This window comes from Bos indicus x Bos taurus, chromosome 14 (assembly GCF_003369695.1).
Source record: "Bos indicus x Bos taurus breed Angus x Brahman F1 hybrid chromosome 14, Bos_hybrid_MaternalHap_v2.0, whole genome shotgun sequence".
Classification (NCBI taxonomy): domain Eukaryota; kingdom Metazoa; phylum Chordata; class Mammalia; order Artiodactyla; family Bovidae; genus Bos; species Bos indicus x Bos taurus.
Window position 1 is genome coordinate 25,181,386 of NC_040089.1, and position 576,716 is coordinate 25,758,101.

The 576,716-nt window shown below is 39.3% G+C and overlaps 1 protein-coding gene, 1 long non-coding RNA gene and 1 other non-coding gene across 6 annotated transcripts; 1 reads left to right on the forward strand and 2 right to left on the reverse strand.

The window, feature by feature from the left end:
• The first annotated feature begins 27,288 nt into the window (after positions 1–27,288).
• On the forward strand, positions 27,289–56,159 carry LOC113903947. Its single transcript, XR_003514356.1, has 2 exons — positions 27,289–27,553; positions 55,905–56,159. It is a non-coding gene; the product is annotated as an uncharacterized LOC113903947 (long non-coding RNA).
• An 11,827-nt stretch (positions 56,160–67,986) lies between these two features.
• TOX (thymocyte selection associated high mobility group box) lies at positions 67,987–380,117 on the reverse strand. 4 transcript variants are annotated; one of them, XM_027561032.1, is made up of 10 exons: positions 379,716–379,991; positions 234,887–234,952; positions 215,536–215,778; positions 126,670–126,951; positions 111,525–111,755; positions 99,727–99,807; positions 77,213–77,602; positions 76,101–76,142; positions 70,673–70,824; positions 67,987–70,372 (listed from the first exon to the last, which is right to left on the reverse strand). In XM_027561032.1, the coding sequence occupies exons 1-10, from the start codon at positions 379,815–379,817 to the stop codon at positions 70,336–70,338; spliced, it is 1,626 nt and encodes a 541-aa protein (XP_027416833.1). In that variant the 5' UTR covers positions 379,818–379,991; the 3' UTR covers positions 67,987–70,335. The 4 variants fall into 4 exon arrangements, with proteins under 4 accessions (XP_027416833.1, XP_027416836.1, XP_027416834.1 ...); XM_027561035.1 differs by lacking the exon at positions 379,716–379,991 and adding an exon at positions 378,504–378,569; XM_027561033.1 differs by lacking the exon at positions 76,101–76,142 and having other exon boundaries at positions 379,716–380,117.
• TRNAC-GCA lies at positions 337,892–337,963 on the reverse strand. Its single transcript has one exon. It is a non-coding gene; the product is annotated as a tRNA-Cys (tRNA).
• Positions 380,118–576,716: the final 196,599 nt, after the last annotated feature.

Sequence of the window (576,716 nt, forward strand, 5' to 3'; positions counted from 1 at the left end):
GTCTCCCCAGCCTTCAGCCTCATCTCAAATCTAGCAAGTCCTCTGGGTTCCAACCAGACCCCCATCCTGCACCAGTGCCTGGAAAGTCTCTCAGGGCAGTAAGCTGGGACAACTGTAGGGCTCACCTCACTTGTCTGTTTCTGAGAGAACCACTGTTCTTTGTCGCCTTCCTTGTGTGTTATGAGCCAATACTTCATATGTATTTGTTTATTGGCTGTTTCAGGTGGAGGATAAGTCCCATTTCTGCTTCTTCATTGTGGCAGTGTGAGACCAGAATGTGATGGATAAATGATCATAAAATGTTTGTTCTTCCTTCCTGTGGCTCCACATATTAGCACACAAATTTAGTGGCTGTTGACATGTTTTTGAACTTAATTCAAAATTGTTTTCATTTAGTCAGGTTACCAAACTTTTGTTTATATAGACATGATATAAATGAAAGGGCTGAACGTGAAATGATTAACTACAAAGATTAGCTACTCTACAGGATAAGCAAGATAAAGAACAAGATAAGCAAGACAGCTCTTGGTTTACTTATTAATGTCCATCTTACTAGTTGCTTTACTGGCATTTTGAAATAACTACTTTTAATTGTGCAAGAATACTTGAGGTGATCTGTCTAAATGTGATCTAGCTGGGTAATAAAGTAATTATTTTGAGTGGCTAATATCCATTTACATGGACGGAATTATGATCTATGTAATCTAACTTGAGTTCATCCAGTGTTTACTGTATACATTCTATGTGCTAGGCACTGAGCTAAGTCTAGAGACAGAAATGAATAATAAATAGCTTCTGCCCCGAGGAGCTCAGAGGGAGGCAGAACTGATAAGCAAGTTGACAATGTGGTAAGTACTGCAATTATACTAATTACCGGTTGCTATGAGAGCACAGAGGTGGGGCACCTCACACAGCCCAGGCGAGTGTGATGTTTGCGGGTGGGAAGGTGTAGCTGATGCTGTGGTTGACCTTCTCCCTCCTCCTTCCTTCTTGGAAGAGCCCTGGTTTGATGATTCCCTCTCCTCCTCCCTGGTGGGGCCAGGAAGTGAATGCTCACAAGTCTAACTCAGTCACCGTCAATCACTGTACTCCTATGCTCATCTTCAATGATTATTTTAGATGAGGGTATGTGACACCCCCAGAAAGAAAATGCAGAAGTAATTCTACAGATGGGCCTCAGGACAGGTTTTTCTCCTGACAGAAGGAACCATTGCGAGGAGAAACCTCTCTTCTGGCTTTGCTCACAGTTGTGTGACAACTTGGGCCTTCCCAGGTGGTGCTAGTGGTAAAGAACCTGCCTGACAATGCAGATGCTGATTCGATCTCTGGGTCGGGAAGGTCCCCTGGAGGAGGGCATGGCCACCCACTCCAGTATTCTTGCCTGGAGAATCCCATGGACAGAGGAGCCTGGTGGGCTACAGTCCATAGGGTCGCAATGTGTCAGACATGACTGAAGTGACTTAGCACACACGCACATGTGACCTCATGATATTTGAGTTGTGTCATTCATGTTCTCATCATGAAAGGACAGCCTTGCTGTTCTTCAGAGGACTGAAGAACAGAAATAAGGGAAGCTGTTGGGTCCTTGTTGACATCATCATGTTGCTAAATTACAAAGTTGGAATCTTCCGTCTCTATCTTTTCTTGTTATTTTTTTCCCCTGATGTGGACCATTTTTAAAGTCTTTATTGGTTTTTTTTTTTTTTTTGGTTGCGAGGCATGTAGGGTCTTAGCTCCTCAACCAGGGAAGGAACCCACATCCCCTGCATTAGAAGAGAAAGTTTTGAACACCCGACCGCTGGGGAATTCCCTCTTGTTGTTGTTATAATGAGATAATAAATCCTTATTATTTAAGCCACTTTCAGTTATTCCATTATATGAAGTCAAAAGTACACTAACAGATATGGAAGGTTACCCAAAGAAGTGATGCTTGAGTAATGCCGTAAGGGACCAAAGATATTCAATCCTGGAGGATGAAGGAGAGGGAGAGGTCACCCCAGGCAGAGGAAAGAGCTTGCTCAAAAGCTTAGAAACACAAAGCAATATGGAGTGCTTGAGAAAGTACAGGCAGTTCTGTACCGGACTCCTGTTCTGGTAATTCAGATTTTCTCACTTGGGTAGAATGTCTTTTGCACATAGTAGAAATCCAATTACTATTTGTTGCCTGATTGCTTTTATAATGTTTTCTTTAATTATATTGAATTCAGTCCAAGAATGTCTGTTGATGTGCCAGGAATTTTACAGGCACATATGGTAGAATCTGACTCTTGTCTGTGGCAATATTCATCCCAACTTCCTTTTAAAATGCTAAAAACTAAAAACTACACTTCCCAGACTTTGCTGAGAGGGTTATGATCTATTTCCCATCAGTTAGATACAATCACTAGGACTCTGACTTTAAAAAGCATCCTAGTGAGGAGAGAAGAATGCAAGGCATCGTGTTGTGGGTGTGGAAGTGGCAGAGACGCTGTGTACATAGGTGTGCTCCAGGCTCCCCAGGTTTGTAGAAGAGACAGCAGTCACCTTCGTGGCCCACGTGGGCTATGTTCTATTGGTGGTTGTTCCCACAACCTCAGGGACAAGTGGCGCTGACCAGAGTCACCTTGCTCTGGGATTACAGGATTACAGTCTGTATAGCAACGACTACTTTCCACAGCACTTTAAAAGCACCTCTCTTGTGTGAAGTTAATAGGGCTTCTGTGACACTCATAGGGCTTTAATATACGTTCTTTTGACAGAAATAGAGGCCCCTAGCGTTCTTTTGACAGAAATAGAGGCCCCTAGGAAGTTAAGTGAGCTAGAAACTATAAAATAGTGATGGTTGAGACTAGAATTCAGGTTTTATGACTCCTAATCTAGTGCTCTTTCCTCTCAGTGTCATTTGAAGAATGGGCTGTTCTACAGGGACCCCTACTGGAATTATATCTATGCATCACTGAAAACTTGTCATATGGTCAGACCTTTCTAACAGAGATGCTGGACCCACTGACGTGTAGGTGAAAAGCTTTGTGGCCTATTACTGATCATCTGAACCGTCCCTTCTCACTTGAATAGCACGTTTAATGGAAACCCGTCCCCTAAACGAGAAGTACGTCATGTTCCTATTCACCTCCTCCACTACCTTCTTAGAGACCATTATGTGGCTCCATCATATAATGGAAACACTTATATTGACAAGGAAAAATGAAAATCTGCTCTAAAAGTTCAAATTCTTAATGTGTGTTTGATGAGAAGATACTAAAGCAGTGGTGATAAAGTTTCTAATTGCACACTAATGCAAATTTTCAAGAAAAAAGTGGCTTAATTTTTTCATATTGTGCTTTGTTTCCTCAATAAAGAGATATTAAATGTTTCTCTTTCAATTTCTAGAGGTGCTAAAGATAGCTATAATAAATGTTGACAATGGGAAAAAGATGTGAGCAAAATAAAAAGAGAACATGTAGGCTTATGCAATCTGAATTCCATGGACCAATCCAGGGCTCTGCCAGCTCCCCACATCTACCTATTCTTGCAATGGGAATTGCAGAGAGAGACCTTTTAGCTGGAAGATAAACACAGTATTTATTTGACCGAACCTTTTCTAGGAAAAGCAGACTAAGAAGATGCAAGTGACTTTCTCCTTCCCTGCTATGCTATTTATTGGCTTCTCCACCTTCTTCCATTTCCTACCACTCCTCTTTTTCTTCTTCCTTCTCTTTATGTATGAGATTCATGCACAATGAATGAAATAAGACTCTTGCTCAGGGCAGGTTAGGAAATCTGCTGACACTCTAATAGTCACATATGTATGAAAATATGAGAAGTCATGGCAATTTCATTATGGATGCATAAATTAACTACTTGTCTGTGTCTTCTGGCCTCTGCTACAAGGAACATTTTCAGTGGTGGTGGGGTTGTGAAGGAAAGGGTAGAAGTAGTGAACATATACTGAAATTCACCATAGTTCAGTTGCTGTGCTAAGTATATATTTTCTCATTAAAATATCACATTAGCTTCTGAGACAGTTACTATTATTATCACTATTATTTGACATATGATCTACATATGATTCGAGTTACAAAATCTTGACTGAGATCAAGATTAGACAGGGGGTTTCAGACTTGTGAAGTCTCCACATCTGTGCTCTTTATCACAAAACTAAATTTATCAAAATGAGGCTGCCTAACAAATTGGTTCCAAATAACTTCAGCAAAGTTTCAGGATACAAAATCAATACACAAAACCCAGCTGCACTTCTATACACTAATAAGAAACTATCTGAAAGAGAGAAACAGAAAAAGCAATCCCATTTATAACAGCATCAAAGGGAATTAAAATATCTAGAAAAAACCTTAACCAATGAGGTGAAAGACCTGTACACTGAGAACTGTAATACACTGATGAAAGAAACTGAAGAAGACATAAATAAATGGAAAGATATCCCATTTTCTCAGATAGGAAGAATACTGTGAAAATGTTCATACTACCCAAAGTAATATTATTAATACAAGTTCAATGTAATTCCTAACAAAATCCCAAAGCCATTTTTTTTACAGAAGTAGAAAAAAATTCAAAACCTTAAATAATTAAAGAAATCCTAAGAAAGAACAAAGCAAGTGGCTTTGTTTCTGATTTCAAGTTACCCTATACAGCTATAGTAATCAAAACAGCATGGCAGTGGCATAAAAACTGACAGATAGATCAATGGAACAAAATATAGAGCCCAGAAATAAATCCACATGTATGTGGTCAACTAATTTTTGACCAAAATCACACAATAGGGAAAGCACAGCCTCTTCAATAAATGGTGCTGGGAAAACTGAACAGCCACATGAAAAAGAGTAACTGGACCATCTTACACCCTCGACAAAAATGAACTTGAAATGGATCAAAGACTTAAATATAAGACCTGAAACCACAAAAATCCTAGAAGAAAACACACAGAAAAGCCCTTTGACATTGGTCTTGGCAATTATTTATTGAGTAAGACACAAAAACACAGGCAACAAGAGCTAGAGTAAGTGGGACTATATCAAACCAAAGAGCCTGTGCACAGCAAAGGGGAAAATATCTATGAATTGAAAGGGCAACCTACCAAATAGGAAAGACCATAAATAATAGGATTACTATCCTAAATATAAAAAGAACTCAAGTACTCAATAGAAAAAAGTACTGCCAGCACTGGGACACCAGACAGGAAGTAGAGAAATATCTGGACCTCTTATTTCTCCTGCTAATGCCTCCTACTGGCAGATCCACTGGCAGGCAAGGAGCTTCAGTCGTATAGTCCATAGGGGTCACATTCTCCATGAAACGTGCAGCAGAATAAGAAGTCTGCAATAGGAGAGGCTACCTGTCCATGCTGAGACCTTTCCTCAGGCCCCAAAGAAGATACAGTCAGTTTAGTTTATGAACACTTACTTAGGATAATTAGCCTTGGGTCTCCATAACCAGACAGCTTCTGCAAATACACTTCCGTTCTGGAACTGTCTCTGTATGATCACAAAAAATACTCCTTCCTGGGCACAGGTGTAGACTTGCCTCTTTCACATACTCGTATCTCTGACCATACCAGATATGAGCCAAGACAAGGATATCTCCTTAGATGTCTGACGACCTGGGAGCTAAGTACCACATTCCTCCTTCCAGATGAATTCCTTTTTTAGAACCAATTCTCCTCCCAAGAGGTAAATTCTGATTCAAACACTCTTCTCTATGTGCTAGACACACCTTGGGTCAAACAGCCAGGACTCACCTAACACAGGACAAGGCACAGAGTCAGACCCAGGTCTGTTCTGTAAATCTATCCACTCATGAATGTGTGAAAACCCCTTTCTAGCACTTTTTCTGTCCCCTCATCTATTCCAATCCTTTCCCCATACACTTGATAAATAAGGAAAATTGGAAACCAGGACATCAGAGCGTGTTCAATTTTTGACAGATTATTGAGTTGTTCTCAGTACCAGATTGGCTTTCCATATCTCAGGGATAATAAATGTTAGTCACCATCCCCCTCTTACACAGCAGGTGAACAATTTCAGGAGAAAGGCTTCCCTCACACTGTGCTCCTTCTTCCAGTAAGCGTTCACTGTTTCAGACATTTCCCTGAGAACCACAGCAGAGCCTCTCTGTAAGAAGGCAGTTCTCAGGGGGTTATTTTATCAGACTAGACAGCCACCATTCACTCTGTTTAACTGTGTAGTTATTCAACACTGAAATTTCCCTATCCTTTTTCATGTTGATTGAGCATAGCATAATTAAGGGAGAATAAAAGATACCTGACTTATCCAATTTATATGTCTACTTTATCTAAACTACACAGTCACAATCGTAAGAAAAAACAGAAGATGAAAGATATGTATGTGTATACAGATATACATAAAGTGGGGGGGAAAGAACCAATAATTTGGAGCACCAAGTTTAAAGCTTAACTCATTGTTTCCTTAAAAACCTATCTAACAAAACAGGATAAGCCACAGGAGTGGCTTTAGAGTGAGTTTAGAGTGTGTCTCTGTACTCCACTCCACGCTGGGCTTTGATACGGTTTGATTGACTGCCTGTCCTGTGGAGGAAAGATGCTATTAGATTTCATTCCTCTAAAGATATGCTCCTTCTTTATCACAAATTCCAAGGTTGACTTTTACCATGACTTCTGGAGCAATGGTAGAATGTCTCTTAACTCTGACGGTTTCTCTGTGTGAGTGTAATGTAACAAAGAGGATAAACCAGATCTCACCCTATGTCTGCAGTTGGCTTAGTTTGTCATGGACAAGAATGAGAGAAGAATTCATTGAGTCATTGCCTAAAAATTCCTTCTGGGCCAAGGAAAGGAGAGTTCCTGGCATGTTACTTTTTATTTGGGCTTCCCTGGTGGCTCAGAGAATAAAGAATCTACTTACAATGCAGGAGGACCTCTACTTACAATGCAGGAGGACCTGGGTTCAATCCTGGGTCCAGAAGATCCCCTGGAGAAGAGAATGGCAACCCACTCCAGTATTCTTGCCTGGGAAATCCCATGGACAGAGGAGCCTGGCAGGCCACAGTCCATAGGGTTGCAAAGAGTCGGACACAACTGAGTGACTAATACTTTTACTATCTTTTGCTTTTTGTTTGTACTTCAGTTCAGTTACTCAGTTGTGTCTGACTCTTTGCGACCTCATAGACTTCAGCATGCCAGACTTCCCTGTCCATCACCAGCACCCAGAGCTTGCTCAAACTCGTGTCCATCAAGTTGGTGATGCCATCCAACCATCTCATCCTTTGTCATCCCCTTCTCCTCCTGCCTTCAATCTCTCCCAGCATCAGGGTCTTTTCTGATGAGTCAGCTCTTTGCATCAGGTGGCCAACATATTGGCGCTTCAGCATCAGTCCTTCCAATGAATATTCAGGATTGATTTCCTATTTCTACGTTTTCTCCAGATGACTGCATCTCTACCCTGCTGACCAGGCTTACCATAGGGACAATGTGGGTGGCAGTAAAAATTTGTTTTGGGGTGAATTCTCACCTTCCTCTGCTACACACCCAGCTGCTGCTGCTGCTGCTAAGTCGCTTCAGTCGTGCCCAACTCTGTGCAACCCCATAGACGGCAGCCCACCAGGCTCCCCTGTCCCTGGGATTCTCTAGGCAAGAACACTGGAGTGGGTTGCCATTTCCTTCTCCAATACATGAAAGTGAAAAAATAAAGTGAAGTCGCTCAGTCGTGTCCGACTCCTAGCGACCCCATGGACCGCAGCCCACCAGGCCCCTCCGTCCATAGGATTCTCCAGGCAAGAGTACTGGGGTGGGTTGCCATTGCCTTCTCCGGCCACACACCCAGAGATGGTGGTAAATGTGTGTGGGGAATTTTAACATGACCTGAAATCAGTCCCCTGTTTCAGTACCAGAAATAATAGAAAAACGGGCAGGTTAACATTCAGCCCTACGGCATTTTTCTAAGTCAGTTCAATAAGCAAGAACTAGTTTCACTGCTTTAGTCAGAAAGTTTTCTAGGAAATATTTTTGATTGGTTTTAAAACTGTGGAAAGTTGAGAAACTAGCTTATCTCTCAGAACTCTGGAGCTGACCAGCCTCAACTCAGCCACACTCCTGATTTGTGGGATGAGAATGTCCATGTGTATAAAGCTTCTGAGATCAACCATTTTCAGGGTAATGGTAGCACAGTTGTTTATATCAACACACGACTCACCCAGTTCCAATTATCACAATAAGTGGGGCACAATATGGCTAGCCCAGATAATTTTAGCATTCCTATCAAATTAACCTTTAACGAGTAATTTGAGGATGCTGTGATTGGCCTCTGGAGAAGGCAATGGCACCCCACTCCAGTACTCTTGCCTGGAAAATCCCATGGACGGAGGAGCCTGGTGGGCTGCAGTCCATGGGGTCGCCAGGAGTCGGACACGACTGAGCGACTTCACTTTCACTTTTCACTTTCATGCATTGGAGAAGGAAATGGCAACCCACTCCAGTGTTCTTGCCTGGAGAATCCCAGGGACGGGTGGGCTGCTGTCTATGGGGTCCCACAGAGTCGGACACGACTGAAGCGACTTAGCAGTGATTGGCCTCTGTGGCAACCAAGAAAAAGACAACCAAACTGTGACTGACTCAGCTGAGCCCTGTAAGCACTGCAGTAAAGCGCTGCTTAAAATGCCCATTTGCAGAAAGGCACACATGTTGGCAGTTGGCCGTATTAGCCTCGCTCAAGTGCAGAGAATTACATAGTTTCCTTCAAAGTCATTAGGACTGCTAGCTCCTTCTTAATTAAAATAAACCCTAACTCAAGGCACATTCACTTCAGCAGTCTTTGTTTTTCAGTCAATTAAGTCAGGTTTTTAACATCTAAATTTTCCACACATACTCTCTAATGAGTTTCATTTTTATTCTGCTTTTCAAAATTCAGATAGAAAAAGCATTTGCATTGTTATTAATATGCTTTTCAAAAAAGTGCGTTTCATTTCATTTTGAATGGCCATACATTTTCCCCCAAGTTTGGGTGGAATCTTTCTGCATCTGGATTGTCACATAGACCAAATCAGTGTATGAATCTACTTCCACAGCTGTTCCAAACATTATCACCACCATCACCATCATTAAACTCCTTGCATTACACATGCGTAAATAATTTGAGTAAAGTGAACTTATTTTTAACACATAGAAGCATACTCAGAACCCAAATTTTGTATGTTACTTAAAGACCTAATGTACTATCAGAATGATTTTATATTAAAGTTCTTATATTTTGTAAGATGAGCTATAATGAATCTTACCAATGAGGCATTTGTAAGAATACAGCAATCCTTCTCGTGGATAATATTGTTTGGCTGTATTTTGATTGTGTTATTATTATTTTTTTGGAGAAAGAGGCAGAGTCAATGAAATTTATTTTCAGATTATATCATCTGCACAGGGTTTGCTGTTTCTACACTTTCCATATGAAGTATAACATTGTGAAAGCAAATCCCCTGATTCTGTCTCGGCACTGATAATATTTCACCTAAGATACAGGGAAGCTTTTTCTGTCTACTGGGGCTAATGCAGATCATGAATAATAGCCTACTTGGTGGTTCTGGAAGGCTGAGGGCTTCTTTCCAATTCTGCTGTTCAGTACAGGTTCTCCCATGTGGAGGGGTGAAGTGGGGCCAGGAATGAAAAGTCCTAAGGCAATGGCGTGGAAATTCTCAGCGTTCCCTTAGTCTCCCATTCTTAGTCTCCCATGAAACGTTCAACATTTCTCAGAAATTTAGCCTCTGTTATCATCCATTTGACAACCAAGAACACATTTGTATCCAAAACTTTGATAGTTCTGTAATCTTCTCATCAGTTCTCCACTCACCCTCTCCTCAAATCAGCAAACTACCCTCCAGCACCACACAACCCTGACACTGCTCCAAACGGAGACTGTCTTTTCTAGTACTGTAATATACAATGTCATTCCAGTAAATGTACAACCAAAAGACAAAACACTACAGACGCAGAGGGAGAACAGGCCCAATTTCTTTTCTTTTTTTCCCTCTTTTGGCCCTGTCACAGTGTGTGTGGGATCTTAGTTCTCCCAACCCACTTCAGTACTCTTGTCTGGAGAATCCCATGGACAGAGGAGCCTGGCGAGCTACAGCCATGGGGTGGCAAGAATTGGACACCGCTTAGTGACCAAATGACAATGATGACCAGGGATTGAACCCATGCCCCCTGAAGTGGAAACACTTAAGTGGAGTCTTAACCACTAGACCGCCAGGGAAGTCCCCAGGAACTACTTCTTAACGAGGTCAAATCATAGAATTTCCTGTTCATGATCAGAGACTGCCAGACTGCCATGTATCTGTGCTACCCCTTATCTGGGCCTACCCAGGTAAGATGGGCTTTAGAACTCTTGAACCTGAGTTCTCACCTGCAAAGTAGCCTGACCTTAGGGATAAGAAAAGGTCTACTAAGAGTGGGCTAGAAGCAGGACCATATATCCACTCTGGGTGGGTGCATTTTCTAATTTATAAATTGTGCTTTGATAATAATTCTGCAATTCTCAAGGCAACAAAAATAAATATGGCTTCACTGGAGCTGACTGGCCTCACTGTTCCTGAGATTCCAGTCACCTCCATGGCGAGGGATTTGAACTTGAGGAATGCCATTCCAGAGCTGGTGCTGATGGCAACCCCACCCCCAACCCCACCATGGAGCAGTGGAGGAGAGAGGCCAAAGGGCAAATGGTGAGGGGAGGGGCAATCCCATGTTTGTTTAAGTCATTGATTTTTCATATGACAAACTAGGCCAACTTAGTAAAGCTATTTGAGTATATCAGCAGTGGTTTCCAGAAAGTATTGTTACCACAGATGTTACTGCAAGATAATCAAAAGAACACATCTAATTTGGGGATGTAGAGTACTTATTTCTGTTGCTGATTCTATCATTTGAAGCTTTCAAAGCTGAAAGCTTTCATGATTAAGCACATATTATTCTCCTGGAAGATATTTCTTTTTTGGCAGATAAGATAATGGAACAGATCCACTGTTTGTCAAGAGGAGTTACTATGTCATTAAAAAGCCTTTAACACAATGTTTTTTCTCTTTTCCAGGCTGGTTGAAAAGATTTGAATGCAAAAGCACAGATATAACAATAACAGTACAAAACCTAAATTGTCCATGGAAAAGCTTAAACCAACTTAAAATTTTCCATTTGCCAAATGCTCTTCAGGCAATTTAAATGTAATTCAAAACATGCACTCAGTAGCCACAGATGTGTGTTGCCTCAAAATGTTCTTTGTCTTGGTTGCATACATCCAATTTCTTTCTAAAAATTGTCTCCATTACAGCAGGAGGAAAAAAATACCCAAATTCAATTACAAAATTGATATGATTAAAGTCTTTTTTTGTGTCTTACTCCTGGAAAAGTATTATCGCCACAAAAAATCTTTACTTATTTTGTTCTTTAGGACTTAAGAACAATGCCAGAAGGGCCTTTTGCAGTGTAACATGAGTTCATTCAGTACAAAGAGTTCTGAGTTCAAGGAAATGCTCTGAAACACCACTGCTGCTGCTGCTGCTAAGTCGCTTCAGTCGTGTCCAACTCTGTGTGACCCCACAGACGGTAGCCCACCAGGCTCCCCCCAAGTCCCTGGGGTTCTCCAGGCAAGAATACTGGAGTGGGTTGCCATTTCCTTCTCCAATGCATGAAAGTGAAAAGTCAAAGTGAAGTTGCTCAGTCGTGTCCGACTCTTCGAGACCCCATGGACTGCAGCCTACCAGGCTCCTCCGTCCATGGGATTTTCCAGACAAGAGTACTGGAGTTGGGTGCCATTGCCTTCTCCTGAAACACCACTAGCCCTGGGAATAGGGATGGAGAGGCTTCGATTTTTGCTCATGTGTACAGCCAAGGCCATCAAAACATAGTGTCTCCTTGAGCATCTTTCAGGAGATACTCTACTGCTAGGAATCACCCCCGCCTTGTCAGTTTCCTCCAACACTGAAGTCTTTGGATTAATTTACAGTTTCACTTTCACTTTTCACTTTCATGCATTGGGGAAGGAAATGGCAACCCACTCCAGTGTTCCTGCCTGGAGAATCCCAGGGATGGGGGAGCCTGGTGGGCTGCCGTCTATGGGATTGCACAGAGTCAGACATGACTGAAGCGACTTAGCAGCGACTTAGCAGCAGCAGCAGCAGCAACATAGTAACTGCAATAATAATTGACAGTTTATCATAAACTTTAGAAGATGCCTGAATAGGGAAAGTTATGAATGATTTCTGGGACCTTTCAGAGGTGAGTCAAGATTCATGATTGGTATAGACCAAGATATGCTTTTCCCATCTAGGCCCTGTGCTCTACATAACACTTTAACCAGTGTTCTCCCTAGCAAACTGGGCTGCTGGGTATGTGGGTCACCCTCCCCCCAATCCAGAGAAGGGTCTAGAAAGAGAGCTGGCTCTTTGGGGTGATTCTCTTCTACAGCTTCTGGGGCCTCAGGAGAGTGAAGGGCCCCTGAAGCGTCTGGGGCACCCCCACCTGTGTCCCCCACCCTGACTTGGAGGAGGGTGGTGACTGAAACCCTGACCTTGGCCTGGGTGGAGACTGGCAGGCTTTGGAGTGAGGGTGTAACTTCTCAGAGCCTCAGGAGCTCAGAGGTGGTGAGAGGTTAGTAGTACCAGCCCTCAGCCCTGTTAATTCCATGAGTTGCTACCTGCAAACACTCAGCCCCAGGCCTGCCCTGCAGGGACCCTCCATGCCAGGAGCTGCGGTGGAAATGGTGTCTGTTCTAAGACATGAAAGGGAATGTGGGGCATGGGTTGGGGGGCTGGGGCGGGTGGACCCTTGCTGCAAAAATGTTTAGCAAAATCCCCATGAAATGTAACAGTGGGCAGTTTCTCCCCTCTCAACTCCTGTGCAACTAACACAATGGTTCAGTTTGACTTGTCAAGGCCAATGCTGGACAAAAATCACCAACTCTTATCCCCCCTAGGTCTCTGTTGGTCTTCCATCCTCACCACAGAGCTCATTAACAATCCCCATGGGATAAAGCTAGACCCCCAGATAATAAAGTCTTACCTTGTTTTTTCCTTTGTCTTAGTTCAGCTTTATTTGCTCCTGGGATGCTGTGTGGAGGCCTTACCCCAGGCTCTTCCCTCTGGAGTTCCTGGTGCCAAAGGGAGGCTATGCCATCTCCACTCAAGATGGCGGCATTGGCATCTGTGAGCACACGGCACCTGGATCCAAGATGGCGTCAGTGAACTGAGTGGAGGGGCCTATGCCAGATGCCGTGATTTGGGGCTGTGAACAGCACAGCTCTGTCTTTCCCTGGAGAACACCACCCCTTCCCCCTCTGACCTCTAAAGCAGCCTCTCCCGCAACCTGTGTGGGAGAAAGCCTGTGCTCCAGCCAGAGAGCTCCCACCTGTTCATCCTTTAACCAAAGAATATAGCCTTCCTTTGCTTCTAAACCCAGTTTTGGTCTCCTATTGCTGCCGACAGACACGGGGCAGGAGGACCTTAATTGGGGCCAGAGTGGAAGGGGCGGGTCACACCGTCTTCCTTTTGGAGCCGGTCTCACATTGGGTAATGGGAAGTTTATAAACGAAGCAGTAGGTTTGCAATTCCTTCTCTCTCCTCCCATGGGATCTCTTCGTAAGCTTTGTGCAAACACCCTAGTGGTGTCCCTAACAAGCTCAGTGTTTTTTAGGTGGTATCGTTTGTGCAGGACTGACTGCTTGTGGGAAACAAAGCTGGGATCTGTGGGGCACGGTGTCCCCAGAATCCCGGACTTCCTCACATAAGCTGTGCGACTCCCTACCTTTGATGGAAAAACGTCCTGCCTGAGAAGGCGCTCCTCGGTGTCAGTGACGCACATCTCTTAGGGGGCTTTCTGAATTAATGTGGCCAGGGAAGGCCTGCTATGGCTGTGAAGACCCGCGAGACTGTGTGAGGGTGATGGACCTCACTCTGCTGTGCGTGTTGACTCACAGTGACCTGTATCTTTGACATTATTACTAAAGCTTGAATCCACAGCCATAATCCACAGGCATCTGCGCAGAGTCTGAGCCTGTGTGCTGTCCTGTAGCAAGGTGAGCTCTGTGGACACTTTAGCCGTTTTCTTTTTCTCAGTTGATTTCTTAGTTCATTTACACTGTTGTGTTAGTGCCAGGTGTAAGTGGTTCATATATAGAGTATCTTTCAGATTCTCTCCCATTATAGGTTATTACGACACAGCGATTCTTAAATCACTCTGGACACTACAAAGGAAGTACAGTGCTAGATATTTAAAATTTTCCCTCCTGATATTTGTTGAATAAATGGAAAATGAATGAATGAATGAAGACTTAGTCTTCCTATAGTCATAGGAAACACCTGAAGACATGAAAAGAAATGGAACACTGAAGAATGACCTTTAACAGTGGATTTGCAGGGAGAGAGGGGAGACAAGAGGGTCAGGAAGGTTCTGGAACTCTTCAGACCTAGAATCCTGTTTGTCTTGTAAGGATTTACTGGAGCAGTGTGTGTGTGTGTGTGTGGGGGGGGGGGGGGTAGGGGGTGGGGAGGGGAGTTTGTTAGCTCTTTTAAAGGATATGCCAAAATGAAATTTTCTGGATTAAAGTTAAGGAATAATTTGCATGATTATGCCTTAACCTGAGCCTGCAAAACATTTACTGATTTGCCTGAGTGCAAATGAAATGGTTGGATGGCATCACCTACTCAGTGGACACAAGTTTGAGTAAACTCCGGGAGTTGGTGATGGACAGGGAGGCCTGGCGTGCTGCAGTCCATGGGGTCACAAAAAGTCAGACACGACTGAGTGACTGAACTGAACTGAAGAGTGCAAATAACTTTTAAAAGGACATTTTGTGGAAGAAAACAACTTATTACAGTGATAGAGAGAGATCTCTTAGAAGAAATTTTAGAACTTAAAAAAGCATGAGTCAGCCAAGACCTACTGAACATATTTTGGAATTACAGATTCCTGGCAGTGCATAATAAGCCAAATCATCGTACCAAGACTCCATCTTAACTTAGAATGGATTCTCCATTCTATGCAGATCAAGATTGGCATCAATGAATGGGATATTGTCGATCTTATTGGAATAGACTCGGGGGAAAATAAAACTGTCACATCTGTTCTTTTCTAAAGCCCTGTGTACTTTCTACCTGACAGAGGAAAAATGCATGATACTTTCAAGCTTTTAGGCTGCAAGAGAGAGATCCAGCACAGACCTCACTGAGGACTGATTGAAGGTTTAAGATGTTATATTTGGACTTACAAGGAAACAAAGCTAAACTGATTCTTTGTAAATTAGACTTAAGCAAAGCAATCAAAACCCTCCCCCAAAGAAAACATCACTGTTAAGTTATGTTCACATCTGTTTTGTTCACCTTCATATTTTAGCTCTATTGTCTGGCAAAGTACTTGATATATAATTAAGACTCAATAAATATTTGTTGAATTAACATACGGAATGATCAGCCTAGTTACCTTTCCTCTATTGCCTTAAACTTAAAATATTTGTGATCATTAGAAACTTTCTGCATCCAGTCAATCTTTCTGTCCTTGGGCCCTATTATGTGAGAACGAAAATGAGAAGGCACATTTGTTTGCTGTTAGTGCTGTGTTTGTGAAAATTTCCACAGAGCACACAGGATTCTGGGCTGTGTGGTGGGAGCTACAGGCTAGCAAACTTCAGAGAAAGATATTTAAGGCAAGCAATCTTATAATTATGTTAGCAAAGATTTGTAAATAGAAAAGAGCTACAGCCTGCCAAAGTATTTTTAAGAAGAGACATATTGTCGATTTGTTCCACATTTAACAACTAATATAAACAAGAAAATTCCTGCCTTTTGTCATGAGTCAGACATTCTGTCCTCTAGAATAACAGCAACTTCTTTGGAAAACACATCTGGTTTCTGAGCCCAGCTCTGTCCATCAATAAAACAGATGGTTTTGAAAGAGAGACCAGAAGGCTGGACCATGGATTAAACTCAGGCATTTTTCCAAGTAGAATTTCCTTCTTGGTAATTGAAAGCTTGAGATCTTCCTTGAATATTGAAACTCTATTTCATGAGTTTATAATGTGGCATGGAATATTAAGACTTAGAAATAGGAGTGATGGTGAAAACACAGAATGTGTTGTCTAAATTTAAGTCCTTAAGTTCACAATTTTGGCTGCTTAAATCTTATGTAAGCAGTGTGCAAGGAAAAATGTCATAAAAATGCACAAGTCGAAAATTACATTCTGACTTCCATCTTTAGGTAAATGGCTTACCATTTCTGGTCTTAATAGCCACATCTTCAAAGTAAAAGTTAGGCAGGTGATTCCCAAGGCTCCTATTAGTCTTAGAATTCTATGACTCATACATACTCAACAGAATTCTGAAAGGTAAAATCTTTCTGAAGGACTATACATATCCAATATATCAAAAGCCCTAAAAATGATATTGATTCCATAATTCTGCCTTCATAAATACACTCTACGGAAATAAATGGACACATGTACAAATTTGTATGTAAAAGGCTATTGCAGAGTAATTTACAATAAGAATTGGGGGAAACAATAAAAATATTCATCCAGAGATAATTCATATATAAATGTATGATGGTATATGGTATAAGCTTGAAAAAATATTTTCTACATCATTCTCAGCACCATTTTCTTCTTACTAACTGGCATGACTGAAAAAACAAAAAACAAAGTACTGTGGATGGCATTTGGGAAATGACTTTCATGGTGAGCAGCCTATGAGTAAAGGTTTGGCTCTGGGCTTTTGGACGTTCTCCACACTTGGGACTTTAGCAGAGGGGCGATCGGGGTAGGACCCTGCTCTAGTTGTGACATCTTGGGATTCCATGTTGAGGCAGGAATATGGGGAAGGAGCTATGACCTCTCATGAGATTCACTTGCTGGACTGCCATTAATGCTTGGGAGCGGCCTGGGTAAAAGTAGAGGTTCAGGTCGCATGGTATCTAAAAAACTCAGCCTTCAGTCATAGTTTCTGTCAATAACCAGCACCAAAGGATCCAGGTGTGTCTTCTTAGGTGGGCAGAGCAAAGACAATGGTAGGATTCAGACAGGGGTTCAGGAAAGAGGCCTCCCCATTGGAAGCAGGGGTTGGGATGGGCGGGATTCAGGAAGAAGGAAGAAGTTGCCAGAGTGGGGAAGGAGCTCTGAGAGATGGGTCTCTGTATTATTTCCTGAGACTGGGACACATGGGAGAGAGAGGTGTGTGGACAACTGACTTCAGAAATCAAATCTGATTTGATTCAACTAATGAGGTTCAACTCAGAACCTCATTAGCTGTGTCCTCAGTCCTAGCTGACTTAATGGAGAGGGCATCTCCAGGCTGGGTCTCAATTAGAAGATGTCACAGGTAGGGAAGCCTGGTGGTGGGCGGGGTGATGAGAAGGTGTGATGCTGCGATCCTATAATGTGGTCCCTGTGATCTTTGCTGCTGCTGTCATGATGCTCCAAGCTCGCTAAGTTCATAACAGTCAGTCTATTCAGAAGCCAAACCAAGGACACTAATGGAGCCAAGCAAGACCTGGTGAGATGATGAATTTGCTGGCCCGTTTTCAAACACCACCATGTTTCTCAGTCCAATAAGGTTTCTCATTTTACAGTTGTTCTTGGACCATCATGTAGCAGCAGTGTGCCTTTGGAGGCATCTACCAAATGGGCTTCCTTTGGTAGTCTAGTGATTGCCTAATTCGACAGGCATCTATTGAATACCCTCCATGTGCCACAGACTGGACCACGAGAGAGATGAGTCTCATACAGCTCGTGAGGTGCACTCTCTACTCCGTAAATGCCTGGCTGACTCTTCTCCTCTGTGTCCCACGTGTTCTGTGCAGAACCATCTCTTCATCCCATACTTGGCCTCATCTGCAGCTTCCCACGTTCACTGATACAGAGATCCAAGAGATTTCACTATGTGGCCCAGGACAATAACAAATGCTAGCAATGACGCAGCACTTAAGACAGGCTGGGCCCTTTCCTAAGATTTCATGTTATTAAATCACAACATCCCAATGAGGCAAAGTATTCTTATTATTCCTACCATTTGCTCAAGGTCACAGTTACCAAGTGGGAAACTGGGATTTGAACCCAGACTGTCCCATTTTAGAGTACAGGCACTGAACAATTACTCCAGCTTATCAGTGGGGGTTAAAAGAAGTCTCGACCACGGAGGAATTTATAACCTGCTTGGGGATGACAAAGCTGAATTGCTGAGATCAACAGTGGTTGACAGAGCACTATGTGCTTAGACTGTAAAAGTTGTAGAAGCTGAAGAAAGTGAGTTCAGTAGCAGGGAAAGGCTTATTGGAGAGTATCTTGGAAAGCTAATAGGTTTGGGGAGATAAAATTGCAAGGTGGGGTGTTTGGTGGCATGGCAGTTAAGAGCAAGTGGGGGGCACCGCCCGGCGCCCTCTACAGGCCAGTATCTGGTACCAGGCACTGGGTCCCGGAGGAGGGTGCAGGCAAGTTAGGATGTGGTTTCTTTTTTTTTGCCCTCAAGGACAAAAATATTTCAGATGAACATCTTTTATTCATGCCGTCCTATTTCTGAAAAGCTAAAAGTAACCTAACAGGGTCTTATCAATTTTAGAGAAGAAAATCTTTCCTGCAGAATTTTCAAAAGCTGGTTGGCTTATTTAAATTTTTAAATATTTGAGTTTAAAAAATAGAATTGCTGTTATATTACGTTCAATATATATTTTTATCTGTAAGAAATTATTCCACAGTCAGGACTAAAGTAATTATTACCATTGGGGTTTCCTTATTAAAAAACATATTTGAACTTGATCTCTACTTTAAACATCAATAACAGACACTAAACAGTTGTGTTGGGAAGATAAAGTCTGTTGTGATGATACCAAAGCATCCAGTGTGATTTACTGAGGGAAAAACATACCAATGCTGGTGTTATCAAAGTCAAACAAAAGAAAAAGTAACATTTTTAAGGTGATGCTGAAGCTGAAATGCCAGTACTTTGGCCACCTGATGAGAAGAACTGACTCATTGGAAAAGACCTGATGCTGGGAAAGACCGAAGACAGGAGGAGAAGGGGACGGCAGAGGATGAGATGGTTGGATGGCATCACGGACTCAATGGACATGAGTTTGAGCAAGCTCTGGGAGTTGGTGATGGACAGGGAAGCCTGGCGTGTTGCAGTCTATGGGGTCGCAAAGAGTCGAACACGACTGAGTGACTGACCACATGCCAGGATTTCTATTAATTTTTCATGCACTGTCTGCTTTTATAGTCAGAAAACCTGAGAAGGAGACGTATCCCTATTATACAGATGAGAAAAGTGAGGTTTCAGGTTATTTTCTCCAAATCACATGTGTGGTAGTGAGAGCACAGACTCTAACCCAGCTTTCTGCCTCATGGCCCCCACACTGTTAACCACAATGGGTTGAGTCCCAGATGCAATTCGGCATGACTCTGATGACACCATGGCTGCCTCCCTGGTCAGCACCCAGCCCCAGGGTTCTCTCTTGCTGTGTAGACATGAGTGTTTCTGGGCAGTGGGTGAAGCCTGTGGTGTGTGGATGAAATAGCTGGCAGACTGGCTGTCATATTCAGAATTCTCCTTGCACTCTTTGCTGTCATCCCTGGACATTTAACAGCTTTGTCAAGGTTGCAGACAGGAAACCCAAGGCTTTCTCTTCAGCCAGAACCCTGCCTTCTCCTCTGTTGGACTTTTCCACTGGATCTAAGTGAAGCTCATTTCAAGATGTAGCCAGTAGACAAACAGGTCTATCTGGAAGGACATTGCCAATTCCTCTAACTCTTCTAGTAACAGAGACGGGGCCTGTGTGTATTGTATAAGAACTGGAAATGTGGGAAGGAGCCTGGTTGGTTCAGGGTTGTGCCTGCAGCCCTGCAAGTCTGCTCCCAGCCACAGGGCTCTGCAAATTCAGAGCTCCTGGAAATTTATTGTTTGATTTGGCCACGTGTGTTTTGATACCTCAGAAAAAAAGAGGACAGCTTGGACATGAGAAACTGGAAAGATTTATGGTAAAAGGAAAGAGTGAGTTAAGATGTTCATTAGGCTTCAAAATGAAAGGTTTACCCAGGTTAACTCAAGATGCTTTGGCAGTTCTTTTTAAAGGGAACTTCTCCTTATGACCAGACATTGCAGGGGGGAAAAGAATATACATTTAGTAAAAATATATATTTCAGGGAATTCCCTGGTGGTCTAGTGGTTAAACTCGGCACTTCTGTGGCCTAGGTTTAATCCCTGGTTGGGGAACTAAGATCCCACAAGCCGGGCAGTGGGGCCAAAAGAAAAGAATTACATATACATACATACATATATATAATATATATATATATATATATATATATTTCAGTGTACATACACTTCCATTCCTAGGGGTATTTTGAAAATTGGGGCTTTAATTGCCAGGCTGCCAGGCTTCAGACCCTGGTGACTCTTTCCTAATTACAACATACAAATTTAAATAGATGAATAATATAATAAAATTTACCTCCTAGTTACTATTTCTATGTATCAATTTCTCCATTTGTCAAATGGAAACAGTAATAGTACCTACCTCATATTTTTTAAAGAGTTAAACTGAAAAAAAAAATCCATATGTACAAGTGCTTAGCACAGTGCCTTATTGATGAGCACGTACTAAAAAAGAAAACACAAATGAAGTCATCATTAGTGATATTATATTGTGGCCATTGTGTGCTCAGTCACTCAGTCGTGTCCGACTCTTTGTGACCCATGGACTGTAGCTTGCCAGGATCCTCTTTCATGGGGATTCTCCAGGCAAGAATAATGGAGTGGGTTGCCATGCCCTCTTCCAGGGAATCTTCCCAACCCAGGGATCGAACCTAGGTCTCCCGCATTGCAGGCAGATCTTTACCAACTGAGCCACCAGGGAAGCCCATATTGTGACCATTAAAAAGTGGATATATGACATCTGGATCCCTTAGTAAATGAGATCTGACTCTAAACCCAGAGCGGCTGTACCCTCGTGTGTCCTTTATGTCCTTTAGGCTCTAGGCTTGGGCACCCTGTGGGTCTAGGCAGTGCCCACTGTGATTCTTCTGGCAGCTAACAGCCCTTAGCAGGGGCCCAGAGCACACAAGTTAGCTGAATTTTACACAACAAAGTCTAAGGCCCTCTTCTTAGTATTCATACACCAGTGCTCTCAGACTAGTTTTAAAATCTGCTTTTCTTTTTAAATAACTTTATCTACTGTTATAGAATGGATTGAAACAACCTGATCATAAAATCATCACTGCTGAACAACCTATCTTTTTAAGCATGACAGGATCACCTATGAGGAATGGAACTGACCTCAGTTTGGGGGCTTATATCTGCTTTTTCACACTGTGTCAATTTAATCATGAAGAAACCCACAAAACCTCCCTTATCTCAGGGAAGTGGCCGATGTTAATTGTAAAGGTTTATCTTCTTTTAACCGTCGTCTAGGAGAGTTGTTTTACTACCTTATCATAGCTCTATTATGACAAGAAATGGAAAATTCATGCCTGCACATATTGCTTATGAATATGTGGCAGGTCTGGATGCATCTTTTATGAAGATGGAACATTTGGCTTTGCGTTTGGTAGTGTGGAGAATAACACACCTGGGCCCGCACCCTAGGCGACGTCCAGGTTACTATTACAAGGGTTTCACTAACTCTGAGTAGTTTTCAGGCACTTAGACCCTCATAAATGGTCCAGGCCTCACTGGTAGTACTTTATTTCTATGACTTTTAGGAGTTAGAGATAATATGAGCTAGCTGAGTTTGTAAAGCATGTGGGAAATATATGGGAAATATATGCAAATACAGCCTTAGAAAAGGGCTTCCCTGGTAACTCAGTGCTAAAGAAGCTGCCTGCCAATGCAGGAGACTAGGTTTGATCCCTGGGTCTAGAAGATCCCCTGGAGAAGGAAATGGCAACTCATTCCAGTATTCTTGCCTGGGAAATCCCATGGACAGAGGAACTTGGTAGGCCACAGTCCATGGGGTCACAAAGAGTCAGAAATGACTTAGTGACTAAGCAGCAACAAGAATAAAAGCCTTAGAAAGCAGATTTGTTAGTGCTTTCTTTCACTGTTGCTACTCCTGTAAGAGCCAGATCAGATCTTGAAAGGCTGTGATGGCTGCCATCTAGTCCAAGGTCTCTCTTGGAACACATCACTGGTTCACTCTCTGTTGGTCTCAAGTCACCTTTTGCTTTCTGGTGAAATAAATGTAACTCTTCTGTAGCACTTAATGTAGTAATTGATTAACCCATATCAGTCTTTTGTATTTTTATAAGGAGCTCATGAAAGTGAAAGTTGCTCAGTTGTGCCCAACTCTTTGCAACCCAATGGATTGTAGACTGCCAGGCTCTTCTGTCTATGGGGTTCTCCAGGCAACAATACTGTAGTGGGCTGCCATTCCCTTCTACAGAGGATCTTCCCAACCCAGGGACTGAACCTGGGTCTTCTGCATTGCAGGCAGACTCCGTACCATCTGAGCCACTAGGGAAGCCCTAAGGAGCTCATAATTATATCTAACATTCATGCTCTCCAAGTATCTCTTTGAAATCTATCTGCTTTCAATCTTGCTCAGGCTTTTCTAATGTTTGAAAGGAATTGGATAGGAAAAGATGACTTGGCTTTTAGTACAAAAGCCACCAGAGAACCTTTGGAACATTCTTTTGCACACTGGTGTCTTCTGATACTCACTCAGTAGGTAAACTCATGTGGAAGAGAGCTGTGTCTAATGGGACTGTCTGATTCTATTTATTTTTTGTTATCATCTTGCAGGGCTGTTTTTGGTATGCAGTCATTTGAGTTTCCAGTCTCCAAAAAACTGGGTAATCCTGTGCAGATAATTTCAAATTTGCCTCAAACACCTAAACAATGACATTTTCTATGTGCCAACTTGGGTTTTTGCTTTTGAGAACAACTAGAAAGCTAAGGAGACATGCTTCTCTTCCAATCAGTAATTTAAATGTCTTTGAGTTTTATTTGGTTTTATTCTTTAACATTAATTTAAATGTATTTCGGTTTTATTTCGTTTTATTGCTATGCATGCAACTTTTACTACTCTGCCAAAAGTATGAATTTTGCACATTTTAATTTAGGTCTTAATGTGTATATGTGTTGTACAAGCCAAATAATAATTTTATGTGTGTTTTTGGCTGAAAACCAGGAAGCAAGCATTTGTCTCAGGAGCCTAGATTGTTTTTTGGAGCTCCAAAGAACTTCCCTTAAAACAATTGCCTAGAAGCTTTTGATCTTCTAATGTTATTGATAAGATATTTCATCACCATCCCAATATATTTTTATATACTTATCATTCAACAGGATGTGAGAGTTGGACTGTGAAGAAGGCTGAGCGCCGCAGAATTGATGCTTTTGAACTGTGGTGTTGGAGAAGACTCTTGAGAGTCCCTTGGACTGCTAGGAGATCCAACCAGTCCATTCTGAAGGAGATCAGCCCTGGGATTTCTTTGGAAGGAATGATGCTAAGGCTGAAACTCCAGTACTTTGGCCACCTCATGCGAAGAGTTGACTCACTGGAAAAGACTCTGATGCTGGGAGGGATTGGGGGCAGGAGGAGAAGGGGATGACAGAGGATGAGATGGCTGGATGGCATCACTGACTCGATGGACGTGAGTCTAGGTGAACTCCGGGAGTTGGTGATGGACAGGGAGGCCTGGCGTGCTGTGATTCATGGGGTCGCAAAGAGTCGGACACGACTGAGCGACTGATCTGATCTGATCGTTCAACAGTTTCCAGGTTGGCGTGCAGATGCTGAAACTCCCTTCCCAGGACTTGCAAGGCTGTACATTCTCTGGCCCTTACTTCTGCTCAGAACTCCTGGTTGAGTGAGTGAACTCATGCATCTGCCACTGTAGAAATAGAGCATTTGTATTACAATCTCAGACAAAAGCTAAAAAGACGAAGTAACCACAGTGAGATATCAACACATAGCCATTAGAATGGCTATTATCAAAAGAGCAGAAAATCAGAGAGTGTTGGCGAAGAGATGGAGAAGTTGGAAGCTTTGTGTCCCGCTTGTGGGAATGCACATGGTACAGCTGACATGGAAACCAGTGTGGAGGTTCCTCCAAAAATTAAAAGTAGCATTACCACATGATCCAGCATCCATTCTGGATGCATGTGCAGAAGAACAGAAAGCAGAGACTCAGACATCTGTATACCCATATTCAGAACAGCATCATTCGTACTAGGCAGGAGGTGAAAGCAACCCAAGTGTCCACCAGTGGATGAATGGATAAACAAAATGTGGTCAATCCATCCAAGGGAATATTATTCAGCCTATAAAAGGAAGGCAAATCTGCCACATGCTACTACATGGATGAACCTGGAGGACAATATGTGAAGTGAATAAGCCAGTCACAAAAAGTCAAATGCCATTATGATTCCACTTACATGAGTTGCCTAGAACATCAAGTTTATAGAAATGGGGAAAGGTTGGTTGCTAGGAGTTGGGGGGAGGGGAGAATGGTGAGTTTTAATAAAGTTTCAGTTTTCGAAGATGAAAAACTTTCTGGAGATATGTTGCACAGCAATGTAAATATCCACAGCACTACTGAACTGTACACTTAAAGATGGTTTAAATGGTTAAGTTTTATGCTATGTCCATTCTAGCATAATATTTAAATAAATAATGCATATTCACATTGAAAAAAGCCTTACAAGGTTATCTTATTTTTCCATTATGACCTAACAATTTTATGACTAATAAAGAATGGATATCATGAAGTGTGAAAGAACTTGCTGGGAAAGATCGAGAGCAGGAGGAGAAGGGGGCGACAGAGGATGAGATGGTTGAATGACATCACTGATTCAATGGACACGAGTTTGAGCAAACTCTGAGAGAAAGTGAAGGACAGGAAGCCTGGCTTGCTGCAGTCCATGGGGTCGCAAAGAATCAGACATGACTTAATGACTGAACAACAACAACAACAAATCATAATAACAGAAGATAAAGTAGAAGATACATTCAAGTTCTTAATTTTTTTTCCTGTCTCCATGGATCAGTTTTACTACCTCAGTCTGGAGGCCACCAGTTTTACAGTATGTCCGTTGGCTGACCGTGATGCACACAGAGCCACACCCCCAGCTCCCTGTAAGGAAGGGCACGTGTCACTGCGGCAGTGTGCTCACTGGACAGCCTGCTGCCAGCCACCCTGGGACCTGCCTGCTGTGAACAGCCACCTCACCGGGGTCATGGCCTTCCTTGGGTGTTGGTGACTGAGTGTGATGGGTGGGGAAAGTGTGGCCCTTTTAGCTGGCTGTGGGGCACAGGTGGTCTGCGCCCTCATTCCAGACTTTCTTGCCCTGCGGCTGAGGTTTTGTCTGGCCTGCACTGCGGTTCTGCTTCTTTCTCTGCCTGAGTCTACTTTCACTTCCTTCCTTTCATGGGTATGGATTCCTAATAAAAAAATTTACACCCAAATTCCATCTCAGCATCTGATTTCAGAGAATAGAACTTGCAACATATATCAACATACTATTAAGAATGGGGGTGGAGGAGGGATGGAGTGGGCGTTTGGGGTCAGCAGATGCAAGTTATTATGTATATTTAGGATGGATAAACAACAAGGGCCTACTGCATAGCACAGGGAATTAAATTCAATACCTGTGATAGGCCATAATGGAAAAGAATATAAAAAGAATATATATATATATAATGGAATCACTTTGCTCTATAGCAAAATTAATACTTTTTTTATTATGTTTAATACATTTGATTAACATTGTGAATCAATTATGCTAAAATTAAAAAAAATTTAAGTATAATTGATTCACAATTAAATTGATTCACAAAATTAAAAAGATACTATTAAGGTTAATGTAAACTGATTCTTTAATTTCTAAACATGAGTGAACAAGTATTTAAGTTACTTAGTGAAATGATGAAGGCCATTATATTTGAAGAATAAAACAAGTGGGAGTTCTAAACAGGAAAATTAAGGTCTTTTATGATTAAGAAACACACACATACACAACCCATACACACACAAAAGAACCAAACATTAAAAATAATATCACAAAATGAATAGGAACCTTTGCTCTATGAAAGCTGCAGTGTTTGTACTTCAGGTAAACATTTTTATACAAAGCAAGTATGATCAGACGTTAATATTTGTATGTTACTCCCACATTGTAAATGTAGACATGATCAATGGGTTTGAAAGAAGAGCTACCCATACATATCCTAAGATGATTGGAGAAGGAAATGGCAACTCTTTCCGGTATTCTTGCCTGGGAAATCCCATGGACAGAGGAGCCTGGTGGGCTACAGCCCACGGGGTCACAGAGTCATACACAACTTAGTGACTAAACAACAATCCTAAGACGATAAACAGCTTAATCCACCATCAGGCCAGTTCATAGTTACAAGGAGAGGAAGATAAAATGTGTGGGAAAGGCCAAGGTGGGAGCTACCAGGCAACTGAGTAGTTACCTTTAATATAGTTATTCCCTTTAGAGTAACTAGAGCCGTATTTCTGATTCTTCTTTGTGCCTCTATGATAGCTTGTGGAATTACAGAATTTCTCTGAGAAATCCCACACATCTGAGAAGTTTTTCCAAACATTACAGTCTCTGCAGATGTGTTTTGTGCTCAAATATAATTTAATTTCTACTTCCCTTTGACTTTATTTATGTGGATCTTATAGGACCTTCCACATGTAGAACATTCTTAAACATAAACATATATAAAACCTTCAAAATCAGAAGTCAGTGGTTTGTGATCATGGAAGGAAGAAGAGATGTAACAAATGAATTAATTTTACTTCCATTTAGCTATTGAATGAGCTAAAAACTCAGCCTTCTTCCAGGTTTTTCTAAACCGTGATAATGAGAGCTGATATTTACTCATGCAATGTGTCATATGTACTTTATTAGGATTATCTCAGTATTTCTTCAAAACAACCTGCAAAGAAGGAATTATTATAAACTCATTTTACAATAAGGAAATACACAGCTTAGAGGATTTAAACAACTTGCCTAAAGTTATAGGGGATGGAACTGAAAGAAACAGGAAGGAAACTAAGTGGCTGGCTGGAATATACATGTGAATGTAACCAGCCAGTTCATCAATTTGCTGTTTAATTTATGGTTTACATTGTATGAATTGGTATTTTAAGTAAATGTTCTGAATTGTGGAATTGTATTACTTTGGATTGATAGACTTTAGTTAAAAAAACTACAAGACACTTAAATTTTAAGTTTTTTTTTCCATTAAAAATGTTGCAGGCTTATTTAAGGAAGAAAATGCCCAAAGCAGTTACAGTGAATAAATTGTTCTTTGGATGACTCACCTAAAGGAGAGGGTGAGGCATTAAATGATCCATCTAATCATCTAATCTCATTTAACCAGGGAGATGATGGTTTTCATTTCCTGAACTTTGAAGTTTATCCAGCTCATTGCCAGAAACCTCTTTGCAGGGCTCAGAAATGGCAGATACATGCCATCTGTCCTGCCTGTCCTCCCTGCCACACCCATGGCAGACAGTACTAATAGACCACAGCACTGACGGAGCCCAGAGGTGGTCAGGAATCTGTTTCGGCTGAGTCCAGAGGAACCAAATGACTGGAAAGACTTTTGGTGAGAACAACACTGTTTTTGGTCCTCTAGCACTTTGGGGGACTGGAAAAGGGGAATTCAAGGTGCAGCTCTGGTCTATGGGGCATTTAAAATGAGTGATTTTTTTTTTTTTTTTCAAATACCTTGAACTGTCTCAGCTTCCTCTTAAATTTTCTAATCAGGGTTGTGGCATTTAAGGCAGAGAGGTTTTAGGGCAAAAGCTACTCTTTCCACTTCCTTGATTCCTTATTAGGCAACTGGACAGTTAAATAATATTAACACAATCTCACTTAGACTGATAAGAGCTTAATGTATTGATCTTCTGACTAATACATTTGCAACTTTAAAGGAATCTTTTATCTGCTATTCAGATTTCATAAACGTTTATGTTAGGTGATTTCAGAATCGCTGGCTCTTGGAAACACAATAGCAGTTTTGGTTCCTTTGTGGAACTCTGCAGCCTAACAGGGACAGTTATTTTGAAACAAACTTTTTGGCAAACCTCAGATAACAGCTTACCCGAGGTCCCTGAGCTTGTGGGTAGGCATGGGCTGTGGCTCAGGACTAAATAGAAATGAATGTTCTCTGCAGGGAGCAGTCATTACCAATTTAATGAACCAGAGTTCTGTTCATAGCTCTGTGAAGGATCATAATGTGTAAATTTAAATAAACCACCATGGCTTTGATTTTAAGTGTTAATATGTAAACTATTAGTCTCTTCCTAAGTTTGAAAGTAAAATGTACGAAATTTGAATGTGTCTATCAAGTTTACTGACAGGTGGCAATACCCAATGAGAGACACCAATAGAAATGCAAACAGGGTTCCAAACAATGACATTGCAGGCTCTGAGGTCCACGTGGGTTAGTTCTGTTCTATCTGCTATAGGGTTGAAAGAAGTGAAAGTGTTAGTTGCTCAGTCATGTCCGACTTTTTGTGACCCCATGGACTATATCTCTGTCCTTGGGATTTCCCAGGCAAGTACTGGAGGGGGTTGCCATTCCCTTTTCTGGTGATCCTCCTGACCCAGGGATTGAACCTGGTTTCCTGCATTGCCGGCAGATTCTTTACTGTCTGAGTCACATGGGGTTATAGGATTGATGGCTTTCATTAGTAAGTTACATTTAAACACACATTTATATACACGTGCATATGACACATCTTTTAAGTTGTAAACCAAAGCAATGAAAATGTCCTTTGAGATCAACTTCACGGTCTGTTCTCAGAACTCCTTCTGTAGGACTCTTCATCAATTCCCTTTATTTGCAACATTTTCTATTGACTGTAGACTTCTGCATGTGGGGATATACTGGGTCCTGTTCACTGCTGTCTTTTCAGAGCCTAGTTCTATGCCTGATCCACACCTGGTGCTCATGAAATGTTTGCTGGATAAATGAATGAGTGACTTTGAGAAGTATAACTACTGAACAAAGGATCTTGTACCAGGACTTCTTTTTCCATGCTTAATGAGTTTTTCTTGAACAGCTAATTTAATTTAATTTTTTTAGTTAGTAAATTCAATTGTCTGATCTCCAGGTGAGTTCCACTTGGGATGAACTGAGCCAACTGTCTTGAAATTGGGATCCAAGTATTTTCTGAGGATGGAAAAGATTTTCCAGGTGGTCCACAGACAAAAATCACTTTAAAGGAATCAACATGCAGATCTTTGACTTCTACATATGCTCTTTTTCTTAAAATTAGTTTTCATGAGAACACACATATAAATCACTTCCACAGTTGTGATCATGTTTCTTCCACTTTTATTGTAAAAAGGGGCATGTTTCCCACACAGTGTGAATCCTACCTGGAGTGGGAGAAGCTCAGGTGACCATAAAACCTACCATCCAAACCTCAGGGGCATTCCTGAGCAAGAAACATAGGCTCTACACATCATTAACTTGGGATAACTAACACTGACAAAGATGTTTTAAAGATAATGCTATTATAATTCCCTTCCCCCCTTCTGAGAATACTTGGCTAAAATGTGCCTCTTAGTGAAAGTGTAGCAGGTAAATTAATAATCACTTATTGTATATCAGTAAAAAAATTTAAGATATTCTTCCCAGATATTGATCAAGCAAACAAATATAATGAGCGAGTTAGTGGTTTCCAAAATCTTGTTAGAAAAAAAGGAGGATGTAGTTGGGTTGTCAGTGGATAGATCAAAAGAGATTTGCAAACACGTTTATAGCAGCATTATTCATAATAACCCAGAGTTACTAACCCAAAGCTCCACCAACAGTAGGATAAATTGTGGCAGTGGTACAGGCAAATGCTACGTAGCAGTGAAGAAAAGCAAGCTATCACTACAAAAAACACACACGCCCACTGGGCTGCAACTGCAGACTGGCAAGCTTTGTGGTTGCTCAGTTTCAAGACCGAAGAAAGAGCCTGGAGAAAACAACACAGACAGGAATGGCTTGTTGAACAGGACATCTTACCCAGATCTCCCAGTGACACCCTCCCGTTTACAGCAGGTAGCTAGCAGATTGGACGTGGAGCAGTCTTCTCTACTTGGGGAGAAGGAGGCTACCATTTACAGGCAGAACTGAGGTCAGAAAGACTCAGTTCCCAGGGACTAATTAAGCCCTATAATTAAGAGGATTTGGATAGTCATGTGGGTGAAGCTGAGACTCTAGAGAGAATGAGAGGATGGTCATCTGCAGAGGTCTGACCGCACAAGGACTTTCACAACTGCAGAGGGTACATATGAGAGGATTCCACCTTGATGAAGTTTATCAACAGATAAAACTGATTTATGGCATTAGAGACTAAAATAATGCTATCTTAAAATAGACAGCTAATGGGAAGTCTGGCCTTTTATACAGTTCATGAGGTTCTCATAGCAAGTACACTGGGGTGGTTTGCCATTCCCTCCTCCAATGGATGCAATGAACATGAACTTGTGCAAACTCTGGGAGATGGTGAGGGACAGGGAGGCCTGGCGAACTGTGGTTCATGGGGTTGCAAAGAGTTGGATACGACTGGGTGACCGAACAACAACAACAACAAATGTTGCTGTAAACACAGGGAGCTCAACCTAGTGCTCTGTGACAACCTAGAGGGGTGGAATAGGGTAGCAGGGTAGGATAGGGTAGTGGGGTAGCAGGAAAGTTCAAGAGGGAAGGGACATATTTATACTTACGGCTGATTCACGATATTGTTTGGCAGAAATCAACACAACATTGTCAAGCAATTGTCCTCAAATAAAAAAGAACAATAGAACCTTTGGGTGGAATATAGGCTAGGAGGGGACATAAGAGAGACCTCCAAACAGATGGAAATAGTCTAATCTTGATTTGGGTAGTGGTCACGTGGACCTATGTATATTTAAAATCTCCCTGAACGGTACACTTGAGATTTGTAAACTTTATTGAGGTTACATGTTAGCACGAAAGAAGAAACTGATTTATTTAGTCAATAAAGGTGTGCTTATGCACAATGCTAGGTGCAGCTGATCTAATACTGAAGTTACAGATAGGATAACCATATCCCATGTGAGCCCTTCTTTTGCCATAATTACTAACACCTACTTGCACTCCCCTATCACCAGTTAGTGATCACTATGTAACAAATCCATCCCCAAACTTAGCGGCTTAAAAAAACAATAATTTCCCACGTGGCACTGGAGGTAAAGAATCCGCCCACCAATGCAGGAGACTCAGGAGACACAGGTTCGATCCCTGAGTCAGGAAGATCCCCTGGAGGAGGAAATGGCAACCCACTCCAGTATCCTTGCCAGGAAAATCCCATGGACAGAGGAGCCTGGTGGGCTACAGTCCACGGGTTGCAAAGACTCGGACATGATTGCACGACTAAGCACACACACAGTTTTAATACACTTCCTGATACCATAGGTCAGGCACTCATGCAGGCTCAGACGGTCGATTCTTGTACATCTGTTTGTCTTGAGGGCAGCTGTTGGTGGTGTTGACTGGCAGGAGGGCTCAAGAAGACTCTCCTCCCAGACTCCAGCAGAGAGGCTGAGAGAGGAGTCAGTGGGATAACTGCCTGGTGCCCTCGTGGCCCCTCTGGAGGGTGTCTCAGGGTGGTAAGACCTCTAACGTGGTGCATGGCCAGTTGGAAGCCACGTGGGCCTTTACGACCTGGCCCTGGGAGTCACATGGTGTCTCTTTTGACTCACTCGGCTCATGTTCAAGTAGGGCAGGCATAAACCCCAGCTCCAGTAGGAGGAGTGTCACAGAATTACAGTCATTTTTTTAAAAGCACAATGCATGCTTACAGACAGGATCCAAGGACTTATCATCTCCGTTCTGAATACCTTTCTCGCATCCTTTCCTCTTCTCCATCTTCACTATGACTTCATTAGCTCAGATTCTCAGTCTCTTATCTGTACTATTGGATGATGCCCTTAGCTGGTCTCTTGTTCCTAGTTTCTCTCCCTTTCATTTGATCTTACTGGATGTTAACTGATGTGCCATCCCGTGTCTGTCAAGCTTTTGCTAAAAAAAAATATATATATTTTTTTCTTAATAAATCTGGGTTTATTTACTAACTAAAATTCAAACTCCTTTGCCTGCCAGTCAAGGCCCTTTGTCACCTAGTGCTCATCTAACTTCCAAACTTATCTTCCGCAGGCCCTTTCATGGGTTTGAACTTTCACCAGACGTCTCTTTTCCGTTTTCTCTCTCCGGGACCTGCGCTTCACAGACTGAGTATGAACTCACAGGGTTTATTTTGTGTCTTCATGGGCCTTCCCACTCCTCGGTCCCTACCCTCCCACCCAAATCTCACAGTTCTGAAAGGTCCTGATAAAAAGCTTCCTCTGGTTGGACTAAGCATGCCTGGGCTAGAATGCTTAGTCCAGCCAGTGGACGTTTACGGCAGTCTTCTTTGTCAGGCTCTGTTTTAGGTCCTGAAAACACAGGCAGATGAGGTTCCCAGCCTACGAGTTTATAAATCCTTATTTGGAAGTAATACTGTCCTTAGATGTCTCGTGAAAATTCACTTGTTCTTTCCTTGTGCTACCTTTGGTGGTGGTGTAAATGGAGTAACTAAACGGCCAGGTCCTACAACTGTATGACCTAGGGCCTCAGTTTTCTTTTCTGTAAAGTATGATAATAGTCATACCTGTCACATAGTTACCATAGTAACCATGAAGCTCACACATGTGATTAAATATAAAACACCTAGAATAGAGTTTGGCAAACAGACCTAAATTAGCTTCAGTAATTATCATCATCATTACCACCACCATCGTCCTTAGTTACACATATTTTTTCCTCTCCTCTTGCCCCATTAGATTATAAACTTATTTTTTTAGAAGTGGGAGCATATCTTATGTATTTACGGTGTCTTGAAAGAGTGAGAGCTTTTAAGTCAGGCAGAGATGTTTGAGTCCAGCTGTGCCTCTCACTAACTGTTAGACCCTGGGCAAGTTGGCATTCCATACTTTATTTTTTTCATATGTAAATTCTGACAGAGAGTTGTCACAGGGATTTAATGTGGTAACATTTGTAAATCATCTGATACTTAGGATGTGACCCCAAATGACAAAGATGGTAACAATGATAATGATGATACAATAACTGACAATTCCTCAAACCCCCTCTATTTAATACGATATATAATTTAGTATAGTCTCTATATAAGTAATCTCTTTTTATCATTCACTGTAAATAGTAAATACCTTTACATTTCAACCCATATGGTTTTGCCTTATCTTTTACAATCATTACATAGCTTTTCTTTATATGTGTGTGTGTGCGTGCATGCTAAGTCACTTTAGTTGTATCCGACTCTGTGCCACCCCATGGATTGTAGCCCGCCAGGCTCCTCCGTCCATGGGATTCTCCAGGCAAGAATACTGGAGCAGGTTGGCATGCTCTCCTCCAAGGGATCTTCCTGATCCAGGGGTCGAACCTGCATCTCATGTCTCCTGCATTGACAGGCAGGTTCTTTACCACTAGTGCCCCCGGGAAGACCTGATATATGTGCACCATAATTTAATCAGCCTCTTACAAATGTGTTTCCAGCTTTTTGCATTATATGCCACACTGTAATCAAATGAATTACATACACATGTTTCTACCCTATCTTATTATTTTTTTAAGACAAGTGATTAAAAGTAAAGCTGCTTGGATAAAGGAAATATGCTTATGGGTTTTATGCATATTGACTGGTTAAATCTACCATTATTCCCCCAGTAGGGACCATCACTGTTTCAGACATCTTTGAAACATGAGACTTTGATCAAGACTTTACACCTTCCTAAAGATTTATTTTTCATCTATCCTTTTAACCTGTCAATATATCCCAAGTAACCCATTTTTTTTTTTTAAGGTGTACCTGTTTTTATTTCCTCTGGACTCTGGACTTTTTGAGGGAAAAATCCTTTTTTCATTTTGGTTGTGTCCCCAGGTCACTGGTCCATTTCTTTGGAATCTAGAGTAAACACTTCTCTTTCCTCAGCAATTCTTTGCTGCTTTAAGGTTGATACAGGTCTTAAACAAAATCACCTACTTATTTGTTAAAGAGTGGGCGAAAAGAGAGAGAATTTCAAGTGCTCAGAAATTAAAATTTACATTTAGAATTTCCTTTCCTTTTGACTGCACCTCCCTTTCTCTCCTGTTGGTATTTCCCAAGCAGATAGATTTAGAGGAGCTGAGCGCTGCACCCACAGCTGCAGAGAAGAACAGAGAAGAGATGAGGAGGGGCAGTCTGAGGGGTTGCCGGGCAAGCACAGAGGTGACTGTCCCATCTCACCTAACCAGGCACACCTAACCTGGTGTGGTCAGTGCGCTAGAAGAGTTTGAGATCCTATTGTGTGCCAGACGTTAATACCAGACTTAAAAATGGAAAAGAGTGCCAGACACTAGGCAAAACGCTGAGACCAACCAGGGTGATTCTACAGAAAGACGGGAAGAATTGTTCCTTACAACAGAACAGAGAAACAGAACGCGAATTTTAGACAAAACAACCAAAAACACAATCCAGAGAGAGGAAGCTGCTTTAGTAAATCACTGTATCTGAAAATTTAATTCAGACATAAAAGCAAGTTTCCTCCTTTAGTCTCATAATCACATGGTTCCTCCAGGGAGATCTTAAAATTCCTATGGATGATCGTTCATAAAGAGGTCTGTGTAAGTGGTGGGGCATAAAAGCCAGGTGAAGCACTGACGAGCCAGAAAAGAGGCTGTTCTATTGATTCTCCTTCAGTTTTAGGAGGGCCTTAGATTTGTGCTTTGAGGGTATATCAGTCAGAGTCCTCCAGAGAAACCGAACCAATGGGGTGTGTTGTGTTGTGTGTGTGCGTGTATGTGTGTGTAAAGACAGACAGACAGACAGACACACATGCACAGAGAGACTGAACTTACTTGAAGGAATTGGCTCATGCAATTGTAGAGGCTGGCAAGTCCAAAATCTGCAGTGAGTCAGGAACCCTGGAGACCCAGGGAAATGCTGATGTTGCAGCTGAAGTCTGAAAGCCATCTGGGGACAGAACTCCTATTTCCAGGGGTGTGTTAGCTGCTCAGTCATGTCCGACTCTTTGTGATCCCATGGACTGTAGCTCTCCAGGCTCCTCTGTCCATGGAATTCTCTGGGCAAGAATACTGTAGTGGGTAGCCATTTCCTTCTCCAGGTCTTTCCGACCCAGGGATTGAACCTGGGTCTCCTGCATTCCAGGCAGATTCTTTACCATCTGAACCACCAGAGTACCACAGTCTTCTACTCTTAATGCCTTCAACTGATTAGACAAGGCCCACCCACTTTATGGAGAGTGATGTGCTTTATTCGGTGTCTACTGGTTTAAATGCTAATCACACCTGACCAATACCTTCACAGTACCATCCAAACTGCTGTCTGACCCGAAACTGAGTATCAGGGCCTAACCAGGCTGACACATGACATTAATCATCATCACAAGGGGTGTAATTTCTTTTCAAGCAGGACTGTCACTGAGTGAAAGGGGAGAGGGTCTGGTGCCTTTAGGCCTTTGGGGTGATGAACCTCTGTAGGAAAACAGGACCTGCCATGTGGGAGAGTCAGTGGCCTCAAGGAGGGCTTGGGCAGAGGGACACCCAGGCTGCCTCTGTCCTGAGCAGAGAGAATACAGCTGGCCAAGAAGCAGCAGGGCCTGGAAAGAGGACAGATGTCGGGGGTGAGCAGGGTGTGAGGAGGAGCACATTCCATTAGATCTTTACCTGCAGAGAAGAAAAGAACGAGATGGTCTAGGAAGTCCCTTCTCATACCCCTGAGTTTCTGAACGCCTTAGCCGGGGACCCCTTCCTGGGATGGGGGCCACCAGTCAGCACCAGCGAAGTGAAGGGTCTCTAACTGAAGGGGCTTCTGAACCAACAAGTTCAACCCTTTGTTTAAGAGAAGTGAGGTCATGGAGGGTTCACCATGGGGCTGCTTGGGGTCTCGGCCTGCTCATCACACACTGGGGCTCTTTTTTACTGTGGGTGATTTTTACCCACTTGGGGAGCTACAGAATCAGATCTGTCCTGAGGCTGGGATACTGGACCTATTCCTTCCCACACCATCAACCAGGATGTCAACGCTGGAGGATCCTTTAGTCTCCTGTGTAGGGGCTCTTTTACTTAATCTTCAGGACACAGACCCATTATTATTCTGTAAATTTAAATTTTCCAGTTAATTTTTAAACCTCATAAAGGCTAGTTTTAATCAAAGATATTAATAATGAATGTTAAATAGACATGTCTATTTCACATAAGTTCTTGTCTCTTCAAATTATCACTGCCAAAAGGTTGTAACTTTCATGTCTATTGATGTCTGTTATCTTTCTAATATATCACAAAATAAATGTCATATCACATGAGGCACCAGGAGAAAAGCAAGACATCTATGTATGTATCTTTTTATCAGTAAAGAAACCTTTCTGAAAAACCGCCACCACTGCCCCTAGCAGATTTTCTTTGACCAAGATTGTATCACACCTTTCAAACCCAGACACAAACACATAATAAAGTACTAGAACTTTTGGTAAATTGTGTTCTATCCATCAGGTGAAATAACTGAACTGTGAAATAAGTGCTATTTTTTCAGATCCTAAAATTTTCCCTGTTAAGGCCAAGACCTGGGTACCATTCCACAGCTGAATAAACTGCCATTGATGGGACTTCCTTGGTGGTGCAGGGCTTAAAAATTTGCCTTTCAAAGCAGGGGACATGGGTTCAATCCCCAGTCAGGGAACTAAGATCCCATGTGCTGCCAGGCCAACTAAGCCTGTGCACCCCAAATACTGAACCCGTGCACAACAACTAGAGAGAAGCCAATATGCCACAAAGTACAGACCCTCCATGCTACAAATAAGGCTTGATGCAGCCAAATAAATATAAAAACAATTGCCAATGATAAGGCTGTGAGTTGAGTGATGAGTGAACATGAGCCTTGCTTTCTCTAATCCCATTAAGACAAACAGAGAAGCTGGCAAAAGATCAGCTATAAAAACCTTCAACCACTGCCAGAGTGAAGTTTGCCCTTCCAAGAGCAGGATTCACACTGGCTTCTGGCTTCCCAGGACAGTCTTCTAAGGAAAGTGTTGTACAGGCTTTATCTCGACCAGAATTAAGCTGTTGCCTCAAGTGACTCTGGACTCCAATGAAAGCCCTCACACCTTATCAGTTAGGTAAGGCCAAGGCAGTAGGATTCACATTTTAGAATGGAATACCAGACCACGTGACCTGCCTCCTGAGAAATCTGTATGTGGTCAGGAAGCAACAGTTAGAACTGAAATGGAACAACTGACTGGTTCCAAATCGGGAAAGGAGTACATCAAGGCTGTAAATGGTCACCCTGCTTATTTAACTTGTACGCAGATTGCTGCTACTGCTGCTAAGTCACTTCAGTCGTGGCCGACTCTGTGCGACCCCATAGATGGCAGCCCACCAGGCTCCCCCGTCCCTGGGATTCTCCAGGCAAGAACAGTGGAGTGGGTTACCACTTCCTTCTCCAATGCATGAAAGTGAAAAGTGAAAGTGAAGTCACTCAGTCGTGTCCGACTCTTTGCGACCCCATGGACTACAGCCCACCAGGCTCCTCCATCCATGGGATTTTCCAGGCAAGAGTACTGGAGTGGGGTGCCATTGCCTTCTCCATGTATGCAGATTACATCATGAGAAATGCTGGGCTGGATGAAGCACACACTGGAACCAAGATTGCTGGGAGACATATAAATCACCTCATATATGCAGGAGACACCACTCGTGGCAGAAAATGAAGAAGAACTAAAGAGACTCTTGATGAAAGTGAAAGAGGAGAGTGAAAAAGTTGGTTTAAAACTCAACATTCAGAAAACTAAGATCATGGCATCTGGTCCCATCACTTCATGGCAAATAGATGGGGAAGCAATGGAAACAGTGGCAGACTTTATTTTGGGGGGCTCCAAAATCACTACAGATGGTGACTATAGCCATGAAATTAAAAGATGCTTGCTCCTTGGAAGAAAAGTTAGGACCAACCTAGACAGCATATTAAAAAGCAGAGACATTACTTTGCCAACAAAGGTCCATCTAGTCAAAGCTATGGTTTTTCCAGGAGTCATGTATGGTTGTGAGAGTTGGACTATAAAGAAAGCTGAGCCATGAAGAATTGATGCTTTTGAACTGTGGTTTTGGAGAAGACTCTTGAGAGTCCCTTGGACTGCAAGGAGATCCAACCAGTCCATCTTAAATGGAATCAGTCCTGAGTATTCATTGGAAGGATGATGCTGAAGCTGAAACCCCAATACTTTGGCCATCTGATGCAAAGAGCTGACTCATTAAAAAAGACCCTGATGCTGGGAAAGATTGAAGGTGGGAGGAGAAGGGGACAACAGAGGATGAGATGGTTGGATGGCCTCACCGACTCGATGGACATGAGTTTGAGTAAACTCCGGGAATTGGTGATGGACAAGAAGGCCTGGCATGCTGCAGTCCATGGGGTCACAAAGAATCGGACATGACTGAGCAACTGAACTATCATTCTAAGAGTTGAGTAATCACAACAATTTGCCATGAATGGCCTCCTAAATAGAAATAGAAAGTAGGGTGACCTGTTTGTACTTTCTGTCTGAATTCTCTTAGGTCCACCCTGATATTTTTGGCTCTGATGTACACAGGCTTTGTTTATTTCCATGGTTATTTTGGTCTTGAAATCTCTTTAGACCTTCGATTTACTGATTCCTTATAAATGACAAAAGATACTTATTTCATTCAATCTAGAATATATATAAAAATATAGATACTCATTGTGCCACAAATGACTGAAAACATACCTCACTGCTGGAGAAACACCTCTGAGAATAGACAGAAACATCAGAGAAGTAGTGCTTCAGGGCTGGTTGCTTCTGGCTGATGGTAATGCTGATTACATCTCAGACAATGTTCACAGGCCAGATGTGAAGAACTGACTCACTGGAAAAGACTTTGATGCTGGGAAAGATTGAAGGCAAGAGGAAAAGGGGACAACAGAGGATGAGATGGTTGGATGGCATCACCAACTCAACGGACATGATTTTGAGCAAGCTCCAGAAGTTGGTGGTGGACAGGGAGGCCTAGTGTGCTGTGGTCCATTGGGTCGCAAAGAGTCAGACACAACTGAGCGACTAAACTGAACTGAACTGAATGTTTATATAGGGCTTCCCAGGTAGCCATTAGTGGTAAAGAACCCAGTTGCGAATGAAGGAGAGGAAAGAGACATGGTTTCAGTCCCTGGGTTGGAAAGATCCCCTGGGATAGGAAATGGCAACCCATTCCAGTGTTCTTGCCTGGGAAATCCCATGGACAGAGGAGCCTGGAGGGCTACAGTTCATGGGGTTGCAAAGAGTTGGACACGACTGAGCGACTGAACTGAACTGATGTTCACAGGCAAAGGTCTCAATTTACCATCCAGAGGAAGGATGCAGGAGGAGAAGAACCAATGTAGAAACCACTAAAATGTCAGCTATTACAGGAATAAGAGAAAGAATAGGAATTATCAGGGGATCTGGATAAAGGATGTCCAGAGAGGTATGGGGAGATAAGAAGAAAAGTGTTTCAGAGAACACACACCTAGAACATTCTAGAAGGATCGGCAATCAGCTGTGCTAATGCTACTGCACTAGGAGGAGGATGAAGATCAGCATTCCCCTAGCCATTGCTTCATGAGAGTGGATTATTAATATACGTGGGATGTGGTGCTATAGTAGATGCTAAGAATACAGAGAAAATCCAAAAACTAACTTACCTTCACATAACTTTCAACATGGTGTGGGAGAGAGATGAAAATGGTTTAATGCACTGAAGTAAATGGCACAATAAAATTATGTGAGAGGAAGAGGGCAGGGAGAGCAGGAGTCATGATGGTTTCTTGGCAAAGGTAATTCAGCTACATTTTGATGAGGAACTTCCACGTGGAGAAGGGAGGTACAGGTGTTACCAATGAAGGATGCAAATAAAGGAGTGTGTGTTGGGGGGGGTGAGGTCGTGGTGCTTAGGGAGGGGGCAGTTAAAAGCTATATTGTATATTTCTAGTACTTAAAATCATTCCTTCCTCATAGTATGTCTCCTGTAAATTTTGAATGGAATTCAGAAAGAGGAAGGGTTAAACCCCAATTAGGAAGAGCACTCAACCCTACCAGAAATACTTGCCAAAAATTTCATGTAGTTTAAGAGTCACTCTAAGGAAATAAGATCATATAAATGGAATTTGGAGATTTAAAGTAGTGAACATATGGCCATTATTTTAGCCCAGTGTTAAAAACACACTGAATAATTTGTTGTTGTTGTTTAATAAGTGAAAAGTCGATAGATTCAATCATCCGACAGCCCATGACAGGCCACTTGCGAACAACTCTGTCTCTGAACCGATGCTCACGAGTTTTGGCCTTCATTTAATGTAGAAATGACTCAGTTCTCCAGACTCAGTTGTAATTGTTCCTGGAATAATTTCTAGGATTGAAACAAACTCTTATGTGGAGCAGATGTTCTAATGAAAGATTTTTGTATCCCTACAAAACTACCTCTCTTCTTCCGTAGCAGGGGTTATGTTTCAGGGAGAGTGTGAATGCAGAACGGTTTTGAAAATCAAGCCAAAAAACCTGGAAAGTACCCATATTGGTTGAGTTATATTTACATAATAGAAACCCCAGGCACATAAAACCTCAGCTGCTGTAGTGAAACTAACAGACTCAAAAATTTTTTTGTTTTGGGTTCTCTTGTATGTATGTATGTATGTATGTATGTATATATATATATATATATTAAAAGACGCTTACTCCTTGGAAGAAAAGTTATGACCAACCTAGACAGCACATTGAAAAGCAGAGACATTACTTTGCCAACAAAGGTCCGTCTAGTCAAGACTACGGTTTTTCCAGTGGTCATGTATGGATGTGAGAGTTGGACTGTGAAGAAGGCTGAGCGCCGAAGAATTGATGCTTTTGAACTGTGGTGTTGGAGAAGACTCTTGAGAGTCCCTTGGGCTGCTAGGAGATCCAACCAGTCCATTCTGAAGGAGATCAGCCCTGGGATATCTTTGGAAGGAATGATGCTAAAGCTGAGACTCCAGTACTTTGGCTACTTCATGCGAAGAGTTGACTCATTGGAAAAGACTCTGATGCTGGGAGGGATTGGGGGCAGGAGGAGAAGGGGAAGACAGAGGATGAGATGGCTGGATGGCATCACTGACTCGATGGACATGAGTCTGAGTGAACTCCGGGAGTTGGTGATGGACAGGGAGGCCTGGCGTGCTGCAATTCATGGAGTCGCAAAGAGTCGGACACGACTGAGAGACTGAATTCAACTGATATCTATATCTATATCTATATCTATATCTATATCTATATCTATATCTATATCTATATCTATATACTTTTTTTTGGTTTTCATTAATCTCACTGGATATTATCCTGGAAAAATATGGCTCCTTAATTTTTTTTCAGAAGAAAAAAATGAATTTAGTGAATATTTTTATGTTGGGTTAACCAGAGAGATTTGAAATATGGTATACAATCTGTTCGGAGAAGGCAATGACACCCCACTCCAGTACTCTTGCTTGGAAAACCCCATGGATGGAGGAGCCTGGCAGGCTACAGTCCATGGGGTTGCGAAGAGTCGGACACAACTGAATGACTTCACTTTCACTTTTCACTTTCATCATTGGAGAAGGAAATGGCAACCCACTCCACTGTTCTTGCCTGGAGAATCCCAGGGACTGGGGAGCCTGGTGGGCTGCCGTCTACGGGGTCGCACAGAGTCGGACACAACTGAAGCGACTTAGCAGCAGCAGCATACAATCTGTTGGTGGTGGACCAGGCATGAGAGGGCAGGACAGAGGTCATCTGGACTCAAATAGCAAAAGACAGAGTAAGAAGCAGGCGTTCCGAATTGTTCTCTCTGCTCTGTCACTAGTGAGTTGCTGTGTGTCTCTTGGGCTGATGCTGGGAAAGGTTCAGAAGGAGAAGAGGGGCAACAGAGGATGAGATGGTTAGATAACATCATTGACTCAATGGACATGAGTTTGAGCAAACTCCTTGAGAGATAGTGAAGGACAAGGAAGCCTGGTGTGCTGCAGTCCACGGGGTCGCAAAGAGTTAGACTGAACAACAACAAAAGGCTATGGATCTGGGGATGGGCTGCACCAGGCCGCCAGTGAGAGGCCTCCATGTTGCTCTTAGAGGTTAGCTTGTACCAAACTAACTAATCAAATGAAATCATCAATCACACGAAAGGTTAATAGGACAGGAGCAGACAACGTTAATTCTCAACCCATTCTTGGAGGGGAGGCACCCTGAACAGCTTGTAGGGGTCGGCGGGGAGGCCAGGGCGGTCCACCTTTGAAGCCTGTGGTTTTGCACTCGCCATTGGGTTGGAGGTACAGGCCTGTGGGTGAAAGGGAAGGGTTTACATCTGTGGCCACAAGACCCGTAGGGTTGGGGTTGGTGCTAACACTGCTTCTGTGAAGCTTTTGTTCACAGTCCTTTAGGTATTCAAACAGACCAGGATCCCACATGGCAAATCCTATGGAATAATTTCCGACCCCTGAATTTCACTCACCTAGTTTTGATTTCACTACAAATGGATGGTGGTTCATCATTTAAAAGGAAGGATTTACATGCACAGTGCAGTTTCAAAAGTGGACTCAGGAGTTGTTATTCTGTAGCATCTTCCTGCCCGTCAGCTCACAGGGCTTTGGAGAGGATGAGAAACTAGACCTTGAAGGTACTTTCTGCCTTGTGCAGAGGGCGAGCTTTCTGATCAGCTTTAGAGCATTTCTGTCATCATACTGTAAAACTTTGGGCCAACCAGAAGCCTGAGGGGAAACCCTCTGGCAAGATTCTTTATACAGATGTGTGTAGAAAGACAGAAGGTCAAATACGAGGTGCATTCTCCGCAGCAGTGCCCAGCCAAGAAAATGAGTGAGTGGGGAACTCTGGTGAAGAGAAGCGCCTGGAATTGGGTTCTGGGACCCAGGACTAGTACTCCAATATCTGTGTTCCAAAACTGCCATAGAGACACGTTTCCTCCTTAGAGTTACCTGTGGTTCGGGTGTTAGTTGCTCGGTCACGTCCAACTCTTTGTGACCCCATGAGCTGTAGCCTTCCAGGCTCCTCCATCCATGGGATTCTCTAGGCAAGAATGCTGGAGTGGGTTGCCATGCCCTCCTCCAGGAGATCTTCCCAGACCAGGGATCGAACCTGGGTCTCCCACATGGCAGGGAGATTCTTCACCATTTGAGCCACCAGGGGAGCCCAGGTAGGTTTCCCTAAAGAAGCAGGTGGCTGATAATAACTGGATAGATTTTATTTTCAGACATGATTAACGTGATGTCAGATAATTGGAGGGGTTTCCCTGGTGGCTCAGAGAGTAAAGAACGCCTGCAATGCAGGAGCCCTGGGTTAGGTGCCTGGGTTGGGAAGATCCCCTGGAGAAAGGAAAGACAAAATAGGCAATTAAAAAAATATGGCCTTATATGTTTAAGTTTTGTTTTTTTTTTTAATGACTTTATTAAAGTAACTGTCAAATGGGGACTTCCCTGGCTGTTCAGTGGTTATGACTCTGCCCTTCCACTTCAGGGGGCACGGGTCTGCTCGGGGAACTAAGATCCTGTGTGCCTCACAGAATGCTCAAAAAGAAGAAAAAAAGCGTCAAATGACTCAGTGATTGTTAGTAAGAAAAAGCCTTTCAGGTACAAGCCCTTATTCTGGGTGCGAGTGGTGCCTTGGTTTTCTTTTGAATCTAGCATGGCTGAAGGTTGGCTTATTCCTGAGAAGGCTCCATCTTTAACACAGTTTCTTTTTATTTATTAGTACATCTTTCATCCAAGAAACCAAGAAGATGAACGATGCATTGTTTTAGGTTGGGTTTCCTAGGAAACCACCCCTGGAACAGAGCCTCGTGTGCAAGAATATGGCAGGGGAGAGCTCCATGGATCCGTGCAGGATGAATGAAGGAGGACCGCAACATATCCACCAAACAGGCTGCAGCTGGTGCTGACCCTGGGGAGCTCCAGGGTGGGGACAGTCCTGAAGGGTCGTTCTAGCTTGAGGCAACCACAGGCTCCAGCCACTGGATATGCGTTGCCCCTGGGCAGGGGTCATGAACTCAGGTGAGGCAGAGCAATTCCCAGAGAGGGACTTGACTGAGAGCCCAGAAGCTAACCCTCTCCGCAGCTAGAGAGTGAGGTTGGAGTCATGCAGGGGAGGCCAGGCGGTGCATCATGGAAACCAACATTTGGCTTTCAGTTTTCTGCAAAGCCTGGTGCAGCTCTTCCCCAATGGACTCTTCATTTCCCACCAATATTTTGCTTAGTCTTTCTATGCAGTGTGTGTGTGTGTGTGTGTGTGTGTGTGTGTGTGTGACACATCCAGCTTTCATATATCCATATCTACTGCCATATCACATGATCTGTGGTTGTATCTACCCAAGTGTGCTATGCTGGGGTGCTCACATGTTGTGGGCCTTTCTGGGTGTTCAGAGGCATGCAAAGCCTCCAGCAGGGAGGTGCTTTTGAAATGAGTTTTAAAAGTGTATCTGATTTAAAGTCTTCTGCCAGGCTTGGGTGTGGCCTTAAGGACCACAGTATCCCAAGTGTTCGCAGCCACAGGACGATAAGCGAGCATTTTCACTCTAAGAGCAGTTTGTGGTGGATCTGTGGAGCCTGGACAGGGATGTGGGCTCTCAGACCAGAGAAACACATATCTTATCTCTTGGCTCTGAGGTGTCGGCTGCGAGGAGCTGGCGAGTTCTAGAGGCTGTTCTGTGGGGGACAGCACACAGCCTTGGTCTAGCCCCTGAATGACCCATTTCCAAATATTTGTCACAGACGAGGCCCTCAGATCTGCCCAGAGCTTGCTGTCAACCCCCCAGATGCCAGAATTCTTTCTGATTTACTGAGGAAGAGGATGAGGCTCTGTGAGGTTAAACCCACATGTCCAGGGTCTGCATGGCTCTCGGCCTGCCAGTCTGTTTCGTGTGGCCCCATTTGTTCTGGTGTAATTGTGAACATCATTCCTTTTCATCTACACGAATTTCTTAATTCAGATGATTGTGTGATCTGGTTCTTGAGTTGAGGCCTCTTGACACCAAATCTCACAGGCTTCCTCTAAGGCCTTGCAAATGGCCTTAGGGAGGTGGAGCTTGTCCATGGTACGTGGCCTAAACAATCTGGAATGGTACCGTCCACATGCCTAATGTCCTTGGCTCTGCCCACGTCTCCTGTCTTTCTCCGAAAGACAGACCAGGAGCAACTGGCATTGAACATATTTTCCACTAAGGTTTTTTTTTTTTCTCAAACATACAGGAGTACAAAAGTCAGAACCCAAAGACACACTGGTATAAAGCAGAGAGATGCCAGTTTTTACTAGGTTGTCATTAATCTAGTATTAATGGTCTAGTAAACCTAGTGAAGGCCCTTTTGCATTCTTTTCTAGACTAAGTTCATTTGGACCTGTGCTGATTTTTTTAAATTAATTTTTTTTATTGAAGGATAATTGCTTTACAGAATTTTGTTGTTTTTTTTGTCAAACCTCAACATGAATCAGCCATAGGTATACATATATCCCCTCCCTTTTGAACCTCCCTACCATCTCCCTCCCCATCCCATTCCTCTAGGTTGATACAGAGCCCCTGTTTTAGTTTCCTGAGCCATACACCAAATTCCCATTGGCTATCTAATTTACACATGGCAATGTAAGTTTCCATGTTACTCTTTCCATACATCTCACCCTCTTGTCCCCTCTCTCCATGTCCATAAGTCTATTCTCTATGTCTGTTTCTCCACTGCTGCGCTATAAATAAACTCTTCAGTGCCATTTTTCTAATTTCTGTATATGTGCATTAGAATTATATTTATCTTTCTCTTTCTGACTCACTTCACTCTGCATAACAGATTCTAGATTCATCCACCTCATCAGAATTGACTCAAATGCATTCCTTTTTATGGCTGAGTAATATTCCATTGTGTATATGTACCACAACTTCTTTATCCATTCATCTGTTGATGGACATCTAGGTTGCTTCCATGTTTTAGCTATTGTAAATAGTGATGCAATGAATGATGGGATACATGTGACTTTTTCAATTTTGGTTTCCTGTGGTATATGCTTAGGAGTGGGATTGCTGGGTTATATGGTAATTTAAGGAATCTGCATACCATCTTCCATAGTGGCTGTATCAATTTACATTCCCACCAACAGTGCAAGAGCATTCCCTTTTCTCCACACCCTCTCCAGCATGTATTGTTTGTAGACTTTTTGGTGATGGCCATTCTGACTGGTGTGAGGTGATATCTCATTGTGGTTTTGATTTGCATTTCTCTAATAATGAGTGATGTTGAGCATCTTTTCATGTGTTTGTTAGCTGTCTGTATGTCTTCTTTGGAGAAATGCCTGTTTAGGTCTTTTCCCCATTTTTTGATTGGGTTGTTTGCTTTTCTGGTATTGAGTTGTATGAGATGCTTGTATATTTTGGAAATTAATCCTTTGTCAATTTTTTTCATTTGCTATTATTTTCTCCCATTCTGAGGGTTTCTTTTCACTTGCTTATAGTTTCCTTTGCTGTGCAAAAGCTTTTAAGTTTAATCAGGTCCCACTTGTTTACTTTTGTTTTTATTTCCCTTACTCTAGGAGGTGGGTCATAGAGGATCTTGTTTTGATTTATGTCACTGAGTGTTCTGCCTATGTTATCCTCTAAGAGTTTTATAGTTTCTGGCCTTACGTTTAAATCTTTAATCCATTTTGAGTTTATCTCTGTGTATGGTGTTAGGAGGTGTTCTAATTTCATTCTTTTACATGTAGCTGTCAAGTTTTCCCAGCACCATTTGTTGAAGAGGCTGTCTTTGCCCCATTGTATATTCTTGCCTCCTTTGTCAAAAATAAGGTAACCAGAGGTGCAAGGGTTTATTTCTGGACTTTCTATCTTGTTCCATTGGTCTATATTTCTGTTTTTTTTTTTTTTTTTTGTGCCAATAACATACTGTCTTGATGACTGTAGCTTTGTAGCATAATCTGAAGTCAGGAAGGTTGATTTCTCCAGCTCCAGTATTCTTTCTTAAGACTGCTTTGGCTATTTGGGGCCTTTTGTGTTTCCATATGAAATGTGAAATTTTTTGTCCTAGTTATGTTAAAAATGCCATTGGTAATTTAATAGGGGTGGCACTGAATCTGTAGATGGCATTTGGTAGTATAGTCATTTTCACAATATTGATTCTTCCTACCCAGGAACATGGAATATCTCTCCATCTGTTTATGTCATCTTTGATTTCTTTCATCACTGTCTTATGATTTTCTGTGTACAGTTCTTTTGTCTCCTTCAGTTCAGTTCAGTCACTCAGTCATGTCCAACTCTTTGCAACCCCATGAATTGCAGCATGCCAGGCCTCCCTGTCCATTACCAACTCCCAGAATTCACCTAGACTTTTGTCCATCGAGTCGGTGATGCCACCCAGCCATCTCATCTTCTGCTGTCCCCTTCTCCTCCTGCCCCCAACCCCTCCCAGCATCAGAGTCTTTTCCAATGAGTCAACTCTTCGCATGAGGTGGCCAAAGTATTGGAGTTTCAGCTTTAGTGTCCGTCCTTCCAAAGAACACCCAGACTGATCTCCTTTAGAATGGATTGGTTGGATATCCTTGCAGTCCAAGGGACTCTCAAGAGTCTTCTCCAACACCACAGTTCAAAAGCATCAATTCTTCGGCGCTCAGCTTTCTTCATAGTCCAACTCTCACATCCATACATGACCACTGGAAAAACCATAACCTTGACTAGATGGACCTTTGTTGGCAAAGTAATGTCTCTGCTTTTGAATATGCTGTCTAGGTTGGTCATAACTTTCCTTCCAAGGAGTAAGCGTTTTTTAATTTCATGGCTACAGTCACCATCTGCAGTGATTTTGGAGACCCCCCAAAAAAAGGCTGACACTGTTTCCACTGTTTCCCCATCTATTTTCCATGAAGTGATGGGACCAGATGTCATGATCTTAGTTAGGTAAGTCTATTCCTAGATATTTAATTCTTTTTGTTGCAATGGTGTTTTGCGAATTAAAGATATTTAATTCTTTTTGTTCCTGGAATGTGAAGTCAAGTGGGCCTTAGGAAGCATCACTATGAACAAAGCTAGTGGAGGTGATGGAATTCCAGTTGAACTATTTCAAATTCTAAAAGATGATGCTGTGAAAGTGCTGCGCTCAATACGCCAGCAAATTTGGAAAATGCAGCAGTGGCCACAGGACTGGAAAAGATCAGTTTTCACTCCTGTCCCAAAGAAAGGGAATGCCAAAGAATGCTAAAGTGAAGAGTGAAGTCACTCAGTCGTGTCCGACTCTTAGTGATCCCATGGACTGCAGCCTACCAGGCTCCTCCGTCCATGGGATTTTCCAGGCAAGAGTACTGGAGTGGGTTGCCATTGCTTTACTGCCTCACAATTGCACTCATCTCACATGCTAGTAAAGTAATGCTCAAAATTCTTCAAGCAAGGCTTCAACAGTACATGAACCGTGAACTTCCAGATGTTCAAGCTGGCCTTAGAAAAGGCAGAGGAACCAGAGATCAAATTGCCAACATCCGCTGGATCATTGAAAGAAGCAAGAGAGTTCCAGAAAAACATCTATTCTACTTTATTGACTATGCCAAAGCCTTTGACTGTGTGGATCACAATAAACTGTGGAAAATTCTGAAAGAGATGGGAATACCAGACTACCTGACCTGCCTCTTGAGAAATGTGTATGCAGGTCAGGAAGTAATAGTTAGAACTGGACATGGAACAACAGACTGTTTCTGAATAAGAAGAGGAGTACGTCAAGGCTGAATATTGTCACCCTGCTTATTTAACTTATATGCAGAGTACATCATGAGAAACGCTGGGCTGGATGAAGCACAAGCCAGAATCAAGATTGCCGGGAGAAATATCACTAACCTCAGATATGCAGATGACACCACTCTTATGGCAGAAAGTGAAGAAGAACTAAAGAGCCTCTTGATGAAAGTGAAAGAGGAGAGTGAAAAAGTTGGCTTAAAGCTCAACATTCAGAAAACGAAGATCACGGCATCTGATCCCATCACTTCATGGCAAATAGATGGCGAAACAGTCAAACAGTGTCAGACTTTATTTTGGGGGGCTCCAAAATCACTGCAGATGGTGACTGTAGCCATGAAATTAAAAGACGCTTACTTCTTGGAAGGAAAGTTATGACCAACCTAGATAGCATAAAAAGCAGAGACATTAGTTTGCCAACAAAGGTCCATCTAGTCAAGGCTATGGTTTTTCCAGTAGTCATGTATGGATGTGAGAGTTGGACTATAAAGAAAGCTGAGCACTGAAGAACTGATGCTTTTGAACTGTGGTGTTGGAGAAGACTCTTGAGAGTCCCTTGGACTGCAAGGAGATCCAACCAGTCCATCCTAAAGGAAATCAGTCCTGAATATTCATTGGAAGGACTGATGCTGAAGCTGAAACTTCAATACTTTGGCCACCTGATAAGAAGAGCTAACTAATTGGAAAAGACCTTGATGCTGGGAAAGATTGAAGGTGGGAGGAGAAGGGGGCAACAGAGGATGAGATGGTTGGATAGTGCCACAGATTCAATGGATATGAGTTTGAGTAAACTCTGGGAGTTGGTGATGGACAGGGAAGCATGGTGTGCTGCAGTCCATGGGGTGCAAAGAGTCAGACACGACTGAGTGACTGAACTGAACTGAACTGAATCTTTACTATCATTTCTTTTTGATTTATTTCTGCTTGGATCGTTAGGATTTCTTTCCTTCTACTAATTTTGGGTTGTTTTGTGCTTCTTTTTCTAGTTGTTCTAGGTGTAGAGTTAGGTTGTCTATTCGATGTTTTTCTTGTTTCTTGAGGTAGGATTGTATTGCTGTAAACTTTGAACTGCTTTTGCTGCATTCCATAGGTTTTTAGTTGTCATTTTCATTTTAGTTGTCATTTTCATTGTCATTTTTTTCTAGAAATTTTTGGATTTCCCTTTTGATTTCTTCAGTAACCTGTTGGTTATTTAGAAATGTGTTAATTAATCTCCATTTATTTGTGTTTCTTACAGTTGTTTTTTTTGTAATTGGTATCTAGTCTCATAGTGTTGTGGTCAGAGAAGATGTTTAATACAATTTCAATTTTCTTAAGTTTACTGAGGTTTGATTTGTGACCCAAGATGTGGTCTATCTTGGAGAATATTCCATGGGCACTTGAGAAGAAGGTATATTCTTCTGCATTTGATGTGATGTCTTGAAGATATCAGTCAGATCCATCTCAGCTAATGTATCATTTAAGACTTGTGCTTCCTTATTTTGTTTTGATCATCTGTCCATTGATGTGAGTAGAGTGTTAAAGTCTCCTACTATTATTGGGTTAATGTTAATTTTTCCGTTTATGTCTGTTAGTGTTTGTCTTATGTATTGAGGTTCTCCTATATTGGGTGCATAGATATTTACAATTGTTATGTCTTCCTCTTGTATTGATCCCTTGATCATTATGTAGTGTCCTTCCTTATCCCTTGTAATCTTTATTTTAAGGCCTATTTTCTCTGATACGAGGATTGCTACTCCAGCTTTCTTTTGCTTCCCATTTGCATGGAAAACAAATATGTGGAGAGGAAAGGAAAGAAAGAAAAGAAAGAGAATAGATATGCAAAGTTAAATAGACATAGATGAAGAAGATTTATATATATTAAAGATAACTGCAAGGGAAAAAGAGCAGTAGGAAAGGCAAACAAAGGAATAAATGTAGAATAAAATATAATAGGTTTAAAAATTAAAAGTTAAAATTATACAAGAGAAAAGAAAAAAAATGAAATAAAAAAGAAAAAAAGAAAAACTCCCCAGAACTGCAAAAGTCCAACATAGATGCAGAGGTTTATAACAACAGTAAAAAATGTGGCTGAATATACACATATACATATACACCCATAAGCAAAATCAAACAGTCCAGCAAAAATAAAGTACAATAGATTGACCTGGCTAACAAAGGAAACCAAAAAGCATATCTACTGGAATAAAACTAACTAAAGCACAAACTGGAAACAAAACTAAAGCAAGGTGCCAAGTGGGGAATAAAGCAATGAAAATAAAACTAACAAATACGTGGAGAGGAAAGGAAAGAAAGAATAGATATGCAAAGTTAAATAGAGGTAGATGAAGAAGATTTATATACATTAAAGATTAACTGCAAGAGGAAAAGAGCAGTAGGAAAGGCAAACAAATGTAGAAAAAATATAATAGGTTAAAAAAAGTAAAAGTTAAAATTATAAAAAAGAGAGAGAGAAAAAAAACAAAAACAGAAGAGTAAAGAAAAAAGGAAAAAAAAAAAAAAAAAAAAAAAGGAAAACTCCCCAGAATTGCAAAAGCCCAACGTAGAGGCAGAGGTTTATAATAACTATAAAAAGTGTGACTGAGGAAAGAAACCCAAAAAACACTTAAAAGCTTAACTAGATTTCACAGTGCCAATATAATTGACAACTACAACCGGGGTGGGGGGAGGAGAAGGGGAAAAAATCCAGAAGAATCTACAGAACAAATCAAAACATAATAATGAATGTTTTTCTCGTGTCACTGCTGTCAGTGTCCTTTCCCTTGCTGGGAGTCACAGTCCTCTTCCCCTCCCTGCGATGCCCTCCAGCACTGTGCTGATCTCTGGACCTGCTGTGGGGGCAGCTCAGATTCTAATCTGGTCCTACTCCTGTGTGTTCTTGCCTCCAATGTCCACCATCAGAACTAGTGCCTTTTCTTTTGTGGGAGCTCTCAACGACCTTTTATATATTTCATAGACACAGAGTCTGCCTAGTTGATCATGTGGATTTAATCTGCAGCCTGTACAGCTGATGGGAAGGTTTTGGGTCTTCTTCCTTAGTCACACTGCCCCTGGGTTTCAACTGTAGTCTTATTTCTACCTCTGCATGTGGGTTGTCCACTGGGGTTTGCTCTTGAGGTTGCCCTGGAGGACTGGGTTTGCCCCTGTGAGGTCCAGGTGTGGAGGTGGTGCAGGTGCTTGGGTCGCAGGGGTTCTGGCAGCGCTAGGTACTCAGGGGAGTTGGTGGCTAGGGCAGCAGGAAATATAGTGCTCTAGAAGGGTAGGGCAACCAGTATTGGTCAATATGCTCCAGTATTCTTGCCTGGAGAAACCCCTTCCCTGACAGAGTAGCCTGGCAAGCCACAGTCTAAAGAGTTGCAGAGAGTCAGACACTACCGAAGTGACCCTGCATGTGTGCCTAGGCACAAGACTTTTTTTTGCCTGTGGCAGCTCTGCCCCAGTGAGAGTTGAGCGTGAAGGTGGCCCAGCTGCTTGGCTTGTGAGGACCCTGGTAGTGCCAAGTGCGCACGGACACAGACTGCCTCTTTGCAGGAGTTATGGCCCTATCAGAGTCTCTTTTGAGCCTCTTGTAGCTGCTGATCAGAAGGCCTCTTTGGCCAGTCTTTCTCTGTAGCTTCGCCCATTCAGGCACTGAGAGGGCTCCCTTGTCTGGGGTCCTTCTCTGTTGTTTGGTGCATCAGACACATAGAGGGGCCCTCCTGGCTGGGGTCCTACTCTGTAGATCCACACGTCAGGCAGTTACAGGGGCACCCTGGGTGGGGTCCTACTCTGTAGTTCAGTGCGTCAGGCATTTGATGGGCCGGGTTCTCTATTGTTCATCTGCCAAGGCTGGCCTGCGGGCGAGGGAGGCTATGGTGATGGCTCCACTCCCTTCGCGTGACTCAGCGATAGCCTTGCTTCGACTGCTGCCTGGCTTTCCTCCACAGGCATTCCCCACCACGACCTCCTCCCTCACATACCCTTGATCTGTCTCTCTGCAGTCAACAGCAGCCCTCGCCCTGGGATTGCGCCACAATCCCTAAACTCCAGCTCCCAGCCACTGCACATTCCAGGAAATCTACATCCCTGTCCGGGGTATGTATGGCTGTGGCCAGGACCGTTTGATTCTCATTCCATTTAGGCTGCCACAGATCAGCTGTTTCACTCTCAAGCCTTAAATGTTTCTCTTCTGACTCAGACAATCCCCCGATGTGGGGATGGGACCCCTGCTTCAGTTCCCCCACCCGCTGAGGGCAGGTCCAGTCCTACTAACACTCCTGTTTTTCCCCCTAGTACCTCATCCTACCAAGGTTTGCGTGGGTCTATATATTCTTTTCCGCAGTCCCTGTCCACTCTCAGCTGGTGTTCTGCATGTGCTTCTGTGTCTGAAGGTGTATTCCTGATGTATCCATGGAGAGAGATGTACTCCACATCCACTTACTCCTCCGCCATCTTGTTCTCTCTGTGCTGATTTTTATAAAGGAGCTATAATGGGCTTCCCTAGTGGCGCAGACAGTAAAGAATCTGCCTGCAGTGTCAGAGACCTGGGTTCAATCCCTGGGTTGGAAAGATCCCCCAGAGAAGGGAATGGCAACCCTCCCTTCCAGTATTCTTGCCTGGGAAATCCAATGGACAGAGAAACCTGGTGGGCTACAGTCCATGGGGTCGCAAAGAGTCAGACACGACTGAGCAACTTTCATACAGTCTGAGGAGAGGATTAGCAGTTTAGCCTTTGAAAGTCATCTTCAACCATCTGCCCAGTGAGATGCTTGGTGTTTTCCCAGGAAACAGGACTGTGAACACGGCTACCAGTGGGGAGAACCCGGCCTGCTTTGCCAGTGTGGTGTTGCTGGTGCTCTCCTGGTGGCAGCTGTGGGCATGAGGCTGGCATTTGGAGAGTATCTCAACAGTGAGAAATGCACCAGCATCAGCCTCTCCACAGCAGGAGAGAGAACAGCACTACAAGCCACAGATAAACGTCTCACGAATTCCCCTCCCTCAAAGAGTCTCGAGTCAGCCAGCCTTTTTTGATTGTAAGCCCCTTGATGGGGTATGACTTCAAAAAACTACTTTATGTTAGTTTAATAGGACATATTTCAGAGGAACTAGTTGATTGTGGCAGAAATCTATTCATTGTAGGAACTAGGACAACTTCTCTTGAAAGTCGCTCCATCATGTCTGACTCTTTGCGTCCCCACTTAGAATAAACTCTTTGCACCCTATAGACTATGCAGTCCATGGACTTCTCCAGTCCAGAATACTGGAGTGGGTACCCTTTCCCTTCTCCAGGGGATCTTCCCAACTCAGGGATCGAACCCAAGTCTCCCACATTGCAGGCGGATTCTTTACCAGCTGAGCCACAAGGGAAGCCCTAGAATACTGGAGTGCATAGCCTGTCCCTTCTCCAGTGGATCATCCTGACCCAGGAATTGAACCGGGGTCTCCTGCATTGCAGGCAGATTCTTTACCAGTTGAGCTATCAGAGAAGCCCTACAACTCCTCTGAGGTCTTGTCTAGAAGAGATGAGGCTTATCCTAGTAATGAGCATGCATGCTGTGTGCTAAGTCACTTCAGTTCTGTCCAACCCTTTGTGACCCCATGGACTGTAGTCCCCCAGGCTCCTCTGTCCATGGGATTTCCCAGGCAAGAATACTGGAGTGGGTTGCCATGCCCTGCTCCAGGGGATCTTCCTGACTCAGAGATCGCACCCATGTCTCTTAAGTCTCCTGCATTGGCAGGTGGGTTCTTTACCACTAGTGCCACCTGGGAAGCTCAGCAGAGAGCATAGATTCTGTTTTTTATTCAAAAGGGCACCCTCCCCCCTCCACCTCCCGTTAATGGAATAAACAAAGAGGCTTTCTGGTTACAATTAGTTTAAATTAACTTGAGTGGTCTTAAAGAGACAGGAATCTGGAAAAAACCTTAAGATCATGCTTTTCAATAGTTTCTCCATCACATGGTGAAGGAGAAAAGAGAGTTTTTTTTTTTTTCATAAGTGAACTTTTAACCTACTGTGGTGACGGAGCGCAAGGCGGAGGGGAAGAATAGAGAGAGGGACACTAGGCTCTTTTATGTGTGTGTGAAAAAAACCAAGTTTCTTTTGCATTTTCACTTTGTCTTAAAATACACCAGCTAACTTGCAGAATTAGAAAGCTCCCAATTTTAACTAACAAATACACCAAAAGTAAAAGCCAAAGGTTAGAAAGGCCCTCGCAAATCCAGCTAGTAACCTTCTTGTCTCAGGTGTAGAAATTAATGGAAAATGCCACTTACCCTTCAATAAAAACAATGGATTGTCATTTTGGTTTCCAAGCATTCTTTCCTATTGAGCTTCAGAAGACAGTTTTCAATTAAATAAATGACTCACTTGAAAATCAAAAGCATTGGAAAGGCCAAAAGAAAAGAACGGAGGGGTCAACTAACTGTTGCTATTCTCCTGAATTACTTTCCTGGTGGCTTCAGGAGAAGAGTGAGGTCTCAGGTTAAGCTTGCCATGGATACGGAAAACTGTCTCTGAGTGATGTCTCACCAGAATTGGTTAGACCAGTGATCACTCAGCGGTAAAGAATCTGCCTGCAATGCAGGAGCTATAGGAGACACAGGTTCTGTCCCTGGTTTGGGAAGATCCCCTGGAGCAGGGCATGGCAACGCACTCCAGTATTCTTGCCTGAAGAATCCCATGGACAGAGGAGCCTGGTGGGCTACAGTCCATGGGGTCGCAAAGATTTGGATATGACTGAAGCAACTTAGCATGCATGCATGTGATCACATAAAATAATTCAGTCGCCACCATCCCCTCCAGCTCTTAACAAATTACTAGATGATGTGTGAAACAGACATTATTACCTTATTCATGAGCTCAACCTATTCTGTGCCATCTTGTCCTCTGGTCCCAGCTGGAGCCTTTGGGAAAGAGCAAGAGGTGAGTGTATGCAGAGGGCACCTTAGTTGGGATCAAAGACTTGCCTTTACACTTTCACTCACCTGTTTTGATATGACAGCTTCAGATGATCTTTCCCCGAGTGCCTGGCTGTGGAACAAGCCATCTTAGAGAAAAAAAAAAGAATAATATGTCCAAAACTACGATGTAAAGAATTCCAAACTGGTTGTAAGCAGCTGCCCTATCTTTTGTTTTCTCTTTTAGCATCCTTCTTTTATATTATTTTGAAGATTTGCCTTGGTCCCATTCGAGATGCTGTGAAATCCAGAGCAAGGCCTGCTGGAGTCAAAACTTTTCTTGGGATAGAAAACAACAATCTGGAAAATTTCCTGTCTTTTTTTTCTTCAGCCCAATCATGATATATCAAGGGGGAAATGTAATATTGTAATGAAATAAACAGAAGGAAGAATGCAAATCTGACTATTAAAGCCATAGTTAGACTTTGCCCGAAGATTTTGAGACTCTGTCTTTATTATGTAATGTTGATGGCGCATGCACATATTGTCTAAAATTTACTTGTTCCAAAGACCTGGTCAAATCTACTCAAAGCCCGATTTCTGCATCCCATGGAAATCCAGTCTTGGGGAGAGGATGGGAGGATGGTTCTCATACCTCACCAGTGCTCCTACTGCAGGTTCCCACCTCTGCTGACTTTGGGAGGTTTTTGATGATCTTGTCACTTCATGCAAGCTGTCACTCTTTCCCATTGCACTGACCAATGTGGAACTTGGCTCCTTTCTGTGATAGCCACAAAAACTACGCATATAAATCCTTATGTGTATAGACTTAATGTTCCTGGACTTAATTATTTGCATTTAGGATTAAAACTGAGGAAATTCAACTTGTTTAATCTTCAAAATATACAGGCAGACATAGCTAATAATATGTGCTAAGTCGCTTCAGACATGTCTGACCCTTTGTGACCCTAAGGACTGTAACCCTCCAGGTTCCTCTGTCCATGGGATTCTTCAGGAAAGAATACTGGAGTGAGTTTCCATGCACTCTTTCAAGGGATCTTTCTGATCCAGGGATTGAACCCGTGTCTACCTGTGTCTCCTGAATTGCAGGCAAATTCTTTACTGCTGAGCCACTGGGAAAGCCCAGCTAGTAACATAATGAGAACCAATATACCCACACCCAAACTTACAAATCTTAACTTCCTGTCGTTCATTTTTTGGATACATCCTTTTCAAATAAATAAATCATTATAGATACAGTTAAGGTTCCAGTCCAAGTCCCTCCCGGATCTTGGTCCTTTTCTTCCTTCATTACATTGCTGCTCTCATAAACTGTTTATTATTCTCATGGCTGCTTTTATACTTTTACTCATATATGTAGCAATAATTAGCATAGATGATGGTGCTTCATGGTTTTAACTTCACATGATTGAACTGTATATAACATTCCTTAGCTTGGCTTTTTTTCCTATCCAGTGTAGATGGACACAGCTCTGGTTCATTCCTTGGTAGCCATATGGTATTCCGTTGTAACAATCCTAAGAGCCACCAATGGATGCTTCACCTCCTCCCAGAGCCTCAAGGCTCGTATTCCTTGCTGACTCTGACATTTCTTCCTTTTAATTTGTTTCTACCACTTTTTTGTATAAAATATCCTCTGTCACTTGAAATTATCTACTTTCTATTTTTGGTCAATTCAGCTCTTTATAGCCCTTGCACCTAAACTCAGCTCGTTTCATCTTTGCATGTGTAATTCTGTTATGGCATTCTGCGAGACAAAACCAACTGAATCAACCTCTCTTAATAGGACCCAGCCCCATTAGAAGGTGATTGTGATTGTGAAAGGAATCTGATTTCTCCGTGCCTTTAGAAAAACTCAGAGAACAATGATTTTATGTCTTTTGGTCTAGGGAATCATCATGTGATTGTGAGATTTTTATCTTAAAGAATAAAATACACTGTTCATTTCTTCAACAATCACATTCGTAAATGTTTACCTGGCACTGTACTCAGTGCTGGAATGGTCACAAAGATGAACAGAATCTAAGGAACAATCAATCTAGTCAGGGAAATAAACCCTTAAACAAATACAGTACTTTAAAATACTTTCCTCCAAGAATGAAACAGAGTGCTGTGGAAATATTGAGAAAAGAAGGTTAATTTTATTGAGAAAACTTCAGAGAAGAGACAGCAGCAGGAAGAATAATTGCTATAGCAGCAAGAGCCTGGGAGTCTAGTGTGGTTGGGATTGGCAAGGAATTTGGTGGCCAGATTTCAGAATCTTGGAAGGAAAAATTGAGAAGCAGTAACAAGGAAGGTAGACTGGTGCCAGGTTTTGCGTGGTTGTATGCCCCAGGCTCAGCTGTTTGAATTTTAAGCTATAATCAATGGGGACCCACAAGAATATAAAAAATGAAAGCATTATAATATTAAATCTGGGTTGTAAAAAAAAAACCAGACCAGCAGTTGCATGTACACTGGAGATCACTTGGGTCATTGTGGTGGTGCTCCAAGGCAGAATGCGGAGGGACTGAACTGAGGGAGGTGGGGAGGATAGAAGGAAAGTAATTCAGGAAATTTGAGAACACATCAGGACTCACCACTGTTAAACAGAAAGATGGTCCTATATTTGTGAGCAATGAAAGGAAGAAAAAGTTAAAAATCAAAAGAATCCTAGCTAACGAGGCCAGGTAGGTCAAGATGCTATCCTCCAAGGAAAGGACGTTGGCAAGACAGACGAGTCTTTGTTGGAAGGTCATGAATCTGGTTTAGGTAACTTTTCATGTCAAGTGCTCATAAGAAACCAGATGGAGTCATCTGTGGTCAGTGCAATTATGGCCTGGCATTTAGAGGAAGTAGGACCGAAAGGAGAGACTTGGGGGAGGGTTTCAATATTGTTCAAAGCAGCAGAGAAACCTGGGAAGATGAATTCAGAATACAAGGCACCTGCTGTCAGGGGACCCTTCAGGATATTGGTCAAAAGAAAAGTTAGTAACAAGGCAGCAGAAGAGGCTTTGGTTAAATAAGTGGAGCCTGGTGTGTTGGACACTGAACATTTCTTTGCAATTATCTGTTCTCCCAGTCTTCCTCAGCAACAAAACTTGGGTTTTATTTAGGGAGCAATGAGCATTCAGGGACAGCCATGTCTGATTTTTCTGAACAATGGGATGTATATGGAAATATACTGGGGATTTCTGGGGAAGTGTTGGTGTCCTACTAGACACTACTTCTTCTCTTTGCTCTTCCTCCTTCTTTCCTAGACTTCCTAGAACACCAAGTGAGGCCACAAGAATGGGGATGGATGCCTCCATGTTCAGGATGCTGGGGAATATGGCATCGCTGAGCAATGGACGGCTCTGGGCTCTCTGTCCAGAGAGTTCTTGCTGTGTAAGACCAACAGCATGCATTAGATAATTTAGAGATATGAGTTGGGCGTGATTTTATCACCAGCAGCTGATTCCTCGAGCTGGGATTAACCCCGGGCATTGGCAACAGAGAATCTGAGTCTTCAAAGTTGATGGCAAGATTGGCCTGCCCTTGCTTTGCATCCTTGTCCTGTGGATGCCTCCATGGAAACCTCTTGTGAAAGCTGTAAAAATGCAGACACCTGACCTGCTTCCTGAGAAATCTGTGTGCAGGCCAAGAAGCAACAGTTAGAACTGGACATGAAACAACAGACTGGTTCCAAATCAGGAAAGGAGTACGTCAAGGCTGTATATTGTCACCCTGCTTATTTAACTTATATGCAGAGTACATCATGAGAAATGCTGGGCTGGAAGAAGCATAGGCTGGAGTCAAGATTGCTGGGAGAAATATCAATAACCTCAGATATGCAGATGACACCACCCTTATGGCAGAAAGCGAAGAACTAAAAAGCCTCTTGATCAAAGTGAAAGAGGAGAGTGAAAAAGTTGGCTTAAAGCTCAACATTCAGAAAACTAAGATAAAATATTTGATTTTTTTGAACTGTGGTTGGAGTCTTTGGAGAAGACTCTTGAGAGTCCCTTGGACTGCAAGGAGATCCAACCAGTGCATCCTAAAGGAGATCAGTGCTGAATATTCATTGGAAGGACTGATGCTGAAGCTGAAACTTCAGCTGAACTGAACTGAACTGAACTGAGGGACACCACTCTAGGCTAACTACATCAGCTTATCTGGGAACAGAGCCTGCGAATCTTTTAATATACTTTGCTGTTGTTCAGTCGCTAAGTCGTGTCTGATTCTTTGTGACCCTAAGAACTGCAGCACGCCAGGCTTCCCTGTCCTTCACCATCTCCCGGAGCTTGCTCAAACTCATGTCCATTGAGTGAGTGATGCCATCCAACCATCTCATCCTCTGTCACCCCCCTTCTCCTCCTGCCTTCAGTCTTTCCCAGCATCAGGATCTTTTCCAATGAGTCAGCTCTTCTTGTCAGGTGGCCAAAGTATTGGAGCTTCAGCTTCAGCATCAGTCCTATTGAATATTCAGGATTGATTTCCTTTAGGATTGACTGGTTTGATCTTGCTGTCCAAGGGACTCTCAAGAGTCTTCTCCAGCACCACAGTTTGAAAGTATCAGTTCTTCAGTGCTCAACCTTTTTCATGGTGCAACTCTTACATCCATACATGACTATTGAAAAAGCCACAGCTTTGACTATACAGACTGTACACTAAGGTCGAGAAATACAGCTTTAATTTATGATACCTCTGTACTACTTTCAGAGTCACGCATGTAGTCATGCATGCCCACAACCATGGGCAGCCAGGGAAAGTGACTTTGTCTCTCTTATACTGGGATGAGAGTTATACCTATATTTGGATGGATTAAAAATAATTAAAGGGCCAATTAAAAGTCTACAGGTCAAGAAAGTCAGATTTGGATGCTGTCATGCTCTAACTTCATCCTATAAAGCATCAGTCCTTGGTGACTGTAGAAACTCTGAAGGAATGGGAGAATGTGAGGCTACTGAATAATCAAAGGGGACTAAGCAAAGGACTGAATCTTCGCATCTCCCTGGCCATTGAGCCTACAGGCCCCATGATACTTCTGGGAAGACAGTCAGAACTATCCCCATAGAGCAAAGGGAAATGGGGGGACAGAAGCTGGAGTTGGAAGCCAGCCAGTTGGTTAGTTACACCAGGTATGTTTTGAGAAATGAGTCAAGTCTTTACAACACTATATAGTTCTTGTTTTGAGTCACTAGAGAAGACTATTATATATTTCTACTCACCATTTTAATCCTTAAATAACAACAGATAATTTTAAAAAATTCTTCTTTTAACCCAGGAACATAAGGTAACATCTAGCAAGTAGTTTATGTTGACTCTGCACAACAAGCAAGAGTGGGTAAAGTTTTGTGGTTGTTTATTTGTAGTTTCTCTCTTTGAATATGCATTCTGAAGAAGTGTTTTTTTCAGTATGTGTGCTGTCCAAATGGAAATATTCTCCAAAGTAATAACATCAAGATAAGACCAAGATCAAGCACCAGCGTTATTATGCTTGGCAGCATCCGCAGTATTTACAGTGAAATAGAAATGATTGAACTAACCTCACAGAAAATGGCAAATGCTCAGAGGTTGTCAGCAAAGGTACGTGAGTTTAACTTGTAAAGTGATTCTAAGACCACTTTGTGAAAACATAAATTCCCTCATGGCCTTCCCAGGTGGCACTAGTGGTAAAGAATCCTCCTGGCAATGCAGGGGACATAAGGGATGCAGGTTCAGTCCCTGGGTTGGGAAGATCCCTTGAAGGAGGGCACAGCAACCCACTCCAGTTTTCTTGCCTGGAGAATCCCATGGACAGAGGATCCTGGTGGGCTACAGTCCATGGGGTTGCAAGAGTCAGACACGACTGAGCAATCGAGCACATACACACAAACACCCTCATAGAGCACTCATCAACTTCACTCTAGTGCTGAAGTCTTGTTGGGTGGCACGAATGATGATGATTAATGGCTGAAACACCAGTAAACTCCTTTACAGCTACAAAAATGGGAAAACACAATGCTTTAGGCAAAATGCTAAAAACAGACTCCTTTTGGTGAAATGAAGCTGTTTGAATAGATGAAACTAATCGTTTTTATTGAAACCATCTGCAGTGTGGAATGGGAAGTTGTACAGAAAGGTCCTGAGAGACTTCTGTTTGCTTTACTTCAGTAAGAAGAGGGGAGAGAGCACATGGAGCTTGTCTTCATCTATCTGAGACTTCACAAAATAAGGAGCAAAGTGATGGTGGAGGCCAACCTGTGCTGGCGGCTGGCGACCTGGCTCCCTGGTGGTCCATGTGAAGAGGACGAATATTCTGAAAATGCGACACCAGACACCATTCAAGAAACTGGCAGGTTAAACAGAGTAGCAGAATCTTTGCCCTGTAAGGAAAGGAAGAATAGAGAGAAGGAGAGAGAAGGAGAGACAGGGAGAGGGAGAGAGAAACCCTATCTAACACTTCTGCTGTGTTGGTCTGCTGAAACCACATCTTGAAACCAGGTGTTAAAAATGACCCAACTCGACAGCAAGAATGGCTTTGTAGATAAGTGTATTTTGTAATACTACTCGGAAACTGCAGTTTCATTTAGATAGATCATTCTTCCTTCCTTCTTGTATGAAGATCTTGCCAGGACCAGATTTAGGTTTCAGTGGGTCTACCTTGATGAGAAAACTAAACAAAACAAAATGCACAATACTCCATGGAACTGGTTACAATTTACGGAGAGATGGATTCTAAGTGGTCTCCTCAGACTTTGGAAACTGGATAACACTAGGTCAAATCCATGACTGTTGGTGCAAACAGCTTTCATAAGGTACGATGTGTATGGTTGAGCAGCACACCAATAATGCTGAGTTTCTGGAATGACCTCACCCATGGACCGAGCACCCGGGGGTGGACGGCGTTCTCTCCTGTGCCGTTCTCCTTGGTTCTTGTGCAACCACAGCAGAGTCCTTGACAAGGCACTGGGCCCTCACCTCACCATCCGCTTCATCAGTTTTAATCTTTGAGTTAGTTTATTCCTCACCTTCCATACTATTTACTCATATGATGGGAGAGAGCGAAACCTATGAAACTATGAAGAAAAGTTTGCCAAATGCTCTCCTGCAAAACATGCTTTAAGTGACCTGTTGCCCCTGCCCTCACCCTGGATTTTCTTGGATTCTACTAGAAATGATATTACTTTTTTTGAACTAAAAGGTTGATGCTGTAGTCTCTGAGCTTCATTTGATCTGCAGCAGGGTGCTTTGAGCTTCCCTGGTGGCTCAATGATAAAGAATCCACCTGCAATGTAGAAGACACAGACATGGGTTCGATTCCTGGGTCAGGAAGATGCCCTGGAGAAGGAAATGGAAACCCACTTCAGTATTCTTACCTACAGAATCCCACAGACAGAGGAGCCTGAAGGGCTAGGCTATAGGGTTGCAGAGTCGGAGATGACTGAGTGACTAACAACAAGGGGTGCCTTGACTCCAGCGATGGTGCCACCCCTTCTGGGTGAGGAACCATAGGACCAGGCAGAGTGGTTGCATTTCCACACAGGTCAGTGTGTGGCCTCATTTCTGGGCGGGCAGTCCCTACAGCAGCAGCTCTTATGCTAGAAAGTGGCAACAGAACCCATAAGTCTAGGGCTATTTTAGGACTTAGAACACTCGGTGATTATGGCCATAGATTAATTTTTAAGTGAGCTCTGCTATCAGATTTCCCTTTGACCGTTGCCTGGGCATCAGCACCCCCAGGAATGAACACTCTGAGCACTGAGCTGGCCTGGTGGGTCCCGTAGAATCATGAAACACACGGCTGCCTTCTGTTCTCAACATGAGTCCCTCCATTCCTCCACGTGAGTGCTGAGTGGGTATTATTCCACCCACCATTGGGGTGTGTGGATTAGGGGCAGGGTTCATGGATGGCCATGGAGGAATGGCACCATCTTAGAGCTGACCAGTAGGATGTGTTTGTCTATGCCTGGGAGTTTGACCAGATTTGATTGTAATTCAAATGTCAGGCATTAGACTGTATCAATAATAGAGAGTTCAAAAGAGAGTTATTTGGAGCTTAAATGTTGACAAACACCTGCTTTAAATGCCCATCCTGAAAGCTTAGCTCCTAGGCCAGCTCCTCCCTGCCCACCCCCCGACATACACACAGTTTAATGGAAAGTGCCAGCAGAGGAAGGGTTAAGAGATGACATTGTCCTCTTGCATCTGCTCTGCCTGTTGCAACTGGAAAAGGCTGAGATTAATCTTTGTAAAAGCAGTCATATTGGAAAGACGAATGTGACTCTCACCATAACACTGGGCCCTTTATAGCCTGATGTCTAACTGCATTGGAATGTTATTCTTTCCATTGCCGTTATGACTGTACTTGGATTTGAAACTACTGGGTCTTGTTCCAGTACAAATCTCAATCTGCCCTTTCTCTTATGAACTTTAAAACATCCCTGTCTGCCTTATCCTACAGGTTTCCACTGAATCCAGATGTGAGGAGCATTCTGTATTCTACTGAGTGGCTTCGTCACCTTTCAGAGTTCCAGCGGGGAGCCCCAGGCCACAGGGCACAGGTGGCTGGCCAGTGGGGAGCTTTTCCTCAGGGTCCCACTGTGGGGTCTCTCCCCAGCCTTACAGCTAATAAGGTGTATAGGCCAGTCTGAGGAGACCAACATTATTTTGGAAATCTGGCGGTGCTAAGCCTTTGATCGCTGATTTCTAACTGTCTTGAAAACCTTCAGCCTCCTAACAGTTGCACGCTGTGGTTTTGTGTCTGTGTGAGGTGACTAACAGCGCCGGCAGTCTTGTGTGGGGAACGTATTCACCCAGCACCCAAACCACCTACCGGCTTCCGGCAGCTCTTATCAGCCCAGCCATCGGCCACGAGCTGACATTTCAGTGCTCAGAAGCTCCCTACCCCCACCTTTAAAAAAAAGTGACAGGAGGAGAAAAAGGCTCATTTGGCAGTAGTTCGCTCTTGCTTTTTTGGCCTGGAGAAAGACATTGAAAGTGGTAGAAGATTGTTTAGTAACAGCTGGCGAGCACCAGGGTGTGAGGCTGATTTTCAGATATGACAGGCACTTACAGGAATGCTGCCAGATACAGCTGTTTAAAAGGCTTAATAAACAGCAAGTCAATACTAATCTTTGCCAAATTAATCTTTTCCCTGACAGCCCATCAGAGCAATTATGTCTAGGCTTATTGTAAACACACAATTGTCAAACAGGGACACTGCAGCCTTAAAATACTGTAGTTTGGTTTTTAGTCTCTGTTTGGGAGTGATTTTTTTCCTTTCTGTACATAGAATTATAAGTCATTCCATTTCATTTCCAGTTACTTTTTTTTTTTTTTTCTGGCCTCATGTCAGCGTGAATGAAATTTCACTTTCAAATGTCTTTGCTAGCAAGCTGTTAATACAATGAGCGATGATGACACTAGAGGAGGCGTGCTGGTGTGTGCAGCTAACAGGGCACAGTTCCGACCAGTGCTGACATGTAACAGGCCACTGTCCTCAGTGGTCTCTGGGTCCCAGGACAAGAATTTGTCTTCACTTCCTACCTCCTACAAGGTAATCCTGTTCTGGATACAAAGGACAAGACGTTGGCTGCATAGGAAAAGAGAAAACAGTCTCAAGTTTCTGCAGACATGTGCTGCAGAGCCTATACATCTTGGTTTAGAAGTGACACCTCCCTCCCCGCATTCCCTGCCTCCCTCCTTCAGGACTGTGAAATCGTGAGGGAAGGTGCTCCTATACTGGGACCTGGTTCTAAATAAACCTAGGGAAATCTCCTTTGAGCATCTTCAAAAAAAAAAAAAACAAAAACAAAACAACGGTTATGAGGAGGGAAAGCGGGGGTGGGGAGGTTGGATGAATTGGGAGATTGGGATTGACATATATACACACTATAAGGAAAACAGATAACTAATAAGGACCTACTGTGGAGCACAGGGACCTCTTCTCAACACTCTGTTAATGACCTCTACGGGATATATGTATAACAGTGGATATATGTATATGTATAACTAATTCACTTTGCTGTACAGCAGAAACTAACAAGGCATGGTACATCAACTATACTCCAATAATTTTTTCTTTTTTTTAAGTTAAAAAAGGACTTCTTACCTTGGTGTAATTTAAGTAGAGCCAAGGAAACGGAGTCTTTTACTGGTTTCATCAAGTCATATTTGCACTTGGTAATTAGTAAAACAACTCAGTGTCCTATTCATCAGTGTTTTAATTTAGCGTTCTATAAACTTGGCTCCTGAAATTTCTCTCCTGCTCTCAACACTCCTACTTGTCTGACACCTTTTTTTTCTCCTTGGCTTCTCATTTTCTCGATGTGACTAGAGTATATTCCATCTTGTACTTTTGTAACTAGAAACTCCTGTTTGATTATGCAGACCAAAAGACTATAGCATAACTCATTCCGAAATTCTTTCTTTTGGTAACCTTAGGTCTCTTAATGAAAAATTTCCATTCTTCTTCACCTCCCAATTCTTATCCGCAATATTTAATGCCCTCTATATTTAAAATCGTCAGGGGCACATCCTATAATGGCTGTTGAGGGCAGTTTGTGATGGACCGCTGGTGCTTCTACTTAGCATTGCATTTATTGTGCACCTACTATGAACATGTGGAGAAGGAGGTGGCAACCCGCTCCAGTATTCTTGCCTGGGGGGTCCCATGGACAGAGGAGTCTGGTGGGCCATGGAGAGTTGGACACGACTGAAGTGACTTAGCACTGCATGCAATGACATTCCAAGTTGCTTTGGAGGTCAAGAACTCACTCTGTTTTAGGAAAACAGAGGGATCTGTACTGTTGGGTGACTCACATGAATTCATCCATTAGGTGACTCAGTGTAGTAAGTGTCTGAGGGTTAAATTTATGATGTGAATTCTGTACCTTGCCTTGCCATCATTTCAATGTTCAGCCATCAGCAAAACAGGTGGATTCTCTGTTTCTGTAGTTACCTTAAAATGAGAGTTATGAATGGAATAAGAAAATGCAGATCACGTCCTCTTTCAACAAATAAACATTAAGAGAACATCTATGTGTAACAAAACTTTCATGTTCCAGCAGATAGTCTGTTTATTACCAATTTCCACTTAATTTTTTTACTATAACAAAGAAATAGGATGTTTATTGGGGTTTCCTAGAATCTGGAAATTTGAAATATTCTTTGTTTGGTCAAACATAGCTGTCTGGGACTGACTGGAAGTGGGGAACCTGGTAGACAAACAACATTACTTCTCTGGGTCTTTTCACCTCAGATCTTGTAAAGAACTTCTAAGTCCATTTGAAATTATACTGACATTGTAGCTAAAACCCCATCATCTTTAATTCCCAAACATACTGGGTGGAACCATATGAAGTTGCCATTTTTTAGGTAAAAGAGTCATATATAGTCAATTTCATATGGCTCAGTCTAACTACCTTTCAAACATATGCGGCAACTCTTTTGCAAAAGACAAGTGAGTGAGTGAGTGAGTGAGTGAAGTCGCTCGGTCGTGTCTGATTCTTTGTGACCCCGTGGACTGTAGCTCCCCAGGCTCCTCCATCCATGGGATTCTCCAGGCAAGAATACTGGAGTGGTTGCCATTGCAAAAGACAAGAGGTCCACAGGAAAGGAAAACTGTTGATGTGCTTATCTCAAATTTCAAATTCATAAATCAAAAACAATTTCTTAGTAGTGAATTGGAGTCAGGACACACGGTTCTCTGTTGTCATAGCCGTTGGTGGGTCACTGATGCTTTGATCAGAAAGGACTCCTCTTTAAGGCAACAAGGTAAAAATGATCCCAGAGACCAGCTTTAATCCTTAGCCATGTTCGCTAGTTTGACAAACTCGAAGTTGTTCTGTGACTGATTTTCCATTGTCAACTCACTCACAATGGAATGGCAATTGGGGTTTTGGATTATTTTTTCTTGTGGACATTACAGAGACAACTCAACCTTCTCCTAGGTGCTGCCAGACCTTTTTCCTCTTTTCTTTTCTAAAGAGTTATAACTGTGACTTTGGTGTGCTGGGCAAGATATTCTATGTTCAGCACTATCGCCAAGTCTCTCAGAATGCCTTTCCTGGAAGTCTGGGAATCCCATGGAGAGCTACATAACAGAGAACTCGGTGGACACCGTCACTGTTCCTTATGGTTACAAGTTGGGAGCTGCTGGGCCCAGGCTGGATTCTGGCTTCCTGAAAAGTGGAGTTTCTCAGGCAACATCTGACAGAGGGTGTTCTCAGTGTTTCAGGAAGGAACACCTGTGGCTGGGGTTCATCGCTTCTGGGCCTAATCACTTCTGCCATGGATTTTGGGATCTCTCCTCTGGCTGGGTGTGTCTTTCAGAGACTGACGGATATTCAAATAGAATACGGTCATGCATCATAAGAGTTTTTATTTATGATGTATTTTCTTTTATTTACATTTTTTCCCCACTGTTTTTGGTGTTGAGTATCAACACTCTCTCTACCCTGGTTGCACACCTGCTCTAGAAAAACTGTAAACAACATTGTACTTTTCTGTGGAACCCACCTGTCAAAGCTGGTTGTTCTCATCCCGATAATTAGTTTCTCAGTTTAGACTTGACACAAGTGAGAATGTTACTTTAGCATAATATAATAAATAAAAGACATTAGGTAATTAGTAGTGCTGGTATATTTCTAAAATACTAAACAGACAAACAATAAACTGTGAACTTAATCACATGAGTTCTTATACAGTTTCAAGACAGGAAAATTAGAGCTCTCAGCTACAGTCATTTTAATAATCACATTGGATCTGCATTATTTATTAGTTATTACATGCTCAACTGATTCAAGGGTGTACAAGGCCTAAAATCATTTCAAAGCAAGCATACCTTTTGTTTTTTGAATTCTGACTGGATTACATAATGCATATATTTGTATTTAGTTAAATTGCTAAGTTTATTTCACACACTCCATGAAAAAGACATCAGCCATTCTTTTGATTTCCAACCAGACTGGTTTTCTTGCTATAACTCTGTAAGGGCATAATTTGCTCTTTCTGATGTAAAAGCTATGCCAGCCTTCAGCCAGATTCTCAATGCTTTTGGTTCTTTAGCAAATCCCTAGTACCCTCAGAATTCTCTTGGAAGACCCAGGAGTTCTGGAAAGAGAGTAGCTTGTGGAGGCACAAATGGCAACAAGATCCTCAATTTCTATCAAATTTCAAACGGGAACGCGTCTCCTTTTTCCTGTCTGGTTACTCACCTTTCATTTTTCGATATTCTGGACAGTGTGCTTTCCCTTTCCTCCTGTCCTAGTTTAATTCCTAAATGTTTTCTGGATTTTGTGAAAAGCATGCAGGTTGAGGAATTTGACTGATTTGACTTTAATTCTTTTTTGGGAGGGGGAGAGGGAGGAAGTTTACAGAAATGACTAAAATCAGCTGAGAAGTTTAAAGAATTGACTAAAACCAGCTGAGAACCAAGAAGCCACCTTTTCCTCTCAGGTAGGGAGCTCATCTGTTCAGTCTTGGAGCCTGTGTGACTTTTAGGGCAATCTTCTGTTCTATTGTATGAAGAAAGAAATTCTTAAATATCACAGTTTTTCATTTGCGTCAACCAAAGAAATATAGAAATAGAGGCTGGTTACTTAAATTTGCTGCTAAAATGAAAAGTAGGTTTGGCTTTATTCACTGTAAAAACTAAATTATAAAGTATTCACACCAAGCGTGAATTTTTTTTTTTTTGCCAGCAAAAGTTAAAACATCAAAGAAACCTCTTTCAAATACTAACAAATTTACTTACAAACACCTATATTTATTATTTCATAAATAGGCGCAACAGTTTCCATAAAAAAGATTAAATACAGACACAGTATGAAGAAACAATAATACAGAGCCCTATGTAAAGGTTATAATTTAGCTGTTTTCAATCTCTTTCTGCATCTAATAAAATACCAGGTAAGCATTTGGCAGTTTTATACATGAAAGGGCTTAAATGACATTTACTAACCATTACACAAAAAGTGATACAAAAAAGCAATTTTTCTGTAGTACAAAATAAACGGTGTTTGCGCTTCCCCTCACACTAGTTTCTTTTTGTCTGATCAATGAGACAAAGCCAATTTGTTTTTAAATTAAAATCATTTGGGAGTACGTTTTTTCAAATATTTTGAAAATATAGAACTATTAGTTGTTTTAAAAATGAAGTAAAAATATGAATGTTTGCCAATTTAACCCCTATTGTGAAATCAATAAACTGGAATGAGCCAGTTTCAAATCACAATTTAGCTACAAAAACATTCACATTTTATACTCTAGGAGAGTGTGACATAGATGCTATTTACAAACTTGCTATGACTGCTACATCAAGCCATTTAAAAAGTCTTTAGTAGTTTCATATAAACACCCATTATGAAAACCAATGGAAAATCCAGGACTTTTATCCAAGACATCTATAGTTGCTAAGGCAGTTACTATAGCGCAGCACTTCACAGCAAAAAAACCAACATAAAATCTGAATGGTCCAAAGTTCCTTCAGGGAAGAAGAAAAACAATGTCCATAAAGGATTAAAAAAATAATAAAGGTAAAGAAGCATGACTATTTCTTCCAGAGTGGGTGACCCACAAGCTCAAATGGTCCTAAGTGCTTAGCAACTTGTATTTTTTCTAACAAAATGGAGAACTGCCTTGACTGTACAAAGCAATCCACGGTGAAAAGACTTCCCTGAATGCCTCAGTGGAAAGAAGAGGTGTCTGGAGTTTCAGGTAAGGTACAGTGCTTTGTCCCTCTGCATGCCCCTGTGTGGAGAGAAAATAGACAAGCAACCGGTGTTAACAGGACAGCCTTGCTACGGGTGACCAAGGGGGATGTCTGTCTGCTCTAGCTTGAGGGATGGGGTTGGACACGGGGAAAATGCACAGTGAAAGCCAACAGGGTTTAAAGGCATTTACTCTTGGAATGCTTAAAAATTTCTGGTTTTGCGAACATGGAACCGTTCCAGATTATCTTTTGGAAGGCTGGAAGAAATAAGGCATCTTTTCACGACATGCCTGTTATGAGAGCTGTCTGCCACCAGGTGGCGATGGCCGGCCGCTTACCCACTACTGCAGTAGTCGTTATTCCAGTCCACGGGCTGGGTGGGAGGATTTCTGCACCCGGAGCGCACATATTCCATGGCCTGGGTGACCACTTGTGCAGCTGTAGATGTAGGATTGATTATGGTCTGATAGTCGGGTTGAAGATTAAATCCCTGAAAAGCAAAGCAAGTCCACAAATGAGGATCAAAGTGCCTTGTTAAGAAGAAAAGCACCTAAATATTTAGCCACTGTTTGCAAACACTACTACCTTCCTGCTTGTGCCCCTGCAAGGGCAAGCTAATCCCAAGAACCATGAAAACTTAAAGCAAAGATGGAAAAGAAGTGCCCACACTCCATCTTTCTTACCTTTCCTTCCTTTAGCCATGTGTTACTTGACTTGTACTCTTGAGCAGATACATCGAATTGAGAAACAATGTAAAATTTAGAAAAGCCAACTCAACCAAAACAAGAGAAAAGGCCCTAAACCCCTCAGAGTTTATGTTTTCTGTCTAACCCAAGGACACATTAATAGTTAATCCCCAGAATATGCAACAGAATCTTTTCCGAAGGATTCAGGCAGCAGGTGGCTGAGTGTTTTATTAGACTACACCTATTCACATATTGTTCTCAAAACCCTTTTTCTTCATTCAGTCACAAAGGGACCATCTGCTTCTTCTTTTATTTGTACTTCTTTCTCAGCTAAAAATTTCAACCAAAGCTTTTTAACAGTTGTTGGACTAATATAGGGAAGGAGATTCAAAACAACTTGCCACTGGAAAACACAGAGGAGGAAAAGTATAAGGCAGAGAAAATATTTTAAAATTGAAAAGTCTATTAACTGGCAAATAATAATCAGACTTCAGGAAGGTTCTTTTAACACACTGGTGTGGTGAAGTGTTGACTTTTAATCCTTGCAGAGCTATTAAAAATTCAAGGACAGAATCTCTGAAGTAGATAGCTATATCTGGTAAACAAAAAGCATTATACGCTAAGAGTTATTTTTAGCTTATCTGGTGAATTCAAAAGCTGCATAAGCAAGCTTTGCTGGAAATGACCAAAAAAAGCAACTTAATTAATCTCATGGTTGTCTGTTTTTGCAGCAGATTTCATACATGGTTTTTACCCACTGAAAAACTAAGAGATTTAAAAACAAATCATTTTCTATTTACTTGCAGGGAGCTTCTTTTGAAGGAATAATATTGTTGAGATTTTATCTTTTAAAAAAATTCAGCAGAATGATCAGAGAATTGATTTTGAACTAAGGCTATTTCCTTGGACTTTTATTCATTTGCAGGTACCCTGGGTAAAGACTCAAAGACATCTATTATCAGATGTCCTCAATTCTCAATATTGGCTTTAAGGTATTAAATTATTTTCCATTCAAGGGATAAAGACTTCAAGCCAATGTCCAGGCAAACTCCCAACAAAGCTGCTCATGAAAGACAGAGCACTGAATGACTGGAAACAAATCACTGAAAAGTGGAGTATTCAGTCAGCTTGGTTATTTGACCTCACACAGCTAGAAAGAGCAGTGTTTCCTAAACTAACAACTGGTTTGTGAGACGGAAGTTTGTTTATGTAGATACCACCTGCAGCTCCAGCCGTAAACATTTTCCAAAGCAGGGGGGCGTGAGAAGTGAGAGGAATATAACTGGATGTTTGGTACTCCAACGCTTTCCAGGCTGGCGTCCACTCTTTCTCTAGACCGTCTTGTATGTCTGTCATGCATGGAGTTTCAGGATGGTCCTGTAATGTCTTAATGGGGCTTACTGTCCAGTTTTCTGGACCTCTTCCCAAGTGTCTTGTGTAATGCTAGGCAGACAAGCAGGAAAAAGTCCCCAGGGAGAGGAACCTCAGGCTGATTTTTATTTCAGCCCCTCATCAGGGCTGCCCAGTGACCAGAGAGTGTGCTGCTTATTGGATATTCTCAGGGTCAAGTCCATAGTAGTGGCTCAATAAATCATGTTTTCCAATAAATGAATTTTACCATCAACTATTTGATGCTACTCTTCGAAAGGCCTGGGGAATATAACTGTGTAAATACCAAGGCTTTCCTATCTTTTCAATGTAAAGTTCTCCACATTGGATTTTTGCACAGTCAACAAAACATAACTTAAAAGTAAATAAGTCTTAAAACTAGAGTAGTTGAAAATATCTCATGTTAGGTGAAGGTATGGAAACATATGAGAAAGCAAAAAATAAGTAAAAACAAACCAACCTGCTTCTATCCAACACCACACAATCAAAGAAGAGAAATGACCATTGCTTTTTTCTATCCAATGAACATGGCCCCTCAAAGTTGGGAAAGAGGGTTATCAGGAGAACATTAACTTTTAAGTGATCAGTTTAAGACTTAAATGGGTAACTTCAGTTTATAAAACCAAAATGATGTGTTATCTACGAAGCTCAAAGATTTAAAATTTAGCTAACTTCAATGCCTACATTTAAGATCACTAGTATTAAAACAACTGTGGACCGAGGAAAAGACAAGCAAAGCCTGAAGAACATAATTTTACTTGCTTTCAATTTAGAAAATGAAGCTTTCTTCTGACGACTGTATTAAGAGATGCTGAGGTCAAACCCAGAAATAACGGTATTTTTATTATTGTTGCAAGTATGAAACAACAATGATGATAGAAAGCTTTGAAAAAATGTTTGCTTAGTGATCTAATTAAGCAAGACTGAATATTTTGCATTTTAATGCTCAAGAGAAAAATCACCAACTGTTTTGTAGCATGCCTGGAATTTTAAATTTCATTTTCTGGTGCCAGATTGAAATAAAAATAGGAAACATGATAAAGATTAATTTGATGTCAGAAGGGACATTTGCTCTTTAATTAGATTTCTGTAGCCCTCGCAGTTTTGTTGTGCCACCATATCAAGTCCTAAAAAAGCCTGCAGCAATACCAAACCGTGATCCTCGTATCCACACTTTACTGGGAACTAATTTCATTTCCTGCCTGTCTGGAGAGGTCTTTTCAACAGGCATCAATGTTTTTGTCTTCACAACTGATTTATTCATCAATCTCAATGTGATTTTTTTTAAACCTTTAAATTACACCCAAATCCTAAAGCAGCTGTTTATTACACAAGGAAATTGAAAATCTGTCTGTGTGATATCATACAAAGATTTTTTTCTTGAGGTTATAAAGGAAGTTGACAGATATTAATGATTTTTTTCTCTTGACCTCATTCGGCAATATAGTGAACAGAAAAAAAGGAAGAAAACTGGACTAAAAAATAAACCCCAGGTCTATGGGTTTAGTGTATAAAATATTATTCTAGAAAAAAAAAACTATTACTCCTAGTGGATGATACGATCATTTTTAGGATACATTCATTTTCAAAAGGATAATAAAATAGCTAAAGTAATGCTGAAATATGAAACATTACTGTAAAAATACAGTAGCCATGAACTTTCTTGCTCTTTCTTTCTCTTTTTCTTTTTTTGGTGTTTGAAAATGGGAACACGGCCAGGAAGCAAACACCTTCTTGATAAAGATGATGAATCCAACAGGTCAAATTCCAGCCATAAGCTTTCTACAACGCACTTTGATGACATGAACATTGGCCCCACAGACCACTGTGATTGTAATAAACTGAGTGACATGGAGGCGTGATGGACACTCTGGATCTGATTTTAGGATTATCAATTCGTTGAGACTTCCAGTCTTCTTAACCTGCAGGATTCTCTCCAGGGATCTGCCCTGACTCTGACCTCACTGCCCATCACTCTCCGTTCCTGACCATGCTCCCCACTGGCCTGCTTATCACTCTCCGTTCCTGACCATGCTCCCCACTGGCCTCCTTTCCATGTCCTGGATGAGCCACGATCCTCCCAGTTGGCCCTCCAGGCCAGAGGAGTCCCTTCTCCTTGCTATGCTCGCTGCTAGTATCCACCCCACTCCCTTCCCACCCTCTGATTCCTAGAGGCTGCCTCCTCTTGAGAGATGCCTTCTTTATCCGTCCCAGCCAAAGGCCTACTATTCCTTCACACATCTTGCAGTTTGTCCCCGTTTAATTTTCCCCATGGGATCCTAATAACTTACCTGTTTATCTTACTCCCACTGCTCCCCCTCTCCATTCCACCCCCAACTCTGATGTGAGCTCCATGGGGGTAGAAGTTGCTCAATTTCAGCCAGCGTCTGGCATGTGTTAAGGGGTTCAACAAATCTTTTTTGAATAAATGAAAAATTTTAAAACTTTTAAGGATTTGAGAGTCTACAAACTAGCCTGTAATTTCTTCTAATATTTAAGCTTCTGCAACTCATTTTTTTATTCCTTCATTTGTTAACTTGTATCTTCAGTAGTTATTTTATTGACTACGTACAATGATCAAGCATCATAGTGATTTTAGTTACCATGGTCTCTGCAGCTGCACTGACTCTCCATTTTGGGTTCATGCCATTTTGTCTTCTATTATTAATGTAAGTTAAAATCAAGCCCTACCATCTCAATAAGAAAACTTTCTGAGATACACTAATAGAACTCACTTAAATATTGATGAGTAACTTGTCCAATGTAATCTGCCCTATTTTTTCCTATTAAGATTCTATATGGAAAGACACATCTCCCGAGTTTCCAAATGTGGCCTTATGTAATTCAGAAATGTTTGAAAACTCTTCAGGGTCACAGCTCATCTAAGGTACAGAGTATAAATAGACAATGACCTGTCTCTGAGTGGATAGATTAATAAAAAGTGTTCTCTCTGCACAGAGCTCTGGCCCCCAACTGGGGAGTGGACCACATACTCTGTATTTTTTCCTCTGGGAAAAAACACCTCTCACTACAGCTCTGAGAGCAAAACATGGGCCCTCAACTGGATAGTGCCCTTAGGCAGAAGTCAACCCACCCGACCGAAGGTCTCTCAGCTCTTCAAACACTATTGGTTCATTAAAATGCAAGAAACCCACGAATGTCTCTTTTATCAAGAGTAATGTCTGATGGAAAGAAGGACAACATGGCCCTATTAATGTCACTCACTCGTCACAAACCTGCCGTAGACAAGGAGGTTGGTCTTTTCCAGTGAGTTTACAGCTCGTCTGTTGAACAGGTAAGTCAGTCATCTGAGCTTTATCAATATCCTTGGCTTGGGGACCAAAGACTTCGGTAGAGAGATGAGTCCTTTGCTCTCCATGATCATTTAATCTCAGAACTAACTAGGATTTACAGAGCCTCCCAAGTCTTAGGAGAAACTATTAAGAATTGACAAGAACGATTAACAGTGAGAAGCAGCAGGCCTAGCATTTAAGAATCAAGGGAGGATATTGTATACCTATGGCTGATTCATGTTGAGGTTTGACAGAAAACAACAAAATTCTGTAAAGCAATTATCCTTCAATTAAAAAAAAAAAGAGTCCAGGATCTGACTACTGAACAGAGCTAGGTTTGAATTCTAGCTCTGACCTTGGGGCAAGTTAGTCAACTCTGCTGAGCTCTGTCTCCTCACCTGTGAGATGAAGACAAGGTCAGGACCTGCACTGTGAGTTTTCTGAAATTAAAGAGGAGGTAAGGTAATGTATTAAGGTTTGTAATTGTCACCTCTTGGAAATCCTGTCTATAATAACAATAATAAAAATGGATTTGGGACTATGTATATCTGATTCCTATTTCTGCCTCCCCTCCACCCCACTGTGGCCAATTATAGACTATATCAGAGGGCTCCTATATCACTCTTATAGGAAGACTCTGCATATTTAATTATAGACCTGGGAATAAGTCATTGGATTAGGAAAGTGATAGGTTAATTTAATATGCCTTGTAGTTTCTACCTTGACCTGTTTTTTTAAAAACACATTTTTAGGATTTTTAAATGCTTTATATTCAGTTTACTTTACATCATTTGCTCCTAATTCTCAAATTTTAAAATAACACTAAAATCCAGAAGGAAAATTATTTCAAAGACAAGTTAAGCTAAGATTGCACACAAATGGTTTCCATAATTGTGGGGTAGACATGGAGGCTTCTAAACCTCCTGTGTTTTCTAATGTAGAAGCCAGATATCCATTTTAAAATAAAACTCTGGTTAGGTTAACATTTTCATTTCTTAGGACTCTTAAGGTTGTACCAAATTTGATATTTCTGACCAGAAATAGTAGGCCTGATTTCATCTTGCAGGATTTGTTGGATTCAACAGGCATATCATCAAGAATTTCTCATTTCTGAATAATATACTGATTATATATGTATATGTGTATATATATATATGTGTGTGTGTGTGTGTGTATGTATGTACATATGGCAGACTTCTCAACCCCAAAAAGATCTTAAGCAGTAGTGGCATCTGAAAACAACAAATTTCTGCCTCCCTCAAAGGCAGAAAACAGGGAGAGTGACGAGAAAGATGGGTACTGTGGGGAAGAAGTCAGGGATTATGAAAGGCAGAAGCTGTTGTGATCCTGTGAGGCTGCCTGACTCACCCATGCAAGTTAATTTTCAGGAAGCAGAGATCTCCCATTCTCTCTCCACTTACAGAAAAGAATGGGACCCCCACCCAATCCACTGGAGGAACAGACCCCCCAGCACCTCTGGAGGGGAGCCCAGGGCCCGGCCCGCACATACCTGCTGCATGGTGGGGGAGTGTAAGGCGGGCTGGACCTGCATGGGGAGCTGGGTCCCGAGGGGCTGCTGCATGGAGAGCGGCTGGTGCTGCTGCAGGTTGAGATGCTGGTGAAGAGGGGGGCTGATCTGGAGGGGAGGAGGGGGGGACACGGCCATGTTGGCTATAGAGACAGTCACTGGCATTTGGTTGTTGGCCTTGGGTGCTATGCTCCTGGGGAGACTGGGATGCATGGCGGTTAGGTGAGGGTTCATTCCTGGTTGTTGGTGGTAGTGGGAACTTAGGTACAGAGCTGAGTGGGCCTGGCTGGGCCCGGGGAACACTGACGGCGGCTTGGCATTGATCAGCTGTGGAGGCTGAGCCGTCTTCACGTCAACAGGCTCGCTGTAGCTCTGTGGAGAAACAAACAGGAACTGAGTTAAGAGGCGGACACCCAGGCGCTGCTTTTGCTTAGCAAGATGCTCTGTGAGTTCACTTGTGAACGGTCACGTGGATCAGTACCTGTTCCTACTCTTGACTCCAAGAACTCTTCCATTGTCACTTGCCACATGACCTTATGCAAGCCTGAGCCCATTCCACCACTTTTATGAAATCTAAAACAAGGTACGTTGACATTTTTTCTTTGCTTAAATGTTAAGCTCTAATTTGGTGCCTTTTCTCATCATCCAAAGATGAGAAAATGAGGGGTGCGTGCGGCGGATGCAGTCAGTGTCCTACCAGGAACTACCCGTGTGGCTCACTTGGAAGGGAAGTCCGTGAGGGAGTTTATCTGTTGACTACATGCTTCGCTTTTATTTTTCCTTTTTATATTCTCAAAGAACCTTGACATTAGATATTGCACAAAGAAAACAATGTTGGTTAATGGAACTGGATAAGGAAGAAAGAGTTCAAAAATACCTTTCTGAAGTCATATAAAACCACATTAATGTATCTTCAAAGTAACCGTAGAACTCATCTTGATTTTTAAAGAGAGTTGGTGATGAATTGTCCTCAATAATGAACTGGATAAAAATAATCTCTCTTAGAAATTTTAGACTCCATCATAAATTAACATAATTTTCCCTGAATTTTTTTACACACCTTCAAATGGTCATTTCCTAATATCTTTTTAATTGACTTAAAAACTAGATATTTCAGTGGAAGTTGACAAGTATCAAGAGTGAACCCCAAGTTGTTTCTTCTTGGGCATGAACCTGCCTCCTACTTTTGCTGAGAGGAAGAGACTGCAAAACAAATGGTAAGTAGTGAAACCAGGTGGAGAAAGAAGATGCCCAAATTTCCTTCTGGAGAAAAAAGTCACTTGGTCAAAATAAGATCTTGAAGATGCATCTGTGCCCTTATTCAGTGCCTCTGATATCATGCTTCTTCCACCAATAAGTCAACACGAGCCTCTTGTTACCCAGCACAGCAGGGCCTTCCTGGGCTCTCCCTGCTCAGTCTCTGTGTAGCTCGGGCACTTTCAGGAGCCTGGTTCATCACACATGGCGACAGGAAACTCCATGTAGGGACTTCATTGCACAAGTCAGCCAGCAACACAACTCGTTTCCTCCCCACAGTGTAGGGGATTGAGTGATAGCCACAGGATGAGCAGTTATGTATTATGTGTGCTGACTGCAAGAGGCCAGGCTGGGGTGCTGGACTGGTGGCCTCTCATTCTCTCTCATACTCAGGTCATAGGAATGACCTGAATGACGTCTCTAAAAATACATCAACCATGGAGATGTGGGGTCCTGCGAGATCCTGATTACTCCATGCAGAGTAGAGAGTAAGGTGAGCCCTAAAGAATTCAAGCTCCTCCAAAGAACCTTCTCATTATATTTTTCTGTGTCAGTAGTGATGCAGTTTTCTGAAACAGGAGTAGACATTGACTCCCTGTCTTCTGCATTAACATGAAACAGGTCAAAAATTGTTCACGAAAATTTTCAAGGGAAGGCTTTGGATCAAAAGAGTTTTACTAAATGTAGTACCTAAAAGGAACTTTCAATTGATAAAAAAAAAAAAAAAAACTTCAGTCATTTACTTTCTTTCTTTCTTTTTCTTCCATTTAAAAACTCTTATTGCTGGTATGCAGAGCAGTGAACAATTAAAGGAAAAGGTCAAATGGGTTAACTCAGGCTGTGTAAACAGTGACTTGTTTTACATTAGAATAACACAGACTGCAGTGATATGCCTCAAAAACCATCCCATATATGCCAAGAAGACTATGTACTTGTTGTCTGTGTGTTTAAGTCACGTGGGAAAGTGTTTTCATTGTGTTGCATTCTCACTTCTTTTCCCAGTTGTGGAAGGGCTAATTTCATATTTAGTCACACACCGTGCCAACTTCATATAGGAAAGGAACAATCACACAACAACCAAGAGAGCTACAAAAATCAATACATGTTAGGGCATGTTCCTTTTTGCTTTATAGTTGCTTTAATTTTTTAAACAGAAGAAAAATCACTCACAATTCCTATACTATCAAAATTATAAAATATATGTCATTGTAAAACGTTTTCACTTTTTATTTCTAGAGCCAATAATCACATCATTATCTAGTGACATGAGGCACACAGAGCAGTAGACAGGTATCCTGAGCGTGTGTGTGCACACGTGTGTGTATGTGAAGACAAAAAGACATGTTCAGATATGTTCATACATTCATCTTAGGTATTTCAACAATATTTAAACAAGCCTAAAGGCAGTATATTGGGTTGGCTAAAAAGTCTGTCCAGGTTTTTAGGTACCATCTTATGGAAAAAAGCCAAATGAATTTTTGGCCAGGCCAGTACCTATGTTACATTTAGAAATCACTAACTGTAGTAGGTACAGACACTCAGCAAGAAGGTGTGCTGGCTTCATGGACCAGAAGTCAGTCCTGGTGAGCAGTTTTAGGGACAAAAAAAAGATTTAGGGACTTTGCCCCCGACACAGTTTCCAAACTGTATTAGAGGGGTTTGTGGAAAAATAAATGTCCTTCAAAAACAAGTTTCCATGACAAAATATGTGTGGGAAGAGCACTGGGTCAAGGGAGGTTAGGAGGGCTCCTCTCCTGCGGGACTTGTCAGAGCCTTCAGTGTGTAATGCACACTGTGAATTTCCGAGGGACTACCAGAGAAGTCTTTCCTCAGTGGGTAATTTCACTGAAATAGTCTTCAATTGGAAACTAACTCAGAAGATGAATTAATAAATTACACAAACATATCTAAAATGACAAATAGAACATACATTTCGATTTGAATAGTCATATCTCTTGCCTCAAATAAACTAATTTGTATTGCCCCCAAATATATACTTAAATTACATCCATCTAGGTGTAATATCAAAATTATCTTTTGTTTCATGTTTACCAGAATACTATCTGTATAGAGAATTTCATATTCTAGGCCAAGAACGGTGACACCATTTCCTGAAGGAATTAGCAAATTGGTAACTTCTCAACTGTAGCCTAGAATTGCTAAGGCATAGGGCTTCCCTGGTGGCGCAGACAGTAAAGAACCTGCCTGCAATCCAAGAGACCAGGTGTGATCCCTGGGTTGACAAGATTCCCTGGAGAAAGGAATGGCAACTGACTCCAGTATTCCTGCCTGGAGAATTCCATGGACAAAGGAACCTGGTAGGCTACAGTCCATGGAACTGCAAAGAGTTGGACATGACTGAGCGACTAACACTTTCACTTTTCTTCAGACACAGTAAGGCAAAATTCAAAATAAACCATGAATCAAATTCTCCTGAATTTCACTTTCTAAACTGTGTAGAGATAAAGACAGATACACAGACACAGACAGAAACCTACTTGAGATACTTCATTGCCAACTTTGAGAAGACTCTCTTTTCTCATGGTAACTAAACACAAAATCAAGACTGCCGGGAGAAATAGCAATAATCTCAGATACGCAGATGACACCACTCTTATGGCAGAAAGGAAAGAAGAACTAAAGAGCCTCTTGATGAAAGTGAAAGAGGAGAGTGAAAAAGTTGGCTTAAAGCTCAACATTCAGAAAGCTAAGATCATGGCATCCGGTCCCATCACTTTATGGGAAAGAGACCGGGAAACAGTGGAAACAGTGTTTATGTTTTTAGGTTCCAAAATCACTGCAGATGCTGCTGCAGCCATGAAATTAAAAGATGATTGCTCCTTAGAAGGAAAGTTATGACCAACCTAGACAGCATATTAAAAAGCCGAGATATCACTTTGCCAACAAAGATCTGTCTAGTCAAAGCTATGGTTTTTCCAGTAGTCATGTATGAATGTGAGAATTGGACTATAAAGAAAGCTGAGTGCCTAAGAATTGATGCTTTTGAACTGTGGTGTTGGAGAAGGCTCTTGAGAGTCCCTTGGACTTCAAGGAGATCAAACCAGGCAATCCTAAAGGAAATCAGACCTGAATATTCATTGGAAGGACTGATGCTGAGGCTGAAACTCTAATCCTTTCACCATCTGATGTGAAGAAGTGACTCATTGGAAAAGACCCTGATGCTGGGAAAGATTGAGGGCAGGAGGAGAAGGGGACGACAGAGGATGAGATGGTTGGATGGCATCACCAACTTGATGGACATGAGTTTGAGTAAGCTCTGGGAGTTGGTGATGGACAGGGAAGCCTGGTGTGCAGCAGTCCATGGGGTTGCAGAGAGTCGGACGTGACTGAGCGACTGAACTGAACTGAAACACCAAACATTTTGTCTATACAGCCATTTGTTTGTCATTTGTCTTCTCCATTCTAAAGCATGAAGAGATCAGTACTGTTAAGCTTACTTTGAAAGAGTAGTATTTTTTAATCACTACAAGGACTATAACAAGTCAAACAGATTTCCCAAACTAAGGATTTAGACACTTGAAACAATTTTTAACACACACAGAGAAAAATTTTTGGGAAGTTACATGTTTTCCCTACACTTTTGAAGTCATTGAATATAACAAGATAAATAATGAAACTAGCCATGTGCCTAAGCATGGCAGGCACTCCATTGGGGGTTCTCTTCCTGCATTCTCTCTTCACCATAATTTCCTGCACCATCAGGGAAGGATGTTTTTTGGGGGGTTGCATGGCTTGCAGGATCTTAGTTCCCCGACCAGGGACTGAAACTGGGCCCTGGCAGTGAGAGTGCTGAATCCTAAGCACTGGACCACCAGGGAATTCCCAGGAAAGGACTGTTTAAAGGTTGGGACTGGAGTCTTATGTGTCCCATGCGTCTGTTTCAGTGCCAAGTACAGAGAAAACAAACACATTTGCTGAGTGCCTGAACGACTGTCCTTGAACAATACTGGGAGCAGTCACTGTTGCCCTTGCTGAGACTCCTGACGAGACATACCATTCCTCTAGGGAGTAGGTTTTCAAATCTTTGAAAACTCACAGAATATCAGATTGTTCTTTACTGTCTGCTCTCATCGTGAACCACACCCTTTCGGAAGAAGTGGGAGATTACAAGCCTAGCTTTGCTCTTTAGTTGGATCCCGTGGGCTCTGCTCCCCACTGGGCCGGGATGGATGGCAGGAAGCAGGGAAGCTTACTGTGTTTCACCCCTATCTTGAGAATTTGTATCTTTATGTAGAGATCCACTCATTTAGGCAGGGAAAAATTTGCTTGGGCCTCACTTCTCATTAATTCTTACTCAGACTAATAAACAGACACAGAGTTGTTTCACTGTTTTGGAAGACAGGCAAAGCAAGTTCATTTTCCATAGCAAAGTGTCATGAATGCATAACCTGATTAAATGGAAATATGAAGAAATCCTAAGTTTAATACACTCGCACCATCATTTTCTTTGAATTAAACTATGAAAGCAAGGCTTGTTGTTGTTGCTTTAGTTGCTAAGTCGTGTCAGATTCTTTTGCGATCTCATTTTGCAAATAACGATACTGTATATGAAGATCATTATGCCTTCCATTCAGAAACTAGAATTACTTTCTCATTCAAACGAAATCATTTCAATTTGTTTCTAATTCCAAATGCATTAACCACTTTAACTCAGTGGTGTGTGTTTTGTGTCAGTCACCTGCCAAGTGTAATCCTATCAGTGTATACACAACTGAAAATCAGCCCTTGAATGTGGCATTTTCATGGGGGTGAGTGTGTACTTGTTACTGGTTTATGAGTAAGTTCTAGTTCCTGCTTTCTTTTGGGCCACTGATTCTAAAAGATGTTTTCTATAAGCAAAATGGTGTGTGTGTGTGTTCAGGGAGGGGGGCAGGGAGAGACATTTTGGGTCTCTCCAGTAGTCTTTCACAAAGGATACAACTCTATAAATATCAAACTACTTCATATTAATCAAGTTGTTGATTGCCCGAGATAATTTCAATCCCATTTACTTTGTATTATGAAGATAATATTGCATAGTGTATAAATGTTCCCTTTCTAGGATGATAAGTGCTATAAAAATGAAAGATTGACAAAGCAATTGTTATTTAAAATAGCAAAGCATAAACATAAGACATAAAGCTCAGTGGATGCAACAATATAGGAGTTGCTGAACCAAATCAGATTAATAGTCCATCTAATTTGATTCTTGTTTCCAGCACTGACCAATACATGATGCATTGGAAATTAAACAAAATTTATGCACTTACTCAATTGCGCATTGTTACTTTTGGAAGGAAAATTCTTCTTGGTACTTGCAGGTGATTAGCTTACACCCTGAAGCATGAGATTTTATTATCTTTAAATCACGGTCTGGGCTTACAGAGCTGCAAATTTTATGTGAACAGTCATAAATTGATCCATTCTATTTTCAAATTCAGTGTCTCAATAGCTCTCCTTGGCATGAATTCTATAAGTTACACTCATCTTGTAAAAAGAAATGATTTGTTTTGAATTTAGTCCCTTTTAATTGAACTGAAGATTGTATTTATTATTGGTCATGGCAATAGACTGAGAACTTTCTTAATTTAGTTCAGTTCAGTGGCTCAGTTGTGTCCAACTCTTTGCGACCCCATGAACCGCAGCACGCCAGGCTTCCCTGTCCATCACCAAATCCCAGAGTCCACCCAAACCCATGTCCATTGAATCGGTGATGCCATTCAACCATCTCATCCTCTGTCATCCCCTTCTCCTCCTGCCCTCAATCTTTCCCAGCATCAGGGTCTTTTCAAATAAGTCAGCTCTTTGCATCAGGTGGCCAAAGTATTAGAGTTTCAGCTTCAATATCAGTCCTTCCAATAAACACCCAGAACTGATCTCCTTTAGGACAGACTGGTTGGATCTCCTTGCAGTCCAAGGGACTCTCAAGAGTCTTCTCCAACACCACAGTTCAAAAGCATCAATTCTTCGGCGCTCAGCTTTCTTCATAGTCCAACTCTCACATCCATGCATGACCACTGGAAAAACCATAGCCTTGACTAGACGGACCTTTGTTGGCAAAGTAATGTCTCTGCTTTTGAATATGCTATCTAGGTTGGTCATAACTTTCCTTCCAAGGAGTGTCTTTTAATTTCATGGCTGCAGTCACCATCTGCAGTGATTTTGGAGCCCCCCAAAATAAAGTTTTTCACTGTTTCCACTGTTTCCCCATCTATTTCCCATAAAGTGATGAGACCAGATGCCATGATCTTCATTTTCTGAATGTTGAGCTTTAAGCCAACCTTTTTACTCTCCACTTTCACTTTCATCAAGAGGCTTTTTAGTTCCTCTTCACTTTCTGCCATAAGGGTGGTGTCATCTGCATATCTGAGGTTAGTGATATTTCTCCCGGCAATCTTGATTCCAGCTTGTGCTTCTTCCAGCCCAGCGTTTCTCATGATGTACTCTGCATATAAGTTAAATAAGCAGGGTGACAGTATACAGCCTTGACGTACTCCTTTTCCTATTTGGAACCAGTCTGTTGTTCCATGTCCAGTTCTAACTGTTGCTTCCTGACCTGCATACAGGTTTCTCAAGAGGCAAGTCAGGTGTCTGGTATTCCCATCTCTTTCAGAATTTTCCACAGAGGTAGGTCAGGTGGTCTGGTATTCCCATCTCCTTCAGAATTTTCCACAGTTTATTGTGATCCACACAGTCAAAGGCTTTGGCATAGTCAATAAAGCAGAAAGAGATGTTTTTCTGGAACTCTCTTGCTTTTTCGATGACCCAGCAGATGTTGGCAATTTGATCTTTGGTTCCTCTGCCTTTTCTAAAACCAGCCTGAACATCTGGAAGTTCATGGTTCATGTATTGCTGAAGCCTGGCTTGGAGAATTTTGAGCATTACTTTACTAGCATGTGAGATGAGTACAATTGTGCGGTAGTTTGAGCATTCTTTGGCATTGCATTTCTTTGGGATTGGAGTGAAAGCTGACCTTTTCCAGTCCTGTGGCCACTGCTGAGTTTTCCAAATTTGCTGGCATGTTGAGTGCAGCACTTTTATAGCATCATCTTTCAGGATTTGAAATAGCTCAACTGGAATTCCATCTCCTCCACTAGCTTTGTTTGTAGTGATGCTTTCTAAGGCCCACTTGACTTCACATTGCAGGATGTCTGGCTCTAGGTCAGTGATCACACCATCGTGATTATCTGGGACGTGAAGATCTTTTTTGTACAGTTTTTCTGTGTATTCTTGCCACTTCTTCTTAATATCTTCTGCTTCTGTTAGGTCCATACCATTTCTGTCCTTTATTGAGCCCACCTTTGCATGAAATGTTCCCTTGGTATCTCTAAGTTTCTTGAAGAGATCTCCAGCCTTTCCCATTCTATTGTTTTCCTCTATTTCTTTGCACTGATCACTGAAGAAGGCTTTCTTATCTCTCCTTGCTATTCTTTGGAACTCTGCATTCAAATGGATATGTCTTTCCTTTTCTCCTTTGCTTTTCGCTTCCCTTGTTTTCACAGCTATTTGTTAGGCCTCCTCAGACAACCATTTTGCTCTTTTGCATTTCTTTTTCTTGAGGATGGTCTTGATTCCTGTCTCCTGTACAATGTCACGAACCTCCATCCATAGTTCATCAGGCGCTCTATCAGATTTAGTTCAACATTGTCTTTTACCGTACATTATAAAAAGATTCCATCAACTCTGTAAGTTTTGGCTCAAATCAGAGACAAAACCTCCAACTTGATGTGTGACCTTGAAATCATGAATCTGATTACTTATACTGAACATACCAGAACATACTTGTCCAAATGTTGTCTCTTTCCAGGCTGGGGCTTCCGAGCAGCTGTATGCTTATTTCAATAATGCTGCTTTTACTTGGAATAAATATCGGGGAACTTCCCTATAGGATTCTTCCCAGCACCCATGAGACGCCACTTTACATATCCTTAGCCAGCTCTCTGTCTTTGGGTGGTGAATTTGTTTTTTGGAAACAGCTAATAGTCACTGGAAGCCAAGTCTGTGCGATGTACATGGGTGATATTTGAGAAAAAGAATGAGGTGTTAAAACAATGTTACAAGATTGATTTGCTAGTGGCTCATAATTTGCTGAGTACAGTTTTAAAAGAGAAGTTTCAAAAATCTTTTGAACTCTGGAGGCAATAATAAAATAAGTTTGTAGCCTCCCTAGGTGACACCTTTCAATGCAACATTCATTTTGGGAATATTAATTCTGGTCTATGTGGTAAAATGAAACTAGTTCCAATTGCTTTAAAGTTATACATTGTTTTTCAATCTGTTGAGACTTAGGTAGAGGAGTTTCTGAGTCTATGTAAAAACTGATTCCTTAAGCTTTATCTCTTGCCTGGAGAAGCCCAGGGACGGGGGAGCCTGGTGGGCTGCCGTCTGTGGGGTCGCACAGAGTCGGACACGACTGAAATGACTTAGCATAGCATAGCATAGCATAGCATGGCATGGCAAGCTTTACTTAGACCAACCCCAAATGACCTTAAGTGAAAGTGAAAGTGAAATCGCTCAGTCGTGTTGGACTCTTTGGGACCCCACAGACTAGCCTACCAGGCTCCTCTGTCCATAGGATTTTCCAGGCAATAGTACTGGAGTGGATTGCCATTTCCTTCTCCAGGGGATCTTCCCAACCCAGGGCTTGAACCCAGGTCTCCTGCATTGTAGACAGATGCTTTAGCATCTGAGCCACCAGGGAAGTCCTCAAATGACCTTAAATAGCATGTAAAACCACTCCAGCCCAGAAGCCATAGGCTCCACAATGGCATATATTCTTAGTCCTCAGACTCTTTGAAGGCTTCCTCGATTAAAGGGTCATAAAGACCATTTCAATTAAGGAACCCACATAGGTGATTTTTAAAAATGTTTACGTCATTTTTTATCTTTATAAAAGAATATATCTATGAAGCAAGTTTTTCTTATGTTAATGCCACTTAAAATTTTTCTTTTTATCAAAGCAGCTATGTAGACACCTAGAATATGATCCAGCTAAATCCTGAATCATACACAAAAGTTTCCTGGTTCTTTGTGCACCTATCAATAATGTTAAAAATAAACTTGATAATAAGAATAATAATTGCTGGTATTTATTAAGTACTTTCCTGTGTTCAAGATGTCAAACCATGCAGTTTATATAAGAGTTTCCTATTTTATTTTTATGGAAAGCTAATGATGTGGGTCCCATTATCTACTATTTGATACACGAGTAAACTGAGACTTTAAATAGCTGAAAAACGGGCATAAAGGCAAGCAGTTAGGAAGTGAGAAATCTGGAATCTGAACCCAGATGGAGCTGCCCTGAGTGCCTGGGGATATTTCTGCCCTCTGAGGACTCTTTCTGTGCAACACTGGTGGTGCCTCAGAGGTTCTTTAATGTTCCCCTTGGTGCCTGTGCAAGCACAGATGCTGAAGAAGCCTTCATGATCTCCTCCAAAACCTACTTATAAACCTTTGCTTCCTGCTTTTAAATTTCTCATTGGAAAGAAATTGTTTGCCTAAACAATCTAAGAGTTTGGTAATGCTCCCTGTTCAGATTAAATTCCTCTAGGGTGACATGGTATCTCCATTCTTGTTCTGGAATCACTGCCCATGCCTGACACCCATCATGGGGTGAACATGCCCATATCTTTCATGTCAAATTCACTCTTTGCGGCTACTATCTCCTGCCCTCTCTTTCAACCGCTTGGTGACTCTTTCCTCTGAAATATCTCCAACTTCTCTCTTTATAGAGAGTAAAACTGAAAAGTTAGTTCATCCAGGTCTAATCCAGCCTGTGTCTGCAGCACCCAATGATCCCTTTCCTGTGACCCTCAATACGCATGTTTTTCCACAGTAGAGTGGCCTGTCACCGAGCAGATCTAACTGCGGGAAGGTCTGTCACTGGTTCCATATGACCAGGCAAAGCATGCGAGCAGCTAAACAGCATGGCACAGAGGGGAGCTCCTCAAACATTCTGCAGGCCCCAGAGTCCTCTGAGGGTCTAGGGCCAGCCTCTGGTGGTGAGCAGCCTTCTGTCCCTCAACCCCAGCTTCATTTAACCAGAACAGCTTTACTCTTGGCTAGCTAATTTGTAAGAGTTGGCATAGAATTTTACTGAGGATAAGAGGTTGCAGGTCTAAAGATATAAAACTTGATAGTCACTCAGGGTAGAGAAAAGCCTACAAGCTTTGGAATGAGAGAGTGAGGGGTCTCAGCTCTCCCTCTGCAACCACCAGCCTCTCCTTGGTCTCTTAGACTTCAAGTCATATAGTCTGCCTAGAGACTGTGCAGAAAATGGGGCTAAATCTTACTTTGTAGGGTTATTGTGATGATGAATAGAAATATTTGTAAAATACCGAGCACAGCATGTGTCACATAGTATCTACTTGATAGCAAGGTGCCATTTGTATCTTTGTTCCTGAAGAAAATTTGGTGTCCAGCTGGCAGTGTGTCTGTATTGTCATTTTCAAGTATGAAGGTCAGAATATGCTACTACAACTGAGTTCTTTTTTTTTTTCTTGTGGGTTAACTTCAATTTTTGTCCAGGTCTGATGTCATATTAACTAGTATGCTGGGTTAGATGGTATATAATTCATTTAAGTAAAAATGTAATTGAGAGGAGAGGAACATTGTTAATCCTGTGACTCAGTCTCATGGGTGGAGCCAATGTTCACTGGCTGTTTCTATTTTTTGATTATGTTCTGTGAGAAGCAGCTAATTTTAGTGAGTATAGTTTCAAGCCTCTCAAGTATTATGGAATACTTTACTTTGATCTGTTGTGCTCATCGCTGGGCTCTCACCACCGAGCCCTGTGCCTGATGTGGGGCAGGTGTCATGCATCCCTGGCTTGTGTGCAGAGTAGGGCCTGGAGTGAGAGCACTGAGAAGTAGCTGACCTGATGCTGCTGCACATTAGCGAGGGCAAGAGCTGCTGGCCCAGGAATGCAAAGCCAAACTGGATGAAACAAATGCACTGCATAGAACATTGCTACCAAAATGTGCATGAGTAAATCAAGGAGGGGTAAATCAAATTTGAGTATTCTTTGGCATTGCCTTTCTTTGGGATTGGAATGAAAACTGACCTTTTCCAGTCCTATGGTCACTGCTGAGTTTTCCAAATTTGCTGGCATATTTACTGCAGCACTTTCACAGCATCATCTTCTAGGATTTGAAATAGCTCACCTGGAAATCCATCACCTCCACTAGCTTTGTTCATAGTGATGCTTCCTAAGGCCCACTTGACTTTGCCTTCCAGGATGTCTGGCTCTAGGTGAGTGATCACACCATTGTGATTATCTGAATTGTGAAGATCTTTTTTTGTATAGCTCTTCTGTGTATTTTTGCCACCTCTTCTTAATATCTTCTGCTTCTGTTAGGTCCATACCATTTCTGTCCTTTATTGTGCCCATCTTTGCATGAAAAGTTCCCTTGGTATCTCTAATATTTTTAAGAGATCTCTAGTCTTTCCTATTCTATTGTTTTCCTCTATTTCTTTGCACTGATCACTAAGGAAGGCTTTCTTATCTCTCCTTGCTATTCTTTGAAACTCTGCATTCAAATGGGTATATCTTTCCTTTTCTCCTTTGTCTTTTGCTTTTCTTCTTTTCACAGCTATTTGTAAGGTCTCCTCAGACAACCATTTTGCTTTTTTGCATTTCTTTTTCTTGGGGATGGTCTTCATCATTTGAAAAGACCCTGATGCTGGGAAAGATTGAAGGCAGGAGGAGAAGGGGATGACAGAGGATGAGATGGTTGCATGGCACCACCAAGTCAATGGGAGGCCTGGCATGCTGCAGTCCATCGGGTCGCAAAGAGTTGGACACGACTGAGCGACTGAACTGAACTGAAATCAAATTTGCCTCAACATTTTAGGAAAATGGACACTGAGTTTTGGCTAATACAGTATTTCACTGACAAAGGGACCATAGGAAACCACCAACAAACAAAAAGACAATCTATAGAATGGGAGGAAATATTTGCAAATGATGAAACTGAAAAGGGGTTAATGTCCAAAATAAACAAACAGCTCATACAACTCAATATCAAAAACCCAAACAATCCAATCAAAAAATGGGCAAAAATCTAAATAGATATTTCTCTAAAGAAGACATACAAAATACCGATGAAAGAAATCAAAGAGGACACAAATAGATGGAGAAATATACCATGTTCACGGATTGGAAGAATCAACATAGTGAAAATGAGTATACTATCCAAAGCAATCTATAGATTCAATGCAATCCCTATCAAGCTACCAACGGTAATTTTCACAGAACTAGAATAAATAATTTCACAATTTGTATGGAAATACAAAAAACCTCAAATAGCCAAAGCAATCTTGAGAAAGAAGAGTGGAACAGGAGGAATCAACCTGCCTGACTTCAGGCTCTACTACAAAGGTACAGTCATCAAGACAGTATGGTACTGGCACAAAGACAGAAATATAGATCACTGGAACAAAATAGAAAGCCCAGAGATAAATCCACACACCTATGGAAACCTTATCTTTGAAAAAAGGAGGCAAGAATATACAATAGAGAAAAGACAATCTCTTTAACAAGTGCTGCTGGGAAAACTGGTCAACCACTTGTAAAAGAATGAAACTAGAACACTTTTTAATGCCATACACAAAAATAAATGCAAAATGGATTACAGATCTAAACGTAAGACCAGAAACTATAAAACTCCTAGAGGAAAACATAGGCAAAACACTCTCCAACATAAACCACAGCAGGATCCTCTATGAGCCACCTCCCAGAGTAATGGAAATAAAAGCAAAAATAAACAAATGGGACCTAATTAAACTTAAAAGCCTTTGCACAATGAAGGAAACTATAAGCAAAGTGAAAAGACAGCCTTCAGAATGGGAAAAAATAATAGAAAATGAAGTAACTGACAAAGAAATAATCTCAAAAAAATACAAGCAACTCCTTTTTTTTTTTTTTTTACAAGCAACTCCTGAAGCTCAATTCCAGAAAAATAAATAACCCAATGGAAAAATGGGCCAAAGAACCAAACAGACATTTCTCCAAAGAAGATATACAGATGGCTAACAAACACATGAAAAGATGCTCAACATCAGTCATTATTGCTGCTGCTGCTGCTAAGTCACTTCAGTCGTGTCCGACTCTGTGCGACCCCATAGACGGAAGCCCACCAGGCTCCCCCGTCCCTGGCATTCTCCAGTCATTATTACAGAAATGCAAATCAAAACCACAATGAGGTACCATGTCACACCACTCAGAATGCCTGCTATCCAAAAATCTACAAACAATAAATGCTGGAGAGGGTGTGGAGAAAAAGGAACGCTCTGACACTGTTGGTGGGAATGAAAACTAGTACAGCCACTATGGAGAACAGTGTGGAGATTCCTTAAAAACTGGAAATAGAATTGCCATATGACCCAGCAATCCCACTGCTGGGCATACACACCGAGGAAACCAGAATTGAAAGAGACACGTGTACCCCAATGTTCATTGCAGCACTGTTTATAATAGCCAGGACATGGAAGCAACCTAGATGTCCATCAGCAGACAAATGGATAAGAAAGCTGTGGTACATATACACATTGGAATATTATTCAGCCATTAAAAAGAATACATTTGAATCAGTTCTAATGAAGTGGATGAAACTGGAGCCTATTATACAGAGTGAAGTAAGCCAGAAAGAAAAACACCAATACAGTATACTAACACATATATATGGAATTTAGAAAGATGGTAATGTTAACCCTGTATGCGAGATAGCAAAAGAGACACAGATGTATAGAACAGTCTTTTGGACTCTGTGGGAGAAGTCAAGGGAGGGATGATCTAAGAGAATAGTATTGAAACATGTATATTATCATATATGAAACAGATCATCTAGGTTCGATGCATGAGACAGGGTGCTCAGGGCTGGTGCACTGGGATGACCCTGAGGGATGGGATGGGGAGGGAGGTGGGAGGCGGGTTCAGGATAGGGGGAACACATGTAAACCCACGGCTGATTCATATCAATGTATGGCAAAAACTACTATAATATTGTAAAGTAATTAGCCTCCAACTAAAATAAATAAATTAAAATAAAAAACAAACAAAGAAGACATACAGATGGCCAACAGGCACATGAAAAGATGCTCAACATGGCTAATTATTATAGAGATGCAAATTAAAACCACAATGAAGTATCATCTCACATAAGTCAGAATGGCCATCATCAAAAAGTCTACAGATAATAAATTCTGGAGAGGGTGTGGAGAGAAGGGAATCCTCCTGACCTGTTGGTGGGAATGTAAATTGGTGCAGTCACTATGGGAAACAATGTGAAAGTTTCTTAAAAACTAAAAATAGAACCACCATAAGATCTAGCAATCCCACTGCTGGGCATATATTTGGAAAAGATGAAAACTCTAATAAAAAAGATACACATACCCCAGTGTTCACAGCAGCATTATTTGCAAAAGCCAAGACATGGAAACAATCCAAAAGCCCATTAACAGATGAGTGGTTTAAGAAGATTTGTATTCCATTACATATATATCACACACACACACACACACACACACACACACACATATATATAAATGGAATAGTACTCAGCTACAAAAAGAATGAAAGATTGCCATTTGCAGTAACATGGATGGACCTAGAGAGTATCATACTAAGTGAAATATGTCAGAAAAAGACAAATATTGTATGATATCACTTATAAGTGGAATCTAAAAAAAATGAAATGGTTCTATATACAAAACAAATAGACTCACAAACATAGCAAACAAACTTTGGGGAAAGGGGAAAGGGAGTGGGGGTTAAGGGTATAAATTACAAGTCTGAGAATGATAGATACAAACTACTATACATTAAATAGATAAGCAGCAGGGATTTACTATATAAAGTGGAACTATATTTAATATCTTGCAATAACCTATAATGGGTTTCCCTGGTGGCTCAGTGGTAAAGAAGCTGCCTGCCAATGCAGGAGACGTGGGTTCAATCCCTGGGTTGGGCAGATCTCCTGGAGAAGGAAATGGCAACCCACTCCAGGCTTTTTGCCTGGAGAATCACATGGACAGAGGATTCTGGTAGGCTACAGTCCATGGGGGGTCTCAGAGAGTCAGACACAATTGAGTGATTGAACAATAATAACCTATAATAGAAAATAATCTGAGAAATATACATAATTGAATCACTTTGCTATACACCTGAAGCTAACACAATATTGTACATAGACTGTGCTTTACGTGAGCTGAGAAGAGAGAATGTAGGTATTACACCTGACTTGTTGGGCAGGGCATGTTTCAGGGAAGCAGGTGAGGTGCACAGTTAGGACCTGGGAACAGAATGGCCCAGCATGAGGACTGATGGAGGCAGGTCAAGTGCTGGGCTCGGGCAATTGCTACCTATGTGATACTTTTCCTCTTTTGTGAAATGTTAATAATCAGGCCTACTTTGAGGAATAAGATATGGGAGGTGAGGGAAGTCATTCACATAAATTATCTTTTTTTTTTTTTCCTTTAACTTTTTATTTTGTATTAGGGTATATAGCTGGGTAACAATGATGTGATTGTTTCAGGTGGACAGCAAAGGGAGTCAGCCACACATATACATGTATCCACTCTCCCCCAAACTTCCCTCCCATCCAGGCTGCCACATGACATTGAGTAGAGCTCCCTGTGCCGTAGGCCCTTGCTGGCTATACATTTTAAATGTAGCATTGTATACATATTGATCCCAAACTCTCTAACTATCCCTTCCCTCTATCCTTCCCCTGGCAACTATAAATTCATTCTCTAAGTCTATGAGTCTCTTTCTGTTTTGTAAGCTCATTTCTTTTTATATTCCACATAGAAGGGATGCCACGTTATCTTTTAAAGTATAAACCCAATCAAGCCATCCCCTACTGGAACTCACTCAGTGGGGTCCCTTTGTACAGAGTATGAAAGTCAGCTCCTTTCACTGACCTGCAGGGCCTGTGTGACTTGGCCACTAACCATCTTCCCAGCCAAGCTTCATCTCACACCACCCTCCCCTGTTTACTCAGCTCCAGCCTCACCGACTTCCTTAGTCTGAGGAGGTATTTTTGACCCTCGAGCCTGCCTGTGCTGCACTGACCAGCTGTCCTGGGCCCTCTGTGTCTTGTGAGCTCCTGTCGTCCCTTGTCTCAGCTCCAGTGTCACATGTGCAGAAGGCTCAGTAGACCATTCTGGTAGATGCCTTCCTTTATTTCCCAGTAGGCTTTGATTCACAAAGATCTCGGTCATTTATGAACTTGTATTTTCACTAGTGATCTCCTTGAACAAAAGAAAGCTAAGTGCGCGGGATGCACCTGCCCATTTTCCTGTGTCCAGGTGTCGTCTAAGCCTGGCCCAATGCTTGGCACAGACTATGTGCCCAAGGAAATTTACCAAATGATCGCATGAATGAGTGAATGGGAAAGACAGAGCTTGGCTGGCACACTGTAGTTACTTGGAATTGTGACTGTTATTATCATGTAGCATTTTATGACTGCGCATGTGGATCTTAGCTCTTTCAAAATAGAGAAAAAATTTATAACTTATTAAAAAAATAGGAAAATATATATGTAAATATGAATGGCTGTTATTTTCCTTGTGATAATTTTAAATGGAAAAGCAATAGGTTTTTACATAAGCTTCTGCATGCAATCAGTGGATAGGCCGGTAAATTTTCTGTGAGTGCATGCAAGGTTATACTGCAAATAGCCCATTCATATCCAACACCAGACGGCCATTTTTCTAACCTGGAGAAGGTGTTTATAACTTTTCTTCAATTTGTATACATATTGATACAATAGATAGTTGTACATAAATAGACATTCACCAGCTCCAGCAAAATTCCTGCTGCCAAAGAGAAGAAAAACGTCAGAGTAAGCTGTAAAGAAAGTGCTTGGTTTTTTAAATGTGGAAATGGCAGTTCACAGCATTTATTCAAATTGCCACGTACTGAGGGTTGCAACTCTGAGAATGAATAGTAAGAAAAGTTGCAGCTAAGAGCAAATCTGAGAACTCTTATTTTGAAAGTAAAGGCTTAGTCAGTACTATAGCATTCTGGCAATCTGCATAATATTAACTAGAGTGTTTTGTATTGGGACCAAGACTTTATGTATTGATTTTCTTGTATGTAAAATGTCCTGACTAAAACTTCTCTTTAAAATGCTCAAGAAGAAACTTACCTTGGATGAAACAAGAAGAATTCACATGCCCCCTTATGTAAGAAAGGCAATGCCAAAGAATGCTCAAACTACTGCACAATTGCACTCATCTCACACACTAGTAAAGTAATGCTCAAAATTCTCCAAGCCAGGCTTCAGCAATACGTGAACCATGAACTTCCAGATGTTCAAGCTGGTTTTAGAAAAGGCAGAGAAACCAGAGATCAAATTGCCAACATCTGCTGGATCATCAAAAAAGCAAGAGAGTTCCAGAAAAACATCTATTTCTGCTTTATTGACTATGCCAAAGCCTTTGACTATGTAGATCTCAATAAACTGTGGAAAATTCTGAAAGAGATGGGAATACCAGACCACCTGATCTGCCTCTTGAGAAACCTGTAATGCAGGTCAGGAAGCAACAGTTAGAACTGGACATGGAACAACGGACTGGTTCCAAATAGGAAAAGGAGTATGTCAAGGCTGTATATTGTCACCCTGCTTATTTAACTTATATGCAGAGTACATCATGAGAAACGCTGGGCTGGAGGAAGCACAAGCTGGAATCAAGATTGCTGGGAGAAATATCAATAACCTCAGATATGCAGATGACACCACCCTCATGGCAGAAAGTGAAAAAGAACCAAAGAATCTCTTGATGAAAGTGAAAGAGGAGAGTGAAAAAGTTGGCTTAAAGCTCAACATTCAGAAAACTAAGATCATGGCATCCGGTCCCATCACTTCATGGGAAATAAATGGGGAAACAGTGTCAGACTTTATTTTTCTGGGCTCCAAAATCACTGCAGATGGTGATTGCTGCCATGAAATTAAAAGATGCTTGCTCCTTGGAAGGAAAGTTATGACCAACCTAGATAGCATATTCAAAAGCAGAGACATTACTTTGTCAACAAAGTTCTAGTCAAAGCTATAGTTTTTCCAGGAGTCATGTACGGATGTGAGAGCTGGACTATAAAGAAAGCTGAGCGCCGAAGAATTGATGCTTTTGAACTGTGGTGTTGGAGATGATTCCTGAGAGTCCCTTGGACAGCAGGGAGATCCAACCAGTCTATCCTAAAGGAGATCAGTCCTGGGTGTTCATTGGAAGGACTGATGTTGAAGCTGAAACTCTAATACTTTGGCCACCTAATGCGAAGAGCTGACTCATTTGAAAAGACCCTGATGCTAAGAAAGATTGAGGGTAGGAGGAGAAGGGGACGACAGAGGATGAGATGGTTGGATGGCATCACCGACTCAATGGACATGAGTTTGGGTAAACTCTGGGAGTTGGTGATGGACAGGGAGGCCTGGCCTGCTGCGGTTCATGGGGTCGCAGAGTCAGACACAACTGAGTGACTGAACTGAACTTACATCTTGTGTATATTAATCTGCATGATACCAAGTGACTATATAACCCAATTTTTGGGTGGATTTATTAGGCTGGTGCAAAAGTAACTGAGGTTTTGAAATTTGCCATTTGATATTGGAATACATTCTTAAGTAAATGTGGTTATGTTATACATTATTTTAATGCACATTTCTCACTTTATGTTTTTTTGCTAATGAGTTATTACTTTCTGTTTATTTTATATTTATTCTAGATTATAGAAATGATGTTAGACAAAAAGCAAATTTGAGTGTTTTTTTAAATTCGAGTTCAAAATGGATCGTAAAACAGTGGAGACAACTAGCAACATCAACAACGAATTTTACCCAGGAACTGCTAATGAACATACAGTGCAGTGGTGGTTCAAGAAGTTTTGCAAAGGAGGGGAGGGTCTTGAAGATGAACACCACAGTGGCCTGCCACTAGAAGTTGACAACAAGCAGTTGAGAGGATCATCGAAGCTGATCCTATTACAACTACACGAGAAGTTGCCAAAGAACTCACTGTCAACCATTGTATCGTCATTTGGCATTTGAAACAAACTGGACAGGTAAAAAAGCTCAATAAGTGGGTGCTTCATGAGCTGACCACAAGGCAAAAAAATCATTTTAAAGTGAAATCTTCTCGTATTCTATGCAAAAACAATGAACAGTTTCTCCATTGGATTGTGATGTGCAATAAAAAGTGGATTTTATATGACAGCTGGTGATGACCAACTCAGTGCTGGACAGAGAAGATGCTCCAAAGCACTTCCCAAAGTCAAACTTTCACCCAAAGAAGGTTATGGTCACTGTTTGGTGGTCTGTTGCCAGTCTCATCCACTACAACTTCCTGAATCCTGACACAGTCATTACATCTGAGAAGTATGCTCAGCAAATCAATGAGATGCACTGAAAATGGCAACATCTGCAGCAGGTTAACAGAATGGACCCAATTCTTCTCTACGACAATGCCCGACTGCACATCCCACAACCAATGCTTCAACAGTGAACGAATTGGGCTATGACGTTTTGCCTCATCCGCCTTATTCCCCTGAGTTCTCATGACTACCATTTCTTCAGGCATCTCAACAACTTTTTGTCAGGAAAACAACTTCCACAACCAGCAGGAGGCGGAAAATGCATTCCAAGAGTTTTTTGAATCCTGAAACATGCACTTTTATGCTACAGGAATAAACAAACTTATTTCTCTTTGGCAAAAATGTGTTGATGGTAATGGTTAATATTTTGATTAACACAGATGTGTTTGAGCCTAGTTATAATAATTTAAAATTCATGGTTCAAAACTGCAATTACTTTTATACCAACCTAGTAGTATTGGGCCAATCAAATCCTAAATATTCATTAGAAGGACTGATGTTGAAGCTGAAGCTCCAATACTTTGGCCACCTGATGCAAAGAGCTGACTTGCTGGAAAAGACCCTAATGATGGGGAGGACTGAGGGCAAGAGGAGAAGGGGACAATGGATGATTAGATAGCATCAGTGACTCAATGGGCATGAGTTTGAGCAAACTTTGGGAGATAATGAAGGACAGGAGGCCTGGTGTGCTACAGTTCAAGGGGGTCATAAAGAGCCAGACACAACTCAGCAACTGAACAACAACAAATAGTATTTTGCACCTTGTTTTTCTGCTATAACTTTACATACATGCTATGAATTCTTTAATTATATAGAAATTTGTAATGGTATCAGCAGAAAATACAAATAGCTTTGAAAGGATTTAGAAAAATTAGAAAGTGTAAGATCCATAGTGAGGTAATACAAATACGGTAGGAATTTTAAGGTTAAATAATAAATATTCAGTTTTCCCACAATGTCATACTTTAGAAGTGGAACAGGCTGTGTGAGACCAACGGAGATGAAATTTCTTACGCATTTGTATTTTGTGGTCCTTTTTCTTCTGCACATCATATATTCAGTATGCATATTCCCCAAGGAAAACTAACTTACATAATTACTTCAGAGTTGTTGGAAGGGGAGTGGGTATTTGTGGATAAAAGAAAGCATTTTTCGTGGGTGAATGGACTAAAGTCCAGAGCCTCACCCAATGCTGAGCCAAATACCAGCCACATCTGGACTCAGGATGACACAGTGTCCAGTCTTCACAGCCTCAGCCTCAGTAGCCTCTGAGACTACTCCTCGAGAAATCTATACAGGGAAATATAGATTTAATAACCCAATACCAAACAGAGTTAACTCCTGAGTTTTTATTACAGCAATGCCTCATATTTGAGATATTCCAAAGCATAAAATATTTTTAAGGGGTGCTTTCATTTTCAAATGAAATGATGCATCTTCCCCGCATCTGCTTGCTTATTTTGGCAGGCATACATCCTAATGATGTTGTAATGAGGCTACAATTAAAGACAGTTGCCATCTCCTCAGCAAAGACCAATGGGATGGGGTCGGGGTGCTGGGAGGGAAGACATTTAAAGAGTGGAATGTGGTGAAACGGAGTTGGCTCAGGATTAAGAACGTGCTGCAACTAACCCACAAAACAAGTAATCCACAGGCAGGCAACATTACACCAAAGGCCCAAGGGATGTTGTTCTGGTCCTCTAGGTACGAACAAATATTTCTATAACATACAGCTTTGCTTAGGATTTACTTTTTCAGCAAAGGAGATTGTGCAGAAATGCTGAAGTAATCTTTTGTGCTTTCAAATGACCATCATGGTCTGAGACGAGATGGCCATAACCCATCCCAAGACCACACGGTTGCACGTTACCTTGGACACCAGGCTGGCTCTGTATGCTGCTAGTTGCTTCAGGTACTCCTTCTTCGCAGCCTCTGTTTTCTTTTTATAGACCTGCAACAACAGATAGTCTTAAATTAGAAAGCACATCTGCTTTTGTTTCCAGAGAAGTGCAATGCAGAATGATAATTATGTGTGTACAGACATGATACAATAATACGTATCTCCCCATAGATAGTGTTTTCTTACTGAAATAAGTTTTTAAGAAGTATAGCAAGAGATTAGATAATAAAAAGATTAACAATAGTAAATTTTCCCATTTTGCATAAAGCATACGAAGAGATATATCTGGGTTAGTCTGAGAGTGGAGGCAGTTGGTTTGGAAAGATACTATGGACGGAGGTTCCCAGGGAACCACATGTGAGTAAAGAAGCCATTCATACTTATATAAGGGGCAGATAATGTTATAGTGCACTCAAATCCTGACATATATAGAACTTCCCTCGTAGCTCATCTGGTAAAGAATCTGTGAAAGATACTATGGCTGCAAGTTCTCAGGGAATCACATGTGAGTAAAGAAGCCATTCATACTTATATAAGGGGCAGATAATGCTACAGTGCACTCAAATCCTGACGTGTATCTCCTTGCTAAATACAAAAACAAGGACAGAATTCAAAGATGATCAATAAAGTTCAACATGCTAATCACAAACAGTTACGGAATTTGCAGGTTCACCACTATTTTAAAGTTTTGTGCCTTGAAGTTCTATTTTCAAAGACTCACGCCAGTCCAGGTTCGATGCACGATACTGGATGCTTGGGGCTGGTGCACTGGGATGACCCAGAGGGAGGGTATGGGGAGGGAGGAGGGAGGAGGGTTCAGGATGGGGAACACATGTGTACCTGTGGTGGATTCATTTCCATATTTGGCAAAACCAATACAATATTGTAAAGTTTAAAAATAAAATAAAATTAAAAAAAAACAAAAAAAAACAAAGACTCAGCAATCAGTGATGGCAGTTGAAGTCCCATTTGGGAGTGGGCTGGGGAGCCTGAGTGGCCGTGGACTGCACGTGTGCCGTGACGTGCAGCCTGCTCTGGTCATGCCCTTTCCAGAAAACACAAAAAAACACAGTGGATGGTATGGATGTGTGGATGCCTCAATGTGAAAAGGTAAAAGTGTTCTGAATTGAGTTTCAATTTACAGCAGCTTTCATTTTTCAGAGGAAATCATCTTGCAAATACAAGTAAAATCGTCCTAAATTGAGCAAAAGTACTGAAAAACAACTTGCTGGTAGGCTAAAGGTCACATCGCTAAGCTAACAGAAAAAAAGTTATTAGAGTCGAAAATGAAAGAGAAGCAAAGTGAACACACCTTGTCTGCTACCATTAAGGTAATTCTTTCAAGGCTTTGAGCCTGTTTTTGTCAATCTTTAGAAACCAACCCAAAAGAACAAAATATTTTCACCATTGGATGCATTTTCATCAATACGACTATTTTAAATTTCCCACATCTTGAATTTTACAGCAAGGAATGAGGCTTGGCTACTACTTTGTAATGCTGAGCTCAAAACCAGACACAGGCCAGCGTGAAAAGTGGCTTTAGAATTAGTCAAAGTATTAAATATAAATTATGTGTAAAGACCAAATATCTACCAAAGTTGGCAGCAGAAGTCAATTTATGGTTTCTGATGTGGAAGGTGGTTTGCTGAGGCCGGTCCCCGACTGTGAAATTTAAGGTGTGAGAAATATTACCTACTCATAAATATTTTAATTAAAGCAGAACATTTTACTTAAAGTAAACAAATGAGTAACCTTGTCAACAGAATTATAAAGGACCCTATGAAATGAATGTGCTCATTGTTTTCCCTTAGGGAGCGCTTCAGCCTAGTCTTTCATATTTGGCATTTTGGTATATTATAATAAAGGCAACTATAATAAGGCAATTATGAATTCACACAATAGTATCACACAATCATTGTGTCATCTTTATAATACATGGAACTAAAGAAATTTAAAAGAAATTTTTTAGTAAGAAGTCAATTAATCAATTACAGGAAAATTAATTCAATTACAGGAAAATTCTTAATTTACTGAGCTAATTTTATTGTAAGTCAAATTCAGATTCTTTTTTAGACACCCATATATGAAAACAAACACACACTAAATTCCAGCAAATGTCTTTGAACAGTATGATTCATGTATATCATATGCTTTGGTTCAGTCAGAATGAGAAACATGGAGCTCTCTTGCTTTTTGATTGATTTATTTCTTTCTTCAAAGACAGATTTCTGTTTGTAGTTCTCCCTCCAATCTCTTCCCCAAGACATACTTTTTGTTATGAATGACCTTAAACTGACAATGTTTACATTTACTTTTCATACCTTAAAACTGTTTCGAGAGGGTTTTTCTCCCACACAGACAGAAATCCTATTCAGGACTTTGAAGCAAATATTTAACAAAAATATCTTCGATGGTAGTACACTTTTGTAAACTTGAAGCATTTCTATCACGTTCTTTATTCATATGTTACTCTAGGTGACCTCCTTGGGCAGCTAACTGGGGTTCATTTAGCTTCCAAAGGCAAATATTACACATGTGGGTCCACAGCATTGCCTGAAGCCTCATTTTCTACGTAGCACAGGTAAGACGGTGTTCAGATGGCCTGACTGTAACATCTATCATCCTTCTTGCCCTTGGTTTCTATAGACAAAACAGCAGCGTTACTACAGTGGGGCTCCCAGTGGTTAACATCCCACAAGGTGTTAACTTTCCTGAAATTTGTGTATTAACAACCATGGGAGAAAGGTGGCAACTCCATGTGTTTCAGGCTGGATGTATGCCCCCTGGTTTCAGGGGAGATCGATGTCGTTATGGGATTCCTGACTAGCATTCAGAGCACCGGGTTTCCTCCAGATGGCTCCCTATCGGCTATTGATGACCGGCTATGTGGGATCATCCTACACGTGCCTAAATACCACTTTAGGAAAGAGGAAACTCATCACGTCACATTACACGGCTTGATGGGTCTGCTCTTCCCTGAATAGCTGCAGATCTTCAGAGGGAGGATTCAAAGGGTGGTGATTTCAGGAGGTATGTTTCTGTAATTGTGTCTAAAGGGGGGTGCCCTGGATCAGAATTAAAATCTGAGGTGGCTTCCCCTACAGTAATTTAGAACCTCCACCTTTGAGAACTAGCTAATGGCTCAAATATTATTCACCCTGTATGTCCTTGTGATGCTACCTTCTAAAATTGCACAAGGATGCTTTCTGAATCCTGTATTTGATGCAGATGTCTGAAGAAGGACCTCAAATATATGAGAATGATAAAAAACATGTAAGAATTCCACATACTGAAATTCTTCCTTTAGAACAGGTAATTAAAAATCATCAGTAAAAAGTTCCACAAAAACGTTTCAAAGCTCTATTTATGGATGGAGAAAAGTCTTTCACTTGCAGAAACCAAAGATGACGCTGACTGCATTTGCAATGAGCAGTCCACTGCAATGATCAAACCTTCTAACCTAGGGGATGGGTCTGATTTACATCAAAGTTAAGTTTGGGAAAGAAATGGTCTCTCTCTCTCTCTCAGGGAAAGACAAATATTTTAAAGAAATGTGATTCACACAGTAAATATTAGTACTCAGCTGAACTACAAAATGGCTTCCAAATGGTCTACAGCTGTTTGAAATAAAGTGCAAAGTTGGCCAGATGAGGATTTAAAAATCATAATACATCATTTATCATTTCCCCCAGCTCATCCAAACACTTTTGAATTCATCCTGTCCTAACTTAGTTAGTTGCTGTGGTTTGTTATTCTAAGAAAGCTACCATACCCTATCTAAGGATTGCATCTCAGTGGTTAAGTTAAAACATATATAATGGCTAAACTAAAACAGACCTCAAATGGCAGTTCTAGAGAATCCAAATTCTGTTCATGTAACCTAGTGATTCTATGAATCATTTTTTAAGTTGCACTATATTCCAGCATGTATACACATTTTTATAAGCGAATAATCTCTAATTAAAATCAGCAGTTCAGTATCAGTGACTATGGATGCACTCAGACAGAAAACATTCTAATACAACCTGTCATTTTGCTTTTTTCACTTTCTGCTCTTTCCCCAAACAATCCATCTAACTTATATAGAAAAGTAAAATCTTATAAATACCATTTAATTCCTTCTTCCTTCCTTCTTTTTGGCTCTGGTCCTTAGTTAATCTCTAGTTGTAGTTTATTTCAACTCTTTGCAGTAATAATAAGAAAAAACACAGTTCTTCTAATTCTGGATTTTATTCAAACACTACAAAACTAAAGGCACTTTTCTTTTTGGTTAACTTCAAATGCAGTTTTTCCCCAGTATAATTTCATATTTATAGAAAATGCTTAGAAACATGGTTATGTAAGAAATAATAATTTAATCTCATTTCCCTCTAATATACAGTACTTGAGAAATTAACGTTTGCAGCATCTTTGAATGCTATTATTATTTAGGACAGTTAGAGCAAGTGCATCTGTGTTTACACAGAACTTAGTCCTTAAATGCAGTTAAATTTCCATTTGTGTAACTTGCTCAGCGTTTTCTTAAGCATTCCAGAACTCAGAGAACTTTATAAAGTGGTATTCAGAGAACTGAAAACATTATACAACATGACAAAAATTTTGCTATCGATTCTTTTTGGGATCCATCAAATGCAAACACATTGTCTACACAATAATGGGGTAACCTGTTTCTGGAATAGTAGAGATCAGAAGCAAGCTCTTCATCTGAAAATACGGCTGCAAAATACATCTGTCAGTTTATTAAATGAGGATGAGAGAGTGTAATGTCGTTCAATTATATTTAACAATATAGTGAGTATCTGTTATGTGCCTGCATGGTGTGAGGAACAGAAGCTACAAAACCAAAAAAAGTACTAAAATATGCTTCTATTGTGTGCGTTTTTTGTGTCAGGCAAATATATACATATATCTAATCAAACTGGTCTGGTATCTGAGATTTATCTCTGTTTACGCAACAGCCCCTCCTGGTTGCATGCGATCTCCCTTGCATACCTCATTCAGACCCCCAGCCACAGGGCAGCCCTTTTAGCAGGGCAGTTCAGCACATAGCAGGTGCTCGGGAAATGCCTGTGATAGAGTGTATAATCCCTGGTCTCAGGTTTCTCCTCTGTGAGTCAGCATGGGTGTGGTACTCACGGCAGAACACCAAACTGCATCTTTTAAATTAGGGTGGGCATCAGTGGGGACAGAGGATTTGGTATACAAAGAGGTAACCTGCCCTCCTGAAACATGTTTACTAATAATACACAAAGCCCAATGGACTTGAGTGAGTATTATGTTCAAATTCTCTCCCTTCTGACATCATGGAACCATTCAAGTGAAATGTCTGCTCTCTGTATATCAGCATGGAGTATTTCCATGTGTGCTCTGTGTATTTATACCCAGGAAGGTGTGCCACAACCTCATTTATGTACCAATTAATTATAGGTATATATACCTGTGATTTAGAAATAAAATATGTTCACCATTGGATATAATATTTCCAACTGCTGTTTCAAGTTTTTATGAATATTAATATAAACTTGCCTCACCTTCTACAGTTTTTAAATGAACAATTGTTTTATATATCTTTTACACCTAGCATTCAAAAAATTGGAGAAAATGCATAATGTTTATAAGGAACTGGCCAAGATAAACACATGTGTGAATGCTATGGTAAAACAGGATTTTAGTTAACCTTAAGTATTGTTGACATAAAATCCAAATTTTATCATAAGATACGGGGCGGGTGTGGGGGAAGGCCCCGGCAGCACTTCTGTAGTGGGTATTTGAGCACCAATGAGGAGTAAATGATTTGATTCCGCGGGCTCAGAGGATTTGTCAGCTGCCTCGTAAGTATAATTCTGGCTCTTCATATCCCTGCTGCTTCTAATTTAGCAGGACAGGCTCATAATTGAAGCAAATTAACTATTTACACTTGCCACTTCTACCAGGGGAAGAGGACACAGCAGCAGGAAAGAATGAGCAGGAAATTACATTCTTCCCACTTGTGTCAGACCTGCCCTTATATAAACACATTAACAGTAATTTCATGAGGCGTCAAACATAGGAATAAATACTGAGGGATGAAATAATGAGGTGCTGCTATTGAGCTGAACTGCTATGGCTAATATCCTTGGATATGAATTATGCATCCTGAAAGAAGGCATATGTTACAATATTCAAACAGTTGCCCTGCAAGTGATATCTGCTCATTAGGCTCTGGATCTCAAGGTAAACCTGCTCTCTTCTCCCACGACAGGGCAGCATTTACAAAAATATGCTCTCTGGGCACCATGGGCTGTGGTTTCTCCTGAATACACCAAACCCTGAACAGGCCTTCCATTCCATTTTTAGCCTAACAGCGTGTTTATTTAGCTCTTTGGCTGAAGCTTTAAAGCCATTTAATGTAATGTAAACAAGAACATTTTGTTTGTAATTTGCTAAATGTATTACAGCCCAACTGTGTCTCCAATTAGGAACTTAAGGTTCATTTAGTAATTTACATCTGGTTCTGATTTAAGGTGACTTTCCTTTCCCACTTAGGAGCTGACTTTCCGCGGCTAAAAAGGAACCAAGAATGCTTTATAGCTCGTTGGACCGATCCCTTCTGCTTCAAAGCTGGACGGACTCTTTAATTTAGTGGGGTTTGACTTTGATGACCAGAATCACAGAATTCAGAATAATAGGGAAATATAGGAAATTCAGCTGGACCTTCATAAACAAAGATGCTGAGGGTTGCTCAAACTCCAAGGAGTCTCATATAAAGGGAATGATCTTGTTACATTATTATTTTTCTTTCTCTGTAGGTTCCAGTCAATGAAAGATAAGTAGCGAAGACCAACATCACCGTCACACTTATGTTTTATTTCCTTTTCTCTAGCTGGTGCCTTTTGGAAACGACTTACTATGTCTCTGAACCAGGTTCTCCACTGTCGTAGGATTCGTTAGCATTTAAAACCTTCTGTTGGAATCCCAAACACAATCCCGTTCCCCTTCCAGATTCAGCCCCATCTTCGAAAGTATTCAAATGGAGACGCTGATATGTCAAGTTTGTTTAGTGGCTTTGGTAGGAACAACTCATAAGGGAGGTTTTGTGTTTCTGGAGGATTTTTATCACTTCTTTTAGCTTCCTTTTGATTTCTCTTCTTTGAGAGATTCTTTACAGAAATCAAAGTACATATAGTTCCTCCCTTTCCAGGGCTTCTGAAAATAAAGACCTGCCCATCTGCAGTGGCTTCTTAGCCCCGTCTAGACTCCACAAAGAGGAAGCATGTGACACACACAGACACAGCAGCCCCATTAGTCCTGTTCCCTCTGGCTGGCAAGAAAACATTCAATTGTAATCTCACTAATAGCTGTTTTTCCTTAAATATTGTAATTTTCTGAGCCCCTAATAAGTCATCAATAATTTTGCCCATTTTCCCCAGTTTGTGTTTATATTTGGAGCTGTTCATAATTGTGGGCTATTATGACAACGGGATTTCTGAACAATGGTGGTGCATGAAATCCTAGCCTTCTCCTTGAACCAGCTGCCTACACAAAGCCAGCAGCATCACGTGGGGGCTGTTCTGCAACATGCACATTTGTCCTAAATTTTGAAGTTTAATGGTCTGCCTCTAACTGGCTCCAGTAACATTCCTTTAAAAATACATAGCAGTATGTGTGCTCTCCAATTTGAATATTAAATGAGAGTAAAATACAATTAAATTAAGTTTGAAACAGAGATATTATGTTGGCACCATGAGTCAACATAAAGGGGAAGAACAGGTGGTAAAACACCATAATAACACTTTTGGATATTTTGCTGAAATTCTCTTGATGCCCAAAACGTGCATTCTAGGTGGGCATGTGCGCTTTGCGGGCAATTCCCAGCAAACTGTAAGAGAGGGGCTGCCACGTGGCGCACGGCAGGCCCAGCTGATGCAGTATGTCCCTTCCATAAGCGAGGCATCTGCTCTCACTCACTGAACCCTCTCCCTGCTTGTCCCTGGGACGGACTTGCACCTGTATATGTCAAAAACCACCCTTTTTGACATACTCTGTGGTTTCACTATCTTTATTAAGCAAGATCATCTTTTAAGAGGAAAGGATAAACTATGCTGAACCCCTGTCAAGTCAAAGGAACGTAAGGCATGGGGACAAACTATCTCAAGTGACTCAAACTGATCCCAGTACCTTGTTTTGGTAATGGTGCTTGAGTGTTAAAATACTAACTTCTCCATAAGAGAAAAAGTTATTTCTATTAATATATCTCCCTAAGTAATCTTAGAATAATTTTCTTAAACAACTGCACTTTGATTATGGAAATTGCTTTATAATACTCAGTGAGTTAAATAGGGTCTGTGCTATGCTAAGTTGCTTCAGTTGTGTCCAACTCTTTGTGACCCCATGGACTATGGTCAGCCAGGCTCCTCTGTCCACAGGGCTCTCTAGGCAAGAATACTGAAGTGGGTTCCCATTATTTCCTCCGGGGGAGCTTCCCAACCCAGGGATCGACATCACATCTCTTAGGTCTCCTGCATTGGCAGGTGGTTTCTCTACTATTAGGGCCACCTGGGAAGCCCCCAAATAGGGTCAGCTATTATATAATCTCATTTTTTATTTATAAAACACATTCTTCAACCCCCCAACTATTTCTATTAAGAGAGAACCCAAAGACAGACTCATTACAAGTTACATATTAAATTGGAAACAAAAGAGAAAGAGGAAAGTGTTTTGTTATCACAATATACAATTAAAAAGCCTTAAGTATTATGTCATAATTGTGATCCTACTTCCATTAGAAAGGCTCAGAGCTGAGTTTGAAAGGCAGAATGGGAGAATGGGAGTCATTTCTCTTTTTAGCACGACACTGGAGAATAGTGACTCTCATATTCTTTGGGTCTGTAAAGACCTTACCTGGTCAGACCAAAAATGTGGAATATTATCTCAGTGTTCCCCTCTTGCTATAATAAAAATAAAAGACCGTATTAGAATTAGTGGGGAAATTCTGAAGCTTTATATTTGTTGCCTTGAGGAACTACCCAGTTTTCATCATAAGAACATTATTCTTTCCACTAGAAACATGGGTACAGGCACTGACCTTGAATTGATAATGTAAAGGATTTGATCGTGGGCTAGGAAAGAGCTGTGTAGACCTCCCCCATTTAAGCTCCTCTAGTAAATGTGGGAAGTAATTAGGAAAAGATATACAGGGTTAGAAAAACAGGTAAGAGGAGTCAGATCGGTGGTAGCACTGGCAACTGAAATTTCTTGACATAAAACCAAAGGAGCGCATGTGAGCCTTTGAGCAGCACCCCCAGCTCGCTGCCAGGTCACAGAAGGGATCACTAATGTCCTCTGATTACAAGTTGCCATCACAGTCACTAGGGAAGGCAATCACATTCTGGATGTCTCCTCTGGCAAATTCTATCTCACAAAGCAAGAGTTTATAGCACTGAAGCCTGGCCCCTATCCACGACTACACACAGGGGCTGTCTGAGCAGGGAGGGAGGTACGTGCTGGTGCCCAGGCCAGGGTAGAGCAGGACAGGGGTGGGCTGGGGTTCCTGGTGGAGGTGCACTCAGTTTCTCAATCCGTGAATAAGACCCGGCGTAGAATTCCACCGTGTGTCTCCAACGTCAGTGGGGAGCCACACTTTGGCTTTGGGAGTGTGAGAGCAAACTGATCCAAGTTAGGATAGAAACCGGCTCTGAAGTCTCAAAAAACTACATTAGGTTTTCAGTGGAATCACAAAATATAGTGTCAACCAATCTATTTGTGAGTTGGGTATTTTAATCTCACACACAGAGAGCATTTCCGTGCTACGGTTTCCATCCTCAGAGACGACTCTTGTAGCAGAGCTCCACACGGCAGGGCTGTGCTTTTCTGTGAAGCCCTTTGCGGGGACTGGCAATCTTGAAAAGGACATAATGTGTAGATTTCAGACTGTACAGGACAGCTTTGACTTACAGTATAGGGGGGTTGGAGAGAACTGGAGAAGTAGGTTCAGCTAATGTTTTGTTAGCAGCTGGTTTTACCATTACAGCTATAATTGTTTTTATAAATTGGTTAGAAAAGAACTGTAGGTTGAATGATAAGTTCTAGTCACGGTGTGTAGTCCTAGACAAATCAATCAACGAATGGGACTCTGTCTGTTCTCAGCTCGCCCCCACAGTGTCTAGAAAAGTGCCTGGGGCACACAGTAAACACTCAATAAATCTTTGTTGAATGGATAAGTGACTGAATTTAACTATCTGGCCCCATTTCATAACCTGTGAAATTCAGAAAACAGCATCTATGAATACTGTGCTGAACAAATGAAATAAATCATGTAAAACTGTTGTTAGAATATAAAACACAATATACATTGTAGATGCTGACAGATACTACGATATATAGGTTCTTAGAGATGTACACAGGTTTGAGATGTTCTCTTTCTTACATACTTCCCTGGACCTGAGGAGGAGAGGTAAAAGTCTCTGTTAAGAATCCAATATGAGACTAACCCATCATGAATGCAGTTCAGTATTCTGTAGTAGCTAAAGCTGCAACCACTTCATCCACATCCAGTGACTGCACTTTAATGATAATGCTTGTCTAATTTTTCCTTCATGATAATGAAATTCTAGATGGTGACAATGGCAATCTAGTCCTGGAAATCTAGAAATCTGCGATCAAATACTGTTTCTTTGTTGAAGTGGGTTCTGTCTACACATGGGTTTCCCTGGTGGCTCAGACAGCCTGAGAACTTGCCTGCAATGTAGGAGACCAGGGTTTGATCCCTGGGTTGGGAATCCTCTGGAGAAGGAAATGGCTAACCACACCAGTATTCTTGCCTGGAGAACTCCATGGACAGAAGAGCCTGGTGGGCTACCGTCCACAGAATCGCAAAGAGATGGATAAGACTCTTTTCCATGATTCCCATCCTCCTTAAGACCTTCTGGATGACTTACACTGTGGCTGAGATACAAAGTGTCTCATGCCCCTGCTCCCCACCAGTGTGGTCCTCAGTCACACCATGGCAATCCACAAGAGGAGAAAATAATCAGGTATCTGGGCCCATTTAATACAGCCTAGCAATATGGTACAAGAGGGATTGAATAACATACTCCAGCAGTCTTTAGGGAATGGCTAAGGGTAGAGATCCTTAAATTCAAGGTTCATTTAGCAAAGAGCAAAGAGAGTTTTGATGACAAAAGAGTAAATACTAAGTGCTGAAGAGAGGTGTGGACAGTTTTCAAAATGCTTTTAGTGTTTTTTTTTTTTCTGTCTTTAGGATCACATTGGCAGCGTTAAGGAATGAGGTAATTCTGGCTTGGATATGTAGAAGCCCTTCCAAAAGTAACTACACCATATAAACTTTGAAACAAAGGAACTAAGATGCTATTTATAACAGCAATAAAGGAATGTAAAACCATGTCAGAGTCCCCTGAAGTCTGGTTCTGGTGGGGCACATTCTCAGCCTTAGCTCTAGTATCCGAGGAATTCACCCAATGACCAGGCTTCCCACGTGGTGCTAGTGGTAAAGAACTTTCCTGCCAGTGCTGGAGGCATAAGAGACATAGGTTTGATCCCTGGGACGGAATGGCAACTGACTCCAGTATTCTTGTCTGGAGAATTTCATGGACAGAGGAGCCTGGCAGGCTACAGTCCGCAGGGTCATAAAGAGTAGGACATGACTGGAGCTACTACACACACACACACACACACACCAGCACACACCAAACGACCTCAGAAGCCATTTCTTTAGGATGCACACACTTTCTCAAATCGTGTTGAATCATCCATTTTGTATCTTTTCTTACCTGTTTTTGCTCTTCACCCAAACCATCCCACATGGAAGCCACAATTTTAGAAACTTCACCAAAGGTAGCATTTGGATTTTGGCCCTTGATGGCAGCCTGAGTATCACGGAAGAATAACGCATAGGCAGACACTGGCTTCTGTGGCTCATTAGGGTCCTTCTTCTTCTTCTTTTTGGGGGTTTTTGGTTTTTTCCCCATGTCAGAGGCAGGTCGTTTCTCTCCACCATTGATCTGAAATAAAACAAAATCTGAATTATAGAAGAACTAAACAAATTTAGGGGCAGATTGCTCTTCCTTGAAACTTACCCAGGTATACTCACCCATACACATCACACAAACACAGACATTTCTAAGGGCCACTTGGTTTTGTTTTTTCTGTTTTTCAAGTAAAACTTCTAATTTCATGTAATTTTCATATTCATCCTCTTCCAGCCTAATTTACATAGCTTTAACACAATCTTACTGATTCTCTTTATAATACTATTGTACTGTTAGATATTATACCTTAACTCTCTCAGCTTTGCCTTTTTCTCCTGCAGGAACTGAATGACGAGCAGCACTGTGATAGTCAGCAGGAGATTCCTCCTGTAGTAACCCCACTGTATGAACAATCCAACCTGCTTTCTTTGGGGGAGTTTATCCTTTTGTTCCTAATTATGATTTTTTTTTTTTGACTGGGCTGGGTTTTCCCACTGTGGGCTTTTCTCTAGTTGTGGTGAGTGGGGGCCACCCTCCAGTTGCGATGTGAGGGCTTATCACTGTGATGGCTTCTCTTGTTGGGAAGCAAGGGCTCTTAGGCGTGCGAGCCTCAGTGGTTGTGGCTCCCAAGCCCCAGAGCACAGGCTCAGTAGTTGTGGCCCACCGGTTCAGCTGCTCTGAAGCCCGTGGGATCCTCCTGGCCCAGGGACTGAACCTGTGTCTCTTGCATTGGCAGGCATACTCTCCATCACTGAGCCACCAAGGATGCCCCTAATTTTGATTTTTAAATGATAGTGGGCAACATATCCAATGAATAAAGTTGACTGGCTCCTGGTGTTGCACTTAGGTCTGTGGAATGCTGCTGGGAAATCCTAGTAATGCTCATGGCTTAGAATGGCATAATCCAGACCCTAGGTCAGTGCTGTCCAACAGAACTTTCTGCTAAGGGGGTAAAGTTCTAAAATCTGTGCTATTCAATATAGTTGCCACTAGCGACACATAACTAATGAGCATATGAAATGCAGCCAGCAGGAATAAGAAACAAAATTTTAAATTTTATACAATTTTAATTGCTTTAAATTTAAATAGCTAAATGTGGCTAGTGGTTACCATATTGGAGAGTGCATCTCTGGAAACTAGACTCTCAAATCTAGACATTTCTAGCACAGCTTTAACACTCAGTTTAAGGAAAGATTCCATTTCTTCCCATTGTCCTTGAGTATGAATATCTGGATAATCTAAATTGTTATTCTGATGCAAGTGGGAAAAAATACAATGTATTTTAGACATCTGCATTTGAACTTGGATACTAACTAGTTAATATGTGATGTCACTTTATCAACATCTATAGAATGAGATGTCTGGGCTACAATTTCTTTCTAGTTCTAGAATTATATGAGTCTACATGAGTACTGAGTAGTGCTGTCTCTTTCCACCTGCCTCTCCCACCAGCACAAGGGCCCCCATGCACTGTGCCCTGATGAAGTCACCATTATCAGGGAGGTTCTGCACCATCACTTCTATTGCTGTGATGGCTGTTGCTTTTCTCTTCTTGGCAAACATGCAATATGTATCTTATTCAGATAAATTGCCAGGCAAGGTAATCTGTGTTAAATAACAGCCACCATTGGATACGAAGTGTGAGCTCCTGAGAGGCTGGTGGATGTAACATCAGAAGATCCACACTCACGTCCTCTGTTTAGCTGTTTATCTGTGAAATCTTGGTAAGCTACATTATTTTTCTGGGCCTCCATTTCCTCTACTGCAAATCAGTTGCAATGCCATTGTGTGATTACTGAGATGATATATATGTAATATGGTCAAAATTTTAAAATGGTATTCAGATGTTAATTATGACACAGTAATAACTTTTTACTGAATGAATGGAAAGAAATGACCTCAACACTAATTTGTGATGCCATATGGTCATGGCTTAAAAGATATGCCCTGAGAACCAGAGACAGGAAAAACAAACAAACAAAAAAAAAACTAAGCGAATTCTTTGGCTTTGTCTTTAGTTAAAAAACTATGGAATAGATTATTGTTTCAAAACTGTCAGTTGAAGTAGATAAACAACCCTTTGGGGACAGGAGGCTCTGAACCTAGCAGACAGACTGACATAGATCAACACTAGAAAGTGACTTCCCCAGGAAGGGTTTCAGGTGATCCTGTGAGATGACTGGTCCTCAGGTTAATGAGCCAAAGGACAAGAATGCTGGGACTGGACTGAGCGGATACTGGGCAAACTGGGGTAACGGCTCTAAACTAAACACGTAGGTAAATACAACCTCGATGCTCATTCTCAATGGTTGAATGTTAGAATCACCTGGGAAACTTTTAAATAATACCCTCATGTCCAGGCTTTAGCTCTATACTGATTACATCACAGAGTCTAAGAGCAGGAGACACTGGCTTTAGTCAACCTTAACTCTACTCCTCCAACTGCCTTTTGATACTTCAGACATGCAACAAACAGACAAGCAAAGCTTCTCTTTGCCCCAAGGCTACACAGAGCCACAGCTTTTCTTCTCTTCACAGTCAGACTCCTCCAAGTGGTTATGCTGACTGCAGGCAACTCACTGTGCCTTCCCATCACTTAGGCTCTCAAAAAGGTCACCAAGGACCACAAAGATAAATCCAGGGGACTTTTCAGTCTTCCCCTGACTTGATTTCTCACTGCGAGTGTCCTGTCTCTTCCAAAGCTCATCATAGTCTTCGGATTTTATGCCTACCTTGCCTTCCTCACTGTTTCTAGAATCATTTTTAGGCCCATCCTCCTCTACCTGGCCACTAACTGGTAGTGTACCTGACTTTTTTTTTTTTTTTTTTGCTGTAGACTGTCTTCTCCTGTGAATTTTTATTTAGGGAATCTCTTAAGATGCAGGGTTTCTAGTAACAATTGTGGGTGGATGACTGTCAAGTTCATTTCCTCTGAATTTTGAATGCATAAAAACCATTGCTATTTGACATCTTTATCTTCTTTGTATGCTTTATAACTTCCAAATTTTCTAAACATAACTATTTCTATATTCAAAACAATAAAATATCAAGAAGAGAAATAAAGAGGATTTAAGAAAGACCATAATGAAGAATGCTAAAAGTGAAAGGATCATGACATTGGAGGTCATATTTCATCAAGGATTGGAATATGTAGACAATGGGGACACAGTGTATGAAAATAAATGCTTATCCACATGGAATATTTACCTGGGCTCCCTATAAATTTTAATGGAAAAAGTTTCACTTTTCAAGATTTCAGATCTGACACACTGAAATCTCCATGACTGCAGATTATATCAATCTTTGTAGAAATAATTGATTGTCAGTTACATAGAGAAATTTCCTATGACTCACTGCAAATGTTTTTATTAAAAGATTTCCCCTGAATAATTTAAATTGTTTCCATATTCCACTGTCTAAAATTGTGTTTGAACGGCTGATCTTTATGCTTCCTTACTTTTTTTTAATTTATTTTTTTATTGAAGGATGATTGCTTTACAGAATTTTGCTGTTTTTTGTCAAACCTCAACATGAGTCAGCCATAGGTATACATATATCCCCTTCCATCTCCCTCCCCGTCCCACCCCTCTAGGTTGATACAGAGCCCGTCCGAGTGTCCTGAGCCATATAAGAATTCCCATTGGCTATCTATTTTACATATGGCGATGTAAGTTTCCATGTTACTCTCTCCATACATCTCACGCTCTCCTCCCCTCTCCCCATGTCCATAAATCTATTCTCTATGTCTGTTTCTCTACTGCTGCCCTGTAAATTAATTCTTCCATACTATTTTTCTAGATTCTGCTATGTGTGTTAGAATACGATACTCATCTTTCTCTTTCTGACTCACCTCACTCTGTAAAATAGGTTCTGGGTTCATCCACCTCATCAGAACTGACTCAAATGCATTTCTTTTTATGGATGAATAATATTCTATTATGTATAGGTACTACAACTTCTTTATCCATTCATCTGTCAATGGACATCTAGGTTGCTTCTATGTTCTAGCTATTGTAAATAGTGCTGCAATGAACAATGGGATACATGTGTCTTTTTCAATTTTGGTTTCCTTGGGGTATATGCTTAGGAGTGGGATTGCTGGGTCATATGGTGATTTTATTACTAGTTTTTTAAGGAATCTGCATACGGTCTTCCATAGTGGCTGTGTCAATTTACATTCCCACCAACAGTGCAAGAGCGTTCCCTTTTCTCCAGCATTTATTGTTTGTAGACTTTTTGATGATGGCCATTCTGACCGGTGTGAGGTGATATCTCATTGTGGTTTTGATTTCATTTCTCTAATAATAAGCAATGTTGAGCATCTTTTCATGTGTTTGTTAGCCATCTGTATGTCTTATTTGGAGAAATGTCTGTTTAGGTCTTGTTCCCACTTTTTGCTTGGGTTGTTTGTTTTTCTAGCATTGAATTGTATGAGCTGCTTGTATATTTTGGAAATTAATTCTTTGTTAGTTGTTTCATTCGCTATTATTTTCTCCCATTCTGAGGGCTGTCTTTTCACCTTGCTTATAGCTTCCTTTGCTATGCAAAAGCTTTTAAGTTTAATCAGGTCCCACTTGTTTACTTTTGTTTTTATTTCCCTTACTCTAGGAGGTGGGTCATAGAGGGTCTCGCTTTGATTTATGTCATCAAGTGTTCTGCCTATGTTTTCCTCTAGGAGTTTTATAGTTTCTGGTCTTACAATTAGGTCTTTAATCCATTTTGAGTTTATCTTTGTGTATGGTGTTAGGAAATGTTCTAATTTCACTTTTACATGTAGCTGTCCAGTTTTCCCAGCACCATTTATTGAAGAGGCTGTCTTACTTTTTGAATCAGTATTTGGATGACATGGGGCACGTTTCAGATCTGCTGGATTCATGTGACACACATGGTAGCAGGTAGGACAGTTAACTTACTACTGGAAAACGTGGCCCTCCTTTCTAGGGAGTCTCTGCAGAAGCAGGAGCACCGGCTATGGCCAGTGAGATAGATGCTCTAAGTGTCAAGCATACAGAAACCACAAGCTACTGTTTTGACACAACACATATAACTGTTTTGATAGCAACCCTATAGCAATCTCTAAACAAGTCCATGCAGCCAATCAATTTGGTTGGCTTTCTGGAGGCTTCCCCTATTTTCCTGGCTTGTCTTTATTAACAGGGTTAGCCAGATGCAGTCTTCTCCTTTAGAAGAAACAAGCATTTTATGATTTCTGCCTCCCTATTTTCAAGGCTTAGCAGACATCATTTATGTACTATGGAGGGTCACCCCGAGGCTTCACCTGTGTATCTGACAGTGTACCTGAGAGGCACCAAGCTTGAAGCCGGGGTGTCATCCTCCATTATGGCCAGACCACTGGCCAATCTCATAACATTACATCAGCTTTGTCTCTGCGATTTCTGAAAGTGAGAGCGTGTTGATATACTGTCCTTTTATTTATTTATTAAAAAAATTTTTTTTGCACTCTCCTTTTAAATACTCATGGTTAATCTTAGGCTGAATTATCTGTCATGCAAGAAAACTGGCATCTGAGTGGACTAATCTACAGGGCACACATAAAATATTTATTTCTTAAGAATCACCGCCTTTTCTTCAGTAATTCAATTAGCTCACTAAAACTGTATTCTTAGATCATAATATTCTGACCACTTATAAAACTGCCCTCATAGAGCCAAACTATGGCTTAAAATAATGCCCTTTCACCAAAAGCTGGTGTAAGAGGAGAACACAAAAATAAAAATTACGTATGAAATAGTTTTAAAAAATAAAATATGCTTTGAAGGGAATCATTGTTATATTGCTCAGTGTTCCTTGCATAAAGGCTTACTGGGTATGTATAATGTCTTTGCTTTTAGAAAGCAATAAAACAGGATACAAATCCCCTGCTGTGGTTGGCTGTCTAATGCACCCACACATGTGGGCAGTGCTGTATGAAGTGAAAGGCTGTCTGCCATGTGAGCACTGGCCATTACCACCTGATATGGTGGGGGGCGGGGGGCTCTGAACACTGGGCATTACCACCTAATTGTGGAGGTCTTATTTTTCACTTTGCCTTTGACTTGTATTTGGAAAGGTACAGAAGTGAGCTGTTATTTTAGACTGTATAATGAACTGGGAATTTGTCAGGCCTACTTTCTGGCTGTAGTTTCATCACGTATTTGAAAACCACACGATCATTTCTCATATACAAAACCTCCCCAAAGAAAGATATGCTGCTATAATTTGGATCCACTTACATGCCAGGAATGGATTGCATTTTGAAGGACACCTGGCCTTTCTGACCATCAACTATTTGGAATGAACACAATGATGATAAACACGATTGTGGTGAGAAAATGAGCTAAATGGATTTGTAATATGTCCCTGGACCTTAATTTTGAGTATTGTCTGAATGGATGAAAGTTTATAATTTTATGGCCTAATTTTCCCAGAGACACTGACTACTGTAGTCTAGAGCAGTACTATCTCATGGAATTTTCTAGGAAGATGGAAATGTTCTCTGTACTGTCTGAAGGTAGGCACTAGCCACGTGTAGCTTAGTATGCTAAGCTACAGCAAGTGAGGAACTAGATTTTTAAATTTAATTTTAATTAGATTTAAATGTACACAGTCACACAGGACTTGTGGCTACTGTAAGGACTGTACAGCATCACGTACAGGACACTGTTTTAGAGTATAACATTTCTAGAGTTACTTGGGTTCTAAGACTAGAAGAGTTAAATTTAATTCCAATGTCATGATCTTGACAATACAGATGGACCATAGAATGCAAAAATATAAAGTCTCCACAATGACAAGCACATTGAGAGTAAGAACAAGGTCCTGTTAATCTTTCCAACCTCACAACATCAGTATGGAGTCTTACATGCATTGGGTCACCACATGTTTCCACCTGCATTCTACAGTGGTGGGCAAAGGCTTAGAATGACAAGGAAAAGGACATCTGAAACATATACAAAAGTTGTTTGAAAATCATAGCAACTAAGAATATGTCTGGACTGAGGCCTTACCTGTAATCCTTATTACCCATGGACTTGTTTCATGTTCTATTAAAGCTCCCAGGAAAAAATAAATACATACACAAATGCATAGACATACTACTCTCACAGTAGCTCTACAAAGATATCTGTGCTTCCTGTATTAACTTTTAGACTGATATCTATTTCCCAAATCCCTAGGGTTGTCTTTATGCTTTTGGTAATCCACCTCTGGTCATGTCTTATTGCTTAATTAAAGTGATATATTTAACTTATTTATCACAATAAAACAATAATTTTCCACTTTAAAAAAGCAATGTGTTAATGGTGTTACTTAGATAGCACTTCTTAAGAATACAGAGTAGAGTTAAGACTCAAGGAAAGAGAATCACTGATATTGAAATGTCCCTGGAGAAGTTGGAAACATCTATAAGCATATTTAAAATAAACTGCTGCGGTCCCAAAGCCTTTAATGGAGCCGGGAGAGCTGTTTAATGCACACTATCTTGCAGTAATTGCTGTAGTTTAAAATAGATTTTAATCAAGCACCATCTGCATAATAGGCTGAACAAACAACATAGAACTCCACTTATAACTCTTATCATATAAAGTAAATATTATAAAATCTTCGCCATAGAAACAGGGCATATTACAGCACTTTTTGTGATGGTACTGTAACTGAAAAATTCTGCTACTTAAATTCATTCTCTCTTTTCTTTCTAAACTATGCCATCTAAAATCCCCTTACGAGAATAAATTCAAATAAGCATGGAAAGTAAGTCATCTAGTTACTGTGAAATCAGTAAGGCTTTAATCCCTCTTTCATTTTACAATTGGGTTTATTATTATCATTAATAATAACTAATTCAATGACTCAAAACATCAGTTATAGAAAGCTATATATAAAGTGTTATACTCTTGAGATGATTCACAAGCAGAGGGCATTGTATATGTTTCATAGCTTGTAAAACAGACTCATTTTTAGGGATTTTTGATTCTGGTATTGTTTTAGGATGACTTTCGCAAAAACACTCAGTGGCCTCATATAAGGTAAGAAATTTGGGCTACTGTCTAGAAAAATCACTTTAAAGTGAAGAAAAGATTTGACTATAACTACATACATCTGTTAGTTATGTTTATTGGTTTTGTTAGATTTATTTGGTCTTTTCTAAATTTACCTTTCTAGGGTGATACATTTACTTATTATTTTAGGTTAAAAATTCCTCTTGCCTCACAGAGAATGCACAAGCTGTTGATACACAGTTCCCATGAATAAAATGCCAGGTAGGCACCTGTGTGTAGCCTCAGTTAAGTTCAGTTGCTCAGTAGTGCCTACTCTTTGCGATCCACTGGACTGCAGCACGCCAGGCTTCCCTGTCCATCACCAACTCCCGGAGCTTGCTCACTGTAGCCTCACTTGAACTTTATTCCATGACTTAATCAAGGTATGCTTAATCATCTAAGAACATTTACACCCAGGAAACACCACATTGTAGTATAATTTAGCTACTTAAATGGATTTTAGGAACTATTATTTGGAATTGAGTACTAACTGGCTGCTTGACTGAATTACACTATTTTCCCCAAAACTGCTTCGCTAATAAGCTCAATCTTAACCACTGCTGCTGCTGCTGCTGCTAAGTCGCTTCAGTCGTGTCTGACTCTATGAGACCCCATAGACGGCAGCTCACCAGGCTCCCCCGTCCCTGGGTTTCTCCAGGCAAGAAGACTGGAGTAGGTTGCCATTTCCTTCTCCAATGCGTGAAAGTGAAAATCGAAAGTGAAGTCGCTCAGTTGTGTCCAACTCTTAGCGACCCCATGGACTGCAGCCCACCAGGCTCCTCCGTCCATGGGATTTTCCAGGCAAGAGTATTGGAGGGGGGTGCCATTGCCTTTTCCGGTATTAACCACTGGGATACTTTATTTCTGATAAATGAGTACATATTAGTTGCTTGGATCTAAGAAATTCTTAAAAGTATCATACATATTACATCATGTGAAGTGTTTAATAATTGTGTGATAAATACAGTTCAACGTGGGAAATACCAGGCTTTTGAAACTCAATTTTAAATATTCTGTCCTAATGCTAGACAATGTGACTTGACATTTGGTTCCAGCACTGCTTGATTTCACTCCACTTCTGTCTGCCTACCATTTTTACTTTATTCTAGAATCTTCTAGCCTTCAGAACAGTAGTAAATAAAAAGTACTTTTCTAAGGCTTATTTAATTGTTCCTCTAGCGACACCCTATTTTCTTTGAGGAAAAAAAAAAAACCCTTCTCTTTCTGTTCAGTATGGTAATGCATACTAGATGAACTAGCAAATTAGTAAGAAACTCTTAAAAGCAAAAACAAGCAAATGCAAGAACCCGGAGAAGCAAGCAGAGTACTAAGGCCAACTTTCGTCTTGAAGACAGCTGCTGAACCTGGTGAAATTGAGTCAAAGTTACAGCAGATAGAGGACAAAGCCCATGACTGACCAAAAAAAGTGGGATGTTTAATGGGAGAGTTCCTATTAAAAGTCAGGACTGAAAAAAATTAGACTTTCTGAGCAGGGTGAAATAAAATGATTTGCCTGGCACGTTCCCTCCCAATACCTGCAAGGATGATTCTGAAGGCAAGGGGAAGAATATCTTTTGTGATAATTCACAAACAGAAGCCAGCATTTGTAAAGATATATACCCTGAACACATATGACTCTAGTGATCTGAAAAACTTTTAAGCCTGAAGTGGCTCTAGATTGTAATGGTCCAAGCCGCTTGGCAGAAGCAAACACAAACCATCTTTAGAGGAGTCCACTTTCAAACCAGGTCGAATAGAATTCTCATAAAGTTCTAAAGAATATCAGCTCTTATTCCAAAAGCAAAAAAAGCAGAATGAATCAAGGCATTAAAACCAAGGGCCAGTGGCAACAATAGACAACAGACTCAGACCCCAAAAGGCTTCACAGACTGGAATTAACAAATGCTTAAAGAACAAAAGAGATTAAATCCATGGATAGAGAGCAAGCAACTAAAAAAAAAAAGCAAACAGATTTGAGAAAGAACCAAATAAAACTAGAGATATAAAATAATTGAAATTAAACCCCCAATATATGAGCATTAATTTCAGATTTGATACAGCTGAAAGTTGAATTATGAACTGGGAAATTGATGTAAGTAAATTAATCAGAATACAATGGAGTAAGATATCTTCAAATGATAATGGAGAATCACCATCAATCTAAAATTATTTTTCCTAGTTAAAGTAGTTTTTAAGGTAATCTTGTTCCCAATAGATCATCATGAGAGAAAATTTCAAAGGCATAGGGAAAATGATGTCAGATGAAAAAAAAATTTTTACATGTGAATAAATCTAAAGAAAAAAGACTGTAAAAACAACAAAAATAGCATTTTATGAAGTTCATAAAATTACATTTAATTCAAAGATAATTTATAATTTAAATTATAATCAAGATAAACAATAGCAATAACTGCTCCAGCATAAATTGAAAGAAGGGTATTCAGAGTTAAAGTAATTTATGAAGGGTAAAGATATTGATCAATGTTAGACTTTCATGCATTTTTATGTTAATTTTAGACTTTCACACATTTTTAAGAGTAGTTACTAAATAAAGAGAAGGATTATAAAATTTAATTTCCGATTTTAAAATGGGAAATATTGAAATGAGAAAAGTAAGATCAATCTTAAGGAAGGTAAGAAAGAGAAAAAGAAACATAGACATATGTGAGACAAATAGAAAGCAACATACTTAAATGGAGAAATTAACCCAAGTATTTTAGCATTTATTCAATATGTGAATGTATGTAAATGAGGTCAGTGTCATTTTTTTTTTGACATGATACAGGCATGGTTTTATATACAGAAATAAACATAACAGCAAAATATATTAGGTAAAACATAAGAAACATAATTAAAACCAAACAATTACATCACTTTTGTCATTAAAAGTCAGTTTCACTTGAAAGTAAAAACTTGACTATATACCACTGACAAGAGACACATACAATCCTTTCAGCAGAGAAGCTGAAAGTAAAAGGATGGAAAAATATGTATTGTGATTCTTAGCCCATAATTCCCTTAAAGGGAAAACTGTGCTAAAAATACTGTTGAAATGCCAGATACTTTAAGTGTCTTAAAGTGTCTGTTGTGTTACACGTACTGGATTACAGGCTTATACCATAAGCTACCCAAGTTTATATTTTTCTGATGTTTGACTGTATGTCTAGTTTATGACTTCAGGCTGTCAACACAGCTCCATAGCAATCAGGGCCATGGGGAGTGTTTATAAGGTGATAATTTATTTTACTGATGTATTTACAATATTTCTGTCTGTCAAAACAAAGTTATTTCATTTACTTGTTCAATTAGATAAACTGGAATTAATATGCAATCGCTTAAGAGAGCACAAAGTGTTAAGAGGGAAGGTTTAAATGCTTCTTTTTCAGGTGTTAGACTAAATATTCTTTTTTAGCTCTCTTATTAGAAATTATTTAAGTGATCCTTTTGACTAAACAGTACTTCACATTTAACAGGAGCTGTTGCAGTACAACATTCCTCATAAACCCTTCTCATACATAAAGGAAAATTCCGATTTAATTGGCAGTGATGAAGAATGCTTAAACACTTTCATCGGAGGAATTTTTAAAATCATTTAATAAAAATAAGTTGAAAAATGGGCAGGGGAATTCTGAACTGGAGAGAAGGTGAAGGATAGTGTGTATAGCTGGAATGGGAAGATAGCTTTTGAGATGGAAAATGCACTTAAACTAGACATGAACTTGAGAGCATTTGTGTAGACAAAAAGTCACCTTAATGAAGGCATTCTTGAGAAATCCACATTTACATCATAGCTTATTCAAGAATATATCACTATAGAATATTCCACTACACAACATTTACATGGTCATTAGTAACGAGCTATAAATTACTCTGAGATATGGAAGTTAAATGATTGGTTAGGATACTCACTGGCAAAGTTTCACACCTGCCTGGAAACTCATAACATACAAATTCATACCTCAGCAACAGTATAGGATATGGACCTGATGTGTCAATAGAAAATGGCGAAATCTATCAGTATTAATTCTATGAACTTCTGATTTCTACTCAGTGTGCTACACATATAAATTGAAGAGTGTAGGAAATGCTTTTGTAAGTAAGAATAATCCTGCATTAAATCTACTGTCAGAAGGTGCTAATTTTGCATTAATTTCCTGAAATGTAAACAATGAATACTGATAAATATCTAATCCAGATGCACAAACTGATCCTTCCTATGAGTAGAACATGAATTTTTTCCCCTTGCAATGTAGTACATATCACCTATGTTAAGAAATTTAACTTGAATCATCATCCATGCATAATCCGACACCTAAACCACTGACCACAAAGAGATTCTTGGCGTTCACATTTAGATCCTGGTGCTCACTGGCTGGAGATACCATTAGAAGAACACACATTTTCTTAAAAATTTATTTTGCCCTTGAAGTGATCAGCCAAAGATCAGGCTTTCACTAGCCTGATACATTATTCAAGTCCTATCAGTTAGTCTCCTTCTCTTTTTCTTTCCCTCATGAGAGGATGGCTCACTGACAGGGAGAGACCATGGGAGAGAGGGGATCAGCATGGGCGCTCACATCTAGCTGGGTAGCTGCTGTAAAACGTATCAGGCATTTGTTTTCATCGGGGACGGCAGACAGCAGTCATGGAAATGAATGTCACGAAAGAAGAAGTTTATACTCACACAAACCCAGAAACAGGAGGCCCAGCATGCCATACAGGGTCAAGAGGCAGAGATGGGAGAGGGCAGGGAAAGGCCAGAGTCCTTATTGCGGTTTTTGTGGGAAGGAAGAAAGGGGCCGAGTCAGCTCAGGACCGGAAGGTCTGAACAGTTTTCCATGGGCTCTGCTCTAAAGGTGTTCCCTAGTTGTCCATAGCTGGTCCTCTGGGGAGATGTGGCAGGGGTATTGGTATGGTGTGTAACAGTTTGATGAAGGAGATGACTTGGGTGTGGCTCTGGATGTGTTGGTATGTCTATCAAAGATGTGCTCACAGGGGAGTCATTCACCATCTCTAGGAATTAGCTACCCTGGTGGTGCTTCGAGGATTAACGCCCTAAATGTTAGAGCTTCAGGAATACTGAAAATAATAAAATGTCAACATAGCAGCCTTGTCTTTTGACATCAGGCTGAATAAATCTATGTGTCACTATTTGGATTGTTAAAAGATTAGTGTAGCAGCTGCTGCGTCACTTCAGTCGTGTCCGACTCTGTGCGACCCCATAGACAGCAGCCCACCAGGCTCCCCTGTCCCTGGGATTCTCCAGGCAAGAACACTGGAGTGGGTTGCCATTTCCTTCTCTAATGCATGAAAGTGAAAAGTGAAAGTGAAGTCGTTCAGTAGTGTCTGACTTTTAGCGACACCATGGACTGCAGCCTATCAGGCTCCCCAGTCCATGGGATTTTCCAGGCAAGAGTACTGGAGTGGGGTGCCATTGCCTTCTCCAGTGTAGCTAGCAATTGTTAGGTTAACTGTATAGATCAGAATCCCATGGTATTGCCTTTTGTTTCCCCAAAACAAAATTCTCACAAAGTGAAAAGAAACAAAAGACTGACACAAGTGACAATTCATTAGTGCATTAAAAATTAGGAGGAATATGAAGTATGCATGTAGCCGCCAGTATTTTCCACAGTAACCAGGGACAAGAGTCCTCGAGGGGTCATATTTGAAAGATGCTTTAGTGACGTGGTGCTTTAGTCGATTAAGTCACGTCTGACTCTTTTGAGACCCCACGGACTGTAGCCCACCAGTCTCCTCTGTCCATGGGATTTTCCAGGCAAAGACACTGGAGTTGGTTGCCATTTCCTTTTTCAGGGGATTGTCCCCAGGGATTGAACCCTCTTCTCCTGAATTGCAGGTGGATTCTTTACTACTGTGCTACCAGGGAAGCCCGCCTGACTGATAACCAAGGCAATAAAAAGATGATTTTGATGTTCTTGACTGAGAGTATACTTGGTTATGAAACAATCATTTGACAAGGGTGCCTTGAGTACTTTAAAGAGCTAAATACTTTTGTAGTTAATTTTCCAAAAATAAGGACAACGAAGACCCATCTTTATACAGATAACTTAAGGTGATGCAGACAGACAACCATAATGGCCTGGTGTTAACAAAAGGTAAGTAAAGAAGCACCCTTCCTTTCTCTGGAAGGGCATCATCTAGTACTTCTGACCCTTCTTTTCTTCATCCTAAATATGACATGTTTGGATCAGATGATCTCAGAGATTTCTCTAACCATCACACACACAGAGACCCATCATTATAACCCTGGGATATTGCCTTTTTAAAATAAAGCAGTTAAATTGAAAGATATTTTTGAATGAGCAGTGAATTAAGCCTGACTTTGGATATTGAGTCCTAGATGTTTGTTTATTCTCCCTTACTCACTAGCAGACCCTGTACTGTGTGGGTGCAACCTACTCCTATGTTTAGTACATTTTCATTTAAAGGATTTGTTGCTGCTGCTGCTGCTAAGTGGCTTCAGTGGTGTCTGACTCTGTGCGACCCCATAGATGGCACCCCGCCAGGCTCCCCCGTCCCTGGGATTCTCCAGGCGAGAACAGTGGAGTGGGTTGCCATTTCCTTCTCCAATGCATGAAAGTGAAAAGTGAAAAGTGAAAGTGAAGTCACTCAGTCGTGTCCAACTCTTAGCGACCCCATGGACTGCAGCCTACCAGGCTCCTCCGTCCATGGGGTTTTCCAGGCAAGATTACTGGAGTGGTTGCCACTGCCTTCTCCAAAAGGATCTGTTAGGAACTTAAAAATGTAACTGGACAAGCAGGTGATTTAACTCATTCAGTCCCCCACAATGCTTCCCACTTGGATGATATTACCTCCATCCACCTGAAGTCAGGGGAAGTGCTAATGAACAGTTTTTTTTTTAGGCAGCAAGCATTTCTTATAAGTCCTACCTTAGAGGCATCATCACCCTCGTCTTCGTGCACTGAGCTGGATGGTGAAGGTGTCGCAGATTTGCTTCCAGGAGGAGATGGTGAGTTGTGGGGGACACTGCCCCCTCCCACGTTAAGTCCGAGCTGAGCGCTGAGCTGTGACTGGTTGATGGTGGTGAGCTGGCCATGCGGCATCATTCCCGGCTGCTGCCTGAGGTCTGCAGGCTGAGCCCTTGGTCTCATGGCTGCCATCTGAGGATGGGAGCTATAGTGCGTTCCTTCTGGGTTCCGTATATCTTGCATCTACAAAAAATGGATAGGAATAATTTTTCACAAAACTTGTTTCTGGAAAAAAAAATCCCTAGGCCTTAAAACTCCATTTTTTAAGTTTAAACTCCTGGTCAACTATACACATTTCCACCCTTCTCCTAGAGAAGGATAATCGTAACTGTATGTATCACCCTAAAGATACTAAAATACAGAATGTTGGAAATCCATTGACATTACATTTTATTACTCAAGACCTGGTTAATTATATTTACAGTCCTTCTTTACACTGCAGTGAAATGCAAACATATATCATTAACAGATACTGATAGTGTAAGTTTCAAAATACTGGTGTTTATTAGTGTATCAATATTATATAATTATTAGTGATTACAGCATTCACTGGTGCCTCAGAATGTAAAGAATCTGCCTGTGATGCAGGAGACACAGGTTCAATCCCTGGGTCAGGAAGATCTCCTGGAGAAGGGAATGGCTACCCACTCTAGTACTCTTGTCTGGGAAATCCCACAGACAGTGGAGCCTGGCGGGCTATAGTCAATGGGGTCTCAAAGAGTCAGAGATGACTGAGCAATTAACATTACACTACTATTACAGCATTCACAGTAATTCATGAAAATCCATTTCTTTGATTCTCATCAATTAAAAAAGGTTTTGAAAGTTAAGCATACTATGGTTCTCAGCTTAATTCTATATAGGCTAGTATTGGCCACATGATCTATGAACTTCTGACTTAGAACACTTACAGGCTGGTGTTAACCAATTGATTAATTGACTATTGAAATGATTTGACTACCTAGTCAGATTTGAAAGTAAAGCTCTAAAGTTGCAAGGTCACGATATTAATCCATTATGCTATCTGGGTCACTGCTTTTTAGCCTTAATGAGACTCACTCTTATAATTCAAGCAGTGAATTTTGTCTCTGCAAGAATTAGAATTAAAAGCATTGGAGGATGAAGCTCTTAACGCATCTAGAGGTCAAATGTGTTGTATAAGAGCAGTGTGGTGAATTTCACTTAATATTTCTGTGGCATTTTCAAACTTAAAATAATGGGAATATTTTGTGAGGCTTACAGAAGCAGCTCAGTTTTGTTCTTGCTTAAGGGTACTGGGGAGTTCATGCAGGTAGATTTATAAAGTAACAGAGAGAAAAAAGAAATGGAAAAAAGAAGGGCAGTTCTTTTTTAACATGAAGAGATATACGTTAAATTTACATTTGGGAATGGAAAAAGTAAAATAAAAGTTACCTTTCTCTATTTCATTAAGAAAAAAACCCCATACAATGTCAGAATGCCTAGTAATTACCCATCTGCAAATGTTACCATGACATGGAAATAATGAAAAGGGCAATAGGTAACTTAGTCATAGGATTTTTTTCTTTTGGTAATAAAATCATCTTCTACCAATGTTCTCTAGGCATCTTACCAACCCAGTTAGACCTGTCTGAAACAGGAGTTGTGACCGAAGAGGTGTCTGCCCCTGTTCTCTGTATTAGGTTCACTGTCTCCACCGTAAGTCATCATATTAGTCAATACTCCCCTTCTGACCTTTCCAACTCTTGCTACTGCTTCATCTTCAGACTCACTTCTAGGTATCCTAGTCTTTGGCTCTCCTAGGAGATGGGTTAGGCTGACCCTATGCTTTTATAGGCATTGCTTTCCTGGTTCAAATCAACTTTTTCCCCCATAATTTAAACCATGTCCCTCTAACCTTCCAAAAGCAGCTCACAGTTCTCCTTTCTATGAAACCCCTCATTAAGCAGTTATTACTATTCAATGATATATGTTAGCTCTGCAGAGGCCCTAGTGACATGTTCTCAGTGAAAAGAAGAGACTGAGGGGTTTTGAATATCTGTTGAATAACTATATAAATAAATGAGTAAAACCTGGAGATCTTAAAAAACGATTTACCCAAATCACAGAGTTGGAGTGAAAACCTACATCTCTCAATTCCAGTCTTTGATACTTTCTACTGTATTAAGCAGCTGATCCAATATTTTATGTATCCTAAAGGGATAGTTATAGTTAATTAAAGATAATCAAACACACCTGTCCAAACTGTCGACCCAAATCCATGGTTTTTATTGAGTCCATTCATGTTGCCTCCACTCATGTTTACTAAAATAGTGTTTGTTCCTGTGTAACTGTTCATATAACTTCTATAATCTGATCAATACTAGCATTCACGGTTATCCTGAAGTTGTGCCACTGAGTCTCTTTTCAGGCCCGTACTCTAAGGTCCTGAGGTCATAATGTGCTTTTTTTTAGACTTTTAGCATGCGGGACTGGTGTTTCATTGTGGCCACCGACTAATGGGAGCCCATAAAGGGTACTGTTCTATACATAGGGCAGCTCCCTCTCTCAACCCTACACCAAACAAAGCTGTTACATGCATATTCAAACATATCTGTTTTGTAGAGTCCTGTAAATTAAAAATGCTTACTAACAGATTCATACTTTAAATTATTTTCCCAAAAGTATGTAACTAATTGATATTCACAGAAATCCCAAGTTACAAGCTTGAACAGTGTGCAACTTATCTGGAGCTCACTTCTCACTCTTTCAGCAACATTGTGGTTTTCACATGACATGGCGGAAAGTGATCTCTAAATTACCTACACACAGAGTTTCCAGATTTATGCCTACAAATTCCACCTCATAGCACCTATCTCTTTCACTATTTTGTAATATTTTCTTAAAATTATTATTCTCCCATGCTAATTAGTGTGGTGAGTAGATCTCTGAGTACTAAAGCTGTATTTTCACCTTTGTAATTTTAGTAGAAGGAAGTGGGCATGGTGAAAGGGAGTAAGGAATCAGTTTGGGTAGGGACCATGAAGCACTCAACAGGATACCACTTTTTCAATAGACTTATCATTAGTTCAAAATATCATGTAACCAATGGTGTTAGGCCAGGCAGACAGCAGCTTTAACACTGAATCAAAGACCACTTCTCCTGTGTGGAGGGTGGCAAGCACAAATTAGAGAGCACATTCATCTCTTTAGCCCTCAGATGCACTTAGAAATAGATCTTAACACCCCTGGTGACATTTCTGAATTAGGAGGAGTTTTTTCATTCCAGCCTGCTTTCATAGGAGTCAGTTCAGTGTTCATCACTGCCTAATATATAACATGGGGCAAATTAAACTGGAGGGAGCTTGATTACTGAAAACTAAAAATAATTAGTCAGCTCATGAATGTAAGCAAATGTTTTGATTACTGGTTTCCTTCTAGAAAGATAGTGACTGACTACAGATCTTAATGGGAAATATGAAACATCAACTTGAAAAATATTATTTCCTGTTACTCTCCAGTATTTTCCACGTATTGTGAATAATTCACTTAAGTCATGCTTAGTCTCAACTGCTATTCTGACTCCTCTTGGCTCTGCCATTGACTTCTATTCTTTTTACAACTTTCCACCCCTAAAAGATTCCCTAACATTCTGAGTCACATTTCTTCCATCCAGCTAAGATGCATCACGATTTTGTTAGTGGGGAATTTCTAAATCAAAATGTATAATTCTGGCCCCAATTCTGGGTCTAACTCTGCTAGACATCACTACTTGGACATCACCCCTGCTGGAAAACTGAACAAAGTTTTCTTTTTCAAAACTATTTTGTACTCTGTGTCTAGTTTCTCTTGATGACACCTTCATCCTCTTCATCACCTCTACTCCAAATGTTCTAGTAATTTTTGGTTAATTCCTTCTCTATCAAACTCTGGTGGGTTCCACTCAGTCGGCTCCAAAATACCCCTCCCATCTGACCTTCTCTCACCCCACACCATTCACGTATTTCAGGCTTTCACTACCTCTTCACTTGCAACAGCTACTTAACGTTTAATAAAAAGAACATCTTCACATCCACCCAAAGAGTGCTGTAAAATTAATCTCCATGAGTCAGACTCAAACACTTCTCAGTGATATCTGCCTCCAAAATGGAATCCAAACTCTTTGGCATGCTATTCAAGACTCCAAATAAACTTTATTCCTTATGTGTCCATCAAACACCTAATTATTCAACTAAACCCAACTAACTGCTTTTCTTTGCCTCTCTCTCTCTCCCTTGAACATGTGCCTTGTCTATGCTGCTCTTTCAGCATTCACTTTCTGAGGAGTTGCTGTTTGAAAATTTGAAAAACAGTTAAAAAATACTTTGCTCAGTGATTTGCAGTTTGCACAGAACTTTTTCACCTGTTGGGCCTTATAATTCCCCTTTGAGGCAGAAACGTCTGTTTACACAAGTTTACTGAGGATGGTAGAGCTTAAATGGTCTCAGCTCTCTCTACCAACAAAGATTAGAGTAAAAATACGCTTATTTTACATGTTTGTGTTCTTGTCACAATTCCATGATGCCATTATCATATTCACATATCCAAACACTGAATAAATTTTAAAGTTCAAAAGTCAGCTCATCTACAAAGCTTCAAGAACCTCCTTATTCTGAACTGCTAAAGCATTCTGCTTATACTTTCTTTGTGGGCAATACTTTTAAATTTCTTAAGTGTGTATGTATTTCTACAAGGTAATCTTGATTTGTACATGACTAAAGCAGTACACTCTGTAGGAGATCAGCCCTGGGATTTCTTTGGAAGGAATGATGCTAAAGCTGAAACTCCAGTACTTTGGCTACCTCATATGAAGAGTAGACTCATTGGAAAAGACTCTGATGCTGGGAGGGATTGGGGGCAGGAGGAGAAGGGGACGACAGAGGATGAGATAGCTGGATGGCATCACTGACTTGATGGACGTGAGTCTGAGTGAATTCTGGGAGTTGGTGATGGACAGGGAGGCCTGGCATGCTGCAATTCATGGGGTTGCAAAGAGTCGGACACGACTGAGTGACTGAACTGAACTGAACTGAACTGAAAAGCATTTTTCAATCCTTCCTGAGATCTCTTTTAGTTAAATTAGGCATTTCAAGTATTCTAAAAACACTTGCCTAGTCAGTGTATAAATGAAGAAATGAACATTACAAGTACAAACTGACTTTAGCCAGTATGATGATCTTTATTTTTTTCCTGTGAACTTCATCTAGCTTTAGTCCCAAGATGAAAAGAAAATATGAATAATGTCTGTTTCCATTTGTGGCAGAAATCTCAAGCTGTACCCTCTGATCCTCATTTACTTTGGTCCAGAAGGACAAGCCTCTGGTATTTAGCTTGTCGAGCCAAAAAGCTGGCTCACAGAGGACACTGCCTCCTTTATTTGCAGCTTTATGGTCATGTGACCATGTTTTGGCTACTGAAATATAAATGAAAGTGTTGGGTGGTCCTTCCAAGAAATCTCCTTGAAGGAAGGGTTCACTTTCCTTTGTTCTTTTTCTGCTGGAAATAATGTGGGTGTGGTGATTAGAGCTCAGGAAAATGTCTTGGACCAAGAGGCAGCACCCTAATGTTTTTGGACTCACGGAAAGAAGCCTGAGTGTCTGACTATCATGAAGACACCAGACCACGGACGGTCTACCTACCATGGGAGTATGTAATGTGGAAGGGAAGTAAAGGTCAATCTTTTTCAGTCCTCTTGAATTTTCTGTTGTACATAGCAGAACTAATCTTGCCTGATACACCCTAATAGATTATAAATTCAAAAAAGCAGGGATAGAAATCTACTTCATTTACCAGCGTAGCCCTCATATCTAGCACAGACCTTGACACATAGTAGATACTCAGCACATATATCTTGAATTTCATCAAATAGATGCTCGGGTATATTTAGGACTGATGACTTGGGCTTTACACAAATAATATGAAAAATCCTTGATCTTTTGGGAACTTCATTTGCTAAATTCTTAGGACTCAAATGTCTCAAGGTGCTTTCTAACTTGTGTGTGCATTTCTCATTTTGTTTATTTCAAGCCCAGTGAACTTTGTTTTTTTCTTGACTGAAAGTCCGGCATGTCATTGGCATTTCAGTCTTGAATGGCTCTTAATAGTTATCTCCCCATTGGGGAAACCTGATCCATTGAACTTAGAGGATAGATTTCACTTTTTTGAAAACTGGAACTGTTTCCTTAAATTCCACAGGTTTTTGTTGAGGATTAATATTGTTCTTTAATTATAGAAACTAAAAAATGTCAATTAAAGTAATGGAGGAGGATTATGATGATGAAGAGATTTTCAATGAATTCCTTCAAAACCTTTTTCCAATTAATGGAAAGCAAAGGCTCAGTTAAAATCAATTAGGAAACCAAAGCAGATAACATGTGTTCTCCCCTCCTGACCTGCCTATTACATCCATGGCTTGATGCTAATATAACATTCTTTTCTCCCCTGGCCCACACCTACAGTGTAAGAGTGCCAGGCTGAGGAAGAGCTGGAGAAGGACTCTGTGGGCCCACTCTGATACAGATTTAAACACGTTTGCATGTTATTTTTCTTGGGTTCTCTTTGAAAAGGAAAAGGAAATAATACCCAGGTTGTTCAGCTCAGATTATTGTTTTAAAAAATGAGTAACATTTTGTGTATAACTAATAAAAAAAATCCTTAAAACATTAGTTGTATTAGTAACTAAAGGGTGTTAAAATTGCACACTTGAATGGCATCAGAACAAATGAAGGCCCGAGTTTCAGTATTTAAAATTGTGTGTTTCCCAATCCTTCAGAGTCTGTTTTCTTCTTTCAAATATCAGCATCCTTCAGAGTCCAACGTGCGAGCCTTGAAAGCTATCATTATCACTGCCTCCAGCAGACAATCCGTATCAAAACAGTTGTACACATAAAGCTCGAACGACGTCTTGGCTCTCTCTGCTCTGATCCAGCTGTTTGAGTGAACAGCAGTTGGTGAACAGAGCCTGGAACATGGGGAGCCCTGAGGCCTTATTTGCTAATGCGGCTCCACCAGCTGCTGCTTTCTATGGGCTTTGCAGGCGAGGCTTGGAAGTTTGCCAGTTGCAGCAGGAACAAGAGAACGTGAGGAATCTCTGAAGCCCTTCCGTTTACCCCTGTCTGTCAGCATTTGACACCCTTTGCTGTGGAGTGTTTTTCCCAGCACCATGAGGAGACCCCTCTGGCTTAGGCTGTGACAAGTGCTTACTCTCGGTCCCTTTAATACACACTATCAAACATACACCGTTCTCAGCATCCAAAGAAAAGCTTCTGAGCCTTACTCTTGGTACTCCATCCAGCCCTGCATGATTAATCAGGCCAGGAAGGCTAAGCGTTTCCATTTTTCTTAGGAATAATGCACTCTAAGAGGCTATGAGAAGAATGTAAATGTTGATATTATTTAAGTCTCCAATTTGATTACATATTTTTGCCAGGGATTCAATTAATATGTAAATGTATACACCCGAACAAATGCATGGGTAAATTTAATAATCAAATTTATTATTTTCCTAAATGCATTTCCAAGAGAGAGCTAAATTATTTGTTGTCCAAACAAATTAAATCATTTCTATGTGATCTCCTTGTGTGATCTACTTATTAGTTAAAAACATGTATTTTAAATAAGCTTTAACACTTTTGACTATTAGATTTCTGACTCTGAAGACCAATATTTAACATCAGAAGAGGGGAAATCTAGGAAATACATATGTATAGCACATGTTAAATTTTTTAAAATGAGGAAAAATGCAGTTTGAAAAAAAGATTGAGGATTTTTATGAAAATGTATTTTTATCCTCAATATTTGACCAGAATAACTTGATTTCAACTTTGATGTTCCAAAAAAACCCTGTTTTGGAGTCTACTTTTCTTCCCATAGACAATATGGATGCATAGATTCATGTTTCTTTACAATGCACTAGAATGGAACATCTGTAGTCTAGTTTGGATGGTGCATGCTAAGTCACTTAAGTCGTGTCTGACTATTTGTGACCCTATGGACTGTAGCTCGCCAGACTCCTCTCTCCTTGGGATTCTTTAGGCAAGAATACTGGAGTAGGTTTTCATGCCCTCCTCCAGGGGATATTCCCAATCCAGAGATTGAACAAGCATCTCTGTGTGTCCTTCATTGGCAAGTGGGTTCTTTATCACTAGCGCCACCTAGGGAGCCCCTCAACCTGAACTTCAGGTGGATCTCTTACCGTCTGAGCCACTAGGGGATGTTTCCATTAGTTAGGATAGTCATCAGAAAACTAATTATTACAAGAAAGCAAAAACTCTGAAGCATAATTCATTAGACATTTGCCAAAAGGATAGACATAGTACTCTCCAGGACTACAATCCTTGGGGAAGATGAGAACCACCCTGGAAACCAAGTGCTCATGTCCATAGGCGCTCCCACTGCACCAGACCATCTACTTCCTTCAGACGGGGTCTCTCTCTCATGGCAGCCTCTCCCATGAATCGGGACCCTTGTTACACAAGGGGCTTGATATGATAGAGGAAAACATCATCAAAAGTTTTTAAACATCATGGTTAAAATTTACACTGGCTAAAGAGCACTTAAATAAAAATTTTAACTTAATCTTTTGTGTGTTCTTCCAGGGATGAACCAAAGATCAAATGTCAAAGACAGAAAGCCACAGAAGGAGGTAGGACCCTCAACCTCTAAATGTCCTCAGTGTCCTTGCCAGGTACTGACCCTCCTCGACAGGACTCGACTTCTACATCCCCTAGGTGCAGAAAGAAACACCTGAGTTGCACTAGTGTATGCATCTGGATTCGTTATTATAAACTGGAAAAGCAATTCTATACCATTTTCTTTGATTTCTTTCTCTTCCTTTTCCCAGATGGGAGGGAGTGTGTTACGGTGGAAGGAACCCTGCTCATGACATCAGACTAGCTATGTTCTAATGAGTTATCCTACTTTTACTTTACTTGGCCCTCATTGTCCACCTCTGCAAAATAGGTGGATAACAATTTTTCAACAACAATTATTGATTGAGTGCTTCCTTTGTGCCAGGCACTGCTCTAGGTACCAGGTAAACAACAGTGAGAAGCACACAGAAATCCCTCCCTACAAGCTCTTACTAATGCAGGAAATGTGATAAAAAGTGTGAGGTGTAGTTTGTTCGATAGAGGTTAAGTTTTAAAGAGACCAATATGAGAGAAATGTGCTGACCTTAAATGTTTGTTTCAAAGTGCAATTTTGAGGATTAACTAAAATAAAAACCATGAAGACATTTTGCCAAATGTAAACTTATTCTGTGGTTGATGCTGCCATGCATTCCTTTTTGTGGAAGAGGCTGCTATTTATCTTTTGCTATCAACCTTGGGTTGCTTTCCCTGACTAGTTCTAGTTCATGGTGAACCACTAACATGGTTGTGACCAAGCATTCCGGCAGCCCAAAGCTGGCATCTGTAGAGACTTTCTCTGAGAAAAGCTGGGCAGCTCATGTCACACAGCACAGGGGTTTGCTGTGAGAAAGTAAATAGTCCCTGATCAGTGCTAATAGGCTAACTGGGAGATACAAAGTTCAAAAAAATTTTAATGCATAAAAATATGTTGCAGTTCATAGTGTACCATTCTTTCCCATCAACTCTGTGCATATAATCTCTCCTTTGGATCACAATGATGTCTGGGAGCTTGTGGGATAGACTGATACTTTCTAACTGCACAGTTAGAAAGATGTTTTTTTTTACTCAGATTGAGGCACTGCATTTTTTATTGTTTCATGTCAACACTCTTTGTTGCTTGCTGTTATGGTTACACCATCAACATTTCAGTATTACCAAGCTTGACACTGTGCTTCAGGGGGCCTTGAATAGGTTCCTCTACCCAGCACAAGTAAAGCAGACCCACAGATGTGCAATGGATGAGCTTGGCTCTTAGGTGAGAAGGACAGCTCTCATAATTCTAATTAAAGGCAGGACATGAAAGCTCACAGACTGAAATTTCTGCCTTATCTAAAAGGGTTTGGGGGACTCTGGTTCTCCAAACAGTTGAGTTAGCAGTTCTTACACACTTGTCCACCTCTGGTGCTAGGAGTCTGTGAGTCTGCTTAGGGTCTACCTGTGATTAGTCAGTGAAGTCCTTTATTTGTACAGATCCTGTCTTTCATATCTGTACTACAAAGTGTAGGCAGTGCTTTGTTCACAGGGCTATAATCTTATATTAACGTGTATTCAAACATGCTAATGTCTGTTCACATTTCCTCTGCTTTGATGTTCTCAGAGAAGGGACTGAATAATGTGCCTTATTTTCAGAACTCTTTCAAAGGATTTTGTGCATTGAAACAAAAAGAATGGATTGGAAGAATAGGTGATAAGAAAATTGGGAAATGTTATAAGACATGCCCTGTGGGAGTTGTGGTTTTTCTATGAGAACTTGCTCCGTGTATTTATAGCATCACAAGTCCGCTGAAATGGTTTTTTAATACTATACTCAGACCTGAAAATTTAACTGAATTTCATACTTTCCACTGGAATATTAATGGGGCACTAGTAAAAGTGGAGATGTCAAGTGGAATATTGACTTCCTAATATCAGTTCAGAAAAGTGATATTTGAGTTCATTTAGAGGCTGTTAAATCATTAAATACACATGACATTCCCTTAAAAGTACATCTCAAGAGGCAAAATTAAAACCTGTATTCTGCTTGGCCCAGATAGTTTTCCTATACAGAATATTTGTATGCTCCCAACTTATTGGGGACTTGAAAAAAGTACATTTTAAAATTAGTATGTTATTATGGAAATCTTCCAATAATCCTTTTAATAATATATTATAAAACATTAAAATAGCATGAAACCAAGATAGGAGAGGCTGGAAATCCTCTCCTATTGAGCATAATATTAATGACTTGGTAAAATTGGTCTAGGAAAATTACAATGTCTTTCAGTTCCTTAAAAGTGTCTGACTTGGTAAGTGACCTTAAGCTCCTTTAAAACAATTAAAAGATTCAAATATTTGTCCGCCAAAATTTTATAGCATGTTAGATAATGGGATGAATGTAGTTATATACAGTCTCTATATTTCTGGGTATACCTAATTTAGTTAATATTAACATTACTTGCTCATTTATGCTTTTATACACTTTGAGTCACATAAGGTCAAGGTCTCTAATCATAAAACTACTGAATGCTATTCATGCTAATATAAAAACCCTTTCTTTAAAACAACTGCCAATAAATTTCATTATAAAAAGTTATTAAAAGGGTTAAAAACCTATTTAATGTCAAAGAATTTGCATGACTCAAACTTCTAATAAAGAGAGAGAATAGGCTTTCTTTCTGAATTATTTAAATCTTTACTGACTGTGCACTGAACCATGAAATTAGAAAAGTGTTATTAGAAGTATTCTCTGGTTTTTATAAAAGTTGGAGCCCAGAATGTATCAAGCTATAGTCTTTAACTAGACTAGTTAAAGCAATAGGTTTTTAATCCCAAATACATGGCTTCTACTGATAGAAAGGTCATAATTAAAACTCTATCCTGTAGCTTGGTGATAATAAAATTATTATTACAGAGGCACACATGTTCATTTAAAATATATGAGGTACATATTCCAATTTTAATTTGGACAAATATCTTCAAGTTTTTCGATCTTTCAATGTCCGCTAACATAGACTCACTTAACCAATAATTAGGTTTTAATGGTGGCTAATTTTAAAGCACTAAAGTTAAGAATTTGAATTATCTATCATTTACAGGTTTAACATCTACCAAATATATGGTGAAATTAGACTAATTATGGTCAAAAGAGTTAAAAAACATCACAGTTCTGCATGATTATAAACCTGTTTGATGATGGCATAAAATTTTTGACATATCCATTATAAAAAATAGCAAACACACCTTTCACAGTTTAAATTTATTTCTCTGGGAAACTAACTTAGTACAACCGATTTGAACAAGAAGGCTATACCTAACAAGAGGACTTCCCAAGTGGTGTAGTAGTAAAGAATTTGCCGGCTAATGTGGGAGATATAAGAGATGTAAGAGATGCAGGTTTGATCTCTTGGTTGGGAAGATCCCCTGGAGAAGTAAAGGGCAACCCACTCCAGTATTCTTGCCTGGAAAATTCCATGGACAGAGGAAAGTGGAGGGCTACAGTCCATGGGGTCACAAAGAGTTGACACAACTGAGCTCGCACACACGCACGCATACCCAAGTGGGCAACTGTCTACCCGTCAGTCTCTCCAACTGCTCAGTGCCAGCCTTTGGTAGCTGTAGTCTTAGGTTCTCTTATTAATATCTGATACTTGTTGATCCTACCTTATATACCAAGCACAGTGCTAAGAAGCTGATAAGCACAGCTCTATTTAACCCTCACAATAACAAGGTGAGACTGTCAGACCCCTGAAGCCCCAAAGAAGGGATTCTTCAGTTATGCAGTGGGTGGATCAGCTGGAGCTGCTCTCAGGCTGCCTAATGGCAAAGATACAGGACCCTGTGTCTGATTTGATGCTTACAGGTGTCCTTGTAATATTGAAAGAGCTTACTGGGGAAGATGCAGTTAGAACCGCGAATGACTGAATTTAATGTACTGATTTCTTGGGTAGGAAATTCAGTTCAAAATATTTTCCTGTGTATTTACTCTGAGCCAAGTACTAATCAGAGACCCTCAGAGAAATAAACATAGATATACTGTCCCTGAGCTTGAAGAGCTCCCAGTGCTGGGAGATATGCTGTAACACAAGTCAGAGGGGATTAATTTCTGTAACTGAAAGCATACTACTACAAAACTGCAAGGGAAGGCGTGTGACTTCCACGCAAAGAACTAATGGCTGACAGATGGTTCTGAAAAGCGCAAATAATGCTGCAACAGGCAATCTGTCTGCATTGCACTGAGACTTCAGTGAGAAAAACTAAAAATTGAGAGTGCTTTTCAATATAAGAAGACATTTGGAAAATGGAAATGAGTAGAAATTACCCCTGGAGGCTGTATTATTGACACTAGACACACCAATTGATTGTTGGAGGGTCACTGTATCCACTGTATTTTCAGGAAAGTAATGATTTGTCTAAGATAATGTGAGATAGAACTGAACAAAAATAAAATAATTATGTGGCTTTTCCACTGAAGGATTATTTTTAAATCTTAAAAATGTAATGCACAATCAAGTCAAAATATTTTTTTAAAAATAAAGCAATCTAATAGTTTGATATCTGTTTGGGAATTAGCAATTTGATTTTCAAATGCTTTATCTTCTGAATCTTAGGATGCCAGAGACATTTTGTAGTTTCAAGGCTATAAATCAGAATATATTTTGAAGTATCAAGTTGTGCTAACCGAAAGAAGTCAATAAAACACATTAACATTTGATGTTACATAAGCTGAGAGACTGTTTTGTTGTTGTTGAGTTGGTAAGTTGTGTCTGACTCCTTGTGAGCCCATGGACTACAGCACATCAGGCTCCTCTGTCTTATTAGTTTGCTTTAACTGACCCCAAATATGGACCTAACATTGGAAAAAGAACTTGGGATTTTTCACTGGGTTCTAAAAAGTATTTATGGGCACATGAACACCAATCATTTTCATCTGGATCTTTATAACATTCACTTCATTAACTAAAAATGCTGCCACATAAATTATGCTCTCACAGAACAAGTTGATCAAAACCTTTCTTTATATTGCCCCACCTGTCAATCAGCGCCATTCATTTGTGAGTGAAGTACATTACCCAGAAGGAAGAAAGAGGCGGAACACTTTGAATGGAGATAAGTGCACAGATCTTGCTGTGGGTCTAGGCTGGGCTCATGGATAAGTGATATGAAAGCTAAAGATCTCTTAAGACAAAAATGGAAAGTACAGGAAGTATAAAACAGATTCTTTGTGGGGAAAGAGCACTGAGTGGACATCATCTGCTTAAAAAAAATAAATTTCCTTTCTCTTTAATAGCAAACGTTAGCTAAATGGATGTTTGATGGGTTTATGAGAGCTGGTATCAGGAACTCTGAACAGAAAAGAAGTGCTTTCTACACATTATATTCAATTTTTGATGAAGATAACTTTTCCACCTGATTAATCATTAAGTGGTCTCTTCCACCTGCTCTCCTGGAAAAAGTGGTGGATGGCTGGGACACTGGGGAGCTGCTGACTCTGAAGCACAGTAAAAGGGGACCCAGTGTAAAAGTGGTCTGCAAAGCGTCCATCCATAGCAGGGTGATGAGCACATGTGTTGATGACAATGATTCTGACGTGGCCCCTGCCCTGACAGGGAGGCTATTTTAGAATAAGAATTCACTTACATTAGCAGCATCTCTGCAGAGAAGGCAATGGCACCCCACTCCAGTACTCTTGCCTGGAAAATCCCATGTGCGGAGGAGCCTGGTAGGCTGCAGTCCATGGGGTCGCAAAGAGTAGGACACGACTGAGCGACTTCACTTTTACTTTCACTTTTCACTTTCATGCATTGGAGAAGGAAATGGCAACCCACTCCAGTATTCTTGCCTGGAGAATCCCAGGGACGGGGGAGCCTGGTGGGCTGCCGTCTATGGGGTCGCACAGAGTTGGACATGACTGAAGTGACTTAGCAGTAGCAGCATCTCTGAATAGTCATGTCCCTAATCTGGGTAACATAATTTTGGTAAAATGTTTAAAAATTCCCAGGAAAGGGGGTGTCCCTATGAATGTAATTTTAATTTAATTTAGTGTCTTGGTTTTTTGTTTAATTCTGGTTAAAAACTGTTCTAGCTGCCCTTGCCCACTTTTCTCCCCCAGTTTAACAACTAATTCTAAATGAAATGTAATCCACATTCTTTTTATCATGACTCTTGAAGAGTTTCAAGAGCATGGATCTTCCTCTCAATAATCACTTTGCAGTTCTGTGGCTTTGGAATATGAACTAATATTTTGCTGATTTGTGGATACACCCTTCCCAGTGAATGCTTTTCTGATCCTTAAAGTGCTATGCAACAAAAAGAAAAGTAAAATACAGTATTCGTGAGCTGAAAAGTTTGCATGAGAGGACTCACATTAATGGAAATCTGCCAGGGGAACTTTCTTTTTTAAATTAGAAGTTATATTCACTTTATTATTTTATTACTCCCACCCTCTAAATTTTAGAAATAGCATTGATGTATTTTAACACTAAAAAGAAACTACTATCACCTTAGATAAAGCCTGAAAACCCATGTTTAGGCTAAACCCATATATTAACAGAACTATTCAAACAATAGGAATCCTTATTGTAAAAGAGTTTACTTGCATCTAGTACATACTGAGACTGCTATATGAGAAGGTATATAGGTATACATGTCAGAATACTGACATTTCTTCAAGCATTGGTTCAAAAGGAAAGCCCAACAAGAACATAGCTGTGGACACCGGAAAGGATAAATTATTTTAAAATTTGCATAATTACTAAGCTGATAAACCCAAAATGTCTCAATGCCACCAGAATAAAACCAGGAGCATTCTTTGTTATGAAAATTTAATTGCAAAAAAGTAACTGATAAGGACAACTGCTGTATTAAATTTACTTTTGGAGACATAAGCAACATTTATGCTTTCTATGCTTAAGCAATGACATGGAGAATCTACATTTGAACAGTTCTCCAAAATTATAACCTGTACCCAGAATAAATGTTAACTGGCAGAATAGCCACTTAGAATAGTAGTAGAATCTTACTAATTGGTCAGTTATATATTGATACTTGCAATTCTGCTGTTCCCTTATTCCCAGATAATAAAATAATCCAAATATCAATGTCAAATCAAGTGGCTTTTAAAAGAATGTTAAATATGTGGTGCTGCTGCAAGGCAAGATAATTTTTGCAAGTTATGAAAAATGCACTTTGCTCCTGGGTAAAATGTAGTTTAATGATATGGAAATAAGCTCATGTTTCCTGTGTATTATATTTACAATTTTGTGTCTGAAACATATTTAATATCTCTAGCATAATTATATGACCACAAGATGACAATCCAATAAATGGGAAAAATCTCAACTACATTGATCAACCAAAGGGAAAGAGAAAAACTTACACCATTAAAGTTTAGAGCCTATTATAAGGGAACAAGAAAGAATATCTAGCCAGCAGTTTTTAAATTTAAAACCATCTGATCATTCCTCTGCATCTACATTCATAAAAGCTAATAGAAATTTCCAGTTGCAATTTATTTTCTGAAGAAAAAAATGCTCTTGGAAAAGACAGAAGTCAGAACTCTTTAAAAGGTACATTACATTTCATTTCCTCTTTCACAGGCCAGGGGTATTTTAGTTGAAGACTAGAAATATTTATATTTTCACGTTCTTCTTTTTTTTTTTGGCTGTGCTACACAGCATGCAGGATCTTAGCTCCCCGACCAGGTATCAGATCGGGGCCGCCCTGCGGTAGAAGCATGGAGTCTTACCTACTGGACCACCAGGGAAGGCCCTTTATGTTCTTTTTTTTAATGAAACAGGCAGATAGCTTCTGGGGGTCTTATGTTCCTTGCCTTGTTCCTCCCCAAAACGTTCACTGGATGCTCACTGTGCGTGACCCGCACTCAGGTGTGGCGTGGATTGGGTGGGGTGGGCGGAAGAAAAGGTGGCGGGCGGTCAAGATGAATAAAGCTCTACCGTACAGCCTCTCAAGGGCAGCCACCTCAGAGACTTGCCTTGACAGGCCTACCACAGTACCTCCATCCTTCCTGTCCCAGGCACCTTGTTCAGAGCATGATCATTGTCTACAGTTATCTGGGGCAGGATGCTGCAAACTGTGACATGCACATGGATCCTCTGTGGATCTTTCTGAAATATGATTCTGACCCAGGGAGTTTTAGGAGGGGCCTATGCAGAGTACATCATGAGAAATGCTGAGCTGGAAGAAGCACAAGCTGGAATCAAGATTGCCAGGAGAAATATCAATAACCTCAGATATACAGATGACACCACCCTTATGGCAGAAAGTGAAGAGGAATTAAAAAGCCTCTTGATGAGAGTGAAAGAGGAGAGTGAAAAAGTTGGCTTAAAGCTCAACATTCAGAAAACAAAGATCATGGCATCTGGTCCCATCACTTCATGGGAAATAGATGGGGAAACAATGGAAACAGTGTCAGACTTTATTTTTTGGGGCTCCAAAATCACTGCAGATGGTGAAAGCAGCCAAGAAATTAAAAGACACTTACTCTTTGGAAGAAAAGTTATGACCAACCTAGACAGCATATTGAAAAGCAGAGACATTACTTTGCCAACAAAGGTCTGTCTAGTCAAGGCTATGGTTTTTCCAGTGGTCACGTATGGATGTGAGAGTTGGACTGTGAAGAAAGCTGAGTGCTTAAGAATTGATGCTTTTGAGCTGTGGAGTTGGAGAAGACTCTTGAGAGTCCCTTGGACTGCAAGGAGATCCAACCAGTCCATTCTGAAGGAGATCAGCCCTGGGTGTTCTTTGGAAGGAATGATGCTAAAGCTGAAACTCCAGTACTTTGGCCACCTCATGCAAAGAGATGACTCATTGGAAAAGACTCTGATGCTGGGAGGGATTGGGGGCAGGAGGAGAAGGGGATGACAGAGGATGAGATGGCTGGATGGCATCACTGACTGGATGGACGTGAGTTTGAGTGAACTCTGGGAGATGGTTATGGACAGGGAGGCCTGGCGTGCTGCGATTCATGGGGTCGCAAAGAGTTGGACATGACTGAGTGACTGAACTGAACTGAACTGAAAACTCAATAGTTCTTGACAAGGTCTCAGGTGGTGCCACTGTGGCCAGTACACAAAGCCACATTTGAGTGGCAGGGCTCTAACAGGTGTGTTGGTAATGGACTTCCATGACCAGACTCTGAATTCTTTTTACTTTTTAAATTTTTTAAAAAAGTATTTATTTTTAATTGGAGAACAACTGCTTCACAATATTGTGTTGGCTTCTGCCATATATCAACATGAGTCAGTCATAGGTATATGTATGTTACCTCCTTCTTGAACCTCTCTCCCACCTCTCACCCCATCCCACCCCTCTAGGTTGTCACAGAGATCTGTGACAAAATCAGAGTCTGAATTATGAGTGCAGGGTTCTTTGCCTGCCTTGTTTATTTCCCTTTCTCAGTGCAAGACTCGGGTCCCCTGAAGAACGGGGCTCAGGGAGAATCATGCAGCAGAAAACTGAATGGGAGAACCCATTGGTAAAGCTCCCAGCTCTTCCAAGTTGTGTCTATCCTTTGTAGATCTCTTTGCTTATTTTCATGCTGGGAGTTTATGGTATAGATTGGCCAGCTGACAATGGGGCACTCTGATCTGGCTTTTCTGTGGGTGGACTGATAAGAACATTATTACTGGCAGGTCCTGGGCTATTATCAAAAGCAGTGCTTAGAGGGAAATTTATATCACTAAATGCACATATTAGAAAAGAAGAAAGATGTAAAAAAAAAGCGTAAAAAACATAAGCTTTTCTTTTAGGAAATTAGAGAAGGAAACACAAGTTAATTCTAAACCTCGTAGAAGAAAAGAAATAATAAAAATTAAAGAGAAATAAATGAAATGGACAACAGAAAAACGATAGGAAAAAAAACTAACAAAGCCAAAATCTGGTTCTTTCAGAAATCATTAAGATTTCATGCAAAGATGGGCTTAATAAAGGACAGAAATGGTAGGGACCTAACAGAAGCAGAAGATATTAAGAAGAGGTGGCAAGAATACACAGAAGAACTGTACAAAAAAGATCTTCACAACCCAGATAATCACGATGGTGTGATCACTCACCTAGAGCCAGACATCCTGGAATGCAAAGTCAAATGGGCCTTAGGAAGCATGAACAAAGCTAGTGGAGATGATGGAATTCCAGTTGAGCTATTTCAAATCCTGAAAGATGATGCTGTGAAAGTGCTGCACTCAATATGCCAGCAAATTTGGAAAACTCAGCAGTGACCACAGGATGGGAAAAGGTCAGTTTTCATTCCAATCCCAAAGAAAGGCAATGCCAAAGAATGCTCAAACTACTGCACAATTGTACTCATCTCACATGCTAGTAAAGTAATACTCAAAATTCTCCAAGCCAGGCTTCAACAATACATGAACTGTGAACTTCCAGATGTTCAAGCTGCTTTTAGAAAAGGTAGAGGAACCAGAGATCAAATTGCCAACATCTGCTGGGTCATCAAAAAAGCAAGAGAGTTCCAGAAAAACATCTATTTCTGTTTTATTGACTATGCCAAAGCCTTTGACTGTGTGGATCACAATAAACTGTGGAAAATTCTGAAAGAGATGGGAATACCAGACCACCTGACCTGCCTCTTGAGAAACCTGTATGCAGGTCAGAAAGCAACAGTTAAAACTGCACATGGAACAACAGACTGGTTCCAAATAGGAAAAGGAGTACGTCAAGGCTGTATATTGTCACCCTGCTTATTTAACTTATATGCCGAGTACATCATAAGAAACACTGGGCTGGAGGAAGCACAAGCTGGAATCAAGATTGCTGGGAGAAATATCAATAACCTCAGATAGGCAGATGACACCACCTTATGGCAGAAAATGAAGAAGAACTAAAGGGCCTCTTGATGAAAGTGAAAGAGGAGAGTGAAAAAGTTGGCTTAAAGCTCAACATTCAGAAAACTAAGATCATGGCATCCGGTCCCATCACTTCATGGCAAATAGATGGGGAAACTGTGGAAACAGTAGTTGCCCTTATTTTTCTGGGCTCCAAAATCACTGCAGATGGTGACTGCAGCCATGAAATTAAAAGACTCTTGCCCCTTGGAAGAAAAGTTATGACCAACCTAGACAGCATATTGAAAAGCAGAGACACTACTTTGTCAACAAAAGTCCATCTAGTCAAGGCTATGGTTTTTCCAGTGGTCATGTATGGATGTGAGAGTTGGACTGTGAAGAAAGCTGAGCACTGAAGAATTGATGCTTTTGAACTGTTGTGTTGGAGAAGACTCTTGAGAGTCCCTTGGACTGCAAGGAGATCCACCAGTCCATCCTAAAGGAAATCAGTCCTGAATATTCACTGGAAGAACTGATGCTGAAGCTGAAACTCCAATACTTTGGCCACCTGATGCGAAGAGCTGACTCATTGGAAAAGAACCTGATGCTGGGAAAGATTGAGGGCAGGAGGAGAAGGGGAAAACAGAGGATGAGATGGTTGGATGCCATCACCAACTCAATTGACATGGGTTTGAGTGGACTTTGGGAGTTGGTAATGGACAGGTAGGCCTAGCGTGCTGCGGTTCATGGGGTCGTAAAGAGTTGGACCACGACTGAGTGACTGATCTGAACTGAGTCAGGTTAACCAATAAAAAAGTGAGGACACAAATTATCAATATTAGAAATGAAAGAGGAGTCATCACTACTGATCTCAAGCACACTATAAGGATAATAAAAGAATAACATAAAAATTCTATGTCCACAAATTTGACACTTTTGATGAAATGGAAGAATTCCTTAAAATTAAAAAACTACAAAAACCCCTACAAAGAGAAATACATAACCCAAATAATACTGTATCTATTAAATAAATTATCCAATAATTAACAACCTTCTAAAAAGAAGTCACCAGGCCCAGATGGTTTCTACCAACTACTTAAGGAAGAAGTCATGACATTCTCCATAATATCTCCAGAAATTAGAGGCAGAGGAAACACTGCCTAAATCATGCTATGAGGCCAAAATAACTAATACCAGATAAAAATACTGCAAAGACATCACAGACTAATAACTCCCATGAACATAAATATAAATACACTATCAATAAACTATTCATAAGTTGAATCTAATAATGCATAAAAAAATCTAAAAATGCATAAACACTGCAAACAAGAAGAATTTATCCTAGGTGTATCCTAGGTGTGTATAAGGCTAGTATAAGGCTAGAAAATCTATCAGTGTAATGCAATACATCAACACACTGAAGAACAAAAATCACATGATCATATCAATAGATGCAGAAAAAGCATGTGAAAAATCTAAACCCATTCACGATAAAGCTCTTAGCAAACTAGGAACAGGAAGAAACTTCCTCAACTTCATTTAAAATATGTACAAAAATCTTACAGCTGACATCATACCTAGTAGGAAACTGGATGTTTTCCCTGAAGAACTGAAAAAAGGTAAGCAAGTCTCCTGTTACCACTCCTATTCCACACTGTACTAGGCGTCATGATTAACGCTGTAAGATAATAAGAAAAACAAAACAGCTTGGAGAGGAAGAAGTAAAGCTGTCTCAATTTGCAAGTAACATGTTGTCTATGGAGAGAGCTCTAAAGAATCAATTACAACAGCAACAAACATCTCTTGGAAATAATAAGCAAGTACAGTAAGTATGCAGGATATAATGCTTTCCTATTTACCAACAGTAAAAAATTGGAATTTGAAATTTAAAAAATGCCATTTATAATAGTATTCCAAAAATGAAATGCTTAGGCATAAATGTAACAAAACATGTACAGGCCCTATAAACAGAAAACTATGAAACACATTAAAAAAATCAAAGAAGATCTAAATAAATGGAGAGACGTTCTGTGTTCATGGATTGGAAGACTCAATGTTGTTAAAATGGTGGTTCTTTTCAACTTGATCTATAGATTCAACACAATCCCAATCAAATCTCAGACAGCTATTTCATAGTTTTCAACAAACTGGTTCTGGAGTTTATATGAAAAGGCTAAAAACCTGGAATAGCTAACATAATACTGAAGAAGAACAAAGTTGGAAAGATGTACACTGCCTGATTTCAAGACTTTCTTTAAAGCTACAGTAATAAAGACAGCATGGTATTGGAAAAAGAATAGACACAGAGATCAATGGAAAAGAATAGAGAGTTCAGAAATAGACCCACACCAATATAGTCACTGATCTTTGGTGAAAGAACTAAGGCAATTCAATGGAGAAATATAGTTTTTCAACAAATGACGCTGGAACAATTGAACATCCATATAAAAAAGAAAAAAAAGTACAAGATCCTTCATTCAACACAGATGGGAATGTAAAACGGTACAGCTACTTGGGAAGACAATTTGACAGCTTCTTACAAAACTAAACCTAGTCTTACCATACAATTTAGTGACCACATTCCTAGGTATTTACCCAACTGATGTGAAAATTTATGTCTACCTAAGAATCTGCATACTGGTGTTTGTAGCAGATTTATTCCTAATTGCCCAAAAGTCCTTCAATAGGTGAATGGAGAAATAAATTCAAGTACATCCATACAATGAAATATTATTCAGTGATAAAAAGAAATGAGCTATCAAGCCATGGAAAGACATGAATGAATCTTAGATGCATATTGCTAAGCAAAAGAAGCCAGCCAGGAAAAGCTACAAGTATGTACAAATCCAACTACCTGACATTCTGAAAAGGCACTGCTTAGAGAGATAGTAAACTCTGACTGTCAGGCATTCAGAAGGGAGAGGTGGTTAAATAAGTAAAACAAAAAATTTTTCAGAGTAGTAAAACTATTCTGTATGATACTGTAATGAATACAAGACACTAAGAATTTGTCAAAACCCACAGAACATTATTGTACAAGAAGTAAATCATGTTGCAAACTTAAAAAATATATAGGAGATTGGGGAGTCTCAAGGTGAAAGGTAGAACATGACAAAAGAATCTTAATGTATTGAAAATGTATGAAACAGTCTCATTAAAGGAGATGGGTAATAAGTTACTGACCTTTGTGACTTTGGAAATGTGTAGAGTCTACAAGGCTAAAGGTAGAGGAACTATGTATAAGCATCATATCCTGCTCCATAAAGTTGTCCCCCACAAGAATGGGGGCTAACAATTTTGATACCATGATACAGGTTTCCTGGAATAAACAATGAAGTAAATGGATGGTGGATGGTAGTAGTCAGGTTTCTCACTGCTGATGTGAGAGGCTACAGATAAACAAGGATCAAAGGTTAGGTGACAGTGGATTAGACTTGAGGACATAGTATGAATTCATGTTCAGCCTAAAATAGATACAGAAGATTACACACAGAGTCTTTACAGGTATATGTATGTACACAAGTTAGCATTCATGCATATATCCCCCTCCTCTGCCAGGTGAGAGGTCCTAGGAGCAATGAAGCCCCAGTAGCAATGGGCAAACCTGGTGCTTAGATCTTATTTCTGATAACATTCTATGAAAAAAGGAAACAGGGCTTCTTGCAAAACTAATACAATTATGTAAAGTTTAAAAATAAAATAAAATTAAAAAAAAAAAGAAGAAGACAGATAAAAAAAAAGAAAATTTACAAGAGGAGTCTGGAGTACATTGTAGTAACAGAAATTAAAGCATTCAAAATACCAGAAAAAAAAAAACAAACCCATATCCCCTTACTCTCCACACACACAACACAGAGTGATGGGTGTGTGCCAGAGATATATAAGAAGTCAACTGAAAAAGTTCCCTCATCAACAAAGCTGGAATAATTTGAGATAGACAGATAAATGAAATAATATTAGATTATAACTCAAAGATTAAAAATAAACACCCATGAGCCCATACTAAAAAAGATAACTGATTCTATGAACAGACAAGTATATAAATCAATGGGAGAGAACAAGTAAGTCTCCAATGCAGAATAATTTCAAATAATTTCTGTAGATACTCCTCACCTTCAAGGATGGGCACTATAACTCCCCACTCCTTAAATGTATTGGCTTTTCTTTGGCATGTTGAACTGCTTAATTTTTGAGACTGCAGTATACTCCCGTCTTCTCTTGTATAATTTCTGTTCCTGTCCTAGAACCACTCTTTCTCCAAGAAGCCCTGTTTCCTTTATTCCAAAGAATGTTGTCAGAATTTAAGACTGGGCAGCAGGCTTGCCCATTGCTTTCTTCCAAAGAGTATGAGATGGAAAGGGAGAACAAGAAGGAGTAATTTTACAGTGTAGAAACCTGACACACTACAAAGCAGAAACACTACTTCCGAGCAGCGACCAATCTTAACATCAACAGTGAGAAATCGTGTTAACATGGACCCTTGATATGATATGAAGAGAATGGTACCTTATGGTTTTCATCCTAAAACTACATTACTCCAATCTAATCATAGTTAAAAACATCAGACCAATCTTGATCAAGGGAAATACTAAATACCTGTCAGCACTTCTTAAAATCGCCAAGGTTATCAAAAACAAGGAAAGTCTGAAAAACTGCCACAGCCCAAGAGGAGCCTAAAGATATAGGATAGTTTGATAGTATCTTGGAACAGAAAATGGAAATTATGGAAAATGGACATTACCATTTTGGTAATGGACATTGCCCTCATTTAGATACCGAGGGTATCTAAATAAAGTATGGACTTCAGATGAGAAAAACGTATCAATATTTGTACATTAACTATGACAGTTGTCCCATACTGATGGAAGGTGTTAATAATAGAGAAATGAGGTCTGAGGTATGTAGGAACTCATGGAACTATCTCCACAATAATTTTGTAAGTCTAAATCTTTTTTCCAATAAAAACTTTATTTAAAAAAGCTGACCCAGTTTTACTCCCAGTAGTTGAGCTATAAGCTAAACAAGAATCAGGTATATTAGTTCCCAAACTCGTTTATGCCAGTTGTGTTTATTAATGCAACTGCTAACATTTATTCAAATAGCATATAAATGGATTAAATCTGCATGTGTGCAAAGAGAATTGTTTCTATATACATGAAGTTTAATGCTTCGGAAAGGCTGAATAAAGATAGTCTACTTAAAAACTTGCTGCTTAATCATGACCTAACGATGCTATAAAAGATTATGAAAAATTTTGTAAAAATCCATAAAGAACTTTCTTTTGGATTGCCTCATAAGTCTTTTTAACTTCTTACACAATTTTAAAGAGGTATAAAGAGAAAATATTCATAGACAAAGTTTTTATGGCTGTTGTTCATATTACAAAAACTGCACAGGATTGCAAGCCTGGATGCAAACACTACGGCAGTGTTGGTCTCATCCTCAATGACAGGGTATTGACAGGCTTAACTGCTTTTTTTAACCAAGTAACTACTGTGTTCTGATCTTTCTTACTACAGCCTAGAAATTTTCATTTTATGTAGAAAGTTCTCTGTATACCACAATGGCACATGCATGGATCAACGTGAGACTAAAAAATGAGCACTGGATTTCTGTCATTCTCCAAGTGCTCACTGGACTCGCATGTGATGGAACTGTTTAAAAAGAAGGCACCAAACTTGTACTGTATTGGGTATGCCAGAATGCTGGCAGAATCCCTGACTACCTTTGGTCTTTGCTCATGGAGGATACTATATTTAGCTGTCTAGCTACCAAAGGTTCCATTAATTTTGGATATTTCCCCTCTACAATCTGTTTAAGGGCAGTGACAAGATATTTCCTGAGTGACCTGTCCCTTCTGAAAAGAATACATAACCTGAACGCCAGCACTTTTTGTCATCAAGATGGATGAGGACCCATTGTTGGTCAAGTGTGACAGGAGCTGGGCCCCATCATTAATCATACCAAAGACAAACAAACTTCTAGAGCGTTCCTTTTACCTGGCTGGTGAGTCTACTATAAGGGTCTTCATCTATGCGTGCCTGGCATATACTCCCCAGATTTCTAAGTGCTGGAACTATGTGAACAAGCCCACGCATGTTTTTGTTATCCCATTCATTGGAGAAGGAAATGGCAACCCACTCCAGTGTTCTTGCCTGGAGAATCCCAGGGATGGGGGAACCTGATGGGCTGCCGTCTATGGGGTCGCACAGAGTCAGACACGACTGAAGCAACTTAGCAGCAGCAGCAGCAGCAGTGGATTTTTAGAATTTTAGTATTGAAATTTCCTTAAGGAAATTTTTTACTTTCCACAGAAATACAAGAGTGCCTTTTCAGAATGATGGAATTTTTATTTTGCTTTGGAGAAGGAAGAGTCTGAGGGCTGTTTTGAGTGTGTGCGGGTAGACAGTGGTAGGAATATATGCGTTCCCAAGAACATTTTGGCTTCCTAAGACTGAGAGCACTAAGGTAATTCTGGCTTCTGGATTTGCCTACTTGAGGCATTTCTGAGCCAAGATTAGAAAACTGGAGCCAAAGATGAGAATCATGTACCATTTATTGAGAGGAGAAAGTCTATTTGTATTAAGACTCAGTCTCCAGAAAAGGATGTCTAAAAAAGCTCAACAGATATTACAAAATGCTGAAGACAAAATTAATTTTAATCCATTTAAATTTAAAACACAGATATTGTGCCACCAAAAAAAATGTTTAGGAGGAGATAAAGGTGTTGCAAATGATGCCAAAGCAAAAACCTGTGGGGTGTCCAACACCAGAAGACTGGAATCCCTGTTATCACTGATACCCTTGTAGACTGTGTCTTTATCTCTTTCACCCTGAAGGTTCTATCCAAGCACTCAGAGGAGGATTCCTGCATTTCACTTGTCCTAGGAGTCAGTGTGCACAGAGTACAAATTATGGCTCACACTGCCTTCTGATAGTACTTTTCAGCTTTTGGGACTAAGTACAAGCTCTTTCTGGTGGTGAATTTTGTTACTGCATCCATGTCAAATGTGGGAAACCTACTAAAGAGATCTTTTTTCCCCCAGACACTTCTTTTATTTTTTGCAAAAATAGAGACAGTAGCTTCTAACATGGTGAGCAAGCATGTACTTCATAGATTCTGATGAGTCAAGAATTTGTCTTATTCAGAAACTCTTAAGTCACTTAAAAGACCTCAAGGATGAACGTAACTCTTGGATTGTCCACCAAGTGAGGAAAGCACTAGTCTAGTAACCCACTGATATTTTGCATTTGCTCTTTGTCATTATGTTTCTCAAAGACGTTCTAAACTCAATGTTTTTTGTTTTTTTTTTTTTTTGCTCAGAGCAGACTCAGAAAAGAAATTTCCTCTTAGAATAGTAAAACAATCTAAAATAGAGAATTAATATTTAAAAAGACAATGATTTACAATCTCCTGGCTGTCCATTAGAATAACTTAAAACAAAAGACTTCTGATAAAATGTGTTTCGTGTTTTTAGTGACAAGTCTTTGGCAATTGGTTTTGTATTCAATGAGAGAAAAAGGAGTGAAAGCGCCCCCAACTCACATCTGGCAAGTTCAGGAAGTATCAAAGGAAAGGACTCAACTCTAGGTTAGCCACAATTGAAAATCACAAATCGTCTCTAAGCTTCAGTTTTTGTTCTCTAAAATACAGGGGTGTGACCAGATGACTCCTTAGGTTTTCCTGTTTTGGGACTGCAGTTCAGCAAATGGATGTTGTGTGAGTTACAAAACAATAAATGAGTAGCTTTAGGTCAGAAAAATCGAACTTAAAAGTGATGCTTAAAACAGACAGACCTGGCTCTCCAGTTCTTGTAGAGTATTTTTTTCTTTGTGTACTTAACCCAAAATATTTGATAAAACTTCCAAGTATGCCTCATTTTTTGTCAGGTGATACTATTCATTCATAAACTAAGTAAAGAGATAAATATTTTTAAACATAAACATTTCCACAAAATATGTAAGTGCCTCCAAATAGGAGAAAGAGATGGTTGGATGGCATCACCAACTCAATGGATATGTGTTTGAGCAAGCTCTGGGAGATGGTGAAGGACAGGGAAGCCTGATGTGCTGCAGTCTATGGGGTCACAAAGAGTCAGATATGACTGAGCGACTGAACAACAACAACCTCAAGTGAAAATATATTTATTTAATAATATATGATAGGAACTACATACAAATATTGTTTTATCAGCCTGAATTTATGAGCCTGAATAAAGTAGTTTAATCAGGCCAGTCTTGGGTACTGGTGGGCAGCACAGAATGTGCTATGATTTGAGGAGGTCTGTATCAGCTCCCTGCACTCAAAGAACCTTGGGTAAAATGCACCCTTTCACAATCACTAGTTTGGATTAACATTTTTCACTTTTAAAACAAGGGAGAAAAGGGCAACAGTAAATATATGGAGCCAGCCATAATCATTCACATCTCTGTTTGAATTACTTTAATTTGACTGCTTTCCTTTTAGAGTTTATGATCAGTTTCACTGAGCACATTGGGGGAGGGGCAGAAGAGAGACAGATGCCCAGCTATGTGTAACTAGCGGGTAGTGTGAAAGGGTCTAGATGTTCAAGGAGCAGGAAAGAAAGACGTTTCAAAGGCTGGAATAAAAACTCCTGTTTTAGAATTTTCATTCCACATCTGTTCATGTAGTGCCCTCTACATGCCTGGTACTGTGCTGAGTGGAAGGGGATAGTTACAGTCTTGCCTAGCTCATTCTATTTTTCTCCTAGAAATGCAAATAAACATGAACAATATACTTTCAGATATTCAGAGGCTATTCTGAATTCCAAGTAGTAAAGTCTCTTTGGTATACTGTATTTTGAACTTTTAGGAAGAGACATTAATAATTTAACTTTGAAGTGAACTACAGTGAAATGATGTAGAATTAAAAGCATCACAAATGCTGCTAAAATATTTATGGAGACTCTATTTTGACTAAAGGATTTCAGCTATGGAATGACTTACGTCCTAGTTTCTGAGATCTCAGTTTACAGAAGGAGCCAAAGCTGAAACCAAATTTCACAACTGTGCTTTTCATTATGAAAAATTTTCCATGTCTTCTTTTTATGAATTATTACAATGATGTGTCTAGATGGTCTATAGCAGTATTATACATTATTTTCATATAATTCTTCCATAAACATGTGGCAGATCTTCATGGAGCCTTTGAACATTAAAAAAACATCGGTGAAATGGTGAATGCCATTTAACATAATAAATGCATTACTCAAGAAAAGAAAAGCCCTGATGTTGCTAATTATAGTCATGCTAGAAGTTCAGCATGACTTCCTCTAAACTTGATTGATTCTGCGTTGGTCTGCCCTAATCACAGTGAAGGTATTCACTGTCCCTATCTTGTGGAGGAGAGAATCGACAAGGCTTTCTAATAACCCCCCAACCTTGCCTGCTGTTTGCACACACGGTTACTGGAACCACGGTGCTGCATATAATCCAATAAGGCTCACACCAGTCAAGATCTATGTAATCAAGGATCTGAAAGAACATTCTCCGCATTAGATTCAGTCTCTTTTAACTTGTACTTCACAAAACAAACAGTCTTTTTAGGCAGAAAGAAAATGTATGTCTGTCATCCAAAGTACATATGAAGTCATGCCATGGACTGACAGCTGCAGGCCTCTCAAACACTTTTTAAATCCCGCCACAGCTCCGTTTCACTGTAGAAGTACACGAGCATTTGGGGAAAGCCAGCATTAGACAAAAGAGTGGCAGGAAAACTCTGCAGTTGATTTTGCCTGCACTAAATACCCTGTTCTGATTGCTCAGGGTAAGAGGATGACACCCGTGCTGCCTGACATTCTACTTTCTAGCAGAAAGCTGAATGAGAGGATCAAGTACAGACTCTCAAGCAAACACCAGGTGTCCAGACGTTCTCAGCAACCAGGGTGCCTACCAATCCCCTCTTAGATTCCAGAAGAATTCAAATCTGAAATGCTCCACCAGAAGGGCCATCAACTACTGGTTTAGTCCATCTTCACTAAGAGCTCTTTCTCCTTCTTTATAGGAAATAAACAATGATGCAGAGTTAGGTGTTCTTTAGAGGGAAAGAGAAAATCGAGAGTCTTCTTTGCCCTCCCCAAGTTTATCAGAAGAACTGGGAGTAGTGCCATGGCCAAAACCAAACAATATTCTGTAGAGACTATGCTTGTATAATATACTTTCTTAAAATATCCAGAGAAATCTTTCGTAAGTCAAAAAGAAATTTTAGAATTTTAGGTTTCTATCAGTTTCTCAATTATCCTTAAACTCATTGGGGTTTATTCATTTTTTTCTCTGAAATAATTAATTACTTCATTCTTGGACGAATGTTGAGATAAACCAGGTCATTTAAAAATAGAGAAATCATCAATCAAAATCTATTTCACAGCAATGACACAAGAGCAATGTGCTCTTGGCCTGTTAACACAGTTTGGTTTATCTTTGATAGTAATTCTATTTTTCTGTCCCATTTTGGGATCCTGTAACATTCCCTGTGCCTTTCTGTAGCTTCCAGGTCTCTTTCAGCTGAAAAGGAAATAAACTTTGAGAAGGCATTTGTTGAGAATATTTTATTCTTTGCCAGTACACAGAGCCTCACATAAGAATTGTGTTTGGGTAAATTAAAAAAAAGAAAGTGAATAAAATTCCATTTCCATTAAGAGCTACATTCATGTGCAAAGACCTCCAATTAGAGTTCTATAAAATCAATGATGCTTTGATATTTGGTTCAGAAATCATACAACACAACTGGCACAATAGTTAAGAATTTCTGTTTCTATGTTAATTTATTTTAGATAGTTTTGCCATCATAGCTAAAATGAAATGTCAGTTAGTGCATATAATTTAGAAATTACACTTAAGTCTTTCAGAATTTTAAGTAAAAGTCAGATGCTCTCCCCAAAGAATAAAAACTGATTTTCTCCAAATGAGCATTGCTTTATTTCAAGAAAACTTCTCTAATTCCTACTTAAAACCAAAAGGGATCACCCAATTTTGTGTATCAGGGAGTATGTGGAACAACATATTTTTGTCATAGTTATTACATCAGGCAAATATACTTTATTATAAATGAAAAAAATATGTGCCCCAGGAGTGATCAACCATGTAATCTAGCTGCCTAATAAATTCTTCGTTGTGGCTGACTAATCCTTTGGGAAATGCCACATTCATTCCTTGCAAAAATGAGGGGACTGGCTTGTACCAAACAAAGAATTTCTTAAAAGCAAAATGAAAGGAAACAAAACAAAATCTTAAGTTTGTGGTTGATCAAATTGCAAAACAAATTAGGCTCTACTGAACCAATTTTCTCTGGCAAATCTCAGAGTACGTATTTTAGTTATTTGATCTCCAAGAATTAAAAAAAAATTGTAGTGTCACCACACTTAGTATGTCATCTAGGCATACTTGATGACAGAAAGAGGGGGGATCCTTTTCTTACACTTCTCTTTTTTTACTCTCTTTGTTGTAATAAACAGTACTGAGTAAAAGGTTATTATGTTTTATTATCTTTGGTGTCTTTTAAAACTGTTCAGATCAATCTGGCAACATTCAAAAAGAATGACTGGTTCACCAGGAAGCTGATTTCTGAAGAGAACTAGAGCAGCCTACACAGCTGCTGTTCTAGAATGAGATTATTCCTGGAGGCTGGGAGGCTTGTAAAGGTAGATACAGGCAGCCCTGAAGACAGAGGGGAAGACTGAGACGTTCCAGTTGCTCCTGTCTGCTCTGGAGGCATTGCAGAGGGAAGGCAGGTTATCCAACGTTGCCGAGCTTGAGTTCCCAAAATGTAAGGTGGAGGATAGTAAGACCCACTGGCATAGAGCTGTGAGAGTAAATAATATGTGCAAAAGGTCCAGCATATATTTAGATCATAACAAAGGGTGACTACTATTATTACAGTTGGTAGCTGTGTGTTTTTACACACTTCAGAGTTTATTTATTTATTTTTTCTACCTGCAGGGAATAATGATGAGAAAAGACTAGAATGGTGATGGCTGAATATTTTCTTAGTGGATATTAGATGGGTTAACAAATGATAGGGAATGTGGGCATTCTCTTTCTTTTTAAAATAAAGACTAAAAGCTAAACATACCAAAGGAAATGAAAGGAATAGGGCTGTGAATGTCTTGGGATGCTGAAGGAGCACATAGCAAAACAATGAGCTGAAAAAGTACTTAGGTGGACCTAAGATTGTCTTTGAATCTTATTACAAATAAAATTTCTGTGCTATCCTACTAAGTTATTTATGATTTAATGTAGCATTACTTGAGAAGAAGCAACAAGATTTATTGGACATAAGGAGGGTCTTACTTTTGATCAATTCATTTGCACATACTGAAAGTATCTATGACCAGCTACCTTAAAAATGTGACTAATATACCAGCTAGCCTCTAAAGGTAACATATCACCAAATGATTTATTTGGTGATAATTTATTCAACAGATAATTACTGTGGGCTTTTTTTAACTACCCCGTAAGGCGGATAGGGAAGGCATGGTGCTCACTTTTTTCAGAAGAGGAAACCACTACTCAGAGAGGTGCAATCACTTGCCTGAGGTTGATGTACTTGAGAAACTGACTAGAGCCTCACTTCCCACTCCAGTAGCCATCTCACAATGAAAGAGCACATGCTGGCTGACTGCCGCTGCATACGTATGGTGTAAGGAGATGGTCATAACGCACAGTCCTTGTGTGAAATCTTAATTCCCTGAACTGGCTGACCCATCTTACACCTGGCTTGTATGGTCTTTATCTTTCCCTGTACATACAGCTACTGTCATACTGGACAATGGGAACGCAATTCAAAGACTGCTTGAGAATCATTCCTTGGTGGTCAACACTTCCTTAGCTGAGGCTTTTATTTCTTAGCATCTCTAGCTGTCCTAAGAGAACTTGATAAAATGAGTTCTTCTAAGGCTGGTGCTTGCTGTGCTCTGCAACCTTTTTGGTCTTTGAGGGCATCAGTGTCTATGCAGTCACACTGATTTCACTAGAAACTGACCCTAAGAATTGACTCTAAGAACACACAACCAATGACACTACAGTTTTGAAAAAATAAAAAAAAGTTGTTTCAAGTTCTTCCTTAAAAGACCTTTTGACAACAGACTGTAGATACCAGAACAGGCTGCCATGCAAGAAAGTCAGCTCCCATCATGGAGCACGTTAATGTAAAGATTGATAACAACACAAGAGGGTTGTTGTAGGGCAGGTTACTACACAGGGAGAGGGGTACCTGGGTGTGTCACTGTCAACTCCAAGATTCTTCAAAGTGTCCCATGCAAGTTTTATTTACTGTTGGATCTAGAATTCATGAGAGAAATAGCCACCCAAGTTGGAGATTCCACCTTTTAAGGTAAAGAAAAATAGTGTCTCACTTGTCAATATCCATTTATGAATAAAATTCTTATAAGGTGAACCATGAGACAAAGGTGGAAGTGTTCAAATGAGAGGTGAAGAAGAAGAAGCTCTAAGGTCACACATGGGAACCCACCTGTTCTGGGCTTTTGTCTTTCATTCAGTTTTCTCAGCAATCTGTATCCTAAGGACTCTCTCAGCAGTGACTGGGCACAGTGCTGGGCTCTGGGGTTACAACCACTGCAGAGTTCCAGGTTCCCATCTGATGTCCTATATCGTGTCAGCACAGGAACCCCTGGCTCCTGGCTCCATGTCACCAGTGGGCTCTGATCTCTGACAGGAAGACATGCCCTAAACTCTGTCAGGCCTCAGTGTTCTTACCAGTAAAACTAAGGACTTTGATTACAGGACCTGTTTGTTTCCTTTCAGATCAAATATTTAAAATAATTCTACTTTATTCCATTATACGGAATCTACTTCATTCCATATTCCTATTTGGCCATTAAAACTTTTTAAAAAATTTTACGTTAAAAATTATTTCACTATTTGGTTGAGTGTGTGGCCAATGATCAAAATGTTTAGGAAGTTTTACAATACTGAAACTTCATATTATGGCTCTTCCTAGAAGCCATTTTCTAAGTTTATAAATAATCACTCTGGTTTCAAAAATTTTTTTCCAAAGCTTTCATCCTATATGGACATTAATCATTGTGACAGCCTTACAGAATGAAAACTACCATTTTAAAGCCCAATTTTAATCATTCATGGAAAAACATCACGTTAGAAATTGTCTAAATAGAAAAAGTATGAAATGTAGCATTTCTATCTGTATTATTACTTTTTGAAAAAGGTCCACTGAGTCTGCAGAAATTGTTATAATGAGAAACAGGCCACAAATTGAAACCTCAAAGAAGACATCTGATTGACTTGAAAAATAATTGGTATCTTTCCACTTAATCTACATTAATGTAAACAATAAATCTTCTCTTAAACAAAGATTGTGTGAATCTTCATTTATCTTTTATGACAAGAGAGCAAAGGTTGTAGTTTAATGAATGGAAAGAAGCAACAAGGTCAGTTTTAAAAGCCTCACAGGTCAAATGTCTGACATCAGTGAACATTAAAAAAAAAAAAAAGAAGAAGCCCTAACATCGTAATTTCTATTTTAGTCAAACCACTAGGGTCCAGCTAAGACTTCAAGTAGCAGGAAAGAAAACACCATAATTTAGTAACATAGAGACAAGCAATTGGAATGGCAATATCCTTTTAGGATGCATTCACCAGCATTTTGATAAGGTTGAATTAGGTAGATTTTAAAATAATTTTGAAGCTTCAAGTTTTGACAGCTGACAAGACTCCCTGGCACTGATAAAGGGATTGGAAAAAGAAGAGCACATACTTTTATTTTACATATGCATTGATTTTCTCCCAAATGGAAGACCTCTGTCATCTGAAAAGGTTATTCATAGATCCAAAGAGCTGATCAGGGTCATTAATAACAATAGTAAACTGATCATCATTCCAATGGGACCTGACAAGTTTCTTTTCAAAGTGGATACTAATGTATTGATGCTTGTGAAGTTCATTACAGCAGTAATAAATCATTAGTCTCTGCAAAATGATTTATAAGATGGTTGAAATGCATTACAATAGACAGAGCTTTGCAGGCACAAGAAGGCTCTTGCTGTTTTACTGAAAGTGTGATGGCTTACAGTAATTAGACACCAGCACCAAATCTAACACTACAAAATACACTATACCTATGGTTGTTTCTTGTTCGTTTAAAACCAAGTTTTAATTCAGCACAGCCTTGAATTACTACTGTCTTACAAAAGTTTTAAAAATTATATTTTTGTTTATTCTACAAAGGTTCATTGTGACTCCTGCTAATTGAATATTTTTTTAGCTTCACCAAATAATACTTAGAGCATTTCTAGTTGCAATTATTCCCTTAAGATTATTTGCATGCATAATAACATGCAGAGTAAAGCATTCTCAACCATTTAACATTATGAACTAACACTGTAATGAAGTGATTCATAGCTGAACATGGGCTGAAATGTTTATTTCCAAACATGTGTAACAATATGTCTTTAATATACCTATAATGCTTTCAAGAGTTAGATGTGTTTGCAGGTACTATTTGTCCTGCAGAGAAAGAGGAAAATAAGCTTAAGATAAAACAGTATTAACCTTTTTCAGAAAACAGGAAGGGCTTTCTGATGGTAAGGGTAGTTTCACCATTACAACAGAGAAATGGGTTCCAGATGATGTCCATTTTTTTAGTTTGGGTGTGGACTTAACGAAAAAGTTGTTTTATCCTCTGTTGCCCCTATGTTTATTGGGAAACATGGCCAAAGGACTAATTTCATGGCTGCTCCTAGCCATTTTAAATGAATCACCTAACATAATTTTCTCCGATTATAGTAGTTCCATTAGAACCTACCTGTTGCTACTCCTGACTGGGAAATCAGAACAAGTGTGCTTACGTGCGAACAATCTCTTTTCAGAGTACTTTAAACTACGTATGAAATCCCACCTCTTGTTTTATCACCTTTCTCTAGTCGTCACTAACAAACTTGTTCTTACAAAATAAGGCTATTCAGATAAGAATAATAATTTATTTGGCATTCTGAAGAGTTTTACTATGTTAGTTAAAAAAAAAATCAAAATGTCAAATACATCCCCAAGTGATTTTCAATCTAGATTTCCTTATCACCTGTCCTTGGCTGTTTACAGGATTTTTTTGTCATTTCGTAACAAAGACTGATCAAGCCCATTTTTAAAAACAGCATCCTGCCCTGGAACATTAAAGGGTAATCTGATGCATTTGATGAGTGGATTTTCAGAAGTTCATTGTTATAAGCAAGTCACAAAGTCTATGCTTCAATGAAGCCTTAAAATATTGTGTAATATGGCTGTCATTCCATGAACGCACATATAATATTTCCTGAAACTTCAATCAAAGTGATGCCCTAGAGTAGGATATTTGCATTAACCTGTGTTTTGCTGAGGTATTGAATCATGACTTCACTGACAACATACTCTTGAGATGGAGACCTTGCATATAATTGCATGCTGAGGTTTCAACAATTTCAAATATTGGTTTGTGTGTCACAATTTATTCCTGCTGATTATCCCAAAGCGAATTCTACCAATTGATTGTTACTGCCGAGCCTAGACTAGGGACAGACCCTAAGTTGGAGGAGACAGCGAGCTTCTTATTTGTGTCTGTTTCCATCCAGCCTTTCTCAGATGGACTCAGCCTCCACTGAGCAGGATTGGGAATCCCTAGCCTGTCACCTCCCATCCTTAGCATTCTTAACATTCTCACAACAGTATCAGATACTAAGAAAGACTATAGTAGATATGAGTGCCGTTAATTTTAAAAATACAGCTAATTCTAGTTATTTTATCAAATTGTCTCCTAAGCCTATTATTTTCTGCTCTAAATGATAGTAATTGATAGTCTGAAACCACAGCTACATCACAGTATTCGATGAAAAGCCATCAGAGATGCATATGGACTGTGCATATATGTATGTGTCTGAAGCAGATTTCTTCCTAAATGAAAAACAGATACTCTTACATCCCTGAATAAATCTTCCTTGGTCAAGATGTATTCTTACTCCTGATTTCTGTTTAATATTTTAATTAGGCTTTTGCATTGATACTCATCAGTGAGAGTAGTTTTTAGTGTGATTCTCATCAAGTTTTGGTACCAAAATTGTAGTCACTTCATATCAAAAATGTTGCAATTTTCCTTTCTATGTTGATGCTTTCAAACAGTTTTTAACAGCTTTAAATATTTGTTTGAATTCCTCTACAGCCATTTAGGCATGTTGCTAATTTTATTAGGAGAGGGCAGTATTCTTATTTTCTTCTTTTATAACTTACCTATCTCTTAAATCTAACTTACTTATTTCATTTAAATACATTTTATATATTTACTGACATAAGTATTTAAGGCTAAGAATTTTCCTATTAACACAGCATTAGCCATAGCTTATAGATTCTGATATGCCATATTTCATTTTTATATTTTTAGAAAGTCTCCAACCAGATAGAAAATATAATAGAAAAAAACATCCAATTATAACAGCATCATGATATATAAGAAAAAACCTTAACACACTCCTGAAAGCCACGAAAGAAGCCTTGAAGAAATGGAAATGCTTAACATATTCTTGAAGAAAAGAACTTAGTATCATTTTTCTGTTGATTCTCTACAAGTCAGTTTAGAAATATAGTATAATACCAATTAAAAAATACTAGGAAATTTTTGTTTCATGAGGTTGGTCAAGTTATCCTAAGTTCAAATAGAAAAAATTAACAGAAATAACCTGGAAGAGCAATAAGGAAAGATTAGCAATAACAGATACCACAATGCATTAAAACACTGGAAAAAAATCACCACAGAATATTAGTACAGGAACGGAAAGATCATAGAATAGAAAATCTGGAAATAAGACTCAACTATATGCATGAATTTATTAAATAGAAAAGGCACCTCGAACCAGTGGATTACAAATGGATTTTCCATTCAATATGTGATGAGTCAACTGACAAAAATTAAATTGTATCCATACCTCCTAACTCACACCAGGAAAAGTTCTAACAGACTGTTTATGAAAAGAGGAAATATGAATGGCTCTTAATTATATGAAAAAATATACTTAGATTTTTTTCATTTGACAGACTGACCAAAATCTGACAGAATGAAGCAGACACTAACATTTAGACAATGATAAAGTAACTTGTTACAAAACCTATAAAGGGCAATTTGGCATATCTATTAAAATTACAAATGCATATGCTACATTTTTTTAAATCCAGAAATTCCACTTCACTTGCTCTCATACAAAACACTTGTACAAGACTCCCTAGTGAAACACTGTTTGCAATAGGAAAAACTAAAACTGGAACACCTTGCAACAGGAGACTGGTTAATTGAGTTACGAAGAATTTTACACAATGGAACACTATACAACCATGAGGATGAATGAAGCAGCTCTGTACTTATGTGAAAGATTTCCAAGTGAAAAAGAGGAAGGGAGTAGTATGTCGTCTTTTGTAAAAAGAAGAAATGGGGAGGGAATAAGGATCTATAAACCCTGGAAAAAGATGGAAGAAACAACGTCAGTGGTTATTTATTTTGATGATGGGGGAAATGGGAAGATAGAAGATTAAGGGAGCATCCTTCGTGTTAAATTATGTGAATTTTATTAATCATTCAAATAGCTATATTTAGAAGAAAATGTTAATAGCAATACAAAGTGACAATTAGGGACTTCCCCAGTGGTCCGGTGGTTAACACTCTGCACTTCCAATGCAGGGGGCACGAGTTTGATCCCTGGTCAGGGAATTAAAATCCCACATGCCACACAGCATGGCCAAAAAATAATAATGATTAAAAAATGACAATTATACTATAAAAAATCTATCAGTAATAGATGAATCTCCTGTAGATATTTTGGAGTAAGATTTTACATCTTAAGAGGGGGCTTATCTAGTGGAAATCATGGTTTAAGAAGTGAACTTCTGTGTCCAAAAAAAATGTCACAGCAAAGGTTTCAATCTTCAAATGCCTTACATTTACTTTAATTAATATTACTAAATGTGTATTTCAAAATCAGTTAAAGGTACATTATTAGTTTCCAAGAGTTCAAAATTCAAACTAAGACTGAAGTAATCTCTTAACAGCATTGTAAAAACAAGGATTCCAATTTTAAAAGCTTAGAGGTGCTATATGTTATGAGATATGACTCACACTTTCCCAGATGGCTATGTATTACAGGCATACCTCAATTTAATGAATTTTGCTTTATTGCATTTCACAGATAATTCATTTTTTACAAATTGAAGGTTTGTCAGATGATGATTAGCAATTTTAGAAATAAAGTACTTTTAACTTAAGGTATGTATACTGTATGTTTAGACATCATACTATTGCATACTTACTAAGTATAGTATAAACATAACTTTTATATGCATTGGGAAACCAAAAAATTCATGTGACTTGCTTTATTATGGTATTTGCTTTATTGCAATGGTCTGGAACTGAACCTATGGTGTCTCCCAAGCATGCCTGTACTCACCAAAGATGGGTGTGAAAATAGAAAAATATTTTTAAATCATTATGTTGGTAGAAAATCCGGGAAGTGAGGTATAATTGTCTTAAACATTTTATAAAACATTTTACGTCCAGAACTTTGACAATCATCTTTTGGGGGGCTCCAATTAAACATAAGATATATTTGATAATACTTCAATTCACTTGATAAATATGAGAGTTATTATGTACAAGATAAGGTTGACACTCTACACTGTGGAGAATTCAAGGAAGAGGCTAATGTAGCTCTGATGTTCAGAGAGCTTACAGTATAGAGGAGGTCCTATGGGGCTTTCCAGGTGGCTCAGTGGTAAAGAATCCACCTACCAAGCAGGAGACATGGATTAAATCCCTGAGTCAGGAAGATTCCCTGGAGAGGGAAATGGCAACCCACTCCATTATTCTTGCCTGGGAAATCCCACGGACTCAGGAGCTTGGCGGACTACAGTCCATGGGGTCACAAAGAGTTGGGCACAACTTAGTAACTAAACAACAACAAGAGGTCCTATGACTCCTTGACAGTTAGAGGTGTAATGCAGTAGACCATCTTTGGAGAGCTCCACAATGTTTTGAGGGTACAGCTGCAGGAGACAGACCACGTTCAAGGTAGGAAATAAGCTGAGGACTAAAGAGAAGTAAGGCTATGAGGCGGGGTGGGCAATAGTTCACACAAAGTCTCAGGGAAGACAGGGCCACCGTCCTGCACGATCCAGAGGATATGTGCCAAAAGTGGCGGTTCTGCCCAAGGGGTATGTATTTTTTTAATGGGCAATGAGGAATCCATCAAAGACTTCTGAGCGCTGAAATGACACAACAAACCTATGTCTTAAAAGAAGTATCCTCATGTTTTATCTCTCTCTCTCTTTTTTTTTTAACTTTTTAAGCCATGCCACGTGGCATGTGAATAAAGGAGTGGTGTAAAAGAAATAGTTTAAGACCTTAACATTACTCCAAACAAGAGATAATCTTTTACTTTCCTTTGCTTGAAATGGGTAGAAATCTCTCACATTGGATGCTGGTGCTTGGAATGCTAATGAAGAGACAGAAATAGGCTTTTGGAGGCTAGGGTGTGGAAAACGTGATACTAAGGTTTCGGGTCTTGGTAACTAGGAGAGTAGCAGTAGCTCAGGTGAAGCTACGAGGAGGAACAAAGTATAGAGAGGAAACTGTGAACTTGGGGTGTTAGCTTTTTGCCACCCGGCGGCGGGGGGCATTCACAATGCATCTGAAGTCATGGAATAGAGGCTGAAAATGAGAATAGCGTGGGAGATACCAATTGTCCATCTCCTAAATGTGGCTGTGGTGGAAACTGCAGGGCTGGCTGAGATCACAGGGATTCAGACACACGGCACTATGGTGGCGGTTGGGGTGGGGAGTGCTCACAGGATGACTGGCAGGAGAGAAGGGGCCGGCGACAACCTGGAGTCACAGACTCACGTCCAAGCAGAAAAGGATCTAAGAGCTCAAAGTATTTTTCCCTTAAACGCATTGATCTCTAAGATCTTCCCTTCCTCACATTTTCCAATTGAGCAAACTGGGGTCATGACAGGAGAAAAGCGAGACCAGCGGTTTCCATCAATTTATAGGAGGAGATATATAGACTACCTTTGAGGTCTGGGGTGAAGAAGAGAGGAGAGATGGGCAGTACATGAGTAAATAGCAACCCTTTGGAACAACTGCTCTTTTAAGCAAATAGGAGACCTATACACATTTGTTAAGTAGGAGGTCAGTCCAAAGTACGACACCCAATGAAAACTGAAAATGGTAGTCACTCAGTTGTGTCTGACTCTTTGTGACCCCATGGACTGTAGCCCGCTGGGCTCCTCTGTCCATGGAATTCTCCAGGCAACAGTACTGGAATGGTAGCCATTTCCTTCTCCAGGGGATCTTCCCAACCCAGGGATCGAACCCAGGTCTCCTGCATTGCAAGCAGATTCTTTACTGTCTGAGCCACCAGAGAAGCCCTGAGATACCCAATATTTAAAGATAAGGAGGAGTATGGGAGGACCAAGTATACATTGAGACATGTTGAGTTTTTTCCCAGCTTTCTTGAGATATATTAATAATTGATGTAAAGCTATTTAGACATGCTAATCTTAAAAAAAAAAAAAAGGAAGGAGTGGCTTCTTCCTCGGGAGCCAAAGGGAAGGACCAATCAGAGGAATAAAATGGCATGCTGTGCTTTAAATGTTCAGCCCTGTGTAGTATGTAATTTCAAGAACACGAAGGCCAAGAGCATTGTGCACGCTGACCTGCTTCTCACAACGGTGCCCAGTGAGGAGGGCTCCCCCCCAGAGTAGTCTTCCTCCCTCCCTCCTGATCATCTCACCCTGAGGCCTACAAAGGGAGACGAAACAGATACAGAGAGCACACTTAGGAAGGGAAACGCCACACGGAAAGAGTTTGTGCTAGAACTAAGATTCCTTCATGATATGAAGTTCAGCTCCCTCGTTGAACTGAAAGCTGGGAGCTTAGAGAGACGGGAGGACTTGATTCAAACACGATTTTAAACACAGGAGCAGGGCTATGTTTTGCACGCGAGACAGGCAGTGCCTCTCTCTGCTTCAGCAGACTTTGCCGTGGGAAGTGGGTGGGCTCTGTGTTGGGTAATAGTGTTCCACAGAGAGCTACGGCGGGCCATCATTTTTATTCACATATGTTGGTCCTCAAATGAAGTCACCCGGATTCTGCCACCCAGCACACTTTCTAAACCATTCGTATTCATGGCGCTCTGTAGATGGAATTAGATAGTGAGACTGCTATTGTGTGAGAAGGAAAAAAACACCATTCCTGGGTGGGAGCCATTTCTAAAGAGCTTACTCATCAAGCTTTACAGAAATTTCAACAATTTACTGTTGTTATAATTGCTTTGCTCCACTTGCTACTATGCTGAAAGGCACTATCCAGCCTAACATTTTGGTTCTCAGTGTTCTTTCATTTTACAACATTCCTAAGTGCAAAGTAAGGCACTCAGTGATGGGTCAATTCCAGGATGAACAACATTCTGAATGAGGCAGATCTGCGGTGGTGGTGGTGGTGGTGGGAGAAACAGACTGACACATAGAGGATTTATTAATAGGAGACATTTCCTTCTCCACTTACAATAAAACTGCTTTTCCTGGTGGTTGGTGGTTGCGTTTTTCTGGTGGGCATTGCAACAGTTAAACTGAACAAACATAAACTTGAACTATCCTGATATTAGATTGAAATTCATTTGGACTAGGGTTGCATGAAGGATGTTACCTATACTGTACTAAAACTGATGAAAAATGAATGGATATGGCTTTTAGGTTCCTTTTGAAGTGTCACACGGCCAAAAGAACTCTGCTTATGCAGGATTTAAAGTACTGAGTTAGAGAGAGAATGCAAAACCACACACACTGGTTATGCTTGATTCAGATGCAGCCTATGCACATCAGTTCTTGGCTAACTGTGTGGACTGTATTGCTTCCACAAGGTGGTCTCTGGAGAAATGCTATATTGGGAATCAGCTTCTCATTGTTTTTAGCCTCATTTATGCATTAATTCTGTATGACTGTGGGCAAGTCACTTAATCTCACAGCTCCCCACTTCAATTAACTATCTAGTGGAGCACCCTACTGCTCAGGAGAGTTAGAGCAATTGTGAGGACTAAATATTTAGAATAGCAAAGATGTCAGCAACAACAATATAAAATGCTATGTGGCTGCTGCTGCTGCTGCTAAGTCACTTCAGTTGTGTCCGACTCTGTGTGACCCCATAGACGGCAACCCACCAGGCTCCCCCGTCCCTGGGATTCTTTAGGCAAGAACACTGGAGTGGGTTGCCATTTGCTTCTCCAATGCATGAAAGTGAAAAGTGAAAGTGAAGTCGCTCAGTCGTGTCCGACTCCTAGCGACCCCATGGACTGCAGCCTACCAGGCTCCTCCGTCCATGGGGTTTTCCAGGCAAGAGTACTGGAGTGGGTTGCCATTGCCTTCTCTGATAAAATGCTATGGAACTACGTAATTACTGAATCTTAGAAATAACTAGAAGCAGATGAATTTGTTGGTCCAGTGCCATATGCTTCAGGTCAAATAAAAGTTTAAGTGCAAAAACATTGTCTGTATTACTCTACTAAGTTGCTTTATTTATTTTGCCCAATTGCCATTTAACCCAGAATCTAACTGCTTTGTGTCTATAGTAATTTTGTAAAGTTGTAATTTTAAATAGGAATCATGATTTACCCTTCAGATTGCCCCCAGTTACTTACACACACTCAGCACGCACTAGTATAAATACTGGGAAAAACTGAGTCCTCAACAATTTCACTCTTATCTTTAGTTTGAAGAAAATATTTATTTCCCTCAAAGACATTATCTTTATCTCTTTTGTCAGATCAATGCTCATTCCCAATTTTGCCCATTTCCAGATGACATTCACTGTTGCAGTGGTTTCTAAGTAACATGTATCGTATGTCCTAGAAACAGCATTTGCACAGTCTTTTCAATAGAGAACACATGATTTAAAAATCTTTAGTCCATAATTATTTTTAGTAGATGTTTATATAAATTTTTTAACTTGCCACACATCCAGTACAATTATTATCTTCATAAGCCTGTGTTTTACTTGCAGAAAGTAACAAAAGCTTTCAAAAACTTTCCTTCAAGAGACAACTGAACATCAGTATGTACCTTAAAACTGTTAAGGATGCAGATGTAAAATGAACGAAAAGACTTTTAAGTATAAATGCATGAAGTAGCAAATTCACAATATGCCCTGCTTCTTAATCAACAGGTAAATCTGAGAACTATCCCAGTTAAGGTGGGGAGACATTCACTATCCCTTTGCAAACTAGATGCACTGTTTTCATCTAAGGATCACTTTTTAACTGAATATAAATTGTCTTTCCTAAAGTAAAATGGGTCAGTCTTTGGCTTACTGCAAACTTGATTTGCGAGCTTGCTTCCTTTGCTAAATTGCACTCAAGTTCTTTGAAGTAATAGTATGATGATCATAACTCAAAGTTGCTTTGAAAACTGAACCCCTTGCTGTACTACAAGCCAATCGGATTTGCATTCAGTGACTCTGTTGATTGCCAACCTTGTTGCAGTTCTGCAGTGATCTGGGCAGGTACTATAGACACATGGCAACATTTAGTTCTCAAAACAGCTCAGTGAGGGAAGTTCTACTATCCTTACTTTGCAGATTAATTAATAAAGGCTCTGTGAAGTTAAGTGTCATCCAAGACATGGAAGAAGTTGAGCTGAGCGTTATTGATACTGATTTTAAAAGGTGAGAAGAAAAAACTAAATTAACATCAGCTTTGATATAACAATGTATTCTTAAAAAAACAAACAAACAAACAAACCAGATATTGCCTCATTTAGCATTCATTTGGGCTTCCCTGGTGGCTCAGATGGTAAAGAGCCTGCCTGCAATGTGGGAGACCCAGATTTGATCCCTGGGTTGGGAAGATCCCCTGGAGAAGGAAATGGAAACCCACTCCAGTATTCTTGCCTGGAGAACTCTATGGACAGAGAGGCCTGGCAGTCTATGGTTCATGGGGTGGCAAAGAGTTGGACACGACTAAGAGACTAACACATCAATCATTTATCTTTCCTAATAGGTGCATAATTAACAATTCTGAGTATGCTAGAGCTCTTATTACTTGCAATCTTATTAGATTCTAGTTGAGCAATCTTCCTCCTATTTTTAAAATATGACCGGAAAACAAAGAAAAATACTAGGAGAGTCTATCTTCATAAACAAAAAGATTGTAGTTATTATTATTACTTTAATGTAGAACTCCTGGGTACTATGGAATTAATTAACAAGTCAGAAAGACAACATCCTGTGTGGACAGCGGCTTTCGGATACATTCAGTAGAGCATAAACTATATATCATAAATGCATGTCAACCACAGGCAGATAGGAACCCACTGTACGGAAAAATTTATCACTCGAAATCAAAGTGTAACATCAACTAAAACTCAGTAATGTGTTCCCTGCTTCTTTTTGACCTTCTGTTGTTGCTTATTTGAAGATCTTGGCAACTGTCAGTGATGGAATATTCATGAGGCTATAGTCATTCCAAGACTAAAATGTTAGATTCTGCCACTTTTTCACAGATGAGGGTAGAAGTGGGATTTCATTTAAATAGGAGTCTTTTTTTTTTTTTTTCTTCTAACACATCCTACATACATGAGTCAGGAACAATTGTGGTTGAACCATGAATGTAATTTTCATGAATGATAAATCCTGTTTGCCCTCTTACCCTGGATATTTCTATACTTTTTTTTTTAATTCTACCAGTGGCTCAGCAATCCATCACAAGATTGTCCAGCTCTTGATGTCTTGTGAAGAAAATATTTCTAAACAAAATACTTTTCGTGTTAAAATAGTTATACTGGTTTCCCATAATTGTAAGATAAACTAATAAAAGGGTCTTAAAGCCTGGTGGGCTACAGTCCACGGGGTTGCAGAGTCGGACACGACTGAGTGACTAACACACTCACACACACAAACTATAGCAATATGAAAACATTTGATAATAAATCTGATACAAACATAAAAATATTTTCAGGCACCTTTCTCTATTAAAAGTCCTTTTTGCTAGGAAGCACATGGTAAATACAAACAGAATGTATCTCATAATTCTATGCAAATATTAGAGGGAATTTCAATTTGGCTGTCTCGATAACTCCATAGGATTATTACAAGTGTAATAGTTTTATGTTCAAGTGGGATTCTGCTGTATTAGATTCAATGTTAATCAAATCAGCCAAGCTCTCTCTGGAATTTCAATTTACACCTTTGCAAAATATTAGCAGTGATTAATATTTGATTTATCCATATGTTTGATTATTCAGCTACACATTAAAAAAAAAGCCTCTCACCTCTCAATGCTATATTCTTTTATGTTTAGTTATGCTAAAAACACATTTTAGTCCTAGTAGCTTATCATGAACTGTGGTATGTAACTATTAATGCATTGAAAATCAAAGCAAAATGTATTCTGTTATTACAAAACTTTTGATTTTGGAAAGCAAATCAAGTTGTTTCTAACTGCAAAGTATTTGCGATCTACTATCATAGCATCATGCCAGAAAGTCTCAGGAGATACTAGTGGGAGGCTCAAGAAAAAGGTTTCTGGTGCAGGGGATAAAGGCAGCATTTGGGCCACTCCAGTGAATAACAATCACACTGGTTTGAAACCAAGTTGTCCCTTCACTTCCCAATCCAGTTCCTTCACATGATTCCTCTGCAATGGAAAGTGCAGGGGTGGAGTCTGCTGATACACCAGGCAGGATTTAGAGGTGTTTAGCCTCACCCCAGCTTTTGGAACTGTTTGACCTTGGGAGGTCAGTCTAAGACTCAATGTTGCACAGTTGTTACTTAGATTCAGATTCTGTTTTCTCTTGAAAAGTGAAAGTGAAAGTTGCTCAGCCATGACGCACTCCTTGCGATCCCATGGACTATACATGGAATCCCATGGATTATCCCATGGAATTCTCTAGGCCAGAATACTGGAGTGGGTAGCCATTCCCTTCTCTAGGGGATCCTCCCAACTCAGGGATGGAACCCAGGTCTCCCACATTGCAGGCGGATTCTTTACCAGCTGAGCCACCAGGGAAGTCCAAGAATACTGGAGTGGGTACCCTATCCCTTCTCCAGTGGATCTTCCTGACCCAGGAACTGAGCTGTGGTATCCTGAATATTTAACTTATATGCATAGTACATCATGAGAAATGCTGGACTGGATGAAGCACAAGCTGGAATCAAGATTGCCGGGAGAAATATCAATAACCTCAGATATGCAGATGACACCACCCTTATGGAAGAAAGCAAAGAAGAACTAAAGAGCCTCTTGATGAAAGTGAAAGAGGAGAGTGAAAAAATTGTTTTAAAACTCAACATTCAGAAAACTAAGATCATGGCATCCGGTCCCATCACTTCACGGCAAATAGATGGGGAAACAGTGGAAACAGTGAGAGACTTTATTTTGGGGGGCTCCAAAATCATTACAGATGGTGGCTGCAATTTCAATGAAATTGAAAGACACTTGTTCCTTGGAAGAAAAGTTATGACCAACCTAGATAGCATCTTAAAAAGCATAGACATTACTTTGCCAACAAAGGTCCATCTAGCCAAAGCCATGGTTCTTCCAGGAGTCATGTGTGGATGTGAGAGTTGGACTATAAAGAAAGCCGAGCACTGAAGAATTGATACTTTTGAACTGTGGTGTTGAAGAAGACTCTTCAGAGTCCCTTGGACTGTAAGGAGATCCAACCAGTTCATCCTAATGGAAATCAGTTCTGAATATTCATTGGAAGGACTGATACTGAAGCTGAAACTCCAAAACTCCAATACTTTGGCCACCTGATGCGAAGAACTGACTCATTTGAAAAGACCCAGATGCTGGGAAAGATTGAAGGTGGGAGGAGAAGGGGATGACAGAGGATGAGATAGTTAGGTATCATCACCGACTCAATGGAATTGAGTTTGAGCAAGCTCCAGGAGTTGGTGACGGACAGGAAGGCCTGGTGTGCTGCAGTCCATGGGGTCGCAAAGAGGTGGACACACCTGAGCCATTGAACTGAACTGAACTCCTGCACTGCAGGCTGATTCTTTACCAGCTGAACTATCAGGGAAGCCCTGTCCTCTCTTACTGAGTATTTATTACATGATGGGTGCTTTTACACATTTAATTTTGAGACTAGCTCTCTGAGGATGGCAGTATCATCTCCTTTGAAGCAAACTGAGCTCTAAAAGGTCCAGGGACTTGGCCAAGGAGACACATGGTTAAGGGACAGCCCCGATCTGCACCCCGGTCTTGTCACTCCAAGTCTGATGTGTTTTGCCATAAACGGTGCATCTTCTAATGACAGGGCTTGTCCTATTTATATCACAGAATGGTTGTGTAAATCTAATGAGATCAGGTAAAGGAAAGTTCTTTGTAAGCTACATAGAGCTGTAAAGTACAGGCTAACAGTCATTTCTCATCTTTACTTTCCTATCTCCCACTAACTGGTTAACAATAGCATCAGCTTCTTATGGTCGACCAGGGAAGACCCAGACCTCAGAGATAGTCTCTTTAGGCAAAACACTAATAATCAATATAAACAGACTCCCTCGTTTTTCAATTTTTGGCCAGAATCTGTGCTTTAGACACCAGCTTTTTAAAAGAACATAAATTTTCTCTTTTGATCAGCACTTTGAGACTTGTGCAAGCAAAACGATGTCTGAGGCTCACACACAATTGTGATAGAGTGCTCAAATGTGAACTTCTTTACCTTGAAAATGAGAAAACTGAGTCAATTGTAGAATTTGCAGAGAGGGAAATACCACTACCCTAGTTTTAGTTAAGGGAATAACATAAGATAAGCTAAGCCCTACACTGAAGTGAAGGTCTGAGGATGTCAGTTGGAAAATTCAGGCTCCAGAGGAGTACTAGCACTGAATTTAATGTCTGAAATCACAAACTTGTTTGCCTACACAGATCTGTCTCAACAAATACATTTTCAGTGCTCTTTCAGTTGGTCTGTGAAGATTGTGCCAAGACGGTCATTTTAAGTGATGATCCTTTCGTTGCTATCAATATGAGTAATTATCTTGTATAAAATTCTTTCCATTTACAGTGATTAATAATATTTTCATTTGCCTCCCACCCCCCATGAAACTACCTTGCTCTGCCCTGGGCCAGGCTTGAACTGAATAGATACCTAAGGACTAAGAAGTACCTACTATTCACCCAGTGGAATAAACATTGGTCTAACATAGCTCTTTTTTCAACCAGAGATTATGTTATCATAAAAATGAATCACGTACTGAACAGTTAGAAGCAATACACTACACAAAATGGCAATTAAAAATGTAATGCTTGGTATTTAAGTAATATAATTTCCATACATACATGAGTAGATGAACACATATGATGCTATATTATGCTCAGTAGGATAAATATAGACTATGGAATATTCTAGATATACACATAATGATAATATAGGAACGCAGAAAATGAGTACCCAAAAGAAAAATCACACTCGATGTTTCAGCTCCCATTTTAATAGTTTCTGTTTTAAGACGTTTTTGTTTCCTCAATTTTTTTGTTGTTTACAGTTTCTATGAACCTAAGCAGAAGATCTAAATTACTTTAAATTGAAAAAATGCTCATACAATACAACAATTTCAAATATGTACTTATAGTAACTTCTGACACCACCTATTCCTGTCATACCAGTGTATTTCTTGGGGCAAGAGACCTGCAAGGCAATACTATACAGACCATAATCTAATCATTGCAAATAAGGAAAGCCCAGTAATGACAGAGAAATATATATATTTCTCCATGAGGACAGCATGGTAAGATGAAGATGTTTAAAACAATAAAGTTAAATAAATTAAATTGAAGATAATGTATAACTGGTAGAGTTTTTAGTAAATATTTAGACCTTTGTTAAAATGAATTTTACAAATAGCCATGAGTAAGATTTTGAAACTCCATTCTTCTCTTGCATTTCATTGTTAACATAATGTTTCTACAGTTCACACAACCAAAAATAAATCACTTTAACCTTATACCTTTTACAGCATCAGTAGATTTTTGAGTTATATCTAAGGCCATTCTTAATTAGCAACCAGTAATGGAATAGCTTATCCAATATTTTATTTCTTCCTTCAAAAATCCACATAGAATTGTTTGGTGACTTTGCTTTGAAGAAAGTGTCTTTTATTACTTATTTTAGTACAACACATTAAAATCAAATATCTCCTGTAGCAAAACGATTCAAGTCCCTGGAACTCAAATAATTTTCTAATAAAAAATGCATGAGACAAATAAATGCACTTTATGTTCCACAAGAAAAGGCAGTTTCAACAGGCTAATGCTCAGAGAAAATTCATTTTATCAACCAGCCATTTCATTCTTTGGTGCTGTTACAAGCTCCTTCCAGTTGCTAGGCAACCATAATTCATAGTACCTTTTAATGGATACTCTGCTACTGCTGAGAACATTAAGGTGAAGAGAATAAATGCCTTGGGTGAATCTTGAAATCTTTCATTATGCATGTCATTCTATTTCTGTAATGCTATAATGCTGAAATGTTTCTGTGGCAGGAAACTGGGTTGTAGTAATTGCATATTCCACTCATATATGTTTTGTAAGCAGAGCAGCACGTACTTGTCTAAAATGAGTTATTTCAAACATGATTGAAATTGGACTTTTCTACTTCTAAAGGTAGTAAATAAATCTAAAGAAAGAAAGAATAGGTTTAGAATAAAATGTCTTGAAATTTCCAGGAAGAATGAAGAAATCTTACAGCACAAATCAAAAGTAATCAAGCTGGTTCAAGCTTGATCAGAATGGTTTATAAATGTGTGGTACATATAAGTTGGAAGGTAAAAATAAAAGAATAGGTGAAATACACTACAAGCTTTAAAACAATCCAGGCCAACTTCGTAAATAGGTATGCACAACTAGTACCACTCATGAGTCCAAGTTTTATTGATTAAGACTGGGAATGCATGCATCATGTGTACTTTTCACATTGTTGTCAAACGGACAAGGAATTATACATATTAATATGTAGCTGTATTCATTGTATAGCATATGATTTTTGCTTTAACTCTAAACATTGTTTTAATATTTTCAACTAACATATCTATATTTTTACATTATAGATTCATTTTATTGCATTAAAAAATAAATCTAGGGTTTCCACATAGGGCAATCATCAGTAGAAGAAATGTGACCTTTTTCCTCTTTTCTCCTTAATATGGGGTACATACTTCTTCCAGTGCAAAAATAACAACATTTTTCTAATAGGTGCCACTTTTAATCTGGTCACCGTCAATTTCTGGACTGAAAGAGAACAACCATGCCACTATCTTCATGCGTTAATGAGAAATGAACAATCTGATCCAGCATCTACATGTTAATCCAAACATGTGGTTCTCTCTTAGTGGCAGCTATAGGGGGCTTCTTATAAGAGAACTGGTCGGCTCACCCAGACATACTGAATCAGTCTCTGGAAAATGGGTGTTGGTGGGGGAAGAATCTAGATTAGGGCTCAAACTCAGGCTGAGTTATCAATGTTAAGTCTGGCGGCTTCCCCAGTTGTAGAATTTGGGTACTGTTTTAGGTTTGTTTTGTATCAGTGAACTTTTATGATTATAAGGATATATCTTACATGCTGTCTGGAAAGATGAGGTAGTTGACCATGTTATTTTGTCAAAAATGGGACATAAGACCTTCTGTCTTCTGATCACTTGGATTATTTAAATTCATTTTTCTTTCAATAGCTGTATGAATTACATCTACTGCTTCACAGTAAAGTATGGCTCTTTGTTTCTTTCTCATTCCATCCTTATGCCTAAAAATAATGCTGAATAGCCTTTGTGAGGATTTGAAAAATCCAGCAATCTTTTCATGAACTCCTGTGAACTCTACTCAGTATCCCCTTGCTTAGAATAACGCCAGCTCTACTAGTTCTCTGTGTCACCCCCAATACAAAGCTTTAAAATGACTTTGTACTACCCTCTGCTCTCACTAACTGCTGGCTGGAGGCCCAGTCTGAAGCATGAAAATGAAAGTAACTGTCCTAAATTTTAAAATACTGTTTACTTTTTAAAAAATATGTCTTTGAATGAAGCTTAACCTTTTATGAAGAGCACTAACTGAGCAAATAGGATTCATATGGTCCATCCAGGCACTGATCACAGAAATTAAGAACTGCAGAATTCAGGCAGAGTGAGACCAGAAGCCCTGGAGTGAAGACAGTTTTGTAAGAACTGGTGCTGTTGAAACACAGTATTAAACAAATGCTCCAAGATGGGTGTTAAGGGAATTTACTATATTACAAATGTGTAGTGGACTCTTGTTTTAGATGGGGTGTTAAAATTGAGGGTCTTGATCATATGCTATCATTAAAGATCCCACGGTGAATGTACTTCTTGTAGAAGGAGGCGGGTTAGTCAAAAGTCTGGACAAATTCCAGCTACGTAATTACATCCTATCTCAATTCCCTGTGTAGTTTCAACTAGAGAAGGTATTTTTCAGTTCTAATCCAAAATTCAGACACAGCTTTTCTCTGCACTACTAAACAGCTGCTGCATTTTTACCCCCAATGGTATTTAGAATTGGACTCTGATGGGTTTTCCATCAATTTCAGGAATGTTCATCTCTGCTTTCCAAGTTTAATAAGGGATCTTTCTGAATGTTGGCTAATATTTACATTATTAACACTCTTACCAAATTGGGGGCACATGGTAAATATAGAATTTCTGAACAGGAAGAGACCTTGAGGTCATCGAGTCTTGCATCCTTTATTCATGGAAGAAAACTGAATTGCCAATAAATTAGCAAATATCCAGGGTATAGTATGTGGGCTTAGAAATATTTAATTAACGAATGGCCCAACATTACACAAATATATGATTTTAGATCCAGAACTCTTAACCCTGGACCTTGGCCTGATCAGCCAGGGCTCTTTTCACTGTTCTATTTTGGGTTTTCTATATATTTCTAATAAAATGGATTCTCTTATTCCTGTTTGTAGAGGTTAGATGAGCAGCAGTGTAAAAAATGAACCATACTGCATTCCGTGGTGGTCCAGTGGTTAGGACTCTGCACTTTCACTGCTCAGGGTTTGGGTTCAATCCCTGTTCAGGGAACTAAGATCCCACAAACCACACAGTGTGGCCCCCCACCCCTAAAAAAAAGTTAACTTAAAAATGAACCAAACAAGTGACACCAAAACCTTATTTTAGCAATTAGGTAAGAATGTATGTTTAGGCAACGGGTGTCAGATTCTGTTTTATCAGGAGATGTACGGTGTATTTCAATGAGAAAAATATTCAAACACACTGATTTGAATGGTTTTGCCAAGAAAGAGACAGATTCTGAGTCCACAAAATGCTACACAGTAACAACACACAAAATGCTTTTTTTGTTGTTAAATGTGTGACTTTTTGGTATGTGTATTTAATATCTATCTTTCCTATTAGATTGTAAACACCATGGTTGTAGGGATTATATATATACTATTTTATTTACTGTTTTAAAGCACAGAGCCTCGTGCCAAGTAGGGGGCACAATAAATATTTGCTGTTACATTATTTAGGGGTTTTCCAAGTTTACATTTATGATTTCACTCCACTTCATAGCCTGCTGGGCACTGGAGAACCATGTCCACCTGTGGTTGAGCTCTGGTAGTCCACATTTGCTGGCACTCTATTGAAACAAAACTACCAGTTCCATCCGGATTCCTCACAGGCTCCTAGATTACTGCTGTATTCCAACAGTCACTTCTTTTTCACTAACTTTTTTTAAGTAGTGGCAGCAGCAGCCTAACATGGTAAGGCCCTATTGTCTACTTTTTCTTTTCCCATGTTTTGCTAGCTGATGATGAATTATTCTCAAAGTTTCCATGAGCTCACCATGACTTCAACATGCCTGTCCCACAGTAGGAGCTGAATGAATATTTACTGACGAATGAATAAAAATAAAACAACCAAATGTGAATGAATGGAGAAGACAGAAGGAGGCTCAGGGACAGCCTCTGGTCCTCATGCATGGTTTTTCATGTAACCATTTAATGTCCTAGAACTGGGGCTTCCCCATCTGTAAAATGGGAGGGAAGTGACTAAGCATCAACAAGTCAGTCCACAGCTCTGAAAGCACCGACAGGCTTGACTTTCAAACCCTTCACCCTGTGACAGTGGTGCCTGGGGCTAAGCAATGAGACAGTCAAGGGACTGGAAGTCTGGCAGCGGATGAACATGTCTTTATCACACTAAAGTAGGTAACTGGCCACTGAATAATTTGAAATTATTTTCTTGCACTACCACAAGGGAACAATTATTTTTATTAGTTGAATGACCACTTTTCTAAAAAATTTTCACCTTGAAAGGTCTCACTCACATAGACAATGTTTCCCATTCAAAACTTTCCTAATCTGAAAGCTGTCCTTTGGGGGAAAAATATTTAATTACAATTTATCAGAGATGCTTTGCTTTGTTTTAAAAATGGAAAATAATAATTATGCTGCCAGAAGATGACCAAGGTCATTATCAGTAATCTTTGTTATCTTGGCTGGATAAGACGCATAGGTGGGGATTTTTCTGGGTCAACAATAAGCTGAGAAGGTCTCCTATAGCTTGTGCTGAATTTCTTCTTGTTCTATGAATCAACCCAAGTCTTCCCCATGCAAAGCATGGGGACAGGTTTTCAGTGATTACACAAAGCAAGTTCCCAACATATACCACAGCTTGCACTACTCCTTTGTACTGTCAAAAGTGTAGAGTTACAATTCGGATTTCCTCTTCCACTATGTTCTGTTATCCAACCATCCGATTTGGATCCCATAGCAATGTTTAGTCACATTTCTGAATACTCTTTACCAAGATCAGGCTATATTTTGTCACAGTCAAGTCAAAGGCTCTGAGCAAGAATAGTAAAGTATCTCATAGTTACGCCCTGCCAGAATTTTGAGGCCATTTTCCTTTTAATTACTGTCAAATTCAATTTCACACCTTTTCATTCTTTGTTTAAGGATGTACTTTTCTAGGGAATATAAAATATTAACCGATATTTACACTTTGCAAAAGCTTCCTATTAATCTTTTTCTGAAACAAATTTAACTGTGAGTTCAATATTAATTGGAAGCTGATGGGAATGACTATTATATAAACAGAGAAAATGAATTTCCTTTCAAGTAAACATGCTTTTTCAAACTTTCTGTTTGGTCCAGTACGTGTACTGTAAGGGTCATGATAACTCAAGAAGAGCATGCAAAGCTAATATCTTAGTTGTGCAACAAGCAGAAGAAAGCAGCTTCTCAATATCATTTATCAAAGTAAGAAGAAAAAATAAAAACAGAGACCCATCCAGTGGAAGGTCACAGCCAATAACATTTCTGCAAATAGAAAAAGGATTCTGGAGCATCAGATGTAAATTGCTGTTTGCTGAAGAATTTTAATGGAGTTCTACGTCACATTATAAAATGTTTAATTGTGCCCCCATTTTAATAACACCATCTGATTAAATGAAAAGACGCCTTGCTGATCGCAATTACAATCTGTCAAACTGCATATTTATTTACAGTTTGGTTTTCTAAAACCATAAGATAAAAAAAGAAAACTCTATTCAGCTTGTCAGGAAACTATAATTATTGTGTATCCTTCTGTCAGTTTCTGCATAAAACTTTTGGTCCTAAAATGGATCTAATTATATCTACATCAACATTTTTATAAACGCTACATTTTTTTCCTCCATCTCAGTGAAATCTTTGTCGTTAACTAGGAAAAACATATTCTCTCATTTTAAAAGGCATTAGCCAGGCTTGTTTGCTTTCTTTCCATCAAGATGTTATAAAATAAAACATCCTTTTCAAAATATAAAAATATTTGCTTATATCCCCCTCTCTCCTGGCATGAGATTACGAAAAAAAAAAAAAAAGAAAAAACCAACCCAACAGTTTTTGGCTGTTCTGGCAACACTCTTTGCGATTGTCTGGGATATCATGAAATTCCTTCAGTCTGCAACCATAAAAATCTCAGTCTCTCAGGGAACTCAAACTGGGGCTCTGTAACAACCTAGAGGGGTGGGATGGGGAGGGAGGTGGTAGGGAAGTTCAAGAGGGAGGGGACATATGTATACCTATGGCTGATTCATGCTGATGTTTGACAGAAAACAACAAAATTCTGTAAAGCAATTATCCTTCAATTAAAAAAATTTTAAAGTAAATAAATTTAAAAATTAAAAACAAATCTGAGTCTCTTTTTCTAATTACATTCTGACATTCAAGGCCTAGGGATCCTCTGCAGCTACAGGCAGGAACAAGCTGCTGGAAGCCACAAGGGAGGAGACTGGTCACCTGGATGGCTTTCCTCTGAGATCCTCCCAACGTCTCCTCAAGCCCTGTCTGTTTCTACTGCCCATCTCCTTCCCAGGCACTCAGTGACTTCACCTTTCCTGGGATCGGGCCCTTGTCAAACACCCCATGGAAATGTGCCTAACGCTGAATATATATCAAATCATGCATGTTTTGTTTGCCTCCTCCCCTTTAGGGTCCACTTTAGGAGAAGGGCTTCCCAGAATGGGCAGAGTATCAAGCATGATCACCCTTGAGCATCTTAGTATAAACGTACAAACCAGCAAGTCCTTCTCCTAAGATACTCAAGGATGATCATGCTTGATACTCTGCCATTCTGGGAATCATAATTATGGCTTTCAATTAACATGTAGTGAAAGAGAAGTGACTCCATTTAAAGGAGTGCCAGACGTGTTTCTCAGGCACAAAGAGAGCACTTGGGGTAGCTTAGGACAAGGGGCTGACGGTGATTTTCCTGCTGTCCGAACACTGACTCCGGCTTTGATGATATTCTCTAATAAGTTTTTGGATTATTTCAGGTTAGTAAATCACATCAATTTAGAATAAAACCAGGGCAATTCCTGGAGAGCATAAACTTGATGCTTAGGTTTTTGTTTTATATGGAAAGTTTACACAAGGCAAGTAATATGAACCCAATTCAATGGTCTCAAATATGTCATCAAAAATACAGAAAGATTCAAACTTATAAACTGGGAAGAAGAATTGTGATGTGTTCAACATGAGAAAACTACATGATGTTAAAACATCCTCATAATAGAACTCTATAGTGACCACACTAGTGGGGAATCTAGAGGTTATATTCCCCACCATTTACACATAACCCACACACGCAACCTAAGCATGGCCTTTATGATGGGGTTCCTGCCCCCGGACTGGCCTCGGGTCCCCTTTTATGTCTACCTCCAGGCTCCCAAACGTGCCACTCTGACCTCCGTGCCCCTTTCTGATAATGCTGTCCCTCGCCCCGAGAGCCTGCTCTGCTTATTCATCTGGGTTTCACTCCTCCAGCAGCTTTAAAAGACATTTGAAGGCCATTACTAAATATGGCTGGAAGATTCATAAGTAATTTCTCCTATGTTCCATATGCAATTTGTGTGTGTGTGCGTGTGGTCACTAAGTCGTGTCTGATTCTTGCGACCCCATGGACTGTAGCCCACCAGGCTCCTCTGTGCATGGGATTCCCCAGGCAAGAATACTAAAGGGGGTTGCCATTTCCTCCTCCAGGGGACCTTGCCCACCCAGGCATCAAAAACCTACATCTCCTGCATTGGCAGGTGGATTCTTTACCACTGAGCCACCTGGGAAGCCCAATTTGTTTATATCTCCTCCAAAACAATCATCATAACATGCTGTATAATTTGTATGCCTTTTATGTGATATCAGAGTCAAGGGAAATGGTATTACTGCAAGGCCTGTGCTGAGCACAGTGCATGGAACACAGAAGACACTCAGTATATACTGACTGATAATCCAACTGTCTTATTTATCCTTTCCTGAGAGACAGTCCTCTTGTCTCAAACCATCTCTTAGGGATAAAAATGACTCCAGCCTAAAGCACCCTGCTCAAGGCATAGGCAGTTCTATTTTATACAATGTTTTATTTTACAAAGTTGAAAACTGCCTGCAGCTTTCTCTCTTTTTTCATCATTTTGTCCTCCAAAGTTTCTCATTAACAGGATGACATTGTCTATACTCCCTCATTAAGAACTAGTAGGTTTACAAATTAGTGACTCTCAGGAAACCTAGAAAAGCTGTAGCTTTGTGGTTTTCAACCCTGGCTGCACATTAAAATCCCCTGACGACTTCTGAAAAAATACTACTCTTTGGATTCCATCCCAGAACAAACAGATCGAATGGCTTTGGGTGGGGCTCAGTGCCTTCTGCCTGCTGGTGAGCACTTTGGACAATAGAATTCGTGCTACTTAAATGGGGGGCCCTGGGCTAGAGGCCAGGCCTCACCTCTCAGGCCCCACCTAGACCTGCAGAACCAGATTCTACATTTTAACAGGGTCTCAATGATTCGCATATACATTAAAGTTGAAGAAACTTCAAATCTAAATCTCATTTAGATCTCAGATTCCCACACTGTCCATCAGGGAACAGATCATGTTTCTGAGTGGTGATGTGGTAGATAGAGGCAGGAGAAACTGACACCAGCCTCAGAGGCCAGGCTAGCACCAAGTTTAATCGTCCTAGCTGCCTCACACATTGTGCAATAATACCCAAATTTCACTGAGGATCTTTCAGGGTCACTGCAACGGTCCAGGAATCCACATGCAGATCATATGAATGTATGAATGTATTTAACAAAATTTTCCTGAGTTTATACAGATACTATTGAGAATCATAAAATACAAATGAACTTAGTAGCACTACTGAATCCTTGGGAACTCAACTATTTTTAACATCAACAAATCTTGAAAGTTTGACTACTGTAAGGTTGGAAGAATTTGATAAGTTTTGAAATTAAAATGTAAAAAGTTTGGAACCTACTAGAGCTAACATTTTAAAGTCTGTCAAAGAAAGGGCAGATTTTTACTGGACCCTGTATGAACAGAAATAAGTTGAGGTTTCAATGTGCACTTAACTGGCTCTTTATCAAGTAGAAGATACTTTCTTATGTTTAGTACATGGCTCACATTTTGCTGGAGGATGTTGTGACAACAAGAATTAGATTATTTGGGAATTTATTTCTTTCTTCTGGAATACAATTTTGGTATTATAAAGTAAGTTAATTGACGATCACGATTTGATTTAGCAAAATGCATTTTATAAATATCTTTTAAAGGACCTATTTCCTTAGTAGCATATGCCTGTTAAATTCTGTCCAAGGAAGGCACAAAGAACTAGAGCTTGTGGAGAGCTTATTATATTACTGTGTTTAGCTGTGTATCCTCTTCCCTGGGCCCTAGCTCTAGGCCTGGACACCCATCACTGGTGTTTATCAAGGAGGTCCAAAGAACAGCTGCAAATAAACACAATCATGGTCAAAATGTTGATTGACTACAAAGACATCTCTTTTCCTAAATGTAAATATATTTCTATTCCTAAATATATTTCTATATTCAATTGGTTGGTGAAATATTTCCCAGTCCTCAGTTTGTTCTTCAGAGAAGCATTATTCCCTATTATGTATTTTGTAGTCTTTTTCCTTTTCACTAACAAATTGCACAACCTCTTGGATGTCTCCCAAATTCCCTTGGGAGTTTATTTCATCATTTATTACAGGATGGCCCATTTTAAGCAGTTTCCTTTGAAAGTGTTGAATAGGAACTCTTTAAATGGGTCACTCTGAGTTTGGGATCAAAGGTAGTTATTTAGTTTAATATCTTGGATGTGCAGCTGAAAAGATCACTAGAAATGTCCAGACACTCCAATGGTAATATGTGAAGCAGAATGGAAATGTAAATAAAAACAGAAATATCTAGTTCTGCTCTAATTTTTATTTTAATCCTGTATTATTTCTCTCTCTTATTGTAGATATATATGTACATACAAATATATTGACAATATGTGTACTTTTTCTTGATAAATTTACTCCTAGTAATTTAAGGATTAAATTCATAAAATGCACAGCTATATAAACTATTAGACCACAGATAAGCCTAAATTGAAAGGTATGTATTATTTAGCATTGATTCAATATTGATATGGCAAAGTGAGGCTGGTTGTTTTGAACTGCAGTGGAAGAAGATCAAGTCATCTCAGAACAGAAAAAAAGAAGAATATATAATACTCAAGCTCAATTACTTTTCAATTTAACTCTCCTGTTACCACTCCAGTTAAAGTCACAAGCTTGAACTAAAATAATGGAATTTTGGTGTTCCAGAAAGTATCTTTGTAATGGACTTTGGTTGTTATGATTCCTTCTGGTTATGGAACTTTATCTTATCTGTTTGTCTCCACAGATTGTATCATAATTTTTCCTAAATTTAACAAATTCAGATTTTGAAAATCAAAGAAGTGTGATCTACTTTGTTTCTTTCATGAATTTAAATAAGATTTTCAAATAGACTGTTTTGCTCTTTCACAGGTGAAAGGAAACTGAAGACTGGGTTTAACTCATTTTACTAGCTAGGATTAGCTTATATCTTTAAAAAAAATTACTTTATTGATTCCCAATGTTGTGTTACTTTCTACTGTACAGCAAAGTGATTCAGATATATATCTAAATATTTTTAATATATACTGAATATTCACATATATATATATATATATATTTAATATAGTTCCCTGTGTTACACAGTAGAATCTTGTTTTGTACCCATTCTATATATAACAGTCTGCATCTGGATTAGTTTATATCTTAAAGATAACCAGTTTAAATTCTGCCTATGATTTTTGTATTTTTTTTAAGAGCAGGATGCTTAGACTTACTTTTGTTTCTGCTGAGAAAGAATAGTATTTCTTTGTTTTAAATTAAGTTACTCTAGAACAGTGGTTCTTAAACTTGAGTGTGCAACAGAATCACCCAGAGATCTAGTTAAAAGATAGAAATCTGGGACCAATAGCCAGAGTCTGAGAAGGTATGAGGTAGGGCCCAAGAATTTACCTTTTAAAAAGTTCCCAAGTGATACTGCTGTTGCCCTGCACCTTGAGACTGCCCACGGCTCAGGAATGAACTCACCTTTCTAGACCAGCAGGGGCACACAGCATGGGAACACAGCTTCTCTTTATCTATCACCATGATCTTATTTGTGTCAAATAAACATACCCTCTCCTTCTTCTCTGTGCGCATGATGATTATGTTAACCTTGGGCCTTCCCAGTATACTTCAGTCATGCTTTAATGTTATGCAGAACTCCATGTCTATACATGAAATCCACGGAGTGACTCAGGAAAAGAATGGCAAACTGTTCAACTCCAACCATGCCTCCTTTGATTACAAACCCTCCATCTGTTCTCACTGACTGTTATATAACAAATGAAGTTCAAATACCTCCCTTCATATTCAAGGATCTGCATGAACTGGCCCCAGCCTACTATCCATTCTTTTATCTGTACTCCTCTATTGATGTTTGATGAGATATGGTTCTTTGCCAGGAATTATCTAAGATACTCCCACTTTACATGCCATCTCTCCTGTTCATTCATTTTATGATGTAATGAAATGAAATATCTTTGTTCTTTTGCTTTCCTTCACGTATGCCTTCACTTGCATTGTTCCCAATACATTGTATTTTTGTCAGTGTGGGAAATATTCCCCATTTCAAATTACTGGACTACATGATAAACGTTTGTATAGCACCTAGCACAGTGTCTGGCATATAGCATGCTCTGGACTAGTGCTAGTTTTCTATTTTCTCTCCTCTTTTTCTTCATATTCTTTGTCTTTACCTTTAGTCTCATAGTAAAGTCATCTTGTAACTATTGCTTAGTTTGATTTATTCATGTCTTGCTTCCTTAGGAGGTATCTCACTGATTTCCACATTTTTCACAAGGGTAGCATTCTGCCTTGAAGCTAGTAGATGCATGGTCAAAACGTTGACTGTAACTATCTTTATTATCAATACCTAAAAGTATGAGAATATTTATGAAGATCTATTTGAAAGTGTGAAAAAATTTATTGTTGGACTTTAAGATGCTTGCCAAAAAAGGACAATTTGGATTTATTTAAGTTAGAATTTAAGTATCACTGAATTTTGCTCAAAGTTAGCTTTCACTTAGCCATTTTTCAAAAAAAAAATAAATCATGTCATGGTTATTGGAATGACAATGGAGAAAGAGCTGAGAGTGTGCTCAGTGGAGTGGAGAGGATTGTACGTGACAGGCAGCCCACCTGGCCTCATTCTGCAGTTGACTAAATCATGGAAACTGGTGTAAGTGCGTTTGTCAAAATGGTTACCCAAGGAAAACGGTGAAGGTTATAGTTCTAAACAGCATGCTGTCAATATCAATGGCTCCTTTATCCAGAAGCAATGAACTATGATGGGAAGAACCTAAAGACCAAGTCAGGAGAGGCTGGTCTAGTCTTGCCTCTGGTAGCTCTAAAAACTCAGGCAGTCCTGAACGGCTCTAAGGATTGACTTAATTATTGAGTTGTCAAATGAAGGATTCTGCTTAGTGATCCACATAACTTCCAGCTCAAATCTCCAATTCTGATTGTTCTTGCAAGACTAATACTACAAATAGGCAGAATCTCACTGCACTTTTTCTTGCTGTGTTCCTTTAAGAGAAGACTTGGGCAAATCTTTGATCACTACCCATTCCACATTTACAGAAATTGTCTAGCTAGAGTGTGGTTCTCATTCAGAAGCATTTTTCCCTCAGAAGACATCTTGCCATATCTGGAGATTTTTCAGGTGCAACAATGAGAAAGTTTGGGGTGCTACTGGCATCTAGTGGGTAGGGGTCAGGGTTGCTGCTAACATTCTACAATGCAAAGAACAGTATCCCCCTCCCCAACATAGAATTATTCAACCCAAAATGTCAAGGTTAAGAATTCCTGATCTAGACAGTAAGCTAGATAATAACTTCTCTGTGAGAAGTTGTTTTCTTGGCATCTATATTTCTGGGCACAGAGTAAGAGCTCAGTGTATGCTTGTTAGAACTAGAAAAAAATATTTTTAAAGTTTCTGATATTCCCAGTTCATTAATCATTCCTTTGAGTTAAGATTGTGAAGATTGCTCTAAAAATGCATCCATGACTCATGGTGAGTGACAGTGGACTGATCTGTTATCTGTCGGGCCACCTATTAAGATATAAGTCAGCTTTGTGAAGACACAAACAGTCAAGAGAGGAAACCAGAGTTGTGAAGTGCTATTCACTAGGGTTATACCACATATGACAGGAAATCTAGCCTGAGGGCTGAAGGTTTTCCACCATCTCTTCAAGATGTGCTAGCTATATTTAATTTTTGAAAAATTACATTAGTAATTGGTTATTATAATGGCTATAACTGGTTATTATAATGGCTATAATGGTTATTTATAATGGCTATTATAATTGGCTATTATAATGGCTATTTAATTACTAATCTATATTGATATTAAGGATAAAGTAAGAATGAAGTTAAGAATGACGTCTCCTAAAAGTCCATGCTGCTGCTGCTGCTAAGTCGCTTCAGTCGTGTCCGACTCTGTGCAACCCCATAGACGTCTGGCAGCCCACCAGGTTCCCCCGTCCCTGGGATTCTCCAGGCAAGAACACTGGAGTGGGTTGCCATTTCTTTCTCCAGTGCATGAAAGTGAAAATTGAAAGTGAAGTCGCTCAGTCATGTCCGACTCTCAGCGACCCCATGGACTGAAGCCTACCAGGCTCCTCCATCCATGGGATTTTCCAGGCAAGAGAACTGGAGTGGGGTGCCATTGCCTTCTGACAGCATATTAAAAAGCAGAGACATTACTTTACCAACAAAGGTCCATCTTGTCAAGACTATGGTTTTTCCAGTAGTCATGTATGGATGTGAGAGCTGGACTATAAAGAGCTAAGCACCAAAGAATTGACGCTTTTGAACTGTGGTGTTGGAGAAGACCCTTGAGAGTCCCTTTGGACTAAAGGAGATCAGTCCTGAGTGTTCATTGGAAGGACTGATGTCAAAGCTGAAACTCCAATACTTTGGCTACCTGATGCAAAGAACTGACTCATTTGAAAAGACCCTGATGCTGGGAAAGATTGAAGGCAGGAGAAGGGGATGACAGAGGATGAGACTGGTTGGATGGCATCACTGACTCAATGCAGATGAGTCTGAGTAAACTCTGGGAGTTGGTGATGGACAGGGAGGCCTGGTGTGCTGTGGTACATGGGGTCACGAAGAGTTGGACATGACTGAGCGACTGAACTGAACTGAAAAGTCCATGAACAACTTCAAAGAAGATATCCACTTAATATTTCAACCTACATAGGCATTGACAGGGTCTACAATTCATAGTTCTTTAAGACATAAATCTATATGACAGTTTTCCAAAGCCCAAATTGTTACCTATAGTTATAGAATGTCATAACCAAAATAGGTATGAGAATACATTTGGTGTGAAGGCCCAGGTAAGTTAAGAACTTGCCAGGCTTTTTCACTTATACTCCCAGTATCTCTAATTACTCCAAAATGAATTTCTCTACACAAGCATTCTCTTCCTAAGCAGAAATGGGAAAGAAAAAGAAAAAATTCCAAACTCTTTTCTGGCCTTCTCTATACATTTTGTAAATACTTCTGCAAGTTATTTGCCAATCTATCAGATCTCATCAAAACTTTTTAATGTTAAAATTTTAACTGTTTTTCAATATTATGTCACTAAAGTACTTTTTAAACACGTCTTGGCCTCGTTAAATCTCTGAAGAAGGAGTGTTTTCAGTTTTCAAAGCTACTTTTCTATATATATATTTTTTACCTTAATGCTTATACTTTGAAAGTATGTTTTAAGTCCAATCAACCACATAACTTTCATTCTTATGATGTTATATGAGCTAAACATCCCCAGATTTGATCATTTTGAGGAACTAGAATCAGACACCTTGGGATGGGGAGAATTCTGTGTCACTCTCTTGGTTCCTCATTTCCCTCTCTGCTGGACTGGAGAATTTGGCAGGCATCGCTGTCTAAGGCATCTGAGTTGGGAACAGTAACTGTTCTTAGTTTGTTTTGGTGGTTTAGTGACTTTAAGTAGTGACTTTTGCAACCCCATGTACTGTAGGCTGCCAGACTCCTCTGTCCATGGGATTTCCCAGGCAACAATACTGGAATGGATTACCATTTCCTTCTCTGAAGGATCTTCCTGAATCTGTGCCTCCTGCATTGGCAGGCGGATTCTTTACTGCTGAACCACCAGAGAAACCCTGCTCTTAGTTTAGGATCTTCCTAAATGAAGGAGTTATGTAAGTGTCCATTAACAATAGGAAAATATATATGGTTTATACATCAGTCTTCTTGGTGTCTCAGACATTTATGTGTGTTCTCTTGAAACTGTCCTGACTAGGCGCTTTACAAATTTAAGGCTCTCAGGATTGAAGTTTAGGAGGAAGAAGCCAGAAAGGAAGGCAAAAATATAAAATACATTTTAATCATTATAAATGAGCACACTTACACAGTTAGAGTGTGTATATATAATGTGTGTGTGAGGACATACATATACCAAGGTTTTGTACCTGTTGCTATGGAATCCCTGTTATATTAAAATAGGAAGTATGACCTTTCCTGCTGCTGCTGCTGCTGCTAAGTCGCTTCAGTCATGTCCAACTCTGTGCGACCCCATAGATGGAAGCCCACCAGGCTCCCCCGTCCCTGGGATTCTCCAGGCAAGAGTACTGGAGTGGGTTGCCATTTCCTTCTCCAATGCATGAAAGTGAAAAGTGAAAGGGAAGTTGCTCAGTCGTGTCTGACTCTTAGAGACCCCATGGACTGCAGCCCACTAGGCTCCTCCGTCAGTGGGGTGCCTTATGACCTTTCCTAGAGTCTTGAATTGCTTAAGAACTTATTTATTCCATCAGATATAATGCTGACTGCATAGGCATTCACTTAACAACTATCAAGTGGGTGCCTCCTATGACTGCTCTTCAAGATGTGCAGGACAGAGCAAGGATCAGACAGCCAAGATTTCCATCTCTCACAGAGAGAAAGGCAGTGGAAGGCAAATCACTAAGTAAACTAGATAACTCAGAAACAAAGACAATATTCATTCATTTTGTTTTCATGTGAGCTCTGCAGTGTTAACTCATTCCATAAAACACAGCAATGTGATGTGAGGTGAGTAGTGGTGATGGTGGCGGGGACAGTGCCACTTTAGACCAGTGTTTCCAAGAGGTAACATTTGAGCTGAGCGGTGAGTATGAAGATCTGAATCAAGAGTATTTCCAAAAGCTTGAAGGTCACTGGGTGGGAGAGAAGTGAGTGACAGAAAATCATCATGACTGCAGCTCAGTTACGGGCAGAAGAGTATGCGGCAGGGTCAGTAGCCTCAGAAAGGCCCTGAATATCATGCTAAGAAACATGGAATTTCTTTTTCTCCTTTGTCTCAGAAGCAATGAGAAGTCAGTGAAGGGTAAATGAGCTAAGAGCACACTGATGCTTGTGTGGAGAGTGATGGAGGGACAAGAGGTAGGAGAGGCCAGTGAGGATCCCAAGAGAAGATGGCACTGTGGACCACAGTGGGAGCAGTGAAGAAGCAAGCTATGTGCACAGACTGCAAGCATGAGGGAGTGAGAAGAAAAGATGAATGAAGTTTTAGGTTGAGCATCTGGGGTGGACAGTGATTCAACTCACATGATACATACTCAGTGAAACTCCCTCACTCCAAACACACTTCTCTACTTCTCCCTGTCAATAATTAGTCATTTATTGAGATCCTTTTCTAACTCCATCCCTATTAGGTAGCCTTCCTTGATTTCTCACATCATTTTAAAACTCTGTGATAGGAAATGCCATGCTTTGAAATGGTTGATGATGTTTTAAGTACAAAACTCTTTTGCCTTATTAGACACTCAAGACCAGGAGTTGTTACCAAACCTTTGGCATCACCATCAACATGCTCTGTCTTGACTGGAACTTAAATTTGTGTCCTCAGGAGAGTCCCAATTTTAGGCTAATCATCATTAGTTAGGTGCTTCACTCTCAAAACTGTGTTGGTTTGAATGATAAATTATATGGTAATCCTCCAGATGATAGATGCCCAATACTGCCTAATAATTCTTAAACTCAAGGCCTGTGTATATGAATGAGACACAAGGAGGAAAAATTGGGGTTCAATTTTAGACTTGGCTAGAGTTCACAACGGAGAAGGCAATGGCACCCCACTCCAGTACTCTTGCCTGGAAAATCCCATGGATGGAGGAGCCTGGTGGGCTGCAGTCCATGGGGTCGCTAAGACTCGAACACGACTGATGCGACTTAGCAGTAGCAGCAGCAGCAGAGTCCACAAGCAAGAATCGCTGATGAAGAATCCAACCAAAAAGCAGAGACACTTGGTACTGCAGAGATGTGAGCTCTGTCTGTCCACAAAGAGGAGACAGAAAAATGATGAACTGCAGATACGCGAGGAACTTTGTGCCTCAAACATTTTGCTATTTTAGGTAAGTGTACATTTGGTATAGTGACTCTGTGATTTTCCATTGACATATGAAATTGCAAAAGATGTAAGAATAAGGGGTTTCAAGCTTGTACAGTATGTGCTAGAGTTCTTATCACCTCTGTATTTTTAAACTAAGCAGAAATAGGAAAGGTTTGAAATGAAACTCCCTGGTAACTGTCAACAGGATTACTGTCCTAAATATTTGTTCAAATATTCTCAAAGAAAAGGACGTATAACCAGGTTTATTCCTTGTCAAAACATTTGTTTGCTCTCTCATAGACATAACCCTAATCACTTTCTCATCTCCTAAATTTCATGCCTGAGAGGTGTCTCCTTCACAACTTGGACCAAGAGTGCTCTGGGCAAGAATCTTCTTTTCCTGGGCAGAGTGCAGCCCTGTATTCATGCAGGTGCTTATCCAATAAACTGTAATAAGAAGAACTCATGATTTTATGCATCATAAAGTTGTCATCGAGGGGCCTGAGGAAACCCTTTTGTGATCCACGATTCAGAGTTACGTGCATTTGTCTCCCAGTAGATGATATTTTCTCATCAGTAATGTGTTTCTCTCAACATTTTGATAGATTGCCTGGGGAGATTTAAGTCCTAATTTCGTCTTTTCTGGCCTTTGCAGGAAGCTGTGTATCCTAGTCATTTCTTTTCTGTTTGCTTGTGCTTTTGGGAGTAATTTCACCTTCTTTTCATTTCGCATCATATGATGATTACAGAATGATGTAAGAGCCTGTGAGGACAATCAGGTTCCTCACCTTCCTTGCTGTCCAGTGCTTTACTGGCAGACACACGTGGAGGAGGGCCAGCCCCCTCCCACCACAGCCATAGCCCAGGACTCTACCCTTTCACCTGGAACACTGCAACTTTCAATGGCAGGTCAGATGAGAAGATTCAAACTCTTAAAAGTAACCATGCTTAAAAGCCTCAGAGAATTAGAATCTATTGTTTTTTCTTTCTTCTTCTTTTTTTTTTGAAGTATAATTGATGTACAATGTAAGTTATGGGTATATACAGTATAATGATTCACAATTTTAATGGTTATACTCCATTTATGGTTATAAAATACTGGCTATTAATCTACTCTATTTTTAATTTTAAAAAGCCAAATTTATAAATTAATATAAATAAGAAAGCTTTACTTTGCAAATCATATGACATATAATATCAAATTTAATTAACTTAATAAAACCTCACATGAAAATTAAGGAAATCCTCAGTGGTAAAGAATTCACCTGCCAACGCAGGAGATGTGAGTCCAATTCCTGAGTTGGGAAGATCACCTGGAGAAGGGAGTAGCAACCCACTCCAGTATTCTTGACTGGAGCACCCCACAGACAGAGGAGTCTGTTGGGGCTACAGTCCATGGGGTTGCAAAAGAGTCATCTTAGCAACTAAAGAACAACAATATTAAGGTACATTCAAAAGAAGTAGCTATTTATAATTTACTGTGTAAACCTATGGTATGGCTTTACTTGTACTATGTCATTTAATCTTCACAACAAGAGGAAACACGCTCTCTCATTACCTGCATTTCACAAATGGGGAACACGCTGAAGTCCCCTGTTACAGGTCCTGCTAGGAAGGGCCTATCTTCTCGTAATCACTGCATGAGAATGGAACTCTGAACTTCATGAGGTCATGTCTGGGATTCTCCACCCTCAGACATTCCTGATTTCAGTACTCTTTCCATTGTACCAATGAAATGTGCCAACATTCTATCTTTTAAACTACTCTATGCTCTAAGAAGTAGCTCTTTTATACCTCTATACCATGTTTAGAGGACTGTTTTCCATAGCTGACGCTCTCTCACACTGAGAAGCTAATGCTGCGTGCATGCACTCATCCAAATAGACAAGGATAGTGTGTCCCTCTCCTGTGGCTGTGGGGATGGGCTATGTGACACATAAAAGCACTCAGCCTAAATAACTATCCTGGTAGGTACATCTGAGACCAGGTCCTGCTTGGAAATCCCTCTGTAGGCAGCTGAGTGCCCAGGGAAACTTGGATTGTGAATCACTATGAAGACAGAGTTTTGCCAAGAGAACACACTGGTCGTAGCAAATACCCTCTTCCAACAACACAAGAGAAGACTCTACACATGGACATCACAAGATGGCCAAAACCAAAAATAGATTGATTATATTCTTTGCAGCCAAAGATGGAAAAGCTTTATACAATCAACAACAACAACCAAAAACCCCACAAGATCTGACTGTGGCTCAGATCATGAAGTCCTTATTGCCAAATTCAGACTTAAATTGAAGAAAGTAGGGAAAACCACTAAACCATTCAGGTATGACCCAAATCAAATCCCTTTTGGAAATGACAAATAAATTCAAGGGATTAGATCTGATAGACAGAATGCCTGAAGAACTACAGATGGAGGTTTGTGACATTGTACAGGAGGCAGGGATCAAGACCATCCCCAAGAAAAAGAAATGCAAAAAGGCAAAATGGCTGTCTGAGGAGGCCTTACAAATAGCTGAGAAAAGAAGAGAAGTGAAAGGCAAAGAAGAAAAGGAAAAATATACCCATTTGAATGCAGAGTTCCAAAGAATAACAAAGAGAGATAAGAAAGCCTTCCTCAGTGATCAATGCAAAGAAATAGAGAAAAACAATAGAATGGGAAAGACTAGAGATCTCTTCAAGAAAATTAGAGATGCCAAGGGAATATTTTATGCAAAGATGGGCACAATAAAGGACAGAAATGGTAGGGACCTAACAGAGGCAGAAGATATTAAGAAGTGGTGGCAAGAATACACAGAAGAACTGTACAAAAAAGATCTTCACAACCAAGATAATCACGGTGGTGTGATCACTCACCTAGAGCCAGACATCCTGGAATGTGAAGTCAAGTGGGCTTTAGAAAGCATCACTACCAACAAAGCTAGTGGAGGTGATAGAATTCCAGTTGAGCTATTCCAAATCCTGAAAGATGATGCTGTGAAAGTGCTGTACTCAATATGCCAGCAAATTTGGAAAACTCAGCAGTGGCCACAGGACTGGAAAAGGTCAGTTTTCATTCTAGTCCCAAAGAAAGGCAATGTCAAAGAATGTTCAAACTACTGCACAATTGCACTCGTCTCACATGCTAGCAAAGTAATCCTCAAAATTCTCCAAACCAGGCTTCAACAGTATGTGAACCGTGAGCTTCCAGACGTTCAAGCTAGTTTTAGAAAAGGCAGAGGAACCAGAGATCAAATTGCCAACATCTGCACGATCATCAAAAAAGCAAGAGAATTCCAGAAAAACATCTACTTCTGCCTTACTGACTATGCCAAAGCCTTTGACTGTGTGGACCACAACAAACTGTGGAAAATTCTGAAAGAGATAGGAATACCAGACTACCTTATGTGCCTCCTGAGAAATCTGTATTCAGGTCAAGAAGCAACAGTTAGAACTGGACATGGAACAACAAACTGGTTCCAAATTGGGAAAGGAGTACATCAAGGCTGTATATTGTCACCCTGCTTATTTAACTTATATGCAGAGTACATCATGGGAAATGCCAGGCTGGATGAAACACAAGCTGGAATCAAGATTGCCAGGAGAACTATCAATAACCTCAGATATGCAGATGAGGAAAGCGAAGAGGAACTAAAGAGCCTCTTGATGAAAGTGAAAGAGGAGAGTGAAAAAGTTGGCTTAAAACTCAACATTGAAAAAACGAAGATCATGGCATCTGGTCCCATCACTCTGTGGCAAATAGATGGGGAAACAATGGAAACAGTGAAAGACTTTATTTTGGGGGGCTCCAAAATCACTGCAGATGGTGACTGCATCCATAAAATTGAAAGATGCTTGATCCTTGGAAGAGAAGCTATTACCAACCTAGATGGCATATTAAAAAGCAGAGATGAGACTTTGCCAACAAAGGTCCGTCTAGTCAAAGCTATGGTTTTTCCAGTGGTCATGTATGGATGTGAGAGTTGGACTATAAAGAAAGCTGAGAGCCGAAGAATTGATGCTTTTAAACTGTGGTGTTGGAGAAGACTCTTGAGAATCCCTTGGACTGTAAGGAGATCCAGAGTTTGAGCAAGCTTAGGGAATTGGTGATGGACAGGGAAGCCTGGAGTGCATAGTCCATGGGGTCCCAAAGAGTTGGACACAACTGAGTGACTGAACTGAACTGATGAAGATCCCACTAAGTGCTGGTGTGTTCAAATCTTCCAGCTCCTCCTCTGCGATAACTGTGTGTGGCGTTTGTATGCAGGGTAAGTGGGCCAGTCAGTGTACGGTCCCATGCAGAGGTCTCATAGCACTGCTCTCAGGAGCTGGGGTGTCTGTAGGTTGATGAGAAGAAGGAAGCCATTGACATGGGGAGCTCTGCAATTCACTCTCGGGCCCCACCATTCTTCACAACGTGTGTCCTCGTTCACACTCTGGGCTCTTGGGTAGGGCCTTCAGTCCACGGGGGCATCTGAGCACACTGTTCCTTTGGGACTTGTCCTGTCAAGAGGCTTTGTGACCCTGGTTACATTAATTCATCATTATTGGACAGGAATGAAGAAAACCTAAAGTTTAGTCGTAATTCACTGTCCATTTCTTTGGCTTTTATCCATTCCCTGTCACACAGAACATTCAAATATTTATGAAGAGACAAATTGATACAAACGTATTAGAAAAGGTAGTAGGAATTTAATAAAGAAAAGGAAACATTTTGACCTAATTTCAGATCTGCTATCCTTGGCAAGTTGCCCAGAATTTTTACTTCTTTTATTTATAAAATAATTTAAATATCTTTTCACTTTTAAAAGTAAGTTTTGTATCCTAACGATGGAGAGGGAAGAATATCTTGAGGTTGGTTGATAACGGTGTCCTGACAAAGGGTGGACAACCCAGCTACCGGGCACAAGAACTTGTCTACTAGCGTAGCCTGCTGCCGCCTGAAGAAGTAACACTGCCTTCCTCATAGAGGAGGTAATAATTTAAATTTTTGGATTTTTGGCAAAGAGCTAACATTCATCATTAGCTGGAATGCCAATCTATTCAACATGATGACTGGAAAATGTACTTAAACTGTTAGGTACTAGAAATATTAATCTTGTGTTTCACTTAATCCCCCAAACCACACAGTGATGTAAATATTGTTGTCATACCATTTTTTTCCCTTTTACAGCAAAGGAAACTGAGAGTCAGAGAGACCTAGTGATTTGTCAAAGTCATCAGCAAGAATTCCAAGCCCACCCTTTTTTTTCACTGGATTATAAGAGCTCTCTTTTCCTCTACTCGTTCTCTGATTATATTATTTCAGCAATGTAAACATAAAGTGAGTTAATTTTGTTGAAAAAACAAGAGAACAGAATTGGGAAGGTTTCTGTCTGGCATGGGCAGCATGAATGGAATGGAACCAAGTCCATCAGAAACCTCCACGGGGAGAATGGAAGGAACAGGGGCCCCAGTAAGGCTTTCAGTGCAGTGTGATCGAGCCTCACCCCATGAGAGGCACAGCCTCTGCCTCCTCAGGAATGGCAGGGTGGCTGTTTACCACCTACTGGCTGCCAACTGTATAACCTGCCTGTGACCTCAGTGCCCTCCCACCCCACCCCCGCTCCGGGCAAGGAAAGGATCACACCACCCTCTCCTGGTGCAACTGTGGGGATTTAGGAAGAAACTGTGAAAACACTTTGCCCAGGACCTGGCAAAAGCAGATGCTCAGTAAATGTCAGCTCAATAGTTCTTAGAACGGCCCAGGTAGGGTGGACACTAATAACTGGAAGAGGAATGACAGACAGTGTGAGGAAAACCCAGACAAGCAGCTGTGGGGCTTCCAAGCAGGTAGGGAACAAATAGCTAACATGAGGCACCCCATCTGCCGGGTGCCGTTTGAGGGCTTCAGACACCTGGAGCCATTGAAGCCTCACCACCAAGGACAGCGAGGCATGTGAACTCATTGGCCCACAACCACGTGCAGGGGTCAAGTCTGGGCTGCCTCACCCCTGAACCAGCTGGTGTACCCACCACCTGCACTGCTTCTGCAGACCCCGAGGCCATGGGTTCATTTCTGCAGGTGGCCAGCACTCCCTGGATGGCTTAAGGAGGGCACCAGATCTGAGAATCTGACTTTCCACAGTCTCACATTTTCCAAGTTTCATATATGTAGCCCTCATCTTTCCCAGTGAACTGTCAGCTCCTGGATTCTAACCTTCACTGCCTGTCACACCTAGTAGATTGGAGGCACAATGAAGACCCTCCAAACATGTGAGAGTGGGGTGGAACTCGAGCTCGCAGTCTGGCTGCAGAAAAGGCTTTGTCTGTTGTCTGCTGGGAAACATGGCCTGAGCCCCGTGGGTTGCTGTAATTAGACATGGGGCTGGTTTGGGGAAAGCAAAAACAACCCCAGACACGAGAAAACAGCTGTTGCCTAAAGGTCCCAGTTTGCATCTGTCTTGTGGGGGGAATGGCCACTGGCACCATGGTACTCTGGCGATGGGAAAAGAGTTCCTAACACACAATCGAGGCCTACATGTGTAACTGCATACATTTATGTAGAGAGATGAGAGATATGTAAATACAGATGCAAACAACTTAATTTTTTTCTATGTGAATAAAGTTATGTCTCTTTGTCCTGTTAATTTTTCAAACACTGTAGATGTGTATACCACACAACAGAAAGAAAATGCATTAAAATGCAAATAGTTTTTTATCTTTTGATAGTCTTAATAACATAATGGTTTTTTAGCAATAGTCCTTATGAATTTACCATCTTAATTAAAGCAGGACTTTATTTTTCAGCCACATCATTTTCAAATTTCGTAATGCATGAAGGACTGGTCCTAGCTCGACCTGCTAAGCCATTATTTATGTCTGCTGGTTAGTAGAAAATGTGATTAACTATGCATTGCATATAAAAATATGAAAAATGTTAATAGTGCAGTATGTTTTGGGGGCTTGAATACTATTTTATTGAAGAAAATAATGATTTTGATTAAAAAACACAAAATCCCTTAAATGTTAATAGTATTTTTCAAACGTAACAAATTTTGAAGAAGTTTTTCCCCTATCCTGAATTATAAAAGGATAATTAATTACCCTTCTGTCAAATGATACATGGATTTCCCTGGGGAATTTGTATATTCTATTAAATTCAGAGAAATCTGACTATCAATTTTGTTATTATATATCTATTAAAACACTAAATATATTTATTAGGTGAAGAAGAAAAGACCTGTTCTCAGAATTATTATGGCATTTGTGATATTTTAAATGACTGAGAAAAGGAAGGTTGAATCTAGTATTTTAATTACTGTCCAGAATGGTAAAAGACTGCAGTACTCTATGCCTTTTCTCCAATGGAGTGTGTTTGCTTCTGGCAGAGAAACATATATGAATGACTAATATAAAAAGACAAACATTATGTTCCTGTAGGTATTGCTTGTCCACATAAGAGAACTCAGAACTTTCAAACTGGAAAAAAACTGAAATGGAAAAAAAAACAAAACCTGCTCTTAGAATGTTCCCATGTGCTTGAGATAAGAACAGTTAATGAATAATGAAGGAAGCGGTGTCTTGGAGTGAGACTGGTTCATTGTTCTCCTGAAAAGCATTTTAGACTAATTCTCCTATGACTCCATGACTAAATGGATTTATAATGCACCATTTTAATGTTAATAATCTACTCACCCAAATCAAGGCAACAGCAAGTCAAAGATTGAATCATTTTGTGATTATATATGTGTATATATATATATGTATATTAAAAATCAACACTGGTCATATGAGCCAATCTTTAACAAACATTAATTCTTTACATTGCCTCTTCTGCCCCTAAGATTTTGGAGGACTAGGCAGAAATATGTTCCTTTAGGTATCTTGTAATTTTGCCGACAAATTTTCTCCACAAAAATAGCTCTACTCAGAAAATAAAACTACACATCTGAAAAAGATCAACTATACACTGTAATTAATTGTCAAACATATCAATTTAATAGTGGTATGGGTTAGGAATAATTAGTAGTAAGTTGATTAAGTGTTAAAACTACAAAATAGATGTAAGGTTAGGGCTCAGATTAATTTAGCTAAATGGAAAGTATTACCGCAGTCTCGATGCATTTAGATGCCACAACACATGGTATTACATTTTTTTAAAAGTCGGAAAATTGGTATTATTTTAGAAGACTATACAACTTAGAAGTGTCAGGAAAACAACAACAACAACAACAACAACAACAAAAACAAAGCAAGAACGATCCTGTACCTGTTTGGGGAAAACTATAAGGGTTCCATCAGGGATAACTGAGTTCATTTCTTAGATCAGAGATAGTTACTGAGGTCTTACTCTGTGCAAGCACACCCTGTAACACTGTTATTAAGGATTTCCGTGTGGAAGTCTTGATAATGAAACCAAACAAGCTCTTGGGGGTCTGGGTTCTCTTTTCCGTAAAGAGCTCACTGGGCAGAGTGAGAGGCAGACTTCTCTGCATGGTGTGGTGAGAATGGGGTTATGTCCTGAGCGTTAAAGCAAAGGCCAAGGAAGGAAAGACAGAGCCAGAAGGACACGAGGGCAGTGCTCGGCTCAGAGTCTGACTGCTGTTCAGGACTTGATGGATGAAGCGCTAACAATCTTACTTAGGGTCCAGGGGTGTGGATGGACCCAAAGGTAGAGGAGACACAGACAGCATGCGTGGAGGGTGTAAGGGACAGGCAAGGGGGCCACACGCAGGAAGCATACGTCCCACGGAGCCCTCAGGTACATGATTTCTCTCCTGAACAGCTGTTTATTCTTCCTGCTCCCACCTCTTTTCATCCAGATTCTGTGCTGCTTTTCCCAAACGCCCTCTCAACACTTTAGGAAACATGTTATTAACAATTGGAGGGTGCAGCTAGAGACTGAAACTTTATTGCCAAGGCCTGGGAAGTCTTACTTATGGGCCTACTTGGCACCTGTTTGTCCAAGGACAATTAGGAGTACGTAAGAATATTTTTCTTCCCTCTCTTTGTTTGCCAAAGGCTATTTAAATCATGGATACGCAGCCAAAAAAAAAAAAAAAAAAAATGCCTAGAGGAGTAACGCCATGATGTCCTTCCCAGATGTTTGCCTTTAGGATGAGAAGTGAGTTACACAGAAACAAGATGGGGAACTGCTGCCTAGATACTAATATAGCAAGGGACACACGCCATGGGAGTGATCGATGGGTCAAAAATTAAATATGTCAGCAATCAATGATGCTATTAAAGAGCCTATCATAAAATGTCCATGTAGGGGCATAGAATTATTTGAAAACTTCAGAAATAAATCTGCAACCCCAGGCTCTGTCTGGAGCTCTGCCTTCCACGGTGGTTGGCATTCCTTAAAATCACAAATTAGAAAAGAAAAAGTTAATTTGATTTAAAAGTTGAAAAATATGACCTTTGAGGAAAGGTTAAAGGAACTGGGGTTATTTGGACCAGGTAAAACACAACTGCAGGACTGACTTAATAAATGTCAAATACTTTCAATCAATTGTTCCTCAAGCATTCAGATGTCTGAAGGAGACAAAGTAGAATGAAATTGCAGTTAAGATTTTTTAGTTTAACTTTAATAAACAACTTCCTGGAAGGAATCTAAATCTCTCAGTGCAATTTAACTTAATGTTACAAGGTTAATTAAACACAAACAGACTACCAAGGAAAGTTGTGGAATCTTGGCTCTTAGATAGAAAACCGCATATCTTAAATGGTTTAGGTTTACTTCTGTCTGGAATTAAGAGACTGGATTGAATAACTTTAAGTTTGCTTATAGTATATTATATAACTGGTCTTATAGCTTTTTAATTTCTTCCGTGCATGGGCTAGGCACTAATCCATATGAACTCTAGGGGTGAAGAAAAAGTACAGCAACCCTTATACACAAAGTGAATCCTGAGTTGTCATACTTGGCATAAGAATGGAGAGGAGTTATTTTTAAATTGGCTCCTTTACTGAACACTATTGAGGAGAGCTCTATTTTGGAGCAATATTTTATTACAGAACTAAAAGATAGTCCCAAATCATTAGCATACTGAGTTCACGGAATTTCTTAACAATACCATATTCAAAGTAGAACCTGTTTTGAGCAAAGAAAGGGCTTAAGTGGAGCTTACCAACTCACTACAAACAATGCTCATTTTTAGCCTTATTAGGAATTTGACACTAAAAAAACCCCAAACCACACACTTTTATTATTATATATGGTCAAAAATAAGAATAAAAAACCTGTCCATTTTTTCACAGTTGTTACAATGGTTTAATAATTGCTCTCATGTTCAATATTAAAAAAAGGATAATTTGTGAAAAAATGGCTGAAATTGCTAAACTTTTGATGAATTGTGGCATAATGCTAAGTAATCATTCTTTGTCTTTTTTCTTCTGTCAAAGTGGGCAAAATCATTTTTTTACTGCTTTTCTGCTCCTATTTTTTTTTTAAAGAAAGAAACAAACCAGGGTGACATCCATTCCATTTTAAACTAATGCTTCTATTATTTCATGTCTAAATGGGGCTGACATCATCAGCTCCTTCATGTCCTAAAAGATACTTACTTAGCTCCAGTCCACTATTACATACTTTATGCATTACATGAAATAAAATATCTCCTGATTTTGAAAATATTTATTTTAAAAACAGCAATCAAATTGTATGTAATCACATTTTCTGCTTGGCTTTGAAAGCTACATTATTCAATATGCCAGTGGTCCTTTCCATAATGGCAACATATTAGCAATTCATGCTGCTCTAATACAGTGGACTTCCTTGATGTACCGCACTCCCTACAGACCCAGAGGGGCACCCCTGCTTTAGCTGCATGTGTCCTGCACAGCACCTACCCAAGTGATGGTTGGCAAAACAGCTGTGCAGTGGCCTCTGAATGCAAAGTGTGCCAGACTGAAAGCTTCAAAAGACAATACATCTGAGTATATACATCACACTTGCTTTTGTTGCCCGGAAAAAATAAGGCATTTGGGAAATAAACCCCCCAATTTTATTGCCTTTTAACATCTTTTTCCATTTTAAACTCCAGAACTGGAAATTTGAAGTATTCAAAGAAACTGAAATCGCCTTTGTTGCTTTTCTCATTGTAAATTTTCTATACTATGTCATTAGGAACCATACTCTACAAAAAGCCCAGGTTCTAAATGAATCCTTTCTGTGAGGCCATTCTAAAACTTTGCACGATGTTTCTTTGTATGAAAGAGCTTCTGTTGCCTGCACAAAGAACAAGCAATCACCACATACGGGCCAGGCAGGAGCCTTGAATGACTTTATACAAGGTTGCATTTTGCCTTCCACCAGCCCATGGTGAAACCCAGCAGTGAGGGTGCCAGGATGAAGGGGAAAAGGAGAGGCTCCTGATTTCAGTTTGCAGGAATCAAGGGATTTTTCTTAGACCATGAATACTTAATATGGACATTTTCTTATTCTACCTTTCTCCCCAAACAACTTTGTAGTTTCTATATAACAACATGAAAACAACATCACTTTCTTCTTAATGGCATAATAATATTTTCCAGCTAAAAGAAACGTTCTGTCCAATAAGTTCAAGCAGCTTAATAATCGATTCGGCTTTAGGGTGAGGGTATGGGTAAAACACTGAGAAAGCCCATGCGATGGTGGGAAAAATGACTAAGTAACTAAGGTGACAAGCTGAGTGAGCTGCAACTCTGGATCACAGTTGTGTGGTCGATAGAGAATGAATCACAGGAAAATGTCAGCCCTGGAAAGGATCTCAGAACTCAACTAGTCCTGTGGTTTTCCTTCTTCTTGGGGGGTAGAATCCTAAGTTCAAGGGCATTTTTTACAAGAAATGTGAACAAGTGAGATGAATAAGAGCATCGTGGTTCTGGCTGATTCCGTTCTGGCTTCCCTTGGCTCCGCCTGATCTAGTCCGACCCCGCTGGTTACAGCCAAGGTACAGTGAATCGTCCATGGTTAACAAGCTTACCCCAGGCAGGGCCTGGCCTTCCAGACTCTCATTCCAGTGCTCTTCTAACCAGATTTCACTCCTGGAAAAGCACAGACTGTTCAATTACCCACTATCAAAATAACTCAAGGGAATTTTGAGAAAAATGGAACTCTTACACACTGGGTCATGAATGACTGTTTAACTTGGACCTTGAAAATCAGAACTAGTTGGCACTTATTTGACAGTATATACTAATAGAAATTCTACACTCTTTTATAACCTGGTCTTGGAAAATTTGGACTTTTAAGAAAATGGAATCTTTTCTTAAGTGCCAGAAATCTAACTTTTTGCCAGAGTCCAGACTGACTACTAACACATAAAATTGGCATAGGCAAGAATATACAAAACGGAAGTGGTGGGAAATTGGAGAAGGAAGGAAAAAAGTCACCCTATGTATGCTTCACCCCTGTATATGTTTATGGCAAGTTTCAGAAGGCAAGCTAGATATTCTACCCTAGTGACATTTTTATCAAAAACTAATACAATTATGTAAAGATTAAAAATAAAATAAAATTTAAAAAAAAAGAAAAAAAAATTAAAAAAGACGGATTAGTTGGGAAATTGTATCTAACAATTCCAGAAAAGAAATCTATTGTAGAATATGCAAGAACATTATGAATAAAATTTAAAAAATGAATTAGAGTAAAAAAAAAAAAAGGGATACCACTGAATATATCTAGTGCCTACTGTTTGACAGGCACTAAATTCATAGATATTAATTACTTTAATGCTCACAACATCATGAGAATAAGTGTCTTATCTCTATTTTATAGGTAAAGCAACTGAAGTACAGAAAGGTTATGCAAGTTGCTCAGTGTCACATAGCTGGTATGTTATTGTGCCAGGATTTGAACTGAGGTCAAAAGACATCTTGTGGTCAAAAGACACCAGGGTTAATCACAATGATATATAAGGACACTCAGTAGAAAGTAAAGACTTTTTGGTGATGGCAGGCTTATTGCTTTTTTTTTTGGACAGATGTGAAGAAGATTAAGGATTTAAGTATAAATAACTCATTTGAAAAATCTTCTCTCTCATGTATTTTAACTTCTCCAAAGGAGTTATACATATACATTCTTGCTTTTCATATTTTATTTAGAAAACTTACATAATAATGCTTCCTGTGTGCCAACCAATGATCTAAGCAATTCTTAAATATTCATTTCACTCCACAAGATAAGGACGATCATTATCCTTGTTTTTCACATAAGGAAGCTGGAGTATTCATTGGCTGAGCTATGGAGCAAGTCACTTAACTACTCTGAACCTCCATTTTTCATACTGTTGGGATAGTAATACTCAGATACTGACTTCTAATTATGAACTAAATTTTTTACATCTAATATATTAGACATTTGTTGGAAATGCTTAGAATCAGTAAAATTGTATCACTTACATTGCCAGTAGAGATAAAAAACGGATAGATATAAGAACATTTAAAATAAATTTCCAGAAAACATTATGTATTACATAAAACAGCAACATATATAACATAAAATAGTGCATATATGTTAAATAATATAATAACCACTAAAGTATATACAGTATCTAAAGGAGAACTAAATATTTTCACCTTTTTGATCCATTCAAATTTTAAAATTCCATCATGTGAAAATACTAACACAAAGATCTGAGCACCATATTCAGGATATATTTAAAGTACTGAAAGGGAAAAATATACAACCAAGATTACTGCACCCGGCAAAGATCTCATTCAAAACTGATGGAGAAAGAAAAAGCTTTTCAGACAAGCAAAAGTTAAGAGAATTCAGTACCACCAAACCAGCTTGACAACAAATGTTAAAGGGACTTATGTAGTCAAGAAATACAAGAGAAGGAAAAAGATCTACAAAATCAACCTCAATTAAGAAAACGGCAATAGGAACATGTATATCAATAATTACTTTAAATGTAAATGGATTAAATGTTCCAACCAAAAGACACAGACTTGCTGAATGGATACAAAAACAAGACCCTTATATATGCTATCTACAAGAAACTCACTTCAGACCTAAAGAAATATATAGACTGAAAGTGAGAGGATGGAAAAATATATTCTATGCAAATGGGAAGCAAAAGAGAGCTGAAGTAGCAGTCCTCATATCAGACAAAATAGACCTTAAAATAGAGAAGATTATAAGAGATAAAGAAGGACACTATATAATGATCAAGGGGTCAATCCAAGAAGAAGATATAACAATTGTAAATATCCATGCATCCAACATAGGAGCACCTCAATACATGACAAACACTAACAGACATAAAAGGAGAAAGTCACAGTAACACAATAATAGTAAGAGACTTTAATACCCCATTCACACCAATGGACAGATCATCAAAACAGAAAATAAATAAGAAAACACAAGTCTTAAATGAAACATTAGATGAGATGGATCTTATTGAGATCTTCAGGATAGTCCATACAAATGCAGAAGAATACACCTTCTTCTCAAGTGCCCATGGAACATTCTCCAGGCTAGACCACATCTTGGGTCACAAATAAAACCTCAGTAAATTTAAGAAAACTGAAATCAGATCAAGCATCTTCTCCGACCACAACTCTATGAGACTAGATATCAATTACAAGAAAAAACTGTAAGAAACACAAACACATGGAGATTAAACAATACATTTCTAAATAACCAACAGGTTACTGAAGAAATTAAAAGGGAAATCAATAAATTTCTAGAAACAAATGCCAATGAAAACATGACAACTCAAAACCTATGGGATGCAGCAAAAGCAGTTCTAAGCAGGAAGTTTATAACAATAGAATCCTACCTCAAGAAACAAGAAAAACATTGAATAGACAACCTTACTTGACACCTACAACAACTGGAAAAAGAAGAACAAAAACCCCCCAAAATTAGTAGAAGGAAAGAAATCATAAGGATCTGAGCAGAAATAAATGAAAATGAAAGAAACAACAGTAATGTAAACAGTGAACAAAGAGTAAAGATTATTTAGTTTTAATAAAACTAAAAGCTTGTTCTTTGAGAAGAGAAACAAAATTGACAAACCTTTTTGGCCAGACTCATGAAGAAAAAAAGAGAGAAGAATCAAATCAACAAAATTAGAAATGAAAAACCAGAGGTTATGGCAGACAGTACAGAAATACAAAGGATGATAAGAGACTATTATGAACAACGGTATGGCATGAAAATGGATAACCTGGAAGAAATGGACAGATTCCTAGAAAAGTTCAATCTTTCAAGACTGAACCAGAAATTATGAACAATCCAATTACAAGCACTGAAATTGAAGCTGTGATCAAAAATCTCCCAAAAAACAAAAGCCCAGGACCAGATGGCTTCACAAGAGAATTCTATCAAACATTTAGAGAAGAGCTAATGCCTATCCTTCTAAAATTCTTTCAAAAAATTGCAGAGGAAGGAACACTTCCAAACTCATGCTATGAGGCCATTATCACCTTGATACCAAAATCAGACAGAGACAACACAAAGAAGAGACTATAGGCCAATATCACTGATGAACACAGATGCAAAAATCTTCAACAAAATTTTAGCAAACAGAATTCAGCAACACATCAAAAAGCTCATACACCATGATCAAGTTGGGTTTATCCCAGGGATCCAAGGATTCTTCAATATATGCAAATCAATCAATGTGATACACCATATTAATAAATTGAAAGTTAAAAACCAAACGATCATCTCAATAGATGTAGGAAAAGCCTTTGACAAAATTCAGCACCCATTTATGACTAAAACTCTTCAAAAAATGGTCACAGAAGGAACATACCTCAACATAGTAAAGGCCATATATGATAAGCCTACAGCAAACATTATTCTCAATGGTGAAAAACTGAAAGCATTTCTCCTAAGATCAGGAACAAGACAAAGGTTTCCACTTTCCCCACTATTGTCCAACATAGTTCTTGAAGTCCTAGCTACAGAAATCAGAGAAGAAAAGGAAATAAAAGGAATCCAGATTGGAAAAGAAGAAGTAAAGCTCTCACTGTTTGCAGATGACATGATACTGTACATAGAAAACCCTAAAGATAGTATCAGAAAATTACTAGAGCTAATCAATGAATTTAGCAAAGTTGCAGGATGCAAAATCAATACACAGAAATCACTTGCATTTCTATATACTAACAATGAAAAATCAGAAAGAGAAATTAAGGAATCAATCCCATTCACCATTGCAACAAAAAGAATTAAATATCTAGGAATAAACTTACCTGAGGAGACAAAAGAACTGTACACAGAAAATTATAAGACAATAATGAAAGAAATCAAAGATGACATAAACAGATGGAGAGTTCCTGGGTAGGAGGAATCAATGTTATAAAAATGACTATACTACCAAACACAATCTACAGATTTAATGCGATCCCTATTAAAAGACCAACAACATTTTCCACAGAACTACAACAAAAAATGTCACAGTTCATATGGAAACACAAAAGACCCCGAATAGCCAAAGCAGTCTTAAGAAAGAAGAATGGAGTTGGAGGAATCAATCTTCTTGACTTGAGATTATACTACAAAGCTACAGTCATCAAGACAGTATGGTACTGGCACAAAAACAGAAATATAGACCAATGGAACAAGATAGAAAGCCCAGAAATAAACCCACGCACCTATGGGTACCTTATTTTTGACAGAGGAGGCAAGAATATACAATGGGGCAAAGACAGCCTCTTCTATAAATGGTGCTGGGAAACCTGGACAGCTACATGTAAAAGAATGAAATTAGAACACTTCCTAACACCATACACAAAAATAAACACAAAATGGATTAAAGACCTAAATGTAAGACCAGAAACTATAAAACTCTTAGAGGAAAACATAGGCAGAACACTCGATGACATAAATCAAAGCAAGATCCTCTATGACCCATCTCCTAGAGTAACAGAAATAAAAATAAAAGTAAACAAGTGGGACCTGATTAAACTTGAAAGCTTTTGCACAGCAATGGAAACTATAAATAAGTTGAAAAGACAACCCTCAGAATGGGAGAAAATAATAGCAAATGAAACAACTGACAAAGGATTAATTTGTAAAACATACAAGCAGCTCATACAACTCAATACCAGAAAAGCAAACAACTCAATCAAAAAGTGGTAAAAAGACCTAAACAGACATTTCTCCAAAGAAGACATACAGATGGCTAATAAACACATGAAAAGATGCTCAACATCACTCATTATTAGAAAAATGAAAATCAAAACTACAAGGAGATATCATCTCACATCAGTCAGAATGGCCATCATCAAAAAGTCTATAAGCAATAAATGTTGGAGAGGGTGTGGAGAAAAGGGAACACTCTTGCACTGTTGGTGGGAATGTAAATTGACACAGCCACTATGGAAGATGGTATGGAGATTCCTTAAAAAACTAGGAATAAAACCACCATATGACCCAGCAATCCCACTCCTAGGCATATACCCTGAGGAAACCAAAATTGAAAAAGTCACATATATCCCATTGTTCATTGCAGCGCTATTTGCAATAGCTAGAACATGGAAGCAATCCAGATGTCCATCAACAGATGAATGGATAAAGAAGTTGTATACATATACACAATGGAATATTACTCAGCCATAAAAAGGAATACCTTTGAGTCAGTTCTATTGAGGTGGATGAACCTATAACCTATTATACAGAGTGAAGTAAGTCAGAAAGAGAAAGATAAATATCATATTCTATTGCATATATAAGGAATCTAAAAGAATGGTACTGAAGAATTTACTTACAGGGCAGCAAAGGAGAAACAGACATAGAGAATAGACTAATGGACATGAGGAGAGGGGAGGGGAGGGTGAGATGGATGGAGAGAGTAACATGGAAACTTACATTGCCATGTGTAAATTAGATAGCCTATGGAAATTTGCTGTATGGCTAAGGAAATTCAAACAGGGGCTCTGTATCAGCCTAGAGGGGTGGGATGGGGAGGGACATGGGAGGGACATTCAAAAGTGTAGGGATATATGTATACCTATGTCTGATTCATGTTGCAGTTTGACAGAAAAGAACAAAATTCTGTAAAGCAATTATCCTTCAATTAAAAAAAGAAATAAATTATATTTTAAAGAAAGATCTGAGCATCGTACTAACAGCAAAAGGCTCAGCTTTAATAAAACTGGAGGGCTTTTGTAAAATTAAGTTGTAGATAGTTGATTCTACACATAAATCTACCTAGGGTGGATCATATTCATGAGATTTAAAAATTTACAGCAAGTAATTATTTAGAGTTCACAAGTGTTAGCTTTAATTAGTTGTTTCCAAACTTGAGGAGACCTTGAAAGAAGAGAAGTTATAGAAAGAGCCCTGTAATTTCTAGGTGGGATTTTTTTACATCCTGATTCTGTAGCCATTATTTCCTCATCTGTATGAGCACTGATGACCTAAATCGTACACTATTCCATTTCATACATATGTCTTACATATATGTCAACAACTGGCAAACCAATCAATCACATTATACATGAGCAAAGTTGCTAGAAAAGAGTTTTAGTCAGTTTATATAAACATGCATGAAGAGAGTATCGTATAGACCTAAAGTTACTTTCAGAGAAGATAATACTTAGTGCTTTTAAAATATAAAACATGGCAATATGAAGGGCTGTTCATCTTTAGCTCCGCCGATATGGGAATGATGTGCAAACAGCTTACGAGTTCATCTTTCTGTTCTCATCCTCAGTACCCTGTGTCTCAACACTCCTTGCCTGAGTTATAACAGGCTCCCAGACTCGACACAACTCCAGTTTCTTGCCACTGCAGTCCCTCCAGAGAGATGCCAGAAGGATATTTCTATGACACTGATTTCATAATGCTTTTGCCTTCAGTGAAAACAGCCAATGGTTTCTTAGAATCCATCATATCAAGTCCACTGTCAGAGTGGTTTTTGAAACCTTTGGTCAAATCTCCCCACTTACAGTATCCAACCTGCTTTTCAGATGCTCTCTCCTGGATGCCTTTTCTTTCCTCTCTGTTTGTCCAAATCAAAACTACCTTTCAAAACTGGACTGCCATCATACCTTTTCCACTAAGTTTATACAATACCCAAGCCAGATGACTGTAGTTCTGCTAGGTAGGATTCCTATTGGGTCCACAGTCAGTGAAACTGTTTACCCTTCTCTTGTCTTAGTTGCTTCACATTTGACTCAAATTGTTTCATACTTAGTTGTGCTTTTTCTAGAGTTACAAGCTCCTGAAGGACAGTGACTGTATCTTATCAATCATTTGAGCCCTTGCAAACATTTAGAGCAGGGAAAGCATTTAAAATGTACACACTGATGAGTGGTGTTCCAAACACATAATAGCTCAAAATAAGAACTGGAGAGGCCTCTTGTTTCTCAAAGGAATTAGCAAACTCCAATAAAGTTGATCTTTCCAACTGTATTAGATTTCTACTGCAACTCTGCAGTATATCAGACTCTGGCTGTTGGAATACAGTCAGAGATCCAAACCTTGAAACAGAATTCTAAAAACAAATTTCACCTCCAAATCTACATTCTCCAAGACCACACTTGCTTAAAAAATGAGTTTAGTATAGATTTAATGTTAAATCAACATAATTAACTGGATTTATGCTGTCTAGGACAGTAGCCACTAGGTAATGTAATTAAAATGAAATAAAATAAAAATTAGTCCTTCAGTCATGCTCACGATGTTTTAAGTGTTCAATAGCCAATGACTCTTGCTATTAGATTGCATGGATAATAAAAAAGCCATCAGCACAGAGAGTTCTACTGGACTGTGCTGAAGCCTGCCCGAAGTCTTGCCAAAATTGGATTTGTTGAAGCAGCTTTTAACTTAAAGCATAAAATTCTAGGACCAGTTCTGTGAGGAGGCAGGGCAGATGTCCACCTCAGAATACGGTTTGGAGGTACTGGGATGTCTCACCGTCCTATGAAAAACCCTGACAGACTCACGTGCCAAGAACTGGAATAGTACATCAGAGCTTCACTTGCTTAGCTTAGGCTGAACAGGATCCCTCTGCCTTGTAAAGTGTGCAAACACAATGTTAAGGGGGGAAACACCAAAGTCCAGTTTCTAAGAGGAAAGGAGCATGAAGAATTAAGATGAGAGAAGCTCATGATAAGCAAATAGGGAAGCACTGTAGAGGAATGGCCTAGATAGTGGTGCTTCATGACTGGGACCAGGGCCAGTCCTGAGCCTGTTAGCTGAGGGCAGAGTGACCAAGAACAGCAAAGCTGGGCAAACTCCAGGTCAGTGTACACTGAGGTTATACACTCATCTCTTAAAGAGTGATGGTGAATTGGGAGAGTCCTCGGAATGCTGCTGCTGCTGCTGCTAAGTCACTTCAGTCGTGTCCGACTCTGTGCGACCCCATAGATGGCAGCCCACCAGGCTCTGCCGTCCCTGGGATTCTCTAGGCAAGAACACTGGAGTGGGTTGCCATTTCCTTCTCCAGTGCATGCTTGGAATGCTAAGAAGGCAAATTATATGAAAGGAAAAGAGTTTTGAGACTAAAACTCTCTGACTGAGGATCTCACTTCCTCCTATGGCTCAACCTCATGAGCACACGAGGATGAGGTGAGGAGGACAAAGCTGGTACTTCCTGCACTGTATTCATCCTTCCTCTTCTTCTCAGTGAATAGGGGAGCCTAGAAAGCATGACCTGGATGCCTTATTGGCTCCTGAACTGGGTCTGAACCTTAGCCCCAAAGAGGAATAGGCACATGATTTTTCAAGGTCACTACTTTGAAGTAAAACATTATTCAGATTTACACAGCACATTTTCTAAAAAAAATCCATCTTCCATTTTATGAAGTCACACTAATACTCTTAGGATAAATTTATACAGTGTAATATCATCTAAAAACCAAGACAATACTGTAGAGATTTTTGCTACTGCTGGTGCCGGGAATAAGTCCTCTCCTTCAGGCCAACCAGCTAGCTGCCAGTTTTGTGGAGAATCCTACACCCTACCATGCCCTGTGGCATTAGGCTCAGGACTTCATTCCCCAAACTACAAATAGATTTCTTTCCACGGTCCATCTCCCCGCTTTATGTTCATGGTTAACAGCAAAACCTTCCAGTGAAGTCACTCAAGTTAGAGATACATCCAAATGATTTAGATAAGTGATAACATCAAACACTTTCCTATCAGAAACAACATAAGATAAACAAGTTAATCGATTTGTTCATTGGGAATATGGCAGCACTGTTCAGTGACTTATGAAAATGACAACAGAGATGGTTGGACTGTTAAGTGACTGAACAACGGAACCAAAGTAAAGACTTTAACATCCCACCTGTCATTCATTAGAAGTTTCTATTAACCTCAGAGAGTTTCATGACATGGTAGAAAGCTCTGCCCTTGGCCATATACTGATGATAATATCTTTCACTCCGTGAGATATAGACAGAGAAATTACTAAGGTTTTAAATGACGTAACAATCAGAAGGAAAGATTTTATGATGTCCGTATTCTCAAGCACAGGATGCTTGTTAAAAATACAGACTCTTGGACTTTTGGGTGGGGCTAAGAATTTAAATTTTGCTAGTTTTCTGGTGATAACATATTCTTACTAAATTTGAGAAGTGTCAAACATTAGAAGATTCAGAGTAACAACAAAGTCCAAGATACAGGAACATTTTAGTGGAGACAAATTTTGATCACCCAAATCATACCTTCAAAATAAAGATGAAAATTGTTTTCTTGCTTTCTGATTATATAAATTTGTGGGATTTGAGAGCAGAAAACAGGGGTGAAACCAACCTTCATAGCAGTTCCCAGAAGATGTGGGGGATCTTGCTTGTGGTGAGAAATCCTGCACTAGATGAGACATGGCACCTTCATGATAATTTTTATCTAAAAGCTAGTAAGACAGTTTGACCACATGACTGGACATTCAGTGTCAAACAGTATTTAGTACTTTGGGTTATAAATATAAGTGATCAAATGTGTGGTTAATTGATTTTGCCTTGACTTAAATATATGATGGAAAACTGTATTAGGATTTTACAGGACTAATGGAGAACATCTTCCATGGCTGAGAACTATTCTAGTTTCAGAAAGCCATGTTATGATGATTGAAAGCTCCTCGCATGAATTTAGGCCTTGTCAGTGTGGGGTCCCCGACTCCCCAACACAAATCAGGAAGCAGACTCTTACCACAGAAATGGAGTTGGGAAGCAGTGCTCCGTCTTGTCCCAGCATATTGGAGACGGTGATTTCAGGTAGGTCCATGTTTTGTGGATGAAACGGTAGCAGGCCATTATGGTTCATTGGGTGACACAGAGAGTGGTAACCAGGTTCGACCTCATTCAGCTGCACCAGAGAGTGATCGGGGAGGGAAGGAGGAGTGATGGGAGGAATGTTAAAGTCTTCACTTTCCAGGCTTGGGCCAGGGTAGGACTGAAAAGACAAGGTGATATTGTTGCAAATTACCATCCCCTTCTTCTCATCATGGTGAACAAGCACACAGGACCCCTTCAGATAGTATTACAAGCAGCATTAAAGATCTGGCAAAGACATTTCTAATACTCAGATTATCCCGTTGCAAGTTCTCTATTATGCATGGAAGAAAATTGCCTCAAAGGCATAACCACTTCTCGTATAAAGAGTGCTTCCATTAGGCAGTTTTATTTTTCCAAGAAGCTGAGCTCAAACAGATTTCAAAGGTCCCATTAAAATTTTCCAGAGTTTTAATCTAGCTGAATACCTTTTTCATAGGAATTGTGGGGAAGGAAAAGCAATTTATAAAATTAATATTTGATCAAACATGTTTTGTAGGGCTCCCTACTGCTCAGATCATGAGATGTCATAAAATGAATTCCAGAAGTTCTGAGGTGACTGCTTTTGTGGTTTGAAGTGCTACCAGCTCACAACTGACAAAAGACAAAAACTTAGTAAAGCTATAACTTAAATATGTTGTGTAAGTATGGTTGCAGGGAAAGTTTGACATATGAAGACTATGCCATTAAAAGCTATTTTTATCGTGAAGATTATGTCATCAAAATAAAAATTAAGATGGTTTTCTTGATTTCTGACTATTTACATTTATTTGATTTTCCTCTAGAAGATGACAAACTCAAAATCATTGAAATGCAGTTTGGCTAATTATGAAAGGCAAAATAACATGAATATCACTATAATACTAATTGAGGAATAAAAGTCAATTAGTAAAATAAGTAACAACATATGAGTGGCTTTTTCCTTTTAGAAAGTAGCTTTTAGATAAAAGAGGAAAGGAGGAAGCAAAGAGGAAAGGAAAAAGCATACCAGGACACTACTGCTTAAAAATAGAATGTGGTAAACACGGAACTGGTTAGTAAAATGCTGTTACCAATTCATATCAGAACACAGTGAGAGTCAGCAGTCTTTAGAGAGCAGGTGCCATAATGTGAAGGAAACAAAGGGGGTCCAGATAACTCTTGCAAGCCTATCTTTCAAAGTAAGCGAGTCTTCCTAGTGTCTGAGCGCGTGGGTAACAAGGGCTCGCTTGTCTGACAGAAGCACGCCTGCTGGAGTGTGCAAGATTTGAAATGAGCAGGCAGAGGGTAGGAGCCAAAGAAAGTAGTCTAAGGTATTCATGGGGTGTTCAGCCAATAAGCTGCATACTCCTGCTTCCAAGTGCCTGGGGTTATTTTTTCCAGATGGCGTCTATTTGTCTAACAGAAAGAAAATCTTCAAGTTGCACTTGCTAAATGTTGTACAAGTTTTGATATATTTGTTTAGGTTTTGTCAGAAGACATGATTAAATGAAGAGCTACTTGGAACATCTGGCATGGAGACCTGGTCACGTAGAGGCATGTGTGGGTTACAGACTGGGGTGTATGAGGGAAAGATTTGATTCATCTCTGCAGGTAACTTTTCTTAAGTATCTAAAGTTCTGCTAAAAGAAAAAATCTCCAGCTCTAAAAGTTCAATCATAAGTTTCCAAATTTTCCTGTTTGCAATATCTGTCTCCTGACTGAAAAATATATTAGTGCTTTGTGTGAAAACTGCAAGTTTCATTAAAATTCTCACTTGCCTAAAATATTTTAGACCTTGAATCTGTAGATCTAAACCCTCAGCTCCAGGTACAAGTATTCATATAAGTAAACATAAAAGATGCAAAATGGGGGAGGGGAGAGGAAGCACATTTATCAATGCTGACTTTGTGTAAAGCACTGTACTGAGTCCTTTGACTATGCTGTCTTCATTTAATCCTTACAATAATCCTTTGTGTGGCTATTCTTACCGTTTTCCTAAAGAAAAAATTGAGAGGCTAAAGTTAAATAACTTTCATTTAGCTGGCAAGCAATCAGAACATTTGAGGGATGAATGTAAGAAGAAGGAAGGTATTTTTAATTCTAATACTTGCGTAATTTTTCATTTCCATTATTTTGTTAAGTTAAATGATACAAAGTTGCTAATACTCAATTGTTTTTGATTGATAAAATTTTACAATTTAAGAGTTTATATTAGCGTCAGCCTGGTCCCAAATTCTACCCCAATGCCCATCCCATTAAAATCTAATATTTACTCTATAAGAGCACAAGTATTCATAATTTGTCTTTTTGTCAATATTTCAAAGGCTGAACTTGTTGATACATGTCTTTTAAGAAGTTATCTGATGTCTGTTTGAAACTTGCCTGAATAAGGTACAATTAATTCCAGTCATAAAGGAAAAAGATGTTTTTAACTTCATAAATGCCATTAAACAACTGAAAATACCCAGGGATATTCTACCTATGGTGTACTATAACTTACATTCTAGAATGTCTCCAGTCGTTAAATCTTAATTTGTGGTGTTTTAAAGGAATTTAATTGGTATCACTTTACATCCAGTGATAACAATTGTACTGCAATTTAACTAAACTACATGGTTTACTTTCACATAATTACACATTAAGGTTATTTAATCCATGCACTTATGTACCAAAACCACAGATCCCACAACTTAACCGGTAATGGGTAGTATGTGGATCAAGAATTTTAACAACAAAAGGTTACTTAGTAGTTTCTATTCTTTACATTAGAAGTCATGAGATGGTTATTTGCCAGGAGCCTATTACAGTGTAAATTGATGCCATATAAAAGTATCATGGTAACTGCATAAATGTCAAAATGTCACAGAACTTAGAAAAACTTCACTGCCAGACTAATTACTAATTACTTTTTAAATCTGGAAAAGAGTTAGGTAATTCTTCAACACTGACTTCCATGACACGACTTTATTTTGATTTCTTGAAATCTAGTAAGTCTGACTTAACCATAGTAAGTTATATGTTAGAGGCAATTTGCAGTTTGGGGGGTTATGTAACAATTGCTTATGACTCAGTATTTTCCCTCATTCTCCACAAAGCTGCCTGGTTACAGTCAGCATTCAATGCTTGTTGAATGAATTAACAAATGAATCACTAAACGAATGCATTCAAGAGTAAGTGAAGGAGAAGATGACTTTTTCAAAGGCATGAAGTTTATGAATATACCCATGCTATGGCATGGGCATGAATAAATACACTGTATTCCCAAGAATGCACTGGCTAGATGACCACATGGTATGGAATGCTGACTGCTCAGCATATTGGGAAGTGAAAGTACTATATCCTGTGAAAGATGTAAAGGCTTAAGCAGCCTGAGAATGCTGGGGTGGGGTGGTTTGGTGTGCCTCTTTGGCTATTTATTCATCTGTCCCTCTGAAGTGGCTTGCACTTACCACCCCATGGTAACACAGAAGTCCCAGAGGATTCCTAAGGGCGGTTTGGGGCTTCTGGCTCTCAGGAGTTGTTGGACTAACCCCAGTGCAGCTAAGGACCAGGCGGAAGCCTCAGTTCCACATCAGGATCCCAAGGGGTTGGCCATAGAGGGCATGAGAGCGTGCTCTGAGCATAGAAACGACACCAATGATGATACCAGGGGCTGAGTAGTCAGAGAAGCTTCAGTGAACGTCATTCCTTGCACTTCCTACCAATTCAGGATGCTTTTCTGACTCAGGCTTATTTTCTTCCTTCAAGTCTCAGTGAGGCCAGGTATTAAAAAACTTTCATCCTCCAATTTTCTTGACACCAAAAATCACTTGATCCTAAGACCCTGCATATCCCTATAAGACCTAGGGCTATGTATTTTTTTTTCAGCCTGAGTTAGAGGCCACCAAGGATCAATCCATGGTCTCTAAGAATCTAGAGGGCTGAGTTCCAGGGTACAGTGCTGGAGAAGAGCAGGTATGGACCCTCAATGTGGCATCATCTTCCTGATCAGCCTTGATAGTGCCGTTCACTCCTCCCTGTGTAGAGATCAGAGCCATGCAGCTGCCTCCTCCCCAAGAAATGACAGAAATCAGTGGAGACCATCTCCACAAATGAAGAGAAAGTACTGAGTTAAATAAAGGTATGAAATTCAAGCCAATATGTTTAATTTTACCTTGGATCTTCACCAAGTTAATGAATGGTGAACTGGAATCAAAGACTCATGCCAAGTGATTTGCTCTAAACCATAGCCAGTTAGCATGATCCAAATTATTTCAAATAACTCAAAATTCGATCACTGCTACTTAACCAAACTCTCCTGACCCCAGGACTTCTCACTGGTCCCAGACAAAGGGGTGATTCATTCTACTGCTGGTTCTAGGACATGGCTCTGTCCTAGAGTTGGGGTGGGGGGTGGGCTCCGTGAGTCCCCATGTATCTAGGGGGCAGAAGTCAAGGTCACGGAACGTGGGAAGAGTGGGCAGTGCTAGTACAAGACTTGACTACCACTGGAATGTACGTGAACTTCTCCAAGGCCACGAGGGAATTGCTGGGAGCATTAAAGTAGCAATTCCAAAATATTATCATCCTTGAGAGACTATTTCTATGGTCCTAAATAACAGATCCAGTATCTATTCAAGTCAATTTCTTAAAACCTTACCATTGGTATTTGCATATTTAGCTTATAAAGTGCTATATATTTCTCTGAAGAGGAGACAGATTTTGGACTAGTTGAGAGTACTTAAAATGCCTCCTCAGAGACTGATAAGAAGGCCATGTGGTATGCTGGAAAGACTGGAGCCTCTGGAGTCCAGCAGATGGTGCTGCTCCAGGCTCTCAGAAGCATTTATTAGTGTGGGTTCTGGGGCAGCTTTCTTACTGCTGGTGAGCCTCTGTTTCAAAACCTGCTTTATGGGTTCTTAGGAGCATGAAAACAGAAACATAAGATGGGTAAATGCCTAATAATATATGTCTGCCACATAGAAAGTTCTTAATAAATGGCAGCTTTGGCATAGCTATGCTTATTGTAAAATGGGTTTACGTACACCATGAATTGGGTCATATCTGAGAAAACAAACAAGTACAGATCAAACAGGAGAGGATTAGACATCATAATAAAGGAATTTCAGTATATTTATCATTGATCAGATTTTACATTGAAGCAAAGTGTTGCCCCATTTGTACGTAATGTGTTCATTTAATTGCTCCCTATAAATATATTTTGTCTTTATTTTAATAGGAATTAAACTGCAATTTTGAAATTAAAGAATAACAAGACAGTGGGAAATGGTGAATAGGTGAAGAATGCTGAAGAGCTCAGACAACAAGGACCTCAAGTACAGAGGGCCACAACTGATTCTTCAGAGAACTTTGCTGCAGGCCAGCACCCATCAGTACTGACAGCTCCAACCTACTAACCCACGGATGAATCTGTGAAGCAGAATTTCAGTATCTAAGTTTGCAGCAAAAGCTGTATTTTCTAACATACTGTCTTGTGTCCAAAGGAAGACCATATTCCCTTGGAGACTGTGGTCAAATTGCTAATCAGATGGTTTGTTTTTGAGACAAGAATCAAGAGTTTGGCTAGGAAAGTAACAGCAGAGCCTTCTCATATGTTTTGATTTGATCTTTGGGGAAACTTTCTAGCCACCTGACTAAAGCCACTGTCTTTCCCCATGTCCAACCACCCCTGGCATCTCCAATCCAGTGAAAAAAGAAGGAAAATCTCTTGCCTGATTTCTGGAAGATCTCATTCCCCTGCCTGTTAAATGACATTTCTTTTTCATCGTTTTGCTTTACATATTCCATAGCCTGGGTATCCTGTTTACATTGTTTTCTCATTCTACAATCCACACTTCCTTTCACTACAGTCTGTCCTTAATTTTTGTTCTTATTCTGAATTATTACATCTGGATAGATAAATTAAGCTGATTTTTCTTTTGACTACAGAGAATTTATATTTTTTTGTACTGTTTAGATAAGAGGGTTAATAAATGCTGACCAGGAACAAATAATGGGAAATCTCTTCTGGGCTTTGTCTTTTCTTCTAAAAACCTAGTTTCTCTACCAGAGGGCCTTGTATTTGTGGGTCTCTGTCCACACACTGTATTCATTATACAGAGTGTTCAATCTTTGGTTGACAAGTCCCATAACTCAGAAGAATTCAAAAGATATCATCTTGTACGTATCTTTAAATTATGTGATGGCTTCATGTGATCATGCACACACTAAAAATATGGCAGTAGTTAGAATACTGTAAAATATGTTTCCCATATAGATCTTTATTTGAAAGATAAATAAATAGCACTGCCATCAAATGTATATGAAATGCCTTAATTTTTAATCTATAACATAATTCCTGAAAGTTCAGGATAGAAAAATGCCTGTGTTTAAAAATGTTTCACCTTGTATTATTAAAAATTCTTGTTGCATAATTTAAATAACTGAATGAAAAGCAAAGTAAATTGAGTTCATTAGGAAATAATAAACTTCCTTTGTATGTTTTCAGAAGTTAAGATATTGCATGTAATGGTGCTTTCTCTCAAAAGAGTTTAAATAGCATCAACATTATCTCCAATTTCTTTTGAGAAGACCTTCAGAAGTAGGTATTTTTCAGATTCTTTTGTCTCTGCATGAACAAGGGTTGATAGCTTGAAACTATAATGTATTACTGTGGAAAGCCTCGGTCTGTTACATAAATCATCTGAATACTCAGCAAGAATTGTCCAACAGTGCCATTGATGTGCTCAAGCCAATGATCCTGCAAACAATTTTTTTGTCTTTCTTCACATGTTAGACAATAGCAATAAATCATCTTCATTTAAAAACACACAATGCACTAATTTTTCAAGCAACAGTTATCAAAATGCAATTCTGGGTAGAACGTACTACATTTATTTTATTTGTGCTCATTAGTTTTTGTAACCTCTTTAAATAAAAGGCAATCAGTGCTTCATCTGTCCTAGAAGCGTTTGTTGTGTACCTACTATGTGTAAGGCATTCTGCAAAGTGGGATTTGAGATACAAAGAACTGCAAGAGTTTGTTATAGAGGAAGTAAATTAGACAAAAGAGAAAAACTTTGTCTTCCAATAAAACAGCATGTCAATTGTCAAGCTAAGTGGTATCTGGGTGTAAATGAAATAAGAATTATTTGAAGCTGGGATGACGGGCGCAGGAAGGTTCTTACAAGCAAATTTACCCTGATAACAGGACCTGAAGATCAGACACTTCTGCTCAGATGCAGTAAGTGATGAAGGGAAGACCACGAAACTGACAAGCAAATCCAGGCAATGCAGCAAGAAGGTTCATCAGGGAGGTCAGGTCTTCAATCTCTAAGAAACCTTCAAGGGCAAGATTGAGCCCATTAAGCAAACAAACTTGGGGGTACTGAGCCCAGTGCGAGCCTCTACTGGGACTCATTTTTATCAGATTATTAAAAACGGGTGGGGGGCAAAGCCTGAATGAAATCAGAAAACAGGGTTAATGTGAGGCCGCCCCAGATGATTTCTGACACTGGGGCCAGGTTTGGGAGAACTCTGACCCTTGAGGTGGGGTTCACAGGCTGAAGCTTTAAGGATCTAGTGGGATCAGGACAGTGGGCTAAGCACTCTCAAAGCAGGGGTGGGAGGGGTAGGGAAACCCAACACTCCTCTGGGTGTCATGACTGCTGCTCTAGGGCCATTCTACAGGATTTCAAGAAAAGTGCAGAAAAGTCCTTAGCACTTACATACAGGTGTTTCTCTTGCCATAATTCATTAAGGATGCTGGAGTGGGAAGAGATTTATTTCCTCTCAGAATTGGGTTGGGGCCTACATGAGTCTCTGAGCTGTAGTTTTAGGGGACATTTTAAAAGCAGGTGTTGTGTGCTGTTGTCATAAGGACCTTCTCCTTGATTGAAAAATAAAGCTTCTGTGAAACAAACAATGTGCCACCCGTTCCCCTATATTCCCAACCACACAGGGGTGCTGATTAGGGAGAGCAGACTGATGTGGGAGAGCTACTTCTGAAACCCTAGTAGGGCCCCAAGGATGTTCTGCAAACAGGTCATCATTCTACATTCAGTGTTCAAAGGGTATAATTAAAACATTTAAAGTTTCATTGCTTAGTATAAATTTCATGTACAAAAACTGCCTATCCTTCTTTATAGTTTTCCAGATGTCTTCAAGTCTCACATTGAGTTCATATATTCTGAGATTCAGTTCTGCACTTTTTTTTTTTGGTTTATTTTAGAAATAATCCATGTTAAAAGAGAGAGAGAATAAAGAAAAGAAAATTTATACATGAAAAACTCACATTCTTTCAAGATTCTTTTTAGTCCACATTTGCTATTTTGTTCTGGAATTTTGTTTTATTTTTAATAACCAAAGTCAGATCATAATACTCTGATTTTGGAGCTAGAAATGCTATATCCAGTACTCATGTCCTCTCTTAGCAGATATAGGTACTTAATTCTCTAAACCTTAGTTTTCAAATCTATAAAGTAGGGATGATAATAATATTCAATTCATTCAGGGTGCCTCAGGGTTAACTGAGATAAATGAGATAATGTAAGCTTTAGTTTTTCCAGTAGTCATGCATGGATGTGAGAGTTGGACTATAAAGAAAGCTGAGTGCCAAAGAATTGATGTTTTTGAATTGTGGTGTTGGAGAAGACTCTTGAGAGTCCCTTGGACAGCAAGGAGATCCAACCAGTCCATCTTAAAGGAAATCAGTACTGAATATTCATTGGAAGGACTGATGCTGAAGCTGAAACTCCAATACTTTGATCACCTGATGAAAAGAACTGACTCATCTGAAAAGACCCTGATGCTGGGAAAGATTGAAGATGGGAGGAGAAAGGGATGACAGAAGATGAGATGGTTGGATGGCATCGCTGACTCAATGGACATGGGTTTGAGTAAACTCTGGGAGTTGGTGATGGACAGGGAGGCCTGGCATGTTGCAGTCCATGGGGTCACAAAGAGTTGGACACGACTGAGCAACTGAATTGAACTGAACTGAATGAAAAATAATCTGAGTAATATACTATCTCATAAGAGCTATCAATAAATGTCAGCTGCATTATTATACCATCATAGAATCACTTAAAATGGATTGTGAATATTTTTCATGCCTATAAATAGCATCTACATTATTGTTAACAACTGCGTATTATGTCATTGTGTTCATCTTCTGTAACTTACTCCAGTTTCCAGTAACTTATACCAAACATTTAGTGTATTAAGGGTATTTTTAGTTTTTCTCCTTTATGAATCACATTGCAGTGAATAACCTTAGGTATTTTTTTCCTTAGGATAATGTTCTAGAGTCCTATGCTTATGCTAAAATGAAATTAAAGAATGCCTGCTTGAGAGAAGACCTCAGAGACTATACCTTCACTCCGTAGATGAAAAAAATGAGGAGTAAAGAGGTTAAAATGATTTGCTTGTATTTAGAGAGCCAGTTGAGCACAGGGAAAACTCACAGCATCATTACATAGAATTTTTTTACATTCAATAATTGAATAAAATACATGGGGTTTAATATACTATTTAAAGCATGAATGGCCTCTGAGCTTTAATAAAATTTTCTTTTTTAAGAAACCTCTGCTAAACTGAATTTTGCTTATGGTCAGATTCTTCTTGCTAAAACATACACAGGCAGCCAACATGGATTTGAGCATTCAGGATTGGCCTATTTTTATATGTACATATTTTTATGTAAAATTTAAAATATAAACTACATGTGTTTATGGTCATTCTTTTCATTTTTCCTGTTGTACAGAAATCAGTAAATGTTGGCTATGTAAACTGACTGTCTTCAAAAGCCAAATTAGCAGAGGATAAATAGATGGCCTCTGCTCTTGGTTTGGGTCTTCCTTCAATTAAGCGGGACAGAAAAAGGAAAGATCATCATTCTCTGATATGCAATTTCTACTCTTTGGATCCTTCCCCAGGAAGCAGTTACAAGTGGATCCCTAGGTATCTGAGGATCATCTCACTTCCCACGGTCTTTACTTCCAAGAAAGCTTCTGCTGAAATGGAGTTGAAGATAGGGGCAAGGGGGAAAAAAGATGAACAACTGGAGATAATTTTCTGAGTTTAAAGAAGCTAGAGTTCTTCCTCCTTCAGTTACGCAGAAGCTGGATCCCTGGGAAAGCTGGAGAAGGGGGACGACATCTTTGATGGTGAGACCTTCTAGACATTGTTTACGTTTTGGTCGAGAAAAGGAAAAGCTCCAAGAAGAGTCCTCAACCCAGACAAGAAAAGCAGAAAATACACAGGAAATGAGGACAACTATGATTGCCAAGGTATGGAAAAAGAGGGGATAAAAGGAATCACTGTTTTGGATAAAAGAAGCCAGGCACTGCAAATAAACACCTCTGCATAGTTTTTAATGTGTGTTTGAACAAAATATGAAATTGCTGCTTTGGTAGGGAAAAGATGGTCAAATATCTGCAATTTCATTTGGTTCGACCTGCTATTTTTCAGAGTATCCCCACACAAGGTAACACATGTAGTTATGCAAATACTAACAAGTACTGAGATTAACACATAAACATTTTGACCTTAAAGTTCTAAAATACAGTGTGGCCTTGTGGCCCAAGGATGCAGTCTGACTTGGGCGTTAGGCCTTCCCGGGCCAGAATTGGAACTGGATCATGTACTGTCTTTTTGATGTTTGGTCACTCCCTCTACCACTTTCATCCTCCGGGGACTGTTGCAAGGATTCAATGAAATAACACATGCAAGGCCTTAGCTTATTTCCTTACAGATACAGGTAGCTGTCAACTGACAGTTATTACTGTTATGGACTGACTTCACTCGTTATCTTGGGGGTAAGGGGAATGCTAACCTAAACTTCCAGTCAAGCAGAAGTTTCCTGCTAAAACTTACCATTATCTTGTCAAGCAAGACATTTAACTGCAGTTGGAGTAAGAAGTAAACAGCTCAGTGCTCATGGTACAGGTGAGTTTGGGCTTCTCCGAAGGCAACTGCTGTCCAGGGCTGCGGGCCCTGCTCCAGCCCTGCAATCTTGTGGCCTCCCCCAGTTCCCACTCCTCCAAGGCCACTCTGGTTTGTGAGTTCAGAAAATGACTACTCACAATAGGCTTAGCTCTTCTTGAAGGTGGGCCTTCTCCTAAAATGCTAGGGGGCCCAGACACATCTAAGGAAGGCTTCTCTATTGGTCTCAAATCATGACCCTCAGAACCCATGTGAGTTTCAGACCAGGCTGTTCTAGTTGGAAAATCTGATGCCAAAACTAAGAATTTATTTGTTTGATTTTGCCTGCAGCAGGATCAATGATCATAATGTACAAAAAGGAAGGAATGTATGCAGAGCATCTTCCACAACAGCCACCAATTAATCTCAAACCATGAGGATTGTAGTTAGAAATTTTTAGGTCCAAACTGCAAAATAACATAGATCAGAATAAACACAGGAGAAAGAAAGAAAATATGAATATAAAGATTAAACTGAAACCCTCTGTGTGTTTCTGGGAAGTCCAGCCTAAGTATGATCTAAAACCAAGGAACTGAAATTGTGAAGGGAAACGACATTTTTTTAAAGGTGTTCGGGTGGCAGGTGAAGATATGAAGAGGGTGGTCTCAGAAGAGATAGGGATAGGTGGAAAGACAGCTTTTCTAAGCCTTAGTGTTCTTATACTAAAAATGGGTGATATCACTTCTACTTGACATATTGGCATAATGAAATTTTAGTGTTGTTTGGAACAATCTTTTAAGTGTCTTGGAAGTGGAGTTGGCAGAGACAGATGATATCATTCAACATACTGTTGTTCTTAACTTGAATGCCATACCTATTATTTAGACATTATTTAGTGACAGGTTTGCTTCATTGGTAGCTCAGCTGGAAAAGAATCTGCCTGCAATGCGGGAGACCTGGGTTCGATCCCTGGGTTGGGAAGATCCCTTGGGGAAGGGATAGGCTACCCACTCCAGTATTCTGGCCTGGAGAATTCCATGGACTGCATAGTCCATAGGGTTGCAAAGAGTTTATTATAAGTGATAGAAAAAAAAAATCTAACACATATATATATTCCAAAATTTAACAGGAAGGATCATTTAGTTTTTCATCACTGCTCATATGCTAAAGCAAAACATCTGCAAAAAATACCATCATGAACAAGTCAAAGGGCTGTTTTCACGATGTATCAAAATCAACTAAATTGGTCAGGCTGTGTGCTAGAGTCATGGCACCTTGGCCAGTGCCAAAATGTCTTGGTGTCACTTGACAGTTGTCCACAGAGCAAACCATCCTCCACATGGAGCTAGATGCTTTTTCAGAATCTGTTTTTGCCATACATGCTATTCCATTCATATAGTTTCATAATTTCTATCATTGAAATGCTTTTGTCTAATGCTTAAAAATATATACTATCAGATAATTATAATAAAATTCTTAAACATACTCAGCAACATTCGTTTTCTGAAATAAAAAATGAGTCTTATATTTGCAAATCCCACAGCTTGGAAATGTATATGATACACAACATTTAACCTGTCAGCAGCCTCATTAGTGTCAATGAGTAGGAACTGGCAATCAGTGGATGGTGTGCTCTACATGTGTTTGTGTTTTAAAATGTTCCCAAAATAGCTCTGTTAGAGGAGTTAATATTAAACACTTTTACTGGACAAATGAATTTCAGCTTAAACTTTATGCTCTATTTGAATTTTTTTGAGAAATTCCATTTCTCATATAACTGATCATTTATAGATTACAGAGTCAAGACCCAATTAATAATAACAAAAACAACAATAATAATAATAAAGATTGGGTGGTTAAAAAAATCATCTAAATTTCAACCCTATCAAAGTGTAAATGATAAAGAAAATATGCAGAAAAATGAATGTGTGCTTGAGTATCAGGAGCTCTAAGATATACATTAATATTTGTATGGTGCTGGTATTCAGTATCCATATAGTTATTAAGACATTTTTATAAACTGTAAGAAATATGTGAGCTATTTTAAGATATAATTCTGAAAAACAGACTTCCATGTAAGAAGCCAATTTAGGAAGAAAACAACATAAACAATAGTAACTTGTGTGCTCAAGTGAAGCATCTTTTTAATTTTGAGTAATGAAGATGTCAAGCCCAACGCTAGAGTAGTTTAACTTAATTAGGTGGCCTATTTTTCCAGGCATCCTTTCATTTCCCATTGAAAACTCAGCTTGTATGCAAGGCAACAAGAGCAATTTTGTCTGTAATGAATACCTCTGGGACTGCACAGAGTAATCATTTGAACGTTACACTGAAGACTGGTTTGAGTAACTAGTTTGGGCTTGTTAAGATGCCAGACTTTGTTGGACTAACTAGATTACTCAAAGCCTGGCAGCTTTGCTATTTTATTGGGTGAATGGTCAAAAAGTCAAGCTGACCTTACTCCTGAAATTTCTGCCAAAAGGAACCAATCTAAAAGTAATTGGCCTAATTTATAGTTCAAATTTATGTCACGATCATGGAAATTTTATGACCTAACTCAAGGGATTTTTTTTTCAAAAGTGCTCTTAAAAATATTATACTTTCCAGGCCCTGTTGTCATACCTCATTTATACTGTATCTAACCTTGAGAATTTTCTCATCTGTAACTAAAATACAGATAGAGTTATTAATAAGTTTGCAAACATTAAATATTACAATTCTGACAGTATATATAAGAGAACATTGCACAAATAAGAACTTGGGAAGTCCCATTGGTTCTGCTGCCATTGTACTGTGTATGACAAATAGCAATACGATATTACTGTAAGAATAACTGCCTGTTACTATATAGTTTATTATCACATTAATTCTTGGAGTCCTGGACTTGAAATAATTCTCTGAGGTGCTAAAAGTGTTGTGCCTTTTGTTAACATGTGAGACACTGACACCCAGGTGGAGGGGTGCTGCTCGAATGGAACGGGCAGGACCAGATTTGCTAAATGTCTGCACAGCAGGGCTGAAAACTACTGCGAGTAGAAGACTCAAAGAATTAATGTGAGTAAAACATGTACACAAAATAAAGCTGCACATTTCCAATGTGCCAAGCATTGCTGAAGCACAGGAGATCCAGAGAGAAAGAAGGGCGAGTCCCACTGCAGTCATACAATACGCCACAGCAGGGCAGGTGCGTGTCTCAATAACTCCAACCAGAGAGGCATGGACATGTGTGCATAAGGAAAAAACATGGATCATTCAGCAATAGCAAGAGGAGAGATAGATGAAAGTGAGGTAAGATGAGCTGAGTAAATGAGAACCTGTGAGGTCCAGAACTCAAGCTGTAATAATGTAGGTGGAAAAGAGGAGACAGATTCAACAGTGATGCAGAGAAGTAGAATCAGTACTATCTGGAATCAGTTCAGAGCTCAGCTTTTAAGGGAGACTCTTCAAGTTTCTGTCTTGGGTAACTGGGGAGTGGCGTTCAATCTCACGACTATAGGCAACATAGGAAAAAAAGAAGTTTGGGGTAAGGTAGTGGGCTGGAGGTGATGAATTTCGATTTGACAAATGGATATGTTGAGTCTGAGCTGCTGTTAAGGACAGGTGCCCAGGGAGGTTAGAAATCAAACCTGAAACTCACATGAGAGCTGCCCTAGATGCTTTTCAACTTTTCCATTCAAGATGGAGGGTATAAAATGTACATTAAATGCTTAGTTGTAAGATTCTAGGAAAAACATTGCTATGTTTTATCACAGTTATTTTTAATCTTGAGATCTGAGGAAACAGGTAAGAGAAATTCCAGTGGGAGAAGAAAAAGAGAAGCAGAGAGAAACCTGATTACAACCTGGAAATAATGTAACACAGGATCCTAGGTCAGGACATTTAATACTTAGGGTTTACTATAATGCTCAAATTAACAACAAAAATTATGGAAGAAAGGGGGAAGGAAGAAAAATAAGAGAGGGAGGAAAGAAATGACGGAAGCAAGTAGATTGGAGGGAAAACAAGCAGAAAGAAATGGTTTATTGGAGTCAAGGAGGAAGTGATTTATTGAAAACAAGGTTTAATCAAGTAACCAAAGATTCTCCATCACCTCTGTCAGGAAAATCTGCCAGGTAATTATTTCTTGTATATATTAAAAAAAAAAAAAAAAGACAAAAACAGTACTTCTCAATCATTTCCACACAGAGCCCAAACTGAGGGGTGAGAAGTGAAGAGTTCCTACATCCAGGGAACTGGTAAACAATCTCACCATTGTGGGTGGAAAGCATGGAATGAATAAGTAGCTGTGGAAAATGATACTCTTGAAACTTCTATAGAAGAAAAAGAAAGAGGAAAAGGAAACTAAATAAACAAACGGATAGATAAATGACCTTGGTGCTATACAAAGTTCCTATCAGGAAACCCAGACTCCTGTTTCCTTTGATGTATTTAATTCAAATGAACATTTATCTTGAGTATAATTGACTCCATATAAGGAATTACAGAAGGTACTTCAGGGAAAAAGAAGGATTTCCTGGCATGAGCATCTAAGTAGGCTTGGGTGATTCTGGGGAAGGGGCAGAGCTCAGGTGGGCAGTCCAGTCCCCTTCCACGTCTGTGCTGTGCCATTCGGCATGGTGGTCAATCAAACACGTCAGATTAAGAATGAGAAAGGAGTTCGTGATGGCCGATGGCTGCTCCTTACTTCTGGCTTCCTTTCCATTAGCTGCTCACATTTTCTCCCCTAACTATAGAGAAGGGAACCTGTAAGTTCATGAGGTATCAAGCAGCATGGGCCTCCTTAGCCAGAGTCTAGAAACCCACAAATAAGTCTTGCATTGTGTGGTTCAAATTCTATCCAGAATAAGAAAAAGTTAAATGGTGTTTGAAGTCCTGAATGGCCAGCACACTTAGGGCTATTATAGGAGAAAACAGTGAATATTTTAAGAATGAACCCAGAAGTGGAAATGTCATGGGTTTTTATTGCATATTTGTCAGGCTGGAAAATCCCATGGACGGAGGAGCCTGGTAGGCTACAGTCCATGGGGTCGCTAAGAGTCAGACACGACTGAGCAACTTCACTTTCACTTTTCACTTTCATGCATTGGAGAGGGAGGTGGCAGCCCACTCCAGTGTTCTTGCCTGGAGAATCCCCAGGACGGGGGAGCCTGGTGGGCTACCGTCTATGGGGTCACACAGAGTCGGACACGACTGAAGTAACTTAGCATAGCATAGCATAGCAGGCTTATTATAGGGTGGTGTATTCAATATAAAAGCTGCCTATCAGCACTGTTTATAATAGCCAGGACATGGAAGCAACCTAGATGCCCATCAGCAGATGAATGGATAAGAAAGCTGTGGTACATATACACAATGGAGTATTACTCAGCCATTAAAAAGAATACATTTGAATCAGTTCTAATGAGGTGGATGAAACTGGAGCCTATTATACAGAGTGAAGTAAGCCAGAAGGAAAAACACCAATACAGTATACTAATGCATATACATGGAATTTAGAAAGATGGTAACAATAACCCTGTGTACGAGACAGCAAAAGAGACAGTGTTGTATAGAACAGTCTTATGGACTCTGTGGGAGAGGGAGAGGGTGGGAAGATTTGAGAGAATGGCATTGAAACATGTAACATATCATGTATGAAACGAGATGCCAGTCCAGGTTCGATGCACGATACTGGATGCTTGGGGCTAGTGCACTGGGACGACCCAGAGAGATGGTATAGGGAGGGAGGAGGGAGGAGGGTTCAGGATGGGGAACACATGTATACCTGTGGTGGATTCATTTTGATATTTGGCAAAACTAATACAATTATGTAAAGTTTAAAAATTAAATAAAATTAAAAAAAAAGCTGCCTATCAATTACAAAAGTATATGCAAAAAATTCTAAGGGTTTGTATACACTAGACTTACGAGGTATAGAGTTCATGCAGTAGATGAGTGCCAGAGAGCCCTTTGGGACTATCTAAAAGAATATCGTTAATTTTTACAGTGCACTTCCATTTCTGGAGCCGTTCCAGCACTGGCTTTCTATAAAAATCATTTCTTTAGAATTGTGCTATTTGCTTGTAGCAACATCACAGGAGCAGTAGTATACCATATGCTGCTACTTAGCAACTTAGTCTGTAAGTCCCAAAGCATGTACTGATTTGAAAATTGAATAGGAATTACAATTGTTGAGAGATATTAAGTAAGCTTGGATTACTAAACTATGCAGATGCTTGATACTGTATATTGTGTAGGAAAAGGAACAAAACTATATATCTTTTTTCCCCTGCAGATGACTAAAGTCTTATTTATTGTTGCTGAAAGGGGTAAATTGATTAAAATTCCCTAAAAGAATACCTGGTAATGAATTCTTGAACACACCATATTACAGTAAACAAAAGGAATGTTAAGGGTAAAATTTAGTAAAGGCCATTCAACTTACATAATTTGTGAAGCTTATTCCCTGCCATGGTATGTATTATCTTACATTAGTCGAATTTTTTCAATAGCACATTTTAAAAACATTTTCATATGTGCTGCATTATTAAAAAATAGTTTGCTTCTGGCACACAAACCTGTCATATCTTTACAAAGCACATAAAGTATTTGGAGCTCCTGACTCCTCCATAAATTATCACTGGTATTTAAAACATTCTTGGTAACGGGACTGAAATATTAAGAAAAATAACATTGTTTGATTTTAGTCAGGGATTAATAGAATTCATGGTACTTGAATTTAAAAATCTGAAGAGCCAAGTTGTTACGATGTATATGCTTTGAATTTCCCATCCTTTATCCAAAAGTCTTTAAGACGGACATAATGATTCTCTGAAAGGGAGCAGCTGCTTTATAACAGCAATCATTTATTGAGTTTGTGTTCCTACTGTTTCAAACAAATTCAATTAGCCCTTACACTTCAAAACCCTAAAGGCACCAAAGAGATGATACCAGGTTGCTTTCATCTAATAGTAATACTAAACTTGTCAGTACAGTTTTGGGATTGATGGTTAGAAGAAAATTAATAGTAACATTTTTCATTTTTTAATCAAACAGTCCTATTCAGAACTACCTATGGATCTTGGCGGCTACTTAGTTGAATGAATTCAGTTTAAGTAATGATTCTAAACACGAAGCCCAACCTTCCAAAGGTATTCTGAGAGTGATTGACTCTTGAATGGAAGGAAATGTAGATTGGGTATTTGAACTCAATGATGACCTTCTCATCTGAACAATACTGTATAGTTTCCAGAATGTCTACCAGAGAAGGCAGTGATCATAATGACTTCTAAATGCAAAGTTCATGGAGAGGCAGGCCTGCCTCTGTTTTGAGTTAAGCCTGAGACATTTTGTTCTTAGAGAAATTTTAAAGCCCCGTGAAGTGCACCCCTGACATATATATTAGATTTAATTCACTGACAACCACCATGAAGAAAAATAGTTTTATTTTTGTTCTCTATTTCCCCACCCCTCTCAGTTATCAAATGTATTTGGGCGGATATGTGGGCATTGAAAACAACTGTTTTCAATGTTTGAGTTTACATTATAGTTATTGACACATGAAACTCCAGGCTACCATGGTTTTCACTCTTCCAGAAAATATATGTTCAAGTCCACAATATGCTCCTGTGAACTCTTCCTTACTCTCATTTATTCATTCATTTATTTTTACTTACAGTATTCTTACATATCATGTTATAGTGGCCCCAGAGGGCAGTTACTATTTTGCTTCAAATACCCGCTCTGGATCAAAAGGTCTGGTCTTAAGTATCTAAAAATAAATAGCCAAACATTCACTTTTATAAATGTAACCATTTACATTTTCATTGGACTTTCGTTGTCACTTCTCATGATTAAACACCTTGTCAACCATTCCCAGTGAAATGGATACAGATGTGTCCTTGAAATGTTTCCATAATACCACGGTGTTTTGGCTTGAAAGCAGCCATAGAGCACTCTCTGGCTGTGGGATTCTGGTGATCAATGTAACATTTTATTGAAATGCCCCAATAGTTGATAATTAAAGCTATCTGTGACATGTGTAGCTTATAATGATTAACTCGTCTACAGTCAGAAGCTCAAATAACCTGCACCTGTAAAGACTTTATTTCCTAAAGGTAAAACAACTGTTTAGGAAAGATCATGCTGGCAAAACAGCTGCTTGCCGTTCTGGAGAGGAAACAAGGTATTATCTTTCAACAAATGCCAACTCTGGGGTTTTATCAGCGCAATCTCATTAACTGGAAACAAGGCTTAAATGCTTTGTTTATAAATTATGATTATTCCTGATTGCGGCAGTTACTGATAGTGCTACTCATTTGCAATGCAACTCTTTGAATTTGTTTAATTACAATTTGAAACAAGGCAGAGAAGATTAATTAACCCACCTGGCTGGCTGGCACATAGTCCTGGCTCGGCTCTGTCATGCTCATATACATGTTCTCACCGTCAAACTGCGAATGAAATAATAGTAAACATTCAGCAATCTTGACTGTGTGCATGTTTGTTGTTGGTTTTTGTGTTTTGTTTTTTTTTTCACCATCAAACTGGAAAACAGTAGCCATAAAACAAAATACTGTGGTTGGAAATATGGAAAATCTGTCACAGCAAGAGAACCATGTCTATTCTTTGATGCTTCTGTTGTCATCTTTCCTGACCCTGGATGTCAGTGATTTGGAGTAATTAGTGCTCTAGTAATTACAGCAAGCAAGCAAGAAATGAATGGTTTCCTTTCATCTGCAATCTGTTTTAAAACAAAATGGCTCATTCTGCATACCACATATATACATATTGCAGTTCAGCTGTAACGAAGTATTAAATGGATGGCATGATTTCTGAAAGAAAAGAATAATGGAAAATATACTAAGGCACAGCTCAACACATTCTGAGTTTGGTTCTCAAAAATGAAAAAGTGGAGTTTTCATAATACACTAAAATTGGCTTCACCACAATAGCCTTACGATTAAAAAATTTTAACTTTATAATATTTGAGAAGAGCACGTGACACTACAAGCATGTCTAAGAATGGTAATAACAATGGATAACAATACAAATATACAGACTCAATGATCACATTTTCCTCTCGGAAGATTTTCAAAGACATAGAATTAATGTAAGTATTACAAATGCATAGAAATCCATATACAAATTCACAAGTTAGGAGCAAGATGGGAGGAGAAAATTCCTGGGGGCAGTTCGCGTACAAAACTGTAGAAGAGTTCAAGCAACAATAACAGTAACAACATCAACAACAAACTTTTCATTATTTGGGTTTTTGAAAGCAGTAATCACTCCATTCAGACTTAATCCTCAGCTTAAAAGTGCTGTCTTGAGTTACTTGATAAATGGGTAAAGCATTTCCCTTTTAGTTAAAGGAAGAATTTTCCCAAGGAAATAATCAAACGGACTAATACAGCCAGCTTCAAAGAGCTGAGTCTGAATATACTTTCACTGCCAGACTATTTCAGACATGGCAATTTGAATATCTGGAAGCTTATTTTTCAAGACAGAATAGAGTTAGTGACGGAGGTAGAAGGTGCAGTGCTGTGGACATGCTTGTACAGCATGAGAATAATTATAGACACAGCATTCCACCACCTGTGAGCTGCTAGCAACAAAATGGACACGCCTCAGTTCTGGAACTGGCTCTGAACTGTAGTCTGCAACACTGCCCTGAAGATCCACATAAACATGAGCTGTACAGAAAGACCTCCTTAAGGACACTTGAGGCACTCATTAAGTTCAAAGAACCAAAAGATTTCCTCACGCATCATCTTGAAAATATTTATATTTCATGTTATGTGAATAGACGTATCTAAACAGATCTGATATCACTCATTGAAAGATGTGGTTGTTAGGACAAATCAGAAATAGCACACCCAGAAAAGAAGATCTGGACATTTTAGTTGCTCTGTCATCTGGCTTAGGAGCCCTGAGTCCGATTGACTTACCCACAGTTGGTTTTCCATCAGTCAGGTGAATGCCTTCAACCCAAGATAGTCTAGCCTCACGAGATCCGCCTGTCACTTCTACCAGCTCAAAACCTAACAAAGAGCATCATTTAGCATTTCTCCACCCCCTCCCACTGTTGGTTTGTTTATAAATGTTTTTAATGTTAAGATGCCAAAGAATCATTTAAAATATGGACAGTTTCTCTGACTGTAGCAAACTAAACTGAACAGAAGTAGTGAAGTGAATCAAACACTCCACTGCCTATGCATATTCTATAAATGTGTTACTTTCTATTTCATCTTCTCTTACTCATTTTCTAAATCTGGTGTCATTTTCAAGCCAACTAAAGCTTTGAAGTTTTGGTTTTAGTCTATCCAAAATGTGTGCTAATTGAGTATATTCAACTTACTGCTCCTAAGAACTCTTTCCTCAAAAAAGTATCAGCACTTAAGTAATATTGAGCCAAGGCTGAAACAGCATTTTAAGTAAAAGATACTTTGCTAAAGGAAAAACTATTTTTTTCAAGTACGTCCTATGTATCTGTAACGAGTATTCTTGCCTGGAGTATCCCTATGGACAGAAGAGCTGGTGGGCCACCGTCCATAGGGTCACAAAGAATTGGACGCAATTAAAGTGACTTAGCACACACACACAACCTACCTGTATCTTTACATGCATTAACTGATATGTATTAAGTGATTTAATCTTCACAACAATGAAGAGTTAGGTATTATTATTATTACCCGTAAAGGCAAAGAGAAGTAAAGCTAGATGCTCAAAGTTACACAGCTACCAAGAGGCAGGGCTGGGATTCAAAGCCAAGAAGCCTGGTTTTACAACATATGCATGTAACTCCCAAAACAAATATAAATATATTCTGAGCCATAAATGATGAGTTAGCTATCAATTCTGAAAATAATGCCAATATATTATCAGAAAAGACTGATGACAGTATCTCAATGATGTTAAGATATCGTACAGAATTTCTATGGTGAAAGTGAAAGTTGCTCAGTCGTGTCCCACTCTTTGCAACCCCATGGACTATACAGTCCATGGAATTCTCCAGGCCAGAATACTGGAGTGGGTAGCCATTCCCTTCTCCAGGGAATCTCACCAACCCAGGGAGAGATCTTAGCACAACCCATCGAACCCACGTCATCCACATCGCAGGCAGATTCTTTAACAGCTGAGCCACCAGCTTTCAAAGAACGAGTCCCAGTGAGCTGACAATTTAGTAATCAGGCTGGGAGAATATTCCTGGATGCTTTATAAGTAAGCCTTAAAAGACAGGGAGGTGGTTTGCTGGTTAATTTTATGTGTCAATTTAGCTGGGCCATCAATGTCCAGATGTTTGGACAAATATTCTGGGTGTGTCTATGAGGGTCTTTGGACAAAATTAACATCTCAATTGGTAAAAATGAATAAAGCAGATTGCCCTCCTTACTGTGGGCGGGCCTCATCCAATCAGTTGAATGTCTGAATAGAACAAAAAAGCTGACACTCCTGAGTGTAAAAGGGAAATCTTCCTGCCTGACTGCTTGACCTGAACACCTGTCTTCCTGCCTTCAGACTCAAACTGAAACATCAGCTCTTCTGGGTCTCAAGCCTGCCAGCTTTTGGATGGGAACTATATCATTTGTTATTGTTTGAATATTTTTTAATGAAGAAAAAAACCCAAAAAAACTCTTGGTCTCCAGCTTCCCAACTACACATCTGGGGACTTCTCAGCCTCCATAATCACAACTCCTTGTAATAAATCCTCCCTTCCTTCCCCTACCACTTCTATTACTATCAAGATATTCACAACTCCTCTGAAAGCTTATCTCTGGAAGACCGGCAATGTAGAGATGCAGAAAGAGATGACCTTGATTTTTTTGCTATGAGAGTGTCTGGCCTCATCACAACCACTCCCTGTGACCCAGTATATGTCACATACATCCACACCTCTTTGTCCAGACTGTCTTCCTTCTCTTGAAATGTTTCTTAGATCCTTCAGTTCCCCTTAGTCAGGGTTGGGCTGTCTCTAGCCTCTGGGCTCCCCCAGGTAGCCCTCTGGTTCCAGGCAGGTTTTGTTATTGGGGGATTAACTCCCTAGGGCTGTGAGCTACCAGAAGACAGTACACATCTTGGTAATCTTTAGTGTCCTTATGGCTTAGGGATAGCACATAAAAAGTCCTCAGGAAATTAACCAAAATTAAACTGTATTTGCTTGATTGCATAGATCCTCTTCCTACAGAAGGCATTGACTTGAGAGGAGGGAGAATATTCAGCTTTTAGAAAATGATTTGAAGGCTTTTAAATGCGCACAATTCATAGTCTTACAGTAGATTAAAACTGGAGCAGAATTACAATAGGAGCAGAAGCTCTTACAAAGAAAAAAAAAGGTACAGAAATAGCCAAGACAGCAATACTTAAATGCTGGAACCTGTTCTTCCTCAAGATTTTTATTCAATTAAAAAACATGCAGTTTTTTTTAAGAATCAAGAGATCTCACTGTAAATTAACTTAAGGTCTCTTTCTGAAGAATTATAAGTTACCAAATAAAGATACACGTATGTCAAAACAAGCCTGGTCATTCCTCTTTGTGTTTGGACAAACTCTTGAGCTCAAGAAGAAAAATAAGCCAAGATTCCAGTGCCCCAGCTCACCGTCTCCCTGCAAGACCCCAACAGGTTAACATCATCCTTGTACTTTTTATAGCTCCACCCAACCTCACCCTGTCCAGAAGCTGGTTCCAGGGATCTCAACAGGTCTTCTGCTGATGCAACATTCTTAGAATGCATCCGTATCTTGGGTTTATATCTAGTTGCCATCTGAAGTTGAATTATAGTGGATAGAGTCCCAGAATTTCGGTCTTGGAAAGGTCCTCAAAGGTGTCATGTCTGAACCCCTGAGGTTATGACTTAAGAAACAGACTTTTTATTGGTCATGCAGTCCATCTGGGTATAGAATCAAAGTCTAGATTTCTAGTAGAAGAGTTTTTCATTATGACATGCTGCTTTATACTCCGTTGCCCATTAAAAGTGAGGGATTAGACTCTACGGCTACTGTTTTAAACTCCATCACAAATAATAGGTGGGGGACCAGATCCACAATGCTTTGTGTGTGGCTTGTTTGCATGCCCCACAGTCTAAAAGGCAAAGTATTTGCGTTATTACACTAATGACCCCAGTTCACTTCATCTGGACCACATATTAGATAAACCTTATTCATAATTGTTGCAATGATATTCTTTTATTAAAAATAACTAACTGCATCTCCTTACTCCTTGCATTTGTCACAGCTATTATTTTTAGAATTCAGCTGAATTTAGGCATTATAACTTTTCAAAATACATCTACGCATCCTAGGACTTTTAATTTCTGTGTATTCTCAATTTAAAACCTGAAGCAAAGTTTGAAGGAGTAAATAGGCTGACTTATTTAAATCTAAATGTAAATGGCATCAACTCGGGATTAGCCTTTCTGACCAAGTGCTTTAGACTCTTTTTCATGTTTTTATTTCAAAGCACCAGGGGATACAATCACATAAAAAGTCATTCATAATCTTCCACTACAGTTTTTAAAAATTGTTTTCAGAGGATATTAACCAAACCCATAATCCCAAAGAGCTTTTCAAACTAGGTAGTTATTATTTCTTCTATTTAAAACTGAAAGTAGACATCCAACACCATCTGAACAGAGTAAACGATGAGCAGAAATGAGTAATATTAGGCTCCCAAAACCACTAAACATAAGAAAAATCAAAGATAGAATATGAAGTATAAATCAATCATTGGCACTGGTAGAGGAAATGGAATCTTTTTAGGGAAACCATTAGAAGAAAACCAGAAAACTGCTGCTGGGGAAGAATGGGGGCCTCATGGGATTCATGAACAGTATTGCATTGTATCCCCTGTAAAAGTGAAAATCTTATATTTCTGGGTGTTTTCTGGAGGAATATTGGATACTTTGTTTTTTTTTTTTTTTTTAAAAGAAGCTAAAAATGGAAATGTTTATAACAGGGAGTTAATGTGACATTTCTTAGAAGACTATAAATCATTATAAGACAGGGCAATATCCTCAAAATAAAATATCCAGTTTTGTATTACTTGGCTCAATGTGAGATTAAAAGTTATCTTTTTCTTTTTTTTTTTTTTTTTTGGTAATGAAAGAAATAGTTTAAGTTTGGTCAATAAAATCAAAGACTTCTGCTCTTTCATGTAGAGCAAAGCGTTTTGAAAGCTACAGCATAATGTGAAGGGTGGGAACAGGCGCTGAGCACAGCTGTCACCACTGTTCACACGCAGAGTAACGTGTAGCCAATAAAAATAGACTGAGGTGAGCTCCAAGCTTCCTAGGCATCCTCCATTCTCCAGGAACAAGGTCAGGAGACACTGGAGAGGGAGTGTGTGTTTATTTATCTTCCAGTTCCAAGGCTGACCATGGAAATGTGAGAGGGGCTGAGGCAGTCCGCCTCCATGCCGAGCCAGACTGAATGAAACTGGCACTGTGCAAAGGGGCCTGGAAAGTGCTCACAGACCCTGAAGGGACACCTGCAGAGCACAGCCCGTCAACACCCAGAGAAAAGGAAACAACTACTGCTGGTGCTTTGAATGGATGTGCGTGACAACCTGGGAGCACACAGAGCTGAACCACGAAAGAGAGACCCCTCTTGGTTGGCTCCTGTCACTTGAACTTGAGTGGTAAACACTCTGCTGCAGATCTGAATGGCATGGAGAGGAAATATGATCTGGGCAGAGTGGAGCTTGATGACTTGGCCACTGGAGGGGGAAAGAGAGAATATCACCTCCACAAGTGCAACACTGGACCCACCACTGAGAATCTGAGCTGTGTTTAGGAACTGAATCTATACTCTCATCTTTGTCCTAGTGATACATTTATTTGGGGAAGAACTGTGTATCATGTTTCCGTTGTTAACTTTAATAACTGACATTTTCAGTAACAGTATTATGCATTTATCTTGATCCTATCCTCATAGATGCTGTCCTACCCCAAGGCCCAGTGGCATGGTAGCAACTATCTCCATCTGCTGTTAACGGTATGGTTACAATGCAATGTTTGTTTGCTTTTTTAGGCAACACACCAAATTTATTAATGCAAATGTACTCTGTATTATTTTAAGTGGCACACTTAAAGTCACACTTAATGGCTCCACACTTAAGTCATGCCATTATGATTCAAAACACTTTTAACCGCTATGGGCACTTTCCAACCACATATTAAGCCATTTAGTTTTTGGAACAGCTGTAATATGGTGACTACTGTTAATCCCATTACAGATGACAAAACTAAGACACAGAGGAGTTAAGTAACCTGTCTGTGATGGATCCAATCACATGTCCCCCAGGCCTGCACAGCCTGCCTGACCCTCAGGCCTTGGCCACTGGCTTTTAATTTCACAGTTCTCGTGGAAATAAAAGTCCCCAGCTCTCTGTACTGCCACCACAGTACAGTTAGTGGTGCCCCAAATCCACACCAACTGACATCGAGAGGCCCCGCCTCTCGATTACCAGAAGAGCTGGTAATGCACCTCAAGAGTTGGGTAGGTACTGCCCAGTGGAGAGGACTGGCCCATGGCAGGCCCTGTGGCCTCTTCAGAGAAGACCCTTTGGCCTAACAAGCAGCAGTGGTCTGCTGCACAGCTACTACGCTTGGAAGTACACACCATGTTTTGTTCTTCCCACCTCCCTGCCGTGGTCCTTCCCCCTCACTTTGGATTCCCTGGACTTGCACTCCCGGTGTTAATATGCAAGCATTCATTATGGGCTCTCCTTTCCAGGGCACCTGGACCAAGACAGTGCCAGGTGAGTCGCCCAAGGTTAGTAAGTAACAGCTCTTAACTAATGCTACATTTCATCCTGTCTTTACTGTCTTTATTATGCTTCCATTATATTATTGAGTCATTTAGTTCTATTTTAAATGTCTATGCAGTGACATAAACAAATTTATGAAATAGTAATAAACAGAAGAATCAAGATTTTTCAATATCATGAAAATACCACTCAGACGGTAAAAGCATCTGCCTACAATGACAGAGACCTGGGTTCAATCCCTGGGTTGGGAAGATCCCCTGGAGAAGGAAATGGCAACCCACTCCAGTACTCTTGCCTTGAAAATCCCATGGACGGAGGAGCCTGGCATGGGGTCACAAAGAGTCGGATAGGACTGAGTGACTTCACTTTCACTTTCATGCAAGTTTTGAGAAAATTTCATTAATCCCCAAAGAAATCCATTTTCATTATACATTATTTAAGAAAGAAAAGAATGTGTGGATAGAAGCTTAGCTATCACTCCAAATCAATCCTGGTGCACTTAGTGGAAATAACTTTTAACTAAATCATGAAAACACACTTGATCCATGACACTAGTGTCTGATATCAGAAAATCATGAGCAATGATTTCTGAGTCCATGTAGAACTCTTGTTTTTAAAATGAATTTCCAAGTAATTTCTGAATTTCTATAAAGCAAAAAGCTGTAAAACTATACCATGTCACTGAAACTCAGTGCACTTTCAAATAATTGGTTCAGAACATTCCTGTGACTTATGTTGTAGTCAAGTTTTTCTGAATCCATCGGCTAAGAGAACAACTTGAGAAGTACATTCAAACTTGCTGGCAATCCTTACCTAAGCTCACTATTTCCACATCGTATCAGCTCTCACCCTATTCACCACAGTACCTAAATCCTGCATAGACCTGGAATGAAAAGTATGAAAGTCATTTTTTGGGGGGTTGCCTCTTTTATTTCTAGTATTCCTTTTAAAGCACAGTGAACATTCTTCAGTATCTGACACATAGAGGAAAAGGTGAGACTATTTTTCACACATGTCTGGTCTGGAAGAACATGCTCTGTTCAAAACAAGAAAAATGTGAGACTTAGAAGTTCAGAACATTGAGAAGGTTCTGAGACTTGAACGACAGATGTAGAAAAAGATTAACAGAGAAGTTGTATTTAGACTGCTTAGGTGACAATTGAGTGGGATGAAAACTTTTTTAAAAAAGAGTTGAAGTCAAACAATTATTGAATAATTTTTAGATTAAAAGTGAGGGAACCAAATAAAAATACAAATAGGAAGGTACAGAATTATTAAGATGGAGATTCTCACTTCCCTATTATTATTACTCAGAAAATAACATTGAGACTAAATATAACAATGATGTTACAGGAATAGACTTCTGGTCATTAAACTCTCCTAATGGTAGGACAGGTGTTGAAATATATTTTGGTATATTCAGGGTAAACCTGACCGATTAAAAACATAAGAAGTTCAGTTTAGATATACTCCATTTTTCTTTTGAGATCATATATAATATTTTTTTTCAGGCTCCAGCCAGAGAGTTTCTATTTTCTGAATGAAAACATACTGACATTTTAAAGAACTGGATTAAATCTTTCAAGTCACTGAGTGTAAATCTGTCCATTAGGAATGGAAACAAAGCTCTGGATCTTTCACTTTAAGGAACTTAAAAAGTTACTCAATCCATTTGTTTTATCAAAAGGAGAAGAATTTCTGAATTTTCTTCGAGATTTCAAATATTATATAGGTATATTTATTTTTATATTATCTTCTTTGATATTTAACCCATGATCCCATGTAGCTCTCCCTGCTGACTTATCATATGTTATGAAGATTATGACATAATTTTCCTTGCTTTAGCTTAAGACTTCATGCATAAGATGTGCCCATCCCAAGGCATATTCATTACATGTATTTATAGAGTTTTCTTATTGTCTTCATGTTTACAGTAGTTCTAACTATCCCCCTGGGTTATATTCCCACTCCCATTTGAATTTTGTTTTTTTTTTTATGGTAGCATTCTCCCAAATAGTTCATCCTCCCTTTGGACAACATCCTTCTTATAGCATGATACAGTGCCAGAAACATGTCTAACCCGAAACAGGAAGTCTTGTTGCTGGAAATTCCAAGTCTGCTTCCACTCAAAGCCTTATTTATACTGCATGGTGAGGAGAGACTGGTTTCCCTTGTTTTACTTTCTGAATGGCACCATATGATGCTCTTTTGCTGAAAAATTGCAAGACAGTCAGCACATGGACAGTCACACAAGACAGTCAGGGGTGCACCATCTAGCATGGTCTTGCTGTTACAGTAAATGTAATGGTAATCAACACAGTCCCAGACAAAAATGTGGTACTCACTCATTCAATCATTCAACAAATGCTCCTTTTGCACCCGCTGTGTGCCAGGCCCCGTTCACAGTGACAGCAGCTAACACCTACTTTATACTCACTGTGTGCTAGGTGCACACATGCATTCACTCACTGAATCCTTCCAACAGCTCTGTGAGGCAGGGAGTATTCACGTCCTTTGACCAAAAAGGAAACTGAGCCTTAAAGAATTAGGTCACTTGGAAGGGGTAGAGCAGAGGCTCAATTCCAGGTCTGTTTGAGGACAGAAAAATACTTACTAGTACTAGTACTAGAAGAGGATCAATCAACATGAAACTTTCTGGTAACCCAATGTGAGTATAAAATTAATGAATATCAAAACCAATTCAACAACTACCAGGACAGCAGACTTCATTATTTCAATGACAATACTCACTTAATGACAATGGAATAATTTATTCCATAGTCAATTCTAATGGGATCAGAACAGTTACTAGAGGCAGAAAGTGTATTAGGAAGATTACATGCATGTTAAGTCACTTTTAAACTCCGAGAGTTGGTGATGGACAGGGAGGCCTGGCATGCTGCAGTCCATGGGGTTGCAAAGAGTAGGACATGACTGAGCGACTGAACTGAACTGAAGTCACTTCAGTCGTGTCCGAATCGTTGCAATCCTATGAATGTAGCCCACCAGGCTCCTCTGCCCACGGGATTCTCCAGGCATGAATACTGGAATGGGTTGCCATTTCCTTCTCCAGGGAATCTTCCCAACCCAGGGATCAAACCTGTGTCTCTTACAGCTCCTGCATTGGTATTGACAGGCAGGTTCTTTATGTAGGCTGCAGTTCATGGGGTCGCAAAGAGTCAGACACAGCTGAGCAACTTCACTTTCACTTTTCACTTTCATGCATTGGAGACGGAAATGACAATCCATTCCAGTGTTCTTGCCTGGAGAATCCCAGAAACAGCGGAGCCTGGTGAGCTGCCGTCTATGGGGTCGCACAGAGTCGGACACGACTGAAGCGACTTAGCAGCAGCAGCAGCAGCAGCGCCATCTGGGAAGCCCCACAGAATTGAATAATTCAGAGCAGGGTTCGAAACTCAGGTTTGCCACTCAATATCTGCGAATAGATCCAACCAGTCCATCCTAAAGGAAATCAGTCCTGGGTGTTCATTGGAAGGACTGATGTTGAAGCTGAAACTCCAATACTTTGGCCACCTCATGCAAAGAGCTGACTCATTGGAAAAGACCCTGATGATGGGAAAGACTGAGGGCAGGAGGAGAAGGGGATGGCGGAGGATGAGATGCTTGAATGGCATCACTGACTCAATGGACATGGGTTTGGGTGGACTCCAGGAGTTGGTGATGGACAGGGAGGCCTGGCGTGCTGCGATTATGGGGTCGCAAAGAGTCAGACACGACTGAGTGACTGAACTGAATTGAACTGAGCTGTAAATGTAGGAAGGCATAGCCTCTGTGAGCTTCAGTGGCCGTGTCACAGGATTGTTGTGAAGACCAGAACTGCTAGGGGAAATGCCTGGTACAACATCCATGACTAACTGATTCTCAAAGTTAGTCCCTTACCTTTCTGTTCACTGCTAGACTAAGCCAGACTGAGTATACTAAACTGGTCTTTCTTCTCCTCCACTTTCAATGCTCCCTAAGGTTTTCAAGACAAATTCCAATTACTTAGTTCAAAACACAAGGTCCTTCATGATATGAACAGTGATGTCACTTATTTATGGATGGTGCCCAACTCTAAATGGCCAGTGCCAGTGCCATGCCAGTATTAAATGTTTTTAACACCACTCCTGTCTACATCTCTTGTCACTACTGACATACGACCAGCAAACTCCCACCTCTGTTCCTCCCACTCATTCCCTCTGCCTGGAATACCTTTCCATCTCCCAGTCCATGTGAGTTCTTGTCCTATTTTCTAGTAATAAGATGGTCACTGAATTGATAGGCCAACTTGGAACACTTCTAAAAGTGAGGGACATACTAAAACTAATTATGATTGAACAGCAGGCATAAATGTGATTCTCTCAGACGAGAAGCATCTTCCCACCAGAAGGTAAGCCTTCCCTAAAGCCACTTATGATCTAGGGTCCCTTCTCTGTGCCTCAGTAAGTTCACTACAGCATCATGTGCTTACTGCAGCCTGTATCTCATTGTGTGGGCACTGTTCTATGCTACCTGGCTCCTATATCAGACTATGAACTATTAGAGGGCAGGGACATTCCTATTTACTTTTCTATCCCCAGTACTTAACTATTGTCAAGCACACAGAATTTACTAAGTTAACACTAAACAAATGATTTAAAAAAATTCAGTGCAATGTTGTGAGAAGTGAAAGCATTTTAGGTATCTCACCATTCTGCTATTCTGCAGTAATATTTATTCCATGTGCTTTCATTTCCAAATCAATTTCTATCCATGAAAATAACTGATCCTCCAGGGGCACTGGAAAAAAGCTTTTGTAAACCAGACCACATTTCAGTTTTCCATCTCTTCCTGTTTTATAGGGACCGAATTTTTTTTTCAGTCACTCTAGTTTGGTTAGCGTGAAAAGAAGTTCATTTTATGAGCACTTAGCTAACAGAGAAAACTTTCATGGTACCAAACTGCCCAGTTCCGGTAAGCAGGCTGTGCCCATGCTGTTCCAGATCAAGCTAGTTTATTTTTTCATGCTGACGTCAAGCTGCTGGTGAACATTTTGCTCTCTGCATCATCTCCAAATCTATGAAAAGATTAGTCGCTCAGTTGTGCCCCACTCTTTGTGATCCCATGAACTTCAGCCCACCAGGCTCCTCTGTCCATGGGATTTTCCAGGCAAGGATACTGGAGTGGTTTACCATTTCCTTCTCCAGGGGATTTTCCCGACCCGGGACTGAATCTGGGTCTCCTGCACTGCGGGCAGAGTCTTTATCCACTCACCTACTAGGGAAGCCCTAATCTATACCAGTGAGCTAATGAAAAGCTGACTGGACTGGCAGACAGAGTGCAGTTCATTCCTCCCTTTTACCATGTGGTTTTTGAGTAATTCGGAGTCTCTTGTTCCCTTGCAGGTACGGCAGAATAGGGGCAGAATTTAGGACAGATTCCACCATGAACTGGATTTGAAATAAGAAGAATCAGATGTAAGTCTTGGTTATGACACTTCCTAGCAGACTCTTCAGGGGAATGAGAGTAAGAATTACACTTTCTTTGTGCAATTATTTCAGATTGGGAAAGCACTTGTAAATTTAAAGCACTAAACGTACAATCCCTGTGCTACCGTCTGGAAATTACAGAACTTCCCCTCTCATGGCAAGTTCATGTGATTGCTTTCATCATTTACTGGAAAGATCAATAGGCAGAAAGAGTGCAGAATCACGATAGATATGCCCTAAATTAACTTATGAAAAGGTCTTTAATATGGAAGATGATATGCAGACATTATTTTTACCACTATATAAGGAAGGGCAGAGTCCTACCTTAAATATTAGGTAAAAGAGAAGCAAAGGAGTGTAAAACAGTAAATAATAGTGTAATTACCAAATACATGAAGACTTTGTAGAGCATCATGTGTATGTATGTGCAAGTATACATGCACACACATGTTTTTTATATAATGTACATATTTATTTATTGTATCTGCATACAGAATATTTTTCACATGAAATGTTATTTGGTTTTTATTTATTTTAGGCTACATAAGGGAGATGCTATTATGGTAAAATATATCAAAAACTGCTATACAAAACTGCAGGAGAAACTATCTGAAAATGCAAAGCATTACTGAATTGTTCTCTTAATTCATAGAGAAAGTATTACCCAGTCATAGTAAGCTATATCATATCATATTCACTAAAATTGCTTCAGGCAGATTTATTGTCATAAAATGAAAATTTCAGGCAGTTTTTTGCATAAAAATACAACATTATACTTAAATATATAATAGTATGATATAAGATGCTATAGATTTCCTATAGCATCTTATTTTCCATAGCTTATTAGCTTCATACATTTAATTATCCATAAGATAACAACTGCTTGTATTTTATGGAACTGCTGCTGCTAGAACAATTTCTGCTCTAGTCCAACAACTGCATAACCCAGTTAGATATTTAATCTGTTTCACTAATCAGTTAATGTTCTTTATAATGCTCACATCAAAGAAATTATGTAATCTCTACTACTCTGTAACCTTTAATTTCACTTTCTGTAAGAAGCATTACATTATTAATATCTTTTGCACATTTCATACTTGCTATGAAAAATTCTGGCATAATATATTTTTATAACCATTAAGTAAATTAATATTAATGCTAGATTAAGTAGTTTCAGGATTTTTTGTTTGAAATGCCTTCTTAATAGTTCTGAGCAGAATGTACATATTTTATATTAATATATATGTAATGAGTCTTGTCTCTAAGAAATCCATCAATGTTACTTGAGACATTAAACTTGAAACAAATAATTTAAACATATACTGAAATAAGACTAGGATGGAAAATAAACATTACAGCAAATCAAATTATTTAACAGATTTTAATTTTAAAGCAGAATGATGCTGCTTTTTCTTCAGAGGTAACCCAACTTTCCTCAGAAAGTTTAATTATAGTGCCTACTCCCCATTCCACATAATTTAGGCAACAAAGCTCTTTGGACACATGACAGGAAAATATCCAACATCTAATATTTAAAATCCGTATTTTACAATATCCTTATAGCATACCATTTTTGGGCAGTGAAACTGCATTTGTAATAATCCATTTATATCAGTGATTCTAAAACCTAATGGGGTTTCTCAAAAAATGTACACTCAAACCTGTATGTAAAATTTTAAACCTGTACTTTTTTTTTAAACAGGAGAAAAACAAATTTAATTACTTATGTATATATGTATAGGACCTCCACAAAGATATGAGACTCAAAGGCAGTCAATGGAGACTTACACACCACCCAGAGCTAAGAAAAGTGATATGAATCTAGGGCTTGAAAGGGGAAAAAGGCAATTCATAGGAAGAGAAGAAGGGCAAACATCTGGTCCATAAAAGTTAAACTGTACTTTTTAAAAACAGTGTATTTTCACTCTGATTCTTGAAAAGAAAAAGGCTTGTGGATGTGCATTTTTAGGAAACCCAATAAGACCCCATGCTTTTTATCCATTAGTAGTTACTGTTTTCAGTCAAATGTTCTTTAAGGTGAGAGGCTGATTTAATGAATGGTTTCCATAATGATGGGCTGGGAGGACCAACCCCACGTCCAAGGAGTGGTGGCTGCGCGGGCGCAGGAGGGCCTAGAGGAGCTATCCCACGTTGAAGGTCAGGAAGGGCGGTGGTGAGAAGATACCCATTGTCCAAGGTAAGGAGCAATGGCTGTGCTTTGCTGGAGCAGCCGTGAAGAGATACCCCACGCCCAAGGTAAGAGAAACCCAAGTAAGATGGTAGGTGTTGCAAGAGGGCATCAGAGGGCAGACACACTGAAACCCTACTCACAGGAAAATAGTCAATCTAATCACACTAGGACCACAGCCTTGTCTAACTCAATGAAATTAAGCCATGCCCGTGGGGCAACCCAAGACGGGCGGGTCATGGTGGAGAGATCTGACAGAATGTGGTCCACCGGAGAAGGGAATGGCAAACCACTTCAGTATTCTTGCCTTGAGAACCCCATGAACAGTATGAAAAGGCAAAATGATAGGATACTGAAAGAGGAACTCTCCAGGTCAGTAGGTACCCAATATGCTACTGGAGATCAGTGGAGAAATAACTCCAGAAAGAATGAAGGGATGGAGCCAAAGCAAAAAGAATACCCAGCTGTGGATGTGACTGGTGATATAAGCAAGGTCCAATGCTGTAAAGACCAATACTGCATAGGAACCTGGGATGTCAGGTCCATGAATCAAGGCAAATTGGAAGTGCTCAAACAAGAGATGGCAAGAGTGAATGTCGACTTTCTGGGAATCAGCTAACTAAAATGGACTGGAATGGGTGAATTTAACTCAGATGACCATTATATCTACTGCGGACAGGAATCCCTCAGAAGAAATGGAGTGGCCATGATGGTCAACAAGAGTCCAAAATGCAATACTTGGATGCAATCTCAAAAATGACAGAATGATCTCTGTTCGTTTCCAAGGCAAACCATTCAATATCACAGTAATCCAAGTCTATGCCCCAACCAGTAACACTGAAGAAGCTAAAGTTGAACAGTTCTATGAAGACCTACAAGACCTTTTATAACTAACACCCAAAAAAGATGTCCTTTTCATTATAGGGGACTGGACTGCAAAAGTAGGAAGTCAAGAAACACCTGGAGTAACAGGCAAATTTGGCCTTGGATACGGAATGAAGCAGGGCAAAGACTAATAGAGTTTTGCCAAGACAATGCACTGGTCATAGCAAACACCCTCTTCCAACAACACAAGAGAAGACTCTACACATGGACATCACCAGATGGTCAACACTGAAATCAGACTGATTATATTCTTTGCAGCCAAAGATGGAGAAGCTCTATACAGTCAACAAAAACGAGACCAGGAGCTGACTGTGGCTCAGATCATGAACTCCTTATTCAGACTTAAATTGAAGAAAGTAGGGAAAACCACTAGACCATTCAGGTATGACCTAAATCAAATCCCTTATGATTATACAGTGGAAGTGAGAAATAGCTTTAAGGGCCTAGATCTGATAGATAGAGTGCTTGATGAACTATGGACTGAGGTTCGTGACATTGTACAGGAGACAGGGATCAAGACCATCCCCATGGAAAAGAAATGCAAAGAAGCAAAATGGCTGTCTGGGGAGGCCTTACAAATAGCTGTGAAAAGAAGAGAAGCGAAAAGCAAAGGAGAAAAGGAAAGATATAAGCATCTGAATGCAGAGTTCCAAAGAATAGCAAGAAGAGATAAGAAAGCCTTCTTCAGCGATCAATGCAAAGAAATAGAGGAAAACAACAGAATGGGAAAGACTAGAGATCTCTTCAAGAAACTTAGAGATACCAAGGGAACATTTCATGCAAAGATGGGCTCGATAAAGGACAGAAATGGTATGGACCTAACAGAAGCAGAAAATATTAAGAAGAGGTGGCAAGAATACACAGAAGAACTGTACAAAAAAGATCTTCACATCCCAGATTATCACGATGGTGTGATCACTGACCTAGAGCCAGACATCCTGGAATGTGAAGTCAAGTGGGCCTTAGAAAACATCACTACGAACAAAGATAGTGGAGGTGATGGAATTCCAGTTGAGCTATTTCAAATCCTGGAAGATGATGCTGTCAAAGTGCTGCACTCAATATGCCAGCAAATTTGGAATACTTAGCAGTGGCCACAAGACTGGAAACGGTCAGTTTTCATTCCGATCCCAAAAAAAGGAAATGCCAAAGAATGCTCAAACTACCGCACAATTGTACTCATCTCACATGCTAGTAAAGTAATGCTCAAAATTCTCCAAGCCAGGCTTCAGCAATGCGTGAACCGTGAACTTCCAGATGTTCAAGCTGGTTTTAGAAAAGGCAGAGGAACCAGAGATCAAATTGCCAACATCCGCTGGATCATGGAAAGAGCAAGAGAGTTCCAGAAAAACATCTATTTCTGCTTTATTGACTATGCCAAAGCCTTTGACTGTGTGGATCACAATAAACTGTGGGAAATTCTGAAAGAGATGGGAATACCAGACCACTTGACCTGCCTCTTGAGAAACCTGTATGCAGGTCAAGAAGCAACAGTTAGAACTGGACATGGAACAACAGACTGGTTCCAAATAGGAAAAGGAGTATGTCAAGCCTGTATACTGTCACCCTGCTTATTTAACTTATTTGCAGAGTACATCATGAGAAATGCTGGACTGGAAGAAGCACAAGCTGGAATCAAGATTGCTGGGAGAAATATCAATAACCTCAGATGTGCAGATGACACCACCCTTATGGCAGAAAGTGAAGAGGAACTAAAAAGCCTCTTGATGAAAGTGAAAGTGGAGAGTGAAAAAGTTGGCTTAAAGCTCAACATTCAGAAAACGAAGATCCTGGCATCCGGTCCCATCACTTCATGGCAAATAGATGGGGAAACAGTGGATACAGTGTAAGACTTTATTTTGGGGGGCTCCAAAATCACTGCAGATGGTGACTGCAGCCATGAAATTAAAAGACGCTTACTCCTTGGAAGGAAAGTTATGTCCAACCTAGATAGCATATTGAAAAGCAGAGACATTACTTTGCCAACAAAGGTCCATCTAGTCAAGACTTTGGTTTTTCCTGTGGTCATATATGGATGTGAGAGTTGGACTGTGAAGAAGGCTGAGGGCTGAAGAATTGATGCTTTTGAACGGTGGTGTTGGAGAAGACTCTTGAGAGTCCCTTGGACTGCAAGGAGATCCAACCAGTCCATTCTGAAGGAGATCAGCCCTGGGTGTTCTTTGGAAGGAATGATGCTAAAGCTGAAACTCCAGTACTTCGGCCACCTCACGCGAAGAGTTGAGTCATTGGAAAAGACTCTGATGCTGGGAGGGACTGGGGGCAGGAGGAGAAGGGGACGACAGAGGATGAGATGGCTGGATGGCATCACTGATTCGATGGATGTGAGTCTGAGTGACTCCGGGAGTTGGTGATGGACAGGGAGGCCTGGTGTGCTGCGATTCATGGAGTCGCAAAGAGTCGGACACGACTGAGCGACTGAACTTTGAACTTCTCCGTAATGACAATGACATCAACCATATAGTTTGGCAATTCCATTATTTAGATGGTTATTTGACATTTCTTCGGATATTTTTGTATTCAACATTTGTTTTGATTTTGTTTTTACAATTGCTTGGTTCATTCTATTTAATAATATGATAGATACACAGTGAATAGGGGGTAGTTCCTAACTGGGGGCAATTCTGTCCCCGTTTTTTTACTGTTATGACTGAGGGTTGCTACTGGACCTAGCAGAGAGGGACCAGGGATACCTCTGAACCTCCTGCCATGCACAGGACAGCCCATGGAAGAGAACTATCCAGCCCCATTGTCAACTGTACTGCTCTCGAGAACCCTGGTTTACCCTGGTTGAGTTTGAAGCTTTGGTTGTTTTCATGGTAAACTGGACATGAGAAATAAGATTCACTACAAAATGACTCATTAAAAGTAACAAAGGTAACTCAAATCCTAAATCAATTTACAAGTCTTAAAAATAATCATTTAGATATGGCCTAAACTCCATGAATTAGTGATGGACAGGGAAGCCTGGCATGCTGTAGTCCATGGGGTCACAAAGAGTCAGACAGGACTGAGTGACTGAACTGATTGAAACAGTTTGTACGATACAATATAATTGCCCAACTCATACAGGGCTGACAGCAATATTCCAGGCACTTTGGGTATGGTGTTCAAAACAAGAGTTAAAGAGCCCTCATCATTCCATGCTTACAATTCAATTACTGCAAAATAAACATATGCCATATTACTTAAACTCTGGAGCTATAATTACTGTAAGTAACTACTGAATAACAAAAATAAATTCTTCAAACTACACATTAAAACTTCCACTTGTCATGAATCTAAAACCAAGAAAAATTACTGATTTGTTACTTAGAATTCTGTTTATCTCTTCATGCACGAAACTAATTATTTGCTTGCAAAATGTTGCATCTTCATTAAAACCATTAATATTCTGAGTAAATGGCAGTACTCGTTTTATAAATGAAAATGGAATTTCAACACTGTGTTTCATGCAGTTCTTAGGACAATGAATATTCCCACATGATGTTATCTGTCTAAAAGGGGCAGTTCTCTATACTAACCCAAAGCAGTTATATCTAATTCATAGTATTCATTATTTTTCAAGCATTCTTTCTGGATATCAAGTAGGCATATATAGTATTCTTTGAGATATATGTACATAATACGTGCATATAATATTGTTGGCAGAGTGTAGATGCAATTTGCCAAACCCTGTCTTCCCCAAATACTGTTATATTTTAAAACAATATAAAGCCACCTCTTCAATTTTTCTAAGAAAGGAGAGTCCATGACCAGGTTATCTTCTTAAAAAGAAAGAGCAAATAATCTAAAATTAGTTAATAAGTCCTTCTAACTTTGTAAGTACTCCATATATTTTAGGCAGTATGTTTACCTCCCAAACATGACTTAATTAGTTACTACAGTTATGAGTTTTGATCACTTGATGTGGTGTTAGGCATTGAGGGAGGTGTCTCAGGGATGTTCAGAGCAGTTACGGGAAGTCAGTGCGGGATTTTAGATGGCTCCAGGCAATTCCAAAGAAGATGATCAGTGGATGTGCAGTGGACAACTGGAGTCAGAAAGGACAACCCAGGGCTACTCTGGTTTGAGTGGAATCAGAAGACAGAGCAGGTCAGAATCAGAAGTGTTCAGGGAAAACATCTACATTAGGCAAAACTCTGGGAGGAGTTGGTCTGGCTCCCTCATCTTAAAATGGTAAACACTCTGCTGCTGGGGCCCATCTAGAAGACTGGTTCAGTAACTTTAATGAAGAAGGCAAGGAATATATATGCAAAGTGCTCTGATAATCTTAAGAGGAAATAAACTACCTGTATGTTTATAAATATTTATTGCTATTGCATCCCAGATAGAAAAGTATACATTAATAGTCTTGCTTTTTTAAAAACAGTATATTGTTAGCTTTTAAAATGAATAAACTTTGCTTTTTAGAGCAGTTTTAAGTTCACAGAAAAATTGAGTAGAAAGCACACGGTATTCGCCCAGAGACCGACCCCACACCTGCACAGCTTCCCCCATTTTTGATATCCCCCACCACAGTGGTACATTTGTTACAGTTGTTGAACCTACACTGACACATCATTATCCCCCAAAGTCCACAATTTACATTAGGGTTCATGCTTGGTGTTGTACATTCTATAATTTTGGACAAGTGCACAATGATATGTATCCACCACTACAGGATTACACAGAAAAAGAGCTATATTGATTCCTTTTTGTTCAGCATTTTTTGTCTGTACAATTGGAGTTAGGATTCTTTTTAGCCAGTACTGCCTCTATCTACCTCCAAAAAATACTGTTGATAAAAATAAACACCCTAGTCTAAGCTTCTACTGGTAGTCCTTAGTACACTAAGAATGAGTTGAATTTTTCTTAAATTAACGTTAAGGAGGAGTTATGGAAAATGATATGCCTATTTAATGCTCTGCTCATTTGACATAGTATCTTTCCAGAAATATCTCTAAGTAGATTCAGGATTTTTCATGGATTAAAATGTCAGTAGTTGATTTCGCAAAGAGGCAAATACCACAATTAGACTTCTACTGTCTCATATTCAAACTGAATTTCTGGGAACATTTCCAACTAGCCCCAACAGTCTTTCTAGGTTAGTGACCAGGAATGTTGCAACTGACTAAATTTATACCATTTGAGCAAAAACTTCCATTTGTGTTTCAGGCTATGTTGATACAGAAAAAGTAGAGAATTGGCAATTATCCTGTTAATTTGATGAAGGTGGACATCCATACCAGCTATTTCAAACCACCAAACAGAATTTTTTTGTCTCAATGATCTACTCTGTTAACCAGATAACTGCCAAGACTCCAACTTCATTCTGTTCTGTATAAAATTACAATTTCTTAGCATCTCTGATATCAGCTACTTAAGGGAAATGTATGGATAAATGTATTGGATGGAAACGTATGGATATTTTTGCATTGAAGCTGTATTTCTCACTTCATACTGATAAAGTAGCATGGAACACAGAAAGAACACAGACAGTTATGGCTTTTTTTAAATGCTGCATCTCAAATGCTGCTGCTGCTGCTGCTAAGTCACTTTAGTCGTGTCCGACTCTGTGTGATCCCAGAGACGGCAGCCCACCAGGCTTCCCCGTCCCTGGGATTCTCCAGGCAAGAACACTGGATAGTCAGTATTAAAAGTATATTTAAAAAGCAATATGATATCATGGCTACAATCAATGGCTTTGGAACCAGCATGCTTGAATTCACATGCTGGTTCTGCCTTTGACTATATATGTGACCAATGGCTCAGTTTTTCTATCTGTAATATGGGACATGAGAGCGCCTACCTTATGGATCACTGTGAAGATCAAATGAGTCAGTTCAAATAAAGTGCTTAAAATAGAGCTCAGATCATGGTAGGCACTGAATAAATGTAACTATTATCCTTATCGTAATCTCATCATTAAGATTGGTTAACCGATTAAGGATCTCTCAAGGATGATAAAAATGTCCTAAAACTGGACAACTTGGTAAATTTAATAAAAATCATTGAATTGTCCATTTAGCACAGGTGAATTTCATCATAAGTAAAAGGCACCTCAATAAAACTGTTAAAAAATGAGGCAAAATAAAGATTGTCCAGACTTATTAACGCAATACCATTAGGTTACTGAGCTATAAAGGCTGAGATAAAGAACTGAGAAGCATGGGGGAGAAGGAAGAGTGAAATGCGAGGGACCTAGAGCCTGCCCCCTCTCTTCTCTCCTGTTGTGTGAACTGTTTCTTACTACAGCGGTACAGCAGCTCATGGCTTGCCTGCTGTGCACTGATTCTCAGCATGACCTCCCAGAAACCACTCTCCAGCACTGAGAGGTAACTTTGAAAAGGCCTAAGAATTACTTCTCTGCTTAGAATGTGTCTTGAGTCTACTCCTAAACTTTCCATTTCCGGCAACCCTGTTCCTTAAAATCGAGAACAAATGAACTATACTAAGTCAAATATTTTCTCACTTTCATTATCTCACTGACTTATGATTTAAAAAATCTGTTCACTGATTCAGTCCTTAATTCAGTGTTTATTACTCTACTTCTTCTATGCTCTAAGCATATTCCTGGAAGGTAGAGGGAGAAAAAGACCAAGATAGTGTGGTTCCTGCCCTCAAGCATCTCATAGTTGTTAATGTGGTTTAATAAATCTGTATACGCCCCCTCTTAAATCTAAACACTGTTTCCCCAGTTAAAAAAAAATCTTGAACATTCTTTGAAGCACCTTTCATTTCCAATGCAGATAATCCTTCTCTCTCATCTCACAGGTCAAGAGGTAGAGATCAGAACTGGTTCCTTCCAGAACATCACTCCACTGCCATTTCTAACTTGTTCTCTTCTGGACTCTACATCATCTCTGATCCCGCATTTTTTGTCTTAATTGTTTTCATCTGCCATTTCCTAGGATGTTTCTACTTCCCTTCCCTTTGTTTTAATTACCTTTGCTGGCTTCAATATCTCTGTTGCTGATCTCTTCAAAGTTACCTTCATTTTTTGATTGCTGTTATTCCAGTTTTAATGAATGACTAAACCTCAGCTTCCTGTAGGCACTGGAGCAATGTGGACTTGTCATCATAATGCTCAGTATGCTCCATCAGAATGCTCTGTATGGATACTGAGTTATCAAATTCCTCGTTCTGACTAGAATTTCTTCCTCTTCTACTTCTTTCACTTTTTAAACTTCTATCTACTCTTCCAATTACCTTTAATAACTCTGCCTCCCTCTAATCTTGATTTCATTGACTCCAAGAAGACGTAGACTAGATTTCAGAGCTGGCCATTTCAATGAAGCTCTATTACTCCATTTTTTTGATGCCTTTGACTCTTTCCCCCTTTACCTGTCTTATACTTCCCCAATCCTGCAGTAATGCCACTACCTTGCTTTCCTAGTCAATTATGGAACTGAACTGATTGATTAAATTATGCAGTTGTGTTTTCCAATCTTACCTCCACGTTAATTAGCTCAGCTTTTTTCTGAGCAGAGAGAATCATATTCTAAGCTCGTGCTACAGCTGCCATGGAAAACCAATATGGCAGTTCCTCAAAAACTAGGCATAGAATTACCTATGTGTGTGTGCACTCAGTTGCTCAGTTGTGTTTGACTCTTTGAAATTCCATGGACTGGGACACACCAGGCTCCTCTGTCTGTGGAATTTTCCAGGCAAGAATATTGGAATGGGTTGCCATTTCCTTCTCCATACAATAACCATATGATCTAGCAATTCCATGTCTAGGTACATATTCAAAGAATTGAAAGCAGGAATTGGAATAGATATTTATATACCCATGTTCAAAGCAGCGTTATTCATAATGGTGAAAGCAAACGAAGTGTCACCAACAGATGAACAGGTTAACAAAATGCAGTACATACATATTATGGAATACTATCCAACAGTGGAAAGGACAGAAATTCTGACATATGCAACATGGATAAACCTTAAGGACATTAAGTGATATATGCTAATAACAGAAAAACAAACTGCATGATCCCACTTATATTTGGTATGTAAGGTAACCAAACTCACAGAAATGAAAGTAGAATCGTGTCTGCCAGGTCCTGCGGGAAGGCAGACATCCCCCACCCTTGGCACTTTACCGGGAATAGACATGACCGAAGTATGCAAGGAGACCTCCCATTTTTAAAACATCCGTTTCTTCTGTTTGTGAGGAAGTGGGAATCTGAGAGCACAAAGATCACCTAATGACTCATCAGTACTTATAAATCTTGTAAGGAACCTTGTATCCTCACAGTTGATCTATAATTTAAGCACTCTGATTACTGTTCAAATACTAATCCTTATAATAATAAACGCTTATGGTCCAGCGTCAGTGCACTTCAATAAGCTCATATTCACTACTTCTCTTAAACACAGCACTTCAGTGTCATCACTTAAGTTTACTGAAGGAGAAACACAGGACCAGAGAGGACACTTAAGGGAAGCACCAGTGGTTCTGCTAATCAGAGGACATGCTATAAAAGAGCCAGGAAATCTTCATGGTGCTCAGGGCTGGGCTCTGGTGTCTCAACCATGTATCCATGAAAACTACCATTCGATTCAGAAAGAGAAGATAGATTCCCAGTACCCAATCTCAGTTACTCGTCTGCAATTTCATTGCTTGCAACTGAAACCACAGAAAAGCAAGTGAGACTATAGTCTGGCATTTGGTTGCACAGTTCAAAATAACCTGAAGCAGTGAAGTCAGAAACTGATTTAATGAAAGTGTTTTACACTTTTCTTAAAAAAAAAAAAAGGCACAAAGAGGAATCTGAATTATGTATTCCATTTTATTTCTTACTGTTCAACACAGACACTGTCATGTGTATCTAATGCCTTTTAGGAACACAAAGTAAAAGCGATGTCACGTATTATGATCCAGCAGGTAATTCAGCGATTCAGGATTAGCCAAGAGATTTATCAAGCGGTCTCCAAGGGAAGAGAGTTCAAGTTCGGGCTCATCAATAATACATAAATAAATTGAACAATTAGGTACGAAGTGGCTATCTTGTCAGTCGACTTATTAGCCGAAAAATGATACACTCACTCGCTGCCTTGAGTACAGAAAGAGAAGACATCTTAAGACAGAAGAAGAGCTGAATAAAAAAGAGAGAAGGGCATAGTGCTACCTAACCTCCCACAGCCTTGAGGCTTCCCTCCTGTGTCACCCTGCTGTGAAGGCAGGCCTGGGTGTTACCGTGGAAAGGTGAATGAAGCACTGCTTGGGAGCTTGACTCTGAATTTCATGGCCTCTTTAAGCAGCCTAGAGCTTGATGTCAACAGGTCTGCATGTGTTTTGGAGAAACTAGACAGGCTGGACATGGAACAACAGACTGGTTCCAAATAGGAAAAGGAGTACGTCAAGCCTGTATATTGTCACCCTGCTTATTGCAGAGTACATCATGAGAAACGCTGGGCTGGAGAAAGCACAAGCTGGAATCAAGATTGCTGGGAGAAATATCAATAACCTCAGATATGCAGATTATACCACCCTTATGGCAGAAAGTGAAGAAGAACTAAAGAGCTTCTTAATGAAAGTGAAAGAGGAGAGTGAAAATGTTGGCTTAAAGCTCAACATTCAGAAAACGAAGACCATGGCATCCGGTCCCATCACTTCACTGCAAATAGATGGGGAAACAGTGGAAACAGTGAGAGACTTTATTTTGGGGGGCTCCAAAATCACTGCAGATGGTGATTGTAGCCATGAAATTAAAAGACACTTACGTCTTGGAAGGAAACTTATGACCAACCTAGATAGCATATTAAAAAACAGAGACATTACTTTGCCAACAAAGGTCAGTCTAGTCAAGGCTATGGTTTTTCCAGGAGTCATGTATGGATGTGAGAGTTGGACTATAAAGAAAGCTGAGTGCAGAAGAATTGATGCTTTTGAACTGTGGTGTTGGAGAAGGCTTGTGAGAGTTCCTTGGACTGCAAGGAGATCCAACCAGTCCATCCTAAAGGAGATCAGTCCTGAATACTCATTGGAAGGACTAATGTTGAAGCTGAAACTCCAATACTTTGGCCACCTGATGCAAAGAGCTGACTCATTTGAAAAGACCCTGATGCTGGGAAAGATTGAGGGCAGGAGGAGATGGGGACAAAAGAGGATGAGATGGCTGGATGGCATCACCGACTTGATGGACATGCTTTTGGGTAGACTCCAACAGTTGGTGATGGACAGGGACGCTTGGCGTGCTGTGGTTTGGGGTTGTAAAGAGTCAAACACGACTGAGCGACTGAACTGAACTGAACTGAGATAGGCTGGAAGTCCAGAAAAGTTTCACTTTCTGTGGGGCTTAGGTTCTCAGGTATGCCCCAAAGCAGAAATTGGGGATTGTTAAATGACTCTAGAAAAGCCCATATTCTGCCTCCTCTATATCATGGACAGCATAAGGTTCAATTTTGACACTGCATTATAAACTACTGAAATGTGAAAAAGTAAAAAACAATTAATTGATGATTAATTGATGTACTAATTCTGGAATTAAGATCCAGTTCTGAGTCAGTGCTAAGTTAAATGATAGGTACAGTCAGAATTATACTCAATGGCTAAGCCTCTATCTTGGTACCCAATGAAATAGTTGGCTTGTTTTTAGCAACTGTGGGGTCCTTTGGCAAGTATCATTAGTCAGAGAGATCTTAGTCAGCTCAGTGCCAGGCTCATATTATCAGAGGCACTGGAAGTGAGGCTGGCAGAAGTGAGGTTAGCAGAAAGGATGGCAAATCCACACCCCTCCAGACACACATACTATGGATGGTTGCCCACTCCCAAGGGCTAGTGGAGACTTCTGCTCTGTAACTGAAGCTCTCTCTATTTTAAAGATATGTGAATGAGGGCTCAGAGAAAATAAACTGGCCCAAATCACACTTGTTGAAAGTAATGCAGGAATCCCAACCCAGGTCTTCTGAACCCCCAGGGCTTAGATGGGTTTACTATGCTATGCAGTTTCATTAAAAACAGCAGGTAGATGCAAAGTTTAGATGAAGAGACACTGTCTGAAAGGCATACATTGTATGAACAGTGATCTGGAACTTAAAATGATGAATTAAAGTGTCCACTTCATCATTGCAAAACTGAAATGAGACAACTATAAAGAAATGTCGTTGTTGTTCTTTAGTTGCTAGGTCATGTCTGACTCTAGTGACTCCATGGACTGTAGCCTGCTAGGCTCTTCTGTTCACGGGATTTCCCAGGCAAACATACTGGAGTGGGTTGCCATTTCCTTCTCCAGGGGATCTTTCCAACCCAGGGGTCAAACCTGTGTCTCCTGCATTGCAAGCAGATTCTTTACCGCTGAGGACTGGGGAAGCCTATAAAGAAATTAAGACAATTATAAAAACCCAAAGAGAATGAGTCAAAAACTACCAAAGAAAAGGTTTTAGGAATAAAGGCAGATTTCAAATAATGAATTTACTCATCTCATTCAGGGGTCCATAAACTAAGGCCATGGGCCAAATCTGGCCAGCCACCTGTTTTTATAAATAAAATTTTATAGGAAAACAGCCATACTCATTTATTGACATATAGCTATGGCTGCTATTGTAATACAAAACTGTGACACAGACTGCCTTGCAAAGTCAAAAATATTTACTATCAGGTCATTTACAGAAAAAATATGCCAACCCATGAACTAAGTCATGATGAAACCAGGGCAGATTTAAAGGTGTTAGTAACTAGTCATATTTGTTAATCCACATGAGTAATTCTCAAACCATGTCTCACACATTCTTTTGTATGTTAAGAATTGTTGATATTATGTGAAAATGAGTTCAATAAACCAACAAGTTTGGGAAAGGCTGGAAAAATTATTTTTTCAGAAAGGCCATATGCACTATGAATTTCCAAGTTACTGTCATGGGTGTAATTTTATGCAGTACTCTCTCAAACTCATTTGACCAGCAGTGTACACCTAGAGCCAGTAGTCTCAGTGACCACTTGGCTGATTCTCTACTACAACTGTGAGACCTGGAAGAAGTAAAAGAGGGTACAACTGCCAAGACTGGAAGGAAGTTACTTATTTCCTTACTGGCTCACCAGGTTCTTTATATGTAAGAGAGAAATAATCAAATTGTTCTCTGAGAGTGAAGCAGAGTTCAAACCAATATTACAAAGCCTTGGAAAATACAGACTATTTTTGCTAAGCTTAGTGCATTACAGTATGAAGTGCCCTTCTCAGCATAAACTAGCATCTCCTGAGAGAGCCAATGGGTAATGAGATGCAGGATAGCCACAAGAGAAGGAAGTGTCCCTCTACATGATGACACACCCAGTATTTGTGTGTGTGTGTTTAGCAGCTTTGCATATTTTGCCTCAAGTGTTTTGTTCCCATTAACTATGAGCTAAATGTCTACTTGAGTAATTGTTTCTCCTTTGGTAACAAAAGAACATATGCTATTTCACTTGCATCTCATTAAGCCCTTCAAATATTAGAGCTGTAGGAGACTTGGTCTGTCTGCAGAAAAAAAGTAAGTGTATGCTCAGTAGCTGTATTTGATAACCTGTTACTTATTAATACAAACTATTTCCAAATGAAATGTTCTATGACCACTCTTCCTTTTGAATTCAGAAGGTGTGAACATGTTATGGTTGGAGGACTCATAACCAAAGCCCCACTCAGGACACCAACCTCTTTGACCCCAGTCCAAGGAGACAGGTTGGCCTGTAGGTGCCCTCTCCACATCTCGTGACAACCACACCAACTTGATCCAGAACTAGGGGGGAGAGGTGTCCACAAGTGCCCATGGTTCTAACCTAGTCAGCCCTCGTGCAGAGATTACTGCCCCCGCCCCGCCCTGCCCTGTCCCAAGTTCCTTTACAGACTACCTCTTTTAACTATTATTAATATGTCCATTTCTCAGATGGGAAAACTAAGGCACAGATCAGGTAAAGAACCAGACTATGACTACACAGCTAGCAAGATGTAGTGCTGGGTATGAACTAGAGAGGTTCAGGTCTAGAGTTCATGCCTTTAACTGGCCTGTAGTGGACTTGGGGTCCTGTTGTCCTTAGAGACTTGCTTTTTCAATTGCTGGATCCCATAAAATACTCCAGTCTCCTAATAAATGTTCATTTTTGCTTAAGCTAGCCAGAGTTGGCATCTGTCACTTGCAACCAGAAGAAACTTAATAGAAGAGAAAGCACTCCTCTCTTTTCTCAACAAGATTTCCTGTAGAAACCATATGTGAAGGACACTGAAGTCACCGTCAGTTTCCACCATCAAAGCCGAAACTCTTCAACACAGAAGTAACGTGAGACGGCAGGGATGGGGTGGAGGGCTGGGCCAGGGGAGCTCAGCAGAAGCAGGGTGTAGATTCGCATACACTTGCTGCCGATCATTAAAGCTATGCCTTTCACAGCTCCCTTGTCCCAGCATCTCTGTACCACTCAGTCGGTGGGCCTGTGATGGGAGCACAGTGAGGCTTGTGCCCACCTGCATGGCCTCTCAGGGTAACCTCCCATCTTTTGCTTCTTCCCACTGTGGTGTGGACCACAGTTAAGCTGAATGTGTCCCGTAACAATATCCTTTAGAATAAAAGGTACTTTTTCTCCTTAGCCCCTTGAAGACAGCTCCTTTGCCCAAAGGCTTTCGGTTTCTTTTTAATCTAGCATTTATTTGTCACTTACAAAATTGAATACTCTTCGAAGTGCTTTACCTTTATTAGTTCTTGTAAGTCCCTTGAAAATCACATGAAGTTTTACAGATGGGGAAACTGAGGTAAAAACAAAGTGTGCAGCTAGGATCAAAGCTAGGCTGTGGGTCCCAGAGCTGACAGTCACATGGGCTGTGTGAGAAGGCCCCCTACTGTCCCCACTGTGGTGGGTGATGACAACCAGGAAACGTGCTGACAAACTGTAATTCTGATAAAAATTGTTTATAACTATGCAATCCAAATTATCCTATTTAATGAAGCTGAAGAGAATTGCTCATTTAGGATGCGATTAACAAGAAAATTAAGCATTGGCTTTTGAGCTAGAAGAGAGTGATCTCCATCTTCTTCAAGCATTAGAGGAAGTTCAATTTTCCAAGGTGACAGCCCTACTTAGGAGAACCCAACAGTGAGTGCCTACACAAACCCAAAATGCATAGTCAATTAATTAAAAAAAAAACAAAAAAACTACGATAAGTTCTGGCGTGAAGGGGGTTGTTACTCAGGAAATCATCTAGATCACTTCTGTCCCTGTCACTGTTTATGGACCATAATATCTAGCTTAAAAGCGTATCTTTTCCAATAGGCTTTTATTCTCTGCACTAGTATCACAAAACATAAATGACATTGGCCACAATTTAAAAATGGTTTCAAAGAGATATGCCAGACAATACTAAGATTTGCTCTGAATTTCCTTGTTTTGTGAGAGAGTTTTATCTCCAGCAATGAATTAATCTTCAAAAAGGCCCCGTAACAGGGTGAAGGAAAGTGTATCCTGGGGCCATGAGGAGGGTTAATGCCTTTGCAGACTGTAATCAATGGCAGCAACATGATTTACAGAATTTCCTGGGCTGCCAAACGGCCCGTGTATCAGGGCACGGATTTCCGCGCTGGCGGGGCTGCTGGTTATGATGGAGACGCTGGAGTCCTCGTTACACTAGTTGTACCTGGCAGGCCGTGCAGGGTCTGTGCAGAGATAAAACAAGACGTCCTCGGGCAACCGCAGGCTACGTGTCCCTGCGGCACATGCTGCTGGCTGGGACTTTGTAGTTTATGTAAAAACAGTTGTTTTCCGAAATGGAATGAAAGCAAGGCAAAGGGTGGCAAGCAGAAACCTCAACTGAGGATGAAGGGAAAACACAGGCCCAATTCGGAGAGAATCCCAGCGAGGTAAGTTGCTCAGTGGTTGACTGACAGCGGGGAGGCAGCCGCTCAAGTTTCCTCTTTATGTCTGGGTCAAGTCTATGAACACCACCATTCACTACAGGCAGAAATAAATCAGTGTTTTCAAAAATGGAAACACCATAATATTGTATAGATTTTTCTCCTACTTACATGGCACAGAATGTCTGTCTGCTTCAGCAATGTACAAACATTCATATTTGAGTATTTCAGAATGAAGTTTAGCTTTTAAAATCACATGCAGGTTTTAGGTCCCCGACAATACTTTGCTTTGGGTAGCAAAGTCCCTGTATTCACCTATGTGGATTGATGGTTTCACTGTCATCTTCTGAACTTACTCTAAGAATCTTTTCCATAGAGAATAGTGGTCACTTCCTTTAGTGAAAAAAAATATCACATTCCAATCAATCATATTTATTGAAGTTACAAAGGCCTTTGTAAGTAAAGTCCTTTTACTTTGCTAAGTAAAAGCTGCATTTTTAGAATTAAGCATTATTCAACTTTTTGAAGCCAACTAAATAGAACAGGGCGACAGTAGATTAAGGAGAATGGGGCAGGAGAGGATGAGATGGCTGGATGGCATCACCAACTCAATGGACATGAGTTTGAATAAACTCCGGGAGTTGGCGATGGACAGGGAGGCCTGGCGTGCTGTAGTCCATACAGTCGCAAAGAGTCGGACACGACTGAGCGACTGAACTGAACTGAGATGAAGTAGAACTCTCATCTTAAGGTTTTTCACCTCAACTCTATTTACCTACAGATTAAATTTGAAGGCGGGGATGATTAAAATGTAAGGAAATTCTCTTTATCTGTGATGGTGTTTATTTGATAACTTTATTATCTCATCTGTAAGATATTTCCATTTTGTAAAACTACAACAATGGAAGTTAGGCTGAGCTCCCCCAGACGCCCAGATGAGAAAAGCAGCAGAGCATAGGCATAGGTGTTGTGGGAGAAGGGGGGCCCCTCGTCGGAAAGGCCAGCACCTGTGTGTGTAGGTGGGCGGGGGACTGGGCTGCAGACCTGACAGACTGTGGGAACTCCACTGCCTGCGGGAACCTGAACCTTCAGGGACAGTCAGCTATCTTGCTCTAGAGGCTGACAGGGCAGTGAAGGACTTCCTGGCAAGGACTGCAGAATTCCTGTGTATGAGGGGCTAGCATCATTGTCTTGAAGCTACGTTCTCATAGCTAATATATTGTTTAAACTGAGGATAGATTTCACCTGGGGGAGATGGGGGTATCTGTGACCAAGGGATATTTATGGCGCTAGCCTCTTCAAGTGGCCCCTGACTCTTTGATGACTATAAGTGAAGTGCCACCAGGAATAGTGAAATGAGGAACCTGTCACATAAGCACAGGATGTTCCCAAACCCAGCACAGGAAAGCACTGGGCCAGATGGGAAAATGTCTTTCTCATCCACAATGTGCAGGAACAGCCGAGCTTTCCATGGAAAATCAGAAAGTAGCTTCTTCTGAGAAGAAATGAAAACAGTGACGACAGCCAGGGGCCAGATCAACATGGGGTTCTGGGGCCAAAGAGATGGATGCCCTTTCAGTCATGCTATTCAGTGTTCAAGCCACGGGGTGGGTGTAGGCAGGGACCGGAAGACTGAACTGAACACATTCCTCTAAAGTGAGGATCACAGACCTTTACTGTTGACTCATCAATTTTGTCCTTTCACATAATTTGCATTCTCAATTTACTTGTAATAGACCTTCTGGGAAATTCTAGAATCTTCTATGATGACCTAAGGGGAAAAGCATCTTGCCACAGTTTGAGAATACAGAGATCAGCATTCGCCAAGTGGCAGGGTAACCAGTTGCCATGGTAGCATAACGTATGGACTTTGTGAAATATTCTACCTATGGAAAAATTTTTCAGAACTAGAGCATAATTTATTGTAACCTGAGTCCACAACATTTTCTTGTTAGTTTTCATCAGGGGGTTCTAGAGATCTGAGCCATGTCTAAAAGAGCCAGAAAACAAACGTGGATAACTAGAAATGGCCTTCCTTGTCAGTCAGTCCTTCTACGAAGACCCATGTGAACTTAATGTTTAGTCTAGAAAAGTCTGAGTTTCTACTGGAAGCTCAGTCAAATGGTTTGACATTGCCTGAGATGAACTCAGGGAAATAAGAGCTTAGTTGTAATGAGGGAAGTACAGATGAGTCCATTCAAATCTGTGTAATAAGGGAATGAATAAAAATGGACACAAACGTACATTTCCATTAAAGGAAAAAAAATCAGTAAAGTCATATATCTATATTTAGACTATAGATTTTAAAATACCAAAAGACTAAATTGCTTAGGGCTCTTGGGAACTCCAAGTCCCTGTAGTAGAAAAGTCCTATTGTCTGGAATGCTAAATTTTTTCCTAGCATGACTGCTAATTCTCTACTGCTAACCTCTAAGTACAATCAGTGGCAGAAGTTCTATGGTAGAATTATGTTACAGAGATAGGAGAATCCATGGAAAGTAAGGCCATACAATTTGAAGTAAATATTAAATCAAGCAAAAGTTCTAAAATACCTCCTAATGATTCAGAAATGACCCAAAACTCAGTTGTTTCAGAGACAGTTGTTGGTTTCTCCCCCATCTTGATGTGACTCTCACTTCACATCACTGGAGGGGCAGCCAACCTGTCCAGGGCTAGCATTGTAGCCTACTGCCCTGAAGATGCCAAGGGCTGATGGCTCTTGTTACTTTTCAGTCATTTCAGTTAAGTTTTTTTCTCGTCAGTCAACCCTCTTTCATGTTACTGTCCCTTCCATGCATCATACATCTTTTATCTTTGTGTACCTCCTGGTAAGATTCAAAAAATTATTTATACAACTATCTGTCCTACTAGACTATGAGCGTCTCTATAGTAGTGAACATGTCTTTATTTATGTATATTCAACTGAATAAACAAAGCTTATTTAAACTTTTAATCATCACTAATCATCATCATCAGTATCATTCTCCACTAACTTTATTTAAATTTCACTTGAGGAATAAATGCTATGACAATGGAGATACAGATCTAAGAGTACAGTATTTATTTAAATTCCAATTTCTCTCATCTGACTTTTTTCTACTTCAACTTTCCAAAGACAAAATGATATTTCTGAATTTCTGTTTGTGGGTCACAAATTTCTTCTGATTTTACTTTTAAGAGAGTGCACTGCAAACACTTGATGATCCTACAGTTCCCTAAAAAGAAAAATAAAGATTGCCAAAAGTAATCATCTTGTTTCATTTTAATGTTATAATGAATATTATTATTCATATAAATTGAACATAGTGTACATAATACATAGTGTACACAGGCACTATTTATCAAGATCTCACCACACCTCTGGATAACATGTATGACTGAAAAATGCATGATTTGAACAATGCTGCTAGGAATATACTCAAAAGATAACCTCCAAAATAGAAAAATAAATGTGTTCATTTTATGTTGTAAAAATATGGTGAATTGGAAGAGAGAAATTAGACCCATCTCTTCATATGCTGGTCATCTTTTCCATCATGAAAAATACACTATAGCATTTTGTACCTCAGTGACTGATGTACTTGCTTGAATGAATCCTTACCAACAGGTAAAATATCATTTCGATTACTTTGTGCCATTTCAAAACCGAGGTGACTCACTCAGTAATGAGATAGAGTAAAAAGCAGTTGTTTTTAGTGGGTTTTTCCTGGGGCAGGGAATCATTTTAATTTACTTGTCCCAGATGCCACATTTCATCTAGTTGGTATTCCCTCTGTTACTGGGCCTGCTCTCCCCTTACTCAATAAATATGGAAATCTATTCCTCGTCCAGTTTGAACACTGTAATTTTTATAGCAGTTTTACTCTTTCTGACAAGCATATTTCCACTCTCTTTTCAGTTCTGAAGAATGTGGAGCAATGCACTCTTCCCTGAAAATGCTCTGTGTTTGTTAAACATATTTTAGGGTTCAAATTTTCTACATGTATTGTTTAATTAGTCTTTACAACAAAGGCCTCAGGATCTCTCCCACACTCGGAAGTGAAGCAGGGAACAAGTGTGGAGTGACTGGGGCAGACCCAGCTGAGGTCAAGTCAACCTTCAAGTCCAATTTCAAGGGTCTTCTCTCCCATGGTCTCATTTCTGAGGAGTAGCAAGCCCCCATCTCAGAAATCTGGAGGTCCCCATCCTGCACACAGGTTAGATTCTGATCCTTTCCCTTTCTTTAACATTCCTTCTGGGAAAAGGTGGGTTATAATGGAAAAGCAAATAAGTAATTAAGTAATTTAATAATGAGGGGAAAAAAATGAGGTCAAAGCCCCTTTCCCATAACCATAACCTACTGCTCTATATCTCCAATTCTAGCCAGACTCCTTGTTGTTTAGTCGCTGAGTCATGTCCAACTCTTTTTGCAACCCCAAGGACTGTAGCCCATCAGGCTCCTCTATTCATGGGATTTCCCAGGAAAGAGTACTGGAGTGGCTGTCATTTCCTCCTCCAGGCAATCCTTCTGACCCAGGGATTAAACCCGCGTCTCCTGCTTGGCAGGTGGATTCTTTACTGCTGAGTCACTTGGGAAGCTCCTCCTTGCTGTACCTGGTAATTTTTGTGCTGAATTATATCAGTAATATAATTTGACAAAAAGACGATATGAAAAGTTTTTTTTTTTATTTATAGGCAAATTATAGCTACCTTTATCATCAGTAAAAACCTATTCTTTGTTTAATAACAACAACAACAATGAACTAGGCATGCCAATGTCTTTTGAAAAGACCACACCACCCGACTTTCAGGTGATGAGGTGTTGGGAATGCGCTGAAGGTTTACCAGCTGTGCAATGACTGTGCTGCAACCCCCACTGCACCTCTGCACTGGAGCCCTGCCCCAAGAGCTCTCTTTCAAGTTCTCACAACTGTGGTGTTGATTTCCTACCTCAGTATTTTTAGAACTGCACCACAATATGAAACACACATCTTCAGACTAGTAACCAAAATCAGGCTGACGGACCCCTCCATCAGCACACTCTCAAAGAGGCTTTAAAGAAATACAAAGGTAAGACTACCTCCAATGCAAGACAACCCTAAAGGAGCACAGTCTTTCCCCCAGACATTCTACCCCCAGCTGGTAATATGAAAGCTGCAGAAACCCATGAAAAAGGCACATATTCACAAGCAGAGAATGAGAATGGTAAAAAGTGGAGGGCTGCTTTGAAACTTACTATTAAGATGGGAAAAGTGAATAGACACAAGCAAAAGGAAAGCCAGGCTGGAAACCAGTGGATTAAGACATGAATCCACAGTTGGGTTAAATAACCTCTGAACCCAATTTAAGTGCATTTATGCTGGGGGACTAGGCCTTTGATGAGTCTTTTACTTCTGAAGACTTACTTCTAGGTAAGCCTTTATTTCTAGGCCTCAAGAAGGCCTCAGAAGACTTTACTTCTAGGCCTCAAGGCTTCAGAGTTATAGATTCCCATCCTATTCAATTGGAACAACTATGTTTATCAGCCTGCCAAGTGCTGAAGTATGCCAGGGTCAATAATTTAGTTATTCCTCTATTCTACTTAAGTATTGTGTTTACGGGATCATTATTTGACAAGATCTTATTCAGCATGTAGAATATCTTAAAGGTTGAGAGTCACAGCCAACAGATAATCAAACCAATATTTTATTAGCAACTTCTTACTTTTGAGTCAGCATAAAGTATACATCTAAAATATACATAGTATTTATAATGGTATTATAAATTTGGAAATTGCTTAGTTTCAGGTCATAAATATTATATAAATACATAGACAATAATTACCAGATATAGTATTTTGGTCATGTTAATATCAGATAAGCAATGGTGAATATTTACAAAATAATTTAATATGAGGAAGAGGATTAGTCTTGACTCAATAACAACATATGGTTAAGATTTTAAAAACATTTTAGTTATCTGGTCTCCAAATAATTAGGAACATATAATCAAAATTCACTGCATACAAAGACTCTGTTAACTACATAATAAATTCAGAAGGTTTTTCTATTTTGAAGCCCAAAGGTAGAACTTGATCTAAATTAGGTGAATTTCGATTCACCTAATTAGGTGAATTTCCTAAATCCTTCCAACAGAGTGCACTCCAAAATCATCAGTAACTAATTCATTTTATTAATTCAGTTCAATCTGTTGCTTCCTAGAGCTACCAAATGTTTTCTTTGGCATCATGTTTATAATCAAAATGTTTACTTTAAAATTAAAACATTTGTTTTGGTGACACCAGTTTCCAAGAGCAGCTGAATCTTCCCAATAACCAAATTGAAATTAAATTCAAATTGTTATAGAGAATTTTGGCAGCTCTCATTGGTAACCAGACTGCTATAAATGGAGAACAAAATGTTTTGCTTTTGAGATTAGAGACATGAACAAAAATAACTAATATAAAGACAAATGGCCAGCCCATTTAAAATGAACCTGATGAAGAAGCATGAAAATAAAGGAAAGCTAAATTCTTTGGTCTTTGGAACAGTAATACATAATTTAGGAAAAGATAATAAATTAAAGAACAATGATCAGAAAAAGAAGTTAAGTTCCCGCATGGTATAATAAGTCAAAAGAGAAAAAAAAGACACAAAAAGACACTCAAAGGTAAAGTCAACAAAGTTTCTGAATGTGAAAAAACAGGAGTTGTCAAGACTTTTGTGTAATACTGTATACTCTGAAGGAGAAAGAAAAAAGAATGTGGAGTCATGGGGTCAGTGATTGTCTAGAATCTATTTTTATATAAAATATAAAATAAACTCATGGAGGTTTGGTCACTTTTGAGACAAGAATGTTGGTACAGAGGACGTATCTGAAGGATATGGATTCACGAATCTCTATAGCGGGGCCATCCCCATCTGTGTGTGACAGGAAGAACCACCGGAGGTGGAAACACCAGACATAACAGCATGTGATACATTTTTTAGAAAGAGGTATAAGGGGAGCTACTGGGTCCAATTCACAATGTGACTGGGGATTTCTAGACAAAATCAGATTTATTAACTTTCATGAGTTTCTATCATGACATAAGTGTAAGAGACAGCCAAGCCATTTTGTGTGATCAATGCAGGAACTTACAAGGTGGACACAAGAGGGGCTGAACTTGGTTTTAAATTCAGATTTAAAACTCAAAATAATATAAAAGCATTTTTCTTCATAATTCTTCAAGCCTAGAAATCAAGATAGGAAGAGCAAAAGAAATTGAGAATCTGGATATTTAGTTAAAATACTAATATATAAATGTGTGTATGTGTGTGTGTACACACATAAATGGATACCCTTTAAAAATATGTCATGTATTTACAGGAGGAAGAATTTGATCTAAAAAAGTCTACTATATACAGGGTAAAAGAATAGGAAACTCTTTGGAGGAAATGAAAAGAATGAATGTGTATATTCTGTTCTTATAGATACTAGCTGAGGGAGTTATAAAATAAAGCTAAATCAAATTGATTGGCAGCAAGGGAGAAGTGACATTAAAGAGAAAGTGATAAGAAGGAAAAATCACGTCTATGGTGGTATACTCTAGGAATAATACAGTAATTATAGTGAAGACACTATGGGAATATCCAGCCTGTACAAAGGGAGGTGCTAGAGGCTAAATGAATATTATTTAAAGTTCATAGGAAAAAATGAGCTGGATGTTGCAAAAAATGCAATTAGATATTGCCCTATCTGCTGGATTTGTAACTGAGCCAAAGTTTTCCATTATAAGTAGTTTTTAGATCAACTGAACAATAACAATTTTCTTGCTTAGACATACTCAGTCTGGCTAAAGAATCTTTTAATTCTACTAGTAGTCTATATTAATAACTTGATTCAAATTATTTACTGTTTACTTAGGTAGGTAACTTGCTCTAGATCAGCATTTCCTTAACTAAGAGTCAGACATGACTTAGTGACTAAATAACAACAATATAGAAATTGAGAGTTAAAAATTTCTGTGTTTGACATTTGTGTAGTGATATTATTTCAGTAATCAGAAACACACACACAAAAGAGATCAAAATTCCACTACCAAGAAAATTTTCTTTTTATCACCTGTCACTATACCCATTAAAAAAAAATCAGGATACTCAGGAAAATACTGAAATAATTCAAGAAATTAAATTCAAACCAGGCAATTCAATTTTGAAATTCAAAAATGATTTCCCATCTTATTGTCGGTGTGTCTATCCTCCCACTAATTTACCTATATTCTCTAAACAAGAAAGAGAATATGGACTGGTAATAGAATTATGATAGCAAGCTTAGTACAATTGGTAATTACTGTAGTCTCTTCCACAAAGGCAATCTCTGCAACAGTCTCCAAGCAGAAGTGAGTCAACTAAAAATCTACAAGAACTAAGATATCTGCCTCAATTTATTAACCTCCCATGTAACATAAAGGAGTTTCCCAGATTCCTTGTGTTTAGACTGAGTTTTAAGGTTACATCCTTTCAGATGTAGACTATGATGCTCATATCAAAGAAACATCAAGAGCCACCTGACATCTGGGTTTTGTCTTTCCTCTTCTAATTCTATACAAATAGTTTTCTTGATTTAAGTAATCCTAAATATTCGTGGCTTCTACCTAATGTATACTTCCCATTCACACCCTAAAAAGCTGCACTCAGAAACAAGCCAACATTTAATGATGGAAAAGTGATGCTAGCAATTCACAGAAATCACACGTCAGTTTTGATGAGACTCGAATTGACAGGACCAAACACAATTGAGAAGTTGCTATTTTGTGCCTTAAGTCACTTAAGTAAGTACGTAAGATGCAAATGAGTTGCCCTTGTAAGTTTTAATGACAGACCTGAGTATGAAGTAACTCTAGAGATCCATTAGAAGAGCAAAACCAAAAAAGATTAAAAAGTACTAGTATTTTGAATAACTCTGGTTTGTGTTTTTTTGAAAGTTTTATCCTATTCAATTATAGTAAGAAATAAATTTCAGATGACAAAATGATATATGTTACACCATTAGTTCCAAACACATGCTCAAATCTAATCAAAGGAGACCAGGAGAAATAACTAATAAAATAGTCATAGTAGAATTATTACATCTTATGAATAAGTTGGCTATGACAGTTTTCTCTTTATTAATGAAAATGTCTTCATTATCAAAAACTACCTTGAAAATGGTACAATTTAAATACTGAAATACTTCATTTAAAAATATGGCACATATAAACTGAAACTCTAATATTTTAAAATATCTTCTAACCATTTAATACATATATGATATTATCAGGTGAATTAAAGTTATAGTGTTTATTTTTTGTTTCAGAAGGAAAAAAAGACAATAAATGGGCAATAAGATAAATATTATGAAGTGGTCTTTCTTACTGGGAATGAATCAGTCATTAATTTCAGCAGGTTTGTGGCAGAGTGAATGTACTGCAAGTTCAAGTCAAATAAATCCCTTTCTTGATGTTCTTAAACTGTTGAAAAGTGAAAGTGAAAGTCACTCAGTCTTGCCCGACTCTTTAAGACCCCATGGACTGTAGCCTGCCAGGCTCCTCTGTCCACGGAATTTTCCAGGCAAGAATACTGGAATGGGAAGCCGTTCCCTCCTCCAGGGGATCTTCCTAACCCAGGGATCGAACCTAGGTCTCCTGCATTGCAGGCAGATTCTTTACCAGCTGAGCTACCAATAGTGTCTCAAATGAATAAAAAGGGATACACAGATGTCTATAAATGCCGAAAAAAGGAGAATTCCCTTTACATTTAAAATGATGCTTCATTGTGTATTCAAAATTTTAACTTGAGACTACATTATATGTTGATAAAACTGACCTTTGGTTCATCTTCTCCCATGATAATGGCTTTAAGTAAACAAAAATCAAACCAACTTTCAAAATATTTTTACACATTTATACTTTTTCATGAACAGTTATACCCTTAGTTACCAGGTAACAAAAAATTAGTCTATTATTTCAATGTAAAAAATGACAACTTGCATGGTTATTATTTTGAATGTCTTCCCCCCCCCGTCGTTGTTTCTGACATTACTTTATTAATTATAATCATTTAAATGTATTCTTTTTCAGATCTAATTGAAGATTATTCTACTACCATGACTTGCCAGCTATGAGGTTCTTTACACTCTACTTTGCTCTGCTCTCACCTGACCCTGGCTATTTTCCAAAAATCTATTAGCAATTCAATTTTAATAAGTGACAAAAGGAAGAAGGAATTTACAGTCTTTATAGAAGTACAGAATTCATGATGACTATGGAAAAGTATAACAACAGGGAAAGGCAGAAAAGAGGGGGGAAAATGAATAAAATGTTTGGGTTCCGATGTTAAATGATTGAAACAGTTTCTATTTAAATGCAAATTTGACTTTTTAAAAGATGGGACTACCAGTAACTGCACCCTAAATGGTAAAATGAAAATCAATTTGAAATATGGGATGAATAAAGTATATGTGGACTTTCTGGGAATAATTTTTTATTATGAAAACCTTGATGCATTTTCCTTTGCTCAATCCATCTTAGACTTTGGACAGCTATGTCTGAGATGAAATGCAAACATTTTTTAATTTGCTTAAGCCCAAACATAGTCAGCTCTCTAGAATCTTCCCTGTCCATTCAAGTCAGATTTCACAAAATAACGATCAATAGTATGATGTATGTAAAATACAAGACCAAAAATAGGAGTTTAACTGCAGCATTATAATGACCAATAGTCACTATGTGTTTTTTATGATGTTGGGAAATCACCTTTAAAAAATGGAAATCACTACATTCTATTGATTCAGAAACAGAATCTTCAGACATAAGTCAGCAGAGTTGACACTTTGAAATACATAAAATGTGACATCTGCTCTTACAAATGCACTATACAGGCTGTATATCATCAAAGAGAAAAACAGTTCAATGTCATTTCAGCCACTGTAAGCTATGGTTTACAACTGAAAGATAAAAATAGTCATACTGTCTCTATGACATCTAAACCACTTTTCTATTGCAGTAGCCCATGTTCTAATTTATCTTTGTGGTTGAATAACACACAATCAATTGTAAGCAACTAGTGTAGTTAGGATTCCAGTCAACTGCAATTTTCTATAGCTTTATCTTTCCCCCACTGAGGTGACTTTTAGTAATATCCACAACACACTATCTCAATTTTTGTGGTTGCTTATGTATGTCAAGTTTTTAGTCATCATTCTAAGGGCTAATATATGACACTAATCCATAAATAAACCTTATATTTTAGATAAGGGAGAGACATTAGCACTTGCTTGCATTATAATAACTAAAGACCTATATTCCACTGGCAAAAGACATTTTTATTAGATTTAAAATAAGACATGAAAGAGCATGGTCTTTGTGTAAGATTCCTGATTCTACTACTTGTTAACTATGAAAATTCAAGTGAATTATTGAACCCCTAAAGGAGTCATGCAACTCATCTGAAAAATATGAGATAAAAATTCTTATCATTTAGGGGCAGTTTTAAAGATTTAAGTGAGACATTGTAAATATCTAACACAGTGCTTGACACATACTTGATGTAACATGGTGACTATGGTTATTAATGTTGGGTTACTTTTTATTATCATCATTGGTGGTACAATAAAACAGCACACATTTTTTTGTGGCCAGAGTAAACAGCAATGCTTGTTCACGTAGTCCAGTATTAAAAGAACTCCAACATGGTAACCTACACCTAAAATACAAATGATCATATTTTGATTTTTCTTTGCAAATAATGCTAATATTTAAACATTTTCAGAAATTTTATGTAATTGTAACATGAAAATATCATTATAAGTGGTTTTTTAAAATTCTACAATAAAAATGATTATAGCAAGTATTAAAACCTAGGTACTGTGTGTTTAAATTACTGAATAGAGCTAAAAGGAAGGTAATATAAATTAGCAACAATTGCTGGTAAATGGAACCTTATACATATTGATATGGATATTATCACATTTTTGCATTTCTATATAATAACTTTTTACAACCTGGAAAAGTAAAATCTATCACAATAAAGTATAGCTAGTTTTCTAGAATTCACTTTCTAAACAGCCGTCAATTACCAGTTTCTATCATCTTTTTTTTTCCAAATGAGCATAAAGCAATGAGGAAAGACCTGTTAATAATCAATTTGGTTTCGGGAATGACAGAGACTTGCTCACTGACAACTTTCTTGGAACTGAAACAGTGTCTTTCATTTTTCTCCCAGGTCCCGCAGTGAAGCTCGAAGACCAATATCTTGTCACCTACTAGCCCCCTGGCCCAAGGTGAATCTACCACTGTCCTGGGTAGATTTAAAGCTGTACATTTAGCCATTTGGGTGCATTTTCCTTCTCAGATCTTTTTATTATTACTAGTAAAGCAGCACCCTCAGGGTCTGTACTTACCAGACCTTTCTAGGCACAGCCTTGGGCTGCCCTCCTGCCTCGGTTTGCCAAGTGTGCACACAGTTATTGTCTAAAGCACTCCCTGCCATATGCTCTTGCTTATGGAGACGTTTTGCATGGATTCCAGATTAATGTTCGAATAAGCCCAGCATTGCATTTCAACTTTCATTTGTCAGAAAACAAATGTTCTCTCAACATTCACGTATTAGATTCATTGTGTCCATGCCGCTTTCTTTTAGTAAAAGAAAAGATTTGACATGTAACTCCTAAGCCTCTGGTCTTTGCACACATATGTGGGAACATACATTGTGAGATTACTGACAAGGAGCAAAAGACATAGTTTCAGAAAAATTGGGATGCTGTTTTCCTAACTCACTAAGTCCTATCACTGGCTTTTAAAGTAAGCCTGTGCCCTGATGGATTTATGTCCTCTTTTGGAAAAGTAGCTGCTGTTCTATTATGATGGACGTTTTCCCTGAGAGAAGGAAGAAAGGTGGGGAAGGAAAAAAGTTGTAATTAGGTATATGTTTAGATCTTTTTGATCTGAGTCCTATAATTCTATCCCCATTGTCAAGGATTACTAGATTACAATCTTATCAAGAACATGTATCACTTCTTTTTTATACTTTATATTTCTCCAAAAGGGCCTAATGTATATTTTACCCTCTGATAACATTCATTAAATATTGATGGAGTGACTGCAATACCGGCGACCTTCCTTAAAACATAATATGGCCTTGGACACATCACCAGCCCTTAATTCCTGAGACACTAACTTTAAATAGCTAATTACAAAAAGTTGACTGAAATTTATAATAAATGGGATCTTTCTGTGTACCTCCAGGCCAAAAAATAACTCTTGGAGAAAAGAAAACCTCATTTAAATGCAGGAATTTTAGTTCTGTCTTCTAATGCTTACATATCAGTGCCTCCATGAAATCTCCTTTCTAACTAGAATGCATCCATTTCTTTCTTCTCCTCACATCCATTAGGAATAGTGCTGGGTACAGGCAGGACTTAGGTACATGATTGCCAATGGATAGACTGATGTTGGAATTGAGCAGCAAAATCCTGATCTACCAAAGTTAGGAGAAACCAGAAGTGCCTTAGCATCACCCCCTGTGACTGACAATAAGGCCTTGCCAGCCCCTTGCATTCTGCTGCTGCTGCTGCTGCTGCTAAGTTGCTTCAGTCGTGTCCGACTCTGTGTGACCCCGTAGATGGCAGCCTACCAGGCTCCCCCGTCCCTGGGATTCTCCAGGCAAGAACACTGGAGTGGGTTGCCATTTCCTTCTCCAATGTTGCATTCTCCTAGTGCTCACAAAACAAACCACCACTTCTCACTTGTTCTTAGAGCATCACCACTGCTCTGCAGCAAAGTATCAAGTTGTCACAACTTTTTTCCATTAAGAAACCTTTTTAAAAAGTTATTATTAAACGCTGTCATTTGACTCAGTTCAATGAAATTCTTCTTTCTTGAAAAGTGAATTTAACCTACTGGGACACTGTCTAAAATTGGTAGAAAGAGGAATAATGCATAAACAGCAATGCATGGACTTTCTCAGTAGAAGACTGTATGTGTAATGTTTTATATGATGCATGGGAGCTGCAAACTAGTTACTAGAGTTTAGAATGTACATCTCAAAATATAAACCAGGTCTCTGTATTCAGAAAAAATATGAAGGGATCTGAAACATTTAGTCAGGGATAGAAATAAATGATTAAAACTTGAATAATGAAATCTGATTAATGTACCATGTTAACAACAAAACCACAATTTCAGGAGGAAGGAAATAAACTCTGAATGAACAATAAAACCTCTTCGAATTCTTTCTGGAAACTGAGTATTAAGTAGATAATAAGTAATGGGGTAATATTGATACTACAGGTAATAAGGAAGTAAATAAATAAAAGTAGTGGCATTTTTCAGTAAACCTGATTAATCATTCTGTCCATGAAGTTGAATCTTTTGCTGACGTTACTCAAATATTTCCTAAAGATATTAAACTACATGGGTAATAACAAAGTTGATGTATGAGATAAGCAACTTTTGGGAAGTTTGAGAAGCTGAAAGGTTATCAGCTATGACACTGATAACCTAACTGAAGAAAATATTTCTTTCTTAAGAAGACCCTAGTTACTCTCAAATTTGGCATGACAATTTTTCCATGCATTTATCTTTTACCTGCTTCACTTCCAATGAATTCAAATGTGATTTCCATTTGAATTCCATTTGAATGTGAAGTCCAAACTCATGACTGTTTGGACTTTCAAAATAGATAAAGTATCAGTTCAGTTCAGTCGCTCAGTTGTGTCCGACTCTTTGCAACCCCATGAATAGCAGCACGCCAGGCCTCCCTGTCCATCACCAACTCCCGGAGTTCACTCAGACTCACGTCCATCGAGTCAGTGATGCCATCCAGCCATCTCATCTTCTGTCGTCCCCTTCTCCTCCTGCCCCCAACCCCTCCCAGCACCAGAGTCTTTTCCAATGAGTCAACTCTTCGCATGAGGTGGCCAAAGTACTGGAGTTTCAGCTTTAGCATTTCCTCCCAAAGAAATCCCAGAGCTGATCTCCTTCAGAATGGACTGGTTGGATCTCCTTGCAGTCCAAGGGACTCTCAAGAGTCTTCTCCAACACCACCGTTCAAAAGCATCAATTCTTCGGTGCTCAGCTTTCTTCACAGTCCAACTCTCACATCCATACATGACCACTGGAAAAACCATAGCCTTGACTAGATGGACCTTTGTTGGCAAAGTAATGTCTCTGCTTTTCAATACGCTATCTAGGTTGGTCATAACTTTTCTTCCAAGGAGTAAGTGTCTTTTAATTTCATGGCCACAGTCACCATCTGCAGTGATTTTGGAGCCCCTCAAAATAAAGTCTGACACTGTTTCCACTGTCTCCCCATCTATTTACCATGAAGTGATGGGACCAGATGCCATGATCTTTGTTTTCTGAATGTTGAGCTTTAAGCCAACTTTTTCACTCTCCTCTTTCACTTTCATCAAGAGGCTTTTTAGTTCCTCTTCACTTTCTGCCATAAGGGTGGTGTCATCTGCATATCTGAGGTTATTGATATTTCTCCTGGCAATCTTGATTCTAGCTTGTGTTTCTTCCAGCCCAGCGTTTTTCATGATGTACTCTGCATATAAGTTAAATAAGCATACTACACATTATTTCTTTTTACTCTTAGTTTTTGTTTTGTTTTGTTTTTGTTTTTGTTTTTGGTCAAATGCAAACAGCTTTTATTGGAGTGATTTCCATCTTCCTCAGGTCAATTGGTAAAAGAATGCTTAAATTATCTGTGCATTTATTTGAATGAGAAGACTATTCTATATCCATATTTATAGGTCATCTTAATCATCCACATTTTGAGGCACTAATTTAGTGGTAGAATGAAACATATTAAAGAAACTGTATAGGTTTAAATCACTATCTGTGAGATAAGATTTTTCATGGATAAATGAGAAACAGTGGGAGTTCCATTGACTGTGGTGGCAGGGTTTAGTTGCTCAGTCATGTCTGACTCTTTGTGACTCCACGGACTGTAGCCCACCAGCCCCTCTGTCCATGGAATTCTCCAGGCAAGTATATTGGAGTGGGTTGCCATTTCCTTCTCCAGGAGATCTTCCTGACCTAGGGATCAAACCTGTGTTTCCTCTGTCCCCTGCACCGCAGGCAGATTCTTTACTCACTGAGCTATCAGAGAAGTACTCCACTGACTATAGTGAAAGTGAATGTGAAGTCGCTCAGTTGTGTCAGACTCTTTGCAACCCCATGGACTATAGCCCACCAGGCTCCTCCGTCCATGGGATTCTCTAGGCAAGAATACTGAAGTGGGTTGTCATTTCCTATACCCACCTTTTAATAAAAGAAAAACAAAAACAAAAAATCTGTGCTCACCGAAACTCTGTCCTGTCAGAGGGGCGGTGGCGGACCATGTGTGTTCCTGTCCGCCAGGCCTGCCCTAAGGTGTGCAGGGTCACAGTCCATATGGCAGGCTGCTCCTTCATGGGAAGGTGGGTCCTTCCATACAGAGACACAGAAGTCGTTGCTCCAGAGATCACAGGAGATTTGGAAGAGTTCTGCGGGAATGACACATTCCAAGAGGAGTCTCTCAGTGTGGTGGCCTCCTCAATGGCAGCACAGTTTCTCATGGCGGTGGCCTTGTGGCATTTTCCCCTGGAAAACTCACTGGTCAGTCACACTGTCTGGCTATAAAGATGGCCTCAAATGCAGCCATCGGTGAGTCAATTTCGTAACAGAATTTAAGTTAACCTGGATTAACGCTATAAGCAATGCTTTTTCTTAGGGAGCACAAGGGGAAGAGTGGGATATAGAAGATTTCAGGAGGTATATCACTCTAGTTCTTTTTTGGGCTTAAATTTTGTTTAGTTTTTCTTCCTTCCCTCCAGGTCTTCCTTCCTATCCTCCTTCCTTCCTTTCTTTATTCATTAATTCTTCCTTCTTTTCCTCTTTTTTCTTTCTTGATGAGTACAAGTCTCTCAGGAGCACTCATTCTCATCTTCCATCTTGAATTCTCTTGGTTCTTCTCTCTCCCCTTTCCTTTCCACTCCCTTTCTCTCTTCCACATTCTTTTATCTCCTTTTTCTTAACTTTCTGCAGGAGGTGGAGTATTCTCTTTCATATCCTTTCCTTTTCCACTATAAGTTCCAGTCTCTATTTCAGAACAATCAAATACAAAGTGAGTGACTCCCAGTTTTGCACCTTCTGCTGCCATTTAATCTCACCTGCAGCATTGCACTAGCAAAGGGAGATGTGAAATAGGCAAGAAATATGCAAATGAAATATGTATTTAAAAATCTGACCAGCTGTCAGTAATTTGTACACAGATTTGGAATAAACATGGAAGGAGGATAGGATGTCTCCTTTAGAGTTTTTGTTTTATCAAAACAAGATAAAGAGCTACTGAGTTTTATCAGAATTATACTCTGGACTTTAAAAATGACCTTCAAAGTTCATGTTTAAGATATAAAATAGTGCAGAATTTATGAGTATTGGCTGTAGAATTTGGTCTGGATTCATTTCCAATTCTTCCACTTAAGTAGTTATAAAATCTTGGGAAAAAAATCTTGGGCTAGTTTCTTAAAAATCTAGAAGCCTGAGTTTTCTTAGGAATAAAATGAGAATGCAAAGAATACTTAATGAAAAGATTACTGCAAATATTAAATGATAACAGTGCAAATAAAATGTTTAATAAGTTGCCTTACACTCAAAAAGCAGTTCATAAATATGTTACCAATTATTATGCCCATTATTATTTCAGGGAAACAATGAGGGAAGAATTTAAATATTGCAAAAGACAGCTGAAGTATTTTAGGTGGGAAGCTGCTGGGAAGATAATATTAAACTATTGTATATAATTTTAAGAATGAAGGGGTGAACCAAACTTAAGATGTAATATTTGCAAAGGTTTTGTTTACAGTTACCCTCTGCCAGCCCTAATCACTCTGGATTCCACCACGGTACAATAGGTTTTGATGGGACTGTGAGTCCAGCTGTATCACCAGATAGCTATGTGAGATTATGAAAGTCATTTAACCTTTCTGAATCTCAGTCCTCACAGCCCTCTTCAACAAAACTGGGCTAATAATGCCTACCACATAGAGATATTGTGAAGATCCACTATAACAATACATTTGTTGATGCTTTATAATCGGCGAAGTGTTATCATTCGCGTTCACTGCACTAAGGGAACACAGGATATTTCTCCTATAGACACAATTGCTATGAAAAACAAATGAGTTAAGTGAAAGGACTGGCAGGGGTTTTGACAAAGGATCACTGTGCCTGTCCCCTCCACTGGCCTCCCTTAGGAAGTCCAGGTTGCTGGAATGTGTGTGCATTTGCATAGCTGAATCACAGTGGGAACAGGAGTGACTTTAAGAAAAGGTGTTTCTCAATTGCTCTCCGAAATGAAATACAGCTAGTGCCTCTGAGAAAAGAAGTCTGCCAGGATAAAGGAAGAATTCACAGAAAAACCATGAAGCTAATTTCAGATATATTGTATTTTTAGATCCCTTTTCACTTGGCTCATGGAACATGTCAGTATTGACAATTACACATAATTGATCTAAAGACCATGAAGATAAAAGTAGTAACTGGGCATTATTTAACAAAAGCCAAGGTAACAAAGAGACCAAGCATTAGCCTGCCACCAATGTGATTTCAATCCATCCAAAACTCCTTCTCTTGAAGGAAAATCTTATTTATTTCAGTTCTGTCTCCTGAGCACAAAGAGCAGCTTTCCCGTGTAGAAGAATCCCTGCCCCCCAAAGCACCCCTACCCAGGAAAGTCTGCTGAAAACAGCCCTGTACGTATGTTTATGTTTAAGGCTTCTGGACATGGCAGGCTCGGTTGGCAAAACTCAGCAAATCCTTTTTCAAGTGTCCTGGATTTCTTACTAACATCTTTACTTGTTCATAATATCTTTCAAACTCCATTAACTTCAGTCTGAAAGATAAGTGGCCCTGTCACTTATTGTCAAGACCTTTGATTCAGGAATTTACCTCCCCCATCTCTATCAGTTTCCTAATTGATAAGATGAGAATAAATGTAGTAATACTACTACTACTACCTCTCTTTAGGGTTTACTTGAAGATTAAGTAAGATTATACACGGAAACAGTCCTCCTAGGTGGCGCTAGTGGTAAAGAACCCGCCTGCCAAGGCAGGAGACATAAGAGACATGGGTTTGATCCCTGGGTTGGGAAGATCCCCTGGAGGAGGGCATGGCAAGCCACCCCAGTATTCTTGCCTGAAAATCCCATGGACAGAGGAGCCTGGCAGTCTACAGTCCATAGGGATGCAAAGAGTCAGACGAGTTAAGTGACTTAGCATGTACGCACATATGCATACATGGAAACTCCTGACTCTCTGTCCACAATAATAACTCCAACATCTTAGCTTCTCTCCTGCCACCTCTACTCTGGGGCCTATGCCACCTGCTTTCTCTTGCAAACAGCAATTCAACACACTACCACTCCTTAAAGAAACATAGTGACCACAGAAAAGCCATAAAAAGGAATTCATGAAAGGTCAAGGTGATGCTGGATACACAAGTTCAAAGGGGAAGGAGCTAAATTTCAATGTGGCTTGATTTAATTTTTTATAGTAAAATCATTCTTGGGTGGAGTAGGGGTACACTGGTAGCATCAAATCTTCCTCCTTCCCATCACCCTAGCCTCCTCTCAACAAAATGCAGTCAACCGTTTGATTCTTTAATGTGACTATAGGAAAAAACACAGTACTCTAAGGTTTAGAAATTTCATGGTGAAGTGAACCAACAGGCAATCTGATGTGTGGATTAGTGGCAACTGGAGTACCTTTGATTGTTAGTTTTGAACAAGAGTCTAATTCCACGTTTGGAGAAGGGTCAAGGGAACTCAAGGAATAGATATTTTAGCAATAAGTGTGGGGCACACTAGGAATATTTGGAGGAGGTGGTAGGGAGGAGCCACTGGACAAAGGAGGCCCAAGGCAGGGGTATTTGGAGAATGAGATTTTAGAGATCTTAGCTTTCCTGTGAGAATGAACAAGTACCCACAGAGAACCTGACCTGCCTGGGCAGGGGATGGGGTGGGGGTGGGGTGGGCGGCTTCAAATTTCAACCACAGAACTCACACATAATCACATTAAAAAAAAAAAAATTGGCCATCATGCAGCATATGGGATCTTAGTTCCCTGATCAGGGATTGAACCCTCACCCCCTGCATTGGAAGCACAAACTCTGAACTACTGTCAGAGAAGTCCCAATTACATTTTTCTTGGAAAAAAACACTATTCAATCTTAAAGTCAGCATCAGGATATTTTCACTCTAGAAAAGGATTCTGGAATTATAACTAACAGAGTAGAAACTAGGAAATTAATTCACACTAATCTCATAATTGTATCTTTCATTAATAAAAGATCGATCATGATCATAATACATTTTAAAAGAATCATCTTTGTGCAAACACCTCACTTTCTCTTTGACTTCAAGAAGCACAGAATCATGGGGATGTAAGGAGACTTACTGTCTCTCAACTTAACCCAGAAGGAAACTGAGACAGAGTGAAATGACTGGCCCAAGTGTGCTCAGCTGACCAGGAGGAACCAGCAGAAACCTCGTGTTCCCAGGCAGTATACTCTTGGTGCGCCCACATTTGTTGCCATAGGTTAAAAAATACCCTAAAATAAACTGAATCAGGAAACACTAGTGACAAATAAGCTAGCTTGTGGTTAATCGAGTACTGTACAGTCCTTTGTCATATGCCAGCATTCTAGCCCTGCTGGTGCTTCCAGCTTACAACCATCAGCCCATGTGTGTACATATTTCTTCACGCAACTACGGTTCTTAATTCTAGGATTTCTGGCAGGCATGGGGTGAGATAATTCCATACTACACATGGAATTGTAGTATGCTACAATTGTTTGTTTCATTATCAAACGCTTTTGCTTTTATTTATTATCCTATTATGCCTTTTTCTCTTAGGACCTTACTTCTGTCCTGGATTTTCGGGTCTAACAGGACTGTGAAGTAAACATTTTATCTTGGATTTTGTCATATAAGGCTGTCATCCAATAATGTACTCCAGCCATAATGTCCTGAGGATGAAGTTTCAGATGATGTTAAGGAGATCATTCCATAATTTAAAACTCTAGGTTTTCAATTCTGCCTCTCAGATAGTCTTGTATGAGGCATAACTATTTATGTGCTGAACATACCCTGGCCCCAATTTCCCCCACCTAAATTTAACTGCAACATTTTAAATTTAATTCAATTTAGTTGAGCAAGAAAAGTGCAGTCATGTTGTTTTCTTCTGTTTATTTTGATTAGAAAATTAAGCAGTGGTTTATAAAATAACTATGCCTCTCTTTTGAGGAGTAAGTATAACATTAAAACACTGTCAAATGCTAAAGGAACCTTTTTCTAAAATATGTTACCTTAAAGTGTTTTAGAAATGAATAATGTAAAAAAAAAACTGTAATCATTCAGTATATTTAAAGTATTATTTATTAAGTATTAATGTATGAAAGTATTATTGGTATACTGAAAATAAGACTTATACAGTGGTGAAGTTGACAATATGTTATTATTCTGTGGGGTACATAAGAAATAATGAATAAGTTTAGAAAGAAAATAATGGTAAGAGGAGCTAAAGATTTGCTTCACAAAAGTTCCTTTAAATCCAGACCCTACAGAAAGTTAATAAGGGAAGCCTCCTTGTATTAATAAAATTACCAGGTTCACGTTATCTCTCTCAGCATTAATCTGAAATTTTCCTGTCATCTGTTTCCATTTTGAAAGTTGAGCTGTATTTTCCCCAAGTCTCTGGAAAGGAGGAATCAAAGCCTATGTTGATATGTAGAATCTCCACTGCAGCTAGAGCTGGAAACACTTCCTATCGCCAGACAAAGCAATCCAAAATCAAGCAACTGTTACGTCAAAACTCGTCAAGAGAAGATAGAAAAATACACTGAGGGAAATGCTGATGACCTGCTTACAGCCTAAATATCTTTGTTGCAAGGACACTGACAAATAGAGAGCAGTTAAGAGTCATCTGGAGCACCAAAATTTCATTCCACAACTGTATTTATTTTTAGCATTTATTATTATTCATTGGTGCTCCTAGAATAATGGTGGTGTGAATTATGCATGGCAGAATGGAATGAGGGAATAGTATTTATAATTCTAAATTTACAAACAGGAGAGAAATTAGTAATACTATAGTTATCAAAGGAAACAATCCTAATTAAAGAAATAACTGCTACAAAACCATATGCAACTCAAATCAGAAAAAGACAATTCACATTTAATGAATGCCTTTAATATTAATTACAGAATTCTTAACAATACATTGGGACAGCTCTCTTGGAGAATTCAGCTTACTGTTTAACAATTTCTGACTAATTTTATTAACCTGTACATCTGAGAGGATCAACCCCCTCTGGGTTTAATTAGAAGAAAATTCAATTTAAATCTAAATGTCAACAGTGGTTACTAATTATGGCAGGGCCCTGGACGGGACAGCAAGTCTGTAATCAGGCAGTTCCCTGGTAACAATTAACACTTTCTTTCTGAGTTATGAGTGCGTTAGGATATTTTAAAATAAATACGATTCAGCATGGGACACTGCTAATATCTTGAGCCCCTACTGCTAGGTGCAGACATGCAGAAGAGGATGCCAAATTAAATTACAGAGATTTCTCAAACATATAGCTGAATAATAAGCAGCTACAAAACTAGGTCAGGGTCGAAAAGCTAGAGCTGAATGCCCCTCCCCCAACATGCAAAATAAATATACCCACTATCTCTGAATAGAAATCATTCTTTTGTTATGCCCTTTGTCAAGAATACATTATTGCAAAATGATATTTATTTCCACAATCTTCACAGCTGTGAGCACGACTGAATTAATCTTTCTAGAACTGATTTCATTTGCAATTTCATGATTACGATTATAAAATGTAAATTTATTACTTAAAAAAGAAATGATTATAAAAGACATAGATAAAAAAGACAGTTCTTTATCTATTGGTTTGCTTTGCTCGATACTAATGAAATAAATAGCTGACTAACCCTGAAATGAAAACAAACAGTATAAAAATGATTGTAAAAATGTGAAATGAAAGCTAGGAAGACAATAAAAAATCAACTCTTTTAACGTAACACATACAGTGATTATGTAGCTCAGAGAAGTACCAGGACATGCAGATTTTTTCATGGTGAGGCTAAGCTTTAATGGTTTAGTCATTTGAGATTTTTCTATGGCTGCCATTCTTTAAACGTTAGCATTAAAGATAATACAGAAAATACTTGGGTACTACTAATCTTTTTTTTTCAGCTTTCAGTTTTATGCTCTTAAAAGATAATCTCCAGCAGGCCATTTTCAGACTGTTTAATATTGATGACCTAAATAACAAATTAGTTTAAAGAAATCCATATTTATAAGACCTCAATTTTTAGTGGAATTCAGTCACTAAATTGGTCTTTCCTTGAAATATATTTCTTCTTTTAATCAATATGAAGTGCCTACTGTATGCAAACAACTGCACTGGATGCCAGAGTATACACAAGAATTTGAAGACAAGCATGGCTGGATTCCACATTATTGGTAAAAATAATAAAGTCAGATTTTTTAATAATAACTCAGCCATTTATTTTATGCAGTAGCTTTATTTACATTAACTCACTTATCCCCAAATTAGAGTGATCTATTCTTTAAATATCAATTTAATTTTTCCTGCTTAACACTTCGACTTCTAAATATACAAATACAATTATTAAATATATTGAGTGTCAAATGTCTATTTACAGAAAAAGATCACTGAGGGTAAAGATGGCTCAACTAAAAGCTGAATGCCAATAAGTGGTTATAACCACTTATGCTCATAATAGTTGAAGTAGCATGTTTAAATAAATATTAACATGTTAAAACTCCTATTTATCATGTCAACTCCATCAATAGTGATCATATTTCTAATACTAGGACTGATCGGTTAGCTTTTTGAATTTGCTCATATTCACAAAGCAGAAACGCAAGCACTGTCACATTTGTGGTGTTCAATTGGATCTGAACTAGCTGCAGAGGAAAAGGCTATTTAAGCTCATGGGACAAAACAGGGTGTGAATATAGAATAAATTATTTTTTACTGTATGATTCCTTTCCATTTGCTTTACCTAAGAGTCTGAGTTTTCAATAAACTATTTCTACTTTGGACTTTTATGGCTTTGTAGAGTGTGAGTTAAGCAGAGCTTTAGGTTATTCTCCCAGTCCAAGTATTATCTGTCACTCCTCTAGCAGGAAGGCTAACAGCCCTTGGCTGAAGATGTCTCTATTGCTTCTTCATGTTCAGAGCCCTGGACACTTCCTCGGGCGTGGAAGGCATCCTTCCTCCTTGAAGAGTCCACATTTCACCTCTGGGAGGCATGATGCCTCCACCAGGCTGCTACCGCCAGAGTGCCTAGCGTTCAACAACCTGACTCCAGGCTGGTGTTATAACACTTTGCGAGGAAACCTTCAAGTAGGCTGAAATAAACATACCTTGTTGGCATTGTCATATTGCTTAGTAACTCCATGCTTAAATGAAATTTGGAGAAGCCGTGCTTATGTAAATTGTGCCTTGAATTTTTTCTTTTATTTTTCCCTCTCCCTGCCCCTATCTCTCTCCTTTCCCTCTCTCCATCCCTCTCTTTCATCTTCTTTTTTTTTAAATAGCATTGTGCATCAGAGAGGTTTACACTAACTCTTTCAGCTTTCCCTAGTATTACTACCCGAGGCACCGTATCCTCTCCCAGAGGGAGACAGCATAACAAGCATGCCTTGCTGGTCAACAGAAAAGCTGGGAAGTCTCTCTGAAACTCCTAGTTAATGACTTGTTTGTCCTTTGCTGAGGATTCCTTTAAGATAATTTTCAAAGCCATTCCATGATTAGGTGCTGGATCTTGCAGAAGAAACAAACATGTTCTTTGAAACTAAGTAAAGCAAATAAACAAGAACAATGATATTTATACATGATAGACAATATAATTAGATATATTTCTTACACTAGTTTTAAAGTGTGAGTCACCAGGTAATATTATTCTGAATATTATACTACAAACTCAGAACAGGTGTCTAGAACTATTTTCCTACACTTTTAAATGTTAACTCTTTCTCTCTGCTTAACTGAAGCTTTAGTTAAGATCTTTTGATAACAAAACGGAAGCTCTGTAACCACAGCTCAATAATAAGGTGAATGGAAAAACAGTTGGTTTCCGTCTCCCTCAACTGCTTACCTTGATGTGTTCAAGTCAAAAAGAGAAAGAGAGAGTGTATGTTCTCCATTATACCAACAACCACAAAGGCAAGCGATAAATACAAAGCACCGTTTTATACTCCCTGTTGGTATAAAGTCTTTATTTGTTAAATCTTATGAAAATTTTATTTTCATTTAGGGCCACAAATTTCAAACAAAGATTGAATGGTTTCATAATGTCACATTGTTCAAAAAATGTCTTCAACCATTATCATGGTAATATTTTGAAGAAATAAACTGTTATTTTTATATCTGAGGCCCTATTCTGAAACTTGCACAGTAACTTCTTGGAGAAGTGGATTTAACCCTTCTGTGGAAAGGGGCCCAGGTGAGAAAGAAAAGGCCCTGTGCCCCAAAGGAGGGTGCCAGTGGGAACAAGGAATCAGGAGGGTTCTGGGGAAACGCTCCTCCGTCCTCCTCCCAACCCTCCACACTGGCAGTACAGCTTAGCAATTCAGTCCTCATGTTTAAGTTTAGGATCAGGAAGATTCTAGAGTAGCATTTCCCAAAGTGGGTTCCACAGCATGATGGAAGGTTATGCTTAAGCAGGTTAAGTAAATTGGGACATGCCAGGTTAAACAAAGGTTAAGGAGCTTTACTGTAAGCTTTCCCAGGGCTCTAAGTCAGGCAAAAGGATTCTAAATTCATATATTCCATGTGTTTTTCTCACCTCTTGACTCTCTAAGGTGTCTCTGAATTACTCTGCTCCTACTGAGGGACTTAAGAACCTACTCATCCTGGACTCCTCAGGGTGAATTCCACAAGTGTGCACCAGGAAGTTCTGGCCTTTTCCCCTTGACTTTAGAAATATGTTGATAATTAACACTTCTCTTGCTGAAAACATTCACACACACAACCAAAAAAACAACAAATTTCAGGGTGAAGCCAACAATCCCATCATGATTACACAAGATTGAGAACAGAAGAATTATAATTAAAAAAGGTGCTGATTATTAAGGCTGGCATGACTGATGGTTCATTCTGGGCCTTCAAATCTGGGGGACTTCATACTGATCAATAATGTCTATTTTATGGAAATTTTTTCTCAGGTAGATCCCGATTAATTTTCTTACCAAGAAAACACCTTTTGCTTTCTTTAGTATTTAAAATTTAAACATTATGATATGTTTTCTAAAACTGAGATATAATTAAATAATCTAGGAAAAAGATATAAAATAGATTAATAACCACAGTATTCTTCAGAGCATCATGTTTCAAATGTGCATTGTTAAATAAGGTATGTGACAGCCTTCAGCACTAAAGCCAGATTATTAGCAAACAACTAAGTGAAACCAAGAAAAGTGTACACCCTGATCTTACTGAAATAATTATAGAACCTTTAACGTCCCACAATGCACAGAGAGAAAAAGAATGCAGCGAAGAAAGAGCAACATAATAGAAACAGACAGAAGTAGGACAGTCATTTTACTTTTTACACAGCAGACACAAACTACTGTGGAAAGTTGAAGAGTATACAAAAATGATCACTGAACCAAAAGTGAAATTTTATTTTGTGTCTCAATTGAAAAATATTAAGGAAATGTATCTAAGTAAAATAAAAATAAGCTGTAATTTAATTAGGTCACTCTTGCTTTCATATAGATACGTAATTGTTTAGGTCAACAAATGTATACTCTTATGCACGTGTGTATATATGCATTTATATCTGACTACATAAAATGGAATGTGAGTATACATAATATGTGTTTTTCTGTTTTGGAATCATTACAGATTATTATTTTACCCAATGGATAGTGACAATGTCCTACAGTCTGGCAATACAATACTCATAAGTTGACTTGCTATGCAAAGTATTCTCCTAATGAACTTTGGCTGCATCTCTGCAATGAATCATATTTCTCTCTACAAGTCTAAAGATGAAACAAAATGCAGTTAAAAATAACTGCACAGCACATTGTAGGCACTCAGTTTGCAAAACAACTGAATGAATAAATGAGCAAGTGCAGATCTTGCCCATGAGACGTTTCTACAATGGTAGTTTTTACCCTTCACTTGGAAAACACTGCTGAGTTTTGAGGAGGTGCTTTAAGGACTAACCTTCAAAAGCAACGACTTCACTTCATAAACTATACTAGGGTTCCACTCAAAATGTCATTTATACAAAAGGACACACAGTTCTTATTTTGAATGTGATAACTGCTGGTCCATATTTATGGTTCAAGGATCTTCTCAATTGGGTACTACCCTGTTTTACAATCTTTTCCCCTTAGCTTTCACTTGGGACAAAATGAACTGTTGATCATTTCCATGTCTTCCCACCTAGTGGGACTCATGTTGTTCCTTCCAGCAGAGAACACTTCCTTACTCTTTCTGCCCATCTAGAATGTACTCTACTTTCTAGGCCCAGCTTCAAGTCAATGTTTCTGCACAGCTTCCAAGCTGTCCTCACAGCTATGAAACATAAATACATTTTAAATGTATATAGTGGGGCTTCCCAGGAACTCACCTGCCAATGCAGGTAGACATAACAGATGCTGGATTGGAGAGATCCTCTGGAGGAGGGAATAGCAACCCAATCCAGGATTCTTGCTCAGAGAATCCCATGGACAGAGGAGCCTGGCGGCTACAGTCCATAGGGTTGAAAAGAGTCAGATACAGCTGAAGCAACTTAGCATGCATACACAAAAGAATACAGTAGAGTATTTAAGATACTGCTGATGCTGCTAAGTTGCTTCAGTCGTGTCCGACTCTGTGCGACCCCAGAGACGGCAGCCCACCAGGCTCCCCCGTCCCTGGGATTCTCCAGGCAAGAACATTGGATTGGGTTGCCATTTCCTTCTCCAATGCATGAAAGTGAAAAGTGAAAGTGAAGTCGCTCAGTCACGTCTGACTCTTAGCGACCCCATGGACTGCAGCCTACCAGGCTCCTCTGTCCATGGGATTTTCCAGGCAAGAGTACTGGAGTGGGGTGCCATTGCCTTCTCCAATTAAGATACAGTTTCTGTCAAAACCCTAGATTCCCAAGCACTTCCACAAAAAGGCATCAACTAGTTACACCATCAGATGTCCTAGGATTTCTTTTTAAGTTTCATCTGAAAGTGTTACTACATTCTTCATGAAATAGATGTAATAAAGTGTATAGTGAAAACTTCTGACAAATATCAGCTTTCCTTAAAGTATTACACTTTTCTCAATTGCAGAAGACAGCTGAGGTAATATGTATGTACAAAGGAAGTTTTTCCTCTTATTAAGAATAGATTTAATTTCTCTAAACAAATGTAACAGCAGAAAATATATCTAAAACTTTCTAACAAAGGAACAATGCATTCCAAACTTTCTCTTTTCCTATTACAAAAAAAAAAAAAGTCCTATGAAGTCCAAGTGCTCCTGTGTGTACCAGCTCCTGATGGAGTGCGGTGGTTCTAGAGAGAAACACAGTGTAAGATTCCTTGGTAGATAATAAATACACAACTATCGTCCCTGAAAACACTGCCATCTGTTGTCAGAAGAGAAAGGTCACTTTTGAAATTTTGCCATGCGATAGGTTTTCTATCAGTGAAGAAAAAAATACCTGAGACTTAACAGAGCAGGTCATCCTACAGGAGAAAAAGGTCTCTAGGGAAACTACAATTTGGAACATGGCCAAAGCACAACAATACATTGGTTTTCTCAAATAAATACTTCTTTAAAAGAAAGTGACTCGGAAACAGCAACCCATTCCAGTATTCTTGCCTGGAGAATTCCATGGACGGAGGAGCCTGTGGACTGCGGTCCATGGGATCACAAAGAGTTGTACACGACTGAGCGACTAAAACACACACACTCTCTCATAAGCAGCTTTTATTAATTACCATATATATTTTCATTTTCTTTTAAATACAGAGAGCCAAAATCATGGTTGAAATTCCAGTGATTTTGCCTGGCTAATACTTTTTCTTAATTTTCCTAAAATTTTCTATTAAATTTTATTAGATGATAAATGTTACACTATTCCCCATGGATCCAAAATAGAAGAGAAAGGAGGAAAATCATGAAAATCATCATCTACTCTGTCTCTATGTAAAGGATTTTAAAAAGTATACATGTAATATGTTATTTTCTGAACAAAGTAACTCACATTTCCTAAGAAGGGATCATTACAGAAGCTATTTGTCAGTTATCCACCATCTGAAGTTTCAACATTTTTAATTAGGAAATTTAAGTTGCAACCCAGATTAAATGTAGAAGGTGTTTATGAGCCATCATTGCATCAATTTAGATTTTCTAAATTAGACTGAATATCTTAAATATGACTTAGAAACTCTAATCATAAAGTTAAACAGAGTTAAACTTAAGTTTAGTAAATTTTGTGAATTTCATTGGCATGTTCTCAGTTCTTAAACTTATCCATTTTCACTTTGGTTTAGTCACTTGGTCGTGTCCAATCTTGCAACCCCATGGACTCCACGCTCCTGTGTCCATGCGATTTCCCAAGCAAGAGCACTGGAGCAGGTTGCCATTTACTTCGCCAGAGGATCTTCCCAACCCAGGGATCAAACCCACATCTCCTGCACTGCAGGCTGTCACCTGCATTTTCACTTTGGTGAAATTGCCCACAATTGTCTCCTTAATAAACAGGGAGGATCAGTGTAGAAAATCCAACCAAAAACTACTCCAGGTCCCCTGCCAGAGCTCTGCATACAGTCATTTAATCCACACAACAACTGTAAGAGGTTGGCTTTCTGGACTCAATTTACAAATGAAAAATGAAAGGATTTGTGTTTCCATCCCCAATTTTGCAGAGCCGGTCACAACAGAGAATTCAAATCCATGTACCTCCAGCTCCACAATCCTTGCTTTTTCCTGTACACCACACTGCCTCACACATGAACAATTATACCTGTTTCCAAACTGTATAACAGTATTCTTTAGTGTGCATGGTGATTGACTTGCTTTTTATTCATCTATTTCTGCTTATTAAAATGCAGCAACTGGTAAACTCCTGGGGCTGAAGACATCAACTAGGCTTTCCAGGCAGAAACTGGTCACTAGCATGACAGATGATTCACAAAGTGGAAATAAACACATGAGTAATTAGGCTTGGGTTTAAGAGGCTAGCAGACCTGATGCGCACAGTCAGCTGACTGTTGGTTCACTTTGTCTAGGTCACTGCCTTGAGGCACGACAGCAAAGCCCAGCTAATTGTGGGGTTTGGAATTGAGACCTTGACAACTCTAGTCTAAGGGGAAAGGTAAAAAACACCTATGAAAAGCACATGCACCATTCCCAAATGGCTGGAAATCAGTCATACTGTGAACTCAAACTCCTTTAACTGTTATGTTTGAATTATGAAATCTCAGTGTATGACTTCCACTGTGCAATTTTTGAAGTTCATACTAATGAGTCTGGCAAATCTGCTTTGAGATACCATCTTGCTGAGAAATAGAAGGCCTTTGAGAAAACCTCTGAGCCCACAGTTTAACTCATGTGTGTTCAATGCCTTTTATACCCATTTAAGAATAATTTATGAATCTAGTTTAGTACACAATGTCCCACCTATGTCCTGCCTACTAATCCATAATCTTAATAACTGTGGTTCACAGATCCTTCAGACTCTCATGAACTGTGAAACCACTTGAATAGAATGTTTTTATTAAAAACCATCCTAAAAATACTCTGTGACTCTAGTTTTCAATATCTGAGAACCATGTAACAGATAAAAAATACTTTTGTATTTCATCTAGTCACTTCTTTAATTTTACAGTTGGAGAAATCTACCCTAAAGGTTACAGGATTTGCTCAGTCCTACCACTGCATAGTAAAGAACTCATCCACAGCTCTTTCCACTGTATTCCAGATAAAAGGCTCTATTATTTTTTCAGAGTCAAGAAGTTTTGACTGTCATAACACTGTGTTAGGTCACTAATATGACACAATCCCAGCCTCCTCCCTAGTCTCCTCTACAGCAATTCTAACCCTATAAATGATGGACTTTAAACACATCAACTCAATCACTCTAGGCAGAGAATATACAGTACACGCCTTCCGACATGCTATCCTTCTGTCCTTTACCCATGTCTCTCAGGCTGCTTGGTAACTCCTTCCTCAAGGCCCAGCTTAGACATCACCTTCTCAGCAGCAGTCAGCTCTCTTTTCCCTTGGCAGGACTACCTGAGTTCCCGCGTGTTTATGACAGTACCTATTGTGCTATGGAACACACTGTGTTCATGACCACCTTCTCAAGGAAAGGACTCATCAAAGACAGGACCTTGCCTTGCTCCAATTTCTCCTCTAGGACTAGTGGAGTTCCAGACACAGAGCAGGTCCTCAGAAACGTCGCCTGAATAGAACTGACTGTGATAGATGTATCAATGAGTGTGGTACAGACACTCAGGATGACAGCTCCACCAAAGTGTAAGTTTCAAAAGTGAAAAAAATGAAGACAAAGGTTACACACACGATCTTCACTCATTCAGGGCATTGATGAGTTTTAGATTTGTGTCACTTCTTTTATTCATTCAGTTATTCATTCAACAAAGTAAATGATCCCACAAGAGTCAACACTGAAATTGTGCAATATCTGCTTTTACTTTCAATCTGTACTTTTCCTAGGACATTCTGTGGTTCTATGTCATTGTGATGGCTTACTTCAGAGTGATGCTGACATTTTAAGAAGGCATGGTTTTAGTGGCCAGCATGGTCACGGGCCAACAGGAAAGACTGAGGCAAGTGTCAAAAAAGCAACAGAAGAATGAAATTTAGCAAGCCATGACCAAGAGTACCTCACTTGTTCAACAGCAAAAAAGAAGAAAAGGAGACAGGTGGAGATTCAACTGGCTACTTTTTCAGCCTGTAGGCTGTACCTTCTCTGTATAGCATCATGCTACAGAGTCTTGAAAGGTCTTCTTTCAATTTGATAAGCGAGCAATTTTCCTCTAGCAATCTGGGTTTGGATAAGAAAGCTTACAAGATCTAGAATCCACTCTTATTGTCAGTCTGATAAGCCTGTAACTCTAGGACACTGAGAAATGCAGTTAACAGCATTTGCCATTTGAATGACATTCAGGTACTATGCACTGGATGGAGTCTATCCTTTCACTTCTCAAAGTTTCAAGTTGCCAGACAGAAATATGTTTCACTTAAGTTCCAATATTTAACAAATGTTCGTTTTCTGCCTTTCTTGCTCCAAGAACACAAACTATTTGGTACAAAATTTCCATGAGAACAGGAAGCAATTTAACACTGCCATAGAATTGCTGTAAAAACACAACAACAACAAAAAAAACAGTGTCCCTGTGATTAGGCCAGAAGTGAGGCATGAGGGAAACACGGGGTGGTGGTTGGAAGGTGGGGTGGTAATTGCTAAAGGCTTTCACAATTACAGCAATTTCCACTGGCTAATCACCTGCTTTCAACCTCTGCACCTCTTTTACTTGTGGTCTCACCATGAAATCTACAACCTGTTACAGAAAGAGACTGGGTGCAATCTACAAGGAAATGCTTCTAGCTTTTGATTCAATGTTAGAGCTGTGTCCAGATCGTCCAGTCCTAAACTCAGGGACCAGAGAAGGCAATGGCACCCCACTCCAGTACTCTTGCCTGGAAAATCCCATAGATGGAGGAGCCTGGTAGACTGCAGTCCATGGGGTCGCTAGGAGTAGGACACGACTGTATAACTTTCAAGTAGACAACCTGAGCGACTTCACTTTCACTTTTCACTTTGATGCACTGGAGAAGGAAATGGCAACCACTCCAGTGTTCCTGCCTGGAGAATCCCAGGGACAGGGGGAGCCTGGTGGGCTGCTATCTCTGGGGTCGCACAGAGTCGGACACGACTGAAGTGACTTAGCAGCAGCAGCAAACTCAGGGACATTACTAATGGTTAATAAATGGTTAATAAAAGACTATGTAACTAAGAAGGTCAAAATTTCACATAATATATAAAATTGTCTATCTAAATATTACCTATCTCTGTACTATCTAGTATGAAGATATACCTGTTAATCTCAGATGTTAGAATTATAAAACATGAAGTCATCCTTCAATTTCACTGCAGATCAAAAGATGGAATGTTTATGATTTGCAGGCATTTTGCAGTTTGTTGTCTTTGTTTTTGTTACATCTTTATGTTACGTGAACAACTTTGTTTTGACTTTTCTATGAACTAAAGATGGTTCAAAATACAGAAACAGTTTCTTTTTAAAATCACCCTGTTTGACAGCACTCATTGGTTTGAGTCTAAGCATCTTTGTAAAACATTTTGGATTTGTTGCACAGATTTAGATCTTCCATGTTCCTTCTCATCATTAGCCAATTATGAAGGAACTATTACCTTTGCTCACCCTGATATTTTATCAACTTCACTGAAACAGTCTCATCACTCATGATACACTCAGGAGATTGGTCCATCGCCCAGAAGTGCACAGAGAATATTTTTGGTGAACTGCCATTAGCCTTACGAGGAGTTACGCATATACATGTGATCCTCATCAAAAGATGGATACAGACTTCTATGTATTTGAGTATGGTAATAGATCCCATCTTGCAGAACTGTGACCTACTGCTCTTTGTTCACGTGCTTGTTAGCCAGTTACATTTAGGAGGGCTTCAGATTTCACTGTTATCCCTGGTGAATTATTAGTCATCAACTCCCCAACATCAGGTCTTACAACTCTGTTCAAAGCAGAAACATCTCTGAAATCTTCTGAAGCATGACTTCATTAATAGATGATATACTAAGCATTAGAATTAACCGTACGGATTTGTATCTGTTACCAAGATTTGTGTGAAATAGCAGAGGGATCCCCTTAATAAGAAATTCCTTTTAATACTGCCAATCAAAATATTTTTATTCCTGTTATTACAAAAGCAAGTTTGACACAGTTGTGCCTAATATCATTCTTCAGTAAGAAAATGAGGGTTTTTTCTTTTTTTAAAGAAAGTTTATAAATATGCTAGGCACATATTTCCAACTCTTAATTTAAAACTGATGGCTATAATAAGAATTACAAAAATGAAATGTTCTTTGTTCAGAGTCATAATTCAGAATGAAGGATTATTTTACAAAAGCTTAATAACTATACATTTTTGTATCTTCTTTGACACAGAAAATGAATCGTTTGCAAAAAATTTCATGATCTATGCATCTGGCTATTTCAGTACATGGATAGTACTGAAGATCTCTGATATGTATATTACCTGTGGACACTTTTCTAAGTAACACTAGAGGTTCAAATCCAGAAATGTAGATTAGGTTGGCCCCTTTTTTTGACTGCAATGGCAGTCAGGGCCAATAGGTAGGTCTTTTTAAAGAACTTTACTTTTTCACAATTAGGTTTCAAATAATGCAGATTTCATAACTGTTATTAATGTAAACAAAGACTACTTGATCTTTCAAAGTTATATTAAAAAGATCGTTTCTGATCTACCAAGCTTATTTAAAAGATAATTATGCCAATCATAATTTTTAAAAGTGTCTTTATCACTGCGGTATTTTCTGGCTTGATTAGCAAATAATATCTTCACAAATTTTGAAGTTCACAAAGATGTAAAATTCTGAACTAAAGCTCTGGCAAATGTATTTCGTTGTTAACAGCATATAGATAGGTAATTGCTAGTTTGGGGGCAGAAATGCTTTATAACCAAAGCACTTTTTCCTGGAGGGAATCATACTGTCATTTGTTTTTATTTTCAGAATGAAAACAAATGGCACTATGATTCCTGAGGGCAAAAATGACTTCAGTCTATTTCTTCTCCTCTGCACGCTCATCCACTCATTCTTAGTTAGATGCAATATAGATACAGAACCCACCCACACCCCCAGGACTTCCACTGCTGCAAAATGTATTCACTTGCTGTACAGTAATTAACAGCTCTTGACTGGAAAACTGCCAGCATGTACAACGTGACACTCTTCCTTTGAACACTAACAAAGTGCATAAGTAATTTATGTTGGATTAAATATCCCTAACAGGGACCCTTAAGTAACCCAATCACTTTAAACAGGCTCCACATGCATGCTCCAGTGCAGTGAAAATGTCAGACAGTGATAACCCACTAATAGCACAATTCTAACTATATTCCAGCCATTAGCATTTTATGACATCAATCCTCATTAAACCTGGCAAGGAGAAAGATACTAATGTTTCCCAATTTTACAGCCAAGGTGGAAGAGAAATGGAGAAAATGTGTAGACAGGTGCTGTCTCCCAAAAAGGATTAACATTTTTTAAAATGTGGTAGCAATTTTCTGTTAGTACCTTTGTTTGCATTGAAAGAGAGACAACAAAGAGGTAATGGCTACAAGGACCTCGATGGAATTCAGCCAAGAGCGAAAGAAAAGACTGGTATTTCAGCCATTGTGCTCACTGCTAAAGCCCTGTGCCAACTCATCTTCCAACCCATTATATGAAATTTAATTTAACCTGCTATGCAATTAATTCAGATGTTCAGCCTATTTTTCTCATGGCAGAATCCCTCACACAATGCCTTATTTAAATATTAATCAGTCCTCTTTCAATTAGGACTAATTTGCTTCACAGGGTTTCTCTCATCTTCTGATTGCAGGAAAATGGAGGTAACTTGCAACGTTTGAGGATAATTAACATGGTATTTTTATAATACTGATACATCAAATGGGACCTTAATGAACCCCGCTGATTCCATTTAGTAAAGCATGCCTCAAAGTTATAATCAAGAGGAAAGCCACTGCCATCTGTTTGAAATACTAAGGAGCACAATTTAAACACAAAATGCTTATTTCTCTAAACTGTCTATTGTAGAGGTCTGCAAAAGTCATTTTTCTATGCAAACTAATTGTACAGTATTTTAATTTGAACCTTTTACTGCACATATACAAAACAGGGACATCTTAAGATGTAGGGGCCCTGTTTAATTAAATGTTGACAACCACAGAAATAAGTAATGTTTGTCAATGTTACTTCTTTTACGCGTGCTGCGCCGTTGCCACTAGAAAAGCAGCATTAAGTTTTACATTTCTAATGAATCTAATATTTCACAGCCTTTTGTTTAATATTTGAAGAACTTTTCTTAACAAAAACCATGAAGCTCTATGAAATGGAAAAAACATACGCATACACTGTTGGTTTGCTGCTCCTGACGTCACAGAGTAAACAGGTTAACATTTACACACAGCCAGGTGTGCACAGTGTTCCATCTGCTTCCAGGCAGGTTGAAGGTCAATGTTTTAGGCTTTGAGCTATTCTAGAGTTCCTTGGTTACATCTAGGTTACAGAGGCTATTGGCTCCCAAGGTCATTATCAAAGCACTCAACATGTTCCAATGGCAATAAAACATGATTGATAACAGATTGCTTATTTACAATGTTTACACTGTGGTCACAAGGATTTCCTCTGTGAACTTCTGAAAAAGTAGACATTACCTGTGGGTGTTTTAAATAAGAATCTCCCCTCATTTTCTTTATAAAGCTACTCTACATCCTGCGTCATTATATCAGAAGCATCAATAGGTCAGAATTTCATTGTAAAAACAAAACCAAACATTTGATGTGAAAAATCACATTCATATTAAGTATCAGTCAACCAATAAAAGTATCAACTGTGTGTCTTAGATGCATTTACCAGATGCAAAGAAGAAATAACTGAGGCCACTCCAGGGTAAGAAACACATTCCAGTTAAACCTGACAGAAAGAGCAAGAGAGGCCACCGTGTATAAAAAGGACAATGAAGAGATTAACTGGACTGGAGAAGGGGGGTCTGGCTGAGGTTTTATCGAAAATAAAACCTATAGCTCAAGGATAGTTATGTTATCTCATTAGCCTAAATACATAGCACATTGAAATAATTTATGTGTTTATTACTTTGTTGAGTTTAAAAACTTCTAGGATGAAATCTACAAATTTCTCATCCCAGCACCCACTACTGGGTCATGTTTTACATAGTCAGGGCACGAGTAAACCATTTGTTGATTTTAATAAAATTCTTGTGCTCATTTGGCAAATACCTACTGAGCACACATCATGTTCCAGGCATGTTCTAACCACTGTGTATCAGTGAACAAAAGATGAAGCACATCCCTGCTCTCAAGGTGTGTAAGTTCTAGTGGGGAGGGACAGGCAATTCAAAAGATAAGCAAACAAATGAGATAATTTCCAATAATAAAAACTTATGAAAAATGCAAAGCTAGATCTTAAGCATAGAAAGTGAAAGGTGGGGACATTTTGGATTGGGTGGTCAAGGAAGGCCTTTCTGAGGGGGTGACACGTAGGCTAAAATTTTAATGATGAGTCAGCTTCAAGGAAGACTGTGCCAGCCTAAGAGAGCAGGTCAATGGCAACCGTGAGTCAGGAAGAAGTTTGGCTAGTGTAAGGAACATTAAAAATAAACAAACTAGAGAAAAACACAAAATGAGGTTGGAGAGATGGACAAGGGTTGGAAAATTCATGAAAGTGAGTCTGCGAAAAGAAATTGGATTCTCCTCCTAAGCGCAATGAGAGAAACTGGAGAGCTGTTCGCAGAGCAGTGACATAATCTGATCTGTGTTTTTTCTCTTGTTTTCCATGGGAAAGAGGGATGGTAGACGAGTAAGCAGAAAATCAAGGACACTATTAGGAAGCTTCTGCATCAGTCCAAGCCAACTATGTTCACGGTTTGGCTAGAGTGGGAGTATTAGCAATGGAAACAGATGTGAATAGAGAAAGAGGCAAACAAGAGAGTGAAGGGGAGAAGTGTAGGATCAGAGTTGACTTGGAGGCTGTTGCTATAAATAACTGGGTATCTCCTTCTGAGACAGAAACACTAGGGAAGGAACAGTTCAAGAAAAAATCTCGAATTCTCTTACGGTCACTTTAATTTTACAAGTGGAGCTGTTGTACAGTAAAAGCTGCTTATCAAAATAATATTTAAATCATTTACTATTATTAGCAGCTCTATGAATATTCTCTTAGACTTCTGAAATGGTTGTTTCCTTTTAGTTTCACTAGCGTAGTGTGCGGTCAGATGCCTCTGAACCTTTACTACACCATCCCCTCTGACTGCACCACTCTTCCTAATATCTACCCTCTAGCTAATTTCCACTTTCTTTAACAATAGTGGGAGCTCATACTTATGATTGGTGAGTGACAGGCACCAAGCTAGGTGCGTAGATGACATTTCATTCAAAGTTCACAAAAACGCTAAATCTAAAAGATACAGAAATATCTACTCTACAGAGCACTCTTTCTGGTAGCAAGAACAGGGTAGAGTTGCTCCCATGATCTCAGCAGATTAGGCCCCTCAGTGTAGATTTCTATAGTAATTTCTTAGCTGCTCTGCCCTTTCAGACTGGAAGTCCTTGGCATCGTCTGGAAGCATACGGAAGAAAATATACCCAAATAAACCTCAAAGTAGCCAAGATTTTGATTTGTATGTGTACCACCTACAAAGGGCCCTACAAACCCTCTGCCTGAATTGTGCTTCCAGTCTGATGGGGAATCCTTGATGCCCAGGAGTTAGTTCTTCATGGTCCCCATCCAATTACTTATCCCTCACAGCTTGAGAGATGGTATCTCTCTCACAGTTTAAAGACAGCATGGCTGCCAACAGGCCAGAACGATCATTAATAAGTTAACTGTTCCCAGATAAGATTGCAATCTATGCCAGTCCTATTATAAAGTAATCTCTACTATAATTACTACACAGACTTCCAGGACACAAATTCTGACGTGGGAGGCAGGTGATGAGGTTCAAGAGCTCAAGAGGTACCTAATGTTTGTGCCCTTCCCCACCAAGTTTCCACCCCAATGATGAGCAAAACACAATGCTTAAACGGTATTAAAAAGAAAACCAATGCTTTACACAGTCTCCCATCCCCTTAAAAATGGCAACAGAAGGGCTCAGTCCTATTGGTTTGTTCAATGTCCTCATCTGAGAAGACAGGCCTGCTGCTGAGTGCCAAGATGGGACCAAAAAGAAGAGCCCTCGGCACACTCCACCCGGCACATCTAGACATGAACTTCTACCCCGCAACCAGTACTATACCACCAGCTCACAGTCAACCATTGGGCATTTGGATTTTTAGAGCAGAAGAAGAAAACAGCAAGTTAAAGAAAGGAAAGCAATAACAGTTAAAACAACATACTCATGGGTAGCACCTCATTTTGTGCCAAATGCTGCTTGTCTGGGGCTTCCAAAGATGGATTCATTTTAGCTGCACAATCCAAGGGGGTAAAAACAATCATGATGCCTATTTTATAGATGTGCAAGTTCAGACACTTCATACAGTTACAAACCAGTTATGAACTCAAAGTCTCATAAGGAGGAAATGGAGGAAGGGAGGGAAGAGAGCAACATGACCAGGGACCTCGGAGGAGGTACATGGGGCAGAATATTCACAGACAGAAGGAAAATGGTGTGGTATGCCCTATGACCAACTGTATCCACCAATCACCCACACTTGTCACAAATGGCCATTTCACAGAATGCTACACTATTCTCTACAGCCTCCTCTAGTACTGAATAATCAAATATTTACCTAAGTAGATTTTAACTGAAAAAAATAAGTATGTTAAGACTGTGCAATGATATTAATACTTAAAACAGTAAAAAACACACTCTTCCTTGGCGGAGCTCCTGGACAGGCGACCACTGTGGAGGGTGGACCCTGGCCCACACATCTGAACATTCACTAAACAGCCCTGACTCGTAACTCTCTCCGCCCCCTTCTTCCAGTTCTGTCCTTGTAGACACAAACAGTTTAGTGCTGTGCTGTGCCTAGTTGCTCAGCCGTGTCCAACTTTTTGTGATCCCATAGACTGTAGCCTGCCAGGCTCCCCTGTCCATGGGGATTCTCCAGGTAAGAATACAGGAATGGGTTGCCATGCTCTCCTCCACTGGATCTTCCCAACGCCAGGATCGAACCCAGGTCTCCCACATTGCAGGTGGATTCCTTTAATTGTCTGAGTCACCAGGTTAGTACTCCCCATAAAAATATGAGCACACATACTTAATTTAATAAAGCAATTGATTTCCATTGCTAAGCAACAAAAATGTGTGCATAGTTGAAAATTAGAATAAATAATTTAGTAACAGTTACAGTGACTACAGTAAAACAGTAATTCCCAGATTACATCTAACTTCCATTCCTATATTTCATTTGCTTATATACACAAACAAATGCCATATGTTCCACTGTGACATATAATCTCTCAGAGTCGATGAGTAGCCACTCTCTTTTCTATTCTCTTACTTATTCTCTTACTCGAGAAAACATTTAATGAGAAATATTATGTGCCAAGGGTACTCAATCCTGAGGCTACAGAGCCTAATATGGCATGACAGGAGCTCCAATTTCTGAAATCAGAAATACAGTACAGTGTGAGTGACAAGCAATCATGATAACAATAATGATGACGAAATAATAACGATGCAAATCAGGATGCTGATGAGAGCTCACACTTACAGGGTTTGCTCTGTGCCTGTTTTAATTGCTGCACATATGTGAACTCACTGCAGCATCAGAATAACCCTATGAGGGTGTTACTATAAGCCTCATTTTACAAAGAAAGAAATGACCCAGAGAGCTGAAAACTCACTCACAATTCCAATTCCCCTCAGTCATTCAGATAGCAGGGGGTAAACAGGCCTTCAGGCCTAGGCGCTAGCTCTGGTCTTTGGCCCTAACCATCTCAGGATGTTGTGCGCATAGCAGTCCTGTTCAGTGTCTTGAAGACACACACACACACAAAGAAAGAAATGCAAGCCAGACTTATGAGGTGGAAGTAGGGTATTAGAGAAGTTTCCAAGAGGAGTTATTCTTTAAGTTGAATGTTTAGGTGTGAATAAGACAACTAGATGACAGGGGTGAGGTGTGGGAAAGGGAATGCAGTATCTGAAGAGATGGAATCCAGAAAGAGCTGATCACTCCCAGAAACTCCCAGCTGTGGCCTGAGGGCACATTTCACAGAGTAGAGAGAGAAGCCTGGAAAGGTGGGCCTCTTCCTGTGCACAGGCCCTTATCCTGCTCAATTCTGGGATGTCTTTTTATTTCTGTACTTCATCCTGCATCTTACAGAAAATTATCATTTAAACTTTAATAATTTTGGGACCATGATAGTCTTGCTGGAGAGTACAACATTTGTTGGAATAAGAAGTTCATCTCTGTGTAAAAGGCCTTCCTGGTGGCTCAGCAGTAAAGAATATGCCTGCAAAGCAGGAGACGCAGGAGATGGGGGTTCAAATCCCTGGGTCAAGAAGATCCCCTGAAGGAGGGCATAGCAATCCACTCCAGTATTCTTGTCTGGAGAATACCATGGACAGAGGAGCTTGGTGGGCTACAGTCCATGGGGTCACAAAGAGTTGGACATGACTGAAGCGACTTAGCACACACACATGTGCAGTGTAATAGTGAGGCTCTTTCCTAAATTATTAATGAAAATATTATCAATCAATCAATGAAACTAAGTTACATTCAGATTACATCCACCCTTTCCTTTTTAAGCTGGCTACCAGTATTTACAGGATGAAATTACTTTATTCATACTGGTATTAAAATTGGTATAATTTATTCTTCATAAATCTGGTGTGTGTGCTCATGACTGGAAAAGTTTAATGTTATTTGTCCTGATAAGATCCAAGTTAAACTGATGGCTTTATTTTTTGCCAGGGTCATCTTTTTATCCCTTAAAACACACAGGCCCTTCTGTATCCTTTCTGAGTCTTGATGTGTTTCTCCACTTTATGAAGAGGCCTGGAAAAATGATCCTTTTAAGATGAAATGAAGTCTGCAATCCCTCAAATAACCTAGGATATCCATCAAGAGGCACCCACGGTTAGACTGTGTGGGGTTTTGAGGCTTCATCCAGCCATTTCCCACCTGTTGGAACTCTCCTGCAGTGCGGTTTCATGATCACAAATAGCCCTTGTGTTGAACAGTTAAGATACTACTACCAGAAGTTTCAAGTAAAGGAAGGCAAAGTAAACAGTGCATGAAAAGAGTGTGCTACTGCACTCATAAGTCTGTGTTTACAACCATTTAAAAAGTTGTTTCCCCCTCTATTTGGCTCTAAAAATTTCTTCAAATTCTTTGTTAAGAATTTTCTGTAAATTGGTTTCTTCTTTGCAGACTATCTTAACATGCCACTTTTCCTTTCTTAAGAATCTTACTATTCCGAAGGCATAGTAAGATTGTGTTCATTTATTCTGTTTTTATGCTGAAAAGTGATCACAAAATAGCAGCATTACAGAAAACAACCATAAAATATGAGGACTCCAAGACAGTTTGGGGAGCACCCAGTGGTCTATGGCTTCTGAGATATAAAAATTCTCTGTAGAAGAATTTACTTATAGTGACACCAGTTAAATCCTGAATTAAGTCTCCAGTATGAATTGCCTAATATATTTTATGTATCTGCTTTAAGCATATACTAGAGTTATAATGGTAAACTCGTACTCTTGCCTGGAAAATCCCATGGACAGAGGAGCCTGGTAGGCTGCAGTCCATGGGGTCGAGAAGAGTCGGACACGACCGAGCAACTTCACTTTCACTTTTCACTTTCATGCACTGGACAAGGAAATGGCAACCCACTCCAGTGTTCTTGCCTGGAGAATCCCAGGGACGGGGGAGCCTGGTGGGCTGCCGTCTCGGGTCGCACAGAGTTGGACACGACTGAAGCGACTTAGCAGCAGCAGCAGCAGGTTATTTATTTTAGCAAAAGCTTTTAGAATATTAAATTTCATTCTGGCATAATGGCTAACATATTTTGCTCTAAAGAGAGAATTATTTAAGTTCTCCTCACAAATCTATGGCCTTCTGAACTCAAAGTTGAGGTAGCAGTGCTCTAAATTTTCATGAGTTGGATAATTGACTATGCCAGACCAAGAAGGTAGATGATTATTAAATAGCAACAAGGTCAAGTTTTCTGTTTTGTTTTTTTTACAATAAAAATTTTATATTTTGCTTATGCTAGCTCCTCCCTTGGGCAGAGGTGAGGTATCAACAAGTTTCTCACATTCCATCTAAGATTTTTCAGCCAACAGTATCATTTTTAAACAACAGTAGCTTTTTATGAGTGATTACATTACTTATTTTCCCTCATTTTGATAAGGAATGAGCCACAAGTGTCCTTAAAAGTTGAGATTATCACTGGTACTCATAACAGTTACATCAGAATTTTAAAGCTGGAAGAAACTTTTGATTTCACCAGATCCTGCCTCTGCCTCTTATAACTAGAATAATCTGCTCTCCCTCCAGAATGAGGCTATGGTTCTCTGCCCAAGCTCACTAATTAACAGGAGCCTTGAGAGGGGCTCTGGGGTCTTACACTGATGCTAAACCTTCCACAACACATGCCTCTCCCTTAGCAATTTGTTCTCTTAAAAATGTTTTGCTTGTTTTCTCTTCTGTTTGCTCCATTCTGAAGCCAGTAACAAGTTGATTGGTAATGGCAGCAAAAGGGGGGAAGATTCTTTTCTAAATCTTCATGTAATTTCTCTACTATTGCCCCAAGATCCTGGAGCAGCCTGATGTGATGAAATCTCAGTGGACTGGGGGAATGTAAGTAATTCTTAGGCTGCTCCCAACCAGCCTCAGGCCACAGGCAAAAGCATGTAGCTTTTCTAAGATTTTATTTTCTTCATTTATGAAATGACAGTTGGGCTAAATGATCTCTGACCTCCATTCCTTGCTTTAGAATTAAAACAATATTCCCAAAATACACTGAAGTCACTTAAGAACTGCACTACGGTAATCCTACATTATGTCAACTCACATCAGTCATTCATTAGTGGGACATATCTAAAAAAGTATGAGCAAGCTCGATTAAGCAAAGAATGTCAAACTCAACCAACCTTAATCAAACCGATTTGATATGAATAGAAAGTGTATTGTGCACATACCTGTTATGACTGAAAGCAACGATTATCAAATATTTTCCAAATTGTCTTCTAATGAATCTACAAGACTGTTTATACAGTGGAAAATACTCCTGTGGTAGGCCTTTTTTTTTCCTTTCCTTTTTCCTTGCCATAGTTGCTTTGAGTTGCCTGCTTTTCAATAGTGCTCTATACTTCCTTACGTTGTGAAGAAAATACATACAGACGAGGGAAAAAAGGACTTCAGGATTTTTGTTTATGTCCTCATTATTTGCCTAGAAATGATGCATTCCCTTGTTCATTTTCATTAATGCTCCCTTCCTCCTTTTTTCTTATTCCGTCTCATTATCCTTCTAAGAGGATAATGTCCTTTCATTGTCCATTTTTTTTCATTTCTCTTATTATTACCCTAACTACCTCATTCTGGCATCCACCAATTTTCCCTTTAGGCTAAAAATTAAAGAATCTAAACCATTTCTGTAAATTGTTGAAAATGATTCTTTTTTTTTTTCTTTCAGAAAAACATTCAGCTATAACTTATAACTATGTATTTACCTTCTAGTTTGGGGCAGAGGAAAACTAATTTAAATACATTTAAATTTATATCCTTTAAGATAGAACAGCACATTATTTACTAAATTGATACTTTATTCTGGTTTATACTGTTTAAATCCAGTAAAGGGAAAATGAGAAAACTCATAAAACAAGATAATTTTAATGTTCCTTAGCTTAACAGAAATTCACATGTGAAAAATAATTTACTCACAACTGGACTCTGAGAAGCCATCAGTTTCCTTCTGTCTCAGGAAATGCAAAAGTCCTTTGCCATCTGAGACCATCAACAGCAACTGAAGGTTGAGGCCACCTGTAGTAGGTACAGCAGTAACTTCCCACCCATCAGTGATGCACATTTTGTCAAGCTCAACAAACACTAATTTGAGTGCTAATCTTCTGTGTGAAAGGCACTAATCATGAATCAAATAAACAAGCCATTTGAGTGTACAACTGTCAATATGACCAAAATCTGTTCATACCGGATCAACACCACGCCCTGGCCAACTGCTGACGTACCACAGACCCCGCTGTCCACTGCTGCTAAGGCACACGGTCCTGTTAGCTCAACACAGACAAAGCATTCCTTGACTATCAAGGAAAGGGTAGGTTGAAAGGAACCTCAAATCAGAACTGCTTTTGGAGTCCCATGGCCACTGCCTCAGGAAGAGCTCTTCCTGCCTCTGGGACTGGAATAGCCCTTGCTGATCTCCCTGACCCCACTTCTCCCCTCACTTCTACTCTCCCGGTCTCTTCTCTTCTTGCCAAAAAGCAAAGAAATGTGATCCGGCCACCCTTTTGCTTCAAAACTTCCATTGGCCCCTTGCCAAATGAGGTCAAAACAAGCCATACCATCAGAGGGGACTGGTCACTATCCTGTGCTCCAGCCACTTACTGGCAGTGAAACCTCTGGCTATGGTGGGAGTGCCTCATAAGAGGGACAGAATGAATGTGAATGTGTGTGTGTGTGCACATGCATGCACAAGTATAAAGCATTAAACCACCTGGCACACAATGGGTATTTAAGGTACATTATTTTCATCCCTTTTCTTACTTGACTGCTGGAGTAATCTCAAATTTCACAGTATGGCATCATCAGTCCCATCCTCTGAATCAAGCTGTGCTGCTCCAACACCTTCTTTCACTTTCCCAGTCCTGCCCCCTCATTAGAGAACATCAGAGCTCCCAAACCCAGCAGGCACCTCCTGGAGTCTGGGTCTTGTACCTAGGATGCTCTCTTACCTTTCCCCCTTGAAAATGTGCACTCATTATTTAACAGCAACCTCACGTCCTTCCCAAACTCCAGTGAGTTACAGCGCCTTTCTGCCTCTACCACATACTCATTCACTTGCTCAGCAATTCTACTTTGTGGCTAGAAGCGTGGACTCTAGAACTAGCCAGCTTGAATCAAATCCCAGGTCGGCCCCTCATTTACTATGTGAACTTGAGCAAGTTACTTAATCTCTGTGGCCCAGTATCTCTGGATAAAACACAGTTAAAAATTTAAACCCTATTTTAGGAATTCTTGACATATTGTAAGAAAACAATAAGTGTGGAAGTGTCTTGGGTTCTTGTATTGGTTATGTCTTTTATTAATGAATGAACTTAGGGAAGTCGATGAAATGAGCACTAACTGCTGACCTTACTGAGTGATCCAGTATCACCTTCTATGAAAAAGGAGAGGACTGAACTGAATAGTTTCTCTGAGGTCTCTTCCATGTTTACAATTCTAAGATTTTTCTCCTAATCTGCTTATTTCTAATTCTTCAGAGCTATTATTATAAAAGTTTTTCTTGCATTTAAGTGCCCACAGAATTCCTTAACACATGCCATATCAAATGTTACTTCTTTCAGATGGGAACACTTATACCACAGTCAAAGGGATTTCCAATAAAGTCCAAATTGTGTCTAGGTCTTAAGGTATTCTGATTGCTAATGGTAAAGGGTCTGGAGCCCAACAAACCCAAGATTATAGGAATTTAATGCTCAGGGGTATTTTTTTAACATGTCAAGGAACCCAAAATATTACCTGACAAGGATCAGAAGCTGGTCAATCAAATATTATTTCCTATCATTCACATCAACATTAACATCCAAGTATGAAAACTTGATACCAAAGTCATAAAAGGCATTTCAGACCTTCATGAATGAAAGAACTTTAAAGCCAGAAAAATCTTTAGGATTGAATGAAAGAACTTTAAAGCCAGAGAAATCTTTAGGATTTTTTTTAGGTAGATATGATATTTAAGTATTAATCCATAATGTAACAATGGAGGAACAACCAAGAACAATTTATTTCCCTATAAAAATAGTTGCATTTTTATTACTATAGAAGGTATGAAGGCTCAAAAGTATCACATAACAGGTATGAATAAATTCATTTTTACCGACTGCCAAGTCCATATACATAGTTTTTATTACATGGCTTTAAATGTACTTACATGTGCTTGTAGATCTAGATATAATCTTATAATAAAGTAGTCATATGACTGATACCATAAATGAGGTGTGACTCTGAAGTAGTATGACTAATTTTTAAGCAAATATATCAGAATTTAACCATAAATAGTTACTAGTCCTTTTTAAAGTACTGAAGTTAGCTTGATAGTATTTTTATGGGTTTATCTTTATCTTAAAAGTCTTGTTTTAGAATCTACTTTTGTGTGTATGTGTGTGTCTTCATGTGTGTGTGTTAGTGGTAAAAACTTTTTTTAGGGTGAATTAAATGAAGAAAAACTACCAAAGAGTCAATCACCTATGCATCAGAGCAAGTACATAAAAAAGTTATGGTAGAATCTAGCTTTGCTTTAAAACCTTTCAACTTGGCTCTATGTCTGAAAGTTTCCCATAATGAACTGTAGAGAAAAACATCAGAACTGAACTTAGTGAATAAAATGGGAAAGCTGTTAGATAACAGACTGACACTGTAAATAATGTAATGAAATAACTACTTATGAGTTCTAATATAGACTGGAATAGAAAAGTTACAGAAGAGGCGTTCTCAACATGTTTCAAACAATGGCACTAATTGTGGATCAGCTGCGTAGTATTAAAGAGGAGACCATGTATTTGGATCTCTATATTCCCACAGTCATGTTTAGAGCATGGAGTCAACTTTATGACTTCCCTCCACTATGTGTGGATCCTTAAAGTAGTCTACCATCCCTCTACCAAAGTACACTTTCTGAAAGCAAGAATGGAAATTTGATCAAGCACGTAGAACAGACTGATGCTGGCATTCAGCCCTGAATTCATTTAAATTATGATACCAAATACAGTAGAAAGGGACCAAGACTTATGAATGGATACTTCCTGTCTTTGCACAGCTCTGAACCCCAAGGAGTACCCTAAACCATAAGCCTTACAACCACAAAATCGACTCTTCCTTTTTTCTGTTCCTTTTTCTCTTCTGGAACCCATCAAATCCTCCATACATAGCTACTTCCCTGAGCCAGTTTTGGTGTAACATTTAAAACCGCAGAATTATGCTGGGAGGTTAGCACTCATTCCATAACAGAACTGTAAAACTGTTCTGAATTCAGAAAAACTATGGTGGTACCATTAAAGGTTTCGGAAGGAAAACAACAATTCCAATTTCCCTTTCATGAAACTCATCAAAAAAAAAAAAAAAAAAGTGGACTACAGCCACCAACATTGTGTGAACCAACAGCTCTGCCAAAACTGTGAATAATTAACAGATTTGAAAATATAAGTAGCTTAAGCCAATCACACATTTGGTAGAGGTGAAAGTTGACAGTGATAACTTGTTACTATAAGTGCCCTCTTTTTCGAAAACATCATTTCCCACCTGTCCCTCATTGACTACACAGAGTTGATTCCCTGTCCACATTTCCATAGGCTATGATGGTGCATCTGACAACTCAAAGAAGGTAACAGAATATTTACATACACAGAGCATTTTATATAGTTCCATGTAAAAGACATTTTTTTAATGATTTAAATTAGCTTATTTCTCCAGGTATATATTCTTCTCTCATCTAGACTATATGACAAAAATATCTAAATTTCTACTTTATCGTAATGTAATAGAGTGTTTTGAAATTCTACATGGGGACTCTTTTGAAACACAAGTTTCTTCTTCACACATACTTAAACACTGGACAAACTTTGTGTATGTGTTTTAAGAATAAGCGGTGTCACTTAAATGTCCTCGTTGCTGCTGCTAAGTCGCTTCAGTCGTGTCTGACTCTGTGCAACCCCATACACGGCAGCCCACCAGGCTCCGCCGTCCCTGGGATTCTCCAGGCAAGAACACTGGAGTGGGTTGCCATTTCCTTCTCCAATGCATGAAAGTGAAAAGTGAAAGTGAAGTTGCTCAGTCGTGTCCGACTCTTCTCGACCCCATGGACTGCAGCCTACCAGGCTCCTCCGTCCACGGGATTTTCCAGGCAAGAGTACTGGAGTGGGGTGCCATTGCCTTCTCGTTAGGGAAAATATATATATACAACAGCTTCTTATCAAATTCAAGAAAGCCTAAAATTAAAAACTAACAGATTTGTAGTATGTATGAATACCTGGCTAGTCACATGGTTTTGCTACTTTCAGAAAACCAAATGCTAAGTTGCTTCAGTCACGTCGGATTCTTTGTGACCCCATGGACTGTAGCCTGCCACACTCCTTTGTTCATGGAATTTCCTATCTGGTTAATCACATGGTTTTGCTACTTTCAAAAAATCAAAAACTCATTTTAAATTTAAGTATTAGCAGAATAGCTTAGGAAACTGAGCCCATCAGTGTATTTAACCCTATACATATCAATCCTCTAAGTCAAAATGGCACATATTCACCTTTACATAGAATTATCTTAAAATGATGGAGATTTGTATTATTTTCCAACTTTTGTGTGTATGAGAATCAGGTTTTTTTTTTTTTTTTCCTACCCATTTTATTCTCTTTCTCAACTATTTTTTTGCTACTTTCACATGATTCTCCTTTTTAATTTTTACTTCCTTAATTACCTGCAGACACATCTTTTTTTTCTGTTATTATTTAAACAAGCTATATTTAGAAGCAAATGCACTGTGTTTCTTTTAAGACGTGAAGGAGAGTTTCACCTTTAATAGTATACATCTGTTCCTTTCTATGTTTATGTGATGGTGGTAATAAGATTTTTCAAAAATCTTTTTCAAAAATCTCAGGGTTCAAGATTTCATTTTTTAAAGTAATTCACAGGCAAGACTTGTAACTGGTACAAAAATAGTTCTGCTACTCAGACATAAAGGAATCATGTTTGATGTTGAATGGCTGGGATTCTATTTTCTATTCATAGTTGCTATCTGAATAATGACAATCTAGACACATAGCAGTTAAGTCTGTAGAATATAGCAAGGTCATTCCAAATTCTAGAGAACTTTCAGTCCCTTCAACAGTCATTCATGTTAAAATGAGGCCCGATCAGGTTTCCTGTGAGAGGCAAGAACAGTGAGTACCCCCAAAACATCCAAATCAGATAAGCAAAATTCTGGGGGTTGGTGTTCCATTTTCCACCTCTCTCCTGCCTAGAAAAAAAAAATCTACTGATCTCTTCTAATTTAGGAAAGGATTAAATAATGATTTAGTGGAAGCTGACTTTGAGAGGACTCAAAATATATGTGCTGGCAGAATACCTGTGACTATCATGGAATGAGGCCAAAATATTTGAAAGGCTTCTTTTGCTCTTGACTTCAGAGAGATTTCACCAGAAAGTCAGAAGTAAAACGGGGCTCCAGCTTAGTGCCAATAAGTCACTCAAGGCATCTGGGTTAAGTTGGTGTATCTTTCCCTTCCTGGGCAATCATGACCATGCCCATGTTTACAGCCAATGGTGATGGCCATTATCTGGGCTCACAGGCCTCTGTACAGTCTGTGTCTGCTGACTTTTAGGAAACTATAGCATTACAGAAACATGCTGATTTTTCCCCTTCATGTTGAATGACTTCATTTGCTTATTCATTTGACAATAACAGCACAAACAATACTAACATATATCTCATATTTATGTGCGAGGCCAACTGACATACCATAATTTACATATGGTATGAAAATTTTTAAATACTCAACTAAGAATTAATAATGGCAATGCAGAAGCTTTTTATGAATTAAATATTTCATCGAGATTTTTTTTTTAATTCTCCTATTCATTATTTCAAGACAATTAAATTCTCCTAGTGTTCAAGCTGCATCAACACTTTGAGTCCTGAGGGTCTTACTGGGAGAGTTGCAATTTCAGACAACTAAATAATAACCTAGGTGTTAATGAAACTCAGGATTGCTGAAGGTTCATAACTTACAAACAGGGAGCAATTGAGGCACTGAAGGAATAAATACCATCTTTCTGTAGGAAAACAATACTCTGAACCTGAGTTTAAGTACACTGGATCATCATCCATACCTCAATATCATGTTTTTAAAATTGCAAATGGCACAGTATGTATTTCATGGCAACTCACTGGTAATAATCCCCTGGTTCATGGTACAGGCCAGGCTAGCGGAGAAAGGTGCACATGGGGAAGGAGGAGAAGGAAAGAGTTTCCATCTTTCACGTATTTCTGCTCACTGCTGGAACAACACAGCCACACACTCACTGTGCAAGTTAATTAAATGCAGTCTTTTAACCATGGGTTAGTTTACATTGAATAATTTCACAATTAACCTAAGAAAGAATTTAGGATTGTGCTGCAAATAAAAGCCCTAGAAACAGAGGCTTCTGAGAAAAAAAAGGAGCCTAAAAAACACCATCTACACTAATTTCAAAACATCACAGAATGAAATGATAAACAAACTTAATTACGTTGTCAGAAAAGTGAGTGTAGTAATTTAAAGACAAAGTTTTATTCAGAATTCCCCTCTTTGTATTATGAATAAAAAAGAGAGTGCCATGTCTAACAGGGAGTTTTTGCAATACAGTGTCACAATGAAATACCCGGTCCCAGTCTGAAATGTTATTAGGAATATAAATGAGTTCAATAGTAATTGTTAAGCCATTAGTTGTTATTACAGTAATGTAACTTCAGAATAAAGTCTGAAGTAAATCTTTACAGAAAATAATTACTGCTTTCTTAGAAGTAAATGAGTTCTATTTCCTCCTGTCCACAAGGTCAAATGAACTTTCTCCCAAAGGCTAAATAAAGTCACAGCTCCTCAGAATCTCAGAGTAAGAAAGAGTTCTCTAAATCAACCTGCCAACCTGTCTTGTCTCATAGCTCATGACAGTACCTTTATATGATGGCAGGTTACAATGCTAAGGTAACTGGTAAGTTCTGTTCTTGGTCATCATCAGAAGCAATAACGAGGAAGCAGCTGAACTCACCAATCTGTGGGACTGTCTTTAGCAATCGCTCCCTGCCTGGATCTTCAGTCACCTTCCCATGTCTGCACCCCACAGACAGTTCCATGCAAACTCACCATTTGGATACTGTAGATATTTTTCTGTTTTACTGATAGAAACACTAAAACATCAAGAGGCTAGGAAACTCACCCCCAAAACACAGAACTTACAAAGAGTAGAGCAAAATCTCTGGTCTTCTGATTCTAAGTTAATATAACTTTCCCCAAAGAGCAAGCAAAGGAAACAGCTTTCTTGGAACTGTCTTTACTGTTTATACCATCATGAATGAATTGAGCCAAAAAAAAAAAAGAAACAAAAAATGGAACCTATTGTTGGTTTTCCCCTGGAGACATTATTTAAACACCTAACTAACATCCTCTATTAAAAATAATTTGTATTTACACCATTTAACATACAACATACCACTATTCATGCTTACATGAGTATGCATAAGCATAACAGAAGCATTAATACATGAAATATAGTTATTTCAAAGAAATAAAAACATTTTAAAAGCATTTGAATTCATTCAAGGACACAAAATTCATCATAAACTCTTCTCACATATTTAGAATCTAGTCCATTGACTTATTTTCAATGATGTTATAAGCAAATTAATTTACCTATCAATTATTTCTTTATCAGGTAATGAAATGAAAAGCAGGTGGTGATACAAAAGAAGAGACACACCTTAAACATCTTAACTGTGTTTCAATTCGTAAGTCAGTTTGCTCTTTCAACTTGCGGATCATAGACCAGTAAATTAATCACTCAACTGATAACAAATGTTACTCAGGCTTCACTTGGCAATTACGTGGTCACTGAGAGAATCAAAGGCAATTAAATAGCTGATCAATGAGCTCTCCTCTTCAATAGATAACAAAGACTCCCAAGTTTTATCTCCTCTTTTTCTAAATAAACTAGAGAAAACATACATTTTTATCAACATATTAGGCTGAAAAGACTTGAAACTCCAATGTCTTTCAACATTTCAATACAGATTAAATTCTATGTGTTAATGATGATATCTACAATATAACAAAGTATTAAGTATTAGAAGCTAGGTTTAGGGAAAAAAAATCCCTTCACTGAATAAGATAAGCAAAGCAGACCAATAGCTAAGCAATTATTCAGCCTACTGAAAACAGCAGTGTGATGAAACTTCCCAGTTCTCTGTTTTTCTAATCTATAAATTATTTTAAATCCCTTGTAAAGAGATTTCAATAGGATTTCAAACAATGGCTTTCAAACACTCATGTAGAAGAACATTTCTGCTGGCTACTGATACCTTTATGAACTCCTGAGTTAAACCACTTCTGTGGATCACAGAGTGCTTTATAGTTTCCCCAAAGAAAGTGAAGTTGTTTGAAATATGAGTATTTAGAAAGTTCGCCTCTCTTGCGGAATGTAGTCAAATAAGAGAGCAGAGTAGAGTGGTAGGGGTTTCTATACTAAGAGGGCTTTGAAAATTAAAAGCAAAGAAGTATATGTTCTTGTATTATATAGTCACTCTAATAAAAGGAAAAAAAAAAAACACATCCGGGGGATGCCTGACATGAATAGTTTCATAAGCCTGGTATCGATCCCCTGATTCTTTTCAAGGGAGGCTGCCTTGCTATAACCTGTCCCCTGGTGCATTTCTATCACCTCACTCTCCTAAGTCTTGCACTAGATATAGGAGAGTTTGGAATTTCATGTTTTGTGACAATTTATTGTAACTTATGCCCTATTATAAAGTTTATATATAGTCATGATTAATGTGAGTGCATGAGGAAGGCAGATATAAGGAAGCAACATCTCAGAGTTGACAGTGGAACTGGACTTGGAGTTGTACAGCCAGGCTAGATTTCAGTCTCCCTTTCAGGCTACGTGAGTGCAGTCATAGATGGCGTTTGCGAAAGTGTCTCAAGAATAACGGAAGACTACTCAAATATTAGAAATTATAAACCAGAGAGTAAAACACCTATGTATTCCATCTTCCTTAGGCTCAACACTTTTATTTCCTTGACCTAGTACTTAAAAAGTCATTAGATTAATAAAGTAAAATTAGAATGGTATAATCTTTGAGTTTTCTTCCTTACCATAAAGCACTATACGTAAACAGGGAAAGCTGATGCTCTCATTTCCTTCTGATTCTTATATTAATATAAAAACCTGAATGTATTCTAAATCTCAGGGCATCTGGCAAGAAGCTCAAGTTGACCTTCTGGATCTTATATTTGCCTCACTTAACATCTGGAGCATAAGTGTTTTTTACTTTTATACCTTCATTTTGACAGTTTGAATTGTTTATGTTTTTGCTGTGAAATATCTGTAAGAACAAAACTGAAACAGCTCAGCTGCATTCTGTGTGTTGCATTCTGCAATATTTCACCAATATGGAAATCTTTTCATTGTTTCTGATAAAGGAACTAAATCATTCTTTGCTTTCAAGATCAATCACTCATCATCAAATATTTATGGGAAGCTATTATATGCAAGGCGCCACACTAGAAACTGGTCATACAAAGATTAAGATGAATATATATATTCTTACTGGTTTGGGGCATAAAATTATCAGCAGAGTCAGGATGATTTTAGATGACTTCAAGAACAAAGGAAGAAGGGTTGCTGGTTCAGTAAAGTCTTAATGTTTGACACCAACATACAGATGGTATTTATCATCTACAAAATGATCCTTCATACCACTTACTGGGGGCATTATACTGAAGAGAATGAGACAGGTTTGGCTCCTTTTGACAATGACAAAATTTCCTACTGTCTTATGAGGATGTAGCTTGCTCTAGTTAATGTATAGGAAAGCAGGAGATTGATTTAAGAAAATATTGAGGACAATTAGTAACTCTAAAACAATCCACAGAAACTTTGGGATTATGTCAGACACCTCAAACAGTTACAGAGCTTGGTAACCTCAGGATATAAATAGAACAGATAACTTTAAAACAAACACAATTTGCATTTTAGTTAAACTTTGTACCATTTTTCCTTGTAAATCTTAAGTATCTCTATTCAACCTCAGTCCTAGCAAAGAAAGAAAAATCTCTTTTGAATTTCAAAAACTTATGTAAACAATCTGGGCCTTCAGCAGATGCTTTAAAAATACCTATTAAGGGAAAATGACTGATAAATAGACCAAGACTTATACAAGCCTAAACACTTCCTTGAAATTCATGTGACAATAAAGCTAATGATGATTATTAGTTTCAGAGGATGACTTTGACATTTCTTTTTTTTAAACTGAATTATAGTTGATTGTCCTCGACATTTCTTGAATGAAGAAAAATCACATATACTGTCGACCAAACCATTGTTTGATTCCACGATTTTTTTTCAAAAGTTTTTTTTTTTTCCAAAAGTGTTTTGGTTAATGCACAAACTTATTGTCTAAGCCATTCAGTATTAAGATAAAAAACCATAGTGCTCAGTATTTTGACCAAAAAAATTGCAGAAATTCCTTCTCCCTTTCTATCATTTAAATATGTTACAATAAAAAAAATGCCTTTTCCATAAAACAGTAATAACTTAAAATCCCTAGTGGAAAGACCAACAGAACACATGGTTTGCATTTGCCCACATTCAACAGCAATCCACTCTCCACTGCACGGCCTCTATCTCAGCAAGTTTGCCTGGGGAAATATATTGGTCTGCCTCAACTAGAAAAAACATAAAACATAATCTTGACTGTTGTTTCATTCGTTTTATAAGACTAATAATTCAGTTGTCTTATATCCAGAAAAGCAGTCTTTATAACATGTTCCCTTCTGTACTGACATTTTTATGCCATTTTTCTAAAGTGTCATATATTTCAAATGGCGTTAGAGTTAAGAGTTATTACTCATAAGTAACTGCTTCCCTTAAGGAATCTAGGGAATTCGGATCAATGTGTAAGTGGTACTGAGAACACATGTACACTGTTCAAGGATTTAGAACTTATCACTGGATTCTTCAAGCAAGAATACTGAGGTGGGTTGCCATGCCCTCCTCCAGGGGATCTTCCTGACCCAGGGATCAAACCCATTTCTCTTAAGTTTCCTGCATTGGCAGGCGGGTTCTTTACCATCAGTGCCACCTGGGAAGCCCTATCACTGGTCTGGAGATAGTCAAACACCTAACCTATTTCCATTTGAAAGGAAAATAAAAAGACGATTCTTTAATGATGGTTTAATGTCACTTTTCTTAGAATTATAGTCAGTCATTCAAGACCAAGCAATATTCTTGCTTTCTTTCTCTCTCTCTCTCTCTATATATATACACACATACACACATATCTCAAAAAACCACGTGTACTTTTGTTAAACATTGTTTTCCAACTTTGCATATGAAATCTAGGATTAATTTTATTCATATTAGAAAAAGAATAACATATGATAAAAGAGAGGTTAGTTCAACTAATTGTATTAACTAGAAAGTTAATCATCTGTTCAGTGTTTAGGGCTCAATTTGTGAAAATGAATGACCAAAATGATCTAATAAAACTCTCCAGTGTTTTAAAGCCACATGTGCATTATAGCATCTTATGTTAATTATTAATCAAATACTTATAATATGCATAAATAATGGAAGCTATATTTAACTCTCTTACACACAGTTCATGAGTAGGCATGAGTACAGAGATTATCAGTATACAGGCATCATCCCCATTTTGGGGTACTCTTTCCTTCCTCTAGCAGAAAGAAAACAAGAAAAGATTTCTAACTACACCACAATGTTAAAGCCTTGTCCAGTGTTCCCAAATGTCAGAGATGAGGAACTGTTTTCTTTTATCCTGCCAATCTATCCTTACAGTTATGAGTTCCCTGGAAATGGCTTTTGTGACTTGTGTCATGTAATTTAACATTGTCAGTATTTGGTAATTAAAAGGGAAGAAAGGTTTGGGGTTTGGTATTAAAATTTTGACAGAGACAAATACATTGTTTCAGAAATATGTTTAGTAACTTTTCCAGGAACAACAATAAACAAAAAAACCCCAACATAGTTCTGAGAATTATATTAAAGACTAGCCTGTTAAAACTTTGCAAAAGGAAGTTTCTTCACCACAAACCAAATACATTCCTCTAAATGTACACTCTCTCATAAATTATAGAGATGTTCTCTACTACATACCACTAGCCACTACAAGCTCACAGATAGTGAGAAAAAAAAAAGGAGGAAAGAAAGAAAATTCTAACTGGCTTCACTGTAAGAGCTTTTCCAGTTTTCCAGGGACATTTCTTGGATTGCATTATGCCCACGGAGCTGATACGATGACCAGTTTGCTGATTTACTTTGTATACTCTGGAGTTGATTCAAACGCCAGGCTTGCTGTGATCTCAAAGGGGGAGCCATGCTCAGATCAGCTGCAAAAAGGCCCTGGGGACAAGCACTGTTGTAAACCAACAGGAGCTCTACTCCTGAATCAACAGTAGCACACAGGGACCAGATGAGCTTATTACTCGGCTCGAGGCAAACCCGGGGAGGGCTTTCTCTACCTACTCCCCTCCACCGTGCCATTTTCTCAGGTCTGAGCTTGAGAATAAAGAATAAGAGCCAAATGTGTCCTGCCCCTCTGTTTAACCTGTTAGCCTTAGTCCAGTATAGAGTTCCAGGCAACAAGAAAGGCTGCAGCCAGGAGGCCAGGGATGGGAAATGAGGACTCAAGCGCAGCCACCACAGAGAAGCACATGTTTCAGCCTAAATGGATTGAACCAAACGCAAAGGCCAGAAGCTGATCCTACTACATGCGGGAAATTGAACACATGATAAAATGCTGTTAGGGAAAAATGTTAGATCCCTGCCCCATACCTTAGTCAAAAACAAATCATTAGAGTCAAATATTTCAAAGAAAATCAAGTAGAAAGTACGTTAGTGGGGAAGTACAGTACAGCGGGGAAGGCCTTTCTAAGTATCACACAAAGTTCTCTCTAAAAGTCTGAATTTCCCAAGTCAGCACCTGGGTCTCTGCACTGCTAGTACTCGCTCACTTTATCTGGACTGTCCAATCTCCAAGACTGTCTATTCCATCCTGCAACTTTAACCAGACTGCCCAGAAAGCCATCTCAGGATGTGACAGCAGTGGCTGCTGGACACCATCCTAGAAAGAACTGGCACCAAAATGCAAAAGTTCGAGTTATTCTTTAGAAGTCTTAAAATAATTTTACTTAAAGTAACTGTCAAGTGACCCTATGAAACAGGACACTCTTCATATACATTTCTTTTGCCAAAAAGATCAAAACATTTTGTTAGAAAGCCTATAAAAATCAAGAAAAATGAGTAATTTGTAAAGTTTTCATTGGAAATGTTCCCAAACCATGAGACCCAAGAAATGTACTGATGTTACTACAGTGAAACTAATATGATTAGGTGATGCTCTTTACAATGTCCCTAGGACTGTAGTTACACTTATCCTCAATCTCAACCTCTGAGGTGAAAAACAATCTCTGAACACTGGTAGTCTTCCCTGATTAAAGGACTAAATCTCATGGAAACCCCTCGAAATGTTTGCTGTCGTGTGTCATTTATTATATAAAGGAAATGCACGCAGTGCAGAAATTCCCACCACAGGTTTTATTAACTGGAAAGCCATATTCCCTCGGCTTGGGGCATATCTGATAAAGACACCAACTGTGCACAGTCTGGGTTCCCATGTGAGGAGCAACTAGGAAAAGGCAAAGCAGTGAGTATTTGCAACAAGTTTCATTTCCACATTTTAACTAATTACTTGGGAAGAACTGATAAGATCATGACATATTTAGAAAAAGTATAATCTGACTTGGAACAACAGATAATATATGACAAGCTACTCCTTAGCTTTTACTAATGTAGGAATCTGAATTTTCTCCCTGGAAGAAAGAATATGAATGATGTCCTTAGATTTAAGCTTTAAAATATAAACTAGTCAATTTATTTTTAAATAAAAACCTTATTCAGGGAAATATTTAAACACAAAATGAAACATACATTACAAAACGTATTACTAACCAGCCACATTTTGTAAAAAAAAAATCTTTACAAATAGCTAGCATTTACTATACCTGACAACACACTAAGTGCTAAATACACACCTCATGGGTTTGTTCCGAGAGTTAAAAATAGACATTATATGAAAAACAGGACAATGTCTTGGACACTGAAAACATTCTGTAAGTATTTAGTTCCTAGTATCTCATTTAATCCTCTCAACAAGCACAGCTGGCCCAGAGATATTAAATAACTTGTCTAAGTTACATCATCTTACTCCAGAGCTTATGCTCCTAACGGCACTCTTCATGAATATAAACAGTACATAGACGCCTTCCTCTCTCTTTCTCTCAGCATATAGTCTATATAAATGAACAGTTTGTATATGAATGACATATATTTATATATTACACACATATAAATGCTGGAAGAAAATGCATGCTGAGTGGTATAATTATACATTTTTATAGCTTCACTTTCTATATTTTCTACAGGTAATATGTACGCCTTTAATAATCACTTATTTTTCAAACATCTTCAAAAAACTTAAATCGTGAAAACCTTAAGAAATTTTAAGTGCTTCATATGATTTACCAACAATATCAGCAAAGAATCTTTTTTAGTAAAAGCGATTACTATAGCAAATTATTTCTTAAAGCACTACAAGGCACCATAGTAGATAAAAGAAGTTTGTCTTACACCATTCCAGACGTCCTAATTTCTCATCGGTCAACAGTAGAACTATTGTTTTTTAATATTATTTGTAAATATCCACAGGGCCCCCTAGAATGTAGACCAAAGTCAGGTCAGTCCGTGCTCTGGGCAGAAGAGGGAGGGGGTATTAGTTAAAGAAGTCAAGGTTTCCTCTGAAACAGAAATTGAGCAGAGAGCTCAATAGGGTACGGAGGGAGATACCGAGTTTGGGCCTTCAGTCTAGTTCAACAAACATACCTTGAAGGTCAACTTCTAGCAAGGCTGGGTGTTTCTAGAACATAGGAGGCAAAGAAATAAAGCACTCTTAAGAGCAGCAAGAGGAATCTGGCCAGAGGATTTGAACTTCTCTTGGCTCTAGTGCACTGGCAGCCTTCCAATTGGTTTGTAGTAAGGAAGAGGTAGAGGAATTTTAAATAATGAGGATGGCTCACTAGGGACGTAAGAGCCAGTTTGCTCTTAGTAGTTTTCTGGAGTATAAAAGGAAGAGAATTGCAAAAGTGCAGTATCTTCTTTTTTAAAAAAGTTATTTTCCATTATGGTTGACTATAGGATATTGAATATAATTCCCTGAAGCATTGTATCTTCTTACTCCCCTTTCCCCATGTCACCAAAATCAAAATCAAATTGAATAAGTACACATACAGGTTTCCTAAGAGAATAAGAAAGAAGGTGAAGGTATCTTTGATGCTCAACTGAAGATAAGGTGAGCCCCCAAAGACCTCCTGTTTCAGGTATAGGGAGAAAACAATTTAACTGGAAGGAAAAAATGAAGGAATCTTTTTACTGTTTTAAAGAATTATTTTATGAAAAAGATATTACTGGGTTAGTAAAAATACAGTGTGGAAAAAGAAAGAAAGAACTAGCAATAAATGTATTTCCTTTGAACAAATTAACACTAATATTGATTCTTAAATGTCCTTACAGTAGTCTACTGTCAAATTAGATAACATGGATTTATATTATTATTCAAGGAAGAATTCCCTATCGGGAGGCCCATATTTCAATGCAGAAAGTATTACATTATTTGTCAAGGAAAACACATTACTCTTTGTAAAACAGAAAAGTTGACCTTGGCAAACAGTTAGTGAAATTGTTCTCTACTTGATTTCACTTACATGCAGTGTGTGGGAGAGAACATATTTAGTGTTGCTTGGTGGCATTGTTTCAAAAGAACTCTCAGTATTGTAGCCAGAAATGAGTAGGGAACATCTAGAAAATAGTTCTTATTGCAGTGCTGGGAAGTGATTGAATTCTTGTTTCCATGCTTTATGTTAGGTAATAACAAAGAATTTGGTGGTAATTAAGTACTGGCTTAATGTATGTTTATCTTTTTCCCAAGATCAACCATAGTCACTTTTTCCATAATCAAAGACAAATAATAAGCTTTCATTCTTTGTTAAAATTCTAAAATCGTGTAACCATTTCCCCTGTTACTAGGATGTTATTACTTTATCATTCAGCTTTGTTTCAAGTGGCACTGCCACTTCTTGTACATAGTGTTTAATTTTGGTAAGGCAAAATTTGATATCCTCATGTATCTCTGTCTTTGTTTATGGATTACTCGGTCTATCTCAACAGGTTTACTTACCCTAACTTTAAAAAATATTTATGTTCATTCATTTGGCTGTGCCAGGTCTTAGTTGCAGCATGTGAGATCTTCAATCTTCCTTGTGGCATGCAGAATCTTTTAATAGCAGCATGTAGGAGCTAGTTCCCTGACCAGGAATTGAACCCAGGCCCTCTGCATTGGAAGCACAGAGTTTTGGCCACAGGACCACTATGGAACCGCCCCCCGCCACATACAACTCTTTTCTTTGTCTTTATCCCTCTGGCTCCCAATCTCACTACTGTCCTTTGTACTATCATTTGATAGAATAATAGTAATACAATAATACTAACAACAAATCTTTTTCATTGCAAGTAACTTTTTGAAGCAAATTTTGCATATTAAGTCATTCAATTTTCTCAGCAACACTGTCAATTAGATAATACCATTATCCATGCTACAAATGAGGAAACCAGGACTCAGAGAGACTGACTATAATTCACCAATGTCACAGAGCTCTGAATGGGTACATGGAGGACATTTCTTTCTGATGCACGGTGCTGACCGATCCTCCATGATGGCAAATTGCTTTGTGCTGTTTAGTCTCCTTCACTGTCTATATTAAGGATGAGAAATTACCCCACTGCTAGCCTATCAAGACTAGCTGGTGAACAATTCTACTCTTGGGGGAAAAACTTAATTGAAAAACACAATGGAATTTTTCACACTAAACGTCCTTCACTTTTGTCACTCCCCACTTAAAGTCTACCATAAAGCTCCATCTTTTTTGATTTACTAAGAACTGAGTCAGCAAGGATTACAGGAGATTACCAAGCGATTGTACCGTAAATATGACAGATTGTAAAACAATGCAAAATAGAAGATGAAAACAAAATTTTTTTCAAAATTGCAAAGCAAATCTGCATTTGAGTATGTGTACGATCAAAATATGTTATTAAATGACTGGATCAAGGTATTATGAATGGTGATGCTTCGGCTTCTGAACTATCAGTGTGGATCATCAACAATAAATGCAACTAAAGCACCTCGTACTGATTGCTTTGAGAAAAGGCATTTGATAAAGGAAAAAAAAAAAAAAAAAAACGAAAACAGTACCATGAACCATTTTACCTCCTGTGAACAGAGATACATCCTCATATCTCTAAAAGATAATGTGCAGTAAAAGTTTAGTAATTACCTGGCATTTCCTCTCTTTGATGGTCTCTGTCTTCTGTAATTTCCTCTACCACAATTTTTAAATAACCAAAAAAAAATGTTTATCTGGTAAAAAAATTCCCCTCTCTTCCCCTACTCCATAGTTTCCCACTACCAGCAGAACTCCCACCTGGCCTCTAAGATTCTTCACCAGTTTCATAGTTAGTGGCCGAGTGATCCATCTACCTGATGAGAGGACAGTGAGTCCCTGAGTAGAGCTTGTAACTTTACTTTTGACCATTGCACCATCTGACACTTTCCTACATAAAACAAGGGATCTAGCCAACAAGCAACCCAGAGGTCTAGAATTAGGTCCTCTTGGACATCACCTGGAGAAAGAAGGCAGAGTTGGCAAAAAGCAGACTCCAGTCCTCTGCCCCAGTCAGGAAGGCCAGGAAAGCAATGGCAGAGCAAATTTGCATCGCTCTTCCTCATCTTTCTTAACTCTTTTCTAGTTTAGGGTTAGTATTTTAAACTTCTTAAATTTTATTAATTTATTTTAATGTATATTTTACGAATTCAAAATTTCACCTTGAGGACTATTATTTTTCCTAAACAAAACACATCTAGAAGTTACCCCCAATACAGCACTTTGGGGATTTCCATTATGTCCTCCAACCCCAGAAAAAGGTACCAAAGTACCCACATGATCCTTATTTAACAGAAGCAAAGGTTTTTGTGTTAAAATTCAAATGCAAAAGTAAAGTAAAAGGGGCTAAAATATAGAAGTAATATACCCTCACAGCAATGTGGTTTTTCCTCCTCCTGGTTCATTCATTCTCCTTCTTTCCCTCTCTCCCTTGGTCTCAGCTCATGCCACCACAAACACTTTCTCTAGGCTTTTATAAATATTCATTCTGTACTTGCCACTCACCAAGCACCTTGCAAGCACTGGGGAACTTAGGGTAAATATGACAAATATGACCAGCCTTAAGAATTCACATCAGGAAGATTTAACAACTTGACCAATAGCTACAAAGCAGTGTGGTAAGTGCTGTAATGGAGGTTGGTGGAGAGGAGAAGGATGTCCTAGCTCCCCAGAGATTGGGAAAGCCTTTGCTGTTACACTAAGTTGTGTCCAACTCTTTTGCAACCCCTTGGACTATAGCATGCCAGGCTCCCCTGTCCATGGGATTTCCCAGGCAAGAATACTGGAATGGGTTGCCATTTCCTTCTCCAGGGGATCTTCCCCACCCAGGGATCAAACCTGAGTCTCCTGCATTACAGGCTGCTTCTGTACCGCTGAACCACCTGGGAAGCCCCAGCAAAGCTTTGCTGGGAAAAAAAATCCTTAAAGAAGACTCAAAGCATGAATACAAGTCTGTCACGTGAGCCAGGGAGAATATGTCCAAATAAATTAGCTTTTAGAGCAAATATCAACACAAGGGGGAGCAGGGTGATTACTCAAGAAAGCATAATACTTTTATAAATATGGAACATTTAACTGGATAATTTAATATGAATTGAGTTTGAAGGCAGCATGGGAATAAGGAAGGAGGCGGTTTCAGCTTTTATTATCAGTGTGCTTTACCAGAATGGCTCTTCTGGGTGATGACTACTACCTGTTCTAAGTATACAGCTTAAAGGGATATTGCAGATTGCTCATCTTCTCCATTTATAAAACAAAGTCAAGAACTGGTGCTTTTGTTTTATACTTGCTCCCCAGTTACAGAAGTTGAAACAACCATAAAATTCCTCAAACCTTTGCCCCTTACTATTGAAGTCAAGTCCCCCTCTATAACTTTTTGTTTCCTCAAAAATTACACAATCTCTGACAATTATTTCTAAGAAATAAAGGATGTTTGTGTGTGTCTGTGTGTGATAGAGACAGAGAGGAGTTAAGATTAGAGAATAAAAGGAAATCAGACCTATTATCAAGCTTTAAGACTGCTGCAGTAAGTTAGTTTTTATCCCCCTTATAATATAGATTAACTTCTCTAAATGATTTAATTTAATGCCTTTATCAGGATAATTAAGCCATATGAATCCTTCACAGTAAAGGGGGAAAGACTTAAGGATTTATTTCATATTTTTATTCTTGCCTGTTTTTAGTAAAAATAAACTTGCAAAACTTCTTTAGAAAACGTGTTTTTAGCTTTACAATGCACATTTTTAGCTGATATTACTTACAAGGAGTTCTCTAGTGAAATCCTATATATTCATTCCTCAATAAAAGTACTAATTAATAGAGGATTAAGAATGTCAGAATCTTGATCAAACACTGTCAAGACTGTGTCTCTGATGGGGCTGAGACAGGATTTGCCTGCTAACTAAACCTGTATAGAATATACCACAGGTCAAGTGCTAACTGCTTATTTTTCTATTTTTCATCTGACAAAAAAAATGGCAGATTTATTTTATTCCAAAAGACTGGACACTGGCCAGACTGTTCTAGCTAATGATAATGTTTCTTGAAGACGGACACAGATTTTTACTGCTTTAGACCTAAACTTAACTATAAAAGAGTACTTCAGTACTGAGCTTCTGAAAATCATCATTGTTAATCATATAAATGGGAATGTCTATGAACACATTTAAGTAAAGAAAAATATCCTGAATTCCTTTAGCTGTGATGATATATATCTACATAAGGTATGTCACACATTCCTGGAGGACCAATGTTGTACTAAACGTACTATAGAGAGAATAAAAAAGGCTTTGGAAATGACACAGGTTTAAAGTTCTTTTACTAACTCTGCTGAGATAATTCAAGTACATGGAAGGGGAGGTGGGTGAAAGCGAGAGTAGAAAGGAGACAGGTATTAGTGCCTGTTGTAATTACTGTGTTCCCCATGGTCTGAAATGCTAAAAATGAATGTTTCCTCTATTACAAGGATATAAACCTTTCTCACTGAAAGCCATTAGCATATATAATGCACATGTCTGAAAATCATGGTTTCTCTGTCACTCTTTTAAGACCTTTAGGGACTTGGGTTATTGTAGAGACTTAAATTACCGCCAAAGCGTAATTTGTAGTTCTCTAGTTTTCCAGGGTATTTTTAAAAATCAGTTTAAGCAATTTTACTCATATTTAATGGCTCAGTCTTTTCCAACAAATTAAAGTGTTTGTACAGTCTTGACTCTGGAAAAATTTGCTATACAATTTGCAAAAGAGAAGAAACATTAATATACTTCATCAACTGCCTGCATTTCTATCAATGAGATGATTTAAAATTGCAATTCTAGTAATTTATTAATGTAATATTTCTTTAAAAATAAATAAACAACTTCTCAGAAGTCAAAACACATATAAACTCTTGATCTGCTTACACCATTCTAGGCATATAAAGTCACAAGAAAATGAATGACATTAATTTGTACCTTTTGTACAAATACATTTCCTCTTGTATTCTGGGGATAGAAATTGTACTACACTTAACACACACTCTGTTTTTTCTGTTTTCAGTTCTTTCATCCCAAAGGAAGAATAAAACAAGAAATGTTACTTCCCTTATTCAGTTTTATTTCGGTCTATGTCAATTTAGCATATTTTAAATAGTCTGTATAATTTTTAAAAATAAAAGGACCATTCTAATGTTAATTTGGATCAACTTTCCAAACATATGATTCTAGGTTTCCAAAAGGGGCCCTCTTGAGGGGACTTTTAAAACTGAACAACAACAACAAAAAAGCACCCTGAGGCTGCCCAATTCACATTTAACCTACTTACATGAAAAAGGAACTGCTTTGGTTAAGAATAAACTTCCACCAGCTCAGGTTCAAGCTAAATACACCAGCATATTAGTGAGGAAATGAGACAGCAATAGTAACTCCTTTCATACTAGCGAGAAAATACTGTATTTATTTTAAAGCAGCTGGCAGAAATTCTCATTTTAATTAAATTACATTTACTGAAATAACATTTTCATAATTAAAAAAATAACCCATTTCTCCCAAAGAGCTAGCAAAATATAATCAGAATAACTTAAAGTGGGCAAAGGAGTAATGAGATTGTTAGAATAAAAGTGACTAATTTGGATTACAATTGTGCATCAGTTCAGTGGTTTTCAGTGATGCAGAAGCCATTACTATCTTTTGTTGCCATGTAAAGTTAATACAAAGTAGATAGCAAGTTTTGTTATTAATGATTTTGTAGAAGTAACTGAGTACAGGTTTCATATCATATATTTTTACTACTTGCATGTTAGACTAAAGATATTATCATGGAACCTCTTCCTTTTACAAATGAGGAAACAGGGCTTCCCAGGTAGCTCGGTGGTTATAGACTCCGCCTGCCAATGCAGGAGACACAGGTTTGATCTCTGGGTTGGGAAGATCCCCTCAAGGAGGAAATGGCAATCCACTCCAGTATTCTCGCCTGGAAAATCCCACAGACAGAGCCTGGTAGGCTACAGTTCAGGAGGTCGCACAGAGTCAGACATGACTGAGGACACGTGGTCGTACACGTGCACGTGCGCACGCACACCCAAAATGCGTTCAGAAAAGTTAAACGTCTTGTTTGTAACCATTTAGCCAGTTAGTTATAAAGATTATTCTGGAACTCATCAGGTTTCCAGTGCATAGCTCCTTCTCAGAGCTGAAACATTTATACCTTCATAGATGGTAGAAGGAAAAAGAAAATGGCGCATATCTATATGAATTATGGTAGAAACAAAATTCCATTCCAAACTAACGTTCAGTTTCTTCCACTTCTGGTTCCCTCCTTCTAAAAGTTCACCTGAGAATCAATGTTCATGTTCCAAAAGGAACAAAAGTTGCTGAATAATCAAGTTAAGTTTCATGTGTTAACAAAATCCATACGTGAATATGTTTTCAGGGTTTACCAATGATAGCTTCAGATGCAGCAATATTTTCTATAGATAAAATAATTCTGAACGCTAAACTCCTCATAGAAACAAGATGGCCCAATTGGTCAAATGATAAACCTCAGTGGCGAAAGCTATACAGGAAAAAGAAAGAACATTTAACTGAAGAGGGAAAGGATAACAAACCATGGGGAACAACATGCTTTCTTCTCGGATATTGCTGAATGCCAGTCTTGTGAAGAATAGAAAGCATTACGTGGTATAACTATGCCAAATTAAAAAACTCACAGTAGTTGTATACAAGTTGTATACATGTGCTGCAGGATAATTTCTGAACAACTTTGTCGTGGCTGAAGCCTAAACAAGTAGGAACTTTGCTTCACTTGTACAAAAGAAACTCCAGTGAGCTTTCATTAGCAGCCTTCTCCATTATTAGGTCAAATCAAAGTACAGTGAGTGAGCAACCCAACAACTGCTGCTGGGGAACAGACTAATAATGTTCTAAACGTTTACAATCTTTACCAGCTATAGCAAAAAATAAAAAAACAAATGCTGTTAAATCCCATAATACTGAATATCTGTGACAATGACTAACAAAAAGAGCCCTGTTCTTTACTAATTATGGATTGCTTGTCATACTCCCTGAAATTATGTCTTACATTTCAATTCTATAATCCCACAAATTCTTTGCATTTCAAACCTTTCCCAAGATTCTTTCAGTATCAATCTACTACTTTTTCTGCTCTGTGTAATGTAGATTATGAATATCATTTAAACTCAGAGGGCCCAGGTACCTTCAAGGAAAAAAATTCTTCGTTGCTCAGCTTTCTTCACAGTCCAACTCTCACATCCATACATGACCACAGGAAAAACCATAGCCTTGACTAGACAGACCTTTGTTGGCAAAGTAATGTCTCTGCTTTTGAATATGCTATCTAGGTTGGTCATAACTTTTCTTCCAAGGAGTAAGCGATGACTAAAATATGATAAACTTAATGTTAATAAAAATAATGCACTACATTTCACATCTTTGCATCCCAAATGGTAAACACCAATATTACACAGATTGTCCCACAGATCACTACTGTGCCTGAAAATGTTAGTAGATATTGAGGTAGGGGAGGATAGGGTTCCAGAAATAGTGAGGTAAACAACTGAACAAGTGCCTTTTCTGCAGACCCTCTGAGTAGCTGTTAATCTCACTGCAGACCCAAAAGAAGCAGAGTTTGGTGTGCTACCATTTTCTGAACTTATTTAAGCACAGAAAACCAGATTTCCTGAAATTTCTCATTTGTGGAAAAGGAAAAAATCTCCAGGATATAGCTAATCTAATGTTCTAATTTAAAACTACAATAATAACTGTAATACATTACTATTTCTAAACACACTCCTCCATTTCTAAAGACACTGTGGAAAAACTGGACCTTATAGTTTTCACAAGCTTGGCTGTCCCGATGTCACTCTTTGTAAATGCTGGACATAAGAATTCACACCAAGGATCAGGCCCCCAAAGATGGAGATGCTTCTCTGCTAAAAAAGAAAAACTCCATCCCTGATTAGAACTGTGGGCACTAGTTTAAAAAGTTAAGACTTAATTTTACCTATTTAATTTGCATATCAGACACCTAAAGGTTTTCCACACATCTTTCACTGATGGAAAATGGCATTTCTCTCTTTGACTTTCCAAGAAATAAAATCATATCTGTCATTTCTTTTCTAGTAGGAAAAGGTACAATTATAATAATAGTTATATATTTTTATTATATATAATAATAATAATATATTATTATATATAATAATAGTTATATACATTCCTGACACACAGAAAGTGATATAGAAATGTTTGACATTATTTCTGAGAACAGATTAATAATGCTTTAAATGTTTACAATCTTAACTAGCTGCAGCACAAAAATCAAATAACAAATACAAGTTAAATCCCATAATATTGAATATTTGTGACAATGACTAACAAAAAGACCCCAGTTATTTACTAATATTCCTAGGACCTCATCCTTGATATCTAGTATTCACACAGGTTTTCTAGTGACCTCTGGATTTAATCATTAATTTAATGAAACATATTTTCTAACTCTGAAAAGTGAAAATAATTTTTGAAGGTGGAAAAAACACGGTTATTTTTCCCCACTGTCCAATAAGAAGTATTCTCCACAATAGGTTATGGGGCACAGAATTGAATACAGCATAGTCCCAGTATCCACAGAGCTTCCACAGAGGCCAGATTGGAGAGATGGTTCAAAGGAGGAGGAGGCAGAGGATGAAAAAGACAAGGACTGGGGACAAGGGGAGGAGAAAGAGGAAGATAAAAAGAAGAAAGAGGAGGAGGGGAGAGGAAGGAAAAGCAAAGAAGAGGAAAAATAAAAATCAAACCAAGTTTTGTTAAAACTTACTTTTGTGTGGCAGGCATTCTAAGTATTTTGCATATTTTTGTTCATTTAATCTTAACAACAGCCCAAAATGCTGGGTAATACTATCTCTACTTTAAGATCAGGAAGCTGAGGCATAGACAGGTGAGGTTAACCTGCTGTCATGACATGACTGCTGGAACCCAGCCACTCAGCTGGATTGTGGACGCTAGGTTTGTGATGACTTCACCAACAATGACAATATTTCCTGCTGTCTGAAGGTTAGTATAAGGTATTTATAGACATCAAGGCGTCCAGAAGAAGCACTTCGAACTCAAAGTGAGTCTGGTGAGGCTGCAAAGATGACTTCTGAGAGTGATATGGGAAGAGTTTGCAGCAGTTAGCCAGGTAAGACAAAAAGGGGAGCATCTGAGGCAGGAAGAGTAGCCCATGTTATTTCATGATGGCTTGAATAGCAAGGTACTGGCAGGTTCAAGGGTATGGTAAACGTGAAGTAGTGTGGAGGGCAGATACGTGGGAGGAAGCCAGGTGTGCAACCAGGAGGGCCCCTGTGCCACACAAAAGAGCTGACAGCAAGAAAGATGGATATTCAAGTGATCCAGTGAGAAATGATGAGGGCTGACATCAGAGAGATGAAGTACAAAGGAAAAGGTGGTGGTGAATAGGGGATAGATTTATTGCAAGAACAGAGAGGTGTTAGTAGCACATTGGATGCAGAGGATGATAAAGAAGGAGCATGTCAGAATTCTTCCCAGGGTGTCTCTTTAAAGGTCTGAGCTGCTTCTGATTTTCTTGTATTCTCCCTCCCTTTCTCTCACTCTCCTCAGGAACCAGTGGATTACACATTATAGGTATTCAGGTAATTGTTGAATAAGTTGAAATCCAAGGTATTTCAAGTATACGGTGGTTGTTGTTTTTTAGTTTGTAACTATATAAACAAATAAATCAATACACTAATTAAAACAGAAATAAGACTTCTGCATTTCTGACCAATACAAGAATACCAGTTTCCACTGCATCCTTCCTTGATCATCAGGCATTCTTACACAAAAGGAAAAGAAAGAAAAGGGACTCTCTGCAATAATGTTCCTAAATATACTGCCCTACGGGTAGAACTGAATTTCTTTTTCGTTTCTTATCACGGTGTTTTGCCACTGCTGGACTGTAATAGATCAATGACATCATCACATACCAATGATGCAGGAAGGCTTCCTACTCAAGAATAAACTGCCTTACATAGAAGACATTTAGAGAAATGAATTATGCTAATCATTGGCAAGTTACATAGTAATGATTAAAGAATTAGTTGTATGGTATCTTGCTCTGAACACAGTCACAGAGCTGCATATCACAGAAAATTTGAAACTACTGAAATCTTTGTGGACCATCAGACTATCTTTTCCAGCTATTGTGTCTTACACTGACAAAATGACAAAATAGAGTTGAATTTCTAAACTAAGTTTTCAAATTTATACTAAAAAAAGCTGAAAAACAAAAAACAACCCCATTAACTGATTCTACCTGGGAACATGCAAACCTCTATCCATGCTTCTGTTTAATCTTAGAAGGAGCTAGAAGCATCTCAGAGATCAGCAACATATAAACTTCATCAGTTTCTATTACCATTATAACCTCTGCATTTTGTTAAATATCCCTTCACTAGCTCTAGAAACCATCAAGAAAACCTCAGAAAATGAATAAAAATAACAACAGCCGCAACAAATATCCAAAACTTTATTGAGCAAAACCACACTAAATATGTTGTTTGAAACCAAATAGCTGTTGGGGTTGGTGAGGGTGTGGGGATCATGGCCATAGTATTCAGGGTCCAATTTACTTTGAGGCCAGCATGGATAGTAGAATATTTTTATCTTAAGTTTTTCTTTCACAGAATTCAAGTCCTCAAGACATTATCATTGGACAGTATCCCAGAAAATTAAACACAAATCCCTGAGCTAGAGAAGAATGTTCATGGTCTCCATAAATCTACTTAATGGAACTCAAGCCTTCTCTTGGACAAATGTGGAAGACCTGACTTAAACAATATTAAGTGTTCCATCTAGAAATGACACAACATAACTTCCTCCCTTCACCCCTCTACACTCCAGAGGACCCCCAAAGACACCCCTGAGTTGTGATCAAGCACTTCCTTCACCTAAATAATATGGCTTGTATATATTATTACGCAAAGATAAAGCATTAATTCTCAAACTTTAGAAACCATTCGCCTATTTCCTCACTGCCCTTATTATTTATAGATTTTCCACTTTTTTTTTACCTTGAATTGTCCAGATAATAATTTTAATTCTCCACATCAATCATGGCAACAAACACTGCCACAGAAATAAGTAACCTTGGGCAAGTCTCTTTACCTCGCAATTCCTAATTTCTCCAACAGTACACCTGTCTGTAAACATGTCATTTATCAGTTCTCTGAACAAATATCTATCAAACTTCCACTGAAGAGAGGCAAAGAACTGGTGTTTTCTGCTCAGAGTGCTATTCAAGTGCTCACAGAGTGGGTACCCAAGAAATGCATTGGTAACTAACCAGAAAATATAGTTCCTACACTTGCTATCTTAGCAAAATGCTGAATATTTGTAGAATTGAGAAAAAGCAGCAGGTAAAGAGTGAAACATGTTCCTGGTAAGAAAAGTAAAAGTGAAAGTTGCTCAGTCGTGTCCAACTCTTTGTGACGTCACAGACTCTACTGTATGGAATTCTCCAGGCAGAATACTGGAGTGGGTAGCCTTTCCCCTCTCCAAGGGATCTTCCCAATCCAGGGATCAAACCCAGGTCTCCCGAACTGCAGGCTGAGCCACAAGGGAAGCCCAAGAATACTAGAGTGGGTAGCCTATCCCTTCTCCAGCAGATCTTCCCGACCAGGAATCGAACCGGGGTCTCCTGCATTGCAGGCAGATTCTCTACCAACTGAGCTATCAGGGAAGCTCTCTGGTAAGAAAACTAATCATCAATCAAAAAATAAGTTTTTAACGAACATTTATCTACCATGTATGCTGTAAGATATCCAGATGGATCCAGAAGAAAAATGTCTGGCCCCTAAAAGCTGTACTCCATCACTGAAGTATTACTTATTTACACAAAAAAATAGATGAAGCAACAGTGAAATATAGTGTAAAAATAGTGCAATATCAAGAACTAAAATATAGTAGATTGCCTCTGAATGTCAGAGACTGAAATTAGAGAAAAGTGAAGGTGAACTGGGATCAGGAAAAGTTTAGAAGGAAAATTTGACCCTAGAACCTGAGCCCCAAAGGAAGCAAAAAACCTGGTCAAGTGTGAGCATTTGAGGTGAGAGGGGCAAAGAAAAGATGGAGACACAAGAATTTATGTACAACATTCAGAGGGAGCATGAAATGCCAGGCCTTTGGAAGCAGAGGGCCAGCATCATGTGGAGGCCACGCCAGGTTTAAGATTTCATGCAAGAGAAAGTAAGGAGCCAGTTGAGGAACAAGGAAACCACATCGTGACTAAGAAAGATCACATGTTACATGTAAGCAGATCCGAAGGCAGGGACAGCAGATAAAGGCTCTTTCAGGGACACAGCCATGAGATGGTACTGGTGAAAACAGGAATTCCAGTGCATTCCAAGAAGACAAATCGACAGCATTTACTGATGTGATGAAGTGTGCAAAGAAGAAATCCAGATTTTTAGCCAGGACCCAGAAGAACAAAGATGATAATGGCAAAACTGATGAAAGAGAGTTGATAAGTTTGATTCTGGAGATGTTAGCCTAAAAAAAATCTGTAAAAATAATACATAAAAATCATAGGATTTTATGTCTACTGATGTTAGAATTTTGGTCAGCATTATAGTCACTGCATAAACCATGGCTGCAGACGTGCTGACTAGAGAAGTAAAGGCAAAGAGAGAAAGGCAGCAGTTGAAGTCTGACAAAGACTCCTCGACCAAACTTTAGTCAGACTCCTCTGAGCCCTCTTCCAACCATGTCTCGACCTTGAGCTGCAAGCTCTGTCTTTGCAGTGTCCAGTTTCAGCAAGAATTCTTCTAAGCCAGTTTAGAGAGAATCCCCCCCATCCTCAATATCTGATCAAATTCCCCATCTCCCATCATCCTGTCCTTTGTATCTGATCACCCTTTATGAGGTCAGTCTCACAAGAATGACCCCTGCCAACAATTACCCTTAATAATCTCCTAGCTTCCAATCTCTCTTGGAAGCTAGCTCCCTGACTATAAATCCTCACTTATTCTTGTTGTATTCAGAATTGAGCCTAGGTTTTCCCCACTGCAACAGTCTTGATTCCACCTGTCACAATAGTCTGGATTAAAGCCTTCCTTATCACTTTGACAAGTTTCAGAATAATCTTTTCTTTAACAAGGGTCAAGTCAAATGGATTACCTATTATTAAGGGGTCATGAAGAGTCTGTGCGAAGGGGAGACAGAGCTCCATTTCTCAGGAAGGAGAAGAATAACAATCAAATAGCAAGAAAACAACACCTCTGACCCCATCAAGAGCAATACTAGAATATCATTTGTATCATACTTTATAAAACAATTTCACATATATTATCTTACAGTTAAATCCTCACAGAGCATAAGATGGTTGGATGGCATCGCCAACTCAATGGACATGAGTCTGAGCAAACTCTGGGAGATAGTGAAGGACAGGGAAGCCTGGCGTGCTGGAGTTCATAGGGTCACAAAGAGTCAGACACAATTTAGGGACTGAGCAACAACAATAACAAATCCTCACAACAGTCCAAAAAGTCATAGAATTTTTTTATTTTTCCCAAACAAATCAAAAGCGGAGAGAGTCGGAATGGGCCGGAGTCACACAGCTCCTGTACCATCAGGAGCTAGGGTATCAAAAACCCACCGATTGCTCAAGGCAGTTCTGGTCCGGGTTGAACATGTCTGAGGAATTCTCCTGCCGTCACAGATGACCACTTCTCTTGGAGTTAAAAATATGCCCCTGAATTTAAACCCTATAACCATGGAAGCGAGTGCCCTTGGTTCTGCCAGTGAGCATGTACTTCCTCCTACGTTCCCGGAGGCCCAGTGTCTATGCTGCAACCCCAGCTCCATCTGTCTCCTGAAAGTTTGGATGGAGATAGTTCATCTGTTCTCGAGGCTCCATCTAAGTTTGACCGTATCTCTTTCAGATCTTTTTCATCGTGAAGTCTCTGTAACAGTGAGGTCGTTCACTTCCTCATTAGGACGTGACCAGGAAAGGCATGAAGCTTGGTACTCAAGAATGTGTGTCTCATGGCCCTGATCCCTGGATTTCTGAGAGCCCCACTTATAGAGCTCCCCAAACATACAGAATATATACAAGCACAAAAGTGCTATCGCTCTGGCACAGAGTACTGCTCCTGCACTGATTCTTTCCTGGTGAGAATTGGAAGGTTCTAGATAGTCTTGATGAGAGATTAAAATATGTCCAGACTAAGGGCCTGAACAATTGACATTTTATTTACATGGCTGATAATGAAGTTCAATACTTATTGATTCTTGCTTGTTTGCTAAGGGCTATGATGTAGAAATGGAGAAGGCAATGGCACCCTACTCCAGTACTCTTGCCTGGAAAATCCCACGGATGGAGGAGCCTGGAAAGCTGCAGTCCATGGGGTCGCTGAGGGTCGGACATGACTGAACAACTTCCATTTCACTTTTCACTTTCATGCATTGGAGAAGGAAATGGCAACCCACTCCAGTGTTCTTGCCTGGAGAATCCCAGGGACGGGGGAGCCTGGTGGGCTGCCGTCTATGGGGTTGCACAGAGTTGGACACAACTGAAGCGACTTAGCAGCAGTAGCAGCAGCATGATGTAGAAAATGTGCCATTAAAAAAAAAAAAAAGGAAAATGTACTTATTGGACTATAAAGAATAGAGGTAATTGAAAGTCTGACAATCCTACATATAGAACAATCATTTTGTCCCTTTAATTCATGGTAAAGACAAATGTTAAACATAGTAAGTTTTGCCTTCTAGGGCAGTCTTGGTTGCACTTGGGAATGCCTAGAGTCATTGCCAGTGGAAGGTGAGTCAACTCAGAAGGAAAGAAAGGAAGACAAAGGAAATGGAGGAAAAAGTAGTATCCACACAACAGTTAAATTATGAAAACTATTAGTACTATCACCAAGGATCATAAAGCCTAATTCTACTTGTGCTATATTCCAAGCTTGGGCACTGGCAAAGTTTCATGGGCCAATTCATGAGCCTTGGGACTAGAGTAGAGAGAGCAAGCAAGTGGCCTGAGTGGCTGTCATATCTGCAGTCATCACTCTTCCTCCAGGAACCGGGGACAGCAGCCCCTCCCACTGGGAGGAGGACACCTGTGATGTGGTGGAAATTAGAAATTTTTACATGCTGCATTTGACAGTGCACTTGGAAAGTTTTTTAATGGAAGAAATCTGATTCTTGCATAGAAAAGGAGTTTTCAAGTTAATTCAGGATCACAGCACAAATGAGCTGAGACAGCAAACTTAGGTTAGCTCCCACACAAGATTCCTGCAACTCCTTAAACTATACCCTTATTTGCTTAAGTTGTTTTTTTTCCTGTTATTGTACAATAGAAGAGGAACTCAAAATATCTATGGTGACTTCAAGTTTCACATTCTGATTGAATTTTCAGAGCACCATTCAATATCCGTGAAAAGTAGCACTTGGAAAAATATTTTTACATGATTTCTAAGAAAAGTAGAATGCAACACCTCTGAAGGTATTGATTATGTTACTTGGGAAAGCTCTAATAACTGTGGCTTGTCAGGCAGAATGAAGCATCCTTTGGCATCATGTTCAAAGCAACAGTGAAGGAGAGGATAAAATTGAGGCAAAGGAATAACAGGTAATTCCATCCTATTTTAAAAAGCCAGATAACTGACACTGGAAGTTATTTGAAAAGGCAAATACTGCATGCAGGCTTTCCATGGCTACTGTAATTCTATACCTTTACCAAAAAAGTGTGTATGTATTTATTTCCATTTTCCCATAATTTAAATCAAATCACTGAATATTTATAAAGGAGAGAAAAAATAAAACTGTTTTACCTTGAGCCATAATAATCAAAGAGATTTATTTTAATTTGTTTCTCTACTCTGAATGTTTCCAGTCAACCCCAGCAGTGATTTGATTCATTGTGACTATATGAGAATAGCTTTTTGAGATAGCAACATCATTTCAGTTGAGTTCTCATCTTGCCTTACGCTTGTTAATACCATTTGATAAGCCCATAACTAGTAATTTTTGGATATTCAATTTTATTTTTAACAATTTATATTTGTTCAGCTTGATTTTAATTTGGAAAAGGTACATATATATATATTTTTTTTTTAATTAAAGGAAAACCACTAATGCTGTAAAAGTCTGGATTCATTTCGATATTTGGCAAAACTAATACAATATTGTAAAGTTTAAAAATAAAATTAAAAAAAAAAAAAGAAAATCTTTTACAGAGAATCAGGGAATTGAAAGTATCATTTGTCAGTGGGTCACTTTGGGCAGACTTCATCCAGGAGACCTTGAGGACATAAGCTGGGAGGTTTTCTTGAGTCAAACAGCACTGTGAAATCTACTAACAACCAACAGTAGGGGGTTGCCTCAAAGAGTATGATCGCACAACTAAAACTATCTTAAAATATATTTATGGATATGAATTTTATTTAATTAATGCCTCTATGTCCTGTACATATCTACCCTTTACACAACTGTTAAACATATTCATTTAATGCCTCCTAGGTGTGTGCGCAACAGTCACTGTTAAGGGGATAGAACGATGAACAATATAGGATCTTGTCCTCAAGGGAAAAGAAAGCTAAAATTTGTGGGACACCTACTATGTGCCATACCTCAAACTGTATCTTTGTTACAACCACCTCAAGAATAATCTTGAGAAGTCATATGACTTTTGTCAGCTAAGTGAGAAAAAGGCTTTTAAGTTTTCTTTTAATGTATCTTCATTACTATATCTCCATACTTGTGAGTTTGTATGCTTTCTCTATAAATTAATGAGAGAAAGAAGCTATGTCCCTTATGCCTTCCCTTTCTTTAGTCGGAAGTTAGGGAGGAAAAGAACCTCACATTTATCCAATTTCATTTCTCCTTAACCCACCCCCTTCATTATTTTCTTAAAAGAACTCACAGTCAGTTAGAGATTTGCACTTAAGAGGCTATTTCTGGGCTTCTGTTGCTGTATCTGGGGTGAGGGAGTGTGGGTAAGCAGAGAAAACCTGACTCCAGTACAGGCTTTCCTTTGTACCTCGATGGACAATCAACAGACTAAGTCAGGAAAGGAATTCCAAGTATAGTTGCCTTAATAGGCTAAAATTAGAACGAGGGGTAGGACAGAGAATGAAAGAACAGAAAAGCAGGCAGAGAAAGCAAGGAGAGGCTGTATAAATGTATTCTGTAAACTCTTCCTCTTGGAACCTACAATTATTATTATTATATTTATTTAAGCAAATTTTTAAATAAGTATTTAAATGCTGCTGTCTCTACATTAAATCCTCTTAATTCTGTATATCATGGCGGGGAAAGAGAGCTTACCAATCAAACTGTCCTATGATCAACAACTCAAATGACATTTTAAGAGTCATTCCAATATATTTGGTTATTAGACAGGTTTACTGGAAAAATAAAATAAAAATGAGTGCCTAATCATTTCAGTTTTTAATCCAACACTACAAGGAACATTTACGCAGATGAAATATACTTGTAATAACAGTGCTTAGAAATAAACGCTATTAAGAAAGCTTAGGGAATGATTATATTTTATTCAATAGAAAAAAAACAGCTGAACTCTGCTCTTGTCTTCTGTTTCCACATTATGTCTCTGTCCCTCCTCCTCTTGTAATAAATATTCTCTTGCCAGCCCTGTTACTGACAATAATGTACGTGAACTCCGCACCATGGACATCTGTCATTATTAATGACCATGCGAGAGAGAAACGATAACTCACTCTTTCAGGAACTAAGAGGGCAAAACGCTATAGAAATTTCCTTTCACATGTTCTGACGCTAGAATATTTACATTTAGCCTTTCTAAATTCACCAATAAGCCTCAGTAGCAGAATAGGAAGGGAAAAAAACTCACATTTTAAAATGTCAATTGAAAAATACTGTTGATACAGAAGACACTTGTTGCTATATGAAAGTTTTTATGAAAACAATGTTACATATTCAATGTTTTAGGCATACAATACATATAATCCTTTTAAAGCTCTGCCTATAAAGAAATGTTATGGTAGGAACTTTTTTTTTACTCTCAGGCTTAAATAACTTTTAATATGACTAGCCCACAGAATGCTCTTACTAAAATAAGAGCATTCCATTTAGTAAGTTTATAAAAGTATATATTTATTTTAAATTAGGCCTTTTAGGTATTTGTACTTGAATGTTGAGAGTATTAAAATATTATGTTTTTATTATCAAAATATAAACGAAATGCTATAGAAACAAAGTAAAAGATAGAGATACCTGCTGCTTTAAGAACAAAGAGCCCTTATTCACTTCTCAGAAAATTGAGGATGATTGTGCTAATTCTGTACTGGAAAATAGCCACACAAGTCTGTATTAGCCATTTCTTACTGGAAGGACAGATAACATTCTCTAATAAAATAAAAATATACCAATTCATGCAGACACTGTATTTCAAGCTAATTCTTAGGTAACAATTCTTTTCAATTTTAAACCACCTACTCTTAGTATCTTTTGCTTCTTAGTATTGAGGCTGACTAAATGTGTCATGAGGGTTATTCTGACTTTTCCTAAACATAAGGTTTAAGACTTCAGTAGACTGGAGGGCTCAGTTTAAGCCACTACCATGCTCTGCTGCCTTTCTCTTGTCTTCCCACTGCTCCTTGCACTGTTCTATTGACGTGTGAAATTCTAGAAATGTCAGCTTTTGTCAACATTACAGTCTACACTGTTATTAATACCTTTTTAAGAAAGCATAAAGAGATACTAGAAAACAATTTTGTCTTTCAACAGATTTTTAGAAGACAGTAAAATATCCATAAATTTAAAACATTTTCTACCCAAATCCCAAACTGAAATATAGTTTTCCAAATGCAATGCCAAGTATAAATGTAACTGTATATGCCAATGAATACTGTAGTAATAACTCCAGATTTCACATCTGTTTAAATGATAAATCATGCCAAATAATAAGGAAACAAAAAAGTAAGCAATGACATATGAAAAAAGGATAGTCAGAGGTAGGCCCTACATATCTCCCTGAAAAATGTCAGGCTCCTCCAGATACTACACGATAGCAAAAACCAAGACAAATTTTGATCTGAGAGATATTCTACTAGCAACCTTTAAGGAAAACAATCCCTCAATTTTTATGTGCATACATCAGTGAATGAATCAATGAATCAACAATAATTAGATTCCAATTATATATTCCACCAGCCATCAAAAGGTACACTTAACTGAAATGTTTGTCTACACTCACTTTCAGAAAAAATTAAATCCAGTCAAACGTTTGGTTTTCTTTTTTTTTAATTATATAACACCAAAATAACCAATTTGAAATTGTCATTTTCCATTTTGTTTTCAGTGCAGATGGAAATACACTAAAGAAAGGCAGCAGGCTCTGTGTTGGGAGAGGGTCTCTCCAATTTTATCAAATGATCCTAGCACTTCTCGTATTATTACAGAAGCGAGACTAAGGGTGTGAGGTTTAGGAGAACAAGATGGAGAGAGGATTTTCTCTACAAATTTTCCCTCCTCTGAATCTCCTGTTACAAATTTTCAGGTTGAATCAAACCATTCCACCAAAGCTCACAGAGAATAAAATCCGTTTGCCTTCTGGGATGTGGGGAGCTGTGGGGAACACATTTTTCCACTCCCAACTCCATCCCTGCTCTTATCTCTCCCCACCTATTCATGTCAGATGACAGAATCAGGCCAAATGGGTTTGTTTCTATCTCTGGTACTGTTTTTGCTTAATTGACTTCCCTCATCAGAGGCCTGCCTAGACCTTATTCCCCTTAAACTTTTAGTCACTAAAACTAAAAAAGAAGCATCAATAAACATTTTAGGGACATAAAATCATTCCATTCAGCCAACTGTTTCAAATCAAATTAGTTCAAAACACTTTATCCTTAAGATTGCAAAAACATTGTGATACTAAATATTCAATATTATCAGTCAGGCAAATTGGCCCAGGTCAAATGAGCAAATTTTTTAAATGAGATTGCTAAATTTCTCAACTTGATAGCTTCATAATAAATAATGTGCTTTCTATTCAAGCTGTACATTAAGTCTTTTATGTGGCCTAAGGCACTCTCTGATGGCTATGCCCATTACAATGTAGCCATAGAAACTGACACATTTATTTCTTGGATTAGTGTGCCATTGAAAATATTAATATGATGCAGTAAATGGGGATTTAATCTAATCTACTGATGGTAGGATGAAGTTAGTAAAAGGTTGAGTGCCCTTATGGAGAAAGAAAGATTATATCTGCAGAGAGAAGCTTGTTACTGGTTACAAAGATCAACTAAACAGCCTATGACATATTATGCACTTTCTACGTTTAAACAGACTTTGTCAAACTCAGCATGGAGGCTTTCTGCAGGCCAAAGAATGCTTTTTCACACATATATTAAAGATTTCAACATCCAAGTTGAAACACCTTTTATCTGTAAGCATAAACAAAATAGGACACCTCTCACAACTTACCTTGTGAAACATGGCACACAGGGTGAAACTGACATGCCCAAATCCATTTTATTAATAGTAAAATTTGTTTTATTTTGACTTGAAGGTGTTTGCTTAGCCTTTCACCTCTGCCAAGGGTTACCAAAAAAAGAAACATAGAAGAACTTCACTTCACTAAAAAGAAAGCCAATTTTATTTAACATGTTCTGAGAAAATGCAGCTAATCAATTTCACCATTCATTTTGTTAATTTCTAATTGGAAATCAAATATCGATAAATACTCCTTTTGCTGTGGCATAGATCACACTTGACTCTGATGTCTCCTAATAATTCATAGGATTCCAGGTCTGTTCCCCCCTTCACTCTGCAGCAAACTACATAAATTTCAAAGATATATTCTGACAGATGAAGCATTATTGAAAAGCAAAGTACAGCACTTTGTCCTTGAAAAGTTAACATGTAATGCCATAAAGTATTCAAATAATAATTTACTCAATCTTTCAGGGTAATTAATTAAAATGCTCGAGATGTTGGAGAAAATCACCTTGAGCTTATAAAACTGGAAAGCCCCCCTTTTCCTCTCTGCATGCAAGCTGCCCCTGCAGACCTACCACATGCTTCCCCAGTTATAGGGTTTGATTTCAGAAGATAATAAATAGCCAGGATCTAATTTTGCCATGTCACAACCGATTATGTTTCACAAGAAAAGGTAGAGTGCTCACCTACCAGATGAAGGTGAAACATAAAACCACTTTTATTTATGTCATGTGTCCAAATTCAACTCAACCTGGCCCTGGGTGCTGCGAGTGTGTGGACTTCCATTGTCATGTGAATTTATGCACCTCAAGAAAGTGTCAAATATAAACATAAATTTAATCAAAGGTCTGGAAACCTTTATTGCAGAAAAAAAATAAAACACACTTCTGACATCGAATATAAATTATTTTAATGTGTTTTGTTACTACTTTTCAGAAGGTCACAAAGAAAGAATAAGACATTAAACAGACACAGTCTATGACTATCTTAATTCAGGTGATGATTATAGCCATATAATTTAGACCCAGATACATTTTTAAAGCCTTTTTTTTTTTTAACTTTCAGAAGTTCATGTCCACTCACTATCTTAATCAACTGTAGTGGTAAGTTGCTCAACTGTAACCACGTAAAGGAAAATTTATCATAGGAATTTATATTTCCAATGGGAATATAATCAGGCCTGAGTCTTTGACCCTCTGAGTAAAACGAAAGCCTCCAGACATTATCTGGACGAGCTAGGTCACAAATATGTTTCTAGATCATGAATATAACTATTCCAGCAATACATTTTGGGTGCAGAATCGAAGCAAAGTGTAGACATCAGAGTTCCTGTTGCTGTTCATGTCAGGAGGATAAAGCAGAAGGCTGATAACAATAGATTAACAAGGCCCTGGTATTACTCAGCCGTTCCCTTCAGTTGGGTAGGCTTTGGACAGAATTTTAATGACTAAAAAAATTGCATATGATGAATAAGGATGTCATTTTCAATTAACGGGAACAAAGGATCATCCCCATATTTGGCAAATGAGGTAGCCGTGGTGTAAGAAAAGCTGGGGCATTCACAGACAATGCATCACCCTCGCGAACCAAAACAAGCTCATGACATTTGGGTACCCTTGCTCTGACGCTGCTGTTTGTTTCTAGCAGGTACTTATCCACAGGTTAAAGAGGCCCTAAGAGCCTCCCACTAACTAAAAATAATACTGAATTGAATACTGTTAGGAGTTAGTGAGGGGTCACCCTAAACATAGATGGCAAAACCAAGATAAAACACCTTGAAACCTAAAAACAACTTACAACTGGTATCCATAACAAACTGGAAATCCAAATCGCAATAAAGTTTGACCTCGAGGGAACTTACTTTGCAGAAGGATTTCGAAGAGTGCCTCAGGCTGACAGGAAAGGTAACGAGTTCACTCAGGACGCAGCAGGAGCTCAGGGTGTAGCATGTGTGACGTGCTCATAACGTAATATGCACGCCTAGGACGTAGCATGCGTGCGCATGACGTAGCCTGTGTATGTGCCCAGAACGTAATATACGTGCCCAGGACGTAACATGTGTGCGTGCTCAGGACGTATTATACATTCCCAGGATGTAGCATGTGTGCGTGTTCAGGATGTAGCATGTGAGGGTTGTGTGGGACAGCCCTTATCCTTCCGTAATTTCCTGTTGAGTTTCCTCACTAGGAGCCTGTCTTGAGTTCACTTGGTTGCGCTACCACCATAGGGACCTCTTTCAGCTCTTCAGTGGTCTGGTCGAGATTCAGTTAGAGTTCCTGAAAGTCCCTTAGGTGTCTCCTATTTTAAGAATTGGGGTGTCACAAGTGACTTCTCAGATTCAGTGATTACCAGGGGAGTCCATTCACTCTTTGGTGGCTCGTAAGAGCCTCAGGGAAGCAAGACCAGCCTTACTTAATTCGAAGTATTAACCATAAGTTCTATGGTTAATACTACCATCCCCTCTGAGAATATAAGGCTCTATGACCAGCAAGCTCCAGTGATAGCACAACAAACTGAAGATCCCACCAGACTCAATTTACTGGCCATTGATGTGATCAAGTGCTTTCTGTACACTATGGCCAAATATGAAATCATTTTTCCCCTCACATCTTCTACTGGGTTACACAAAGTTAAACAAATAACAATCCAGCAGGACTTCTCAGTCTTTCATAAGCTAACATGTAGTGAATCTCTTGAGAATGTACGCAATTACGTTTTCTTTTTTTTTCCCACCTAGGACAACTTTTCTTTCATGGAGCACCTATTAAAAACACTCATATTTTCAGCCAATAGTCTGGAAAACTTTGCTGTAGGTAACTGAACTAAAGTTATTATCAGCATATTTACTGCTCTGTAATTCAAGTTTTTCCTAGATCTGAGAGCTCTGTCTTGGGTAGTACCCATGTTGTTTCCAGTGCATAATATCATCTACATCAAGAGATGGACGTTGTGTATCCTTTGTGCATCTCTAATGAAATATGCAAGGTCAAACCAGAGAATGCCAAGAGCACCCGACAGTAACAGAAGCCTTTCCAAAGATAGGAAGGGTCCTGGATGCCAAGGAGGATTAGACACAGCTTTCCCAAGGTTATGTGCTCCTTAAAGAAGAAATTGGGGTATTCCTAGAACTGCTTTTAGATGAGTCCGTAGCATTGTCCACAATTCCTCTTTCTTGTCTTGACTGGCTCCTTCCCTTATTTCACTGCACCTATTCACTCATCTTTTCAAAGCTGCTAACCAACTCCATCTCACCCCTCTGAGCATATGACCCTGCTCTGTTCACTAAGTAACCAGGAACATTGGTGGGCACATCTTCAAGTTCGAGACTTGTAAAATAAATCAATCACCTTCTATATTTTTCCTTACTTGCTTTGTCCAGTGGCAAAGCATTGGTGCCCCTTCTTCCACTGAAGGCAGCACCCAACCAGCTCCACTTTGGCCTCAGTGGGTCCTTAGATTGTTTCCACAAGATCTGGCTCCATCGTTTCACCACTCACTCTGCTTATGCAGCAGCATTACCTTCTCCATATAAATATACTCAAAAATAACCACTCCAGCTGCCTGCCTCCCTCAAGCACAACTCAATCTCTTTCCTTCCTCCTCAGATAAATGTATTGAAGAGCCACCCATACTCTCAGTCTCGACAGCCTCAATTATTCTCATTCCTAAGTCCATCATTATCTGACTTCAAGACTCATCACTCTATTAAAACTACTTTCATCAAGTTGCTGATGATGTCCATATTGGCAAATTCTGTGGCCATTTATCCATCTTTATCTTATTATAATATTCGCTATTGACAATATACTCCCTAGAACTCTTTATTCTCTTGGCTTCAGTGACATCAGTTCAATTCAGTTCAGTGTCTGACTCTTTGCAACCCCATGGACTGCAGCATGCCAGGCCTACCTGTCCATCACCAACTCCCGGAGTTTACTCAAACTCATGTCTACTGAGTCAGTGATGCCATCCAACCGTCTCATCCTCTGTCGTTCCCTTCTCCTCCCACCTTCAGTCTTTCCCAACATCAGGATCTTTTCCAATGAGTCAGTTCTTTGCATCAGATGGCCAAAATATTGGAGTTTCAGCTTCAACGTCAGTTCTTCCAATGACATCCCTCTATCCTAATTCTGATTCTTTTAAAATCTCTTCCTCTGGTCATCACTTAAAACTTGGGCTCCCCCATGATTCCATTGTTGGTCTGTTATTCTTCATTCACAATAAGCTATTCCTGGATAATACAAACAGACAGGTCTGGGTTTTAATCTAACTTAGTTTTTTGCTTAGCTCTTTAGCCTGTTTTTTCATCTGTAAATAAATGATAGCAGCTCTTTTATAGGGTTGTTATAATAATTACATAATCCATGTAGAGTATACATACATACCTGGTACATGGGTATCAATAAATGTTGTTGTCACATTGGGAATGATTTTCTTTCTCAGTCACTGTCATCTAACCAATCGTCCATATCTGATTTTCCCTCTTGTATTCATCACAAATCTTTCCATTGATTTCTGCCATGTTAGATCAATGTTGCCACTTCATTCTCCCTTCATTTACCTGAAGATCAATAGTTTTCAAAACTTCTTCCAAGAACTCCTAGGATTCCTCTATTTATATCTACTCTATTAAATTTCAGTATATACTTTTTAAAAAAGCTTTTGTTGGTATAAAAAGTCAGAAGTCTATCAGGTCTGATAGATTACTAGCTGGCATTCCTGTTTTCCATCCTGTCTTTACAAATCCATTCACTGCATTAAAGCCAGAGTACTCTCTCTACAATCTACATGGAATAGGCTACTTCCTCAATAAAACGTTTAAATGGCTTCTTATAAACATCAACAAATAAATGTCAACCTCTCTAACACAATCCGTGAGGCCAGAGTCTAAGCCCAGCTTCGATCCTTCTTGTTCTAGCAAAACCAATCTGCAAGCACTTCCCCAAGGGCTCAGGATGAACCACGTGAGTGCTGCTAAATCACTTCAGTCGTGTTCAACTCTTTGCGACCCTGTGGCCTGCAGCCCACCAGGGCCCTCTGTCCATGGGATTCTCCAAGCAAGAATACTGGAGTGGGTTGCCATGCCCTCCTCCAGCATGACCCACATTCTCGGTTTATGTTGGTCTCTTGATCTGGGAAACAGTTTCCACCTTTCATCTGGCTAATTCTTACTGGATTCTTCATTTCCCATCTTCTTCTCCAGGAACTCTTAAGTCCAGGCTGAATCAGGGCCTCCCTTTGTCCTCCCTATGCATTGTTCTACTATATCATCTTCCACAATACATTGTATTAATAATCACCTATTTATGTGTCTCTCTACCCTACCAGATTGTGAGCTTTTAGGGACAATGACTGTATCCTGTTTATCCTGAACTCCCCATGCTTAGGTCAAGATAAGTATACTAGAAATGTCTGTTGTTCTAATATAAACTGTGTATTCTTGAGAAGCAACAGGTGTAGCAGAAAGAGCATTGGACAGGACCGGCAAACAGGTGGTGAGCACATTTTGGTAACGTCACCAAAACCAGTGATCACTGCATCTAGAAGAGGGATGGAGGCTGCCTCTGAGCCAAGTCAGGAAACCAGAAGACCTATTAGCACTTTCTCCATGGGCATGGAATGGGGTCACAGTAGACCTCCTGTGATTGAGACCTTTCTGTCCTTGCTACATAGGCTCCAAGGGGAAAATCTCCTTCCAATCCTGGCTTCATCACTTACGAGCTACCAGTTATTTATTATGCCTGAGCTTTATCTCTCTGTAACTGTGTCCATTCTATCATAGTTGCTAAGAAATAATTTAGATACAACCATTTACAGAAGTGGAAAGTCCTTGAACAAACTGAGTCTTAGTCTTATTTTAATTCCTAACAGAATCAAGCAAAGGTGGTAAATGCTCTGCTGCTATTGCTAAGTTGCTTCAGTCGTGTCCGACTCTGTGCGACCCCAGAGACGGCAGCCCACCAGGCTCCCCCGTCCCTGGGATTCTCCAGGCAAGAACACTGGAGTGGGTTGCCATTTCCTTCTCCAATGCATGAAAGTGAAAAGTGAAAGCGAAGTCATTCAGTCGTGTCCGACTCTTCGAGACCCCATGGACTGCAGCCTACCAGGCTCCTCTGTCCATGAGATTTTCCAGGCAAGAGTACTGGAGTGGGGTGCCACTGCCTTCTCCGAAATGCTCAGTTAACATCTAATGAATGATTATCTATCATTGTTACTATCAATCATATATATCTATCATTGTATCTATCATATATATTATCATGATATTCATTATATCTTGCCATTGCCTAAGTGCTCTGTCATATTTCAATTACTTCTAACTGACATTTTTCAGTTGCTAAAAGTGCTTTTGAGTCAACTATTGGGAATGGTGTTACTTCAAAAATGTTTCTTTTAAGCCTGGCTAAGTAAACAAACATTTACAGTTATCTGTACACCTTCATAATGTGGGAGTCTCTGTCTAAAAATCTACATAAAGTCTTTTCTTTCTACTGTAAGGTACAAACTTTTCTGCTCAGTTGCACTTGCAACGGGGACTTGTCTGCCTGAAATACATTCTTGCTTCAGTATATATATGGTTAATTAAATAAAAGAGTTATGTGGTAACTTGAATGTCTTAGCTACAAGTCCTATTTTATTTCAAATAATTCAACCTTTCAAAAATAACTCAGGAGGAATCAATAGATTTGATCAACTTTTATTGGTCTGTTGCTAAGTGCCAATAACAAAATCTCCTGCAGAGAATATCACATCATTTACTCATAGCCTTGTTACACTAAACAAGATAAATAATCATGACATCAAAGTATTAAAAAAGTGATCAGAAATTATTTACTGAAAAATTATGATAAACTAAAACACAGTATAACAGAGCATGATTCCCATTTGGTTAAAATTACATACTCTCCAGATTGTGTAGTACTCAATATATGTTAAATGCATCTCTAATAATATAAACATTTATTCTTAAATAAAAATAGTAAAAACAGTGGAAAGTTACATCCTAAAACATTGGCAGAGGTTATTTCTGGAGGTAGAATTGGATGGGAAAGTGGAAATGTTTTGACCTTTTATTTTGTTTATGTTTGCATAATTTATAATATAAACACAAGAATAAGTTGTATAATTATTACATAATATTGGGCTTGAAAGATTTATAATCATCATAAAATTTTTAATTATTACTATGGGTGATAATAATAACTGGGTTTGAAAGACTTTGTAATTAAAATTTTAAAACAGAAAACCAATAATTGGCATGAGTCACAGTGTAGAAGGGTTTGTGAAGCAGTGCAGAATTTGGAAATAAATACACAGACTGTACTTTTAACAGGTTTGACAGTTCTGAAGAATGAGCAGTATTCCTCAAAGTTATCTATGTCCCCAAGGAGGTATACATTTTTGCGGACAACTTTATAAGGGAAACACATATTTCAGTCACCTTTCATCCTGGTTTCTAAAGAAAGGACACTCAGAGAGCCTTTTTGTCTTACTGATGTCACTATGCATGGTAGCAGCACAAAAAGCCCACTGCTACACTGTATCCCAAATAATGGTATGAGTGAAAACTAGATCATAATTTATTTTCCTAATATCTGAATACCATTATTCACCATTTACTAACATTTGCATTTCTTTTACAGAACCATCACTAACTTATATCCTCATTATGCAAATATCTTATACAGCCTATAATATTCTAAGTGCCCAAGGGTAGGAATTATATCTAATCATAATTGTACCTCCCATAGTTTTGTCAATTTTTGTTTTGGTAAGTAATTGAGGTCACTCATTTTAGGGCATAATTTAATTTTGCAATTACATACATAAAGAAAATATTTACTTTAAAAGTCAAAAAGTCATTTTTTTTTAGCTTTCCATAGATATTTCAGAGATATAGTCTAGCACATTAAAAGAATATACTTAAGATTTCTAATATTTACTTCAAGGGGAGCTTATTGACTTTTCATGTAGTTAGTTTTCCCAAGAATACCCTGAAAGAAAAGTTATACTAAATATAATGAAAGAGAAGCAGATTCTTGCACATTCTTTAAAAATAAGACTTCCATAAGGTGAAATAAACTAGCATTTCCTTGAGTGTTCTCCCTGAACCATGATTTGACTGTTTAGGCAGACATGCTGGTTACCTCCTAACTTCAGGAATTCAACAGAACCAGTGGACTATAGAGTAGATGTCTGGAGATGGATTTATATCAGCTCACTTATTAGTATATTCCTATTGGGTCAGGTGGCTCTGGGGTAAAGAATCCGCTTGCCAACGTAGGAGATGCAAGAGACACAGGTTCGATCCCTGGGTTGAGAAAGTCCCCTGGAATAGGAAATAGCAAGCCACTCCAGTATTCCTGCCTGGAAAATTCCATAGACAGAGGGACCTGGCCCCAGTCCATGGGGCTGCAGAGTCAGACACCGCTAAGCGTGCATGCGCACACACACACACACACACACACACACACACACACAATTCTGTCATTTACTAGCCACATGATTTTAAATATTTCACTTAAATGCTCTGACCCTCAGTTTCCTTTACTATGTAAGGGATCGCCAACTCCCTCTGCCCCCAAGAATTGTTAAACATTTCAAATATATGTACAAACGCCCTGAAAACAATAAGGGAGAGTACCAATTAAAGGATAATCGCTCATTATCAAATTACTTTAAAAGTATAAATGGAATGGTAATGTCTCTTCCACACTCTTATTATCACCTGGTGAGATGGACTAAACATGGTTTTAAAAATGACTTTAATTAGTTTAATTTTCTAACACCCATTAGCACTCCTAACATTAGGAGTATGAGAGCTTTTGTTCAAGCCCTAATAGGCAAGTCATTACTAAGCCATCTTAACTTCCTTGTACTTTTGTCTATTCACTTTTTACTAACTTCATACCAAAGCTGAAAGTCACAACACACACACAGAGTGCATTCCTCTGGTATAAAAGTGAGTGCCTCTCACCTTTCATGGAATGTGTAATAGTCAAACTGTGACAATGAAACCCAGATTGCCCTAAAGTATCTTAGAAATAGTTCTCTAAATTCTCTCTCTCTCACACACACACACAAATTACAAATCTTTATTTAAGAAATTAAAACGCCACTAGAAATCCAAAACAAAGATAATCTGGCTCCCGCTTTGCAGATAATGGTCATAATATCATTTGAGGTAATTACGGAGAAAATAAAAAAGATTGGGAAAGGCACAGAAGATCACAGGAGGAGGAGTGTCCTGTCGACCCTTGTGGGTTTGTTGACACCTCCGGGGGCCACGGCAGGGCAAACACAGCTAAGAGCCAGGCGAAGTGTGTAACTGGTATCTTTGCAACACTTCTTTTCATGAAAGGCCTCCTGTTCTATTCATCTGCACCCAACTGGTGTACCCAACTGGTACAACTCTAGGGGCATCTTGGGTTAGAACTTCTTTGCCTGACTTCTTAGGGCCTAATGTGGCAGTTTATTCATGGGATACATTCATCTCAGCAAGTGTATCAGGGCATGAGGCTAAAGCACCATCCCAGCTGAGACGCACGTTTCACTGTGGCCAGCTGCAGCCCTGGTGTCGTCAGCCTCTGTTCTGGGACCTGACTTTGCTGGAAGGTGCCCAGAGCCACGTGTAGGGGAGCACCTGGGGTTCAGGAGGCCTGCTGGCACCTTCAGGACTGGTGTCCCTAACAGGATGCCATGTCTGGGACAGTCCTCTTCTCCACGAGGAGAAGTGCACGCATGTGACGGCACTTGTGTGATCACAGCAGTGCCGCCAGCTTCAACACCAGTTTGAGGTACTCCAAAGGAGACTAGTTAATGAGTTTCAGAAGTGATGTTTACAAGCAACATGAGGCCCTCTGGCCATGCTGATGCCGACGGAGTGAGTTTTGAGGCGGTAGCAATATATGTTCATTGAACACTTCTGTTCCAGGCTGGCAGGGTGGTGTTTTACAATCTCTATCATTTAATCCTTACTATAAATTTTATAAAAGAAATAGTATTATGGTTTCACTTTTGCTTTTTTTTTTTTGACTGCAACATGTGGTATGGCATGCGGGATCTTAGTTCCCTGACTAGGGGTCGAACCCACATCCCTTGCATTGGAAGCACAGAGTCTTAACCATTGGACCACCCAAGGAGTCCTTATTGCTTCTATTTTGCAGATGAGAAAACTGAGGCCCAGAGAAGAACAGAAACTTGCCCTAAGTGTTCTCTGATGCCTCTACAAAGTTCCCTGCTTAGAATTCTTATTTGGGCACATTCTACACCAGTGTGTTATTCGCTCAGTCGTGTCCAACTCTTTGAGACCCCATGGACTGTAGCCTGCCAGGCTCCTCTATCCTTGGAATTTTCCAAGCAAGAATACTGGAGTGGGTTACTATTTCCTTCTTCAGTTCTACACTAGAGCTGCTGGGAAAAGCCATGTATGAAATTCAAATAAGTCCACAGTTAGCACTTACTCAATTTCTGCTTTCTGCTGTGGCTTTGACTGCATAGCTAGACAGGTTGACACTGAAAGGCTCCAGTGCTTTCTTGAGGAATTGAAAATAAACTAATTAAAGGGTTTTAAAATAGGTAAACATTGTATCTCAGGAACATATGACTTTACTAGTATGTGTCCATGTGTCTTTTAAACATAAAAGTTATCTTTGGTACTTCTTCAACTACTGGTTGTCAAACCAGTTTGTCAACGCACATTTTAGTTTTCCAGTTTACTTCATTTTGATCAAAGTGTAAAATTCTTCTTTGCCTTAGCTGAGGTCAATTACTGATGGCTCTATCTGGTCAGGGGGCACACTGAGAGAAAAAGAGCACGTGAAGCAACCAGCACAGATGCACCCCCCCTTACTGCAGCTAAGGTACATGCTAAGTTGCTTCAGTTGTGTCCGACTCTTTGTTACCCCATGGACTGTAGCCTGCCAGGCTCCTCTGTCCATTGGATTCTCCAGGCAAGAATACTGGAGTAGGTAGCCATTCCCCTTTCCAAGGGATCGTCTCGACCCAGGGATCAAACACGGGTCTTCTGCATTGCAGGAGGATTCTTTATTGACTGAGCCACCAGGGCAGCCCAAGAGAGCTGTAGAAAATGTTTTTTTCAATTTCCTGAGACTTTTGTCTATAAGGTATTGACCTACTCATTCCTTCAAGTACAGCATCTGAGAGTCTAGAATATGGGCTTGTACATGTGAAGCAAAAGGGTTAAAGATGACTGAAAATCGAGCCCTAAGAATACATTTTCCTTTTATGTTATTCTCTCCAAATGTTTAATTTTTTAAGTATAAACTCTTTTCTTTTTCAAACCAAAAACTTCTTGAAGTCAGGAACTCTGCCTTCTTAAATCTTGCTGATAATTTATTGGTTAAAGAGAGAGCAGACTGATAGCAGGCAGGCCCATTTGGATAGCCTGCACACTCTCCACTTAAAATAGGAACTTGCAAGGAGTCTACAACAGCAAAGCTAGGATTTGTCCCAGTGATATAAGAACTATAACAATGATGATAATAAGCCTGTGTGAGCCAGGCAAGAAACTGAGTTCAGCAAGACCCCTGACTATAGATGTCAATGCTCACTCAGGTTGAGCTAAACCTCTGAAAGAAAGTGAAAGTGTTAGTCACTCAGTCTTGCCCGACTCTTTGTGACCCCATGCAGGGTCTGACAGGCTCCTCTGTCCATGGAGTTCCCCAGGCAAGAAATTGGAGTGGGTTACCTTTCCCTTCTCCAGGAGAACTTCCCGAATCAGAGATCAAACTCAGGACTCCTGAATTGCAGGCAGATTCTTTACCATCTGAGCAACCATTCCCAACTCTCTGGGATTCCTTGGCCTGTGATTATCAAATGCCTTTCCTAACTTACCCTATTAATACAATGAAGCATCAGAGAAACGCTTGTCAGTTTCCCACTTTAATAGACTCAAGTTCCCATTGAGCCCAGATGGTTCAGTTTTTTTAAAAGAAACCTCAGTTTTTAAAAAGTGACATTTTCCTAAGACGTCAAGTTGGAACTGGTTAAAACCATGTTCAAAGTTAGCTCTAAGGTCTGCTGAATGGAAACTCACTGTGTTGTGTTGTTTAGTTATTAAACTGATCAGATTTTAATGAATCCTCATGGTATGTTATGAAGGACAACACCATCAAGTTTGTAAATTTGATGTCTCTGATAAAAAGGCCTCCGGTTGCTTTTAGTCACAGAATCTCTTCATATTATAGAATTTGTTGCTATTGTAGTTTATTTGGTGAGTTGTGTCCAACTCTTTTGTGACCCCATGGACTTGAAGACCACCAGGCTCCTCTGTTCATAGGATTTCCTAAGCAAGAATACTTGCACTGGCTTGCCATTTCCTTCTCCAGGGGATCTTCCTGACCCAAGGATGAATCCCTGTCTCTTGAATTGGCAGGTGGATTCTATACCACTGAGCCATTGAGGAAGTCCATTATAGACTTTACTGTGTAACAAATCAGCAGTTATCCCTGACATTTTAGGCAGGAAAGAATATTGCAGATGATGGAGCTCCTTGTTTTGGAGAAAAGATGAGACGTTAGTAACGTATCCCACACCGAGTGGTTAGCTCTTTAATTAGCATCTACATCCTGGAATTCCTTGTCCATCTCCTTTCTACCACATTAAGCTATAAACAGACCATTTATTCAACTCATTTCATCACCATTACTAATCATCAGAATTATGTAAGAGGTTACCTGGAAGACAGACATCAAATGGTTTAGTACCAAATAAATGAACAATTATGTTATTTCAAAAACTATACTGATAAATGTAATCACTGAATAAAATCCAGGCATATAATCAGTTACCTGAGTATTTCTGAACACTTGACATTATAGACTTAAATGAACACACATGCCCATAGAGTATCAGCATTTGGCTCAAATCTCTCTAATTTTTTCAGAGAGGGAAGCAATCAGTCTATGGTGGCATTTGACAGCAGGAAACACATAAAGTGATTATATTTTAACTATTTCCTAGTATATATATTTTAAATGTCATAAATTTAGAAAAGATGGCCTAATGTAGTTGTTCTAATGTAAGTAAAGTTTGGGAGTGAAATAAAATGATAAAGAAAAACTTCACTGAAGATGGTAACAGACCGTACCATATGGCTCTCAAAGTCAACCAAATCTCCTTTTGGATAACTCTCAAAGACCCTAAGAACTGGCTTTCATTTTTTTTAAGGCGAACATTTCTCTTTGTAATGTAAAAGAAAGGTTCTTGATTTTGTCATTAAATGTAAATGTATTCCATATTTGAATACATGGCATTCCAGTTTCCATTTAAAGACATAGAGTAGAGTTGCGTCTTTTTTCCCCCTAAAATGCAATTACTGAGAAAAGAGCTTTTGAGTGAATTATTTGAAGTAGAAAATCTTAAACAACCTCTCTCAGGAAAAAGGAGCTCTAACATCGGGTGATATGATGCTGAGGTTGTTGCCACAGACACAAACACACACTATGATATCGTGTGTCTTTGTTTCTCTTTCTTTTTGACAAAGACCACAAATAAATATCCCGACATCCTAAAACACACATGCCTAATTCTGCAAGTGGTTATAATGAAGCCCTTTGAATTATTATAAATGCTCGAACATTAAAAATTCATTGGCAAGCAGAGAGAGGTGCTTTCTATTTGTGGTGCTGAATTCAAACACAACCACCAAGAATGGCTGATTGTCCCAGGCAAGCACGGCTGACAGCCATCAGCAGGTCTGTGCAAACGGTGTATGGAAAAGGTAATAAGAGCTTCAGGAGTATATTTCAACCCATATAATAAAGTAATTGTGAAAGCGTAATTGCAGTCTGCTTCCATACCATATAAGGGTAAGGAATGAGATGGTTAAGAAAATACGAGATTCACAGAATTATATTGTAAGCAATTTTGCAATGACTGTCTCCTAGAATATGCAGTATTTGTCAGAAAAATCATTTTCAGTACACAGTAGTGTTTATCTTTGGAAATCCATTATGATGAACCTGAACAAAATGAACATTGATTAGTTCACCATTTCAAAAAAATGCTCCCTGAACTTAAAAGCAACTTCACATATAAAAGTATTATTGGATAATACTAAACAACTGATTTCAGCTCATTTAAAGCACTGATTAAAAAAAAAAAGAATTGCACATAAATCTTGTTCTTTATTTCTGAAAGATAGTTTACATTTCCAAAGATTTAAATATTTGTAAGATTAGAATTTCAATTTTAAAAAATTCATTCCTTGGGCTACTTCAGAAACAATCACTATTGGCTTAAGTTACCAAGTTATCGTATCCCACAGGCTATCAGTTGCTCTCATATCAAGACTTGAGAACAGGCAAGGAATGCTGGGTCTACCCTCAGTCAAACCATCTGGACTAAAATTAGGAAAAGGAGGAGGGAAGGGAAATGCGTGAATGAACATAGGGATGTTCAGCACTTAATATGAATAGCGCCGAGGTCAAATATGAAAGTTGTCTATTTGGTTCTCACCTCACCCATCTTCTATTAATAGGATTATTCATATCACATCTAAGATTATTACCTCTGTTAAGTGACAATTTTTTTTTTTCTATTCCTACCATTAAGCACAGTTTGTGGTGCATAGTAACCACTTGGAAAATATTTAGTGAATAAAATAACCAGTATTTGGAAATGCCATATAGTGGGAAGCTGGGTCTATAGCAAGCCTGTGGCATGGGCTCTGAAACCCATGGTGAAATAGGCAATGGAACTGAATATAAGGAATCTGCTTCTTCATTACTTTTTTGTTCCACTTTTACAGGACCTTGCAAATAACTGTGTGTAAACTGCAGACATGTATTCATTCCCCTGGCCTACCATTTCAGATAAAACTTCAAAAGGACGTTAAATAAGGGAAAAGCTCCTTGATTTGGATAAGTGAAACAGCTAAAATGCTCATCTGCCTAAATGAAGTTTCTAGAAGAAAACACACATTTTTGTCATTAAAGAGAATAGCTGTTATTTACATATGCCTGACTGGTTTACAAAGAACTCATTTCAAAGGGAGGTTAAGACTTCAATGAATTTAAGGAAAATGAACAAACCAAGCCTGACTTAATGCTATGCTGTGGACATCAAGTAGATCAGTATTTGTTGAAACCTTGCATACACACGTAAAATCTATCCATGTTGTCCTGTGTAACTAGAACTACTGTTTTCCAAGAAGGGGATCCTAATGATGATGGAGAAGGCAGGCAAGGATGGATGCCCCAAAACAGAAGCCCATTTTAGGCAGATGAGAAAACAAGTAAAACAATGTAAGTCTAAAGGAATCTTGAAAATAATGTCAGTCATCTTACAAATTCTCTGAGATGGAAGGAAGGAGGATGGGCAAAAAGGAACTCAAACTTCAGCCATCTGTTATGTTATAGGTCTTGCTCCATCCTGATGCACCCTAAATCATCACCATAACCATTCAATTCTTCATGATCCTTTTCTTTTCTTGAATTTTCCAAATTCTTCTCAGGTGAGGCTATGTACTAATGTCTAACAGCATAGTACCACATTTGACCACCTTTCCCATCACTAAGTATACTCAGGTTTTGCCAGGAACTCCAGGACCATTCTCTTCTGTCTGCGTTCGTGCGTGCGAAGTTGCTTCGGTTGTGTCCGACTCTTTGTGACCCTATGGACTTGCAGCCCACCAGGCTCCTTTGTCCATGAGATTCTCCAGGCAAGAAACTGGAGTGGTTTGCCATGCCCTTCTCCAGAGTATCTTCCCGACCATGGGCTATTCCTCCCTCTTTCCCATTCCCTCCCTTTAAGCATAAGGTCACTATGCCCACGGGACCAACAATGATTGAGCCCTAGCCACACTGCTTTCCATTTGAAACCAAGATCAAATACTTTGTCAAGCTTTCTTATCAAAAACAGAATTAGTGGAAGTCAGAAAGAGAATTAAGAGTGAACAAAATATTCTGATCTCTGGGAGAGAGATAACCTAACAAAATCAGCTTGTACAAGGCCTCCAGTCTATTTCTTAATAAGAATGAAAGACTGTTATGCTATTTCATGCTCCCCAAATTCATAACCCTAAGAGCAAAGAGTGATACATGAAGGCAGCAGAACTTTAGAATAACAGAGACTTGGTTTCTGGAACAGAGTGGACTCAACTGTAAGTCATTTAAAGTATTATACTAACATGAAAACAGACAAGGAATGTGATATGGAAAATATTATAAAATTTACATATTTCTTAAAGATGAAGCATCATCCTTCTAATAACTCCGTAGATTTCACAGGAACTTCTGGAGTCTTCCTCCACCCCCTCAGGGTGTAATTCCATTAATGTATCTCAGTAGAAAAACTACTTGAAGACTGTGAGATCCCTTTAAAACTGCTGAAAGACATTTCTGAATATGTTTGGACACTTCACTGTATTTTCCCAGTTTACTTATAATTGTGTGCCTATCTGTCACTAAACAAGAAATCTCAGCAAAGCGACTACTAATTTTAGAAGTTAAGTCAGCTGGTGCATTTCTGCAACTACACACAAAGCAAAACATTCATATTAATTTCTAATTATCAGGATGATCAATTTAAAAAGAACTTGCAGGTAGACTATAAGACTCTAGCGTGTCTCTCAAGAAGTTACATTTAATATAACTGAATCTTTTGGCCGACATATAAAGCCTCTAAAAGCTTTCGTGCTAAGTCACTTCAGTTGTGTCCCAACTCTTTGAGACCGTATGGACTGTAGCCCACCAAGCTCCTCTGTCCATGGGATTCCCCAGGCAAGAATACTGGAGTCAGTTGCCACGCTCTCCTCCAGGGGATCTTCCCAAACCAGGGATCGAACCCGTGTCTGTCTCCTGCATTGGCAGGTGGATTCTTTTTTTTTTTCTCATTTCATACATGATATTATACATGTTTCAATGCCATTCTCCCAAATCTCCCCACCCTCTCCCTCTCCCACAGAGTCCATAAGATTGATCTATATATCAGTGTCTCTTTTGCTGTCTCGTACACAGGGTTATTGTTACCATCTTTCTAAATTCCATATATATGCGTTAGTATACTGTATTGGTGTTTTTCTTTCTGGCTTACTTCACTCTGTATAATAGGTTCCAGTTTCATCCATCTCATTAGAACTGATTCAAATGTATTCAGGTGGATTCTTTACCACAAGCGCCACCTGGGAAGTCACTAAAAAAAGCTTATTCATCGTAACTGAGACAAAGTCTTCAAAAAAATAGGTGAATATCTTAAGGTTCATTTTACCACAGAACTCCCTCTCCAGGCAGTTTTCTCTGGTACATTCCTATAAGCGCTGAGCATGAGTTCACTTTCAGGAAGAACCTGAATTCCACCCCAACTGCTCCCAACCCTCTCTCACGTGGCAACCGTTACCTGCCTGACTTGCGAAGCAATTCCTGTTTGCCTGGGAGTGAAGCTATCCTCCTTAGGCCCATATTTCTCACTATCGACACCTCAGCCTCAACTCAGGCACCATACTGGGTGGGGCCTCAGACATCCTGTGATGTCACACCTCCATCTATTTCCTCATTTGATGTCTTTTGCAGTCTTTCATGAGAGGAAAACTTATGAATGATTAGGGTTCACAAGTCTCTCAAATAATCAGCATTCTGTCACTCAGTGGGTTTCCATTTTTTGCTCCATGAATGAGCAAGAGCCAAACTTAATGTCTGATTATTGGGGTAATCTGGGCTTCCCAGGTGGCTCAGTGGCAAAGAATCCGCCTGCCAGTGTGGGAGATACGGGTTCAATCCCCAAGTTGGGAAGGAAGAAAAGGAAGAAATGACAACTCACTCCAGTATTTTTGCTTGAAAAATCTGAAAGACAGAGCAGCCAGGCAGGTTGCAGACCACGGGGTCACCAAGAGTCAGACATGACTTAGCGACTAAGCACAGATAGGGATCACACCTGAGCTAAGAAACACGTGGCATCTTTTTTTTCTGGCTACCATAATCTGCATTAATACTAATAGCCTTAAGGTAGGTGTTGGCCTTTTTTTTTTTTTTAGTTGCCTCAAGTCATTTTGAAAAGAGGTAGGAAGTCTAAAAAATAGTTCAAAATATAGGAGTCCCTTTCCCCCTCTCGCTGCATGATTTCTAAGGCCAATTAAAATGCCATTTCCTCCAGGAAGCAACGGGGATTTCCTGAACTTCAATCCATTAGTACTCCTTCTGTACCACCAGCACTTTGACTACAGACTCCATCCGCATCACATCAGTTACACTAGAGCTGGGCCACAGTTATTTGCATTCCTCTCTTGGCTAGTCACACAGAGGCAGAGTCCAGTACTTACTGATCTTTGTGCCTGTCTCCGCCCCTGGAACACTCAGCCTAAGGCTCAGCACACAGTTGGGTGTTCAGTAAATGCTTTTCATTTCTAAAAATGAATTAAGTGTGCCTTATTAACAAAGCCTACAGCTTCTTTACAAGTGTAGTCCAAAAAAAAAAAAAAAAAAAAAGTCTGCTTCTTAGGCGAGAATATCCTCATCTCATCCCTGTGCAAATATCTGTGTGGGGACTGCATTAGAGCTACCTGAAAATAAGAAGTTATAATGGAAACAGTGACGCAGCCTTAAGTGAGGCAACCCAAATAGGAACTACTTTAATACTTTTACTGCAATGTTCTCTGCTTGATAAAGTTCATTACCAGAATATCATCTTTAAAAGTGAAATGCATTCAGCTGAGTACTTTTTTTCATTTTGTAAATAGATTTTTCCTGCCCGAGCTCTCAATATAAAGTACAAAATAGTTTTCCATAACATTAGAAAAATGTCACCCCGTAGATAAAGCTAAATTTTTTAAAATAAGTTTTCTTCTTTAGCCTTTTAAAGGTACAGCAGTGTCTTCCCAGAGCCATAATCCTGTATTGCCTACTATTGTTGCTATTTAGTTGCTAAGTCCCAACTCTGCGACCCCATGGACTGTAGCCCATTAGGCTCCTCTGTCCATGGGATTTCCCAGGCAAGAAAACTGATGTGGGTTGCCATTTCCTTCTCCAGGTGATTTTCCCAACCCAGGGATCAAACTTGTGTCTCCTATATTAGCAGGTGGGTTCTTTACCTCTGAGCCACAGTGGAACCCCACGGCCTTCTATACTAAAGGCTGAGTCATCAGCCTGCAATTTGACACCTTCTAAAATGTGTTGGGATAACACAATAAGCCTAGAATAAAGTTATGGCCCCATGGGATATCCTATGGCTATAAAGTCACCATCTTTTGAACAGGACCCTACTTATTACTAGGATTATATTTAAAATGACCCTGGCACTAATCTTTTTCTCACCCATTCAAAATGACACAGAAAAGTAGGTAGGTGTTAAATTTACAACCCAAGTGCCAAATTTTCACATCACATCAAATGAAAAATTTTATATATAGCATATCCATTGCTGAGTGTTTTGTTTTTACTTTGAGTTCCTGATCAATCTGGGGTGACTGTAGCCAGTTACCTCACACAGTAAGTTTGATTCCAAGGATTTCACATGTGTTAGATTTAGACAGCTAACTAAGATAAATAGTTTATCACCACTGTTACATCTTGGCAAAGAGGTGATAGCAGAAATGAAACTTTGACCTTTAAGTTCTCAGTCTAGGAGTTATTTTTCTAAGAACTGAACATTCATATATTCATTCATGTCATTTTACCATAAACACTGTATTCTTGCTCTTCTTAAGCAAAATTCAGATACAGCTTCATGGTCCTTCCCCCTCTCAGATACATAGCCTTACTTCTCTTCCCTCCACTAACCACCCCCCAAAATTTTTTTTTCTAAAGATTTCAAGTTAGAGAGAGGCAATTGACCTCAGTAAATTTTTCCATCGGCTTACATTTTTTTTTTTCTCTTTTCAAAGTACTCCTTAGGGAAAAAGAAAAAAGATAAACACACTTCATATAACAAGTGCCATAAGAAAAATATGTTCTGGCACTTTTCCCAACTTGTAACAGAAAAGAATTTACATCATCCAAGTATAAGTGCAAAGAGTAAAAGAAAGAAATCTCCAAATGGATTTCTGTTCCATTTTCAAACTCCAAGGCTAAGGGAACACAAGTGCTTTACTTCAGAAATGAATAACGAATGACTTCAGTACACATACACCTTTCTCTTTGGAGATATTGCACATAAAATAGCATTTTTTTGGCATGGCTGACCTGCAGAGATGTGGAGCTAAGCAGAGTCATGAATTCACTCGCTCTGATATGCACACATGATACGCAATTAAAATCTCCATTCACATTCCTGCCGGGTTGTCAATCATGAGGAAAGCCTTTTTGACAACATTCAGCGAAGCGTACCAACTAACCGCTCAACAGGAACTTAAACAGTAACAGCTTTTGTTACTAGCAAGAACGATTTTCTTTTTTTTTTTTTTTAACCAAGATTGGGTTCAGTTTCTAAGAAATCATTATGCTCTGTATTTTATGGGCTTTCATTAAAAATGAAAATGTGTCAAGATTTTGTATAGCAAGCAATGTGATGTAATATCTAGAAAATAGGAGATACATAACAATTTCTAGCCTTTTCAACTGGGCGGGGGGGAATCTTTTAACTTTTCCTGTGTAGAACAATGAACAATGATCTTATAAAGCAGAGTTCTGGGAAGAGCTGTGACGTTTCTAATTCATTCTGAAGCTTTTTACTAGAATTTTCAAACTTTTCAAAGAGATCAGGTCTCTATCTCACTTGAAAAGTGACTGACCAGTTTATAAACCAATAGGAAAGTGACATTTTTTTAATTATAAAGAAGAATATTTGGCATGTCAGAAACACTGCGTGCATTAAAGCTTTCAATTTATAGCACTCCACAGAAAATATTATGCACATAAATTCTCTACAGACGAACCCAGAAGGTACTCTGCTCATAACTTAGTTTCTGTTGAACATCTAATCAAAGACTGTGCCCTTCGTAATAGCACATTAGTTTGCTTTAAAGTCATAAATCCATAAAAACAGGGCCCACTAAAATTGAATACAGGATGCTTGTTAATCGGCTGCTGTGTCTGTTTTGAGCAACTAACCTTGGATTATAAATTTGAAACAAGTTAATACTATCAGGTATTGAAATATTTGTCTTTTTACTTATCACGCTCTGTAACCGAGAGAGCAGATGCATTCTGACCATTAGCAGTCATGACAAATTGCCTTGCTAATGAACGTTACACACTGAAAGTGCCATAACTGATTAAACTACAATTTCCCACTACCAGAGAGAGAGAGAGAGAGAGCTGGGGACTCCAGCATGGGCAACTCTGATATTCTGCCAACAGGCCTTCAGGCCACTGTGTGATATTTTGAAAAACACTCTAAATTCCATATGAACAGATTCTAGAAGCCTATGTGTACACAACAGGTTTTTAAAGAACATTAGATAAAACAGCTTAGGTTGGAGCTGATGAGCCATGAAAAATGGATGCATTTTAACTATTTGATATCTTTGCAAGTAGGTATTAAAGAATATTCTCTGGTGTGAGTGTTTTTTTTTTTTTTTTTCCTCTCTCCCTCCTTCCCTTTCCCCGCCCCCAAAACATCGCGTGTGCTTTGCATTTCACATAAAATCTTTCTTTTGTCAGTTCCTTTGTTGGTGCAAAATTGGCAGCAGTTCAAATTCAAAGTACTCCTATTCATTTACTGACCAATGTCATTCTAGTTCACATCAGCCAGCGAGCTAAGCCCTAAAAACATAAAAGACTTGCTTCACCACTGACGAATAATGTGTACATTTTTACAGAGCTTAAACCTTAATGCTTTCCCTGAAACTAACAATACAGTATATCTTATCATTCCTTTTTCACAAGCAAGCAGCTGCTGAAACGCTTGCCACTTCAAAATATCAATTGCTTGCCAGAATTTTCCTCCACACACCCTGTCAAACTCATGTATATTGTGCAACGAAAATGGTGCAGGACGGAAAGCTAGAAATTGTGTCAAATTCTGCTGTAAGGGTATGATGTGCAAAGAACAATGTATGACAACCGTAGAGACTACAAACAATGGCACTGGAGCCAGGGACTTCATAGATCACAACTGTGCCTGTACATATTTCATTGTAGGCATTATATATTTAAAGCATGACAAATGTATCGTCCTACATTATGTGCTACACAGAGGCTCCTCCCACAGATCGCCTTTCACGTTTCTCCTGGTGATGGAAACACAGTTGAGTTTCATTTCTTTTTCTTTTCTGAAAACATTTAAGGTTCTCAAGTCCTCAAGGAAGAAGACACTCTCACACACGCACACAAACAAGGCTATCCAAATGAGTAACAGAAAACAGAAGACAATAATACAAGATGAGAAAAGGAGATCTTGTTCACTTAACATTTTGGCTGCTGAGGACACAAAGGCAAGGATTATCTGAAACAGTAACCAAGGGTATCAAGAGAACTACACTATCACTATGCCTGTAAACTGTTGTCTGCCTAATTTTAATGCAGATAAGTGCTGGCTTATTGATTTGTGCGATTTTCTAGCAAAATGGAAATCCCACGTGAATATGTTCTTTGTGTGCAGAAAATATGGTTTAAGAAGCTTTTACTCTTATTGCTTCCCTATGCCAAAAGAACAATTAAGCAAATAATATTTCACTACTGGATCAGGTCTATAAACTAACACAGATTCCTGTCTGTTTAGACTTTAAATATCCCTTCTCGTTTTCCGATTCGCTCTGTTTACTTTAAAAGCTTCTGGTTATTGAAAAGTTGTTTTTCTTCCAAACGTCTCTTCAAATAACATGTAAAATCTGAAAACAGTCTCCCTTTGGAACACATTTACTTAATTATAAAGGGGTTCATGGCTCTAACAACCTCACACTAATTCAGTCAATGACTTCAGAAAGGGAAACATGTTTATGGGAGATTAGTATGAATCTATATTCATCTCCTCCACAACCTAGCTTAGGTTACAAAACCTTTATCACCCAATTAGCTTGGTGTGGAATTAACTAACTCTAAGTTAAGGAAAACTTCAGGTCAGATAATCTTTTAGGGTGTCAATAAATATTTTGGAGAGAGAATAGGTAGTTTAGGTGCTTAGGGGTGCTGACCTTTGCTGTGTTGATTAGTGGGACAATGCTACATTATTAACACACAGCAGCTGTACCTGAACTGTTGCCATGAATATAATAGCCTTTTATAGCCATCAGGGGAGTGAGGTGGGAGGCCTTTATTAACCACTAGACATGATTAGCACATTATGTGAACTTTAGTAGGCAAATTATCTCTTATTGAAATATAATGTTGGTTATAACTAGCTGTAAACATAATTTTTAAAACTTCCCAGTGCACAACTCCAGGTTTTACTACCATTCAGTTCATTATTGGCCAGTAATCGATGAAAACAGGTTCTGTTGGGGAATGTACTTATGGGAACTGAATCTCCAAAAGGCAGACCTTGTCACCAAAGGCTGACTTGAAAACTGTTTGGCATTCCAAGTTCAGGGATATTAGCATACATGCAAACTTTCTCTCTTTAATTAAGTCAAACTGTTCATGAACTAGAAAAGCTGCTTTGGGATTTTTCTTCTTCTTTATTTCTTTAATCAGTTCTTAAAAGATTAGTTTTGCAGTAAATTTTGGAGAGTTACCTTGAAAAATAACAGCATAATGTATTTCAAAAAGCTTAATTTGGAGAGAGAAAAAGATTATCCCATCAGCCTTAGTAACTGAACACCGTGCAGAGAGTCCATTATGAACAGTCTTTTATGCCCTGGCAGAAAGTCATTAACATAAAATAAATCATTAGCTTTGATATTAAGCTTCTACTATCTGCAGGTTTCTATGATTAATGTTCATGACTGCATCTGCCAAATGATAAAATATACTTTTTGTTGAAAGGTTATCCTGCCTCTTTATTATTAACATTTCTCTTTATACAATTGTTCCTGGCATTTTAGGTGAAGGCATATTGGTGTAGAAGGAAAGAGTTGGTTTTTTACAAGAGCTTGGAGATGCCAATGCATATAACACTTTACCCATCATTTTTCAAATTAACCATTTAATTGAGTTAAAGGACTTAAGAATATCAGGTGGTGCGCAGACATGCTTTCAGTGTAATTGGACTATCTTTAGATCCAGTTGGTCCATTGTTTAATTAATCTTGCATATTATATTGCCCATCTCTGGCCCATATATCAGAGGAAGGGAGTGAGGGGCAAGCTTAGTCCCCTGAAGTCAGGAACTACAAGAGGTCATTTCCCTCTGGAGCAGGCATTCTCAACTTTATTTTATCTCCCTACACTGCCCCATAGACAACAGATTCCATCCTAACATCTCTCATTAGGTGCACTGACTCACAATGCAGAAAGCGAAAAAGACACTCCCTGGGGGCTTATCAATATCTGAGAGATGGAGATTACAGTCTGTACAGACACACACCTCATTTTCCCCAATTCACCTCTGACCCGCTAGAAAGGTTATTCCTTTCGCTCCTTTCCTGAAAAAATCACTAATCTATGACTTTGGGAGAAAACGTCATTCCACTAAGGTAGCAGAAATAGAAGAAATGGGCTGAGAATGCAGTATTTTTCTAAGGTCTACCATGGCTTGAATTTTTGAACATCTTTTCTCACATGGTTTCAAAATAATCTACCTCTGTTGACTCCTTGAGGCTCAAAAGGGTGCCTTGATACAAACATAAGTTATTTCCTCTAGTGGATGCAGGCAAGATTGGGACACAGGTGGATGAAAGGTTTTTAGGTATCAGAACTTTTACCAGACATAGAACAGAGTCAGGCTTCTAAACAGAATGGGAAACAAGTGGAGGGAACCATATCCTTTCAGGGTTATATTTATTTTGCCTAGGGGGTAAGTCAACATAGGTTCAAGAGCCCAGGTTTTATGTGAAATCTTCAGCAAGTCTTTTCTTCAGTGAGGCCTAGGGCTTTCCTCAGAAAAGATTCAGTTCTTTAGTCTTATTAAGGTATAATTTGCCCAATTAAAGCCCTATCATTGTGAAAAAGTGTCACATGTGAAATACGGCTAAGTTTCTTAAAAAGGAGTGGTAATGAGGCATTCCTGCTAGCTAGTATGATTGCCTTTGTTGTTGTACACACTGATTCTGCCACTTGCGGTAAACTCTCCTGCATTTATGGGAAGAAATATATCCAGGACAATGTGAAACACAGGAAAACACGTGCTCACCCAACACATACACACACGCACAAGCACGTGTATGTGCGCATGCCAATTTCTCTACCAGGTAACTGACTTCCAGAGAGGGGCTCAAAGACTTGAATGGAAAAGTGTTCATGCAGCAACTGATGGTGTTGTAACTGTGGATCAGATACATGTAACTTATAAGCCCACATAGTAACTCAAAACACTTTATATTTTCTTGGCCACTAGCAAAGCTTCTTATCAACGAACCATAGCACTAGTTTATTTAGGAGTCCTTTCAAAACAGCTTCATAAAAGCACATAACTCAAGAATGAAAAACAATAAATACTTGGCTAAAGCTGAACCATTAAAAACTCCAAAGTGAAAAATGGACAAACAGAAAAGCATTGAGAGTGACATGGGTTTCATGACCTTTGTTAGCATAAAAATAAATCAGTGATGGTGTTTCATAAATACAATGGAAATCTGAAGATAGATTTTAAAAGTTAGGCAAACTCTCGCTGTAGATCAAATAAAGAGATCTAGGGAAATATTGATACCTCTTGATAAAACAGGGGGGTTCTTTTTGGCATCACCCCTCCTCTGATCTTTTTGCTGCATCCAGGCACAGAGCAATATAACATTCCCATTTTCAAAATGAATGCTATAGGGAGGAACATGTTATAACCAGGAAAGACTCATTTCAGGTTAATGTGAATTCCATGTCTCAAAGTATTATGGAAGAACTGCTATAATTAACAGTCTGTTGGCACTTCCATTATAAACCACATTTCTAAGCAGTTTATAACTCAACTGTTTTTAATGAGAAATTACTCTTTAGGATGAAATTTGGCATGCATGGTTTAAAACAAAAAAAATGCTCCACTTCATTAGGGTAGATGTAAGCTGTAGCATCTTGGTGGGCTGCTTTCCTAGCAGGACAGTCCATTTAACACAACTCACTATCTACTGCTGGTCCTGTCAACCCTTGGAGACCACAGGCTATCTGATTCTGGGAAGTGCATCTTCAAAGAAAATGATCAACTGAATAATAGTTGTTCTTGGGCCTCCTCAGGGGCCTGGGCCCAGGATTCCCCTCGGATACCAAAATCTGAAGTCTCTCAAGTCCTTATATAAAGTGATACAGTATTTGCATGTAACCTACACACATCCTCCGTTACTTTAAATCATCTCTGGATTACTTATAATGCCTAAAACAATGTAAATGCTATGCTAATAGCTGTAGGCACTATGTAAATGATATGTAAATAGTTGCTGCTGGTGTGCAGCAAATTCAAGTTTCACTTTCTGAAACTTTCTGGGATTCTCTACCGCCCCCAAATATTTTCTATCTGAAGTTGGATGACTTGCCAGTGCAGAACCTGCATATATGGAGAGCTGTGTGCATGCACGCTCAGTTGTGTCTGACTCTTTGCGACCCCATAGACTAGTCCATCAGGCTCCTCCATCCACAGGATTCTCCAGGCAAGATTATTGGAGTGGGTTGCCATTTCCTTCTGCAGGGGATCTTCCCAACCCAGGCACTGAAGCAGCATCTTCTACATTGCTGGTGGATTCTTTACCACTGCACCACCTGGGAAGCCCGTGGAAAGCTGATGTATATTAATAACATGAAAATCGAAATAAATAAGAAAAAAGAAACTATCTTTAAGATTGGTAAAAGTAAACATTCCCATGTTAAAATTTTGTTTAAATTCAATTAAACAAGGCAGCTTTCATATATTCAGATGCTTCATGGGGAAGCTTCTTGCAGCCAAGATTATAGCTATGTCTTTGGGGCCCACAGTATTTATAATTATGGTGTATCACAATGTTGTTTTCTCCCAAAGATATACATGTTAGATTCTTATATTTGGCTGTATACAACATAAGTTTTATCTTAAACAGTTGATCCAATATTTTAAAAATGCAATTGTTCATAACAGTTCATCGAGTCATGATAAGTAGTATATTACTTTTCCTTGAAATATAAGTTAAATATTCTACCTTATGACTTCTCAGAAACCTTGAGATTCACCTTTGGATAAGCTAAGATGTAGGATGACAAGTTACCTAAAAGTGATTAAATAGGTTCTTCATTTCCAACTATTCCAATCTTAGTTATCTATGTATATTCTGATGAGAACACATAAACATGCCAACCCATATAATCACTATAAATGTAACTACCTAACTTACCATGTGCAACTAAAGATCAGAAGATTATAGTCCCACTTACATACTATTTTAGAGTCTAAATTAAGATTTCTCACTGATAAGGGATATTCAAGGAGCTGATCCCAAGCTCTAGATACACTGTGCTTAAAATGTGCTGGAAGAAAGGAACAGTGAGAGCTTAGAAATACCCACCATGGCTTTCCTCTCAGGATCACATCTGTTTTCTTAGTCTATTATTCTATGACCCTAGGTCATTCACTCAGCTAGGGAAAAGGATAGCAGCCTAGTTGAGGACTTTAGGAAGTGGACATGGGCCTACGGACTAGAAGTTTCCAATTTCTGTGCCCAAGAAAGGTCAAGTACTGGGAGAAGGATGGACTTGCCAACATGGCTATGATGGCAATGATGACAATGAAGACAAGCACCAAAGGTGGCCAAGATGAACACAATGGTGAGCCAAGGATCTGAGCAGAGCAAGTTCAGGTGAGAAAACATAGACCTTCCACGTTCAGACCCAGACTGGGAAGGAGAAAAGCAGGGGAGGGGGAGTTGTTCCAGGATTGCGGGTGTTTGGGAAGGGGATGAGGAGGAGGGAGGGAGGAGGCACCAGACACACAGACAGACCAGTTGCTGAGGGTAGGCTTCCATCAAGACAGGAGGATCTCCAGTAATTGAGAAATATCCCCAGGGTCTTTTTCAACTTTCTAGTAAGTTAGCAAAATGTTGGAAAGCACGAGAATAAGTCATCCTTCGTGGTAAGATTTCCTCTATGCCCATAGCCCCAGTCCCCTAACCTATCCCTTTCTTGAATTGAGCCCATCACACAAAAAAATACGACCACAAGAAATAGCCCCACACACCAAAACCAATATTTGAGACCCATTCTGGTCCTAAGAAAACCACTGTTAACTTGGAACTTTCCCTACTTCTTTCAGATTCAAGTGCCTTACATTTTTCTCTGTTCTTAGCCCCTTGCAATCATGTCACTTAAAAAAACAACAATAAGCAGCTGATGAGATAATATTTAAATATTAGTTTAGTTTTCCCAGCTAAGAGAAATATCAAAATGCTCCTTAATATCATCACTCAGTAACTTTAAAATAAATGGTAAAATGTGAGAATAGTAAATAATGTAAACTATTTTAAAAACAACATTATGAGCTCCAAAGCTCAAAACTAAAATTTTTGCATAGACATTTAAAATTGGAGTTTATGACACTGAGATATCTCACAAAATCAAGATATTAATAGCTACATTTGAGGTTTTTGTATGACATCTGACTTAGTGGCCAAAACCATATGATTGCTTGGCTCAAAGCTCTTGCCTATAAATTTATTTAAAACATATTTAAAGACCTCAAAACTTATGAAAGATGCCAGCTTAATAAAACTCCCATGGGAGTTTTTAATTACACTAATGATGTTCAAAGTATTGACTATGAATTTCCCAAAGTCCTAGAAGTTATGGGGGTAGGGAGGGAACTAATCAAGCATGATGCTCTAAATTGCTTATAGTCCTCCCCTCCCTCCTCTCTCCCCTCCTCCTTTTTCTTACATTTATTAAAGCAGAAATAATGACTCCATCATAATGTGCTTGCAAATCCTGTATTTTAGGAAGGGTGAGTTTTGCCACATTCAAGAAAACACATAATACTCTAAACAGGAAAATAAGCTCGAAGGAGATTCTGCAGAGATGAAAATGAATCTTGTTTTCCTCAGAAGTCATCAAATGTTTAATGTTAGCCCTGACATTTTAAGTCAGAGTTCATCACAAACAGGTTCTTCCTCCTGTGTTTATGTGAAAAGATGATACATTTTCCTTCCTCATTTCAATGACAAAAGCCCAATATTCCAAACGCCCATTATTTTTCACTCTGTATATAGCCAGTATTAAGCTTGGGTTTGTGTTATGAACTTCCTTGGGTCTAAATCAGTCAAAGAAAGATTCAGGGCCTGATTCCACAAAAGCAACCGCTGAGAACAGTAAAGACCATTATTTCCTCTCCCACTGCTGGCAGAGGTCAGCATCCCTGTCATTAGCCATGTCATAACATAATTGTATTACTACTCCTTATGTGGGCAGATACTGAGCAATAACTGAACACATCACATCATTGCAGAAATGAAAAAGTGCCACTTCTTCGTCCCAATTTAGCATAAAATCAGTGAAAACAATCTTCAGAAATGACACTGCACTAGAAACTGAAAGGAACTGTTATTACTCTGAGGGTATATATTTAAACTAATGTTCTGACATCTTCAACTAGAACAAAAAAAGAGGACTCTATTTTACTACTGAGCTCCAATTGGGAGTGCCTATAATCCAATTTCTTTTGGTAACATTCAGTTCAATTAAGGGATACAATGTTACTTAAAATAGCCTTCATTAGATGAAACTCCAGTATGGTACCCATCTCTCAATGTCTCAAACAAAGCCATGTTTTAAGTTGCCAGAGGTAAACAGTGTTACTTTGAGCCTACTGGTTCCTGTCCAGTCTATGAGTTACACTGCTATTTCAAAGGCTGACCTATATACAGCAACATGCCATCCAGTTCTGGCTGTTTGTATAAGAAGAGATGCTTCGCACAGTTGCCATAACTAACATCGATGCATTGTTCTCACTTTTCTCCCTCAATGGGTTACGTGAAAATGGAGGCCACTTTGTATGATGATGTGCTCATAACCTAATGTGTTCTTGCAACAGAGCGATACTAAATTAAACTGTTTTCCAAAAAATTGCTCCTCCAGAGTTTATTAACTGAACAATATAAGTAGTGTTTTGGCAATCTATAGAGCAGCAGTGCTGGAGAATGTCAGCAAAGTAAAACAACCTCGTTTTAGTTTAGAAAAGCTCCAGGAAGAGGATATTCATTTTCTGGATTAGGGTCTCTCCTGACATTGAAAAAAATAATGTCACTGGAGAAAGTCTAGTCACAGTGTGTGGTGCTGAAGCACAGAAAGATACTGGTTCCGCTGGGATTTAGCACACTGACTTTAGTAAAGTGTCGACAGATTTCAAATAAAGACAATTAGTAATTTATGATCTTATCATCCTACTGAAAACAAATAGCCTGACAAAGTGACTGTTTCTTGTAATCAACTACACACTAGTGACACCTCTGAAAGAGACAAGGTTTACTTTGCAGTCTTCTCTCTTTGGGGGGAGTCAGAGCTAACTTGTTTTTACTAATGTAGATAAAGATTATTTCACCTCTTTCAAACTTCTGTCCACCTTTTAGATCCCAGCAAATCTACTTGAGTCACTGCAAAAATGAATGCTGGCTGACTACACTGTAAGCAGCTCAAACTGTGGAACCGGACAGAAATTTTGTGCCAATGCTAATCACGGTGGAGTAGAAAACATTAGTGCCGGGGCTTTCTGGGGCCTAGCAAATCTACTCAGTACACTAAATATAATCAAGAATGAGTGACAAACATAGTTGATAGACTGCTACCCAGAGAAGGGCAGGAACAGACATCCTGAGGCAAACATTTCCATGAAGTCTCTTCCTACTATGAAAAGTGTATCTTATGACTGTGTATCTTTAAAAATCCATTATTCCCTGAATAAGTAAAATAGAAGACTTGCATCCAGTCTATAGAAAGGGTGGCTGATTTGCATTTAAAAAGAACAGTTTGCTCCCCGTACACTGGATGACTTAAAAGGAACTTCAATGAGCTAGTAAAAAAAAATTCTGAAGACTTTCTAAATTAATTTATTCAATGCACAGTACAACCCACTAAAATTATTTAAAGCACTTAATTGGAAAATGATTTAATATATTGGAGCAATTCTTGATTTTCCAAAGCATTTAACTTTCAAATTAAATCTGACCCTCCTATCACTAGAATGACGAGTGAAATGTGTATCTAAGACATTATAAAATCACAGATAAACTTAATAAGATTTGTCCAGTTTCAGTGACAAAATGTTTCTGACCTTTTGGTTCCAATTAATACTGCGGAATAGGTCTTTACTATCAAGAATGCTGCTACCTTTCTATTATTTTTGTTAGTAGACGTGTTATAAGCAAAAATAAAATATTACATACACAAAACACCTCCTTATTAAGGCAAACCAGACTTTAGAGTAAAAGAGCTATGTTACCAACAAATAATGAAACTTCATCACAGAAACTTCTCTGGTCAAAGTTCCCTTACCCTCCAACTTGTCCCTAGCTACAGAGATGCTTCCTGCGGGATGAAAAGCCTTTCTACCTTGTCCAAGACTAGACTCCTCTGGTTTCTAACTTGCCTAGACATCAACACACGCACGTTGGTCTTACATATAGTATACACAGGGCATCAGGGAACTTCTCCACGGGATGCTATAACTCACAGCTCTGTGGGGTGTGTGTCTGGAGGGTGTCTGGAGTGTGAGTGCGTGTGTGTGTGAGTGTGTGTGTGTGTGAGTGTGTGTGTGTGTGTGAGTGTGTGTGTGTGCATGCGCGCGGGCGCGCGCCTGGATTGACCAAGACTCTGAGTTGCGAGTCTGCAGCGTGCTGGGGCCCCGGGGCTGAGGGTGAAACGCGCTAAATACCTCCGGCTCACGTAAAATAGCTGCTTGATGATGACTCGCCACCGGGCAAATGTTACCAGTCCCAACGCTCTATCCAGTGGAATTCACCGAGGGGCCGACGCGGGATTGCTGGCAGAGGCACGGTGTCCACCGAGCGGGAGCTGGGCGTCTAAACCGCTCCCCCAGAGTCGCAGAGAACTCAATTCTCCCCGCCACGTTTCACCGGGCAGGACTGTTTAGACATGTCCAAAAAGCCCGAGGCGAGGACAGCCGTGGCCCTGCGGCTGCTCTCGGACTCGGTCCCCCACGCGTCCTCCCTCCGGGAGGTGAGAGTTCGGGAAAGCGCAGGAGTCGCCCCCTTCCTATGTATCCCCAGACTGTTCCATCCTTGGGACAAGCGGAGCTCCGCAGAAGCCCCGCTCACCCTCCCGGCCGGCTTCGCCCCGGACCCCGCGGCCTGGGCACCTGGGGTCCCCGGGCTTCGGGTACAGTCCAGTCCAGGACCTGCTCGCGTCCCGCGCCGAGTGCTGCTGCTCCGAACGTGAACGCGGCGCGCCCGCCCAGTTCCTAACAAACTCGCGGTTTCTGCGCGCACCTCCGGGCGGGAGCTGTCCCCGGGACCCCGCGCTCCCGTGGCACCCCGGCCTGCAGATCCGAGCCCGGACACTGGGCTCTACCGCCGATCGGCTTCGGGAAAACAAAAGAGTTGCGGAGCGCCGTTCCCGGGCGGAGGGCTTCTCCGGGTCCCCGGCACCCTGACTCCCAGCGGCTCCCCTGGCAACTAATTCCGGGCCGGGAAGCGGTACCACGAGCCCCCGCAGCCCGCACAGGAGCGAAGGAGGGAGAAGGGGAAACGAGAAAATCAACGGAATTCTCTCACTCTCCGCCTGCGTTCCGGGACCCCAGACACACCCCCAAAGTATTCTGCTGTTCTTTCTTAATTTTTTTCCCCCCCAGCGCCCGCGGCAACCCTAGGCAGGACTACTGAATCGCGATCAGCGGGAAGGGAACGACGGAGCAAAGCGCGTCACTTTCCGCACTATCGCGGTGCAGGGTAAAGCCGGGAGCTGCTCCGCAAAACTGACTCCCCGAGCGCACGCCCCGGCAGCCGCGGGGCTGCGAGCCGAGCGCGCCCGGGAGACCGGCCTCCGCGGCCGGCCGGCGGGCCTGCCGCCGCCCCCCTCCCGGGACCGAGCAGCCAGAACGCGGCGGAAACAAAAGCAGAGCGTTCACCTTGTTGCAATAGTAGGGGTCCAGGCAGGGAGAGGGTCCCAAACAGGGCGCGTCGGGCGCAGCGGCGGGCTGGGCTGGAGGTGGATAAAATCTTACGTCCATTTCACTCTCACATCAAGCAAACTCCTTTTCTGTGCCTTAAAAAAAAAAAAAAAAGTGTCCAGCAAAACAAGCTTAGACGGAACAGAGAGAGGTGTCTGGACTCAGGAGTAAAAGAAACACCTTCCTTCCCTCACATCCGTTTGTGGTTTGTTTAAGAAGAAGAGGAGAAAAAAAAAAAAAAGAAAGAAAAAAAAAAGAGGGGGGAAAAGCGCTCAACTCTCCCCCAAGCCGCGGCGCGCACCCGTCGGCGCCGAGCGCGCAGCCCGCTCCGCCGCCGGGCAGGTAACTTCATGCGCTCATTGTCCCCCCGCCCGCGCCCCCCTCCCCGCCTCCCGCGCCCCTCGCCGCCCGGCACACGCGCTCGGGCTCTAGGTCCTGGGCGTTTTATTGAAGTCTCTGAGTTGCTCTGCTTGGAGTTTATTTTCTCCACCTTGGAGGCCTGGAATGGGGTGGGGAGGACCGGAGAGGGGGACAGGGCGGTGTGTGTGTGGTGTGGTGTGTAGAGGGGGGCGGTGAGCGCCCCGGGCCCGGCGGGGTGGGGTGCGCGGCGGGACGCGGGTTGCTGGCGGCCCAATGGCGAACGCTCGGGGCCGGGGGCCGGAGGAGGGTGGAGCGGAGAAGGACCAGGAGAACGTGGCTGGGCCCCGGGCCGCGCTCTCCTGGCCGCGGCGCGACGCACACAAAGGGGCCGGCGAGCCCGAGCCTGAGGCGGCCACGGGGCCCAGCGGGGAGCACGCAGCCAGGGGGCGCTGTGGCGCATCCCGCTCCGCGGCCCCGCCCCCAGGCCCGCCCCGGCCCCGGCCCCGCCCCGCTCCCGCCGCCCCTGCCGCGGCCCTCCCCACCTCTCTCTGGCGCCCAGCACCTCTAGCCGCGCGGCCGTCCCCACCCAGCTGTTCGCTCCCCACCCCAGTTCCCGCTCTTGGGTGGAAGTGACTGCTCCTGCCTGCGCTGCTGTGGGGGCCGGGAACCCTCGGGGAGCGCCAACCCTCTGCGCGCTCTAACTGGCCTTCTGTCCCAGGGACCCCAAGGGAGGGCAGTTAGCGAAGGCTAAGGCTGCGTTGTTGTTGTGGTGGTGGTGGTTGTTCAGTCGCTCAGTCGTGTCTGCCTCCTTGCCACCCCATGGTCTGCAGCAGGCCAGGCTTCCTTGTCCATCACCAAACTCCCAGAGCTTGTTCAAACTCATGTCAATTGAGTCAGTGATGCCCATCTCCTCCTCTATCCTCTGCTTCTCCTCCTGCCTTCAATCTTTCCCAGCGTCGGGGTCTTTTCCAATGAACTGGCTCTTAGCATCGGGTAGCCAAAGTATTGGGAGTTTCAGCTTCAGCATCAGTCCTTCCAGTGAATATTCAGGGTTGATTTCGTTTAGGATTGACTTTTTTGATCTCCTTTCAGTCCAAGGGACTCTCAAGAGTCTTCTCCAATACTACAGTTTGAAAGCATCAATTCTTAAGCACTCAGCCTTCTTTATGGTCTAAGTCTCACACCCATACATGACTACTGGAAAAACCACAGCTTTAACTCTATGGACCTTTGTTGGCAAAGTGATGTCTCTGCTTTTTAATATGTTGTCTAGGTTTGTCTGAGGACAGTATAAGGAAGGATAAAATGAACATCCCTTGAGGTCTATACATGGCTCCTTTAGGAACATTTTGTTAGGCATTGCTTTATATTTCTTACATCATTTTCATCTTAAGTCATTGTTTTCTTTCTTCCCTCATCATTTTTTAAGTGGCAAGAATACAGCTTCCTCTCTACCTCCAGATGAACACGGTGCGAATTGTTGTAGGGAGAGAATTGTAAGAAAAAAGAATTTTTCTCTGTTGGATTCAGAAGAACCTCTGTGTTTCCAGGTCCTTCAAGGAGTGATTGATCAGTCATATGTGATGATGTCTCCATAAAAATCCCAAAGATCAGGGTTCAGAGAGCTTCCAAAGTGGTGAACAGTAGAGGTGCTGGCCTCTCTCATACCTTGCCCTCTGTAGCTCTTCTATCTATTTGTTCCTCTATGTCCTTTATTATACCCTTATATAATCAAGTGATAGACAGTAAGTCAACCTTTTCCTGAGTTCTATGAGCCACTCCAGAAAATTAAGCAACCCCAAGGAGGTGCCATAGGAACGTCTGATTTATAACTGATTGGTCACAGGCATAGGTAAATAGAGACTCCCCTAGTGGTCCAGTAGCTCAAAACTGCATTCACAACGCAGGAGAACTGATTTCCATCACTGCTCAGGGAACTGGATCCCACATTCCGCAACAAAGATCAAAGATCCTGTGTGCTGCAACTAAGACCTGGTACAGTGAAATAAATAATTTTTTTTTAAAGTGTTATGTGCCTGCCTGGATAAAGGGGGGGGTGGTTGGGGGAGAAGGGATACATATCTATGTATGGCTGAGTCCTTTAGCGGTTCACCTGCAGCTACCGAAACATTGTTAATCAGCCATCAGTTCAGTTCAGTTCAGTCGCTCAGTTGTGTCCGACTCTTTGCGACCCCATGAATCACAGCACGCCAGGGTCCCTGTCCATCACCAACTCCCGGAGTTCACTCAGACTCATGTCCATCAAGTCAGTGATGCCGTCCAGCCATCTCATCCTCTGTCGTCCCCTTCTCCTCCTGCCCCCAATCCCTCCCAGCATCAGAGTCTTTTCCAATGAGTCAACTCTTCGCATGAGGTGGCCAAAGTACTGGAGTTTCAACTTTAGCATCATTCCTTCTAAAGAAATCCCAGGGCTGATGTCCTTCAGAATGGACTGGTTGGATCTCCTTGCAGTCCAAGGGACTCTCAAGAGTCTTCTCCAACACCACAGTTCAAAAGCATCAGTTCTTCGGTGCTCAGCCTTCTTCACAGTCCAACTCTCACATCCATACATGACCACAGGAAAATAATCAGCTATACTCCAATACAAAGTAAAAGTTTGAAGTTTGAAAAAAAGGAGAAGCACAAGTAACAACCTAGACTTGCAACTGGAAGTGTGTATGTCTTTGGCGTTGCGGGGAGGGGGGAGGTGCGGGGGGGCAGTCTTGTGGGACTGAGCCCTTATCCTGTGAGTTCTGATGTTATCTCCAAGTAAATAATGGCAGAATTGAGTCCAATTGTAGGATACCCAGCTGGTGTTACAAAATTGCTTCATGTGGAGAAAACCCACACGTCTGGCGTCAGAAGTGTTGAATGTCTAGTAGTGTAAGAGCAAAGGAGAAAGACAGGAAGCAGACCAAGTTTTTCCCAACTCAGGTGCAAATTTGAGCTGTTGGCAAAAAAATTTTAAGTTCTATACTCTAATCACTCATATATAGAGAGTAGACCAGGAGTGTCGTCTCCGTGTAATCGGAAAAAATACTCTCTTGATAATGCTCCACCCAGGACCGGTCATGATCATGTCTCAAATGGGTAGGTGCACTTCCACCAAGAAAAACTTGGGGAAATTTAAAAAGCGAGACCTCTGAGTAAATCTTATTGATTTGAAAGATTAAATAGAGGATCATTATAACTTTTGAAAGAAAACCTTTTTATTTTATATTGGAATATAACCAATTAATAATGGTGTAATAGTTTCAGGTGGACAGTAAAGGAACTCAGCTATACGTATACATGTATCCAATCTCCCCCAAATTCTGGCCCAGTCATTACGTTACTTTTCAATTTCTGCGGCATTCAACGCTATGTCATGGCTTTTTGTTGTTGTTAGTCGCTAAGTCATATCTTGACACTTTTGGACTGTAACCTGCTGGGCCTCTCTGTCCGTGGGATTTCCCAAGCAAAAATACTGGACTGGGTTACCATTTCCTTCTCCAGTGGATCTTCCTGACCCAGGGATCAAACTCCTACATTGTCTCCTACATTAGCAGCAGATTCGTTACCACTGAGCTACCAGCGAGGCTCTCATTTATTTGTCCATTTATTCATACATGTGTACATTCTTCATCAAAGGTTTATGAGCTGGGGGGAAAGCACTATGCTGTATGTTGTGTGTAGGTTAACATATAAAAACAAATTACTTCAAAACACTTTCTTCTTTAAATGACTTTAGAGTCTTATTGAGCAGTGTTTCCAGCACTGTTTGTTCAGTGAAATCACCTTAGAAGCTTCAAAAAATACTTGTGTCTGGGATCCTCCTGCAAAGAATCTGATTCAGTTCATTTGGGGTAGGGCCTCGGCACAGGACTTTTTAAAAGCTCTCAACTTTTAAAAAGATTGAGGCCAATTGTTCTAGAAGGAAAGATAAGACGTGCAGAGAGGTAATGTTAAATATTTTAGTAAATAAAATTGGCTGCATTTTTCTTGGGGTTGAAAATCACAAGGAGACACTGGGGACCCTGACTCCCAGGATCCCATCACCTGCACTGCCTTTCAGAGACTGAGTGTGGCAACAAAACATGAATAAATTGTTGTGTAGCCAGACTACAATTTGGTCATCTGAACTAGGAATTTTACATACCTCGTTACCAGAAAATAGGCTCCCCAGTGGCTCAGTGATAAAGAATCCACCTGTGATGCAGGAGACATGGGTTTGATCCCTGGGTTGGGAAGATCCCCTGGAGAAGGAAATGGAAACCCAGTCCAGTATTTTTGCCTGGGAAATCCCATGGACAGAGGAACCAGGCAGGCTACAGTCCATGGTGTCAAAAAAGAGTCAGACATGACTGAACAACTGAGCCTGTGCACCAGAAAATATGTGTCTATAAGCAAAACATCTCCCCACTAGAACTGATGTAATCACATGGATAGCTGCAATTTATAAAATGCCTCCTCTATTGTAGACCTGGTCCTCATTTTTATACATTTAACTTCACTGTCTCATTTAGTTTTACAAATGACATTGGAAACCCTAACCAGTAATTACAAACCACATTTAGCATTTGATTTGGTTCTCTAAACATTACCCATCATCATTTTAATTATGGTTCCATACATTGTAATGTTTTCAAATTTGCAGTTGCTTTCCTTGACCACATTTTATGTTTACTGATTCTTTGTACTATGCTAAGTCCTAAATCTTGGAGTAAGATCTCCAAATTACACACAGGATGTGTTACTTTAGGGAAAATATCCCCTAGAAAGTTCATCCTATCTATGATATATTAGAGTTTTATTAGAAATTATTCAACAACAAAGTGGTACTTCCTGAGGGACATTTTTTGTTAGTTTAGGGAGTTAGTTTTTCTTTCAGGAAGATCCCCTGGAGATGGAAATGGCAACCCACTCCAGTATTCTTGCCTGGGAAATCCCATGGACAGAGGAGCCTGGCAGGCTACAGTCCACCACAGGGTCACAGAAGAGTCAGACATGACTTAGCAACTAAACAACAACCACCACAGCAGACTACCTCTACAGATAGACTGTGAAAACATCTTGTAGGAATTCATTTTGAAATACTAAATTTTTAAGCTAAAATGGAAGTATGCCATACTTTATAATTAAATTAATATTCAGTCTTTCCCTGGCCTCTTATGTAAGGGTGAGTTTTCCAGCAAAGCTAATGCCTCAATCTCTCCTATAGAAGAAAAGCCTCATTTTTTAAAAAGACCATTCATTTGAACCTCATTGGGCCACCTTCTATTTTAACCTATCTCATTATGCACGCGTATATAGGTTGACCTTCCTAACAAGGTTATGGGGTGAAATGGCTATGCCTGTCCCCTTAGAACCTAACCAACCCTGAGTCCTACTTAAAGTTTCAAAAAACATCATTAAGGGTTTTGTTGGGAAAGGTTTACATTTTCTTAACTTGCCAGTTAGAATTTAGTGTTGTCCAGAGTCATTCACTATTTTTCTAAAGTAATTTAAATGTAAACTAGGCTGATATGCAGTTCGTAATATAATGCCACAAGAGAACACAGAGTACTGAAGTTTATTTCCTGGGGAGACTAGTGAGAAATGACTAGACTGGAAGCCTTTCAACCAGAAAATAAAGGATTTTTGGAATGATGAAAGTTTGAAGGAAATGATAGAGGGTCCACAGATACCTCACATGGTACTCAATGACTCATAAAATGCAGTATTTTTTACATACTATGGAAAGTGCGCCATGCTTGTACATGTCACCATTGAGTCTGGTACAGTACTTTGATCTTCAACAATATACAACATTTGTGGCATAATGGCCATAATAGGACTATTCAGCTATTTCACACAGCAATAATCCAGTCCTCTCTCATCAGGATAAACTGTGAGGACAAATCCTTTCAAAATCAGAATTAGTTCCTTGTAGAAGAGGGAGGCTACAATTATCCTTTAAATAGGAGCAGCTGCAACATGGTATCGGTCTGGATTGTGGCAGAGAAGTGTTTCTCCAATGCAATTAAATGGATTTTTTTTTTAATGCAAACATGTTCTATAAAAAGTCAACTGCAAGGTGAGTAGGCGTGGAATTGCTGAGATGAAAAGAACACGCATTTTGCTTACCTGAGTTAATATCACTACCTTGGTAAGTGATATTTTGCTGCGAACGAATTATCAAGGCTCCTACTTTCCCATAAAGTGGACCCACTTGGGGACCAGAGTAACACAAAGGAAAGATAATTCTGGTTCATTTGCACACTCTGTGTCTTATTTTGAAATGTGTTTAAAGCTACATTTTGTTATTGTTGCTTTTCCAAAAGATATGATGAGTCAACAGCAACATTTTGATTTAAACAAGAAAGGTAGCCCTTGGGTGGAGAAATATAAATATAGGACTTATCGCTAGGCAGCGCCTACCTCCATGACAAGACAAATGGAAGGGCACTTCAGTTTTGACCATAAAGATAACTAAAGGATTGGAAAATAAGATCTTTAAGAAAGATGAAAGGACCAGAGAGGGTAATGTGGAGAGGCAATGTAATATCTTCAAATTGTGTATCTTAAGAGTTCTTTCAGAACAACCAGACAACACCTCCACTGGAGATATGACATGAGGAATTGTATGTAATTCTAGAACAGTGAGCATTTCATCTCACGTGAAAAAAATTTCCCCCAGTGATCCTGAATGTACTGCCAAAAGAGAGTATGAGCTCTCCTTAGGACTGCTTTTTAAAATCTCAGCACCCAATGAATACTTGTCAAGTAACCCAAGCATCTCCTGACACCCCTCCTCTTCTTGAAATGTTCCTTCTTTATAAAAGACCCAGTGGGCAGAGGGTTTGAACTTAGCTCTAATTATCTGAAGGGTTTCCGTGCTCATAAATTTTAGATAGGATAAAGTTCAGCCAGACAATGAACCAAGATGTCTCCCGTGGCTCTTTGAAATCTGAAAAATGCTTTCTTTAACGTTAGTTCTCGTTCCTGAGTATTGTCAAGGACGTTGGTCACAAAGGAAAATAGCAACATCTGACTTTGTAGACAAAATTTAAGATGTGATGTAAAACTAGGCATTACAATCTTTAATATACTTTTAGAAGTTTACTTTTTTTAAAAGAACACTCTCACATGAGAGAGATGGCCTTTTAAAATGATCCCTGAGCCAAAGATGAAAGAAAAGGAATCCTCCTGCTTCACTAGACTGGATTATAATGCGTAGCCTTCAATTCACTAATTCAAAAATCACACATTTTCAAGATAGCAAGAGACTCTTCAGCTCCAAGTTAGGCTGATGGTGGCTGCCAAATCCCTACTCCTCCCATGAAATCGTCCATGGTTGATTAAGAAAGTGACTCTACCCTCAACCTGCCCTGTTTCCACAGGTAGTCCCTGATCTCTGCCCTGATTAAGTGCGCCCTGCTTCCTTCCACTATAAATCTCTTTACACTTGACCTTTACGTAATGCAATTACCTGTCTATCCATGTATTGCTTTAATGTTTCCATTTTGTTCCTAGTGGCATTCCAATATACCTGTCTGTATTAACGTGTTTGATGCTGATTCTAAGCTCCTGGAGGGAAGGGACAGAATCTCTTTAGATGGGATTGATGGTCCTCAAATATCAAATGCCTAAAAAATGCTCTCTGCAAGAAAACAACTTAACTTAGCATATTTTTTCTTGGTCTGGAGAGATTTAATTCAGGAAGCTATTGGTAAAGATTCAGGATGTCATAATATATAAACACTTCCATTTTATTAAGACAAGTAGGAAAGAGTTAGAATTGTACTATATTATCTATGTTGCCTTGTCTCTATTACTACGTTTGAATATCACCTGTAATTAGGGCTTCCCGAGCGGCACAGTGGTAAAGAGTCCTCTTGCCAGTGCAGGAGATGCGGGTTCGATTCCTGATCGGGAAGATCCCCTGGAGAAGGAAATGGCAACCCACTCCAGTATTCTTGCCTGGGAAATCCCATGGACAGAGAAGCCTGGCGGGCTACACAGCCTGGGGTCACACAGAGTCGGATTGAAGCGACTGAGCATGCACATCATCTATTAATATAACTAAGGAAACCATAAATTATTAAGGTCTCTTTACATGTTAAGTGTCCCCATGGAATAATACGTTAGTTCTTGTGGCTCCTTCTCCCCCTCTTCCTCTACTCTCTTGACTGCTTTACCCATTTATGCTTTTGATGTGGTGTCTATAAACACCTATAATCTCTAGACTCCCAGAGGATTGGGACCTCCCTAGTGGTCCAGCTCTCTGATACCCAAATATACCAAACCGGTAACTCTCCCGAAAACAGCCACATGTCACTGGCCTTATTTTCAAGCGTTTACACCTAGTGCTCCCTTGGTCTAGAAAAAGCATCAGTAGTGCCACATAATCACATCACTTCCAAAATCCAAATCAAATATTACTCCACTTGAAGCCCTGCTTCTCTCCCTACCCGCCACCCACCTCCCCCCCAGCCCCAGGCATGATGTGTATTCCATTACTGTGTTGTAATCATTAGTTTATAAGCTATTTTTCTTCTGCTTTAGATTATATCTCAATCATCTTTATACTTCTAACCTTTGGTATAGAAATGAGTACAAATGGCTAGTACGACAGGGCAAGTTTTTTTTTTTTTTTTTAATGTGACCTGCTTCTGTTAGGTGTTATTTGGGAATAGTGTCATATATTTTATGGTGAATACAGTTTTTAAAAAAAGATTTATCCACTCCCTTAGCAGTGGTTTATCTCTCCCTCAGAGAAAACCAGAATGAGTTTTTTAATAAAATGATTGAACAGGTACACTGAATCTTCAATTTAATTATTTCAATTCCTGCAAAAAAAAGGTCTTTCAGAAAGCCTGCTGCTTGGTAAAATGTGATAAAGTTCCAACACATTCTTAAAAGTTGTAAATTAATTTATAAATTTCCATTCAAAGTTTAATCTGCTATTTTCACACAAGAAAACTCATAAGGTTGCTTCCTATTGAGTTACTATCTTTGCATCTAGAGTTTAAGCCAGTATTTAATCTCTTTCTAGAAGCTTCCAGAGGTGCTTGGTGCATTATAGGTGAATGTTGCCCATTTTTATTGCTTTTGGAGTTAAGCAAGAATTCCACACCTGTCATTCCAGACCCTGGCTTGCTTACTTACTTCTAGTTTATTTCTCTCAATTTTTGTATTTCTCCCAGGGCAGGTCACCTTTTTTTTTAATGTGCCCTGACTCTGGCTTCTGCGTGTATGTTCCTAAGCACTGTCCTGCCCTCCACATCCTCCCAGAAGCTTCATCACCCTCTTGCTTTTGTTCTTAACAGCCACTGCCCCGCTGAAACTACTACTGATTCTTCTGTCTCGATCTAGGCTTGTCCTACTCTCATTCCTGGAGCAACTATTGGTGATTCTTTCATGGGATGTCTCTCTCACCCACTGTGTTACCATTCTATGTATTTTATCCCATCTCCCTTCTCAATAAGTTTTTGGGGCAGTATTACCGTGCCCTGTTCATCTCTGAGACGCCTGCAATGCCGAGCACAATTTCTTGACCATAACAAGGACTCAGTAGCTATTTGTTTAACTGAATTGAATTCAAATATGTTCAAACAGCTCTCTCCTCACTATGTTTGACAAAATAATTATAACAAGTCCATAATCACATTCAATGGTAAAGCCAGGATTTGAACATGAGTAGCTCACTGTACTTTAACCCCTACAACTTTGTTATCCCTACAATAGACAGAATATGTATTCAAAATTGTTGGCCTGGCTATATAATTTATCTCTAATCATTAAAGGGTAAACATTTTCCTGATACTACTGAACATATTTTCTCTGACAGTGTGACAAAAAATGATTTTATTTTTCTGTGACACCAGTTTCACAGAATGGGAACGTAAAGCAATTTAAGAGCATTCCTTTCATAAGTTTATTATGATATCCCTCTGAGTTCTTTCAGGATCTATAGATACAATGCACAGATGTATAGATACTATCAAGTTTACTATATAATATTGGATTATGCATGCATGCTCAGTCATGTCCAACTCTTTGAATCCCCATGGACTGACTATAAACCAACAGTCTCCTCTGCCCATGGGATTTTCCAGGCAAGAGTACTGGAATGGGTTGCCATGCCCTCCTCCAGGGAATCTTCCTGACCAATGAATTGAACCTACATCTCCTGCATTGCAGGTGGATTCTTTACCACTGAGCCATCAGAGAAGTGCCCATAATAACGGATTGTCTGTCCCCAGTTGGAAGACTGTTTACTTCTGTGCACTTCAGTGGCTCAAAGGTAGCACAGGAGTATTTGGAGCCAAGGATGTGGGCTTTATAATAAACTTGGCTTAGCATTCAGGGGTTTATTCTGGGTTTTGGGGCTTCAATATGCTGGAAGAAATATGGAATCTACAAAACATCTTTTTAATCTCAGTGATGGAACTTGAAAATTTAAAAAACAAGTCTAAAAAAATAACACCAACTTAATCTCTCCCTACATAAAGGAACCACTTGTTCTAGTAGAAAGCACTGTTGAATTTATTTTTAGAATAGGAAGGGAAAATAAAACTGAGGGAAGCAATGAAGCAACAATGAATTACCCTTCTGCTCTGGTGATATATTTGAACTGATTTTTCCTTTGTGGCTGGGCTTTTTCTGGGGGACAGAAACAGCAGAAATTATTTTACAATGCCCTTCAATAGCTGAGTCAAAATTCTCCTGAATTGTTGAAATTCTTCCTTATTTGCAGTTGAGTTTACTTTACTTTTACCAGTAGGTGTTTCAGATCAATGTGCATTTCGCCACCATCTTCTGGATGGAAAACTGCCTTTCCGTTCAGCAGCCTTCTCTTAAAATATCTTAAGTTTAAGATTTTCTACTTTATAACTGTGTTGTTTCCTTTCTAAAATATTTTGAGAATGTGAGGTTCTGGCAGTATCAGTTCAGTTCAGTCACTCAGTCATGTCCGACTCTTTGTGACCCCGTGAATTGTAGCATGCCAGGCCTCCCTGTCCATCACCAACTCCTGGAGTTCACTCAAACTCATGACCATCGAGTCAGTGATGCCATCCAGCCATCTCATCCTCTGTCATCCCCTTCTCCTCCTGCCCCCAATCCCTCCCAGCATCAGAGTCTTTTCCAATGAGTCAACTCTTCGCATGAGGTGGCCAAAGTACTGGAGTTTCAGCTTTAGCATCATTTCTTCCAAAGAACACCCAGGACTGATGTCCTTTAGGATGGACTGGTTGGATCTCCTTGCAGTCCAAGAGACTCTCAAGAGTCTTCTCCAACACCACAGTTCAAAAGCATCAGTTCTTCGGCGTTCAGCTTTCTTCACAGTCCAACTCTCACATCCCATACATGACTACTGGACTGTAAATCAGATTAAACAACACCCATTGCCAAGTGATCAGACAGAGAAAGAATTGTATGGATGAAAACTAATGACACTCTGACCATTGCTAGGTGGCACTCTGTGGGATGCTCACAAGGAGTCCAGTTCCAGTGGCCGTTGAGCACTAGCTTCTGGGCTGTTTGGAGGAATGCTGGTCTCCTGCTTCAGTCCAAGAAAGATCCCATCAAGACAATTTCAGCAATTGTCTTGATCTTGATCGCTCTTATATTTGCTCTGTGGAAACTGGCAAATAAAGGCTGGTCTAGGGTTTCATTTGTCTGGATAATTATATAAGCTTGGGAGAATATATTGCAAACATTTTATTTTTTCCTCCACTCTTCTTTAGTTTGCATGATTTGGCTTTGCTTCTTCTTAACTTGAAAATACCCCAATGCAAGCAACAATTTTTTTTGCCAAAGGTTTTGAAAAACCTCTGCTGTCTGGGGTAGTGCATGTTTTCTGGTGGTATGAGAAGATGCTGTGGGGATTAAGAGCCTGTGCTTGGGGATCTACCAAGCTGGGTCTAAATGCCAGTTCTGCTATTTGCCCAACTCTGGCAACTGAGTCCATCTTTTGCTGCTCAATTTCCTCATCTTGAAGACAAGGATCCCAATAAGAGTAAAAATACCTTATGGTGGTTTTTGTTGTTCAGTCTGTAAGCCGTGTCTGACTCTTTGCCACCCCACAGACTCCAGCACCCGCGCCAGATTCTTCTGTCCTCCGCTGTCTCCTAGAGTTCGCTCAAGTTCATGTCCATTGGTTGGTGATGCTATCTAACCATCTCATCCTTTGCCGCTCCCTTCTCTTTTTTCCTTCACTCTTTCCTAGCATCAGGGTCTTTGCCAATGAATCCACTTGCTCACAAAGGCTGTAAAATAGTAATTCTGATATATTCTAGGCATAGGCACTGATTAAAGTTTCTTATGGATATTATCTCACTTCATGTCTTACCCCATGAGGTTGGCTCTATTAGTAATCCCAATTCAAGGGAGAAGGGGATTCCCTGGTGCCTCAACGGTAAAGAATCTGTCTGCCAACGCAGGAGACACCAGTTTGATCCCTGAGTCAGGAAGATTCCCTGGAGGAGAGCATGGCAACCCACTCCAGCATTCTTCACTGGAGAATCCCATGGACAGGGGAGCCTGGTGGGCTACAGTCCATAGGGTTGAAAAGAGTCAGACACGACTGAAGCAACTGAGCAGGCACACAGGTAAGGGAGAAAGAGATGGGGGCACAGAGGGTAAAGTAGCTGAGTAGGGACGCCCCACTGTAGGGAAGTGCCAGCTGGGATTCTGGCCCAGGCACGATTGTACTACAGGTGTATTCTTCACTAAGCAAAGCTAGTCTTTCATGGGCATGGGCAATGTGACTTATGGTGCCTGCTGGACAAGTGGACACATGTGCGTTTAATTCACAGAGTGCTCCTGAGCTGTGCGGCAAGGCGTCTCACGGTTCATGACCTGCCTGTGCAGGTCTTGGGTGGGTGTTTGGGAGAAGGAGGAGCCCAGACACCAGAGTTACATCCCTGCCACCTTGCTGAGTCTGCTCTGCTCTGAGATTTTCCCTGAAGCCTGAAGGGGGATCAATTTTCTTTCCTTCGGATTGTTTTTTTCTTAACATTTCTGTTAATTTTTTTTTTTATATTTTATCCCCCCCCCCCTCATATTATCCTTAAGCATCACCAGCCAAAGAATTAAAGGAATACTCCTGGGGTTGCTATTTTTAACTCCTGTGGTTGGAGAGGATTCAATAAACATGCCTCTAGTGTTAGTTAACATGTTTTATTGGCTCACCGCATGTTTAAATATGCTCCACACACACTGCTCTTCAAGTCTTCACCTCTTTTGCCCCAGCTTGACTCTATGTTCTCTTTTCACGATGTCTTCCTTACTTGGCTATGGTTTAGGCATATTTGTATACCCTTCTCATCCAGCCAAAAGACTGTAATCTTCTTGAGGGCAGAAATTCTTACTTTCTTATCATGTTATGTCCTGTAGCAGCTAGCATGTTGTGGTTGTTTAGACACTGAGTTGTGTCTGCCTCTTGTGTGACCCCATGGAATGTAGCCCACTGGGCTCCTCTGTCCATGGGATTCTCCAGGCAATAATACTGGAGTGGGTTGACATTCTCTTCTTCAGAGGATCTTCCTGACCCAGAGATTGAACCTGGACTCCTGAGTTGCAGGCAGATTCTTTACCATTTGATCTCCAGGGAAGAAAGATGCTTATCACATAGTTATATAACAGACTTGGAAATTATTTGTTTTTATTAAAATTACACTTAAAGATGTGATAAACTTGAGAAAAAATAGCAAGACTAATGTTTACAACTTTATTCCAAACAATTGTTATCTATTGAGTAGATAATTTTTTAAAAGTTGCCCCGTTTCTTTGCCTCTCTCTTATCCAGAGTATTTTGCAATGGTGATGGTTTAGTCATTAAGTCATGCCTGACTCTTGCAACCCCATGGACTGTATCCTGCCAGGCTCCTCTGTCCATGGGATTTTCCAGGCGAGAATACTGGAGTGGGTTGCCATTCCCTTTCTCTAGGAAAACTTCCCGACCTAGAGATTGAACCAGGGTCTCCTGCACTAAGGTGGATTCTTTACCGAGTGAGGCACAAGGGAAGCCCCCTCAGGAGGTGGAGGCCATTTATTTATTCCTTAAGTCTGGATTAATACTGAAATGGCTTTGGACTATTACAAACAGTGGCGGCTACAGCATGCTAGTTTCAAGACTAGGACTAGAGTGACCTTGGCACGCATGTATTATCTTTTTTTTTTTGTCACTGTGCCACTACCATGAGAGGAAGCTCGGGTTAGCCTGCTGAGACCCCGACAGGAGCAACAGGACTGGGTCGAGATGTACTAGCAACACCAGCAGAGACCGGAGGGCTGCCTGGTCAGCCAGCAGACTCTTCCTTTTCTCCTTCCCCACTTCCTTCCTTCCATTACATCTTTCTTCCCCTCACCCCTTTCTTTTTCAATGTATATAAGGTTTTCTTTAAAATTGCCGTACTCTGCTAGCCCATCACATCTACTAGGATTAGGCCTGCAGTGACCGAGAGTAAGAAAGACACTCCTCTTTTTTTTTTTACATTTATTTTTAATTGGAGGATAACGCTTTACAATGTTGTATTGGTTTCTGTCATATATCAACATGAATCAGGCATAAGTATACATCTGTTCCCTCCCTCTTAAACCTCCCTCCCTCCACCCCCCACCCGTTTCCACTCATCTAGGTCGCCACAGAGCACCAGATTGAGCTCCCTGTGTTATACAGCAACTTCCCCTTGGCTATCATTTTACACACGGTAGTACATATATGTCAATGCTACTCTCTCAATTTGTCCCACCCTCTCCTGCCCCCACTGTGTCCATGACTCTGTTCTCTATGAGGAAAGACACTTCTTAATTCTGTAACCTTCAAAGCAAACGGATTCTTCATGAAGCTAGTGCACTGGGGAAATTAGTGTAAAAATTATCCTAACAAAACAAAAGATATGTCCTAAATAAAACAGCTTCTTGGTTTTAGACACAGTAGATATACTCTACTTTTCCCCTGCATTCAATTTTACCTGGTGCTAGTGTTTGAAGTGGAAATATATATATATTTCCCTTTTGTCCTCTGGTTCTGGTCACACAGACAAATGAGCGGTGTGGGCATGTTTTTATTCTTGCCTGAAGCATACATGCTCAACTGACCCTTTGTCTCTGGATGTAAAGGGAATGAAGAGGTGTAAATCCTTTTATCTGGGGTTTGAAGAAATGTCCTGGTGGGGCTATCACACAGTTTCATCGAGATGGACAAATTTTCACGAGTGGCCTTCACTAGGATGAGAAATTATTATAAACAGTAATACAACAAGAAGACAAATGAATGACTGTCCCAAGGGATGTAGCCCATGGAAAGAATTTTTTTGAAGGAAAAGGTTAATTTCATAAGAATGTGACGAATACAACCCAGAAAAAAAAAAAAAAAGCCAATGGCTTCACCATCGTATTACATTGTTCATTAAATAATATCTTAGAATTACCTTGTTTTTTTATAGATGCATTTTTTAAATTTTAAAATAATTACTCACACTTAATAAACATTAAATGAGACAGAGTAGGTACTAAGGGGTCTCTGTTATATATTTAAAATGTAGTCAGGTATGGGTAGAAAACGTTGAACAGCTTGCTAGAGTAGCTCATTTCAAAGTATTTTCAGTTTTATTTTTATTTATATAGTTTTTACTGGAATATAATTGCTTAGGTAACAATCAGCAGATCCCTTCCCAGAGATAATGGAAACAAGCAATAGAATTGAAATAGATGTTGGTACAGAAAATAGCGAATGCTGAATCGTTCCAAAACAACTCTGGAGTGGAAGAACAATATCAACTGTAAAATAGCCAAATTAAAAATCATGTAAAGTCAGATTTCAATATGGCATTTTCGTTTTCAATAGAAAGCATGAGATTATACTAAGGCTCATTCTGATTATTGAAAACAGTGAAATAAAGACCTTTCCCTTTGTACAGAGGGTTGGGTGAGTAGAAGTTCTCATTTACTGCTACAATTCCTTACATCATTACATAATTGTTCCCTTGTATGCCAGTTATTCCATGGGTATTGAAGTATGCCGGGCTATTGAGCTAATCCTTAGTTTTAATGCAGTGCTATGCTTATAGTAGATTCACAAATATTTTGAGTGAAAAAATGAACAAATCTCCAAAGTGGATAATTAAAGTCACCTGATACTCTTACAAGTGAATTGGTTAAACATATAGCACAGTCAGTTAATGTTTAACCTCATGAGTAATCAGGAAATGCACGTTAAATCATCGATGATACATTGCTTTTCACCTATCACACACTGCAGTGAATTGTAAATTGCTACAAGCTTTCTAGAAAGCAATTTGGCAAAATGCACTGTGAGCCCTCAAAGAGTTCATACCCTTTGTCAGGATAATAACACGTCCAAGAATCTATTCGACAGAAACAATCAGAGATACGAAGATTTTTATTCAAGGATATTCATTGCAGCACTATTTATAACTGTAAAAATATTAAGATTTCTGAAATCTTAAAGTCTGAAAATAGAGTTAGCTAAATTATGCTACATTTCTATGATTAAATGCGGTGGAGCAAAAATAATCACATGCTTGCAGAATATTTAATGACATGCAGAATAGTTCAAGTTAAGTTTGCATTGTGTGTATATGTGGGGGGGTGGTGTGTGTGTGAAAAAGAGAAAGAGAGCAATGGTTTAGAAAATCTCTCTTGCGCTAGGCAAAAAATAAGTGCAGATATATAACATATATGAACAAATATTCTTAAAGCATGATAAATCTTCTGTAAAAGATAATGGATTCTTTCACAGAATCTAAAAACTGAATTTTACAGAGAAGGAAAGTATGCAGTAAAGAAGCACGAGTGTTGGGTTTACACTTAGTGTTAAGAAGTCTTGTGTGTAGGGGCTTAAGAAATAAACCTGAGGACTGAGCAGGCTGGCTCACTGGCAAAGAATCCACCTTCCAGCGCAGGAGATAGAGGCTTGATCCCTGGGTTGAGAAGATCTTCTGAAGGAGGGCATGGCAACCCATTTCAGTATTCTTACCTGGGAAATCCCATTGACAGAGGGACCTGGAGGACTATAGTCCACGGGGCCACAAAGAGTTGGACATAACTTAGTGATTCAACAAAAAAAAAAGGTCAAATTGCAGCTCCTATAAACAGGGAAATTCCTAAAGGATTACAACACCTTCCTCAGTGGTAGATAGGAAAAAATATGCCCTAGAGAGATGGTGGGAATGTATGTATATCCTATCTTTGAGTGAAAAAGAAAAATGAATGAGGGAGAGAGAGAGAGAAACATTCGTTGAGAGAGGTATAAACTTTTCTCACACTTTACTGGAGATTTGGGCCTGAATTTACATTAAAACCCTGGAGGGCTACAGTCTGTGGGGTTGAAAAGAGTAGGACACGGCTGAGTGACTAACACTTTACATTACAAGATGCATCTCTAAACTTAGATGAAGTGCATTATATGTTGGTAATGACCTCAGAAACCATGTTTTATTTGCTTCCTCTTCATTCTGTTGGTGAATAAGAGTTTTCTACCTTAGAGATATGAGGGTGGTTGAACATAGGACACTCAACACTGGACGTGAAGATGGGTAGCCACATATATTCACAGCCTTGGGGAGGAGAACACCGCGTCATGCAGGCTCACTCAGAGGTTGCCCTTACAAACAGAGTGAACATACAGGGGATATGAGAGGCCGTCTCTGAGGTATTAAGAGGCTGAGGGGACCTTGGTTTTTGTGGGAGGATACCTCAGATATCCAGATGACACCACCCTTATGGCAGAAAGTGAAAAGGAACTAAAGAGCCTCTTGATGAAAGTGAAAGAGGAGAGTTAAAAAAGTTGGCTTAAAGCTCAACATTCAGAAAACGAAGATTATGGCATCTGGTCCCATCACTTCATGGCAAATAGATGGGGAAACAATGGAAACAGTGAGAGACTATTTTGGGGGGCTCCAAAATCACTGCAGATGGTGACTGCAACCATGAAATTAAAAGACACTTGCTCCTTGGAAGAAAACTATGGCCAACCTAGACAGCATATTAAAAAAGAGACATTACTTGGCCAACAAAGATCTGTCTAGTCAAAGCTATGGTTTTTCCAGTAGTCATGTACAGATGTGAGAGTTGGACCATAAAGAAGACTAAGCACTGAAGAATTGATGCTTTTGAACTGTGGTGTTGGAGAAGACTCTTGAGAGTCCCTTGGACTGCAAGGAGAGCAAATCCTAAAGGAAATCAGTCCTGAATATTCATTGGAGGGACTGATGCTAAGACTGAAACTCCAGTACTTTGGCCACCTGATGCAAAGAGTGAACTCATTGGAAAAGCCCCTGATTCTGGGAAAGATAGAAGGCAGGAGGAGAAGGGGCAGCAGAGGATGAGATGGTTGGGTGACATCACTGACTTAATGGACATGCGTTTGAGCAAGCTCCAGGAGTTGGTGGTGGACAGGGAAGCCTGGTGTGCTTCAGTCCATGGGGTTGCTAAGATTTGGACAGGACTGAGCAACTGAATTGAATTGATGATTGGCTTGTTTGAATAATTCTGCAGGCTGGTGGGAAATGTAAGCCTGCTTTTCAGGGATCAATAAGCACTATGTCTGGTCTCCATCATAAGGAGGGTTGTTTAGCTAGAGAACCTTTTCTAGACAGTACAGAGGGAAGGTGAGTTGTGATTCGTCCATTTGATGCCCTCCAGTCTCAGATGTTAAGGCAGTATATACTACTGAATCTTAATTTCAGACTTTAACCATTCCCAGACAAAGCAAAAGCAAATCATCTCTAGAAAAATACAGCTAAAACCAGCCCCAGGGACCACCCACAGCTGAAATTCCAAAAGTATTAATATATCTAGAAACCAGAGAAACCAAGCTATCTAAATGAAGTCATATTAAACAAAGAACTACAGAATCAAATCCTTAATCTCTAAACATTAGAATTATCTGATAGAAATATAAAACAATGTCTTTTAAAAGATAGCATAGAAATATGACAGAGGAATAAGACATTATGAAAACTAACCAGGGAAATTTGATAAATAAAGTAAATAGAGATTCTAGAAATGAAATTAGAAACTGAATGAACTGACTAAACAGTGATTTAGAAACAGTTGTAGAAGGAATTCACAAACTGGAAGAGCTCGCTGAAAAAATGAGAGGTTAAGAGACTTGTATGATAGAGTGAGATACTCCAATAAATGTGTCATCAAGGTTTCAAAATCTAACAGGAAGAATGAAGGGAAAGAACTATTTAAATGTATAAATGAAACAGATTCAGAAAATTCAATGGCTCCCAGTGAATCATAAGAAAAAGAGGTTTAAAAGATTTTTTAAAAAGACTTAAAAAGCCAAACAAAGAAAGATTGCTTAACACAAGCCAGACAGAATTCAAAACAATTTGCATGTATTAACTCTATCTTCACAATGTGGGAGATTATTTAGGCACAGAAAATTTAACTAATATAGCCAAAGTTTAATAGCTCACAAATTGTAGGAGTAATCTGGCTGCTGAGTTCATGCTATTAATACTTATATGAGACTGTCTCTTGAAGAGAGCTTCAAGTAGGAACATCTTAATGTGATGACAAAACCCAAAAAGTAGTGAGATCTTAAAAGCGGCAGGAGAGAAAAGTCATATCACCTACAAAGGAAAGATGACTAGATAACTGTATTTTCAATGGAAACAGAAACCAAAACAAAAATGCTTGGAAAAAATAACCCTCAATCTGGAATTATCTTTCAAGAGTGAAGGTAAAATAAGACATTCAGGCCAATAGAAATGAAGAGAATTTATTACTAACAAGTATACAATAAACACACACACACACACACACACAAAGGCCCAAGCAACCACACATTCTTCAAGATGGATCAAGGATAATGATGAAAGATGGTATATTTCTAAACTAGCATAAGGAAAACATGGGGTGAGGGCAGATAATTCAAAAAAACTCAATAAATCTAAAATAACCACATGAAAAAACATTTAAAGATACAAACATTCATTCAGGGATTATCAGACCAACAACAAAAACAAAATTATAGGCAATATAGGATATTGCAAGAAAAAAAAAAGTCAGCATCTTAATCAGAAGGCACAGAAAGATGAAAAGATGGAAAAATATATTCCGGGCAAGCCTAACAGTGCCAAGAGACAGCTTGCTTGCTCTCACATCTGCTCCTCACTCTGTTGCCCTGCTGTTTATCACACAGCCACTATTCCCAGGTTCCCTTGCCCTCTGGTTTTGTGTTGTTTTGGCCAGTGTGAAGCTTGACAGGACAAGAGGGTAGAAAGAATGGGGGGAGAGTTATTTCTCACCTGTGCTCTAGCAGCTTTCTCTTCTCGGCAACTTCCTTTGGAAAGCCCCTCCCTGTGTTTTCATCTCCTGATGGGCAGCTCCTGCTGTGATCTAGCTACTGCTCTGATAGAACCAGCTTCTGGGCTCCAGAGCACCTGCTCCTCTCCTTGTCCTTCCAGTCCTGGGGATGCTAACACCTTCCTGCTGCTGCTGCCCTAAGCTGCCTCACTGGCCCCTCTTTGCTGTTCAGTTCTTCAATCACATGTGTAAACAATTTTAAAGATTAAATATTACCTGATTGGAATAACAAGAATGTTTTTGTTTGCTCATAAAAATCACGGAGAGTAGCTTTGTTAACAGGAAATAAAAGGAGTTTAAGGCCAGAAATGAAGAAATGATAACTAGTGATAGCTACTAAATTTGATTTAAGTAAATTGACTTGAAATAAAATTATATTTGTATGCACCTAATAAAACAGGAGTCCCTTGGACTGCAAGGAGATCCAACCAGTCCATCCTAAAGGACATCAGTCCTGGGTGTTCTTTGGAAGGACTGATGCTAAAGCTGAAACTCCAATACTTTGGCCACCTCATGCGAAGAGTTGACTCACTGGAAAAGACTGATGCTGGGAGGGATTGGGGGCAGGAGGAGAAGGGGACAACAGAGGATGAGATGGCTGCAGGGCATCACCGACTCGATGGACATGAGTTTGGGTGAACTCCAGGAGTTGGTGATGGACAGGGAGGCCTGGGTGCTGCAGTTCATGGGGTCCCAAAGAGTTGGACACGGCTGAGTGACTGAACTGAACTGAATAAAACAGCGGGCTTCCCTGGTAGCTCAGCTGGTAAAGAATCTGGCTGCAATGCAGGAGACCCTGATTCAGTTCCTGGGTTGGGAAGATTCCCTGGAGAAGGGATAGGCTAACCACTCCAGTATTCTTGTGCTTCTCTGGTGATTCAGTTGGTAAAGAATCTGCCTGCAATGCAGAAGACATGGGTTTGGTCCCTGTGTTGGGAAGATCCCCTGGAGGAGGGCATGGCAACCCATTCTGGTATTCTTGCCTGGAGAATTCCTTGGACAGAGGAGTCTGGCAGACTGCAGTCCATGGGGTCGCAAAGAGTTGGACATGACTGAGTGACTAAGCACAGCACAGCTCAATAAAACAGCATCAAGTGAAAGTAAATAAAAATCAACAGAACCTCAAGGAAAAAGTGCAAATCAATTGTCATAATGGGAAATTTTAACACCCATCTTTCACAATTGGCCAAAACAAAAATTGGGGATATAAAAGATTTAAACAACATTAAGTCACAAGCTTGAATGAATGAACATTTAAAGATCAAAACATGGAGAACAATTACAAAATTTAAGCATGTATTATGCTAAAAAACATGCTTTTGTAAATTTTAAACACCATCTTTTCCTCTCATTTTGTAGTTCTGTCTCAATTTACAGTTTTACTTATTTAAATAATTCTGGAATTAATTGAAATTTCAAAATTTTGTTCACTTCCTTAATAATTTGTAGAGAGTCCGTGGACTTTTTAAAACAAAATATAATATTTGAAGAGCACAAAATTTAATACAGACGTTCACTACAAGGGCAAATTCTGTATCACATCAGTTTCATTTATTTCCTTTGTTTTTTGATCTCACACAGACCAAGAGAAGCGGTTAAAGTCTTCCACTAAATTCATTTTTCAGATTTTTTTCCTCTGAGACAAGAGTCTTACTCTGAAGTGGGATCTGTGGGGAGAGGGGCTGGGTCGGGAGGGGGCGGGGTCTACTTATTGAATTGTGGTACAATCCTACCTAATATATAGTGTATCTTGTGCATAGGTTTTAATATTATGGTCAAGGAGGCCCTCTTGGAAGAGGTGCTGTCTGAACTGAGATATGGGTCATGCAAAGGAGGCAGTCATGTGAGGATCTGAGAGAAAGGAGTCAAAGCTAAGATCATAATTAGGGAGAGAATTGGGGAAGTTTAAGGAAATGAATGAAACAATGAATCTAGAAATGAAGCGAAGTCCTACCCTCTTGAAGTTGCCATTGGAGTCATCACCTATAGAACATGACCTTTCCCGGTCTATACGAGTGGACTCTCTCCAAAGGCAACTCCAAGAGGGTAGGACTTCGCTTCATTCCTAGCTGTATGTCCAGTACCCAGAACAGTACCTGACATATAATATTTCAGTAAATAAATATCAATAGATATGCATCAAACTGACAAATAAAAGAATGATAGTTTAGGAGCCCTGATTTTTTTTCCTATGACTAGTGTGGACTGGGAATATAAGAGTTAATATCATTTTTGAAATGAAGATTCTTCTTTAATTTAGTTACAGGGTTCCAGATTGTCAATATGTGTATAAGGCACAGCCAACTCTTTCTTTCTTTCCAGTCATATCTTATCAGTATCACTTCAACACAAAGCCCTATTGTTGAGATATTTTTCAAGACAGTTTGCTTCTAGTGATAATAAAAACATGAAAAGGAGAATTCTATCAACTTCAAGACTTTTCTTTGTGAAAATGCATCAAAGTCTAAGCTTTGTTTCAGTATAATTATTAATTAAAACTTCCAACCAAGGAAATAATTTTTCCCTTGTTAACCATGATTGAATTAGGAAGCATAAGGAAAGCACTTAAACCATAATAAGAATGTCATTTGGTAGTTTATTAAGCTTTGGACTCTGATGTGAAGCTCCAAGAAGTCATTGTCTTCATGGGTCAAAGGACTGGAACTGACAGAATTCATGAGCATAAAAGGGTCTGTATCATGCTTTGAGGAAGGCCAGTTACTTTGTCCAATTTCTAGCACTTTTAGGCAGTAGAAGGTAATCATTTTGAGTATCTACAAGCACTCAGCCCTCTGTTCTTAATACATGCCTGCACTGACCTGTTGTTCAGTCGCTCAGTCATGTCTGATTCTTTGCGACCTCATGGATTGCAGCATGCCAGGCTTTCCTGTCCTTCACCATCTCCCAGAACTTGCTCAAACTCATGTCCATTGAATCGATGATGCCATTCAACCATCTCATCCTCTGTCGTCCCCTTCTCCTCCTGCCTTATATCTTTCCCAGTTAGGAAAGATAGCACGTGACCTAGAAGGAAGTAGAGACAATCTCCACTCTTGGTCTAAGAAGAGTTACATGCCCAAACCTTAAGAAACACCTTGTTGTTCAATAAGATCACACTGCTGTTCAATAATATTTTTAGCACTTTTGTCTTCAGCCAGATCACTTACAAAATCTCATGCTGCCCAGTTGGCGGAGGTGGTAAAGAACCCACATGTCAATGTAGGAAACACAAGAGACGTGGGTTCAATCCCTGAGTCAGGAAGATCCCCTGGAGTAGGAAATGGCAACCTACTCCAGTATTCTTGCCTGGAGAATGCCATGGATAGAGGAGTGTAGCGAACTACAGTCCATGGGGCCGCAAAGAGTCAGACAGGACTGAGCACACGCACACGTTGTCAAAACCAAAAGTACTCCATTAATGACTGACATTTAAAAGATTTTAGTATTATTTTCAGCACAGCTAGTATTCACTGTGAATCTGCTTTAAAATCATAGTTTTGATGCATCTAAAATAATTTCTGTTAATTCTTTTTATTTATACAGATGCCAAATGAACATGAAATAAATCTTTGTTGATAATGATAAAACCAAAAAAATTTTTAGATGTGAAAAACACTGTCATGACTGTGATATTAGTTTTAGCATATGAAATTCTACCTGAGAATTAAGATGAAAACTAAACAACCCAACTGGAAAAAAGCAAATGTTTCCAAAAACATACAGACTTGGTAAAAGCAAACTTTTTCAACTTAAATTGAGTGCTGAAATTGGTATAGATATGAAATGTTCTTCCAAGCATTTTGGGACGTTTTCTTTTGTAATAATAAATGTGGTTCCTATTACATTGCTTCTCTTTTGGGACTGTATCACTATGACTCATGATGAAGTCAAGAAAATACATAATAACTACAGATGGAAAAACACAGAAGTACTCATTATACTGTTAGCAAGTCTATACTGAGAATAAAAGCTTAGCAGTGGAATCTCTTATTCTAAATTTTAATGTTGAGGTAAGAAGTTATCACTTGTCAAAATTTATTTGAATATAATTTTCTCCACTTCTGCAGCCAAGAGTCTCTACCACCTCCACAGCAAGAGTCATTCAACTTGTCTTTTCCTCCACTCTTGTCTTTCTACTGTCCACTCTCCAACAGCAACCAAGTGGTGGCCATTTAGTCCCTCAGTCATATCTGACTCTTTGCGACCCCATGGACTGTAGGCAGCCAGGCTCCTCTGTCCTTGGGATCTCCCAAACAAGAATACAAACAAGTGGGTTGCCATTTCCTCCTCCAGAGGATCTTGCTGACCCAGAAATTGAACCTGTGTCTGCTGCATCTCCTGCTTGGCATGTGGATTCTTTACCTCTGAGCCATCTGGAAGCCGACTTTTTGCGATCCCATGGACTGTAGTCTACCAGGTCCTCTGTCCATAGGATTCTCCATGCCAGAGTACTGCAGTGGGTTGCCATTCCCTTCTCCAGGGGATCTTCCTGACCCAGGGATAGAACCCAGGTCTCCTGCATTGCAGGCAGATTCTTTACCAACTGAGCTACTAGGGAACCTCTGTTAGCAACCATAGTGGTCATCTAAAAACATGGTTTGGAACAAGTCACTTTCCTGCTTCAAACTTCCCCTGATATCCCCTTTACACCAAAACGCAAGCTCATATCCCTGCCCCTGGCCTGGAAAGTCTCATCTGATCTGGACCCTGGTGAACTTTCTTACCAGCCAGCATCTCCTGCTCACTAGACTCCAGTCACACCTACCTTCTAATCCTAAAACACACCAAGCTCTTCTATGCCTCAGGGCCTTTTCACTAACCCCCACCCCTGCCTGAGAGATTCTCCTTCTGTCCAGAGATTCTCAGAACTGTCTCTTTCTCTCCATTTAGCTCTCAGCTTAAACATCAACACTGCACAGGGGTCTCCTGTCTTCTCCATCTCAAGTCACTGCTTTGTCACTGTCTCACATCACCTGGAAATATTTTAGTCATAGCCAGAGTGCTACCTGATTATTTCTTGCTTCTTAACCAGTTAGCTTGTTTACTGTGTAACCCATAAGAGAAAATGACCTCCGTAAGTCCAGGGACATAGTATTTTCTTATGAATCTTCTCAAGGTTGCAAGACTGATAGTGATATCCTCTATTTAATTCCTGATGCTGGCAATTTATATCTTCTTCGGTTTTGGTCTTGATAGTCTTGCTAGAGACTTTACTTTTCATTGATTCCCCCCCCCCCCCCCCCATAAATCAGCTTTTAGTTTCCCTGATTCTTTGTTATATTCTTATAATAGAGGATTTCCTATTCCTAATAGGAAATTTTCAGTTTCCCTAACTTCTGCTTTAATCTATGCTCTTTGCTTTTCCTTTCTTTGAGTTTATTTCGCTCTTTTTCTAGTTTCTCAGTAGGAACTTAGGTTATTGATATAGTTTTCCTTTGTTTTAATGTAAACACTCACTGCTATAAATTTCCCTCTCAGCACCACTAGAGTTACATTCCATATATTTTGATAAATTTTGTTTTCATTTTCATTTCATTCTATGTATTTTTAAATTTCTTTTGAGACTCCCTCTTTGACTGGGGACTGGAAGTGTGTCTTTGATTTCCAGGGGTTAAAAAATGTCCTCCTGTCTCTCTAGTTATTGATGTCTAGTTTCATCCTACCGTGATCAGAAAACACATGCTTTTTGGTTTCAGTTTAAATTTGAGGTGCGTTTTACGGCGCAGGCTATGTTCCAACTCAGTGAATGTTCCATGGGCTCTTGGGGAAAAATATGTATTCTGTGGCTGTTTGGTGAAGTGTTCTACATATTTTAACTAGACGCTGTTGGTTGATTGTATTGTTCATATCTTTTGTACCTTTGCTGATGATCTGTCTAGCAGTTCTCTCAGTGGCTAAGAGTGGGTTGGGAAGACTTAGAATTGTGGATTCATGTGTTTCTCCTTTGAGTTCTATCTGGTTTTGCTTTCTGTATTTATTTAAAGATTTTTTTTTAATGTGATTTATTTTTAAAGACTTTGTTGAGTTTGTTACAACATTGCTTCTGTTTTTATGCTTTGGTCTTTTGGCCATGAGGCATGTTGGATCTTAGCTCCCTGACCAAGGATTGAACCTGTACCCCATGTACTGGAAGGCAACGTCCCAACCACTGGACCACCAGGGAAGTCCCTGCTTCTTGTTTTTCAAAGCTCTTTTTTTCACTACCTACACAGGATCATTCGGAGAAGGCAATGGCACCCCACTGCAGTACTCTTGCCTGGAAAATCCTATGGATGGAGGAACCTGGAAGGCTGCAGTCCATGGGGTCGCTGAGGGTTGGACACGACTGAGCATCTTCACTTTCACTTTTCACTTTCATGCATTGGAGAAGGAAATAGCAACCCACTCCAGTGTTCTTGCCTGGAGAATCCCAGGGACAGGGAGGCCTGATGGGCTGCCGTCTAAGGGGTCACACAGAGTCAGACATGACTGAAGTGACTTACCAAAATAGCACACAGGATTATAATGTTTTCCTGGTGGGTTAAACTTTTTATCATTGTGTAATGTTCCTCTGTATCTAGTTATTCTCTCTGTTCTGAGATCTATTTTATTGTAGATCAGTGTAGCTACTTCTGGTTTTTTTTTTCTTCCTTTTTTGCTAATTGCTCTAAGAGATGTAATTCATACATCATGCAATTCATTTGATTCAATAGTTTTTGGTATAAACTGTTGTACAGACATCACCACAATCATTTCCAGAACATTTTAGCAGTTCCAAAAGGAAATCCCATATCCTTTAGACATCACCACTCAGTAGAAAACCCTTAGTAGAAAACATGGATAAATCTTCGTGACCATGGATTTAGCTCATCTTTCTCTTATCATCTTTTAGAGTTCTCCTCTGGTTGTCTCTTGCACTGTATCAAGGATTTATACTTATGCTTAGCAGAGAGGAGCAGGGGAACCTGGTTTAATGTTATCTAGTCTAAACTGAAAGTTCTACCTGGTAAGTACTTCTAAAGTGACCTAATAAATTCATCTAATCTTTGGGTCTACTTCCCTGAGCAGTCTGGGCTGGGTCATTTCAATGTAGTTCTGGGGGCTTGATCCATCCCATTTATCTTCTGCTTAATGGACTTTATCTCAGGTCATGAATGGGGGTAGCAATGAGTTATTAAGAAACATCTCATTTCTAGGTTCCAATCCAGTTAGATTCCTTTGACAAAGGGAAGTGTCATCAGTCACCACTTTGTCAGGCGCTTGGGGAGGGGAAAGCAGTGATACTCACTCTAGAATGAGAACTAGGGTTTCCCAATGCTGTGGCTCTTCTCAGGTCCCCATTACAATTGTTAGGAATCTGCACTGCCAGTCAGTGTACAGATTCCCAGGAAGGTGTTTGTCAGAGAATCCATTGCCTTAAATTTTGCTGGGCTGTGAATCCCTTATATGCAATGCGGAAATCTTGTAATATGGGTGAGTATTCATTGTATGTGTATTTGACAGAAAAGGATGAGACAGGCGTGTTTGGAATATAAAGACATTATCTTTGCATTATCTGCAGATTAGCACTGTATTCGAAGTAGACATTTTGTGCTATCTTGGGCTTATGCTTCATTTGGAAAAGTGATGTCCCAGAGCAGGATAAAACATTTATTCCTTAGTGTACAAAGGCTTTTGTAATCTAGACTGAGCATATCTCTCCAGCCTCTACTTGCTCATAATCCTACTTTGAGGAACTGTTTGCATTTCCCACACTCTTCTTTAACCTCAATCTTTCCCCCATCCTATACCAAGTCCCTGAAATATCCATCCACACATCTTTATTCAGTCTCAAAAAGGATCTATCTTGCTTTGTATATATTTTGTGTAATTTCCTCATTAACCAGTACATTAACTATCAAAACTTAGAACTTTTTTTAGTGAAATTTTTTTCTTGGATGACTTTTAGAATCTGAATCATTAATGTGATCAACACTGGCTTATTATACAATGATATGGGGTAATCTTCAGGCAATGGCTACAGCAGACTATCAAATGTTGGTATAATATCTGATGGTTTTCATTCTAATATATGAGCCAAAAGGAGAAATTGAAGTCTAACAATTCATGGGAAGTCATGAAATTGTATCTGTTTTATGGTAGACTGCATAGATGCTCGCCAAACCCATTACTTCTTTTTGAGCACATCAGATCGGATCAGATCAGTCACTCAGTCGTGCCCGACTCTTTGCGACCCCATGAATCACAGCATGCCAGGCCTCCCTGTCCATCACCAACTCCTGGAGTTCACTCAAACTCACATCCATTGAGTCAGTGATGCCATCCAGCCATCTCATCCTCTGTCGTCCCCTTCTCCTTCTGCCCCCAATCCCTCCCAGTATCAGAGTCTTTTCCAATGAGTCAACTCTTCGCATGAGGTGGCCAAAGTACTGGAGTTTCAGCTTTAGCATCAGTCCTTCCAAAGAAATCCCAGGGCTGATGTCCTTCAGAAGGGACTGGCTGGATCTCCTTGCAGTCCAAGGGACTCTCAAGAGTCTTCTCCAACACCACAGTTCAAAAGCATCAATTCTTTGGCGCTCAGCCTTCTTCACAGTCCAACTCTCACATCCATACATGACCACAGGAAAAACCATAGCCTTGACTAGACGAACCTTTGTTGGCAAAGTAACGTCTCTGCTTTTGAATATGCTATCTAGGTTGGTCCTAACTTTCCTTCCAAGGAGTAAGCGTCTTTTAATTTCATGGCTGCAGTCACCATCTGTAGTGATTTTGGAGCCCACAAAAATAAAGTCTGACACTGTTTCCACTGTTTCCCCATCTATTTCCCATTAAGTGGTGGGACCGGATGCCATGATCTTCGTTTTCTGAATGTTGAGCTTTAAGCCAACTTTTTCACTCTTCTCTTTCACTTTCATCAAGAGGCTTTTGAGTTCCTCTTCACTTTCTGCCATAAGCGTGGTGTCATCTGCATATCTGAGGTTATTGATATTTCTCCCGGCAGTCTTGATTTCAGTTTGTGTTTCTTCCAGTCCAGCATTTCTCATGATGTACTCTGCATATAAGTTAAATAAACAGGCTGACAATATACAGCCTTGATGAACTCCTTTTCCTATTTGGAACCAGTCTGTTGTTCCATGTCCAGTTCTAACTGTTGCTTCCTGACCTACGTACAGATTTCTCAAGAGGCAGATCAGGTGGTCTGGTATTCCCATCTCTTTCAGAGTTTTCTACAGTTTATTGTGATCCACACAGTCAAAGGCTTTGGCATAGTCAATAAAGCAGAAATAGATGTTTTTCTGGAATTCTCTTGCTGTTTCGATGATCCAGTGGATGCTGGCAATTTGATCTCTGGTTCCTCTGCCTTTTCTAAAACCAGCTTGAACATCAGGAAGTTCACGGTTCACATATTGCTGAAGCCTGGCTTGGAGAATTTTGAGCATTACTTTACTAGTGTGTGAGATGAGTACAATTGTGCGGTAGTTTGAGCACATGGTTAACTGTTAAACTGCACTTCCTAGCTTCCTAACATTTGGGAGGGGGAGCAGGTGAATAGTTCTGACCAACAGAGTTTGACAAGTGACATAAATCACTTCTAGACGGAGGGAGATAACAGTGATGGGCCCCCCCCATTCCCCCCACCCCTGCCACAATCAACTCTACTCCCACCACTTTCCAGCTTACTGAAAAGAGGCCAGCTTTTAAACTATATGATGAAGATAGTGAAGATACAATGTGAAACAACCTTGAATGGATTGGATCGCCCATCCCCCATCCTTTCCGTCCACACTGAAATACACTGAGTTGGTTATTTTCAGCTATTACCAGATTTTAACTAATACATGTTTATTATTTAGCCAAGTACCCTCATGATTACTATCTCCCTGGGCATATAACATGATTTTAAGAATGATGAATAACCAACAATTCTCTTATTCTTATTTTATAATCTCTACAATAATGAAGCCATAAATATTTATTAATTTTTAATTCTATATGGGATAACCAAACTCCGTGTAGTGGGTATGTATTCCCTAAGGAGTTCTTAACTTCTAAATAATAGTGAAAATGTCATAGAAATCTATGTGTGTTCATTAATTTTACGCAGACTTCTCTGAAAATGCCAAAAGTTGCCTGGAAACTAGTGACACACAGCATTTTGAGTCTTTTAGAAAAGTCTCTTGCACTAGACCCCGTTTCCTGTTCCCAACTCATGGATACTCTCCCACCAATTCTCTCCTTTCTCTTCTGCATCATCAATATTTTTGGACTTGATGGACCTTCCTATCACTATACCAACATGCTAAATTATATTCCCATATTTCAGCTCTTTTGGGAGAGAGAACTTTTCAAAGAGTTGCTTATATATGTTTTCCTTCATTTATCCTGGTCTCATTTTCTTTTAAGTTCCCACCAGTCAGGCTTTTGTTCCTACCTGCCCATTGAGCTCTTGTCAAGGTTAGTAATATCCATGTAACTAAATTCAGTTGTCAGCTCTCTGTGCTGTGATTCCCTTCCTAACTGATACACTTGTATGGTTTTGAGGACATCAGTCTTTTTTTATTTTCTTGTTAAGTTATTGGCTTTGTTGTTCAGCCTCTCAGTTGTGTCTGCCTCTCTGCAACTCCATGGACTGCAGCACATGAGGTTTTCCTGTCCTTCACCATCTCCTGGAGTTTGCTCAAACTCATGTCCATTGTGTCGGTGTTGCCATCCAATCATCTTGTCCAACCATATCCTTTTTTAATTTTTATTTTCTTCCCACAGAGTGAGAGTCAATCTTTTTAAAAAAAAAACTTTTTAGTTTGTATTGGGATACAGAATCTACCTGCCAATGCAGGAGACATAAGAGATGTGGGTTCGATCCTTGGGTCAGGAAGATCTGGAGTAGGAAATGGCAACCCACTCCAGTATTCCTGCCTGGAAAATTCCATGAACAGAGGAGCCTGGCGGGCTACAGTCCATGGGGTAGAAAAGAGTCAGAGATGATGGAGCAAACACATGCACAGAGTCATTTAACAGTGTTGTGATAGTTTCAGTTGACCAGTGAAGGGACTCAGCCAAAATATACATGTGTCCATTCTCACCCACACTCTGCTCTCATCCAGGCTACTGGCTACTCCCTTTTAGTCTTAGCCATTCCCCAGTGGGCTCTACAATGTCTTGGTAGCACAGTACCTTAATTTTAGTTCTTGATCTTCTTTCCTTCTCCATTTACACTCACATATTTACTCACATATTTGTTGTTCTCACCTAGTCTCATGTCTTTAAAACCACCTAAATGCTGAGGCTTCCCAGGTGGCACTAGCAGTCAGGAATCTGCCAGCCAGTGCAGGAGATGCCGGAGACAAGTGTTCAATCCCTGGGTTGGGAAGATTCCCTGGAGGAGGAAATGGCAACCCACTCCAGTATTCTTGCCTGGAAAATTCTTGAACTTATAATCTTGTAATATAATCTATAACTTGTCTGTTTAGTATATGTATTATTTATTGACAGCCTCCCCTTCTTCCCATCTCCACTAGAAATATAATTTCTACAAGAGCAGAAATTTTAGCATGTTTTGTTCACTGGTGCATTCAAGAACCCGAGACAATGCCTGGCACAAAATACATGCTAAATATATATTTTTTAAATGAGTGAATAAATGAATCTTCCATTTGAAAAAATTAAAATCATCATCAAAAATACAAAAATGATAACTTCTAATTGTTAAAAATTAGTGACTTTGATCTTATTTATACAAATAATAATAATAATTCATCATCTAACAGATCACAGAAAGATTCAGAAAACAAAAAATATGTAGACTGACAATAAACTTGTGAACGGCCAGCATTATTTTTCCAATCTAAATCAGAGGAACTTTACTGAAAATAGAAGGTCTTTGATGCTGAGACATAAATAAAAAGCCAACACTCCAGCCTAATTATATTTTGCAATTCAGAATATAAGCAAATCAAGTCTTTGTGACTATTTTCAATGGTTATTAAAATACATTATTCATATTAATGTCATAAATCATACTTGGAATGTGTTCTTGATTTGCTTTATTAGCCCTGTGGTTGCATAAATGTAACTATTGATTGCTTTTAAATTATTATCTGAAAATTGCCTAAACTTGTAGCTACTAAGCTCATGTTTCTCAAAATGTTCCAAGAAATGTTAACAGGCATTTCGTGAAAATGTGGAGTCCTAGTTCATGTAAGTTTGGGAGCTTCTGAATAAAGCAGGTTTCTTTATTATGGGATTGCATCATGGGTTTCAATTTTCAAATTTGGCGCACAGAATTTCCTAAATGTATTTGATCACAGCACCTTTTAATCAATGATCAGTTTAACTTTGGGAAATCATGCTGCTGCTGTTAAGTCGCTTCAGTTGTGTCCGACTCTGTGCGACCCCATAGACGGCAGCCTACCAGGCTCCGCCGTCCCTGGGATTCTCCAGGCAAGAACACTGGAGTGGGTTGCCATTTCGTTCTCCAATGCATGAAAGTGAAAAGTGAAAGTGAATTCGCTCAGTTGTGTCCGACCCTGAGCGACCCCGTGGACTGCAGCCTACCAGGCTCCTCCGTCCATGGGATTTTCCAGGCAAGAGTACTGGAGTGGGGTGCCATTGCCTTCTCTGGGAAATCATGCTACCCACAGGTAATGCTGCCATCAGGATCAGTTTGTGGTCATTTATGATTGAGTCATTAATTTTTTCACAAAGAATTACTTGCCTGCTTGCTAAACTGCTTTACTTGTGTCGGACTCTTTGCAAACTTATGGACCCTAGCCCGCCAGGCTCCTCTGTCCAGGGAAGAATATTGAAGTGGGTTGTCATGTCCTCCTCCAGGGGATCTCCCAACCTAGGGATTAAACCCATATCTCCTGCAGCTTCTGTATTGGCGGGCAAGTTCTTTACCACTAACGCCACCCGGGAAACCCTAATGATTAGTGATAGCAAACTGTAGAATATCAGCAGAATGAGTAGAAAAGATTGAGGATGTCTGGATAGAAGATATGTAACCTAGGTGGAAAAATAAACACTTAAATACACTAAAGAAGAGGGCCTGGGGTGTCATGACAGACAAAATTTGAAGGAAATGGTAAATAGAGAAGGAATAGAAATTGAGGAAAGGATGGAGATAGGGTTAAGAAAAAAACATAATTAATGCTTTCATTCCTGATATGCACCCAGAATCCAGATTTGTGTCTTATTGCAAGGGAACAAGAGTGGGAGCCCCTACTCTATTCCTTCTGACGCTTGTATGGAAATGATAGAGAGTAAGCAAAATGTGCATTTCATACAATACAGTTGCTTTTTTTCCTAAGGAAAGAGAATAAAGCCTTAAGAAATCAGATTCTTGTGACATTTGTTCTTCTTTATCACTGAAACAGTGTGCATTCTCAAATTTTAAAGGCCATCCGATTAACAACACGTGGATGACATCATTGAAAAAGTACAACTTATGGGTCATGAAACATTTCTTGAAAACAGTAACAGAAAAGATGAGTATTTTTCATTTGGAGAAAGATGTCCATAAATCTTAGTTACTAGTTGCATTTATTGGCAAAAAGGGACACAATTTTTCTAGTTTTATTTTGATTTCATTTTAGTTTGATTTAGCTTTATTCAGTATTGAATAATTTTGTTTGGGGCTATAAAATCGCATAGCACTGAGATATCACTTAGCTTTTGAAAATGATCACTTGTCTTTGACTACATTGCTGAATGATCTGTAAATAATTATATAAATTTGATGTTTAATATGTTCAATTAACTTACCCTATTCGCTGCATGTGTGCTAAGTCACTTCAGTCACGTCTGAATCTTTTCCACCCTATGAATGGTAGCCTGCCAAGCTCCCCTGTCCATGGGATTCTCCAGGTAAGAATACTAGGGTAGGTTGCCACTTCCTCCTCAAGGGGATCGTCCCAACCCAGGAATCGAACCCCCGTCTCTCATGTCTCCTGCATTGGTTCTTCACCATGTTCCTTAGGATGATCCTTTTTAAGCAGTTGTGCTCAATATTTATGGAGAGAGATTGTTTAGGAGTGATGTGTATCATTTGAATGAGAGTTCTACTCTGATCAATTGATTCTCTCATCATCAGCCTATAGTCAACTATTGTAGTTTAGAAGGTTATTTACTTAGTTTTGATGTCTATTTTTGGTTTAATATCTTCAGCACTCTGTGTAGATACTAGGGAGAGATAGAGTCAGTTGGGTGCCTTTTCCTGCTTGGGTGCTAGTCTTGACAGTAGCCTCTGCAAAGTCAGAGCTTGCAATGGAATGGAGCGTTTTTCCAGCCCACTGGCTTCTGCTGGGTTGTAAACTGTCGGCTTGCTTTTAAGGGAGGGAGCAGAGCCTATAATGAGGACACTAGTCCCAGCTTAGTTCATTGCTTCTGCCACCTGCCTTCTGGCTTAATGTTGGAAGCAAGAAGCATGCAATTAAGTATGAGGAAATGAAAATAAATGACACCGTTCATTGCACATTACAAAGTGCCTGGCAGAAAGAATGCTGTTTGTAGAGACCCAGTGGCCCTACAGAAAATGCAGTTCTGCCTGAGAAAATGCTGGGGACTGAAAAGTAACCCAGGTTCTCCCTGTAACCTATTGTGACCATAAACCAAATACATTACAGGTGCAACTCTTTAAATGCCCAGGACATTCACTGTATAATGATTTGCAGACAGTCAATAATTAAATTTGAGTATAAGGGGATATAGTCACAGTGACACGTTTCAGCTGATTTTGTAAGGTAAATCCTATAAAAGTAATGACTGAGGTAAATAATTGATTCCTTTTGGAAGACCAATCGGAAATTGTTTTATAAAATAACAAATACTTGTTATTGAAGCCCAATTTGTTTTCAAAATCACTTCCTTTTCTTCGAATTTACTGATTTTGTTTTTGGTTGTGCTGAGGCTTGGTTGCCGTACACAGGCTTTCTCTATTTGTGGCGCGAGTGGGGGTTGCTCTTCGTTGTGGTGCTCGGGCTACCTACTGTGGTGGCTTCTCTCGCTGCAGAGCACAGGCTCTAGAGCTTGGACTCAGTAGTTTTGGTGCAGGAGCTTAGTTGCTCCCAGGCATGTGGAGTCTTCTTGGACCAGGGCTCAAACCTGTGTCTCCTGCATTGGCAGGTGGATTCTTATCCACTGGATCACCAGGAAAGTTCCTCAAAATCGTCTCTTAAAAAGCATTTAAGTAAGCTGTATTGAGCTCACTGAGTAAAGGAACACACGGCTCATTCGTGCTAAATGGACATCAAATAATAGGTTCAGGATATTGTCCATGGACAGTTCTACCCCCTTTCCAATGAAGAGTTGAGAGTAGAAGGCACATCGCTCTTGGACACAGAGCTTAGGAGAGCACCACTGAGCTGGCCGAGAATCTCAGAAGCCTTCAGTTTCGTACTAAGATTTAATCTGGTTAATAAAGGCATCTTTCGGGTGTGTGTATCATTTCAAGAAGAGAATAGTGTTGCAAATCATTCCACCATACACATTTAGTACATGCTGCAGAGAAACTGCAGAGCAATCTACTACGTGTGATATTTTCAAAACACCATGAGGGTTGGGGGAATTTGCTGCGTATTCAAGAAGCTGAGGGATGGTTCTTACAATAAGCCAGCCCATCATTGCTATCTGGAGGAAGCCCAGGTGACAAGAATGGAGCTGGTAGGTCTTTTCATTTTGTAGAAATCTGCCATTGGTGGGGTGGGCGGGGCAGGGTGGTGGTGGTCAGGAGGCTGGAAAATAAGCTCTGGCCAGCATTCCAGTGATGATTGGCATGGGAGACTGAGCAACATAAGAGGATAAGAATTACAGGAATTAACTGATACTTGACTTAAAAAATTTTTTTTTATAATTCAAATCGCTGATGTTGACCTTGTTCATATAAATAGCAACTTAATAATTTATGTTAAATATTGTTTCTTCTAATTCTCATTTTCATGTCAAATTGCTCAGCAATTAGTGTTAAGGATCTAGATGGTGGATGCCATGATGGCCTGGGGTGCACTGCCCCGACCCGACCCCTTCATCAATGAAGAACTTATTCCCTCGGCTGCTAGGAATTCTGCAGGAAGAGGGCTCTCTGTATAGCTCCTCATTGGGGTTGCCTTGGTTCAAGACAATGGCCTCCCTGAAGAACACGTCTCCTTCCAATGACTAATCAACATTGGTGCCCAAGGGCCTGGCTTTCTCACCCTAAGGCAGATCTAGGGATTTGGAAGGAAGGCAATTAGAAAATGGGTGACAACAATGTTTGGGAAAATATGTGGATAAATATCTCCAAGTGGTCCTAAAGTGTAAAGACAGCTATGTCCCACATGACGTCGGCTAAAGTGGACAACAGGTTTGGTTTTGCTGCTGTCAGTCATCTTTCCCTAGCTACTCCCATCACTGCCCATTGGCTCGTGAACAAAATGGCCATGGTAGAAGGGATCAAGAGTACTCATGGGCACAGCAACATAGGTGTCTACTCACCAAGGCTAACTTGGCCACGGCCACTGCTGAGCACTCTGTCTGCCAGCAGCAGAGGCCGGCACAGAGCCTGCAGTGTGGCACCACTCCCCAGGTGACCAGCCAGCTACTCAGGTGCAGGATGATGATGCTGGAGCTCCTCCATCACAGAAGGGGCAGCATTTTGTTCTTGCTGGAATAGATTCTTACTCTGGTTATAGATTTGCTTCCTCTGCTGCAATGCTTCTGCCAAACCCACCTTTTGTGACTGGAATGTCTTATTCACTGTGATAGCATGACACACATTTTCACTTCCCAGTAAGGAACTAATTTGCAGCAAAAAAAAGGGAGCCAGTAGGCCCATGATCTGGGCTTTTCTGGTCTTACCATATTCCCCATCTTCCTGGAGCAGTTGGCAGGTGGAGTAACCTTTACTAGCCTGAGTGATGGCATCAAGTAGGTGACAGTGTTGGGGGAGGGGCAGTGTCCTCCAAGAGGTGATATATGACCTAAATTGGCATCCAGTACACGGTGCTGTTTCTCCCATAACCAAAAGTCCTGCATCCAGAATCCAGGGGTGAAGATGGAAATCCTCCACCCACTGTAACACCACGGTGTCCACTAGCAAAAGCTCTGCTTCTCATTCTGCTACTTAAGGTCCTGCTGTCTAGATGCCTTGGTTCCAAAAGGAAGAATGCTTCTGCAGGGGGTCCAAGAAAAGTTCTCTTGAACCGGAAGTCAATAGTGTCACTTGGTTTAGAAAGGATTTGTGAAATTCTAAATATATGGTCTTATCTAGATGCAAAACTGTCTTCCATCTCTCTGACCTCTAACACGTTTGTTTTCTATAGCTGTACTTATATTTACTTACAGTACAGAGAGACAAAGACAGATGGAGGGAGGACATGAGAGTAGCACACTCCTTTTGTCAATTTTTAAGAGAATGACACGATTTCTGTAATTCATAACAGGCAGCGACATGGCAAGAAAAGCCTAGGTTTTGAGCCAGATGGGCAGCTGTGTTCAAACCCCAGTTTCTTGATTTACTAAATCACTTAATTTTGCTGAGATTTTGTTTTGTCATCTGTCAAATAGGGATGACAGTACCTGCTCTCCATCTCTGCTGCGAGTGTGAAATAAATAAATATGGCAAAGTGCATCTTGAACTCAGCATAGCACCTCCAAGGTCATCACGAGGGACAGGCTTGACTTATGCTTCTTGTCCTGCAGTGTTTATCCTTAATGATATTAGTTAGTACTTGATTATTATAATAATTGTTAATATATTCTCTTTCAATTTAAAAAATCAGGATGATAAATTGTAGGTTTATTCTAAGCATCATCAAGTTTTAGTTTGGTGGGACGAATTAGGAGAGTAGCAGTGACATACATACACTGCTGCTGCTGCTGCTGCTAAGTCACTTCAGTCATGTCTGACTCTGTGCAACCCCATACCACATGTAAAATCGGCAGCTGCGACCGACGGTGAAGATGGAGAAGCTCTATGCAGTCAGCAAAAACAAGATCGGGAGCAGACTGTGGCTCAGATCATGGACTCCTTATTGCCAAATTCAGACTGAAATTGAAGAAAGTGGAGAAAACCACTAGACCATTCAGGTATGACCTAAATCAAATCCCTTATGATTATACAATGGAAGTGAGAAATAGATTTAAGGGACTAGATCTGACAGACAGAATGCCTGATGAACTACGGACGGAGGTTCATGACATTGTACAGGAGACAAGAATCAAGACCATCCTCAAGAAAAAGAAATGCAAAAAAGCAAAATGGCTGTCTGAGGAGGCCTTACAAATAGCTGTGAAAAGAAGGGAAGTGAAAAGCAAAGGAGAAAAGGAAAGATATACCCATTTGAATGCAGAGTTCCAAAGAATAGCAAAGAGAGATACGAAAGCCTTCCTCAGGGATCAATGCAAAGAAAACAATAGAATGGGAGAGACTAGAAATCTCTTCAAGAAAATTAGGGATACCAAGGGAACATTTCTTACAAAGATGGGCTCAATAAAGGACAGAAATGGTAGGGAGCTAACAGAAGCAGAAGATATTAAGAAGAGGTGGCAAGAATACATGGAAGAACTGTACAAAAAAGATCTTCATGATCCAGATAATCACAATGGTGTGATCGCTCATCTAGAGCCAGACATCCTGGAATGAGAAGTCAAATGGGCCTTAGGAAGCATCTCTACGAACAAAGCTAGTGGATGTGATAGAATTCCAGTTGAACTATTTCAAACCCTGAAAGATGATGCTGTGAAAGTGCTGCACTCAATATGCCAGCAAATTTGGAAAACTCAGCAGTGGCCACAGGACTGGAAAAGGTCAGTTTTCATTCCAATCCTAAAGAAAGGCAATGCCAAAGAATGCTCAAACAATTGCACTCATCTCATAAGCTAGTAAAGTAATGCTTAAAATTCTCCAAGCCAGGCTTCAGCAATATGTGAACCATGAACTCCCAGATGTTCAAGCTGGTTTTAGAAAAGGCAGAGGAACCAGAGATCAAATTGCCAACATTCGCTGGATCATCGAAAAAGCAAGAGAGTTCCAGAAAAACATCTATTTCTGCTTTATTGACTATGCCAAAGCCTTTGACTGTGTGGATCACAATAAACTGTGGAAAATTCTGAAAGAGATGGGAATACCAGACCACCTGACCTGCCTCTTGAGAAACCTGTATGCAGGTCAGGAAGCAACAGTTAGAACTGGACATGGAACAGCGACTGGTTCCAAATAGGAAAAGGAGTACGTCAAGGCTGTATATTGTCACCCTGCTTATTTAACTTATATGCAGAGTACATCATGAGAAACGCTGGGCTGGAAGAAGCACAAGCTGGAATCAAGATTGCTGGGAGAAATATCAATAACCTCAGATATGCAGATGACACCACCCTTATGGCAGAAAGTGAAGAATTTAAGAGTCTCTTGATAAAAGTGAAAGAGGAGAGTGAAAAAGTTGGCTTAAAGCTCAACATTCAGAAAACTAAGATCATGGCATCTGGTCCCATCACTTCATGGCAAATAGATGGGGAAACAGTAGAAACAGTGAGAGACTTTATTTTGGGGGACTCCCAAATCACTGCAGATGGTGATTGCAGTCATGAAATTAAAAGACGCTTACTTAACTCATTGGAAAAGACTCTGATGCTGGGAGGGATTGGGGGCAGGAGGAAAAGGGGATGACAGAGGATGAGATGGTTGGATGGCATCACCGACTCGATGGATGTGAGTTTTGCAAACTCCGGGAGATGGTGATGGACAGGGAGGCCTGGAGTGCTGCGACTCATGGGGTCGCAAAGACTCGGACACGACTGAGTGACTGAATTGAACTGAACTGAACTGACTCCTTGGAAGGAAACTTATGACCAACCTAGACAGAATATTAAAAATCAGAGACATTACTTTGTCAACAAAGGTCTGTCTAGTCAAGGCTATGGTTTTTCCAGTGGTCATGTATGAATGTGAGAGTTAGACTATAAAGAAAGCTGAGCACCAAAGAATTGATGCTTTTGATCTGTGGTGTTGGAGAAGACTTCTGAGAGTCCCTTGGACTGCAAGGAGATACAACCAATCCATCCTAAAGGAGATCAGTCCTGGGTGTTCATCGGAAGGACTGATTTTGAAGCTGAAACTCTAATACTTTGGCCACCTGATGCAAAGAGCTGACCCATTAGAAAAGACCCTGATGCTGGGAAAGTTTGAGGGCAGGAGGAGAAGGGGACGACAGAGGATGAGATGGTTGGATGGCATCACTGACTCAATGGACATGGTTTGGGTGGACTCTGGGAGTTTGTGATGGACAGGGGGGCCTGGCATGCTGTGGTTTATGGAGTCGCAAAGAGTTGAACACGACTGAGCGACTGAATTGAACTGAACTGATGTGTAAGATAGCTAGCTAGTGGGGAAGCTTGATCTAGAGGGATGGGATGAGGGAGTGAGGGGGATGCTCAAGAGGGAGGGGATATATGTGTACGTATAACTGATTCATTTTGTTGTACAGAGGAAACTAACACAACATTGTAAAGCATTTATACTCCAAAAATAAAATAAAACAGTGTTAGTTTGCATTCACCATGACTTTATTGCCTATTGTTGAGATGATTGGCATAAATTAGACTTCAAAAGTCGTGCTACCTGTTTCTGGTAAACTCAGATTTTAGATGGTGACTGGAACTCCTAGTTTTATTCAGAATAGAAGAGAGTGTAGGTATCGAGATTTGATTGATGATGAAAGCGCTAATTGATTGTCTCTTTCTACGACCTGGCTTTATCCAAAGGAATGATAAAGCAGATACCTTCTATCCCAATAGAGTTCTTGAGGAAGACAAGAAAAATGCAGTGTAACCCATCACTTAAACACTGTGATGTGAAAGGCTAAAAAATATTCAGGAGAACCATTGTGGCCACATATGTTTAATCACATTTCACCTGGGATTTCTTGTGCATTGTTGCACATGGGATATTCTAGTGGGTAGAGTCTTCAGTGCCTTTCTAACCATACTCACCAGAGATGGGAAGTAGGCTCATGGCCTCCTTTGCAGCCTCTGGTGACACATTTCTTGTCCTCTCTTTGTTGGACAATTTAGAGAAGAATGATCTGTTAGAGTATTTATAGAAGCCATTAGCATGATGACTGAAGGCTACAAGTAACTGATGGCTCTTTAAAAATATGGCCTTAAGAAGAGAAAAGAGAAACTTGTAGGGTGTCCCTTCCAAATAGCAGAGTGCTATATTTGGGTGGTCTGAGGATTATGACAAATGTCAAGGACCACACACCACAGGAAAGCAGCTCGTTAGAGCTGCACACACCGAATGCCATGTTCAAGGTTGAGTGCCTGATTTTGCTGCAAACACTAATTTTCAGATTATACAATTTGAAATTTTTAATTAGCCATGAATCCTTGTAGGGATAACTTCCTACACCTCTTTATAATACTGTAAAAATAAGTCGGGCTCTGCTTCAGCAACCTGAGAGCTCAAAATAAGGGTTTTTGTGAGATAGTGACTGTTTCCTCTTCAAATGTTAATTTTGAAAATTCATATTTCAGAAGAATTAATGGCCCAATTCTGTGGCCATTCTGCATTTCTAAATGTCATTAAAGTTAATGAATTCTGAAAATGAAAGGAACAAAGACGATCTTTTCAATTTGAATGAGTTTTTACTGTTTAACAACATCGGATCCAATAAATCACTTAAGTATGTTGGTGGTTTACCCCTTTTAAATGACTGTTGGGTTCAGACACAGCACCCTTACTGTTGGGAATGTGGTGTAAACCGTATGGGGGACAAAGTATTAAAGACTCATGTAAACATACTGGGCTATTTAGACTCAGTGTAGATCCTATGTAGTGAATGTGAAAATTCAGTGAATAGCCAAAAATACAATCTTTCATAATGGTGGTATTGTTTAGTCACCAAGTTGTGTCTGACTCTTTTGTGACCCCATAGACTGAAGCCCAGGCTTTCCTGGTAGCTCAGCTGGTAAAGAATCAGCCCTCAATGCAGGAGACTCTGGTTTGAAGGGATAGGCTACCCACTCCAGTATTCATGGACTCTCCTCATGGCTCAGACAGTAAAGATTCCATCTGCAATGCAGGAGACCTGGGTTCGATCCCTGGATTGGGAAGATTCCTTAGAGGAGAACATGGCAAGCTACTCCAGTATTTTTGCCTGGTGTATCCCCATGGACAGAGGAGCCTGGTGGGCTACAGCCCATGGGGTCAAAAAGAATTGGATATGACTGAGAGAATAAGCACAGCACAGACTGTAGCCCACCAGGCTCCTCTGTCCATGGGATTCTCCAGGCAAGAATACTTGAGTTGGTTGCCATTTCCTTCTCCAGGAGATCTTCTCCACCCAGGGATCAAACCTGTATCTCCTGTTTCTCCTGCATTGGCAGGCAGATTCTTTACCACTGAGCTACCAAGTAAGCCCTTGCTAACGGAGTGTCAGTGTGTGTGTGTGTGTGTGTGTGTGTGTGTCTAATCGCTCAGTCATGTCCAACACCTTGGGACCCCATGGCCTGTAGCCCCCCAGGCTCTTCTGTCCATGGAATTCTCCAGGCAAGAACACTGTAGTGGATTGCCATTTCCTCCTCCAGGGGATCTTCCCAATCCAGGGATTGAACTCTTGTCTCCTGCACTGAGGGCAGCTTGACCATCTGAGACACCTGGGAAGCCCCGCTAATGGAGACAGTTCCACAAAATATTGCATTCTTAGAGATGATGCCCTAAGTATATGTGTATACAATAAAAATACATAAGGTAGGTAAACAAAAATTATAAATATATAAAATATAAGTATGTAAAATATATACTATATATGGATTATGTATTCATGTTTGTATATGTATGCGTGTGTGTGCAAAGTTGCTTCAGTTGTGTCCCACTCTTTGAGACCGTATGGACTATAGCCTCATGGTCTCATCTGCCCATGGGATTCTCCAGGTAAGAATACTAGAGTGGTTTACCGTGCCATCCTCCAGGGGATCTTTCCAAACCAGGGATCGAACCCACGTTTCTTACCTCTCCTGCATTTGCAGGCGGGTTCTTTACTACTAGGTCCACCTGGGAAGCCCTTTGTACATATATACATTTCCATATATATTTTTAAAATTAGAGCTTTGCAAAGGACACAGAAAATATAATTCTATGGGCTCTTAGTTCCCTGACCAGGGACTGAACCTGAGTCTCAGTTATAAAAATATGCAGGATTCTTTTTCTGCCTCAAATGGCATTCAATTTGGGTTATAAACTATACCTAAACTGTTAAAGTTAACTAGTCCTTCAAAAATTTTGTGAAGTTGAATCTGTACTTACCCATGTATTCCAAAAGTATCTATTTGACTCAGCACAATTATTCCGTCTTTTAAAACCATGTGAAATTGAGAGCCAGAGTTATGTAAGTATTGGGAGGCCCTGTGCTTTTGATTTTCTTGTAATTACTTACATGACTCCCCAGCATTGCAGGCAGATTCTTTACTAGCTGAGCCACAAGGGAAGCCCAGGAATACTGGAGTGGGTAACCTATCCCTTTGCCAGCAGATCTTCCTGACCCAGGAATTGAACTGGGATCTCCTGCATTGCAGGCAGATTCTTTACTAACTGAGCTATAAGGGAAGAATCTTGTAATTACTTACATGACTGAAATAATGGAATATTGCACATTGATTGATTTTACTTAGGGTTTTCATACATTTCCTTAGAAGTGTTAACATTTTGTATGTAGAAAACTTTTATTATAAATAATTCGGATACACTTACAATCAGAAGAAGAGAATTGCTTTCCTAACTGGATATGTTTTCTGCCATGGTGTAGGTGTCTTATAAGAGCTAAATAAATAACAAGTAACATCTTATATTTACCTTGCTGCAGGTGAATAAATAAAGTGACAGGGAAATAAATTATTTTCCCTGCTAGCTAAGCACAGAGTCAATCTTCCTTAATAAGGTGATGAAACAACAGAGCTATACTTTATTTACTTTTTACCTTTATTGTGGGAGAATCATATCTCCAGGGAAATCAGCTTTCAACTCTAGAACTGAAGGAAATGTAATATCATTGTCTGTTTCTAACTCATATAGTCAACCTACAATTACTGTTTTAGTTCCTACTTAAATATTCCTTGTCTTAAAAATGCTTTGCTGCTGCTGCTAAGTCGCTTCAGTCGTGTCCGACTCTGTGCGACCCCAGAGACGGCAGCCCACCAGGCTCCCCGGTCCCTGGGATTCTCCAGGCAAGAACACTGGAGTGAGTTGCCATTTTCTTCTCCAATGCATGAAAGTAAAAAGCGAAAGTGAAGTCGCTCAGTCGTGTCCGACTCTTCGAGACCCCATGGACTGCAGCCTACCAGGCTCCTCCGTCCATGGGATTTTCCAGGCAAGAGTACTGGAGTGCGTTGCCATTGCCTTCTCCAAAAATGCTTTAGGTCCAAACTATAAGGCCTTAAGATCAAATTGTAAGACTCTAAAAGATACGTTATTTTAAAGTCTATGGCACATCACATTATATATATGATATATTTATTAATGTATATGAATATAATCTTCTAGCACATTTTATTTTTTTAATTGTTTTTGGACACAATTTTTAAAAGTTAAGTATTTTTAAAACTTTTTTCAATTTTTAAAATTGTGTCCAAAGACACAATTATGAAAGATAAGTCTTTGCATTGTCACATCTGTCTGTGGTTATTATTTTTTTAATGTGTTTTCAAAATATTTTTTATTATGATAAAATATATGTAATATAAAATTTATAATTTAAGCCACTTTTAAATGTACCTTTCAGTGGCATTAAATACATTCATGTTGTTGTGGAACCGTCACCACCATCCTTTCCAAGAACTTTCTAATCTTCCCAAACCGAAACTCTATATTCATTTAAATAACTCTTCATTTCCTCTTACCCCAGTCCCTGAAACCACCATTCTACTCTGACTGTCTATAAATTTGACTAATATAAGTACCTCAAATAAATGGAATCATAAAATATTCTTCCTTTCATGACTGGTTTATTTTATTTAGCATAATAGATGAATGTCAAGATTCATCTTTATTGTAGCATGTGACTGAATTTCCTTTCTTTTCAAGGCTGAATAATAGCTAACAATAGTAGACGATTTAAAAATAACTATCAGCGATTTCCATAATGACTTCCAACATCATATTCAGAGGGACATAAGGGAATTTAACAGTTGGATGGAGGTCGGAGGAACATATGCAGAAAATATCTCTTTCATATGCATATTGACTCTCTGACCACCCTGTAAATACCCATAGCTTAGCAATTAGCAAACATGATTTTAATTGCTTATTTACTTGTTGCCTTTGAGCACTGGACAGTCCATTTGGAAGGCAGGATTATGTCTTATTAGCATGGTATCTCCTAAAATTAGCACTGGGCTTGGTACAAAGTGGGCATTTGTTATTTCTTTGCTGAAAGAAAGGACTGAGGAAGTCAGAGAGAGACTAGCAAATTTACCTCTAACTGGTGGCTCAGATGGTAATGAATCTGCCTGCCAATGCAGGAGACCCGGATTTGATCCCTGGATCAGGAAGATCCCCGGCAGAAGGAAATGACAACACACTCCAGTAGTCTTGCCTGGGGAAAACCCATGGACAGAAGAGCCTGGTGGTCTCCAGTCCGTGGGGTCACAAAGAGTCGGAGTCAGACACGACTTAGTGACTGTGTTTGCAGTACTTCCTGCTGATATCTTGATCACTGTTAGATTTGAAAATAGTAGCATCTTATATTTTTCATATGTCAGAATTTATCACATTTTTGAACAATGCTGGTCTAAATAAGTATGCTTTGATTCATGGTTTGGGGGAGGCAGTAAAATGTGGGCAATATACTTATTTTATAAGGATGTGATAGCAATTGTGGTTGTTGTTGAGTTGCTCAGTTGTGTTTGACTCTACAGTCCCATGGACTACTGAATGTCAGGCTCCTCTTTCCTCCACTATCACCTGGAGTTTGCTCAAATTCATATCCATTGAGTTGGTGATAGAAGTACACACACATAAACCTACATAAGTGCATACATGAAGCTTTTGGCCTAACCTCCATATATGTTGTTGTTCAGTACCTGAGTTGTGTCCAACTTTTTGCAACCCCTTCGACTGCAGCCTGTGGATTTTGTACCACTGAACCCCCAGAGAAGCCCATCCCCCATATATAGTAACTGTTATTTTTATTGCAACTGCTGAGTAGGCTGCAATAATGACAAAACTCAGCTATTTCTGTTTTTTACAGTTACCTACCTTAGAAATTTCTACTTGGAACCTTTTGATAAATAATACAAGGAAAACAAAATCACTTCAGCCCTAACCTCTTTGGGATGCCGATTCTAATTGTGACATTTCTTAAAGCAGTAGCAATGAGAATTTTTGGACTAAAGAATCTTATATTTCTCACGCTTTGTTGTTGTCCTCTCAAGGTTGGCATAAAAAGCAGGATCAAGAGATGGAAGTAGGTACCAGTCCACTCACCATCCAGAACCTTGATGTGCCAGATGTTTTTGGTTGGAAGTAGGTAATACGAGAGCATGGACTTACACCTGTTTGTTCATTTCCAAGTCCCAAGAGCATGCCTCAGAATAAGCCTTCAATTCATAATTTTCCAGCAAATGAGTGCATCACTGTTTTTTAAATTTTAATATTTTATAATATTACCTGCGCTAATGCTTGTGGGATTTTCTGATGGCTCAGAAGTAAAGAATCTGCCTGCCAATGCAGGATATGTGGGTTCAATTCGTGGGTCAGGAAGATCCCCTGGAGGAGGAAATGGCAACCCACTACAGTATTCTTGCCTGGGGCATCCCATTGACAGAGGAGCCTGGTGGGTTATATCCCTGGGGTGGCAGAGTCAGACATGATCTAGTGACTAACCAATAACAACAACAACTGTAGGTTTTTATTTCAGAAAATGATGTTGTACAATAATAAATGTTAGAAACAAAAGGAGAGAGAGAAGAGGGGATTGTGGTGATGGGAGGAGCAGCCACAGAGACGTTTACGTAACCAATAGGGAAAGTATAAAAAGGCATTTTAAAACATTTTGTAAAACTTGTGTTACTAGTATAAAAGTTTGGCTAAATGGCAGTTGTGACCAGGGGTTGGGAGGAGGGAGAGATGAAAAGACAGAGACATTTTAAAGCAGAGAAAGTACTCTAAATGATAATACAGTGGTGGATGCTGTGCTGTGCTTAGTCACTCAGTAGTGTCCGTCTGTGATCCTATGGACCATAGCCTGCCAGGTTTCTCTTTCCATGGGGATTCTCCAGACAAGGATACTGGAGTGGGCTGCCATGCCCTCCTTCAGAGGATCTTCCCAACCCCGGGATCGACCCAGATCTTGCACATCACGGGCAGATTCTTTATAGTCTGAGCTATAAGGGAAGCCCATGAATACTGGAGTGGGTAGCCTATTCCTTCTCCAGGGGACCTTCCTGACCCAGGAATCGAACTGGGGTCTTCTGCGTTGCAGGCTGATTCTTTACCAGTTTCCCTGGTGGCTCAGATGGTAAAGAATCTGCCTGTGATGCAGGATGCCTTGGTTTGATCCCTGGGTTGGGAAGATCCCTGAAGAAGGGAATGGCTACCCACTCCTGTATTGCGGCTTGGAGAATTCCACGAACAGAGGAGTTTGGCAAGCTACAGTTCATGGGGTCACTGAGAGTCGGACACGACTGAGCGACTTCACTTTCGCTTTTTACTTTCGTGCATTGGAGAAGGAAATGGCAACCCACTCCAGTGTTCTTGCCTGGAGAATCCCAGGGACGGGGGAGCCTGGTGGGTTGCCGTCTCTGGGGTCGCACAGAGTCGGGCACAACTGAAGCGACTTAGCAGCAGCAGCAGAGCAACTTCCACTTCACTTCTTTACCAGCTGAGATACCAGGGAAGCCCCACAGTGGTGGGTACACTTGTTAATATGCATTGTGTGTACAGTACCAAGAGTGAACCTTAAAGTAAACTGTGGACTTTGGGTGAAAATAATGTGTCAGTAAAAGTTCATCAATCGTAACGAGCTCACTCCTCAAGTACCGGATGTAGATGGTGGCAAGTTTGTCCATGGAGTGGCAGGGGTATTTTGGGAAATCTGTATTTTCTGTTCAATTTTGTTGTGAATCTAAAACTGCTCGAAAAAAATATAGTTTGTTAAAAAAGAAAGTTAACCTGATGATAACTTTATGGTAAATCTTCCACTGAACATTATAAAATAAAACCACTTCCCCTGGAAAATTAATAAACAAAGTCTCTTTTGCTTTCCATCTTTGGTATAATGGCTTAATCATTTCAGCTACAATGGAAAAATTTGTAACTTTTATTTTCCCAGAAATTATAAGTTTCATTTTATAATAAATGCATAAAATGGTATATGAAACTATAGTACATTTTGGGTACATAAATCCAGCTATTAATTAAATAATCAGTTTGTTTCATAAACAATAGTTTAGAATCCAGATTTCCCAGGGTCCCATGCCAAGTGCTCCAGCAAATGCAGAGATTTTTAAAAATAATATTCTGCTTAATTTGTAAGGTCACTTGCCATTTTCAGATATTTATAATTATATTTTTTCACCTGTTCCTCACAGCCCCAGGCAGTCAACAGGGAAGATCTGAAACTTGCACTCAAGAAGTCTCTATTGCTTGAAAAAATTTATATTTTTTTTGCATAGTAATAAAAGGAAAGCAAAATATAAGTTTAAAATGAAAACAATATCCTTGTACCCAATTATCTTAAAACATCTTGAATGAAAAAAATGAAAAAGAGACTTTCAGACTGTTCGTATATGAAAAGTAATCACTATTGGTTCCAAGGTGGTATTCATAGAAATGACTTACCATGGCAAAAAAAGTTATCAAAGTTAGATGCTAAAAATAAAATGTGCTGCTATTCAATTTGGGGAAAGGTGCAGTGATCAGCAAGACCTTAGCAAGTAACAGGACACAGGAACAGATCTGGTAAGAACACAGTTGTTAAAACAACCATAGTGTCTTTTGAAAGGCTGAATTTTGGATTCCTGATGTTGATGGCGTTTCCCTTGTTCAGGCTCCCTTTACAAACCTCTAGCTTACAGAAGAAGCACATAGGAGAAAGACGAGTGATCCTGTGTCTATTTCTGCTCTGGAGAAATCCAGGGAGGAGCTTGAGAGGAATGGGGTCAACTTCCTCTTTTCCTGTGTTTTCACAGCTCTCCATGCTGTCTGGGCTGTCACACTGCTAACCCTCCTTCTCTTCCTCGTATGTTCCAAGTTCCTGGCAGCCACATTCAGGTTACAATGAACCAGGATGCACTAGAACAGCTATCTAGTTCAGGTTCCTTTGCTGCCTGATTTGAGTGGATGCTGTTTCTTTCTTCTCGGCATTTATCTCCTTCATACCCTCTGCAGACTCTAAACCGATTTTATGAGAGCCAAGGCTCTATCTGATGTTGTTCCCATTGTGTTTCCAGACACCACCTCACTGCCTGAAACTCAGTCACTATTTATTAACTTAATAAATGAATGCATTTCCAATTCAAATGGGATCATGTTCCCCTCACGTTCAAATCCTTTAGCTGACCTTCCACTGTGGTCAGAATAGTGTTCAAATCCCTTAATATGGCTTGTGATTCACCTCATGCTCTGCTTCCTGGTCCGTCCCCAACCTCATCTCAATTCAGTCTCATTACACACATATTTGCTGAGCACCTAGAAAGTACCACACGGTGCTAGAGAGAGGATTCAACAGTGAACAGGACAGACGCTGTGTTGATGCTTATGGAGCTTATGGTCCAGGACAAACGCTAAATGAACAATGACAATTTTGATGAACTGAATGTTATATAAGTAATAAAACAGCGCTTCCTTCACACTTTATGTGCCAGAGGCCATCGCAAGTTACTTTTATTTCCTGCCCACACTGCAGGCACTTGTCTTGTGGTCTTGGCACATGCGCTCCCTTGTCTTTCTTAGATCAGCACACTTGTGCTTTCGTTTTTGTCCTTTCCCCACTTCCCACCCACCTTTGCCTGACTCGCTCTTCTTACTAAAATTAGTATCTTTCCAATCTTCCCTTTCCTGTGAGCTCCGAGGGCACCTGTGCTTCCACTACCTTCACACCTACAGCTCTGTGTCTCTTACTTGAGCCCTAGAAGGACAGGCTTGCATCTGCTTTGCTCCTGTGTCAAACACACGATAGGTGCTCATAGGTGCTCAATAAATAAATCTTGATCGAGTGAATGGCTGAGCGTCAAATGAATGGGTGAGCAAAGTGGGATGGGAATTCTGAGTCCAGGGATGTTACTATGCGAGGAATGATTTATGAAGCAGATGTCTTATTTTACCAGAAAAAAAAGGTTGCGTTGTGCTATAGTTTTGTCAAAAGCAGATTTACAATTGCCAATGTTTGAGTTCTCCCCATTGGAGGCCATTATTACTGTCAGCAAAGACTCTGCTATCAGCAAACATCCTCTCTATCACATTCCTACCACCACCCTTCCAGGCTGGGTATTAGTAAAAGGCTAGAGATTCCTGGGAAGAAACAATTTAGGGATAAATATTTTGGTGTTCCTATCCCTGACCGCCTAGGGTCACATCATATCTCATTAAAACCAGGTAAGGTAGCAACAAATTGAGATTTGTTGGAAGCCATCATATTAATCGCCCAGTCCTGCGAAATGGCCCTGGAAATGGTTTTTCTCACTGACAGAGCCTGAGAGGCTCTGGGAAACTTGAGTGCAATTTCTCACTTGAAAAACACAAAGATACCCAAAATAAGGTGTCTATGAGACAGGAAACAGGTCAACACATACCATATAAGTGTCAGTAAGGAGCCATGGGCGGAGGAGACTCTAAATAGTGCTGGGAGAATTCTTATAGACTTGGGTACCTAGATTTGGGAAACTTGGCTCTTTCCACATTTGTTTTTTCTCTGATCATTTTCACTTTATTCCCTGTTGACATTTAATGATGTTCTCTTTGAAAAGAAGTCTTCCCTGGTAGCTCAGATGGTAAAGCGTCTGTCTGCAATGCAGGAGACCAGGAGTCAATCCCTGGGTTGGGAAGATCCCCTGGAGAAGGAAATGGCAGCCCACTCCAGTACTCTTGCCTGGAAAATCCCATGGATGGAGGAGCCTGGTAGGCTACAGTCCATGGGGTTGCAAAGAGTCGGACACGACTGAGTGACTTCACTTCACTTTGAAGATGCCAGCTGGTCCAAAATGTATAATGAGGAACCCCAGAAGAGTGTGTTTTGTGTTGTTAAAAGGTAAACTGGGGTAACTCAGATTTTGGAGGAGTTTATTGGAGCAAACATTGACTAGATTAAGCAGCACCAGAATGAAAACAGTTAGGGGCCTCAGCCAACAGGAGTCTGGGAAAGGCTTTTATAGACAGGACAAAGCAGGTGGCGATTTGACTGGCTGCAGCCAGGTCGCCTTCTCTGGGAAAGCCTGGTTGGCTGTTTGTGATTGGTTGTTCTTCAGCTATGATTTCTCAGCCTGGAGGCATTTATAGACATTGACTCTGGCTGAGTTTTCAGTTTGCTGCTGGGGTGTTAGAGCCATCCTGCTCTAAATGACATCCTAATTTAGTGATTTAACAGTGTTTTCTTTTGTTTGCTATGATATGAGTTATCAGATCTGGGCATGATATGAGAAGTGATGTGTTTTCCTGGGTGGTCAAACAGAAGGACGGCAGTAAAAATTAAAGCAAGTGACTAGGACACAGTGAAAGAGTAAAGAAGAGTCAACTTTACTTGCTCCACCAAAATTTGTTCAATTTGAGATCATTCTTGCCTTCCAGTTAATGAAAAATTTGATCTCTGAAGTCTGATATTGAAGCATAATCTATGAAGACCACATGCTGCAGTTTGCCTCCTTATTTTCTTCACTACAAAGAGGGTTCCCAGAATGATGATGATGAAATTAGATGACTGCACAATTGCACTCATCTCACATGCTAGCAAAGTAATGCTCAAAATTCTCCAAGCCAGGCTTCAACCGTATGTGAGCTGAGAATTTCCAGATGTTCAAGCTGGAAATAGAAAAGGCAGAGGAACCAGAGATCAAATTGCCAACATCCATTGGATCTTAGAAAAAGCAAGAGAATTCCAGAAGAAATTCTACTTCTGCTTCATCAACTATGCCAAAGCTTTTGACTGTGTGGATCACAACAAACTGTGGAAAATTCTTAAAGAGATAAGAATACCAGACCACCTTACCTTCCTCCCGAGAGATTTGTATGCAGGTGAGGAAGCAACAGTTAGAACCAAACATGGAACAATGGACTGGCTCCAAACAGGGAAACGAGTATGTCAAGGTTGTATATTGTCACCGTGCTTATTTAACTTATATGCAGAGTACATCATGCTAAATGCTGGACTGGATGAAGCACAAACTGGAATCAAGATTGCCAGGAGAAATATCAATAACCTCAGATATGCAGATGATACCACCCTTATGGCAGAAAGCGAAGAGGAACTAAAGAACCTCTTGATGAAAGTGAAAGAGGAGAGTGAAAAAGCTGGCTTAAAACTTAACATTCAAAAAGCAAAGATCATGGGATATAGTTCCATCACTTCATGGCAAATAGATGGGGAAACAATGGAAACAGTGAGAGACTTTTTTTCTTGGGCTTCAAAATCACTGCAGATGGTGACTGCAGTCATGAAATTGAAAGATGTTTTCTCCTTGGAAGAAAAGCTATGGCAAACCTAGAAAGCATATTAAAAAGCAGAGACATTAGTTTACTGACAAAAGGTCCGTATAGTCAAAGCTATAGTTTTTCCAGTAGTCATGCATGGATGTGAGAGTTGGAATATAAAGAAAGCTGGGCACCAAAAAATCGGTGCTTTTGGACTGTGGTGTTGGAGAAGACTCTTGAGAGTCCCTTGGACAGGAAGGAGATCAAACCAGTCAGTCCTAAAGGAGATCAATCATGAATATTCATTGGAAGGACTGATGCTGAAGCTGAATACTTTGGTCACCTGACGTGAAGAACTGACTCCTTGGTAAAGACCCTGATGCTGGGAAAGACTGAAGGCAGGAGGAGAAGGGGACAACAGAGGATGAGATGGTTGGATGGCATCACCGACTGAATGGACATGAGTTTGAGTGAGCTCCGGGAATTGGTGATGGACAGGGAAGCCTGGTGTGTGCAGTCCATGGGGTCACAAAGAGCCAGACAAGATAGAGCGACTGAACTGAAATGATGACGAAAATTACTAACAAATTACTGATGCTTTTTGTTGCAACTGAAATATCTGACTAGAGTATGTTTGCTGCTGCTGCTGCTACTGCTAAGTCGCTTCGGTCAAGTCCGACTCTGTGCGACCCCATAGACGGCAGCCCACCAGGCTCCCCGATCCCTGGGATTCTCCAGGCAAGAACACTGGAGTGGGTTGCCATTTCCTTCTCCAATGCATGAAAGTGAAAAGTGAAAGTGAAGTTGCTCAGTCGTGCCCAACTCTTAGCAACCCCATGGACTGGAGCCTACCAGGCTCCTCTGTCCATGGGATTTTCCAGGCAAGAGTACTGGAATGGGGTGCCATTGCCTTCTCCAAGAGTACGTTTAACTGTCACTTATTCAGCAGTTTTTAATCACTTATCTTATTGCATGCACCAACACGGACCAGCATGGAGATGTTGCATCTCATTTGATGGTTTTGATATTTTGGGGGGAAGTTACAAACTATTCAGGAAGAACTTAGTGTGCCATTAATTTAAAAAGAAAAAAAAAAAAAAAAGGAAAGAAGAAGAAAAAGAAAGGAAGAAGGGAGAAAAAGGAAGAAATTGTCTTTCTCCAAAATGAAACATAGCAACTGTGAGCCAACAGGAGCATGACAAGGTCTTCACCTTTGGGTTCTTGCTTTGCATTCAAATGCTCATAACTGTTTTAGCAAGCTCGTCTCCCACACAGCGGGCTCTTGCTCCTCTTTAATTTTCTCTAATTTGTGTAGTGAATAACCAAATACTCATAATGTAATTAGAAGATAATCAGGCTTGTAATTATGTTAATTGCTGGAGACTTACATCAATCCTCCAGCAAAGTGATAGGATTTCAGGGGAACTATTAACATGGCAAGAGGGTGAGGGTGAGACCAGGATGGGAGCCGAGCAGAGTGATGAGTGCCTGGACTAGCATCATTTAACCACATGATGGAGAAGCGGACGGAGCCTTCAGGGGAGATGCTTAGAAACTCGAGCTTTACGTTCCAGAACACCAACCTCTTTAGTTGGTTTTCTTCCCGTAAATAATCACATGGCTCGCCTGTATTTATTGTAAGAAGCCTATTTCAAAGGAAACAGGAAAACAGGTGAGAGAGGAAAAGGGAGAAAGCGAGAGAGGATTACTACTTGCCCTTTATCCTGGTCTTCCAGGTTACTGGAAAAAAAAAAAAAACAAAACCAAGACATGACTGGCAACACTTCTGCACTGGAGGGTCCTTTCCTCATGCCATGATGATCACTGTCACAGCATTACTTAAGTGTAACCATCTTTAGATCGCCATTCACCCATTCAATCTGCACAGCCCTGACAATGAGTTTCTCTTTAAATACAATGCATTAAAATATTCATGCAGATCTTCAAATTTCTTTTAGAGCTGGAGAGAGCTAAGCTGGGCACCTAGGAGCCTGCTCTGACTAGCTTTCTTGCTCTCTTCACGAGTACCAAGTCTGAGAAGCTTACCTTTGCTTTAAGCCACTTTCTTTTCCTTTCTTTCACCTACATCTGCTGTGTGGTGTGGCAGGTGAGAAAAGCGTGTAGTGTGGTTTAACAGTTACTTAAAAAAGATTTATACCACCACATTTTTACCACCTCATGAAGTTAAAATTAAAATTACCTCACAAAAGCAGGCAGAGAAAAGGGAATCCCTGCACACTGTTAATGGGAAGGTAAATTGGTGCAGCCACTGTGGAAAACAGGATAAGGGAAAGATTAGTTTTCCTGAAAAATTTAAAAATAAAACTACTATATAGATCCAGAAATTCCTCTTCTGGGCATATATCTGAGGGAAATGAAACCGCTATTTTGAAGCTGTATCCATACCCGCATGTTCATCTGAGCATTATTTATAATAGCCAGGACATGATAACAACTTAAGTGTTCATAAACGAATGAATGGAACATGTGAAAAAATACACACATACACATATATATTCAGCTATAAAAAAGGAGGAAATCCTGCTATTTGAACAACATGGATGAAACCTGAGGGCATTATGCTAAGTAAGATAAGTTAGACAGGGAAAGACAAATACTGTATATCACTTACATATGGAATCTAAAAAAAAAGAAAAGAAAAAAAATTTCATAGAGAGAGCACAGATTGGTGGTTGCCATGATAGGCAACCTGGCAACCAAATGAATGATGGTTGTCAAAAGTACAAACTTCCAGTTATGAATAAGTTCTGGGACATAATGTCCAGCAGTCTGATTATAGTTACCAATACTGTATTGTATACTTGCAAGTTGCTAAGAGAACAGATCTTAAAAGTTGTCACCACAAAAAAATTTTAACTCTGTGAGGTGATGGGTGTTAACTAAACTTATTATGGTAATCATTTCACAATATATACAAATATCAAGTCATTATGTTTTATACTTGAATACAATGCTATATGTCAATTATATCTCATTGAAACTGGGAAAAAATAAACACAGGGAAAAGCAAAAGGACCACAGGGCTCCTCTAGGCATGGAGTAGAGAGCTTGGTTAAAGCTGATGTTAAAATATGTTTAATTACCATAAACCTCCTTTGTCAAAATGGAGGGGAGGAGAATTCGCTCACCCAGGTTTTGTTTATTATCTGTAAATAAAAGGACCAGGAGATCCTCTGTATATTATTTAATTGAATGCCACCTATGAATTATAAGGTAAATTGAAAAGCCTCTGTTTTACAAAAGCACACAGACTGAAATGACCCTATGCAACAAAAGTAGGATCATAAGCATCAAATCTTCACTACTGCGACTTAGTGTGAATACACACAAATGCTCATTTCCATCATAACTTGTATTTCATATCCTTAATGTCAAAATAAAGTGACAAATTTGAATTTGTACTTCACCATATGTTTACTGCTTCTTGGCCATTTGGGAAGCGTATTGAAACTATATGGTATATAAAGAAACTGTAAGAATACTGTGAGCTGAGTTAAATAAGGTGTGTTACATAACATTCACTCATTTTCTATTGTATTTTGATAATTGTTAACCATTAAAACAAACACAGGTTTTTTCAGGTTTATGAAAAGTTGAGTCATTAAAAGGACCCACATGATTAGATTTCCCTGGCCACTAGAAAGCCAGCCAGACAGGAAAAATCTATGATGAACCCACAACTATTTTTAAAGGATGTATATGTGCTAAGTTGTGTCCAATTCTTTGTGATCCCAAGGACTGTACAACCAGGCTCTTCTGTCTACGTAGTTTTCCAGGCAAGAATAATGGAGTGGGTTGTCATTTCCTTCTACAGGGGACCTTCCCAACCCAGGGATCAAACCTGTGTCTCTCGCATCCTCTGCACTGGCAGGTGGATTCTTTACCACTGCACCACCTTGGAAGCCCATTTTAAAAGAGGTAGTTCTAGAAAAGGTGCCAGTCAACCATCAATTTATTTTGCAATAAAAAGATGATGCTGTCATCAATAAAAGAGTAATTACCAGTTAAAGATATTCAAGAGTAAATGAGGAATTTGAGAAAAAGTCACATTTCATGATATAGAAGGATAGGAAAATATATTACTCACAGAAACTAGAAATTTTTCCTGTAACTTATTTACAGTTGGAAAATTGTCCAAAAACCTAATTAGACAAGCAAATGTTCTTGGAAGAGATCTCAGACTAGCTCATTACATTAACTCCATAAATTTGTTCTTTGAGTAGGCAACTAATCATACAGAGAGTTTCTTACTTTTTCTCTTTCCTTAATTTCAACTTTTGCCATTGACTAGAATTGTATTTTTACTGAGCATTGGAGTAATTGACCCAGAAAAATTCATTTAGCTTATAAACCATCACTTCAAATAAGATGTAGATTTGAAGATAATTTAGTTAACATTCTACTATGATTCCTCATCAATATAAAAATATGGATTTCATCTCCAACCTCTTTAGTTTATGAGAATAGAATTTATGATAGTCTTGTTATATAAGGAAGGAAAAGACATTAATCCTAAAAACTGTACTCCTTAAGATTGAAATTGGTTTTATAAACATTTTTTTTCTTTTCAGTCTCTCTCAAGGCCATGGAATGATGGAAATGCTAATGGTGGAAGACGAATCCAGTAACTGTGGTTAAAGTCATGATGAATAGACAGCATACATTCTAACTACATGCAGGTAAATGCACCATATACTACTTATAAATGACTTTTATGTGTGAGGTAAATGGGATACAGTATTTTCTATATTAAAACATATTTTAGTCCAATTAGTTTCATAAGATGCTATAAAAAGAAATAAAAAACACATTTTTTTCTTTCACATTCTTTCCTTTCCTTTACCAATGTGCTTTTTTCTATGTTCCAATTTCTCTTATAATTAACAAATTTGGGTCTGTGCAGATTTTCCCCAAATTGCATCCAGCTTTCTATTAATTCTGTAGCAAGATTTTAGTTTATTCCACTTCATGCTGATTTATTTCCTTACTTGTTAAAATATTTCAAATGAGTGATTAATGCAATGGAGAGTAGCTAAAACCTGTATTTAAAATTTAAACTATTATTGGACCCAGACATCCTGAAAGTATTAAAAGATTGAAGGAAAGTGGCTAGACATGAACACTGAAATTACCTTACTTAAGAACAAGTATTTGTCAAAATTCAAGCTTATGGCTCTGGACAGGACATTCAAAACATGTTTTAAAATAAAATATTCCAGCTGTATAGCCTGAAGTCCTCTGTGAACACTTTGGAAAGAATTGCCTTAAGGTATAACTAAATTATTAAAAGCTGGTTCATTTTGAAGTTTAATTTGTATCCCTAAATGATATTAACAGTCAAAAAGAGATTCAGAGTTGAAAATGGATATATGTCATTTGTGTGACAAAAAAACAAAACTAGGAGTATGTTTGTGTACTAACATAAACATTAACTTTACGTGCTTTAAATGGAAAAAACAAACTAAAAGAACTGAGAAAAATAGGGAATTTTGTTTTCACAAAATTCAGTCCTGTTATCATTATTTTGGTTAAGAAAGGCCTCAAAGGAAAAAGCATGATCTGAAAAGAAACATGCACCCCAATTTTCATTGCAGTACTCTTTACAGTAGCCAAAACATGGAAGCAACCCAACGTGTGCTTTGACAGAGGAATGGATAAAGAAGATGTGGTACATATATACAATGGAGTATTATTCAGCTATAAAAAAGACTGAAATAATGCCATTTGCAGCAACATGGATGGACCTAGAGAGTGTCATGCTACGTGAAGTAAGTCAGATATAGAGGGAGAAATATCATATGATATACCTTATATGTGGGATCTAGAAAGAAATGTTAGAAATGACCCTACCTACAAAACAGAGACAGATTCACAGACTTCCAGAACGAGCTTATGGTTGCAGGGAGGAGGGGATGGGGGGATGGGATAGTTAGGGAGTTTGGAATAGGCATGTAAATGCTACTGTTTATAAAATGGATAACCAACAAGGACCTACTGTATAGCACATGGAGCTCTGCTCAGTGTTATGCGGCAGCCTGGATGGGGGGAGTCTGGGGGAGAGTGGCTGCGCGGATGCGTATGGCCGAGTCCCTTTGCTGTTAACCAGTGTGAACCCGAAACTGGCACAACGCTGTTAATCGGGTGTGCCTCAATGCAAAATAAAAAGGTTTCTCAAAAAAGAAATGCCTCAAAGATTATGTCAAGTATCTGAGTTCTTGAAGAAGAGTATGGTTGATTATCACTTTCTCTATTAGGGCCAGAGAAGAATTAAATATGTGGTTTCCATTTACTGAATAAAAACTGTTTTCAGGAAAAGAATGTAGAAGTAGTAAAACAAACTTTTGAGGATATTTGATAAACTATTGCTACTGTGTGTGTGTTTGTGGAGAATTTTAAAAGTAATTTAAGCATCCAACTGTAGATAAAGGTCAGCCTTGAAGTGAATCTTTAAAAATTTGATCAAAGGGGCATGTTAGTTTAGAGACAAAAACCTTTTAGTGGTTATATGGTCATGGAGGTGAATAGATTGAAAGATGAGATAGAAAATTCGATTTAAAAATATACGCAGTAAATGTGAGTTCATTAAACTCACTGTTGATGTTATTGGGAAGGTTGTAAATCTTTGATGAAGGACCATTATTATCAATATAAAAAGGGCATGTAAAATTTAAAAAAGAAAATTTAAACAAAAAATATACATAAGATGGAAATAAATCTTATATACCAAAATTACATGTAAAGGCTAATATATAAATAAAATATTAATTTTCATTTCACAAAATGTTTAGAATATGCCATTGTGCAAATGGCATTATAACTATGGAAAGGTGTACCCTCTGCTTTTCAACAGTTAGAGGCTTAAAATAACACTTTGCTTGTTATTAATCATCTGTTGGCCAGTTATATTAAAATCAAATGAATGTTGGGTTACAAAAGTGTATTTTTCACAGGAGTGAAAATAAAAGTGCATTTATCAGTTAGCTATGAAACCATAAGTTATATGGAAGTTATTTAAAGTGAAGTTGCCAAATGATACCTAGAGAGAAATTCCAAGAAAATGGAAAATTAAGAAACTAATGAAATAATTAAATTTTTATCATGGCACCTTTGAGGAGTAGAAATTGCCAAACAAGCTTCGCCATTAACGGGTTCTCCTTAAAGGGACAGAAGAGAAAAGCCTCCTTGTGGTTATTCAAATGAATACTTTAATTATTATTTTTGTTAAAGCATCATACTGTTATGCGTATGGAAGGAAGAATCCATAAAGCATTTTGATTAAGCACACTAAAATTGTGTTTCTTCAGATAATATATGAACCGAATTAGAAATTATTGAAGATAAAAATGTCACTTTAGATATGTAATAACTACTGCGGTCTCAAATGAATGGTAATATCTCAAATGGATGATAAAAGATTAAATCCATTTTACATAATAACTCATGTAATTTAGAAAGCAATTGACTGGGTGGAAAAGGGCTCTTTTTAATACTTCTGATTTTCCTATAAATGGAATACAGTAGAGGTGCAAATATAATCCCAAATGGTAAATAACTTTCTTGCTCCTCAAATTACTTTTCAGTGAGTCGTGATTTACATAAGTCACTCTTGATCAAATTTTAGGACAACTGGTAAATGATATCCCCCTTCTCTGATACCTCTGGGTATCTTTTTCTTATCTGATTTGTAATATTCCTAAACAAGTTCACCATAATCATGATATAATTTATATTTATGGAAGGATCTTCTTTTTCTCCATCTCACCAAAAGTAAGTCACGTTTCACATGAAATAAAATCCTAAAATGTCTGCAATCTGGCACATGTGGGTATTTAATAAATATTCACTAAGCAATAGTCGACTGAATAAATAACGAATAACATGTTATTTTAAAATTAGTTTATTTGGCTGCATTGAGTCTTAGTTGCAGCACATGGCCTATCTGTTGCGGTGCACAGGCTCTAGAGTGCATGGGCTCAGTAGTAGCTTAGTTGCCTCATAGCACGTGGCATCTTAGTTTCCAAACCAGAGATCGAACCCTCATCCCCTGCATCCAAAGGCGTGTTCTTAACCTTTGGACCATCAAGGAAGTCCTGAGTAAGATGTTTTTGATCCATGTGACCCTTGGGTAAATGTTACTTATAGGTCATTGGATGCTTACTTTATGAATGACAGTGTGTTAGGTGGTCTAAGTAAAGCAAAGATGAGAAAATTTGAAGCTGTGTAGCTCCCTTTGTTCTCTCCAGGTTGTCAACTGATGTGTCCTTCCTCAGTTACAGAGAACCCCTGATACTAAGATTATGGGCTTGGTGATCATCCTGATTTTCCGTATTCATCTTGGGAAAGATATTTAACTTCTCTGAGCCTAATACACAGTGGGAATAATGATACCTGTAGCACAGGTTATAGTGAGATCATATGAGGCAAAAATATGGGAAGGGCCAAGTCCAGCACGCTACCCTTGATTTCACTTTAAACCTTATTTATGTTTAATTCACACACATTGTTACTCCTTTGTCTTCTTGTACCACAGTATCTTTGCTTCCATTTCCCTTATTCTTTATCTTGATGATATCAGTCTGTGTGTCCATTGCAAGCTTTGGTTTATGTATTTTTAAAATACAATAAAACCAAGTTAATTCAGCCAAAACTCTCAAGGATCTAGGATGCCGAATAAAATTATTGACCATGGCTTTCAGAAGAATACTGAACTTCCAGCTCAGTTTCACAGTTGGTTGGTGATGGCATAAACCAGATTCTGTAGGCTTACCGAGTAGCTACATGATGAGGAAATGCAAGTAGACATTGTGGATTACATGTTACAGATGATCATAAAGGGTAAGAAAGAAAACGTGTTATGAGGTCTCTAAAGAATGAGACTCTACAGAACAAGGAAATGGGAGCCAAGTAGGAAAGTTAGAGCAGGCAAGGTTCACGTGGGAGAAAGGACTATAAGAAGGAAAACAGATTTGAAGGCACAAAGAGAGGAAGTTAATTATTTGCTTTGGAAGTTCTTACTTAAAAGTTCACTGCAGAAGTAGAGTCAACTTTTTTTTTTAAAGATTCTTCTTTCATTGTAAAATATGCAGACAAAGATGTAACTAACTTACATGAGGACCAGTAACGTGAGGACCAGTCAATTTCTTTTTAGTCTTTCACATATTTCCTCTTTTTTTATTGTAAAATATACATAAAATAGAAAAAGCAAAGTATATATTTGTTGTTGTTCAGTTGCTCCGTCATGTCCGACTCTTTGTGAGCCCATGGGCTGCAGCACACCAGGCTTCCCTGTCCATCAGCAACTCCCGGAGCTTGCTCAAACTCATGTCTATTGAGTCAGTGATGCCATCCAACCATCTAGTCCTCTGTCTCCTCCTGCCTTCTATCTTTCCCAGCAACAGTCTTATATATGTGTGTGTGTATGTGTGTGTGTGGTTAAATGTATAATTATGAAAAGGCTACTCATGTTACTACCATTCACTTTAAGAAATAAAACTTTGCCTCCCCAGGGTTCCCCTGTTGTCTTCCCCATGGAGAAGCAAAGATGTCATTACTTTCAATGCAATTAAAAAGTATTATCTGACTGCATAAAAATTTTTGCATCATCTTTGGTGTTTGGTAATTTCACTAGCATGCATCTAAGATTAATTTTTTTATTTTTAAAGAACTTTTTGTTAGGGTTTGTAAACAAACCCTAGAATCTATAGATTGGTGTTTTCCATCAATTATTGGAAAATTCTCAATACTTCTCAAAATATTACCTTAACTTTTCCTCTCTTCCCTTCTCTTGTCTTCTCTTGTTTCATGTTGTCTTCTCCTCTGCCCCCTCTGTGTCTTCTCTTTGAGGAACTTGTATTAAAAGTATGTTAAGTGAAAGGTATTCCATGTTCATCATGGGAAGATTCAATATCGTTAAAATGTCAGTTCTTTCCAAATTGATGTATAGATTCAATGCAATCTCAGTCAAAACCCCAAGGTTGTTTTGTTGTTGTTGCTGTGTTGAATGTGCACGTGTTTTAAATGATTAAGGTTTTACTGGGGATCGGATGGCTTCCCACGGGGTACAGTGGTAAAGACTCTACCTGCCAATGCAGGAGACACTGGTTTGATCCCTTGATCTGAAAGATCCCCTGGAGGATGAAATGGAACCCCACTCCAATATTCTTGCCTGGAAAATCCCATGGACAGAGGCGCCTGGTGGGTTACAGTCCGTGGGATCACAAAGAGTTAGACGTGACTGAACAACTGAGCACACACCACGGGGATCAGACAGGACTGGGTAGGAAGCACGCTGGGAAGCAGGGCTGCACACCAGGCCGGTTCTGTCTGTGCTGGGTGACGAGAGCAGAGCTCTAAGGCCTGAGGTCTGGCTGGGCTCCTTGCAGCAGAAGCTGTTAACTCCTCCATTGGCAGTGTACATACTCAGAGTGAAATCAGTCCTTTGAAATTCTTAAAACTTGTTCTATAATACAGCATATGGTTATTTGGTAAGTACTCCATATGTAGATGAAAAATATGTATTTTGTGGTTGGTGTTGCAATGTTCTATATATTTCAATTAACTTAAATTTGTTAATTTGTTAATTAGGTTTTCTATTTATATCTTTTTATCTTCCTGTTCTATCAGATATTGCGAATATTTTGTCTCTCACTATAAGTGTGAATTTGTCTACTCTGTTTTAATTCATTAATTTTGTTGCATATATTTTCATTTTGTTATGAAATACATACTGATTTTGAATTGTATAACTTCCTGGAGGATTGGTGCTTTTATCATTTTGACATATTTCTCTTTCTTTCTAGAAATGCTTTTTGTACTAAAGTAGTCTCTGATATTAAGACAAAAATAATATATTTCTTTTGCTTAGTGTTGTCATGGCACGTATTTTTCATCTCTTTTCTTTTAAATATTTTGTTTTTTATACTTAAGATATGTGTCTCCTAAGGAGCATTCTAAAATTTTAATTAAATGTATCTTCATTTTGTTATTAAAAATCAGCATCATCAATTTTTTTTAGTATGGTTTTGCTTTTCTACCTAGCAAAAATTTCTCACATTTTGTTTATCTGAAAATATCTTTATTTTCATATTTCTATTGAGAACTTGGCTTTCCAAGTTATTGTTTCTTCTTTGAAGGCAATTTCTCCTTATTCTTTTGCTGCTTTTTAAAACAAATTATTTATTTTTAATTGAAGATAATTGCTTTACAATCTTACTGCTTTTAAGACATCACTTTCTGTCTGTGTCTCTGCCTCTGCCTTCTACCTGCCCCATCTCTCAGCTCTTATATTGTGATACCTCAGAAGAATGTTTTGTTCTTATCCTGCTGAACTTTACAGAGGTTCTTCAACCTGGGGTTGATATTCCTCAACAATTCATAAATAAGTTTTTGGCCATTCTTTCTTCAGTTTGCTGTTAAATCCATGTTAGATATGGTACATTTTAATTTTTAATATCCATTTCTTTTATTCCAGACTTCTGGTGAAATTTTCCCTCTTTATTTTATTTTCTTTACCTTTCCCTACATTTTAATGAATATGTTAAACAAGGTTATTTTAATATTTTTGTTTGTTCTCCTCAGCATCATGATTGTTTGTAAGTCTGTTTCTCTTATCTTTTTTTTCCCCCTCTTGATTTTGGTTAATTTAGTCTTGTCTCTTGGTATGTAAAATGGTAACAGCTCCAGATGATATGTAACACCTCTTTCCTAGCTTGGATGATGATCTTAATCCAATCAGGGATGGTGGGAGTCGGTCCAGGATTGAATTTTGGGTTAGGTTCAGTCTTCTCCTGGCTTCTGCTATGATTCTAGGGTGTAGCTCTCCAGTATTTTCAATTGGCTAAATGGTGCAATGAATGAGTCCCTCCTACAGTGGGGTCTTGAATCCTATTTTTTCAGTTTATTTATTTGCCTTCTATCTGCACTTCTTCATAATTTTGTAAAAATCCTGAAGGAAAAATGGCTGGATGTTTGATGCTTCTCCAATCTTCAGTTGACTCTCTCACCTCATGAAACTGCCCAAAGCACTGGTATTTCTCTCTTCCTAGAGCTGGACTCTGCTGGGATGAAGCCCACATTATTAGCACATAGAATCAGCAAATGCCTTTAGGGAAAAAGAAGCTGCAAGTCATTAGTAGACATCTCTTTGGTTCTCCATCTTGATAATCCTTCTTTCTTGGATAGGTCTCTGACATTCTGAAACAAATTATTTTATAGCACACTCAGTTTTTTCAATGTTCTTGGTAGGTGGCTTGTTGGCAGACTCACAGCACTAATTTCTCATCTTCTCCCAGCCAATGTTTATTCTCCTTCTGCTTAACTCTTCCTCAGGAGTGTAATATAAACGGGATAATACACTTGAAGTTTTTGTTTCTTTACCTTTACTCCGTTTATTGCTTCTTAGAACTTTTCTAGAACCCAATATGGATTCAACATCTGCTAATAATTACTTTCAAATGCATTTTATCTTGCCTTTTTAAAAATTATAAATCATTCTTTGCACTTTGAATATAATTGCAAAAACAAGCAAATAAGTAATTTTTGTAATTACTTATTTAGCTTATAGCAGCACCTGTAATTTCAATAATAAAGTCAGGCTAGTTGGATCAGCTCAGTTCAGTTGCTCAGTCGTGTCTCCAGAGTAGCCTGAAATGTATGTAACTAATATAGCAGCTATCTACACCCTTTCCTTTATTTCCCTCCCTTCCAATTTTGTTGTTGTTGTTCCACTGCAGCATGCAGGATCTTAATTTCCTCATCAGGGATTGAATCCTTGCCCCCTGCAGTGGAAATTGAGAGTCCTATGGGGTTGCACAGAGTCGGACACGACTGAAGCGACTTAGTAGCAGCAGCAGCAACTACTGGACTGTCAGGGAATTTCCCCTCCCTTCTAATTTTCTATTGACTTTGCACATATGCAGTAGCAACTCTTAGAAGCCACAAGATATTGGCAGTGAATCGTTTTCTAGCATTTGTTTTATTTTTCACAATATGGTTTTTAGCAAGAAAATTTTCACTTACCAGGACTAAGTTTTTTTTTTTTTTTTTTTTTAATTATTGAACTTGAGAAAAGTGAAGTGAAAGTCGCTCAGTTGTGTCTGACTCTTTGCCACCCCATGGACTATATAATCTATGGAATTCTCCAGGCCAGAATAATACTGGAGTGGGCAGCCTTTTCCTTCCCCAGGGATCTTCCCAATCCATGGGTCGAACCCAGGTCTCCTGCATTGCAGTCGGATTCTTTATCAGCTGAGCCACAAGGAGCATGAGAGGTACATGGCAAATTTCCATATCTTTTACAGAGAGGAGAGATATGATTTATAAAGATTTTTTTTCTCAGTCTCTGAACTGTGGATGATATTTGGGTCAAGATGAATCCTAGGTCAGTTTGAGTTACACGTACAAATGCCTGGTTGGGAAGATTTCCCATGACAAGCCCAAAGAATTTGCTTCCTATTAATCCCTGCTTCTCTGGGCCGCTGTTGGTCTGGCAGTGGTTATTTGATGGCCTGAGACACCTCCTGAAATAGAATCTGAATGTACAAGCCAGGCTGTCAATCTCTACATTCAGGTGGGCAAACCTGACCATGTCTGCATGTTCTCTGAAAGTGGAAAGAGTCAAGTGTCATGGCTTAAGTTGGGGGTGGGAGTCATGACACACATGGTTTACTCTCCAAGATTAAGGAAACCCTCCTCATCAGGAGGGTTGGACAAAGCAGAATTGAGGGTGAGAAAGGAGGGTTCTGGGGGTGGGGTGTATCTCTAGGGGTAGTGTCACTCTAAATCAGATTATCTATTTGGTGAAGAAGTTTTGTTCCAAAACATGCACACAATACTTGGAATATAAGCATAAAAAGATCCAGCCACTGTGACTAGAGATTTCCTCCCCCTCCCACAACCCCCACCTCCGCCTTTACAGACCTAATGAATTAGGTTTTTGATTGCATGGTTATTAATGACAACATTTTGAAGACTTTTATCAGAGTTTAGCTTTTTTCATGCATTTCTCCTTATCCTGCAATTATTACAAATGGGAAAAATGATATGGTTTCTATTTTTAAAGGATTCAGTGTATACCTATGTTGCTGCTGCTGCTGCTGCTGCTAAGTCGCTTCAGTCGTGTCCGACTCTGTGCGACCCCATAGACGGCAGCCCACCAGGCTCCACCGTCCCTGGGATTCTCCAGGCAAGAACACTGGAGTGGGTTGCCATGTCCTTCTCCAATGCGTGAAAGTGAAAAGCGAAAGTGAAGTCGCTCAGTCGTGTCCGACTCTTATCGACCCCATGGACTGCAGCCCACCAGGCTCCTCCGTCCATGGGATTCTCCAGGCAAGAGTACTGGAGTGGGGTGCCATTGCCCTCTCCCGTATACTTATGTGGATATCTGTAATTTCCAAATGCACGTATTCAACAATCTTTACCCAAACTTTTCCAGCCGGATTTTTTTGTGTGTCTATTAATAGTTCAGTGGTGCCACCATCCACTTAGGTACTCAAGCCAAAGCCTTGGGAGTCCTGTCCTCTTCTACCCTTTCATTCACACACCTGACATCTAACATATTACCAAAAATACATCTCTACCACTAAAATATGTCCCATATTCCACTTGAGTCTAGAGCTTCACCAAGAGCTATTGGCTTAATAGAATAACTTCCTTACCTTTTTTTTCCCTAGTTTTCATTCTTGTTTTGACACAATCTGAGGCCTATTAAGAAACCAGAATGATCCTCTAGAAACTTCCATCAGGTTGTGTTGCTCTTCTGTTTTTCACTGAATTTAGGAAAAAAAAAAAATCCTATCTCTTTATCACTGCCTTTAATTCTTCTATGAGCTCATCTCTGCCACTCTCTGTGAGTGAGACTTAATGCTATTCCTGGATTTGACCAAGTCCATTCTGAATTTGAAGCATTTATACTTGCATTTTCTTCTGAAATCTTCTCATAGCTAACTTCTACCTGTCAATCAGAACAGAATCAAATCAGAGTTTTCTTTGTTAGAAGATTAACTTTCTGCCTATTGAATCTAAAGTGGCTTCCTAGTCACTATCTATAATACCACCATCTTTTATTATTTTCCCAGTACTTATTGTAATATAAGCATATCTATTTTGTTATTGGTTTAGCCATTTACTCATTCGAACTCCATAAGAAGGAGCATCTTGTATGTGATTGATCAGTGCCTTAACCCCAGCACCATGAAGAGTGTCTGGCACACAAGAGCGGCTCAAGAAACAGTTCTTATATAAATAAATGAATGGGTATCCAGTACACTTATGTGAAAGAGACTTAATTACAGTAGTGGCATTGAATTAAAAAGTGTCAGTTGGTAGCAACAGGTCCCAAGGAATACAGAAGAAATACAGTGGAAAAAGAGTGTTTTCAGAGTAAGCTGAGGTTAATCAAGCAGGATTTAAGGAAGAAATAGTTTTAAGAGTTGGATTTTAAAGATTTGGGCTATAGGAACTGTTTATTCTCAACAAAGTGCAGCTTTTGAAAGTTCCCACTTCCAAATTCAATACTATTATTAGTAGTAGTACAATGGTAGACAGTGGAGAAGCAGGTGGTTTTAATTCTATCTGTAATAAACCTCAACGATTAACCATTTGATGAAACAGGGAATCTTTGTGGTACTGACTGCTCTTACTGATAATAGATTTCATTTTTAATCTTCTCAGAAAATGTAGTCAGCTCTGTCCTTGCTCTTAAGGGTCATTCAAAAGGATGGATTATAAAGTTACAGCTCCTGCTCTGAGCAACAACAATCGGGTGAACCCTGATTCACTGTTGTCAGGGCAGGCAATTGAGTTGCTGCCATTACTTCTCCCATATGCAGCTGCTGAAAGGTGAAAAGAAACAAACACATTTCTGCTGGAGCACAAAGTTCCAACCCTTTCAGCTAAGCTTTTCTCTTAAGGGTCTGAGTCATAAGTCCTGTTCAAGTTCTCTTGATCATTTTCCCTCATAGGTAATAGATGAGAGAAAAATGGGTCTCTAGAAGATCAAAATTCAAGAGTAAATAACTTTAATGAAAAGAGCAGCAGGCCGAGAAAATGAATTAAACTAGTATGTGAAGTCCTGCTACATGTCTAGCTTGGGGTATAAAATAGAATAGGGCATGCTACTTTCCCAAGAGAAGTGTAGTTCTTCTTCTTTTTTTTTTTTGTCTTTTTTCAAATTTTTTAAAGTCAGTTTTTAATTGGAGGATAATTGCTTTACAATGTTTTCTTGGTTTCTGCCATACAATAATGTGAATCAGCCCTAAGTATACATATATCCCCTCTCTCTTGAAATCTCTCGCTCACCCTACCCCCATCCCAGCCTGCTCGGTCATTACAGAGCACCAGGCTGAGCTCCCTGTATTAGACAGCAACTTCCCACTAGCTATCTAGTCTACATATGGTAATGTATATATTTCAATGCTACTCTCTCAATTTGTCCCACGTCCCACCCTCTCCTTGCCCCACTGTATCCACAATTCTGTTCTCTATATCTGTGTCTCTATTCTTGTCCTGGAAATAGGTTCAGGACAAGTACCAAATTTGATATTTGATTTGGTACCAAATTTGGTATCAGTACCAAATTTCTAGATTCCATATATATGTGGTAATATATAATATTTGTTTTTCTCTTTATGACTTACTTCACTCTATATCAGTCTCTTGGTTCATTCACCTCAGTACAACTGACTCAAATTTGTTCCTTTTTATGACTAACATTCCATTGTTTTTGGTACCACAACTTACTTTTCCATTCATCTGTTGATGGACAGAAGTACATTTATCTTACGTTAACTAATTTACACTCCTGGATAATGAGAAAATAGGGACTGCCAAATAGATAAGTGACCCAAAATAATTGCTAATAATTTTATACATTTCTACCTTCCTTTCATTCCTTTCTACCTCCCTCCAGCCTCTTTCCCTTCCCACTTCTCTTTCTTCTGCATAAACAACCATCTGGGAAATACACATAAGAGGACCAATGAATAATATCTGAAAACTACATTTTGGATTAGCTGTTCTTTTGGCTATTGTTTCCAATGACTTTGTAAAATATTTACAAACAAAAGCCTTCAATATGTTTCAAATTTTCAGAATGTTTTCCTTCGTGATATCCTCTATGGCTTCACAGGTTAGAGAGACATTTGTTCTAGATCAGATCGGATCAGATCAGATCAGTCGCTCAGTCGTGTCTGACTCTTTGCGACCCCATGAATCACAGCACGCCAGGCCTCCCTGTCCATCACCAACTCCTGGAGTTCACTCAGACTCAAGTCCATTGAGTCAGCGATGCCATCCAGCCATCTCATCCTCTGTCATCCCCTTTTCCTCCTGCCCCCAATCCTTCCCAGCATCAGAGTCTTTTCCAATGAGTCAACTCTTCGCATGAGGTGGCCAAAGTACTGGAGTTTCAGCTTTAGCATCATTCCTTCCAAAGAAATCCCAGGGCTGATGTCCTTCAGAATGGACTGGTTGGATTTCCTTGCAGTCCAAGGGACTCTCAAGAGTCTTCTCCAACACCACAGTTCAAAAGCATCAATTCTTCAGCACTTGGAAAATATTCAGAATTATTCTTGTCCATTAGGAAACTTTCTTGAGTCCTATGATGGAGTCCGTGAGCTCTCTCATCATTTGCAAACAAGAAGCAGTGATGAGCCTAGTAAAGTATTTTGAAATAGAATAAGTACTAATTGATAAATGTTATTAGTAAACATGGAGAAGTTAACAAAGCTAGAGGTATCATTTAAAAGTATATTCTTTGGGTTAAAAATTGGTACAAGTCACAGAATTAATAACAGACTTACAAATCAATTTTTTGTGTATTTTTAATTGAAAAATTCATGCTTTGAATTATTGTGGTCTTGAAATATATTTCCTACATGGGCCAATTTCCTCTCATTTATTTTTCCTTTAGGAATTTCTTAAATATCATTTCCTGTGGGCTCTTCCTTATAAACTTTAGAAATATTCTCCTTTGTGTTAATGAATTTTGTGTGAAGTTTAATTAACTTTATAATTTTATCTAAGAACAGTTATCAAATAATATTATTTCTTATTCAGCAGAAATTATATATCTTCAAAGTATTGTGACTTTCTTTATAATGTCATACATATTCCTGAAATTATCCCTAAAATGTTTAAAATTTTTTTCCTATTTCCATGAGTAAGACCTTTTGGGTTCTGACATGTATTTCAGCCAAGTATGTAGAAATTGAAGAATATATTGATTTTTGTATATTTATCAGCAGTATAACTAGAATGTTACAACTCAACCCCAAAGAACTAACCAAGTGTGCACACTCTGCTTTATTACTGTATTTGTTTTTTAAACAAATTCTTACAGCTCCTGTTGATACACATTAATGTCATCCGATAATGAATTTAATACTGTGTCTTCTTTCCCAAGATTAAGAATTCTAATTTTTTAATGATGCATGGTATTGTGATGAGTGAGTACCATTTTTTGTTGCTGATTTTAAATTTGGTGAAATTGCTTTTAGAGTTTTTAATGTTGAACTTTTGGTTAAGATATTCTTTGTTAAGAAAAAGATTCTGTTCTCATTAAAATTAAAAAAAATGGAGTATGTATTTGAATAAACTACTATTCTGATAGATCTCTTAAAATTGCAGCATTCTTACATTCTTAGGATAAAACTTACCTTCTTGATCATGGTATAACATAGCGTTTGGTTGAAAGTAATCTGATGATAAACAATTAATGAAATGTCCATGAAAATAAAATTAGCCATAAAATAAATATTCCCCATCACTCTTATTTTAAGTAGGATTTATCCTGAGTGTCAATGTTCAAATCTGCATCAATTTCAGTAAGTCATTTTTAAATTTTTTATGACACTTGTTTCACATAAAATAATTAAAATATTTAGTATGTTTTTAGTTGAGAATAAAAATTTAAAAGAAATACCTGTGGTGGATTCATTTTGATATTTAGCAAAACTAATATAATTATGTAAAGTTTAAAAATAAAATTAAATTAAAAAAAAAAGAAATTGTTGGCAAATGGCAAATTATTAAAAACACTTTTAAAGGAAAAGAAGCATAAGTAATTGAAATTAACTGAATTTAAAATGCTTTAAAAATCTTAAAACTTAGAATTATATAGTGTTTTAAATGTCTTTTCATAGATTTTCATTTTTTCTTCAGTGCAGAAATAAAAGATGATATAACCCACAGAGAGTCTTTCACTGTTAATATTTTCTTGTATGCTTTTCCTGATATTTTTCTTTCCAGTGCACATACAGTCACATTATTATTATTATTTTTTACAAACATGGAATGAATATCAAATGTATATAGGGGTCTGTTTTCATGGTTATGTTTTCAGAGCAATGGGTAAATTTCTCCAAGATAGTTATTAATAATTATATGCAAATCCACTCACACATATTGTATTCCATTCTGCCATCATTTATTTAGTCATTCTCCTATTAGTTATTTGTATTTTTCCTAACTTTTAATTATTATAAACAACACAGAACAAAAATTGGTATAAGAAATTGATTGTTAACAAGAATGAAATACATTTTGAACCAAACCACGTGAAACAATATTAAAAATTAGATTTTACTTGCTTTTTTTTTTTACATTTTTGTCTTTTTCCTTTTTTAATTTTTTTTAATATCTCTTTTCTTAAAAGACAAGCTAGTCTAGACACAGGTGTGGGTGTTGCTTTTTTTTTTTTTTTACATTTTCCTCTTTTTCCTTTTTTTAATATCCTTTTTCTTAAAAGACAAGCTAGTACAATAAAAATTAGACTTTAAACAAGCTAACTCTAACTTTCTAGAATTTAAAATGCTTGTTTCTATATTTCTCTGCTTGATATATTAATTAATTTTAATTATATTCATAGATAATTTGTTTGATATTTTTATCAAGCTTAAGGTTTGTATTAATATTTTTCTCATTGAATAAATAAGTGGTTCCTACTATTTTTCAGTGTTTGTAATTACCCAAGATTAAAATATTTTATTTTCTGTCATCTCAAATAACTATTTAGTAAATTATCAATATTTGGTATATTTATATTATCAATATTTGGTATATATATTGATTTTTAATAAATGTGTCACCATTTCTTTTATATTTATGGGCTAAGAGTCGGACACAACTGAGCGACTTCCCTTTCACTTTTCACTTTCATGCATTGGAGAAGGAAATGGCAACCCACTCCAGTGTTCCTGCCTGGAGAATCCCAGAGGGGAGCCTGGTGGGCTCCCGTCTATGGGATCGACAGAGTCGGACACGACTGAAGCGACTTAGCAGCAGCAGCAGCATATAGATATTTTAACTTGTCAACTTTTACACTTCGTAATACTTTATAGAATTTAAACCATTTGCAGGAGTAACTAAAATTAAATGCGACTATTACATGGTAATACTTAAAAAAAAGTCTCAGGACTTCCCTGGCTGTCGTGGTTAAGACTTCATCTTCCAATGCCAGGAGTACAAGTTTGATCCCTAGCTGGGGAGCTAAGACCCCACATACCTCATAGCCAAAAACACAGAACATAGCCAAACACAGAATAGAAGCAATATTGTAATAAATTCAATACAGTCTTTAAAAGTAGTCCACATCAAGAAAAATCTTAAAAAAAAATCTTATCTTCTTTTGCATTCTTATTTTAACTTAGATTTGTCTTCCTTCCATTATTAGATTTGCCATTTAAGTTTTATATTATTGATTGACCTGCAAAATTACTTTCTAGATTTGTCATCCATTATTTTTCTACTGTCTAAATCATTTTATCCTACTATAAGCATCAACATTTCTAGAAATAATGGTGTGGCCCAACTATAGATTGCTGGAAAATATTGTGATTCTTCAGTCGTCAACTCAAACATCTAAATTTTAAAAACCCTTACTCTGGCCAACACCACACACACGCTGACTTGTAAAAGGAGAGGTAGCGTAGATAGGAAGCATTTTTTTACTTATAAAAAAATATTGGATTTATACTCAACCATGTAGAAATTCCTCAAATTTCTTCTACCTGTATCTCTTGTGATCAGATTTGTAGTATTTTCATCTGAAATATTCTAGAAAGCGACCTTGCATTTTTCTTTGAATAATTGCTACTGTGGGAAATATGTCTTTATGAATTTTTGTACTTTATGATGCATGAAATATTCGATTTTATCATGCTGGATCTTGAGACAATTATCCATATAACTTTTGAGTGTTTTGAAGCTATTTATTTTTCCTTTTTTGGCATGATACAGTATCAGTGTTTGTGTATTATCTGTGGACACTTGACAGTTAGGACAGTGGGGGAGAAGGTTGTTACTGAATTTGAAGTACTTACCATAGAAAAAGGTCTTCCCTGGTGGCTCAGTGGGTAAAGAATTTGCCTGCAATGCAGGAGACCTGGGTTCCATCCCTGAGTTGGGAATATCCCCTGGAGAAGGAAATGGCAACCCACCCCAGTATTCTTGCCTGGGAAATATCATGTACAGAGGAGCCTGTCTGGCTACAGTCCACGGGGTCTCAAGAGTCGTATATGACTTAGCGACTAAACCACCACCACCATAAAAAAATCCTTCCAATATTTATGTCATTTAATCCCCAACAATCCAGCGAGGTAAGAATGATAATCTACACATTTTTTGCAATGGAAAAATAGACTGGAAGTTAAGTGCCCTGCCCAGATCACATCTTAGTAGAGTGTAGTGCTAGAGCTCAGAGCTGGGTGTGCTAGACGCTGAAGCCTGATGCCTTTTTTACCAAATTAGTGTCTTTCAAGGAGATGTAATTCCTATTAGAGGTGTACAGAGTTTGACATATATCTAATTGTTGAACATTTACTGTATTATTCCTTTCTTTGCTGTCCTTATTCAATTTTTAATGGGGGCTTACCCAGGATAATTGGATGCAGTAATTTAATAGTAGAGTTTTTGAAATATGGGTTCCCCAGGCAATCCATCTCATCTGTGCTGTGCCTTCAACTACCACACTTCTGGCTGTCAGCTTCCAAACTTCTTTAAGCTCCAGGCTTGAGCTCACAAAACGTTTTTAAAAACTCAGATTAAATATTGTACCATTTGGATTCAGTATTAAGAATGATTAATAAAAATTTTCTGCAGGACATTTGGAGAACAATGAGAAACATGAAAAATATAATAAAAATCATCTCAAATTTTACAAGTTTGGAGAACACTATTTTTATGATTTATTTTTTTGCTGCTCAATATCTTTGTCTGTTATAGGTACACACATATATTTTATTTATCAATTGGAATCAAGTCAACGATTCTGGTTTTGAACCTACTCTTTTTTTCTACTTAAGAATATAATGTGAACAATTTCACATTATCAGATATTATTCAGCAGTGTGATTTTTTTTATTAGCCATTGTATTGTGTTGTATGGATATACTATAGGGTAACAATTCCATATCGCTGGGCATTTATGACTACAACTGTAGATAATTTTTATGCAAAACACAGGATGGATATTGATGTGTACAATATTTTAAATTGCACCTCATTACACAATAAATGAACTTTTGATAAAATTTCATCAGGTAGGGTGGCCATGGAATTGAGTAGTCAAGAATCAATCTTAGTAAAATCTGCAGCATACCTTTGACATTATCACAGTTTCTGTTAATGGTACACTCCATTTTAGGCTGGATTTCAGCTTGAGATACCTCTCTAGTAATATCCCAAACCTTTCACCCCACAAAACTTGCATTCTTTAATGCAAATTTAATTCTTTTCTTTCAGAGTTGTCAAATACTGCCAATATTTTTTTTCTGCTGATGACAACAGATACAAGAACTAAGGTGACTTCTCTAGATAAAGATCGTCTAAAGACAGGTAAACTTAGAGACATTTTAAATGGAATTAAATGCAATAATGTAAACCTTGATGCGACTCTTCGTTACTAATGCTGCTTCAGTTCTTGGCATCCCCTGCATTTCTTCTCACACGTTCTCAAATCTGTTATCTGTACATTTTTGCCTTCCTGTAAGTGGTTTGTGAAATAAAGAGAACATTTACTTCCCATTTGACTATTTTATAATAGCTTCTAAATAGGAAAGTTGTGAGAAAATGTTCACGTATAATGTGAAGCTATTGAATTTTTTCATAAAAGGCGAGAAAAAGCAGGAAAAAAAATCTCATTTCACCTAATGCATTTCACAGATTGCCATAAACTAAGACTCTTTATCATTGGAAAGAAAATGCAGCTTTTCTTCAGTAGGAAACAAACATTTGCATCAAAACAGAACGGGGAAGCTGTAAATAGACGGGTAAATTTTGGTTGTTGCCAGGCAGACTGAGCTGTCACAACCCTTGGAGACATTTGGAGAATATTTTCACACAAAAGGTGAGAATCTAATCATTTATTCATTGGAATCTATGATTTACTTCCCACATATAAGTAAGGACTTTTTTTTTTTTTTTAATTAAAATCTCAATGACTTTAAGTTTTCTATCTCATTTCCAATAACCATCTAGGGCACCTTCATCATCTGTCTCGATGATCCTGTTAAAACCGATTTTACATCTTGTTTCCAGAAATGTCTACATCCACTTGGCTAGAGTCAACACTGGCCATGCTGTTGATCTCTTTTCTCTTTGACTTGCTCCAAACCCCCTTGCCTTCTAGAGAACGCATTCTTTACATCCATTGGGTGATATAATCCTGATTCAGTCTCTGTACATTTCCCATGTCCATTGTCACTTTCTCAGTTGTGATGGCTTCTCTTTCCCAGCCTCAATTTGCTGACTTCCTGCCATTCCCACCTTCTAGTAGATTAATAAATGTGAGTACTCACACTGGGCTTCCCTCATGGATCAGATTTTAAAGAGATCTGCCTGCAACGTGGGAAACCTGGGTTCGATCCCTGGGTTGGGAAGATCCCCTGGAGGACAGCATGGCAACCTACTCCAGTATTCTTGCCTGGAGAATCCCCATGGACAGAGGAGCCTGGCGGGCTACAGTCCATGGGGTCACAAAGAGTCAGACACGACTGAGCAACTAAGCACAAGTACTCACTTTACAATTTCTATTGCTCCTTATTATGCCTGAACTGTCAAGAACTGATACAGTGGCCATGATGTGCTGATGTGCCACCATAATGGGTTGGCCAAAAAGTTCTTTTGGGTTTTTCCATGAGATGGTACAAAAACCCCCCAACAAACTCTTCGGTCAAGCCAATACATGGATTTCCATCAGTCTCAGCCAGTTCTCCCAGTCACCAGCTGCCTTTTCTCCAGAGTGCCATCCAAACATGTGTGCTGTGATGGGGTAATGATTAGGAATTGCTAATTGGAGGTTAACAGTTGAATACATGAGCTGATAGTTGTTATTTACTAATATTTAACCCTGAGTGAATTGCTTAACTTCTCTATCAGTTTCCTTGCAGGATTGTTCCCAGGGTGAGTTGATCTTATTCATGAAAGCACTTTGCATTATTTCATTATTATAAAGATAATGATGATCATGCAAGGAATCATGGTGTGGATTATGGATGACACAGAAGTGAGGTACTCTATCCTTAAAGAGATGTCAGTAAAGTTGGGGAGACAAAAGCACTAAGAACTACCAATGTAGTCCATCAGATCAGATCAGATCACATCAGTCGCTCAGTCGTGTCCGATTCTTTGCGACCCCATGAATTGCAGCACGCCAGGCCTCCCTGTCCATCACCGACTCCTGGAGTTCACTCAGACTCACGTCCATTGAGTCAGTGATGCCATCCAGCCATCTCGTCTTCTGTCGTCCCCTTCTCCTCCTGCCCCCAATCCCTCCCAGCATCAGAGTCTTTTCCAATGAGTCAACTCTTCGCATGAGGTGGCCAAAGTACTGGAGTTTCAGCTTTAGCATCATTCCTTCCAAAGAAATCCCATGATAGGTACCAAATACATATCACAAAGTGCTCAAGGGTTCAGGAGTCAAGTGAAGGGAGGACTGCCCAAGAAATTAAATAGGAAGTGAGTCTTAAAAGATGGTGAAAAAAACAGGGGGAGTAAATGCACTAATGGAGACTGAGCAAACCTTCAGATTCACATTTTGTTGAAATTAGGCTTTGTTAAAATTAGGTTCTTGTGTCAAATGTAGCCTGACCAGATGCTGGCTGAAACTGTTTAGTAGAACAACCATTGATCCGTCAAAAGGAAAAAAAAAGATGGCAAGGAGTCCCCTAGGTAACTGGGAACCTGCCTGACATCAGTAGTCTAAGGAATTACTCCATTACAGTAAGGCAATTCGTTTCCTTGGTGGCTCAGTGGTAAAGTAATCGCCAATGCAGGGGACTTGAGTTTGACCCCTGGGCCAAGAAGATCCCTGGAGAAGGAAATGGCAACCCACTCCAGTATTCTTGCCTGGAAAATCCTATGGATGGAGGAACCTGGAAGACTACCATCCATGGGGTCTCAAAGAGTTGGACACAAATTAGCAACTAAACAATAACAAGAAGGCAATTAAGACACAAACCAATTTGTATTTTCCAGGCTAGAATCATTGGCAAGAGGCAAATCTCAAAGTTGATTTACTTGAAGTTTTTGACTCACAACTTAAAAATATTTAAAATAATGTGTCCTATTTTTCCCCACTTGAAATGACATGATTTAAAAAGAAGTATCCATACATTTAATTTCTTGTGTGTGTGTTTACTTTTGGTGGGGCAATGTGCCCTTGGGTGCTTTTGTTTAATGTAGTCTTTCTTGTCTCTTTCTTCTTACTTCTATTTTTCCTCTGTTTATGATCAGAATGACTTCAGATAAAGAAGGGAGAAATCAGGATTCTCAGGCCAGGGACAGAGGGTCCCTCTGTGATAGCAGCCACTTGCAGTTTTTGATCAGCCATAACAAGGAAAATGATGCAAAGGGAAAAGTGAGAGTGAGGGCGGTCTGTCGAATTACTCTCCAGCTCCCAACTCTATGACCTCCGTCTAGTGGTGTCTTTTCCTCCAAGTACTTAGTCAGGATTTAAAACTAAGGAAAATGAGCTGAAGAACTGACAAGTAGTACCTGCTTTTTCAAAATTTCCTAAATTGGTCTCAGCAGCAGCAGCTTTAATGTGATGCTGGAAATCATTTCCTTCTAAGCAACATTAGCTCTACTGGCTTGTGGTTTATCTTAAAATGAGTCAACCTCACTGATATCTTAAAAAACACTTCAGTATTACAGAATTAGCTCTCTGCTCTAACCTGAGTACACAACATTAGTTTCCTGTAAATTACTATATAAGCTCAAAACCATTTAGAACACGGAGTACTTGATTCTTTCCAGGCACAATCAATGGAATGCCATTATTCCTCCATGGGAGAGATACAGTCAAGATTTTGTTTCTCTGCATGATGCATTATTGCGCTATAGTCCATGTTATTATACTAATGCAAATAGTACATTAATGAAAATAATATTCCAGGAGTAGGAATAAGTTTTTGTACTTATTAGGAGGGACAATGTCATTGTTGAGAGCTTCCCAGATGACTCAGTGGTAAAGAATCTGCCTGCCAATGAAGGAAACATAGGAGATCCCGGTTCAATCCCTGGGTCGGGAAGATTCCCTGAAGAAGGAAATGGCAGCCCACTCCAGTGTTCTTGCCTGAAAAACCCCATGGACAGAGGAGCCTGGTGAGCTACAGTCTTTGGGGTTTGCCAAGAGTTGGACATGACTGAGCGACTAAGCACATAGCAATGTCATTCTTAGGCAACTGATAGATGGAAGGTTTTCACTGTTGTCTTAAACAGAGCAAGGTTTCTGGAAAACTTGATTAGAGATTTTCAGGAAATTGCTTAGAAGACAAGAAAGTTGCCTTCATTTCTCTCTGAACCTTCCCCTGGTGACCTTCCAATTATTTTCAGCAGTATCATGAGATCAGAAACTAGTTCCTTTTTTTCAGCACATGATTCCCATTGCCTAAGAGTACCCAGTCCATAGCGGGGTCAGGATGTGTGTTGACCAACTATGAGCTGTATTCTTGGAACTGGTGTGCTTCTTTTGCTTTCCTTTTTGTATCTTCATCAAAATTTATTCACCCTTTATTTGAATCCTACTTGTCCTAGGTTGTGCTAATTAACACTGAACTAAACAGGTGAAGTCATTGAGAGAACGTTTCAAAGGACAGCCATTATAAAAAAGACACAGTGGTAAGAATTTTAGACAATGTGCAAGTCTATAGGAAAAATATTTTCATTAATAATAACAATTTACATGAATTGATTAGATAGTTCTCTTGGCGTTTCACAGATGACACGGTGTAGACAGGACCTTCCATGGAAGCTGAGAACTGGAGAAGTTGTGAATATGACTCAGAGCAACTTCAGAAGGAGCAGCATGGTCAGAAATAGCTTACCTTGGGTGATGTAAAACAGTGGACATAAATTCACAGATTCACAAATATTAATGACAATAATAAACATGGCAATCAACTGTTGTAAGCACAACCAGATGGCTTAATCTGAATAGACAGGGTATAGATTTTTGAGGACAAATGGAAAAAGTAGAAATGTAGGGAGCATCTTAGTTGTCTTCACTATTATTGGTCACACAATAGGAAAGCTCACAGTTTTTAATAATCTGTACTAAACAGGAGCAAAATGAAAAACATAGAAAAGTAAAAATGGGAGTAATTCAATAATTTACATAAGAATGCAACATTTTTAGTTTACCTATCCTAATTTTTGTTATAAGAACTATAAATTAACAGCAGCGTGCATTTTGTTTTTTTTTCTTTCTTCTTTATCCAGCTTTGGTGATATGTCATATGAATATCTGAATGATCAAATGTTTCCTTTTATTTATTTTTAAAAATAGTTTTACTTATTCATTTATGCTGTGCTGGGTCTTCGTTGCTGTGTGTGCTTTTCTGTAGTTGAAGCAAGCAGGGGATACTCTCTAGCTGTGGTGCCCTGGGTTCTCATTGAGATGGCTTCTCTCGTTGAGGAGCACAGGCTCTAGGGCGACCAGGCTTCAGTAGTTGCGGCTCTTGGGCTTAGTTGCTCTGCGGCATGTTGGATCTTCCCAGACCCATGAACATGAAATATCTTTCCATCTATTCATGTCTTCTTCAATTTCTTTCATTAATATCTTTTAAGTTTTCAGTGTTCATGTTTTTCACCTCCTTGGTTAAATTTGTTCTCAGGTATTTCATTCCTTTTGATGCAACTGCAAATGAGATTGTTTTCTTTACTTCCATAGCTTCTTTTTTTATTTTTTAAAAAAATTATTTATTTTTAGTTAGTGGATTATTGCTTTACAGTATAGCACTGGTTTCTGCCATACATCAGCATGAATCAGCCATAGATATACATATGTCCCCTTCCTCTTGAACCTCCCTCCCACCTCCATAGCTTCTTAACACATGGAAAAAGAAACAAAACTGTTGTTGTTCAGTCACAAAGTCATGTCTGACTCTTTGCAACCCCATGGCCTGCAGCATGCCAGGCTTCTCTGTCTTTCATTATCTCCCGGAGTTTGCTCAAATTCATGTCCATTGAGTTGGTGATGCTATCCAACCATCTCATCCTTTGTTGCCCCCTTCTCCTCCTGCCTTCAATCTTTCCCAGCATCAGGGTCTTTTCCAATGAATTCAGCTCTTCACATCAGGTGGCCAAAGTATTGGAGCTTCAGTTTCAGCATCAGTCTTTGCAATGAGTATTCAGGGTTACTTGGTGTTAAAGCCAATTTCTAATCCAAAATGATCGTAAACAATCTGAACAGTAACAAACAGATGGAAACTAGCATGAAACGCTTCCCAGTCTCTGAAAGTGCTTCTTGGGTGGCGATCATACCTCTGGTAATAGCCTGGGGCACCGGAGGCTGAGCCAAGGCACCTGAATTTTGATGCAGTTGTAGAAGCTCTATCTATAGCTTGTCTCTTGCTGGAGCAGCCTGGGATATTTTAAAAAAACTTGTATTTCAATGCTTCTCTATCTTGTTAACAGATACTATCTCTATGTAGGGGGGAGTATGATGCATAAGAGGGAGGAGAAATTACTTAACATATATTTCTTCTTTTAAATATTTCATTTGTTTTCTGGTTATAAAAGCACCATATACTCATTCTAGGGACTTGGAAAATATAGACAAAATCAAATAAGGGTTAAAAAAACCCTCTTGTTGTCATTCTATCAAAGGTAAAAACTTTGATTTAATTCCAATTCTTCCTTTATTTCATATCCCCTCTTTATCTACTGACCTCTTTTTCTGCTTTTCTTTACAGAAAATGTCCTCAAAAGAGTCGTCCTTCCTGTTTCTAAATTCTTTCCTGACATTCTCTCCAGAGCCCCATCATCATTACACTGCACCCTGAACTGCTGTCATTTGGGTCACAAATGAAGTCCCTGGTTCTAAATCCAGTGACTGGTTCTCAGGCAGGATTTGGCACATCTGTTAATTACTTCCTTCTTGAAACTGGTTTCATTTGAATCCCAGGACACCACTCTCTGGTCTCCTCCCACACTTCTAGCTTTTTATTCCCAATCTCTTTAGTATTTGTTTCTTCATCTTTACAGCGTTTGCACATCAGGACACATCTGGACTCACTCTCAGTTCATTGTGTGAACTCATCAAATCTCAAGGCTCTAAGTTTCAAATTCACCTATGTAGCCAGGACTACTTCTCTGAACACTATGCTTACATTTCCAGTTGACTATCTTGGTAGGTAGCTTCCCTAGTGGCTCAGTGGTAAAGAATCTGCCTGCCAATGCAGGAGACGCAGGTTCAATCCCTGAATCAGGAGAATCTCCTGGAGGAGGAATTGGCAACCCACTCCAGTATTCTTGCCTGGGAGATCCCAAGGACAGAGGAGCCTGATGGGCTACAGTTCATGGAGCTGAAGAGTCAGACATGACTGAGGACACATGCATGCAAGTTTCTTATATGATAATATAGCTTGGCTAATTTTGATGAAATAAAATTAAGAAAAGCACATGTTTATAAACTCCAAAGAGAACAGAAATAATAAAATGCAAAGTAAATTTCTTTTTCATTGGGTTAATATATGACCAGGCCCTTGCCCAAGGTTAAATATTGTTATACTTTTTTTGGTACTACTCTTGGACTTTACTAGAAAGTTTTGATATATCTTTTTATTTCACTGTATTACATGCATTTATTTAGTTTCTTTGATTAGAATGACACATAAATAGTTCTTCATGATTAAATGTGTGTAGCTTATTCTATATTTAAATATTAATTATGAATTTCTTTTGTAACTTTATTAAATTATCAAATTGAGATTTTTTTCATTTCCTTCATAATGCTGAAATAGTTCCAGGTTCTCAGTTTGTGTTTTAAAAATTAGATATAAGAAAAATATTTTGGAAATATGCTCAAAGAATATAGATTTTGGTCTTATTAGCCTCATTAACTCTGTGTTTACATTTAGTCATTTAGTCTTCCTGAGCCTTAGTTTTCCCATCTGTCATTAAATTGCATTGAATTAGATAATATCTAATATTAATTCCAACTGTGAAATTTGAGGTGCATTAATTATGTCTCTTCTTTCAGTTCAGTTCAGTTCAGTCGCTCAGTCATGTCTGACTCTTTGCAACCCCATGAATTGCAGCACGCCAGGCCTCCCTATCCATCACCAACTCCTGGAGTTCACTCAAACTCATGTCCATCGAGTTGGTAATGCCATCCAGCCATCTCATCCTCTCTTGTCCCCTTCTCCTCCTGCCCCCAATCCCTCCCAGCATCAGAGTCTTTTCCAATGAGTCAACTCTTGGCATGAGGTGGCCAAAGTATTGGAGTTTCAGCTTTAGCATCAGTCCTTCCAGTGAACACCCAGGACTGATCTCCTTTAGAAAGGACTGGTTGGATCTCCTTACAGTCCAAGGGACTCTCATGAGTCTTCTCTAACACCACCGTTCAAAAGCATCAATTCTTTGGCGCTCAGCTTTCTTCACAGTCCAACTCTCACATCCATACATGACCACTGGAAAAACCATAGCCTTGACTAGACAGACCTTCGTTGGCAAAGTAATGTCTCTGCTTTTGAACATGCTATCTAGGTTGGTCCTAACTTTCCTTCCGAGGAGTAAGCGTCTTTTAATTTCATGGCTGCAGTCACCATCTGTAGTGATTTTGGAACCCCCAAAAATAAAGTCTGACACTGTTTCTACTGTTTCCCCATCTATTTCCCATGAAGTGATGGGACCAGATGCCATGATCTTAGTTTTCTGAATGTTGAGCTTTAAGCCACCACTCTCCTCTTTCACTTTCATCAAGAGGCTTTTGAGTTCCTCTTCACTTTCTCCCATAAGGGTGGTGTCATCTGCATATCTGAGGTTATTGATATTTCTCCCGGCAATCTTGATTCCAGTTTGTGTTTCTTCCAGCCCAGCATTTCTTATGATGTACTCTGCATATAAGTTAAATAAGCAGGTGACAATATACATCCTTGACGTACTCCTTTTCCTATTTGGAACCAGTCTGTTGTTCCATGTCCAGTTCTAACTGTTGCTTCCTGACCTGCATATAGGTTTCTCAAGAGGCAGGTCAGGTGGTCTGGTATTCCCATCTCTTTCAGAATTTTCCACAGTTTATTATGATCCACACAGTCAAAGGCTTTGGGATAGTCAATAAAGCAGAAATAGATGTTTTTCTGGAACTCTTGCTTTTTCCATGATCCATCGGATGTTGGCAATTTGATCTCTGGTTCCCCTGCCTTTTCTAAAACCAGCTTGAACATCTGGAAGTTCACGGTTCACGTATTGCTGAAGCCTAGCTTGGAGAGTTTTGAGCATTACTTTACTAGCGTGTGAGATGAGTGCAATTGTGCGGTAGTTTGAGCATTTGGCATTGCCTTTCTTTGGGATTGGCATGAAAACTGACCTTTTCCAGTCCTGTGGCCACTGCTGAGTTTTCCAAATTTGCTGGCATATTGAATGCAGCACTTTCACAGCATCATCTTTCAGGATTTGGAATAGCTCAACTGGAATTCCATCACCTCCACTAGCTTTGTTTAGGTCATGATAAATGCACAAAACAGTTTTGCTGAAAGCCTGGCCTATAGGTCTCTATAAGGGACGTTCACCTGGCCTTCATATTCACTAAGGTCTTAAATTTATGTATTTAACCTTATTTCCAAGTTATGTTAAACATACTACCTCAGAGAAGCTATGACAGAAATGAAAGAAGTGCTAACCATGGAGCTCTTTTCCCCTCTCACTACTAGACCACACTCTTTGTAAGTTATGATAGATTCTTAACTTTTCTTTTCCAGGGGATCTTCCCAACCTAGGGATTGAACCCAGGTTTCCCACATTGCAGGCCAATTCTTTAGCAGCTGAGCCACAGGGAAGTCCAAGAATACTGGCATGGGTAGCCTATCCCTTCTGCAGAGGATCTTCCTGACCTAGGAATCGAACCGGTGTCTCCTGCATTGCTGGCAGATCCTTTACCAACTGAGTTATAAGTGAAGCCCTATGATAGATTCGTAATGAATATTATGACTATCCTGTGGAAAGCATATTTATACTGCATTGCATTTTTATGTTAAAATATTAATTTGTTAAATACAAACATTTAAACTAAACTATAAGTTTTGCAACTCTGTTTTGTGATTTCTTTACTTAATTATTAATTATTTTTAAGTATAATCATTTAAGGTATCTCCACTCCAGTATTCTTGTCTGGAAAATTCCACGGACAGAGGAACCTGGTGCCCTACAGTCCATGGAGTCTCAAAGAGTTGGACAGGACTGAGCACACACACACACCCACACACACACACACACACATCTCTTGACATGAGGGTCTGTGTTTGGAGTATGTGTATCTGAAGTATTAAAGTTAATATGCAATACTTCGGTTAAAGGACTGAGATTGGCCCTTGCATTCCTACCAGCAGAGGCTGTATTTCGAGTTTGTTTTCCTTTTACTTATATACACATGTACATATGGTAGGCCTGAGATAATGAGATTCTTTTCAACTTAAAATGCCTGTAGCTAGACATATGAACAAAACACCTCCATATAATATGCCTTCCTTAGTGGCGTTTACATGGGAGATGTGTTTTGATTTGCTTTTGTGTAGCAAATACTATGTTATCTGGGCCAAAAACATTTCACCGTCAGAATTAGAGACTGTAAGCACAGCTGACTTTTAAGAGTATTTTGGGCAGCTTCAGAATTCTGATGACTATCCACCAGGCACTTCATCTCTTCACTGCCCAAACTGAGTCACTTTCTATCTTAAGTCTAACTTTATATAAAAAGTGTCATCTCTTTCCTACTGATGAAATAAATATACAGAAACAAAACTAAATGAAATAGAAGCAATGTCTAGTTTAAAAGCTTTATATTTAAGAAATGCACAAATACTTTGAAAGTAAGCCAGTAACTATCTATGTGTCTTTGGGCCAGAGGTTCATCTTTAAGTTCCACCAGAAAGTGTCATTAATTTTAAAGATTTACATACAGTTAGATATTTTTTCTGCTGTTACAAAAATTAGATGTTTGGGATAAATATACCTTTAGATAAGGACATGATGAGGGAAATCAATACTTCATTTAAATTTGCACTAGGAGAAAATTTAGTCTGAGATGAAAAGTGATGTTTGGCTAAATTTAGGGATGTCCATGAAGACACTTCCTAAACTCTCTGTCAGAGATTATTATGTAGTTTCTCCTACTTGTTAAATAATATATTAGTTATTTTAAGACAATTAGTTTATTTTATAATTTTATATATCCTACATTAATATTATTCATCTTATGTCACACACAAAAAAAACAAGACTTAAAGGACATGTTGTATAGCTGGATTTTAATCCAGTTCTGTTTGAACCAAAAAGCCTGTGCTTTCCACTCTAAGAAACCACCCCCCTGCAATGAATTAGGCTTTTTATTTTTTAATTGAAGTATAGTTGGTTTAAAGTGTTGTGTTAGTTTCAGGTGTACAGCAAAGTGATATTCCATATATATATATATACATATATAAAACATTTTCTATGTATATTATATTCATTGTTATATATATATATTGTTTTTCAGACCCTTTATCTATATGAAATTAAAAGATGTTGAGTATATTCCCTGTGCTATAAGTAGGTCCTTGTTATCTGTTTTATATTTAGTGCTGTGTATATGTTAAACCCAGGTGAGTTAATTGTTTTGATCTGCAGTCCAGTCATTCTTTTCAACAATACCTTTCAGTTTAGGACTGGGGCTCACACAGACACGGCCATTTGCTTACTCTTGAATGACCAGACGTCCTTCTGTGGAGTCGGTGTTACCTGTCTACTCATAGGGCCACACATCACCATCTGACCCTGCTTTCCCTTCCCAGGAAATCGTCCAGGGTAGGACACACTGTTTTCCTCCTCTCAGTCCAACTCAAAATTCAAGGAACTATTTGACTTGAGTCACAACACCCAGTTGGGGCCTTCTCTGGTGGCTCAGACAGTAAAGGATCTGCCTTCTATGTGAGAGAACTCGGTTCAATCTCTGGGTTGGGAAGATCCCCTAGAGGAGGAAACAGAAACCCACTCCGGTGTCCTTGCCTGGGAAATTCCATGGACAGAGGAGCTTGGTGGGCTATAGTCCATGGGGTCACAACACCATCCCAGGCCTGCTGAGGGCAGCCTAATTTCTGCAGGCGAAAAGTGTTTTGAGGAACTGGCATGTTGCCAATAAGTAGTAGGTCTTGTGATTAAAGAGCTGTGGAAACCATTGGTGAAATGAAGTTCAACAGGGTCCTAGTCTTTAATGTGCTAGCCGCTTTATGAGTTTCCAAGGGGGAAAGTTCATGTGCAGAGTGCTCCAGATGTGTTTGATCACATCTCACTATTCCTTTTTCTAGAGCCCTTTAAGGAGAATAGTATTCTATATGAGACAGTTTGGACATTGTTGATTTAAACTAACGAAGCGGTGGGATTTTCCTAAGCCCTGGAGAGGTGAGTAGGAGCCATAATCGGAAAGACTCTCCCTTTGTAATATTTGAGTCATTATCAACTTAGTTGTTGCTGTTTATTGTTGAGTCACTAAGCCGTGTTCAACCCTTTTCCGACCCCATGAACTATAGCCTGCCACGTTCCTCTGTCCATGGGATTTTCCAGGCAAGAATACTGGAGTGGGATGCCATTTCCTCCTCCAGGAGATTTTCCTGACTCAGGGATCAAACCTGTGTCTTCTGCACTGGTAAGCAGATTCTTTACCACTGAGCCACCAGGGAAGACCAATCAACTTAGGAGATCTGTTCACAAGGCTGCTCCCATACCTGATACTTTCCTTAATATCAAACCAGGCAGTCCTTTCAGGGGGACTGTGTAGAATAAACATCATGCTAAGATATGTGAGTGCTCCTGGCTGAAAGTAGGGACAGGAAAGGAAGAACAAGAACCTGAAGCCAGAAAGAGAGGCTGAATCCGTGACCGAAGTTCAGAATGCAGGTGTGCATGTCTGTTGTCACGGGTTAAAGCAGGTGAGTCCTTCTTGTCTTCTGGGGAGGCTTCATGGAAAAGGTGAGTCCTGAGCTCAATGTTATAGGAGGGGTGACTTTGGCAGAAGTGTGCTAAGAAGTCCTCCAGGCAAGGCAGGGAGCAGGAGGGTGGAAATGGTGAGTCACATCCTGGACACAGCAGATACTTCACTTCTGCTTCCTCTGTCCAGGCAGGTCTAATCAAGTTTATGCTCCTTTATAGGAGAGAGGAAAGGATAGGGTAAAGAAGGCAACCAGTTAGCTCCTAAATCTTTCATTCTCCTTCATTTGGACTGACATACTCATGCTGGTTTCCCCTAAACAGACGTATTCCTACTTTTTAAAATAAGGTTGATTGGACCAACCACATTAAAATAACTGGACGAAAAATAAGCAGGCAAAAAAATAATGAAAAAATGAATATTTTTCATTCAAAATCGAGTTCTTGGAAGTTGAAAGAAATGACGTCCTAGAGCAGTAGCTCAACCAGCAGAGCCTTAGAAGCAGCCAGATGAGACATGCTTTTCACCTCTGTGCAAGGGGCCCTCCAACCCCTGAAGTGGGGAAGGGGTGGAGATCAAGGAATGCTAGCTCACCTGTCCATCTTTCTCAGCCCCACTGTCCCATTCTCCCCACTTGTTCCCTCTCTCCTGCCCTGTTTCTTCTCTACAGGCTCTGGGGGACCACCCTGCCACAAAACTGATGCTGAGTTTCTGCATGGGGAGCAAAGGGCTCTTTAAAAATGTAAATTGGATCGTGTCATCTCCCCTGCTCAAAATTCTTTGGTGGCTTCCTACTGCCTTTACAATAACCTTTAAACTTCTCACTGTGACCGCGGGGCCCAGCACACCTCCCCAGCCTCTCTCTCTGTCACTTCACCTAACCTCACCTTGGTTTTCCTCCTTGAGCCTTTCTACAGAATTCTTCTCCAGCTGCCACTGTCCTCTTTTGCCATCAGAGGTTTGGCAAGTATGGCCCACGGGCTGGTTGGCTTTTGTTGTGCTTCTGTAAGACCCTTAAACAAAGAAAGATTAATTTTTATGTTTTTAAAAGGTTATAAAAATATGTGGCAGAGATCAAATGTCATCTGCAAAGCCCAAAGTATTTACTATCTTTTTTCTTAATAGAATGTGCTAACTCCTGATTGAGATCATTTTTTCCTACCAGCCCATTCTTGATGTTCTTTACATCATGTACCTCAATTTGCAATTATAAGCTAATGAATGTATTTACTTGCTGTTCATCTGCTTCTCCTCCAGCTCCCACAAGGAACAGGATCATCCCTGTAAAATCTTCAAGAACAGAACCCAGTGCCTCACCTGTGTCTTGCCACTATGAGCATTGAACACATCCTTGCTGCTCACTTTGATGGATCCATTTATGGTGGGCAGTCCCTGCTTGCATTACACAGCTTAGTTACCATCTTTGCTTTATCTTCCTCTAAATTGTCCCCAGTAATTTCTACATCAGGAAATCCAGTTCAGCTGTGTGAATAAAGCCTAGAGCCATGCCTTATAACATGATTATTCAGCAGAGAATCTGATCCCACATCCCCAAATTGCATATAATGGGTTCCTACTGTGGGTTTCACAGACTGATCGGTATTCTAGGAGATCAGGAGGCTGGCCCCCAGGGTGCTGCAGTTACAGTCTTTCAAGTTGAGGTGGCAACCAGTCTCCTGTTTGTCAAGGCACAGATGATCTGTCTGGTTGCATCTTCTGTTACTGAAACTTAATAAAGAAGAACATTCCTGAAATTTTAGAAATTGGATTACTGTTGATAATTGTCTCTTTCTAACCATGGAAGGACCGTGTTAATAATTCTTTGCAGTGCTATTCAAAGATGACATCTGTTTAAGCATACATTATAAAAGTCAGATTTGCTCAACAGAGACTTTATTAATTTGTTACTTTCCCTGAGCAAATGTGACTGCACATTTGTTTAAATATTTACAAATGTATGTGAATGAGCAGCAGAAGAAGGTAAAAACTAAAGCCAAATAGGACACATGTTTTTAAAGAAAGATAGGGTTTCATTTACTTTGTTGTCATATGAGTAATAACTTGGTACAGAAAATGTGATCTGTTCAAACTGTGCTTCTCATATTCACTGATTGAAAAGGGACAGTTCCATTTTGTGCAGCGCAAAACCAAGTCATTCTTATTAAAAGGTCACAGGAAACTGAGGAGAAATGTCAGGCACACAGACTGACCTATTCAGAATATAATCAAGCTTGCTTTAAAAAGACAACATCTACATTATGAAGGAGAGAGATCTGATTGTATTCTCTGTGCTTTGGTAATACAGTTAGTGCTGATAAGACCTTGAGACAATCTTGCCCTTCAGAAAATGAGTGTTTGTGGTGGGTGTGGGTGAGGTGGAGGGGACATCGTGATGTAATGTGGCTAAGATCATCTCTTCAGCCACTGTTTCCTTTTGAATTATTGAATTTTTTTTAATGAGATGCACGTTTTTTTAGTCCAAAGATAGCTTTGCTCCACTTTGATTTTTCCTTTGATTAATTAATTTCATAAAGAACTGATGAAAGTGGTCTCCTGGATCCAGCAGCAGATTGGGGACAACACAGCTTCTGTCATCTGCTTGCCCAGAGCCTGAATGCCATGCAGAGGTACCATTTCTGCAGCTCATTCTCTGATACTCTCCCGTTTCGTTTTCAAAGACCAGCTGTAAAGGCAAGATGGCAATGCTGTTTTCATGCCAGTTCATCCTTGGCCTCTCTCCAGATCTCTAGCATTCAGGGCTTGATTTTGCTGGCTGCTTCATACCTTGTGTGCGCAGAGCTCCCATTGACTTCATTATGATAAACAGAATGATGATAACTTCAATGGTAAACAGAAGGGTTCTTCACTTAGTTGGGAATTCAGCATCTACGAAGAAATGTGGCCCAGTAAAATCAGCCCATTTCAGATCAAGTAAATAAGCATAATAGTATCGGCAGTGCCAAGCTGGCATCATGTGACATATGTCTAAGAGAATATGGTCACTAGAGTTTCTACTTGTGTGGCTACCAAATTAGCATCTGATGGTACCTATTTGACTTCTTCAATCTCCTGATTGGAAACCTGGAGTTGGTTATATTCCTCTCTGACTAGGATGGATCTTTCAGCAGATGTAGACACACACATGTTCCTTAAGAAGTTGATTTTTTTGTTGTTGTTGTTATGAAGATAGATCACAAATAAGGCCCACTGGAGCAAGTAATTTATGGAATTTTTAATATCTGCCATTTCTTCTTTGATTCAAAAAGTCATGGCCAACAATCCAACAATACAATGTTGTATTTATTTCCTCCTGAGCTGGCAATGTAGCAAAGTGGCATGGTGTGGCTGATTCTGCCAGGTTAAGTATTCAGTTCTAATAGACAGACTTTTTTAGGTATGCATAATCAGTTGAGTCAAAATTGTACCATGACTTCTTAGTTGTGGCTGATGGTCTTTAAAATAGTATTTTGTTAAAATGGCTATATTTTAGTTAAACTATATTTAAGTAATTATAGTTATTTTAAATAACTATATTTATACTAATTTATTATATTTTAAAAAGATAAAACCCAAGTTGGAGTTTGATACAAAGAAATAAAGGAACTAAGATACAGTAAAGTACCTGTTCCACTAATGGTTACATTCTATAAATACTGGTTAGTCTAGATGTGTTTTCCCACAAGGCTTGAATAAATTTAGCTTCCTGTGTATCATTTTTGGCTTAGATGAAGCTTCAAACATTCCAGTTAGCATACCTGGATAATGAACTATTTATTCACACTTTTTTTTCCATTAAAGATTTTTTAAAACTTTTTTTCTTGACTTGAATGAGAGAAACCTTAAGCATTTTTGATGTATAACAATTACAGAAAAGATCCATTTTGGTTTAAGTTTCTTGACTTTGTGCTTTTTCTGTGTCTTTGACTTTTTGACACTTTTTTTTCTTATTAGATGTTTTTTAGAAACTAGCTGCTGTTCTTCCTTTTTCCTCCTACCTAAGTACTGTTTCAATGTTACCTTCCTCTTTCTGGTAACTTGATTAATCTAAATGTCACTGGAATATTTACCAACAGTCTAAAATTTTCTGGATCCTTTGCAGATTGGCTTCTGGCATAGATTACATTTTTAGAAAAAAAAACTATTTTTACTTTTCAAGTATTTAATTTCTGAAAACACATTTGAATAGGTTTTAACAAAGCATTTTTCTCAAGAAATGCAAACTGATTTCTCTACAAAACTATTGTGTGGCCTAGATTCAAAGGATTCAATAAAAGCAACAAGACTATAAATAAATGACTCAAAAAGCAGATATTTTCCATTTTGTATTATATAGTTTGTAAGCTACAATTAAGTGGGAGTAGTAAAAAAAAATTGCTGAGTAAATATTAAGAAAGATAAGTTGGAAATTTGAGTGTTTTAAGAAAATAGTGGTATAATTTTCTCAAGTACAAAGACAAACTTTTTTCCTCTATCCATTTGACCTATTTTTTAAGAAAAATTTCACTTGGGAAGCCAATGAGAAAAAACATTGGAAGACATATGGTTCTTTTCTTTAGCTAAAAATGAAATGAACTAAACAACAAAAAAAGGAAAAGAATTAAAATGTTCTGCTACATCAAAAAGATTAATGCTATTTTTAATATAATTTTTAATACCATTTCAAAACATATTACAAATATTTTTATTAGATTTTACAACTCCACTATAAAGTACACAAATAAAAAAAGATCAAAACAACAGCTTTCTGGGTGTGTGCGAGAGACAAGGAGTAGTTTGAGGCAATGAGAGAACAATTACTTGATGAAGTATTATCTTTTGGCAAAACAAGTCCATCAAATAAATGACCACCATGAAAGGTGAGACACCAATGAATAATGACTCATTGCAAACACAACGAAAAGCTCATATAATTAGTTCTCAGTATCTAGCAATTTGCAAAAGTCATAGACAATTCATTACATTGTTACTGCCACATTGAGTATAATAGTGGAAATATGGTTTGTTGACAAACCATAGTCAAAGCTATGGTATTTCTAGTAGTCATATACGGATGTGAGAGGTGGACCGTAAAGAAGGTTGAGTGCCAAAGAATTGATGTTTTCGAATTTTGGTGCTAGAGAAGACTTTTGAGAGTCCCTTGGAGATCAAACCAGTCAATCCTAAAGGAAATTAATCCTGAATATTCATTGGAAGGACTGATGCTAAAGCTGAAGCTACAATGCTTTGGCCACCTAATGTGAAGAGCCAACCATTGGAAAAGACCCTGATGCTGAGAAAGATCCAGGGCAGGAGGAGAACAGGGCAGCAGAGGATGAGATGGTATGAGTTGGAGCAAACTTCGGGAGATAGTGAAGGACAGGGGAGCATGGTGTGCTGCATTCCATGGGGTTGCAAAGAGTTGGACACAACTTAGTGACTGAACAACAACAATAGCAAATCATATTTTGATAAATGTGCTTTTAATATTTCATATTAAAATAAAATATTTTTATTTTTGGTTGCATGGCATGAGGGAGCTTATTTGCCTGACCAGGGATTGAACCAGGGCCACCTGCATTGGGAGCTTGGAGTCTTATCCACTGGACTGCTAGGGATGTTCTAAAATAAAATATTTTAGTAAATATTTTCATAAATCATCTGTCCCTGAGTGCTTTTTCTTCATTTCAAACTTTATTTTTAACCAATTTAAATAGAAATGTAAATTTGAAAGAAAGGCACTAGCAGAAAGAAAGGTGCCATGTAAATTCATACCGCTGCTTACTTTGTTTTAGCATTTCTATTTTTGTTATTTAATAAGACTTCAAAGTGAGTGAAGACTGTAAGGACCAGTGTTGTCATCTCTGAGCATTCCCAAGTCACCTCCCCCAGCTGAGCCTTCAGCTTCCTCACCTATAACCAACCATAGCTATTATTTATTACTGGAGAAGGAAATGGCAGCTCACTGCAGTATTTTTGTCTGGAGAATCCCATGGGCAGAGGAGCCTGGCGGGCTATAGTGTGAAGGGTCGCAAAGAGTCAGACATGACTGAGCGACTGGATGCGGATGAGACGAACGCTAAATAGTGCATGTTATATGCCAGGCATGCTTCTGAGTGCTTTTTAAAATAATTTTAATCAGATTAATCCTCATACAGTCCTCTACAGAGGTCCTAGTTTTATCTCTGTCTTTATGGTGACAAAATCAAGGCTCAGAGAGGTTAGGTACTTTGACAGTTAGTAGCAGAGAAGGGATCGCAATCAGGACAGTATGGCTCCAGAATTTCTCCTCTTAAACTCTGCTTTATTCTGCTTCTCAGTAAGAATAATCACATACAGATAATAATATGATAGAAATATAAAAATAGTGATCGTACAAGAATATGGTAACCTAGACCATGTGCTGTGTGCTGTAGTTTTTCTGACATTCCTATTTATTCCCCCAGTAACTCCTGAGAGATCACTTCTAGAATCACTTGTTTCCTGTATCCACACCTCATGTCCCCACAGAGACAGGACTCAAACCAGGGTGAATCTACAAGGCTACAAAATACAGCACATAACAAGTAGTCCCTGGCACAATGAGGACACTGGGCCAGTCTCTAGACCCTCATTCAGCTCCTCCCTGTCGTGATTCTCTTGTTAGATGGCCTTGGCAAAAGCAATCGTGGGCATGTCTGACCCTAGTTCTAAGGACAGCGAGTGAATTTGGTGACTAGAATTAAGCGTGAGTCTTCACATAAAAATAGGAGAAATAATGTTTCAAAGTCAGATTTCAATATTGCTTCAATATAGTTCATGTGGGAGAAATTAATCTTACAAAATTATGATGTGTTTCTAGTGCCTTGCAACATAGACACTCAAGGGATGTTTTGAGAATGAATAAATATTAAGGTAGGAAAGTACTTTCTTCCAGGCACTGGCCTCCTTCCACGTTCTCTGCTCAGTTGGTAGGCATGTGCTAAGCTGTTAGGTCTGAAATTTACTTCTCATAGGATTACACATTCTACAGATATCCAGCCACGTCTAAAGAAATATCTCAGTCCTTAACATCTTAATGGAGGTCATAGACTCCAACCCTTACCTTTTTCACCATGGAATAGGCAACAATAAAGCTAAATCCTTCAGCTGTTTGATCTTTAAGAAATCCACCTTAAAGAACTGACCTTCAAGAATAGAATTTTTAAATGGTTATACAAGCCCATTGAAAGAAAAATCCTCAATGATATGGTACTCATATATGTGATGCTAATGTCATATACTATGAAAGCAGGCAAGTTCTTTGTCATCTGTAGGGAGTACAGGAGTGAAATAATACTAGAAAATAAGATCTTCTCCCAAAGAATGTTGTTCTGTACTCCATACATACCATCAGGGTGAGGCTGCAAAGGTAATTCTCTGGAGATGAAGTTATTCTTGTACAGTTCATTGTATATGCTTGTGTCTACAAAGAAAGAAATGTCCTTGTATTTCTTACTGAGTGTTCCTTTTAATATTTTATAGTATTTAGTTACAATGAAAATAAATATTAAGCATTAATGGAAGTCAGTAGAAATCCTGTTTATAAAAGTCTATTAATAGACCACTTGTGGGGATGTGGGATAGAGATGTGTGGAGTGGAAACATAGTAATTAAGTGGCTTCAGTGTAACCACAATAGGAATTAAGAAGCAGGGCAGTAAAAAAAGTCCATAAAACCATTTTTTGGTATAATCTGAAAATAACCTGATAAATTAAGCATGACATATCTGTCTAAATAAATGTATTTATGCACTATTATTTAAACCTCTAATGGCATTTTCACTTAGCAATGGTCCCTGGAACATAGTCTCCGAGATTATCTTAGAGATAAACGCTTAAAAATAAGGTTATTTTGACTTCAGTAACTAATGAATTCTGGCTTCAAATCTTTGTTTTTGCTTTACCATTTAAATTCATATATATATATATATATATATTTGCACATTTTCCAGTTCCTTTTTACCTTTCTTGAATTGTGGCCACTAGAACTATGAGAATTATTACAGGCACAGATGAACCAGAATTTGTTTTATTCCAATATTCTACAATGTGATGCCCACCATTTGTTAGCCTTTTGGGCTGCAAAGGTACTCAGAGTATTCCTGATACTAAGAACTGGCGTCCCTCCCAGGCAGTTATCACTTGATTGTGATGCAACCTTCCTTCCAAAGAACCGAAGTGCTCAGTATTGGCTGGTGGTCCTGTGCCTTTAGGATGGAGGTGGTCTCACACTGATGTGTACTTGCAAAGCCCTTTGATCAAGGGAACCAGTTCACTGAATTGCTTGGAAAATTTTAAGATGTGCTGCCTGGTAGGAGGCATGGAAGAAATATATAATACTTTCCAAAAACCTGCCCTTCTGCACACCCACAAGGCTTGTCTTTGTAGTAGAACTTGGGAAGAATTAGAACTAAAATGTGTCAGTGGGTAATTAGCAAAGCCATTTAAGAATCTCATGGATAGTAATAGAATCACAACTTGTTTCTTGAGTATTTATAATGTCTTAGGTACATTCTGGAGAAGGCAATGGCAACCCACTCCAGTGTTCTTGCCTGGAGAATCCCAGGGACGGGGGAACCTGGTGGGCTGCCGTCTATGGGGTTGCACAGAGTCGGACATGACTAAAGTGACTTAGCAGTAGCAGCAGGTACATTCCGTCTCTATCCATCTATCTATCTATCTATCTATACATTGAATCTATATCTATCTATATATCTGTGTATGTAAGTATGTATATGTCTGTGGGTATGTATCAGTCAGTTCAGTTCAGTTGCTCAGTCATGTCTGACTCTTTGCGACCCCATGAATCGCCGCACGCCAGGCCTCCCTGTCCATCACCAACTCCCGGAGTTCACTCAGACTCACGTCCATTGAGTCAGTGATGCTGTCCAGCTATCTCATCCTCTGTTGTCCCCTTCTCCTCCTACCCCCAATCCCTCCCAGCGTCAGAGTCTTTATAGTCCGACATAAAAAAGCCAGATAAGTTTGCCATGTCATCACACACCTTTTATAGAAGGGAAAATGCGATTTGGAGTTAAAGTTAACTTGCACTAAGTCACAGGCTGAAATTCTAAGGTTTGCATTCAGGTCTGTCTGATAGCAAAAGCTGTATATCTCCTTTTCATTATATTTGAGAAGACCACAAGTATTAGATTCTGTAACACAGAAGCTGACTCTTGCTTATTGAAACCAATAATTACTGATCTATAGTTAGCAGGCTAACTGATCTATAGAAAGCAGGTTGTCCATGTACATAGTTAAACAAGTAATACATTTTTGGGTAAATTACAACCATTATCCATTGTGATCTCGATAAGAACTGAATTGAATCTGTAGATTGATTTTGGGAGATATGGACATCAGAAGAGTATTCAGTCTTTCAATCCATAAACACGGGTACATTTGTAATTTTTTGTCTTTTCTTCAACTTTATTGAGGTATAATTAGCATTTTATGTGTTTTAAATTTCTCTTATCAGTGTTCTTTAGCTTTCAGTACGGAAGTCTTTTCTAACCTGTAAATTCCCATTCCAACAGTGAAAAACCTGCCCCCACCAGCCACCATGCATTTATTTAATCATTCAATTCACTTATATACTTAACTTTTGATTCAACATGTAACTAAGTTGTTTTCTGCAGTTATATGTATAAGCTATAAGTTATATATAAGTATATATATATATATATGTTATAATATAAGTTATATGTATATTATTATTCCCAGGAATAATATTCTGTGGTTGGTATGTGAGCTTATGAGAGGCTGTAGGTAAGATGAGGGGCTTCCCCAGTGCCTCAGTGGTAAAGAATCTGCTGCAATGCAGGAGATGTGGGTTTGATCCCTGGGTCAGGAAGATCCCCTGGAGAAGGAAATAGCAACCCACTCCAGTATTCTTGCCTGGGAAATCCCATGGACAGAGGAGCCCGGTGGGCTACAATCCATGGGGTCACAGAGTCGGATACGACTGAGCATTCACGCATGCACATATCTACTTGTGTGTCAATCCAAATGATGATACCTTTCTGTATGTACAGGACTTTTTTTTCTTGCCCTTAAACAGATGCTAGAGAATCATTTTTGGAATGAGAATCTCACTTTGATCACATGTGTGACTTAGGTATTTTTGTTCCTGTTGGAATTTAGCCTGAAAAACAGTGACTTTAGTCCAATAAGCATTTCAGCAACCAAAAGGACATGCTGTCAGAATCTTAATTAGAGTGATGGTGTGGGGCTCTTTTACACAACAACATGAGTAATTACATAAAACAATCATCAACACGCACGAGTATTAACAATGTCCTTGGTATGGCATGTGAAGAACGTAATGAGAATCTCTCCAGATTAATCTAATTTGGTTTTTTCTTTAAAATAAAACTAGCTGGTTAAAGATAATATATTCTACAGATTTTTGCTTTTCAGACTCTATATTGTGAAATGATATGCCAAATAAAAGATACCTTCTGTTTTAGACATTGCAGAATACTCCTGAAAAATTAGGGGAAAGAGAAGCAAGAAAATTAATAGAAGTAGATAAATTATAGGTGGGACATTTATGAAAATTGGTGTAGAAAAACAAATTCTTTCCATGAGTGAAAAATATCCTAAGACTTCACTCCAGTGTTCTTGCCTGGAGAATCCCGGGGATGGCAGAGCCTGGTGGGCTGCTGTCTATGGGGTCGTGTAGAGTCAGACACAACTGAAGTGACTTAGCAGCAGCAGCAGCAAAAATGTTAAAATAAATGACCTCTAAGAATTGGATTGTATCAGAACGGAGCCTAAATAAACTGCTACTGAATTCAGTGGCAAATAGAGAGGCCAAAGGCAACTGTAAAAAAAGAGAATACGTTTATGACTTACAACAGACAGAAAGAATCTTGGAAAAGTATTTTGTAAGCATATTTGTGGGTATGCTAGCACTTGTTTCAAAATGATGTGAATGGTGCCATATCCCTGGGTCTTCCTTTAAAAACTCCATCTTACCCATGGCTTTAAAGAAAAGGCTTTAAGATTACACATTAGGCACCTTTATATCTATCATGTAAGAGCTCATTATCCAGCTTTAGCTTGAACGTTTACTCTTTATTTTTCCTGTCAAATTTTCTTTGAGTTCAGCAGATAACTATTGCTGGTATATGTTAGGTATTTTTGAGGGACTCTAGATAGGATTGGCCTTCATATGAGATGGGGGAGTGGGTACTGGTGGATCATATAGTAACACACACATATCATACCTATTGTGCACTGAAGGAAGGGTTAAAGGAAAAAAGAATGGGAAAGTTAGTCAGATGGGCAATTTGCTTCCTGAAGGATGAGTATACAAGTGATATGTGGAAGACGTTTTAAATTAAAGCTTTCCTAATAGCTCAGTTGGAGCTGTCTGCAATGCAGGAGACCTGGTTCAATTCCTGGATTGGGAAGATCCTCTGGAGAAGGGATAGGCTACCCACTCCAGTATTCTTGGCTGGAGAAGAATCCACTAGTGAAGAATCCGCCTGCAATGTGGGAGGACCTGGGTTTGATCCCTGGGTTGGGAAGATACCCTGGAGAAGGAAGGGAAAGGCAACCCACTCCAGTATTCTGGCCCAGAGAATTCCTTGGGGTCACAAAGAATTGGACACGACTGAGCAACTTTCACTTTCACTTTTAAATTAAAGGCATTGCTTCTTGTTTTTCCTTTTATTGTTTAATTATGAAAGCTTCAGGCTCTCAGTCTTTTAAAAAAAACTTTAGAATTGTCAGATTTTTAGATCTTCCCTGTTGTCCAGATGGGCTTCTTTGGTGGCTCAGTGGTAAAGAATCCACCTGCCAATGCAGGAGACACAGATTTGATCCTTGGGTTGGGAAGATCCCCTGAAGAAGGAAATGGCAAACCACTCCAGTATTCTTGCCTGGGAAATCCCATGGACAGGGGAACCTGGTGGTCTATAGTCCATAAGGTCGCAAAAGAGTTGGACACAACTGAACAATTAAACTTGTTGATCAGATGTCTTGCCCTGGTTAGCTTGTGCCCAGACAAGCCTAAGACCAAGCATGCAGTGCCCATGGCAGAATTCCTGACTCTATGGAACACACTGGTATGTTGGCCTCGAAGGAGGTTGTTGAGCAACTCAGAGAGTCAACACTCAAAGCAAAGCAGATGGGTGAAGCATACAGTAACTGTGGTAATGGATGCTACTCTCTCCTGACCACTTGCTGTGTTCCAGGCACTGTGCTCTATACTTTACATCTAACCTTCAACATAACCCTACGAAGTCTACTAACTAATCAGTCACTCATTCATTTATTCAACACTTATTAAGTGCCTACTGCCAGGCACTTGTGAAGCAAAGGTGACAGGCACAGTCCCTCTGGCGGGTAACTGCCAAGGTGCTAGTAGGCAAGCATGACTGTCTATGACTGTTCCAGTCAGCACAGGAACCAAGCGGGGGATGTGCCTGGCAAATTCTGGGTCATGAACAGAGAAAAATGAGCATGTTAGGTAACCAAGTAGAGAGAGATCACTCTAGACAAAAAGAGTCCTATGCAAAGTTAGTGAAGCAGGAAAGAACGCACATGTGATAGGGATGAAAGTGTGTGGTGTGGCCATGGATAGATCCTGAAGACTCTGTGTGAGAGCCAAAAAGTTCTGAATTTTATCTCAAGGTAATGGAGAGTCAATTAACAATAGACTTCCCCCTACTTATTGTACAAGTGAATTTCATTTATTGGGGAGGCTATGGGAAATGAAAAAGAGGACAGTATAAATCATCACAACTCCATCATGAAGATTTAACCCCCTGGAAGAAATATATGGATACAGATATGTTTATATAAAAATAAATGTAAAACACATATGTACCTTTATGAATACAGATAATCCCTGATTTAGATGGTCAACCTAACCATCTTCCACTTGACAATGGTGTGAAAGTGATATGCATTCATTAGAAACACACTTCAGATTTTGAATTTTCATCTTTCTCTGGGGTAGGGATATGTGGGCAGGTCCTCTCTCCTGATGCTGGGCGGTGGAAGTGAGTTCCAATCAAGAGAAAACAGCTACTACCCTGACAGCCATTCTGTTCTTCACTTTCTGTATAGCATTCAATAAATTACATGAGATATTCAACTCTTCCTTATTACACAGGCTCCCTGTCAGAGGAGTCTGCCCAACTAAATGTTGATGTAGTGTTCTGAGGGGCTTCCCTGGTGTCTCAGACAGTAAAGAATATGCCTGCAATGAGGGAGACCTGGGTTTGATTCCTGGGTTGGGAAGATCCCCTGGAGAAGGGAATGGCAACCCACTCCAGTATCCTTGCCTGGGAAATCTCGTGGATAGAGGAGCCTGGCAGGCTACAGTCAATGGGGTCACAAAGAGTTGAACACAACTGAGCAACTAAATACACATACACGCACGCACATACACAGTGTTCTGAGCATGTTTAAGGTACACAAGCCTATGCTACGATATAGGTTTATTTCATTAAATGCATTTTCAGCTTATGAGGGGTTTATCAGGAGATGATGTTATCACAAATTGAGGTGGATTTATATGTGCATACATACATGTTTATGTATAAATGTATTAGCAATTTTTTTTCAGTGTGTCTGTGTTAATATATATATTTTTACATATCCCTATTACCATGCACATAAAGTTTTGGAATCTGCATAGTCACAGATATTGAACATCTTTTTGGTCAATAAATATTCTGCCTCAAATTTAGTTTTAACTGCTGTGATCCAGGAATAGGGAAGATACTAGGGTAGGTGTCAGGCCTGATTGGCTGTAGGATGGTAGGGGCTGGAAAAGGCTGAAGGGAACAGGGAGAAGTTTAATTCTGAAATGTCAGTCTTAAGAGGTCAGAGTTTGATCGTGTATCTGATTTATCTCTCTTGGCAACACAAGTATTCCCTTGAAGGAGATACTATGTGTTGTAGTTCCCCTATCTACCTGGCCCTTATTTTTTCTTCTCACTCCTATTTTTATCAGAATGCTTTTCCTTACCAGGCTGTGTCCATGTCTGGCATGCTTTGAACAGTACCCGCTGCCAAGCAGTATTTCACGTCCTGTCGTGATTAAGATAACCCTGGCAGAATGCCTGTCCTGCAGTCTTTCTTTTTAATGCTATGAATTCATCTTGAGTAAAAGTGGCATTTAAATGCTAGATGAAAAATGAGAAAATGAGTAGCAGTGTTTAACTTGATTGTAAACTGAATTGTCTGAAAATTCAGATTTAAAAGTGTGATCCCTCGAATCAGGCTCATTGTACGCCATGAGGAAGAATTAGTTTAGTAGAATATCTTTAGTGAAAGATGTCAAACAGGAGTCGGTTTTCCTCCTAAATCTACCTATAAGCAGTTATCAGGTTCTTGCTGGCTTCTTTAAAATCCAAAACAAAAGTTTTAAAACATATTTCAAAACAGAGATATACTTTATAAAATTTAGAAAATACAGAGAAAGAGGAAAAAAGACAATAAATATCCCACAATGATTATATTTGGGGTTCCAACTGAAAAGTAATTTTGTATTAATATAGTTTGATGAAGCTGAGTAATAGCAGTGTCCTAACAGAAGGATTAGCTCGAATTAACTGTCTTCTCTCATAGACGTGACATCATAAGTTAAGTGAACACAGAATAAGAGGTTTTGAATGTTGTTACTCCGGAAATTTTGTTTAGGAGTCCAGGATTGGCTCTCCTTTACAAAAGTATACTCGTTTCTATGATTGAGAACATCAGTCCAATCTAAATGTAAAGAGTTTGTTAACTGTTTCATGGTGTAAAGAGCTTAGAGGTTTCTGTGGGAGGAAATGTGACATAATTTTCACAGCTTTTTTTTTTTTTGCAAGCTCAACACATTCAGAGAAATGTACAACCTATTTGTATAATTTCCATAACGGAAAGTACTGCTTCTTATGTAGAAGCACAATGAATTTAGTGATATAGACTATTAAAATCCTATGGTTCTGATTTTTCATAGTTCATTCTTGCCCCAACTGAGAGTAATTATCAAAAATTGATGCTCATTGTAAATAAACATAAAATCAAGTTTATACTTAACTGAAAATGACCAGCCAAAATTCTTGAGAAACTGAATGTTTCTATGGATGTACTCCTATCTCTTAGCAAACTTAGAAATTGACAACTTATTGCAAAACCACTGCTATTAATTATAGACCTGAATAGAGTTCTTAAAAAGAGAAAGACACAAGATTTTTCAGGAGGGGAAAAACCAGTGAAAGAATTGAAAGATCTGTTAACCTAAGTTATAAACCTTAAAAAATAGCACATCATTAAAAATATATATATATATATATATTTTTATGTGTGTGTGTGTGTGTGTGTGTGTGTGTGTGTATGTGTGCGCACACGCTCAATGGCTCAATGGTGTCTGACTCTTTTGTGACCCTGTGGACTCTAACCCATCCATGCATGGGATTTTCCAGGCAAGAAATACTAGAGTGGGTTGCCATTTCCTATTCCAGGGGGTCTTCTCAACCCAGGGATCCAAGCTGCGTCTCCTGCACTGGCAGGAGAATTCTTTACCACTGTACCACTTGGGAATACAAAGATACCTAGAAATCATGAGACTTGTATATTAACTGATACTTTCATCTAATAGAATGTTTTCTTATCAAATAATATAGCTGATAAAAAGAGAAAGCAGTACCTATCACTATTCCACTTGTGGAATTAAACAGCATACTTCTTACTTTAATTTATGTATAAAATGGAGGTAAGCAAAGATCATAAAATAGAATCTTTGGTAATGAGGTGAAGGAGGAAAGAAAGGAAAAAGGAAGGAAGTACAATAAAAAGAAACCTGATTCTAGTTTGTCCTAAAGGGAGGTTCAGTTTCAAATCGAAAACATTGGGTTTTAATAAAAGGATGGTCTTTATTCAACCATAGTTTCATGTTTACTTGGATAAGTGGAGGCTAAAAAAGATACTGCTTGTGTTCCATATGTTACTCATTAAGCTGCAACAAAGACTCCAAGCAGAATTGTTTTGTGAATCAAGATTTCTACTGAGTGTAAATTATAGCCTCTAATTGTAGAGCCCACAGCTCACCTGTATCCTCAGGTACCACAGGGGGTGCAATAATAAATCTCAGGTAGACCAATTATGAGCACATGGAAGCTCTGACTTGCTCATAGATATTTGGCATAGGAATGTTATCATTCACTGAGCAACTGTTCTTGGCAATGTTTTCTGTAGTTTCCATATAAACTTGTGGGGAATGATAAGGTCATAAGTTACATATTTGAGTTTGGAGCTCTTAACTTAATGTTATATGTCACACATACCAACCTCTGATAAATCTTAATCTATGGATTACTCAAATGTGGAAATTCTGGCACTAAAACCACAGGTAGTATAGTAATTACAGGTAAAACTAAACTCAAGTTTATTAATCCCAAATTAATATCCCACTGAGGAGTATTATTATTGTTTTTATTATTATTATCTTCTATGAATGTGGCTTAAAAATTCTTTTACTTCTGGTAAGCAAAATTCTTTAGTGTTTGAATACCATAGTAGGATATTTACAAGATAAGTAATAAAGTTGCATGCACAAGATAAGTAATAAAGTTGCATGCATGTGTGTTAAGTCACTTCTGCTGCTGCTGCTAAGTCACTTCAGTCGTGTCCGACTCTGTGTGACCCCATAGTTGGCAGCCCACCAGGCTCCGCCATCCCTGGGATTCTCCAGGAAAGAACACTAGAGTGGGTTGCCATTTCCTTCTCCAATGCATGAATGTGAAAAGTGAAAGTGAAGTCGCTCAGTTGTGTCTGACTCTTAGCGACCCCGTGGACTGCAGCCTACCAGGCTCCTCCATCCATGGGATTTTCCAGGCAAGAGTACTTCAGTCATGTCCAATTCTTTGTGACCCTATGGACTGTAGTCCACCAGGCTCCTCTGTCCATGGGATTCTCCAGGCAAGAATACTGGAGTGGGCTGCCATGTCCTTCTCCAGGGATCTTCCTGACCCAGGGATTAAACCTGTGTCTCTTGCATCTCCTCCATTAGCGGGCGGGTTCTTTAGCACTAGTGCTACCGGGGAAGCCCAGAAATAAGATTAGATATACATAATTTATAAATATAGGCAAGTTATTTAAAAATCAAGTTATTATTATTATTTTGCTCAAAGAAATATTGTGCTTGTGAGTCATTTCTTTTAAAAAATTTTGACCAGAATCAAAGGTGTTTTTCCCATCCAGAAAAAAAGTGCTCCCCAGAGTCTGCTTTTTTGTGTTTTTGTTTTTTCCCTATTGAGTACCCCTTACATCCTTTAGGTATTTACTGCATGCATTCACTGTTCTCTTGTCTGATTTCTCTTGTCTGGCTTTTACAACTTACTCATTCATGCTCTCATTCAACCTCTCCTCCCAACCCTGATATAAGTTGGCAACATTTCAATAGTTAAATCCCATCTTATCCTTAAAATATTCCCTGACCTTACAGATAAACCCCTTCCCTCACTATGTGGTCAAAATATAATCTGAAATAATTCTCCTCATACTGTGGAACCACATTTTGTTTAGTCGATTGCATAAATACCAAATTATAATTTAATGCATGTAGGAATGTCCTATTTTTAAACTGAATTTCCACTTCTTTGTTTTGAAGATCTTAAAAAAAAACTCAGCTGAATTCAATCTGATACATTAGACTCTCTCAACAGTCATATTGATAACAGAAACTGAACAGCCAACTCTATGCCAGATGTTCAGTTCAGTTCAGTTGCTCAGTAATGTCCAACTCTTTGTGACCTCATGGACAGAAGCAGGCCAGGCTTCCCTGTCCATCACCAACTCCCAGAGCATACTCAAACTCACGTCTATTGCGTCAGTAATGCCATCCAACCATCTCATCCTCTGTCGTCCCCTTCTCCTCCTGCCTTTAATCTTTCTCAGCATCAGGACCTTTTCTATTGAGTCGCCTCTTGGCATCAGGTGGCCAAAGTATTGGAGCTTCAGCTTTAACATTAGTCCTTCTAATGAATATTCAGGACTGATTTCCTTTAGGATTGACTGGTTTGATCTCCTTGCAGTCCAAGGGACTCTTCAAGAGTCTTCTCCAACACCACAGTTCAAAAGCATCAATTCTTTGGCCAATGCATCCAATTTGGGCTTCCCTTGTTGCTCAGCTGGTAAAGAATCCACCTGCAATGTGGGAGACCTGGGTTTGATTCCTGGGTTAGGAAGATCTGCTGGAGAAGGGAACGGCTACCCACTACAGTATTCTGGCCTGGAGAATTCCATGGACTGTATAGTCCTTGGGGTCGCAAAGAGTTGGACATGACTGAGCAACTTTCACTTTCATAGTGACCATGCCAGATGTAATACCTGTTAATTTTGCAGAGAATTCCATGAGGTAGAAATTTTCATGCCCTTTTTTGCATCTGAGGAGTTGGGGTTCAGGGTAATCACATACATTGTCTAATGTGACATATCTCCTTTTGAATAGTTCCAGGGTTAGGTGCTGCCATGATAATTTTGCAGAATAACAATGGCTTAGAGTTGTGCAGGGTACAACCTGCACAAGTAGACAAGGGAAGCCTCCAGGATACAACTCAGGGCTTTTCTTTATGTCCAAACTCCTTTCTAGGTATGGTGCCCTCGGGGAGCAGTATGGAACCTATTCTCCTTTGTGGGAGAGGTGGAACCAACTGTGACTTCATGTAGTTGAGAGCAAGTATGGTCTGAAGAAGGTCTGAAGAAGAAGTAAGTAAACTTTATTCACAGCACCCTGGAGTAGGCTTAACACCACCATCCCCACAGGGCTTACACTTTATCTTCCTGGGAGCCCATTACCTCTTACTATTTCTGTGATTGGAACTTGAAATAACCTATTGCAGACTTGTTCTCTTTCCTGATACACACTAGATTTCTCTTGAATCGCATTTTGCTGACTGTGGCTCATTTAAGTCTAAGCTTTATCACAATTACTTAGTAGCTTTGTGAACTTGAGCGACTGACATGTCTGTTCTAAGCCTTGTTTCTCATGGGTCAAATGACAATAAACTGACACAATTTTTATGGAAGGATTAAATAAGTCGATACACATAAAGATAAGACAATACATGCGAACATAGCTTCCTCTGTGGCTCAGACAGTAAAGAATCTGCCTTCAATGCAGCAGAGTTGGGTTTGACCCCTGGGTTGGAAAGATACTCTGGAGAAAAGAATGGCTATCCACCCCAGTATTCTAGCCTGGAGAATTCCATGGGCAGAGGAGCCTGGTGGGCTACAGTCCATGGGGTCACAAAGAGTTGGACACGACTGAGCCACTAACACTTTCACTCTCATGTAAAGATACAATGCAAAATGACACACAGTAAGCTCCATAAATTATTATCCTCCTTCTTCTCGTCTTCCCTCTCTCTCATCTTCACATATATGCATTTTAAAAATGACAGTTCTTTCTTTGCAACCAACCTCTGTAGTCTGTTAAAATAGCTCAACAGTGGGAATTCAGGCTAGTTTCCAGGACTGGGGAGAGACAAGTAGATCAAGAGTGGAGAAGGCTCGTGTACTCTTTTGCTTTTTAGCATCTGACAAACAACACAACATCCTCATGTCATGGATTTAGGACTTAAATGTTGAGATGCTCACATAGGGTTAGCATTTTCCATGAAGAATGCAACTGAGACCACTTTGTTCATTTATTAGGAAGTTTAGAGAAAGAGATAGATTCGTAAGCTCTTTCAGTGATAACACTACCCTTTCCTCAGTCTTCTTTCTGCTCCTTTTCTCTGAGCTTTCTATGCCTTTAGAGCTTCCTTTACTCCCTCCCCTCTTCTTTCCTCTGCTTCCTTTGTCCCTTTCTTTTCCTCCTTCTTGTCCCTTTCTTTTCCTCCTTCTTGTCCCTTCTGTCCTTTGCTTAGTCTAGTGCTCTCTCTCTCTCTCTGCCTCTGTTACTGCATCATCTTTCCCTCCCTCCTTTCTTTCTTTCTTTCTTTCCACATCGGTTATAAAATGTTATTCTGACTCCCATATGCTCACTAACTTAAGCCTCACCCATATTTCTGAGTAATGGTAGTTACATGTCTAGGCTTGAATTCTATGAATATTATATAGGCTAATAAATCTAGCAAAGAACACTTTTAAAAAATAATTTTTCTTATAGAAATATTGCATACTCAAAGGGTGCCAGAGCATTTTTTCCCCTTCCTCAAACACCTGGTAATGAAATTTATTGACATATAAACTTAATAAGCTGCTAATTGAGTAATTATCGATTGCCGGAAATGTGTTCTTAAAAGTCACATTAACAATTGGCAGAGAGGCAAAAATAGAACAGACTCGGTTTTCAACTTACTTTATAACATTACCTTAAAATTGTAAAGAGTTAATCTTATCACACTACACATGGCTGAATTTATAAAAGATAAAATCACAAACGAGCAATGCACAGTTACTTGTTACATATTCTTCCCATTACAACTGACAGGTTCATTAATCATACAGTGTATTTTACTATTAGAAGCTATAAAGGAGATCAAATCTCAAGTAATTTTTCTTCTTCTCTTTCATTTGATAAGTGTGTTGTTTCAGTGTGCAGATAAAATATAGTGTCAGTCACCAAGAGTCTCAGGAGACATTCATTTTTCCAGTAAGAATATCCTTGCTTATTTGCAATGTAAAAATTCCCTAGGTCATGCATCATTTTCCCTTAACTTGGCCATCAGATCAGGCAAAGAGTCTGTGTGCACCAATTTGCAGAAGTGGTTGTCCAGAATTAAGTGCTGGGCAGAGAAACAATGTTTTGGGGGACAGTGGGATTGCTTACTGAGTTTTGCTGGTATTAACGACAAACATCTCTACTCATATCGTAACACCGATTCATAATTAAGGCTCTTGTAAATTACACAGATTGCTGACAGATTTCATAAGCTGTTCTGGGGAGAGGTGGCAAATTTTACAGTTTGTCACAGATTGCCAATGAAGCACTTGAAAGCGTAGATGAAATACAAGAATATTTGCCAATAAAGTAAGGGAGTCTATGATATTCCCTTTCATGGCATGTGATGAAAAATATATTTTAAAAGGGTACCTTTCTGCTTGGAAAACAACAATTTGTGATTTTTCTCCAGTCTAGGAAGAAACCCTGAAAGAGATGCCATCAATCCAAATACCAAAAACAGATGGACACATTTTAATTTTTTCTAATTAGTAAGGAGAATGGAAAAGTGTCTTTCAACTCTCGTCAACTTAAAGAGGGGAGAAGTCAACCACGAAAACTCTCTGTGTTTCTCTGTGTTCCCATTTTCTGACTTTTAAAAGTATAACTTATAAATAAAATTCTTAGAATTTCTTAGTTTTGGTGATTGGTGTGACACTGATGTACTGTAATTTATACAAGAACTACTTCAGTGTTGTTTTTCAGCGTTTCTTGCCAACCTAAGTATTCTAAATATAAACTGAAGAAATTCGGTCTGGCACGGAACAGCTGATGAAATATTCTGGGCTTGCATTCCACTACTTTCCCAGAAGACCTTCTATGAGAAGCCGGGAATGTAAAGAGATCTTGATTGAAGTGCAAAAGTGGCGGTAGTCTGGGTGCACGTAGTCTCGGTTCAGAGTCCACCCTGAGTGACCCTTCAGCTTCATCGTGGGCACCTGGGTACGGCTGGGACATGGCCACGTGTGTGTGCTCATCATCTATATTTGGGCCACAGCTAATTTTCCATATTATAACTCTCTCCTGTGCATGTGCATGCTCAGTCCCTTATTCGTGTTCGACTCTTTGCAACCCATGGACTAGAGCCCACCAGGCTCCTCTGTGAGATTTTCCAGGCAAGAATACTGGAGTGGGTTACCATGCCCTCCTCCAGGGGATCATCCAGACCCAGGGATCAAACCCACATTTCCTGCATCTCCTGCATTGGCAGGTGGATTCTTTACCACAGAGCTACCTAGGAAACCCACAACTCTCTCTCTTAAAGCCCACCCTGTAGTATACCTGCAGGGGCTAGACTGATAAAGCTGTCCCTTCCATTCCATGTTTAATTAACTTAAAACTGAATTTTAACATGTGTCCAAGAGCTGAGCAGTCATTTGGTGAATCTGAGCAGAGTAGACAGCCTCTACTTGTTCTTCCCATGGTGTTTCCTTCCCTGTATTGATGGTCATATCTTTTTCTTTCTTGGTATAAGTATCATGATGGTAGTTTAGTCACCAAGTTGTGTTTGACTCTTGGGAAACCATGAACTGTAGCCCCCCAGGCTCTTCTGTCCCTTGGATTCTCCAGGCAAGAATACTGAAGTGGGTTGCCATTTCCTTCTCCAAGAGATCTTCCCGACCCAGAGGTTGTAACCAGGTCTCTTGCATTGCAGGCAGTCTCTTGAGGCACATACAGACTGAACCACCAGGGAAGCCCATAAATGTCATGCCTTATATTAATATTTGAATGCGATTCTTACAGTACCTTTGGTTAGCTAAGAATGAATATATAAAATAAGCTTAAAACCTCAACCCAGGGTTTCTAGTCCATGAGATCTGATGCTCCAGCATCATGATATTTGGGGGACCTGGCACATCACATCTGACTCCACAGCTGGAGTAACTAACCATAGAGCATTGTTGCTATGCGTATGTGTCTTCAAACACAAGATTATTGAAGAAAAGCATCACTAAGAGTGACCATTAGAAAAAGAAAGAAGGAATTTCTAAATGTGAAGATTGCAAGGATTTCTCCACCTAGTGGTGGTTACCGGGCTGAAGATCTGAAGATGTGATTTAATTTTGCAGGGCTGTCCAAGTCAGAGGGTCTCAGTTTCTCAAAGGCTTGTTGGGATGAATGGGTGAATAGAACTCCATCACTACTCTTGATGTTAACAGTGTCAAAAGTGGCCTTAAGGAACTTAAAAAAACACAAAAATTGATACTGTTTTAATACAAGCAAGTTCCTGAGAGTTTTGGCATTGCAACCTCTTCTTGCAGAGGGAGATTTGAAATTCTTCACCCGTCAATCCCAACTCCTCACATGGGCCCATGAATTTTGCAAAGAATTTGTAAGACCAAAATTGTCTATGCAGAGTCCCCACAAAGTAATGCTATATATGCTCCCATACACACCAGAGGCAACCCTGCTTAAGTAACATGTATCTGGGATTCAGAGCTGTTGAAAGGAAAGCCATGGCACGTAGTGCTATTTTGTTGTGGAGGTGGTTGTGGTTTAATTTGCTGTTAATACACACCATTAGCACATTTAGTTTTCAACAGAATAATCTCTCCACCCCCTCCCCCAACTTTAGGCGTGTTGAGTCTGTTCTTAGATAATCTTCCCTTAAAGGATAAATATTTATTAATTATCCCCTATTCTGCCAAGTGTGGCAATAATTTAATATGGAACAATGCCAAAAATACTGTGGGTGGTGATAAATTTATTTGGAAGCAGTGAGATGAATGGTATCCATATGTATACAGACATGTAGAAAAAGGTGGAGTCCATTAATTTTAGCCTCTTTTCTTTCTAAGTCATTGGTGGAGATGGGAAGGTGTTCTGGCTCTTAAAGTATAAATGTATTTCAATATATTTTTATATCCATTTCTACAGCATGATTCATGCATGCTCTGTCATGTCCGACCCTTTTCAACCCTATGGACTGCATCCTGCCAGGCCTCTGTCCATGGGATTTTCCAGGCAAGAATACTGGAGTGGGTAGCCATGCCCTCTTCCAAAGGATCTTCCTGACCCAGGGATAGAATCCAGGTCTCTTCCGTCTCCTGGATTGGCAGATTCTGGTAGGCTGTAGTCCATGGGGTCACTGAGAGTCAGACATGACTGAGCGACTTCACTTTCACTTTTCACTTTCATGCATTGGAGAAGGAAATGGCAACCCACTCCAGTGTTCTTGCCTGGAGAATCCCATGGATGGAGAAGCCTGGTAGGCTGCAGTCCATGGGGTCGCACAGAGTCGGACACGACTGAAGTGACTTAGCAGCAGCAGCAGCAGTTACCACTAGCACCATCTGGGAAGCGCATTTCTACATCAATACTTACAAATTTTTTGCACCAGTTTTGTAGTCTTAGTTGAATGGCTCTTTACACTTGGCAAATAAATGTGGTGTGAACAACTCCTAGGAAACTTGCATACTATGAACTAACGGCTTTAGAGGGGAAAGTAACTGAATTATTTAGAGGGATTGCCTGGCATTACTGCAAAGAGAAGTATTTACTTTGACTGTCAAAGCTTGTCATTGTGGACCTAGAAAGAGGAAGAGGAATGATCTAGAAACATCTAGAGGCATGTTGGCTGCACAGCTCTATTTTGAATCCTGAGAGATGAAAATATTTCTTCTTGACCCTTCTAAATATTCTGGGTTCTTGCTTTCATCTCAGCCTGCCCCAGACCCTGCTTTAAATAACATACTGGATCATTTGCATCATATGAGTTTTCTCTACCATGACTCTCTTCATACCAGTTTCCATACTTTGAATAATCTCTGATACTTTTCATTCCCCACCCTCTCTCTTCCTCCTGTTGACTTATCTTTTCTGCTTTGTGCCCTGCTACAAAGGACATTATGAACTGGTATCAGTGGGTTTCCTGTGCTTGGTGTCTAGTTGGGTTCTGCCAATGGGAGGCACCTTCTGGAGACCAGAGGGTGTAAGGGGATCTTGGGTTGGGAAGATCCCCTAGAGGAGGGGACGGCAACCCACTCCAATATTCTTGCCAAGAGAATCCCATGGACAGAGGAGCCTGTCGGGCTGCAGTCCATAGGGTCACAAAGAGCTGGACATGACTTAAGTGACTGAGCATGCGTGCATATGCTATACCAGGGACTGGCCAACCGTGGCCTCTGGGCCAGATCTGATCCTCCACCTGTGTGTATGGTCCATAAACTGAGAATGGATTTTACGTTTTTTATTTTTTTTAATTTTTAGTTACCAGTGTTTAAAAAAATCTTTATTGAATTTGTTTCAGTATTGCTTCTGTTTTATGTTATTTTGGCTGTGAAGCATGTGGGATCTTGACTGCCTGGCCAGGGAATGAACCTGGCGCCATCTGCATTGGAAGGCAAAGTCTTAACCACTGCAGCACTAGGGAAGTCTTCCTGGATTTTATATTTCTAAATAGTTAAAAAGCTCAAAATTTAAGATTTCATGAAGCATGAAGGTGGTATGCAATTTGGATTTCAGTGTCCATGAATAAAGTCATATTGAAACGCACCACCCTCATTTATTTCTGTTTTACCTGTGGCCGCTCTTAATGGCAGAATCGAACAGCTGTTACAGAGACCATGTGGCCCAAAGAGCCCCACGGATTTTCTGTCAGCCCCTTCACAGAGCAAGGTGCTCATTCCTGCGTTTCTCTGTGTTGCCTTGGTGAGCTCTCCTTTCTCTGAACTTCTATTCCACTGATGGTTTCCATCACAGTTGTTGAGTGTACGACAAATTCTCATTGAATTGTCATTGTGTGTTGTTCAGTCACTAAGTCTTGTCTGACTCTTTGGGACTCCGTAGACTACAGCATGCCAGGCCTCCCTGTCCCTCACCATCTCCTGGAATTCACCCAAGTTCATGTCCATTGAATTGGTGATGCCATCCTCGAAGTCATCTCATTGAATTAACTGAGTCAAATGTATTACTTTAGTTTCCTGTAGAATCATGAATGCTGTATTAGTTTCTTCAGCTGTCACAGCACAGAACCACAGGCCAGGGGCTTAAAAAACATCTGTTTCCTTGTGGTTCTGAGGCTAGAGGTCTGAGGCAAGGCGTCAGTGAGGTTGGTTTCTCCGAAGGCCTCTCTGCTGGATTGTGGATGCTGAATTCTCTCTGTGTCCTCACGTGGCCTTTTCTCAACGTGCCAGTAGCCATGGTATCTCTGTTTCTTATAAGGACGCTGGTCACATTGGATTAGGGCCCCACCCTTACGATATCCTTTCACAATTACCTCCCTAAAGGCTGTACCTCCAAAAGCAGTCACAGTGGGGGTGAGGGCTTCCATATACGAATTTCAGGAGGACATAATTCAGTCATAATATATAACAAGGGATATGCTTCTGGGGGGCTTCCTAGGTAGCTTTAGTGGTAAAGAATCTGCCTACCCATGCAGGAGAGGCAAGAGATGCAGCTTCAGTCTTTGGCTGGGGAAGATCCTCTGGGGTAGGAAGTGGCAACCACTCCAATATTCTTGCCTGGAGAATCCCATGGACAGAGGAGCCTGGTGGTCTACAGTTCATGGAGTCGCAAAGATTCAGACACAGCTGAGCACACACTTTTAGGATGCACCCTTTTAAATCAGATTTTGATATCCTGGAGTAGAAAGGGGTGACAAAGCATAATGTTCATGCTTTTATTGTCAGATCGGGCCACACTAGTCGGTGCTTTAATACTGGATTCTCTCTATTATTATTACTGACTCTAACCACATTGAGTCTGATTGACTGACTGCGTTTGCTTTTCTCAGTTCTCATCTCCAGATTGCAAGGGTTTTACATCTCTAGAGACAAGTCATATAAAAGAACAAAGTACAACACTGGAGACCTTAAAGGGAAAGCAGAAAAAACAAACAACAAAAAAAGTGTAAAATAGAAGAGCATTTTCAGTACCTTCTAAAGTCGTTAGAACATTCTGCCCTAACCTCAAGTGGGAGTGAGAAGCAAAGAACATTGAAGATAAACAAACACGCCATCATCCTGTCTCTGCCAAGCGTTGCCTCTGTTGGCATTGTCTCCCTTTGATGGCACAGTGATTGGAGGCTGTTAATAATCACCACTGCATACATTTAGGACTGGTCTTCTGGGATGTATTAGGTTCAGCAAATGCTTTGTCTAAGTAAGTGTGTCCTATGTAGAGGGCAAACGTGGTGTCTGACTTGTCACAGAAAATTTTGAAATTATATAATTTTCTGAAGGGTAATTGCTTAAGATGTTACAGAAAATTTGGAACTGATATACTTTTATAAAGAATAATTTTTTAAGATGGGGAAAAATAGAATTATTTTTAAATGTAAAAGTGAAAAAAATTGGCCTTATCTAAAGAACATATGGAAGAACACATTTCTGAATCGCATCCTGCTAAAAAAAATCCTTCTCCGGTCTCAGTTTTCTACCCACCCCCCCACCGTTACGCCAGTTCCAGTTCCAAATATGTAAATGGCGCCACTAAGGTGTCCGAGGGTGTGGTTGTTCTACCAAAATCACAGAGGGAGATTTCTTATCCTTGTCAACTTCTGATTTCCTCTGGTTCTAGATCTGTTCCGTTAAGCCGATCAAGTTACTCTTTGCTTGACTTGATGGCAGTGAACATGGAGATAGAACTAAGTGTGTGTGTGTGTGTGTGTGCGCGCGCACACGCCCATGCATAATCTGTGTTTCTGTGATATTGACATAGCTAAAGAGGTGTGTTCTATTTGGAAGAAAGCATCAAATAGGTTAAGCAAATTTTCCTTTTTTAAGTCTATTATTGAATCTGTTACAATACTGCTTCTGTTGTTTATGTTTGGGTTTTTTGGTCAGAGGTGTTGGGGATCTTAGCTCACCAACCAGGAACAAACCTGTGCCCTCTGCATTGGAAGGCAAAGTCCTAGCCACTGGACTGCCCAGGGATTCCCAAAGCAAAGTTTCTGCTGCTGCTACTGCTGCTAAGTCACTTCAGTCGTGTCCGACTCTGTGCGACCCCATGGACTGCAGCCTACCAGGCTTCTCCGTCCATGGGATTCTCCAGGCAAGAACACTGGAGTGGGTTGCCATTTCCTTCTCCAATGCATGAAAGTGGAAAGTGAAAGTGAAGTCGCTCAGTCGTGTCTGACTCTTAGCGACCCCATGGACTGCAGCCCACCAGGCTCCTCTGTCCATGGGATTTTCTAGGCAAGAGTACTGGAGTGGGGTGCCACTGCCTTCAAAATAGTACTTGATAGGTTACTTGGAAGACTAGATTTAAGCAGGTTTTTTGCTGAAATGATAAAAGCACAGCAGAACTGTGCCCCAGCTGGGTGACCTTGGAGTAAACGGCTAGCTTTTCTAGTTATCTAATCTGGACACACTAAGATAATTGTTTATATCACAAAGTTCATTTCTACAACTTTAAATTTTGCAACAAGAAGTGGCAAAAATAGTGAAAACAGCTCAAGAAAAATCACATTTATCCTTAATTAGTGCAAAATGAAAAATTTATACAAAGCAATTAAAAAATGATTGCAAAAGTGAATTTTTTGATTAATAGTTCCATATAATTTATCTTATGCACAGATTTGGGTAACCGCCCTCTAACTGGAATATAACACTGTATCATCATCACTTAGAAACTCCTGAGGATGGTTTTGAATGTTGAATTATTGTAATAGCTAGTAGACTTGCATATTTTCTTTAAGAAGGATGATTTTTTTTTTATGATTTTTCCACATCTGGGAAGCTCAGCTGGGCTTACCAGGTGGCGCTAGTGGTAAAAAATCTGTCTGCCAATGCAGGAGATGTAAGAGACGTGGGTTCAGTCCCTGGGTTGGGAAGATCCCCTGCACTTGGAAATGGCAACCAGCTCCAGTATTCTTGCCTGGAAAAGTCCCATGGACAGAGGAAGCTGGCAGGCTACAGTCCTTGGGGTTGCAAAACATCAGACATGGCTGCGTATCAAGTGGCATCTTTCTTGTTATAAGACATTTTATCATAATACCTAAGTGGATTTAAGATGATGGTTTTTTTGGAAATGACAAAGAATTTGTTAAAAGTTTCTGAGCTCACTCTTTAACAAGGATAATATTCAATTTACAATGCTCGAGCAGGGGCTTCCCTGGTGGCTCAGCAGTGAAGAAGCCACTGCAGTGCAGGAGATGCATGAGAGGTAGGTTCAACCCCTTTGTCAGGAAGATCCCCTGGAGGAGAAAATGGCAACCCACTCCAGTATTCTTGCCTGGAGAATCCCCATGGACAGAGGAGCCTGGATGCTTATGGTCCATAAGGTCACAAAGAGTTGGACACAACTGCGCGACTGAGCAAATATGTATGTATTCTAGAACAGACTCTGAAGGTTAAGGACATGTTCTGATACAACTAGGGAATTAGATTCAAACCTCGTGTCTTAGCTCATGCACCAACGTCCTCTTCTGGGTGTCCTGTATGGTCACATCTGTGCTGATGGGACATGTCTTTGCCTTCAGGGCTAAGATCTTCTGTCATATGGTTCTTAATCTTTAGTAACCCAAGCTAACCTGCATAGTTAGAAATTATTTCTCTCCAAAGTTCTTTTGTTCTCCCACAAATATTTACTGGGTACATACTCTCTGGTGAGCACAGAACATGGTACCAGGACATAGCTGGACCCCTGCCCTCATGGAGGTTCAAACTCAGTAGGAGTGGAAACTAGGGGATAAGCAATTATAATACCAAAGTGGGGTGGTTAGGGATGTCCAAGGTGATAAGGAGGTACCAGGAAGAGTAGCTAACCTGAGCCTGCAGAGAGTCTTGAAAGGTTTCATGATAAAATGACATTTAGGGTGAGTTATGAAAAGTCCAAGGAAGTTATCTAGGTAAAAGAAAAGGACAGGAAAAAAGTGAAGGTGAGGCAGAAATGAAGGCACACAGGTGGTATGGAGGCAAACCAGAGGGGACGACGGCAACAGGCGAGCCAGAGAGGAGCTCTGTCCGAGTTTGCTTTGAGGGCACCGTGCCCCCTTGCCTGCAATGACAAGGGGCCATCTTTCCATAGACTCATGACAGCTTTGCAACACCACTCAGCCCAAGCACACTGCACAGAGTGGGACCCTGGTCCTTATCATATTATCAGGAATCTGGTGAGGCTCAGCCAGCAGAGTGGGGGCTCTGATTCTAGAATGTTCCTGCTTTTGCTGTGATTATACAGCTGTCACTCTTGTTTTCTTTCTGCTTTGGTTTGATTCCTTTGGACTTAAAGGAAACCTCCAAAATGAGTTTGCATTGGTAAACTGTGTTTTTTCATTTGTGTTTTTTTTCCAAATGTTTTATATTCCTGTTTCTGCTTTAAGACAAATTCAAATTCAGACAAACAAAATACCAAGAACCAGTTTACTTTTTCATTTAATGTAGAAAAGCTATAAAAAGTGACATGGATACTAATATATTCACATAGGCATTTCAAAATATAACATGGGAAAGAGTAGACTGCTTCAAAAGAGAGTATGTGTTTCTAGAGGAACAAGAAAAATGCTGAACTAAAACCACTCTCTGGACATAGTTTTTATAACACACCTAAAGGATATTAACTCTGACACTAGTCAGCTACAATAAAGGACTAATTTTATTACGGCCCTTGAAAAGAATCCTACACCCCAAGTGATTATACAACAGCTGTAAAGTTTTGATGTGAGCTCTCTCTAACACAGAAGGTTTTTCCTTATTTCTCATCTACCTGGTTATGGCTATAGCTTTGACCTTCTTTATGTCACTCATCCAGAGAATACATTAACTCTGTCTTGAAGCTCCTACCTCAGAGTATTTGAAGAAACTACATGAGTTAAATGTTACCAGAGGGGTTAAACACCTGTGTTACCCTTTGAAAACAAAGATTTCAAAAGGGCATATTTATATACTTCCAGCTACTGTTTTGTTAACATTTGTTCAATTTAATGTCTCTCTTCTTTGAGAGTCCATGATGGGGAAACAGGAATTGGCATTCTGTTCAGCAGACCAAGGAAGGACCAAATCTGAGCTATCCCCTGAACTTATCAAAGCAAATGTTTTCACCTTGTTGTAGGGAGTTCTGTGTGCTAGATTCAGCCAGCAACTGCTTGGATTAAGTGCTCAAGGTTTGAAATTGGCTCCATTTCCTAAGAATGAAGCCATGCCCTAGAAGGGCTATTAAGCATTTCTTTACTAAGTCTTCTCCTCATCTTGTATTGAATGCATGTTAAATGCATGAAAGGAAGTAACATCTACACAGTATCAAATATGCAATAAATTCAGTAAATCTGATCAAAATGTTAACTCTGATTTTCTTTAAAATATAGATAAAATTATTTTTTTGAAATAAAAATATTTCAATGGCTGAATGTCTCACCTTAAAACTGTCTCATAATGCCTCTTTAGATTACTTAGATGATGTCTATATATTAAAAATAAAGGTAAGAATTGCCAATAAATTTGACCAGAAAGTCAGGGAAGACCATCTAGGTCTCCTAGTCTGAGTTGGGCATCAGAGGTGATGACCAGCGTTGGCTGTCCATATCAATTAAGCTAATCAAAGACATTCCAAATCACAATTTATATAGGCTGTTGAGAAATCAGGCCAACTAGTCAATAATTCTCTCCAGACTGATTCAACCTTGGCGGTATCTTTTATTGTCAAATGTTTTATTTCTATCTACTTTTGAGAAAAGAAAAAAATTCTGAATCTTTATTTTGGGGGTAGGGGGGCGTTTGGTGAATTTAGTCTATTACATGGGAATGATTTCTCTCGAGAGAAGTGTATGAAATTACAGGTAGATGAGTGGAAATAAAATGATTATGATTCATCTGTGGTTGGTATTTTCCCAAAGTGGAATTCATTTAAATTAATTCACCATTCAAAAGGAAATTGTCTTGAGTCAATGGAAGATAACTCCAGCTACCGTCATACAGAGCAACAAGTTTCCAGGTTCAAGATGAGACGAGAAACAGATTGTTTGTACTCGTTCTCATTCTTGTTACAACTGTCGTTATTAGAATGGATTCACGTCGTGCCATTTTCTGTCCCTTTGCTTTTTTTTTTTTGTCACAAGAACAAGACATGAGAATCTCAATGGCAAGTGTGATCTGTGAAAGGCAGTAAACTATTCTGCCTTCACCTTTTATGCAGTCTTCTTTTGATTGACTCACTATTCTGTCTCTTTCTCCTAAGTTACCAATGGTGCTAAAAGAAAAGACGAGAAATGGCTGCCTAATCAAATGAAGAACATTAGAAAGGTCAGGACTGGAGTCTCGGCCACTGGCTTTCACAGCATGGATGAAACACATTTTTAAAGAAAAAACGTATTCTTGTGACAAAGATTGCCATAAGAATGGAAAATGTCGGATCAAGAATCTATTCATGTGACAATGATTGTGATAGGAATGAAAATAGTGCACACTTTCCCCTTTCTCTTTATAATCATAGTAAAGTAACTTCCTGTGGTGCCCACTTGGGAGCTGAACTTGAGAATTCTGAAGCTGGAGGAGAAAAATCAAAGGAAGAGTGAAGCATAATGAAAGAAGAATCAACATTTAGGTGACCACCCAAGGGAGAGACAAGTCTCAATTACAGAATGTGGGTGGTTTGAAGTAAAAGTCTGGTAAAATTGGTCTGCAGATAAACCACATAGAGTTAAACAGGAATCCTATTTCTATACTTACATTGCCTTTGAAATATCTGTGAACTTTTAATTATGTAAATAACAAAACTGATTTCTAAGTACATGTGAACTTGTAACTAGGTCATTCAAAGAACACAATATATTGATTATTTTTTTTCTGTGACAACAGATGACAAATTACTCACTATTATTATTTTTTTTTTTTCTGAGTCCTTTTCTAGCACAGACTCCTAAGCTGAAGCTTGTAGGGCACTCAAATCCCTGTTGAATTAAACCGAGTTAAGTAAAATTGTTAAGAAGTAGTAGTGGACAGCAGTAGCCTTCCCAAATTTAAAGTGAATTTAAGTGATATTTCAATATGTATGATACTTAAGATATTATTACTATAGTAATAATTGAATCGGGAAACCAAGTGATATCTCAAGACTACCTATGCCTTTATTGAGAAACAAAACAAGCAATAAAATAAAAACCTTTGCACTAGCACTCTAACTTAATAATTTACATACTTAGATATTTACCATGTACCTAATGTTTACAACCTAGGGCTTCCCTGGTAGCTCAGTTGGTAAAGAATCCACCTGCAATGCAGGAGACCCTGGTTCGATTCCTGGGTTGGGAAGATCTGCTGGAAAAGGGATAGGCTAACCTCTCCAGGATTCTTGGGCTTCTGTGGTGGCTCAGCTGGTAAAGAATCTGCCTGTAATGCAGAAGACCTGAGTTTGATCCTTGGGTTGGGAAGATTCCCTTGAGAAGGGAACAGCAACCCATTCAAGTTTTCTGGCCTGGAGAATTCTATGGACTGTATAGTCCACAGGGTCTCAAAGAGTTGGATATGACTGAGTGACTTTCACTTCACTTTTCACTTAATATTTACAATCAGTTGTGTGGTCCTGGCCTCTGCAGGCCTACTTCTCTCCAGTAACTCTTTGCCAATGCACTGTCCATTTGCCTGAAGTTTGCAACAACAATAACAACAAAAAAAAAGAGAAAGAAGTAGAGTCATATATATTTATACTTGTATTTATGATTTTTTTAATTGAGATATAATTGAAATATAACATTATATTAGTTTCAGGTATATAACATAGCAATTGGATATTTGTATATATTCTGAAATGATCACAGTAAATCTAGTTGGCATTTATCACTATACACAGTCACAGAATTTTTTTTCTTGTGCTGAGAATATTTGACATCTATTCTCTTAGCAATTTTCATACATGCACTACAGTACTATTACATACATTCACCATGCTCTACATTACGCCCCCAGGACTTACTTACTTCATAATTGGAAGTTTACAGCTTTTGACTCCTTCCACCTGTTTTGCTCACCCCTTATCACTCACCTCAGGCAACTACCAAGATATCCTCTGTATCTCTGAATTTAGGTGTGTTTTTTTTTAGATTCCGCATATAAGTGAGATCACATGGTGTTTGTCTTTCTCCCTCTGACTTATTTCACTAAGCACAGTGCCCTCCAGGGCCATCCATGCTGTTGCAAATGGCATATTTATGATTTTTTATTAGTCTTATACATATTGGGAAGGAATAATCAATAACAGACTGACTTCTAGACTTCAAAAGACAAGGATTTGATTGATTAAGATTTTTTGTGTGGTTTTATTTGAGTATTTTGAACAAAGAGCAGCAGATTTATCATCCACAACTTGAGACCACTAAGTTTACTTATCCCAGACAATGTGGGGTTGCTTTTCCATTTTCAGGAATATCCTCAAAGATCAAGGCTGAATCTTAGCTTTAAGCATAAACATTAGTTCCAAAATGGTTGTCCATATGCTATATTGGTATTTACATTGCGTGATATTATATAACAAAAGAAGCAAGCCCTGCAAGTTCTGGAATACACAGACTTGGAAAAGAACAGTAAAGTTCAGTGCAAACTCCTACGTGCATTATACTTTTAAGTTTGCCATCACAAGATGAATAAACAGGAAAATTCCTTGGCTGGAATTTAGACTGTTAGCTCCTTGAAGGAAGGGACAATGCCTTGGGTTTTTTAAAATGTCAAACATTTTATTTATGTATAATTGGTATATAATATGCAGTGGCATTAGTGGTAATGAACCCACCTATCAATGCAGGGGACAAAAGAGATGCTAGCTCAAACTCTGGGTCTGGATGATTCCCTGGAGGAGGATCATGGCAACCCACTCCAGTGTTCTTGCCTGGAGAATCCCATGGACAGAGGAGCCTAACGGGTTACAGTCCATGGGGTCACAAGAGTCAGACACAACCGAGCACCTACCAACAACTACCAACTACTCACCCAGAGGTGCTCAAAACCAAGAAAGTCTAATGTGTGCTTTCGTTTATCTTTGAAATCTTTCTGCCCTATAAGGGAGAAGCATTTTTCTCTCTTAGCCCTCTTAAGTGTTGCAAAGAGCATTTATATTCTTAATTGACGTTCTTAAGGCATGTCAGTTTTTGTCTTTGTCATTTAGAAAGCATGATTCACAAACAAGGTTGGGTACATCAGCTGCCTAAGGGGATATCACTATTAGGGTGGCCCTGGGTTTGAGGCAGAAGCAGGAGCACCCATAACATCTTGAGAGTAAGCAGAAAGTAAAACTACATGAAAGAGATTCCGATACGATCTGGAATTCCTTGAGGAGGCCAAGTCCCATTCAATACCTTTAAAGCCAGTACGAACGCTTAGAGATTGCAACTTTTTAGTATGTGCCTATTTGTTTTAATCTCCTGCCTTAATTTTATTTAAATATTCCAATTGACCTTTATCTTTCCACATTCTTAGAGATTGTCCTTGAAACATAATGTTGAAGAATCTGGCTTATGGGGTAGCTCTTTAGCACAGTAATTTTCACTTTTAAGGGATCTTCACCTTATTATGAAAATCATTTTATAGATTTAATCTGATGAAAAATTAAAAAATTATTAGAATCAAGAACACATTAGGTGTAGTCATGGAAGAGAAGAAAGGCACCATGATCCTCCTCTCACGGACACAGTTTTGAGAAATTTAGAACCGGATGTTAATTTATGGGCCTGCTCTCCCTTTTCAGACTGGGTGAATATTCATCAGAAACTCTTCAGAACAAAACAGGAAAAGATATTTTTCTATCGTCTATCTCTCTTCAATTCAGCAAAATAATTGACTTATGTATCTTTTTTATCACAGTGTGGCTGGGAGGTGACACACTTTTATTTTCAGACAATCTTGATTTTTCAGGGACCCATGGCATCCTTTATTGAGTGTGGTCCAAATGGAGAAACTCAACTGACGAAATCCCTGGTACCTGGGCAAACAGCCTCTGCTTATACATGATCAACGGTATGGAATTATTTACCTTTCAAGGAAATCCATTTTACTTTTCAATAATTCTTTTTAAAAATATTTATTCTTATTTATTCGGCTGCACTGGTCTTAGTTGTGGCATGCAAGATCTCGAGTTGGCATGCAAACTCTTAGTTTCGGCATATGGGATCTAGCTCTCCAACCAGGGATCAAGCCAGGCTCCCTACATGGGAAGGTGGAGTCTTAACCCCTGGATCACCAGGGAAGTCCCTTATTTTTGAATAATTGTTACTGTTAGAACATTCTTTCTGATCAAACGCAAATTGCTTTCCCTATAATTTCCAACCCTTACATTTGTTTCCACTTTCTAGAACTTCATCAAATTAAATTTCACATGGAGATCATTCATATGTGTGGCATGCTGAATTTTGAAATCAAACATTCTAAGGTTCTTCAGCTGCTCCTCACAGGTAATGGTTGTGAGACTTCTCTTTTTTGGCTCTCTTTGAATGCTCTCTAGATTGCCAATGTCTTCCTAAAGTACACTGGATAGAACTATGTATCAAAATATCATCTGAATAACAGAGTATGATGGTTCTTTCACCTCCCTTAATCTGAAAACTGTGCTTCTTATGATGTAGCCTAGAATATCTTTCTCTTTTCAGCACTGCTAAATGAGCTCAAAAGAATCTAAAAATCCAAGTGCTTCCCACCAAGAACTTCTGACACATCAGCACATCTTCCTTCCTCTGTACCAGCGCAAGCACTTGAAGGAAAAAATAGTTATTTAAGGACATTGTTCATATTTTTCTAGGATGATAAAATCATGATGTTTTGGGATTAGATACAACTTTCAGTTCAGTTCAGTCACTCAGTCGTGTCCGACTCTTTGCAACCCCATGAATTGCAGCACACCAGGCCTCCCTGTCCATCACCAACTCCCAGAGTTCACCCAAACTCACGTCCATCGAGCTGGATGGTGATGCCATCCAGCCATCTCATCCTCTGTCGTCCCCTTCTCCTCCTGCCCCCAATCCCTCCCAGCGTCAGAGTCTTTTCCAGTGAGTCAACTCTTCGCATGAGGTGGCCAAAGTACTGGAGTTTCAGCTTTAGCATCATTCCTTCCAAAGAAATCCCAGGGCTGATGTCCTTCAGAATGGACTGGTTGGATCTCCTTGCAGTCCAAGGGACTCTCAAGAGTCTTTACCAACACCACAGTTCAAAAGCATCAAATCTTTGGCGCTCAGCTTTCTTCACAGTCCAACTCTCACATCCATACATGTGAGACTACTGGAAGTCATCTAATACAATCCTTAAACTTAACAAAAATTTGAAAGTCTGGAGAATATAAGTGCATTGAGCAAAGAACATGTGACTATGTGCTGAGGTAGGACCAGGTCCTCAATCTTTGGTTTTGCTGAGAAGAGAAATATTGTCTAATACCTCCTTAACTAAGACAGAAAAGGAATGATCTACTGACCTTTAGTAAAGCAAACTGGTTGAGCCCACAAGTTGACATTAATCATTATCATTTTTAAACAAATGTAAGTAAGTTATATCCAGCTAGAGATGTGCATGGCAAAAGGCAACTTGATTATTTATTTAACATCAAAGTGTAGAATTATTTTACCATCTTCTAAATGCTCGACCCCTGGCCATTTTGGGGTCTCCAAGTGATTATGCTACTCTCTCTCTTTTTTCTTTTTATTTCTTTCAAGCGGTGCAAAGACAGAGTAGCAGAAAAAGATGCAGTAGACCAGGAACAGGAAACCACAGAAGAGAAACTGTTTCTTTATCTTGCTCTCTGGCAGTTATTCCTCTTATAACAGTGAGAGAGGGCGGGAGGTGCATTTCTGTCAGATAAGCAGCAAGATGGGCTTTCAGGGGGTTGAGGATAAACTCCCTGCACATTTAGAATTCATTTTCAGGGGAGAGAAAATTTCAGGATTAGTGAGAGAAGTATAGAATTGTGCCCCAAGTTAGCTGTTAATAGTGGGAAGCAGAAGAGTATAACACAGTTGATTGAAGGTCTGTCTGCATAACCCAACTGCCTGTGAAAATGAAGATCTTCAGATACTAATTCCATGGGTGTGGAAAGCTTCCAGCGCTTTCCAGAAATGCTCCCCAAGACACAGTGGTGTAAAGTCAAGGATAATATCACTGGTGAGAGGTGAAGGGCTTGGGCTGTGCAGTTAGCCTGCTCGTTTGCATCGAAGTTGATCTCTTACTCACTACATGTCTTTGCACAAGTTAGTTAACCCCTCTAAGCTCCATCTCCTGGATGTAAGTTGGAAATAATATTGGGAATGATATTATTATTATGAAACAACTTTAGAAACTAGTGTAAGTGAAATAAAATCATACTTCTAAAGGACTTAGTACAGTGTCACGCCAGGTACCCTGTAAGTCTTCCATGCATATTGATAATCCTGAGTATTTCTTTAGAAGTTTCTCTAAATGCTCTTTTTATAAATATGAAAATATTTGGATTATACATAGAAATATTATAATCCAAATGAGGATGAGATAGTTGGATGGTATCACTGACTCAGTGGACATGAATTTGAGCAAACTCAGGGATATAGTGAAGGACAAGGAACCCTGGCATGCTGCAGTCCATGGGGTTGCAAAGAGTCAGATGCAACTTAGCAACTCAACAACAACAGCAGCTATATATATATGTGAAAATATATATACATACACACATATGTATATATAAAGATATATATTAAGTATTTTTGGCCTTCCCTCATAGCTGAGTCAGTAAAGAATCTGCCTGCAATGCAGGAGACCCAGGTTTGATCCCTGGGTCGGGAAGATCCCCTAGAGAAGGAAATGGTAACCCACTCCAGTATTCTTGCCTGGAAAATCCCATGGGTCGAGGAGCCTGGCAGGCTATATAGTCCATGGGGTTGCAAGAGTCGGACACGACTTAGTATTTAAATATTAGGGCTTTCCTAGTGGCTCGGACAGTAAAGAATCTGCCTCCAATGCAGGAGCCAAGGGTTTGATCCATGGGTCAGAAGGATCCCCTGGAGAAAAGAATGGCAACCCACTCTAGTATTCTTGCCTGGAGAATTCCCTGGACAGAGGAGCCTGGCAGGCTATAGTCCATGGGGTCACAAAGAGTAAGACACGACTGGGCGACTAACACTTTTATATTTAATATTAGATATATAACATCTAAATAGTATCATATATTTCATACATAAATTATATACATACACATCTGATTTTGAAACTGGAATGTGGGCAGCAAAGTGTGGGACTCGGCTGAGAGAGGCTGGATTTTATGGGCAGGCAAACAGGATGTAGTATCTCAGAGCAGCAGAAAGGGCTGAAATATACTCCTTGTTAAAGAATAGTCTGGAATACTGTGTAAACTATTGGATTAAAAGGAGGTCAAGTATTCCAGGAGGTTAATATACACCGAACACTTGTTGTGTCTCTTTATTTAATCCTCCAACCCAATCTATGAAGTTGGTACTAATTTTATTCCATTTTCAAACAGGGCAGTCAGGCCTTGGACTGGTTACATCCTTGTGAGATTAGACTGCTAGCAAGTGGTGAGTCTTTCAAATTCATAGGGTTATTGCCATTCAGAACATGAAGTTACAATTGAAGACCTCCTGTCACCTAGTGTCAATGTACCCACATTACAGGCTTTGTTTATTTCAGAACTGAAGAATTTTACATGGTCAAAGTAAAGTCTGATGTTGTAAAGAACAATATTGCTTAGGAACCTGGATTGTTAGGTCCATGAATTAAGATATCGTTAAATAGCATCACCAACTCAATGGACATGAATTTGAGCAAACTTCGGGAGACAGAGGAGGACAGAGAAGCCTGGCGTGCTGCAGTCCATGGGGTCTCAGAGTCAGACATGACTTAGCGACTGAACAACGACAGAAGACATTTCACTTGCAAAATTTTAGAGGAAACAAGATTTTGAAGGGAAAGTAACAATATTTGTCACCGCACTAACCAACACATTTGACCAGAAGATATCATGCTGTTTTGTCTTCAGAAAAACTTAGGGTGGAACTTTATCAGGTGTGCAATCATGGATGAATTTTTTAACCTCTGGGAAGTGAGCTTTATTTTCTCTTATGCATAACTGTGATAAAGTTTCACAGTTTTCAGATTTTTTAATGCATTAGAAATAACACATGTTCAAAATATCTAGCACAGTTCTTGGCACATATGAGAGGCTCAGTGCATAAAATGTACTTGCTTCATGTGTACATTTAACTTAAATAAAAACAACTATGGAGAGAGAAGAGGGGAGAGGAGGAAGTAGGGGGAGGGGTAGGGAGAGGGGGCCGGGGGAGGAGGGAAAGAAAAGCTTAGACTGAAAGCAAAGAGAGAGAGGAAGTTAATAATGGTTGCTTAAGTGTCTACTCCTAGACATTACAAGTGCAATTTAAGTGGCTTTATGGGAGTAATTTTGGCTTAATTTCATTCTTACACATTGTCTTAAAAAAATGAAAAGTGAAATGCACTTCACTGAGTTAGTGGTAACAGAAATATTAAAATAATAGTATAATAACACTACAATAGGTAACAACATAATAAATGTGTCTCTATTTTAAAAGTATTAAGGAGGACTCAATGAGACTGAGATGTAGAATGTCTGACCAGTAAGTGATGTTATGAAATGTGAATTTTCTTCTCCATTGTTGCAGACACATCCCCTTCAAATGGCTATAGTGCGGAAGGACGTGGCAATCCACTCCAGTATTCTTGCCTGGGAAATTTCCATGAACAGAGGAGCCTGCAGGCTATAGTCCACGGGGTCACAAACAGTCAGACATGACTAAGCACACACATAGGATTCCTGCACATGGTTTGGGTGGCCCTGCTGCTCTAACCTCCTCCTGGTGGCATGACCCAGGGACTCTGCTGCCCTTTGTCTCCTCCTTCAAGCTGCCTCTCACACTTGGATTTGTGTGTTCTCCCGTAGCCTGCTGGTGGGAAAGGACAGTCTCCTCAGCTCACTGCTTCCTTCCTGGTGCTGAAGATAGGCACCCCAGCCATGTGAGCTCTTAGGTTTGCAATCATGGTGTTGCAATCACCATGGAGAACTTGCACATGATTACAAAAATAAAAATTATGAGTATGATACTAAAGTAATGGAACTCTATAAAATATTTGCCTGCTGGTCTACTCCTACCCTTGTACAAGCTTCTATATTGTATGCCCTATCTTCTTCAAAACAAGGCTTAATTTCAAGATTCAAAGAAATTAACATGTGCCCATTTCTCCTACTTTGTCTCTGATATGGGGAAGATTAGGGTGCTGCCTTTGTTTATCGTGGTCTTGACTTAGTTTTAATTACACTGGCCCAGTGTTTTGCAGCATGTTCCCTAATTTGAGGTCGTATGATGTTTCCTTGTGATTAAAATCAAGGTATGCATTTTTAGCAGGAATAGCATATAAATGACATTGTCCTTTAGAAGGTAGATCATATTACTATACCCCTACCAATTACTGGGCTTCCCAGGTGGCTCAGAGGTAAAAAATCTACCTGCCAATGCAGGAGATGCGGGTTCTATCCCTGAGTCAGGAAGTTTCCCTAGAGGAGGGCAGGACAACCACTCCAGTATTCTTGCCTGGAGAATCCCATGGTCAGAGGAGCCTGGCAGGCTAAGGTCCATGGGGTCAGAAAAGAGTCAGACATGACTTAGTGACTCAACACCACTACCAGTTACTAGTGGTAATGTTCACTTTTGTCATTTATTTAAGATGACATCTGCCAGGTTACTCTGTAATTGACAAGTATCTTATACAGAGATACCTTGGAATCTCACCTCTCTAAATTTTCAATTTTTATGTGTTTTATTGTATGTATACTATATTAGCAAAATGGTGAATGTATATAACTTATAAACAACTTATCTATACAAATAGTGCTCAAATGCTCAATTTTTTTTTAATCAATAGGGATTTCTGATGAAATTTGTTTCAGAAACCACTGTTCTATTTCCTTTCCTTCCTTAGGCTTAACAGGATATCTCCCCATTGTTTCTTACAAGAAAACTTCGATTGCTGACTCTTTCCCATTATAATTTCCCCTTATCTACATTTTATACTCTTTTGGACCTGTATGTATGTATTTGAAATAGACTGCTTCATCTGTTTGCTAGGTTTTTTCAAATATTTTATTTGATCATTATTATTTTTGTTTTGCCACACCTTGCAGCTTATGGGATCTTGTTCGCCAACCAGGGATTGAACCTGGGCTCTCAGCAATGAAAATGTGGAGTCCTAACCACTGGATCATTAGGGGAGTCCCATATTTGCTAGTTTTATTAATAAAAGCACCTTCATTTATTACCATGCTTCAGGGCCCAGCGTATTTATCTAGATTTTAAGGTAGTCAAAGTTTACTTCTTAAATGTTACATATGTCATATTCTATATATTTTTTATTAGGACTGTGTCCTCTGAAGGTAGCATCTGTGTTTGATTTATTTCTCTACCTGCCGTAATATGAACATAATGCCATGCACATAAAAAGCTTTCAATTAGGCTTTGTTTATTGACTGAGTGAGCAGATAAACATCTGGTACAATGTTTGCACAGTGAGGAATCACAGTTACTTTGGTTCAATGACAGTAGCAGACACTCTTGGATGGCTAACCAAGTCACCATTTCCAACTTTTTTCTAGCCAACTTCCAGTTAGTGTTGGGCATATGACATAGTTCTAGCTAATGAAAGAGAAGGGGAAGTCTGATATGCAGTTCTGAGAAAATTTTCTGTTTTTCTCCTATAGCCACTGAATTTGTGCTTTCTTCCAGCTCTTTGCCTCGGATGTAGAGGTGATGGCTGGGCTGCAGCAGCCATTTTAATACCATGAAGGATAGATAAGAGAAAAGCACTGCTATTGATCTTTACAGTTTTAAACTGAAAAAGCAAAACCAAGAACTATTTACTTTTGAGCATCTTGCTATATAAGAAAACAAATACAAATTGGTATAAACCATTGTATCTGGACATCCTTCTACCTGTTCAGATAAAATATTCTTGACTTATACTCTGATAGATCAGAGACGCAAATGTTCTTTGATTTATTCAGAAATGCTTCTCTGAGAAGAGGGTGTTTCATGATCATTTTTGAGTTGGAGAACTGACCTGGGATACTTGAATTAGAAGAAATTCCCACATGCAGTTCTGCTTCAGATGCTGTCTGGAGATGGGGATAAAATAAGCAATGTAAGAGGAGCTTATTTCTGGGATCTGCTGGTGGAGGGGTTATGGGATGTCAGAGATGAGGACAGTGACCCATGCCAATGTAAAACTTGAACATCTGGCCACAGGAAGGTCCAACTCATAACAGGACAAGGAAATATGGCAATTAGGTAAAAATAATCGGCAGGCAGATCAGAAGCAGGGACATCTTAAGAAAGAAAGGGGAAACCTGCCAAAACCATTGGGGACGTTATGAGATTTGGGGCAGTGGGGTATAGTAAGAGCTCAGAGCCTACAAGTTCAGAAAGTTGGAATTAAAACCTTTTGGAATTCAAAGCTCACGCTGCTACATACCAGCTGAACAAGCTGGTGAATTCATGTCCTTTCTGAAGCTCAGTCTCCTGTCTGTCTAAAAAGAGATGTTTTATTACCTTTTGTGAGGTATGCACCTCAAGAAAGAGATGAAATAATTATTCAAATAGGGAGCATTGGAAAGTTATAAACAAATAACATTTATTGATAATAAACTGTAGTCCAATCTGAGGGCGATTTTACATGGCATGGATTTTACAGGTTTGTGGAAGAGAATCCCTGAAGATATAATTTCCCTTTGAGGGCCAGAGAAAGGGATGGTTTTTAATACAAGGTATACCTCAAGGCTCAGAATCTTTTGTGGTTTTGTGTGCTTGGGTCTCAACAATGTTGAATTAAAGCTTCTGGTTTTCTGCTCAGTTTCGGAGGCCATGGTAGGAAAATTCAGTTCCCATAATCTTAGCAGTTTAGACTTCCTGATGGTTTTTAAGCCAATAGAAGTTGATGAATATTACCTTTTGGTCTTTTCACCTGTTTTAATTGAGGAAACTGCTGTAAAATGCTGGTTTTGGTTCCAGCACACTCACTAGTCAGGGTTACTACTCAAAGCCAAACTCATTCAGCCAACAGCACTAAAAATACTCTTGGTTTCTGCCAGTCAATTTTCTTGTATTTTCACAATTAGTTGTTCTGCCTGGAAACTGCCTGCCAAAATGCAAATATCGTCCAAGGGCTGATGGAAATTTGAGAATGTGCTAAGCTGTGTAAGGTTTAAGAGCAACATTATTCATTCACTATTTGAAATATTTAAACAAATGTAAATCAAAAAAAAAAAGAGAGAGATGAAATCTCATTATAAGAATGAATGGCTGCTTTCCACTCTTTCTACAATATAGGCTTGATCCCCATTTACATACCATTTGTAATATTAATATGATTGTAGTGAAATAAATCACATCCTTCACTTTTACATTTTTAATTACATTCTACTGCATTTGTTCTTTTGTTTATAGTTAACTAATAAAATATTTATTACATCTTACATATATGATAGTGGTTCTGTATTTTAATCAGATTTTACACATAATCTTTTCTCCATCTTTTAGTATCTTTTTTATGACCCTACGCACCCCAGGATGTTGTTTTATGGAAACCTCATTATTTTTTAATGCATGGCTATTTATTAATGTATTGTGTATATAACACACTATGCATTTCTTTGAATTGATGAATACATTTACATCCACTTGAGAATAAAAATTCCCTGAAGAGCCAATCTCACATTTCTTTCGCTGTGCCAGAAGCCCATATGATTATTTTTTCTTGTTTTGTTGAGGAATGAAGAGTGAAAAGAAGAGAAGAAAAAGGCAGAGAAAAAAAGAGAGAGACAACGAGTAGTTTTTTAAGTTCCATTTTCTGAGAAACCTTTCTCCTGAGGTCAAAAATTAATGCCTCGCTGCAAAATGGAATTTTCAGAGCATGCAAATTAATTTACCCTTTGCAAATTCTTATATTTGATATGCATTTTATGTTGAGCACTTGACCCACTGTTTCTTCAGTCCTTTTCCATTGTGTTTGCTGAATTACCTCCTCCATTGCTTCACCATATTGCACTTAGAGGATTAGATATTAATTGCATGAAGAGTGAAGATCACAGGTAACTACAACAGCAGGTAACACTGAATGTAATCTCACAGCTATAAAGAACAACAACAACAAAAGACTATCATCAAAAACCCTGCTACTAACCAGGAACTCAACTCCCCATAACTCAGGGAGACTTTGTGAGCCACAGAGTAAGCAAGACAGAAGCAATCTCTTTCTCTTAGGTTAATTCATCCTCCTTTTGCATTATATGAGAATTTTTGAGGGGTTGCTGGGTGTAGGCCCTGGCTATGTGTCTTGTTAAGCATCCTCTTCATGACCTTTGAAATCTTTTGAGGATACTACTCCAGGCTCTTTCTGTACTAGCACAGAACAGTGTTCAGGTTAACTGACTGGAGAGACCAATGAACTTATCAGATTGACTCTTTGTTCTGTGAACAAGAGTCAGGTTTAGTGGAAGACTGGCAGAAGGCTGGTGAGCATGACTGAGGTTTTTCTTCTCTTCCATTCTCTAGACAGAGTCATTTTGGATACTTTACAGAAAATGTGATACAAAAAAATGTTCTCATATTATTTTCTCTCGCCTCCTACCTTATATGGTTTTGCCTGACATCCTCAGTGGACTGCACACTCACAGTCCTATTGGAGGTGTTTCCATGTTAACTCCCTATGTTCCAAATGCTTCTCAATTTCTAAGGAATATATTTAATTTTCATATGGTATGAACAGGGTGCTGGGCAGGAAATATATTGTGATCTCCAACTTCAATAAGCAAATATGTCAATTGTCACTGTGTATTTGGGGACTAGGAATATAAAGTGCTTTCTAAGACAAAATGTACTAGATGGAAAGTTACCATCGAGTCACAGAGAGACCCCCCACATATATTCATCAAGCTTGATGTTTTCTAATCCAACTGATCTTTCAGGCCTGTTCTTCCACAAGGGTTGATGCAGGACCCTTTGGCAATTAGGGGGAACTCTGGATACTTTCTCACTATCTGCGGGCAATATTCCCCAGGGCATTCAAATTTCAGAGGCTTCCCAGGTGTTGTGCTGACATGTCTCTGGCTTGGGGATGCTCAGAGATCTACATGGGTGAGACACATGACACCCCATGCTCTTCTCAGACCCAAGTCATGAGAGGTCGTTTTTTTTTTTTTTTTAATTTTATTTAGTGACTAACAAATGTTTCAAGAAAAATACATAGAATTTTCTCAAAGAATCTAACTGTAGATCAAATGATATGGTTCATTTGCTGTTCAGAGTCACTTAAATTATTAGAACCTCAAGGTCCTCATGCTAAAGTAGGACTGGTAGTAATAAAAGCTCCCCCAATGTTAGCTCTCAGTATGACTAAACATTTTCTGCTCTTATGTCTTTGTTTGCCCTTCCCTTCTCCAGTGGACCACATTCTGTCAGATCTCTCTACCATGACCCGCCCATCGTGGGTTGCCCCACGGGCCTGGCTTAGTTTCATTGAGTTAGACAAGGCTGTGGTCCTAGTGTGATTAGATTGACTAGTTTTCTGTGAGTATGGTTTCAGTGTGTTTGCCCTCTGATGCCCTCTTGCAACACCTACCGTCTTGGGTTTCTCTTACCTTGGGTGTGGGGTATCTCTTCACGGCTGCTCCAGCAAAGTGCAGCCATTGCTCCTTACCTTGGACGAGGGGTATCTCCTCACCGCCGCCCTTCCTGATCTTCAACGTGGGATAGCTCCTCTAGGCCCTCCTGCTCCTGCGCAGCCAAGGCTCCATGGACGTAGGGTTGGTCCTCCCGGCCACCGCCCCCGGCCTCGGGCGCGGGGTAGCTCCTCCCGCCTGCCACCCGTGACCTCAGACGCGGGGTATCTCCTCTCGGCCGCCCCCCCTGACCTCGGACGTGGGATAGCTCCTCTCTGCCGTTCCTGCGCCGTCGCAGTCTGGTACTCTCAGCCGCTGCCCCTGACCTCGGACGTGGGGTAACTCCTCTTGGCCGCCGCCCTTCGGGCATGGGGTCCTCCCGGCTTCTGCTCCTGACCTCGGACGTGAGGTGGCTCCTCTCGGCTGCGCCTGTCGCAGCCGCCTGCGCTTTAGCGCACCCGTCGCAGCCGCCTGCACTTCTGAAAGAGATGGGAATACCAGACCACCTGATCTGCCTCTTGAGAAATTTGTATGCAGGTCAGGAAGCAACAGTTAGAACTGGACATGGAACAACAGACTGGTTCCAAATAGGAAAAGAAGTTCGTCAAGGCTGTATATTGTCACCCTGTTTATTTAACTTATATGCAGAGTACATCATAAGAAACGCTGGACTGGAAGAAACACAAGCTGGAATCAAGATTGCGGGGAGAAATGTCAATAACCTCAGATATGCAGATGACACCACCTTATGGCAGAAAGTGAAGAGGAACTCAAAAGCCTCCTGATGAAAGTGAAAGAGGAGAGTGAAAAAGTTGGCTTAAACCTCAACATTCAGAAAACGAAGATCATAGCATACAATCCCATCACTTCATGGGAAATAGATGGGGAAACAGTGTCAGACTTTATTTTTTTGGGCTCCAAAATCACTGCAGATGGTGACTGCAGCCATGAAATTAAAAGATGCTTACTCCTTGGAAGGAAAGTTATGACCAACCTAGATAGCATATTCAAAAGCAGAGACATTACTTTGCCAACAAAGGTTCGTCTAGTCAAGGCTATGGTTTTTCCTGTGGTCATGTATGGATGTGAGAGTTGGACTGTGAAGAAAGCTGAGGCCAAAGAATTGATGCTTTTGAACTGTGGTGTTGGAGAAGACTCTTGAGGGTCCCTTGGACTGCAAGGAGATCCAACCAGTCCATTCTGAGGAGATCAGCCCTGGGATTTCTTTGGAAGGAATGATGCTAAAGTTGAAACTCCAGTACTTTGGCCACCTCATGCAAAGAGTTGACTCATTGGAAAAGACTCTGATGCTGGGAGGGATTGGGGGCAAGAGGAGAAGGGGACGACAGAGGATGAGATGGCTGGATGGCATCACTGACTTGATGGACGTGAATTTGAGTGAACTCTGGGAGTTGGTGATGGACAGGGAGGCCTGGCGTGCTGCGATTCATGGGGTCACAAAAAGTTGGACATGACTGAGCGACTGATCTGATCTGATCTGATGTCTTTGTTCCTCCATTTGCCCTCTTCCTTGCCATTTCAATGTGCTCTGCTGCTGCTGCTGCTAAGTCGCTTCAGTCGTGTCCGACTCTGTGCAACCCCATAGATGGCAGCCCACCAGGCCCCGCAGTCCTTGGAATTCTCCAGGCAAGAACACTGGAGTGGGTTGCCATTTCCTTCTCCAATGCATGAAAGTGAAAAGTGAAAGTGAAAAGTGAAAGTAAAGTTGCTCAGTCGTGTCTGACTCTTCCCGACCCCATGGACTGCAGCCTTCCACGCTCCTTCACCCATGGGATTTTCCAGGTAAGAATACTGGAGTGGGTTGCCATTGCCTTCTCCTCAATATGCTCTGCTAAGTCGCTTCAGTCGTCTGACTCTGTGTGACCCCATAGGTGGAAGCCTACCAGGCTCCTCCCTCCCTGGGATTCTCCAGGCAAGAACATGGAGTGGGTTGCCATTTCCTTCTGCAATTCATGAAAGTAAAAAGTGAAAGTGAAGTCGCTCAACTGTATCTGACTCCTAGCAACCCCATAGACTGCAGCCCACCAGGCTCCTCTGTCCATGGGATTTTCCAGGCAAGAGTACTGGAGTGGGTTGCCATTGCCTTCTCCTCAATATGCTCTAGTTTCCCACAAAAATAATGTCTTGACAGCTTCCACCACCTCCAATCTTTCAAACTGGATGAGTCTAAGCTTTTGTTCTCACCTTCTCTTCACCTCTGGTTACTTCACTGGACCAGAGCGCCAAGTACTAGTTTCCAGAGCAAATTAAGTCTCCAGGAAATGTTAACTTCCTCACTATATTTTTTTCCCTTCTCTTCTATGCTCCAGAAATTAGCATTTTTAAAATAATTTTTTTGAGCGATTTTACCTTCAGAGTAAGATGGAGAAGAAGGTACAGAGATTTCCCCTATACTCTCTGCAACTGCACATGTATGGCTTCTCCCACTACCAGCATCCCCAGAGGCAACATTTGTTACAATTGATGAACCTACAAGGACATATCATCATCACCCAAAGTCCATAGTTTGCCTTCTGGTGCACTCTTGGTGCACATTCTATGGGTTTGAACAGTGATACAATGACACGTATCCATTATTATGGATATGCAGCTCAGTCGGTAAAGAGTCTGCCTGCTCAATTCCTGGGTTGGGAAGATCCCCTAGAGAAGGAAATGGCAACCCACTCTAGTATTCTTGCCTGAAGAATCCCACGGACAGAGGAGCCTGGTGGGCTACAGTCCACGGGGTCGTAAGAGTCGGACATGACTGAGCGACTAAGTACACATCCGTCATTATAGTATCACTCAGAGGATTTTCACTGTCCTAAAAATCCTCTGTGTTCCTTACCCATCTCCCTGACCCTCACTGCCCCTGACAACTACTGATGTTTTTTCCTGTCTCTATAGTTGTGCCTTTTCCAGAATGTACTATAGTTGGAATCATACAAATATGTAGTTTTTCCAGATTGGTTTCTTTCACTTAATAATATGCACTTAAGTTTCCTCCATGTCCTTTCATGGCTTCGTAGCTCGTTTCTTTTCAGTGCTGAATAATAAATATCCCATTGTCCAGACATACCACTTTGTATATCCATCCACCTACTGAAGAACAATTGATTGTTTACAAGTTCTGACAACTATGAATAAAGCTGCTATAACATCCATGTGCAGGTTTTTGTGTGGATATAAGTTTCCAACGCTTTTGAGTTAATTCCAACGAGTGTGATTTCTGGATAGTATGGAAATTATGTGTGCTCAGTCCAACTTCTTTGGTCCCATGAACTGTAGCCCACCAGGCTCCTCTGTTCACGGAACTTTCCAGGCAAGAATACTGGAGTGGGTTGCCATTTCCTCCTCCAGGGGATAGTCCCAACCCAAGGATCGAACACATGTCTCTTGTTTCTCCTGCATTGGCAAGTGGATTCTTTACAACTAGCACCACCTGAGAATTCACTTTCTTCCTTCTAAATTTGGTGGTGTCCTCTTAGGATAATCAACAGTCTCTGCAGCATCTCCCGCTTGCTTGGCCTGTCTCCTTTAGACCATCTGCTGTGGGGCCCCTCCCTTGTGGCTCACTCTTTCTTCATTCTCTTGTCCTCCAGCTTAGAGCACAGAGCTGCATTCTGTTTTCTCAGGGCACAGTCTTTCCCTGAAATGCTCTTTAGTAATTTATAAATGCATACTTATTTATCTCTTTGTGTAATGTTTTGTCCGGGGACTGTGTTTTAGGGCTGTTGTTCACTGCTGGGTCAGTAGCCCAAACTTTCCCCCTTATCCACCTGCAGCTGCTCTATCCTTGCAGCCTGAAAGCAGAAAGTACTGCTCCTGACACAGAGTTACTGGTCAACAATAGGTGCCCAATGAGTGAATGAATGAATGAGTGAATGACATATATACACTGTTGCTATCAGCATGCTTTTGAGGGTTAGCATTTTGAATGGGAAGAGTAGGGTTAACATTTGTACACTCAGTTCAGTTTAGTTCAGTCCTCAGTCATGTCTGACTCTTTGCGACCCCGTGGACTGCAGTACACCAGGCTTCCCTGCCCATCACCAACTCATGGAGCTTACTTAAACTGATGTCCATTGAGTCAGTGATACCTTCCAACCATCTCATCCTCTGTCGTGCCCTTCTCCTCCTGCCTTCAGTTTTTACAAGCATCAGGGTCTTTTCCAATGAGTAAATTATACACATCAGGTGGCCAAAGTATTGGAGTTTCAGTATCAGCATCAGTTCTTCCAATGAATATTCAGGACTGATTTCCTCTAGGATGGACTGGTTGTATCTCCTTGCTGTCCAAGTGTCTTCTCCAACACCACAGTTCAAAAGCATCAATCCTTCGGTGCTCAGCTTTCTTTATAGTCCAACTCTCACATCCATACATGACTATTGGAAAAACCAAAGCTTTGACTAGATGGACCTTTGTTGGAAGAATAATGGTTCTGCTTCTTAATATGCTGTCTAGGTTGGCCATAACTTTTCTTCCAAGGAGCAAGCGTCTTTTAATTTCATGGTTGCAATCACCATCTGCAGTGATTTTGGAGCCAAAAAAAATAAAGTCTGACACTGTTTCCATTGTTTCCCCATCTATTTGCCATGAAGTGATGGGACCAGATGCCATGATCTTAGTTTTCTGAATGTTGAGCTTTAAGCCAACTTTTTCACTCTCCTCTTTCACTTTCATCAAGAGGCTCTTTAGTTCCTCTTCACTTTCTGCCATAAGGGTGGTGTCATCTGCATATCTGAGGTTATTGATATTTCTCCTGGCAATCATGATAACTGCTTGTGCTTCATCCAGTCCAACATTTCTCATGATGTACTCTGCATATAAGTTACATAAGCAGAGTGATAATATACAGCCTTAACATACTCCTTTCCCAATTTGGATCCAGTCTGTTTTTCTATGTCCAGTTCTAACTGTTGCTTCTTGACCTGCATACAGATTTCTCAGGAGGCAGGTCAGGTGGTCTGGTATTCCCATTTTTTCAGAATTTTCCAGTTTGCTGTGATCCACACAGTCAAATGCTTTGGCATAATCAATAAAGCAGAAATAGATGTTTTTCTGGAACTCTCTTCTATTTTCAATGATCCAATAGATGTTGGCAATTTGATCTCTTGTTCTTCTGCCTTTTCTAAATCCAGCTTGAACGTCTGGAAGTTCACGGTTCATGTACTGTTGCAGCCTGGCTTGGAGAATTTTGAGCATTACTTTGCTACCCTGTGAGATGAGTGCAATTGTGCAGTAGTTTGAGCATTCTTTAGCATTGCCTTTCTTTAGGATTGGAATGAAAATTGCCGTTTTCCAGTCCTGTGGCCACTGCTGAGTTTTCCAAATTTGCTGGCATATTGAGTGCAGCACTTTCACAGCATCATCTTTTAGGATTTGAAGTAGCTCAATTGGAATTCCATCGCCTCCACTAGCTTTGTTTGTAGTGATGCTTCTTAAGGCCCACTTGACTTTGCATTCCAGGATGTCTGGCTCTAGGCGAGCAATCTGCCATGCATAACATAGATAGCCAGTTGGGAGCTGCTGTATATAGCACAGGGAACTCAGCTCAGTGCTATGTGTGGGATGCGTGGGTGAGAGGGAGGCTAAAGAAGAAGGGAATATATGTTTACCTATAGTTGATTCTGCATCGATCACAATAAACTGTGGAAAATTCTGAAAGAGATGGGAGTACCAGACCACCTGACCTGCCTCTTGAGAAACCTATATGCAGGTCAGGAAGCAACAGTTAGAACTGGACATGGAACAACAGACTGGTTCCAAATAGGAAAAGGAGTATGTCAAGGCTGTATATTGTCACCCTGCTTATGTAACTTTTATGCAGAGTACATCATGAGAAATGCTGGGCTGGAAGAAGCACAAGCTGGAATCAAGATTGCCGGGAGAAACATCAATAACCTCAGATATGCAGATGACACCACCATTATGGCAGAAAGTGAAGAACTAAAAAGCCTCTTGATGAAAGTGAAAGAGGAGAGTGAAAAAGTTGGCTTAAAGCTCAACATTCAGAAAATGAAGATCATGGCATCTGGTCCCATCACTTCATGGGAAATAGATGGGGAAACAATGGAAACAGTGTCAGACTTTATTTTTTTTGGCTCCAAAATCACTGCAGATGGTGATTGCAGCCATGAAATTAAAGGACGCTTACTCCTTGGAAGGAAAGTTATGACCAAGCTAGATAGCATATTGAAAAGCAGAGACATTACTTTGCCAACAAAGGTCTGTCTAATCAAGGCTGTGTTTTTCCAGTGGTCATGTATGGATGCGAGAGTTGGACTGTAAAGAAAGCTGAGCACCAAAGAATTGATGCTTTTGAACTGTGGTGTTGGAGAAGACTCTTGAGAGTCCCTTGGACTGCAAGGAGATCCACCCAGTCCATCCTAAAGGAGACCAGTCCTGGGTGTTCACTGGTAGGACTGATGTTGAAGCTGAAACTCCAATACTTTGGCCCCCTGATGTGAGGAGCTTACTCATGTGAAAAGACCCTGATGCTGGGAAAGACTGAAGGTAGGAGGAGAAGGGGACAACAGAGGATGAGATGGATGGATGGCATCACTGACTTAATGGACATGAATTTGGATAAACTCTGACAGTTGGTGATGGACAGGGAGGCCTAGCATGCTGCGGTTCATGGGGTCACAAAAAGTGGGACATGAGTAAGTGACTGAACTAAACTGAATAGTTGATTCATGTTGTACAGCAGAAACTAACACAACACTGTAAAGCAATTATATCCCAATAGAAAAAGATAGCATTTTCTCACTGGTTTCATTTTTCACTGGGACTATGGAAATATACTCCAAAGGGTTTTATGTCTCATAGATCATCATTAATTTACAAGGTTGCCTGAATCACACGCTTAAATACAAGTTATACATGTATACTTCCTCCTCTAGAACTTACTATGCCTCTTCCTGCTTTTAAACTGAAGTCTTACATGTCTCCTCCTGAACAAGTGCTCCCCTTTTTCTCAAGATCCAACTCCTCCCTCCTCCCCAGACTCTTGATCCACAGACATGAACTTGCAGACATGAACTTCCAGCCATCACAAAATGTGATTCAACACCTGTGGGCAGTCTTAGACTGTTCCCTCACCCCTCATTTCCACTCACTCTTCCACGTGCTTTTGGGGTTTCTCTTGGTCTCTCTGCTGTGATAACATGTTTGTAGACTTCTGTTATTTCATGTTGATTTGGTGTGTCTTTTTTCTGGTCAACCTCATGCTACTGGTGTCCACTACTGGAGTGTAATGGCCATGAAGGTATGGCCCAGCCCTCTTTAGTTTGTCTTTGTTGTCTTTGATACAAAATATAATGGCCATTCAAGTCGGCTGAATTATTAATAAACCCAGAAACACCTGCTTCAGACTTTGTAATGTAATGTATTTTGGTATGAGAGTACTCTTAATAGAGACATTTGGACTGCTTTTCAGTGCCTCTGAACAGGTGGAACAGATAACAGTTCAGTCAAGTGTGTTGTTTGACATTGTGTAAATTCATACTATCTTCAATTCAGTAAATGAATTTTGTGTTTAGAAATTGTCTAGAACCTAACTGATACTCACATAACTACCACAAATGAAGAGAAAATCATATTTTTATTGGTGAAGAGAGTAATTCAGATCTCATAAGGAATCCAATTCTATAGTGAAATGTGACAACACAAGCGACGTGTTTAAAGGTTCCTGCACCGTTCAACCAATCCCATTGTTCTTTGTTCCCAGGTGGACCATAACAATGGCTTACATATGGATTTTATTAAAATTTTATAAGCCAAAGTCTTTACCATTATAGAGATGGCTGTTTCAGGAGGAAAGTTTTACTCAATGATAATACAATTTTCCCCTCACTTTTCAAAATATGTGAGAGTAAACCTCTATATAAAACTATCACAGACTAAAAGTAAATAATCAAGTATATTTTAATCCATTCAATTCAGTTCAGTTGTTCAGTTATATATGACCCTCTGCGGCCCCATGGACTACATCACTCAAGGCTTCCGTGTCCATCACTGACTTCTGAAGCTTGCTCAAACTCATGTCCATGGCATCAGTGATGCTATCCAACCATCTCATCCTCTGTCATCCCCTTTTCCTCCTGCCCTCAATCTTTCCTAGAAAAGATTAAGTCAGCTCTTCACATCAGGTGGCTAAAGTACTGGAGTTTCAGCTTCAGCATCAGTCCTTCCAATGAATATTCAGGTCTGATTTCCTTTAGGAAGGACTGGTTTGATCTCCTTGAAGTCCAAGGGACTCTCAAGAGTCTTCCCCAACACCACAGTTCAAAAGCACTAATTCTTCAGCACTCAGCTTTCTTTATGGTCCAACTCATACCCATACATGACTCCTGGAAAAACCATAGGTTTGACTAGATGGACCTTTGTTAGAAGGTTTGATACATCTCTTCTCTGAGAGATGCAAAATTAAATCTTCCTTTGTATTTTTAGATATGCACAATTTATTATTCTGCTTGACACATCACTTTTACCCATTATTCTTGGATTTATGAAGATACTGAAGGCTGGAATTGTTGGAGGCACACTTGTTCTCCTCGTACTTTTTAGGTGTGTTTTAGCAAAGCCTGTATTGAATCAGTGGAAGAAGTTCCAGGATCTTTGATTCCCTTCCCTTCTTTTACCACCTCATCCATTTGTCAGTATACAAGGAGGCAGAACACCAAACTTTATAAATAATATTATGTACATAACATATAGTTGGAGAAGGCAATGGCACCCCACTCCAGTACTCTTGCCTGGAAAATCCCATGGACGAAGGAGCCTGGTAGGCTGCAGTCCATGGGGTCGCTAAGAATTGGGCATGACTGAGTGACTTCACTTTCACTTTTCACTTTCATGCATTGGAGAAGGAAATGGCAACCCACTCCAGTATTCTTGCCTGGAGAATCCCAGGGATAGAGGAACCTAGTGGGCTGCCGTCTATGGGGTCACACAGAGTCGGACATGACTGAAGCGACTTAGCAGCAACATGTAATTAAAATGTTAAAGAGATATCTTAATAATATCATATATAAAGTTTATTTACTATATAAAGTTTAAAATATATCAGTTCAGTTCAGTTCAGTTGCTCAGTCGTGTCCGACTCTTTGCAACCCCATGAATTGTAGCACGCTAGGCCTCCCTGTCCATCACCAACTCCCAGAGTTCACTCAAATTCACGTCCATCAAGTCAGTGATGCCATCCAGCCATCTCATCCTCTGTCATCCCCTTCTCCTCTTGTCCCCAATCCCTCCCAGCATCAGAGTCTTTTCCAATGAGTCAACTCTTTGCATGAGGTGGCCAAAGTACTGGAGTTTCAATTTTAGCATCATTCCTTCCAAAGAAATCCCAGGGCTGATCTTCTTCAGAATGGACTGGTTGGATCTCCTTGCAGTCCAAGGGACTCTCAAGAGTCTTCTCCAACACCACAGTTCAAAAGCATCAATTCTTTGGCCTCAGCTTTCTTCACAGTCCAACTCTCACATCCATACATGACCACAGGAAAAACCATAGCCTTGACTAGATGAACCTTTGTTGGCAAAGTAATGTCTCTGCTTTTGAATATGCTATCTAGGTTGGCCATAACTTTCCTTCCAAGGAGTAAGCGTCTTTTAATTTCATGGCTGCAGTCACCATCTGTAGTGATTTTGGAGCCCCCCAAAATATAGTCTGACACTGTTTGCACTGTTTCCCCATCTATTTCCCATGAAGTGATGGGACCAGATGCCATGATCTTAGTTTTCTGAATGTTGAGCTTTAAGCCAACTTTTTCACTCTCCTCTTTCACTTTCATCAAGAGGCTTTTTAGTTCCTCTTCACTTTCTGCCATAACGGTGGTGTCATCTGCATATCTGAGGTTATTGATATTTCTCCCGGCAATCTTGATTCCAGCTTGTGTTTCTTCCAGCCCAGTGTTTCTCATGATGTACTCTGCATATAAGTTAAATAAGCAGGGTGACAATATACAGCCTTGATGAACTCCTTTTCCTATTTGGAACTAGTCTGTTGTTCCATGTCCAGTTCTAACTGTTGCTTCCTGACCTGCATACAGGTTTCTCAAGAGGCAGGTCAGGTGGTCTGGTATTCCCATCTCTTTCAGAATTTTCCACAGTTTATTGTGTTCCACACAGTCAAAGGCTTTGGCATAGTCAATAAAGCAGAAATAGATGTTTTTCTGGAACTCTCTTGCTTTTTCGATGATCCAGCGGATGTTGGCAATTTGGTCTTTGGTTCCTCTGCCTTTTCTAAAACCAGCTTGAACTTTTGGAAGTTCACGGTTCACATATTGCTAAAGCCTGGCTTGGAGAATTTTGAGCATGACTTTACTAGCGTGTGAGATGAGTGCAATTGTGCGGTAGTTTGAGCATTCTTTGGCATTGCCTTTCTTTGGGATTGGAATGAAAACTGACCTTTTCCAGATGTGTAAATGTATATCATATATTCATAAGTATATTATATTTATATATCTATTAATTTCACAAAAAGGATAGTTCTCTGTGTGTAATAATAGAAGCAGGCTAAAAATTTTTTTGAATTTTCTTTTATTGAGATAATTTTATTTTATGGAAAGATGTTTGAGTTTATAAAAACAGCAACTATCAAGATGAGTTTCCATTTTTAATCCGGCTTACTTAATATTGCATATCCAATATATCAAGATAACTGCATATTCTCTGACTTATTTGCTATTTCTCCATATTTGTAAATCTCATATAATGAAAATAACATATTGCATTCCACATTTCATCTCTTTAAGAACTATCAGAAAAACGTGAAAGATCTTGTCAGAAACATTTTTCTTTGGACTTGGCAACTATTTGAAAGCCAGGAAGGGAAGAAAGAGTCAAAGATGAATAGAACCCAGTTGTCTGGAAGAAAGAGGCGCCAATAGTCGAGATCACGAAGTTGGGAGGAAGAACTTACCTGGAGTAAAATATGAGTTAAATTTTGCACCTGTACTTTGAGGTTCAAATGAGATGTCTAGGTGGAAGGGTATAGAAGTTAGTTGGGAATGAAATGAAATAAAGTTAAATAGAAATAAATATTTGTGGCTCCCTTGTATTGAATGGTAACTTTGAAGAGTTTGGAGGATGAATAAAAGGCTGAAGTTAGAATTTTCTAGAATCTGAAATACTACTTCCATCTATTTTCTAATTTATTATTTAAATTCAGTTATAGTATATAATTCAGCTAGAAAATAATTACTGTAGATGGCTATTTAAAATATAGTAATCTTAAAAAGCTACAGTTTTCTACATCAAGGATATTATATAGCATAAAGGTAATGCATAAAATGATCCATCAGTCATCAATTATGTAGATATTAAAAGAAATAGGTATTATAAGTGATTGCTTTGGAAATTTTTCCTACAGTTTGACTCTCAAATGTATGTACCCCAGCCAATTTATTCCTTCTTTTCAGACTGTGCTTTTAATCAATGTTTACAGCAAGTAGACCATTAGAGATATAGTTTGAAATGGGAGATTAAATTCTGAAATTTGTTTCAATAAACAGATGAAGGTTTAATAATTTCATTGACTTTTAACACTGATTTAATGAGGAGATTTTGGGGGATTAAATGTTTAGACAAACAGGCAAAAAAAAAAAAAAAAAAAAAAAAGCCTGAGATGTATGCTTCTAGGCAAATAAATGAAATATTTACATCTGTTTTGCAAGCCTCCTCATAATGACTTCTTTTCCAGTTCTGAACCATATTTTATTTATAGAAGAAGTTTCAGTATTACAACATAAAAAATAATTGAGCCTCTGTGATATTAGAGTGAGTCCTATACAGGTCATGAATGGAGCAAAATAAGAGACTGCTATCATTCTTATTGTTCTAGATTTGTAAAGCAAAGGCAATTTTAGCCAGTTCTGGGAAATATAGTTTCTCACTGGATTTGAATGTGAGGAAATGAAGCATAAAGTAGTTGTATGAAATTATGCCTTTGAAGGGAGCTCTTGTTGTAAATGAAGCTCTCATGGATGGGAATTGGGACTTGGTAAAAATATCTGTGGACTTCCCTGGTGACTCAGTGGTAAAGAATCCGTCTCCCAACGAAGGGGATGCGGGTGCGATCCCTGGGTTGGGAAGATCCCCCTGGAGAAGGTAATGGCTACACACTCCAGTATTCTTGCCTGGGAAATCCTGTGGACAGAGGAGCCTGGGGGGCTATAGTCCATGGGGCTGCAAAGAATTGAACATGACTGAGTGACTAAACAACAACAATAGCAATATTTGTGCCTTAGGCCATGTTACCCTGAAGCCGACTGTACCTTTGATCTTTTTTGGTTGTGGTACCTAGTTCATTTTTGTTTAAATCCTAAAATCAATTTGGAGAGGAGTTTCTGTCACTGTAAGCATTCTAAATGATAGAACTCATTGTTGATGACTTTTTTCCCCTAAGAACTTCCTGAAACAAAACCAAGGAGAAAAGTCACGTCTTAGAGTCTAGTTCCTGGTTTAAGCAATGACCATGTCTTACTAGTTTTCAGGAAGTCCTCTGGGTCAGTCTGGTTCCTCCACCACCCCAAGCTAGGTGAGGCGCTTTCTTTATTCAAAGTTTTATGTCCTCTGCGGACTTCACTTTAACGTTTTTCTTGGGGACTGCTTGGCAATAACTGAAACCCTGTTGCCTGGTGCATTCTGAGAAGGACCACAAGCCTGGGAGATGCTGCAAGGGCCAGTGACGGGGCATTTTTGTGACAGAGGTTGGGACATCTCCTGACCACAAGTATGCATGGCTGAACCATGGTGATTTCTCAGAAATGAGACACACTGCGTTCCCTCTGTCTTGTTTTCTCTTTTCCCCCTTTTTTCAAGGAGGAAGAGTTAAATGCAGACTCTGTGTAAAAATCTACATTCTTTGCATTCATTTTAAGGCAGGAGCAGGCGTACCTCTCTGCCGCCCAGTGTCCTACAAGCCCTCCATGAATGTGACCCCAACCTTCAAGACTCCATTATAATTTTTGTCCAAGAAGACTTGATAATCGCTCTTCCTCGCACTTCAGTCTATGTCAGCGTGCCTAAAGTTAATCATATGAAGTCGTATTTGTGGCCTTGACTTACATGGACGGGGCGACTGAAACTCAGAGAACTTGGGACTAGATGATAGGTCTCTGAGTTGCACGTCCAGGCACCTCCACCTTTCCCCAGAGTGGCTTTAAGCACTAAGGTATCTGGCCCATGAAAGCACAGCCTCCTGCCTCCAGATCCGAGGACCCAACTGCCTTCTCGGAAAGGGAGCATCAGAGAAAATGATTGTCCGCCCTGCGGATGCAGTCCCCTATACTTCCTCTCTTCCTTTGACTCTGTCCTTCTCACATCATCCCCAGAGCAAGAGCAAGAAAGCACAGAAACGCTTGCATGGGTGCACACACACACACGGCCTCTCATAACACGGCTCTCTTTGGAATAGTCCTGTTTGTATTTTGTCTTTTTTAAAATTGAAGCTTAGTTGATTTACAATATTTACAATATTGTGTAGTTTCAAGAATACATCAAAGTGACATATATATATATAATTAATGTTATTATTATGGGATTCCCAGGTGATGCTAGTGGTAAAGAACCTGCCTGCCAGTGCAGGAGACAAGAGAAGAGGGTTCAATCCCTGGGTTGGGAAGATCCGCTGGAGGAGAGCACAGTAACCCACTTCAGTATTCTTGCCTGGGGAATCCGTGGACAGAGGACCCTGGTGGGCTATAGTCCATAGGGTCTCAAAGAATCAGACATGACTGAAGTGACTGAACATGCACACATATATTATTATATATAGTAATATATGTATATATATGTAATATGTTTCTTCTTATATATACATATTTCTATAAAATACATACATATTTTTTCAGATTCTTTTCCATTATACATTACTACAAGATATTGAATACAGTAGAATTTGCCAAGAACCCTGTCTGCAACCAGTACAAAGATTATTAAAATTTTTTGTCCAGGAAAATGCACAAATTCTTATGCAAAGTTCTTTGTTTCTTCCTTTAGATGTGAAGAAAATGGAAGAGAGTTAATTGGCTGCTTAAACATATTAGAGTCTGTTATTAGTTAATAAAATATGTCTATGTTTACTGTTTTTTTTTAAATGTGTTGTGCCATACTAAATATTTTGCAGTAATTCCAAGCTGCCAAGAAAAAAAAGTCTCAAAGGATATTTTTAGTGTGATTTTTAAACTCTGTGAAATCAGCTCTTTTTTGGACTTTAATTAGAACCATATGACGTCAAATCTTGCCCTCAAGCTAACTGCTGATCTGCCTCCTCTAGTTGCTTCCTCTCTTCATGGCTGGTCAGGGGAGAGTGAATGAAATGCTGGCCTCAGAGATCTTCTGGTTGCTCTGCACTGAATCGTGATCCCTTGCTGGTGGAAAAGTCTATCACAGCACTCTCTTCCCATCCTTCTGCTTGTTTTTAGAACAACTCCAAAACAGACATCTTTCCAGGAGATGCATCATTTAGCACAGGGAAATGCCAAGAGCATTCTTATCTCATTGGGAAAGACCCTGATGCTGGGAAAGATTGAAGGCAAGAGGAGAAGGGGGTGACAGAGGATGAGATGGTTGGGTGGCATCACCAACTCAATGGACATGAGTTTGAGCAAACTCTGGAGATAGTGAAGGACAGGGAAGCCTGACATGCTGCAGTTCATGGGGTTGCAAAGAGTCAGACATGACTTAGTGACTGAACAACAACAATTCTTATCTCAGAATTGCTATGGTTCTTGTTTTAGGAGATTATAAGGATTTTTAAATTTTTATTTTTAAAAAATGATTTTAAAGACTAGTTCTCTGCAAAATAGCAAGTGTAATTAGAAAGGACACTTCTTTGGCTGTTTTGCTTGAAGATATTTATATTTCTAGAGGGAGAAGTCAGATGCTGGTTAAAGGAGGTCAGAGAAGTGTTTACATCAAGACGGTGAGCTTCTTATAACTCAAACTTAACCTTATCTCTATGTGATCAGACTGCTTGATCTTTATTGTTTTTAGATTACAGCAGGATAGTAGTTATATTAACAATTTAATTGGAGTTAAAAGCATTTAAGGGTACTGAAGGGGGATGTTTCATGTCCTTATGCTGTGCTTAGTTGCTCAGTCATGTCCGACTCTTTGTGACCCCATGGACTGTAGCCCACGAGGCTTCTCTGTCCATGGGGATTCTCCAGGCAAGAATACTGAAGTGGGTTTCCATACCCTCCTCCAGGGGATCTTCCAAACCCAGGGATCGAACCCAGGCCTTCTGCATTGCAGGCAGATTCTTTACTGTCTGAGCCACCAGGGAAGCCCTTTCACGTCCTTAGTGGAGTGCTATTGTCACATGTGTCTGCTATAGTAGACAGGCTAACACTAAAATGTGTCTGTTAGTTATTCATAGGTTTTTTTTTTTCTGCAGTAAGTTTGCCTTGCTGCTAAGTCACTTCAGTCGTGTCCGACTCTGTGTGACCCCACCAGGCTCCCCCGTCCCTGAGATCCTCCAGGCAAGAATATTGGAGTGGGTTGCCATTTCCTTCTCCAATGAGTGAAAGTGAAAAGTGAAAGTGAAGTCGCTCAGTCGTGTCCGACTCTTAGCGATCCCATGGATGGCAGCCTACCAGGCTCCTCCGTCCATGGGATTTTCCAGGGAAAAGTACTGGAGTGGGGTGCCATTGCCTTCTCCAAGTTTGCCTTACCAAGCTTCATTTAGAGAAAATATTTTCTCCCTAAGAACATATAACCTAGAGGTTGTGAGAGACACACACTTGATTGCTTTGAAGAATTCTTTCAAAATCTCCACATTAAAAAGTTAGCAAAGGAAAAAAAAGAACAATAGTTTTACTCTTGGTTGTCATTCAAAAGCATCCAGCTGAAATAGATGTTCTACTTTTGAGGCTTAGAGAAGAAAAACCTTGATCCACATTTTCCCTCTCTCCTTTTTGAAAGAATTTATGGAGGGTGGAATCCACATCCTTTTCTTCAATCATTATCTAATAATTCACCAATTTATATATTTGTCCCAGGTTTTTTTCAACCTCTAGTCCTGAATCCAACTTGGCAGGTACTACAAGCTCTTCAAACAAAAGATTTCTCCCTAGACATGCTCCTCCCTTGTGGACCCTTAGCAATTGGTAGGTGTCACCATCTACCCAGTTGGGCAAAACATGCTTCTGTGACTTATTCTCTTCAACCACTAAATGTCATCTTTTTGGAAGACTCCTGGTCTGGACTGTTCTGTCATTCATTAAAGCAGCAGTCTGCATATAGTTTTGGACTCAATACTGATGAGTTCTGAAAATTTTAACCCATATTTACAAGGCTAACTGTGGCCAACAAAGAGAAGACATGAGATGTGAGAGAACAAGAATGGAAGTAAACCTCCTTCTCAGAGACACGTTTACCTGTGTGTAGGTGTCCAGTGCTGATAATCGAGCCAGTACTTTTACTCCTGAGATGTGTGTGAGCAAGGTATTAGGAGGATGGCACCCCTGTCATTCACACATGGCCATCTCTCTGAGTCCTCTTCTTTGGGAGAGAGAAACTGGAAGGTTCAAGGCTCATTGTGCCAAAGGATTTTAGAGGGAGCAGTCTTCCATCAAATGGGAAATGTGGGGCTTTTGCTGTATTTAGAAAAGAGTGAATATGAGCCTTTCATCCATCTCCAATTTCATATGCTGCTGTTAATTTATTACAGCAATGGTTCATGGGCAAAGTAATTCAAACAAAGCAGCTCAATTTCCAGTTTGCTAACAAAGAATGTATATTAAAAGTGTGAATAAAACATGATTTATAAGAAATCAATATTTTAAAATCCTTTGAAACCTAATTCCTGGGGCTTCTAAGATTCTAGAATTAATATATTAAGAATTTATCAATTTCTCTGCTTTTAAGAAATTGTTAAATAGCCCCCAAATGAATAAATCTATATCTTCTTTTGAAATAACCTAGGTGTTTTTTCTTGGGATTCTGTAAGTCATTATTATTCTTAGTAGTAACTTCAATTTACAACAATTTTCTTTTTTATTGTCTCTTAAAATACACAATACAGAATAATGCCACATTTTAAACACTTGACTGATGCACAAGCTCATAAAGACTCCTCTCCTCCACCTCCTATTCTGCCGCCAGCCCATCACCAGCAAGGTGAAGGCGGAGTGGGTAACAGTGAGGGTTCCCCCAGGTCCTCCAGCCATTACTGCCTTGCATTTAAGAAAACATAACCAGACTGCTGTTTGCCTTAGTCTTATTAGCCTTTTCTCTTCAAAGCATGCACCTGATTCTCTGTTTTAACTATGACAGTGTCCTGCATATGGAAGGACCTTTGGATTCATGGCTGTGTATCTTAGAGGAAAATAGATAATGATGGTAGTTACCCATTCCATGTCAAGGCTACTTTTAAAAACATCTCTCCGTACTTTCTGCTCCTCCTTACTCCTCCTGCCAGCATAGGTTAGAGCTCTATCTACTCTTTCCTAAATCCTTCTGACAACCTCTGACTAAACTATTTCTCTTTCTCCAGTTTTCATTTCTCTCTGATTCATTATCACCGGCAACTAGTATAATCCTTTTTTTCCCCATCCATTCTTTTACTAAGTGAAAAGGATTTCTTTAGTCTTTACCATTTGGCACTATTATTTTTTATAATAATGACAAGTTTAGAGTATATTTGACACAAATACTTAATCCTGATTACTAAATCATATTTATGACCAATACTTGCATGATGTACTAAGCTATTAAATTATTTAAATAGTATGTGTTTTGTGTATGTACAATCATTTTCTCTCTTCTAAAGGATTTATGTATATGTGATGCATCTTCAGTCACTAAGTCATGTCCAACTCTGTGACCCTATAGACTGTAGCCCACCAGTATCCTCTGTCCATAGGATTTGCCAAGCAAGAATACTGGAGTTGGTTGCCATTTCCTCCTCCAATATATATGTGATACCATCATGTATATTATTTTTAAAAAATTTTTATTGGAGTATAATTGCTTTGTGTGTGTGTTTCATGGCTCAGTAATGTCTGACTCTTCGTGACTCTATGGGCTGTAGCCCACCAGGCTCCTCCATCCATGGGATTTTCCCAGCGAGAATACTGGAGTGGGTTGCCATTTCCTTCTCCAGGGGAATCTTCCAGGCCCAGGAATTGAACCAGTGTCTCTTGTGCCTCCTGCATTGCAGTTAGATGTTTTACTTCTGAGCCACTGGGGAAGCCCATAATTGCTTTACAATGTTGTATTAGTTTCTGCAGTAGAACAAAAACGTGATTCTTTTAAAATGCAAATTCCATTTTGTTAACTCTGGTTTGTACTCTTTCACTGGTGTAGGATAAAGCCCCTCTCCTTAGCTGGATAAGCTGGCCTCATATGAAAGAATCTTTCCTGTGTCTCCATTGCCCGCATTCCTGCTGTCCCTTCACCTGTGTGCATCTCGGATGCCACACGAGCCATCTATCATTCTCTGAATGTACTCTGACCTGTCTTGTCTCCATGTCACTGACCTTGCTGCATTATATGCGTAGAGTGACTTGTTCTGTTTTGTCTTTATTGCGAATACCTTTGGACTCAATTCAAATACCATCTCAATGTGCCTGGCCTCCTTTCACAGAGCTAGAGACCTCCTCCTCTGCGCTCCTGTAAACTCTTGCACATGCCTCCACTCCATGTATTTCGATGACTCTCTTCTACAGGGACCATGTTTCATTTATTTTGATGTCCCCAGCATCAATCAAAATACCTAAAAAATAGTAGAGGTAAGCAAAATAAATATTTATTTAATGAACAAGTGAATGAATGAATCAGCAGGAATGAAGGTGAGGCAACTTAATTACCAGGAAATAGAAATTAAACGGATAGAAAAATACACAAGGCATATGCAATTGATCAAGTGTTTTTTTAAAATCAATTGGGCAAAAGACATAGTATTGGACAGGGCAAAATTTTTGTTCTGTTTCTGTAGTGTTATGGGAAAACCCTGAATGAATGCTTCAGCCAACCCAATATTTGCAAAAGGTAACAAAATTCAACATTTCAGACTCAAAGCTATCAACCCGGCCCCACCCCAATTCATCTTCCCATCTTAGCATCACCTCTACCCCAGATCACACTTCATGGCCTTGTTCGAGGTCTATTTTTTGCCCCTGGACCTCACTCTTAGTTTTCTCCCGTCAGTAAGCTTCTGTGAGTCTCCTGGCCTCCTGTCTACTTTTTAGAGTCTCACAACTCCTGCCTTTATGATTGACACCTCAGTTGCTGTGCTGATCTAGATTGAAGAGGGAAGAGGTTTATTTTGTGGCTCTTTTACTTCCATTGAGATCAAAGGGAATTGAGGCTCAATTTGGATTTTGGATACTACTGCATTTTTTTTAAGTGCAAAAGTCGATTTGTGTTCCTTTATATATACAATAATGATGGTTGCTGCTTTTAGTTAGCAAAGTTAGATTTATAGACACTATTTTTTTCCCCAGACTTGCTTAAACTTTTGTCAATTAATTCCAGATGAAGGGTAAAACTGGAAATGCTTCCATGACTTGAATTGTCAGTTTTCATGTCACTGTGGATAAATAAAATGGAATTTAATACGAGTCATTCAGCTACATCTTTCAATTAAGACATTTTATGCAAACAGTAAAGTCCAGAGAATACTCAGTTATAATTGTTAAACTTTAAAACAAATGATGCACAATTTAGAGCAATATTTTTAAAGCATAAATATCTGGTATCATCTGAATCTTTATTTTGAATATCAATAGTTCAAAGCTACTGTTTATTCTAATTGTATTTAATCCTGTTTTTATGTTTAAGACTAAATGAAGAAATTCACCCTGTAATCTACATTAATGATAATAAAATTTGTTAGCATTTCTGGATTATTTACTATACATCTGTCTGGCATTTTGTTTATATGCTTTAATTTAAATCTTACAACCAGCTAAGAGGTAGGCATTACTTTCTCTGCTTTGCTAATATGAACATGGGCTTCCCCAGAGGCACAGCAGTAAAGAAACTGCCTGCCAATGCAGGAGATGCAAGAGACATGGATTTGATCCCTGGATCAGGAAGATCCCCTGGAGGAGAAAATGACTACTCCAATATTCTTGCCTGAAAAATCCAGTGGACAGAGGAGCCTGTTGGGCTACAGTCCATGGGGTCACAAAGAGTGGGACACGACTGAGAACCCATGCACAATAAAAGCATGGAGCCTCAGAAGTGGAAGTGTCAATTCCCAGTGGAAACAGCTCTTGATTAGAGGGGCAGAGGCTTGAATTCACATCTACATGATAAGTCTATGCAAAAGCCACCAGTCACTCCTGCCCACCACCTACATACTACATTACCTCCAAGCCTACGGTTGGAAGCATTTCAGGGAAAGTGATTGTAGTTCTGATGCTTTGAGACTTCACTACATCTCAGCATCCAACTCTTTTGTGGGCCATTTCATGTATGCAGTCACTAAATGGGTAAGATTAATGAGAGTAAGGCAGTTTTGTGTTTTTTTAATGTTCCTTTTCTGGACTCATCATTCTGCTTGCCCTGTGACCAGCGGAGAGGAAGTTAAAGAGTATCTGAGGCTTATCTTAGGTGGTTGATTCTAGGCTTTGTTGGGTAGAAGAATGAGCACAGTTCAGTTCAGTTCAGTTTCTCAGTTGTGTCCGACTCTTTGCGACCCCATGAATCGCAGCACGCCAGGCCTCCCTGTCCATCACCAACACCCAGAGTTCACTCAGACTCACGTCCATTGAGTCAGTGATGCCATCCAGCCATCTCATCCTCTGTCGTCCCCTTCTTCTCCTGCCCCCAATCCCTCCCAGCATCAGAGTCTTTTCTAATGAGTCAACTCTTTGCATGAGGTGGCCAAAGTATTGGAGTTTCAGCTTTAGCATCAGTCCTTCCAAAGAACACCCAGGACTGATCTCCTTCAGAATGGACTGGGTGGATCTCCTTGCAGTCCAAGGGACTCTCAAGAGTCTTCTCCAACACCACAGTTCAAAAGCATCAATTCTTTGGCGCTCAGCTTTCTTCACAGTTCAACTCTCACATCCATACATGACTACTGGAAAAACCATAGCCTTGATTAGATGGACCTTTGCTGGCAAAGTAATGTCTCTACTTTTTAAAATGCTATCTAGGTTGGTCATAACTTTCCTTCCAAGGAGGAAGTGTCTTTTAATTTCATGGCTGCAGTCACCATCTGCAGTGATTTTGGAGCCAAAAAAAATAAAGTCTGACACTGTTTCCACTGTTTCCCCATCTATTTCCCATGAAGTGATGGGACCAGATGCCATGATCTTAGTTTTCTGAATGTTGAGCTTTAAGCCAACTTTTTCACTCTCCTCTTTTACTTTCATCAAGAGGCTTTTGAGTTCCCCTTCACTTTCTGCCATAAGGGTGGTGTCATCTGCATAACTGAGGTTATTGATATTTCTCCCCGCAATCTTGATTCCAACTTGTGCTTCCTCCAGCCTAGCGTTTCTCATGATGTACTCTGCATAGAAGTTAAATAAGCAGGGTGACAATATACAGCCAGTACATCAAGAATGAGCACAGGAGCCAGTTAAAATGCGTATCCTGGGAACTTGTTCCTCAAGATGAGCTTCAGTAATCTGGGATGGAGTCTGACTGTCTAAATTAGTAACAAGCGCCACTGGTTCTTTTTTTTCCTCCTTTCTGAAAAATGCAATATAGTTAACATTTAACATTTTATTAGCTGCTGCCATGCAATGTAATGATTTGATCATATTTGTATATATTGTGAAAGGATCACCACAATTAGTCTAGTTAACATCCATCATTGTACACAGCTACAGATTTTTCTTTCAATGATAAGTTTTAAGATCTATTCTCTTAGCAACTTTTATTTTTTAATTTAAATTTATTTATATTTAAGTAGAGGATAATTGTTTTACAGTATTATGTTGGTTTCTGCCATACATAAACATGAATCAGCCATAAGTACACAAATGTCCCCTCCCTCTTAGAAACTTTTAAACATGCAATACAGCACTATTAACTAGTCACAATGATGTACATTACATTCCCATGAAATAAATATTTTATAACCGGAAGTTCATATCTTTTGACTCCCTTTACCCATATGGCCCACTTCTATCCCTTATCCTCAGGAAATTGCCCATTTGTTCTCTGTATGAGAGAGCAGAATTTTGTTTTTTTCCCCCAAATCATCTTTATTGCTATATACTTAGTGTCTCAGAGCTAGGGTTTCACCAGAGAAACAGAATCAGTAGGATAGAGATTTGTTGTAAGGAGTTGGCTTATGTGATTGTTGGGGCTGGCTAGTTCAGTTTGAAACTCTCAGGGCAATCTATTAGGAAGGATAGATGAGCTTGGTTTTTATTTGTTTGTTTTAGATTCCACAAAAAAGTGAGAATAAATGGTATCTGCCTTTCTCTGTATGACTCATTTCACTTGGCATAATGACCTTAGGGTCCATCCATGTTGCTGAAGTGGCAAAATTTCATTCTTTCTTATGGCTGAGTAGTATTCCGTTGTGTATATATGTGTGTGTGTGTGTGTGTGTGTGTGTATGTATATATATACACACCACATCTTCTTTATCCATTCATCCATCAATGGATATTTATGCTGTTTCTATATCTTGGTTATTATAAATAGTGCTGTGATGAATATGGGGGTACAAGCATCCCTTATTCTGATATAGGTGGTACAGGGAACAGAATCTGAGAAACCAGTTTAGACCCTAGAATGCTGCATAACAGAAAGACAGGTTTCCTAATAGAAAGATAATGTAGGTCACAAATGGGTCATTTAAAATTTTGTAGTGGCCACATTTAAAAAGCAAAAAGAAACAGATAAAATTAATTTTAATAATATTTGGTTACCCCATGCATTCAAAAATACTATTTAAAAGTTAGAATATATAAAAATAATTGAGATATTTAAAATTTTTTTTATACCAAGCTTTGAAGCAGTTTATCTTTAGGATGCTTGTTGATTTAGACCAGCCACATATCACGGGCTCGGTAGTTACATGTGGCCACCATATGTGACAGTGCAAGTCTAGAATCAGAGAGGGACATAGCTGGAACTTTGTTTCAAGGTCAAGTCCCAATTGAGGGTCAGATGAGTTACCAAACGTGTCTTCAGATTACTTACTGTGTTAAGCATATCCCACACACTGGAAGTAGGCATGACAATAGAAAAGCCCCTAAATCTTCTCCCTTGCTAAAATGAGATGATGCTGTGCTATGAGGACCATGCCATATGCACATCCATAGAAAATGATGTTCATTTTCTACCTGGAGAAAGTATTAGTACTGCTCACTCCTGGTCAGCTCTGAACCTTTTGGAACTTAGGCTTGAACTTGAAACATAGAGTAGCCTTTGCTAATATACATGGAATTCATGTTTCATATCCATACTTAATTCTCATACTTAAAGGGCCCAACCCTTTTCCCCCAAAGGCAATTTTAAATTGCCCAGGAACAGAAGGCACCATAGCTTTGAAACAAGGATATAAGTTTGGTTATTCACAAATTATACTAAGGCATGGTTTTTGTGTTGCATTTAAATGGCTTTCCTGTGTTGTGTATTTGAAGCACATGGAAAATAAAAAAAACAAAACCAAAATACAAACTATTGAAATAGCACTTTGAGATTGATTAAAACTTTGAATTCAGAGTTATATTATAGCTCAGATTGCTTCAGATTGCTGGCATATGTAGACTTATATGCTAACACATCCTAAATTTTCAAATATCTCTTATCTCACATATGTGTACACATAGACAATCAATCTAGAGTTACTGATCTTGCATTTAATAACACTGCACTGGATATATTGGCCAAAGTCAGATAAATTAAAGCTAGCAAATATGATACACTCAAACTATTAGAAGCAATAAAAACCTAGAATACAAAGGTGTATTTGACAAGGTCAGATATATGGTATAATAAGTGTGTTCAGAGTTTAGAGGAAGGAGAGGTTATTCTGCGCTAGGTGAGTAGGGGCAGGAGTCTTGAAACCAGTGGAGCTTGAGTCTGACTTGGCTGCTGAACTTAAAGCTTCTAACACTGCAGGCATGAATTCTCCGTCTCATGCATTACAGTTCCATCAACTTCAGTGGCTGGGCAGGGTTGCTGAGGACACAGTGGCTGTAATGTACTCTCGGAATCTCAGTACCATTCCCACTGTAGCATGTGGTCAGTGTTATCAGGCAGAAAGAGTTTCTCTATTCCAGTCCTGGTGAGCCTGGGTGCTAAACTCGAGGCTCAGAATAACTCGTGGAGATTTCTACACACCCCAAAGTGGTGTTCTCCTCTGCATAAAGGAAGGATGTGGGCTAGCGTGTTCTGCTCTGATAGAGATAGTGGAAGGAAGAAGAGGGAAAGGATAGATTAGAAACTCAAGTTCCACTTTTTGACATAACTGCAAATTTGTGTAGGGTAATATTTATCCTCCTGAGTAGTCAACTTCAGCCTTTTTGATTTTAATGATTCCCATGGACAATAAAGATGTACATTTTATTAACTTCTCAGCTGTGTCATGCTAATTAAGATGTTTTGCAGGTCTAAAGTTCTTCCCACTGCAGTTTTGCCAAAATAATAGATCTGGGAAGTATAACTTTAAACTACGTGTAGGTTCAATTGTATTGCTTTAAAATACAGTTCCTAAAAGTCTACAGTTCGCAAATGGATTTCTGGGACACCCTTGAATCCCACAGACATTGTCAAGAAGTTTAGGAGATTCTTCGCTTCATTGCATGAAAATATTCCAGTTAGGTCTGACTTTTCATGAAGAAGCAGAAGGCTGCATATTGGTATTCTTTGAGATGCATTGGGATAGATGAGGCTATTCTTTTTTTAAAGTGTCTTCTTCACAGCTGCCATGGTGTGTGTGTGTGTGTGTGTGTGTGTCTGTGTCTGTGTGCTCAGTTGCTTAGTTTTGTCCCACTCTTTGCAACTCCATGGTCTGTAGTCTGCCAGGCTCCTCTATCCATGGAATTTTCCAGGCAAGAATAATATTCCAAAAATTAATATTCTTCTCTTTTAACAAGGCTTTGGAAATACTGAATTAAGCATACATATTTTTAAGTGGGATAAGACCTGTGATATGCACTGACATAAGTATAAGCATATTTTTGAAATCCATTAATCATTATATTATTTCCTTAGCCAGGTCTGGAACGCATGCAATTAAAGAAAGAAGGGCACATTTTGTACAGAAGTATTGGGTGTGGGGATTAGGGAGTAATGTGGGTAAGTAGTTGCAAGACTGCTTTGTCTGAGGAATTCTTTAGGCAAGAATACTGGAGTGGGTCACCCTTCCCTTCTCCAGGGGATCTTCCTGACCCAGGGATCAAACCCAGGTCTCCTGCATTGCAGGCAGATTCTTTATTGTCTAAGCTACCAGGGAAGTCTGCTTGAGTTAAGATCAATATTATTTATCATCTACAGTGTTTTTCTGGTTTCCAAGAGGCAAGGGAAAAGATTTTATGACTTAGGTATTCACTGTGCCTTCTAAAAAGGAATGGAACTTGGAAGTCTCACAAGGTCTATCTATATATCTATCTCAGCACTTTCACTCATGAATAAATGCCTCAAATAATTGAAAATAGATATTCAGACAAAACCTGTCCAGGAATGTTCATAACAGCAGTGTTGACAACAGGCAAAACATAAAAACAACTCAAATGTCTATCAATGGATGGATGGATTAAAAAATGTGGTATACTTATACCAAGGGATATTATTCAGTAATAAACAGGAGTGAAGTTCTGATATATGCTACAACATGGATGAACCTTGAGAACAATAATGCCATTTGCAATTGCCATCAAAAACTAAAACACTTAGAAATAAATTTAACAAAGGAGGGAAACAACTTGTACCTTGAAAACTATAAGACATTAATGAAAGGAATTGAGGACAACACAAATAAATGGAAAGATATTCTATGCTCACGATGCAAAGAATTAATACTGTTAAAATTCCATACTACCAAAGCAGTCTATAGATTCAGTGCAATTCCTGTCAAAATTCCAGTGGTATCATGGAACCACAGAAGACCACAAATAGCCTAAGCAATTTTGAGAGAGAACAAAACTTCCTGACTTCAAACTATATTACAAAACTATAGTAATCAAAGCCATATGGCATTGGCATAAAACAGGCACATATTTCAATGCAAAAGTATAGAGAGACAAGAAATATATTTATATATATATTCAATTAATTTATGACAAAGGAGCCAGAAATATACACTGGGGAAAGGACAATCTCTTCAATAAACGGTTTTGACAAAACTGGATAGCCACATGCAGAGTCAAACTCGACCATTACCTGACATCATACATAACATATCTCAAAATGGATTAGAAACTTGAATGTAAGGCATAAGATGATGAAACTCCTAGAAGAAAACCTAGGTGGTAAGCTCCTTGATATCAGTCTTGGCGATGATGTTTAGATTTGACACCAAAAGCAAAGGCAGCAAAACCAGAACAAACATGGGTCTACATTGGGTCTACTTTTAACAGGTCTATGTCAAACCAAAAAACTTGTGCACAGGAAAGGCAATTATCAACTAAATGAAATGGCAGGATGTCAGAAAATATTTGCAAATAATATATCTGATAATGGGTTAATATCCAAAATATATAAAGAACTCATAAAACTCTGATTGAATAATGGGCAGAGGATCTGAATAGACAGTTTTCCAAAGAAGACATACAGACACATAGACCAACTGATAAATAAAAAGGTGTGCAACATCATTAATCGTTAGGAAAATGCAAATCAAAACCACGGTGAGATATCACTTCACATCTGTTAAAATGGCTATTATCAAAAAGACAATTATAAGTGTCAGTAAGGATGTGGAGAAAAGAGATCCCTTGTGTGCTGTTGATGGGAATGTAAATTGGGACAGCTATCGGTGGCTCAGAGGGTAAAGTATCTGCCTGCAATGTGGGGGACCTGGGTCTGATCCCTGAATCTGGAAGGTCCCCTGGAGAAGGGAATGGCAACCCACTCCAGTATTCTTGCCTGGAGAATCCCATGGAGAAAGGAGCCTGGTGGGCTACAGTCCATGGGGTTGGAATAAGTTGGACACAACTGAGCAACTAACACTTTCACATTATGGAAAACAGTATGGAGACTCCTCAAAAAATTAAAAATAGAACTATCATGTCATCCAGCAATTCTATTTCTAGGTATTTATCTGAAGGAAACAAAAACATTAACTTGAAAATAAATCTCCACCCATATATTCACTGGAGCATTGTTTGCCACAGCCATGACACGGAAGCAACTTTAATTGTCCATAGGTAAATAAATGGATAAACAAAACATATTCAATGACATATTACTCAGCCATGAAAAAAGAACTTTTATAATTTGTAACAACATGGATGGACCCAGAGGCAATATGCCAAGTCAAATAAGTTAGACAGAGGAAGACAAACACTTTATGACCTTGTATGTGGAAACTTAAAAAAAAAAAAAAAGCGTCCTAGATACAGTGAGAGATTGGTGTTTGCTGGAGGTGAGGAATAGGAGGTGGGTGAAATGGATGAAGGTGGTCTTCAGTTATAAAACAAGTCCTCCTGGGGATGTAATTTGCAGCATAGAGATATAGTTAATGATATTGTACTGTATATTTCAAAGTTGTTAAGGGAATAGATCTTAGAAATTCTCAAAAGAAAAAAGAATTGTACCTATAAAAATGTTCTATTTCTGCCAAGCATTTTAAATTCTATCCATTTAGTGAAGCCCATGTGCGCAATGCCAGAGGCTCTTGCTCCACCCTTAACCTTTAGGATGGGCAGGAGGCAAACTGGTTGTCATCCAGGTTAGCCTGGACAGTGTCGGGGGCCTGTGGTCTCAGAGTCCTGACTCATCAACCTTTTCTTTTACTCTAAAGTGGGTAGTATATTATGTGCTTATCTGGATAGAAGATGTCCTTTTTGTCTGCTCTTCTATTGAAGGCAAAAAGCAAAGCAATGAGATAGGAATTTACCCTTATTTATTTACTTATTTATTATAATTTAGCCTTCCTGCTAGGGGAAGGGAAGCAACGTTCACGCTTGGTTGAGTATTAACCCCAGAGCTTGTCTTCCATCTCAAAGATAAACGTTTCTTCGTGGGAGAAGTCAAGGCAAGGAGGTGGTTGGTAAGGCCATGGAAAGAAAAAGTAATTGTTTTCAGCACCTTGCCAGCATGAGTATGGAGATGGAAGACTGAGCTTTCTTTCCTTTCGACTGGGTGGAACAGTTTTTCATTTTTGCAATATTTGCAATTATCTTGTCAATGTTTGCATCTCCATCTGTGGGCACTCAGTGTTCACTTTTCAATGAGCATCTGCGGCCTTCCAGCCGATGGCATGCTGGAGTTTTCATTTTCCACTTCCCACTACGCAGCAGCACACGCGAATAAACCCTGAAATGCTCAGAAATGCTGAGGCTAGCAGATGAAGCATGGGCTTGGAGGAGGCCCCTCATCATTACGCTGTCATTCAAATGTGACACCACAGAATATTGGATCCCTGGGATGTTGCCTTTATTCTCTAGCATGATGTCCTAGTAGAGAGCTTGACAGTCACTTGGCTTTTTAGAGCATTGGAGCAATATGGCGCTAAGAGCACTGTGTTACATGATGTCCATTCCTCTTTGAGGATGAGAGTGTGTGTTTCAGACTTTGAATAGAAAGTTTCTTGTAGCAGATTAGCCACATGTGCTAAGTGAACTAAAATTTACTGAATGAGAGACACTACTAGTCACTTCTGATAATCTAATCTAATTGGTATAAATTTGTAGACTAGGTGATGCTATTATTCCCGTTACAGAGACAGAGACAGTCCAGCTTCCTAATCTGACAAAGCAGAAACAAATTCAGGTCTTTCTGGTTCAACTCCCAAGTCTGTTCTTGTTTTATTATGTTATATTGAAAAGTGAAAAGTAAACACAGATACACCATCTAGTTTATGGACCTAAGAAATTTATATCAATGTGTAGTCAAGGACTGTACTGTAATGAAACAGACCAGTGGTCTCATAGCTTGTTTTGACTGTGACTAATATTTGTACCACAGAAGTACAAATTTGAAATACACGGGGTTGATACTTCCACTTGTTTAAATGTTGTCTAGAGGCTAAAATTCCTGTAGAGTTGAACTGTCACCTCTTCCCTCTCCAAATGGTTCTCAATCTTTCACCCTCTCAGAGAGAATGAAGTTAATCTTCCTACTGAAACGGTACTTCGTATTTGAGATCCAGTTGCCATCCTCACGGCCCCCAGACTTTATTGCTCTATTACAAACATTATTTCATGTCCTGCTGTTGAAGTCTGTAGCCTTTCAGAGCTTTAGGCCAGTAATGCAAAGTGCTTTGTCATCCGTGATCTATGCTGCAATCACAGGTGGGGAGGTGGGAAGAATTTTTATTTTCCTCGTCTTTGTGATGTTAATGATTCTCTCAACAAAACCACTTCATTTTGTGTAAAATTAGAGATTCATAACCTGTGAAACCCATAAAGACTTTGTACCCTCAGACTGCTGATGACCACTGAAGGAAGTAGAGTCAATTCCGTCTGTACTTTCATAAACAAGGGAAAAAAAAAAAACAACTTTAAAAATTCTTTGACCCTGCTTTTCGCCATCTGAATGGTCATGGTTGAGTGGAAAATCAATGAGGTCCTGTGAGAATAGCACCTCAGTGTTGCCGACAAGGCACACAAAAATCCAACTTTTCACATGAGATGCAGATTGCCTTTGCTTCATTTACTCTCTTAAGACACATTAAAATCAAAGCTATCGCCCCATTTGGCCATCTGTCAATGCTCACCACACAGTAAGTGGGTCGACTTTGTTCTTGAATCACCAGAATACGAGAATGTTTTGTTGTTGTAATAAATGATTTCAGGCTTAAGAGACAGAAATAAATCAATGCAATTTATAAAGTTGGGGTGGAAATGTTAGATGCTGTTTTTATAAACCGCGGAGAATTATATATGGATGAGTTGCAATAAATAAAGCATAGCTTTAGCAGTTCACAACAATAAATGATAAAGATGAGATAAATTAGTGTATGGCCTTTTATCTGGAATCATCTCTTGCTTTCCCCAAAGGCACACCAAGGTCCTTTGCTCGTTAAATTGCAAATTTCGGGTTTGAATGTAACATGGTAAATAATGGCTCCCCATTTTCTTCCTAAAGTTCAATTTCCAAAGTTTGGCTTACAGGAGACCCCAAACCAGACAACCTAGTTTCTGAAGGTTCCCATGCAATTGTACTCCTGTTTATTAACAATGAATTGCCTTTTAACAATGGCTTGCATTTTCAGATTGAATATACTGACCCTGAACTGGTTAAACACAAGTGCTCACCCTGCAGGTGCTGGGTCAGAGAACTTGTGTGGCCAACATCTTCAGAGCTGGTTCAGGAAACAGCTCTCTGGGCCATGCAGACTGGACCATAGAGGCTCTTATTCTCACAGCCAAGTTCCAGGTCGGCTTCCTTGGCTTACCAATTGTAGGAGATTAGATTTTCCTATGCTGGTGGATTTGACCAGGCAAAAAGAGTAGCAAAGCGTAAACACTGTTAATAAGTAGTCAGTCACAGATTCTCCTAAACATGGTTTTGTACAGAGATTGGTGAGTTAGTCTGTTGGAAAAATAGAAACCACAAAACAATAAAATATGTAATATTGGAAAAAAACTGAATAATATCCAACTACAAGCAAAATGCCTTCCTCTTTAAGGCATCATTTCTTTTCAAGGCTTAATTTGTTTTGATGAGAAATCTCATTTGGTTCCAATATTATCACTGTGTCCTTAAAAAAAATATAGCAATAACAACAATACTATAGTGGTTCCTGAAATATATTTTGTGGAACTCTAGTTTGACGAGTTCACAGATATTCTCGTTAAAGCAGTATTTTATATCATTACTTTGTGTCTTGGGAGAGAACCGCATGCTCCTTTAGATATTAAACACTTGAAGAAATCCCACAATAAAGAAATAGAGTCCACTTTTTCAACTCTGTCTTTTGCAGAATGAATTTCTGAAGAACTCATTTTGTATACTGCGATCAGTGAAAAACAGATAATTTTCCAGAGGAGACTATTATGATCACTTCTGATCACTTTCAAGAATGCCTGTGCAATTCATAAAAGTTGGTTTTTTTCTAATACCTCCTTTTTTATGTCCTCCTCTTCCTTTTCCAGAAGAAGTTTGTATCAATATAATACATTGCTTTTGTTTTATTTCCAGTTATCGTAGCACAAAGAAACTGGTGGTAACCCCAAATATCTGACAATAAGAGACAGAGAAGTAAGATGTGGTGTGTGAATGGGTAGAATGCCCATCTAAATTCAGAAATGTGAACTAAGGTTACATTTTACAGCACAGAAGTTCTCAAAAATACAATATTTAGTCCAATAAACTTGGGAGAGAACAAGATTTATAGTAAAAACAAAAATGAATAATATACATATTTTATTACTGAATTAATACTGCATGAGCTATGTATGTGTGACATACATATACCTAAGTAGACGTACAGAAGGTGGATGGAAAAGACAGATATGAAATGTGCTAGACCTGAATGCCTGTTGTGGGAGGAGACTGAACTAGGAGGCAAACAGGACAGTGGAAAAGATAAAAGATAAAGCATAATGCAGTGCAATGTGGGAAGATAAGGATCTTCTTTGGGCCAATGATTATAATTTGCCAGGTCTCAACTCCAGACACTTCAAATCTAAAACAAAGAAATAAGGAAGATGAAAAGACTGAAGGGGATTCTGATGTATTTGCTCCATGTTTCACAGTGTGAGAGACAGAGCTCCACGTGCTTGGACCAACTCCACAAGTCCCTGTCCCTGTGTCTCCTTCACTGAAAGACAAGACAGGACACACTTGGGGGTTACTCAGCTTCTCCAAGTGGAATAAGAAAGGCCAAAAATTTGCTGCAGCTTTACAAATCATGCTGATTTCAGATCTGGTGTGTAGAAATTGACCTTCGTTGGTCACGAAGTCAGGCTCTTGTCTTGAGCATCAGTGAAGTGGAAGAGTTCTAACTATAAAAGGTAGGAAGTTTGCCTATGCAGTTTAGCCTCGGGCTGCTTTTCTGTCCTGGGTTGCCCTGTCTGCTGGCTTCTCCTTCTTGGGGCAGGCAGCAGATGCTCGGCTTGCTTTCCCTTTCTCTTAGAGTTTATGCATCTGTTTCTGTATCCTCCCATCTCCATCCCCTAGTCCGCATCTGCATCTCCATCTGTATCCATGCCTACATCTGTCTCTGTATCCATACAACTTTTAGATTCTTGCTTGATACATAGCAAGTGCTCCCAAAGTTAACAATTATTTGTTTACTTATGATTTAAACCCACTATTACCCACATTTTTCCTTGGGGTCTTGGCACCCCAGAATATTCGCTGTAGAAAAAGTTCCAGTCTCCTGCTTGCTCTACGCACAATTATGTGTATGCATATTTGACTGTGAATCTCTGAAGAAAAATGACCAAAAATAACAAAGATGAGGAAGTTGTAAATCCTAAAACATCATACATGGTTCTTCTAGTATGGTCCCCAGTTTTTTACTCCATTGTTGACACGGCAACTGAGAACAACTCTGGCTTTTCCTTTCATGATCTTGAGAATGAGACTCATCAGTATTCCCCTCATTCTTTCCTGCATCTAATATCTTCACCCTAGATGAAAAGTACTCAGAACCCTAGGTAGTAAAATCCTCAAACCCCAATTATAGCACCACTTACTATGGGAGGAATGGTGTGTTCTCCTGATGCATACTGCTGAAATATATGTAAATTCATGTTTCTTATCTCATTTGAAAGAAAGGCATTTGTCTGGCTGTGTCTCTGGTGGCTCAGTGGTAAAGAACCCCCTGCCAATGCAGGAGATGCAAGAAACGTGGGTTCGATCTCTGGGTGGGGAAAATCCTTGGAGAAGGAAATGGCAGCCCACTCCAGTATTCTTGCCTGGAGAATTCCACGGACAGAGGAGCCTGGTGGGCTATGGTCCATATTGTTGCAGAGTGAGCATGACTGAGCAACTGAACATGCACATCCTCTTTGACTGATACTTTTGCATTTCCTTCTCCTCCCAGATCGTGGAAAGTACCACTCCATTCTTGGCTTCTATGAGTTTTACTACACTTGATTTATCTTATAAATCATGTGGTATTTGTAAGTAACCTGAATTTCCATCAGTAGATGATCAGATAAAGAAAATGTGATATAAGCATACAGGTGGCACAGTGGTGAAGAATCCACCTGCCAAATAGGAGATGCAGGTTCGATTCCTGGGTCAGCAAGATTTCCTGGAGAAGGAAATTGCAACCCACTCCAGTATTCTTGCTTGGAAAATCCCATGGACAGAGGAGCCTGGTGGGCTACAGTCCATGGGGTCGCAAAAGAGTCGGACATGACTGAACAGCAAACAACAACAACAACAACAAAAATACAAGGCAATGTTATTTGGTTTTAGAAAAGAAAGAAATCTTGCTGTTCATGACAATGTGGATGAACCTGGAGGGCATTATGGTAAGTGAAATAAACCAGAGGCAGATGACCCCCACTTCTGTATGATGTTCAATCACTTGGACAGACTTCACTGGTTTGTGACCCACTTGAGTCTAAAAACTACCACCCACATTTTCTTTAACCACATCCTTTCCAGGTACTAGTAGATTGGCATGAACTCTGCTTGACCTGGCGTTCTCCCCACCCTTGTGGACTTGGTGCTGTTTATTCCTATCAGTCTCTAGCCCTGTAAGGATCAACCTTAGCTTCTTTGCTTCATCTGTTTCATTACCAGGGCCAGGCCAATTTGAGCACTGAGATTATATATATATACACACAACTATATATTATAATTTTATATCATATATCTATAATTTTTCTGATATCCTAAAGAACTATTTCTGCCACCACCAAAATAAAACCATCATAACTTTGTATATATATATTTTCAATACCTGCTTCCTAATAGCAATTTTCATTCTTTCCTCTTCAGGCAGTTTTGAATATATAGTACTGGAAGATGAATGTGGATGGACATAATGTGCCCACTGGGGCAGAAAAATAACCAATTGGCACAAGATTTTGAACTCAGTGACTATACATACAATCTCTAAACTAGAACGTATAATTGACATACATGCTGATAATGGGGCAATATCTTATATCCCTTCATATAAACAATGTCCCTGGAATTCTAACAGAATGTTATACCAGCTACTCTGAAATGGATAGCAAGGCCCTCTCTCTCATTGCTGTGGAATACAAGCACATCTTATAATAAAAATGACTTTCTCTTGAGTTTCTTGATTGAGACTCTGTATTGTGAATATGGAAAATTTACTAATATGAAGTAAAATACTGGGTGAATTTTTGGTGTTTGAGATTCTTCTCATGTTAAAAAGAAAAAAAAAACATGAAAAAGAGAATTAGGTCAGAACATATAATTTGAGGCATTTAGTACATTTTGGAGGTGAAGGTAAGTATTCCTAGGCTTTGGATCAGAAAAGCTAATGGAAGTTCTTCTCCAAGGTGAAAGAGACCATGTGAGGAAAAGAATCAGCTGTTCTTTGCATCAGCTGGAGACACGAATCAGAATGAATCGGAAAAAACACAAAAGCAGTAGAGGGCAGTGGGGGTCATTCACGCCTTTCACATTGGCGGAGTGAAAGGAAAGGTGGTTACCCTCTAACGTTCGTGAATCGGAGGTAACTCTCACTTCATCCATTTGCCCTCGAAAAGTTGACATTATAATAATGAAAAACATGTCAGGTTGCTGAGATTTGAATTGAGTATGCACATTTGTTAGCATTGCTGGCTGCATGGGTACTTTTGTAGATGAAATGAAATGCTCTATAATATTAAATCATTATTTCATGCCCCTTGTATTGATGTTCTGAAGGGCACTGAGAATTATACTATTTCTTAGAGTTGATTATAACATGGAGGTGATCATATCCCATTTGTGAGCTATGATACTTTTTAGAGGAAAAGGAAAGATTACTTCTAGTATATTCATTTTTTTTGCTCATAGATTTTGGATCCAATGCACCTTTCTAAACAGGCTAGATTGGATAAAAATGAAAGTTGAGATAGAAAAGCAAAAATAAGAGAGGGATGGGAGATCTGATGGGTTTCCATGCTGCATTTTTCCCTTCCTTGTTTTCCCTAGGAAGGAATAGGTTACCCACTCCAGTATTCTTGGGTTTTCCTGGTGGCTCAGATGGTAAAGAATCCTCCTGCAATACGGGAGACCTGGGTTCTATCCCTGGGTTGGGAAGATCCACTAGAGGAGAGCATGGCAACACACTCCAGTATTCTTGCCTGGAGAATCCCCATGGACAGAGGAGCCTGGCAGGCTACAGTCTATGGGGTCACAGAGTTGGACATGACTGAGCAACTAAGCACACAAAAGCCCTTTCAGATTTTTAAAAATTTATTTTTAATTGGAGGATAATTGCTTTACCATAAGATCCCTTTCAGAAAGACTTGGCATGGAACAGAGAAGGAGAAATGAAAGAACCTGATAAAGACACAAATGGATCGAAGTAATTGCTAATAACTCTCAAGAACAGACAGCTTTCCTTAATGTCCCCCTGTCATCGTGTGGGGGAACCTAGTGACATGAGCTCATCTGTGCTCACTTTACGTGCTCTCCTCTAAAGAAAGCTTAGTTCTTTTTAAGTTTCTTATTTATTAATTTTGGTCTCACTGTATGGCTTTTGGGATTTCAGTTCCGCAACTGGGAATTGAACCTGGGCCATGTCAGTGAAAGCTCCAAGTCCTAACCACTGGACACCAGGGAATCTATAGGCTTAGTTCAGAATTGCTACAGAACACAGAAAACCCTTTCTCCTGACATTAAATTTACCACCTGCAATTTTTTCAATCTTTAAAAAAAATGCACAATAGATTTAGAATATTATAGGGAAAAAGAGTAGGCGTAGCAATTTAGTCAGGAAGAGCAAGGAGGGCTGTGCACAGATATCTTGACAACTGGACCACTAAATGCAGTTCGTGTAGTTCATGTCTGGAAGTGGACCCTCCAGGTGTTTATGGCCTCTTTAGAGGCAGCCAGAGCTACATGCAGCGAATGGTAACCAAGGACATTTGCCTTCTTAATCTGAAAGCGGCAAAGCTGAGTGTCTTACTCATAGCCATCACAATGGAGCAGCAACGAAATGCTGAAAAAGTCTTGGCCTTTGCTTTTCTTTATTTAGCATTCATTTCATTGGCCAGTCTGCTTAAATTTTCTTTGACAAAATAGCAATGCTATTTCTATTAAATATTCTATTTGCCATTGCTATTTTAAAGCAGTTATCAAGAATATTAAAAAATGAGAGGGAGAAATTTTGAATTAAAAAAAGAATATTTAAAAATCAACCAGAAGATGATATATTTGGTCAAGCCATGCAATAATAATTGAAGACACCTCACCCTTGAACATTTAATAATTTAAGAATTACTAATATTGACTGAGTACACACACTGTCCCAGACGCTTCTGAGCCTTTCATGTGGACTAACTCATTTCAACCTCTTAACCCTATGAGATAGTTTTTTAAGAAGCTCAAACCCATAGAGCTTAAGTTGCCCAAAGTTATTCAATTGGTAAGTCATGGAGCAGGGATTCGAAGCCAGGCAGTCTTGGATCCTATGTCAAACTTTCTTTTCCATTTTCTTACAAGGCTGGTAAATAAAGAAGACAGAAGTGATATCTGACTTTGATTATTGCTGTCTTGTCAGTGAGAGAGTTTATCGTATGGTCATATTGATGGAGGCATCACTGAATTCATCTTTTTCATTAAAACGGATCTCACAACTTTTGTCTTTTCACTCTCAGTTGAAGACATCACTATCTTTGTAGTAACACATGTTCAAAATATCTGACACTCTACATTCCTCGTCTAGCTGCCAAATTCTTTTGCATCTTTGAAGATTTAGCTAAAGAATTATCCTTTCTGTGAATCTCTCCCCAGGGAGATTTCCTTACATTTCCATCTTCTCATGGACCTGACCTGTTTCTCCTGGTTCCTAAATGAGATTCTGCACCATTCCTAAGAGATTCAGGCTCAGTGTGTCTGCTCCCAAATGCACTTTTCCTGCCCCTGCACTTTCATCTAGCCCTTTGAACATTCATTCATCCTTGGAACTCAGACCATAACTGGCACAAAGCACAAGGTCAGCAAATACTACTGCAGAAGCAAAAGAAAGAAACAAAGGCTCAGGTCAGATGGATATCACAGAGATTTTCAGGAAAATAAGTATTAGGGTATATATCATCAACCTAATCAATCATAATTTTCCTGACATTAGTGTCAGAATGTCAATTGCTTATAAGAATGACCTGGGTTCAGTAAAAAACAATTCCATTATATTATGTAAATTGTACTTAGAGCTGATTATTTCACAGTACTTTCAGAATAACATTTTACATTTGTAACATAAGGGATTAACTTGGTTTTCTGGAAGATATAGATTTCTAGAATGACTCCAGTCAGGGATCTGGATAACTGAAGCTTGTTTTACTAAAATTCCATGAGCCTGAAAACTTTTGTTGGCCGTGAACTATAGAAAGAACTCAGTTTCTGAAAAACAAATAATAAAGTTTAACCCATTTTTAGTTGTAAGTCTTTAATCATACAAAGAATTTTGAAAAATAATTGTTAACTTTTTCTGTGCTGAACCATATCACCATGACACTGCTTCCTAAATGCTTCAGCATCTCCAAAAAAGTTGACATTGTCCTACATAAAAACCATGCATTACCACAGCTAATAATATGAACCGTAATCTAAAAATATCTAATACTTAGCCCATATTCAAATTTCAACAATTGTTATTAAAATACTTTTGATAGTCATTTCTTAAAAATAGCAGAATCATGCAAGGATAATGTGTTGTAATAATTAATTGGCTTCTTAATGTTTCTTTTATGCATAAATCATCCACTGATTCTTTGAAGGATCAGATCTATTATCTCTTAGAATGCTCCACTTTTTGATTTGTCTGATAGTTTTCTCATGGTTTTGTTTAATTTTTTTCTCTTTCCTCTGCATTTCCCGTTCTGAGACTTAGTCCTAAAGACCTGATTAAATTCAGGTTCAACATTTTTGTCAGGAATACTCACGGGTGAAGCCATGGCATTCATGCTACATTACATCAGTAGGTACACAATGTCTGTTCGTCTGCCACAAAATTTGATCAGATGGTGTAGTGCCAGCATGACTTGCAAAGCTAGGTGACAGCTCTGGTTGCTCTCCTCCAAGCAAATCTTAAAAGCCCCATTTTCCGAAGATAACTCTCCCATTGTGTCTTCCATAATTTCTGGAATGCCAACATTTCCCACCTTTGTTTATGCTGAGCTATTGGAAGCCTTTGATAGAGCTAACATAATAAAAACCACTTTCTGCCATTTACACTTTTATCTTGAACTATGTTATTGGATTACACAGCTATTGACTCAGCAAGGTACTTGAGGGGGAATAGTGAGAGCATAGGCGTCTTAATGGAAGGGAGAAGGACAGAAAAGTAAAATTAGCTAATCCAGTTGGCACAAATTACCAAGGTTTCTTAACAGTTATTTTGTAATAGGAGGGGTAGTTAGTTTGTGGGTGGGGAGTGGGTGGTGAGGAGCAGAAAGCAAACATTTTGTGAATGGCCTGGAAGTATGCTATTAATTCTCCAAGTACACTGGGGCCCCAGCTTGCTATCAAGTTACTGTGATGCTCACACCTCCATGTGGGCTGGCCCCAGGTCCACTACCATGATTGACTTTTATCACATTATCTTCTCCTTATTTCTCTCTCATTCTGATTTTACCTATAAGATCATGAGTTGAGAAGACTCCGTAGAAGGAACTAATCCTCACATACTTTTCTACTTTGCTTTTTCTACCTGAAACTACTGTTCTTTCATTATTGTTTTGCTTATTTATTTCTATCTTTTGGATAAAGGCAAGGACTTTGATAACCTTTGTCATTCTTCTTTCTCCGGGGTCTAGAACCCACCTTGCCCAGAGAAGAGTTTCAGAAAACTTTGTTGCTGTGGAAGGAAGTGTGGAATGAACAGCCTGAGACAGGCTGGCATCATTACTTTCTGTGGTATGTGATTCCTTTGTATTGCTAATTCTATTATCAATATTTATTGGAATTAATCAGATGATGATGTTCTGACTAGAATGAGAAACATGTTTTCCCGAAATCAATATCTTGCAGTTCTAAAGATAGTAATTTTCTTTCTCATTCACCTTGAGCGATTGTCTCTAGGTATCTCAGATTATTTCAGGCACATTTTCTGCGATCATGCATTTTGGATGGAGGAAAGGAACAGGAGCTTTAACTTGTTTGTTGCTTGTGAGGTTTTTTGTTCCTCTGGTAATAGTATATATCAAATTGAGGGGATTGTTGGAATATACAGCAACTCAGGCAGCTATTTTTTTTCATTTGTTAGATGAAACACAAGTCCACTTAGAAAATAGTCTTCTTGCATTTCTCTCATGAGAAAATAGTGAATGAGTACAGAATAAAGAGTTATGGATGTTGACCTTTGAAACTCTCCCCAAAGCAGCATTGCTACTGATAGGATGACATGAAAAGTCATTTCACTTGTAATGAGATACCAAGTGGGCCTGTCTTCTTTTAAAACCTGGCATTTAAAAATACATTTACTTCTATTATGTACTGGCCTAACCTGCACAGGCTATTGGATATGACATATTACCTGAGCAGATGTTTTAGACAAGACGCTGGCAGCAAGGCAAGTAAAGAGTAAAGTTTATAGTTTTGTTTCTTCACTCCTAGAGTCACACAATTGAGAAAGCTTTTTCATATGGCAATTTATTGCAAATGTTATGTAAACTGCCTATTAATTTTATGCCTACCGTGCAGCAGAAACCTTTAATATGAAGAAATGGGGGAAATAGATTACTTTTTTTTTTTTTTTTTGCACAGGACAGCTTTCCACTTTAGCAAAATCTTTGCTGGTCGATTTGCCTCTGACCTTATGATCTTATGGATGAAGAGATAGGTTGGGGGATATTCAGATATTTAGAGAATTGTATTCCTTGACCCTAAAGGGGGGAAAGAGTTGTGAAGGAAAGGCATGATGATAGAAAATTTTATAATTGCATTCTTTTGGTTATTCCTAGGTTAGAGAAGGGCAGGGCTTTAAAAAAAAAAAATTGTTCCAGGGAAAGAACTGCATTCATTTTACTGTCATGACCTCTACAGCGATTTAGATTAAGAACTCAAAATAAGACTGTTTAATATTTCATTAAAATGTATAAAGTATAAACATACAGTATTATGTTACATAATGCATTTGCAAGTTGATATTCAGATGTGGAAGATTTCTGTATTCATGAAGGAATGACCTTCATACCCCACTGGATCATCATCAGTTTATGCAATCCTCTGACATTTTTATTTTATTTATGTGCCATATGAAAATATGACATTCGTATCATCATCTCTAACAAATCTGTTATCAATCAGAGAGGGCATGCAACCATCTCTGTGTTCACTAGTTGCTGGCTCCAGCACTTGCCCCCCTGACTTGGCAGTGCCATCTGAAGCTGTGCATATGCTCAAGTATTTGCATTCCTAAAATTTTTCCTTTCCTTATCCAGACTCGTCAAATAACAATTTAGAAAAATGGAAAAGACATGATCTCGGTGCTCTGAAATCAACAGGGTATATTTCTGAATGACAATGGGGCAGAAATTCAGAAAACTAGGGGGAAATGAGTTAATTCCAAGTCAATTAATAGAATACCACCACCACCACCACCATATAATTAGAATGCTTGAACAATTTCTGATTTCTACACAGAGACTTCATCAAGATAAATAGACATTCCTGTGACACTCCACTCTCTCTTTCCCCAAGCAGCACTGGTCTGTCCTGACCTATCTTATTGTTTCCAGTCCTAAGTAACAGGAGGCAGTGAAGAAGCAAAACAGTTCTATGAATTGGCTGCTTTCTTTAGGTGGCAAGACTAAAGGTGGTGATTTACATTCAGAAAATACTTATTCATAGATTATGGGAAAAAATAATCAGTATTGTCAAATGGCTTAGAAGTTTTGACATTGCTCCTAGTGGGACTTCTGTTGGACTTTTGTTTAGTTGCTGTGTCGTTTCTGACTCTTTGCGACCCCACAAACTGTAACACGCCAGCCTCCTCTGTCCTCCACTGTCTTCCAGAGTTTGCTCAGATTCATGTCAATTGAATCAGTGATGTTATCTAACCATCTTATCCTCTGCCAGCCCTTTCTCCTTTTGCCTTCAATCTTTCCCATCATCAGGGTCTTTTCCAGGGAGTTGGCTCTTCGCATTAGGTGGCCAAAATATTGAAGCTTCATCTCCATCAACTGTTCTTCCAATGAATATTTAGGGTTGATTTCCTTTAGGATTGACTGGTTTGATCCCCTTGCAATCCAAGGGACTCGCAAGGGTCTTTTCCAGCACAGCAATTCAAAAGTATCAATTCTTCTTAGGGTTTAATATTTAAGCAAAGTATTTTTAAAAATAATTTAAAATTTATTTGATTTTTTAAAAAAAATTGAAGTTACATATGGTATTATTGTTTCCAATAAGTAGCAGTACTTTTTAGAATAATCTTAACATTTTTTATTTTTTTCTTCAATAAACATCCGAGATGTTTGTTTGGCCATTCATTTACCAAAAAGAGAAATTAAATGATTCTATTAATATCCCGCAAATAAAATAAATAGAGAATATAGGTAAAAGTTTACACATGTCTTTTGTTTCCTATGCTTATAGCAGAAAATCAGGAGAAAGAATTAGAGCAAGTTTCTAAATTAAAGATTCCTTCCCTCCCAGTCCACATTAGGTAACTGTAGCAGATTTAATGAAATTGGAAATTGAGCTAGCAAGTAGTTAAATGGTCCCTCCCACTGTTGTTTTCTATGATATTTTGTTTCCTGGCATCTCTCAATTAAGATAATGAACAAGATTTTCTATGTTATTGATAGCAAGCAGATGAGTCTAACTACAGTTGGTTCTGATTATTAATAGAGAGAAAAACATTTCACTCTAATATGGAAAGGTCTTTATCAGTATTGTTTTTGCTCTTTCTCCATTATATTGTATTAGGAACAACCACTACAAATGAATTATATGCATTTGCTCTTTTTACTTATTAAATTGGAAAAGAGGAATTTTATTTGATTATTTAATGAATTTCATCCTATTCCAATAATTGATATATTACATTAATATTTTATTGAGAAAAAAGATTCTTTGGTTCCATGAAAGTATATACATCCATTATAATATTTATTACCAAGCAAGACTTCTCCAATTACTTTTTTAACAAAGTATTTTATTGTGCACATATGTTCAGCCACCAGATTTTGGTAAGAATTTTATAGAGCAATTCTTTTAAAATGCAGACAGACTTTTGGATAATGCTAAACAGCCTCTCCCTGAACCCTCTCAAATTGCCACTCTCATTTATTGCATAAAGCCTTTCATTTACACTTTTAACACCATCCCATCACTCTTGACTTTGTTGCATTCTCTTGCTTCATCACTTTAAGCAAGCTGTAACATCTATAAATTGATTTAACTGTAACATCTATAAATTGATTTAACTGTAACATCTATAAATTGATTTATGAATGATTTAAAGATATCAGCATTGATTTATTTTTGTACCTTAGCTGTTAAATGAGATGATAAATGTAAAGTAATAACACAGAACCTGACTCATTGTGTGTGTGTGGGGGTCTTTATTAAATAAATTTTAACTTTTAAAAATTATTTATAAATTGACTAAATTTATAAATAAACTAGGATCATTCTGATAGTGAAATTGGGGGCTAGTTCAGCACAATGTCTGCCTATGTCCGACAAGTCTGTGTTAGGGCTTCCTCTTTGGAACTGATGACAAAATTATCAATGACTTAAGTTTCAAAAGTATCTAGTCTACAGAGCACATTGACAGATACTTTCTGACTTGATTCCATGACAACCCTGTGGATAAACATAAGGAAAATATTAAAATCTCCTTTATAGAAGTTCTGAAAAATGAACTGATGTACATTAACCTGTATTAGTTTGTTCTACAATATACCTCTCTTGATTCAGTTCAGTTCAGTGGCTCAGTCATGTCCGACTCTTTGTGACCTCATGGACTGCAACACACCAGGCCTCCCTGTCCATCACCAACTCCCAGAGTTTATTCAAACTCATCTCCATTGAGTTGGTGATGCCATCCAAATATCTCATCCTCTGTCATCCCTTTCTCCAATCTTTCCCAGCATCAGGGTCTTTTCCAATGAGTCAGCTATTTGCATCAGGTGGCCAAAGTATTGGAGTTTCAGCTTCAACATCAGTCCTTCCAATGAATATTCAGGACTGATTTCCTCTAGGATGCACTGGTTGGATCTCCTTGCTGTCCAAGGGACTCTCCAAAGTCTTCTTGTTGAAGTTGAAAAGCATCAATTCTTTGGCACTCAGCTTTCTTTATAGTCCATCTCTCACATCCATTCATGACTACTGGAAAAACCATAGCTTTGACTAGATGGACCTTTGTTGGCCAAGTAATGTTTCTGCTTTTTAATATGCTGTCTAGGTTGGTCATAACTTTGCTTCCAAGGAGCAAGCTTCTTTTAATTTCATGGCTACAATCACCATCTGCAGTGATTTTGGAACCCCCCAAAAATAAAGTCTGTCACTGTTTCCATTGTTTCCCCATTTATTTGCCATTAAGTGATGGGACTAGATGCCATGATCTTAGTTTTCTGACTGTTGAGTTTTAATCCAACTTTTTCACTATCCTCTTTCACTTTCATCAAGAGGCTCTTTAGTTCTTTGCTTTCTGCCATAAGGGTGGTGTCATCTTCATATCTGAGGTTTTTGATATTTCTCCCGGCAATCTTGACTCCAGCTTGTGCTTCATCTAGCCCAGCATTTCTCATGATGTACTCTGCATATAAGTTAAATAAGCAGGGTGACAATATACAGCCTTGACGTACTCCTTTCCCTGTTTTTTGGAACCAGTCTGTTGTTCCATGTCCAGTTCTAACTGTTGCATCCTGACCAGCATACAGATTTCTCAAGAAATCTGTCTTGATTGCACCTTGTTATTTTCAAGAACCAGAAACTGACTGAAAACAGCTTAAATGAAAGTGAATGTATTGAGGAAGTAGGGGTAAGTACAAAGTACACACGGACCTCATGGTGGCCAAGCCAGACTCTCTGCCCCTGCATCCTCTGGGTCTCTTCTGTGCATTTACTTCAGATTTTCTACCTCTGTGAGGATTCTTATGTTTTCTATGAAATTTTGCCTAAATGCGGGTATATGGGCCCTGGTTCTATTGGCTTCATGTTTGGCACTCAGCAAAGCCTAATAATAGTCTTTTTGTTCCAATCCACAATTCTCACACTCAAGATTCCCTCTTTCCACCTTCTCCCTCCCCCTTCCCTATATGGGGCAGGGGAACATCCCAGATCCCAACAACTCTGGGCAAAGATGCAGGATTTAATGACTTGCTGTCCTTTGACATGTTGTGGGCACCTGCTATTTTGACAGATGGTGTGGACAGGTTGGAATATGGGAGCCAGTGAGATTTTAAGACACCTCTAGAACACCAAATCATCTAATTTTGCTCCAAGATCACTCTGTACACTCCCTAGAGATATTAGAAATTATATTCTAGCCTTTTAAAAAGAGAAGGATGCTGTCTTTTTTTTTTTCAAATGGTAGTTGACATTAATTTCTGGTAAACAGTTTCTTCCTTTGTATTAAATTGAAATCAGAACTAAATGTGGACTTTCTTGGTGGTCCAGTGGTTGCCTGTCTATGTAGAAAATACGGGTTCAATCCCTGGTCTGGGAAGATCCCACACACCGTGAAACAACTAAATCCGCGTGCTACCACTGCTGAGCCTGCACGCCGTAGAGCCCGTGCACCACAGCAAGAGAAGCCCCCATATGCAGCAACTGGAGAATCCCACGTGCAGCGACGAAGATCCAGCACAGCCAAAAACACATTTTAAAAAGTTAAAAAGAAATACTAAATGCAACAAAACATATATGTTTGGTTTTCACAAAATAATTTTCCCGTTAAATTATTCCTCAGGAAATTGGTTTAGTGTGGTAAAAGATCCTCTAGTAAAGCTCATTATCATTTTATAAGTATTGTCTTAATGAATGGTTACGAAGCACTGTGGGAGAATAGGCATGATTTAAATACAATTAATCTAACAGCATCTTAAAGCAAATACTGAAGATATAGTCTCCCCAAATATCAAGTTCCATTAAAAAAAAAATGTCTGTATATTCCTTACCCCTTGACATTTTTCAGTAGTGTTTGGATATCATGGTTGAACCCTTCTCCCCCCAATCCTAAGTGATAATGATCACCAAAAAAGAGTTTTAAACAAATAAAGCAGCCACAGGAAGCTTAAACCAGGCAGCCAGCCTACAGTGGCAGCAGCAGGAGTGAGTCGGGATTAGTGAACCCCTCCCTCATCCAAACCCCAAGGAGTTCATGAGATAAATGGCTTTATCCTGAACTGCCTTAGAAATTTGCCCTGTTACTGGAAGATGGCTCCATATGTTAACTTTTAATTTGAGTACGGGAGGGAAGAAATGGCTGGAACTATTTAACAAATGTAATTTTATTGCTCCCTCTATGTGTCGCCATAGAGAAAGCTTTTTAAAAATTTAGATTATTCATCTATCAATTTGTTCTCTCCGCTCACTGGCACTAATATGTTGAAATTAATTTGCTTTATACGAGGCCTTTAGAAACCACGTACCAGACTTAGGTTCTCAAAGTCAACTATTTGTCCCACTGTAGCCTGTTATCTTTTTAAAACATAAATAGTTCTCCATTATTTACACTCCTCACTTAAAAATCTTCAAACTATTCAGCATTACTTCCAGCTCTATATGAAAGTGAAAGTGAAGTCACTCAGTTGTGTCTGACTCTTTGCGACCCCATGGACTGCAGCCCACCAGGCTCCTCTGTCCATGGGATTCTCCAGGCAAGAATACTGGAGTGGGTTGTCATTTCCTTCTCCAGGGGATCTTCCCGACCCAGGAATTGAACCCAGGTCTCCTGCATTGCAGGCAGACTCAGGCAGACGCTTTAACCTCTGAGCCACCAGGAAGCCCAGAGTCCTACACGACCAACCACCAATTCCCACCACTTTTCCCCTTGCTACCTGTACTCTAGCCATATGAAATTTCTTCCAAATCCTGGGACATATACTAAAGTAAATACTGTAGATGTGATCTCCCCGAATATTGGAGTTCCATCAAAAAATCTCTGTATATTCCCTACTCCTTGACATTTTTCAGTTGTGTTTGGATATCATGGTTGAACCCAACCTCCCAAATCAGAACCTTTACAAAGCTATTATACTGCATGGATCACTCATTTCTGCTGTCTTGTCCTCTCATTTCATTTAGTCTCATCTCCAATGTTATCTGAAAATGAAAAAAAAAAAAGCTTTCTTTGATCAGTCTATTTAAGATAGCTCCCAGTCACCATTTTTTATGGCCTGATAGTGTCTTACTAGAGCTTCCCTGGTGGCTCAGACATTAAATAATCTGCCTGTAATGCAGAAGATTGGGTTCTAATCTGCAGAAGACCTGGGTTTGATCCCTGGGTTGGAAAGATCCCCTAGAGAAGGTAATGGCAACCCACTCCAGTACTCTTGCCTGGAGAATCCCATGGACAGAGGAGCCTGGTGGGCTACAGTCCATAGGGTCCCAAAAAGTTGGACATGACTGAGCCACTAACACTTTCACTTTTCATTTCACAGTGCCTTACTATTTCTTTATAATACTCATCATCACCAGACATTAAATCATTTATAATTCTATTTTTATTATTTCTCTTCTCTGCTAGAACATAAACTTGAGAGCATGAACCTTGCCCAGTTTGTTCTAGAATAGAGTTGGCACAGAGCAGATATTCCAGGTGCTAGTCCATAAACTTTGTGTTACCTGTTCATGGCAAGATAAAGATATTACATGAGAATATGCATTCAAAAACTTTTGTAGCAATTTGACATTGATGCAACATCGAAGTTTGGGATTTTGCAGATTATAAAATTATCAATCCATAAGGAATTGGGAAAAATAAAAACTGGTCCTGCAGCCAGAAAGTTGGAGGTGTACTGCCCTACTTGCTCAAGTAAGACAGTTGTTAGGTGGTGGGAAAATATGCCACTGAACCTTACACCACATGCTACTAAAAAGGGAGGACTGTGCAGACATGCGTGCTAAGTTGCTTCAATCATGTCTGACTCCATGTGACCCTATGGACTGCAGCCTGCCAGGCTCCTCTGTCCATGGGTTTCTCCCGGCAAGAATACTGGAGTGGGTTGCCATGTCCTTCTCCAGGGGATCTTCCCAACCCAGGGGTCTAACCCACGTCTCTTGCATCTAATCTGCGCTGGCAAGCAGCTCTTTACCACTAGCATCACCTGGGAAACCCCCACAAAAGAGGATTGGATTTCATGAAAAAAATCCTCTTTGGATTTTGGAAACCACACACTCCACATCTGCTGTGTGATTCTGATCCATTAGCAAGTGTCCTGCCCTAGAAGGCCCTACATCAGATCCAGGCTATGGCGAGTATCCAACTGAAGTGCTGCGCAAGTAGGAATTCTGTTTGAAGGCTCTGACAATTCCTCATGAGATAATCGCAGCACGGAACTGAAGGATTTTAGAATACAGTGGTGCCCTATTTTCCAGTAGTCGTAAAGAAACTGCCCACCAGGGCAGGAGATGTAAGAGACACGGGTTCAATCCCTGGGTCAGGAAGATCCCCTGGAGAAGGGAATGGTACCCCATTCCAGTATTCTGGCCCGGGAAATCCCATGGACAGAGGAACCTGGGGGGCTACAATCCATGGGGCTGCAAAGAGTCAGACACAACTTAACGACTGAGCACACACAGACACACAGAGCAGTAATATATTACGTTTGTAAAGATATTGCATGTATCTTGTGATTACAAGAGAAAATAAAGTGCCCTGCTCAATTTAAGCTATGGCATTATATTTGATATATAGTATTTCAGTGTTGAATATTCTATACTTACATTTAATGCAGTTTCCCAAATTAAAAAAAAGTCTTTTCTTTTAAATATGGAAAATAGGTTGAAATATTAACAATATAAAATGACCAATGGTAAATACTAATGTCATTCAGAATTCTTTAAGAAAAACATTTTTAATCAACCGAGCCATTTTTTTTTTTTTGATCACTTTACAAAATCTATCAGTTGGATGGTAAATGGTTGATGGACAGAATTAACTTTTTTGTGTTATTTTGTAAAGCTATTTTCTACGGTAGGAAAAAGGTGATATGTCCAAACTTGTTATTGGATTTATTTCTCTTTGTTAACTTTTTCTAAGTATAGCATTTTTAAAACATTTGGGATTTTCATCCTCATTATGTGTCTCAAATTAAGAGAATAAAACTATTATATACATTTTCCTGTGATTTCTGGAACAATTCAGGCCAAATTAGAAAATGCCTTCATTGTGTTTAACAGCTGTTAAAACAGACAAAAGATAATCAGGTTTTTAACAAAACAATTCTGTAGTGTTATAAAAGTTCCCCTTGGCTAAACCCATTCTGTTATGAAATTAGAACAGTTTCTACATTGGGGAACTCTGACTTCAGAAGGCAGTCTGCCACATCTTTGGATAGATCTTGTTAGATTTTCCATTCCGAACTCTAACTGCAAATAGCTTATCTTCATTGGTCCCAGTTCCACCTTTGGGACCACTCCCTTGCTTCCTGACATACATCAAACACATAAGTGTAGCTATATATGGTGGTGGTTTAGTTGCTAAGTAATGTCTGACTCTTGCCACCCCATGGACTATAGCCTGCCAGGCTCCACTGTCCATGGGATTCTCCAGGCAAGAATACTGGAGTGGGTTGTCATTTCCTTTTCCAGGGGATCTTCCCCACCCAGGAATAGAACCCGGGTCTCCTGCATTGTAGCTATATATATTCCCTCACTCTTATTCAGGTTATACATCCACAGTTCTTCTGTTCTTAGATATTGGTTGCTTGCTTTCATCATATTGAAAGAAAGTGAAAGTGTTAGCCCATCAGTCATGTCTGACTGTTTGTGACCCTATGGACTGTTAGTCTGCCCAGCTCCTCTGTCCATGGAATTCCCTAGGAAAGAATACTGGAGTGGATTGCCATTTCCTTCTCCAGGGCATCTTCCTGACCCAGGAATCAAACCCATGTCTCCTGCATTGCAGGCAGATTCTTTACTGTCTAAGCCAATCAGGGAAGCCCCCTTCATCATCTTGGCTGCCCTCATCTAGAAATACTTGTGACTTTCATTTGGTGGCATAGGTGGCCCTTCTTACCGCCTGATTAGCACCTCCCATGAAATCTTTCATATAACAAATATCATAAATAAATGCCCACAGCATCAATATAAACTTTTATTTACAACAGTGATTGATAACAGAACCTATTGACATGGGGCTAAAGCAATGAAGCATGACAGGAGAGGTGATACTCTGACTCAAGAGGTTGAAAGACTTTTCTCTGCATGGAAAACAAGTCAGACTCCTTTGAAAGGAGCAATGAGTTTTGGCAATAGCATGGTTTCTTCTCATGATACTAAAACAGGTATGAAAAATAGAGACCCAAACAGAGATTTTCAAAAAAAGAAAAGGATGTGATCACTTTAGGAAGAGGCACTGGTTGATATAACTTACTTTAGAAACTGGGAGAAGCCACAAGGATTGACAGCTGGTTCTTCTTATCCTGGGTTTTCCAATGCAAGAGACTTGGGTTCAATCCCTGGGTGAGGAAGATCTCCTGGAGGAGGAAATGGTAACCCATTCTAGTATTCTTGTCTGGACAAATCCCAGAGGAGCCTGGTGTGTTATAGTCCATGGGGTCGCAGAAGGATTGGACACGACTTAGTGACTAAATAACAACAGCAACAACACGTTGTTACCCTCTTCCCTACCCTTACTGGAGTTTGACCTATAACTACTGCCAAATTACATAATAAACAAGACATCCAGATGGACAATGTTTTTCTTAAAATGTGGTGAGTAAAATGAAATACAATGCACCAAATGAGATCTGGAAAGTATGGAGTAATGTGGGAATGTTTCCATTTCTCAAACGACACTATACTTGCTTTACTGGGACCTCAGTTTTCAATATTTGTTCTTTTATGTTGAGCTTGGGATCGATTGAAACCCCCATATCTTTACTGCTTAAACTTTTGCTGAGCGACATCATCCACTTGTTACTTGTACAATCAACTTAATCAAATCAGGATGTAAGATGTTCTCATTCTTTACTTAAAAATCCATCTCTCTAACTGATCTATATTTTCACACCTAGAGATAGTTGCAAATCTTAATTCTGTTACCCTTTCTCATATCTTTCTCATTCAGTGACCTTTTTCATTTTGTATCTTTTGCAAGTGTGATAAGCCACATTCCCTGGACTATGTTCAAACAGAGTGACACAGGAATAAAATTGGTGTTGTGCAATGGGAAGTGCTTTTTAGCTCTATCTCCAAAAACAAAGAAATTCCTTCTGGCCCAAAGCTTTTAGAACCATTGCATCCATGACGACAACATTCTGAGGCAGCAGAGAGTGGCAAAGATAACACAGGAGAGGGCAGGGATCCTAAACTCAGGGCAAATAGACGGCCCCCACTCTGATAGGGATTCCCATGGTCTGGTAAAGACAGCAGCTGGGGTTCCACAGAGTGTAGGGTAGATAAACAAAACCTCTGACAGAAATCCACTGATAAAGATGCAATTCTAAGGGGTGAGAAATATACTTGTAAGTCTTACGATCAAGTGGTTGTGGTTCTAGAACTTAGAAGAGACGTCCCATGAGGTCAGCTTGGGGAAAGTCTTCTGAGACACACAGATCTAGTTCCACAGATTATCACTGGGGGACATGGCTCAGTCAAGAGGGCATGGAGCATCTCAGGTGGACCTAGGACTAACTGTATAAACCTTTCATTTTGTTGTATAATGTATGGCAAATTGGCTTCCCAGGTGACACAATGCTAAAGAATCCACCTGCCAATACAGGAGACACAAGAGACATGGATTCAGTCCCTGGGTCCAGATGATCCCCTGGAATGGGAAATAGCAACCCCCTCCAGTCTTCTTGCCTGGAAAATTCCATGGACAGAGAAGCCTGGCAGGCTACAGTCCTTGGGGTTGCAAAGGGTTGGACATGATTGAGCAAACACACACACACACACCACATACAAAATGCACGCAAAATCTATTTTGTCCTTTTTAAGAACATGATGCTCAAAAACATATTTTGTTACTAACACTACTTAGTTATTACAGTCAAGATTCTGGTACTCAGGACTGTTGAAAAGAAGATGAACAGCAGCCTTTACAGAATTTTTTTTTTCCACTAAGATGTATTTCTGGCTTAGAGGCTTTTCTGTTTCACTCTCACTGAAGTCTTAGTATCTCTTAAATAAATAGATCTTTGCTATACTGTCTTTTATTAAGTGCTTCTTCTGTCGTAAGTGATCACAACTCACCCGATTAACAGTTTATTCTAATCTTTAAGATATCATTCTTTAATTTTGATGATACTAATCTGGATGTAATCTTTCACCCCCTCTTTTTTTCAGATTTAATGACTGTTTTCCTAATATTAGTATCCTTCGTTCATTCTCCATGTATTCTTAAAATTATTGTCAGTGATTTTTGGAATTCCATCTTAGCTTTTTGTGGTAAATCAGGATGTAATCCTTCTAGACACCTAAATTCTTTTAAAACAAATTGTTAATTTCTTACAGCCTCTTTACATAACCATCTTGCTTTAGTTCCATTTCTGAACATTCCTAACCAGATTGAACATTTTTCTCCTGGAAACAGAATATAGATGTAAATTAGACTATTGAGAAATCATTTTCATCATCTTTACCTAAGAATTCTATTCTTGTTCTTGTTCTGAACAGGAAATAAAAAGGCTTTACTATTTAATTGTTTTCCCAATTAGATTGCAAGCTCCTGCTGGGCAAGAGTATGTATTTATATGTCTTTTATTTACTTTTCAGTGCCCAGTGCTGAATACGTAAAAGATCTTCAATAAGTACTTAATAGTTTGCCTTGTCACTCAGAACATTACAAAAGCTGCCGTCTTGTAGATGTTGTGAAAATGTCAGATATCTTTGGCTTGTCATCTCACCATCTGTTTTTCACTTTCAGACTCTTTTTTGAAACTTTGCCTAGGCACATAGATGATTCACTTTCTTTTCCATAGTGTTGATGACATTTCCCCAAGTGTTAAACCTCATGCCTGTGGTTAATCGATTCCTGGATCAGCTCATCATTCCAGCCTGATGATTCTTGCTTGTAGAATCCATGTGTCTTTTGTCAGGGTTATAGACTGTGGTCTTCGGAATATTTTAAAAACTTCTGACATTGGCTCAGTGCTAGGGATTAGAATTTGCCAGTTTTTCTATTGAAATGAAAGAGTCCTCTTGACTAGAGCACTGCCTTTTATCTTTCTTTGAGCTAACCAACTGTCATCAAGTCTTCTTTAATAGTTAAGTCTTTTTCAGGAATTTATGAGACTTACGAGAAAAGTAATGTTATGCTGAACACTCCGAAGGCCAAAATTCTCAACAAGCTTTCATCAACAAGTCATTCATTCTGAACATTCTGATGAATGGAAAACTCCAGAGGACGTTAACGCCGTCTGAATGAAATAATTAAATGCTGGAGTTGGAAGGGAACTTAGAAATAACTTAGCATATCCCCTTAATTTGACTTGTGGGTGAAAATGAAACCCAGAGAGAATAGGGGATATGCCCAAAGTAGTTTAGGAAGGAGCCAAATGAGAACCAGGAGCCAATGTGTCCAACAACAATCCAAGGGCAGGGCTCCTTCTGTGCAACCCTACCATCCCTTCAGGCTTCCTTCAACAGAACAGTTTGCAAGAGTTGAAGAAATGGCCAGATAAAGTAGCACAGAACTAATGAATACGTTCTGGCTGCAATAGGGACTTTCATAAGTGAAATGTCTTATGACCTCAGCAAAACAATTTTTGCATGTTTCTTGTAAGTGATGAAATTAGAGGTGTGGTGGGATGTGCTGGAGACAGTCATTGATTTTTGAGTACGATAGTTGACAGGGAGGCAACAGGCAGACATAGTGAAACTAATGCAAGTGTGATAGGACAGCGTTCTGAGAGTTAGGGTATTGCTGTTGTTTAGTTGCTAAGTCATGTCTGATTTTTTTTGTGACCCCATGGACTGTAGCCCAGCACGTTCCTCTGTCCATGGGATTTCCCAGGCAAGAATACTTGAGTGGGTTGCCATTTCCTCCTCCAGGAGATCCTCCCAACACAGGGATAGAATCTGCATCTCTACCATTGGCAGATGGATTCTTTACCACTGAGCCACCAGGGAGTGTTAGGGTAGAGGCTGATAAATTTAGTTTCTGGTCAACAATAAAGTCTGTCTTTAACTTTAAGTAGTGATGAAATTATAACTAATGCAAAGCAAAGCATCTGCTGTTTCAAGTAACATTATCTGTGGAAATATCTGGATTTCTCAAAAGCAGATTAATTACAAACAGCATCTCTTGGTCCTAGACTGAATCAAATATAGTGTCCTTGATTGCTGTTTTCCATACTGCTACGTTTCTAATTGGTAGAGGTGTGCCTGGGCAATGGTTCATTTGGTGACAGTGGAATTACATGTAGAATGAATGTTTTGGTCCTTGCTGACTGGACACTGCTCCTCAAAACTCATCTCACATAGAGGTGACATGACGTATTTTGAATTGTGTTACACTGAATCATTTCAGGTTGGCTTTATTTGCCTATGGTTTGCTAGAGTGTACCCCCTTTACAATCCATGCCAGTTGTCACACCTGCTACTATTTTATTATTTCTGTAACAATGATGAAACCTGCCCTCCTGCTTTGTGTACCTAACACTGCTCAAATGCAGGGACCTCAACTGGAACAGTGTGTGGTAACTTTCAGAAGTTTAATTCTTCCTTGAACATTCATAACAAATCAGCAGCTTTCAAAGACAGCTTTGGGGGAAAAAAGATTACTTTTAATGAAAAGAATTCACATTTACCATCTATTACAAAAATTCAGGCACACAGAACTTGGAGCAAAAAAGGCAGGACAGAATAAACCAGCATTGTGTTCAATCATAAAAATGTTGGGAGTACAAAAGACACAAAAGATGCTACACTGAAGAAGGATATAAGGTCACAGAGGAGGAAAAAAAGTGAACTGCAGTGATAAGAGGAGGTGAAATGTAATTGTCTGTGTACCCAAGGGTGGGTACCCCAGAGACCTGAAACTTGTAATTGCTAACAATCATCTCATGGACACACACTTCAGACTCTTTTAACACCGAAAGTCAGAAAATCGGATAGATATAAAGAGAGCAAATTTTTACTTCTAACTGTATTCTGAATAATCACATGCCTTATCTTTTAAAAAGAACTGCTTCTTAACTTGGAAAATAGAATGAATAAATACATAGAGAATATATATTTTTAATTGTTGCAAAGGGATAAAAGAAAATAAAAAGTATTATTATCTTTTTTCTGATGGTTACATCTGGCTTTTCTTTGTATCATTTTTGCACTCAGAACTACTTTTGTTCCTTTTAGGAATCAATACATTAATTAATCCACTTGAGGACATTTTTAAATGTATTTTTTAATAAAGTTTTTTTAACTTTTTTTAGAGCCGTTAAAAAAATCTTTATTGAATTTGTTACAATATTGCTTTTCTTTTATGTTTTGGTTTATTGGCTGTGAAGCACATGGCATCTTAGCTCCCCCACCAGGGATTGAACTCGCACCCCCTGTATTGGAAGGTGAAGTCTTAACCACTGGACCACCAGGGAAGTCTCCATCTGAGGATTTTAATTGTTGAATTACACATGTATTCTGTGGGAGCCATTTTGCAACCTTGATGCTGTGTGGTTAGATAGACCCACTTTAATACAAAAGGTGAGTTTTTCACTCTTTTTCCCCAATGACTTGAAATACTCTTTCTATAGATAGTTGAGGGTTGGTATAATTCAGAGCCATATGTGTAAGTTGGGGTAGGCTTGAACCAAGCTTTGATCCCTCATGGAGGTTAAAATTGAGTGAAGAATATATAGAAAAACATGTTAAACAAGGACATTATGATATTTGGAGTAGGTTTTCTGGTGGGTAATATGTGAGAGAATTCCATACTCCAGTGGCATTTGCACCTTCCCCTCAACTCCCCCTGCCCCTCATTCTAATTATATGTATTTTATAATTTCCCTCCTAGCCAGATGTCAACTATGCATTCCTCTCAGTCTTCCCAGGGCTTCCCAGGTGGTGCTAGTGGTAAAGAACCCACCTGTCAATGCAGGAGACATAAGAGATGCAGGGCCAACACCTCTGTGGGGAAGATGCCCTGGAGGAGGCCATGACAACCCACTCCAGTATTCTTGCCTGGAGAATCCCATGGACAGAGGAGCCTGGTGGGCTACAGTCCATGGGGTCGCAAAGAGTCGGACACGACTGAAGCAACTTAGCACGTGCACACGCAGCCTTCACAAAGCTCTTTTTGGTGCGTTCCTCTTCTCTCTCTGCCTTCCTACATGGCTGAGAGAAGAACTTCATAACTTTTTAAAAAGCTGTCGGTACAGAATTTATTCAAGGGCAGCCCAGCTCATGGTTAAATTTCTGCCTGAATTTTAATATGAAGGAAAACTGTGTCTCTGAGCAGACCAACTTGCCTGCTCCCTATTGTGGGAAAAGAAGTGCATGACCAGATTCATTTTATTTTCCACTTCTCTTGACAAAAATCACAGTGCTTAATGTCTTGCCCGAGTGTTACAATCTGCTCAATTCAGTTGCCTCAAAAACACCTATTCCTTCTGCTTTCTTCAGATGGTATCTCTCTGGTGTAGTCTTAAAAATATGTTCATAAATGAGTAGGGTACAATTATGTAATTATATATATGTAGTCAAGTTCAAGTGTGAATTCATTTTGCTACCAGAGATAAAGATTTCCCAAAGACAAGTCCCTCACTAAGGCTGGGGAATCCCATATGCCCCTTAGATTCATCAGGGCTTGCTCCAAAGCTATTCCTCCACCCGCCGTTTTTTGTTTTTGTTTTTTTTTTGCAGCATCATTGTTTCTGTCTTTATGATAAATTTTTGCATTATGTACGCTGATGCCCTGGTGTGTCTTCTATTTGAAAAAACCTCAACAACCTTATTTCATGAACTTCCTTCCCTCTCTAAGCAACGTCTCATCTTTCAGTCTTCACAGAGCCGCTCCTCCAGCTTCCAGTCTCTTCTCCATCTGCTCTAGCCGGATGTCTATCCACTGCTCTCTGCAGACTGCTCTTGCCAAGGGTCTGGGGAATTCCTATGCTGCCAAATCCCATGGTCACTTCTCTCCTTTTCTCTCACTTGACATCTTGGCAGCATCTGCTACAGTGGATGAAGTTTTTGGAAAAACTTTCTTTGGTGACTTTTCTATTATACCACATTTTGTTCGCTTTCCTTCTATTTTGTGGCCATTCATAATTTTTTAAAGCTTTATCGAGGTATAATTCACATACCTGGATTCACTCTATTTTTAGGTTTTCAATTTGATGGTTTTGAGAAACATATAAAGCCCTGTAACCTCTACCAAGAATATATCCATTAGTCCAAAAACTCTATCATGATCCTTTGTCATCATTCCGTTCCCATCTCCCCCAGCCCCTGGCAACCACTAATCTGATTTCTGTCTATGATTTTGCCTTTTCCACAATGTCTTAATGAGAATATACATGAGTGGCCTCTTGGGCCCACGTGTTTTCACTTAGCATAGCGCTTTTGAGGATCATCCATGATGTTGTGTCTATCTGTAGTTCATTTCTATTTATTTAATAATTACTGAGGGCAATAAAAAGTCCACTAAATGTTGTTGCTGTTGTTCAGTTGCTCAGTCCTGTCTGACTCTTTGTGACCCCGTGGACTGCAGCACACCAGGCTTCCATGTCCTTCACCATCTTCCAGAGCTTGCTCAAACTCACATTCATTGAGTCAGTGATGCCATCCAACCATCTCACCCTGTTGTACCCTTCTCCTTCTGCCTTCAATCTTTCCCAGCATCAGGATCTTTTCTAATCAGTTGGCTCTTCACATCAGTTGGTCAAAGTATTGGAGCTTCAGCATCAGTCCTTCCAATGAATATTCAGGGTTGATTTTCTTTAGGATTGACTGGTTTGATCTTCTTGCAGTCCAAGGGACTCTCAAGAGTCTTCTCAAACACCACAGTTCAAAAGTACCAATTCTTCAACATTCAGCCTTCTTTATGGTTCAACTTTCACATCTGTACATGACTACCGGAAAAATTATAGATTTGAGTATAGGAACCTTTTTTGGCAAAGTAATGTCTCTGCTTTTTAATATGCTGCCTACGTATGAATGCACCACAATTGTTCATCCATTCACCAGGTGATCAACATTTGGATTATAATTAATTTTGACAATTACGAATGAATCTGCTATTATATATTTGCATTCAGTTATTAGCTGGAAAATATATTTTCTTCTTCTTTGTAAATATTGATGAGGAGGATTACTGGGTAATATAATAAATGTATATTTACATTTATTTAAAAATAGCTAAATTGCTTTCCCTTTTCCATTCCAGTAGCAATGTTTTAGGGTTCTAATTGCTCTTTGTCTTCACCAGAACTTGGTATTATCAAGTTTAGCAATTTTAACATTTATTTGATAGCATTTCATAGTGATTTTAATTTATATTTTCTAAAAGACTAATGATTTTGAACATTTTTATATGTTGTTGGCCATACATAGCTATCTATTCCTTGGTGAAGTTCCTGTTCAAATGCCTTATGGAATTTTAAATTGAGCTTTTATTTTTCTTATTATTAAGTTGTAAGAAATCACTCACCTAGAGTCAGAAGTCCTGGAATGTGAAGTCAAGTGGGCCTTAGAAAGCATCACTACGAACAAAGCTAGTGGAGGTGATGGAATTCCAGTTGAGCTGTTCCAGGTCCTGAAAGATGATGCTGTGAAAGTGCTGCATTCAATATGCCAGCAAATTTGGAAAACTCAGCAGTGGCCAGAGGGCTGGAAAAGGTCAGTTTTCATTCCAATCCCAAAGAAAGACAATGCCACAGAATGCTCAAACTACAGCACAATTGCACTCATCTCACACGCTAGTAAAGTAATGCTTAAAATTCTCCAAGCCAGGCTTCAGCAATACATGAACCGTGAACTTCCAGATGTTCAAGTTAGTTTTAGAAAAGGCAGACAGACCAGAGATCAAATTGCCAACATCCACTGGATCAGGAAAAAGCAAGAGAGTTGCAGAAAAACATCTATTTCTGCTTTATTGACTATGCCAAAGCCTTTGACTGTGTGGATCACAATAAACTGTGGAAAATTCTGAAAGAGATGGGAATACCAGACCACCTGACCTGCCTCTGTGGAAAATTCTGAAGGAAATGGGAATACAGACCACATGACATGCCTCTTGAGAAACCATTATGTTGGTCAGGAAGCAACAGTTAGAACTGAACATGGAACAACAGACTGGTTCCAAATAGGAAAAGGAGTATGTCAAGGCTGTATATTGTCACCTGCTTATTTAACTTATATGCAAAGTACATCATGAGAAATGCTGGGCTGGAAGAAGCACAAACTGGAATCAAGATTGCTGGGAGAAATATCAATAACCTCAGATATGCAGATGACACCACCTTTATGGCAGAAAGTGAAGAGGAACTAAAAAGCCTCTTAATGCAAGTGAAACAGGAGAGTGAAAAAGTTGGCTTAAAGCTCAACATTCAGAAAACAAAGATCATGGCATCTGGTCCCATCACTTCATGGGAAATAGATGGGGAAACAGTGGCTGACTTAATTTTTCTGAGCTCCAAAATCACTGCAGATGGTGATGCAGCCATGAAATTAAAAGATGCTTCCTCCTTGGAAGGAAAGTTATGACCAACCTAGAGAGCATATTAAAAAGCAGAGACGTTACTTTGCCAACAAAGGTCTGTCTAATCAAGGCTATGGTTTTTCTGTGGTCATGTATGGATGTGAGAGTTGGACTATAAAGAAAGCTGAGCACTGAAGAATTGATGCTTTTGAACTGTGGTGTTGGAGAAGACTCTTGAGAGTCGCTTGGACTGCAAGGAGATCCAACCAGTCCATCCTAAAGGAGATCAGTCCTGGGTGTTCATTGGAGGGACTGATGTTTAAGCTGAAATTCCAATACTTTGGCCACCTTATGCGAAAAGCTGACTCATTTGAAAAGACTCTGATGCTGGGAGGGATTGGGGGCAGGAGGAGAAGGGGACGACAGAGGATGAGATGGCTGGATGGCTTCACTGACTTGATGGACATAGGTTTGGGTAAACTCCAGGAGTTGGTGATGGACAGGGGGGCCTGGTGTGCTGTGGTTCATGGGGTTTCAAAGAGTCAGACATGACTCAGCAACTGAACTGAACTGAACTGAAGAGTTATATATTCTGAATATAAGTTTTTTTCTAAGATATGTGTCTTGACAACATTTTTGAGTCTATGGCTAGTCTTCATTTACTTAAATGCTTTTTGAAGAGCAGAAGTTATAAATTTTAGCTTACCAGTTTTGTCTTGTATGGTTTGTGCTTTTTTTGTGTGTCTTGTTTAAGAAATAATTGCTTAATACAAGGTCATAAAAGTTTTCTCGTGTATTTTCTTATAAAAGTTTTATGAGTGGTCTATGATCCACTTCAAGCTGAATTTATATTTCAGTTTGAGGTAAGAGTTGATATTCATTTCTTTTCTTTTTCTCTTCTTACGTATGATTGATCAAGTGTTCTGACTCTGTTGAAAAAACTCTTTTTTCTCTACTGAAATACCTTGGCAACTTGTTGGAAAATCAAGATCAATATATGTACATGTGCAAAAAAGAATAACAAAATTTGAAAAGTCCCATTTCCTGATTAATTAAAGTTCCGATTGTGTGTACTCAAAATAAGCTTTTCATATCTTTTATTTATTTATTTTATTGAGGTGTAATTGCTTTTGGGGGCTTCCCATGTACTGCGGTGGTAAAGAATCTGCCTGCCAATGTAGGAGAAGCAAGAGATGTGGGTTTGATCTCTGGGTTGGGAAGAAATATCTTGGAGTAGAAAATGGCAACCCATTCCAATTTTCTTGCCTGGAAAACCCCATGCACAGAGGAGACTGGTGGGCAACAGTTCATGACATTGCAAAGAATCAGGCAGGACACAGTGTGAGCACACACACACACACACACATACACCCAATTGATTTACAATAATGTATTAGTTTCAGGCATATGACATAGTAATTAAAATTTTTTACAGATTATACTCCTTTTGTAGTTGAAAAATATTGGCTACAGTCTTTGGGTGATACAATACATTATATACTGTTCACAACTAGTTTGTTCTCTATGTCTGTGAGTCTGTTGCTTTTTTTGTTATATTCACTAGTTTGCTTAATTTTTTAGATAGCAAGTATAATGATACTTGAGTGTCAGATGATAACACAGAGTATTTGCCTTTATCTGACTTATTTAACTTAGCTTATTACTCTGCAGGTCCATCCATTTTGTTGAAAATGGAAACTTTCATTCTTTTTTATGGCTGAGTAATATTCCATTGTGTATGTGTCTGTGTGTCTGTGTGTACTTTGTCAGCTGTATCCCTTATCACAGTAATTTAACCATAATTATAACGAATTGTGAAATTTCTCAGGAGTGGAAGAGGTTTCTTTTGGAGGTTGAGGGCTGTCTTTTTAGGTTCTTTGATTGTTTGCTCTTTTGTTCCACTTGGTTTGTTCCTTTCTCCTTTCACTGTCCCATCACATTTTCTTACCTTGGGATTTTCTATCAATTAATGGATTTCATATCAATTAATGGGTTTTCCTAGTTGGTTCCGTAATCATCACTGTTTCCATACTACTGTGCTGTGCTCAGCAACTTAGCTGTCGCTCAGTCATGCCTGACTCTGACTCCTGCCAGGCTCTTCAGTCCATGGGATTTTCCAGGCAAGAATATTGGAGTCAGTTGTCTATTCCTACCCCAGGTTCCATACTACAAATTCTCCAACCAACTGATCCAAATTTTTGCCTTCTGTTGGTCTGATTTTCTTAAATGATAGGATTTAGACTTTCTGGAAGAGGAGATGAAGTACATATTCTTCAAATAAATTTTCCGAAGTAGTAATTATTTTAGGCTTTGATAGAAGTTGGAATAAACTAATGGCAATGATTTAGTGCTTTGATGTTGAGAAGAAACAATCATTTGGTAGGAAAGGAGAAACTAACAGAATTCAGGATGATACTGCAAGAAATCAAAGAAAAATCAGAAATGTGGAAAGTATATTTAAAGTTATGAGTTACTAGAATGATGTGAGGTTAAAACTGGCTCATATGTAAGACTTTTTTTTTTTCTTTTCTTTTTTTTTTTTCCCCAACCTGCTTTTGGACTTTGTTCCTTATATTAAAATGGTGCTTCTTGATGTAAAAATGAAGGCATCTAACTAATTTGGCCAATGTTCTAAAGTTGGCTTAGACTAGACCAAATTTTTTTCCCAACAAGCATTTTTTCACAAGGGCTCATTGGCTTCTGATATAGTCTTGCTGTGAAACTGTTTCATGAACCATTTTGTTGAGCCAGATTACATACAGAATCCATTTCCTGTGAGCATCATGGCTGAGAGACCTCCTTGCAAGCCAATCTTCCAGTTAAATGCTCCAAATTACCAGTTAATTGCTCCAGCCTGATGAAACTGGCTTATGCATCTTCCAGAAACTAAGTCAGAAGGAAATAGTGCAGATAACTGCAAATTATCCAGTGGATTTCAAACCATTTATTTAGCTAATCAAATATTGAACATATTTAGCATTTACCCAAATGTACCTGAATTGACAAAACTCACATTCTCAGAACTATATTTTTTCTCATTAAGCAGCATATACAGTGATTAATAAACCTAAATTATGAAGTCAACATTTTAATTGCTAATGTACTTGGATGCT

What these genes read in the sequence shown, in the direction of transcription:
- TOX (XM_027561032.1), bottom strand. Translation starts at nt 379,817, where the DNA reads ATGGACGTAAGATTTTATCCACCTCCAGCCCAGCCCGCCGCTGCGCCC. An exon ending in TGGGTGAAGAGCAAAAACAG is followed by an intron (nt 99,808 to 111,524) that starts GTAAGAAAAGAT and finishes CTGTTGTTGCAG; the next exon opens with GTCTATAAAAAGAAAACAGA. An exon ending in ACTCCCCCACCATGCAGCAG is followed by an intron (nt 76,143 to 77,212) that starts GTATGTGCGGGC and finishes CTTTAATTTCAG; the next exon opens with AAAACTCACAGTGCAGGTCC.